We start from the raw sequence: 564,194 nt of genomic DNA on the forward strand, positions 1-564,194 counted from the left end.
GCTGCCACAGTAAGGGCTGCAAGGTAGTTCAATATTGAAAAAGGTATTCAGCTGCTCACATCGCACTTTTACTGCGGAATTCACACCGCAAATGGGCCTTTCCTTCTCTGCAAACTATATCTGTATAACTGTGTGTGGCTTTGTGAGCCTATGCTTAGAATAATAAACCTGCGTGGCCAGCCATAGAAAATAACACATTTACCTGGAATGTGTGCAGCCTGTTAAAAGTTCAAATTGCCAAAGCTGAAATACAAACATTGCCACTGGTGGTGACAGAACTAATATGGTCTTTCAATCAATTCACAAAAGTGCTGCAAGTGTATAGAATAATAAATGCATCTCTCTCTCTGCCTTCAAGAGACATTTACAGGCCCACATGCAACTGATTCTCAGCAAAATGACTATTCTAGCACAGTTACAATTTAACTAATGTCTACACTAACACTTCTCTATCGGTGCTGCCATGTTTTCGCCACATTTTAATTGCTTTTAATGGTGTCACTGCACTATTGTTTTCAGTGTTTTCTGTTGCCCTCTGCAAACTAATCCTGTTATTTTTATTTCCTTCTTTTTCTTCTCCGTCCTCTACTTGTTCTTCTTCTTCTCATTATTATTAGTACTTTATTTACTGTATTTTTTCTCCCCTTTCCACCAATTCCCATCAAGAGGTACAGTAGTTTGCCTCTTTCCAAGCAATCACTGTAAATAAGAATGTGTTCTTAATTGACTTGCCAGAATAAATAAAGGTTAAAAAAAACTATAATTTCTGCCATCTGTCCTTCAGTCCCACACTTAGTTCTTCCCTTCTAATCACTCACTCACTCTTATACTGTGCATACACTCATTCAGCTGATGCTCAAAATATTAATATTTCCTGTCAAAAAAAATCACCTAACCCTAAAATCTTGTCAAAAATCAATGAAATATGTGAATCTCTGAAATATTGTATGGCTCTTGCTGCTATGACTTCCCGGTTGCAACTGTACACATTTATTACATCAACTCCAATTAAACTGATTTATTTTACTGTAGCTTGCTGTAATACAAATTATTACTTTACCTATACTATTTGAGTTTCTCCCATTTACCCGAAAGAGCACAAACTGGCACTATCAACTTTTTTTCCCTCTTCTAAGAAAGTGTTTCTGTTGGCCAAAGATTATTTCTTTGCTGTTCTTGTGCAAACTTCAGCCTATTCTTATGTTAAGCTGCCCGCACAGACGCACGTACACACACACACACACACACACACACACGCGGGGACTTCTACTGAAAAACACCACACTTTGAAGTGCTGACCTAAATCAAATTTTGAAGGCTGACTCCCTCTACACCACATAAATGGTGAAGCTTGTGTCCAGCTATTATATATTTGGCTACTACAACACTACCAGACACTTCTGAATCCCCTCAGGCAAGTGCGCCTCCGGCTGCCTCTTCGGACAGTCTGATGCTTTTAAGTCACAGCCAGCTAATATTAGGCTGTGACTAAAGATAATGACGCACAGCTACTTGGATCAAGCTGTGTTCAAGATGATGTAACACTTCGACACATGTATGGACCTTTCTTACCTTTACAGATCCACACACTTCATTCCAATCGTGCAGACCAGTGTCAAGCCCACCAGAATTAAAAACAATACTTCCGGTGTCAGTTTTCAAAATAAAGTCCTTAATGGCGAACGTGTTGGAACGATAAAAAAAATAAAAATAAAGCTCAAACCAAAAAATTAACATATAGGCTACCAGACAACTTGGAAGAAAAAGTCAATTTTGGCACAATTTAGTCCTTATTTAATGTAAACCCGTGGATTTCCCAGACTTAGGTAACCTAGGCACAAATGTGACATGTTACAAATAAGACATTTAGACAATAGCACCTAGCTAGCTCCCATGTGCTGACCACTTGCGTCTTTGGGTTGTATGGTTTTTGTGTTGTGTGCTATAATGATATAACTAGTGCCCTATGCTAGGTATGTTGCTCTTGCCGTTGAAGTTTTTAATGCATGTTCCTGTTTGTCTGCATGATTCATCTGTTTTATATGGCTCATTTTTGTATATGGCTCTTGACAGTTCTTTTAACTTGTTCACTCACCTGTCCAGGGTGCACAGATGAAAATTCTGGCACATTTTACAATTATGTATCTAATTTGTCCCTGTCAAATAAATGTAATAAATAATATAAATTAAATACATGAATACATTTATAAAGTCTTTGTTTTTCTGTCACAGTCTCTGAAAAACTTAGCCTTCTGGCTAACAAAGCCAAAAAGAGCTGTTTGTTCAAGTTAACTGAGCAGACACATAAGCAACAACTCATAGAGTTTCTCTGTCACAGACAGTAACCTACATCTGGAACCAAATCTACCTATCAGGCTATTCACTTTTAGCCTACATAGCCTCTTTACTGGACGCTATGCTTACAAAAGTGATGCTTTTATTTTGAAAGCAAGATCGCTCAACTTCCGGTGTTATTCTGGGTATCCCTGGCTAGCTTGACGCAGTCCCGGCAGTTGAGTGTTCAGGAGGGCGGGGCTAATTGAAGCAAAAATAGGACAGAGTTCGTTTGCAGTGCAATTTGTGCATAGTACAGACACAGCGTTGTTTCGTGTCTCATTATTACCAGAGCCATTGTTACCACTTTCAAGTCATTGGTCAGTAACAAAGTCTGAAAGTAAGGGGGTGTTATGAAGGTATTGCAACATAAATACCTTCATAGGATGTTCCCAAAACGTGCCTGGTTTTCCCACAAGGCTATTCCATGGGCTGTTCATTAATGTTGTCTACCTACTGTCCACTGTAGCTGACGTGGTTTAAGCCGGTGTATGTGTCCCAGACACTCTCTTACAATTGCTTTAAAAACAGAGCAATAAATCCCCCTACCTTTTGGTTGTGGTTGTGATAAGAATCGTTGGTATATGCAAAAAGGAAAAACAGAGGTTGTGGATCAACCATGCCACTGGAACTTCAGGCAATAAAACAGACTGGAGTAATAAATGAGGGTTCACCAGACTTGATAATCATCATTCACAAGCAAGGTCAGAGCAGTTGTTATCTTGTGTGATACCCACATAGTCACAAATCATTTGCTCACCACATTTCCCACACACAGGATATGTTAGCTGTCTCAGGTAGGACACTGAATATAGAGGAAAATATCCACAGTTTTTAAGTCCACAGTGCAGGGAGCAAACACTGGAAGTTGTGGTAGTTGACAAAGTGCATTGGCTTGTCTTCAACTTATTATTATTCACTTGGAAAACATGGCGGCAGCAGCATTTCTAGCCTTGGGCAACGGCAACTTTGTACACTAGTGGTCTTAAAATATTACTGATGTTGTTGTTCTCTTGTTCTTCTTATGTATTATTATTCGTACAGTAATTGTAAACTTTCACCAATATCAAATACAATATAGTATATATCTAACTTTTCTATCTACTTTATCTAACTTTTTCTATGTTTTTCAGTCTATTTTATTTTATATTTCCATGGCAATCAAGGTACAAAGTCACCATTTTGCCTGCATAACAAAATGTGCAATGTTACACCCTGTATCTCCACACAGATGGAAGTAATGGAAGTAAATAAAGTACATTAGTGTAAAATAACAGAGAACAAAATAAATAATCTTTGGTTGAAATAATGAATTACAGTATCCTCTTTAGCTTATGTATCTCTGTAGTGAATATATTCAAAAATCTTTTCTTTCTTTTTTTTAATTAGGGATGTTTTGATTTTTTTCTTATTGTTAGATCTTAATTAATGAGCCAACAAAACCTTTCATTTCAGTACAAAACAAGCAATTGTTCAGTTTGGTGTGAGCCACTCTGAACTTGTGAATCTGAAAGACACAAAACATGGATAGTATTATAAATAAGAGCCAGTATCTGCTATATAGAAACAGGACCATGTCTTTATTTATGTTCATTAACTTACTGTGACTTATAAAACAGAGCAATGTTATCTCCGCCCCAAAAAGCAGTTATGAAATGGATGTGAATGAACTCACTTTTCAGTCCACTAAAAGAACACTGCTGGGACTCACTGCAGGGCTTTGAGCATTGAAATGTGCAACTTTCTGCTTTGGCCACTAGAGAGCTGCATGAATCCATCCAATCTATGCCACTACTCCTTAAGAATAGTCTCATGTAGTATTCATATCGCAGGTACGAGTTTAACTTCAAGTGGCAATCACACTGCTCTCTATGCTAAGTGAGGAAAAACCTTGGCATTTCTCTGCATTAACAAACAACAATGTATAAACACATTTTTCACCTTGTCTCTATTAAGTGTTTTTATGCCATGGTGAGGGTATGTGTGGGTGCATGTGTGTGTGTGTGCATGTATGTGCGTGTGTGTGTGTGTGTGTGTGTGTGTGGGGGGGGGGGGGGGGGGGGGGGGGGGTACATGTATTTACCAACAATGGTAAATACATGCAAGTATGAACATTGGATGACCAATATTGGCTCCTTTCAGGCCTGCTCAGCATTTCCAAAGTAACATCCAGCTGCATCAAGTAGAAAGTCATGTTTTCATGAAAATGTCATGAAAACATTAATTCAGATGTACAGAAGAAAGAAATAGATTGGTTAACGTGCGATTTCATAAAATGTGTCCTCAGTATCAACTTAAAGGAGTCACATGGGTGCTGTAGCGTCTGAACTCTCAAATGTCACCGCTCATGGGAAACCTCTTCACTTCCCAAACAAGCCACCAGTGTGATTTTAAACCTTTAATACTCACTTTTAATGCTGGAAAGTGGTCTAGGTCAAATGAAAGCTACAGTTCTACAGTTTCAGTGACATGCCATGCTTATTAGCTCCAAAAGTAGCTACAGTTTAATTCAGAATTAATAAGGTTCTGTCCAAATCAATAGAAAACTATAAAATAACACCCTCATTCACCACTTTTAAATTGTCACTCAATAAAAGTCATAAAGCTGGATCTGTTATGTGTTGTTTCTATGGCAGTGTAATAGCTACACATGAACGGATTCATGTGAATCCAAGGGCTAGTAGGGGGAATGTGGGGGTAATCTCTAGCAAACTGATTATTTATTTATTTAATTACTATTTATTTATTTATTTATTTTGTATTCTTGTCAAAGCACAAGGAAACATTTACCAGGGTTATTTGGAATTTGATGTAACCTTTTGAAGTGTAAAATACAGTATGACAACCTGATGTTTATATTTTGAGCATAAAGACATTTTGAGACATTCAATTCTTAATATGTGCTAGATGGTCTCTAAAAGAATCCACATGAATTGTACTATTCGATTTTACAGACAAGTTGTGTGTCATTACTGTAGAATTGAAAAAAAACAAAATACTAAAAACATTCATGGTAGCCTACTGTAACTATATATCATCATATCATATGACCTAGTGTGAGCATATAAAGTGAGAACAAGCATAAATAACCTGATAATTAGCCCAGTATAACAAAGCTGCATGCCTATTTGACAGTGATGTGAATCAATTAAGATCAATATCTATAACTCCCACAGTCTTTATGATTGTGATCAGTAGAGTCAAAAGCAACAAAGGTCAAGTAGAAGTAGAATTGGGTATTCGCCAGCATCTTCTGCTAAATGCTCATTTGTAACTCTAAAGCCGCCTGTGTGCTGTGTTTAGGATTCAAGTCAGTGTCATAACTAGGGGACAAGAGAGGCATTTCATATGAGATACAGTCTCCAAAAGCGCTCGTGCTGACATTGCTGACACTACTGACATTGCTTCAAAGGCTCCTAATGAAGCATTCGCCTGGTGGAAAAAAAAAGTCAAATGCTCTCAGGAGGTGTAATGTGATTTTGTTCACTTTTCTTGCTAAGGAAAAGCAAAAAACTTCTTGGCTTGACCTTATTTAGCCCCAATTAGGCCATCTCACATAGTTTAGAGGACTGGAGGTGAAAATCTTGCATGACCCTGATAATCATATGCTGATTCTCTAACCACAGTGAGCTTGAAAATGAGCAGAAATTGCAACTTGGTTGCTTAACTGTTAACCAGAATAACCGGATTTTTGCAGCTGATACTGTAAAAGTAGCAAATACCCAAAATAAATAAAGAAATAAATTATCTTGTTAGTCTCCTCATGGTGCCATCAGTCCCTGGTCAGTCTTGGCTCTGGTGCTTTTGTTACATATCCAAGCTACATGTAATGAACAAAAGAATTCATCTTGAATGTCAGAGCCCTTAAATGCTAATTCCACATGCTAAATCACCATGCAGAGTGGATGGGAGGATAAGATTTCCCTCATGTAGCCGCTGTTCAGCACCACGGACAGTGACATGGGACTTTGTGGCATATCAGTGGCTTTCTGCCTTAGGGCACAGCGGTAATGGATACACTTCACAGTTTACTATGAATACTAATTACTCTCTAGTGAAATTGGTTAGGTGTCTGGACACTGTGGAAACTCCAATAGAACCTCACGGGCCACCGTACATTGCAGCCTGCCTTGACTAAAGTGAGAAAGTATTTCTTAGGAGGTATTGTCGTTGATAATGGCGTTATCCCTTACTACTGTGACATTATTGACTAAGCTTATTATATCCAAGTGAGCAATGTTATGTCAGCTGGTGAGCACCCGACCCGCAGGTATCGATATCACCTGACGAAAAATGACTATAATATCCCTGTAATAGTCTCATAGGGAGTTGTAGTGTGACTGTGGTACTCAATAACGAGTCTAGTGATCATATCGCACTTAATGGATTTCTTTTATCTTATGATAGGCCTTTTACTATAGGATTGTCTGTGGTTTATTTTGTTTAGCCCATTAGTTACATGATATTTAAAGTTTTACATGATATTTGTACACTCTTAGAAAGGATGTGTTTTTTTTTAACACATCTGTGTCTTCTTTGGGACAACACACACTTTTGTTACTTTTCAACACAAGACATGTTAATAACAACACGTTATTAACATATCTTGTGTTGAAAAGTAACACGTGCAGTGTTTTCCCAAAGAAGACACATCCTTTCTAAGAGTGTGCAGCATCCTTAGAAGATTTATCACAGGGTTAGTACATTTCTGCAGAAAACTTCCAATGAAGTTATCATCAGTGGAAGCTGCATGGTCAACACTGGAACGCCCACTTTGAAGCTACAGTTTTTTGCAAGGATCAAATTCATCCCGCCGGACCAAGCGCAACCCTCAACTTTTCATTCCCCGCTAACCCCGCTGCCCAATTGGTATGCACTCAGCGGGGACCATCTTTGTTTCCCGGCCGCGCCTGTCCGAGATATGGCCAATAATGTTAGTGAGGGGCGGGGAGCAACACGGTCTGCAGATCCAGTGAGTGAGCCGGAGTGTCTGGCGGGGTGCCGAGGAGAGGCAGCGGCGGTGGCAGAGATGGGCTCACACCTCTGAATCACATTCACCCTCTAGTCAGGCAGCTCCGAGACCTGGGACGACTAGTTTTTTTTGGGGGGGGGGAGTTTGCTTGTGCTATATCCAAAAAGACTGGTGTACTGTACCAAGAGCAGGAGCAATAAGGGTAGTTGCATTCCGCCGCTCAGCACTCCTGTCGTCTCACCTGCACAGGCGGTGAAGAGGTCCGCTGTAATAACAATGCATCAGGATAAGTACTTACCTGAACTGGTGGCCGAGAAAGATAGCCTGGACCCCTCCTTTGTGCACGCGATGCGCCTGCTCGCGGAAGGTAAGCCGGTGATGGGTATTAAATCTATTGTGAGCATTGTGGATTTGCCTAATATGTTCATCAGTGTCCATTCACCATACTGCCTGCAACAGAAAACACCATTGCAGTGTGTTTTGGGAAGTGTAGTGACCTAATGTGAGTTGTTATTTTTTTTTTTTTTAAATACATCGTCCTTGACTCTTAGTGCTTGGTTGATGGCAGTGAATCTATTGTGCGAAATTGTCCTGCTGGCTCCAATGCAGAACTTTTCGGGGAAATGCAGCGGGCAAAGAAAGTAAAGTGTGTTTAAAGTCGTAGTAGCATCAGCTGCTGTTACCTCCTCCTCTGTGTCGCCTAACCCACTGCCCTCCAAGGTCAAACATCGACACACTACACCGACACAGGCAAATAGACAGAACATTTGCATAGAGCAGTTCTGTACCGCTTCAGGAACACGAGGTTGGGTTGAAGTTGTGTGCTGTTTCATATGGAGAACACAGGCACAGCTATTGCCTGTTTCTATTACATTTTAAATGATGAAAGGACAACTGAGTCAGTCTACATTAATTATATGATTGATTGGCTTTAAACTGTGCTGTTTATCCTCCATGAAAAGATACTGTTATACCAGCTGCTGTAGCCGTTCAGCATTGAGGAGGAATAGGATTTAAGTGAGGATGTTTGTCTTTTGTTTTACAACGTTGTCATTTCTAATCAAATTAGTATGTTTTAATTACTTCATTAGTTTAAAACAGGCTAATGCATATTGTGAGGAAAAAGATCTTGGTGATATTTTGGCAAACTTGACATCCTCCTTGAATGTTCATCATTCAGGATTAAGCTTATTGAGCAGCTATCATCAGCATTGGGACATTTTTAAGTAGTCTGTGTGTCTGAGAGATCACTGTACACTGCAGGCTGAAATGCAAGTACCAGTAGCGTTTGTATCAGGAGTCATAGGTTATGATACACCAAAGACAATTGCAACATGAAATATTTTAATTTTGAAGTGAATCTATTGATTCTGTTTAGTATCGATGCACCTCCTCCATACATAAATACTTGTCACAGTGAACTGATCACTGTGATCAAGGTCACAGAAGGAGCCAGATTCTGTTGAGGCAGATGATCTGCAGACTTTCCTCTGACTTATTGTCATGTTCAAGTTTATTTGTCATAGGCATAGTACAGACATTACAATGAAATGCTTGTCTAACAGCAGTGTAATCAACTTGAACCTGCAGCCTGTAGTACTCCCTTATCAGTAGCCTCGGTCTCAACCACATACTGAGAATCTGCCACTTGTTAACAACAAACTAATGAGTGCAAAGCAAACACAGGAGCTCATTTAGATTACTAATTTGAGAATGATTATCAAGTAAATGAATCAAGAGATTTAGCTGTTGTTGCGTACTCCACTGCAAACCCACACTATGAGCTCTCTTTGGCCTGAGTCTAAACCACACAGAGGCAGAGAATATAATCTACAATCATAGCTTGAGTATCATGCCATGATTATGGTTTCACATTTATAAAAACTCTATCTGAAATCCTGATTATGATCACCAACTTGTCCATTTTGAAGGCGACTGCACACCCCATTTATTCAAGCCATTGATTCTATCCCAGTGTATGGTTGAAATGAAACACTCAAATCTTGCTTGTACATTAATTTGTAACAGTTCTCAGTCTGTTGTGTCAGAGCTGTCCAGTTGCACAGCATGTTAAACGAACACTCGCTGATTTGAAAGGGTGTTTATGAATGTTCTGCCCCTTGAGCTTCCTTGCCCAAATGTGTTGATGAAACACCTGACAATCCCGCTCTTGTGGCTAATTGTGATGCAGATCGGATCACCTGTCACCACAGTACACTTTGCCAGATCTACTCAAGGCTGACTCATATGCCCAGGATACAATCACAACTGTAGAAAATGTCCTAATCGTATCTGTCACAGTGAAAAGCTTTTAGCATGTTAAAATAGTGTTTTGCACTCTTCTTGTCCAGCAATCTCACTTGAGCTATACAGGATCTTCCAGCAAAACTGTAAATCTTATTTCATCAATTAATTGATTGATTGATTGACTGATTGATTGATTTTTCATTCATTCATTCATTCATTCATTCATTCATAGCAGATATTATCAAGTTCCTGGTATAGATAATTCCATCTTTGGGTGTTATCTGTGTTTTTTATATTTATCTTGTTTACAGTTCACCATAAGGTACAATACAATGCAGTACAATACAATATAGTAGCCTACAATACAATACAATAGTATTCTTTGTCCTGAGAAGCATTCAGTTTGCAAGACCAACAGAGAAAATAGTGTACATCTTGCATAATAGTAGACAATCAGTATAATAAACTGTCAGCCCAGTCAGTCTTGTCATGCCAACTCAGAAAATACACACAGTGTTTAACATATTCAGCTGTGGGCGGCATATAAAACAATGTTCATAAGTTTAACGACATTCACACCATTGTTAGCATTTTCGTCAGTCCATGCTCATGGATAGGTCAACACAGAAATATTCACACCATAGACGGATGATGCATGGACGATGTGCAAATCATGCATATCAGTGGGCAGCAAGATAAACAGCATTCACAGATTTATATATTCACAGCTATTTGTCACTGAACAGCATATAATCCTGCATTATTCACATCATGAACAATAGTAAACTGCATACAAACATGGATTCACCATGCTTCCAGTTAACAGCTCAGTATATATGGAATGAACTACTTATGTATTTGAATGATGTTGCTTCTAAAATCATTTGTTTCTTGCTGAGCTGATTTATAGCCGTTGGGGACAAAGCTCCTCCAGCCCCTGTTCTTTGAAAACAGAGGAGTTTTGAATTCTCTTTCAGATGGGAGCAGTGTGAGGTGCAAGATCATTACAGAGCCTTCTTGTCTCCTCTATGATAGTGATGATAAGCTTTATTCTAGTCTATTCTATTTATACTAAGCTTTATTTAAATAGTCTTTGCAAAGTGCTGTACAGACAGCATAACTTATACAACTTGGACAATAAGATAACTAAAAAGACTGAACTTTAAATGCATTAAAGTCATTATAGATTTTCAGCGGTCTCCCCTACTTTTCACCATCAAGTGAAACTCTGCAGCCTAAAGCAACATGTGGGTCCTTGAGAACTGTGCTCCTGATTGGCAACAAAGTCAGCCAATTTAAAATTGAGAGCACGTGTGTGTGGACTGAATCACTTATCAAACTGACAGATGCAACTTGCAAGACTACAGTTAAGATAAAACGCCGAGCTGAAATTTGGTCCTCAAACATCACACAAATTTATGTCAAATGTCCAGAAAATGCCACTCTGCCAGTCCGCCACAGTATGTGTTACACTTTAATTTGGCACCGACCAAAGAATCAGATTGTTGTTTGAAAAGACGGCGGAAGCCGGAGACAAGAAAAAGAAGCATTTTATAGATCCCACCGGTTTTCTGGGCGAGACTCGCCTGTATGCCACGTAGCCCGGTCTCGCCCAGAAAACCGATGGGATCCCTAATAAGGTGGAAAGCAAAGCAGACAGGGAGACGGAAGGGAGGAGATTGATGGACAAGGAAAGAACCATTGGAGAGGCTTTGGAGAAAAACTATCTTTCCATTTTTAGGGTGAAGGAGACGTTTGAGCACATTACACTTTGAGTTCTTTTTTTTCCTACATGTATTTAGATGTTTAGATAAAGTTTACATTGTCACCAACCATTTTGACAGTGCGTGTGCATATAACGCTGCTACTCCTTTGTGTACTCACAAGTTTTGGTAGGCAGAGTGACAACGCAAACAAAGCTGTGTGAGATTTGAATGGCGAAGGGTCTCAAACAAAAGATAAGCATGGAAATTGAAGCTGAAATGTAAAATAAATACACTTGGCCATTTGATAATGCCATTACCTGTCACCCTGATTAATTTCCAGATCAAATTTGAACATATGAAAGTAATCTCTAGGAGTTTTCTCTGTGTTTTTAATTAAAGATATAAGAAGAACAAGATTAGAGAAGAATAAAACTATAAAGTCTTCTGTTGATGTGATAACTCATGTTGTTTCCCTTGCTTACCCTACTCTACTATAGAATAGAATAGAATAGAATAGAATAGAATAGAGGTCTAGCCACGGGGTTCTTATTCAGCCCAGGACCCACAATGAGTCAATTCGCTCAATCAAGTGTCCACCAGAAATAGGCTCACATCACATAATAATAATGTAGAACAAAAATTAGAGATATTAAGACGAGAGACTTTGATGAGTGATGGTTAAGGTGATAAGTTGATTTTACCAATTATGAATAGATTAACGTTAGGTGAAAGGCAGGAAGAAACTCCACTGTTTCATAAAAGGTGCTTTTTCGCAGGAATGCAGGCTTCAACTCAAGGTGCAAATGCATATTACAAGAGCACAGGCCTTCCTACACACACACACACACACACACACACACAAAGACCAGTTTTTCACATTTGTTTTGGACGATGCTTCGCAACAGAGTGCAATTCTCTCCATAGACTCTAAGAATTGATTTGCACTTACTCTGTCTCTCTTCGAATTTATAGAAATTGTTGATCACATTTTCAGCTGATCTATTGTGGGAGGGCCTGCTTAATGTCTTGCAGTGACTCATTGCAGTGATAGATAAACACCACCTCAAGTGGTACAGTATGGCCCATCGAAAGGGCACAAAAATTACATTTCAGGGAAGGCAGACATTGCATTACATTTTAGGCATTTAGCTGACACTCTTATCAAGAATGACTTACAATAAGTGCAACAGTCGAATAAGATTAAATTCCAAGGTCACTAACATTTCAAGCAATAGAAATGAGTGCATGAGTCAAAGCCGCAGCACTCTGACAATAGATATTAGATATCAGATTATATTACTGTGCCTCTTAAATGTTCACATATAACAGGAAAGTGCTAAGTAAAGAAATAAGAGCCAGACAGAAGATGGATTTTTTTTAAACAAAACAAGAGCAAGATCAGGTGCAAGTAAACGAGGAAGGATGGCAGCAAGTATTTAATACAAAAGCAACATCGCTATCATAATGATAGATCATTTAGATGAAAAACTTATCTCTGGACAAATGTTTTATATACAGGTGTTTTCATACACTTTGAGGCATTGCAAGCTACTTTGTACGTCACTTTATATTCAGTTGTTAGAGGCAGATGTGAAGTGATTGCTAGCCATTGGAGCAAGGGCAAAAAAAATCAATAACTCTGACATGCTTGATCTTTTAATGTAGTAGAACATCACAGCTACGTATTTCATCCAGTCTGAGATATCATGTCTGACACATGACACATGCTCTTTGGCTAATCAGTATAATTTGCCAAAATGCAGTGGTAACATGGATCATTCTCCCAAATGTAATCAAACTTCAATCAGTGTTGCCTGAGATATTGTGCATGACACAAGGATGAACAAACCACCAATGTAGCGCCCTCCACTGGTCAATCAATGTAATTTTGAAAATACCAAAATGCAGCGGTGAGATGCATCATTCCACCAAGTTTTGTCAAAATCTGATCACTGGTGTCGAAGATATTGCATGTGACACATGTATGAACAAACAAAAGATGTAGCGCCCCCCTTGGGCCAAACAGTTTAATTAAAAAAAAAACTGCAACACAGTGCTGAGATGCATCATTCCTCCAAGTTTTGTCAAAATCCAATTAGCAGTGTCTGTATCGCATGTGACGGACTAACGAAAGAACTAATGAAAATACAAACTAATGAACAAATGAATGAACAGACAAACTGACACATTGACCGAGCCATAGTCCTCCCCGATTTCACCAAATTTTCTGTTGTAAAATGTGATTTGTTGATTCATGTTGTTACAGACCGGTTGGGAGTTCTGTTGTGCAACCTTACATTTACTCTCTGCTCAGAGCTGATTAAAATCCATCAGCCTCTGCATTTTTCTGTGCACCCCACTGTGCTGATATCTGTCATCCAACATAACTGAAGTTTCAGTAGATTTCCCATCAAACAAGGCATTGAAACCCTAGAAAAGTAGTAGGAAGCCAATTTGAGCAAAACAGGGTTGAAAAAATAAAAGATAAATGTCAAACTTATTCATCACTACTACTGCACAATGATGTACTGTAACAAACGCAACAGATTAAAATCAACAATTTAAAAATATGTGATTTGGATTGAACATCACTTGAAACCCAGTAACATATAAGAAATAAGGAGAAAAATAATGTAAAATCACCAGTTCATGTATATCACATGCGTCAATAGGAATGGAGCAAGCAGCCGTGTGCCAAAATACTTTCTGATGCTCCTGTCATAGTTATAGTTTGAGATTTCCCATTCTTCCTTGGCTGTGAGTAACTGCAGTAAATAGCTAAATCATTGAAACCTCAATATGATTAAAACGTGCACGGTTTGCTTGCTTTCTAATATGTAATTTGCATGAATAGTAATTTGTTTTTTTCACTTGAGCTTTCGTTGCACATACACCAGAGAATTTGAAGATGGCACTATAATTAGATTCAAGATTCAATACTTTATATTACCATGTCAACAATTAAGTGTAGCTTGACTCAGTGCAGCTCAGTTAAAAACGCAGAAACAGCACATTGCCATACAATGCTACACATTCACAGCCACACACATTCACATTCAGAAAGAGAAAAAGGCAAAAATTAATTACAGATCTCTTAGTCCATTCCCTCTACCCAGTCCAGTCTCCCAGAGTTCATACGGTAATGAAATAAGAATAAAAAATAAAGGGCCTGTGTGTAACAACCTCTTTCTATGTTTGATGTGCACAAGCAATCAGTCCTTGGAGGGTAATTAATTGATTCACATTTGCTCCCATTGAGAATTCAAGATTATAGAAACACCATTCAATAGGTAGAAGAAATCTATTAATAATTTAAACCAAACAGCCAACGCACTGTCCTTTGAAAGACCTTTAGAATTTGTATTTATTAATTTTTTTCCATAATTTGGAAAATATTTATTGGTGTGTTAACTTGATAAGGATTAGTTGCTGGCTGTGCAGAATGCATTGATGGAGTTTGTGTCAAATGTGTTTTTTCATTAACTCAGTATCTGCAGTTTTTGTTTCATGCTTGCCTTTTTTGCTGTTTGCAGTGATCCAACCTTTTAGCTAGCATTGCAAAATATAAGGTGAGCTGTGTAGTAAATATGCATATGCATTTTTGTCTACAAAAAGCATGTTAGATAGCAGCAAAGCAATTGTAATGCATCCCAAGTGTTGTGTTATATTGTACTGAGGTTTGTCAGCATGCTCTGTTTTAGCTTGTCACTCGAAGTGTCTCCCCACAGCATGAGAGCACAGCACAGATTAGCAAGACATAATATGTGTTCGATTTTATCTTTGATTTTGAAATAAAAGGGGTCCGAGTCAGGCACAAAAATAAATTAACTTTAATAGGAAGCAATTAATTACTGTATTGTTTCCTTCCTGTATTACTGTGTGAAGCGGTCTCTGGATCATTATTTTCTGTTGGCCCATCAGAAAACCATAAACCCCTAGATAAGCAGTGGGGAGCCAATTTGACTCCGGCAAGATCATCCAGGATTGAAAGAACACAAATGTTGTATACATATGGAAGTAATTCTGTCTTTGCATAGCAGTGAAGCAAACTGAACTTATTCAGCACTGGCACAGTAACGTAACTAACGTAATACATTATTGATTTACACAAATGTAAGTCAAACTGCATGGTATAATAGTATGGCAAACAAGCAAATGAAATCCAATAAAAACAAGATGTGAGAATTAACAACTTAAAGGCAACAGCTGAGTTTCTGAGGGAAGAGACTTGGATTTTGAGTTATAGTTGTATTTGACAGGTGGGAGTTATTTTCCATTAGCAAGTTGCACCTGTTAAAAAAATATATGTATGTACTGTATGTATATGTGTATATACGTATATACACACAATTGAAAGTGCTATGACTCATTCTCAAGATTTGATGTCTACATTTCTAAGAGATACTAGTGCTTATTTAAATTTGAATGCAGTTTGCTGCCATTTAAACGCAGTATTCCTTGGAGTTGTACTGGTGTGGAGGATAAAAGAGCTCCTAACTGTTCTGAGTCTGTGTTGATGCTCTGTGGCGCAGCGGACTAAAGCACATACTTAACCTTTAGCCATGGAAGACTGACTGAGCACATTTGCTCTTTTCTCAGCAACACCTTGCCGCTTAACTCATACAGTTGCACACATTTACCTGGTAGCTGCCCACCCAGTAAAGCCGCAATCTTTATTCTTGGCCAGTGAGCAGCTCCACTGAAGCAGTTTGGACAGCGCAATAGCAGGGATCAAGGGCACCTCAGTAGTAGCTGTAGACGGAGGAGAGGGTGGAGTGGAGGGGGGCGGGGGGGGGGAGTGGGGCAGCTAGTCATTCAGTTCCATCCCTTGAGATTTTCCCCTCCTGTGTGAGGACTGGAACCAGTGACCTTCTACGCACAGCCTCGCTTCTCAGATCTTTAGGCTTCCATCGCTTCCTACCATATACCTAATGATGTGAGTTTGAATGTTTCTCCAGATTTATATACTCTCTCTCTGTCTTTCTCTCTTTCTCTCTCTTTCCCTCTCTCTCTCTCTCACACACACACACACACACACACATCTTCTCTGATTTTAATAGTGGGCTGCATACCGGAATGAAGGTATATTCCACTACCCACTGTTCCAAAAAGTCTAATGTTATTTATGGTGGTGGTTATGGTATTATTTTATACAAATAATATTAATGCTATCCATCTTAAAGTGAAAATACTTCAAGATGAAAACATGCCCTAAAACAAAATTATCCCCCAAAGCCTGAAAACCAGAACTAATCTGTGAGGATATCAAGAAACAGAACCTAGACAAAACCTGGAGCTGGAGATCGACTGTAAACTCCAGGAGTGTTTGCTTGCACTTTTACATTCAAATGAGCTTCATTGTACTGCTAGCAGAAACGAACATGAAAATGTACCTCTATTGCTGAAAATTTGCATTTGGTACTGTCACTGTGTTCACAGATCCAGTCTCTTTACTCTTACTGTTTGTGGAGCAGATGCAGTATTTTTATCTTGATAAATCATCAAGTAACTCTTTCAACTGTCCAAAATTATACAAAAAAAAATATATAAATAACATTCCACCCCTCTAAATATATTTAATATCTTTAATGTCACTGTGCAATACACTGCCTAAAAAGCAGAATTGATTCAAAATATACATATATGTAGTTACATTTCTCCTACAGTAGCTTGTGCAGTAAGGAACAGAAGTACAGTGTTGTGTTTGATTTATCTTTCCAGGCGGGCCACATAAAAGCCATTTTTAAGGCATATTTTGTAAGCTACTGCTCTCCTGGGACACCTGGTAAAAACGAAGTGCCACACTGCAAGTCAGAGTGTATGGAATCAGCGGGTCGTAGGGAATAAGAGGTTGGAGAGGTCTTTCAAACAGCGAACCTGGAGCTTCAGCAAGCGGTTTTGGGCACAGTCTACACCCAGTGGCAGGTGGTGCTGGTATGAATAAGCATTACCGCTGGGCTTACCTGTTATAATCCTTTTCAGCACAGCCTCACTGGGGGACAAGTAGAAATACCCAAGCATATGATTTCATTTTTTGTCTGTATTTGGCATGAGCTCACATGATTTGTTAACAATATAGTGTCAGATTACAATGGCACCACAAAGAAGTCCTCACACGTAGTAAATAAAACTCTTGCTTCAGTAAGTAGCCCAGAGGCCGTTTATAGGAGTGATGCCTCAACACTGCCCACCATCTGCCACTGATTCTTTTGAGGCAAATTCACACACACACACACACACACACACACACACACACACATCCTTTATTACTGAGAGGCATTTTTAAACATTCACTCACTTGCAGTGTCTCCCATGTCGACGTCTTCTCAGTTTGAGATCAGTTTGGCAGCTTTTGTGAGAGTCGTTTGAGAGAAACGGACAGAGAAAGAAAAAATGACAGTGTGCTCCAATTTAAAGGATCTTCCTAAGACAAGTGATACAGTCAAAGAGATTCTGTCATGCTGAGAAACATCCATGCAGTTCAAGCTTTGGGGGTTGTAGCATTCAGGGAGCTCAGGTCTTTGAGATTTAATAGACAATAGAAATATCAAACAAATTACCTTAATTCTCTGTGTAAAAATGAAACCATAGGCCATCAAAAACTGTAATGAGTGAATGTCAGAACTGCTTGGAACTGAGGGATCATTAAGCGAGAGTTATGGATGGCCAGAGGGTTACATCAAGGAAAAACTACCTCAAAAAGACCAGTCACTGGGAACATAAAGCAGAACGTTATTTCAGCCTGGCACTCGAATTTTGTCGTATCTCCACACAGAAACTGATCCTTAGCCAAACTCTGAGACTTTGAAGGCTTAGCATGACTCTCTGTGGATTCACTCTGTAGAGCTACTTATAGCAGGTACTTTACTTGCTGACTAAAAAAAATACTTACTCCATCCTTTCCGTCATTCACTGGTCAACAGTTGGAGCGACAGAGAAATACTCCTGCTGGAGACTGAGAGAACAAAGTGAAATCAAATTTAAAACAATATGTTGGTTAGTTATAAAGAATTTAGCCCTTCTCTTTTGCCAAACCTCTGGTCTATAATGAAATGTCCAAATGGCAGGAGACAATTACAAAAAACGACTACACATACCTCTACATTCTGCCACAAAAGGAAACCCGTCCATTTTACCCTCACAGCTTCATCCATTGACCTTGGACAGTTCAGACGTTGGTGGATTGCTCTCGTCTAAATTAACTCTTGAGTCTGAATAGAGGAACTCGCTCAAGGACGGGTGGACAAGACAGAGAGAACAAGGCGTTGTTCTTTCTGCCTTGTCCAAGTCTGTGAAGTCCAAGAAGTGTGTTGCAGGTTCATAATCCTTTATTCCACTGAGTTTTAATTAGTGAGTGACAGAGAGAGATCCCTCTAGTTGCACAAGTGATAGCTTCATTTCTTTAATGTGTTGTCGGTGTGTCACTTTCAGCTCAAGTGCTATAAAATACATCAGTCAAGTAAATGTCACTGTTCTGGGTGTTGTGGGACCGTGCAGCTTGACTGTCTATCAGGCTGCTACAATATGCTGAACCAGACAGTTAATATCCACCTCTCAACCCTCATCTTGTTGCAGCAAGGCTGGGGACACACTAGAGGATTATATGGCCAATTTACACAAGATTTGCCCACCTTCCGAATCAGAAGGGGAAATCCTGATCGGGATCGGTGGTTGGCAAAGATTATCTGGTAGTGTGAGGAGTTTACAGATTCAATCTTAATCACCCAGATTGTCTCGCAGACTGATCTGAGCCACCCCGATAATATCAAACACGTTTCGTATGTGCGACCTGACACCTGCACGGGTCCTGAACAAGTCCTGTGGTGTGTGGGGATCAGAGACTCATTCAAGACTGGAGACTGCCAATAGCCAATGGGAGCTCAGTTTACAGTGAGGTGAGGCAGAGCGAGCCGAGTCTGGCTGTCTGCCTCCATTGTTGTTTTGATTGGTGCTGGTTTGATTGCTGCCAGTTTCTTTGAGATTAGAGGTCCTGTATCAGGAGTCAGCAGGATGATCATTAAGTGTGCAATACCCCATCTTCAGCTAATCATCTAATGGGAGCATATAAAAAAAAAGTCTAATTTGTGATTGTGTGTGTGATGACATGCATTTGCAAAATTGGTTGGGATTTTGTTGTGACATTCAGTTGTCATACTGCAATTAGCTTCAAAGCAGACATGGATGATAACTGTTGAAAATGTTGACTGACTTTTTTCTTTGTTTTTTTTTGTTTTGCTCCAGAAATCGAAAAGTATGAGGGTGATGAATTGAGAAAAGATGGTGACATGAAGAAATACCTAGATATCATCAGCAATAAAAATGTCAAGCTCTCCGAAAGAGTTCTCATTCCTGTCCAACAGTATCCAAAGGTAAGGGACACAGCAGCCCGGTTTGGGCTCTAACCAATCATGCTGCACCTGTTCAGCGCCCCACATTTTCTTTTTTTGCACAAAACACTGACAGATAAATGGAATTTTGGGTTAAATAATGGAATTGAGACAAAATAACATAACAGTACATCTGGAGGAGGAGTAATTTGCATCATTTTAACTTGAACAGAAATGAATTTACTAAACATTGTAAACATCTGTTGCAACATTAGGCTATAACGGCCAAGATAATGCTTATTTATGTTTTGTTTTGTTTTGTTTTTTTGTTTGTTCTGTTAACTACGGCAATCAAACAGTTATGATACAATATATTAATAATTAATTGATCTATTATCATGTCATTGAGTAATGATTAAATCATTTACACTATATAATTTACTATTACCAGTAAACCGTGTAGGAAATTAACTAATCACCAATTAGTTGTTAATTAAACATCAAATAAAAATGTATACATATTAAATGATCATTAATTCAACATTTATTAATGATGGTTATTGTAACGTGTTACCCACAATTTTTTCAGATGCTATTTTTTCAAAAATCCTGGACATCTGCTCATTTAAAAATGAGTAAAAGACGATCCTGAACTGTAATTTGATTTCTCTGATACATAATTACACGGTTTAAATGTCTGTCACCAACAAGACACTACTGAATTGATTGGTGTGGTGATGCTAGCTCTACTAGTTTCCTCTCTCTATCTGGGATGGCCAACATGTTAATCCTTTTTATATGCTGACTTTACATTCTTATATTGCATTTGATTACCATTTTGCTTAGCTGATAGTTTATAACTGCAAAATTGACAAATGTGAAAAATGACCCTGGACACCAGAAATGTTTTGATGCTGTAGTCAGAAATAACTTGCTGTGGCATGTGCTTACTTACATGCACTTTTATGGTCTTGACTAATCCCTTTGGCTGCTTGGCCTCTCCAATGGCCGACTGCTGCCAAGTAACATTGATTATTCAATATTTAGTGATTGATTAGGTGGAGAGATTAAGAAGCTGGAAAAAACCCAGTCTATAATACCCACATTGCTGCTATGAGTCTAATCACCCAAGATACTGAGTCGGCTGATGTCTTATCAGCCATTTTAAACATGTGGTATTTTGATGAATGTTGCACAACACACGCAAGTAATGGATACCGAGGCAACAGACTCACTGTATGAAGAAAACTGTTATAGAGAATATTTTGGATTTTAAATTGTCACTCAAGTATATCAAATTTACATTACAAAAACTCACCAGTACAATTTGCTACATGTCTATCTGGGAGTTCTTCACTGTTAACATCCTCTGTTCTCTGTTTGCATGCTTGTTGCTTTTCCTTTATTAATCTAACTGATAGTGCATAGTTTTTCATCTATTTTGATAATACATTTTATTGTAAAGCACCTTTCATATGGTTTGCAGCTCAAAGTGCTGGACATAAAATGGAACATTAAAAGAAGTAAAAACAACAGATAAACAGCCATTTAAAACATGGAAACAATTGTTTATATGGTGCTGTCTAATATTTGTTAAGTTTTCTAACATTACTGCATATAGACCTCAGGAAGACGATCAACTGCTACAGCATTAGATAAAAAGTATCCAAATAAAGAACAAAGGCATTGTCTTTTCTACAGTTGACTCCATTTTCAAGGAGGCAAAAATGCCTTAAATTGGTCAAAATTCAGACCAGAGGTCCTGAAGATCTTTAGGTCCCGTTGGGAAATGTTCCCTAAGTCGAAGAATAAAATGAAAACAATTGATTTGTCAGAATTGATAAGTGAAACTCTCCTGCACTGCATTTCGTAACATGCAGTCCATTGAAAATAGGTATACTCATGACACAGAGGTACTACCATGAGTTTCATCTGGTGCAACCCTTTTGATACTTGCAATAACATTTATTTACATTTGAAGTAATCTGCTGCTGTGAACCCATTATAGTATGATTTATGAAGTGGCTTGAACAAATAGCTGTGTCAAATAAGACTAATAGCATTATAGTATCAAAAAATAATGTTTTAAGCTCATTTTAATGACATTTCTGTCTTATTCAACGGTTTACAGTTGAAAATAGCAGAAAAGTTGGGGCAGAGGGATACTCAGCTGCGACACAGAAGCCCTTAGCTCTTAGCCCAATGAGCCCCAGGACACTCACACACTGAAATCAATTTGCTGTTTCTTCCTCATGGTCAATGTTGAGAAAGTAATTAAGCTGTGTTCAGGAACTACTCACTCTATTAAAGTGATCTCAAATCTATAAAAAAAAGCCAAATGAGCCTGTTTCTTACAGAGGAGATCCATAAAGACTCTGGAAGAGCTCCCACTCCTTGTTGTTCTTTTGATGTCCTCATTAAAGTAGGCTTTATATGTCTATCTATCTGTGTCTAGTCTACCTGTATCTGTCAGCCTATTCCTATTTATCTACCTGTGTCTCTGTCTATCCATCTGTCTCTGTTTGTTTGTTATAGCATTTTTTGTTCAAAAATACTTATTGTGAAAATTTAATTTTCCTTGTGAAAATAAGGGAAAACTGATTCATTCACCACTGCAGGTATGTAAAGATAAGGTTAAGTATATTTTTGTAATGGCACCTCTAGAGATTGCCAGCAACCTTTGCAAAATATGGCTCCAGCTGACAAAGCCTCCAGAGGCATAGACAGTCTGTCAAGGGAAAGATTTCCTATCAATTTGAAAACTCAAATTCAGACACGTTTACTTGTTTATCAATTCTCTCAAGTCATGTCAAAGATACTGTTTCTATGGAAACATTCATTTTCTTCCTGCAGACTAGAAGTTAGAAGTTAGATGAAATTAGTGCTGGAGAAATTAGTGCAGGGATAATAATCTCATGGCTTGTTAAATGGGGTGGGTTCTCTGTGCATGAACATTAATCAACTTATCTCTTATCTTTAATCAGATGTACTTTTTGATAGTAGGATTTCTAGAAATATCATCATAATCTTGTAGCTACTTTAATATTAGAGGAATCAAATTGCCTTTTCAGGTATCAAAGATTATCATGTATCAGACTACACCACAAACTGTAGGAGTTATACTTTGGTTATGGTCTCATTTGGGTCAAGCTGTTTGATACCCTGCGATTGAGTTTCCTTCTTGCTGTGAATAAACCAATTAACAGAATATTCCTGTCCACTTGTGCTGTCCCGCCTACAGATAGAACAGTCTGCCAGCGGTATGAAAAAAAAAGTATGAAAAGATACAGCCGCCAGCAGCCCCCTCCCTCTTTGACTGAGCAATAGTAGGTTACTTCTAATACATGGGAAAGAAATGATGACCCCAATATCCAAGTTTGTGTTGACACCAAAATGTACTCATAACGCCGAGCGAGTCTGAGTTTGGCCAGATGGTGAAAAGAAAGTGAAAAAAAGTGTGTAGATACATGCCACAGTAACTTCTTTAATATCGGAGTAAGCCAGGCAGCTTAACTGGGTTTCTCATAATCAGAGCATGAGCTTACTTGCGTTATTCTAACCAAGTTATGATGTTTATATGCGTCCACTTGGTTACCAGATACTTGAACAAGCAGGTAAAGTCTGTGCATGTAAACTAGCCACCGTCAAACAAGAATGTTCTGAAGCCCACAAAGTGGTACCTAATGAGATGCTGCCACCTGAAGGGAGTTGAAAATAATAGCTGGAGTTTACACACACAGGGACTCAAAAAGAAAAAGTGTTTGTTTTGAAACATAAACAAATAAATGGGGATGAAACATGGTGTGGTGTTTTTTAACACCAATAACTTTTGAAATGCCAGAACTCTGATCTCGGAAATGTTAGTGATTTTCACATTGTATGATATTCTCGCTCAAGTTACAGTCCGCCTCTAGATAGTCTGGAGGTGCTTTACTCCTGCAGCACCTTCGCAAGACTGAGTGCCAAGCTATGACTAAAGGCTAAATTATGGTTCAATATCATAATGTTGCTGTCTCCAAAAATGTAAGTATGCGTAGGGTGACGCAAGACCGCAAGAACTGTGATTGGTCCGCTTGAGCCGCTTCGTATTTCCTCCTGCGTGTTTCTGGTTGATTAGGGTTAGGGTTAGTGAAGACAACATGGAGCACATCTCCTTTTCAATGACAGCCAAATTAGCTCTTCTTCCCCATCAAAGCCATGTCCAGCTCCAAATCACTATCCGCTGCCATTGTTACTCCAAGCTAAACGTCCGCCATAGACACCGTAAGCAAGCTATGGCAACACTTGAAACTATAGGCTAGCCTTAAAGCTGCAATAAGTGACTTTTTCTGACTACTAGAGGGTGACAGAAACTGCAAGACATTTGTAAACAAGCTCACAGCAAAGCCACATGCCCACTGCACTACGGAGGCCTACTAAGGACAAACATTGCAAAGCACCGTGCATAAGGCTAATGGCTAAGCTAAACGTACCTACAGAGAAGTGTCGCTGGTTACCGGTCTCACAGAACTTTCTCCTGCTGAAGGTTATGTGTGCCACAAACAATGACAAGTGAAGAGGTAGGTAGCCAGTTTACTGGTTTATTAAGTCTGCTCGCTCGCTCGAAAATGTTCAGGAATGGGAGGGGGTGAGGGATGCTTTTAAACAGCAAGGGAGGAGCCAAGCTAGTTTTAAAAAAATTGTAAAGCTACTGATTGGACCGGGAGGAGCTTCGCTCCAGAGCGGAATTTGACAACAAGCTTTAGAAAAGAGCTGAAAACAGCAACACAGCTGGCTGCTGTGTGGATATTGGTTTATATCCATTACATTACATTGCACACAATAGGTTCAAGATTGGTTATATGGTCTGATATCACTTATTGCAGGTTTAAGTGGATACTTTAAGCACAAGGCTGCTGAGCTGGTTGAATATGCAACTTTATGGGCCATTGGTCCCATATAGCTCAATGGGCTGCAGCATGGCACTAACACTGAAATAGTCAGGGGTTTGATTCCTGCTGGAGCCATTCAGACTAAAAATGTATGCGCTGGATAAAAGTGCCCAAGTATTTGTCAAAATATATACTGTATATTTCAGTCAGACAACTCCCATATTGAATATGAACTTTTTATAGAGAGGAAATGTAAATATAGATTTTATTTTGGCATCAAGGCTGTGTTTCGTAAGACTCCCTGCGAAGCGCAATTTAAAGGCAGCCAAAAGCAAGTGCATGGAGAGATCAATGTAACCCCCCATGGGTAACCATAAAGAAAGAGAGCCCACAGGAGGATACTGGGTGGTGGTGGGTGTGAGAGATGCAGGTAGCAGCAGCGGTTGTCTTCGGTTCATTTGTGTCAAGTTGGAAGTAGCCTTAAGTGTTAGCTAGGGCATGACGTTCATTTGAGGCTATTTCACAGGAAAGTCAGCTTCCCTCAGTATTTAGTTTAGTTTCCAGTGAAGATGGGCAAGAAAGGGTGAAGAGATGTAACCGTATGGCATGAGGGGATTTAAACCCATGCTAGTGCAACACACATTACACAGACATTACCCAGGAGAGTGTACTAGTTTTCCAATCAGACATTACACACTTTGTTTTGTACCTATAGCCATATCAAACGTTTATCCTGGTGTATGTCATTCTACTTGCATTGCCAAAACAGGACAATATAAATTAGCATTTTAATAAATAACAATATATTAAAAACCCTCTAAGTAAAATAAATGTTAGAAATTTGACTTCACTGTTACATAAACCTTGTTAAACATTTAATTAATAATCAGAAAAATTTTCATAGAAAAATTTTCATAGAAATAAATGTCCATACAATGTCCGGGACCTTTGTTGCATGCCACCCCCCTCTCTTTGTCCTTAATCTTTCCTGTCTCTCTCTACTTTGAACTACTTAATAAAGGCAGGAATGGCAAAAAAAAAAAAAGAAACTTTAAAAAAAAGCGTTACCAAAATAAAGGAGGATTGAGGATTACCACTTTAACTTTGATTTTTAAACATCAAATCTCTGATTTAACATAAGGGACTCAAATGATGTTTAACTCACACAGTTGTAATTGGTTTTGCCCTTTACACCTGTTCCCACTTTGGATGCACTCCATCATCATAATTAATCATGGTATTTCAAGAGATGTGATACATAATATATACAGTGCATACATACACAGTACTGCATTACAACAATTACTACAATTACTACAACATTTTGTGATAATGGAGACAGGCAGTAGTGTTTTCAGCAGGGATGGGGATCGACATCAGGGACAAAATCAATGTGGATAACAGAGTGTGCTATAAAAAAAAAATGTACTGTGAAACAAATACTGATGGTCATTAACAAAATTGCCCATCTATAGTATATTGCCTCAAAATCTTGGTTCTGTATAATGAACATAATAGTGCCAGCTATGCAAAGTAAGCAAGGCAGGGCGGTCCAAAGGGACTGAAAGGAGTTGTCCAACAACAGTTACTGTGACCTAGTTGCACAGTCAGCACCCCGCACTACTGCAGTGTCACTATCTTAAATATCTTGGTAACACTGCACTCTTGGTTAATTGTAATTAGCTAGATGAAGCGACTCTTTGATCATGTGCCTGCCCAGAGAAGAGGATGAGAAAAAGATGAGTAATACAGAGCTTGGAAAGACGGGTAGAGTAATACAGAGTGATGGTGCATACAACAAATACCATACAAAGTTTAAAACAGATTTGTGACACTTAGAAATTTCATGGCTAACCCCAGAGGTACGTTTTTCTATTATTACTGTACATTTATTTAGATTTTTTGACAACACTTTACTTGAATGCATATTCATAACAGCTACATGAAAGATGCCATCTCCACTAATTGAGACCCCGTAGTTTCACCTTATTTCCCCAAATTGAATATCTTCTTGGCACACAGGAAATTATGAATCAGAAATTAAGAGTGGAATACATGTCTTTCTTCTAAACAATAGCGAGCTCAGAGAGAAAGCTGGACTCACCAAACAATGCCTTGAACATTTTTTTTTCACCATCTTGGGCCAGATAGGTCAGAGGAGTGCGCAGTTTACTGACATCACATTACATGATTTCTGGGTAATGAAGTTTAAAAAAATTACAGTTAAAAGTGCAAAGCTGCCTAGCAAAAAAAGAAAAAAGAAAAATCACTATAAAAGTCCTCTTAGCAATTGCCATTTTCATCTCAGAAAGTCAAAAATTTGTGTCATGCAGCTGTTTTTCAGATACTGTTTTATTTTATTTATTTTACATATATATACAGTATACAATATGCACCAGACCTGTGGATTATCCATATTTCCTTGTGCTTCTCATCCTCTACCACTTCTCATGGTGTTGTGATTTGGTTCATCCACCCTGTTGGCATGTTATATGATCTTCATGGTATGTTCCAATGTGTGCATTAATATGTGACTTACTGCTATCAAAAATGCTTTCACATGATGGTCATACAGTTGCAAAATCCTGCCAGTGTCTTACTGATCAATATGTTTGACTTTTCATTTTGATATAAAACAGGCCTTACTGAGAACTGCTTTGTAACTACTTCACATTGTAACCCCACTTTGTGCCGTAGCTGGAGTCTGTTTTCTCATGTCCAGCAGTCGATAATGTTCAATCTTGCTTTCTGTGGATCCTGACAGAGCAAAGTATGAAATATCATAAATCTATTCTTCTGTTCTTCTTCTATTCAACAGTCCAACAGTGTGCAGACATGCATCACCATCACTATCTGTAACATTGCTGCAAAGTAATTAAATTATGACTTGGAAGAATTATTTTGCAGAGAAAGGATTTGACAGTCTGGCACATGGAGGATTCAAGTTTTCTAACAATGAAAAAAAAAAAAATTCAACCAATACTGAGCATTTTTTTCTAAATATAAATGGTACAATGCCAGACAAAATTAGTCCTATTCTAATTTACTAATTAGTGTCAGGCTGCACAGTATTTGACGCTATCAACAAAATAAATGAGTATTGCAGTTGTGGCGGGTCCAGGGATTTATTAATGCCAGTCAAGCTTGTTACAATGCCTGGATGTGTGTGATTGGAACTCTGTTGAACTTGATGTGTATATATTCCCCAATTTATTCTGTATTTTTTCTCAAAATCATCCCACGATCAACTAGAAGGCATGCTGTAATCCGCTGGCAGATCTCAAACCCCACGCTACCCATCCCTGCTGAATAACAAATTCACCTCCAGCTGTCGCGCATCTGAAATCCATTGTTAGGTAGTTGCTGGAGAGCTGTCAAACGACCATTGCTCAAAATAGGATTCAGGCTCCCCCCCACCCCACCCTGCTGCTGTCAGTGAAACTCCAGAATTATTTTTACCACAGTGGCCATATGCTTCCAGCGTAAAGATTATTCGATTAGTGTCAGCCACGCTACAGCATTCTGAGCTTAATTTAAAGAATCAATTCCCCTCTGTAACTCACTCGCCCTGTTGCTTGCCTGTCCAGTCCAGCTTATTCCTAGAGAAAAAAATAGACAAAATCTCGTCCGTTCCAACTGTCAAACATGGTATCTTAGGTGATATCTCGGACAACCCTTGTCTGATTTGGACGAAACTTGGAGGGATGATGCATCTTCGCACTGTGGTCCACTGATTTGCCTAATGCTATGATTTAAAGTGCAATTTTTTAACTCAAATATGATATGTCAGACACCACTAGTGCAATTTAGATGAAACTTGTGGGGATGATGCATTTTGGCTTTTCTGATGTTTAAAAAAATATAAGAATTTGCTGGATGGGGGCGCTATAATTAAAGGTTAAAATTTCAAACTCTTAAAAGCCATAGCTGCTACACCATTGGTCCAGTTTGGATGAAGCTCAGAGGGATGATGCATCTTGTTACTGATTGGCCCCAGGGCTGCCTGCATCATTCATGGGTTACGATACGTTTACTTGTTTATTGCACCACTCTCTGTAAAATCTAGATAGTGTAGCAAATAGTGTAGAAAATCCCAGAAGGGCAGCTGTTTCTGAGATGCTGGAACTGGCACATCTGGCACCAACAATCATAACACATTCAAAGTCACTTAAATCACATGTTTTGCCCATTCTAATGTTTAGTTGAACAGTAACTGAAACTCTCGACCCTGTCTGCATGCTTTATGAAATGAGTCACAACATGATTCACTGTCTGGAGGAGCGAGCTGTTTGCGTAAACAGGGAGGTGTAACTAGTAACGTAGTAAGGTGGCCATGGAGTGTACATACATGCATACATACATGCACATACATGTACAGTGTAGGCTATATATTCACATTCATATAAACATTTCAACATATAAGAATGTAAATAAAAGTAGTGGGATCTAATCCATTCGACCAAATCCATTCGAGAAATCATGAACATTCAAGTTTTCATTTCATATCCATTTCTTTGTTGAATGCTCAGTTCTGATTGGCTGAGAGATGTGCATTTTTTTTTCATTACATGCAGGGCCAAAATGTTCACTTTTTTTATTAATGACGACAAAATATAATCACTGTTGGTAATTAATATGCAGGTCGTTGGAGAGGACAGGAGACCCCGATACATAATAAATGTTTTACAAGTCAGGCATAGCAGACTCGTGTGATTTGTCTGCTGATCCTGCATGTTTCATTAATATTCATTAATATTCATGTTTCATTAAGATTCTTCACCTAAATTTCTCGTGTCATTGACTCACAAAGTATGCTGTTTCTTTATAGGTCTTCAAAAGTCAGCTGGCCTGTAAGAACTGCATGTAGTACTTGTTCATCTTTAGGCTGCTTCAGTAGAAAGAATTAAAACTGTTTAAGTAGGCACTTTCTTCTTCAATATCCGGAGGCTGAAAAAGCAGGGGATTATTCTTTGATTGGGCAGACTTTGGCAAAACAGCAACCAGAAATCTGTGATTAAAAAAAAAAAAAAAAAAATGTAAAAATGCTGTATGGCATGTGATAGTAAAATCAACCAATCACAGAAAACAACTACAGTGTGATACTAAACCTGCTTGTCTTTGGGCTTCAGTATTGTTTGAAAGCAGTACTATGTAGAAATTCCCATGTAGCTTGTTCATTTTTTTTATATGTTTCATACAGTATGGTTAGCATATAGTTAGAATTGTGTACTACATAGCAAATGTTCCTGTTTGGTGTTTTAATTTTTTCTCCACTCTTTTTTCCTCCCTTCTGGTGCCTGTTTCCTCCCTTCTGGTGCCTGTTTCTTTCTTTCCTGTCATTTTACAGCCTGCTGAGATGGAAGAAGGCCTTAAAGCCCTCCTCCAGTGACCTTACCAGCCCATTCTAATCTTGAATCTCCTCTGAAAAAGTTTAATCATAAAAAAGTGATGAAACCTTGACAACAAGGTTTATCTGGGTAGGGGGGAGGGAGGGGGGTACATCTGTACCCACTCTATTTTGTCATGTAAACAAATGATATACTCACAGGGCACGTCTAAAAGTTTTGAAATTGTTGCTGAGATCACTATTTATTCAGCAAAAATATGATTAAGGTAATCAGCATACTCATTTTCATCACTGCTTAGCTGGAATTTGTCTTCCCTTCTGTTGTTTAATGAGACAGCATGATTAGCATCTCATAACCTTGGGGCATGAAATGGATTTTCAGTGGCTGAGACTGTCTGCCAGTCAGAGACCAGTATTGTGACTATTCTGCATGTCTGCATGTGAGCATTTTTCAAATTCATTCAACACAAGCCCTCTTCAGTATGCTGTATTTGATTTAATAAAAAACAAGACGAAGGACATCTTTTTTAACCTGAATACAAACTCATGTTACATATCACCTGTGTAAGGTAATTGCTGAAGTAGCCATCCTGCAGGTACACAGCCCAATGAGCCCAATGAGCCCATAACATAAAATTGTATTTTGTCCTTGTGGGTGCCACAATTTCCAGCTTATCAGTCTTCGGTTATTGTGACCTTTAAATAGTGCTGCAGCTGTGTTCTACCCATACAAAAATCCCATTTTTGTCTGCCCAGAGATGTCAGTGTCCCAAAGAAAGGCCTATCATGTGGGAAGGTGTTTTGCTTAGATAAGCGCTGAATACAGTCGAGGCTTAGAAAGTGTGAATTAAAATTAAACGCTTGTACGATAGTATCGCAGTTCCACTTTGAGATCCCAGCGAGCCAGTGTTTGTGTGATGACTTTGTCTGACACAATGCTGTTTATGAGATATACTAAAGTGAAGATAAAATGCCCCCCCATGTAAAAACCCTCCCACTTTAGTGGTGACTACTTTTGTTGCATTTTGAGCAGGATTTGTTCAGTTGACCATCCATTTGTTAAAAAAGTAATAATAATACAAAGTTTAATGCAAAAAAAAAAGGACAACTTTGTGAATGAATTAGCCATTGTTTGCCTGCCAGTCAAATAATAATGGCCATAGTTTGTCAGAGACTAGCAAGAAAAGAGTAGCCTGGTTCCAGACTCCTGAATCGCGTCCTGCCCACTCTTCAGATTTTAGAGAGTTTCAGAGAATAATGGAGTGGAAACCAAATGGCCATTCAGTCTGAGGCTAAGAAAAGAGATGAGATTGTAAGAATTATAATTTTTTTTACTCTTGACAGCAAAGACTGCCTGTCTGAATCTGTTTTGCGGTCTTGCACAGCTTTGTTGACTTCTCACTTTGGCACTGTAGCTGGCTGCTCATCTGTATTGATTTTGGCTGAAGTTATTTGTCAGCCATTAGAATTAACAGGAAGTCACAATATTTGTTTTGTTTACTCAACATCTGTGTGTTTGGGCCATCTGCCGCAGTTCAGGGTTTACACATTAATGGGAATTATTTCAGTTCCATTCTGAAAGTCTATTCATTTTTGTTATGATGAAAATAATGCTGTCCAGAGTCCTAAGGCAGATTTAGGTCATCTGTCTTCTGTCACCTTGATTATAGCCTATAATTGAACTCACATTGATTCCCCCATTTTGGGATTTCAGCCTGCTTTATTACACTTGCAATAAAGGCTGGAGACTTAATCACTCAACTACCTCTGGGCACAATAAACATAATTAAACATACCTAGCCATTAAAACCACAAGGAAAAGCCTTGCCAATTGAAATATTTATTATGTAAAGCATGGAAGTGTATATGATGTGTCCCAATCCTGGAAAGATCATGCTTGCACAATTATGTATATATATTTTAAGTTGTTTTGTCATGTTTTTGACAGATAGAACAAAGGTAGCGTCTTCAACCAAGATACCAAATTCAATAACCAAGATAACAGCAAAGTCACATTTCTTGATGATTAGGTGATCAAAGTCAGTAACAGACAGCTTCTCTTCAAACACTCAAATCATTTTGATTCCTAGACTTACTGGAAAGTTGACTGAATATTTACTGAACAGTAAATCTGCTCTGCCTGCCACACGCATAGCAAACAAGCCCTCAGCTGCTTTCTCCAACCTCTGTGGAGCCGATACGTCTGTCCTCTGACACACTCCAGCCAAGTCATCCCTAGCCGTCATTAAAGCGTAAACCTCTACCTGAGGCCTTAATCCTCCTATCAGGCAGGACCTGGATTTCCCCAGTAGCACAGCTGGCTAACCTGGCAGTAACTGCCTCAGGCCATCTGCAGATCTTAACTGGCCCCATTGCACTGCATTACAAGGTGGCCACCATGCACACTTACCCACCTGGGAGCTGGCAGAGACCAAAGTTTTCTTTTTAGATCTGCAATGCTATCTTGAGGAGTTGCAATAGTCCAGTATTTTTGTTATTTTCCATACTTTCCATGGAACTGACCTTCTAAAAACACATGAACATGTTGGTTGGTGCTGTGGATCTTTAGCTTTGTCTTATCTCTTAAACCTTGTGTCTTTCGGCTGGCATATAGGGAACTTCTTCTGAATACATCACACAAGGTTAGCCTTGTTCTGAGTTTGCATTTATTATTCAAGTATTTCCTTTGATCTCTAACATTTTATATGGTTTTTATCACCTACAATTTAGCAGCTCTAAAGAAATCAGGGTCATGAAACTGTCAACATTTTTCAAAGCAGCATTGTTTTGAGTGAATGGCAAAATCCTTTTGTTAATGGACACATTTGCTTTTAAATTGGCTGAAAACTGACACAGCTGTCGGTATCTTCTGTGTGCTGTTTGATTTTCCACCAGCTCTGACACTCAGCTGGGATGTTATTGTTAGTGTTTAAAATGAAAATTCAGTCATTATCTTCTCACCCCCATGCCAGTAGAAAATCGGGTAAAGTTTGTTAGTCCATACAAGTCCCGGAGCTTCCCAACTGAAGTACGTTGCAGCATTCTCCAAAAAACCTGAAGTTGCTGGGGACCTGTCTTCAGTCTTAAAAAATAACGGAAAATAACCATAAAATGGCTCCATGCAGCTCGTCCAGCATAATCCAAATCTCCTGAAGCCAAACAATCCCAAAGTGACTTGAAAAGACCGACATTTACACCATTATTTAGCTGAAATCGCCACTCTACCTGTTCTTTTCAAAATGCGCGCACCCTGGCCTAGATAGGTAAAACTAGCTCCAATTACCAGAAACCATTTGGCCATTTAGCCTTCAACATAAAAGCGCGAGATTTTAAATAGGTAGAAATACTGTTTTAAACCAATTACTTTGTATTTAATCGTCAAATTCAAGAAGTCAGCACCCATTCAGAGAATTTTCATTTTTGGGTGAATTAAGGACATTTCACACTTTGTTTTATTGAGATCTCAGGACTTGTAGGCTACATCACTAACATGGTATGAAAAAAGATAACATACTACAGACTTCACCAAGTGTTTCTTTCAGCATGACATATGGTCGACCACATTAAGTAGCCACATGTGGTCAGGCTCTTTGCTCACGGACGTCCACTTGATTATATAGATTAACAACATCGCACCTGGGGATGTTGCACTGCATTACAGCTACAAAAATAGCTTTAAAAACATTAGTTGGTGCTTTTGTAAATTTTCCACCATTATGCCTCTGAACAGAGCACATCACATTTATTTCTGGAAATGTATAATATAGGGTGTCAGGCTCAGGAAAGGACCCACATCAGGTTACACCACATCATTTGTAAATGGATTGCATTTTATTTCTTTGGGCTCAGTCGACGCCCTATTTAAGTGCTCAAATCAGGTAGGGTCATGTCCTTTGTGACTGTGAAAGATTTTAAAAATCAATGCAGTCTAGTACAAAAGTAAGACTAAGAAACAAGCCTCGGTCACAGGTTCTTGAGAAAAGTCATTTGCTCTGCTGCATTAACAGGTTTACACAGTCACAGCAGGGTGACCCCAACTGCACCTCTTGCTTCATTTGTGGCCTAGTGGAGTTTCGACTAATAAGCTACCACAACAGAGAATTTTATATTGTAAAATTACTTTTCGGAAACAAATATGCAGAATGAATATGTCAGAATACTGTACATAAGCAAATGTAATGTAATGTAAATCAATACCTGGTATATGCCAGGTCATTGCAATGTGAAATTATAGACAGAGCAGTTATAAAACAATCTCAATTATATATTTTTCCTAAATGAAGAAGCCATATTATGTGGAACACATGGAACTAGATCAGCGTTCCCATTTTGTCATTGATAGAATATTCAAGAATGAATATAGAATGCTCAATGTCTAAAATGTCTGAGCATAATTGTTGCATTCGCAACACCCTTCCTTCTAATATCTGCATGCTTATCAGTGTTGAGGCTGCAGGGGGCACATTGCATCATTTCAAACCTCATTTAACACTGAACCGTGCCCCTATCGCAAGCCCAAATTGCTCGCCATGGAGCATCAGAGTGGCTCCAGACATTCATTAGCTTAATGAAAACAGGCCACTCTTCTTCTACCGCCCAGTGAGCGCTTTCTCTACGTAGCCACAACGACCATCTGCTCTCCAGCTCCCTGCCAGCTGCAGGATGGTCCTGTCAAAGCAACTCCTGTGAAGAAAGACAACCACCAGGGCCTCTGCCTCACTCATTCACATCAGAGCAGGGGCAAGGACAGCAGGGATCTTTTTTCATCACTGCATCCCTCGCCACCTCGCTAACCTGAGATGTACCGTTCGCTCGCGATGTTGACGATGTTAATGAAATAAGCTGAGTGTGTAGTTGTCGGGTTTGAGTTGCAGCAGCCACACAGCTGGCAGTGGAGTTATTAGCAGCTCAGCCACAGTGGGAGAGGCTGCATTGTGAAAAGGTTAATATCATTTTAGGGTCGGCCAGACTATGTTGCGGTGGGCGGCTGACCACCTGTTCAGCACTAGAGGTGGTCTATTATCATCTGATCCAAGAGCAAACATCTGAAGGTCAAGTCATTTATTACAATTAAAAAAAAACTAGTGTGTAGGATACAGTGGGTATCCTTTAAAGAGTTTTTTCAAGTAGAAAAACCTTATTTTTAATTTCATTTTTTTTCTAATTTTGATCGCGATGCTCTTTTTGCAATTTCCTCAGAAATATCTGTTTGACTGCACTTAACGTTATGAGATTCACCTCTTGGATTAATCACCACTAATCTGCACAGTGTTGTGCCAGCAACAACCCAGAGCTACTTTTCTCAATATGAACACTAGCTGGTGCACAGTGAGTGGGAAATGATAGTCAGAGCCCCGAGGCTTGAATCTGATAGTTTGTCATCTGGATAGTATTACTTAATTTCCCATTGGGAAGAAACTCATTATTTCTCACTTTATCTCAGCATTGACCTCTGGAACATTCTCAGGAACATTATTGGTTTGTGCCCATGTTCCCTTTTTTCTCTGTACAACATGGATGACCCTAAGCGCCAATAAGATACATGACTAGCGAGGGCACAGTTCAAGAAAGGGATGGATGCGTACGTTATGCTGTAGCTCAGATGAGAGTCCTGTTCACCTCGTAATGCGCTGCATTCAGAGCACAATTATATTGATTTATTACAGTCTACAGCACAGTCTTTTTTCTCACTAGATATATTGTGAATGGAATGTGAGAATATATTGATAATACTTGACTAATGGCCAGCAAGCTTCTTTTGTCATTAACCTTTTCTCCAATTTTACTTCAACAGTGCTGATTCCAGCATTTAAAGAGAAAGGAGCTGAGAAACATTAGTCTTCATATATAATATAAAGCAATATACTCGATAACACGTTTTACAGGAAACATTTTTGATTAAAAAAAAAAAAAAACCCTTTTTTTTTATGTCATTCATGTTACATTTATTAGTTTTGGCCCAGCTTTTATAGCATTTGTCATCATTTTCCTCATACAGAAATATTGGTAATGAGGCTGATTGCTTTTCTTTCCTTGTGTTACAGTTTAATTTTGTTGGGAAGCTGCTGGGACCGCGGGGAAATTCCATGAAAAGATTGCAAGAGGAAACGGGAGTAAAGATGTCCATCCTTGGCAAAGGCTCCATGAGGGATAAAGGCAAGGTATGATTACACTGACGCTTGTTGAAATATCGCTGTTTGGCTGATGTATATTGATCAATTGGAAAAAAGGCGTCGTTATACAAAAGATATCCCAACCTAAACAACATCTGAAAGAGTAATAGATGTCAAGTGAATAACACAATGTATGGAATAAATAGCTTTCACTCGATAATATTATGTCAAATCAAACATATTCGAGAAAATGGAAAAGGTTTTTGCTGTATGCTATATGATAGCATGCTCTTTAACGGCCAAGTGTGAATGCAGAGTAACAAAACTCTCTGCCCAAGCTATTCATCCTGCTGACTTGTGTTCCCCTGGAGCCGTCCTTATTCCTTATCCGCGTGTGTACACAGGATCGGTGTGGCCCCCAGAGCCTGCTGGATCTGGCAGCCAGGGTCCTTACAGGTCTCAGTGTGCTCCTATAGAGTTACAGTGCTATTATTACAGGAGACTCAAAGACATCAAGACATGACAAAAGACTCGCTGTCTTACAACCTGCTAAATGAAACTGGAGCTGGATTTGAACACATCGAGTACATGTTGAATGTAAAGTGGAAAATGTTAAAATTACTTCAGTATGGTTATGATTATCATGTGTACCTATAGAAAATATGGTTAAAATATGTATATTTATAATTCAGACTTTTATGAATTATATATTCATATATCTTTGCTGGGTATGTTACCAATTTCAGGGTGATCAGATCCAATAATCATCAGTCAGTCAATTCAAAATTGTTAGTTTTGTTGTAATTATTGTAATGCAGAATCTTTTGGATTAATTCTATAAACTCTGTGAACTTGGCTAAATAACGTCCAATAATTTTATGGTTTTGTAATTAACAAGTAATACCTTTGAAAGATAGGCTATAGTTTAGTAATCTTGCTTTTTCTATCTTACTTCACATTGAGACATGGCGGGCCTTTCCGATTGCATCTCTCCACAGATTAAGGGGTATTTCATCTATTCCAACTTGGCAGGAATACATTTGATCTTTGCACTTAGGGTTTTGGATGAGCCTTGGCTTGTGCAAAGGTTTATTCAAAATCTTGGCTTCTTGCCACTGAGTCCATTCTGTTTACTCGTGTGCCTTTAACTAGCCTACAATAGGTTTAATGGAGTGAGGATGTGCTAAAATGTTATGAATAACATTCGAATTGGCGGCAACATCAACATTCTGTCATGAACACAAATTTAACTTATGACTGTAATGACACTTTAGGTTGCTGTCTTGTTCCTTGTGTAGTTATTAAGGGATTTGTAGCAAATAATAAATCCCTGCAAATATTGTCATTATTTATTATCATTATATATACGCCATGCAAGGCATAGCATTATGATTTTTTATTTAATAAAGCAATTACTCTATGCCGGTAGGATCACTTCGCTAACATAATTTATTTTGTAATTCACCTGGAGTTTTATTGTGAGGGAGGGGGGATGAGGCAGAGGAACAGAGTGATAGACACTTGGCGCTGTGTGCAGCACAGAGGAAGAATAATTGGCCAACACAGTTTTTTCTGGCTATGTAACAGTCACATTTAGCTTGGGGTTTTTTAATGCGTGATATTGATTGTGTGCATATTTAGAGTTCGTCTGGGGGACTGATGAGACTGAGACCTAAAGATCATGGCTGAATGGCTGCCATTGGAGGCAGCTATCCACAAGCCAGTGCAGTGCGCACATAGCCAATATGTTCCATTGCATGCACAAGCACATTGTCATTACACGTTTCCACCATTTCATCCAGTTTCCTATTAAGGAGCATCAGCCCAGCAAAAGGGTCATATGTAAGGTTTAGAAAGCAGCCCTCCTCCCACTCATATTACACCTAGTTTCCAGGTATTAGCCTATAGCAATGGGCTCAGTCACTGAGCTAAAGTGGAGCGTTCTCATTTCCCTCCTCCTGTCTCTTGGCTATTTGCTCACAGTGAAAGCAAACACTGGATTCTTCCAGCTAATAGGGTTGGGTAGAATTTCTTTTCACTGATTTCCTAAATTCCTCATGGTGGCACAAACACACAGGGATTGATATTGCCTCTGACAATTAAAACTCAAGCCATACTTTAGTCATTGTACCAGTATAGCTCTGTATATGTATCTCCCTCTGAAACCCAGCGACTCCAACAGCCGAGCCACTCTCTAGGAATGCCTCAGTGATAAAGTAAAGTGTGTTGGATGTCACAACATTTGTTGCAGCTAAACAAATCAGAAGTAATATTATTTTGCCCACCCACACCTTTGATCTGATTCATAATGACCTAGGCTCTCTGTTAGCCAAGGTGAAGCCAGCTGGCAGAATTTTGGGAGTAATTTTTGGTGTTGACTTCAGCTTTGATGAACAGGTAAAGACAGCGGAATAGTCCTTAGCCTGGAGGGTCTGTGACTGGGTTTGTGACTGGAAGGTCACCAGTTTGAATCCCCTGTTTGGCTGGGTGTGGAAAGTGAATGAGTAACGCTCTCTCTCTCTCTTCCCTCAACAACAACCATCAAGGGCACTTAACACCAAACTGCTGCAGCAAAGGATGAATGAATAATGGTTAAAAAGCCTCTTTAACTGTCTTTATTCTGGCTTCACAGACAAGTCTCTTTCACGTCTCCAACTTCAAAATGCAGCAGCGAGGATTTTAAGTGGTACAAACAGACGAACCCGCTCCACTCCAGTTCTGGCATCTCTTCTGGTTACATGCTGACTTTGAGATTTTACTGATTACTTTTAAAGCATGGTTAGGCCTGGCCCCAAGCTATATCACAGATATTTTACCTCCAAATGAGCCAGTGCACAGCCTCACATCCTCAGCCAGGACCTCACATCCAGCACCATTATTGCCCCCCAGGCTTTGAAACAACCAGGAGCTTGGGCTAGCATCATTGGTTTACTTCAGTATTCTTCACTTCTTAAAACGTATTTTTATAGACTTGCTTACTTGATGGCCTCATCCTAACTGAGCATTTTTTATTTATTTATTTTTTTACACTATTATATTGTTTTTACCCTCTGTTCTTCTTGTGGTGCCTTCTTGTTTTACTTGTTTTAATAATTTATGAGTTTGATGTTTGCTTTTATTTGATTTTTGTTAAAGCACTTTGTAAACCCCCAGTTTTAAAAAGTGCTATACAAATAAATTTCCTCCCCCTTCCTCCTCCTCCTCCTCCTCCTTCTTCTTCTTCTTTGTCTTCTCCTTCTTCTTCTATGAGTTTGATGTTTGCTTTTATTTGATTTGTGTTAAAGTACTTTGTAAACCCAGTTTTAAAGTGCTATATAAATAAAGTTTCCTTCTTTTTCTTTTTCTTGTCATTATTATGATCATCATCATTGTTGTTGTTGTTGTTTGAACTAAAGTGAACGATGCCTGTTTGACATGAGGATGGAAAATCATCATGTTCCCTGCCATTCAAAGCTCAGCGGGAAAAAGCTTTACCTCTCCACTGGTAATTTGATTGAAAAAATTGCAGGGTACACAGAATTATACAAGGCAGCATATTAACCATTCACTATTAACCAAATTAATCATTAAAATATGCAAAGAACATACCATTGAAATATACATAACAATATACTCCCTTTATTGATTGTAATTACTGCTGGGATGCCAAATACAACATTTTATCTGCAAAAGGACGCCATTAAATGACACTTTTGCTCCATGAAATGACACATAGACTAACCCTAACCCAGATGAACAGTACAACATTCGCTTTTGGTTCATGATGGAACCATTGCAGCGTGCGTGGACAGATGAGAAAGTAATCAGTTTTAATATGTAGTCAAACATTTTTACTGTGCAATCTAGTCTGCCACACATGAGCATCAGCAGACTCTTGATATCTTACCATTAGGATCTTGTTCTAGCCTTCTGCACGTCATTGCGGCATTCTGACGATGACGATTGTGGAGGACATGGTTGGTATCAAATCAGCCTCAAATCATTGTGCTCCTATTACCTTCAAGATAGACATGAATAGCTAATAATGATAGACAATAATGGTTGTTTCTCACAAGTTCACATTAAAGAATGTTATTCAAATCTATCTTCATTTTTTGTGTCAGACTGTCATTTTAGTGTAGACCACACATGAGTATGGGTTACTTTGAAAGTGCTCAGGGCCAAATACATTTTCTAGGCACTTTGAATAGGCCAAGGTGTGAGTGTGCATGAGCCTATTCTACTCTGAAACCCCCAAATGAAATCAATTTTTCAATGTTTTTTTCAATGTTTCTGTCTTCTCAGTCATGGGTTTTATAAAAAACATATACCGACTATACCAAACTCTACCCGGAAAATGCAGCGTGCCTGCTGTTTTAATATATTTTCTGTCTGTCGTTTACTGATGTGTTACCTTCATTTTGTCACTCTGAGGGTTCCTTCTGATCTGGTAGTGAAGTGCAGTATTTCTAGCCTTTTCTCCCCCATTTTTGCGATTCCCTGCATCCAACTGGCACAAGTGGCCACTGAATCATTTGCAGAGCATCAAACTGATGTAAACCATATGCCATGTCACCAGATCTCAATCCATTTGAACACTTAGGGGAGCTATTCTGGAGCAGCGCCCGACACAGCATCTTCCACCACATCAACAAAACACAAAATGCAATTTCTTATGGAAGAACAGTGTTGTATCTCTCCAACAGAAACCCTGATGCCAGAGTCTATGGCAGAGCCTCTATAGTAGGTGGATCAGGCACCCAAAGCTCTATTAAGGAGGCTATGAGTTGACCTGTGTTGCCTGTATCTTTAACATATCTTAATTGAGCTATATTCTATTGGAAATAAGTTACTATCTACTATCTTGCAAACTACTATATTTAAAGATTGAACTAGCTCTAAAATGATGCTCCTCAAGGAAAAGTCTGTTGTCATAGAGCTCTACTTTGTCCCACTACACCACTTTCAAAATGATTAAAATCAATTAAAATGCACCTTGAAGCTCATAAATCTCCTAGATGCATGTGGCTACTTGCAGGTGCACAACCCATTTGTAGGTTGTTTGGTCCAAATATGCCAAAAAAAAACCCATGCCAAAACAAAGTCCGCTGGAGGCAGAACTTTCACACTCACAAATTGAATCTTATTATAGCTGTTATTCGTCTCTTTGCCATAGTTGGCAGCTGTGTAGATGAACAGTAATTATCCAGTAGAAGTTCAGTTATTCTTTGAGCAAGGCAGGAGAAGGCCACCTATCATTCAAACATGCTTTGCTTGTGGTAGAAGTGTCTGCGTATTCGTGAATGTAGTGATTGTTGAAGAGTGTCCTCGCTTCAAACCAAATCAGGCTGTCAAAAATGTTACCGCAGGTTGTCGCCTGTCCAAGAGAGGCTTGATATGAAAAGAGGAAACAGTGGAGTCGTGCATCACCAGTCATCTATTAGAATCTCTGACATCAAAGCCTCTTTAATATCTGAATTTAAACTAGAGCAGAAGATAATCAGCATTAAGAAAGTTACTGGCAAATTTAACAGTTCAAATTTTCAGCAATCAGGACACTAAGGACATAAGTGTTTCTGGAGAGGAGGGTTCAGTCAAATGATCATACAATAAAGTGATAATACAGTATGTTTTGTCCACCCTGTATTTTTGGTAACATAATCTATGTTTACTGCAGTCTCAACATATATGGCCCAATTTCTGATTTTAGGGATAATAAAAAAAATAATGAAAATCACTATGACAAATTCACCCAGCAGCAGAATGAATAACCTGCAGCAGTTTACTTTGTACTGGGGGGATGCTGTCAGATAGTCTGCAGTGTAAAGTATAGGGAAGACTGCTTCAGCATGCAATCGGTTCAAGTTGATATGATGGACTTTATTACCCCAAGTTAATCAACACAAGCTGATAATATGGTATTTATTACAGTTAGTGTGAAACAAACAGTGACTGTAAATGTTTAATGCGTAAAAGGCATTTGTGTTAAACAAAATATGCAAATCGTTTGAATTTTGAGTTCTCTCCTATGGACAAAAATACTTGACCTGCTCTCCTTTTTTCACAGGAGGAAGAATTAAGGAAAAGTGGGGAGGCCAAGTACGCCCATTTGAGTAATGATCTTCACGTTTTAATTGAAGTCTTTGCTCCACCTGGAGAGGCCTATTCCCGCATGAGTCATGCCTTGGAGGAGATTAAAAAATTTCTAGTTCCAGTAAGTTAGTTTAAATAATTCACTTTACTTTCTTATTCCTTGCAGATGATGGGAGTTGCATGTGAAAATCAGTAATCTCCCGCCGCCTTGACAGTTTCTACAAGGCTTATGTTCACTTTGAATCAGATATCACAAAGCAAACAATATTCCTTTCTTCTATGTCTTTGCTTAATTTGCATTATCCAGTATTCTGTAACCAGGGTGCATTCACATAAAAGTAAGAATGTAAGATTTTCTTGGTGCTACATCCCCAACCCCTACACCACATGCCTCACTAACAAGTAGAACATAATATATTCCACAATTAAAGTGCAGTATGGAGCAACTTGCAAGACTCCTCCAACTTATGGCCCGGAGAACTTAGCAGTAATTAATGTGCATGTTGTGTACCCTTGCTGAGTCTGAGCTGTAAATATTAATCAAGCTTTGCAAGTGTGACAAGCCTAATAAAGGAGCTGTGCTGCATGAGTCTACTTATGGAGTTGATGTTTCTACAACTAAGCCAGAGCTTTTACAACAGGTCTGTTCAGTGGGCCAGGATGGACTAGTAATTAGCTAAACACTGTCCACCCAACAGCAAGTTTCTGATATTTCTGCCTGTCTCCTTTCTGGGAATATACTGTACAATTAACAGGCACACTATTAGGTGCACCCCTCCAGTAGCAGGTCAGCCCTCCTTCAAAACAGCCGGGATTCTACAAAGGGTCAGAAGTGTTCCGCAGGGAGTTTGGTAAAGGCTGACTCCCTTTGTTTGCCTGCTTGCATCCTGCCTTTTAGCTTGCTTAGATTTTCTATTTGTTGTACCATTAGTGTGTGAAAAACCTTGGAAGGGCAACTGATGCAACTGGCTCTGACAATCCACCACCATCAAAGTCACATAAGTCACTTGTTTTGCTAATTCTTGTCTTCGACAGTGACTGAATCCCTCAATGCTTTTCTGCCCGCCTTAATATCAACCCATAGCCACATGACTCACTGTCTGTAGGAGCAATTCATTTGCATGCACAGTGAGATTTCCCATATAAACTGGCCCCTGTGAATACCATGAGTGTGGTACGTGTCTAAGCTCCAAAGTATTAACATGCTCATGCTTTTAAGACAAGTTGTGTGATGCATACTTTCACCTAGATGTACATTTTTAATAATCCAATAGTGGTCAGTGGATTGTTGGTCTAAATCGACACTGGACAAGTGTATTTTCTTAAAAATGCTAATTTGCCTCAGTGCCTCATTTGTGCTCTTCTGTGCTTTGCACTGCGTTCTCCACCCCATCCTGTCCTAATGATATAGGGGTCAGCTCGCTTTTGCCCTTCTCAGATCAGCCAGGCTTTTATGTATTCTTTTTGTGTTTCATTATTAGTCTATACCTCTTCTCACCAAGACTATAAATAAATGTGTCTGGTAAATTCTCAGCTCTCGCTCCATTGCAGTACCTTGAAAAAAGATGTGGTATTATAAATTATTCTCATAGAAGTGCTGCCTCATTTTCTAATTAGTGTGCACACAGGTGCCGCGATTGTGTTTGATACATTCTTTTGAAAAGTTAGGTGTAGTTCAGAGGTGGAAAGTAACTAAGTACATTTGCTCAAGTACAATTTTGAGGTACTGGCACTTTACTTGAGTATTTCCATTTTGTGAGACTTTTACTCCCTTACATTTCAGAGGGAAATATTGTACTTTTTGCTCCACTACATTTATCTGACAGCTGTAGTTAGTGGTTACTTTGCAGAATAATGTTTTACATGCAAAACATTTGATAAGCTCATTAAATATGATGCATTGTTAGAGTTTAAACTACACAACAGCATATGGAGTAGTTAGACCTAGCGCCACATAGACCACCTACAACATTAAAATACTTCTTACGGGTTAATGCATCAATAATTTAACAACATTCTTCAGAATGAGTACATTTTACTGCTAATACTTCTATACATTTACCTAAGTAAAATTTTGAGTGCAGGACTTTTACTTTTAATGGAGTATTTTTCCATTATGGTAATGCTCCCTGCTATATACTGAGGGCAGCCAGCCTTTGTCTCTTGACCTCCAGCTAACAAGGTCAACTGACTCCAGGGGCCACATGTATAAAACTCTGCGTAGATTCAAGACTGAAAATCTGTGGATGTAGCGGAGCATATGAGCGGAGTTGAGCGACTTGGACTTTTCCTCATCACTTCCAACATTGTGCAGCGTTCCGCTCAGCTGCTCCTTCCTCTCACCTATATGCTCCTCTCCTCTCGCTCATCCTGGACAAACTGTGCTTTGAATTTGCTCCATCCTCTACCAAAATTAGCCTATCGTTTTAAGTTTGGCATCACCCACACGAATCAATGAAAAGAATTATCTTGCCCCTTTACCCCCTATCTTACCCTATACCCCTATAACAAAACCTGCTCCCCGCTCAAGAGACGTGATGTGTGACCGGAGCTCCCACAGTTAGCCATAAGTGGATTTTACACTCGTAATTAGGGTGTTTTGCATATAAGTATCTTGGGCATTTCATTCAGTCCTGAGCAGAAATGGAACGAACAGACCACCAAGAAGATTTGGAGGCCTTAGCTCCAGCATCACCCATGAGTCCAAGTATGTTGAATGGTAAAAACGGACTACAGCAATGCTGTCAACGCTGTCAGCTCAGAGCTACAAACCCTAGAAGAGGTGAGAAAAAAATGGTCTCATTTTAAATGGGAAGCTAAAAAGCACGTTACGTATATAAGAAGAGTGGGAGAGCTACTAGAGGAGGAGAGGCGATCCCCGCGCTCTCTCCACTGGATGAGCATGTGGCCTTCATCCTGGGCCAAACTGCAGTGGGTGGCATTGTGCCACATGAAGAGGGTGACAGAGACACTTGAACAAAGTATGTGCTAGGAATTTCCTATAAAATATCAAGAGTGAAAGAGTGAAGTAAAAAATACATAATATCATATGTTAGTTTGCTATAAAAATGACCCAGGCCTATTGGTGCTCATTGTTCAATTTCAGCACAATTTAGTCAACAGATTTGAGTGATCCCAATGAAGAAGCAGGGGCTCCTGACCAGGATCACTGTAAAGATCGGTGTGCCGTTGGAGAGGCGAGTGCCTGTGTGCATTCGTCTGCACCACTGCCATGTGTACGTGTTCTCAGAGATGCAGTGCTGGAGATGTAAAAAGACATAATACAATCCATTATCAATCGCAATGGAACTGAGGGAGTTACAAGTTGTGCTGAGTGAAATAAGTTCAACTTTAAAAGAACTTGTCATGTCAAAGAATAAATCATTTATTATCTTTTTCTAATGAAGTATGAAGTGGCCCACTCTATTCTCCTACCATGCTCTTTAGATGCGATACATCACATCGAGGCTACTGCTGCAGCTGGCTGCTTTTGGGCCACAGGTTCATAAGGGTCAACGGGCCTGATGTGCTTAGGGGGGAAAGGAACATTTCTCAATGCCATGTTATACAGGACAGCACACGCTCTGATGATTTTGCAGACCTTCTCTGGCTGCTACAATAGTCTGCCACCCGTTGCCTTTAGACACAGCCATCTCCCCTGAAGCAGACCAACGCTGTGCTGTACCACAGAGTGCCTGCAACCATGAACCACGCTGTAGTACATCTGCTGTGCGCCGTGGGGACTTACAAAGGGGTTTAGCAGCCAAGGCTTCAGTGGATAACCATTGGCACCAAGGGGTGTAAATTGCTACATTTCAAATGTTTTAGATGATGCACAAAAGAAAATCTACACTTACCCAAGGTCATATTGCAAACCACATCCTACCAAGAAGCCATTCATCATGCACTGATCCAGCTTGAAGTCTCCTCCTCACACTGCTTTGAAATAGTATGAATGAATCGTGGCTTGATCCAAGCCATTTGGCGACTACATTTGTCAAAAGAATTTGTGCATCATAGATTATTTGGACATTGACAGAGTGAAAATGTTCTCAATTAACAAACAAATTCATCCTCTCAAGGTGCCCTTATTGCAGTATGAGTGCAGTAGATTGTAGCAGTGACATCTGGGAAACCGGTCAGCACTAATTTGCAGTGCTGTCCGGTTTCCCAAATGGTATTTTGATGTTGGCCTGTTCACCCGCTGTGTAAGGGAACTTGATGTATCTTGCACTTAAACAAATTATACCCATCCAGCACCATGGGCATGACATGACTCGGGGAGGACCGGGATATTCCCGACCTATCTGTGAGCTCTGTCTGAAACGTCCCAGTCACCAGAGATGAGAGGGCTGTGAGGACATGAAGATGTAGATTTTTTTTTTTTTTCACCTTTATTTATTCAGGGGGAGTTTCACTGAGAGCAATGCTCTCTTTTTCAGGAACGCCCTGATCACATTCACACCTGGAAGCTGACCAGTACAACCACAGTCTGATCTGCTGGCCACTGAGCAGCTCCACTGGAGCGGTTGGGGTTAAGGGCCTTGCTCAAGGGCACCTCAGTGGTGGTAATGAGAGAGGGGCAAGCGCTGCTTTTCACTTCCCCACCCAGATTTATCCTGCCGGTCCGGGGGATTGAACCGATGACCTTCCGGTCACAAGCTCGCTTCTCTAACCTTTAGGCCACCACTGCCCAAAGATGGACTCGCTGGACACAATTCAACACAAATTTCCATAGCTTTTGAAATTGAAAGCAGCTCATTCACCAGACATCATCATGCGCAAGAAAATCTGTACAATCTCAGAACACACGTTTTCGCCAAAGTCTTGCATTTGCACTGTTCATTATGCACCCTTATGTATTAATAGCCATCTAATAATTATTGATTGATAAGCGGGTAAAGAAAATGAAGGAATATTTGTTTAGTTTAGGACAGCTACACCGAATTATTTTTTCTGCTGTTTCAGAGAGGATTATAAACAAACATGCACAAAGCTTTAAATGTTATCATGAAACTTTGTTAAACTATAAATGACCATGAAATATATGAAATCATGTAGTGGAAAAATAAACCATTGCGTGGTTTTTTTTACATTTCATTTGATTTTTTTCACATTTTCTTTCTTTGTTGTTAGTTGTCACCATATCACACACTCAGTTGACTCCCTCTCAAAGTCTGCTTAGGCATGGTGTGAAGTGTCAGTCCAGATGCACACTTTCTCGCTCTGATTTTTCCCACGGCGCAGCCGAGGGCATCACGCGGCAGATTCAGGTCAGGCAGTCAGTCAGTCAGTCAGTCAGTCAGTCAGTCAGGTAACACTTTAGTGAGGTGTCGTCTCGTGAGATGGCCTCTAGAGGGCGTCTCTGATGGCACAGAGTCTCTTGACAGAGGAATGGGCCTGAACGCACCGGTACCGTTCCGGTTCTGAAAAAATAAATACAGAGCAGTACCGGTGGTCGTACCTGTTTTAGGAGCTTAAACTACTGGCTCGGTTCGTTTTATGACCAAAGTTTTCCGGCTGGGCGGTGTTTGGACCTTTGGGCCAATCACAGTGCTTAAAAACGGGAAACTCCACTCAACCGGGATGCCGGGCGACTTTAAACAAGCGCACAATCAAATGACAAGCACAAACAGTTTAATCTGAGCGGCAGAGCAGACAGGTTGTTGTGAAAATGTGGAGAAGAAACTAAACATTCTTTCCTATTTTCAACCCAATGTGAGTACAATGTGTTCAAGTGAATTCAACTTGTTTCTATGAAGTAGCACCGTTATGAGCGAAGCTAGGCTGCTGTATTTCTGCCTCTCCACCATGTTGACGTTCCACAACAGCCCAACGGACAGAAATCTATCCGTTAATAATTCTGTCCGTTTACCGACGGATCAGTGTGGCCGCAGCGGGTGGAATTCGACACACGCGCCGTGGGCCTGTACAGGATCTGTACTTATTATAAATTAAAATGTAAGCGTGGAAAGTGGCGTGTGACTTTTTGTACATATGCATTGTTCATACGCCTGGCCCCAGGTGTGTGTGTGGCCTCCGGTTGGAGCTGCCTGTAGTGCTTCCAAAAGGCACCAGATAGAGCCAACAGATGGGAACATAAAAAACTTATACACCACTCAGCCCTTTACACCACGTTAATAATCTCAACAGGCACATGGCCATGAGATCGATGCAAACGCTGCAATTGATTTGCTTTTTTGTGTGTTTATTCTCCAATGTATTGTTTCATTTGGAGGAATTATACCATTTATTTGGGCAGTGAAATCATTTCACTTGATGCCCCAAGGCGGAACAGGCTGCATTTCTTTCAATTAGAGATCAAGTCCAGTCAGTTTGACTAGACAAAAACACAGAAATGATCTACATATGGTAAACACTGAAAAATAACTTTAGCAGTTTGAAGGACAGTGTATTGGCAAGGTCATGCATGATCAGAATTAATCTCAGTTAGCGAATGGCCTGACCTCAGCAGCCTCAGAATGGGTTTTTCTCTGTATACTCTTATTAATGCCTCTGTCAACAGTCAACTTTTACAAGCTCTTGCAGATTTGTTGTTCTTTGGATAAGCTCCCAGCTTCCCAATTAAAAGCTCTGCCAGTGTCCTTCAAACCAAGAGATTGCTTAAGGCCTTACTTGTTTATTTTGAAACAAGGGAAGTACATCTGTGCAATGTCTTGAAAATGTCTAGAAATGTAGCAGAGGGATTTTCTCCCTGGAACGTGGGTGTTAAAAGATTTTCGTCTCTAAATGAGTTCACCATATGGTCCCTGTATTACATATTAAATACAACGCTGTAAACGAGTGACCTCCCTCGGTTTGGTTTTCTGCATTTTTTACAAATTTTTCACATTGAATTCAGATCTTTTTGTGGGTGGAGGTGTGTTTATATTGAATGCTCATCTCAAGTTTCCAAAATACACCTGGATGATCCTCAGGACTTTTGGAACAATATGCTATGGATAGATGAGCCAAAAGTGGACTATTTTGGCTGACAAGAGCCCTATTATGTCTGGCAAAAACCAAACTCTGCATTACACAGTAAGAACCTGATACATGGTCAAACATGGTGGTGGTTTGGTCATGGTTTGTGGATGCTTTGCTGCATCGGGGCCTGGCCATCTCTGACGGAACCATGAATTCTTCCCTGTATCAGAGAATATCAATTGCGTACATGGTCGTGTAGCAAGACATTGATCTGAAACACACAAGCCTACATAAGAATGGTTGAAGATCAAGAAATTTTTAATTTGGAATCATCTAGTCAATGTCCAGACCTAAACTTTCAGATTGAGATGTTGTGGCAGGATCTGAAATGAGCGGTTCATGCTCAGAAACCCACAAAAGTCACTGAGTTGAGGAGTTCTGCATTGGAGAGTGAGCCAGAACTCTTCTACAGCTCTGTGAGAGACTGATCAATAAATATGTAACCTGCTAATGAGTCTAAGGGAAGAATTACTTGGTGTTCGCATAGGTTTCTTTTTTCATTTTCGTTGAAGATCTGATAGCATTCAGTGTAAAAACTATGCAGAAATGTAGAAAGTCAGATGGGGGTAAATACTATTTCACGGCGCTGTACGGGCGCCCACATGATGTGCGTTCTGTGCTGCACTCACCACTAAGTCAGGCATAGATCGGCTTATCAATACAACATCATGGAAAGGCAGTAGTAGGAAGTAGCGGGAAAACAGACGATATATTAAAACAGTTTAGGTGACATGGAATCATCTCTTCACCTCAGTATTTTATACCTTTAGTAATTTTGCAAAAGCGAGCCTTCATCCAACCTGCACAATGCTTGCACAACCATTAATGTTATCTTGTCCTTTGCTTATCAATGCACAGTGGACAGGATCATGTCTCATGAATCAATGTACAACAAATTTGCTGGTTGAGATTAATGCTCACACAAAGATATCATATATTGCATGGTTGCAAGGACTATGAAATGTCTTAACGGAAAATATTGATGTAGACTCTTGAGAATTTATTTTCAGCTCTAATTAATGTTGTATTGTACATTTCTGGAAACTCACACACACACAAGCGCTTTGACAAGTCAGTCAAACTGGGTCAAAGTTGAAATAATTTGAACTTTGAGCGTAGCAACTTGGTGGAAATACCAATGGTAGCACTGCCTCTCTATTGGAATGGGGATGTGAGACATTTGGTGTAGTTTTAATTCATCAAATGCTTTCACCATTTAGGACTTGAGGGAATCAAATATTTCTATTTTTATTTTCAGCTGACCAAAGTTCCTTTTTTAACCATTATTTATCCAGGGAAGGTTTGCTGAACATGCATGCTCTCTCTCAGCAAAACCCAGGTTCACATTCATACAGTCACACAGACAAAACTTGGTTGTCAAAGACATTGACAGCCAAGGTAACAGTGATATCCAAGGTTGCCGTCTCCAGTGTTTCCCATTGCTTTGATGTCATTATACACGTGTAGCCTCAGGTACCCAATCTTGTAGGCTTGCCTTAAGTGGTTCTGGGAAATAAGCCTGTTTATCTGTCAGTATTGACAAGATAATGAACACTGCTTTATCCGCTCAGTTATCTGCTATGTAATGATCTGTGTCATGTTTGATAACTGGAGGAGAAAAATGGTTCAGCATCACAAGATAATGGCATGCCACAAAAAGTTGTTGAAAATGTCAATTTCAACAAAGGGCCTTCAACAACAGGCCCTTCCTATGAGGAAGGGCCTGTTGATTTAATTTACGATTCACTTCCGACTACTTCTTAACTTACAAGTTTGTGAAATGAATTTGAAATATTATATTGATTTTGCTGGTTTGACATCCTTTGGTCCTCCAGCCTGATCTTAAGGCAATTCATTGGAAGGCATCTCAAAAACTGTGCACCCTAGTTTTGTAAGCTGTCTGCAAACTAACAGGAAAATAGGTTTGTTCCAAAATGAGTTAACCACTTTTTGAAAAACATGACTCCCAATCTTACAAAATTATCGCTAACATGAATGTAGAACTCTTTAGAGGAATATTTATTTTATTTTCCTTTTCCTGTATTAGTAATCTCTCATCTGCCATATTTTTCCAAACCGTAACCTAAAGATAGCATTCTTCAATGAATATTCAACTTTCAGCAAAGCCATGTGTTTCCTGTGTGCGTCAAGACGTTTTCAATTTGATGACATTTGCTGCTGTTGCGAGCATCTGTTGTAGTTGGAAGACAAATGTTCTTGTTTTTCACATGAGACGTGTTGTATTTTGCTCCCACAGGATTACAATGACGAGATCAGACAGGAGCAACTGAGAGAGCTTTCCTTCTTGAACGGGTCTGATGAGTCTAGCAGAGGGAGGAGCGCAGGACGGGGCTTACGACCAGCTTCCACAGTATCCACAAGGTGCAGTGCTAATTACAATACAAGGGCTCTGAAAGGAATGTTAATTTGTGAATATTTGTCTGAATACAAGAATCCTTTGTGAAAAAGAGGCTTCTTGGGGCTGAAAAGCTCTTAAAGTTATGTTGTTTTTTTTCCCTGAAAGTTAAGATTTATTGAGATAGTAAAATGTAGTAACCTTCATATTTGGCCTTGGAACACTTTCGGTTTTGAAAGCTGACATTCACTCACAAATAAATAAAATTTAAAAAAACTAGAAAAAGGTGTTTCACTGTATTCGTAGATAATTGGAAACTTCCTCCCCCAGGTTAAGATCTGTTTTTTCTGCTGCACATGCCTTTTCCCTAACAACAATATCTCAGTGTATACATTTCGCAAAATGGAGAAAACTTAGTTCAGCCGTACAGTCGGCCAAAAAAGTACACAACCCCCTGACTTTCTGCTATACAATGCAACTGGGGGGTATTTTTGTATTACATTTACAAAATTACTCAATTTGATCTGACTTGAACAGATATGCTAAAAAACAATGTGCAGTGGTGTTAATTTCAAATAAAAATAATAATGATAAAAATTGAATTGAATTGAATACATCTCAGGAGAATTTTAGGATGTGTTTCTACTGCTAATGTTGCATAATATTTGATTGGTTGAGCCATGCATGCAGCTGTTTGTGTGGAAGGCTGGCCTGTTTCATTCTGCTTGTAAGTCCATTTTTAGAGCAAACTACCTGTAATCTACCTGAGCCATGTATTAAGCATGGCAGTCCCTCATGATTAAGCAAGTACAGTATACTATGGCAGCTTGCCCTATTTCAGGTGGTTGAGCTAAATACAGCAGTAGCATGTGATGCTGCCAATTTAAAGTCACCACCACTTCCCTACCTAGATTTTCTCCTTATGCTACACCGATAAGCGATTATTGTAAATCTCCATGAAAAATATGCAGCAGTAATTCTCCTTTGAGTGTCTGTATTTTTGGATCACAATGGACTGCTACCTAGTGAAGGATCTGCCAGAAGAAGACAGAGTATTTTAGCCCACCTACATCTTGTCACTGTTAAAATATTTGTAAGTTCTCAAACAATAGACAGCTTTGCGGTGCTAAATCCACCCTGCAATCCCTGCGGTGTTCTTTTAGTCCTGGTTCCTGGGCAGTCACTCCTCCAAACAAGAAACGATCCATTCCCAAGTTCCTCATCTCTGCACAGACACCGGCGCTCAAGTCCTTTGGCCTTTGATCTGTGCATGCTGTAGCAAGTGATCTGTATGTGCTGCAAGTGCACACAGTCAGATAACTGTTTTTTTTCTCTTGGAAAATTATACCCGCCTTACCACAGGCAAGGTTACAACCTGAATATATTCAGCAGATTCCGGCAGATGGAGATTTGATTTTGTACAAATGCAGGCATTGCACCGCTCCATCACGTTATTGAAATAACCATAATAATAACATCCCAAAGGCACTTTTGCGGAAGAGAGAAAGACACATAGTGACACTTTTCAGCCCTCTGATCATTACATGATCTACCTCAGTGCCAGCCAGCAGAGGTTATGCTTATCTTGTACTTGTAAACACCCAAAGATACAGTATGACAACCACCAACTGAGGCCGTCTCCATATGTGCAGTGATAAGAAAAGGATTTAACAGATTTGTCGCCGTTTTGTCCCGCTACTGGATTGAAACCAATACGGCTCATATATAAATGTTGTGAAGCACGAGAAATCAAGGGAAATTAATGCAACGTCTGTCCGTTTGTTTGCTTCACCAGGGGCCACGGAGGTATAGGAAGGGGTGCAGCAGCAGCTTCTCGGGCGACAGCGGGAACACACAGCACCCTTCCCACGACTCCTTTATCGAGGGAGGTACCAGCTCCGCGAGCCAGGGGTGCAGCAGGGAAGCCAGGATACAGGCCCCCGCTGTTACCACTCACACATGAATCATACGACGACTATGTGAGTCCAATCCTCTTTGCACATAGTGGAAAAACAGGATAGCAATTCTACTTGAACTGTGTTTATCGGAGTTCAGTTAATCCTCTTTCATCTCATCTGGATGAATCTGGCTTTACATAGACTCCGGTAGAGCATACAGCAGTATGTTTGGGAAATTAGGGCAAGCAGGAAAATATTAAAATCCACATATAAATAAAAGTCTGTTAAAGAAATGCACACTGGCCACAGTCATATACCAAAAGGTTAATAGAATAAAACAATAGTGCCAAGGCATAAAGGGCTACAAACTGTGAAATGTGCTGTAGGCAATGATCATACTCAAGGGGATTTTAGTGTCACATAGAATTGTTGTGTTCACCTTTAGATAAAAATCAACAGTAATGTGTCGTCGAGTGAAAAACTTGTATCTCCCAAATGTCAACCTTTCAGGAACTGAGAAATACAGCCTTACTTTAAGATTCACCACCATGTATTTTTGAGTTTATCCAGTGGGTTTTGAAAAGCTTTCATAAGGCCAAGGGGCTGTAGAATTTTCTCAACCCATAGAAGACCATGTAATCCTCCAATTAAAGTTATAGCACGAAAATTACCAAAATTGGAGTCACAAACCCATGACATTATGTATCATAAATATCTGCACCACTACTCTGTAAATAAGGATATTCCATTTGATGGAGTGGGTACCACCACAACCAATGGCCATTAAAATTGTTGTTTAAGACACTCAACATACAAATATATCAGGGATTCATATTAAGAAAATATTCAAGGTTGCAGTTAAAAATATGGGTGTTCTCAGATCTTGGGAATTCTCAAGGTCACGTTGAGAGGGCCGCACAAGGTGAGCTCCAAGTTTTGCCCAAATGAAAAAAGGCAACACTTTCACCAGTCTATTTCCTCAGAGCTTTCCTGCTAAGCAAAGCCCCCGTGTGTGCTGGCAATTGCAGATTGGCCTGTCTGCATGGGGAAATGCACAAGCACAGTCTCATTACCAAACCAAATTGAGTTCTGATGTAGAGCCTGTGTATTTCTGAGGAGTGAAAAAGCTTGCCATTTTTTCTCTTTGTAATTGGAGGTTGGAAAGGAAGGTGGGAGCGCAGAGACTAGGGGATTATGGAATGATGAGTTTGTCCTGAACATTTTCTTCCCGCAAATCTCACTTTGCTATTTTTTTTTTGTTCGACTACATTACTCAATTTTCTTTTGAGGGGAGGCCAGAATGTAGCAAGACCTCTCCATACAAGGGTCCGGGCTTTTCTCAAGTGTACCAGATGCTGCAGTTTTTCTTCTTGTTGTTCTTTCAGTCCGGCGCAACACAGTCATACATCAGCAGTACTGAACGCATATCTGTTTCTACATCCTGTGTTTGTCTTTGGGAAGATATATAATGTGCATGCCTATCATATAACAGGGATTTCTCCAGAGACTGTTTTGATTGATGGACTCTGTCTAGTTGTCAGTCTGTCTCATAAAAGTGATACTGTGAGAATGTCCATAATTGGACCTAATCTCCACCTAATGGTATCGATTCAAAACTTCAATGGAAAGCATACTGTGACCATATGAAAAGAGAGAGGAGGTTGGTGGTCATATGTCATTGTTTTCTTTATAATTTATGAATAGAACATTTTCTCTTTATCTTTCCCCTATAAATCTCACCTTGCTGTATCCTTTACACCAGCGCTCAATTTTCTTTGAGAGTGTTCCTCCCAGAGCGTAGCAGCAGGACTCTGTATACAACAGCTCAAGTTATTTTTTTTTACCATTGAGGTGTACAGGATGATGCAATACCCCACTTGTCCTTCATCCACTGAAACTATGGGCAACACATAATCTGGTGGAAAACAAACTTTAGGTTTAGGTTTTGAAAAAATGAAACCCACTGAAGGCCTACAATTAATTGCCTTTGATTATTTTCATCAATACTCTATTTGGGCTTTACCAGATTTTGCACTGACAATATTGAATAGGTCTAATTGGAATCTAAGATTGAGAGAAAAGGGTATTATGTTTGCCAGAACAAAAAAACGAGGCTATTTTTAGTCTATGAGTGAAATAAAATCTCCTCAAATTAAATTATCCTTATTATTTCCGCCTACATACTGGTAACTGATATTTATCCAGATGCCTGTAGGTTTTCTCTATTATTTTTTCTTTTAATATTTTTTAGGAAGTGCAGTTACCGTTCCAATTATACTGTAATACCTATTATTATTTTTAGATATGGGTTGTTTTATTACATTGACAAACACTGACGGTGACTAATTTTCTGCCACCCACTACCTATTCATGGACAGCACATACGCATGTAGTTGTGCATGCAGCCCATTCATTGTGCATGGTGAGTGAATGACGTGCTATTGTTTTCTCCTCAATTTGGGGTGTACTTCGCCCACAAACAGCTCCTGTGTTTATGCCGTGGAGCAGGCTCATCACATAACAGGCATTTCTCCAGAGACTGTAGTGATTAATGGAGTCTGTCATGTTGTCAGTCTCATAAAGCTAATACAGTGACAGTGACCATTACTGTAAAAAGGATAGCATTGATTCAAAACTGCAGTGGATTGCAGTGCATGCAGTATCTCACCATGGGGGCTGTTCACACTGCATAAGGTTACGTATCACTGCCATGGATTGAACTACATGTTTGTACAAGTGCAGGTTAGTGTCAGTGTGCTGGTTTAGCCCCTCTACTCTCTGGGCTGATAGACACGATTTTGTAACAGATTCTTCAAATATTTTGCTGTTGTCATGTGTAAACCTTGTAACTCCAATCTTGGTGATTTTCAAGTTTTAACTTAAAGGACTACACTGACTTTTTGGGAAATTGGCTCTTGGTTAATTATGTTTTACATGTGATATGTATATGATAGGAGTGCCTCCAAAATCATGTCTTGTGAGATATTTTTGTCCTGTGCACATAGCATACAGTACATTATGAATAGGCAACTAGCATTGTCTAATGTAAGAAGAAAGACCTGTTGGTATTGTTTTTTTCTGCCAATGCTGTCATCACATAAACGGTAAGATGACCAATGGGCCAGTTGCCCAAAACACTCTGTGTGGCCCTTAAAGGTGAAGTATCCCATTCTCCTTTAAGGGTTGAGAACATTCTACCACCCGGGGTCTTAGAAACCCTTTCAAAACACACTGGAAAACTCAAAAATACATGGTGGTCAAGCTGAAAACAAAGCTGTTCTTATTTTTTGAAAATAACTTCCGAACAGATTCACGTAACACCATCTCACTTTGTGTGCCTTTCTGCAGACAAGAGGCAAACCCTCCATTATTGGTCCAATCAAACAACATGGGGGCACTGGAGCGCTCATTTCCAGTTTAGACATAACCGCCCTGCTAATCTTTCCAAAACTTGGTCCAGTGGTTCAAGGGCAGCTGTAATGGCCACTGAACAGATATAGAGCTGATTGGCCATGTGGTGTTGTGATAATCAGCTAAAATGCTAAAAAGTGGCTAGAATTTGAACGGGCAGATCTCATGTCCCATTTCAGGTCCAGTCATGAAAATGTGTGCATCTCCTAATGTGAAACAAGTTGGTAATGTGGCATGGAAGAAATTATTAACTTTTGGTGAAAATCTGACATGCGGAACTGATATCTTGACAATTGCATAGCGTTGGTGGAGGTATGCGCTCTGCTGAGTGCCATCTAGTTTGTCATATTTATTACATCAAGAAATTGAGCAATCAATCATCCATCCACATCAAGTTGCAGAATGAATCTCACATCTGGACCATAATGTGAAAATGCCTGCGAAAGCAAGAGCTGTAATCCAGTCAGAAGAGGCCTGTTTACTCCATACAGCAATCAGCCTCTCAGCTACGTGTCACGCGTAAAACCGCCTTAGCTGCTCTAAAGTCAATAAATCTTTTGTTTAAAATTAATAATGATTAAATCACATAAATAATTAAATGTTATTCTTCTGCCATGCAATATAGTTCTAGTACCAGTATTGGTCCACTGCACCGCTCTTCAAACTATGTATGTTTTGACGCATTTATAAAAAATAAATTTTGTGTAGAAAAGCTCATTCATATCGGAGTAATCAGCCTTGTTTTCCCACATAAAGCAGAGTTGGCATATGTATGGCACTGTGTAAGGTTGTTTGACAATATTTTGAGTTGTGTGCATATTGCTGGCATATTCCTTGTGAAGCCTCAGTACGCTCTGCTTACTTGAAGGTCTGACAGCAGCAGAAGAAAGGCCATATTTCAGTCTGCTCTTTATGATTTATAATTATGATAACGATGATTTTGTAACTTTAGATAATCTAAAGAAGCTTGAATGAATGAATGAAAGAATGTTACTAATCCCCTAGAAAGATGAGAAACAAGATATTTCAGTTTAAGTTCTTCCATCAGAAAATTGTAAAGGGAAAGCAGAGGGAGTTTAAAGGCTGATTGATGACTTCTTATATAGACTGGGACCCTGGCCTACAGCTTAACGTCTGTGATATTTTGGCCAAGATCAAATCTTATCTTTTTTTTATTAACAGCCAAAGCGGATGATAAAAGTTTGGAAACTGAGAATGATATAGAAACTCTGTCCCTGACAGCACACCATGAATTGTACAAATTGCTAGCATAAAAATGAAATGCATTGCTTGGTTTTAAACCTGAGCCCTGCAACCATACGGAGGCTGTGCGGGGAATGCCATAATGTGATTAAACACAGAGCTTTGGGAGGCTTTGAAGAAAAAAAAGTCTAATCTATCTACAGTGGAAAAAGCAAAAGGACACCCTTTTGAAATGGAGAAAATTCCCCCCGTCTCATCTATTTCATGGACATAAAAGATGCGTGAGATTCTAAAAGTTCTGTACATTTCATGAGCGGGAGCACAGTTTCTCAGGCCACCTTTAAGGACGGCATGCACATCTGCAGTAATTGCTTCATAACAATAGGTTCAGATACACTGCTGAGTTCACATTTGTTAGATTAATTATGGAAATTCTCCATGCAGAACTCTCCTGTTTATTAAAACAGATGTATGACACACACTTCAAGTAGATTGTTTAATAGAAGGAGGACTCGGCTGGAATGCATAATAGCCTCATTGTATCACAAGGGACTTCAGACCGCCTGTGTGGAAACAGTAAGAAAGCAGACAGATGCAGTTACATCTAATGCTTAACTACAAGCCCAGTAGTACAGCCTCATTTGGTGCAGATAACACCAGAACACTGAGGAATACTAATCTCATTTATTGGAACCAGGTTTCTGTTCATTTTGTTCTTCTGCCTCCCTTTAGCCAACATGACAAACTTTATATTGTTTGATTACATTACATATTGATTACACTCTTGAAAGCAATTAGGATTCAATCCCAACACATTTGATCTGATTTTGGTTTTTATAACCGTGAAACAAATTTTATCCAAGTGAATATTCAAATATTCAGTAAGTTGTACCATATGGACAATTTAAGAACATAACCTACAACAACAAATGCATGTTGATTAAATTTGTAACAGCAGAAAAAGGCTATTCAGCTGCTGAAGAGGGTGAAAACAAAGACAAAGACTAAGACAAAGGACTGCAAATCTAATTTTCCTCCCATTCTGTTGTGAGGATAGGTATTCAGAGGCCGGTCCCTATGAAGATCAGTCACTGTCAGGGGACGTACAGGTTGTCAATTGATAATGAAGCACAGTGCTAAGGGCCTTTAGGTTCTTGCTGTCCTAATTACACTGAGCTAGGACTCTCCACCCTTGTGTTAACACTTGATTTATTTCCTCGGCCTTGTTCAAAAGCACCAGTGTTAATTGTTTTTACAGATGAGTGTCAAACTATAAGAATCAAGCCTCATTAACTGGGGGCGCAGACTATTTATACACAGTACCTTGTAAAATCCGGTATGGTAAATATTACAGTATTTTTAGCGATGTGATAGCGACACCGCTGGCTTTGCATAGTACAAAGGCTTCTTAATATTCACACTTTGAATTTAAAAATAATTTTATACATATCCAGATTGTTTGATCTGTGAGTAAGAACCATTTCATAAGGGATGCTCATATAAAAAAGGCACCTGATCACTTTTACACTTTAAGTGTATCCATGCACTATTTACATAGAACTATACTCAAAACAAAAGAGTGACACTGCAGCCGACTGGTTCTAGCTGACAGCACTGACAGCTTAAATACTATGACCATAATTTAAAACCTTCACTTAAAGAGGAAAAAAAAATACTACTACTACTAATATTATTTTGAGTTTCAGATATGAGTGATGTCACAGGGAAATACCCACACACATCTTTTTCATGTTAACTGACGCTCAATAAAAAAGATGAAAATTAAAAATAAGCATGACTCAAAACTGCAATCAGGGAGTCTGTTGGAAAGGTATGTGTTTAGATACTAAGTCATTTTATATGACTAAAACAATAGAATTCAAATCAAAACAAAGTATTACAACCAAATATATGACTCTGTTAGGAAACACAGTAACGGTGATAACTTTATTAATACCTTCTGATTAACAATCAAATATCCCATCTCTCCAGTACAACTAGCAGCGATGAAGCTCATGAGTGAATTTTTCATATGGGGTAATTAGCTGTTACACCCAAAGTAAGCTCAAAATATTAGTGAGGTTTAATGGTGAAATTCCCCTCTAACAGAATATACCATAAAGTACTCTTCATTCTTGCAATTCATTATCATAACCTTGAAAGGAGGTTTATTTTCATAATACATAATACTGACTTAATCCAGTGATTGCGTTACAGTTATGGGGCAATGTGGAGCATTTTGTCATATGGGAATGCTAACAGAATGGTCAATTAGTGAGATATGTAGCTCTCTGACACTCTCTTTGTGGGGAAAGTCTCCTATAAGAAAGGGAATAGTATTGGATCCCCTGAACAACTTAATCCCTGATATAATCCCTAACTTAAATTTCGTCAAATTTATGTTCACACAAATAGAGCCACACAGGAATCAAAGCTGTTTGAGTCTGCATTAGCCAACAGAACGAGAGTCTAGTGTGTAAAAATGCCTTAAATGTGGTTTCTTTTGGGTTGCTGCACTTCATGTCCCACACTGATGTGTCTGCTTCTGTCACGAAGCAATCCCAAAACCAGCAACACCTAATGGAGGATGATATTACTCTATTATTACAAGCAGATATGAGGGAATAATGTGCTACTGAGACCATGTCTAGCATTAATCATCTTCAGAGGAGCGTTCAACATGTTCCAGAGACGGTTCGCCTCTTGTTAACGGCGCACAACTCTGACTCTGTATGACGATGGGTGCTCGAAGAGGCTGTATTTTGTTGATTTAACATGTATTTCATCACTTAAAGGAACTGAATACTTTTCTGTATCATAGCAGAGTTTGATTTGAAATAGCAGGCCTGGCAAGGATTAGATGAGATTAGATCGTGGTGACAGAAATAAACACTTAAAGGCATACTGTGCTGGATTTCCCCCACGCCACATGTTGTTTTGCCTCTGTGTGTTCATTCAAATTGTCGCCGCCTCCCTGCAAACTCCCACCACCAGGCCTCCGCAGGGATCAGTGGGGTGAAACAGCAACAGAGACTTTCTCATGCCATATGGGCTTGCAGAGAACGTTACCCAACATAATGTGTACGCTACACTGTTTTGAGGTAGCGACACCTACAACAGTTATGCTACGTTCAAGACCACTGGGAACTGGGAAACTTCCTACTTCCAAATAGGAAAAATCCATTTCAACCGCCCTCCAACTTGTAATTCCTATAGTCGGAAACTTGGGACTCTTCACTGAGCTCCGAGTTTCCCAACATGTAGCTCTGTGACGTCCATAAACGTAAATCCAAATTATGGTGTTCATAGTGAATGTTAAGAGACAAAAATAGCAGTGTTTTAAGCTTAAAACAGACTTTCAAGTTTCTGTTTGAGCATGGCATAATCAAACATATATAAGGCTAGATGATTAAAAAATAAAATAAAATGAACACTCACCTTATATCCTTTTGTTCCTCTTCATGTGCTTTTGCAAGAGATGTATAACAGCTATTCCAAAGCTTTTGCTGCTCTGAAAGCAGCCAAACAAATGCAACTTTCTTTCGGGTGTCCATATTGTTCCCACCTCAACCACTTCCATGCTCTGAGGTGGGAAGTAGGAAATTCCAAGTGGGAAGTTTCCCAGTTCTCAGTTGTCTTGAATGCAGCACGGGACAGCCCCCACACAGAAAAAGGTTACCGCCTAGAAACCCCGAACACAGCAAACAGAGGCAGAGGAGGGAGAAGGGCGGAGACTCGCCAGTCACTGGTATTTTTATAGATTGCCAGTCCAGCAAAGTGGTGATAGAGTGGTCATTAAAAAAAAATGTAAAAGTAAAATCCTGCATAGCATGCCTTTAAAACTCCACCAAATCACTTCACATCCAACAACAAATATACATATAATATATATAATATAAGGCTGGTGTTTTTTAATGCATTTCTTACCGTCAACAAATCCTATGAAAATAACAAAATCTGCAATGAATTTGTTTTGCTAACAAATCTCGTCCATGTAGCCGCTGCCCAATGAAGCCATGTCCCAGCAGCCATAGAACTCCACTGTATTAAAAAAACAATTAAAAACACGTCAAAGAGCCATGCCGTTGCTCTGGGCAGCATATTTCATCATCACGATGCACCGGGCCAGCCGACTTTTTCCTCAAACAACTTAATAAGCCGTCTGTAAACACATTTGCGATCTCAGGAAAGTAGTTCCGTAGCACTGAAAATAGTCCCCGGCGTAATGAAGAATTTGTTCCCATTTGAATTTGATTTGGTAATAACTACAACAGCCTGACTTTTCGTGGTAACAGCGATTTTTAAAATTGAAACTATGTCTTTGTGAGCTGTATTTCAAGGTTTTTAGCTTACAGTTGGAGCCAATGACTTCCGGGTTGACGGCTAAAAACGGTACATGGGAAAGTAACGGGAGTAGAGCAAACGCATTGTTGATTTTGTTATTTTAATAGGATTTGTTGACGATAACAAATGTATTTAAAAACACCAGCCGTATCCTCTAAGATCTTATTCAGGTTAAGCTATTAACATGAAACTTTGGTACCCTGCGATTGAGTGTCCCTGTTCTCATGAATAAACCAACGAACAGAATATTCCACCTGTGCTGACCCGCTGCAGAACGCTCCGCCAGCAAAAAAAAAAAATATGAAAAGGGGCGACCAGCAGCAACATCCTCCCTCTTTGAGTGGATTATTTCTAATGGGGGGAAAAAATAATGATCCTGTTATTAATCTGTGCAATGTTTTTATTGACATTGAATGGTACCTATAACCCTGTGCAGGTTTGTGTGGATGACAAAAACAAAGAGTGAAACGAGTGAGATGATCTTAACCGGGTTTCACATAATCAGAGCATGAGCTTACACAGGTGATTCTAACCAAGTTATGACATTTACATGCATTGATACAAAACCAGGTTACTTGAGTACTGAATTCTCTGTACCTGTAAACACAGCCACTGACTGGATTAGCAGACTGTAAAATACTGTTAGTCTCTGAGGCTCAACACAGAGCTTTGCTACAGGGAGACATTTCATTACAGACCTTAATAAGAAAAAAATAATATTCTGACACCTTATTATCACAATACACTGTACCATGCATACCTGATGCTGCAAAATCTCCCTCATGTTGGTGTTGTCCTTATCCCGCATAAATACATTATGTATTTAGGAAGTTTACTGTATACTGCTTGCCATTCAGCCATTTTATTGTTATTGAACATTCGTTACTTGCTCACAGTTTGTGCTTGTGCTTGTTTCCTCAGTAGCTGCTTATCAATAGTTGAAATCTATATTTGAGTTGGATCAAAGCCAAAGGCTCGGAAGATGTCAATTAGGCTCCACTAGTAAGACATGTTCCCCCCAGACCTTAATCAATACTCTCCGTTTGACATGAATTTGTGTTGTTCACGTTCCCTCTCCCATTATGGGCATGTAATAATGAACTTTGCCTGTGGAACGAAGTATTGATTGTTTTTTAATCAACACTAAACAATTAGACTGGATAGAGATGGGGAGAGAAGTCAACTTCACACTGTCAACTTTGTTGCTTGCAGGGCTACGATGACGGATACGATGAAGAATACGATGACGAGAGTTATGATGCCTATGAGGATAACTACAGCAATCAGTCAAAGAGGTGAGATTTAGATACATAAATGCATGTTTGCTCCCTTAAAAAGGCATTCTGCTGACAAGACAAACGCTGGGGACAAACAAATTGCTTTTTGAGTCACTTAGTTTCGGTCTATCCAAGATAATGCTGATTTTCCTTCTGACCAACATTATTTACAATATAGCTTGTAAGTGGTCCAATGAATAATCTTAGTCTTAAAGGTGTTACACCAGTAATTCTTGCCGTTCTGTTCATACATCACACACTGCATTATGCTAATTAGGAGACGTTCATAGCTGCACTTACACCATTGTGTTTAATCACAACAGTAATGTTGCATTTTAATATTAATCTACCAGCCATTCATAACAATAAAAAGGATTTTACTTTTTGAGATAGTCATGGATTCCACTCTCAAGGCTGCTTGTATCGCTTTGAGTTGTTAGCATTTGTTAGCAATTCTAGTTTCTCTCAAAATTGCCTTTAGGTCTCTCAGTTAATCTAGCTGCCTTGCTTAGCGATCAATAGGTTTCTAAAAACCCTGAATTTACCCTTTGCATGTTTTAGTTATTAAATATTTTTTGCCCCAATATTTCAATACATTTCCATATTAAAAAAAAAAATGAATGCGGCTCCTTGTCCATAATTTTGACTCTGATGTTTCCCATGTGTCTGTTTTAGCATTTCAGAATATTACGAATATGGACATGGAACCAGTGATGAAGCCTACAACAACTATGGTGAGGACAGTTTACTTTTGTATTTTTATGAGCTTATACTTACAATGTTGTAGCTCCAAATTGCCCCAAATTCTCTCTCTACCACATTTATCTCACTCTCCACTGTATACTGTCAAAAGTGCAATTAAAAATATTCTTTGTGAAGGTTCGACATCAAATTGCCACAGTATCTAGTGCCATCAGTATGTGTATTTTTGGGACTCGCTTATTTCCCGGCATTATCTGCAACCAATTCAGTGTGAAAGAATGACTCCTCCACTAAAGTGTGTCACATTGCTATCCTTGTACCTTTTTCTAATTGAATATTTTTTCGTATATAACACAACAGTAATTTGCCTCTATTATTTAATGTAATTAGTTGAATTCATGGACACATTTGAGGATTTTGAGAACCTTTTGAAAACATCCTTGGGCTTTATTTGAATGGGACAGCCCTTGATATGACAGTCGTGACAAAACGTCTTGGCCAAACAATACCGGCTGCTCCTGCACCAATATTCATAGAAAAGATAATGTTTCACAGCAAAGAGATAAAGGAAAAGCCTTGTGGTTCCAGCCCACTTGTAATCATCCTCATCCAGGGAGCCGCTCCTGCATGCATCACCCCTCCTACCTTTCTGGGTAACTACAAGCTGGATTTGTACAGCAAATGTGCCAGTTGAAGCTCAGAGGGCTAACCGATGCCCATTGTTAAGGTGGAGTGTTTTGCCATTTGGATATATGCCCTCATAGGCTTAGATCGTATTCCAGAAAAGCTGTTACTGTCGGCTGAGTTGCCTCTGCTGTGCACATACAGTAATGCCGCTCTCAGTTGAAAACCTTGTATCTCCAAAATGCCAACTTTCCAGGAACTGAAAAACAGCCTTGCTCCTAAATCAACGACCATGCATTTGTGATTTTTTTTAAATGGTTTGATAAGTCAAGGAGTCTGAGAATTTTCTCAATCCACAGAGGAACATGTAATGCTTTAATTCAAGTAAAAACATGTTAATCACCAAAAGTGGAGTTACAAGGTTTTCACATGACAACAGCGATAAGCTGGTTGCCACAACGGGTTTGCAGGATCATTCATTTTCAGCACAATGAATTGTGCATCGGGGTGTTGAGGTCAGACCAAACCAAAACCAAGGGGGCAATGATTTGATTTTCTGCTCCATAAACACTTTCTTATTTGGAGGCTGAGCAATGTGCCATGCAGCAGAGCCGGCCATCTTTATGTAATTTGGCTCTTAAAAAGGAGCAACTGACAGCCAGATCTCAGCGTTGGCCCAACAGAGGGCAAAGAGCTTATGAAATTAATTTTCTGTGGAGAGAGCAGGAAGCCCCTGTAGTACCTATGATAGAATTTGCTCTCTTGATTTTGCCTGTCCTTGGTTAGATGGATTATGGCTCAAAAGAGAGGAAAGTATACCTGTGCTCAGGTTTGACTGGAACTGTTTCATCAAGCATACAGGCTGCTTAGCTGTTGATGCAACTTTCTACAATGTATTTTAACTATTCTTGCAGAGGAAGAGTGGGCAACTAGCCGCCCAAGTCTGAAAGCCCCAGCATTGCGGCTGACAAGAGGGGGCTACAGAGAACATCCCTATGGTAGATATTGAAGGTGCTCCAAATCTTTGACCTCCAACTTGAAACCAATTAAGACGTTTTATTTCCTCATAAAATGTTGTAACAGCCTTTACTTTGTTCATCCGTCTCCCTCAGAACTTTTTATCAAGAACCCCATAAAGCACATAAATCCACGTAATCCAACATTGTTGCAGGACTCCGATTTTTTTTTTTTTTTATAAGATTGACTCATTTTTAGAACAATACACAGAGGAAATGAAAAGAGACACTTAAACAGTCATCCATGCACAGGGAAGTTGAAAGGGCCTTGGCTGTTTTAATGCCCTCCCACCCCAAAAATGTTAGTCAGTTCAGATTTTTGACATTAAACTTTTGGGGCAACCTGGATGATAGAAACTCATGCAGACCATTTTTCAGTAATATTTCCATTTGTTTCCATTTATTGCCTTTAATGCAGTGGTCATCAAGCTTTATCAGCCAACTCCTATATGGAAATGTGTGCGCTCTCTCCCCCTTTGTCTTTGTTCCCCTGCAGTTCCTTGATGAGCCCTCTAAGGGGCGCACTCCATAGTTTGACAAACAACTTTTATGAATTCCTTTGGCAATTGGCATTTTTAAGGCCATTTGTAAGGTACTTATATGTTCATTATTTTCTTTGTGCATTATCCTTATTTATTTTCACAGCTTGACCACATTTGACATGTCAGCATTGCATAAAAGTAACAAATATATTTATTTATTTATTTATTTCGCCCAGTAAAATAAATCAAGGGCGATGATCTGGTCATTTTGTCCCTTGAAGCTTCTGCAGACCAGTGTTGCGCTCGTTACTCATAAAAGTAATAGATGAATATGTTAATGGTATAATTTATTCATTATTTACTCATTTCAAAACTTGTTGCATCATTTGTTTATCTTTTGTTTTTGCAGAAAATATGCATTAATGAGTAACCACACAACACTGCTGTAGATTTAACACAAATGCCCCAATGAAATCCATTAAAGGCAAACCATAAGTTATAAAACTGGTCTGTATGACTTTCCATTACTGCATCACATGAATCAAGTATTTAAAGGGTAATTTCGGTATTTTTCAACCTGGACCCTATTTTCCCATCTTTTTGTGTCTAAGTGACTAAAGGGGACAACAATTTTTGAAATTGCAATGTAATCCGACGGGGCAAATCACACCGTCAATGTACGTTCACTAAAAGTGCTTGTTTTTGCCACTGACAGGCTCAGATTGTTATTATAAGTGTCTGACAACATTATGGAAAGGACCCTACAGAGAAATGAAACGTTTTTCTTTACCTTTCGCTTGATCCGGTCTGTGTGTAACCAAGTCTCGCTCAAGTCTCGCGAGAGTTGAGTTGTTGCAGGAAGTTACACACAGACCGGATCAAGCGAAAGGTAAAGAAAAACGTTTAATTTCTCTGTAGGGTCCTTTCCATAATGTTGTTGCAGTCTGTTTCGCGGCTGCTGGCTGAAGCGATCTCGCTCAATACTGGACCAATTTCAAAAATTGTTGTCCCCTTTAGTCACTTAGACACAAAAAGATGGGAAAATAGGGTCCAGGTTGAAAAATACCAAAGTTACCCTTTAATGTTCAGAAATCTGAACTAACGCTCCAAGACATGGAGTTTTCCCACAACTTGATTGCTATTTGACACTCTGATGACATTCCGGTAAAAACTGAGTTGATGCCACAGATTAAAGTTCGCTAAGGTTATAATGTCATTTTAAATATTCTAAGATGTTAGATCGTGATCGTGCAAAACAAAGTTTTATGTTGGGGTCGAAAGCAATCAGCAATGTACAGTGTGTAATTTATAATGCGTGCTTTGTTCTGTGTTTAATCTGTATTTGTACATAAAGCATTTAATAAAAACAACATACAGCACAGCTCCATGTGTAAGCCTCTCTAAATAGGTGGCCATAAACTGGAAATGGAGGTATAAACTGGTATTTTTCTGCAATTTGTTACAAAGCTGACATACTTTGGTAAAGACCAAGGCATTTGAGTTACATGTTTCCAGCACTTAACGCCTGCATGGTTTCAGGTGACAGTTAAATCGTTTCATAAAGAAAACCCACCAACCTATCCAAAATGAACCATTTGTTAGATCATTTATATTACTGCTAAATCGTCCTTGAATTTTGGATAACTTTCAACTATAATGGAAAGCAACTGTTTAGAGACTAATAAATTGCTTTTCTTAATCTATTCTCTTAAGTTTTACATCATTAAACAGATATTCCGATTGACTTGTTTGCACTAGCATGACTCTGAGAATGATATGGAGTTAAAAGAGGTAAGAAGTCCCCATATACTATCATAATAATGCCTTAAATACGTTCAATCTTTGAATCATAACGGGCAGTATGTGGATACTGGTATTCACACTCTGATCGTATGTTACTGCTGAGTGAGAAACAACGCACTCAGTTTGCAGTTTCTTTTATCTGCAGCTCACCAGTGTCTCTGCTAATCTCTTTTGTTCATTTCTGTGATTCAACCTGAGAAAGCTGTATATGTTCTGTAATTGTCCGTGCTTTAAATACCAAGGCTGAAGTCCATTTAGCGATTTGAATTCTCTTTTGTGATTAGTACACCTGAAGGCTGGCTCTCATTAAGAGTGTAGATCACGGGACTGAAAGGAAGACTAAACACTAAGCAGGTAACCCTAATAATAATTCTAATTTGACAATCACAAATGCTAACTTACACTTAAAAAAGTAAACCTCTCCTTTTTAACCCCAAATAAATGCCCTCCTGTCGATTTAAAATCCCTTAGCATTTCTAACTAGATGCTCCAAAAAGATTTCAGCTAAATTGTGATAAATGACATAATAAAGTTCAATAAAACACACTTAAACCATGTTCGGCGAACTAAACATCACATCAGTGATATAAATAGAAACCCAAAATTTTCCTCTGATATTTAGAACATCGTGAATTGGTTTACTTTTTTCACAGTAATGAAATGTAATGACTATCCCGTGCCACACTGCATGCAGTCTGTAATTCAATTTGTACTTATTTATAATTCATGCTGCACAAGATTGGCCCGTTGTTAATCCCACTGTGTTTCTCCTTACAGATGTAGCACATACTATAGTGTGATCTGGTCAGTTCACAGAGGAGTGTAACAGGTGAGTGGATATGTTCCTCATGAATGTATTGACATTGAGACTGGGTCTGTAAAATATGTCTTGTGTGCATTTTGTCTGTAAAATAAAATCACTTGTTGTTAGTTAAAAATCAGCAGTGGTTAGTAGTCATTTAACTTTATGTGGTACAATTTCTTTTTTTTGGCACAAACACCTAAATAAGACAGTTAACAGACAATTAACAGGTTTAGCTCAGCTGGCCTGCCTGACTGGCTCGTTGTTCCAACCAGTTAACAGTGAATTCAAATGCTCCTTTCAGCTGCTTACTAATAGTGTTAAAGAGATTGAGACCTATGTGAATAGCCAGAGGGAGTAAGTATGTGTTTTTTTAACGCTAACTTGCTGCTTACAAAGGAACTTGTCCATCTGTCTGTCCTGTTTAAGAGTCAGATTTTGTTGAGGCTCATTGTGTGCAAGGACTTCGATTCAAATGTAATTTCCATTGCCCTACACATTGAAATGACCAATAAAGCTAATTTACATTAACTACAAGTATTACAGTGCCCAGTTTTTATAGCGTTGACACTTCACTGAAAACACACAATGGAGCATAAACATGTAATTAAAATAATGCTAAAAAAAACACCTCATCCCTTGACACAATGGACACAAAGGCTTACTAAAACAGCAAGGTAATTAGAAATAATGAATCACCCGCTTAGTAGAACAGCACAGTAGTTACTATACATGAAGTTGGCTTGCAGATAAAGTCTGTGTTTGTGCAATGTTGTTGGCTAGAATTTAAAGATTAATTATACACATGGATAGTAGTCTGTAGGGAATAGTTATCACTGCAGGAACTGAATCTTTGAAGTGCAATGAACATTTGGCTAGTTAAGTCAAAATTTGCACCAGTGTCTTACAGCAAAGTCTACTGTAATGTATCTACTGTACAGGACCATTTTTAAGACTGTTGAGCACACAAGGGACATATACTATTACTATCTATACATTCCTCAGTACTAGTATAATAGATAATAGATAATGTTCATCCATTGTCATCTTGATTTTTTGGTTGTTGTTTTGTTGTTTGTTTTCAGGTGAGATGTTTTTATCATAATAGCATTCATTATATAATAATAATAATAATAATAATAAACAATAAAATAATTAAAGCACCTTATTAAACACCTTTTGTCTTTAGTCTTTAGTTTTTAGTTTTATGTTGTTTTCAATTTTTATTTAAATTTCAGTTTAGTTTTAGTTATTTGTGGGTTTGGAAGTTTTAGTTTTTAAAATGTTTAGTTTTAGCTTAGTTTTCTTAGTTTTAGCATCACTTAGGCAGAAATGACAAAACTGACCTCATATTAGATATATGTTTTGGAGAATTTCCGAATTTTCTTTCATCAAATATATTCTAAATCATATTCTATACACAAGTAGCAGCGTGGCTGTCACAATGACGGATAACTTACGAATGAAAAATGAAGTCTCTACAGTGTGTTTTAGATGCAGTTTCAAAACGTTGGGAAATATTTCAATCAGCTTCAGTTGGAAGTGAAGTTGTGAGGGTCGATGACACTAAGGATGGGCCAGAAAGCTTGATAAAGCTGGTAAGATTAATGCCATCCTCAGTTTTGTCATTTTGAAAGACGCAGCAGGGGTGGTAACTTCTCCGTCTGAGACATTATCTGTATAGAAAACACACAGCAGCATCAAAGGAAGACTTGAACCACTTAAGGAAAATTCCCCCTTGGAGGCTTTTACACTGTTAGATACTGTAATTTATGATGTTCAGTGCATTCCAGGAGTTATTTTCTGATGAAGTGTTGTAATTTACTTTCTTGCTGCACCCACTTTCCCTCAGCCGGCCTCGTCTACTTCAATTTCAGTTAGTGATTTCCTGCGTTTCCCAGAATGCCGTTCAACAAACCCCAGAGAACGTGCCTGACCTTGTTGCTTTCAGCTGTGGGCTATACATCTAGGAGGAGAGAACAATAAATATAATGTAGAAGAGCAAGAGAGAGATCTTTTTCAGTGGAGAAAAAATGAGAGTTGTCTTGCTGCATTGCATTCTGGTCTATTGAGGCTACTGTTGGAGAAATTGGTCTTTCTGCCTTTTCCATGATGGTGCAAAATGGCATCTCTAGAGAGAAGCCCTTGCTCTTTGATTCTGAGGGACTGACACCAAAGCCTGAGGTTTATTGTTGATGTGATAGCTGAAAATGTATTTGCTATCAAACTGCATTGTAGCTGTGCTGGAAATATCTCTTTTGTAACAGTGTTAAAGTGTTTTAGGGTGGATTCTTCCTTCCTGGAATAAGCTGTGATTTTCCAAGAAAACATAAATCATTTGTTACATATGCACAGTATGTCAGGATTTTTCATAAAATTGATGTCTTTCACTGTAGCATGGCAAATTAATTGATTTTCAGCAGAAAAAGCACTTTAAGTATGCATCACTATTAATGGCCGTGACTGCAAGGCATATTTGTGTGGGATAAAAATAGGCAAGACAACTTTCAGACTTGAAGTAATTACTTTTGAAACAATTCGATTAACTCAAATATTCTCCTATCAGTTTTCATCATAATAAAATGAGTATAGCTACACACTCTAGGACTTTTATTTTCTTGGTGCAGCAGGGTTTAGTTAATATTTCATTCCATGATAAGAAACATGTAATCAAGAACAAAGAGAGTCCCCGTCAGTCACATAACACAGGTGAAGTAAGTTAATTGAAAAAATGGAATTTGGCAGTTTGTTAGACAAAATAATCAAATTTTCCAATAGTGAGAAATATAATTTTAATTGATGAAAAAGTTCAAGAGGGAAGTTCAGTTTTCAGCTGAACCAACATAGTTTGAATGAAATAACTTCAGTCAGAACTGCATGTAAACTGAGATGTAAACGTTTCCAATTGTTCCCACCTCTCTTTTTGATCTGTCATCATGAGGCGCACAATGATGGGCCAGCTTCCTGAACAGCAGATTGCCTGTCACAAACTTCAGTTGAAGGTGACATTTGTTTTGCATTAATGTGCTGCATTTTATATTGAAAATCACATTTGTAATGGTAAATAAGTTGTAGATTCAATCACTGCTGTTGCCGTGCTGTACATTTTCTCCAGCTTCTGCCTCACCTCCTTCATTCTTCTATAGCTGAAACATACAGGCCTAGTCTGTTTATCACATTTTTATTCATGCAGTCTGCAGGAGTAAATACTTAAAAATAAAAAGCATAAGTAAATATAAAAGATTCTCCAGAAAAAGTACATATTTTAAAACATACACTACTAAAAACGTCACAGTAAGCAGTTGTATTCATATTTCCTGTCTTTATTAAATTGTGCACTGCATAATATACAGTTTTAAAATACAAGTTTCCTTTTCAGTTAGGATCATAGAATAACTGAGGAATGGAAATATAGTGTGTTACAAGCATAAGTGCCAATTAGCACATTGTTTCCTTTATTAGAGATCCATTAAAGATTAGAACCTGCATCTGTCACACTGTATTTTGACTCTGCACACACTGCACATTGTACATGATCTTCCTCTATTGCCTGTGCAATACATAACGTGCTATTTTTACAATGACGTGCTAAAAACACCAAACAACATTGATGCTCTTAAGTTGAAGTAGTATTGTACATGATTTCTGTTGAGTGTTACTGTACAATTACTAGACAGACTCATTACTACACGCTCCGCGGCTCTGTAACATCTCTCAAAGCTCCTGTTGCCTTTTTGCAAACTACAGTCTTCGAGCTGTAAAAACTGCTGCTTGTGTGCTTCTTTCCAGAGCAGGAGGCACAGAAAGCCGCTCCCAGGAGACACACTGAGGATTGTATTCACCTATCAGAAGTGTAGAGGTCCATCATCAGTCAGTATGTGGAGCAAATGAGCTCGGTAGGTATCTCAAGTTGTGCTCCGCCGAACATCTGCCGGAAAAACTAGATACGTCTTTGTCCTTCATATTGAAATCGCAAACAGTCTGAAAAAAAATGTCGAGGTTAGATTTACATTGGCATGCAGAATCACTGTGCCGACTTAAAATCCTCAGGTTATCCTTCAGCTTGTTGACAGTTGACTACTATAGATATATCATAGCAATACTATAAATAGGTCATATTTTCATACATTTTTCAGACAGGCTATGTCTCAGAATAACACCATGCTTTTCAACTAGCTGGTTGCTATGGCACCAGCTAATGGGGATCCTTAATAAAATCAAAATCAACTAGATGTCGTTGAGCTACAGTAATATGCTATTTATTGAATTAATCTGAAGAAGAAAAAGCATGCTGAGTGAAGTCATTTCAGAGAGTGTGTCAGTTCAGCTCTTCAAACATGGCTGATTGGAAGGATTTATATCATCCATGGATGGTTGTTCATCAACACCATGTCCAGTTTTGTTGGAACTGGAGATGTTATGAAACTGCCAAGAATAAAATGTGTTTTAGAAATTGTCGTACTTGTACATCTAGCCGTGCACATTTTGACACTCATCATTGAACAGCTTTGATTAAATAGGTAACAATATGGGAACATTCATTCTTACAATACATCCCCTTTAATATTTCACCTCTTGAACACCAATCCTCATTGCCCTTGACATTGAGAAAGTAATCCTCTGACACTTTCTGGGCCACTTGATGTTCAGTAAGTTTGTTTACTAGACGCTCATAACTAACTTTCATGCAGCCTGTTCATTTGCACCTACGAGTGGCTGTGATTAGTGTTGCTGGAAAGGATGTATGCCAGTGCTGCTCATGCAGCCTTTGCCAAAAGCACTCTCAGATCCATTTTCATAACAAGCCAGCCGCCAGCTTGACATGAGCCAAGAGCTGAAATCCCAAAGCCTGCTATGGATGTTGATGCACATTTCTTAAAGTGAATGCCATTGTTAAAATCCCTCTCACATTCAGATTACCAGAAGGATTTCAAAAAAATAATACTGTCATTACTCATTGTTCTTTTTTTTTTTTTTCTTTACAATAAATGGACTTGCCAGAGACAGAGGTGCTGAAACGCTTTGCAGATGTCTTTTCACATCTCTGTGCCATTAGTCCATATAAGGATCCACCGTGTTCCCTGTTCATTAAGCAGTTCTAGCAGCCTGGGGCAACACGAAAATCTGGGGCAGCAAATTGCGTTCCTTTGCCAAGTTCATCACCTTTGGCAACTTTATTTATGCAGTGGCTAGACTCATCATAATAATAAAATATATATGATTGCATTTGCAACCATGTACCTAAAGTCTTCTGATAGAAATGAACTTTTATTCATTGCACACAGAGCTAAAATTGGACTTGGAGAGAAAAGAAGGTACGATGGCACAGACTGCCAAATTACTCACAGGTAAGGAGAAGCTGACATGTATTAGCTGTTACTTTACACGATTAGAATAATCTACGTACCCATAATCTTCTTCTGCACACACAGTAGGTTATTTTAACTGTTAAAGTGTTTAACTAGTGGAGTAAATCTTATTCTGCCAGCGTTGTAGCTTTCTCTGAGTAATGAGACTTCTTAACGGAGCAAGAGCAAAGGAGAAATATTCTGTATGATTGAAAATAGAGGTTGCACAACTAGACTGAGTATCAAAACATTCAGCGGTGATAAAATGACACCGTCTGTTTATGGGTACAAATTGTTTTAGAGAGAAATATCCTCACATATGCAACACACTGCATTTGCAAATTCAATTTAGGGGCGTGTGTGGAAAAAATAAAAGATTGCTGCATGTTCTTTAATGCCAAACCTCGTCTCGCCTCCCACAGTAATGTTGGTATGATAGCGCCGTTTCCCCTTTTCTAAACCCTAAATTTGAATACTGAAACCCAGTTTTGGATGCACAAGGAGGCTCGGTTGTTTTCCTGAATCCTCTGCTTTGTCAGATGTTGATCATTTGATCATTGCAGTTAATTTTGTTTTGTTGTTTCATGGTCCATAGAACAGGAAAAATGAGTTTTGCCATAAAAAACTTGCTTTCCTTTTATAGTCGTTAAAAAGCCACATACTTCACATAGAAAACGCCATCTGACGTTTCAGGACGGCTGTGGATAATGGCACGAGAGCAGAAGAGGGAATCGTCCTAATTTTACCCAATAGGCTTTGTGTTTTATTTTCTCGAATAATTCCCACCAGTGGTTCTTAATGAGACAATAGCAGCGCCGATGAAATGGTTGAGGTGAGACTAGCTGACTGTCTCCGGCTCAGACTGCGTCTCCATACAGCACGCCGCCCTTGATGTCAGACCCGTGCTGACAGATAATAACTGGGGGTTTCATGAGCAGACAGGCAGTGCATCTGGGGGAGTTACTGCAGTTGATACACGCCCAGCCAGGATGTCAGGACTCGGGGCTTAGAGGCTCGCTGGCTACACAAAGCACTACACACCAAGGACACGAGTGTCATTTGTCATACGTCCTCAGAACCAATTGGCAAGGATGAGGACTCTATTGCCACTCTACTGTCACAAGAATGACTCTAGCATTGTAGAGGATGGATATTCTCAATGGTTTATACGTATTTTTCTCTTCTTCCCTTTTGTTGCAGGCAGTTAATTGTTATGAATACAGGCAAACCGACACAAATCTTACTGCTGATACGGACAATAAAACTTTTGTAAAAGAATGCCGGTGTTGTATGTTTTTTTTTTGGAAGGCGAAAGTGGTTTCTTGTTGCATTATCTAACCCAGAGGTGGGCAACTGTCTGCCATGGAGGGCCGAGAGTCTTCAGTTTTCATTCCAACTTAACACTATGCTAGCTGATTTCACTGATCACATCTCTAACCAGAGAGGAGGAACTAATCATTGAAACCAGCTGGTGTAGTGTTTGGTTTATAATGAAAACCTGCAGACTCTCCGCCCTCCATGGCACTCGGTTGCCCACCTCTGGGTTGGATAATACAACAACAAACCACTTTAACTCACTTTGGATGGTTTTTACACAATCATATTCTGCATTTTGCATAACCCAAAGTTAAAAGCACCTTACGTTGAAAATATATGAGAGCGTCACTGCACGACAGCACTAGATTTCACCCATGCTGAGAGGTGTTGTCATCTGGCGGCTGCTGTCATTACCAAATAGACTGCGCCCTGTGTGAGCTCCAAACTTCCTAATAAATGGTTCACTTAGTGCTGCCAACACGAACATGTTAGTTCATTAGGCAAGTTGAGCCTACTGCTGGCATGCAGGCCGGATGTCACCGCCACCTGAATATACTTCACTACCTAGTCACAGCTCATACCTCATGCCGTTTTCTGAGAGTAATGAATGGCGCTGTCTGCAGCTATACATGCGGTATGCACTGATTAACACTTGAGATTAACACCAGCAACACAAGCATCTCAATGTTCATATAGGTCTGCTTTCCAAATGGCAGCTAAATGTTTAGATGAATGTCTCCTCTCTGAATTTGTTTCACTGCCCCAAAGAATATTAACGGTTAAGGAATGCCAGCAGCAAACTCACATTTGATTTACAAAGCGATGGATCGGTTTTGATGCGTAAGATCATCCCTTTCCTCATCTTTCGGGATGGAAAGGGAATTCGGGAATCCGCCCAACTCTGTAGCTGTCATACACACATCTCATCGAGACACTCATCCATAATTTAGACCTTTGTTTAATTCATTTGTTCAATGACACACTCTGTTGGGTAGCGTACCATTTACCTTCCTTGACATCACTTGATCTAAATATTGGAAATACAAAGGAGCCAAAGTGGGTCAGGAAACAGGCGTGTAACCAAAAATGTTCAATGATGCAAAACAGCGCATGGTAATAATTCCAACACGCAGCAGTTCCCCCAGCCAGAGACGAGTACCTGAGCAAACTCAGCTCTGTTTAGACAGCTGCTTGATGAGCCAGAATGGAAATGAGGCCTTATAATCACACACAAGTCAAAAAAACAAAATTGGTTCTTCACCAATACAACACTTGAAGTGATGAAGTGATGTGCAGAGTCAGACTCCTTGACGCGTTTTGATGATTTTCATGTTGCTCCCCTTGTGACAGCAGGGTGGGATCTAAGCCAGGTGACAGAAAGTGAGGATGTGGTTGAGCTGCAAACTCAAGGAGGCTGTGTGCTTTACTGTAGACTGACTGTACTATATCTGATTTTAGCTGTCTTCCACACAAAACCCTGCCCTCCAGCTCATTAGAGCTATTTTTGGAGAGCTGATGAGCTTTGACATGTGGTGCACTGTGTGTGTGTGTGTGTGTGTGTGTGTGTGTGAGGAAAGTAAGCAGCAAGTGGATTGGGCCAACTATTTTCCACTGATCAAGTCAGTTACATTGAGTAAACAAAAGCTCTTTACAGGCACAGTATTGGTTTGTTGTATTAGATTTTTTTTTTTTTTTTTTTTTCACACATTTCAGTAACACTTCTTGGGACAGGGGTTTACAGCTCATAGTACATTCAACAGCCTCAAAATACAGTACATTCATGAATTAACAGCTTCATTACACATCTATAGAACATTTGTTGAACATAACATTGCGTATTTCAAAATGTAAGTCTCCAAAAAATGTAAAATTCCACCCTAAAAGACAATTCACATCCATTATTTCTATAATTTTGACATCTCAGGCTGAAGATGTGAACTTGAACAAGTCTTTCTCAAAGCTAGTTACAAGAAATAATGAATACAGAATATTAGGCCTATTACCATGGCAACTGAGCTAATGCAATCCACAAAAACCAACAGTAAACAGGATAAGGTGTGTACAACATGCTCCAGTATCCTGGCTATAAAGGTATATCCTAGCTACTGTATCTTTCTCATTTAGGATAAGAGCTTAAGTAGGATAGAATATTGGAACACTAATGTGCATGTGAATGAACTCACTGGATCTGCTCCAGGTTTTGTCTATTTATATGACAAATTAGAGACATGGCTTTCTGTCCTGTGAAAGAGAGTTGCTCCTGTTCATAAATATTGGTTTGTACTCTGCCTAATCTGTCAATCCAAACATAAACTACAAGGTACAGCAGACATTCTTAAACTGAGGACAGTTTTACATTTGTGTAGTTTGGAAGTAGTAATGCCACTACAAAGCACATTCATAACTGGAACATGACATGTTTCATGACACATTCATGAATGGACAAACACAATTGAAACTATCTTCACTCCACATTTATATAATAATCAATTAAGTGCTTACATATGAACAAAGAACTAAAGATCCCTCAAACAATGCAATTTTCACCCTGACTACAGATGAATTGTAATAATTGTCCCCTCCATTCATGAGCACTTGCACAATTACATTTGGGGGATGAAAATGCTTCCAATTTGAAGGCCGAGTCCAGATTTGTTTTCTTTGTATATTAATTGCAGGCTTGTGTGGATTTTTTAAGAGCAGTATTCACAAATGAAAAATAAGCTTACAAACAATAGAAACATAAAACAAACTTTAAAAGCTTGAAAATGCAGAAACATTTTTATTTCTCACATAATTTCAGTCTTTGATAACAACTCTGTTAATCAGAATTTAGAAATAAAACATATTCAATTCCATGTTTTAGATATTTGTGGTGTTGCTAAACTTTTGCTTCCTTTTGGATTATGAATTGTGTTTTTTAAGGACAGAGTAAGCACTTTACTTGCTACCTCCACATTTTTCTGTCTGTATTACCTTGAATCGCAAGCTGTGTAATGACTGATTGAATATGTATGTTGACCAGATTTTGTACGCAGGTGGGATAGCTGGAGGAATGAGCTGGAGGAGGCAGGTCTGCTGCTGACACATTTGTATATCAGTGGCTCTCAACAGCCTTTTTACCCGCTGGAGGATTGGAATGGTTTTTAAACAGGAGCTATAGAGTGAACACACGTCTTTAATGGTATTGATAGTGGGCGCCTTTATTTTGAAATCCACTATGTAATCATTAAACATTTACTTTTACCTTAATGTGTATTGAAGCTGCTGATTGCTTATTCCCAAATGTGTCATGAATCATGTTAAAAGCCTGTTATGAATTAGATATGAAAACCCCTTGCAGAGAAAGTAGTTTTGTAAAAAATAATTAAATCACAATACAAAACTCCATATACTGTATTTAATTTATTGAACCCACAACTGACAGCGATTGTCTGGCTTTGTTTTCATCTCACTAAAACATAACGAGTGTTGCATGATTCATCAGAGCAGTGCCTGCTTCGACCCTCGCCTCTCAGCTCACACGGCGGGTCAAAACAGGCGCTAGTTAACACCAGCTGGCCACAGGTCGGAATATAATGAATCCTAAAATATACACTCAGTCCATTGTCGGCTCCATGTTTCAGCCATGGAAATGTGTGCAATTAACCACATATTCTGTTGACAAGCATCTGAATCAGAGTATAGCCGTGCGCAGTCTGTTTATTTGATCCCCTCGTGCAGCAAAGGTTATTTCTACATTTCTTTCCCGTGACTGTTGCTTATTTGATTACAAGTATGTCTCTAAAGCAGATTAAAATGTTGAAGAAAATGAAATTACCCAGTACTTTAGCAGTATTCAGGAGCATCACTTTAACATTTGATTCAATAACAAGTTGAGATAGAGTGACTCACTCTGTTGACACTCTCCCATCTACTTATGAATAATCTGAATGATGTAAAGTCCAATGCATTCAATGCACTCAATTTGTCTTTGCTTCATTGTCACTACCTCTGACTTATGGCAATCAGTCTATTACAGAACACAATGGGCCGTTCATTACTGTAATGATGGACCCATATGCAGGCAGCCTGTCCTCTGTTGAAGTGGTTTATATTAGAGCAACAAAAAACAGTACCTACAGTTTGTGAAATATTATGCAGCGTACATGTGCTGACCACACACTCTCTAATAAAAAAAACTGCTACACTTTTACTTCTAATATAGGCAATTGCAACAATCTTTTTTAGGTTTCATGTGAATCTCTAAACTACAAGCTCAAGAGAACCACAAGCTCTAGTCTCATATCATAAAAATGTGATTGTGAACCTGTGGCTCATATTTTAAAATTGTGATGTTTTTATTCTCTCTTGTTTTATCTGTATTCCTTTTCTAAATCAAATGTGACATGACTTGACTGACGCAACAATGCACCATGCCAAGGGGGAAAATGAGCTTCACTACCCACTCCAGTTGTTTACTATTATGGATCCTCTCACATTTTGTATGCTGTTGACATCTCATGCACTACTGCCTATTACAGCTTCAGTACAACCCATTGATCGTTTTTCATCCCGCTCCACAATATAAACTAAATTCGAGACATTTTTTCAGAATTATTCCACAGTGAAAAGCCAAACGCGGATCTACTTAAGAGCCACATCTAAGAGTTGCTGTAGAAGACAAAGGCACCGCAGGTATCGGTCTGTTTTGCAGCTCTGTTCTGCTGTTCATACTGTGTGATTTGCAGTGTTAGATGTCATGTCAGATAAATGCCTCTGACAGGAGAGACTGTAATGTAGCTGTCAAGATTCAGAGTCAGGGACGTCCGCAATGAGGCAGTTTTGTTTTGCCTATATTGTATTTCCTTTCACAGCTGAGGGAAACATGCGTGATTGTTGGATTCGATCTGAATGACAAAACTACCTACAGCAACTATTGCTCAGGGGGCAGGGTGATCCGTCTCGCCCGCGCGAAACCAGCCAGCTATTGATTCAGCAGCTGATTGTCAAGGTCATGTTTGCATCTTTTTGTCTCTGTGAAAGAGCATCTGAAACAAAACTGCACAATACTTTACAGCCGAACAAGTGAAATTCGTCAAAGCCATGTCACATCTTTTCAGAGAATGTACAGCCAGTGCCTTTCACTCTGATTTACAGTCAACACCTAATGGGAACTGTGCACTAACATACTATATGGTAGCAGAAGTGGGCCTAACTAATGCTGTCCCACTAAATCATCACCCTGCATTCAGAGCAGCAAAGTGTCAATATGGATAATCAGTTATTGCTCAAACTATTTCCCAAAGAGTTCATCTATGTCAACTGCGCTGCATTTGATGGATGAGCACATGCAATAAGGGGATGGCTGCAGTTCACCGGTCACTTCACAGCACATGTTGCACATTTAGGTTCTGCTCACTCAGCTGATAATTCATAGTGGCACCTACTGTAGGAGACTCAACACCAATGATGCTAACACCCGCTACATAGCTTTTTTATTTCCACAGAGTGCACTCTAGAAATAATGAAGATGACATTATGCTGTAAACCTAACTTTGATATAAGTGTTAAGAATCCTTCAGAAAAATTGTAACAGCAGTAACGCTCAGCAGCCACAGTTGAGATATTACTGGATTATTCCTTCACTGTGCTTTGTTTCTTTGCCCAAACACCCAAAGGGTTACTGCAATAAGCCGCTGAAGTCGATTACGAGCTTACATTGACCTCACCTTATCAGCGTGGCAGCCCGTGGGGCGGTATTAGCTCTTTGTCTCAAGCGAAAATAGTCCACATCATGTTCTGGATTGAAGAAAAGGCAACTATGCAAGAACTGCAAACAGGCACTTTGACACTTTCTAATTAACACTTTCTCAGACCTTGGCTTCCACCGTGCTTTTCCTGTCATGATGCCTGAATGGCACAGCATTAAAACGCTAACAGGCTTTGAAAGGGAAAACGTTTTTAATGTAAATGTAATCATTTGACTTAATATAATCTGTGCTGAACAGAAAAGGAAGGACATTTTTTGCTCTCTTGTTGCTTTGTCGTCCCGTACAAATGATGCAGTGCTTCCTTTGGGTCATATTCATATATATGGCATTCTGTTGTTCGAGGGCAATCACATATGAAACATGATTAGAGAAAAAATATGTAGTCATCAGTCTGTGTATATACTGTCTAAGGCCTGTGAGATGTTGAGGCATTATGTTCCAGGGCCACTTTGATGTGGTTCTAACAGCAAAAGGCGGTCTTTTTCCAGTATGCTCTTAAGTCACGGGCTCCAATCTGTAGCCTACATGTGTAGATGGCTTACCACAGCTAAGACATCAAACTGCAGACAATTATGGGGTTTGGGAAAACTGCATGGGGCAGGCTTTTCTTGAGCTATGGAAGCTCCTCATTGCAATTCTCTATAGTGAGTGCTGCTGGAGACCCTGTGAAGATGAAAAATGCATGTCAGTAGTGAAAAACCCCAATTCCCCGAGGGGTGCAGAAGCTATGAACCACAAGAAAGAGATTAACCAATGCAGCTGAGTGAGAGAGGTGTGCTCCCTGTTTTTCCCCTCTCCATCTCCAACAGATAGTGCCACTTCTAAAATGATTTATTTTTTAATAAATGCACATTGACAGATATGATTTAATATAGCAAATATTGTATGTGAACTCGAAGGACCAAAAGAACTGTTTGCTCACACGATAATAAAATTCAATGTTTTGTGATGCACAGACGCAAAGAAGGTTTGGAAACTAATGCATTTCAGCGAATATTGATATTTATTTTTGAGACATTCCTCTTCTACAGTAAGAGTCTCATCGAAAAAGTTGAGCCCATCATTCATTTGTTCTGCTGTGTCTTTAAGGTCCCAATTTAAAATTTCTCCCAATTCTTTTGCCTTGATGGTGCAACTCAGAAATGACTATAAAGCGCCAGAGTTACTCATATACTCATCAGTTAACAGAGACAACTGAATTAAAGCTGCTGCACTGTTACTGTTTACTCTGCTGCACAAGCCTTGACCAGTAGCAATTTTTGGGTGAGAAAAAATGTAGCCTAGCCTTTAGAGCATCAGCATTGAAAATAAAAAAAACCCCTCTTTTTTTATCTATCAATGTCAACGGGGCAATCTGGTGGATTGCTCTGAGCTGCGGCTCATCAATCTGTCAATGTCAAAGGGGAAATCCAAAGTTTTGCTCTTAACTCTGGTTCCTCACTCTCCCATCTCTCTGATTCTTATCTCCCCTCTGTTCGCAGTGCTAACTCTGTCAGCTCGTGAGGCATCAACAAGCTCCGCCGCTCCGTCTCGCCACACCCCCTGCAGGAAGAAAGGACAGGCACTCAGCTGGTTGATTGTCAGTGCCATTATGTCCCACTAACATCCTACACTCCCAGCTTCCACAATTCCCTCCATTAACAAGGGGGTTTGGTTTCCATTTCCCCTTTGATGTGTCACACTCTGCTGCAGATTTGTTTTTAATATGTGTGACAGAATCCACTTAACTGCTAGCTAGAGGAAGGGAGAAGACTTTTTCTGTAGAGCAAGAACGGTCACTCAGTGGCAACATTGCCTACACATTCCAGCTGGTGTCCCCGGGTATCTTAACTAAATCATAATTGGCTAAAAGATGAGTCATCAGAAATGGGAGAATTAATCTATCTATATGTGCCACACACAAGTGAAAAACCTAAATAAACAAGACCAAGACCCTCCACAGGCTCCTCCACAAATTGTTTCTATTTGTATTTGTTATTTAATTTACAATCAATTTCACACCAAACAGTGTTTAAAATGGGAATGAACTGTGTATGTTACTGGTCAATATTTAATTTGGCTTCTTTGGCTATGTTCACACATGTTGTTTCAATGTGACTTTTATCATCACATTAAGTGACAGGCCTGGATGAACAGAAATTGGGTTTTGCTCGCGTGTCTATCAGAGCTTCACGATCTGAGAAGTGGTCAGACTCACACTGTGATCACAGTGCCACAGTCTGGACGCAATCCAGCCACAACGCCCATACAAGCAGTGTGAAGATATGGAGAGTAAATGTAGACACAGGTATGAATAAATGTAGCCACAGGAGATGCATAACAGCTATTTTCAGGTCAAGTGTGGATATGCAGCAATGTACTCTCATTAAATCCAATCTTCAGTGCTCGAAAATTACATTGAAGTGAGTGAACAAGGGAAAATTGTAGCTTTTCAAAATGAGAACAAGATGTAAGTTCCCTTGAAATAAAAATACGGTAACACTTTACAATAAGGGTACATTAATTAAGGATTAGTTAATGCTTAATAAGCATTAACTAACCCTTAATTAACAGTTAACTAATGTGTAATTTACTAATGGTGTTCATGTTAACTAAGGTATTAATTTATACATTATTTAATAGTTTATAAAGATGACTATTAAATAATGTATAAATTAATACCTTAGTTAACATGAACACCATTAGTAAATGATTACCAGACACATTAGTTAAGTGTTAATTAAGCATTAACTAACCCTTATTAAGCATTAACTAACCCTTAACTTAGTGTACCCTTATTGTAAAGTGTTACCAAAAATACTATACTATCTCTTCAGTCAGCCAAATGATATATTGGGATCTAACATAGAAGTCCACTGTTTCCTTCAACAGTTCCACAACAATATGAAGGGGGGGGTGAAACCTTCTTGCATGTGTGTTGCAGCGATTACAACTTGTTTACCAAAGCAAGCAGTAGCAGCGATGTTTTTAACACCGCTAACATTCCTCTTTCAGAGGTTGTGTCCAACATAAAGTCTAATACGATGTGACAGCATGGCTGCAGGTGAAGCTTACAGAGAGTCAGGAGTTTGTGAGTGAAGCTAATCACATGAGCAGTGGCTCACGCATCTGTCAGGTTAATGAGACAAAGCCCAAAGGAATAATGATGAGTTTACATACAGCTGCAGGACGTTTGCCTCCAATTTTACAATCAACAGGATTGTCAACACATCTCACAGCTAATTTGTCTTACGAGAGAGGACTTGATGATAAATGTATTGTTTGGACAGGTTTTTTTTTTCCACTAAGAAACTTTTTTTTTTTCACAAACTCTGCATCATGGTGAGAACTGCCACATGAATTGGACAAAATGCTGATGGGAGTGTAATTGATGCTCCCATCTGGTGTTACAATCAATGCAAAGTGATGTCATCAGGAGACCGGTAATGGACATTCATGGATCTCTAGTTTTAGGCTTTGGAGTGATGCTTAATTCATTTAGCAAGGGGTTCGCGCTCAACCGAAAAACTCTTGCAGGAGGGACACAGGTGCAATCACTAATGGCACGTCAGCTTCTCTGATTCCACCTATTTGCAGTGATTGACTTTCCTGTTGAATTGTTTTTTATACATGAAGTCACAGCAGGGCAGCTCAGCACCATCGCCTCAAGGCAAGAACAAGAGATCAATTCTGTGTGGGGTTTGCATGTTCTCCCTGTTTGCATGAGTTTCCTCCCACAGTCCAAAGACCTGCCGTCAGGTGGACTGGAGACTTTAAGTTGCCCGTAGGCATGAATGTGAGTATCTCTCTCTGTTAGCTCTGTGAAGGCCTGGTGACCTGTCCAGGTCTCTCTCTGCCTCCTGACCAGCACAGACTGGCTCCAGCCCCCCTGACACTGACAAGGAATAAGCAGGTAAAGACAAGGTGTGAATTGTTAAAGGGTAAATTTTTCAACCTGGACCCTATTTTCCCATCTTTTTGTGTCTAAGTGACTAAAGGGGACAACAAACAACAAGCGAAACGGGCTGCAATGTAATCCGACAGGGCAAATCGCACCGTCAATGTACGTCCACTAAAAGTGCTTGTTTTTGCCACTGACAGGCTCAGATTGTTATTATAAGTGTCTGACAACATTATGGAAAGGACCCTACAGAGAAATAAAACGTTTTTCTTTACCTTACGCTTGATCCGGTCTGTGTGTAACTTCCTGCAACAACTCAACTCTCGCGAGACTTGAGCGAGACTTGGTTACGCACAGACCGGATCAAGCGAAAGGTAAAGAAAAACGTTTCATTTCTCTGTAGGGTCCTTTCCATAATGTTGTCAGACACTTATAATAACAATCTGAGCCTGTCAGTGGCAAAAACAAGTACTTTTAGTGGACGTACATTGACGGTGTGATTTCCCCGTCGGATTTCATTGCAGCCCGTTTCGCAGCTGCCGGCTGAAACGATCTCGCTCAATACTGGACCAATTTCAAAAATTGTTGTCCCCTTTAGTCACTTAGACACAAAAAGATGGGAAAATAGGGTCCAGGTTGAAAAATACCAAAGTTACCCTTTAAGTCATTAGCCATTTGGTTCATCTTATACAAAGCATACTATCCAATACCAATACTAACCCTAACCCTAAATATCAATCAAATTAATAATGACCAGGCAAAGATTCTTATCCCACACTGCTCATGTCAATAGAGTCCAGTGCAAATTGAGTATTGTGAATACTCCTAGCTCCTGTTCCCTCCCTCAGCACATCTATCATATGCTTTTCAGCAAAGGATTTCTGTGTGCATCAGTTGTTTGTGACAACTGATGGTTCTCAACGTGGGGTCCGGGGACCACCAGGGGTCCTTGAGAGGGTCCCAGGGGGTCCCCAGCAAAATGATGAATTGTTAAACTTCACCATTATGTCATTTAGTTAACTAGAGAATGTAGAAGAATGACTGTTTTGATCATATTTTCACTGTGATCTCTCTGCCTGCAATACAGATAGTCATGGGATTCTGGACAAAATCATATCTGACAATAAAAATATTCTCAGATTTGGGTCCGAGAGACAAAATCTCATCAAATCTCATCCGTGGTTCTAATGTGGACTAAATTAGGGTCCTTGATATGAAAAAGGTTGAGAATCACTGGTTTGTGACACAATTCATATACCATAATGTGGCTTTAGCTGAATACAAGGATAAAGAGGAAATAAAACCAAATGTTGATTAAGGTTCTTACTCTTAGAAACACTTTCCTAAGAAATAAACAATATATTTTAGTTTCCTTTATCAATCTTGCTAGTTACTAAGATATATATGCTCTTAATTTCACTTGTGCAAAGTAAGGCAATCTTTCAGTACAATGTATTTAAATGTCATGTTTACTTTGTCCCTTCCCTTTAAAAGTAATGCAGTCTTGCTCATGGGGAATTGAAATTGCTGAAAATGCACAACAGTATTTTTCTGGATGTTCTGGTGGCACAGCAGGCTGAGGCAAAAACGGCAAATCTCTATTTTCTATATGGCTCATATATAATCTTCAGGCTGTAGTTAGGGGATGTGAGCAATCTCTTCATGTTAAAATTGTTCTTGTTCTGCCTTTATTGCTAGCAGAGCAAATATCAAGTTTCTTTAATACATCTCAATGGGACTTTGGGATGTAGAGTAGACCCAGAAGTGGACTATTTAACCAATAATATAATAATAATATATGGAATGTAAGTCACACTTACGGGTGGCATTGGAGTGTACTTCTAGAGGTTTTAAAGAAAAGAAATAAACTGTCTCCCTCCTGCCACTATGTGTAAATACAGATGTATTTGCAGTTAGTTCAAATATTTGCCACTAAGGCATTTAAAATGAAACAGAATCATTTACTTGGTGATAAAGTTGCATAGTTTGATCGTTTTTAAGTCTTTTTAATGTGCATAGGTTGTTTTACAAGCTCATCCTTATTACTTGAAACTCTGGAATATCAAATACTTACATCTTGAATACATACTCTTAATAAAATCAGTTCTGATCTGATAGTGTGGCCTCAGTTGTGGCAGATCCTTTGGCAAAGACCTAAAACATCTTACTCCACATTGTACAAGTCTTAACTGTGATGTGGCTGCTAATGTAACCTTCATCTGGCTTTGCTTCAGATTACATCTGCTCAAACGTTTTATTACCTTGAAACAAACACATTTTCTCTTCCACGTTTGGCAGCTATTCAAATGCGATGAGGATGAATCCGGGGAGTCATTGCAGTATGTTGATTTGAGTAGAATCTCCTGAAAGAGCAGAAATAATCTTCCCTCACTTCCACTGAAAGACATTGCTCTAGCTTTACTACAGAAACATTTTGTGAGATCGGAAATGAGGGAAGAGACAGTTATCAAACAAACTGTGTTCATTCTAACGCTCAAGGGAGCAAGATATCAGACAGATGTATTATGGGATGTTATCTAATCCCTAAATAGAATTTTAAAAAAAATCACAAATCCCTGGATTAACTAAAGCTACTTCTGGTGATGAGGCATATTAAGCAACAAATCAAATTGCTGCACATTATATCTGTCCCTCGGGAGAAATTATATTAGCAAGAGGACAAAGAGCAACATCATGCACAGAATGAAAATATACAATGAAAACGATGTTGAATTCCCAACCCAGCTGACAAATAACTCCTCTGTAATGCTTTTTGTTTTTTTGGTACACTTGAATTTTGGAAAAAGTCAACACACTGATAAGTTCCTCTTGACCTCTGCAAGTAATTTGCATTTTGGAGGGAGTTGTCCTAGCCCAAAACTTTGGTGGAGATGTACTAAGTGCCACTTCTTGTGCTCTAAACCCAGGATGAAGTCTCCAGCACTCAGCAAGGCCAGAGTCAGGGGCCGAGACATTCAACCTTTATTCTGGTAATTTCGGAAATGGCCTTGTTTTGGATGAATAGCCAATCTAATTCGGCCACTTACTATAGATTTGTGTGACACTGTTGACTGCACCACATTTTTTATTAGTCGTGGAATTACTCTATTCTTCTGTATTATATTTCATCAGGATAAGGTAAAGTTCATGATAAGTCGCTCCAGAGTGACTGCTGTTCTGTGATGTCCTCTTGGTTGATGAGTGGTATTTTAAAACTTGAACACAGGCAAAGCTCAGCAGCCCAAGGTTCAAACCATGTACCAGTGACATCATGACGCTTCCCCTCTCAGTCCTGTCTCTCTATCAAATACAGCAAATCTGAAAAAGACAGTCATTCTGACAGATTACTTGGAAGAATCAATCAGGAATCTGAATCGAGTGCCACCTGTGTTAAAGCCACATGGCTTTGCTTGGATGGAAGACTTTTTACTCTCAAAAGTGAATTCTTTATTGAATATACTGTATGGCAGAACAGTGACACTAAAACATGAGTTTTAAGTACACTTTAGAATGCTTTGCTTGTAAACACCAGAATATAATGAACTGTATTTTAAATCGATTATAAAAACCTCCTGCATTTGAAAAATGGATGATTTAAAACATCAAAAGGAATAGAAAAGTTATATTCCAACACAGCAGCTCCCTGCCTTAACTTGCCGTAACTCACCAGAAGGAAGAGGCAATTTCATTATTTCTTGTATAATTTTGTATAGTAACATCCCTTAAGTCTATTTAACCAGCAGTGCAAGTCTTCCCTATATTATACCTGGCAGTTTGTCAATGCTTGTTTTTTTGCTTCATCAATCAAATTTTATATTTAAATGTGTATTATTACTTCTCTGTGTGGGTAATATACAAATGGCTTTGAGAATATGTTAGGTTTGCAACACTTACCATGAGCTGCAGATTGCACCACATTCATAATTCCTGGACAGCAGCTTCATTACAGCTACTCTGATGTCAGCTTTCATTGGGAGTTTATGAAACAAATGTTGCTCTTAGGTCCCGAATTGAATTTCTCACCCTTACAGATAACGCCCCATCCCCAAAACGCCTCTCGTCCATGTAATGAGTACGGCAAGAGAACAAATCATACAATGAAAGCAGTGGAGTTTATAATATGACTAATGATTGTAAATCCATTCTGAAGAGATGAACACTGTCCTAGTAAAGTGCCTGCGCACAGCCGGAGAAGAAAGTGCCAGCTTTGTCAAATGTAGTCATGCTCCACCAAATATTAAACATCAAGGGTCTCTTGCTGACAGTAGCCTGGCTGTGCACTGTTATCCAGTTGCCTTATTATATTGAATAAATCCTCTCCCTGTCAAGCACCATGCCTGGATTCTAAAAACTAATTTAATTCCAGCTATGTGTCCCGGTGAAGGCTCTGAGCATGCCATGTGTTTATGCTCCACCATTAAACGTGTGAAACAGTGATGAACTGTGGTTTCAACGTGTCAAAAAAAAAAGTCCTGAAACTAGGAAGCCTGCAGAGTAAACCTCTGTAAATGACATGCAAAACTAAACCTTCCCAGAGATGGAAGTCTGCACTCAATCAGTCCATCAGTCCCCATTAGTTTCATTTGGCCTCATGGCAAATGTATTTCTATCCATAATGCAGAGCTGACTCTTCTGGATCTAAAGTTATCAAACTTTTAAAATGCATGGCAAAAGTAAAGATAAGGGCACAAAACCAAGACTCCAAGAGAACCAAGATTAGAGGAATAAAGTGTATTGCCAATGCCACACACAACCCAAAATACTAATTCTCAATATTACAAAAGGTACTTGAGTTATGGCCAACCGGCATTTTTCGCAAATTACTGGGCAGACAGGACTCAGAGAGAAGGGAATATAAACTATCTCCTGACCATGTACACTTTGAATAAATTGCATTTTACACCATAAGGCAATATTCCAAGGAAGTATAATAACTGTGGAAGTTGTTTACTTTCATCCATCCTCCTGCCACCAATCATCCATCCTCCTGCCAGCAAATACAATGACATTGTTTCTGAGACAGCTGGGAAATTTTCTAGTCATGACCCAAAAACCAAATCCTTGCCAGTACACTGTACACAGACTGGATATAAGCCATCTCTGTTTAAACCAGGATGAGCAGGGGGAAAACAAACTGAGGACTACTGTTTACACACAGGGTAGAAAGCAAAATGAATAAAAATGTGTCACTGTCGGTTTTAACAAGCAGCCTTAGTAGAATAGAAAAAAGAACATTGCTCTTATGTTGAGGTTGGAATAATATCCCATGAAGCTTAACTCTAGGTCTGCTATGGAATAGAATTTAACAAATCACTTTAAGAGATTATTGATATGAAATTTTAATACTTAACATGTTGGTTACAAGACCTTTTTTCCTGAAAAGGCGAAAACATTCCACATATTAAAGATTCAACTCAGGATATGCAAACCCCCGACCCCTTAGCCCCTAAAACAAAAAATTCAAAACACTGTATGGACTTTATGGGTGACGGCTGAGCATTTCTCCATGTTCCAAAAAGCAAAACAACATCAGGCATCTTGGAAGAAAGAGTCCAGTTCCTCCGTCATCTCTGCCAGATCCCGGGAGGGGTTTGCTGACGTCTCGCGGGCTGCACTGGATCCTCTGGTGGCTGAATTCTCCTGTGCCCTCTGTGGGGTTTCCGTCTCACGCTTCATCTCCCTGCCTCCGCCCAGAAGTTTCTGGCTCTCTATGAAGTACTGGTTTGGGTGATTGAGTGAGAATCCAGCGTCCTCAATCTGTTTATAAAACACAACCAAAACACGGGGAGAGGAAGGTCATGAGGAAATAGGAACAGCAGTTTCAATTGCTGAAGACATGACAGGGTCAGTGAAGGGACAGACTGCTGGGACAGGACGTCTAGTGTTTTTTTTTGTTGTTTTTTTTTTACAAATAATAGACTCTTCAATAATTCTGAAGAAATACATCCACCACTGAAGACTGTTCAAGTCCGCTGACTGCTGAGAAGTGAGTATCACTGCTCAATACAGATGAAAGTCCGCTGCCGGTTCACAGCTGTGCAAATGGGAATGTATAGTGCTCATTGTGTCTCTAATGTGTGTGCCTGCCAGCCAATATAATGTAGCAATTTCAAGATAGAGCCACGAAACAAAAGCCATAATACTCACTCAGGCCATGGGAGGAAAATTAATCCATGACCTTGATGAAGGAGGACATGGAAAATGGTGGAAACACAAGATGTTGCTGTCCACTAACTGCTCTGCAAGTATGAATTAGAACATTTTCCTCATGGAATGTGTAATAAAGTCGGAAACACATTCATTTTTATAACAAATTCATCACAGATTAGCAAGTGCCTCATAAGAAAATGCTGATTCGACGTTATGTCACCTTTCATAAAGGTATCATGTAACATCTGCGTCATTAGTGACAAAGATGTGGAGTGGTTTTCTAATTTGATGGACAAGAATGTCAAAATAAACCCCCCCCCCGATCAATACCCATCAAATCCACAGTAGTGAGGATAGCAAGCTTTCGTGGCTACATTAATGAGCTAGATTACCAGTTAACTGTTCCATTATTCTATTAGAGCACAGCAGAAAGATGAAATGTCCTTTAAAGAAATTAAATGTCAAAATCATTCATAACGAGTAAAAAGCTATGAATCAATATATGAAGTTCAAGGCCTTTCAGACTCTTAAATGCTCCTTCAATGATTTTTTTGCCTTTTTCATGATTGTCATTGATATTTTCCCCACCCCTAATATTGAAGATGTAAATGTTTTAAATTGGTTGGGGCAGATTTATACAGCAACAGAAAATCTTTACCACCGTGCCGCAGTCTTCAAGAGCTGAATTCAGATCAGTCGGTGAGAGGGAGAACACTTCCCTCCTCTGAACTGCACCTGAGCGCTATCAAACATCACGGTGTGCAGAAAATCATTCTCTACAAATTATATCTGTATCTGCTTTAAAAGGGAAGTAAGTAAGGTTTTTACTGCCTCGTAGCACAAAACGACTAATACATCTCCAGGGGGTTGAAAGGGCTGTTGATCAATACCAATGAATCAACGATTACTTCCCCAGGTGCTGAGATTTCTGTCTTTTAACACCAGCCTGTACTCTGACTCACTAGACATTACTGTGGAATCTCTGCTCTTATTAGCTAGCTTGCTCATCTCTATATTGTGTAAATGTGAGTTTATCGATTTTAATCCTCTTCTCGTATGCAAATTAATTCATTTGACAGATGACGGGAGAAAGTCTTGGTTCTTCATTGATGTTTACATGAACTGCTGCGATACAGGGATGTACTGTGATATAAAGCTACATTTTTTATGATCATAAAACACATACCCTGGCATTTTATAATAATAATTGAAGCAAACAATGTTTCTATGTATGTATTTAATATGCTATACGTTTGCTAATAGCTCAGTTTCTAACATTAACTAGCAAGCCAAGTAGCCTAACGTTATTGTATTCTCCATGTAAGAGATTAAGACAACTGAACAAATAGAGAGCCTGAGAGCCGAGATCACATTCACATCACTGTACAGAATCTGAACTTGTTTAATCCTATGTCATCTATACATTAAACATGCAAGATTCTTCTATATCTACATGCTAATAGACTTCAATGACATCAACTAGATAACCATATTCATGTTCCATGTGAAATACAACAGCAAAGCTCTTAAGCAGAGGTATCAACAGCATGCTAAATAATAACGTGTGTAAAATTCTGCTTTGAACCAATTAAGATCATGAAAGTGATTCCTATGTCACAGCTAAGATTTGTGACTGTAGTTACTGTAGCTAGTCATCCACCTTCTTAGAAAAAACTTTCCATCATGCAGTCACAATCTGTCAGTTCAGCATGTTGTCTTATACAGGCCTGACGTTTCAAGTTTACTTTTATGTTTAATGCAATAGAGTATCATTTGATGACCTGTGGGGTCACTGTATGTATAATGGTGTCTTTCTATGACGTAGTTGTATCTGAATGTATATTTGCATGTAAACCTCATGACACTGAGTTATGACAGCACATGCACTTTTAGTACTGTGCCCCTTTTGCTTTGTTCTTTTGCCTAAATACTGTGGAGTGACGCAAACATTTCTAAACTCTTAACTTCTTAGTGATGAAGGAAGACTGCATTTCGAAAAGTCACCATCGACAAGTGCTACAACATGCAAGGTAGAAACTCAGACCGTCAATAACTCATCTGACATCTAAACTATCACGACTGAAATATATTGCATTTTTTCAATTGGGAGTGACAGCAAACATTCTTGTTTATGGACACACCAATTGTTATCAGATTGAAATGTCAAGGATATTAACTCCATCGCTGGCAATATTTCCAGCAGACTGAAGATAAAGTGTTTACCTCCAACATTCACTTCACAGATGGCTTACTTTTCAGATTTCAAATTAAAGTGTTATGTGCCATACATCAAGGTGGTATGTGAGCACAAAACTGCACATTCTCATCCTCCCAGTCCTTTCAAAGTGAAGGGGAAGACCAGGGCATGCGTTAAAACTGCTAATCATCACTGGCATCTTCCTAGATTGTTACTTTATCACATAGGTGAAGGGAACAAGGAATATTCCGGACACTGCAACAACAAAACGGCAAACAAAATGGCTGAGACAAAAACATCTAGTCAAGAATCAAGAATCAAAATGAAGACAAAAAAATACATGGTGCTAAACTTAAAGGTGCAAGTGAAAACAAAAGACTAGAAAGCAGTCATTTCAACTGAAACACGTCTGCTATGAGCTAAAGCGTCTGCTCTCTAGTCTTTTCTTTTTTTTCAGTTGCACCTTTAAGTTTTGCACCACCAGGATAAATGTGATTTACTCCATGCACCTGCACCAATACTGGATCATCAGAGCACAACCAGCATCTCTCTCCTTTTTTGTACTTTATCACAGCAGAATATTTCACCATTATCACCTTGTGGGGCTTCCCACTTGAATGCAGAGGTGTATATGCGTATAGGTGTGTATGTGGTGTCTCAAACGGAACAGAATATTCAGCACACATTAGTCACATGCATGTGGAGTAATAAGGACATTTATACTGTGAGTTTAAGGCCTTTGTTTGCTTTTCTCTAAATGAGAATGATTGCTTTTTTCTCAAAGACAACCTTGAGTGTGGCTGGAAGGGACGGTGACTCGAGGGTCTAAAGTAAAAGACATTAAATTAAAAAAACATCCATAGGGGACAAAAGAGATCTAAATGCTATAATAAACCTATAAAAATTAAGTGGCTATGACAGCCAGCTAATGATGGATGTGATGACAGTTCTGGATCTCTCCAGAGCCTTCACGCATGAGTTGCAAGGCCATCCCTCGACTGACACAGGTGACCCCAATTATTCCCAGCTCCAAATGAAAGTTGTCCTTACATTGTGTGTCAACTCAAAGTACTTCTGGCACGCCAGCTGATAGTGCATTCCTTTGACCAACTCCAGGATCTGCGAGAAAAAGACAACAGCAGGATAGAAAGGGAGAAATACCAAAAATCAGGGTTAGCAACTTGGTAATATAATTTAAACATGACTTACACAGAAATTACTTTACAATGACCAATAACACTGACTGGCATCAAGCAGTTTCCAAAATTATGTTCTTATGATGTAGCATTTAGGATATAACCCCAGTGTTTTTCTGTTGCTAATTAATAGCATTGCATAAACATACTTAAGCATAAAATCTTAACTCATCACTTGGATACGTCTACACACATACATTCATATGTATATATAAATATATACAAATAGACACACACAGAGTATATACAATGCCTTCAGAAAGTATTGTGTCAACATTTTGTGGTGTTTCAGCCCAAAATTCAGAATGTTTCGTTTTTTCTGCCACGGATCTACACAAAATACCTCATAATGACAATGTGAAAATGGAATACAGCAATATCTCAATAAAAAAGTATCCGACCCCTGAGTCAATGCTTTGTAGAAGAACATTTGTTTTGAGTTTTCTTGGGAGACATCTGTATCAGCTTGGCACATCTAAAGTTCAGTCATCCCACAGATTTTTTAATAAGAATGGGCTTTGGGCAGAACTTTCTTTCAAGGACTTTCTTTCACATTCTGGTTCTGAAGCCATTCCAGTCTTGATGTGGCTGTATGCTTAGGGTCACTGTCCTGTTGGAAAATAAATTGTCAAGCTAGTTGAAGGTCCACAGCACTCTGAAGGAGGTTTTATTTGCCTGTATTTGGATCCTTCATTGTTCCCTCTATCCCTACAAGAGTCCTAGTCCCTGCCACCGAAAAAAATCCCCCCCACAGAATGATGCTGCCACCACCATGCTTCACAGTATGGTTGGTATGAGATGGGTGAGCTGTGTTTCCGCCAGACATTAAACTTTGCATTATGGCTGAAGAGTTCGATTTTATTTCATCCAACCACAGAATCTTTTGCCTCATGCTGTCAGTCTTTCATGTGCCGTTTTGCACATTTTGGCCACTCTGTCAAACAGCCCCGCTTTGTGAAGTGCTGCACTGACTGTTGTCCTTCCAGCAAGATCTCTCATCGGAACCTAGGAGCTCAAATTCTCAGGTCGCATTTTGCATTAGCTTTAAAGTGGGATTAAATATCAGCGCACCCCCTATTTGCAAAATTGACTCTAGAAGCTCCTGATGCAAAGAGATGAAACACACAGCACATCATATCATGTCCAGATATCCATAATTACATGTTTATACTATTACAGACTTTCCAGTCAATACACTTTTGAGCTTTTAGAAACAAACAGCTATTGTGGGAAAATGCTTTAGTTAACCTTGTGAAAGCAGCAGCAAAGTAAATCAATATGAATTTGATGATTGTTGAGCTGAATTAATGTCTCAGTGGGTCATGTCTGATGTCTGATGAAAGCAGTGTCAAGACAAGCTCTCTCAGGTTTACCAGGTTCCCAGGTTCCCACGCTCATGTGGACATCAGATTTAAGGACCATGCAGTGACTTTCAAGGCCTTGTTTGGTGAAATTCAAGGACTCAAAACTGGCATGTTTTTGGGGTAAGACATGGGATTGGTCAATTTTAGACTCATTTTTTACTTGTACTCTTATCTTGTCAAGACAAGAAATCATGGTGAAATCATTCATTTTATACCTGCTGCCAACAACACAAATATCCATTGCACGGTTTTTCTCAGGATGTAAAGTGTTGATCCTAGGATAGAGAGAGGTCCAGAGAGCTGAGGCATATTGCTGGATTTGGGTGCTTTTAATAATTAAAAAAAAAAAAAAATCAAATACTTTCAGGGCTATCTATTTATTTTCAAAAATGTAATCTAATTTTCTCAATTCCACAAACATTCTAGGACCTTTGAGGCCCGTGGGAACCCGGGGTTTATTCTCAGTAAGGGGTCAGTCACTTGTTGATGTCCGGCCTTTCGCCTGCAGCGTCATGGTTACTGCTGGACTGGGTGAGAGAAAGTTGACGTTATGCGTGTTAATCACTCCACACTGAGCTGTTTCACACCAACTCACTTTTAATTATCCTACATACTTGGCTGTCCTCGGGCTAATGGGATGACATGGTGCAATAGCTCATAGGCTAAGCGACGCATTGTGCCTTTGTAAAACACACACTCACTATAAAGGTTACATGGCATAGCTGCTAAGGGGATGGGGGGAGATGATTAATTTAATTTTATGACAGAAAAGCTCCCCTTGGGTTAGCTGTTCACCTAAATTAGGGATCTGTCCTCTACTTTCTCCCAGCCCTCAATGGCTTACTTACAGGCAAATCAATATTTAAAAACTATCTACACAAACACCTGGGCACGAAGATTCATGAAACCACACCAAGGATGACTGAGAGGCATCCAGTTCCTCAAAGTATGGCACACTATTTCCAAAACCCAAGAATACGTGCTTGGGTTTTGTGCACTGACAAGCGTGCACTGACTAGCGATGTGATGTACACACATGTTCTATGTTGAGAACGTTTATTGGAGAAATGTGAAATATAGTGATAACAGTGAGTCTAAAAATGCTGCCATTCATGTCAAAATTAATCATCTAACTTCATCCATTTCAAGGTTACAATTTTCCATTTAGTATACAATTTTAATTAAATGTTATTCTATTGAATGAATTCTTTCAAGGCTAACAAGCTCTTAAAGCCGGAAGAACCTGAATTTGTATTGTGTTGTGTTGTCTTGGTACCTTTTGGGATTTAATAATTTTAATAATTTAAAAAAGCAGCAGTACTCCTATATGGAGAAAAGTCTTGTCATGTAATTACATGATTTTTCCCCTTAACCCCATCTCAAGATTTCACTGGGCAGGGTTACTCCAGCACCGTCTGAAATGCCAAGAGAATTTCCTCAGCAGTTGGTCCTGCACATTGTGATTGGCTGAGAGACATCATTGTGATTGGCTGAGAGACATTCCAAAGAGTGCACATTCTCAGCCAAGGACACTTCAGCTACCTCTGTCAGTGTTTATATCCAGTCAATGGCCTTGCTGGTGTTTCACACCATGGTGAATGTGTAAAAGGATACTCAGAAGATAAAGGCTATTCAAACCCACTTTCCCAGGGCTTCAACTTTCTTAACATTTATTTCCCCCAAATTCTATTCTGTTACAGTCAATACCACCAGCTCATCCGAGCTACATGCAGCAAACCCATATTCATCTTGCCAAGTTCGTGTTAAAACTTGTCAGAGATAACTGTCTGCTACTGAAGCATTTACAATTCAGTTGTGGGTTACACAATAATATTCAATTAATAATCTGCCAACATTTTCATATAATTCAATGTCCTTTTTGCTACTCTCCATCACTGACTGACAACTGACACAACACAATAGTGATTTAGCCTATAACCAATTCATGAAAGCTTTAATAAAACCAGTTCTAACGACCCTGTGTCAGGCAGGTCTTTCCCATGAAGAATCTATGGGAAGTGATGCATTTTACGTTGCCTGCAGCAGTAACAACAGCTTGTTTGGAATAAACAGTAGAAGAACTCTGTCTGTTCAGCCATGATGGCTACCGCTGGTAACGCTAACTACAGAGAAAAGACTGGCAAGTACAGAAACTCAAACTTCATCAACAGAAAATCCAAGGAAAGAGATGTCACAGTATTGGTGACAGTTTGACTGTGAAGTGATCTCTGGGAAGTGAAGTACAAAAACATCACAGCAATGTCCACTTTTCACCAGAGATTTCGCCAAAAATGAAAAAAAAAAAAGGATCTTGAGGATTTTCAGGTTGGAAAAGATGATTGTGGAAATTTTATAGCAGTCCGGAAGAGCAGAATGTTGCAAAATATTGCATTTAAATTTTGGCTATTGGCTGAGGGAAATGTCACAATAAAAATCTTTGTTGTTATTAATACCTAACAAAAAAAGCCATACCACACACAACAGTACATTAAATTTGCTTCAGGTAATCTCAAAGCGGAGTCCATAATAAAAGAAAAGTTCTGCAAAAACTTTCCACTTAGGAAAACTCATCATGCAGAGATAGATGATGTGTGTGCAGGACCTGTTTTCTTTTCATAAGCTTCTAATCTTCTCAACCAAGTACCAGCAATGAAAGGCACAGATCGATAAACTGACCATAAATATTATTCATTAGACTACTTTTAACATAAAAAGTGACATTTTGCATTGGTCAATATATACACAAAAGGAAATAGCTGCACAGTGTCTCTGTCTCTCAGTAAATTTGTGTATTACCATAAGCTGTTTACATTTAAGTGGAGCAGTTTGTGTTTTGGTGAACATGTCAGGGAGAAACATAACTTCCACTTGTTATTACAATGCATGTACTCTACTTAGATGTAATTGTCTGTCAGACATCTTCACAACTACTTTGGGACATTATATTTCTAGATTAGGCCAGGGATATTAGGCTGTCTGCTTAAGCTGTCCATACAAGACTGAACATTGAACTTTACAGCCTTATTAAAAGTGAACCATGAATTATATTAATGATTGAAGGCTAGTAACACCAAGAGAATATAATCCTAAGACCTTACAACTCTTCATTAACTGGACTGCTGAACTCATTGTAACATGTTAACACACTGGAAAAAGCTTAAAGGTGCACATAAAATATAAGACATGGATCCTGAAGTTGCAAACTCACTGAGCATCGGCAACACTGGTTTGGAACAGTTGAAAATGGGGATTGGGATATGAGGGAAGTGTGGTTGGGGGGGGGGGGGGGGGGGGTCATGGCTGAAAAAGTCTGAGACCCACAACTGTCAGCCATTAAGGGAGTGATGAGTGGTACTGTTTGCCAAGGAATCGTCGTATTGGACATACATTTTATTGACCCGTTTACAGGATGCATTTTTGACCATCAGGGCAGAAGTGTAACATATAAAAAGCCCCCAGGAGACAGCAGTGCCAGTCAGAGCCAGGCATTGACTCTCTCGCTGGAGGCCTGACAGACCATTTGAGAAGCATAGACAGGACCGGACCCACCTGATTGATCCCACTGGGAGAGACCTTATAAAACTGAAGCTTCTGCTTCAGCAGCTCTGGGTCATTGTGTCGGAATGGACATCCTGCAAAATAAATGAATAAAACAAGACAGCATATTAGTCGTAGCACCGATGGGAGGACACAAAACATGCATATTATACATATATACATACAACATATGCAGGGATTTTTTTGATGACAAGGTCTAGTCACTTGTGTCACGGCTTCCAACTGAGCACATCAACTAAAAAGACTCATGATGAGAGTAGAGTGGCTCATCACATCTGTAACAGCTACTTCTCACAGCCTTTAACTCACCATGATGGTCGCCTTGGCTGGGTGGGTTTGACAAAATCACCTTCATGCAACTGTAGGGGGTGTAGTCTGCTCGCCTGCCTTCTTTCCCGAACATGTGGCGGATGCTGTAGGCATATGCTTTGTCAAACTAGAGAGAGAGTGAGAGAAGGCATTAGTGAGGATGAGAGTGTAAGAGAGACAAGGTTGGGGTGAAAACAGACATTGTCATACATCATGTCAGCTTTGACAGGGTGTTTTCCTCAATGAAATATTGAGCTATTAAAGGGAACCTGCTGTAGAGGTGTCGCCACACTCAAGACAGCTGAGACTGAATTATGGATATTATGGCCCTCTTTCCCTCTCATTGCTTTTGCCCCTTGTCCTGCACAATACTTTGATATATTATGAATAGTATGATCTTCCATTCCTTTATAGGAATTAATGCATTCCTTGAAATTTGTCATAAAAAATATGAAAAAAATGTGAAATCCCAATACGATGTACACACTACAGCATATTATAAAATGAGTAAACGCACTGACCAGTGTGTCCTTTAAGAATAAACTAATCTTGAAAGTTGATCTGCACGTCTAGGATCTATACAAAGTATTCTATTCAAAACTGAATAAAATGCAAAAATGTGTGATGTTACAATTTAAAAATAGGAATTATATCATTTGTTTTTATTTATTCAGCCTCTCGTTTAAAATTGGATAAATTCCCTCTTAAAAACTAAAAAAATCTTTAGAATCCTAAGCTACCTCAACCTACGTTGTTAGGCTGTAGACATTAGTTTGGGACACCATTTTGCTTTGCAAGTTGGTCCAATTCAAAGTTTCTCATTGGGCGTTTGGGTGCATGGTGGACCCTACTTCAGAGTACATATTGTTAATATGTGTTGCTCTGTCATGGAAGGCTTTCGAGAACAGTCCCTGACGATTCAAAAAACTTTTACAATTACCCTCCAGTCGCTATATGAGGAAATACAGATTTTGCCCTGTCAGTAAGATTCTTCTGTCCAACTTCGCCAATGATTTCCAGAGAAAAACCACACAGAAGGAACTAATTTTCAAGTGCACCATTTGTATTTTCATATCTAGAGGCAGAGGGTGATACTTTTTTCCTGAAGCAATGAAATCATATTTTACTTGAAGTGCTTACTTGAAATTTTTCAAATTGGTTGTGAGCACACTACTTCAAGCCCACTGCTCATCATCTTCTGTCCTGTACATTCTGTGATGTACATTTAAAAAAAAAAAAAAATATTCTTAGTTTGCATTTGATGGGGGTCACCCTCTACAATCTTCACAGTGAACTCCATTTATATGCACTTCTGTGCAACCGTTAAAAAAGGTTAATTACAGTTTCCCTGCCTAAAATGTTAACATAAGAACTGTGTGCTTCGACAGAGGCAGAATACAATCACCATGACTGTACCCATCATAATCCACTAAAGTTGCAGTAAAACCCCTGAACTTGATAATGTGACAAGCTGCAGTGGCAATATAAGAATCCATAAAATGTTCTTTAAGTACAATCAATCAAATATTAATTACGTAGAGCTTCTACATGATTTAAGAGGCTATTTCCAGATTTAAGACCCTTTCACTCTATTAAAACGATTTTAGGAACTCCACTGGCACCAATGTATGTTTAATGTGTATTATGCTGTAATAATTAGGAGATTATAAGATCCTGTAATGTCATCTAAAAAAGTGACACAATGACTTCGGGAAGATAATATGACATTAAACCTTGCCTTTGTCCAGGCAAAGCCAAGGTTGCTCAACTTCTTGCCAAATAAGGCAATGAAAGAAATCATAGTTTTCACTTTAAAAATTCATTGTAGACCTATCTCTTACTTGTACCCTAGCATTAACTTCAATCAAGGCCTCACACCTAAACCTTAAACGGAGATATGTGTGATCACAGACTTGTGTTGAGCAGTTTTAAGCTGCCATTTTCTGAAGTGCGCAAAAAGTAAAGGACATTTTTTTTTTTCTCAATGCAATAAGGAATGTGAAATCATGAAAATTCTAAAAGAACATCTTATGTTCCAGAACAGTAGAATCAAAAATTGCAAACATGAAAAAAAATAAATAAATAAAAAATAAGGCAGGTGTAGGTGCATTTAGTGTCTATATGAAGTGTGTTTTCTTCTGCTTGCCTGTCTCTGTCCAAATAATGTAAAACCTTCAATAAAAAAAGAGAATAAAAATAAATAAATTAATAAATAAATAAAAAATAAAAAGTTAGAATCCAGAAAACCAAGACTAATCTGTGATGTCATTAAGCCACAATTTGGAGAGCTGCTCCATTGACAATCTTTAGAAGGTTAACTTTGTAGACTTAGAAAAGTTTTTCCAAATAGTTTCAGCAGTTCTAAAAAGAGAAAATGTACCCATATCTCGGTCCAAGGTACTGTCCCTCGAGTTGACGGGTAAGAGGAAACAACGACCCAAACAATTCATGCCAATCTTTAAATTCTGTTGTGGGAGCATGAGGATTTAAGGGATTTCTAAATATCATAAGATCCCAAGTCTATGTAAGTAAAACACATCCAATAAATCAATAATTATCTTGAAATAACTGTTAATAACACATTCTGAATGTGTGAATACAAGATTAGTAACAGTTTAAAGACACTGCCAAAAGCCAATGAAGCCAAGTTTACAGTGAGATGACACGGAGCAGCCCGAGTCGGACTGTTGGCCTTCATTGTCATTTTGATTGGTGTCAATGTTGGATCATACGAGTTCCTGAGATTAGAGGGTTTGGTGTTAGTGACATTTCAGGAGTCAGCAGGAAAATTTCAGTTATATCATTCAGTGTGTGATAGCCTGTCCGTTTCTAATCACCTAATCTGAGCATATTTATCATAGACAAAAAATCTGTGAAATCCACGGTTATGTGTGTGCTTTAATGCGCTTTCAAAATCTGTTCAAATTTTTTGTTTTCTAGCGTCCCCAGCATGAATCTCACTCCCTCCTTGCCAGCTTCTCCACACATGCATGTACCAACACACACTCCAACTCCCACTCAGAACCACATTCACTTCCCTTTTGATTTATTCATTTTTTCCTACATTAGGGCCATTTTAATTTATTTTTATTTGCCTTGTCATTTGATGGTTCTTATTTTATTATTTTCACAGCCAAAAGAGAATTTCCCTACAGGTATCAATAAAGTATTACACCATAATTATTTAGATTCTGTTATGCAGTGCAGTTTGGTATTAGCTTGTCATCTCAATTTTTTTTAAAAACTCCAATGTTTTTTTTAAACTCACCTGCACATATTGATTGCAACTCTTCTTTCTATGTTATATTTTAATCAATGTGTTTTGTATCACTCTGCTTTTATAATTTACCATTTGTGCATATACACTTCAACCTAGACTTAGGACCTGACCTCCAAATTGAGGGGATTCAGAGAATCTGAGTAGAGACTCTAAACACAAGCAGTAAAGATGCAGTAAAGTAGCAGAGACACAGCTCTTCTAATGCACATCTTGGCTCATGGGACTACATCACCGTAGCATCCCCCCCTCACTCTAGGACACTTTTACAGAAACCTACGGCAATAGAGACAGAGAAATAGGACACAATCAAAGGGATTACGTGTGCTAGGGTGTGTGTGTGTGTGTGTGTGTGTGTGTAAACTTGGCATGGCTTCTTAGGCACAGTCCATAGTGACTGATGTGGCTCTAGCCCCAATCCCTCTTATGTGTAATACCATTAAAATACTTTCCATTTTAATCAGCACTACAGGCCTTTTCAAACTCTGAAACAATAAAAGGTGAGGGACTATAAAATACAGCATGTGCCTAAGAGACTACTTTAATTGCACAGTAAAGAAACTGACCAGCATGTTCATGTGGGTTTTAACCAAGAACTAGATGGAGACAGTGTGAGCTGCAAAGTCCCTAGAATACTTACAAAAATAAATAAATAAATCTTGTAGTTCCACCACAGATGAATTGAAGTTGGGGGAATTAGCTGGCACACATTCACATTCAAGGCAGGCAAAGCCAAATTCATCAAAAATGTTGCATGAAGTCTTGGGTTGAAATACAGAGAGAAAAACAGTGTGCTAGCATAGATAATCATCCAAATGCACCGAATTAAAACACAATACAAGCATTAGCTACATATAATATACATATATAAATTATAACATTTATAATTGGTCTCCAAGTATTCTTGAAGAGAAAAATAAAGCCTTAAACTTATAATGGGGTGACTGCACTGGGAAGGTTGTTATGCTAGCCACTCTACTACACACAAATGCATTTGCCTAGTATACATTCCTTTAATTAGTTTAGGTGCCATTTAGCTTATTTAAAAGCTATATACTGTACATCAATGTAAACACAAACTGACTATTCATGAAGGGTTTATACTCTTCAGTATTGTTTCTCTTTGCTAAGAAAGGATTGTGGGAAGACAGGCTTTGCCAGAGCAGACTGTCACATTGTGTAGTGTTGCCATACAGAATTTCAGGGGTTTTCCAGCATAGAGAATTCCACGGTGGCCGTCTGGCTCATTTTCCATGCTGTTTTGATAAATATAAGCACAGCATCAGGCAAAAATGTGTATATATTCATTACAATGGCTGCATTGCACACTTTAAACTCTATTAGTGTTGCATTTCTTAGGTGCTCGGGAGGAGCACCTCTATAAAGAGCCGTGCTCTGTGTGCATTTGTATCGCTTTTTGCCATGCGCAGTGCTTAGGGGAATGACGGTATGCACTGTTTAGGTGGCACAGAATAGAACCCACGAGCCCTGCATAAGGGAAATAGTGTGCACTCGTACACCAGGCAGTACGGTAGAAGTCAAAAAAGCATAAACCAACCCAAGGCTGGTGCGCTGTACATCCCTGCTTTAAGGATTTCCAGCTATGAATAGCTTATAAAATAAAGTAGCAATGGTGGCTTGCACTGTACTTCTAATATGTTCTCACTGCTAAACAGATTGCTTCAAACCTTCTCTAAATGAACCTGCTGGTGTTCTACAATCTAAACAGCAAATAAAGAATAATCCAGACAATTCATATAAAACTGAATTATCTTCAGTACAAATTGGTGGGTTTAATGGCGCAGTCATTTAGGATAATCTTATGGCTATCCATTCACTGACTGCATGCATAATACTGCTTTAAGTACCAGAAGTAAATCCAATGTGGTACTCTGGTGTCTTCACAGTGAGACACTGCTATGCACCATCTCCCCAAAATCCTCATTTCCATTGCTAGTCCATAGATAAACTAAGCCTTGGCGGGTATAAGGCTTGCTAGCCGACAATGATATTCAAGTAAAACGATTAGGCCGTGTTGCCAAATGAGTTAAGAATCAGACTGGCTTTTCTTTCACATTGGCATACAAGACAGTTGAAGTTATTTCTTGCTAGCACTGACAACATTTTGAATGGTTGCTACCATAATGTTTATTAGCATAGCAGATCTTATCTTGTGAGAAAAATATGTCCATGACAAAGGTGTCATCTAACTGTAGGCTAATAATTTAAGCTTTCAGTTTTGTGGAGACCAGCAGTGCCCTATGCTAATCAGAGCAGTAGTGTTTTCTAGATTTTCTCCTCTGGTCGGTGCCACATTTTAATTCTGAATGAATGCACTTCATCCCACAGAAGACAAATGTAACATTTAGATAATAAAAATGTATAATTGTGTTTGTTGCTCTACCTGTACAACCTGCACAAAGAATATTTGTATCATAATGTATCAGTGCCCACCACTAGCCAAATGTAAACGCATAAAAAGATGTTGGTACAGAATTACTAATACACTGCCAGTCATAGGCATTATCACAAACAATTTTGCAGGCGAGTCTAATGAGTTTCACCGCAATGCACCTTGCATTTCACACGGTCAATCAAAGTGAATGTTGTACTGTCATACTGTTTAAAAAGACCAGAGACCAGAGAGAGGGGCCAGGGATCAGAGGATCCCTATCCCCTAAAGCCACAGAGGCGGCACTACATAATTTGTTTGCTCATCCATGTGTCACACGCAATCTCTCAGACACCACTGATCCGATTTTGACAAAACTTGGGGAAATTATGCAAAATTACATGATTGGCCTAAGGCAAAAAAGTTGCAGGATGCAGCCAAACGGTCGCACTCTGGAGCCCTGGTGGACATCATGTTACAAGAGCTGCAAGGTAGCAAAGGGGCTGACATGATTTATTTTCACCAAATTAGGAACAAGCTGAATCAATAGTGTAATTTAAACAAATTTATCACAATCCACAATGACTAATCAATGTTTTGGATCTATGTATGCTCTCGCTGAATACTCGGTGTGATTTTCTCTGTATGATAAAGATGAAATTCTGCATTTCTCAAAAAATCCAAAGCAAAGCCAGTTGGGCAACCTGTGTACTGACAACAGTATTGTGGTGGAAGAGAGTGCATTTCTCTGTGCTTTCCAACTTTCACTTCAGAATACAACAGGAAAGCAGTCTGTTTTCCAAGGTTAGATATAATGTTTGTCAGGTTGTTGGGATGGAGGCACTGCTCTGCGTGAAACCTATCAACAATGCTGAATATACACTGAAACCTGAGTTTCTCTTATTATGACTTCCTGAAGGCAAATTGTTGTTAGTATGAGTTGTAATTCTACAATCATAAACAAACTCACTGAATTAAAATCAACTTTCACTTGGATTTGCAGAAGAGCTTGCTAAAATATTTCATAAAAAAGCACGGCAAAGCTAGAAGATTCAGGATTTATTCTAATACAGGGAAGCAAGGGTGATGCTAGGGGCGACCCACAAAATTGTGATGATGGATGCACTACAGTGGCCTCCAAAACTGAAAAAAAAAATGTGGTTTGTTCTAGATGGTGTAACGTGAATTTCATGTTCTAACAAGTTGCTGAAAATACCTGTGATAAAAATTACAAAATTAAAATAACAGCTAATAGCAAGTTTCAGCTCAATAATGTCTTTATCCCCAATGTTGGAAAAAATCGTAGAGGAAACACTATAGGCCATACATATAACAAATCACTGCTGAACGCATTGGTGCCAGTTGGTGGAAAATTAATTAACCCGAAGTTAACATCAGTAGAACAAGCAGTTCAAAAGCAGGCCTACCCCAAGGCAATACAACACACTCAAATGTGGTACAAATAGACACTCATCCAAATGAATAGGCTAACTTCCGTAGAAAGAAAAATGGATAGATCAAGTTGATTTCATCAATTTTCTCTCTCCCCCTAGTCTAATATTACATTGCCTCTTCCTCCAGGCCTCCCTTTTGGCATCGCTGCCTCCCATCTTTTTCTCTGTGCCTGTCGCATACTAATGAGCAGGCTTTGTGCAGCCTGCCGCAAAGTGCAGTCCCTGACAAAACACATACATCACTGTGAGAGCTGCGATCTGGTCAGCACCATTCTGCTGCTGTGTCTGCTATGGAACAAGAGCTGGGCTTTGTAGTGTTGCCCATCCCAGTTACATCTGGGAGGTTATACAATGGGAACCCAGCCACCATAGAAATGGGACACTGAAGAGTGCGGTTACATGACTCGAGTGTACAGTAGTTGTCATGAGGCTCTTACTCAGGGCCAATAAGAGATACTCGAACAGGAGAGACAGAAGGCTGGATAGATGGACCCTGTCTTATTACTCTGTGAATGTGCCTTAGTAGAGTCAGTCAATGAAAAAGCTGATTTTTCAATTACTGTGTTTCAAAGTAACCCAAAAAATGATGGAAGATCTTTGGATAGCTCAACTGAAAACTGATTAAGTCAGTACAACCACACAATGAACCTCATACTGGATTAAATCTTCTACACATGTTTTTTGCACTAAAAAAATACTTTAAACAGCTACACAAATTGTTCCATTATATCCGAGTGAAAAGGAATGTCAAGAAATTCTAGGGATTGTATCCAGAAAAAAATACAAAGTTATTAAAACATTTGTCATTCAAGACTTCAGCTGAACAACAGATTATATTTAGGGGTTTTGGACAAAACTTGATTTTCAAATCTGTTTTAAGTCTGTCTTTCTTATTGACAAGGCTGATTCCAAGTTCAGTACGACTTAATTGAAGAATTGGGCAAATCAACTGGGCATGGCCTAGGCAGACGTCATTATCCTTGACCATCTTGGTTTTGTGGGAACATCTTGATCTCATGTAAGTATTTGCTACAAGCAAAGTGACAGTTTACTTCCTTCTAACAGGCCCCATTCTAGTTAACTACAATGCACACCATTCTGAAGGCAATAATTTACAAAACTTCCACCCAGTAATAATTCCTGTTTTACTTTTCATCTCACATTACATATGTTAAGTAAACTCCTCTTCTCCCTTCTGTGCATTGTCTCTCCTACCAGTATCAGAATACCTTAATTTCAAACAGAGGTGCTGTTTTCAAGGTGCTTAAAAACTATGAATAATTCATTCTGGGCACATTCACTCTTTTAATTTGTATGATAATTGGGGGGAAAAAAATCTAACTTTGTGGGGCAAGCCCCATTCGTTTTCTTTAAACCACAGCGGGAAAACAAAATTTAGTTTTTGTAAACCATACATTATTAAAGCAAATTGAATTAAAAGTAGTGAAAAGAAAAAAAGATTCAATTTAAAGTTAAGTTAAGGCTCTAGTGGACTTGAATATTAGAATAGTAAAGGACCTCAGAATGGTGGCTGGTTACCTGCTAAAGCGGCTGGTAGAGTAGAAAACAGACACAATCAACCTGCATTTGACTACTGCCTGGTTTTAATTTCCCACTACGACTACAGCATAACAATGTTGTCCACACACTACGATGATATTAAAGTATTACCAAGGAATAGGAATACCAAACCCTTCTGATGCTTTTATCACACACATGAAAAATTATTACAGTATTCAAAGTATAACAAGTGAAAACTAGCTTAGCATTAGTTACATGCTTGCCAGCTTTATCATTGGAATAAAAAGACAACCAAATCAGTGTCAGCATTTTTCTTTCTAAAATATAACTGTGGAAAAAACATATAAAGGGAATATGTAGACTTAGCTATTGCTTGTTTATATAGAAATATTACAAGCACATTGCCAAAAGCACTTAAATAGGCAAAACACCAAAAAGAACTAAGTGGTTAAAAATGATGAAGAGTAATGAAATATAGCGTATATTTAAAAAAAAAAAAAGCAACAGATTCCTGCTATCATAGTGAATTTACTGCATGGGATTCTTGTAATGTGCTTTTACACATGCTCGCATCTCTCCTTTCCCGTTATTCCTTGCAATGTCAACATGTCCAAGTCGCACAGACAGAGAAAACAAGTCAAGTCTACTGGAGATTTTGGTTTTTGTATGATGAGTTGGACCTGTTGTCTCCGTTAGAACATTATTCAGAGGCAGCCTGCCAGGTTGCACGTTGCCGGTCTGTTCTATCCAAACCGTGGCATCCTGTGCAGTCTCCTGTGTCACGGTCAGATGAAGAGCGCCAAGAGTCTTCATCCAAAATTTCAATGTCGCTATTGTTCTAAAGGTATGTGCGTCCTCTAATTACAACAGCCACAATTATTAATTCCCCCACTTCATCATCCTCATCACACTATTATTTGAAAGGTTTGTAAGTAATGATAAGCGTGAAATTTGTTTCATTGGAGTTTTGATGGCACTCACTTGATCAATGGAAAACGTTGGAGGAGAGAAAGACATTCACACCTGGGTACCAATGTCCTGTAGCCCATTGTTCTGGTGTAAATGGGGGCATTTTGTGTGAGAAATTACTGAAATTACTTTTGATTTTTAGAATTCTAAAAAACGCAGGCCTTTAAAACCCAAATATTTAGGAAAAGTCATGGAACAATGAGACCATTACATTTACAGTACTGGAGAAATTTAAATAAATCTCTCTTAAATCTCAACAAAGAGTGGTGTCAGCCTATGGCTTTTCTAGTATTAATGCATCTGTGAAACAACTTGATCCTATGATGACATTTAACATTGGAGTAATGTAAATATAACATGGTGAACTATAGGCTGACCAACTGGGCAGAAACATTTAAAACAAGCTAGTGGAAAACTCAGTCTGCTAGCCCAACTGGCCAGTGCACAAAATCATAAACCTCTATGCCTCGGTATAAGTTAATGCCCAAACCACAATATAAAGACCTGTGGGGAGGTAGGACACACATTCAAAACTGGTCCAAATCCAGTAATTGCATTCCCTGTTTTACATCGAAGATGGAATTACATCTCCAAATAGTGCTGTTGAAGAACATTACAGCAGCAATGCTACCAACATTACCTTGTCAGCATCCACCTTGCCCTTAATGAACTCTGATCTCCAGAACTGCATCGCCTGGTCCAGAGAGAGGCCAATGCCTTTGAGGAAGAGGCCGTACTGCAGACGGCCACCGTGGCGGAGATGGTGGTTCTCTCTCAAGGACTGGTGGAGCTGCCTCATACATAGAGGGAAGGACTTTCCTGAAAGCTAGAGGAAGACAACAGTAAATGGCTAAAGATGAGACCCCTGGGCAGGTCTTAATTTGTGCTATATTTCTTCCTATATGACTATATGTTGGTGCAAATGGTGAGTCTAGAAAGAAGCTCTTGCTCTTTGATTCTGAAAATTTTCTGCTAACAAACTCCATTGTAGCTGCGCTGGAAATATGTTGACCTGATGTCATGTCATCTTAGTTTGGCCAGTTTTCTGTGAAATAAGAAAAAAAACACCACCTAACAACAAAATGGTTCCAGAAATGCAAGGTACATCGCCAACAGCTGGTTTTAAGTTTCTGCTCTTTTGTTACCTTTTCAAGATACAAAGCAATAATATATTTCCCTTGTAATGAATAAAATGTTTTGAGACAAATGTTCATTTAAGTGCATCTGTCAAAGACATTTCTGGAGACTGAGATGGCATGTCCAAACTAGCAAGCTAGCAAAGAAGGCTACTGCTAGCTAGCTTAGCTACTGTCTAACTTTTACGATGGAAGCAAAAGTAAATGAGTGGCAGCACTACGGGTTAAGAGGAAATTCAATGTTGGTGGATGACGATTCAAAAGAATTCTACACTTCTTGGTGAAGTAAAAAAAGAGTATGACACAATAGTTGAATGGGAAGGAAGTTGAAAGGAAAAAATGAAGCTGAGGGAGGTGGCCTTGAATACACTTTCTGTTTAAAGAAAGCAGTCACAGTTCTTGAGGCAGTAAAAGGTAGGGACGGTGTCATCATGAGAGGCAGATTTGGAGACACCATATATGAACAGTTCTGGGCTACATGATAACTCTTCAGCCTTCGTTTTCCCTCTTATAAACTATCCCTTCCCATAGACACAAATGGCAAGGTCAAGATGAAAAGAAGACTTTGTTCTGACATTCCAAGATTAGATTGTCAATACAAACTCACTGAATCGATTTGCTCCAAGGAGATTTTCCCAACATTCTTCTGGATGCTGTAATCCTGTCCCACATAGGCATGACTAAAAAAAGAAAAAGATTAAAATATGAGTAAAAAAGTAAGACTGAATTGGCTATATTAAAGAGTAACTCTAAACCCAAATTTGTTACATCTCATTTACCATGAGATGTCAGGCTTAGCTAAGGTGACTAAAGCGTGTACCATGTAACCGCAACATCCTGGGTTTGAATCCGGCCTGGGACCTTTGTCGCATGTCATCCCCCTCTTTCTCACCCAATCTTTCTTGTCTATTTCCACTGTCAACTTTCAGATAAAAAAGCAAAAATAACGAAAAAACAAACTATGCTCATCCTTCCAAGTTAGACCGCAGAGCAGAAACTAAAGACTTGATCTAGTGCTCGATGTGATCATCTATTCCAAATATTTCAATTATGCACTTATCATGAAATTACAGTCCAGCATCTTTCACCCATGTTTAAATGCCAAGTGACAAAAAAAACTGTGGTTTATGAGTGAGTGTTTGGAAAATAGCTGTCCTGATGATGATGCAGTAAGCAAGTCAGTCTTTATTTATATAGCACCTTTTAAAACCTGGGGTTACAAAGTGCTTGACAAAAACATTGACAGCAATTTAAGAAAATAGGATAATCACTATGTAAAAGAGCAACAACAGCAGCAGACGCAGAGAAAAGTCCTACGGACATACTTAAGTGTCGAAGTATAAGTATAGAGAATAAGTTAAAGACAAAGCTGTTTAATAAGAATATTAGACTAGGTTCTGTGATGTTATCTTATAACAATATAATATACGTTATCTTATAACAATATACTATATACTGGGTACTTAGTTAATTTCATGTTTGTGTGCATATTTGTTCAGATTTCAGAGGTCTACTTGGCTAGGTAATGATGCTAATTTCTGTGCGTACTATAGTTATCTTCTTATGGTTTAGCTAATCATATGCATGGCTTACATCTCGACAGGATAAAACAACACAATTAAATAATCCTTACAATTTCAGCACTGGGAAGTTTCGAGTAGTCAAGTAATGTTTATGAGGCTATTGAAGTTAAAAAAAACATTTATAGTTACATTTTTACAACATTTTATAGTTATATTAATGGAATATTCTGCATGGAACACCTTTATTTGTATAGAACTATTAATGGGTTATATTTACTTTACTATTCTAGATCCATGTATTCCATAGAACTCCAGTAAGAGGCTGTGACAAGCCATCTCAAAATAACTCTCCTGTGCTTCCTCGACTGTCCACTGCATTATAGAGCAAAGCCCTTAACAGTTTCTGACAATCAAACTTTATTTTGGTGTGTACAAGGTCAGGCTTTGGACCTTAGCCCACCCTAATAAAGGCCTATGGCTGAAACATATTGGCGAAACAACAGTTTAATCTGCAAGGGGATAAGAGTGCATGTGTCATCATAGTCAAAATAGCAAACATGGCAGGTCATCAGGTGCAAGAGTTTACCCTGCTGGTTTGTTTTCCCCTCGAGACACACCTGCAGTACGGAGGTTGAAATGTCCTCTTCAACACTGTGTAAAGGCTACCTAGCATGAATGTATTATGGCTTTTAAAAAACTGAATGCATGGAAGGGCTGGAAAAAGGGAAGGTATTTAAACAACAGAGAGAGAATAAAGGTTTAAAAAAAAAAATCTTTAAAGAGACTCCTTGATCTTATTTCCACAGGTCATTTGCTGGATGTTCCGTGGCACTGGCACTAAAGATTAAAGCCCTGGATGCAAGTGACACATTAGTCCTGCTGCATCACGGCCAATGGAGTGTCCTAATAGCTTGGGTCATTGCATGCTATGACTGGTTTGCTGCGGGTATTGCTCCAAGTGTTACAATACAGAGTAGAGTCAAATTAAATAATATACAGCAGAGGCAGGGCAAGCAAATGCTTCTAATAATGCCAATTACCTGAGGTGGTTAAGCAGAGGTTGGAGTCGTTCATCAGAGTGCACTGCTGGCAGGGAGCGGGCTGTCAACTGCAAAAAGATGGGCACCAGATGAGTAATGGGAAAAAGTATAAGGGTCACAGGATGAAACATAATTAAAAAAAAATCCTAAGTGAACATTTCAGGTTCTGTGCAACAATTAAGAACCAAATGGGACAATAATCACAGTACAACAACAAAGCCATGCCTGATTAACTTCAGTGGGCTGTACCAAGGGGGCAGTCAAGGGCTGAGAGTCAGCTCCCTGTGACGCACACACGAGAATGTGAGTTACAGCATGTTTTTAGTAATGCCAACACGTGAACTGAAAAGGAAATGAATGCCTCTAATTTTGAGTCAAATTGGTGTTTGAATCACATCTGTTGAAGACCCCCCTGAAACTTGAAACATTAGTGACAATTTAATCTTTGAGCCCAAATTTATTGTTTATATAGGTAATGTAGTAATCATTACTGTATCTTTAAGAAACTCCAAAGCCTGTGTTGTATCCTTGTGCATTTGTTCACTAAAAAAAACAAAAACTAAATGTTGTGATGGTTGGATTAATGCCAGTTGATTGGAGCTATACAGTTTTCTTGCCGCATCTTAAGGCAGCATTCAGATGACACCTTTTGCACGCATTTAAGTGCATTCCTTTTCATCATTTTCTATCAAGCCACACATTCAAGGGACAGGCTTTCTCCTCGGTGCACCTAGCATTTTTAAGAGTACGCCATAGCAGAAACTGCTTCTACTTTTGTGAAAGCGAGTGTTGGGAGAGCGCTGTCACCAATCAACAGATAAGAAAAGCTCATTCTTGCGGTTTGTCACAAAAATGATCACAACCTGAATGTAAAAAGACAAGTGTGGCAGATTGCAAGCATAGCTGTGGGGGCTACCTGTGAGTATTTATGATTTCAGTGATTCCAAGCAGTGTAAACACTGACCGGTGTCGCAAGCTAGGCTAACGTTAGCTAGATTAGCCTATCTCCTGTTTTGCTAATGCAGGCTATAAGTTACTATTCTGTGCCTACCTTAAACTAGGCCTACATACGCAATAGCAAGTCTAAGGTTGCAGCACAGGTAGGATCGGTAACGAGTTCACAGTCTCACTGTTGAATACTACCTGAAGTCCCTAACCACCCCTCCCCCTGACAGCTCAGGCACATCGATGAGATAAACTTCCGGGCCAAATACCAGCTCCATGAAGCAATATGGCAGCGTCCATAAACCCCCATCTGTTGGCACTTCCTCCAACATTTTGAAAAGCATGGAATATAAACGGGGGAGTGGGCAGGGCCAAACCATACTTCCAGATAATATAATACTTCCATGGGTTGTACAAGCACAAAACATCCCCATCCTAGTCATTTTGAAGAATTTGTACATACAACTTGAGCCATGATGGATGTTTACACACGTGCACATCCATCTGGTGCTCAAGTATATTAAAACACTCAAAAGTTTTTAAAAAACTACATAAAGTCAAAACTTTGTCTGTACATTAACAAGGATTTGTTTCCATAAAAATGGGATTTTTTTTAAGTTGATAAAACTAAAGCTTTTACCAAACTGCTAAGTATAGTCTCTATAGAATAACTTGGTCATTATTTAAGGTTAATCAGGTGAGACATTTGACACGCTGACAAAATCTCTTGTTGTGAGAGTGATCAAACTTCAACATTAAGATGTATTATGGAAGAGCAGATTTACAGACAAATACACATTTATTTAAGACTACAGATTGCTTTATGGACATGATTTTGATCAGCAACAAGGAAAGACCACAATCTCAACCATCTGAAGGTCCCCCATACACATACATACAGCTCAAATATCTCTCTGTTAAAATGAACATCACTTGGCCAAAAATTGTAGTCATATGGAGAAGCAGCTTTCAATTTCATGCTCTTTTAATGACACATTTTCTGCGATGTCCCCTTGTTGTCCCCAATGGAAGTGGATAGCCATTATAATAACACACAACAGTCACAATGGCACGGTTACAAGAAAAAAAATGTTGGAATGGAACATTATTCCATTCCAACAGTTAGTGATCCGGATAATTGCCAGGAAATCGGGGAATGGATGAACTCAACAACCATCCCCCCCCCCCCCCCCCAATTTGAAAAAGATGGCCTGCCTATTCCACAAGGACATGGGTTCAGGTTAAACCAAGCCAAGTATTTGTTGCCCACTATGCCAACTTCATTACCACAGCAATGACTTCCTGTACAACACCATGAATGGCACATAATCATGATTTGACACTGGAATGGATTCTGCAGCCAGTATTGCACAGATTTCCATGGGGACTCCACATGGGAAAAGACTTGATCTATGCAGAAAAACGTTATTTACTTCATTTTGAGTAAGGAAAAGCACACGGTGGGTCTATTGCATAAGTTGCTCTTCAATGCTATCAGGCTAGGTAAAAGTTGTATTTGCAGACAAAGACTATGTAGTAAGCTAAATCAAACCTACACTCAGACATTTCTGGAAAGCATGCATTTTCCAATTGATCAGTAGAGGGTTTTACGTCGCGGAGCCTACCAATATGCACTTTTAAAGTTTCACCATTCATCCAAAATGTCATCATGCAGAAACCGTAAACTATACCAAGGCTGTAGGTCCGTGTCCAACACAAGCACAAAGGAAATAACAGACTAGAAAGATCTTTTACATTTCTTGTTGCCCTTTTTCTTGATTGATTTAATAAGCAATCCACACAGTTCATGCTTTTTCAGCCAAGAAACTTACTCTTAAGCATATCCACAGTACAGCCTGATTTAAATATAGGCCTTTCTTGAGACCGACTAGTCGACTAATCATTCGGACAACCCACCAACTAGACTGTTGCACATCCCTAGTTCCCATACACACTGCTAAACAAATTCAAAAGTGGCTTCATGAACAACAGGATGACATCAAACGCCTTCCATGGCCTACACAATCACCCGGTCTGAACATCACTGCACCTTTATGGGAAGTTCTGGAGTTCAGAGAGCAAAGTGCATTAAGAACTCATTCATCCCTTAAAGAACTAGAGATTTTCCTTCTTTAAGAATGGTCCAATATTCCACTACACACACTTCAGGACAGGTATGAGAGTGTTACAAGGAAGATTGAAGCTGTTACGAAGATAAAGGGGGCCCTAATCCTTGTTAGGTACTTGATAGTCACATATTGTTAGGTGTTCCCATTATTTTGTCCCCCCTTGTATCTAAAACCTTTGCTCAAACAGTTCCTTTGCTCAAACAGTTCCTTTGCTCAAACAGTTGCAATTCCAGTTGCATACAGTCGGGCTGGAGGTAACCTTACTGTTCTACCAACATGCCTGCCAGAGCATGTCATTTTGAGACCAATTTTTGTATATGTGTTTTGCTTGTTAGCTCTAATGATATTTGGCATTACAGAGCCTGGGCTGAAATGCTAAAATGAAGACCCAGGTTTGTTTGGTGATGATAAGTGATGAGTTTCTCAGGTTAATGATAGTGATGTAGGCGTTTGCTCCACTGTGGGCTGACCTCGATGAAATCACCCAGGGGGCTGCTGTTCGTGGTCCATTACAAACTTAAAAAGGAACTGGCACGGTTCAGTTATCGAAACACCCAACCTTATGAGAATAAAATTAATTGCACATTGGAACCAGAATATTTTTCATAGCAACTGCAATTGCATAATTGATCCCCCTCATGCAATTTCGTGGTCACTTACGGCACAAATTACATGCATTTATCTCATAACATGTTTAGCACATTTATTAAGGGTGCCAATGATTTTGTAGTCAGTGGTAAAGTCATGGATTGTCCTTGGGAGTCAGCCAAAGCTTGCTATGCAAGCATTTTTTGATAGCTGACTCCATACAAAACTTTTGATGGTAATGAACAAAGTCCCTTTCTGATGCCAATTGACTGAAAACACCAATACCCTTATTAGCATAACAGCAAAATGTCATTTCATACAAAATAATGGTGGTTCAGGGAAAGCTGCAGAAGTGCCAAGTTGGCATTAAAGCTTGTCAGACCATGCAGGCAGTGAGAGAGTATAAAAGTAATGGGTGTTACAGATCATTAAAATTGTGAATACTGTAGATCACTGACATAAATGTGTCAAAATTATTCCTACGAAATTATAAAGATCAGATTTAAAATAATAGAATAGTTGAAGCAGGGAGTCAAGATAAGAAAAACTGAAACACCATCACGTGAGACCTTGCATAATTCTGTATTGCAATATATCAGAATGACTACATTCAGGATACAAAATTACCATCAATCAAATGCTGATACATTTTGGCTGTGGTTGGCAAGTCTGCACTACCAGCCATTTTGGAGGTCTTATTGTACTCTAAATATCCAATTACGTAGTAAAATAGTTAGAAAGGCTAAAGTGGCCTGTAATCAATAAAGTCAGTTTCCTCTGCTGATTTACATGCACATCAGAAAACGATGGGTTACATGGGCCATATAAATTTATTAATCTAACTGCTTAATCCAATATTTTTTTTCAATTAACAGTATATTAATGAATGCAGATTACTGCATTAATTACATTACTGAAGGATTGTTTGGACATTTTATTAACATTTACAGCTAAAATCTTTCAGAACAACAGAAGTGCCAGTGGGTTGATGTAACAACAGTTTATGATAGGAGGGAAATGACTGACAACACTTTTTGCTTATAGGAGAGCAGGCAATCAACGCATTCAATCAATAATAGTAGTATGAGAGGTTTCATGAAAGTAAGTATTAGAGATCCAAGGATATAAGAGTCAGAAGCATTTACTGGGAAAAAAGGATAAACTGAGGCTTAGCATGGATATTCACTTCCTGAATGTAGCACTGGCTCTTTAGTCTCTTACATTCCAAACAATTATGGGAAATTGCCAATGTATAAAAGTCTCATCTTGACAAAGGCTACATGATGTAGTGGGATATTCTCTACCAGTATCTTCCTGATTTACCTTTACATTCCAAATGCACAGACAATGAATAGCTGAAAAGGCCTTCTTACTGATCCGACAGTTAATGTAAAGGAAAAAAAGGCCGACTATTGATTATTTAATAAATCATTTGTCTTAAAAAAAAAAAAGAAAAAAGGCAAGAGTAAAAAGATGCCACATCAGAAGTCGCACACTAATTATTTCTCGTTGTTTGGACAAGTGAATCTCCTCACTTGAAGAGGTGAAGTTCTCAATATTTCAACACTCCATAGGTACCAATGAATAATAATTAAATAATTGGAATTCAGAATCCACCACATTCTGGGGATAAACACATAACTCAGTGTGATAAGGAAAAAGCACAAGCTACAAACAAGGCCCAACCTTGTCAACAGTGTCTAAGACACTGGTAGTATTCTGCTCAGTTTGATGACATTTATTTCTACGGCAACATTCAATTCCCATATTTAAGCACTGAAACAGACCATTTTTATAACCACGCTCCTTCCAGGTTTGCATCTTTGAATGACATAAGATGACATTTGTGAACAAAGTTTGTTGTTCTGCATTTCAATGAATAAAGCACCACAGAGGATGCAGACTGCAGTAGCTTAATAAATGGTTGCATTCCCCAAGTGTTGTCTTTTGGTGGAACCTGTCAGACAAGTTAGCCAAAGAAATCAAAGTCCTCAATGAGTTTATTTACCTGACTCAACATTCATGAGGAACAACTTGGACATTGGTGGGTTGATTGGGAAAACGGTTAACAGACACTTAAGTTTTAAACAACCAACATTCAGGTTGCAACTGAACGCTTTAAATGTATTCAGTGGCAAACCTTAACAATGCCTTGTCAAATTCAATTGATCCAACAGTGATATAGGGATATCACTATTTTTTGATGTTTGAAATTCTGAATAGGGCTGCAACAATTCTGTCATTGATTAGGTTGACTACATACAATTGCCGATTTTGCATCTTCGTAATAGATAAGAAATTTTGTTCTGAAGTCCAAAAGATGACTGCACGTATGAGAAGTCGAAAAACTCTTATCAATAAACTGATTACTTTTTGGATTAACTGATTAATCATTTAGCCTATAAAATGTTATAAATAATGACAAATGTCATTCACAAGTTACCAGAGAACAGTGATGTCTTAAAATTGCTTACTTAGTCTGTAGTATTCAATTTATGATATAAAACTGAGAAAAGCAATCTGTGAAGCCGTAACCAGCAAATGTTTGGTATTTTTACTTGATAAATGACTAAACTATATGGGAATACTGTAAACAGAAACCCAATTTGATGCTTTGTTCAACTGCTCATTCACAGCAGTAACTGCCATGCACTAACACCTGAAAATAAATAAAAATCCCAGTCATGCAATCTGATGTTCATGACGGTGCAGCAGCATGACAAGTGTCCATCAAGCAACATTAGTCTGCTGGTGAGATACAGTATGTAGCAAGAAAATCCTGGCAATTGTTATGTAGCAAGAATATCCTTGTAATTACTCCTTTTGCTAATGGACAAATTACTGTAGTCAGATACTCTGTTGAAAAAGTTTTAATTGCTTAAAGTGTAGGTTTTTCAGAGTGCAGATTCTTAGGGAGCTGCCTTGTGTTTCCCAGTCTGCCTTCAAAATCAGGTCTTTGGTTATTACAGGTGTGCTAGTATTGTTGGGAGCTGGGTTTGGGGTCAGGCAATATGCTGAAATATAGTATGGTTATAATGACGTATTCCACATGAAAATGTATGTTAAACATTCAAGTGCAATTAAAAAAAAACAATCAACAGATCAACTGATAACAAAATAATCATTACCTGCAGCCCCAATTCTGAACCTTCTGACAAAAGTTACATTTAATGAGGAATCAGCAAATCAGGCCCCCTCATCAGCACAACCTCAGACCAATTAGCATTAGATTTCAGTACAATTTTCCCTGTATGATACAACAATTGATATCAAATCCCAAATGTTGCCTCATTAATTCATAATTCATTTCGCAGGTTTGTGGAGCACTGCTGTGGTAAAGCAGTGCTCCACTGTGTGATGGAAAGCTTGCCAATTTTATTTTGGAATCGGGAAGCAATGTCGGGAAAGCAGGCAACATATTTTGTTGACATCATCTGGGCCTTGTTCCTCGTGCACTGGGTAATTAATCCAGGCTAATATGATATTAGCCGGTTCAAATTATTTTGCTAATCCTCATCCGGCAAACTTGGTTCCTTGAGCATAGGTGGCGGATTGATTTGTCAAACTTGGATGCAGTCTCATTCAGTCTCAGTCGCATCTCATTTTGTAATAAAGGGAACATGAATAGATAGTCGAAAACATGATCAGCAATCACATGATTGGCTGGCACAGCATCATTTCTTAAAGCGATGGCACCATTTTTACTTCGGCAAAGAGAAAGGAGTCAAATTGTCAACAAACTTATCCAGCTAACTCAGTTATCCATATGCGAGGAAAGGGAAGAGTTTTGAACAAACCTGTGACATTTTTATTTTGTTCTCTCTTATGCAACTTTGTTACTTTGACTGGACTTCGATTTTTTACATTATGTTTTCATGATGCTTCTTTCTAGGCCAAGTCTCCTTTGAATTCGAAGATTTGTAGTCTCAATATGACAAACCAAGATAAGATTTTGACAGCATTATTTTGTAAGATGCATTATGACTTTATGTGGGACCTGCCTTGTCTGACAGCAGCCACTGCTTTACATGCATCCTGTCAGCAATATTCAATGAAACCAACATTGAAATATTACCTTTGCTGAAGTTAAAAAAAATCTCGATGTTTCCAATTTTGAGAAATGTTGACAGCCATAAGCTGAGAAAATACCTTATAAGGGCATACCATGTGAAGTAGGTCTAATTACTAGCCTGATGCTACATTAGGGCACGAGGCAATCAATTCCAGAGCCACCAACTGGCAATGCAGCAGCAAACGGTAAGCACATCTCTACACTTATTCATTGTAATTAAACAGGCCTCTACCTGGCATTTTCCAATGTCCTTACCGGCTCATGCCAGCTAGAATTGTTTTTCCAGACTGTCACAACATCTTGATGAGATTTTGTACTGTGAGAAATCTACTTGAAAACAGTGTATTGGCCTAAAGTTGTCATGCCTTGCACAACATACTGAATTAGGCAAATGGAAACAGACCTATACCTAAACTCAGACAGACAGCTCTTAAGGGGCAGATTAAGCATTGTCTGTGCTTCAGCCGGTTGTCCCATTAGTCCTCTTTGAAGTGTTGCTGTAGTCAGTGAATACTTTGTCATGTCCAATAGTTGGTGAAAAATGATTTTCATATGTTCAAACAAAAAGATACGTTTTTGTTCTACCCAAAATGCACAGCAGTAAACACCAAAGTTAACCACTGGTGGACAGGACATTGTAACAAGCGTGCACTCACTTAGAATTTAAAAGAGGGGGATGCCTTCTGGTACTTGCAGCTAGCAGATATGCCTGAGACATTTACTTAACAAGAAATTTAAGGTGCTACATGTAGCATTTTAACATTAATAAATCATAACCACATTAATTTTGACACATTTGTATAATTACCATAAACAAATGAGACCATTACCAAGAAGACTGGCAGCCTCCATGGGCCTCTAAATCGCATTTTACATTGTCTGCCATCAGGTCGGATTTCATAGGAAATCTGCTGGACTGCTTTACGGCACAAACCAGGAAGAGGGTCACCGTGTTTCCAGCGCAAACGGAAACAAAGTTTTCAGAATTTCTTGCAATGGCAGATGGTGGAACGTTTGAAATTGCTATAGGGGAAAAAAATCCCTTCCAACATGTTCATCCTCTTCAGTAAAGCAAAAGAGAAAACCTTAGACTGAAGAAGCAAAGATCCTCTTTACAATAGGAAGCAACGGGGTTTATGGAATTGTGGTCTTCATTATCACCTTCTCTCTTTGCCACTTTGTGTAACTTACTACTAGAGGGGACTTCTTGCACCTCCCAAATAGGACAAAATGCATTCACAAACCAGACAGTGCCACTGCCTATGGTTGTTGAGCATGCTTCTGTCTGGTCCCCAATGAGGACCAATCACCACTATGCAACTGAACCTTGGTTGTCTCCTCACATATTTATTTATTATGAAGAAGGTCTTTGGTTCCCAGAACATCATGTTCCCTGTCCCTCAGGGCATTCAATGCAATGCATGAATATGCCGATCTTGTGCCTCCACAGACCCTGTACTGCAGCCTTAAAAAATAAATCACACCCGTAGGGCCAATAAGCATTTCCATACTAGCTGTCCCCAGTCTACCCTTCAGACATATTTATGTCATGTTTGCATAATTATTCCCCTTATTTGAACCCCGTACTTCCCCGAGTTCTCTCAGGGCATTCAAGGGAACAGTCGCTGTTGCACTTAAATTGTTTCCTTCATGGAGCCAGTGTTATATGTAATCTATTTCTATAACAGCCTCCACATACATGTACATACCATAAAGGTAAATTTGTGTTCTAGTTTTAAGTGTGTCATGAACTGTAGTATAGGCCTAATGGTTGTAATTCACATTTCCCCCAACTACAGGATCTCATTTCCCCTCAAGCTTTCTGTATCGTGACCTAACTTGTTTCCCCCTTTCATCCATTCTATTACAGTCAAGAGATGTGGAAACTTACTGCGAGAGCTTTAGATAGCCTTGTGCGGAAATCATTGAGAACAATGGTGACAATGTCCTGGTGGGGGATGTACACATAGCCTGCTTTGAGGTACACTTTCCTTGTTCGCACCAGATCCAGGGCATCCTGAAATGGAACCTTTAAAATAGAACAAGAACAGAAAAACTAAAGGATTGGAATATGTTATGCATTTAAAAAGATGTACACATTATTATTCAACATATGTGCATGATCGTTGTATGGTCAGAGGAATATTATAATGGCACTAAGGCCCAAACCTTTGCACTCCTTCATTTTGGTTGCTTGTAACTTTTGGTTAATTAAGGATTCTAACTTATTCTACTGCTGTTCTATATTGCAAGTCTCTATGGATAAGCTTGTCAGTACAAGACATATTACTGTAAAAAGAGAACAGGTGCACAACAGTGAGTGAGCATTAAGATGTTTAGTTCACCAATATTTCAGTCAATGTTAATAGGTCAAAATAAGCCCACTTTGAACAGAAAAAAAAAATCCAACTGATGTGCATTTTGTTATCCAACCAAATTATCTCAGTGCATTTCTTTAACTTTAAGGCAAGGTACTGAATGCAGATGAGAAATTATATAACCTCCCGACTTAGTTGGGTTAAACTGCCTCAGGGACAAAGATTTGCTCTACATTTCATATCATAAGCTGGTCAGTCCCAAAATGACTAACAACTGGCCCCGAATCTAATTGTCGAAGTAGTGGAAGGAAGAAAGAACTTGACAGAGCAAACCAGACAAAATCAGTGCTTTACTTTTCTTTCCATCTTTGGAAAGCAGAGTGAGCACTCACTACCCTTAGCATTTTTTCCTTGACTGATACAGTAGGACAGCTGTAGACAGATGATGGGAGACGCAGGACAGAAGGCTCTTGCGGTATTCAGTCCAAGGCCAGCAGGGTACAGATCGGATCAGAGGCAGGAGTGTTCACCACTGCACCATCCATGGGTGTCCAACACTTTTTTGCCAAAGGGAAATTGAATCTTTCAGTAAATTCTGCCCATCTTATTTTACAGTGGAGGTCGGTGGGGAAAATTACCTAAAGTCCACAATCTATATTCTTACATGTAGTGGTGGGAGGTTGATAATTTTCTTAAGACGCTGGGACCCAAATTACATAAAGGGACTCACACTGTGATAAAGTATTCTGAAGCATATTTTGAAAGAAGAGTCAAGGTAGGTAAGTGGCTGTTCAAGCACCTATACACACAAAACAGCATGTTTACATGAACTCAAGGCTGTGCAATAACTGTAATGGGTTTGACCTGAAATTACGTTAACAAAAACCAGGGACACAAATTAAATCAGAGTGTTAATTTATCTAAGTAGTCAGCTTACCTGTTGCACAACAACATTACATTTGTAATGTTGTTGTAACCTTAAATAGAAAATCCACTCCAGTACAGAATCCATGTTATTCCTATGATGTTGGACACGTCTTTCTAAATTTATGAGCATGAACAAGTTCCTCTCAAAAGACTGTTGACGTAATCGAGAGGCAAATCCTGGAGCTTTTGATACTGAATGGAAGAATGACTTTGTGAACTGTGTGTGACAGTAGTCTGAGTTATTTAACAATAACATGGGAACATTTTCTGGTTGTCTGTTAGACACCAATATAAAATTTCAAACATTCCATGAATACACAAAGTTAGACCATTTCACTGTCTTGATGACATCACAGAATCAAGGTTTGCTTCTCTAACTTAGGTGGGTGTTCATGCTTACATGTTTTGATTAAACCGTATAGGCATGGAAGGAATGTCATGTATAAAATCATAGGAATTTCATATCTGCAATACGTTTTAGGGAGGATTTTCTCTTCAAGATAATGTTTCGCAAACAACAATTACTGTCAACCATGAATCATTTATATGGTTCATGCTACACTTTCTCAGTCAAAAGTACCAAACATTCTTAAGCAGTCGCAATGAAGAGAGAGATGATTTACTCACTTTGTAGAAGTCTTGGTCCTCCACAGTGATTCCACTGACAGCGTAACTGGAGTTGACAAGTTTATCCGACAGGGCCTTCTTTTCCTCGAGACTAATCTGAAAAGTTATTGATGAAGATGATGGATTTCAGTGAAGGGCTGCAAAGGCAGAACTGTCAGTGTTAAAACTTTGAAGGTTGAGGCCAAGGGAAACCGAATAACATTCATAAAATGAATGCATTGTTTTGAGAATTAGTTAAGGCTTTGTAATACATTAACTTCACTATTTAAAAGAAACCAGAGTGCTTCACAGATTCTTCAAAACTGAAGAGCTGCATTGAAGCCAAAGACAAATGACTAAAGTGATTTTTCGTCATTGTAACATTTGAAATTATTCAACTACACTGGTTACACTCATGTCAAGCTTTTGATGAATGTTTGATTACACAGTTCAAGAAACACCTTAATCCTGATTGTGAATAACTTTTTGAAAAGGTGTTTTTGGATGTTTCATAATGTAACCATTATTGTGAAAGGCACTAAAATGGATTTGTGTTGTCTTTTCATTGCAACATTTTTCATGTTCATTTTTGGGTGCAGTGACTAAGAAAGAGAAAAGTTTCTTGCAGTCGCTTGCCTTTGTAAACAAGCCAAGAGGGGGACAGGGAGAATATTTTATACCCTCCTGTCCACTGCTCATCCTTCACTGCCCATGTGTTGAGTTCAGCAGTTTTCACAATGTATTTGCAAAAGTTATGCTCATAAATGTGCAGATTCACCACAAATTAAATACAGCATCCTGATTCTATAAGCACTGCATCAAAAGTAGATCAGTCTTTATTCAGGCCCTGAGCAGTTACTGGCATTGCATTACAATCACTGTGGCTCAAAACAACCAATTTTGAGCCAATGAATGAGGAACTTGACCTCCCCCCCCCCCCCCCCCTCCCCCCTTACTCACCAGTTTGGGGACATTATTATATGGCCAAAACATAAAGAACTTGAACAAAAAGAGCTGTAGCAATACTCAGAATGAACTTATACAGAGGCCATCTCGTCTCGAAGCCATTACCAAAAGAAACTGATAGCTATGTATTAAGGGAAAACTGCTTTGCAGCCATCATATTCTAACCTACCTACTACCATTAATTTTCCAATAACAGGCTAAAGGCCATTACATCAAACTTGCAAAAAAAGAAAGCAAAACAAAGTGCTAACTTGTTGATTTCAATATATGAAAAGGTCATTCTTAGTGTCATTTCAAGGCATTCTTGATATTTCTTATCGAGTTTTCACTCCATCAGTCAATGTATTTTTTTGTTTCAGATTCTTCGTTCATAGGGGTGCTTGTCAAAACGTCTCAATAACATGAAGAAGTTTCTCACTCAGTGAGGACAGCAACTCCCAAAGACAGACTGTAACTTTAGGTAACATTAGGTAAGAGACCTGTTTTAAGAGAAATAATGTTGCAGTCCGTCTTTTGAGAGTTGCCGTCTTCACTGAGTGAGAACCTTCAATAAATTACACTTTGTGTTGATTTGGACTTGTTCATCACTGTGTTTTACAAGCAAAAATTGAGTACTAATCACCCCTGAGATATTACGTGTTCAAGTCTTTGACAAAAAAAAGGATTGATATTGTAAACCAAAACTTCTTTCAATATTCAACATTTTTATCACTCTTGCAGGACACTCTTCATATTATTTCCAGATACATAAATTGGCCTATTACTGTGATCAAACAGCTCCATCTAGTGAAATATATTTGAAATACAACATACAACTGAAAGCTTTACTCAGGGATGAGCAGCTGTGGTAGTGATGAGCCTTTACCATCATTCTGAATTTACACTCTAAAACTGAGAGTATTTTGTTTTAAGATGTCAAATTAAGGAATATTGTTAGAACAGATTTCAATGGATCTCCTTCAAGTATTAAGAGATCCCATATGAATTAGGATTACATGGTCTATTACACCCCATTATGGGGTAAATTTGAGGTTACCATGACCCAAATAACATATTACACATGCATAACACAATTTAGTGGGTCTATATCTACTAAGTAATGTACCTCAATTTGTGGAAATGTTTATTACCCAGTCATGCATCACAGCAAAGGAGGTTTGCATTATGTTTGATATTTTTGACTAGGGCTGTTCCCAGCCATCTCTAAAATTAAATTCCACAGGTAATTGCTAGAACAGGCACCAAGGTAAAAAGTAGGTCCTCCCAAATGTGTTCAGTTTTCAAAATGGGTTTTTGCTCTTGCTTCTTTTGACAGCAGAAAGAAGCTTTTGACTTCACCCTTTCTGTAATGTTAAATATATACAGAAATGGCCAATAGGAAAATGGATTGTTTTTAGCCAACTCTTCCTGCTCTAAACAACTTTTAAAAATGCTAACTGCTTGTAATTGATATCCATTTCAAAAGTACTTATACATATGCATATACAGAATTTTTTATATTATTGTTTATACAAGTTAGTTACAGCAAGGAAATGACTTGTCCATTCTTTAAATTGAAATGCACTTGTGATTTGTTTAAAGGCTCATTCACACTCTACGTTCTGAATGGACAGGATCTATATGGATCCGCTCCATACAGCTTGTCGTCTTGTGCTTTCACAGTACACACTGATCACTTGAATTCAAGAATGCTTGGGCTAGACACGAACGGTGTAAACAACTGAACTGAAATGTATATATATATATATATATATATATATATATATATATATACATACACATACATACATACATACACACACACATATATATATATATATATATATATATATATATATATATATATATATATATATATATATATATATACATACATACATACATACATACATACATACATACATACATATATATATATGTATATACATATACATATATATATACACATATATATATATATATGCCAGCAAACATTCTAGTATTGACAGGAATTATGCTTTTCAAATATTTTCACTGAAATGGCAGACAACTCTTTGTTAAGGCTACATTCAAATAAATGGTATAAAAAATAGACTACCAAAAAAAAAATCTTAAAAAAAAGAAAGAAAAAAGACTCACCGTATCATACTCCAGGTTATTTCGATGCAGAAATTCAAGTTTGTATTTTGGAGACAGGTCATTGAAGCGGTAGCGGAAAAGGTCAACTTCCTGTTGTATAAACCACCGCCTCAGATCCTCCCTTTAAGATCCCATTGGAAATGAAAACTTTTGTTCAGTTGCAGTTGTCGTGAATTTAAATACCCTTTCCACAGCATTTTTTTTTTTTTACTATAATTTGATAACACATATTCTGTAGAAATGATAACACTTCACTTACGTTTGGCAGTAGGCGAGCCTGAGAATGAAGTGGGAGATATGATCCTTTCTTCGTTTCTCGTACTCACTCGGTCCGCTCTGAGTTTTTTTATCATCCTTGATGGGTTTAAAGAGTAATTTTTCAGGACTGAGATTTTTCATGACATAACTAATGGTTTTCATCTCTCATTACTTCCTCATCATTTTTGTTGTGGTGCTGGGGGCAATTTTGGTTTTGGCTTGATCTCCATATTTTGGTTCCAGTTTAAGTTGCTGTGTTAAAACTGTTTTAATATGGATAGTTCATTATGATAGAAGCACTAACAGTAAACACTGATCCAATACTTTTTGCACCTTGGGGGAAAATGGCTCAATTATAACATGCTTTTATTTTTTTACATTTTCTCAAGTAGTGGTGGCAATTAGCTTGCTTTGAAGGCCAATCACTGGTAAATAAACATAGAGGAAACACTGTGCTACGTAGCTTTGGGGTAGGTGTTGAGATAGACAAGCACTAATAATAGATTGTAAATGCAGTGCTGCATGCTGTTTTAAATATGATGTGATGTAGAGCTAAACATACTCACAGCCTCTGTTCTGTAAGGAAAGTTCAGATTTGAAAACTCATAATCCAGTTTCTTTGAGTACTGCTCGGATGTTTTCACATAGCTCACTCCCAAATTCTCCACCGTCTTCAACACTGCAATAGCATTAAAAGATGACATTGTAAATGATCATCAGACAGGTTTAACAAACTGCATTTCATAATGGCAGAAAGGACACACTGCTTACTGTCTAATATTATAGTTCTACATACCCTTGAGAGTATAAATCTCATACATTTAAATATCAGACTGGCATGAGAGCTAGGTCTTACATTTCAGTCTTTCCACAGCAAATGTCTCGAATTCGGTGAGCGATACGTTTTCAAGAGGAGGCTGCCCATAGAATTGCAGACAATGTCCATAGAGCTCCGTCTGAGGGTTGGTAATGCTCTTCCTCCTCCTGCTGGAAAACTGCATTGTGCCTGAAGGTGAGGCAAAACAAACATGTTTAAGATACCAAGTTATGGGCCAGTAGTCACCATGCTGGCATGTTAGATGACATGTTGAAATCCAACAATTCCAATTTGGTCTGACCAACCAAAGGGTGCTGGGAATCATCATTTAATTATACCACTTACTGTAACTAATTGCACTTCATTTATTCATCATCATCATTTCATTTATTATGTCCATGACAGTACTTAGGCCTACTGTATGAACCCATTTACTAGGACAAGCAACTACATGTTTTTGTCTATTAAGTGCAGTAGTTAAAATTAAATAAATTAGCCATGTTTTTAAATGAGTAACAGGGCCTCAAAATGAAGACCAGTTAACTATCAAGCCAAAGCGGCTGTTGGAGTAGACAAACTTACTAGCCACCAGCTAAAACTGATCAGTGTTTGACTGGTGGCTAGAAATAATTCTCCAATTCTGGGGCAATCTCACATGCTCCAGTTATTGACTCAATATGACAATCTCCACACATCAATTATTTCGCTCCTATCAAACTGCAGCCATTGTGCTCCTAATTTGCCCAATCTATGAGGAGATTGCACATAAGCTTTATGTAATGCTAGTAGGTTAACAATTCAATACGTTGTAGTTCGCTTTAATCCGTGTCCTGGCCAGTTTCCAGGTTGAGTCCGCTTGGAGGAAAACCTGATGATAGCTGACGTTAGCGGGTTGTGTTTTGGTTAGACTCGGTCCCCAGCCTTGACAAGTGCCTTCACTCTTTCTCCTTGTCACGTATAAAGGCTATAGCTGGACCCCGCAAGGAGACTGGAGTTAGTCTGTGTAATAGAGACCGTTTAGTTTGGTCACAGACTGAAAAGTCTAACCCCGACCCCGGCTCACTTGTCAACAATACACAGCCCCAGTCACTAACTAGCTAACGTTAGGTTAACAGAGGTAACGTTAGCCAACATTAGAAGAAAGCTACACGAAGAACAAGCCAATAAGAATCTATTCGCTCGTGACATTAAGATAACTAGCTACGTGATTTCACCATCAAAACTGAAATGCTGTGACTTATCATAACATTACCGATTAGGTGATGAAGTAGCTTCTTCCCAGTTGAATCCCGCCAAACGCCAATGCGTGTGTTCTTCAACAAACGCGGGTAAATGATGACGTTTTAGCCAGCTAAAGAAAATGAACCAATCGTGTATCTACCTCTCACACTAACGGCTTCCTTTTAGAATGTGTGGGCGCTCGTTTAGTTGTTCGGTACGCTCCGTCTTATTAGTCGCTGCAGGACCTCTTTGCGGATAAGGAACTACTTAACGGTGTTGTGTAATAAAATCCGACCAGTCTTGTTCCCGAAGGCACCGCGATTGAAAATGACTTTTGACCCATGTATGTTTTGTCCTCTATATGACCATTCTTCCGCCGCTGACCTGTGTGCAACAACAACCACCAAAGACATTCTCTGCAACATAACCAACGCACCCAGAGTCACTCTACCTCAGTGCGGAAGAGCAACGGCTCGCCAAAAGCTTCACTACAGATGATAGCTTCAGGTGCTACTCGTAAAGGTTCCCACTTCAGATTCATTTCGACGTAACCCCTTTGGGCGCAAGCCTATAGTGGGTTCAGACATGATTGCTTTATTCATTAAACAAATGCAAAGTCCCCAGGCCATGCCATCCTGGTCAGCTGTGTGGAGGGTCGTTAGACTTTCATTTAGTGTTTGACGACTTTAATGATGTGATTAATTGTTTGAACTTCTCAACAAGCATGCAGTGAACCAGTCCTGAGCCTACTGAGAATACACCAGTGGGGGAGTCTTGCACCTTGGGAGCATCCTACAAGTGTGAGTGTGACTCACAGGATGTCAGGGCAGGAAGCCAGGGGAGAGGTGTTGAGATAATATCCCCACTTCTATGTGTGTGATTACAATGAACTGGATGGCAGAATGATGGGTGTGAGATGATCAGAACCAGAACCAGACTGGAGCAAAAACCTTACCTGTAAGAAAGAAGATAGCTGGTGCTGAGCTTCAGCTTGTGCTTGCTGCTGGGCTCCCTGGGCATCGTTATAATAGTGTCCCCAACATGATTGTAGTGGCCTACTGTGTTTAATGACCTCACGCATGAGAGCAAGAATTTCAGTCAGTTTGGGTTCCAGACTGAAAAAAAAACTCTGCTTTAGAGTATTTTACACCATTATTTTAAATGATTGCATTATTTAACTGCAATTTGCTGTGACTGATCCAAGATGGCAAGGGTAAAGATTTCTTACTTGTGGATGCTAGGTGGGGATGCAGGCCTTATTAGCCAGGCATTATTATTATTATTATTAGTAGTAGTAGTAGTAGTAGTTATTATTAGTACTATTAATAGTAGTAGTATTGTTATTGTTGTGATTTTCTATAAATCCTCAAAGGGGAAGCTGTCTTTGCTCTTTCCCCCCTCCAAACAGTGGTCAGACTGCAGGGTCAGCAGCGCCCCTAGAGCTGGTGGGGACTCACTGTCTGGCTCAGGACATTTTGGCAGGGCGAATGCTTGCTTTTCACAGGGGCTTGAACTTGGGCCTTGTGGTCGAAGGCCAGACTCCATACACAGCACCACCCTGCCACAGATTATAATGAGTCTCATCAGACTACTGGGGTAATACACTTAGTAGAGCGTTAATGTGGGCTGGATTGTTGTTGTTTTTTGTCAGATCATTTGCCATGCTGCATTACTTTTATGTGTGAATAATAATAGTGACAGTAAAAAGCAGCAACTTGGATATGTTCATGCATTCAAACTTGTTTGAAGCTGTCGACATGATAGACGTTTTACATAGATTTTGATTGCTTCTGATCATCTGTTTCACACTTCCACACATGCACTTAGTGACACATTTGAGTTAATGTTTTATAACATCAAAAACGCAGTGTCAACCACAAATGAAAATCCAGCAAGCAGTTGCATCCTACCGAGTTGTGATCACAAATGACTTATGTGATGCAAATTATTCCTTTTGTTTGTTTTATTTGAAATGAATGTATCATTCCAGCACCTCACTCCAGGTAGGCTATTTCTTTCTTGTTGATGTCAGAATTTAGGAAGTCAGAGAAATCGGGGTCCATCACCGAACCCTGGGTTCTCAAGTAGTATGTACTACCTGATATCTGAGGTGGACGTTATTTTCAAGTGGTATTTCTTGCCAAAACCAAGGCTGAACGGTATTTTGAAATGGGAAGCACTCATCTACCGTCTTTCCCATAGGTCTTGAACGCAGCATCAGACCCAACAACCTGATTGTCAAGCCCACAGTAAATATTCATGGCTTTACTACGGAAACTTGTAGTTCTGTTTGTAGGTTGTAAGTGCACAAGTACGTGCGTGTGTCAAGCACTTGTGCACTTACAACCTAGAAACAGAACAAAAAGTCTCCCTAAGGTTCGTGATTCCTGTCAGATCTTTTCTTGTTTGCTCTGTGATTTGATGAGATCATGGGCGCTAGATAGGACTGAAGACTGGTTTCTGTGTTTATTAGTGCTGTCATCAGTTCTTCTGTCACGTAAGCCACAGAGCCAACATATGAACATAAATCAAAGTTATTGAGAAAATATATCAGTTATGAGTTTACGTCATACAGTCGTGACTTCCAAACTACAAACGTTCCCAAGGCTTGTAGTTCCTGTTGACTCTCTTGCTATATACTCTCTTTGGCTTTACCCCTTGGCAACTAACGTTAGCTAGTTAGCTAGCTAGTACTCTCATGCGCAACGTAGCTGGGATGGAGGGCCGCGGATAGATATGCATTTACATAACCTAAATGTTATAGATTTTTATCCGATGTTGACGATAATTAAAATGTATCTGTCGTTGTGAAGCGAGACAGATTTGGTTTGTGCAGTTGTCAACGTTAAAGGTGGAGCAGAAGGTTGTTTTCTCTGGGAACAGTCGCTAACCTGAGCTAGGTAACGTTAGCTAGGTTAACATTCGCCCCAAGTGACTAACGTCTCCTCTCGGCACAGAGAAGAGTAACAGTGAAGACTCAGACATGTGATTGTTGGTTAGCTCGCAAGCTAGCTAATCTAACGGTAGCCAACTCCGAATGAATAACATTTTACAGGTAAGACATTGTCCTCTCTTAGAGTTTGCTAGCTCTTCATTCTTGGCCAGCCTTGTTTCCTCTAACGTTAACTGTTAGTCAACGTTGCTAACGGGCTACCAGTGGCAGAGTTAGTACTTTGAAGACCATCGCCTAGAGTTCCTCGGTATCTGATTTTGGGGAACGAAGCAGAATGAAAAGTTGATTGAAGACTTCTGTAATCCCCAAAAAGCTTGGCGTTACCACCTACAGGAAAAGTGGACAGGAAAATAAACAAGGGCAGACATAGTACACCATGTCATTCATATTATTTCACTGACTGGCCAAACGCATTAACGTTAATGATGCACCGTGAGTGTGTTTCTGTGAGGATGAATCACTGTCTGAGAGGTGTATTAATCTCCTAGATATCTTAATGTATCCGTGTTTCACTTAAATGTGTAGTTTACAATACTTAGTATAACCTACCAATGGATTTCGCGATGTAAAAACTAGGCCTATATTTCTATTTTCCTTAAACTACCTCCATGTCTTTAAAGTTTGGTTACGTTTGTGTTGAGGTTCTCTGAGTGGGATAATGATTAGGCTGAATTAGCATAAAAGAGCAAAATAATTTCACATAATGTGTAACCTGGCTTTACAATGTTGTGAATCCAAGCTGAAAGAAGGTGGTGCAGCCTTGAGAGTATTACTTACCTAGTGAGGCAAGTAGCTAGTATCAAGTATCTTGAATCTTCACTTAACAGGAATCCTCTACTTGTATGTTTTGTCAGTTTTATAAGTTGGGCTTGTTATGTTTATGTTGTTATATTTAGGCTAGGGCCTACTAACGCGTTTACTGAGGTGACATTTTTGTTCACCTACAGTTGGTACAGTTACATTTATTTTAATTCATTTTATTTTGCCTGCATGTTAAAAAAAAACAACTGTTGCATCCTGCACCCTAATTGAAGTTCATGAATGATGTCTAATGCTGGGATACACATTGTGACTTAAATCAAGACACCAGTCATGCAGTATGTTTTAAATGTCCACAAGGCACTGCATTACCACAGTATTTAGCACACAGGGCTGCACATAACAGCCGTGGGTGACCCAGTTGCTATGTGGAGTCTGCTGCTCTCATGGGTAATGGAAGAATAAACAAATTGCACAATCACTCCAAACAAGTCCCCTCTGAACCTTACAACAGCTGGTTCTGTGTCAGTTTGGGAGGTGAACAGACTTAAAAGTTTAAAGGATAATTCCAGCCATGGTGGATGTTAAGCCCATTTTTCAGAGTGCATGCTCTCCCTTGTGAAATTTGTGTGGGTTTTTTTTTTGTGTGGTAACGTGCAGCTAGAGGGTACCTGTATTTTCTCGTAGTTGATGACAGACAAGCTTTATCATTATGTCTGACTGATTTGTGCATCTGCACGTCAAATATTAAACTTGGCTGACTTAGCATCTTAATCTAATCCATTTCATAATATCTACTTTCAGGCCGAAATATTGTGCTGTCTATGTTGGGGTTTCCGATATTCAAAAATGTACGGCCTAAGCAAGTTATGGATGAAACTGGCTGAGTTAGTCAGTTGGAGAGGTATTTTGTATTGTTTTATATGCTGCTACAGTGTTTTGCCTACTTCCCTGTTTCAATGTTTATATTTTGCCTGACATCATAGACACGCCTACTCTTGTCTTGTTCATCCAATAGACTCTCGTTTTGCCAGTCATTTGAAGGTAAAACATACAAAATGAACACAATTTTAATACGATAAGAAACATGAACTCACATTGAATTTCTTTTTGTCAATCTGATCCAGTTAACATTTGGAGCTCTTAATTCAGGGACAGTTCAGTCTTCATTCAAGTCATAATGCAAGATCAATTAAGCTAAGGGAAAATGGTTTAGCCTTTAATTTTGGCTTGACCTTTAGGCTAATTCCTAAAAAAAAAAAGAAGAACTCGTAAGTCTTGTATATTCCCTAAACAATAGTTTAAATTTACAGTTTTAATTATTCTATCTTTCCATATGCTTATTTTGTTTGTTTTCCACATGCATTTCAGGTGGTGTATGTGTTCCTGTAGTAGATCACTGAAACTGCCCAGACAGAGTGGAACTGAGAAAGCCAACCGGACCTCGCCACCATGTTGGAGGAGGACATGGAAGTGGCCATCAAGGTGGTCGTGGTGGGCAATGGAGCAGTTGGCAAGTCGAGTATGATCCAACGCTATTGCAAGGGCATCTTCACCAAGGACTACAAAAAGACCATCGGAGTGGACTTTCTGGAAAGGCAGATACTGTAAGGAACTTGAGTCACAGAATTTAGTCATTCCACATATATTTCATATTTAACTCCAGGGCTCCAGAGCACAATGGTTTGGTCATATTTTGTTGACTGTTATTTTTCTGATGATGCCACTGCCAGCAACGGTGTCTCCTCTATAATTGAATGTAGCAATTTAATGTGCTTGGGGGTAATTTTAGTTTTGGTTCCACAGCCATTCCTGTTTCAGCTCTACTTATGGTTCTAGGACAATTTGAGAAACTATATTCTTAAAAGTTAGAACAAGACTACTTTTGTCTTGGAAACTATAAAGGTATTTTAATTTCACATTTTCCCTGGCAGAGGTGGTAATTTTCTTGCTGTGGAGGAAGAAACACTGCACTAAAACTTGTTTTTGATGCCACCAGTAGCAAAATGTTTGCCAGTTTCAAAAAACTATTATTCATAATTTTCCCTTAAAACAATGCTTTGTTTTTGTTTTGTTTCTTTTCTAAAGAAATGGAAAGAATATTCAGCAGTTTAGAATATGTAGGTATATCATGTATCAACAAGACAAAAGTAATAGGTTAATGTAAGTGCTATGCCTCTATATACGTATAGAGGTGGTTTGCTGGAATGACGGTTCCAAAAAAATGTATTGCTGTGAGAAAGAAGCTGTTATTACAGTGGGATGACACTGTGGCTATTTGCCTTAGTGCAGCTGCTGAAACAGAGTGGGGCCAGTGATCTTAGGGTGGAGACTCACTAGAGGATTATCAGGCCGATTTCCACCAGATTTTCCCATCCAGATAATCGGAGGGGAAATCCTGATCGGGAGCGGTAGTCGGCAAAGATTATCTGTTAGTGTGAGGGGTTTACAGATTTAATCTTAACCACTCTAATCTACTAGCCTGGCTAATATGACCTCTCTGATAAAGCCTCACCTCCAGTTCTAACTGCAAAGTCTACAGCCCACATTGACTGTTTCTCTCCAGCCATGATTTTGCCCAAAATCTCTTTTTTTTTCTTTTCTTGTGCATATTCATTCACGTTGCATTAATTTGCATATTAGTGCATATTAAGGCATATTGGCTTGCGCAACTTTCTGTGGGATTAGTGAACTCAACGGGATAATGTCAGTTATTAAGTGTGTGATACCATCCTTGTCTAATCATCTAGTGTTAGCATATTTATGACTGAGAGACCAAGCGATGCAATGCGCTTTCAAAATCTGTTCTAGTGTGTCCCCAACCGTAGCTAGCAACTCTTATAATTGCTGTGTAAAACTGCACAAGCAGATGTTGGTTCTCCCCTTTTTCATGGAGATCTGGGTATGGGGCTCATGAGTGCAGGTCTGGCATATGAACATGAATATTACTGATAAATCAGGAAACTGCTAGGTCTGCGAGATAGTTGTTGTTATGCATGGCTGTAGAACAATATGTATAAGTCATTTTTCTCCCATTGCTTGCTTATCGTTACAGTGTAAATGACGAAGAGGTCAGATTGATGCTGTGGGACACCGCTGGTCAGGAGGAGTTCGATGCCATTACCAAGGCCTACTACCGTGGTAAGATCCCCCACCACTGTGAAATATGGTGCCGCTCCTTTGGGACACGATCATCCTTAGCTCGGGTTCGGAATTTCCCTGCGGAGGATCAATTAAGTATCACATTAATATTATTAGAAGAAACTGTAATTAAGTCGTTTTTAAAATCACTAATAGCTTGAAAACTTTAATGGTTGATTGGTTCTCTCTGTATTCCAGGCGCTCAAGCATGTGTCCTAGTCTTCTCCACCACAGACAGGGAGTCCTTTCAGGCTATTGGCAACTGGAGGGAGAAGGTGGAAACGGAGGTTGGAGATATTCCCACTGTTCTAGTGCAGAACAAAATTGACCTCCTGGATGACACTGTTATAAAAAAGTAAGGGTTTTCAAGATCTTGTACTATTATCTGACAATTCCTGTAACGATGACGTTAATACTGTCTTGCATTGGCACAGTGAATGTAAGGCAATTGTATTTTAATAAGGACAGTAGTACTGTTCACTGCACTATGCTAATTGTTGGGATTTCTGACTGAATTAATATGAAGCATGAAATTGAGTAATTCTGTATTTTCCTCATCTGCATTGCAGCGAAGAGGCAGAAGCGTTGGCTAAAAGGCTGAAGTTGAGATTTTACCGGGCCTCAGTAAAAGAGGACCTCAATGTCAATGAGGGTGAGCTACTGAAAATGTTATTCAGATGAAATTATGATGTTCTGGATTTTGACAATCTACTAACGTAATAACATGTCCACTGGATCTTGCTTTGTAGTTTTCAAATACTTAGCTGAGAAGTATCTGCAGCGACTCAAACAGCAAACGGCAGAGGAGCCAGAGGTGGTCCACACAACAAGCAATAAAATAGGTAACACATTTTCTGTTCATCACCTCTTCTATTACCTTTTTAAAGGATTTTTTTCACCAGGGTGACATTAATGACAAATCTCATATTTCCAAAGGTGTTTTCAATACCACAAGTAGTAATCTCTGCAACCAGAGCTCCAGCAATGGCCGAGAAGTCATCACTTTGCGACCTAACAAACAAAGGACCAAGAAGAGTAAAAATCCCTTTGGAAGCTGCAGCTTAGTCTAGATTTAATCATTTAAATTTAGTGCCTGCCTCGGGTAATGTTTGTAAGCCCAGATTGGTCAATGTTGTATGCTATGGAGGGAGCCACATTCAGAGACCAAAGACTGCAAAGAGTGGGAAATGCTATTCATTTGATAACCTGATGTTTAATCTGTATCCTAAGCATTTCCCCCACCTAGATGGTTGAAAATCCTTGGATTCAGCCTTTGATTCCCATCAGTGTTGTGTGCACAATACCTGTGAACGTTTGTGAGCTCTTGGGTTCTCCTTGTGGTTTCCATAAGTAATACAACTTAACAAATGCAATCTTGTGGCATGAATTTAAAGCAAAGATCCGCCCTAAAACAGAATTCACAAGTTACTCCTATGGTTCATAAATAGCTTAATCAGTACAGTGTTTGCTAGTATGAATAGCTTTCTCTAGACAAAATGGCACCTGGAGCTGCTCCACTGACAATTAGGACTCGCAGAATGTTTGTTTGTTCTTGTAGCTTTGGGAGAATCAAATCCAGACCAAATTGCCTCGTATTTTAGGAATAACCTGAATCCAGTTTTAGGGTGGATTTTCCCCTTCATGGCCGAGGAATTTACTTCATGAAACTGACAATATGAATTGGTATACAATCCTCTCAGCAAAATATGTAACGGGAAAGGTTGCACTATTGTTCACTGAAAACATTTGTTCATGTTCATGATTTTTACAGTTACCCATTCCTATGTTTGACTTTTCACCTGTGCAATATGTTTGTATGTATTGTAGGAGATACGCAGATTATTTTGTACCATATTTTTCTAACTATCAATAGAATATGGTTCAATATATGCTGTTTATCGTGGACAAAACACTATGAATTATTAGTTAATTCTTTGTGCAAAAGTATTTTTATACGAATCATGACAGTGTTGAGTGATATGTTCGCTGAAGTGTTTAACACCTTAAAGTTGACATAGTGCCAAATTTCATCTTTCTGTCCTGTAATAAAATGTTAAGGCTGCAGTGATTGGATGTAACATGAAATTGGTAGAATGGCTCTTATGTATAACCAAATATCAATAACTATTAGCACAAAATAGCCCTCTATATGTCTGCTTACACTCCGCTTATTTACAAATTTGTTAACCAAATGCTAGGACTTTGTGTGATGTGGATCACATTAATGATTCTCTGAATTTGCTCTTTGAGCCGTAGTACCTCACATCATAATCGGCTATAGCACTATATTTTTAATTGCAATTGTTTACATTTTACATACTTTTACATGTAACTGTGCTTTTCCTCCAACATTACTTTGGTACAGTTTTGAATAACACATTTCTTTAGTCCCAGAATAGATATGGGGTTTCAGACTGACTCAGTATATTTGTGACCTATCGACACTAAACTTGGTAAAACATTTTTTTTATTTAGTTTTTTGTTTTATTTCTTTGAATATTATTTTCTGTTATTTGCATGTCATCCTGCTCTGTTGGACTGAATAGGAGAAGCAGTGGGACGCTGCTGGTTGAAAAGACTAAAAGCTTCTAGGTTCAGCAGTGTCCATCCCTGTTCTTCTTGGGAAAGACACTAAATCCCTACTTTCTCAACATGTGCTGCGAAAAGCTGGCCATCAGCACTACTCCTTTTGCTCTTGACATGCTTGTGTGTGTCTGGATATGCAAGAAAACTATGTTCCTTATTACACTAGAAAATCTCCCAAACTGATGCTCATGCCTCATTAGAGCCAGCTGTGCACTGTATGTTATGCCTCGTCTGCATCATGCCTGTTATTTTCACAATAGATTCAGTTTTGTTTTCTTTTCAAAACCTCAAATATCTGAATCATTCCGGTCTACCAAGCACAATGGAATATATGGTGATGCGGAAAAGTCCTTTACTAAAATATTTTTTGAATTATTACTGGCATTTCGTTATTAATAGTTGCAGTTTAAAGTATTTTAACTCCAAATTTGAACACATAGGACATTTTGGAATACATGTGCATGCATGTTTTGTCTTTTGAAAATGTTCTGCATCTATATTTCAGTCCTACAGTAGAAACATTTCCCAGTTTCCACTGAACTTCATTCCCAAGGGGTTGGGATGGGCAAGTTTCTGCTGTACTGAATCCAGACTCTTTCATTTTTTCACTTCATAGCCGATAGTGGAAATCTCAACAGGTGCTTAAAATGTGTGTTCTACAGTTATACCATTGGTGACGACATTGTTTCACATTTCAAGCTTTCTCCATCAGTTGTATTTAGGCAATGTTGCAGTGCTGTTTTGGAAAAAAAAAAACGTGTGGTATAATTTTATTGCATGCAAGCCTTTTGTTGTTGTTTTTTTTTCCACATCAGTGAATGTTGAACCATGGTTACAATGCCACAATGCCTTGTCCTTGTTTACATTCTCATCCATTGAGCAGCGATAAACGTTTTAATCCCTCTTGCTGTTTGTTTGAAATTGCCTGTACAGTAAATATTGTAAATTTATCTTTATTTCCCAAGTTTTCTCTTACTTGTAACAATGTGTTGACTTTGCCTTTTTTGCTTTTTGATTGAATGGATTTAGCGCACTTTATCAATAAGATGACATACATAGTCTCCTGAAAATACCATATATTTAACACATGAAACTAACCATACTGAAGTGCTGTCACTCAGGTGTGTCCTCTTGTTACTGTACTGTTCCACAGATGCCTTCATAAACCACTTTCACACATTCATGTAGAATGATTCCAGTCTTACAGCTCCATCTTTAACAGAAACAATACAGTCTTAAGTTTTGTTTTAACAGTTATAAATGTATCTCATCTTGAAGGTGTGACAGCTGTACACCTGATGTTACAAATTTGAAGGTAATCTGACATAAATAAAACTTTACTTTTTTCTCCAGCATCCGGTGTGTAATTTCAAATTACAACACAGGCCTGATAATGAAATGTATAAGCAACCAAGGTTAAGTTGTTAAGACTAAAACTACCAACAAACATTTGAACAACATTTGACTGACAAATGACTTTAATAAAATGGCAGTTTTTGAGTGTGTGTGTTGCATGTCTTGCCTATGTGCTTTCAGCCACAGTCCTGCTCCATGTCTGTTAAAGTTGATTTTTAACATAATGAAGTTACAGAGGCCATTGCTACATAATTATCTACAGTCAACTTCTTGGTTCTGGACAAGGGACAGCAACATACAGTAGCTGTTGTAAAGTTCTACATAAACTCCACACACACATCACAGCTGTATTTACAGGATCGGCCTCATGGCAATTTATCACTCACTGCCTCCTTCACGTTTCCTAATATTGCCTATTGCTTGTAAATTATTTGAGGTAAACGTTTTACTATGTAAGTCTAAATGAATTGTGATAGTAAGCTTTAGAGGCCAGCTGATGTCGCTGTTTGGCTCCTCCTGTGTGACTGAACTCCTGGTGACTCCTGCTGGCCTGCAGGTGGCCTGAACGCTTCAACATTGAATACTGTCAGTGCAACAGCGCCCCACAGAGTTAAGATGAGGAATCATTTACAAAGTTTATATACTTCTTCCTGTAGAGCCATTTGTTTTGCATGATTTCATGATAAAAAAAAAAAAAAGAAAGAGTAGTTAATCTTTATTCATGTATGTTTAGAAGGAATCATGGGTAGTGTTTCATAAAGAAACTGGGATTTGGCTACTATTTTGTATGTATTGTGGATTGTAGGCATATTTGGTTGACTGATGAGGTAAGCACTTGGTAGGTATGTTGTCTTTGTTTTCAGTTTCTTCAATTGACAGGTATAGTCAAAAAATAATTTTGTCTGGTTAGATTGCAAGACTGTAAACTATGTCGTGACATATTTCTATACCAAACCCTTTATGGTCTCAAGGTGTTGCTAAAAGATAGGAGGCGTTGTCTGTAGGTAGTCATCATAGAAAACACACTTATTACAGCTAGGCCACTGATCAAATAAGATTAAAGCAACATGTTAATGAATATCCAAGGTCTGTTTTAGTGCTGTCTAAGAAGATTAAGGTTATGACACAAAGCTGTTGGCAGATGGCATCAACATTCATCAATTTTCTCTCCTTGCTTCTTACAGGAATGGGCCTAGACTTTGACATCTTCAATCTTTAAACTTCACCAAGCACTTATTATACATATAGTGAGAAAAATGTTTCTTTATTGCATCCACTGACAGAAAAACTCCTTGGTATGAATCTTAGCTAAAATCCACAGCAGGTGTAGCTTGTGATTTGTGTTGCCTTAGTGCTCGCGCAGCAAGGAGGTAGTGTATGCACGTCCAAAACCCTAACCAGGTGCTTGATACAAAAGGTGAGACAGTGGTATAGAGACAGATACCTGCACATTGGATTAGTTCTTATTTGGGCAAACCTTAATTGTTTATTCAGCAACCTTTTGACCTCAGCTGGTCTTCATCAGGCAAACCCTGGAAAAATCCTCTAATTAAGTGAGCATTACTCCAATGTGGGGGTATCTTTCCTCTTTTTCATTGTAGTGCTTATGCAAACACACATTGGCTATTCAATAGCAATCCATATTAAATAGGCCAGTGTATACAACAATTATTTGAAGGTAAAACTTGATATGATAGATGAAGTTTGGTCTCCCTATGTTAGCCTAAAGACAAATCACTATAATCCTGTGGGGATCAGATGGTGTGTGGCCCTCAATAGTGTGAACTTATTGTGCTTTATGGTATTTTTATGCACTATGAGATCACTCTTCCTGTAGGAACTAGCTTTACTGCTGTCTGTAGAGTCCTTCAAAAAATGAGCCTAGTCTACTATAGGATTACTGTAGTTCTCGGTAAGGTTAGAGACACAAAGACCCAGTAGGTTTTGGTGACTTATTCTTAATGACTGCCGTTGGCGGTTTTGGAGTCCTCCAATTTTTGGTTATCCATGATCTTGATGTTTTTCTCAGCGTGTCCAACATTCCTCAGCAGAGTCTCCAGTCTGCGCTTGATCTTCTTCTGGTCCTCCAGGGCGCAGCTGATCACCACGACCTGAAACTTCTGGTCGATGGGGACGGGCGGCGCCTCGGTCACACAGGCCGCGTGCAGGGCCAGCAGCCGCTGCCGGCCGCCGTCCATGTCCTCCAGCAGCTTCCCCACGATCTCGTCTATCATGGATGTGGCTCTGCGCAGCGCGTCCTCCTGCTGGGAACTCCTGATGGTGCCGATAGAGACCTCGACCGACAGAGTCCGGCCCATGAGCCGCTCCGCCGTTAAAGCCAGCTCCTCTCTCTCCCCTGGAGGAAATAAGACAAGGAAACCGTCAGTGGTTCAACACAACTAACCCTATAATATATTTTAAAAGGACACTATAGCCTACAAATAGCCTATCACTGACAAAAGGAATATTGTGAGCTTGGAATTAAGAAGTTCTATCTGGGTGGAGTGCAGTTCTGAGATTCAACATCCCAGCTGGCTCCCAGCTGTAGGCATACTTTCTATTTCATCCCAAAGGATTCCTTAAAAACACCACACCTAACATTCAAAGATCATGAATTCAATTTTGATTTTAAAAGTTAGACAATTCCAAGCACACGATATTACAGTGATATCATAGCAGAGAAAACATACATAAAGCAAAAAAGACAGATAAATTAGAGTTCCCTATAGATTATATGAATATAGTGATAGTGCAATCAAGCAGTGGCCGATGCTGAAAGAAAGATGTCATAAGTCACCGGACTCACCAGCACAGATGTTTCGCATTTCTTGACTGTTCTGTATGGACTGGATCATTTCCAGGATGCCCTCCCTTTCCTGCTCAATGGCCGTTGCAGCTTCGCGTAAAGCCTCCACCCTGACAGACAGAGACACCATGACCACTGCAATAAGCCTGTGATAAATTATACAACAATACCATACAAACCCCACTGCAAAACTACAGGAATATTGTGATGAAGTACATAAATATGAGACGAAAGAATACCATAAAGATATCTGGGACACTACCACAGACACACCTACATGTCCCTGTCGGAAAAAGTATAGGAATATTTGAGTGATTTTTCGTTAGAGACAGAGAGAAATAACAACAGCCACCTCAGAGCCTACTCACTTTAACTCTCTCGGTTTGATAATAAGCCGGTTAACTTTTCAACAAGACATTTCCATTTCCATTTCCTTTTTATTTCTAAACGCTTCGGCACACAGTAAAGTAACGGCGAGAAATACGCTGACCATTTCACTTCCCCCTCACTCCTAGACAGCGTTATTTTTTGACAGCCAGATGTAACGCACATGGCAGTTCACGGCCTGTTACTTAACTGTACCTCGTTTCCAGCTGATCCATATTTTCCAGCAGTCGTCCGGATCGATCTGCCATGGACAACGTCCTGCTGAACTTGCTTCTGGGAACTTCGTTCATTTTAGCTTGTATTTTCGCTTGAGCCATAACGGTGAGGGATTATAGCCTACTGATCGTCCCGGAGAGAAATCCACTGCAAACCGGCACCCAACAGGCTGTGTAACTGTCCCGCCGCAGCTGACTGCTCCTCGGGCTGCAGGGTAAACATTTCCTAACATGGGCTGCGACTTCCTGACGGAGAGAAGTTTCAGGAGGAGTCCAGGACAGAGCAGGGTCCCAAAGTCGGGTCCGAGGACCCCCAGAGGTCCCTGAGGAGGTTGCAGAGGGTCCACAGCCGAATGAGGAATAGTTCAATGTAGCTATAATTTCACTCTCTAGTCATTTGTACTATGAGAGATGTATGAGGACGATTGTTTTGATAGGTTCCCACTATTTCCCAACCTACTGTACTGTATATACACAGTTATAATTCTGTATGAAATCATATGCAACAAAGAACTTCTCAGGTGGGGTTTCTTAGGATAAAATCTTCTCAAATGGCAAATGGGGTCTCTCTTTGGGGGTCTTTAAAAGTTAGGGAAACCCAGGCCTAGACTTGAGATGGCTTCAATTCTAGTTCAGTTTTTTATTTGCACATAAAATCAGCAAACAAGTCCAAATAAAGAGAGAGAACTGAGAAAACCTTACGCAGGAGAGCCAGATGTCAAACAGTAAATCAAAGCTACTTTCCTTAAAAGAGCAGCAGAAACAAGACAGAGTAAAGAACTAATATAAATGAAAAAGAGAAAAAAATAATGGACAAATAAGAGGAAACTCTTCCTAAAAACATAAATGAATGTAAGTGTGCGTGGGCATGCAACATTCAAATTCATGTGTAAATCTGTGTGAATGCTTCAGTAAGAGTGTGTGGGGGGTTTTCCTTTCCTTTCAGGGGGCCCCAAGATAAGTAAGAGGTATGTGTGTGGGAAGGACAAGACGGACATTGAGTCTCTCTGTTCTTTCTGTGGTGCTCACCCTGAAACTATTCTTCACCTCTTCTGGCACTGCCCATACTCCAGAAAGTTATGGCAAGACACATGCAATTGATAACATTTACTCAGACTTCATGTTGGAGGCATGTGCTGTTCGGACTCCTTGACAATAATAGGGAGAGAGACATAGAAGTTTTAATAATAAATCTGATTAACCCATTAGCTAAATTTCATATTCACAAATGTAAATACTGTCATGGAAAACAAAACTCCTCTTTACAGTTTTGTGAAGGAGTTCAAACCATACATTTTGAGCATTATGTCCTCTGATAATGCCAAAGCTGTTAAAATGGTTCATATTTCTTATTTGCAATTCTTATAACACTTCAATCTACTCTTGAAACTTTTTAGTTATGTTATTGATTCATAGCAATGACTAGAATAACATTTTATTCAAATGGTATCACATCAATGCTCCATGACAGTTAAGGGCCTCTGTGTGTATCCAAACTTTCAAGAAGTTGTGTAGAACGATCTTCCATGGATAATGATCAGCTGAACCTGCTGCAGGTTCCATAAACGAGAGTCCGTACATCTAATCGAGGAGAGTTAAAGGAATTTCCTCACCAGTGGTAGAGAAGAGGGTTGAGGAAAGCTTACCATATTCAGTCTGAAGGGCAACCTCACTTCAGAAAAGGTAGTTAGATGGTAGTTGCCAGATTCCACAACCAGGAGGGCCCAATCCAAATTAAGCCATCTTGAAGCCTGGTCCATACAAGCAGTGTATATTCTTAACTTAGGCTAGGGTGACAGATTTTTCCCGTACCTTGAGTACCATGAGTAGGCCTGCAGTATTGGGAAGTGAATCCCTAACACTGGAACCATTAATGCCATGGTCTACATTGAGCTATACATGACCACACACACACACAGAAACAGTTTTGACAGTGGTCTAAGCATAATTTACCACCTAGTCCAAAGCCTCGAAACCATTTTTTTCCTTTTCTTCTTACTAGAGGAACATCTGACATTTAATCGTCTGTTTACTATCTGACAGGTGTTTTTTCAGTATTTGAGTGACTTACAGTCATTTTAACGATCTTGCAACAATCACAAATTATGTAATGGACACCTGACTTACAGGGTGTGGACAAAGTAATTGAAACACCACATGAACACCAACTTTGAAGTAACTAAATCACTATTACAAAGGGAGCTAGACAGGCGAGTTGTAACAACTTCAACAGCCAAGAAATTAGGCAAATTTACAGGACCAGGAGCACCCTGTGGTGCAAACACTGTTCCCTCATGATGATCCCTTATTCCAAGATGATAATGCCCCCATACACACTGCTAAACAGATTCAAGAGTGGTACACCAGGATGAAGACAAAAGCCTTTCATGGCCTCCCCAGTCACCAGATCTAAACATCATTAAACCTTTATGGGAAGTTCTGAAGTTCAGAGTGCGAAGTAGATTTTCAACTCCTTCATCCCTCAGAGAACCAGAGGCTTTCCTTCTTGAAGAATGGTACAATATCCATGACACACAGTTCAGGACCTGTATGACAGCACTCCAAGAAAGATGGATGCTGTTCTGAAGGCAGAGTGTCCCTACTCCTCATTAGGCACTTGATATTCAGATATTGTAAGATGTTTCCACTACTTTGTTTACTCTGTGTATTTCAAATCTGTGAAAATGCAGAGAAAGCAGTCTGTAGCTGCAGTTGTGGGCGTGTCCACAAGTTTAAGCATTTGTGTACTCAGGCATCTTGCAGCGTCATCAATGCCATCTATAGCACACACGTGTTGACACACCAAAGTGTTGGCATGATTTGGGTAGTGACCTAGAGTAGAGGAGTTCTATAATGGAGTCAATGATAAGCTTGTGATGTGCCATGTTGTTTTACAATAAGTAAAAACACAAGACAAGTGCAAATAAAATGTATTTAATAGACTCTGAACACAAATACTTGTCTCAATACAAATGTCCGGTCAACACTGTGTTATAAAATCTGATATCAACAAGTCCCTGATTAGAATTCCAACAGGCTTCTTTTGAGAGCTTCTTCCAACTCTGTAAAGACAAAAAAAAGGGGGAATGTTAGGATCCAAGTTATGTTGAAATAAAATGATAAAACAGCAAAACAGAATCTAATTGATGCCAGGAAGCAACTAAGTAATTGCTCTTCAAGAATGGACCAAATTCATGAAGTCAGTCAGTCAGTCAGTCAGTATTATATGTTGCAATATGATGAGCATTATTTTTGAGTAGTTGAAATAGAATAGAGGCACTGGTCAGTTTCAAGACACTTGTTCACAGACTTGCAGTCTCATTCAGGCTGTAATAAGCAACCAGCAGGCTGCCTTCCCATTTTTTCTGCTGATGGGTTTATTGATTTGTACAAGCTGCAACAGTGGGATGGTTAATCATGAAAGCATTTTGCACAGGGTACAGTATGTTACATTAATATTTAGATCAATGATGGGCGACTCAGTGTGCATCCACTTCAAATATCAATCTCTTTATAAGCTTATTCCTAACCCTCTCCCTACTCTAACCAGGGTTCATCCCCCTATCCCACACTGGTAATGTTTTTGTTCTTTTTTTTCTCCTCCATGTTTGTTTACTTCATTGTTCACATTTGAATTTATTTAATTTGATTATTTTTATCCTGTAAAACTCTTTATAACACGATTTTGGTAAGTGCTTTATATATATATATATATATATATATATATATATATATATATATATATATAGGCTGACTGTTTATCTAACTCCTGTTTTCATTATAATCCACCTATAACTGATCCATAGCAATTGTCTCTGCAGTAACATTTGTAAATATTACTGCATTATGCATTTTCATGTTTTATTTTACATTTTGACTTTCATACAGTGAACTAAACAGGTACAGAACTGAACTGGGAAATGGACAATCAATTGCACCTTGCACATTAATTATTCAGAACTTGCATGAAGCCTGGCTTGCTGCTAGAATCTAATACATCAAGTGTAGCTCTGATTCACAGTTGGCAGGTTTAAAGCCTCAGTCCCTAATGGCATTAGGATGGCCCCTGTTAAAACACCACTAGCCAGGTTAATGTTTTAGTTTGTAGACTGTAAACAACAAAAATCAATAGAAACCCATATGTAAGCAGAGGTTTTCCACAGCCGTTAGACTAAAACATGTTTCATGTTCAATAAAATTGTAACAAAAGCGGCAAGAAATGTTAACCTAAATGTTTGAAAATAATGTCTAAACTAACGTGTCTGTACAGCATCTGAATATGTATTCATTTGTACAAATGGGTAGAAGCCTACACAGTAATCAGTAGGTTAAAGATTACCTATAAGGGACAGAATCTACCCACCACTGACTGACAGTGACTGATGATTTGGAAGAATATGTGTGGAAGAAATTAGAAAATATCAAATGCAATACAATGAGATACTTTATTGATCCCCTTAGGGAATTTCTCTTTTGTCATGACCCCCTTCATAGGGAGACAGGATGCAGGGTCAGCAACAGAACAGCAGCCCTGAAGCTGGTGGGTTTTCAGTGTCTTGCACTTGACACTGCAGCAGAGTGGATGCTTGCTGATGGGAACCAGGTCCTCAGGTTGAAGAGCTGTCACCCTAACCACCTCACCACCCTGCAGTTACACAACGAGGCCTGTTAGGTTTAGAATTGGGGCCACATGACACGTATGCGTCTTGTCAGTGACGCATTCAGAGAGAGATGACCCAGGATTGTAATGTGCGCGACAAAATCAATTTCTGGCGTTGTCAGAGTTTTTTGTCTCGGCTGAGGTGACAGATTGTACTGTGACAAATGAACCGTTGTTTGGGCTCTGGAGCCATAATGCCTTCAGCAAAAAATAAATTCAATCCACTAAGGCTGGGGACACACTAGACGACTTTTAGAATCCTAACCAATTTACGAAAACGCATTTAAATCACACGCATAATGACTGGCTTCATCAGAAAAAAGGTAATGTCATGCTAGTAACTTACATTCATTGTAGGACAGGGGTTTCCAAAGCCTTTAATTTCAAGGACCTTAAATAGTTAGTTAACATAATTATAATGAATGTAACTTCATTATAACACTTCTGTCTCACCTCACTGTAAACGTGGCTCTTACTAGCTATTGGTGGTCTCCGCTCTTGAATGAATCTGTGATCCCCACACACCACAGGACTTGTTCAGGACCCATTCAGATGTCAGGTTGTAATATCAAACATGTATTACACCATTGGGCAGCTCAGATCAGTGGGTTGTTTCAACTGGTGCGGTTAAGATTCAATTTGTAAACCCCTCACACTACCAGATAATGTTTGCCTACCATCAGCTTCAACCAAGCCTCCAATCGGGGTTTCTCCTCCAATTGTCAAAATCAGACCGATAATCATCTATGGGTCCCAACCTAAGGCTACATTGACAAGAGCAAGCTTCAGTGAGCAATATTTTGTGTCCAGCCAGGGTTGTCTGTGGTGCATAGTGTGCATAGAAAGAGTGGAATACTGTTTGAGTGGGAGTATGAGCAGATGAATACATTTCATCAACTGAACCTTTATCAGGGAAAACACCAAAAAGAGATCTCTCACTCTCTCCCTCACTCACACACACACACTCTCTCTCTCTCTCTCTCTCACACACCTGTTGACTCTCTTGCTTCTTCTGCACTCAAAGCCAAGGCATGTTTCATCTCCTCATCTGCTTCACCTGTAATGGAATCCATGATGGGAGAACAGCTTGTTCATTAAAAAGCAGTATTAACTGAAAACGTTATGAGCACAACTAGGCATTATATGCTTGCATTTCATAACTGTCAAATTGCACCTGTAGTACAGCTGAGGGAGATTTCCCTTTCATTGAATGATAGATACTAGATTTTCAACATGGGACATGTTTCACAACTTTCAAAAAATGTAACTGATATATAACACAAACATTAAAATCCTGTCATTTTCTGTATATTATACTGATTATGTGTTTAACAAAAAAAAACTTAGGAGGTTACATAGCACTCACATGCTCCTCTACAGGTGTTCCACAGTGGATAAATATTTTGACCATTGCCTACCTTCATGGGCATCACTCTCTTTGTTGGCCTCATCCGGGTTCAAAACCTTAGCCAGTTTGTCATCTTCAATCTCTGCAACAGCAAGATGAACTAGAACAATAAAATCATTCTGCGTGCAAAGGCAGAGAATTAATAATGAATGCCAAAAATGAAAACTGACTTACCGCCCATGCCTGGTTTGATCTCCACAGCACTGAGTATTTTGACAGTCTTGGGTTTTGCTTTCTCTTCTCTCTCATGTGCCTTAGAGCTCAGGCAGGGTTCCAGTGCACAATGTTGGGAATGGTAATGTTTATGGAAACTCGGTACACTCATAAAACTCTCCTGGCAACCACTGCATTCTACGTCAAAGACCTTATCCAGGTTCATGGCTGTGTGTGTTGTATGGACGTGAGTCTTCATCTGTGCAAAGGAGGGCACAGATACACCACAAGGAGCACACACAAATTTGCATTTTCTCTCAGTGGCCAGATTCTTCATGCACTGTGTATACGTAACCTTCCTTTCCTCTTTGCTCTTCTCTGAACCCATGCATGGGCACAAGCATTCAAGCTGACTGGTGTCTTCGGCAACCGTAGGCCCATCAACTTCAGCATCATCCAAGCAGTAGTAGTCCCTGCTGTGAACACTCTTGTAGTGCTCTGAGAACTCGCTTTCAGATTCAAACTGCATGCTGTCGCAGAGGCCGCAGAAGTGGGAGCTCTTTACCTGCCCGCCGTGCTCGTTCATACAGTGCCGGCGCACGGTGGACTCCTTGAAGAACTTCTGGGGGCAGTGGCCACAGATGAACCTCTGGAAGCTGTGACCGGTGACATCGCTGCAGTGTTTGTGGACGGCTGCTTTCGAGTCAAAGACGTCCTCGCACATCCTGCACATCCACGTCTGGTCTGGTTTTGAGGAAGACGCCGCCGCGGTAGTTGGCTGAACTGCGGGCTTTGAGTGTGCGTGCAGAGCGAGTCTGCCGCTGGTGGACGGCTTGGCGTCGCTGACGGCGGCAGGCTCCTCGGTCACTTCTCTTTCAGTGAAGTAGGTGTGTCCGCTGTGAGCTTCTGACACGTGCGATAGGATGTCTTGGTATCGAGGCATGTCCACTTTGCACAAGCGGCAGTGGAAGAGGAAGTTGGAGAGATGCGCCCCTCCGTGGAAGCGACTCATGTGCAGGCGGGTAATTGAAGACTCACCCATGTGTTTGCCACACACGCCACACTGATGGAAGATCTGGTTCACAGCCAAGAGATGCTTACTGGCTGCGGCCTCTTCTGAGAAACGCAGACCGCACTCACAGAACCATGCTAGTGTGCAGCTCCTGGCTCTGCTCGCGCCGCCATTGACACTTGGGCTGAGTCTCTGCCGCTTGGCTGGATAATCTCCAGAATCGCCCCTCTTCTTGTCTCTCTTCTGCCGTGGTACTTCAGGGCCTCTGGACAGTCTTCTCTCCCGTGCCTCTCTCTTGGTGTGTTGAATTTCACTGAAACGGCAGTACTGAAGAATTGCTTTCACCATTGTTTGGTTGACCTCCACGTCATGCTGGGTCGACTCTTTGTGTCTCTCGATTTCAACTTGGCTGAGGAAGATCTTACAGCAGAGAGAGCACTGCCCTCGCACTTGCAGCTGTTTCATTACCTGCACTATTGTTTTATCAGCCTCAGCAATGGCACAGCCCTGTCTGCAGTACACGCTAAGAAAAGAGTAGAAAATAAAAATAAAAATCCCAAACAGTTGATCAACAATTTGAATGAAATCAAATGAATGCCATATAAATATGTAACACTATTCAGTATCAGAAGATGTTACTACATGCACATGCAAGGAATAGATCACAAAAAAACATACTTGAAGTGAGCTTGAGCAGCCTGATGCGAGCTCAGTACTTTCCGGCATATAGAGCATCGGACATTGAAAGTCACATCCTTGCACAAAGCGATGAGACGATTCTTAGCATATTGTGCGATGGGAACTGGCAATCCTCTTCCTCTGGGTACTTTTACAAAAAGAGAAAGGTTAAGCTGAAAGGTGGTCTCAGTATTGTTTATTTTACCCTGCCTGAGCATTTGCTCTAAGCCACAGTCTTTTGTAAAGCAAATAAGCATTATCAAGTTATTCAAAATATTTCTTCTATATAGTTTGCAGTGGAACCTTGCATATCCAAATCCTTTGGGGATAGAGGTTGTTCACACTTGTGAAAAATGTGGATGACCAAAATACATTTAAGTACAGGGCCAAAATGTTAACTATCAAATTTGTACAGACACATACTCTAAAAAAAAGTTAGTTTGCAGTTGAATTTCTTTTGCACATATCAACTAGGAAATACCTATTATTGCGCACATTAGATAGAAAATTCTTTTTTCCATTCCCACATTGTTCATTCCCCAAGCCTATTCATTTTGGAGGTCTGAGGTTTGGATAAATATGGTTCTAATGAATATGTATAGAAAAATACCAAGACAAAACATTTCCCGAAAGCATGTTCCATTATTTAGAGGTCAATATAGCCTGTAATGTATGACTAATAGACATGATACAGCTCAATGTGCAATAAAACCTCACCATTCATGGGCAGTGCCTCTGTGAAGTGGTTTGTGGCTGACATGTGCTGAAGGCACTCGTCCCGGAGGTTGAAGAGGAGGTAGCAGGCAGGACAGGCAAAGCACACGATCAGCTGACAGGTCTGAGTGATGATGTGGCCCTCAGCATTGGATGAGGACACCTAGTAATCAAACATACCATATGTTCCACCATAATGCTTCTCTTTTCATAAGAATTAGTACACCATGCATAAATCAGAGGTAAATGCTTCCCTCTTCAGTTTATGGTTTATTTAATGTAATATGTGACGTAATATTAATCACGTACACAAATCTGATGAAACAAAAGGCGTAATCATTAATGCATTCCTTCCTTTCATGACACTATTGGAAAAGTGAATGAACCTTAGACTGAAGATGGTTACTCCAGAGTTCCTTAGTTTGAAAATGCTGGCCACAAGCGACACAGGCAAAGAGCTCAGACGGGCTTCCTTTAAGGTTGATGGTTGGGTCACAAGGGGAGTGATCAAACCTATGAACAAGATAATTATAGCAAGTTGTATTCAGCAAGTACTATGTAACTACAGTACGAAGACATTACGGTGCTACACAACAAAGGAATAGAAATGTATTACCTTTTTAAGTGACCTTCGAGGAGAGGCACGTTGTCATAAACTCGACCACAGTTAACCACTGGACAGGTGTGTTTAGTTAAACTGTTGCTGGGGAAAGAAGCGGGTCTGTGCCTACTTCTAAAACCAGCATTGATAACTCCAGGTTGAAGACCTGAGTAAAGATAACGGTCATCAGTTGCATATAGTTGGCAAGTTGTCACAACTTCTCCATTATAGTAGCGCTGTGACAGGTTGCTGTCCCATTTGCACACCTGCATAATACCTACATTAATACAAGAAGAAACTTAAATGATCCCTGAGAGGAAATTGGGTCATTGCAGCAGCAACGAATAGAATATAGGTAAAAATACAAAAAAGACCATGACAGACATACAGCATTTTTGTAATGCTAATATAGAGCTCCTACTGGCTTAAAAGAACTCGACTATTGAATGATTTACTGATTAACAGACTGGCATTTCAGCAGATTCCCAACCCAGAGTAAAAATGTACCTGGCATCTTCAGCCACATGTCTACGCAGCGCTTCGCATCCTGATCACTTCCATTTCTAGAACCAACAGCCAGCTCCCGCTGCCCATGAGCTTTTTGTGAGATTTGCTTCTCCTGAAAAAGAGGCACAGAGGGATCAACATTAATCAAAGACACATTCTGTCTTAATCATATCTCACAAAAAAGTAAGAACAGCTAAATGATATCACCCAGAGTAGGTATTTTTATTTATTGAGATTCATATTATATTCTGTAACTATAATACCAAGCATTCGAAGAAGATTTCTAAATCAGCCCAGCAGCTGAAACCTGCACCAACAGACAGCATTTAAACTCAGTTCTCTGAGTGTGAAGTTGTGGTATCGAGTATTGTTTCACTAAACTTTTAACGGACTGTCAGTGAATATGCTGAAGGTTCTTTTCTCCTTGTTGAATTTCCCTTCTGACCACTGGGTGGCACTGTACCGGCTCTAGTTTGCCTTTATTGGCCCACCCCTTTATTTGTCTACATTAGGAGACAAACAGCTTAGACTTTGAAAGGAAAGGTAAAGCTATACATCTCCATTAACAGCTGTTTATGGAGTAGTTAATGGAAATTTAGCCTGTAACTGAGCTAGAGATTCACTTACATTTTCTGCTAGGGATACTACATGTTCAGTTAATTTTGCAGAGTAGTTAATATAAGAGCTAAAAGATATTTATTACATCATATCATTTATCTATATTAGCACTTATAAGATGATCAAGTGCTATTTTGATTCAAAGTAATGTCTGAAAAAGCATCTGACAGTGGCTTAGGACATTTGATCCAAATACAAGATTTACAAAGTTAACTGAAAAGATCTATAACCTGTAACTGAACTCCTACAAATAGGAGACAGGTGTTGTTATGGTATGTGAATTGAATCTCAAAGCAACAGCAGCTTTAAATAGCTTAATTATGGCAAAAGGAGCAACAAAATTATAGCAGCCGACTTTATTTTGAAGTTTCCTTACCTTGAAGGCTCTACATTTATCTGCCCTTTCCTGTTTCTCTGCAGCCACTTGGTGTGCTAGTCTGTCCAAAGTAGATGCAACATGCGCTTTCTGACGGTTGATCTGATCTTCAAGCTACAGGAAAAGAAAAGGCATAACACAAAACATTTTAGAAACTCCTGGCAGGTATCCATACCATCTAACAAAAACTAGTAGGCCTATTTATTACTTTATACTATTCTATTTTTAGTTGCTCACCACATTTGCCATTGGTGAACTTCCCTCCTCCTCACTATCACTCAGCAGATCAATACATTCCAACACTGGTCTGAGAGGACCCTCCTGAAGCGAGTACAACACAAGACACCATGGCATTTAGTGCTATAAAAGAGGTCTACATTAATTAAGGTCAAACAAGAATGCAATCCCTGTACAAAGTGAAAGCAGACAATTTTTTTTAATATAAATATATATATAAATATATAATATATATATATATATATATATATAAATATATTAATTGTGTCAGGCTGCTTCATGATTGCTTCAGTGAACTATGTTTGATTTTTTTTTTTTACCATTTTCATTTATAATACTAAGCTATTTTATTAAAACATGAGTTCAAAATGGACAATGTTTATTTTAGTGCTACTACAGTGAGTGCCTGATTAACATACTTAACTTATGGGTGCACAGGAATAACTGAAATGGGATTTCCCATGACACTTTTGTACTCTGGGCAGTTCCACTCATGAGGGAGTAAAGTTTACTATAACAATAGTAAATCCACCCTCAGACTGAATGCGTGTTTGAGCTTTTACATCTAAATGATATGTACTGTATTTGATAGTAGTGCCAACAGTCCTGATTGAGTAAATGTACTGTCAAAGTGTCCACAACGTCAGCGTCCTTTTACTGTTTGGCCCAATTCCAATGTCCCACTCACAGACTCACGGACTTTGACGCGCGTTCCCGACAAGTCCGCGAGGGTTCAGGGCTGTCCCACTGTGAAATCGGTAAGTGCGCGAGGGCTCACTGGCGGACTTTATGAGCTCTTTATGCAGACTTTCAGCAAGTCCGCATTTCTGTAGATTTTGCTTGAGGGAATTACCCACAGTTCATAGCGTTTGTGACGTTAATATTCATGTATGTGGAAAATTTCTGCCAATACACCCGATACAAAAGAAAAAAAAAACATAATTACGGAAAAATAACCACAAAAAAACAATTAACAAGAACTTACAGAGAAACAGGCATGAAAGGATCAAACTACATGCAAGATACAGTTAAAAGAGAAAACATTGCAACATTAAAACAGAATAAACAGCTCATTTGAGAAAAAAGACAGTTACGTTTTCCTAAACGTTTAAGGATGTTAGATGCTGCTAATATAAGCAGCATGAAATATAGCCTTTCTTATGTGCTTATTTGTGCTCATTAAGCTTTATTAAAAGTACCGTTTGCTTTCAATGTACCTCCTACTGTTTCTTTTTTTTTTTTTTTACAAATTGTAACGATGTAGTGCAGGTTAACCTCTAGTAGAATGAAGAGTATTTTCCACATCCATTAGCACAGTATAAACTTTGCAATGTTACAAAACATATACCTAGGGCTATTTAACATTATTCATCAACAATTTTTTCATTTTATCTTAATAAAGCTGTTTAGACAAAAGCGCAAACAAAGAGTAAATTACAAATGGATTAATTGACGGGAGATAGTAACTTCTGACGTCGTCAAGGCAACACGTGATGCCACAAAGTGCCCTCATGACTTCTTGCACTCAGGCACTACAGCTGCGCACACAGGTGACGTCAATTAAGTCTGTGAGGGCTCAGGGCTCAGTCCGTAGGGGGGACATTGGGATTGGGCCAAGAAAGTAATGCATGTTTGCATCATAGCTATCATATATGTCATAAAGTTAGAGTTTTCTGGTTTCTAGCTTTGGAGGCACCTATCATCTAGAATAACTGTCCAAAATCATAGAGATATGTAAATGTTGCTTGAGGATGGTTTTCCTCTTGTTTGTGACCTGAACGGTTATTGCCCAATGAACAGTCAATGAGTCCAGTCAATGTCATACACTGAAATAGAGATTTCTCTGCGACCCAGAGTAAGCAACTGAACTTTATGCATTGATTGTCTGTCTCATTGTGAATTGATTATTTCAACCTTTAAACTTATTTGTTACTTTGAAAATAGATAGCCTACACATCACTTACTGATACAAACTCCACTTCCTCTTCCACCTCATCTTCGTCTGGCTCAGTTGGAGCGGACATTGCCTTTATCTGAGGAAAAACAAACAACTAAATCTCACCCTTGAATTGAAGCAGCACTTGAACTGGGAAAGGACACCATGCCTGCACTTAAAACTTTTAGGCCTATCCAGGAAATAGGAATCATATGGCTTACATATCCTATAATATCGTGCTTATAGCATATACGTGTGTACTACTGATCATTTGAGTCTAATTCGCGCCGAGAACTGAGTATGAGATTGCAAATTGCGACAAGACAACGAGATGTGAGCAACACCAAAGCGATCAGACAAGTGTCTTAGCAATACATCTCTAGCTAACTGACCAAGTGATTTCCCCACAAAATTAGGACATTATTATTCGTAGCCCGCTGATTTTCATTGTTTTCATAAAGACATGCGTCTGACATGTTCAATGGTGGCCTAACTATGCACAAAGGCAGGTAAACGCGTTGATATTGACCAGCAGAGGTTTGGGCACACTGTGTAGCTAGCTAGCTAAGTGACGTTAGCCTGCCGTTAGCAGCACAGCCCAAACTGCACGCTAGCTAATATAATATAAACACGCTAAGGAGTCGGGTAGGTATCAGTGTAAGTGATGCAAATCAGCAATCTAATGAACTCCAGCGTCACATTACCTGCTTGTCTGATTATTGTGTTCGTTTGGGGCTTCTCTTTCCTATGCTAAACAAAACAAACAAAACGTAAACGCAGTAACGCAACTACTGGTCTGTCTGTCTGCAACGTCTCATTCGTAAGATGCTGCTGGTGTTGCTTTTTAACGCGGAGTGTCCCGCATGGACGGAGTTTCCGTTAAATCACATGAGAGAGGAAAAACTCCGCCCATCTCAGGATTTATGAATTATTTCTGCTCGTACCTTGTCTTGACAGGTTGTGAACAGTGCAACAGTGGCTGTAAAAAAACATTGTTGTGCAGCTGTAGTAGACCTATCGCCAACTATTTACTATTCTCTATTCATTTTTTCCAGACAGGATACATTCCCTTACTTACCCCAGATAATATAAATACACTGATAAGTTGTTTTTTTAAGTAATCGATAAAGACGTCAGCGGCATTGCTGACTAGATAGGTGTGTCAAACGAGGAAATGGATCACTATAGAAGTTCAAATGTAAATAGGTGTTGGTCTTAGATTATGATTTAGCACAGAATACACTCATCATTTCTAGTCTGCGTAATTTCAGCGCCTGTCAATCCTATAATACATTTTAGAGGGATACTACCATAGCAGAACCTACTAAAACAATAGGGATATTATAGTAATACCATAGGATATAAAACACCAATATTGTACCAATGCGTAATAAGGTCACTATATAGGCCTAAACTGTATAAACCATAGTGCTATATCTATATGGTATAAACTTACTATTGAGGTCCATACACGCTCTAAGTGCCTATAGGATTATGGTAAGAATATGATAGTATTTCGTCAGGGCAGCCCACTCTGCAGCAGACTACTGCGATGCTCAGATGAAACTGCTGACTCTTCCTGCATGCCCCCTGTTAGAAAAAAAATAAATAAAAAACTTGCGTCTCTGCTGAGTCATGGATTGTAGGCTATCTCACATTAATGATACCAATAGATTGGGCCGCCTAGTTTGAACCTGTGCTTCACATGGTTTGGTCTGCGATGATTCGTGTGTGTCAGTTTGTGTCAAAAGCCTTTATTCTCATCAAGCTTTTAGCGATATTACGGCAGGAGCCGAGCCAGCTGTCTGGAGCTGCGGGATCTGCCCTACATCTCGCTTTATGATGATCGCTGCGGCGTTTTTGGTCCTACTGAGACCGTACAGTATTCAATGTGTGCTGCTATTATTGTTGCTTTTGCTCGGGACTATTGCGACAATTCTGTTTTTCTGCTGCTGGCATCGCAGGCTTCGTGATGGAAAGCATCCAATAAAATCTGTGCTGTCCGGACGCTCCAAGAGCCGCGGTGAGTATCAGGCCAGCCGCATCCCCATCCTGGCATGTCATACCTATCATCATGTCATTAATAGTCTCTATCTTATCTGCTCTATGAAGCTAGTCACTGTCGATTAGGTTTATAGATCACCTGCAATATGTCAGAGCAAATGGCAGATTGTGACTGTAATTAAGGTGTTAATGCGTGTTAAGATATAGCCTGATTATCCTGTCAGGTCTCTTGTAGTTAGGCTGTACCATAACTCTGAAATTAATGCCATTAGATGTTTTATGAATGTATAGCCAATGGTCAGGGCTATTTGACATATCATGCCTGATGGTGAATGTTAGATCATAGTAGCTTATTCTAACATCTTCTATCTGTCCTAGCAGTTGGCCTCCGAGCGCATCATTTTCGGTCAGAGGTAGGATAAACTTTTCTTCTTACTGGGCTCCAGTCAGTCTGATATAATATTCCACAGCTGGGGAAATCATGGCTTTAATGTAAACGTCTCATGCAGGCGACAATGAGTAGGCCTATTGCAAGCATTGTAGTTGACAAGGCTTCGCCCACTTAGCCTATTTCTTTCGACTTTTATCGAGGGCTGCATGACTATTTAGGGACTGTGATGTGCGCATTGCGCATGTGTTATCAATAAATAATGTCCGCCTAGGTGATGCTGCAATTTCATGTTTTGAAGATGACTGAACACAATCTGTGTTCCGAAACACATAATTTAAAACTTAACTGGGGTATGAACCGATGGAAAACCACGTTGTGTTTTGTTATCTGCCTGTCATCATGTTTGGTGCTGTCTACGCAACTGCGTCAAGCTAGCACAAGGTTGCAATTTGCCCACTTCCGGCTTACCGAATTTGCTTTCAAAATAAAAGCACGGGAATTTGACACCTTTTAGAATCAAAATTCAAATACGTATCTGGCTTTAAAATGCACTTAAACAATAAATTAAAACTGTATTACTATACCATTACAAACTATGTTAGGTTCCACCTCTCTTTTCTTTTTTCTTTTAGTGACTTTCTATTGATCCCTAGAGGAAGAAATGTGTCTTTTTACTTGTCCCCCTCCGCAGGTTCAGTTACAGAACAGCACTGCTGGGCTGGTAGGGATTCAGTGTCTTGTTCAAGGACGATACAGCAGGCAGCTGCTGGGCCTTCTGGCTGAAGGACAGCCTCTCTAATCAGTACACCCCAGTGCTGTTCATGGCCTGCAGGAAGAACTGGTCCTGTTCACCCCTTTCTGTCATGTGACAACATATTCAGTCCAACAATAAACAGCTCTGTAAGACAACCTCACTAAGACAATCCTAACAAGGAGGTGACAGATTAAGTTTTTTAAGTTATTATGTTGCAAGTTTGCATTTCCATTCAGTTCAAAGATTGGAGCTGCTGCAACATCTTTCAAACTCTGCCATTCTTTTCTCTGACAACTCAGATTTTGAAATCAAGCTGTTTTTCCATAGGTCATATAGCCAGAACAGCACTTCCCAAGCTTAGGTGTGATTTGTCTAATCAATGTGACTGCCAACCAAAAGCACATAACACTAACAGCATCTTTAATTTAATGAAGCTTTCAATTTCTCTTGCAATCAAAGTCTGCTGAAGGTCAACATAAATGTGCTGCCAGCTTGACACCTGTTTGTGTTTTTCAGGGCTTCAGGCACAGTCCACGCCACGCCAGACGGAGCGGGCGGATCCGAGTAGCTGAGGAGAAGCCCACTCTGGTCGAGGTTCCTGAGAGCGACCCCGATTCTTCATCGACTCTGAGGAAACGCAAAGTGAAGAAGAGAGTCCTGCCAGAATTTTACCAGTCTGTACAAGTCACCCCTACACGCAAACCTGTAGGTATTCCCCTCAACTGTAGTCCTGCCATGATAATGATGAGGTGATACTTTATGGATCCTCCTAGGAAAATTCTGTTTTTGCTCAATGGATGGATGGTCTCCCTAGCCTAACATAACATGAGGCATTTGCCAATTGTAGGGTAGGTGATCTGATTTTGAAGAAGTGGCCCAAATTATTTGTTAAAAACATTGTCAAAGCCGTCCTAAGTCCCTGCAATATAAATTATAACCTGGACCTGAAGTAGCCTGTAAAACGGATTAACCTTATTTTTAGTTTTGTGTCATGAGAAATATTCCTGGGTCCCCAAATAGCAAACCTGAAAACAACTGATATAAATTTCTATTATTCAAATCAGACCACCATGCTCCATTACTGTTTTATACATTTTCTTAGAAAGTTGCTGCAGCCATGGTGTTACAAGAGTTGCGAATGCCTGACACAAACAAATCATGGAACATTTAACTCATTTAAAACTCAAGTTTTCATAAAACTGTGCATCATTCTCACTATTTTGCTACTACTCAGTTAATGGAGGGGATTCAAAAACATCTGTTGTTATATTAACACTTGATTTATTGACTTCCAGGTGAACCTCTAATGATAATCTCCCATTTTAGACAGGTTCTGGTATTTCTTTACCTTCACCCTGCCTTACTTTTAGTGATCCTAGTGGTATGCTTGTAAATGTTCTTTCTAATCCATTCTAAATCTGTTAAGAATTTACTGGGTTGGCATGGGAACAGCAATCTAGAATGCTAGTTCATGTTCAATCATCAATTTAGCTCAATGTTCCCTCACCACAATTTTAGACCCTGTGTTCCTTCAGCTCTGTTTTTCTGTATCCCTCTGTTCCCTCAGTCCTGAATTAGCACCCACAGGAACATTTTTTAATATGAGAGTGGGCTCACCGTCCGTCAGTATTTTATCAATTTTTCAGACAGTACAGTGAAAATAGATTAGAAGATGGGGAGAGAGAACAACATAACCTGTTTCATGGACTGGTCCATTTTTTCATGGGACATAGGATTTAGGGGACATAGGACGAAGGGAACATTGGCTTGAAGGAACATTGGACCTATAGGATTAGAAAAAATAAGTAAGCATAAGGCTGAGGCCGTACTACGCTGATCCCCTTCAGCTGCATCATGCTTTCTTTATGTACTGCTGCTCTGATCTGTGAATAAAAGTTTGGCTTGTTCAAGATAAAATAATTCTGATCCCACAGTCACCAAACGTCCACTTTGCTGTCAAGTGAACTTAATTGTTTAATTGTCATTATTGTCTTGGCCTTATTTGGTGTTTAGGCCTTGGTCACTTTGCCAATATAGATGCGATGTCCTGGATGTCTCTGGGCCTGACCGATTCTTGTGCCATATGCTTGTGTTGCAATAGTCTGCATTATTTATACATGCATGCAGTATTTATCCATACTGCATGCATGTCGGTACCTGCTGCTCAGTATATGCAATGCTCTGTGATTGAAAAATGTCAGCGCACAAAATTCTGTGTATTATGTGCCTCCTATGTGCAAATTCCATTTTAGTATGTGATGAATACAAGCCATTTTTCCTGTTCATTGTCTGAATACCATTCTGAATATAAATAAGAGGAAATTAGTAGGTTCATGGTATATCTAGGCCTTTGACAGTTTCAGAGAACATTTGCATACACAACTATTTTTTGATTGAGTATATTAAAACAAGTCTGTTGATCTTTGTGCAGTTGTTGCAACTTCCCGCCTCCATTGGTAGTGCTGCAAAAGACAACAGACACAAACGGTTTTGTTCTTTTGCTCATTGCCATGCTCAGCAAGAGGGAATAACAGGAGCGCACAACATAGCAACTTGGGAAGAGCAATCTATCAAAAAAGAGGTCATACCAACCATGCTCCAGTAGTTCCCAATATCTCCTGATTGAATGTTTGAGATTAATGTTGCCATGCATCAAACCAAATCCAGTCAACATTCAGCTCCTGAAAGTAAAAACACTGAAAACTTCAAGTCATTCCAGACCCCTTAATGTTACAAGTGTTATAGGTACAGGGTTTGTAGTGCAGTTGAAGTGCTAAACTTGGCAGTGAGCAAAAAGACATAATATCATGTGTTTGTTAGTAATTATTGTAACACTACAAATGGCAGGGGGACTTAACAAATCAACATAACAGGAATAACAATTTGGAGATTTATGGAATCATGAGAACTCCAAGAGTGAGTAGACTACAGTATCTAATGCAAATTAATGTCTCTTTTCTGTGACGTGTACTCTATTAATGTTAATAGACCATCACATTAGACCTAGACTAGTCCAACATGCATCATGCATAATGTATTTGCATGCATAGCCTAAACCAAATTGAGTAAAATGAATAATCCATAATGCATGCCTTGTCTCACTGTCACAAAAAATAATGGAATTTAAAATATATATATTATTTTTTTTAAATGGCACTGAGCATATAAGAGAGCTGTGGGCCTACTGAAACAAGCCATTTAAAGCATGTTGTTGTCATAGTAATCGCTTTCCACAATTCAGTTTGTAAGACTAAACACTAAAATGGAAACAAAAAAGCAGTTGGCTTCACTCTACCTGCTGCACATTTGAGATGAATACCTGCATGACTTTGGTGGTGAAATGAACAGTGCTCATCAGGTTTGTGCATGCATCTTGAGGTGTGTACCCTTTCTTCTTCTACTCTCATTTTACAGGAACTGGACATTCAGTTCACAAGAGTTTGAAAGTGTTGTGTCCGGGTTTGATAGAACTAGACATTTACAGTCCATTATGTTGGCTTCCAGTCTCATTCCAGACAGCATGCATTAACTGCATGCTCCTCTACATATAAACAGATGTGAATGTTTAAATATTTATGTGAGAAATGTTTTAAATAATATACTTTTGTAAGGCAGGCTACATATGTACAAGATTTTCAATTGTAATTTTTGTTAATCAAAATACTAGGATCAAATGTTTATGCTTATTGTACACAGTTATACACCAAAAAGACTATAGTTTCAAATGTTACCAAATGTATGTTAAAAGTCAATGAGAGTTTTAGTTTGTGACTTTGGCAGCTCAGACACAAAGGCCTGTAGGGAATGAAAAGACCAATGTTTTTATTAGAGGCTTGTGAACAAAGGATATCAAGTATTAGCAAAGAATGCAGGGATAGAAGCTTCAAAGTTGGTAGTCCATTCACAATGTGGCAGCTCCAGGTTTACTTCTTGACTGTTTGATTCCCTTATGGAGAGAGACTTGTTCATTAATGTTCCCCAATCTGCACTGACCTGCCCAGGATCATAGCAATATGGCACTCTGTCTTAGGGTGCATTTCCAATACTGCTTAATAATTAAGCAAATGAAGTCTCATGATGTTGGTATTTTGTGCAGCCCCACCCTTTTCCGTCTCCATCAGGTTGTGTCAACACATTGTAACCTGCACTTGTTCGGTTGCTCAATCTCAGCTGTATCAGGGTGCAGCAGGGGATTACAACACAAGTAAAGGTTACTCATTCATAATTTTCTTATTAAGCTTACCTTTTTCAGCTTTTCAAGTTAGAGATACAAACTGCCTGCTGAAACAATAACAGACCCTCTAGCTGAGAAGATCCTGACTAAGATGAATTTGATAGGTATATTGATTATTTTTTCTGGATGAAGAGGTTTATATCTAGCTAACCTGATTCAAACCAGACATTGAGGCTTCCAGGCTCGTGTTTCCCAAAGTAGGATGTGTGGATCACCATGGTTTCAGGGTGTTGCCCTGCATAAGAGCAATCACTTCACCATTATTTCCCTCCCAAGCAGTTAACACAGTGAGAAAATGTATCAGGATGACTGTTCTGCTGAGGTTTCTCTGTACTCACTGTGGTTATCACCCCTATACAGTAGGCTATAGGCGGTTATGTAATTGTGTACAAAGTCATCTCAACAACAAAGGACAGCATCTGCTCTCTTGGGGGTCTAATGTGCTCTGATGTGTATTTATAGCGGGGTTCTTGACATGGGGAACTTTGGGAGACCCTGTTTCCAGACTGTTATCACCTGGCAGACATTTTTCCCAGCCTTTGAGGTATTTGCAGCCGGCAGACACATTTGTGCAGGGATGGCGCTGTGGCACCGTCGGAGCTGCTGTTGTCGGCTGCCTGGGCTACCGGGTATGACGCGGGGACACATGCAGCCTGCTCTCCCATCACGGTCCAGCTCTGCCTTGGCAGCGCACCATCCGCTCTGCTCTCTGGAGGACTGACATCACCTCGCATCCTAATGCCGCGATGAGAGATGAACTCGTGGCCGTAGCATCCCTGGAAGGGCGTGGCACCGCTTTTAATTGACACACGGATGTTTGTGGCGAAGCTAATAACGCGCAAATAAGAGTGTTTTCCAGCTGACAGGTCTCCATGTATACAGCGGTAAGTCTTGTTGTTGACCTGGCGGGGGAGCCAGATACGATTGATTTCACATCGCCTTTTTTTTTTGTGCTGAATCTTTTATTGTTATCATGGATCATTGTGAGCTGGCGGCTCATGTTACCGAGCTTCCTCACACCACCTAAACGCGCGTTTACTTTCACCTGCGATGGTGAGAAATGAGATGTTTTCTCTGTTATTCGCCGCTCGCGGGCCTGTGGTGTACGGCTGTATTCTCCTCATTCATTTTGCTGTGTGAGAAATCAAGACAAGCATTGTTCTTGTCCCCCCTTTCTTTTGTCTGACAGAGCTCCAGTTCGGGGAACCCTTCCCTGCACTGCTCCATGTCTTCCTCGGCGGATTTCTCAGACGAGGATGATTACAGTGTTAAATCTGGGTCGGCGTCACCGGCTCCCGGGGACACGTTACCGTGGAACCTGCCCAGGCACGAGCGATCCAAGAGGAAGATCCAGGGAGGATCCGTGCTGGATCCGGCGGAGAGAGCCGTGCTCAGGATTGCAGGTGAGTGGCAAACCTCTCCGTCAGGTCAACACAACAAGCTACCAGAGAAGCCTGAAACCAAACACAAGATTCCTGCATTATAGGGACTGTGTGTCTGTGGTAGCCTAATAGTGAGTTTATAGTGACTATTGCACTTAATAGTATCTTTTATCTCCTATATTATTGCTATAATATTCCTGTATTATTCCTATAGGGATTTACAGTATAATGGGTGTGTGTTCCAATAATGAGTTTACAGTGCCCTTATTGGTATCATCTATCTCCTATAATATTCCAATAGGGACTTATAATGGGTCTGTGTTTCTCAATTATGACTTTATAATTACCTTATTGCTCTTAGTATTTTTTTCCTATGATATTACTATAATATCCCTATATTATTCCTACATGGACTTGTCTGTGGTGCTCTATAATGAGTTTACAGTGACTTTATCGTACCTTGTGGTATTTTCGATATTTTTTTATATTTGTATAGTAGCCTATGCTTCTAAAATGTAGGCTATTTTTTTTTTTTTTTTTTTTTTTTTTTACTAGGCTATAGTTCTGTTTGGTAAGTGAAAGTAGCCTACCTGTACTAGGCTAATTAGTGTAGCCAAATGGCCTAACTGATAAGGCTTATTTGAGTCTAAAACCTCCAGTCTCGTAGATTAAAGTACAGTGACACTCCTTTTGAACCCGACAGCTGCTGAATAAAAATCAGGTTTGCAAAGATTTAACAGCTCGGAAAAAGACTGAGTGTAACAGATGATTGATACATTTGTATGAACTCTGGTTCTTTTGACGTACATTTTGATGACATGTTTGGCAAAATTGCTACTGTTACAAAGAAGTTTTATAGAACTTGAATGTTTTTATAATGATACTTTATTGCTGTGCAAAATCCCTCTCAGAAAGACACTGTAGCTCATCAGTTCTAGCTGGTATTAGTGTATCGATAATCGATGGCTGACTGATCTAATAGACTGATCTGGGTTAAATTTTCACTGAAACCTTGCAGCTTAGGGGAATCTGTTTGACAATAGAAAGTGGCAACTGGTAGTATCCGTGCCGAGTCAAACATCGTTTCAAACAGTAGCCTTGTCCTGTAAATGTGCCAACGCTATTTAAAGGTTTATAGGCATGTGTGGGCTATAGGCGCTGCTAATGCTATAGCCTGTAGTAATGTGACATGTCATCTCTGTTTTATAATTGAAACAGCCCAGCAAAATGTGCCAGTTTGTCCAAACATGCCAGGAACGGACCGTGTTATGAACCAGCACAAAGACGCCCGATGAGGAATATCATTTATTATTACACACTGCAAAAAATATCCATCTTCATTCAGCCTTGCTGTTTTAACATCTTATTTTCCTTAAAACAAGTGAAAAAAAAAAATCTGCAAATGCGGTCAGATAGGCTAATTTCATGTGTTTCCACTGCAGTTTCACCTGTCTGGGGACTGTTCATGAAATAAGTGTGTATCTTGAAATAAGGCGCATCACTCCACTGTAGATAATGTCACATAATTCAACAACATCATTAAAAAATGTCGATTTATTTGGACGCAAGTGAAATGATCTCAGCACCGTTGATAGATTTTTCCACTTGTTTTAAGAATAAAAAAAAGAGAATTCAAAAGTCAGTATCACGCCTTATCAAGACGGGATATTTTTTGCAGCGCGGGGCGTCCGGCAGTCCTTCCTATCAGCCCGGCGAAGCCTGGAGAGGAAGTGCCGTTTATTGGACAGGCCGCGGACTGGGGAGGGATGTAGGGCGTTTCCTTTAGTGCAACAACAGCGCCGATCACTCTTGAGTCCCCGGCACATACACATACATACATACATACACACTTACACACACACATCCTCACACACACACACACACACGCGCTCTCTCTCCGCCGCTGGTGACTGTCCAGTTTGTGGATCCCCGGGTTATGGCTCAGCACGCACCACAGGCTTACATGATTTCGGACGAAAAGGAATATCTCCAAGCGTATGAGGATGTTCTGGAGAAATATAAAGGTAGGAGCAGATGATTGAGTGCTGTTTCGGTGTTAAAGCGGTGAAGAAATTGCCTGATTGCAGCTTGACAGTTCAATAAATGTCAGTCAGGCGGCAGCCCCCCTCGCGCTGGTGACACACTGGTCTTAGCGTCTATGTCCCTACAGTGGAAAAGTGAATATCTCTTGCATGACATCACATTCAGCCTGTCGTTTATTAGCCTAGACAAAGGCTTTATTCTGAGCCCTGATATTAACCTAGCTGTGTTTCAATGATCTATAGATTAGAAGGCTATTTGTCTCATGTGTTGAAAAAATTGAGCTTGAAATATGTTTGAAAAAGGAGACAGATGATTACAATGTCATCATTTATTGTCAAAACGAAAGGCCTAAACAGTCTTGAAGGAGGATTCTGTGTATTTCAGTAAATCCTGCTTTCATAGAGGAAATTAACTGACTACTTGTATGTTTTTAGGATGATCACCCATAGGAATATCATTGATTGATCAGTGCTTGGGTGACCTATGTGGGTTCTAGCAGTAGAGTCTTAATAGATCTCGAACCAGACAGGACCATGACATAGCAGGACCAGGCGTCAGCTCCTATTAGTTCATGTAGCTCTTCCCTTTGCATCCATCTGACTAATTAACGAAAATCCACAGGACATAAGAGGTCTATGTGGTTCAGCGTCCATGTGACAGCGAGGTATTCTGTGAGCTCGTTTGCCTAAATCGTACACACTCACTCCCAGGCCGGGCCTATGGAGCTGAATTCAACCTGACAGCAGTTGCTTGAACTCTTGCAGTCTATTTCTGTCTTCTCCACACAGTCGGCTGAAGTAAAGAAAACGGCCAAAGGGGAAATAAGTTTTATATTTTATGTATTATTCTATCGATTGGGTGCTCTGAGCCTGTTCTCTCAGCTGTTCGGTGTCACAGTCAGCTGTGGCGAGGCTTAACCGCCCTGCCTGGACTGTAATGGGATCATATGATGTATCATCATTTGGAGTCTGTGGCTGGTGTCTTGAGGCAGTGGGCCTGTTACAGACAATGAGGTTTCTTATTGTTGGTGCTTGCTGCTGCAAAGATTGTGAATAACTAGCATTCTCCTATCAGTATTTTTGATATATATTGCCAAGTATCTTTGTTTGGTTTGGGATATTCTAACTACACACTAGCTGTTAGCCTACCAATAAATGGCAAGGCTTTTTTTCTATTTGTAGCCAATTTCCTGATCAATTTTACCAATAATTTCAAATTTTATTGTAGCATCAGCCTTTTGACTCCAATGCGTTGTCAGCTGTAGTCTCAATTTAACCATTTAATCATGTTTACTTTTTGTTAAGTGAAAATTATTGAATTTAGTGTAATGTATCAGTGGCTGCACAAAAAGGTGCAGCCAAGGAGTGATCCTGCTCGAAACCTAAGACTGGTTGGCTGGCTAATCATTACTGCTAGCAAACCCTCCTGTTTCCATCAACTCTGTTTACCCTCAGACCCTTCCAGTTCCAGTGTTGTGCGCTAGCAGCAAGAATTTATCAACATTTGTTATCCTGGGATCAGTTAAGGAAAAAGGCTGCGATATCAACAGGCTATAGCAAGTTTGTAAACACCATGAATCAATATGCTCTGTTATTGCACAGGTTAGGGGCTGCTGTGTGGGAGCTGTGTGGTGGAGATCGACAAGTCAGATGATGAGGCTTTACACTTTAGATTTACAAAAAAAACACATTTAATTTAATGTGAAACAAAAGCTTTGGCAAATTGAATGTTAGTTTCTATACATTTGTCCATGTGATATTCCTAGAAACCATAGTAAGCAGTGTTATCTAACAAGCGGGTCCTTAAAAAAGATGAGGAAAATGATCTTTACATGCCGCCCCGATGATGAACAGTGCTGGTGGTAGCTGTGGTCTATACTTAGGGCTAGCCATGGAGAAAATAGCTGAAAACTGCTTTAGTCTTATTTACAGTAGGTGTGATCTCCCACAGCCTCAAGCTTCTCTCCATGTGATGCACAGTGCATCAAAGAGACACTTTTCAGAGCAAAATCATCAGGAGTAACCAAACAAAACACAAATAAACAAACCAGAGTAAACAGAACAACCAGCCGCACAGTTATGAAGTAGGAAACAGCGTATTCTTTGTCTGATCAGTTTTTATTTAATCATATGAAGATCAAGATGGACTGAGTCATTTTCACTTTAAAGGGTGGAAATTGCAGTAAAGCACGCACAACAGGATATGTGTTTATTTCTTAACTTTATTATTACTTATTTTGGTTATTAGCTAGAGTGATGCTATGAACTTTGAGGCCACCGTAGAGTTTGTGTTTGTGTGGGTTTGCATTTTTTGCCATGTATTTTTTGTTTTACTTTATACAATCCTTTGTCAGTGGTTTGACTTGGTCCCACAGTCATGAAACACGTTCTACACATCAGAGATAATGTCAGCTGTCAGTTACAGTTAAAAAAACAAAACTGGTGGAAGACTTCCGTAGGTCATTACAGATATACAAAGCCTCATTACAGTGAGTGGTGTCGCATGGTATGTGAGGCATGACGCATGTACTTGTTCACCTACAGTGTAACCTTCAATGTACTTCAAACATTAGAAATGAATGGACTCATTTAAGGATATGTATTTGAAAGAAATATGAGTTTAGGATTTATTCAATGACCAAGTATAATAAAAACATTGGACTGGGGGAATGTAGTTCTTATTACACCATCACTAGGAATGCCACACTAATTAGGCATTAGAGTTAACAGTACACTTAACAAAGGTTTGCTTTGGGTCGGGGCTGAAATCAAATACAGGCTTTACAAAAGAGCTGTACATTTGAGGAGTGAGTTTCTTTGACACATACAGCAGCTATGGCATTGGACAGTGGCAGTGCAGGATCACACTGTTCCAGCAAAGCCTGCTTGGTCGGCAGTCAGGGTGAAGGAGCCATTATAGTTTTCCAGTTGATCAGCCTCTGACGTTAAGAGTTAAGATTTACTGGCTTGGACATTTGGTGGTTCAGTCATCTCTTCTCCCATGTCAAGAGCTTCTTTCAATTCATTTTCAAGATGTCATATGGTACAGATGGCTGTGTTGGACTGGAGCTGCTAGAGTTGAACACAAATTAAAATGCTTTGTTCAAATTTCGTGGAAAAACCTTTGTACACATTGCCCATTTGGTGTAGTTAGGACATTAACTTCAGGCTGGGAAAACATTTTACTTTCGATGTTGTTGACCCGTTTTTCCATACTGTGCTCATGAGCAGCTATTTATTAATTGGTGGCCAAAAATGTAATTGTACATCTTTAATACTGATGAGGAAGTTTGCATTTTGTCTGTGAGGTGGACTTCATGGAACTGCTAGTGGTTAAAAGAAGAAAATTGGAAAATAAATGTGATTTAATGAGGTGCTTAACAGGACAAGAGCTAAAATTGGAAAAAAAATCTAGAAAGCTACATTGCACGTCATGGACTGGACACCAAATATTAGTTATATTCAGAAAAACTGCCATCAAATCAATCATAAAGCTCAATTCTTTAGCAGAACATGATAAGGTGAAATGATAGATCATATCCTTTATTCTAGGCTTTTCTTTAAGGGAGGTTTTCCTCGCTCAGTTAAATTTTTCTGTGAATGCAAATCATTTTTGAAACATATACAGCCTGTTTACTGTTGGGGTTTTGTTATTCCTCTGAGGAAAATAAACAGTTTGTTGACAGTCTGTAACATAAACAGTCTGATAAACAATCTCTTGGATGCCAGCTTTGTCTGATAAGTTGTGTATTGTAGGAGGGTGCGGTCTGTCAGCTTCTCCCTGCAGCTACTGTGTGAATCACTGTGGTCTGAATTATGATTTGATCCTTCATTGAAAGTAGCACTTCTGTGAATACAGGAATGAGGACTCGATGATTATCAAAATTTCCCTTTTTGCACTTGATCATCAAACACAATGAGGAGCGAGAGAGCATTGTGTTTTTTGCACAGTCACTGTCTTTGTCCGTCCTCCTGGGCCGTGCCCAGCCCAGCCCCTCTGCTCCATGTCGACAGCCCACTCATCACATTCAAACGGCCCACTGGCCCACACACACAGCAGGCTGCCTCTGTGGAGACTGCTACTGTACAAAAGACACTTTGTTTTTTATGGGAGCTGCATCCAAGTTCCAGAGACTTGTTCATGTGTCAAGCGGATGGTGGCTTTTGTGTGGCATTTCGTTGGGATATAAAATTAAAAGAGGCACGCTTCAAAGGCCCCTGTACAGCTTACATCAGATGCTCTTTCTATAACTGAAAAGTGAGAATTCACAGTTGGCCAATATAGCCTTTCAGAAACTGAGGAGTGACCCACTAGATAATATTGGTCACAAATAACGGTGACACCCACAGCAGGTTTCTTCCTCAAGACAAACTGGTGTCTGTTTTTTATTGTGCCATACAAGGCAACATTCAGAGATAAATCCAGTGAATGATTTGGCTTGATACTTGCCTATTACAATGTATTTAATAGCAATTAGAGTTTATTTTTGTTGAATATTAGAAACATTATCTTCAGAACCTGTGAAAAGATTAAATGTGCTGTTTTCTCTCCAGGCTAATGTGTCTCATCACTTGTTTAGCCTCTGCATGGCTATGCTAAGGAAAAATCTGCATAATTTGAACCTACTGGATCATGTCAAATCCCATTGGGGAGAGAATGTTATTTGGTTTAGCAAATATGACATAGAGGTAGACAAATACGACTTGGCGTTAGTGTGAGTGTAAGCATTGGGATGTATGCTGTTTATCAAGGGTCATTTCTCAGCTGCTGCAGTGGAAATCTTAAGTGCTAATGGCTATTTCAGTGCATCAGATTGTTGGAGCGGGTCCCGACTCTAATGTGTCAACTTGGTGCCCCGTAGTACCGCAGTCAAATTTAGGCTAACAGGTATCACTTTGAACCTGTTAACGCAGCTCCCTCTGGGTCGACTGAGATTTCATACTGCAGGTTTGTAACCTATGAAACGTGTGTACAACTGCATCAGCTTACATCAGCTTACATCAGTATGACAGTTAATATCTGCAATTAAAATATGAATATTTGATTGGTCAGTTCTGCTGTAATTAGCATGCTATACAATCATCCGTCAATTGGACTGGGTTTTATGGGAAACAGAAAAAATAAAAAGAACAGTGAATGAGTACACTATACTTATGCTGAAGCATACGCTATTAGATTTCCTGAAAACTGATCCAGGGTTGTTCTTGTGGCCAAGCCCTTCATTGATCTGACTGATAGACTTCATCTAAAATGGGCGGAGTAATCCAAACTAGCACAGCTCTCATAACGCTTTTTACTGCTCTATCAATAGTCTTCAGTCAGGAAATTATGTCATTTCTCTGATTTAAAACTGACATCAAATTTAAAAATGGTCACATCACAAATTAAGACTGGTTTTCTGTGTAGCTCCTTTGCTGTGGTGGATTTCATTTTTAATCATGTTTTACTCCTACATTTTCTATTTGGAGATGCACTGGCACTGATCTTATGGCACAAATTTGATTAATAGGCCTATTTAAATTAGATTCTGATTAGAGAGCTACATGAAATATGCCTTTAATCCAATTCCATGGAGTTGCAAATATCTGTGTGTATGTGTGTGTGTGTGTGTGTGTGCGATGCCTGCTCACTATTGTATGTCCAAATGTTGTATTTATATGCTGTCATGGTGATGGAAGACCAGCATAACTGCACCTCATTCCTTGGCTCTGCTCAGCTCGCACATGAGATCATCCTGTGTCTGTCCCACCCCCATCGCTCAGCCGCCCGGCCAGCACCACCCTGCTCTCCAGAAAGCAGCAGATGCTGGGAAACACTCTCATACCAGCAGTAGGAAACAGATTTCCTCTCCCCTCGGTGTCTTAGGAGGCCAGGAAATGAGCAATTCCATCTGTTATTCTTTTTACTTCACATCATGAAAACTCTAGTCCCAAAACACATATATACACTCCTTATACAGTCCTGAACTGCCTTATGTCTGACATAAATGCTAAAAAATAGAAAGAGCACTTGTCAGTAAGTGATCTAGTCAGCAGCTGAAACCCATCCACATGGCAGGATTCATATTTGGGTTTGTCCTGCAGTGTCACCCACTTTATCAGAGAGGAGTGGGTGTTGGTTGTCAGTTTTGGTTTACTTACAATATACTTACTTACATTATAAGTAAAATTGTAATAAAATCATCACTTGTGTGATGTGGTGTGTGCAAAATGCCATTGCCAAAACAATGCTAATTTAACTAACTGTTATTAATGCATGGTGGCTAATCAGGCTCAATCAAAGTTTTCCTTTTTCCAAGCTGATTCCAATCTGGAGTAGTGTTGAAAATAAATGGGACCAGTTTGCAATCAGGCCCGTCAAGGAAAGTGTCACCTGAAAGCTGACCAATTCGTGAAGTCGTTTCCATGTATCTGTTCCCCTTTAGTCTTTGTAGCTGCTCAAGACACACCAGTGAACCAAACATGAAAATGCTCAGTGGAACTATGGTAGAAAAACAAATCCATGGACTTGATCTAGAATGTAAATGAAAGTAACTGACTGTGGGTCCTCAGCGTAGCCCATGTTGGTGGTTGTTTGGCTCATGCCAGGTGTATGCTAGAAAGTGAAAATGTTTCAAGCACTTGTGGTTGGTGTTGATTGTTGTGGTGTTTCTGCACTGCACTTCCCACAGATCAGCTGTCAATCAAACAGTGTGGCCAGTGAAGTGACGTCTTTTTCCGTGGATTTTCTGTTGATGCAGTTTGAGTTTCTGTGGGTGGCACTCTTTTCTTTGTCTGTTCAGCCATGGTGGCTATCACTGCTCATGCTAACTACCCAGTTCTTCTTCTATTTATTACAAACAAACTGTTGTTGCTGCTTCCAGTTACATAACATGTATCACTTCCCGTGTGCCAGAAGATTATACCTCCGGAAAGACCAACCCGCACCAGGTGTTTTACAAGAAGCAAATGTAACAAATGTAAAAGCTTTCATCAACTGGGCATAGGTTGAATCACTATTGTGTTAAATCTTTCGGTGTCAAGAGTAGGAGAATGGACATTTATTTATATGAAAAGATTACTTTGTCTTGACCAGGATTGTCCATTAGCTGAGTGAGAGTCTGGGGAAGAAATCTGATTGCCTCATGCTCACATGCACAAATGCTCTCTCGTGGCAATTGCAGCTGTTGACTGCACACATGGAGGAGACTATTGGAGTGTGAGTGTGTGTGTGTGTGTGTGTGAGTGTGTGTGCTTGTGTGTGCCCATTAGCTGTCATTACTACTTCCTCCTTTCCTCTCCTTGACTTTGTTGAGTGGCTTTGTGATGATAGCTGATGCCCAAAGGCACTTTGCCAGCCTCACCTTCATCTGTCATTTCATCAAGGGCCTTGCAATATTCCAACTTGTGGGATATTGAGTCTTATCCCACAAGATGGAATTGAATATTACAACTCAACAACCTGAAAAATATGAAGCGAAAAAAACCCTGAAACTTAAAAATATAAATATTAATAATGTGACCACATGATTGTACTGCACACTGTATAATCAGGCAGGATTTCCCTGTCCAGTTCCCACTAATGCCATTACATAATTCTTTCATTTCTGTGTGTAGCGTTGCTTAAACCATGAATGGCTGCCCAGTGTGACATTGCAGTTAAAGCTGAGGAAAATACTGGCAGGAGGAGAATGTCAGTGCTGACTGGAGGCTTGCCATGTAGTTGATTGTATCTGCATTAAGTCAGTGTTTCGGTCTGCAGATCTCCTTCAGGATGTACAGAATTGTATTTTGTATGCAAACCTCCAGTCTCTTTCTTTATTCTTATTTCTTTTCTTTAGGAGAATGTCAAAAATTGCATGCAGCAGTGGCTCATATATCTTCTACACTCTGCCTACTTCTGCTCAGCAGCACTCAGCAGAAAGGATGTAGACAAGATCTGTGTGGAGATGCTGAGACGCTGCAGCCTGATTTCTCATTTTGCTCTTTGCGTTGGGCCTGCTTTAAGCCTGGAGACTGACTGGAAAGGCCACTTTGAAAGGCTTGGCAACCTGTTTCTACCACTGAGCTGTTCCAGTCACATACTTCAGAGGCTGCCCTACCCTGAGGAGAAGACTGCGACTGTAGTATTCTCACTTACAAGGAATGACAGAAATGCACCCTCTAATGTCTGCCCCTTGTCGTCTCGCTGGCCTTTTTGTTTACCTCTCATCCAGCTTCCTCATGTTTAGTTGCCAAAATGCCTGTTAAAAGACAATACCAGATGGTAGCCATTTTGTGCTGAGTCATCACTCCAGTGGGCCTCTGTTGTCTGTCTGGAAATGTGCCATAAACACCTCAAAAACCCTCATTAAGGATGAAGAAGAGGCCATTCCTTAGGCTGCTTTGAGGTGCAACAAACCAATTTCTTACAAAAATGGCAACACTGGCATTTAATCCAGTGTTATGGGTTTTTGTGGGTCAGAATACTGCAATTCTACCAGAGTAATGCAAACAAACATGTAAGATATTAACTTCAATCAAGGCAACAATGTATTTCCAAGACGCTGCTATTGCTCGTCAACATATGGGCTTGTACTCGTAACACAACTGAAGTACGTATGCCTTTGCTTACTGAGCTGGTTGTGACACAATGGCTTAGAGATGCGAGAAGAGAGCTGCTGAACAAGAATGTTTAGCTTGTCCTTGTGATAGGCAGGAAGGTTGAGAGCTTTTCGGTTCAGTCTTTAGATTTATTTTGATTTCCCTGCCATGCGAGGTCAAGAGGATTACACAAGCTGGATTTTGATTGCTAGGACTTTTTGACTGTACTCTGCTCTGAATGTGAGGATATTTTAGGCATCCTGATGTAGCTGCATGCCAAAGGGTGTCACTGGCCCCCATGTGCCAGACACTGGCCTTACAACACATGCAGGGAAAGCAACCTGTGACATTTATCCATTCTCCTATTCGAATCAGCCTGTGAAAGTGTGGTTAAAGTAGTTAGTGAAAGACTAGTATGAAGTGCTATAGATAAACTGTCCTACTGCTGGTTGCTTTTCCATCTGGTAGCGTGTGTTGTTGGGAGCAGTTCAGCCACTGCCATTCACTGAGTACAAGTACAACCAGTGTAAATCGCTGAGTTTTTGAGTATAAAAATACAACCCTGGGCGACATGTCATGAAGCGTAATGCAAGCTTCTCTCGGGATGGATGAGTCAGAATCAGAAATCAGAGAGGCAGACCATGAGACAGACTCTAAGCTCGTATCGCAAACAAATAAAAAACCCTAAACTCTTCCATAAGCATGTCCTTTGATTGTCTCTGTGTGTAAGGAAATGAAGGATGTCACCTGATGGCACAGATATTATGTGGCCTGCAGTTGCAGGGACAGCATGGTTTAGGGTTGTAGCTATTTATAGCCATGCACATGTGCTTCACTGAGGTCTACAAATAAGTGTCTCAGGAGCTCTATGGCTGTCCATGTTAATACTGTGCTGGACTCTTGACCAGGGTAGACAAAGAATACACAGGCCACAATCCAGTCTGTAAATCTTCTAGATTGATGCATTACTGGGGAAGCTACTGTGGGAAAAGGCGGTGCACTCAAGCATGCCTATCTGCTCAGTATAGCACTGCAGCCCTTAATTGCTGCCATTTTAACTGCTTATCTAAGTGTTTCATGGCCAAATTTGTTTCTCTTGGCAGTGCTCCAGGTTTAAAACATTAAAGAGCAAATCAACACTAATGGGTTCATATCAGTGATGCCAAAGCAGGTGTTTTTCCTTTGACAGCTGATGCAAAACACCTGCTTTGAGGTCAGTGACTGGGGTATGGCCAGAAGTGCAACATGCTTGAAAGTTTCAATCCATAGAGAGCATTTTCTTCCTTATGTGACTCAGTGTTGATTTGCTTGTTAGTAGAACTGTCTACTGGAGACACAGAGATGATTTTGGTGCCAACCCTCTTGTTAGATATTAGGTAAGGTGACCAATGGGCCAAACTCCTAAAAAGTCTGTGTAAGAAAGAACCTCAAATGAAACTTGTGAGAGAGTGCTGGTTAGTCAGGCGTTGGATGTGATCCTTCAAACATCAACTCATTGAGTATAAAGGTCAAAAGCTGTTGGTTAACACATTTTAAGCCATTTCTAAGCAATCTGCCTGGACCTTTTGGTGGATATTCACTGTGTCTAAACATCATCTAACCGCATAAATTTAAAGCAAGAAAAAACACCACTAAATAGAATTCACATGCTTTTCCTATGATTGTTTGTGAATTTGAACAACTGAGTCAAGAGATGACCTGGAGTTGCATTGCCAAAACAGTTTGTCTCACATTCACTGTTGGTAGTGCAGCTCCAGGATTTGCTTTTTAGTAACAACAAGAGAGCTTTGTCTCTCTTTGCTTCCAGCTTTTGTAGAGGCTTTTTCATGGGAATAGATCTACATCAAACTGTCCAAAATCATGAGGAAAATATATGTGAATGTGGAGTTTCCCTTCAAGCCTGTCAAAGAGAATTGAAGATTGAACCTAAATTCCACACTCGCTCCTCATTTGTTTGTGAGAAAGGCCTAATTTTTTATTCAGACCCTCTGTGTTGATAAGGATTATTTTTGGCTACAACATTGTTTTTGTGTGGAACGTGCAGTTGACTGCCAGGATCAACTTTATGGGGTCATTAGTTTGGCTTGCCAGTGAAATTGAATGGGGAATTTAGGTGTGGCTTCCATTAATTTCCTTTTATATCACAATTTTTCAATTTGTATTTTGATAGTCCTATGAAGAAATTGGAATAATGGGAAAAGATATTGGTGTTATAGAAATTTTCGGTAACAGTTCGACACTACAAACTCATATGCATTTCTTAGATGAATGATCAATCATAATGTTGTGCGTGGACAAGAGTTTAGTAAGAGGATCAGATCAGAAGTTAAATAGTCAATCGGTGTGAAAGTCCAAGCACTATATCGCAGAATTTATTGGATGTAATAAGTGGAGTGTGACTGATAAAGATGACATAGCTGTGCAGCAGCAGAGGGATCAGCTGATGGTCATATTTGATCTGACATCATTTTTATTGTCAGGGAAGCGGGGATGTTGGGTTCGCTGTGGAACTGTCATAATGTTATGACTAATGTTTTTACGGTTGAGCTGAGGCACGTTTGCATCTGTAGTTCATTAATTTAATGTTGGAATGAGTAAAGAATTCCGTGTCTTATAGATTGAGATCAAGCCTAGGTGTAAATGATTGCTAATCCTTGCAAAGTCCTCAAGAGGGCACCACACTATTAAACTCCCCTCCTTAGTTGTTGGGAAGTACAATACAGAAATGTAGAAATTTTCAGTGTATATTCAAATGTAGCTTCCCTTAGTGTTATGTCTATTTACACTGCTAGCACTAATGCACTTTTTGATGAAGGGCAAAAATCATGGACAAGTGGTTTTCACACTACTTTATACTGGCTGATGTTGACCTGAGACTATTACCTTTAATCACCTGTAATCTCTACATGTCCAATAGCTCTGGGTGATGATACAGTCTTTTCAGCTTGTCCTTTGCTCTGAGCTGGAGAGTTTCCCGGAACACTTCCTCAGCCAATCTATATTAATGAGTTTATCAGGAGAGGTTTATGTATTATGCAGTAAAGAGCCTCAAATGTGGGCTTTATAAACCAAAATGGTAGCCTACTGCAGGCCGGCCCAGCGCTGCTTTATAGCTGCGTGATTCAGCTGTGGAGATGACGACGGTGTCACAGGGACGGATGCATCAAGACTCGTAAGAGGATGACACAGCAGCACTGCTGGGAAAGATCTGCCACTGCACTGCACTTAGGGATATGAAGACAGACTGCTTTCTTTATCCCTTATGATTCTTCCACTGAAAAATTATATTTGCTTGTTTCAGTCCAAGTCGGCCGTTGCATACCGATGTGTTTCTGATGTTCTGTTCTTGATGTTCTGTTCTTGATCTGGGTGTATCATGCAAAACAATTCTCAGTCCCAACCCAGTTTTCAATTCTCTGCAGCTTTTACACATTCACTATTTTTAGATGAACTAAATGTAGGAATCTGTAGAGAGTAGAGTGACAAAGCCCTTGAGGTGCCTCCATTACGCTGGAAATGTCTGTGTTCCACGTTTTATGATAATTCAAGCACCTATGTAGGAATGACCACCATTAGCTTTTTTATATGACAACCTTTAAGACCATCCGTAATCAAAATATTGTCATGTATCCTGTTGAAAGTTGAGTTTGTATTTTATATTACACTTCAGCACTAACATCTCCACTGAGAGTAGGTTCACTTCTGTGCCTCGTGAAGCTGTGACTAGTTTTCTCATGGGCCATTTGTCACTTTGTGGGAACCTTGAGCCTTGAAAATGGATATTGCTGTATCCTGAATTCACAGTGATAAAGTCTGGCTTTTACACTGATTTCTGCCTGACTGAAGTTTCACATCTTAGGGCAAGAACGCTTTCATTTTTACACCTGTCTTACTTTCATTTTTACACCTGTCTTACTTTCATTTTTACACCTGTCCTATGTAATAGGAATGGTGCATTGTCAGTTCTGATGTTAAATTAAGCTCAAAAAATGCACGAGTCTTAGCTGAAGAACTTGCATGAAAAGATTACTAGGCTTAATTGCCATTTTTCATGTTGTATCATGAAGGGTGGTGATTGTTAGGATGAATAGAGTATTTGCCTGGATATGTTTTCGTGTTTTTCTGCTTATGTGAGTATTGTGGCGAGTCTTGGCAGCTGCTCAATAGAGAAGATGATTATCTGAACACTTTTGCAGCATAGAAAATGAAGGTTTATGGTTGAACCTGTTTGTATTGCTCAAGATATATTTGATAAGATATTTCAGCGATCGAGTGTCTGGTGCTGTCATCACACATTCTGTTGCTCCCAACTTGTGGTTGCTTAAATAAACGGGCCCATACCCTGCCTGATTAAGTTTGAATCATCCTGAACAAGGAACCGTGCTTCTTTTCCGAACAAACTTTATTTTCTCCTGTGGCTGTGAGCGCTGCTGCTAGATAAACACCGAACAGCGTGGAAACTCCAAATACTGAGTAGCCATGGAAAACCTGACAGGACTCGTTCTGGATGCTTGATGAGAAAGGGAGTCGCGGCTGCCCTAGAGGCGGGCAGGCAGGCAGGCAGGCAAGGAGAGGGAGTCTGTTGCTGCTTCCTCACTAACTGCAGGGGCTTATCAACATGTCATCCCTCTATCTGGACCACGAGGACCGCGACTCCCACTCTCAACCTCTGGACAGCCCTCAGGAGCTAGTGAGGAGGATGTGGCACCTGCTTAAGACCGAGAGGGAGCACAGAGCTCACCTGGTGACTTTAATGTGCTGCATGGGTCAGTATTCCTCTCTGTGCTTCTTGCCATTTCCAGCTCAGATTAGTCATGCCTGTGCTTGCTACTTACTAATAGTAGGCACTCTCAAAATGTTCTTATTGCGTAATCCGCATTGATGATTACAAAAGGAAGGAGGTTATCTGTGTTGTTTGTGTTGTGGTGCCAAAGTCCAGGAAAATACTGATTGTCTTCCATCGTGTTGCTGTTGTTGTGATCAACAGTGGGGTAAACGTGACCCAGTAAGCAGTGGCATCGACTGTGCTTGTTTCTAATGTGACCGACAGTGCAACAGCGCATGTGAATTTTTGGGTGCACAGTGACATAGCTTAGAGGGTTTCTATCAGGCAGATCTTCAGTCAGTGAAATGAGGCACGGCACAGAGGTGGCTGGCCTGGAACTGTGTCACAGGAGACAGAGAAACAGCTTGAAGAAACAGAAAAAGGCAGAAATGCAAGTTGTTTAAAATGCTGATCATAAAGTGCAGTTACCCCGGACTCACGCATGGCTCTGGCTGCTGGGAAGCAGGCGGTCTGGTTGCCATGGATATGAGAAACAAAAAATAATGTGGTCAACAGTATGCAGCGCAGAGCAATGCCAACTCCATCTCTGGGAAATGACATCCTTCTTTTCAGTCACTGGGATTTGGGGCGTTCATATGTGCTCTTTCTTTTACATGACAGTCACGGAAACTATAAATCCAAAAATAACATCAAATATTTTGTGGGTGGGAGGGAGTAACAGTTATACAGTAATGAATAGAAAGTACTGTAAGAGAGGTTATGTGCATTGAACAATCTACTGTGTGATCTAGACCCTTTATAAGTGCATGTGAGCAGCATATTTGCACAATATAAAATGTTTGGGAGGAAGGTTAAAGAAGTTGCACACTGGCCTTTTGCACAGACTGCTGTACTTCTTGTATTTCTTGCATCTTGTGAGACACTTTCTCGGTTGAACATGGCAGAGTGTAAATTAAGCAGTCTGCATTTAAGTCTGTTCTCAGTTATCATTAAACATAATGCAACATAATAGTCTAATTAATAGGCGCATGCAGTGCTGAAAAGAAATAAGGTTGGTCTGATGACAGCTTTCTTCAAACGAGATCTTGTTTTGCCCAAACACCTCTATGGTGATGATGGCTCCATAATGTGAAAGAACTCCACTAGAAATCTTTTTTTTTCTCTCTCTTTCCTTCAGATGAAAGAGACAGAGTGCAGAAAAAGACATTCACAAAATGGATAAATCAGCATCTACTGAAGGTAAGAACTAATGCATGATACTTAATGTTTGCCAGTGTTTGTCTGTCTGTTATCATATGGAATTTAAAGTGTTAGAACTTGAAATAATTGAATCAAATAATCTCCTTTATTTTTGTCAGTATGTCCCATGTGTTTATATGGTAACTACACTATATTTCTATAAAACACAGAGGAAGCCTAAGGCATAGATCTGTTTTTTGGCCTTAATACTTTTCTTCCAATTTTCTTCTACAATAAACAATCTGCTGGAGAGGTGTTGGCAGTGAAAACAATTACCACTATTCATGTTGGGTCCTAACATGCAAGCAATCTCACATATTATTATAGATTGCTAGAACTCATTCAACACGACTTGTGCTGGTGCACTGAGCCAGTAACAGGTTGTCTTTTGTTGACTCAGGAATTTGAATCACTTAATGTAGTGTTTCATCTGTCCGTGGAATTAGGGGAACAACTTGGTGGATCAACAAGTATCTACATGTCTCATCTCATCTCAAATGAATCACTACCTGCAAATAATATGTAGCCTAATGCTTTATTTTAGATTTTGCAGGCATCAGTGGTATATTAATCAATATTTTGTCAATGAAAATACTCTCCTTTTTGTTATGTAACATGTAAACATATAATCCTGTGATATAACATAACAGGAAATAATAGTTTTCAACAAGTGTATCAGTCTTAGACCCCCTTTACACTTGGTATTAATATGCGTCTTGGGTGATCAGATTGTAATTGGATAGTGGTTAACCACATGAAAATACAGATGTAAATGCACCCAAGACACACTGAGGATGGATTGTAATCCGATCGCCCAAATCACCCCTGGAGATGGTCAGGGACGCATTTTGCCGCATTAGCAGCAAAAGGACAACAGCAACTTTTTGGGAGTTTGACCTATTGTGACCTTACCCAGTATCTGACAAGAGGATTGGTACCAGAGTCATCTCTGCGCCTCTGGTAGATGGCTCTGCCCACTGCAGTGTACAGTATGTTAAGTAATTGTAGGCGACTAGCATTTTCCAAAGTATGAAGATAGACCTTTTAGTAATCAAAAGTTGGTATTGTTTTTTATTCTATGGCCTGCACAGTCATAACGTCTCAAAACAAATCTGAATCTTCATCATTAGTGAAGTGCAGTATGAATCAACAGCGCAAAAACTTCCGCTTTCTGGCTAACTTTGCTCACTTCCTGTGTAAACAAAACAAGCTACACTGGAAGTTTCGCGGGAAGAGAAATCTTCCATTGAAAGTACATTCTTTTTGTTGATTTTTATGTCTATTTTGCCAGTCCTCTAAACAAGCCTGGCAGGTTTAGATGCGTGTCATTAAAATTAGCAAAACATCCAGCCTTAGCACTGCTACAAGCTCTCGTTGTCTCATGTTAATCACCTATCATTATTTAACATACTGTATGCTAGTTAGCATGCACACCAGAGAGAACTACCTAGACACAGAGATGATTTTGGTGCCAATCCTCTCATCACATATTGGGTAAGGTGACCAACTGGCCAAACTCCCAAAATGTTGGTGAAGTCCTTTAACTCATTGGGAAATTCTTATTTCTCTTTTTATCTAAACAAGTAAAAAGAAAACTCTACCTAATAATTTCACCTCAATTACATTCATTTCATCAACTTTTTTTTTTAAAACAAATAACATTGTCTCTTTCAAGAGGGAAGATTATTTAAAAAAAGCAGTATGTAAACTTAACTCACACCCTTGGCAGATATTTTCTTATTAAACTTTAGAGAATTACAGCAACAGTATAATCTCATGTATTAAAAGTATGACCCACTGTATGCTGTAGTTGTCTGATACAATTAAACTTATAATTTTGCGATGATGTTTTAATTGGACCATTAGCATTCATGACAATTGACTATTAAACATGCTGTTATTTTTGTTTTTTTGTTTAATTTCTTATAAGCTGGACAGCCAAATTTCAAATGAATGAGTACCACGGCCTCTTTAACTCATCTTATGGTTGGGTCCGGGTCAGCAGGCCTCGTACTCTCTGACACTGTCCATCAGGAGTCGGAGGTGCTGAGTAATAGTGGGGGATCTGTTTGGCTGACCCAATAACATAAGGGTGCGGGTCTATTTTGGCTCCACAGCTGTGTCCACTAGCTGGGATTACAGAGAGGCTGAGAGGCCTGTGTGAAAGCAGGTCAGTAGGCAGCAGGGTGATTTCAGAGGCGCGGTATTCAGGACAGGAAGGAGAGGAGGGCCTGCTGGAAGGAGAAAGCCTCGGAGTGGAGTTGTTAAGTGCCTGGCTCAAGTGCTTAGTGGGCCATAGAGAAGGTGTCGCGACCATATGCTCAGAGTGATTTATGCTCCATTCTTTGTAGTTTAGAGAGGAGTGTGTAAAACAAAACGGAAACGAACCCGCTCTTTAAAAGCCCACATTTCTCCCCAAGCCCATCAAAACTACCTAGATAGAGCAGTATGCATCTACATCTATGTTTCTAATGCAGCAATGTGTTCAATGTGCTGTTATAAGCATGTTAGTACAGTTGTCAGGTCTCAGGTTTTCTGACACAGTTGTTTGAACAGGTATTTACAGGTGTACCTGCCCATCTTTAATAGCATGAGGAAGAAACATCAAAGACTATAACTGAGTGATAGTAAGGCTAAGACAGGGTTAGGTGACTTGCATACAGGAAATATGAGGGGTCAACTGTGTTTCAGAACATTAAATCTGTACTTAAGTGTACTTGGGGATAATTTTTTGCTTATATTAAACATTCCCCTTAAATCTGTTCATTGGAGCTACATATTGAGATTGTAATTGTTGGAAACATAAGTCATTTTATTTATATACAGTATGTCAGGAAATATATTATTAGATTTCAAAACAACATAATTTTTGATGACATGTAGTAGTACCACTGTATTTGTTATGATCATCACTAAATAGTTGTGTAATAACAATCTGATTTCTGCAGCTGGCTTACATTTTGCTTCCTCCTCCATGTCCACAGGTACGGAAGCATATAAATGACCTGTATGAAGATTTACGAGATGGACATAACTTGATCTCACTGCTGGAGGTCTTGTCTGGAGACACATTGGTGAGTTTAACGTGATACTTTTTTATTCCTATATAATCTTCATGGTCAGTTTCACTTAAAGGGAAAAGAACCCAAAACAGATTTATTATTATTATGAAAGACAAACATGGGGTTTTTATTATTTATGGAATCACAGTACATCTCTAAAATGATATTCTTGATTGCTTGATTGGAGCAATTTCCCTGGAGATGGGTCTAAGAAATCTCAAACTCTCAAAAATTGCTGTAAAGAAACACCAGACATCTACTCAATTAGTGACTCCACTTTTTTTTACGACACTAAAGAATGTGAGAAATCTATTCCTGTGATTCCTGTATAGCAATCTGTCACACCTATGCATAATTGATTCACTGCCCTCTCCCCACCTATAACTACGCCTTTTAGAGGGTAGCAGCATCTTGGGATTTGAAAGTCTGTAATGAGGCCAAGATATTTACTGTGATTTTACATCTCCCAAAATAGAAATGAAGTGGAAAACCAGAACTATTTTTTACTACTTGATATCCTTTATGTTAATGGCGTGCAAGTTTCCAAAATCATCAAGCCTATTTACTGTTTTGGTTTCTTTTTCCTTTTCCATTCTGGGATAACTATTAAATTGAATGATTTACTCGTCACTTTGATGTGTTGTGTTTGGTGTGTCTGCTAGATTAAAGCAAGATTTACTTTACTGTTGTTATTGCCATTACAATTATCCAGTCAGGAATGAAGCGCTTGTGCCAAGTTGCATTAGTTTCACTAATATGGCGACAGACTCAAATATTGTGATTATACAGTGGTTACCCACAAGAGGTTATTGTGTATTTTTTCATCAACATAATGTAAACATATCAGGGGAAAATTAGCAGGATGGTAAGATAGTTGAGTCTCCAACTAGCTCTGTAGCAACCCATAATAAGTCCTGACAATAGTTAACTTGCTAACCAACTTATTTAACTCACTAACTAGGACTACCTTTGAAATAAGGAACAGAAAGTGTTATTCATTCATTTATTCAAACTAGTAGCCTGAAATATATCATATAGGCTACAAGAATACAGAGCAAGCTATTACATTTAAGTCAGTAGCTTATCATCAAAATTTCCCAGTAACAATGCAATATATTGTTTTTTTACAAGCAGGAATAACCAGGTTGTTGGCCTAGAGACCTACTTGTCAGCTCTGTAGAAGTTAATTTGAACTACAATAACATGAGCAGTTGCTAAAGAAGCTGTTCATGAAATTCATGTCAGATATCTGCTGGTCATGAGACTGTCCTTTTTGAACTGCAGACCCTCAAAGGACAAACATTACTGCATTCGGCACATAGCATGGTGCTCCAACATGAAAAAAATATTTTTATTTTTATTATTTTTAATTATTTATATTGATTTTGTAAAATTTTATCAGCGATGTTGTAATATTTATAGTTACAAGGAATATTTTCTTTGAGCATGGCTAGGTGTGCTGGAGTGATCAGATTGTTAAGAGATGTTCAGGCCTAGAAAAGTATGGAAATGATAAACTATCAAAACCTTTCATGGGAATTTGTTTGTAGTGCTATTTTTCCACTGGTTGTGTGTTTACCGTCAAGCTCGATCCAGATACATTTTGAGATAATAATGAATGAATGATAATAAATTCTCCTTGTTGTATTATAATTGTAGCTTGCCAACACAACACTTAGGACTTTCAAACAGCTATTAAACACAAAAATGTGGCAATAAAAAAAATAGGCACTGACAAATAATGCTCATGTAAATTGTGCTATAGGTCATGCAATTGTCATGGAAATGTCAATGAAATTCATTAACAGAAATGTCTAGGAACCCATTTGGTAACAAATGATTCCATTATTTGACTATATGTATTTAAGGGTCCATTTTCATATAATAATGTAATTGGTATATGGAGCCAATTCTATTATTTTAATAACAAAACACAGCTAGCAGGAACCTATTTGCTAATAGCTTCCAGAAGCACCATGTGCAGTTGGCAAGCCATCATAAAAAATTGGCAGGTTTAAATGGAGTACCTTACTAAATGTTAGCAGTGAACAATGCCCAAAATAACATTTTACCTCAACAAAAGATAGTGAACAGTCATGATTTTTTATCTTTGGTAAGTGGCTGTGTCATCATGGGATTCATACATTGTAAAATTAATTAAGTGGAGGCCAATTTGACTTCATTCATGGAGGCATCATGGAGACTCTTTGTATAGCTGGACACCTTTCAGTGTATTATATCACTGTATCAGACTGTACTGTATTGTATCACTGTGTGTGTAGCTGAGGTACTTCGGCCTAAAGTGCTGTGCGTTATTCAGCAGGCTATTGGCAGTGTTACTCCATTGCTCTGTTGACATGTCATCCTGTTGATGATATAACTCATGTTGATATGAGTTCAGTCCCGGCTGATTGTCATGTCATCCTGCTGTGATGTACTAAACTATTTGAGTTGCATGTTTTCCTCCAACTTGTGAGGAGCTCCAGCAAGTAGCCCCACTAACTTTCATCCTCAGAGCAGCTGTCTACTTTTTGTTTACATCCTGTCTCCCCTCTACTTGCCTCCTCTTCTGTTCTCCTCTCTATGATTTGTTTCTGCTCATTGTCTATCCTCCTTTGATTTTGCCACTGTGTGTCCATGTCTTCCTTTCTTCCCCATGTGTTTACCTTTCCTGCGATAAGCCAAGGGAGCGTGATTTTCTGAAGACTTTGCGGTTGGTGAGTGCGACAGAAGCATGTGCGGTTGAGCGGCATGGAGACACGTTGGATGATGATAAGGGGGTAGGTGTGGCTCGCCCTCCACCCCCTTGTAACAAACTAATGCAGAGCGTGCTGTGGTCATTAACAGGACTGTAGCAACAATCCCACCGTAGGATTTTCTTAATGTAGTCTTAAGTAATTGTAGAAAATGTTGTAGTCCTTCTATGTGGTTATATGGTTCCTTTTTGCCAACTCTTATGCTTTCTAAAATTTCTATGCAACACTATGTTGCATAGTGCCACTGTTGTTCAGCAGGGAATAATGTCAGAATCGTTGCTTAGAATTGCTGGATGATATTGATGATGCTATAGAAATGTGCAGAGATCCAAAGACCCAGGCATGTTCATGCTCACATTTTCTTGTTGTGCATGTGATTAAAAAAAGAGCAAAAGACAACAGCTCACTGTAAAACCTAATTTAAAGATGATCTGGCATATTGTACTTACAGGGGCATTGCATATATGAAATAAAATGAATGACAATCACATGAAAAACACAACTTTTTGTAATTCTGAAAAATGTAGCCATACAGCTTGGGTCTTTATATCCATTTCAATAGCTTTGCGCATCATTGAGCCATACAGTCAAACCACTCCGAACCTATGTGAACATCAGGACATTTTTCATCCGCTACTTTTGTTTTATTTTTTGCTAAACACACCAAGTAGGCTTCATGAGTGAATGAGATGCACTGAGTGAGAGCTGTAGGAGACGGGCTCAGTGGATGTTGTTGCTCTGCCGGTGAGATGAACAGGATTCCTCTGCGTCTTCTTACGGTCAACTGAGAGCGATGGCCGAATGCAAGAATTTCTGCAGCGCAAATCTCTTGCTGCTGCTGGGTCTTGGCTTGTAATGCACTTTCCATCTCATTACCTCACGCTGTGGCCCTTCACTGTCCACGTGCGTTTGCCACGAGGGGTTGGCTACTCGCTCGCCTAAATGGCACTCTGCCATTGTGTTTGAGATTCAAGTTCAGCGTTTGCATCACAGCTAATTGAAAGATGTGAATGAATTATACGTGCACCTTTGTTAGTAAGCACATATTGGAATGAGTGTTCTAGCAGGGTCACTGGATTTGTTTTTATATTTTCATGAGAATATTCTTTAGCTGGAAATGGTGAAAAATGTTCTGGTATATGTACAATGTGCTCAGATTTTGAATGGATTTGTAGCAATGGCTGCTCTTGTTTTGGGTAGAGTTTTCTCTTTGCCTCCTCCCTTTTTGTGTTTTTACCCCAGCAGATCAGTGGGTAAGAACCTGACAGCATGTCCCGTGTCCTTCTCATACTACTAATCATATTGTTAGTGTTTGCCCTGTGATGCTGAGAAGAGTCTGATTACATGCCACCTCTTTCCCCTTTGTGCCCGCAGCCTCGAGAGAGAGGGCGGATGCGCTTCCACAGACTCCAGAATGTACAAATAGCACTGGATTACTTAAAGAGGCGGCAGGTAAGAGCCATGACAGGTACATTCACAAACACTTGTTTGGTCACAGTTTTGGTGCACTGGAATAAATTAACAAGCATTTCTGAATCCTTGAGCTAATATAAACCTTGGGGAACAAAATTGTAGAGACTACTGAATTAAGCAGAGCAACTTTAAATCAGTCTGGTGCCAAAGTTCAGACAAAATTCATCATGCAGTGATGTAATAGCAAAATCTTTTCTTTATTTCTCACAGTGCACAGCTGTTAGTCCACATAAATTACTAGGAACCTGCACACTTTGGCCCTTTTGGTCAGCGGCAGCATCTCCTAAAAACAATACTAGACACACTGCATTTAAGCTAATGTTAAATACATAAATTACAATTTAGATAGAATTGTACAGTTACGCTGTATTTTGTTCCTTGTATTATTGTATCATGAAGGATTTGTTCTCTTGAAATCACTCGCTCATGCAGAGAAATGTAAGTAAAGGCATAAAATAGACCTGTGACCTCTTAATAAATTAAATTAGCCATAGCTTTGTCCCAGCACAACACTGGCCGCATCAGATCACAGTCATTTCACGGGCTTCCTTGCCTTGAATATGATGCTCTCCTTTAGACAGAAACAGGGGCATATATCGACCGCAGTATATAGTATATAGTGTGTGTGGGAGGGGGGCGCGCACACACACACACACACACACACACACACGCTCACCCTCCCCTCACTCATGTCTCCCCTGTTTATAACTGGTTTCAGACACGGTGTGCTACATTATATGGGACGACACCGCTCAATGATAATGACACATCTACTTAGCTAGTGCCTATTCACATGCACCATGCACACTGGACTGGCGGCATTTTCTGTCTTTCTCTCTGAACGTAACCTTGTCATTGCCACATAAATAGTAATAGCTGCCAATAAGGATGATGGGGTTTCAGAGAGCCCTGATTGGCCTCCCCTCCCCCTCCCCAGTCAGGATGTGAGGAGGAACGCAGCCTGGCTGAGCCGTAGCCAGATGTGACGTAAGCCACCCGAGGCTTGAGACAAAGGATTCATAGATGGGCACAAATCAATTATTCTATTGTTGTAACCACATACCAGACACACTGACACCTACTCCATATTCATAAAAAGCAAATTGCTCTACCGATTTCAGCTTCCTTAAATCTTCCCCCTGCAGTTGATTGATCGCAAGTATTAAAGATTGTCAGGCTGACATGGGAGGAATGAGTAAATTGCTCCTGGATTCCAGCTATACAAAAACAACTAGACTGTGTTTTCACCCTGCTCTCTGTTTCACTAATGTGAGACAATTCAATCACTTGACTATTCTTCAGAGACTAAGTACACTCTAATATGTGGAAGATAATACAGTTGTCGTCGGTTTTCTAGCATTTGATTTGTAACTCGCTGTAATTAACTCCAGCTCTGTGATTACTGTAACAGTGTTGCTTGACATTCTTAATACAATGGTTATTGTGCCACCTTGTGGTAGTTGTTATTTAATGGTAAATGAGACAAGATTGGCACAACCACAGTCAATCAGATAGGAGAGTGATTAGGAAACTGAAAATCTGTTGCCAAAATCTCTGACCAAAATCCTCTTCCTTGCACTCGGTTCCAGTTGGCAGGACATTTCAGCCAATGAACAAATAAGATTCACTCATGTTTATTTAAGTGAATGCAATGTTTTGGAAAATCAAAAACAGCTCTTATTATATACTGTATGTTATAGAACAAATATGCAATTATGTGATTTTTGCAGTGCATTAATCAGATGTTTTTTGTCATCAGGTCAAACTTGTAAATATCAGGAATGACGACATTACAGACGGTAACCCGAAGCTGACCCTGGGATTGATCTGGACCATAATTCTGCACTTTCAGGTCAGAGTTGCTATCATGTCTGTTCTAACCATGAACTGTATTGGTTTAGTATGGTTTGTTAATTCCTATGTCTTCAATAGCCAATTAATATAGACTCTTTATTACCCAGCAGATGGGTAAGAAAGGGCTTGGTTACTTACTTTCATTCTGGGTTCTGGCAGATTGGGAATGTTATGCTTGGATATACTTTTACTTTTACATACAACACATCGATATTCCCACCTTGTTGATATTTTTAATGCAGAGGATTTTCAATTGAGTTATCTTTTTCTTTATAGAGTTCAGGATATTTCAGTGTAACAGAAAAGCCGACATGTTGCTTAGGCCTGCTATGTTTTGGGATTAACTTGCATAATACTGTGTGAAATGGTGTCCAGATTAATGCATTTTAGATTTGTTTACACTCCTAAAATGGATGTTTCTACTTCTGGCCACAAGGTGTCAAAGCAGTCTACCCTAGCATCATGCTGAATTTTGTTATTGCTGTCCTATTCAATGAGGATTACAATGGAATCCATGAGAGGAGTGTTTACCTTTTACTTAATAATGGGGATACAATTATAACTTAGAGAAAAGTTAGCATCAGGCAGACTTTAGTAGTTGTCGAACCTCTTGGTCTTCTGAGGTCATACCCAGATGAGGAAACTGTTATCATGAGCTTATGTCTTTGTTTTGTGTTTTGTGTTTGTATTGTGTGATACTCAGAAAAGAAAGCAGAAAAGAAAAACAGTATTGCACAGTGTATTTCTTTTTTTTTTTTTTACAGTCTAAGCGGTCTTCAGTATTTTCATAGGACACAGTAGAAAGGCCTTCACCTTGAGAACAGTTGTGCCTGTGCTTACCCGCACAGTATTTATGTTGTTTCTGCAGCTGCACATTATGAATATGACACCTTTAAATCAATATATCCAAGGAAAAGTGGGCTGGCCAACTAGCACATCATTTTAAACATGAGAGTCTATACCAAATGTTATAAATGCCCAGAAGGACAAGCATAGTCACATGCACATACCACATTTTACACTTTACAGGGTTTTAAATTGTCTTCTGTTGCCTGAAACTGTATAAATTAAAAACATACCTTTCATATGCTCTAGGCGGGGCCTATATTTTCTCTGTGAATGTTCTGAAAAATGTTCTCCCAGGGGATAATTATTATTTTACTGCAGGGTAGGAGGTATCAGAGAGGCTAATAAAATTAATGTTGTTGAAAGTGGGCTGGTCTAGTCTGCTGCTGCATGCGGGAGGTCCAGGTGTCCTGCATTGCATCCAATAACTACCCAATAACATCCAAAAACTACATAACTCTACTTTGACAACTACTCTCTCTCTCTCTCTCTCTCTCTCTCTCTCTCTCTCTCTCTCTCTCCGGATTATTAATATCTCTGGCACACACCACAGGATTCAGTTGGTTACAGTACAGGGCAAGAAGTTTTTTGCAGCAGCTAGCGTGTGTCTTTCAGACTAACAGCTTTGGTGTAAGATGCAGAATGTCTTTTAACCTGTTAATATATTATTTTAGAACAAAAGTCTGTCTGTGTGTATCCATATGTGTAGTGTGTCAAATCTAAATGGAGAAAGTTGTAGTGTTGCAGTGTTGTGATTATAAATGTTACATGCTCCAAAAGTTGAAATACTACTACTGTGAAGTTAGGTAACATGAGGATAGCAATGTAAGAAATGGTGTTGAAAATTAGATCATTGAAATACTGAAAAAAACATAGCTTATATAATTTTGTCTGGATTGAAAACATGCTGACAGGTAGCTTGGGTGATGAGCGCCCACACCTGCCCCTGTCAGTCTCACGCAAGCCCTTGAGCACGCGATCCAGCAGCTATGGGCCTGTTTCTTCTTGATTTGTGAGGGTAGCAGGGCACTTGGGGAGAAATTGTTGATCTTTATCCGTAGACTACACCTTTATTTTTTACAATATAAGCATCACTGACAGCAGATTGACGTGTGAGCCCAGCACTGTATTTATGTTACATGCTCAGTCCCTGCTGAAAAATGTACAGGAGTGGCAAATTGGCTTTGGCTAAAGTACCCAGAATGCACCCATCAATCCTAGTCTGAAGGACGTTTTGTTATCCCCAGTGGGGTTGTTGTGGGGACATGCATGGTTGTTGACATGTGCCCATTTCCTTTTTGCTGTCACCTTTATATTACCATGTGCTACTTGAGAGTACTGAGTGTGTGTGTGTGTGTGTGTGTGTGTGTGTGTGTTTGTGTGTGTGTGTGTGTTTGTGTGTGTGTGTTGCTGGTTGATTGTTTTGCTCTCGAAGTTTTATTTCCAGACCATTACCTCTATTGCTATCCATTGCTTGATCCAGTCTGTATAGATATGTGGGTGATTTTGTTTACACAGTGCTGCCACTATTATATTCTTCACAATTGGGAACATTGTGGAATATCCACCTGGGACATATTGAGAAACCTCTTGTATAATGTTTATTTTAGCTAGTATAGCTGGTGAAACCTCAGCATACAACGATGACAAAGCGCTATTGTCACCTGTCTCTATGTTCCCTGGTCTGTTTTGTTTCTGATTGACAGTCACTGTCTCTGTCCTGTCAGATAGCAAACAAACACAAATATTGACGTCATCATGGTTGTTAAAGCAAACCACAAGGCTATACAGTATACTTAATGCTATAAACCTGTGTTTTGCGAGAGATTACGTAGAGAAATGTATCTAATACTGTAGTATTAGCAGATTAGAATTCAATGTACTGTAGTCCGTGTGAACTGTGTTGGCTGTCAGGAGACTTTGACCTTCAGGGAAACTTCATTGGCGTTTAAATGTTGTAAGAGCATGGTGGCACAGTTATTTTTAGTCGGGCTGTGAGGTGGAATTATATTTACTCTTTCACACACTGACTATGTAATGAACATATTGTTACATTCCTTTATATTGGGCTTGTGCCACACCATATTGGCCAGTTTATTGCAGTGTTATCTAATGATTGTTGTAATGGTTTTATATGTTGAGTCACTTCCTGGTCAGAGCGTTCGTCCCCTTTTGAGCTGCGGTGGTGGTGATCTGTTCAGATAATAGTGTTTGTTTAAACCATTGGACCTAAGCCCCACCTCTGGCTCCGCTATTGTACGTACCCTGATTAATAGGCAAAGTGAAAGCACTTTGTTGCCCAGCTCGGATTTGCCTCTGCTGCTCTCGTTGACCTACGCTGTTCTGTTTTTCAAAGCCTTTATGATAGGCTGGGACTCTGTCTGGTTCGCGCAGCCTGTCAGAGCAGTCAAACTTGCTGAGCCAAATTTTCTCACGGCATAATAGGCGGGCTTCAGCTGGAATACACTGTCAGCTTTAGATCTTGTCCTCCCACCCACCAGTTTTGCCACCCTGCCCCCTCGGATATAGCCTCGTTACAGACAGACACATTTTTGGAAACCTAACACCAGCAGGGGGTCATGAAGTGCCCATGTTTACACTGCAGATGAAGAAGACAGGCCGGCCCAAAACAGGCCTGTCTGCCTCTCTTTCTCATGCTCGCTCAGCTGAGAGCCACAAGCATGTGGGCTGTGCGTCTGTGTGCATTTATGGTGTTTGTGCTAGATTAGCAATGCCAGAGAAATGTTTCAAAGGTCAGAAAGGATTCCAGTGTCAGAGAGGAGAGACCCATGAGAGAGAGAGAGAGAGAGAGAGAGAGAGAGAGAGACACAGAGAGAGAGAGAGGGAGAGAGAGAGAGAGAGAGACAGAGAGAGAGAAATGCAGAGTGAGAGAGAGCAAGAGTGAGAGAGAAAGGGCCGGCGAGTTCCCATCCGTGTTTCTCCGAGAGTCAACAAAAGGAAAAGCCACACACACTCTTCCCGGCTCTGTGTGGAGCGAAGTTTATGTCTGGCTGCTGTTCTGTCCGCCGCTGCTTATTCTTTGCCAGCTGCGAGAGGGAAAAAAATGCCTTTCTCTCGTCGGGATAGTGGCGCTTCAGATCAAGCTTGGTCCACTGGATACTAGGCCTGAAAACAGCGCCCTGTTGAGAGCAGAATACTGTCCATGGGGAAGAGAGCGTACGACTGGCAGCCATGGGCAACTGCGGCTGTGTGCGGGGCCCTAAAGAGGAATGCTACGTGGACCCCAAAAAGGCTCCACTGAGCCCCGAATCTAAAGAGCTCAAAGGTCGCCGCTATTTCCAGAGGAAGAAGAGGAAATCAGCGGAATTTCGGCCTGTGGAATCTCTCAGGAGCCATGGAAGTGAGACCGTTAAAAGTTTGGCCACCCATGGGAGTACAGAACTTCAGGACGGCCCGGATGGGAGCGCAGCGGAGAGCCGTGCAGGGATGGATAGACCATCAAAGGGGGAGACAGCTCTGTCCAGGCAAGACAGCATAAGCAAAGGTGTCTATATTGGAGAGGTACCGGTGTTTATTACCAGAGAGTCCTGCAATCAACCCCTTGGCGAGAGGTTAGCCCTTAGGTGTAGAAGGTTTTCGGCAGACAGTGACAGAAGCAGGTCCACTGCAGAAGGAAAGCTCCATGGTATTGACACAACATCCAGGGGGGTCGCAGCTAAGGACGGTCTGCTGGGGAAGAAGCTGCTGCAGCGCCAGTTAAGGAGGGCTGTGAGCTTTGGAGCAGTGGAGCATATGCTGCGAACTCTGAGAGGGAATGACAGACCTGGGAGCGAGGACACGTTTTCCAAAATTATATGGAGCACTCAAGTACACAGAAGGAGGAGACGCAGGGCCTACACCTGCTCTGATTACGTAGAACCTCTCCAAGCCACTGCCAAATGTATATCCGCCCAACACGAGGTAAACCAAGCACATGTTATTTATAGCCATTATGAGGGTGATCGAGCTTGCTCCATGATGGACTAATAAGGGGTTTCTTTTATTCGGCTAAAATGTGGTTTGAATACTGCAAGGGCTGCGTTTCTGTCACAGAAGTCTAGCACGATGCTGAAAATATATACTTCAGTGTATTTGGTTTGAGAGAAGATGATGGTAATTTAGTTTCATGACATAATCTTTCCTTACTGTGGGCAACCAGCTACCATGCAGTTCCTTAGAGCAACACAGATTTGTTTTCTGTTTGAACTGAAGACTGTCACATGCACATGCAATGGAACAAAACTTGTACAAGGCTACAAACTCAGGGAAAAGACGATTTTATGGCAATTTTATGAAAGCTCTGGGGTATATTCAGTTTCTCATCAGACAGTTTGTATGTCCCTCCACCATGATACATGATGTGGAACATTATGTCATCACGGCGGCATCTGTGTGTTTGTCTTTCTGTCTGTGTTTAGACACATTCTTGTGAACACAAAAGCTCAAGAACAACACATGATAGAAACTTTATACTCACACCACAGGTTCCCACTGTAGAGTAGATGATCTGATTAAATTTTGGAGCCACTTGTCTCCATATAATACATGGGTGGTATTAATATGAACTCTGTATCTTAAAGATACATCTGAATCTAATTTTCTTGAAACTACTATAACTCCTTAATGCTTTAAGATACAGAGTTCATATTAATACCACCCATGTGTTATGTGGAGACAAGTATGTTGACATAGAATATTTGCTAATTAATGCAAGAATTATCTTAATTAATGGCCTCATTTGCATAACTGGTTATTTTTAATATATAATGGCGATTATGTTGGGACATTAGGCAGCTCAAGTGACTCTTGTTCAACAAAGTCACTGTGTTTGTCTGCTTCTTGGTTTTTGTGTAATTCATTTTGTCAAGAAAAATTAGATGCTTACCTGGTATTACAAATATGGTATGTCCCAAGGCATAATGAAGCTTTTCTGATGCCTGGTGTTTCCTTCATTTTGGTTGTTTAAGATAGGTGTTAAAATAAATATAATTCCATAGGTGTTAAAATACGGCATAAATACCTTATGAAGTCCACTTAAGGGTTGAATCAGTATTCATGAATGTGGCATGAACTGTAGCTATAAACTCTTGCTGAGGTGTAGTGAATGTGCCTTAAACCCAGTATCAAAGTGTTACTGTTTGTTTTAGGTCATCATACTCCACTCATAAGTCTGTTGTAAACCTATTGGGTCATTTATTAGCCAACTCTATCTGCCCTTGCTGACATTTTCAACATTGACACTGCTGTTCATGAGCCAGATAAGGAAATTATGAAAATCAAAAGAGAATGTTGGTTATTCCTGGTGATTGAAATAGTAGCTCTTTTTCATTGATAACAAGAATCTCTTTAGAAATATACCTTAATATATCAATTATATCAGTGTAACATAGATACCCAATTACACAGTTATGGCATAGGTTTTGGCACAGTATCATAGGTTTGTTAATTCCAAATTTCCATTTCGTTTGTTTGCATGAGTATTTATTTATGAGTTGCATAAGTATTTATAGCTTCTGCAGCAAGTATAATATTCTGCTGTTGGCTGTATATTCGATGTAGATATCAGATGTCAGATGTCAATGCATATTGATAGGCTAACACCTTTTTGTATTTCTCCTTGCACCAGATCTCGGAGATCCACGTGACAGGAGAGTCCGAGGACATGACAGCCAAGGAGAGGCTGCTGCTCTGGTCCAAGCAGATGACAGACGGCTATGTAGGCGTACGCTGTGACAACTTCACTACCTCCTGGAGGGATGGGAGGCTATTTAACGCCATCATTCATAAATACAGGTACTGTAACACACTAGTAACTACTGTATACAATGCTGAATTTTTTTGTAGAATGACGGAGATATCATTTTGTAGATTGAGTGATCTTGATTGCTTTTTAATTGGATGATTTTAAATTTCAATGTCAGTGTTATTCTTGCTATTGGCATTATTCCATATTATGAACAATGTTATTAAACACTGTTTGAGGAATTTTGTGGGTTTTTTTTCCCCCCTGTATGACATGTACTGCCTTTACAGTATTTTAATGGGGGCCATGAAAGACTATAGTTCATGCAGAACATATAAACATGCTAGTGAGGACACATCTTGTAGAAATATAACCAATATCCTCTACTGGATTGTCTTGACTGTCCTTGGCACTTGAGCAAACACAGATGTGTCTCTGGAGAGTCCATAGGCATTTCCCCTTTGGCTAGTTATTACACAGGCTCTTGACAGATCATTTACATTACTGCACCCAAAAATGTTTCAAAAAGGCGTTTTTATGCACTGAGAAATCCCTTACAAAGTAAACAAAATCCTTAAGTGAAGCAATAACTTTGAAACTGTGAAAACTTTGAATTGTAAATCTTTACTAACCAGTACAATGTTGCTTTACTGTTTTCTCTCTCTCTTTCTCTATTGCAGGCCAGACCTGGTTGATATGAGCCGAGTGTCGAGCCAGACCAACCGATCAAATTTAGAGCAGGCGTTTGGTGTGGCTGAGCAGCTGGGGGTGGCCAGACTGCTGGACCCCGAGGGTGAGATCCGTACACACTGTCATGTTTGGTTTGACTCTGTAAACATTCTTAAACCTGTTAACACCTTCATGCTATAAATCATTTGGAGTGAATGTAATGGATTTTTGATTTATGAATACTTTCATTGAATACAGCTTATTGTCATGTATGTAATTTCTGACTTTTTGTTTTTCTCTTCCCTCCTCAGACGTAGATGTTCAGTCCCCTGATGAGAAATCAGTCATCACATACGTCTCAACACTGTACGATGCCTTCCCCAAAGTACCTGACGGTGTCGATGGCATCAGCGCTAATGTAAGCATAAGTTTAAAAAAGCAGACATACCTAGAATTTGATCTGGATCAAATTGGTTATGTGACACATCAGTGGATGTTGGTGCCGTGGATGAAAACTTCACTTAATGATCGCTTTGTAATAGAACACATTCCATTCAGAGAAAGTGAAGTGCTGAAAATAGATAAACTGCTGATGGTCCGTTTGCTCTGAACAGGATGTTGATATCAAATGGGTGGAGTACCAGAACATGATCAAATACCTCAGCCAGTGGATCAAACACAATGTGACCGTAATGTCAGACAGAGCATTCCCCAACAACCCTGTGGAACTCAAGGTAGCGTGCTGAAACAAGTAAACCTCACCTTGAAGATTTTACTGATGTTTTTTTTTTCACTTTGCATAAATTGAACTCTAGTCACCTCTTTAAAAGCTGCTGAATATCAGTGTTTTAGTGCTTGGTCATGATAGCCCAGGCCTAATGCCTGCTTCAGATAGCCCATCTGTAGCGTCTTTCTGCTGTAACTGAATCTTAAAGTAATATTGACGGATATGAGAGAGCTTCCATTTGCTGCATGTAGTCGATTGCTACTAACGGGAAAGGCACTTTCATGCAGGAGTTGTTTTAAAGACAAGTGTAGAGTACGGACAAGTGGACAGACGTTATTCTTCTAGATAATCTCTTTTGATGCTTTGTTGAACAGTAATATAAAGACTACATTTTAATTATAATTTCTGCTTTCTTTCACAGGCACTTTATACACAGTATTTGCAGTTTAAAGAAAATGAAATCCCACTGAAGGAGAACGAGAAGACAAAAATCAAACATCTTTATAAAATGCTAGAGGTATATGGATGCAAAAGAGCGGAGAGTGTGTGTGTCTGTGATCAAAATGTGTCTGTGATCAAAGATATCACAGTCTTTCTAGTTCTGCATATGGCAGCAATAACCACATTTCTGTGCGTGTGTGTGTGTGTGACAGGTGTGGATTGAGTTTGGACGCATCCAGCTACCCCCGGGTCATCATCCTAATGATGTGGAGAAGGAATGGGGCAAACTGATTGTGGCTATGCTGGAAAGAGAGAAGAGCCTGAGGCCGGAGGTGGACAGGTACGTGGAACCACTGAGCCTCTTTCCCAGCGTATTGTGGATTATAATAGTCTTTATGGCATAAATATTTGCCATGTCACCCAAAAGTCATGGGTGTTTGAGGCCATACACAGTGATCTGAAGCATGAATGAATGAATTATGTGCTGTGTTGAAGATATTCTTTGTTAACCTTTGTTTGATTGAAAAGGAATACTCTCTGTTTACCTTTCTGTTGCCCTTTGTTTTTCCATTGATCACTTTCCCCCTTTGGTTGATTTGCGTTACCCTTGATCACTTTGATGACCTTTGTTCTTGACTTCTGTGCCTTGTGTTTTCTTTCAAGATGATTGTATCAAGGCCCTGTGTGTATAAAAAGACCTTGCTAAAGACAGCGCAGGCAGAGAGACTGTTCTCCTCTCCTGTGTGCACACAAACTATAACAGGATCAGCAACAGCTTATGTTCAGTGTGATTTGCTCCTTTGAATAAATGTTACTAGAATTATAATTTTGTCTTTTTGGTTAAATTCCACAACAGCTTCTTTTCTGAATGAAAAGCAAGCTGTGCATTTAATTTTGGATCTGTATCTGTTAGCTTTCGATTTTCCTCATGAAAATAGAAAACTTTTGCACTCTATTATATGATTTATGTCAACATATTTTCAAACTTGTCCCCATTATTAGTTGTTCAGATTTAATGGCCTCATTTAACACAGCCAAAGTGCAGAGTTTACAAATGATAAGGTTTACTTTATTAACAGTTGATAGAGTGATTTGCAAAATCAGCATGAAACATATTAATCTCCTATAATAAACCAGTTGACAAGAGTGATGCTTTTATGTTTTTTATGTCTTTAAAAAGGCAGCAACTTGCAAACTCTAGACTTGGGTAAATCTGGATGTGATGCATGAAAACAGACTGCAGTTAAGTTCAAACTTGAGTGCGGTTGAAACTTGAGCGAATTTCCATTCTGTGTGCGTTTCTGTGTACTGTGTTTTTGAATAAGTATTTTTTACATTCAGGTACTGCTTATATATATAGGCTATTTTTGGTTAACTGATATAAAATACACTTCCTTTTCAAATGATACAAAGGTCTTTTCATGATATAGTGGGGTGGCTGTTTTCTGATGGCAAGCTCTGTCAAGCCTTCAGTGTCGTGTTTCTATCAATGTTTGTTTATAGAAGAGGTTATATTTCTAACTTGAATACTCTTATGTAATCTTTTGGACTGGAGACGGAGTTACTTGTAAATCCTCTGGCGTTGTTGATATTTAGCGAAGACAACTCGGCATATCCATTCTTGTATTACTTATTTAAAAAAAAAAAAAAAAAAGAAGTACATCATTACAGCATTAAGGTGGGTGAGGTGAAAATTGGCAGAAACAGAAATACAGCCGTTTGCCAGTGAATTACAGAATCTCACTGCTTGTAAAAGTGTACTGTCTCAACCTGTAATGGATGTCATGTCTCTGATGGATACCACAAGCTTTTTTATCCCCGAAGGGCAGCATATTATTTCAGGGTGGGTTTCACTTTACAGGCTCCTCACCTGGCCGTGTGTCGACACGCAGGACAGTATAAATGTGAGCAGGTGAAAGCCCTTCTGTCAGATTTGTCTGCGAATGCTTTCTGTGAAGTTATGGAGGTTCGGTCTAGGCTGGGATCCCCGCTTCAGAGGGAAGATTCGGAGCGATGTAACTGATTCTTTGAGTAGCTGGGCATATCGATAGAGGTCTACCATGCACAGTAACCTGGCATATTGGAGCGGTGTCTCGTCTGTTAGCAACAGCACGCTCACCAGCTCCGGTTCTAATGAGAACCTCCTCACTGGATCTACCATAGTGCCTTTACATGCAGGCAGCTCAGGCTTTATCAATAACAACTTTGTCTATGGACATAGGTGAGGTTACAAGTGCAAGTTTAGCTTTTGTGAGGCTTTTTTACAGTGTGGTGAACTGATATCAATTGCAAACTAACAATTTCAACTTGATTATTTTGTTTTTGTAGACTTGAGATGTTGCAGCAGATTGCCAACAGGGTCCAGCGGGACTGTGTCAATGGAGAGGACAAGCTAGCGTTGGCTAGAACTGCCCTACAGTCTGTAAGTATCATGCCAGATCCTTTATGATTTTAGTTAATTTATGACAAAATAGCAGTGATTATGCATGCTTTGCCTTGAGTCATTGTCTCTCTTTCCTCTGCTAAGGATGCAAAGCGTCTCGAGTCTGGTATTCAGTTCCTGAATGAGGCTGAGATTGCCGGATACCTTTTGGAGTGTGAGAATATTCTCAGGCAACAAGTGGTGGACATCCAAATTCTTCTGGATGGGAAATTCCCTTTTGCGGATCAACTCGTCCAAAGGTACAAAGTAGATTCTCTTGCAAAAATAAGACACTGTACTCTAAACAGTTATACTTCTTGCATCTCACATTGTTCTTCCTGTTTAAACACAGGGTATCAAAACTGCGGGACGACCTTCTGGCCCTGAGAACCGAGTGTTCTTCTGTGTACAGTAAAGGTCGCACCTTGACCACAGAGCAAACCAAGATGATGATCTCAGGCATCACTCAAAGCCTAAACTCGGGTTTCTCCCAGAACATAAACGCCGGCCTGACACCGGCCCTCACCCCTGCACTCACCCCCGGGGCACTGGTCACCCCCGGGTCCACTTTCACCTCGAGCCTTACCCCATGCCTCACCCCGAACCTGACCCCTGCCTTGACCCCCGGACTGCAGCCCGCCTCGGTCCAGGCCTACATGGGGAGCGGCGGCGGCATGGACCCAGGGTCGCTCAAGCATCTGAAACACATGCAGATCCGCAAGCCCTTAGTCAAATCCTCACTGGCAGACCCCAACCTGACGGAGGAGGAGGTCAACATGAATTTTGTTCAGGACCTACTGAACTGGGTGGAGGAGATGCAAGTGAGCAATCAGTGTTAGACTGGAACTAGAATCAGATTGTTGATATCATGCAACATTACCCTGCACATTTAAAACAAGATACAGAGTGTGTGAATATTTTTCTGTTTTGAAGGCGCAGGTGGATCGTGCAGAGTGGGGATCTGATTTGCCAAGTGTGGAAACACATTTAGAGAACCACAAAAGTGTACATAGAGCCATTGAAGAATTTCAAATGAGTCTTAAAGACGCCAAACTTAGTGAGGTAAGTGCTGCACAGTTTATAATCTCAGCAGAAACCAAAACAACCCAACATAATCTATAACCTAAATGTCAATCTGAAATGTTGCTGCAGTAGCCTAACCCACCCTCCACTCCTTAAATTTAATACCCGTTTCTTGGGAGGAATCTGAAAATTGCTTTTTTTTTCTCAGATTCAGATGACCCAACCCCTAAAACTAACTTATTCTGAAAAACTGAACAAATTAGAGAACCAGTATGAGAAGCTACTGGTAAGTAATCTTTTGAACTCAACATTTATAGTCTAAAATTCTAAATAGTCTACTTGCTAAGTAACCTGACTTCATGAATGCCTGTTCCTGTCAGAGCTGTTCTAGAGAGCGGCAGAGCCACCTGGAAAGTCTGCATGACTTCGTATCGCGGGCTACTCAGGAGCTGATCTGGCTAAACGAGAAAGAGGAAGAGGAGGTCGCCTTTGACTGGAGCGATCGCAACAGCAACATCTCCAAGAAAAGAGACTACCATGCTGTAAGCCATCTTAATATAAAGTGGATGGCTCTTGTTTTCTGTTTTAACACCCTTTTAAACAGCCATTAAACAATTTTAACTGTAAAAAGTGCAAGGATACATGCAGATGAATAACCACTGCATTAACTTTTGATAAAATGAAAATCGCAGTGAAGTGTTTTGTTTATTGTGGCATGAATGGAGCACAACTGCATGCTCAGCAGTGTGAGACAGGGTGTTGGGTTGTGAGAGGAGGGAGTGACTGGTTGCCATGGTTGAATGCCAGAGACACTCAGTCCGATGTCTCTCAACAGGATCTGATGAGGGAGCTGGATGAAAAGGAGGCGGCGATCAAGTCTGTGCAGGACAAGGCAGAAAGCCTCCTGCTCAAGAACCACCCAGCCAGACTAACTATTGAAGTAAGCCCTGCTGATTCACTGTGTGTTTTTATACTGAGCTCTGCAGATAGCAAGACAAATAGCTTGATTCCAACAGCTTCCACCCTGCCTACAGCTGCCGCCACGCCTAAAAAAAAGATAATTTATATTGTTTAGTGTCGCATGTGTACTGTTTCAGAGGCCTGTCCAGCCTGCTAAGGACAAATTCAGCAGGAAAACCACCAGCCATGAAACCTGAATATTATATTATGTTTCCATGTTTTTCTCCCAGGCATACAAAGCTGCCATGCAGACCCAGTGGAGCTGGATTTTGCAGCTCTGCTCTTGTGTAGAACAGCATCTCAAAGAGAACGCCGTCTATTTTGAGGTGAGTTACTGCCATCTTTTGATTAGTAGACTGAAGGCATATTAGTCGATCACAGCTAATTTCTCATGCTTTTGCCCCATTCAGTTTTTCAACGATGCCAAAGAGTCCATGGACTACCTTAAGAGCCTGCAAGACGCCATTCAAAGAAAGTACAGCTGTGATCGAACAAGCAGCTTACACAAGCTGGAGGATCTTATTCAGGAGTCCATGGTAAGCTGTCAGATTAGTAGTGGCGGGGAAACGTGAATAAAAATGGGAAAATTAAAGCTTTTTCTTGGTGTGGTGTGTCTGTAGGATGAGAAAGAGCAGCTCCTTCAGTACCGCAGCACTGTAGCTGGGCTAGTGGGAAGAGCCAAAACTATTGTGCAACTCAGGCCCAGGAACCCAGACAGCCCCGTGAGATCCTCCATCCCTGTCAAAGCCATCTGCGATTACCGTCAGATAGAGGTATTATTAAGCCCTCCACGCCATATTACACTGCATTTAATTTCTGTTTGTTTCCAGAATAGAAGGTAGAATAGTAAATCTATTCTCTGTTGTAACTCTTTTCAGATCACCATCTATAAGGATGATGAGTGCGTGTTGGCCAGTAACTCTCACCGGGCCAAGTGGAAGGTGATCAGCCCAGCAGGGAACGAGGCCATGGTGCCTTCTGTCTGTTTCACCGTGCCTCCACCCAACAAGGAGGCTGCTGATATGGCTAGCAGGTGAGACGCTACTTCGAAATTCGCTAAAATCAAAGTATTTATTCTAGAGATTCAAATGTCTGTTGTAACCTTGGATGTATAAGCTCTGATGACCTGTCTTTGGTTGGACAAATCATTAATGCTTCTTGCTTTGCCTGCAGAATTGAGCAGTTATACCAGAATGTTCTGGCACTGTGGCACCACTCCCACATCAACATGAAGAGTGTGGTGTCTTGGCACTATCTGATGGCTGATATACGAGCCATCCGCAACTGGAACGTGGCCTCAGTATGTTTGATTTACTTTCTCCTCATTTTTAGACTTTTACTGATCAGTTACAGCACCAAATGATGTTCATTCATTATAGCTGTAATCGATTAGACTCAGTTTTGATGATCGCACTTGGAGAAAACGATAATTTCATCTGATTTCCTCATGTGTTTCTCTGATCTATTCAGATTAAGACCATGTTACCAGGAGAGCATCAGCAGGTCCTGAGCAACCTGCAGTCCCACTTTGAGGACTTCCTGGAAGACAGCGAGGAGTCGGAGGTGTTCACGGTAGCAGACTGTGCCCAGCTGGAGAGAGACGTCATCGCCTGCAAAGAGTACTATGAGGAGCTGCTCCGATCTGCTGAGAGAGGCAAGGCTAAGCTTCCCCTCCTGTCCCCACCAACAAGGAGCTGCTGCTGTACATTCAACACCAACGCCTCGAGGGAAACACATGGCTCTTTAAGCCTATTAAGCATAAAGTTCATGCCTTTTGGAATTATGCTGTTTTGCTGGATTAAGAACAGTCACAAAACCTGGTTTGGTCTGCTGCTAGCAAAAAGCAAACACTGGGATAGTCCCAATCTGGTGTTATGGGTTTTAAATAGGGCTAACAGGGCAGAATGTCTGGACAAAAAGTGTGACTGCTTTTACTAGGTGATGTTTCATAAGACTGTGACAGATAACACATACACACATTCACTAACACACATGCAGCAGCTCCACCCTTTCCCTTTCACCCTCTCTCCTTTTGCATTTTCCTCCACAGTCTCACATGTAGTACACACTTTAGTGTCTACTACTGAAGAAGTTGACCTAACAAGTGGAAATATTTTCTAGTATGATAAGTTAAAATTAAAGTTCTCAGTTTATTAAGACCATTGTCCTAACTGGCGAATGGCCTACATGTGACAGTGAGAGCGAAGAGTCAATGATTTAACAGCATGAGTGAATTCATTGTCAAAGGAGTTCAGTTTAATGTTCACACAACAGACTCATATTGCAATAAGACATTTATTCTGCAGTTTTTTGTTATTCTGTGCTTAAGCCATATTGCCACAGTTCCTACTTGACCTTATACTGTGATGATGATGCCACCTAGAGGCACATTTGTGTACTTTCAATGAATGTGTGAGACTGTGTGAGTTACATTCCCAGTGTTCTCCAACATGTCTTATTTCCAGCGATCTAAATAAAATGTTGTTCCTTATGTTTCTGTGGTAAACAGAGGAACACGAGGAGTCGGTGTACAATCATTACATCTCAGAAGTACGCAACTTCCGCATGCATCTGGAGGCTCATGAAGAACACCTGATCAGGCAAATCCGCACGCCGCTGGAGAGAGACGACCTGGAGCAGAGTCTTCAGCGCATCACAGAGCATGAGGTACACTTTTAGGTGACCAACAAATAACACTTTTAAGGATTTAGTGGTGTCATCATTGTACTAATTCATTTCCGCATACTAATGCCTTTGCAGAAGAAGAGAACAGAGCTGAACAAACTGAAGGAGGACCTGGACGTCATGAAGGAGAAGTGCGAGATGTTCCTCAGACAGGCTGCAGCTTCTCCGTCCGTGCCGACCCTTTCCTCTGAGCTCGGTGTGCTCATTCAGAGCATGGGCCAAGTCTACTCCATGTCTTCCATCTATATGGACAAGTAAGATGGCCCCGACTCTGACATCTCCTCTGTTGTCAGGAACTAATCCTGCTGGCACATCCAAAAATGTGGTATTTGCAGTTGGAAGTAACTTAACTGAGGACATATTTTCTCTTTTGTGCAGATTGAAAGCAGTGAGTTTAGTGGTGAAGCACAGCCAGAGTGCAGAGACGCTAGTTAAAACCTACGAGTCCAAACTCTATGAGGAAGATGCTGTGAATTCTGACCTGAAGTCCATCGACACGGTCATATCCACACTCAAGGTAACGCACTCAATATTGGACTCAAGTCTCAAGCATTGCTAAATCCACAAGGAATATGTTTTTTAGCTTATCTGTGTTTGTTAATTCACTTCTGAAGAATCTCTGTTTCTTCTGATCATAGCAATGGCGGACAGAGATTGATGAGAAGCAAGAGGTATTCCATGACATGGAGGACGAGCTGCAGAAAGCACGGGCCATCAGCGATCGCATGTTTAAAGCCCACAACGAGCGCGACTTTGACCTAGACTGGCACAAGGAGAAAGCTGATCAACTGTGTGAGAGGTGGCATAGTGTTCACTCCCAGATTGACAGCAGGTTTGTGTTTTTGATCATATACATTTTTTTCCCCATGTGCAGTAAGACTGAAATGGCAAAAATTCTGTAGAATCGTTACCACTGTTAAGTCTGAGTATTACTCACTGAGGTTATGAATTAAATTTTAGGCTTCGGGACCTGGAAGGTATCAGCAAGTCTCTGAAATACTACAAAGATTCTTACAGCAGTCTTGATGAGTGGGTTAGAGAAATGGAAGCAGCACAGCTAAAGGCCCAAGAAAACAAACCTGAAGACAGCAAGGCTCTCGCTGAGCTGCTAAACCAACAGAAGGTAGGACTAAAGTGAACTTCTTTACTTTGAGAGATACAGTATATACAGTATAGAGTGTGATTAGATTCAAAACATCTGTGTTTTTCAGGTCCTTGTTGCGGAAATTGAGCAAAAACAGAGCAGAATTGATGAGTGTCAAAAGTACTCAGAGCAGTACTCATCTTCCGTTAAAGTAAGCAGATTTCACAATGTATTTTTTTTAAATGTTTGTTTATCATGCCCCTTTAGGGTTTTGCATTAACCAATAAACAACAGCCCCTCCAGGATTTCGCATAATTTTCTATGGTTTTTACCACCATATGCTTGATTTTATTGTGGCTTTTCTGAAACTTTTTTTCTCTTGGAAGCAAATGTATAAGGTTTGGCGAAGTTACAATGATTTGCTTGTGAAGAGTGTTGATTACACTGTTTATCTGTGTCATTTCTGGAGCATTTCCTAATGTGCAGGAAATGGTCCAAATTGCAAGCCTGAGGGGAAAAAAATCGATAAAAAACAAAGCAAAAATGCAATCGTAAATTGCAATCATAAAAGTGCTAATTCTAATTCCTGGATGGGCTGTTCAGTTGTCGATCTTACCTTCAGATAATCACTATACTAAATCTCGATTCAGGATTATGAACTTCAGCTGATGACCTACAGAGCAATGGTTGACTCCCAGCACAAATCTCCACTCAAGAAACGGAGGATGCAGAGTTCTTCTGACACCATCCAGCAGGAGGTGAAAGTCTAATGTAAAATGTAATACAGTTGGAGATCAGCTTTGTATGTGCTCTGCATGCTAAATGAGTTGTTTCTTTGTTACGTTTCAACACAGTTCATGGATCTCCGGACCCGCTACACTGCTCTTGTAACTCTGATGACACAGTATGTGAAGTTTGCCAGTGAAACACTGAAGAGAACTGAAGACGAGGAGGTGAGGGATTCATATTTTACAACTCCTTGGTTAGATGTCTTTCTGCATGCAGCTTACACGGCGTATTTTAGATTTTTGTTGGGTTTTATTTTTGGATTTGGGTACTTATATTGTGCTCTCACTTTTGCTTTATGTTCTGTTCTTATCTTGGCATGCTTTTTATATCTGATGTTCTGTATCAACATATTTTACCTCCTCAATAACAAGTCATGGTTTGTAAAATATACACTTACTTTAATTTCTATACCTCTCGGACAATATGAGGGTGATACTTCCACTAACATTAAGCCAAATAAAACTTCACATTTAAAAGGGCTAGAGTATCAAAAAGTCAAAGAAAAGTAAGAAAACAAACAAACAAACAAACAAAATAAAGCATTTTTTTCCCCCAACTAATGCCTTTAACTCACTAGCTTCATGGCCATGATGCAGCTATTCCAAAACTGTATTTCAATCACCTTGAACAGAGATTAGTTTTCACTTTAAGGCCATGACTTCCACCAAGGGTGATATTTTTAGTATTCATAGTGAGTTCATCATGAATAAGGATATTTGCTTCTTTGCAAGAAGTAAAATTGGGAAATATGTTGTATGTATGCAAGTACCTCATTGTTGGTGGTGGTGATTTGCTGGGAGGAGGAAGCTTTCTTCTTTCTTTGACAGAAACACTGTCTCATGTCTCATGGCATGTCTGTGGGGAAATTAAAGTCTCTCCAGGATTTGTGGAGTATTTTGTGATTATTGGTATTGATAGGTATTCTCTGGTTTATTGGCTGAAAATTTCAAGGACTGATGTAAGTTGTGGGTCAAAGGAATATGGTGCAATGAGCTGTTCTTTGACAAGTGCTTTGCTCAGGCCATCTATTTGTGTAGAAATTGTGAGGATTTACAAAAATAATGGGCCTTGTCAATTTTTAAGCAAGAGAGCGGCTCTGCACAGTAAAAATGTGGCAAATATTGAATATTTGTGGGGAACTGTATTATTATGTAAAAAATCATCTTGCGGTCGTTAAACTGCAAATTCTTGGAGAGATTGCTTAACAGTGCTGCACGACTCTGGTGAAGGGAAAAATATTAGTGCAATTGATTTTCTCTCACATTTTCTCATTAAACATGAGAATCGTGGATAACTTATTTTTTGCATTATAGACCAGAAAGGCTTTTGAAAGAGCAGAGTATGCAAAAAGGACAGAGAGCATGGAGCTCCAAAAGACTGAAGGGGAAATAGAGATCAGTCAACTTCAGCAAAGGGTACATGAGCTGGAGGATGTGTTGGTTACAAGACAAGCACAGCTGGAAAGGCTAGAAGGAGAAGTAGAAACACAGCAGAGGACAATTGATGATCTAATCCTTCAAAAATCGAAGGTTGAGCATGACGTTCATCAGTATCGCACCAAGCTAGAGTTAGCAGTGAAAGACAAAGCTTCTGCTGAGCATGAATTATGTCACACACGAAAGTTAATTCAGCAATCGGAGGCTAAGTGGTCCTGCCTGGAGGATAGTCTTCCCATGGTCAAGAACACAGAGGAGAGCTCCTTGGTACGGAAGAACATAGAAGAGCACTTGACAAGGAAGGATAATAATGTCCAAGATGAGCACAGTCACACACTTAAGAGAGAATCCAAGGTTAAGGAAGGTACTGAGGCAGAGTTTCTAAGCCAAGCCCATGCTATGGAAATTGATCTGACTGAGCAGCCTGTGGCATGTGACGCAAAGGCCGTCCACAGTGAGTCACAGTCAACTGCAGTTAGAGAAAACAACAGTGTGGAGGTGGATGTCCTGCAGCACAAACTAGAGGAACTAACCATGGTCAAGAAAAGAGCTGAAACAGCTGAGGAGAAAGCACAGAGTTTTAAAGAGCTACTGGATGACAGCAATAATATACTGAAGAAACTCCACATGGACATGGAATCTGAAAGGAGCAGCATGAGACAAAAGTCAGAGGAGCTCAGACAGGAGACACTGGAAATGAAGAAATCAATGTATGAACTTCAAGAGCAAATCAAATCTCTCCAGAGGGTTAAGTCTTCATTGGAACAGAAAACCACGTTCCACAATACTGAAGTCGAAGGCCTTAAAGAGCAGTTGAAGATCAGCCAGGAAAAACTACTTAAGAGGAGCTCCATGGAGCAGGAAAATAGTCACAGGATGCACAGCTTAGAGGAAGAGTTATCTTCCAAACAGGCAGAAATAGATCAAATTAAGTTTAAATATGATGAGCTGACAAGAATTAATGTGCTATTGGACAGTGATATTAGGGGTATTCAGATGAATACTGAGTCATTGCAGCAAGACAAATCATTCCTTCAACAAAAGATTAAGTCTTTAAAAAGTGAGATGGAGAGTTGGAAACAGCAGCTTCAAAAGGCGAAGGAGGAAAATACCCTCAAGAAGAGATCTGAGCAAGACACACAACTCAAATGTAAAAACCTGGAAGCCGAGCTTCATAAAAGCAGTTTAATAGCTTCTCAATTGCAGAGGCAAGTAGAGGAGCTGAAAAAGATAAATATGGAGATGGAAAAGAACATAAAAAATGTAAGAGCTCAACTTGATCAGGTGACTATGGAAATTGGCAGCAAGGATCAGCAAATTAAAATTTTCAAGTCTCAGGTGGAGGGCACCAAATCACAGGTTAGGATTATTGAAGAGGAACTGCTTAAAAAGTCCCAGACCTCTCATGAACTTCAAATTAAACTGCAGGATTACAACGAGGAGGTAAAGAAAATAACTGAACTGCAGCAGAAAAACAAAACACTTCGTTCAAATATCTCCAGTTATGAGAAAGAAGTAATGAGTCTTAAATCAGAGCTAAAGTCGTTGTGTGCTGAGAGAAATTTGGCCAATCAGAAAATCCACATGCAAAAGGCTGAGGTTAATGATTTGAACACAGTGCTAAAGAAAACAACTACAGAACTGCAAAAAGAATCAACTGAGAGTGAAAAATATCTCAGTAAAGTGAAGGCATTAGAGGCTGAGCTTTTGAAATGTAAGCAGAGTATGAAAGGAGTAACTGGAAACTCAGAGAAAATGGCAGCAAATCTAAAGCAAGAGATAAATGCTCTTCAGAGTGACAAGAAAACAGCAGACAAGAAACTAGATAACTTGAATGTTCAACTTGCAGAGTTGAGCTCTTCCCTAAAAAGAGCAAAAGATGATTTGGTTAAAGAGGCTCAAGAAAGGAAAGTCAAAGAGTCACAAATGATGGAGCTGGAGGCTGAACTTAAAAAAAATAAGCCAATAGTGAAAGGAAGCCTTCCTAGTTTTGACAAATCCCCGTCAAATCTGACACAAGAAATCACAGTCCTTCAGAGAGAGAGAGCTGAAGCCCAAGAGAAAAGCATCTCATTGGGATCTGAAGTCACAATACTGAAAGAAAAGCTGGACCAAGCCCAAGAAGAAGCTAAGCAAAAGCAAAAAGAAAGTTCAGTCCTTCAAGTGAGGTCCCAACAGCTGGAAGAACAACTTGAGAATTGCAAGAAAATGCTGGAGGACTTGAAAGGTAAACTAGAACTTCAGAAGAAGGGCTATGAGACACAGTTGTTGTTAGTGCAGACCGAAATAGAGCAACAGCTCATTTTACAGCAATCTGAAATCAAACGTGAAAGTGAGAAGGCAAAAGTACCAGCAGAAATAGATAACAAGTATTCAAAACAAGAAGTCGAACAGATGAAATCATTACAGCAGAGCACACTGAAATTAAAGCAAGAAGCTGACCAACAGTTACAACAGGTGCAAATCAAAATGGACAAAGTGCACCAAGAAAGAACCATGCTCAGCCGTGACCTGTCAAAGGCTAAATCACATATTGCTCAACTTGAAGACGTCAAAATTAAACTGAACTCAAACATTAGTCATCTAGAAAGCCTCAGCAATGACCGCTCAAAGGAGTCAGCTAAGCTTAAACAGATGTTAAGAGAGAGTGAGCAGAAACTGACTATAAAGGAAAAGGAAGCAAGATTCCTCAATGAACAGATTGCGTCCTATGTCAAGGAGGTCAAAAGTCTACAGGAGAAGCTTTTGCAGCTGGAGGCTGTGATGAAGACTGAAAGCAGGAAGATGAATGAACTGGAGGTAATAAGTGAAACCAATCAGTGTGTCGAAGACAACGAGGCTGCTAAATTGAAGACAGAACTTATAATAACACAGAAGATTGTGCCATCATATGAAGGTTCCTTCAAACACAAGCTAGAGGATGACGTTGTCAAAATGAAAGTGTCCTCAGAGGTATGAATGAACTTAATTCAATATTATTGATACACAATGCCATTATATTTATTATGAGATACATTTAAATGCAACACCTACATTAAGAATTACACATTATTTTTCAATATTGATTAAAATATCCATTTCTAAATGGTTATTATCCATTACAGTTAAATGTTAACACTGAGTTCAGTTGTCTTCCAAAGTCATTCTTTATCTAAAGATTATTCCAATGTCATATCTACAGATGGCATCAATGGAGAAAGAAAATATACTAGAAGAACTGAAAAAAGTGAAACAAGAGAAAAAGGATGTTAGTCACAGTCAAAGCGTTCACCAGGATCCAACAATGAAGAATGCTTTGAACAACTCTACTCCTCAAACTACCACTCTCCAACAAAAAGACATACAGAATGTGACTCACACGGGCCTGGTCAAAACTAATGACCCCATGACCATGACAGTGCATAGGTACATGTCTCTGTGTGGACTAACAGAGAGAGGACCAAATGAAACAAACACAGGACCCAAAGACATGCCGACCAAAGTATCTCATCCTGCAAACACACTGAAAGGGGCTACAACAGACTGTGAGGGAAAGCAGAGTGTGTCACATTCCACTTGGGCCTCACTAAAGCTCCCAGGGCTCAAAGGCAGTACAAGTATTCAAAAGTTAATCAAAATTAAGCTGTTGGATGAAGACATTTTGAAGAAGTTAGAAATGGGCTTCACCACAGTGGAAGAGGTGCAAGCATCCCTTGCTCAGTTCCTCAGCAAGCCAACTACGATTGCTGGAGTGTACGTGGAGTCAAGTAAGAAAAAGATATCTTTCTTAGAAGCTGCTGAGAAAGGCTTCTTGGCAAAGACGTATGCCATTGAGTTTCTGGAGGCTCAGGCTGCAACAGGCAGCATTACAGATCTGGCCACAGGTAAAACATACTCGGTTCTAGACGCTCTAGAGAGAGGTATTCTAGAAGCAGACCTGAAAGACAAACTGATGGATGCCGAGAAAGCAGTTAGCGGCTACATCCATGGTGGCAAAAAACTGTCTGTGTTTCAGGCAATGGAGGAAAGGATTCTTGATAGATACAAAGGGAAGAAGATCCTTGAAGTCCAGATAGCCACAGGAGGAGTAATCAACCCAGACATTGGTGTTAGAGTGCCGGCTAACATTGCTTTTGATCAGGATCTTTTGAACCAAGCCACCCTAAAAAGTCTCTATGATCCGATCAGTAACCACAGAAGTTTTCACAACCCCTACACTGGGCAGAAAGCATATTACAGTGAAGTGCTGAAGTCTTGTCTTTATGATACTGATGGTGGTGTCTATCTTTTTCCAATTGGTGACAGACATCTATCTAGTATCTCTCCCAGGAGTTCTCATAGAGTGTCTGTTGTCAGCAGCAGCCGTGGCGTAGAAATGTCAGCATATGAAGCATACAAGGGGAAACGCATTGACAAGAGAACCTATCTGTTTCTATCACAGCAGGACAGTGAATGGCAGGAAAAGTCCACTGTTGATGTCAATGGAAGCCCACTTCACATCATTTCTGACCTCAACAGCGGACGGCAGCTTTGTCTGGAGGCTGCTGTGAGTCAGAGGTTTCTTGAGACGACAGAGCTTGAGAGCTATCGCAAAGGGCTCCTCAGTATCTATGAGCTTGCAGACCTCATATTTTCGAGAATGGTTGTTGTTGAGGATGTTAACAGCCCTATTGCTGGTCTCTGGGATGTCACTCAGAGGAAGCGCCTGTCAGTTCTTCAAGCTCTTCAGCAGAGCCTTATTGACAGAGTCACTGCCCTAAGGCTGTTGGAGGCCCAGGCTTGCACTGGAGGCATCTGCGATCCTTCATCTGGGGAGAAAGCTACAGTCACAGAGGGTCTGAGAAGAGGTCTTTTGGATGAGTCATTCACTCACCAGCTCCAACAGTTTGAGCAGGCCTATCATGGCATCATTCAACCCAAGACAGCAAAGACTTTATCTGTTGCTCAGGCTGTTCAGGAAAATTTCTTCCCAAAGGATGTAGGTCTTCGCTGCCTTGAGTTCCAGCTCCTGACTGGAGGATTGATAAACCCTGAGACTCATGACAGAGTCTCACTTGAGGAAGTCATTCAGAGCTGTCTGGTTGACAAAGGCACTGCCACTGTTCTGAAAGATGAAAAGTCATACACCAAAAGCCTCACTTGTCCCAAGACCAAGAGAAAAATCTCATTCAAAGAGGCACTTGAAAGAAGCGTCTACGACTGCCACACTGGGTTAAGGTTACTGGAGGCTGCAAAAGCTCATGGAGTTGGAGCCAAGTCAACATTCCAATATATTTGGGCTTATAATCAGCTGTAAATATGTGGTTGTCCATAGCAATGGCCAAGCAGAGAAACTTATTCATAAGCAAAGAAAATGCTTTGTTTTTGTATTTGGCTTATTAAAGGGAACTGGGAGCACACCAGGTATTCTTTACCTGTCTAGTAACATGGCTTTTACTTTGGTATGAAATGTTCTCATGTGATTGAAATACAGTATATTGGTACAGTAGTATTGCCAAAGTTACCACAACAAACCATGACATCAGCTTCAATAAAAAAGAGAGGATTGATTAAAAAAAACAAACCATGTGGGGCATTTATGTATTGTACATAAGAGAATGTTATGCGGTTATTTTTTATATTTTGTGTCAAGCACATTTCATTTAGACATTTCCCATCATTGAATAAATGCATTTAACACAAAGTGATGCAACTGACATATGGTTCTTGAGTTCAGGTGTTCTTGGTCCGATTCTGAAGTGGTCAGAAATGTAATTTGGCAATGGACCTAGCTTTTAGGATTCCCTATGTAATATCTTTCATTCGGTGGTCTGTGTTGAACTCTTATAGGACAAAATAACAATCATGTTGAAAATCCATCTGTTCAAATTCTAGAGATCTGTTGATGAGGAGAAGAAAGAGCATGGCGATAAAGTTAGCAAGCTATTGCACTGGATGTCCAATGTGAAACAGAACCTGAACAATGATGACAAGACTCTGAAAGATGGTAACGCCAACACAGAAGCCACTAATAAGCCCCAGGTAAATACTGTGTGTGTTGGTTTTTGTGTTTTTGGTATGTCCTGTTATTATATATGGCCCCCAGATGTGTTGTGCATGAGAGAATACCTTACTATGGTTTATTGCTCATGAATACATTTCTTTTAATCATACAAAATATTGTCACAGCCTCTGACTGACAGTGTGTACGTATGATTTCTAATAAAAACACTATTGTCTACTTTCTCATGTATTTACTGCAGTTACACTATAAGTTATAGTTATGATTAGTTTATAGAGTGCCCCTGACAACTTTGCTGATGAGGCCATGGTTCAGATTATCACCCATGGCTTTCATACTTGGTATTTCCATGACCTCCTCCAGGTTTATCAGTTGCACAAGCACTCATATTTCAGAACAACCTCATTACAGGCCACAGCAATATAAGCATTTTAAATATATATTTAAAATGTGTGAGGTGGCAAATTACATCATCCCCATAGGCTATTGAAATATCAGAAGAGTTTTGTCCATGTCTGTCCAAGGAAACATGCAATATCTGTGTTATTGGTTATTTAACATCATGCCCAGGGATAGCACTTGAAAACCAGCCAGTTGGTTAACAATGGCACATTTACAGTAATGTTGATTAATGTGCATTGTCCCTGTAAAACAATAAAATAAAATGCATAGCATTAGCATATGCTAAAATCACTCCCTGTCCATCTTTAACTACTGTAAACTCTCCTTGCCTTGTTACCATACTCTAATTACATCATGGTCTCAAAATAAATATTTGTAGAGATACCAATTTTTTTTTGCCAAATTGTGAAAATCTGTGTTAATATGTCAATTTATTAACTTTATATAAACAATTTTAATTGTGAAATATTATTTTTTCAATATAATCAGTGTCATTGTTTGGCCCCATGGTTTGATTCTTAGAAAAACAGCTTCTGTAGATTCATCTGTTTGTGTGTGTGTGTGTGTGTGTGTGTGTGTGTGTGTGTGTGTGTGTGTGTGTGTGTGTGTGCACGTGCATGTGTGTGTGTGTGTGTGTGTGTGGGTATGACTTAAGTCACTTTCAGGGACACACACCAGACTTAAAGACGAGATGAAATGAAAAATGCCTTTTTAACCCTTTTAGATCACATCCCCGGTCATACTGTGCACCTATTTAACAATATATGCCAAAAAAAATACCAAAAATCAATTTCATTATATTCTTATATCAAAATTCAATCATGTTTTCTTCCTGTAAAACAAAATATGCCGTGTGCTTACGTAAGCATGCCCGTAACTAATTTCAACCAATAATATCATGACATCCACCCATCAATCAATCTTCAACTTTTAGCGCACAGAGCTAAGAGGCTAAGATTCATTAGTTAGCTAGCTAGCAACAGCATGGTACTTCGGTGTGTCTTCGGGTGTTATGACACACCCACTTTTCAACGTTCAAATCAAATTCCTCCCAACGTTATGTCCCGCCTGTCTTTCCTGTTTCACTCGGAAATACGTCACGATACGGAAGTTAGATACTCTCGAAATGCCGTTTCATCTCGACTTTAAGACCAGTTGATTGGGGACGGCTTGTGCAATTGGGGACAAAAGCCGTGTCCCCAATTGGTAAAAAGCTGATTTTTGGGTCAAGGGTTAGGGTTAGGTTAAGGTTAGGGTAAGGGTTAGGTTTAGACAAGTAGTGGTTATGGTTAGGGTTAGGGTTAGGGTAAGTCTCCAGGAAATGAATGTAAGTCTATGTAAATACCCCAAAAGTGACTTAAGTAAAACTGTGTGTGTGTGTGTGTGTGTGTGCGCGCCTATGTGTCACTATATACACAGTATATATTCACTAGATATGGTGACTGCATTACAGAGCTTCCATGAAAGTGAGAAGTCAGTTTACTGTATTGTATATACAGTATTAATACAGTAATTATTGCTATTCTAGGTGTCAGTGGAGGAGATGGTAACTAAGAAGGAACAAATTGCAGAAGCACTCAGGTCCACACAAATGATGCTGAACAAACACAGTGACAAGTAAGTCAAGCCATTATGCCTAAGATACATGAGACTTTCTCCTCTGTGAAAGGCTACAGCCTCATCCTTTGTATCATGTGTTGCAGAATGACAGAGGAGGAAAGGGAGACGGCCCAGGAGCAGCTGAAGGCGCTGAATCAGGCCTACAGTGATCTCTCCCAACAGTGTGCAGATCAGACGCCCTCTGCAGAGCAGGTTGGATACTGGGCTATCTCTTCAGTAGGGTGGATTGTGTTTGTGCTTTACAGTGTGGTAAAAAGGAACAAGTGCCACCTAGTGTTCAATTGCATGACTAACCTTTTTCCTCTATCTTATTTCTAGCACGGTGTGAGAGGTTTTCTCTTGTGTCATTCTATATTCATTTTATAATACTGGATCACTATGAACAGTTTTTTAGAAAACAACAGTTATTTTGACCAATGAAACCCAGAAAATCTATGTAGTATGCTGTAAACATGCTTAGTGCCTATACCATCCAATTTCATTCTGACATCTCACAGTCTTGATTGAGGCCATGTGCTTGAATTCTCTTCCAGTTCAACAAACAACTACATAACACTCTTGTGATGTGTCTAACTTGCCCTCTTTTTTGCAAGATGCTGGATATTGCATTCACAGATGCATGTTAGCTTTCAATGTATTGTACCTCATTCTGCTGTCACAACCCTGATCCAGTCTTGCACTTGTGCACATGATCTCTTAACATACATTTGTGTGGTGGTGAGTACAAGTTTTGCCTTGCTTTTGAGTACTGTAGATTTTGAATTGCACATTTTACATATTGAAGTCCTGTCTGCAGTCAATTCAATAATTTGTATATTTTCATTTTCCATAGGATTTTAAAACCCTTGATGGCATTCGTGAGCTTGGAAATGGAGTGGTGCACTATGATCAGAGTGAGCTGATCGATCAGATGATTGGGGTCACTCTCCCAGAGGCCCAGCCAATGACCTCTGACCTCTCTCAGTCTGAGCTCCATGTGTGTCAGGACTTGGATGAGGCTCTCAAACAAGGTCTTATTGATGAGTCTGCACTGAACCAATTGCAAGAGCTGAATGAAGCAAGCAAGTGCATACAGAGTCCACATTTCTCTTCTGTGCCCCTCTCTGAAATAGCAGCAGCTAGGGAAGGGAGCATCCCTGAACATCTGGTCATCAAGATGATAGAGATCCAACCAGTCAGTGATGGACTGAAGGCGTGCTACACAGGGGATACACTGACCTTGGAGAGAGCATTTCAGTGTGGTTTGATTCCTGCTTCTGTCTATGTAAAGGCTCTTCAGAGGCAGAAGACCTGCCCGGATGTAATTGATCCCAACACTGCTGAAAATATGCAGAGGGATGCACCTTGTGAGGAGAATGGACTAATAATAAAGGGCCTAAATAGAAACATATCAGTGACGTCAGAGAGGGATGCTAGCATAATGAGGGCTTTTCATGATGGTTTAATTGATCAGGAGACGGCTGCTCAGACTACTGACCCCAAAACATCAGATCAGGATTCTCAAAGTGCACAGAGCCAAATGAGCAGCATTGTGAACCTCCAAAATGGGGAGAGGCTAATGGTAGATGAAGCTGTTCAGTGTGACTTGATGAGCTGTAGCAGTACACTCATAGTGCTTGAAAAACAGAGGGAATTTATGGGACTTATATTGCCTCACTCTGGGGAAATCCTAACTGCATCCACCTCGTTGCAGCATGACCACCAAACCATCGCCAATGAGTTCACCAGCAAACTGCTCAGTAATCGACAGAAGATAGCAGCTTTTTACATACCGGAAAGTTCAGAGGTAGTAGACATCACTTCTGCCATTCAAAGGGGTTTGATTGATATTCATACAGCAGAGGTGTTGAAATCTATAGAATTTCCAGATGTGTTTCCTGATGTTGATCAGCTTAATGCAAAGTTTTCATCATGGCTTATGTTTAAAGAGCTTACCGTTGATGGATGCCATCATGCCACAGATGGTTTAGAGGTTGGGGATAGGAACATTAACAGCCCTTCTCCCACAGAGGCGAGGCAATTATTCATCTCCTACCTAATGATGAACAGTTACATGGATCCAAAGTCAGGACAAAGGCTGTTAATACTCGACAGACAGTTGTCTAAAATGGTTAAACTTTTCACTGAAGATCCGGTCACTGAAAACATGGAACTAAATTTTACCTCTCCCACTTCAAATGTTGGTGATCTTTCAGAACAGGTCGATTTAGAGATACCTTTGCACATACATGAGGAAACAGATGAATTCATGCAAAACAAGCAAGAATTTGCTTCTCATGACCTTGGTCCCCGGGAGAATGAGGTTGCTTCTGATGAAAAAATCAGTGCTAATGACAATGTGCCAAAACAAGATTCTGTCAAGGAAGCTTCAATAGATGATGACTTTGCTCGGGACACCACACAGCCGGGTGCAACAGAGAAAGCTTTGTTTCAAAAGAACACACATTGCACAAACTCTGCTGACTCTGAAACATGTTTAAGTACCGCAGGAAATGGTTTAGATATTGAAGTCGGAGAGGCTGTTAGTGGAGGTCTGGATATTCCAGCTACTCCAGAGAACTCAATCCTTTCCACTTCATGTTCTGCGAACTGCACAAATGCTGGCTCACCCTCAAGGGTATTTGACTCCAGAAGTCCCACATTGGCAGTAAATTCTTGTCATCAAACGCAACCACACTTAAATCCTGATTCACTGCGCAGTGAATCAAGAGGTACTGATGACATGACCACAGAGCCGTTATGCTCTGAGGACTTGTGGGAGCGGGAGAATGAGCGGGACTATGCTATTCATCTTCTGAAAGCCCAAGTGGAGGAGGGGGGCATTTTGGATGTCACCTCTGGGAAACGCTATGACCTGGAGGCAGCTCTCAATAAGGGCTTAGTTGATGAGAACACAGTATTGGAGCTGCTTGCTTTACAACAAAGTGGAAAAAGGGGAGTCATAGGGGATGATGAGGACACAGTGTCTATCCTAAAACACTCAGTGTCAGATGGATCTATATCCTCAAACACTGCTTTACGTATTATGGAACAGCAGAGCCTGTTGGCTGGTGTATATGACCCAAAGTCTGGTTGCACCATTAGTATCAGTGAGGCATTGCAGTCTGGATTAGTAAGTGATGAATTTCTTGAGAAGATCCTTAACTCAGACCCAATGCCCAAAACCACCATTTACCCTGACGAAAAGTGCAGCCACTGCATATCTGATGACCAAAGTCTGGGATTCATGAATATGAATGAGGCTGAGGACGCGCTGCAGCAGCAAACTGACAGGAAGGTAGCTGTCATGGTGCTTGATCTCACTGATGAGCACATTGATAACAAAGGCACTGAGAGGGAGAACGGACACGCAGCGGTAGATTGGAAGGCAGGAGGAAATGTAGAAGAGATGAGTAATTATCTACATCCTTTAATTCCCTCATTCATTAGTCGCGGGCCTGCCTGCACTCAGATGATCTCACCATTCTCGTGGAATCAGGTCACTGAAGAGTGTATTCATCAATCTGACAGAACATCTTTACCGACTGAAGATTGTGACACACGGGCCTTAATCAAAAGCCAGCTGGCAGATAAGACAGATGGATTTGGTGCTGTGATCCAAAATGCTGCTGGTGTGAGTGATGAAACACCTGACAGCACTACTCAAGCAGAAAGCCAGATTGAATGTGCCACTTCCACTGGCCAATCTTGTGAAGCAGACAGCTCACCCATAGATGATGATTTTCTCAGACCTGGATATCATGCCCAAGTGGAAAATCAGACCGTTAGTCCTGTCCAGAGTGACTCAGGCATGTCCTCATCACACAGTGACGTGTTGTCTGAGGAAACTAGACTGGAGAGTGTGCTAAGTGCTGTTCAGTCATCTTCGTTCAGTGAGCCAACTCAGAGTATAGATTACTCATCGCCCAGGGATTTGTTTGAAAATACAACTATCTCATTTTCTGGGGCTAATGGTAACTATGAGAAAAGCATCACAGAAGATGGCAGTGGAATTACATTACTTCAGCAACCAGTCCTCCAGTCAGAAGGACATTTCAGTATTGAAACTGAGCCCAAATCCTCTCAAAATGGTCAGAGCCAGAGTATGCCTGTTTGTGAGAGAACAACTCTACAACAGTTGAACCACTCTTCTCAATTGCCTATTTCCGACTGCACTGTCAGTCATAGCAGCTGCAATATAGAAGATTCAGACCATTTCATTCCAGCTGCCATCACAGTTTCTCCAGAGCCAGTAATGACTAATAACAATCTGTCGGGTTCAAAGGACAGTGCTGCAGATGATGTTGCATCAAGGGGGGAGGTTGACGGTAAGATTTCCCCAGAGAGGCAACCTGGGGACATTTTTAAAATCCCCAATGATATTGAGCTGATTTCTGTGTCCAGAAACACACTGACAGTAGAGACAAGTGATAGCAAAGACAATGCAAGTATTGCCAAAAGAGTCTCCTGTTCAGACCCACCCTCAGCATCAGACATGAACTCAGGGCAGAGAGAACCCGGAATGGAAATAGGATTAGGATTAGATATTCTGCCAGATGGAAATAGATTAGATGTATGTGCTTCTGTTGATGATCCACAGGTAGTGATTGATTTCCCACCACACAACTCCATTACATCTGACATCGCCTCTCCAGCTCCATCAGTAATTTCTGATGCTGTAAGGACCGGTCTAGATGAGCAGGGGATAATGGGTACAGAAGGTGCTCATGTGGACGACTCGGAGAAGGCAGAAACTCAAGACATTGAAAGTGCTCTCACTATGGTCCAGAATACTCCGCAGCCCTCAGACGGAGGCGGTTTAGATGAGAGAGACACAGCCCATGGACTTATGGAGAGCAGTCGTCCAGACCTTCTCATGGATTTACTGAAGCAAGATGCCCTCAGTTCAAACAGCAAAGAAATGGCAAGCCAAGCTTTGACACCCCAGGAAGAAAAAGTCCACGAGAAGACAGACCAGCCTGATGTTGCAAACATCCAGCTGCAACTACTGGAGGTTCTGAAGAGTGTCTCCTCGAACCAAGACCCTTCGGTGCTTCAGGGGGTGATGGAGACCCTGAGCAGCGCTCTGGGGGGCGATTCTCAGGAGGACCGACGCCACACGCTGGACAGCATCAAGGAGGAGAGCTCAGAGGAGGAGGGTGAGGGGTCAGCAGAGGATGACTCAGATCTCTGTCACTCTACTACAGTCAGTCAGCAACCATCTACTCAGATGTCTGCCAGCTCAGATGTCTGCAAAGCGGAGGAGGTCAATGATGTGGTAATTCTTTTGTTTTGTTCAGTTTTAAGCTTTAACCCCCCACCTTCATTTTTGACATGGCCTTAGTAACATCTATGTGTGTTTTATGTATGCATTTTCTACAGCTGTACTCCATCCAGGATTATTTGGAGTGTGTTGGAAGACTACAGGATCATGCTGATGTTTTAGATGATGTCAGAAATGACCTTTTAATCCAGGCATCCTTGAGCAACAACATGGAGGAATTACAGATCCAGCTAGAGGAATGTCAGGTTAGAAATCATGTAACAATCGAAAGATATTTAATTTGTCATCTGTAGCATTATTATTCAATAACCATTATCATGTGCGTTCAATTTTAACATTTCTTTTATATTTTTTTCCAGTCACTGGAATCCCAGCTTTCTAGACTGGCTGGCGTTCTTACAGCAGATCTGGAGAAAGCCAAACAGCTCTTAAACTCAGTTAATGAGAACATTCCCACACAAATCCACCAAGATTTGGCTTCAGCATTTCTAGAGTTGAAACCAAATTTTACCGCTATTTGCCAGACGTGTGCAGAAAGGAGTCACTCTCTAATCCAGGCAATGGAAACAGGAAAGGTCAGTGCTCATGGTTATTGATTAGAATACATGGATGTGGCAGTTGCATCAGCATTATTAACTATTTTCTATGCGATTGTAGGTACATTTGGAGTCAACTTACCAGAAACATCTCGGTGATCTTGATGAACTAGCTGGCTGCATCCAAAACAACTCTGAGATGTGGGACATGGATTTGCTGAACGCATGCGATCTGGACACTCTGAAACATATCATTCAGCAGAACAAGGTATCTCACATGTAAAAACATTTTGCAGTTAGAGTGACTGAATTCAAAACCGATTAATTTGAGGTTCTTACTCAGCATGATTACACGGTATCCTCTGTTATTCCAGGACATGGAGAGCAATCTACTAACAGTAGCGCGGCTCAAGTTAGAGGACATCGCATTTGACATCCAGTACTTTATATCTGAGCACACACAGTTTTTGAGCCCAGCTCAGAGCAGACACCTCCTGAAGTTACTGAGCACCACTCAGCGGGCCTTCAGGGACCAGACAGAGAGGCTGGTGACCCAGAGACAAACCCTGGACCGCCTGCTGGACACCAGGGAGAGGGAGAGCCAGCAGCAGGTCTGCATGTGGATGTGCTCTAAAATACCATAGATGTTTCCTTGAATAAACCCGACTATGTAATTATGTTTTGTTTGCTAACTGGTTGTGTTGAAATTGAAGTTAAGAGTGGATGCTCATAATGCATGTACAGTAGTTAAGGCATGTTGCTGGTCTGATGTGAGTATTTGTAATTTGTAGATGAGAATCAAAAGTAGAGCACGCCGCACATCATCTACCACCTACTTCAGAACAAACTGAGGAATGAGCAAAAATAATTAAATATTTGGCAGTGCAAAAACAATATTCCATTTATTATGTGCAAATGTTGGAATTCCATGTGGCTATTTGTGGATTTAAACTGAAAGTTAGACTTTATCGGACAATGAGTGCAAATATTTTACATTTGGATGTTTTGCCCCAATATTTCAATGTGTTTCTGTCCTTGGAGCATTTTACTAGTTTGAGTGACTTCCCTTCCCGGGGTTCAGATTTGGGAGGTTTCACTGTTTCTGTCTAAATGTTGAGGCAAAATGACAGTATTGCATGTTGAAGTCTTTGATCACTGCTACCAACTAACCTCTCTACTGGTTGTGTTCTACAGGCCTCAAGACACCAATGAGCAATTAACAGTGGACAAAATGCACCTTGGAACGCTTTCACCCACAACATGAGCACTAACACACTTGACATAATGTCCTCTTATGCTTATTACCATACCATGAGACCAATGTGGTGAATGGCAAGCATGTTTACAGCATACTAGGTCCACTGTATTCTTAGGTTAAAGGGAAATATATTCTAAAACAGAATTTGCATGTTACTTCTATGCACTCTCAGATTAGAGCTTTGCTTCTCTGGTTTTGAGCTCTTATAGAGACGTTCATATTGTCAACGACCATAGCAATAACACTGTATGTGAATTCTGTTTTAGGATGGGGTTTTTTTTTTGAGTGTGAGTGTTTGATTGAGTGTGAGTGTGTTTGTTAATGATTGGCTTATTGTTGTTTGGTGTGATATAAACTTGGTGCTTTTTCTCATACAGTGTGTATTGGAGAAACACAAGGAGTTTTCGGACAAGTTGGAGGAATTATGTGGCGATCTTACCCTGACAGAGAACCGCCTGATCGGTCATCAGCAGCAGGCCGACAACACAGAGAGTGTCAGAGACCTGCAGCAGTACCAGCAAGAGCATCAGGTGTGATATAGACTAGTAGATATAGACTAGACACAGATATCACTCTTTTTTAACAAATATGTGGCCAAATAGGTTTCCATGACTTAAGAACTGCTTTATTCCACGGCCCGAATATTCATCATGCTTTATGCCTGTCCGATCTCAAGGCTCTGCAGAAAGACGTGCTGACAAATGCCAGTGCCCTGAATGAGGTCATCACCAGCACTAAGAAGTTTCTGGAGGAGAACCGGAGCAAGCTGATGCCAGAACAAATCGCCGTCATTGAGAATAAGTTAGAGGAGGCCAAGAGCAAAGCCAAGCTCATCAACCAGCGGGCTGAGGAGTCCAGGAAAGACTTGGAGAAGGTTGTTACCTCAGCTATAAAACAGGAGAGTGAGAAGGTTAGAGCCCATATTACCTCCCTATGTTTCCGCTCAAATTATGTAATGAATCAGAATTTTTGTCATAACTCAAAGGAAAATCAACAAACTGCTGAACCATGTCATTGTATTGTATTGATTTAATCCATTATTCAACATTTATGGTCTGTCTGTTTAGGCGGCAGCTGTTGAACAGCTTGAAGAAAGTAAAAACAAAATTGAAGGTCTCCTGGGCTGGATATCCAACATAGGGAATGAAAAAGAGAGTGGTCTTGAACAAACTGGCCATATAAGCAAAGAGAATGGGAACCTGCCAGAGGAAACTTCAGCCAAGGGAGTGATAGGAGAGGATGACGACGCCAATGGAAACGCTCTAGAAACCACTGAAACTGATTTTGTGAAGGAGACGAGTGGGAAGAGCTCCTCATCCCTGGACCTTGACAAGCAATATGACAGAGTCAAGGTATATTTTTTGAGGGGCATAACTGTTTCTCAATTCTTTGGAGTACATGGCATACATGTATTTGGAATAAATGGCTGCCTTTAGTTATCCAACTAAAAGTTTAAGCTATGATAAATTAAAATTTGGCATTTGGCAACAGGTTTATTAGATTTTTTATTCAACTTTTTAAACCAAATAGAAAGTCTCAGAACTGCTTGGAAATAAAAAGATGTGGAACAGAGAATGGAATCTCAAAGCCAAGTCTTTTAGGATACATGGATACATTTTACTAAATTGTGCAGTATTGATCTGCAGATCATAAAACAGTGAAACATGCTTAGACTTATCTAAACTCTTATCTTAACTTATCATTATTATGTTTATTGTTTCTGTTCTGTTTCTGTACAACATGCAAGATTGATTTATTGTAGACAGCAAATACAAAGGTCAACACTATTTTAATACCTTACTTGCTGCTTAGACCATCGGTCAACTTTAGGTTTGATCTGATGGATCAAACAGTGACCCTACTTGCAATGACCCTACTTCATAGTATTATAATGGTAAATGTATATTTTCTTTTGTTGATGGGCTTGTAGTTGTATTGTGACCAGCAAGTCTCTTTTTCCTTCAGGCCCGTCATCAGGAGATCCTGTCCCAGCAGCAGGATCTGATCATGGCCACCCAGTCGGCCCAGGCTCTGCTGGACAAGCAAGCCAACGTGCTTTCCCCAGAGGAGAAGGACAAGCTGCAGAGGGACATCCAGGAGCTGAAGGGGCGCTACGAGGCCTCTCTGACGCAGACCGAGCAGCAGATGAAGCAGGTGCAGTGTGTCCAGGAGGAGCTGAAGAAGTTCCAGGACGACTGTAAGGAGTTTGAGGTGTGGCTGGACCAGACTGAGGGAGAGATAGAGGACCTCGGGGCACCTGCGAGCTGCCTCAATATTCTCAGTGACAAACTCCAGCGGCAGAAGAGCTTCTCGGAAGATGTGATCTCTCACAAGGGGGACCTCCGCTTCATCACCATTTCAGGACAGAAAGTGCTGGATGTGGCTAAAGCCTGCGGAGTGGCTGACCCCGGGGCTAAAAATGCCCAGCTGGATGTGGATACTTCAGGAACCTGCGCTGCTGTCAAGGATAAGCTGGACTCTGCAGCCGGTCGCTACAAAGCTTTACATTCTCAGGTATTGTTGAGTCTGCAGTTGATTAGACTCGTCTTCAGAGGTTGTAATGGCTTACTCTTACCACATGGTGGCAGCATTTGTCTAAACTAAAATAAATAAAACCATTGTAATGCCTTATAGAGGCGCCACTGTTTGGTGGCATTGTAAAAACATCAATACCAGAGAAAGTCAGTTTCCTTCTTCAAATCATTTGCTTTTGACATTGCTTCTCATGTGTTGAACCTGTGTACTTAATTATGCGTGTTCTGGTTATCTTTAACATAAGGTATAATTTCTCTTGATTTGTTTCAGTGCAATCAGCTTGGGAACAACCTGAAAGATGTGGTTGACAAATACAAGAAGTACGAAGACTCATCCGCTGGTCTTATGAAGTGGCTCCACAGCTCAGAGGAGGAGGCGGTACGGCAGCAGTCAGAGGCCATAGCTGCTGAGCCACAGACACTACAGAAACAGCTGGAGGAGACCAAGGCAAGAAACACTGCAAACCAGAGCTGAAGTACCTAGGTGTAGTCTTGGTCTCAAGTCGAATCTCAAAACCACATCTTGAAAATCTTGAAAGTCTCTTAATTCTGGACACCAACACAAGAATTATATGAAAACAACCAGATGCCCTCTGTAATGTGTTACATTTTGCTGAAAACACAGCCTAGTAACATTATCATGACAATTTTTTTTTACAAGATTTGCAGATAGTGTTCTGGTATTATTCTCAAATAAGACCCAACTTACCTTCTCTGTTTTGATAAAGATTCAAGAAGGCTGGTATTTGAGCCTGAGAGGTTAGTTAGTTCATTAACCTTCATCAGCACAATGTACAGTATACTACCATTAATGTTAGGCTCTAGATGTGAGAAATCGAAGTGAATGAAAAACAGAATAGCCTTTTTTTCCATAACTTACACATACTTTGGGCATTGAATGGGTCACAAGGTCACCGTACAACAGACCTGCCTCACCATATACAGTGTTTCCACTCACTTAAAAACAACACAGCTATTTATAGCTCTATGTTCAAATTCAAAGCAACACGTGAATAGTTTAGCTCTGGTTACTTGCAGCTTACACACTCCTGCAAGAGGCTAAGCAGCGAGGCTGACAGAAGTGTCTCTGCCAAAGCTTTTGGCTGCAGCTGGCTTCAAAGTTTCCGGACCGAAAGAAAGAGAATAATGTTCCCCAACATTTCTCTGTAGGGAGGTAGTGACTTCGAACAGAGAAATGCCAAGATAAGAGGCGCCTGTGAGCCAACTATGCAACACTGTCTCTTAGCTTTGGTTATAAATCATGTCAGAAAGATCCTACGCTTTCCTCAGTGTAAAATAGTCAAAAAAGAAGGTTGTAACCATATCTATTGAATGCCTGAAGATATGAAGTCCAAACGTTCTTGTGCACCATCACTTTGTTGTTTTCATGTTCAAGCCACCACACTGGTGAAGAATACAATATTACAGAATGTACAATTTTGTAGCGGGAATTAAAGAGAGGCTTGTGTTAAAGCGAAAAACAGTTTTATTTCTCTGACCTGTTCTTACTTACTGATCCACAGGCCCTGCAAGGTCAGACAACTGGACATCAGACTGCCATAGACACGCTACGCAAAACAGCTGACTCTTTGATAACATCTGAAGGAGACCTGCTGAGCAATCCAGATGAGATCCAGGAGGCAGTAGGTGAGGGAAAGCTCAAAGTAGGGCCACTGATTCTGTCCTGTCTACATACATTTCAGCAGTGAAAGAGCTGATAATGCCTTTTTTCTTATTACCATCATTGACACTAAAATAATACTTTAGGGAGATTAAAAGCATTAAAATACATCTGAATAGCATCTGAAATGCTTGGGAATTAGGGTTAGTTAATAAACTAAGTCTCTTTTTGGAAACGCCTACAGCACCTTCAGAATCTGGTATTTACAGTATGTTGGAATATGCAGCTTGAAGCTCATAAAACTCTCTCCCAGAGTGACATAGATATTGATGCAAAATACTAGTCATGCAACATTGGTAGACAGAAAAAATATAGACAACCCACCAAAAGTGTCGACCGTTGGTTCTCTAAAAAATCACAAAATGCATCTTTAAAGTGAGATAGAGCTGTTGGAGTGTCTGCGTTGTCTTCCTTCTCTCCATCACTGGTCTCTTGGGTGACACTCAAAAAAGCTTTTCTGTGTACAAGATCCTGTGTGATATTAATCCTTTTACAAAATTATAGCCTTAACAAAATGGGCATTACCAAATAAGTCTCTTCTTTTGTTTGAAATATTTATATTTTGAAATATTTTATATTATATACAATGTGTCCCAAATTGTGTTAAGCAGTGATTAACTGTTGAGTTTTAAACATAACCTGATTTGTTTCCATGCACTATAGATGACATAGTGGAGCGGTATGACAACCTGTCTAAGTCTGTAAGCGATCGGAACGAGAAGCTGCAGATCACTCTGACTCGCTCTATGAGTGTCCAGGACGGCTTGGATGAGATGATGGGATGGATGGAGGGAGTGGAGGCGAGTGTGAAAGAGAAAGGAGAAATACCCCTGGACTCTGCAGCCATAGGAGATATCCTCAGCAAAGAAGCAGTATGTATTCTAGCCATTGTGTCAGCACTCCAATAACTGAATGTCATATTATATACTGTCAGTTTACAACACACTTTTTGCAACATCAGCTGCACTAAGCGGTCGATTACTAAACCTTTCTTTTGTCCATCCTGCTTTTCTTGAAGGCACTTGAGCAGGACATAGCAAGTCGTCAGAGCAGCATCTCAGCCATGAAAGCCAAGGTGAAGAAGTTCGCGGAGACAGCAGATCCCTCTGCCGCTGCCCTTCTGCAGTCTAAGATGGACGCTCTGTCCCAGCGCTTCTCCGACGCCTGTGACAAGCACAAGCAAAAGGTATCGCAGCTGGAGCAGCTGAAAGGAAAGGTGGAACAGTTTGAGAAGGCCGCAGAGAAAGTCCAGCAGTTTGTTGTGAAGCGGTCACAAGATTTACAGGAGACAGACGGGCCAGGGAAAACCTTCAACGAAGTGTCTCAGCTAATGCAGGTAATTAAACTACCGAATATCTGATTCTGTTTAGTACATGTATGTGCTTGTTATTTCTCTGGAATGTTTTCACTATCAAAAATTTCCTTTAAGTGTATTTAATTGGATCCTCATACTGCACAGTATGATTAACTGTTATTATTTCACTATAGGATACCAAAGCAGAGATGGCTGAACATGCCAGTGATTTGGAGAAGCTGCAGACACTTTCTCAGGAGCTGAGCAAGATAAGTCCTGAGGGAAGCAAGGCCCAGATCCAGAGCAAGATGGACAACCTGTCAAATGTCTTCAGTGCCTTCAAAGACACTGTGAGAGAAAAGTAAGTTGGGGCATGGAAGGGAAAAAGAGGATCTTTATGTTACCATGTTTAGCAGTTTGATATAGTTCCTTCACCTATTTTGTTTTATTCAATCATGTCGCCTTTTCAGTTATTAGTCTTGAATGATGTTGAAGTTTTGGTTGATGTTAGTGATGTTACATGACATGATATGACTGTGATCTTCTTGTCTCCCGCAGGGAAGAGGAGGTGTCATCCTGTCAGGACCAGCTGGGAGAGTTCAGGTCCGCAGCCGGAGCGCTCACCAAGTGGCTCGAGGAAACCACTGACAAAGTTCCTGCGGTTCAGCCAAGCAGCAGCGAACAGAGGCTGGAGACGGACCTGCAGAACGTCACCGTGAGTCATCAGACAAATAGAAAGTTTGTTATCGAGTCAGCGTTATTCCCATACGTGTTTAATCTAACTGCACTTACAGTCAGCACAGTGCTGGAACAGAAGCCAGCGGTGATATACATTACAAGCAATTTGGGGTAGATATGTTTTGAAATGGACAGAGGTGAGTGTGTTTTAATAGATTACAGCTCTATCCTCCCTAACCTCCCCAACATCCCTAACCTGCTTTCTCTGCCAAACGAATGAGAGATGAATGCTAAGTGTTTTACACAGGACAGACCTGGGAGTGAAACACAACATACATTTCCTGCCAGACAAACTGCTTTCATTTGACAAACTGAGACGTCACAGAAAAGATCAAAGGGAGTAGAAAGTAAATGGGTCAACATCAGTGACTGCTATACATGTCCCTTGATTGCTTAAGAGCATATATTATAAAAATGTCATAACAACATGAATTATGAAGAATGTTAAACTGAAAAAAGAGGGGAATTCAGTTATTTTTTCTCAAAATATTTCCATCATTCACCCTGTTTCCCACATTAACTTTCAGACATACAGTCATCACATTGCTCCATATGGTATTAAATGCCAGCTATCATGTCCATGCTCGTCTATACCATTTGTTTGACTGATTGATCTTTCATCAGGGCTTATTAGAGGAATGGACATCCAAAGGCCCTGCTGTCCAAGATCTGAACAGCAAAGGATCAGCGCTGTGCAGCCTCATCAGTTCTCTCACATCCCCCGCCAAGACCAAGACACCACACAAGTCAGGTAGACTTACAACGCACTTCAGTGTTTGAATCTTTCAAAGGAATGGGAAGCATGGTGTTTGGAAGCTCTTCTGATACTGTGTAACTACTAACCATTAGAGATTGTGGAAAGATCGTGTGGCAACAATCCTAGATAGTCCGCTTGTCCTTTACACAAGCTTTGTCTTATGTCTTTGCATCAGCTGTTACTAACGGTGGTGGTCCAGGGAGCCATGCCTACCTAACCAATAAAGGTAATCATGTGTGTATATTGACATTACTGTGTAAATGCATTGTTTGAGGTCTACTTACATTACTATAACTATATTGGCTTTCTGATTGAGGCGGTTTTTGAACAAAAGCAACGTCACACTTTATTTGGATAGTCCAATGCTGATACGCAACTTACTATTGAGTGACTATAGTGTGTCACTAAAAAGCACACTGAGGGTTAGGGTTACATAGTCTGTGATGAGATGCAGACAAATAGACAAGTGCCACTTTGTAGAACATCTACTTTTTGTCACCTGATAGCTGAGTTTTATAAAACTATCCAAATAAAGTTTTATAAAAAAGCAACTTTTGAAATTCACCCTAACAGTATGTTAAGATTACAAGTGACAAAGCTGCAAGTCATTTTCAATGGGAGTCAAAATCGAAATTGAGCTGACTTCAACTTTTTTCACACTCCAATGACGCAATGAAGTGTCAACCAATCACAATAGTGAGAAAGTTGTTTCATTATTTTCCATCCCTCTTTTCCTGAAGGTGCTCCCCATCCATTTGTTGAAATTTATAGGCCTTCTGATCCCTCCAAAATATGAAAAATAGCAGGAGGAGATATGATAGGATGATACAGGAACAACATTCTATGATTCTACTACATATACTTTGTTATTGAATTCATAATTTATTACAATTTCAATGAAATGCTTGGTGTTATTTCACATAAAATAAACAATGACATTAAAATATATTATAGGGTTTATTTTATGGTACACAAGCTCAAGATGACATCGATGATGTCCACTGGTGCAGCTGGCTACTCTTGTCCGTTTTGTAGTTTTGTCACTTATAATCTAAACATACCATAAGACTAGAATATTGCTAGTGCAATCTTGTTATGGCACTGAGACCACTTTCTGTGAGGTAGAATAATATCCTAGTAAGGTAATTTGATGGATATCTGTCTGGTGTCCACAGAGCTGATGGTAATTCAGCAGAACACGTTGTTCATCAACGAGGGATATGAGAACCTGGGGGAGCTGTTGAAGAGTCGAGCTGCGGAGCTGAGCGGTCTGGTGCAGGAGCTGAGAGAGGCCCAGAAGGAGACAGACCTCATGATGACATGGCTGAAGGACATGAAGAAGACTGCAGCGTCCTGGAACGATGCAGCCACAGAGAAAGATTCAATGAAAACACAGCTTGAGCAACAGAAGGTACAGAAAATATTGTAGATGTTGTGGCTCAACTATTCTTTTCTAAACTGTGCACAAAACACACTGACTGCTAAATATTGTTCTGTTAGGTAGGAGATAATCAAGCAAAATGGCACAAATCAGAGGATTCAACATACATAATGATGTTTGACCAGCTAAACATTTTTTATTCTCTCAGGCATTTGAAGATGAGATGAAGCAAAAGCAGGAGCAGCTCCAGAAGACCAGAGAGAAGCTCCTCCACTTGATTGAGAATCACCCAAATTCTCCTGAGGCAGCAAAATGGAAGCAGATGCTGGCACAGATAGGTATGCACCAAGGCTTTGTCTCCAGATGCTCCTGAGTAGTTTATGACACTGAACCTGTCAGAGTTAGTTTGAATCCCACTGGGGCAAAAATGTATCACAATACTGCAAGTGGCTTTTGAATAAAGGCTTCCACCAAATGGCATATATGAGATGTTTAATACCTACTGTACTACTAGAGGGAAGCCTTTGTGGTGTCTATCTGGACATCTACCCACCACATCTATGTTAAAGTGATGTTAAACTCTGGTAGTAGTGGAAAATTGTGTTTTTTTTTCTCTCTCCAATCACTGGCATTATATGGCAAAACATCTCAAAATCACGCTTCTACCACATAAACAAACGTGAACAAAGCAGATTCTGACAATATATAAAAAAACGAGTCATTCTGCTGATTTGAAGTGAATTGCTTTCTTTATGTTATTAAACCAACAAATGTTGAATCCGGTCGGAAGAATTTCAGTGTTACACTTGTTCAAACTGAAAGGTTTAATAATATAAAGAAAGCGATTCACTTAAAAAAAATATTCAGCAGAATTACCCGGAGCAACAGATAACAGAGAATCACAGATTTTGCGGTTATATCATGTCCAGGAAGCTACACAACCCAAGGTAAAACCAAAGTTCAATATCCCTTTAACAGAATCTGAGCCTGTCTGAATACCTGGACCTCGCCACTAATTAAATTGGCACAGCCGTGGTGCTAAGTCCTACACAGGGAGAGGTTTACTGAGACAAGGGTGGGGCGGTGGATAGAGGGGTGCTCGTGTGCTGACTAATGCGGACTGGTGTGATTGTTCTGCCCTCCCGCCTAGATGCTGCCTGGGCAGAAGTCAGCGGCTCTGTAGAGGAGAGGAAGCAGCACCTGGAGCAGTCCAACAGGAACCTGGACCTCTTCCAAACCACCGAGCCGCAGCTTCGCCAGTGGCTCTCAGAGAAAGAGCTGATGATGAGTGTCCTTGGACCGCTCTCTATGGACCCGAACATGCTCAAAATGCAGAAGCAACAAGTCCAGGTAATTACAGTGAATATTATGGGTATAATTTGAGGCTTACACATCTCTTTAGAATAAATATTTCTTCTGGTTTTGTGATGGAATGTTCATTTTGTCTGATTCCTCCCCTCTAGATCCTCCAGAATGAGTTTAAGAGTCGAAAGCCTCAATACGAACAGCTCGAAGAAGCTGCCTCTGCAATCCTGAGCTCCTCGGGCAAGCAGGACCCGACAAGTGGGAAGCTGGTGAGGGAGCAGCTGACTGCCGTCACCCAGAAGTGGCAAGGCCTGACGGGGCAGCTGGACCAGCGAGACAGCCTCATTGACCAGGCTACGGTGAAGACGGGACAGTTCCAGGAGTTGCTGCGAAGTCTCAGTCAGAGCGCCGCTCAGCTGGAGACTCAGCTCACCAACCAGCAGGGCCACAGCACCCAGCCTGATGCTGTGAAGAAGCAACTGGAGGAGGTTCACACTATCTCCGCTCAGCTGAGAGAGGAGAGGAAGAGGCTGAAGGAGGCTGAGGTCCTCAACGCTGAACTCACAGCGATGGTGACTGAGGATTATCTTAAAGCGGACCTAGCCAGGCAGCTGGAGAGTGTCAGCAAGCCTTTCAAACAGCTGGAAGAGAAAGCAGGTTTGTCTTTATTTAATAACTGGAGGTTGTATTGATTGGAAAGAAGAAATCATTCTGTTTGTGTTAAATAATTTTTAGCAACTGTTTATTTTATGACAGAAAGAGAATTAGATCCATTAAAGGAGGGGGGATTGTGTCATTTGAAATCTATTTGTGCAACTTCCCAATTGGCTGAATTGTAGTAATCACTATCAATCTTGTGGAGTGACTGTAACTGAAACATTATTTTATTTTAAGTAAACTTTTACAGTAAAAAGTCCAAATGCAGTTCAAATGCTAGTCATTGTATATAATATCATAATTTTTACTATCGGCATGTAGCATAGGTTGTTTACAACTGAGACTACAAACTACAATTTCTATCAGAAATGAAATTCAAATGTCAGAGATAGTCATTCTTATATCTGCATCAATATTTCCCACCTACTTTTTGATTCCACTTCATCACCTAATTACTATAATCGTATAATTACACTGGAACAAACCCAAACTAATGGTTACATTTCTCTTCCATAGCAAAGCGGATCCAGCAGCTGAACTCAACCTTCGCCAGCTCTCAGCAGTTCCATCAGACCTCCAAAGACTTCCAGTGCTGGCTGGATGAGAATCTCCAGGACCAGTCTAAGCCCCAGTCCATCTCTGCCAAAGCAGACATCCTCCAACAGAACCTGGACGAGCACAATACCCTCCAGAAGGCCCTCAGTGAACACGAGGAACCTTATAACACCATCATTGGCGAAGGCGAGATGCTCCTGCAGAACACTGATGGTGCAGAAAAGTTGGCGCTACAGGGGCAGCTCTCTGCTCTCTGTTCCAACTGGGAGGAGGTGAAAAAGGGCTCAGTGGAGCGGGCTGACAAACTCCAGGTTGCTCTACAGAGAGCTCAGAAGTATCAGGAGCATGCAGAGAAACTCAACTCTTGGATTCAGGAGTGCGAGGCTAGCGAGGGCCGCGTCAAACTCATCGTTGATCCTGTGGCAGTAGAGAGCTCGATCTCTCAGGTGAAAGCCCTCCAGAAGGATGTTGACAAGCACCGAGGGATGGTGGAGCAGCTCAACACGGCTGCAGATAGCCTTCTTGAGGCGGCCAATACAGACATTGACGCTATCAAGGAGGAGAAGGCTGGTATTGGCAAAAGAGTGGACAGTGTAATGGAGGGTCTGCAGAGCAAGAGGGATTCCCTGGAGAAGATCTCACACACTTTGAAGGAATTTAACGACTCCTACAAAGAGGCAAAGTGTCAGCTTGAGGGAGCCAAGAAACAGGTGGATGCCTATGAATCACTGGGAGTACAGGCATACAGCAACAAGAACTTGACCAACATGAAGGCCCAACAGAAGAGTTTAGAGGGAGTGCAGAACCAGGTTGAGCACCTGAAGAGCCTGGCCAAGGACCTTGTAGTAGACGTCCCAGATGCTGATGGAGTGACAGATCTCTTACTGCAAGCCGACAGCATAGAGAAACACTACAGCTCCCTTAGCAAGAATGTAGAGGAGACATGTTTAACCTTGGAAGGTAAGCTGCAGGGTATCGGCCAGTTCCAAAACAGCATCCGTGAGATGTTTGCCCGATTCACAGACCTGGATGATGAGTTGGACAGCATGGCGCCAGTGGATCGTGACTTGACCATTCTTAAAGAGCAGCAGGACAGCATTCAAAGCTTTGTGGCTAAACTGCAGGAGCTGATGGCCAACACGGCCAATGCTGGGGACAGCTGTAAGAAGATGCTAAAGACTGAAGCCTCACCCGACCTGTTGGGCCTGAAGAGAGACCTGGATGCTCTCAGCAAGCAATGTGGCAAACTGTTGGACAGAGCCAAAGGCAGAGAAGTTCAGGTGCAGAGTACTCTCACCAGTCTAGAGGAGCTATATGGTAAACTCCAGCAGTTGACAGATAAACTACGCAGAGCTGTGGACAAGGAAGAGTCCCAGGAGGTGGTCGGCATGGAGACAGACGTTATCAACCAACAGCTGGAGGCCTTTAAGGTAGGTCATCCTCATGTAAACATTTCACTAAGGCTTAAATGCAAAAGTATCACAAAGCTGCATTTTTGCTCTTCTGGGTTGATAAATAATTTAGTAGGATGTCAGAAAAAATGTGAAACAACATACAGCATTTCTATATTGATTGTTCGTCCCACGTTATATTTGCATGTTTTTTGTTTTTGTACTCTCAGGGGTTCAGTTTCAGTTGCCACACTAGTGAACTTGATGATATAATTGTGCCAGAGGGATTGTAATCCTCCTCACACACTGTGTCCTGTTTTTATAAAGTAACCTTTCCATCAGCTTTCTGCATCAGTAGTGAGCCTGTGATCATGAGCTGTACCGGCCTCAGGTTCCCATAAATTCAACTCGCACATCAATTTCTTTCTTTCTTATTTTAATCTCAATTTAATGCACAACTACCATGATTCATTCTTATACCTTGAAATGTTGACGTTCACACATAGTGTTGAAACAAGTATCATGAACAAGCCCAGATCCTGTGCAGTCCCATGGTGTATTCATGGCTACGATGTACAGACAAGTTAATGATCAGTTTGTTTCAATGTGATCTCCGCTCTCTGGATCTTTAGTTGTTCAGCTGCTTTAAACTTTTCTCTGAAGAATACAGCAAAGTTCGGCTGCTTGGCTTGCTTGTTAATGCTAGCAACTGAACCATTAGCAAATATATATTATAGTATATTACATATATACACAGAAGCCCTGTTTATACAGAAATGTGTATTATTGTAAAATACCAGTGCATGTGTTGTCTTTTGATCATCAAGTGATTTAGCAATATATATCAGCATACATCACTGTATAGCAGCACTACATGCAAAATAATAGATGAAGAACCCAGTAGGAGAACAGTACCAATATCCAGTATTTTTAGCATAAATACAGTGCAGTGGAAAAAGTATTTGCCCCGTTTGATTTTCTGATTTTGTTTTTTCACATTGAATTTGGTCAGATGTTTTTGTTGGGTTGTAGTCCTTTATAGATCATAGATATAGTTATAGGGTCTGAGATAAATAGGCACCAAACTTTGGTGCTTCTGTCACTTGCTTGGTTGTGGAATGTAATGCCATTCAATCTGAGAGTGTGAAAAAGTAATTGCTCCCTCTAGTGAACTCAACCCAGTGAAAGGGATAATTATGACCAGCTGTTTGAGTGGTTTGGTCAATGGGTGAGCCCTGCCTAATAGAAATATGACAAACTTTGGTGCTTACCATCAAAGTAAGTTTTCAGCACACAGGTTCTTTTGCCAAATCCCTTCAATAAATCCTAATGGGATTTTAGAGCATAGGCTATATTCTGCTTCAGAATTATGGACCTCAGTACGGAATACCTTTGCCACTTATGGATGCCATTTGATTTCAGTTTATGAGGTTTAAAAAAAAATGAACGGGGCACTTTTCAGTAGTTTTTTTTTCCTGTCTAAATTTTTCTTTGAATTCCATACTAAAATTAGAGAAGAGAAACTGCACTGAATGGTGCAACATACAACCATTTGCTGCAGTTGTTTTTTGCTGTGTAATTCAGTTTTGAAACATAAAGCCTATTATATTGTCAATTTTTTTTTCTTTTATCCGGAGATTATTTTGTGTGCTACTGGATTAAGCTTCTCCATTTCTATATAAATTTGTAGTTACTGAGAAATTATATTTAATGTTGTTACATTACATCATCCAGGCTAATATCTATAGCCTCTCCTAGTTTTCATATAAATTTCTAAAATTTAACGCCACTCTAATTGCAGGAACTCTAATCAGTATTTTAGGTGCTGCAGCCTTTCCATAAACCCTTGTGGGTGGTGTGAATTACCAGCAGGCTTTTTACTGGGTGAACTGGCTACGTGCGTGGCAATCCTCTGGGGATTGCTGGTTCAGGGCATCTGGTGCTAACAAAAGAGCTGTGGCCCATATGCAACAGTGGTGGGTGAGGGGAGGACCATCAGAGCCAGGTGGTAACCAGCAGGGCGTCACTTGTTTCATTGGTCCCAGTAATGAAGCTGGGCCTGCATCCTGATCCCCTCTCACTGACAGTCAAGTGCTTTTCCCTCTGAACATTCACAGTCCAGCGTTACCCCTAACCCTAAGCTAATGGCTAATGCTAACTTGGCCCCTTTTGACACTGACACCAGTTAGCCCAGGGCCAAGTTCTGTAATTTAAGGTTAGTAAACTTTAGAATATGCTAAAACCTTATTTAGCCCAGGGCTTAGTGTGAAAATGAAAAATGAAGTTGGCCCATTGTTAAATGCAGTGAGAGTGTGCTAGGCAGACCGCACCATTTAGCCTACCAGTTAATCTGTTAGTGTCCGTGTTTGCTTCTCATTCAGAAAAAAAAATGTAGTGTGTGCATTTAGACAAGCAGCTAGCTGCTACATAAATTGCCTTTAGTGTGAAAAACCTGTGATTATAATGCCCATCAATGTCAAATCCACACATTATTCCTTTAGGCCTATGCTTATTGTATTAGGAAGCTATGGATTTCACCAGACCTTATGTGAAGTCAGAAAGCTCACAAAGCTCATTGTCATATAGACATATCAAACAGCTTCCCCTTAATAAGAAAGCTAATTTTTCTTTTGATAAATAATCAATAGACCTCATAAGACGTGTCCTCTGCCAATCCCTTATGCAGAAATGCAGTCAACATGCAGTCTTTGCTGTTAAGTGAGGTGTCGTCATCTGTGATCCCATTATCTTCTGCACATGACTCATGAAACCATTGCAATTCCACTGACTCTCCATGTTGCCTACAAATTGTGAAGGCCATTGTTGGTATCAGTGAGGGATTTAAACAAGGGTTAGCCATTAGCAAGACTTACAGACAGATGTAAAATGTTCTAAAAGCCTGTAAATTCCTGTGGAGTTGACAAAAGAGGATTAACCTATATTTAGAATTGAAATGATTAAAACGGTTATTTATTCATAGGCCCATAGTATTACATTAAAACAATGTAAACAACATTGTATAAGCAAAATGACACATATCCATCCAAAGATATAGGTCAAGGGATTTTATTCAGTTTTTTTCTTACAATTAACGGGGTGTTGCACTCACTTACACAGTATATCCCGATCTCCAGTTGAGTTACATGGATTAAAATATCATGGGGGGTTTCATGCTCAGTGTGGAGCTTCTATCTGTGCTTTGGGTGTTTAGTCAAAAGACTTTGAGGGGTAACCATCAAAGAACTGATTGATTCAAATTGTTGCTGAGCAACGCTTGTCATGGTGCTTGTTTTTACCCCCTCTTTGTCCTATCACCAGTCTGGGTTGATAGGGCATGCACAACCTCAGCTGCTAGTGGAAAATCCCCTTTGTACTCATTCGTATCAATACTCGTCTGTGTTGAGCATCTAGAGAATGAAAAAACAGCACATGTGAGCAGAATTGGAACTTAAGTTATTTCTTTATTTGATTTCAGTCTGTTTTGATGCCAGAAAACTTTAGATGATTGTGTTACATTCTGGTTTGTATTCTGTGGATCAGGTTCTTGTTACTGTAAGTAACTGGGCTCTATTGGCAGCTGGTGAGAAAGAAATAAACAGAGAAAGACGGCGCTTGGATCAGTCCATTTCATGTGCTGTTACCATTTTAGGTCAAGGTTGGAAAGAGACGCCCCTCACTCCTTGTGTTTACTCTTGTTGTTTTTCAAATGAGATTTGTGGAAGGTTTACTGAGGAACTTCTGGTGTATGTATACTTTCATGTATACCTTAAAGGGGAGTCTATAGTGACGGAAATCCACTGGGGGTTGGGAGATGGGAGGCGTGGGCGTTTTTTCTTACTACTCAGACATTACATCAGTGTCTCTTGCAATTCCTTAAGGAATTTCTCCCTTCTGAATCATAGTGCAGCTATTCCGGTCATTGAAGTTGATGAGGTAAAAAAGTGCCATTGGGGAGGCCACGTTACACACAGTGTCTTACTCACTGCCACATAGCAGTGATACACTCTCCTCAAGGTGAAACATGAAACCTCCCTATACATTGTTTTCCTGTAACGATAACTTGTTGTAGTGATCAAAGAAATTGCAGCGTGAAGTGAAGATTTATAGTTAAAGTTACATTTTCACAATAATACAACTTTTACTTCCTTTTATTAATATTTACTGCGCAATAAACAACAGACCTGATTTGTAGAAAATGTTTTTACCACTGTAGTTTGATAGCAGCCAGGTATCCTTCAGAGAGAGGGATGGAGTTTCTCATCCTGTCTGATTTGAGTTTGGCTCTTAGTTTCCACCGCACTGTGGTAAAAATTCCTCTGTCCTTGATAATGGTCTGATGTCATTCACACCCATTCTTTGCAGAGACTGATGAGTGGTGCTATTGAAAGAGCTTTTCTCAATAATTTCACATGTGTCCTCTCCATAACCTTTGGCCTGAATTGCCCGAGTGAAAAACAGGATTCACATTTTATATAAAAACGTCAAAACAATATGAAAGGCATAAGGGGAGGACAGTCTGGACAAAGGGACCTGCAACAGCCGGGAAGGAGGACTAGATGAATAATTTGCCTCCCGTAATTCAAAGGCCGGATTATGTAAAAAGTATGTAGGATTCAGTTGCTGGACGTCCTGTCTAAATCCCACCAGATCTTAACTGCTTGTTTATCTCTGCCAGCGTTCTGTTTCCATCTCCTCTCAAGCACGGAGAACCGGACAAAGAAGTTGGGATTGTTCAACTCCTCACCAAGCTACTGTGCCGCAGACAATCCAGGAAACAAAAAATAAATTCCTTTCATTATCTCTCCCTCTCTCCTCCTTTCTTCTCTTACCCCGGTCACTGGATATAAAAAGCCCTTTCATGCACTTGGCAGAGCCACCGGTGTTAAATTACCTGGGACCTGTGCCTCCCTCGGCATTCCACAGTAATTAAGAATATCTGCAGGGTCCACAGCAACCGTCCGCAAGAAGAAAACAGAGGGGAACAAGAAAAAAAAGGAAAAGCGTGTATCTATTTCAGCATGGTGTGATGTCATCAGAGTGGGAGCTGCTGCTGCCTGCTGGTCTAGGGTTGTTGTTTTTTTTTTTTTTTCCTTTTTTTTTTTTTAAAGGAGAAAAGCTGGTGCGTATTCCTCCCCCCCCCCCCCCCCCATTGCCTCAGTCACAGAGAGAGAAAGAGAAGGAAAGTGACTGATTGTGTCAGGATGCAGAAGATGGCTGAGAAGTTAAGTCATATAGGCCGTGCAGACATAAGGGGAATTAGAAAAAAAAAAAAAAAAAAAGGGTCATGCGTCCACCAATCAACATGTGCCGGAGCAGCCCTCAGCACAAATGGAGTTGTGGCAGATGTTGTCTGAATAATGAGCGGGGGCGGGGCATGAAACCCGCTGCCAGGAGGGTGTCTGTCATTGCAAGGGGAGCGATGAGAGAGAAAGGGCAGGCTTTTTTGTTTATCCAGGAGTACCAGCTCTCCTCAGAATTGCCCCATAGGTTTTTGTAGAACCCACTGGATTTGTCTCTGGATATAACACTTTGCACTGAAGATTTTTCCCCGGCTTGCGTGGATGCTCTTAAGGATTTCAGGGAAAAAAAAGAAGCACTTTGGACCAGAGGAACAATGATGAAGTTTTGGCAAGGCAAAGAGAAGAGCCAAGAAGGATATTTTCTGGGTGATAGGTGACTTTATCGAATGAATGGATTTCCAGTTCTCATGCTGACTATGAAGCTGCTACACGGTCCTTGCCTTTGGGACATATTTTATGTTGTGTGATGCATTTGTTTTTCTGAAGCGCTTTATTTTTACTATTTAAATCAGTATGTTTAGTATGTGTACATTTTGTAAAAAAAAAAAAAAATCTCCATGAGCAAGTGTATATTATTATATTTTATATTGAACAGCTATTAGGAAAACCTTCGTATTTATTTGTTTACTTCTCAATTCAGAGGGGGACAAAAACTGTTGATATTTTACACACAGTTGCTTCTTAAGTAAATTGTCCACATTCTTTTTTACTTCTTTTTTTTTGTTTTGTTTTGGCAAATACTGTGTGTGCACTAAAGCAACATATACCTCAAAGCGTTTTACATCCATAGTGTTGTTTTCTTTTTAGTCAGTAGTGACAGTTGGTTTAGGATGGGGAAACCTCTGAGCAGACCAGACTGTCTCCGTCAAAATCCCTCCTGTGTGGGGAAGGGGGAGGAGGAGGACCTGAACATTGACGACTGCTACGTGCCCCAGAGGTCCATTTATGACACCGTGCGGCTCAATGAGCAGATAGACTCGGGCTCTAAAGGCAGCCTTTCTTCCCGGCACTTCACAGGCACCCTGCCCTACACGCACCGCACACTGGACCTCAGCAGCCTGTGCGGAAATGGAGTCCTCTCCTCTTCCAGCGCATTTGAGCTGCGAACCCGCAAACCCGCCATGCTGGATGAGCGGGCCGTCTTTGATGGACTTAAACTCAACGGTGACATAATCAGAGCGACTGATACGGTGCTGCCCAAGTCGCGTCTCCAGGGAGGGGAGAAGAAGGAGCACCCTCATTACCGACGGTCGTGGCGGACGTTTGCCCCTACTAACCTGGGCGAGTACGCGAGCCGCAGTGGGACCTTGTGCTCAGAGGGCGTAGAGAGGCCGGGGCTGGCCAACGGCAGGAGAGGACAGAGTGTGACCAGCTCACTGACATCTGAAGAGGACTCGGGCCTGTATAGCCCTACTGTGGAGAGGGAGCGACATGCCCATCGGTCCCACAAAAGATCAGGCCCGGGTACGAGGAGCCTCTCGTCTTCGGAGGCCATGCACGCGTCCGGGGACCTGAAAACAGGCCGATCGCTCAGCTCGGGACAGGAGGATTTCCCCTTCTCGCCCACTAGGGATAACCTGTCTAGATCTCTGTACCGCAGCAGCGGCCTCGTCCAGCAGCCGCAACAGGCAGAACCTTGTACATTAGACCTCAGTGAAAGGGAGGCCATCACCAACGGAGAGTACAAATACTCCATAGGCCGGTCATCCTCGGGGTCAGCCTCGAGGACTCAAAATGAGAGCTCCGGGTGGCGCTCCAGGACGTTAACAGACTACGATGAGCTGTCCACCGCTGAGCTGTTAGAGGATGTGTCATCTCAGGAGGACTGTGAGTTGGTTAGTGTGGTGGTGACACAGCCAGAGACGTATGGAAACTCTGCACCCCTAGCCGAGTGCCGCCCGCAGTCAAAACCGTGTAACGTGCAACAAGGAGCATCCACATACAGCATGGAGGACCTGGAGGAGTTCCTGCAGTCAGTGGAGGCCTGTCTACCAAATGGCAGTTTGCAGGCATTCCCACACGCAGGAGAGCATGAGATAGAGAGCTTACTGACAGCCATAGCTTCATGTCCCGACATGGACCTCATGGGATATTTCTCCCCACAGGTGCCCAAAAATAGCCTCTTCCTTTATTTCTGGGTGTTTGTTCATCAGCTGGTCAAACACATGTTTCACTAGATGATGCGTCGCTTTAGATTAGTGTTTCCAGGCCTCTGGCTTGGTGTTTTCGTTGCATATCAGATTACATGACGGTTGAATTAGGTTTAGCTCACCGGTCCAGCCTGGAAGTCTGTCTGTGTGATTATGCACAGCTGTGCTTTAACTGATAGCCCTGCTCTCCCCTTCCAGAAGCTGCTGACTGGTTAGAGAGGGGCTGTTTACGTCAGCTGTATTTTTAACACTCACCTGGAGATGATGTGGAGGCAATCACGTCTCAGGAATTGGCAGTACTTCCTGGCCTAATTTTTGACTCATATTTCTTTAAACACTATGAATGACAGATTATATGCATAATGTCTAGGTTATCCAATTGTATTTCTAATTGATACCTTTTTGGTATATTTCAAAGAACTAATTCAGGTAAAGGTCAATAACATAAAAAATCATTTTGAAAAAAGTTATGACAGCGATCAGTATTGTAAATAAACAGTAAATAGACAGTCATTGCTCATTAGAAGAGGGAATTAATCAAATGTTTTATCTGGTCCAGTTTCAAATGATATCCAACAAAAGTAATACATCATTGAAAGCTCTGCTCTTTGCAGCTGGAATAATAACTCCTGCAGGTTTCCTTCTAATTTGACTGAACAATAATTTCCAACTGACAAAAAGATGAATCTGTAAACAAGACTGACGTTGGCCTACTTTGACTATAAAATGTTTACTCTGATTTGTTCCATTTGACAACAGGCGTTCCAGAAAGAGGAGATTGATCCACTGCAGACACAGCTTCAGGACATCAACTCCCTTGGCCAGGGCTTGATCCAGAATGCTGCCAAAGGCACCAGCACTAAGAGGCTCGAGGACGACCTGGAGGACGTCAACACAAAATGGAATACCCTCAACAAAAAGGTGGGTTGTCAAATAATCTTGCTCCAACTGGACTCACATAGTCCTCATCAGTAAAAATACAAATAGATTAAGAGTAATACAGTATAACGACTCATTAGTTTTTGTTTGTTTATTTGTTGTTTTGGTGTTCTCCTTTAATGAGTTACTGGGGACTTTTACTTGGCCTTAAAACAGGTGACATCTATATTTAACATGCTCTCTGTAGATTGCAGAGCGTTCGGCCCAGCTGCATGAAGCCCTGTTGCATTGTGGGAGGTTCCAGGATGCTCTGGAGTCACTGCTCAGCTGGCTGACTGACACAGAGGAACTCGTGGCCAATCAAAAGGCTCCCTCTGCAGAGTTCAAAGTGGTCAAGGCACAGATACAAGAGCAGAAAGTAAGCTGGCATCATGTGGTACAAACACATAAACACTCACACACACAGATACAGTACACACCAGGTCCACACACACATAAACACTCACACACACACATACAGTACACACTAGGTCCACACACACACACCACTATTTTAGTCTTTCCACTTCAACGTGAGAGAATTCACACAACATTACAGCTTTGGCATTCATCTCTTCTAATTGACATCCATTGTCAAACATGCATGCGCTACAAAAAGCTTTTAGTTTAATGGCTGCTTAATTTGGGCCTGTTAGATTTATGTTTTTTTTACCACAAAGCAATGCTTGCAGTCAGAACATGTTAAAGGCGCCCCATAAGTCTTCTCCTTTGTTTGCCTCTGACAGCTCTTACAGAGACTGCTGGATGACCGTAAACCAACAGTGGAGCTGATAAAAAAAGAGGGAGGGAAGGTTGCGGAACTGGCAGAGTCTGTGGATAAGGAGAAGGTTGCAAAGGAGATTGAATGCCTGGGGCAGAGGTGGGACACGCTTCTCAAGAAGGCTGAAAACAGGTCTGTATGAACACCTGTAATGTTAAACCTGCCTCTAAACACGCTCCTTCAATAACCTAGACTGTACTAATCCAGTTAGATAAGAAAGAAACCCTACAGTTAAATAGGCTTTATATGTTTTGGAATTAAATGTCATAGATGAAACGTTTAGCTAAGATGTAAAGTGATCTGATGTTTTCATATATTGTATTTTTGTGTTTTTCTGGATTTCTAGGTCTCACAATATCTACAACCTATTAAAACTTTCAAACCTCAAAATTCACTTCTCCTCTGCTCCTGTGGAGAGTTAGATAGAGAGGCTAGATGTTAAAATTGGCCAGGTTGTAAACACAGTCATCCCACAATGCAATGCAAGCCCAGCCTTTGCCTCACCTTTCTTTCAGTCCAAACTGGACTGCAGCAAATCTTGACTGCTGGATGCTTTGCACTGCGGGAGTATGAAAAAAAGTAGCATCGAGGCAAATACGATTAATAATGAGCAACTGGTGGTTAAATAAAAAATACGGTTCACTTCACCAAAGACTAAGCTCAGGTATTGACTCAGGAGATACAGCTGCATCACTCTGCTTTCAGGAAGAAGATGAAAGTCTAGGTGAAAGTTCAGGACACATGGGTTTTATTTTCTCTCACATCCACATGAGCAAAGAAGAGTTATGTGTTTTGACGAGAATACATGAATAAAGTACAGAGGGTAGATGTTTTAAAAAAATGTTGTGGTCAAGTAACTTTATATAATGAAAAGTAAATGCCATAACAACACAATAACAGAATGTTAGCTGTTGGCAGGGTCAAAGAGCACAAATCTCTATTATAGCAGGCATTTTTAAACTTTCTGTGATAATCTCGAATTCAACAAATAGAAAAACCAAACAGAATTATTTATTTGAGGTTTCTCTCCCCTTAAAGCAATATGAACAAATGCATTTATGTCCCATAAATGTCAATGATACTATATAACACATCTTTATCAATGATTGGGTTGAAATTATCTTGACTATCTGTCTGCAGATTAAAAGGTGATGAATCTACTTTATTTTTAACCTGCTAATGTTGTTTTCATCATGAATGTGGCAGGCACAAGCATCTGGAGAGCATCTTAGTGGTCACCCAGCAGTTCCATGAGACCCTGGAGCCCCTGAGCGAGTGGCTCGCCGCCACAGAGAAGCACCTGGCCAACTCTGAGCCCATCGGCACCGAGACGGCTAAGCTGGAGGATCAGATCTCTCAGCATAAGGTAATAAACTTCATACATCATCTTACTCATCGCCATGTGCTTTCAGATCTTTTCATGACGCAGTAGGTCGTGGTCAGTTGAATTCTGTTCAGTTCATGTTTAAGTTGACTTTAAGTTTGTGTTTTTCATTATTTTCCATTCAGTTTTTCATTAAATTTCATTGTGTTTCATTTTTGTGTTTTATGTTTGTGTTTTGTGTTTGTGTCATATTTCCTCGGTTTGTTTTCCATTCCCTGCGGTCAGGCCTTAGAGGGGGAGATTATGAAACACAGTAAAGACCTGTTTCAGGCTGTCAGCCTGGGTCAGATGCTCAGAAACGTGAGCTCAGTGGACGATAAGGAGCTGGTCCAGTCTAAACTGGACTCCACCCAGGCCAGTTACATAGAGCTGCAGGAGCGGTGCAGGAGGAAGGCCGAGATGCTGCAGCAGGCGCTGGCAAACGCCCAGCTCTTTGGAGAAGACGAGGTGTCGCTCATGAACTGGCTCAGCGAGGTGCACACTAGGCTGAGTGAAGTGTCTGTGGAAGACTACAAAACTGACATTCTTGAAAAGCAGCTCGCAGAACAACGGGTATACACACTCCTCCTCAGGCCCAGCACTGTGTTTCTTTCATTTACATTACATCATCTTTCAGTTGATTTTATTCATTTATGTGTCATGTAATGTTTAGTGTGGAACACAGTCTCAGTGACTTTCTAAGGTTATGTTTTATTTTCAGGCACTACAAAATGATATTGAGTTGAAGAAGAAGAATGTTGACCAAGCCATCTCTAATGGAGTGGAGCTGCTGAAGCAAACAACAGGTTTGTCTGTCATATAGTGTGGCGATCTCACCATAGGGAGAGCATCAACTACACACCTGGTAGAAACTTGTCTTTTAAATACAACTTAGATTGTAAAATCTCAGCAAACTGTTCAGTGTAGAGTTCTGACTCTGAAATACGAGTCAGTTTTTAGGAGTCGGTTTTCTATCTCTTTTGTGCGTAATTTTAGGATAATTCAACAGCAGTTAAATTTGTTTCAAGATATTAAATAACAGATTGGGTGGAATTTTAATGTTCAGAAAACACTGCCAATTTCTCAACTCACTTATTTCATTGACAAGGAATTCATAATCAGACATGGAGTATTTAATTTGTAGAAATCTATCTTGAGACGGGCATTAATTTTTAGTTTGGCATGTACCAAGTACTTGAAATGTGTAATCTTAGTTGTACTCACAGCATTTTGTCTTCAAAACGCTGTACAAAACCACACATTACTTATTTGTCAGTGATGCAGAGACTAATCTATTAAAACCGACAGAATGGTATATTGCCTAATTTGCTTACTTCAAGCTTATGTCATTAGTTTCTATGCACAGCCATGCTAGCATGGCTAGAACTTTTATACTGTATGCGGCTTTGAGGCAACATTTCCACTGTACCTCCCTATACTACAACAGAAGTAAAACACACTCCTTATATTAAAGTATCACAATTAATTTGCTTTCTTTTTGTAGGCGATGAGGTCATTGTTATCCAAGGCAAACTGGATGGAATAAAAACAAAGTACGCTGAGATCAACTCCATGAGCGATAATGTGTCTAAGACCTTGGAGCGGGTTCTGACTCTTTCTACTAAGCTGCAGCAGACTCATGAGGAGCTGAGCTGCTGGCTGGAGAACGTAGAGTCTGAGATCAGTGCTTTTGCCGCTCAGGAGCCAGTGGGAGAGCAGCTCACTCACGCTCAAAGCAGGCAGAAGGTAAGGCTTTCTGCACAGCCTGAAGTTTTAATTAAAAGAGGGATGCCAAGCAGTTTGTATTTGCCTGTACCTCCTTATATACAGTGATTAGCTTTATAAAAACATCGTTATGCTTAGATTGAGGCTTACTGTGTGTCACGCCGTCTCGTCCAGGCCTTGTTGAAGGAGTCCAAAGAACAAAAGCCCATGGTGGACAAACTGAATGAGTTGAGCAGCTCTCTCCTGGATCTGGTGCCATGGCACACTCGCGAGGGGCTGGACAGGCTGGTGACGGAGGATAACGAGCGCTACAAGGCCGTCAGCGACACCGTCAGCCAGCATGTGGACCAGATCAATGCTGACATACTGAAGTCACAGCAGGTAAACCAGAGGAACTAATAAATAGACTTTTCTCATTTGACATCATTAATGTTTCTGTTCCTTCTCTTCTTCTTCTTCTTCTTCTTCTTCTTCTTCTTCTTCTTCTTCTTCTTCTTCTTCTTCTTCTCTTGTCCTTGCTCTTGCTCTGTTCTTGTTTTTCAAGTCAAGTTCATTTATTTATGTAGCCCTTTATCACAAGCAGGTCTCAAGGGTCAGAGAATGAGCCTAACTAGATTTAACTGATCAACAATCAACCATAGAACAGATCTTGCAGAGCTCTTCTTCTTCTTCTTCTTCTTCTTCTTCTTCTTCTTCTTCTTCTTCTTTTTCTTCTTCTTCTTCTTCTTCTTCTTCTTCTTCTTCTTTTTCTTCTTCTTCTTCTTCTTCTTCTTCTTCTTCTTCTTCTTCTTCTTCTTTTGTGTCTTCCTTATTTAATCTATTTCACAGTGTTTGTACATTTGCAGCTACTATAATTAGTTGCTAATTAGAAATCATACTGTATCACAGATACTAAACTAAGCTAACTTTTCCAGCAGTGGATCATGTCAAAGACCATTCATGGAACTAATTTAGTTCACATTGCGGATATTTGTTAAGACGTTGTTTTTTCTTCCTGGGTTGTTTACAGTTTGAACAGGCAGCAGATACTGAACTTGCCTGGCTGAGCGAGGCGGAGAGGAAGTTGTCGTCAATGGGCGAGATCCGACTGGAGCAGGACCAAACCACAGCCCAGCTCCAAGCACAGAAGGTCAGTCTGTCATTCTGTCTCTGTGTGGCTAGACACAGGCCGACGTCACACAAAGTACAGTAAACACAGCGGTTGGCACAGCAGTTGTTTGCCTTCTTTGTGTCGTGACGTCCCACCAAACTTCCTCTACCGGTTTTCCAGATCTTCTCTATGGACATCATGAGGCACAAAGACGCCGTGGATGAGATCGTGAAAACAGGCAAAGCCATCATGAGCAGCAAAAACCAGGAGGAAAAGGAAGTCTTGAAGGTAAAAAAGAAAAAAAAAATCAAAAAATTTATTTAAAATCTGAATTTCAAGCACTACTAGTATATTAACAAAATTCTCTCTGATAGAAATGCACCAAAGTTAATATATTTTCTTTGCTTTTGACCAGGCCAAGACTCAGACTCTGCTGGAGAAGTATGGTGCTGTCAGTCAGCTGAACTCGGAGCGCTGTCTGCAGCTGGAGCGAGCCCAGTCTCTGGCCAGCCAGTTCTGGGAGACTTATGCAGAGTTGTGTCCGTGGCTTCAGGAGACCATGACCACCTTCAGCCAGCTGCCCCCGCCTGCCATCGAGTACGAGACTCTCCGGCAGCAGCAAGAGGAACTCAGGGTAAGAAGCAACACAACACACACATTTTTTCTGAAGCTTTAGCAATAGGCAATGAAAAACTGCCTCACACTTGTTCACTGACAATGTCCACTGCAGCAAATGCGAGAGCTGATCGCCGAGCACAAGCCCCACATCGACAAGATGAATAAGACGGGTCCCCAGCTGCTTGAACTGAGCCCGGTGGAGGGAGAGCCCATCAGAGAGAAGTACACAGCCACAGACCAGCTGTACACCCAACTCAAGGCTGACGTCAAGCAGAGAGCCGCCACTCTGGATGAGGCCATCTCCAAATCCACTCAGGTGATGAGCACTTTGTTAATTGTTTCCTTGTAGCTTCACGGGAAGTGTTTTATTTTCACTCCTTTGGTCACCTTTTCTTTTGTTCCCACTGATATTCTCCATTAACATTAATAAGGTTTTAGGTTAATTGCTGCCCCCTCTGAATGTTTGTATGGGTCAATATGTCATGTTCCAATGGATTTCACCTATAGCTCTAATATAGTAGCTGCATTTTCTTAATGACCCTCTATTACTACCTAATAACATATTAGGATATTTTTAGCATTTTTGATAGGACTGTTTTTATGTTATGTTGAGTGTCTTTCAATAGCAGAAGTGACCAGAAGAACTTTCTTCAGAGATATTACTGTCATTATAAATATGACCTGAGCTGTTTGGTTTGACTTTTTCCTTGTTCTTCTCCAGTTCCATGACAAAATTGACCCCATGCTGGAGTCCCTGGAACGGATCGCTGAACGCCTGCGTCAGCCTCCCTCCATCTCAGTGGAGGTGGACAAGATCAGGGAACAGATCACTGAAAACAAGGCCGTCTCTGTGGACCTGGAGAAGCTGCAGCCTTCCTATGAGACACTGAAGCAGCGAGGCGAGGAGATGATTGCACGGTCAGAGGGGGCTGACAAGGACATATCTGCCAAAGGTATATTATCTTGATTATTTTATTACATTTCATTTTAGTTTGTTTTTGAATCTTTATTTAGCTCAATGCGTCATAAATGTTTTTTTATTTATAATGACAGCCTAGCAAAAAGCCAAAGGCCTTTTGAGAGTTGCAGGGGGAATATGACAATAGGACATGAGGATAATTATTATAACCGGTAACTGATAAGGATAATTAAATAAAACACAGGACAACAGCAGCAAAAATAGCAACAGCATAGACTAGACACAAGCACTGGCCAAACTTTCAAATCTATTTCAAAACAATTGAAGTCATCACTGGAAAGCATGGCTCAAGATCTCAACTTGGGACTTAATTTAATTTTTGAACCACTCAGTTACAATAGCTTTCCTCCGGCTGGCATAGCTTTCTTGGGAATACCATTCCATTTTTAGGCAGTAGGGAAAATATTGTCCCTCATGCAGTCATATCCTAGACTAGCTCTAAGAAGCCCTTGAGAAAAAGGTTTTCCATTAAACCTGTGCTCAGGCATGCGTTCACACATTACTCATACATGTATATCCACAAGCATACATGTCCACATGGCTTCATAGCTCCCCCTCAGACTGGGGAATAGATAATGATATCTGTGTTCTTTCTGTGTTCTGTGTGTTGTGATTTATTATGTAGTCATGGTAATTGCCATTGCCATTTTCCCCCCACAAGCTGTACAAGACAAACTGGACCAGATGGTGTTCCTCTGGAATGACATCCAGGCCCTGCTGGAGGAGCGGGAGGCTAAACTGCTGGATGTGATGGACCTGGCAGACAAGTTCTGGTGCGACCACTGCGCCCTCATCGTCACCATCAAAGACAGCCAGGACCTGCTGCGGGAGCTGGAGGAGCCCGGAGTTGACCCGTCAGTGGTCAAACAGCAGCAGGAGTTTGTGGAGGTCAGATAAATCAAGAGATTAACTTGGCCTAATTATTGATAATGGGGAGTGACGGACCGTACGGCTGCTGCTTCTTCTCAGGTTTTAAAAACGGCTCTTTTATTTTCCTACCAGGGGTTCAAGGAGGAGATCGATGGGCTGCAGGAGGAGCTCGATGTGGTTCGCAACCTGGGGGCAGAGCTGCTGACTGCCTGTGGAGAACCTGACAAACCTGTGATAAAGAAAAGCCTTGATGAGGTAATCAGTTACAGTCAAAATCACCGTTACGAAGACATTTCTTCTTCTTCATCTGCTCCTTGGTGTCTATTTTTCAAACGGCAGGGGTCTCACTTCATGCAGTTAGATTTGTCTCTCTGCATGTGGATCATTAAGTATTCGTCTGTTATTTACCAGGTGAACACAGCGTGGGAAAATCTGAATAAGGCATGGAAGGAGAGGGTGGAGAGACTGGAGGAAGCCATGCAGGCTGCTGTGCAGTTTCAGGATGGCCTTCAGGTACTCACATTACTGTTTCATTGTATTCTGACTGAGGCATTGTATATCCTGAAGTAATCCTCTGAATACAATGACAAATGGTCAGAATTTCAGTTTTTATTATGAGGGACTTTTAGGAGAGATGCAGTAAAATGTTTTTGCGGGTTGGTTGTTTTGAGGTACTTTAAAATGGTGAAACTCTTCCTAAACTCACCTCAAATCCCACAGTTATACAACAAACTTTTTTCATTATTAATATTTTTTTTAATTTGTCTTTATTGTATGATTAATAGAAGAATAGGCTTGTTAATCAAGAGATATTGAGTTTGAAACTTGAACTAATATGGTCAACCAGCATCGTTTAAGGCCTTCAGATCAAACCGCACATTATAGTGCTTACAGCAACTTTTTACTGCAGTTAATTGGAAGGTTACATTTTATGAGAGGCCTATTCATCTTGAAACAATAAACAACTGCAGTGGATTGCTATATTTAGATCAAACTTTTCCTCATGTTTGTAAAGTGTTTCTAAGATCTTTTCATTGTGTGAAATTAGAAGCCTTTTACGCAGTGCTGGTTTGATTTTATTAACTCTAAGGATTCCATTTACAATTCTTTTAGATGAAAGTATTCAAGTTCAGGGCTTCTTTTAGATTTTCACAATGTTTGTTTTCCCATGTTGTCACCAATGTGGATTTACAACAGACAAATTGGAAGATTTAGTACACATTATGACAATGAATGTGAAATGTGATTCCCTGTGCTCTGAGCTTTGTTTTCTCTCAGTAACAATGCTCTCCCCGCCTCGCACACAGGGCATGTTTGACTGGGTGGATATTCTGGAGAGCAAACTGGATTCCATGTCGCCCGTAGGCACAGACCTGGAAACTGTCAAGCAGCAGATTGTGGAACTCAAGGTGCAGTGTTGTTCTTCTGTCTGTGTCTGTAAACACATAATACAGGAAACCGCAGGATGTTCTTGGATGCTGCAAACATGAGAATTCGCTTCTGTTCTGACTGTTTTTTTTTTTACTTTATTCCCACATCCACTATTACAGCAGATCAAATACCAGCTGTGTTTGTGTTGAGTACTTGACACATAAACTGCCCTATTAAACCTGTTTTGTACAGGTATAAAAGGCCTATAAAATAGCAGCGCAGAGTTGCTTTGATGTACAATAAGACAGATCTCCTGTGTTGCTGAAAAGGCAGAACCGGTAGGGTCGGAGGTATTGTTCTTATAGCTTTGTACTTGTATTGACTGATTGGGTCGACCATGTGCGGCTGTGTTGTCAGGAGTTCAAAGGAGAGGCGTACCAGCTGCAGATCGAGATGGAGCGTCTGAATCACCAGGCGGGCCTCCTGCTGAAGAAGGTGGTGGAGGAGGCCGACCGCTGCGCCATCCAGGAGCCAATGTCCGAGCTCAAGATGCTCTGGGAAAACCTGGATGAGAAGATCATCAGCCGACAGGTCAGAGAGCGAGAGCCTTCACGGGACGGGTTTCATTCCAAAACGAGATATCCACCATTTGAAAATATTGACGTCTATGATAAATGACTGTCAGTAAAAGTAAAGCACATTTTACGTTATTTACATCATGAGTCATCTTTTTATATCTATCATCTGTTTATAAAATAGCTATGTTTTTGAGGATAGATGCATCTGTTTTTTTTGGAATATTGACTGATGAATCTCAGATAGCAACATTTTTCCAAAATGGATAGGCGAATATAGTGTTTTAGAGTTAAATCATTCAATTGTTCAGTATGACCATATGCTGTATAAATATGGATGACCCTACTTGAATCTGTTAAATGTGCATAAGATCAGGAAATATCTTATTTCTTGCCTTAGCCACCTCCACCTCCATTGCCTTACTAATTAAAAAAAACAGACTCAACTATGAAAGGCTGCGCCATTTGTTTTATACATGTGCAAGTGTTTTCTCTATATGCAGTATCTAATGTTTTAATCTGCCCTGATGAATCTAGCACAAACTGGAGGGAGGCCTCCTGGCTCTGGGACAGTTCCAGCATGCGCTGGACGAGCTGCTGGCCTGGATGACCCACACTGAGGAGCTGCTCACTGAGCAGAGGAAGGCTGGAGGAGACCCCAAAGCCATCGAGATAGAGCTTGCCAAGCACCATGTACGACAAGCCTCCTCTCATCTTTTGTTGTGTTTTCCTACAAACTGAAATAAGCAGCCGTTCCAGCAGACATAACTAGGACCTTTTGATCTTTTACAACCATGGGATTAGCAAAGGAACATGGAATGCCGTAACACCCTTGACACACCATACTGTCATGCTGACCACACTTACATTGCATTTAATCTATGACTGTAGGACTAATGGACAGCAGATTTACACGCTCTTGCCTTGCTGTTTATTCCAATATGAGCTTTTACTCAAAGTAAAATGTTGATTAGTATAGACTAATAATTAAAACTGCTTAGGACAGCCACCGATTTTGTTTGTCAAGCTTACCATCCATGTAGATTTAGCTTTGTCCTTTGTGTTTCAGATCCTTCTGGCCAAGCATTTACCATTTCTGGCTGTTCTGTCTCCCCAGGTTCTGCAGAACGATGTGTTGGCTCACAAGACAACGGTTGAGACCGTGAACAAGGCTGGTAGCGATCTGGTGGAGTCCAGCGCCGGAGAGGAAGCGGCGGCTCTGCAGACCAAACTGGAAAACCTCAACCTGCGGTGGAAAGCCATCCTGGAGAAGACAGAGCAGAGGAAGCAGCAACTGGAAAGCGCTCTGCTCCAGGTTTGTATGATCTTGAAAAAATATTTTGAACACAAGTCACTGGGCTCAAGCCTCATCTCCCAGGAGAATCTAGCTTTATGTTTCATATCGCTACTTGAAGCAATGATTGATTCTTCTCTCCCCGGGGGAGTAAGTATGTTATGTCAAAGTCATAAAGTTGCTTTTAGAGGAGCGGCTCCTATCTCCGCTCCCTCCTCATTCCTCTTCCAGCCCCTGGAGTTTCTATTCATAACTTTGACATTTAGGGGGATGCTTTGATGTGAGGGGGGATATAAGGAATGTAAATAAGCCCTGGGTTTGGATTTTTATTCTCCGAACCTTAAAAGGTTTTTTTTTTTTTATCAAACACATAATCTGTCACAGGTTGAGCAGGTTTTCATGGATGAGAGTCAGGAGTGTTGTAGAAGATGTTTTAGAAATGATCCCACAAAAAAGGCAAAGTGCCAAATGCAGCCTTGCCAGGTTTTGTCTGCTTTGCCAAAAGATCCTGTCCATTCCAAGAAGGCTTCATGTTGGTACCCAGTAAACTCACAAAGCTCAATTCAAACAATAATTTTTTATTATTATTCAAACCATTATTTTTTGATTATTATTATTATTTAATTAATTATTTAGTATTTTTTAAATCCATATATTTGCAAATGTTTAACTACAGTGTTACCATATTTTGACTTTAAAAAAAAAATGGAAACATGGAAGACATTAAACCACAAGTTAAAGGTAACAAGGCATTTGCTTCTTTCTCAGATTTTCAGATGAAGGTTTTAATTAATTAGATCTCAGGCTTTTTATTTATACTGTAGAATACCTCAGATTCCCTGTTTTGTTAATTAAAGGAATTAATAACTCAGACATCCTCTTCTCTGAGCCATAGGTTCCTAACAATGAGTGTGTGACACCTTTTGTCCTGACTCAGGTTGTATTGTGTTGTAGGCCCAAGGTTTCCATGGTGAGATAGAAGATATGCAGCAATGGCTGAAAGACACAGAACGTCAGCTGTTGGCATCAAAGGCTGTGGGAGGCTTACCAGACACGGCCCGGGAGCAGCTTAACGCCCATCTGGTATGTATTTAACAATATGAAAGGCTGCATACAGATGGCAGGCTTGTAAGGGCCCGACTATGTCTTTTCTGTGTTTTATCTGAAGTGTGAAAATTAAATGACACTGCAAAATACACTACTTGCATCCCTCTGAAAAAGATGCATCAAGGCCGCCAAAGTGTTTCGAATTGATTCAGCCACGTCTGTCCATAATGAATCTAGGAATGTTTTTGTCTTTTGTTTTCCTTTCCTCTAACAGGGGAACCCCAGGCACTCTCACAGCTAACTCTCCCCCGAGGAGCGCCATTAGCAGCATTTTATGGAAACAAAAACAGAGAGATTGCTTGAAAATAATACATTTTATCAAATGTGTAACCTAGCATTGTAGAACTTTAATGTGTGTGTGGGAAAATGCCTGAGATTCTCTCATTACAGTCATTCTTTCACCATTTTTGGACTGGATTTGGATATTACTTTGTTTTCACAAATCCATAAAAAGAAAGTGTAATGACAAAGTGCGACAGACACTAAAATTGTTGCAAAAAAAAGAAAAAAGCATATATTTGCTAAAACATTATAGCACTTAAGTTGACAATTTAAATAATTCACAACAAGATGAAACTTTCAGCTAAAAATCTACCTGCTCTCATCCGGTTTGACAAAGACCCTATAAAACCCTCATCACCCTCATGTCAATATGTCCCGTTTTCTTGCAGGAGTTGTGTTCTGCCTTCGAGGCGAAGGAGGATCTGTATCAGCAGCTGAAGAACAAGGGTCAGCAGCTGCTCACCATGACCCCCGAGGGTCTGGACAGCAACACGGAGCAGGACCTCACCAACCTGAAGGAGAAGTGGGAGGCTGTGCAGGCCAAGGTGGCGGAGAGAAAGGTATGGAGTTCACTGTGAGGATGGTCATGCACTGGGCACTGGGCATACGCTGAGTGGGTTTCACTGCTGTAAAGTTAATGATTCATAACCTCAGCTTTAGGTCCCAGTGAGAAATTGCTAACGTGGACTTTAAGCTATGACTCTGTATGTGTAAGCCTCTAATCCCAGAACCAGTAATGACTGGTGTAAAGCGCAGAGGGCTGGCAGGGACACATAGGATGTGGTTACACAGTAGATCACAGCAGGCGCGATGCTGTCTGAGTCAGCATGGAACAACAGCGGTCCTGTCTTGTCTGATATGTTGCTATGAACAGATGACAAGTGGTACAGTGTGTAGAGGAAATAATGGAGCTAAACTAACATTTGTTCCAAGCTAAAGAGTATAAAGGAAATAACAGAGCTAAACTTTTTAAACATTTGTTCCAAACCAAAGACCATTTGTCAGTCACTTCTGGATTCTTATTCACTACGCTGTCCCTCTGGATAATGTCTTGCTCTTTTTTGTTGATACAAATATGACAATAAATATTCATCAGTCACCATTTTTACATGACAAAAAAGATAAATCCTCTCTCCCTTGCCATTCTCAGCTCCTCATTCTGGGTCACAAAGAAGCCAGAAACTATTGAGCTGTTTGAAAATTTGCTTTGTTTTGCTTTTGCTTCCCATTTACTTTGTACCTGTTCCCAGGAATACAAAAGCTGGTAAATCTTCTAGCTGCATAGAGATGCAGCTGCTGGCCAAATAGTATGCAGCACTGTGACACTTTTCTAGCCAGTGAGCTAAACACAGGTTTCAACATTAGAGTGTTCTAATAATAAAATGACTTATGATAATTACAGTATGACTCATCATTTTGCAAGGCGGCACTGTATGTGACCCACAATACATGAGGGAAATATAAACCATAAGCCGTGTCATGTTGGTAATGTCATTAACTCTGTTAAACTGTAATGTGATGAAGCTATTCCACTGGACTTCCACTTTTGCTTGTGTGGCCGTAGCAAAACGGATGTTTTTCAATGATGCAGCCACAGTGGATACATTTGTCTTATTCAATTAAAAGCTCATCATTCCATTTTTGCTTCACCATCAGCCTCTCTAGAGATGCTAACTTCCCCTGTTTAAATAGAGGTCATGTGTGGCTCAGCTGAAGTGTTTTTCTCTTTACTCAGTGTTGTAGCAACCAAACAACCTTTGTGCCCCAGTGCACTCCTGTAGGATACAGATTATGATACAATGCTATTTGTCAAATCAAGATGTAGATACAGTCTGGGCTGAGAGAGAAAACAACTACAGATAAAAAAGCATCAAAGATTAAACAAAATGCACAAAGATTATTTCCATGGGTATGTGTATGGAAACTGACACTGAAGTGTCTGTTCTGTCTCCGTAGGTGAAACTGGAAGAGGCCTTGACACTGGCCACAGACTTCCACAACTCCCTGCAGGACTTCATCAATTGGCTAACCCAAGCGGAGCAGACGCTGACCATGGTTTCCCCCGCTTCCCTCATAATGGAGACCATCATGTTTCAGATTGATGAACATAAGGTAATGTGTGTACGGAGACTAGGGTTACTGAAAGTCCAGGACACAGAGCCTCTGTGGGGAAAAGGAGTACTGAGGACAAGAACTTGGACTTTTTTCATGTGTATGCAGGATTGGTTTATGTATTATATGGCTATACAGTAGGAACTAAGCCACAAGTAATATTTCTTTCACTCATCATCTGTTTTAGTCAGAAATTCCTGGGAGACTAAGCGTTTTCCTGTGAAAAACATTTGTATGAGAAACAGTTTGTTCAGTTATTCTGTGTCATTTATTAGTTTCTGATCTAGTTAGTGGAAAATTGTCAGCCGACATGCTCTGAATAAATTATATTTACATGCTGCTCATGATATTGGTGTCATATGCAAAGGGAGGGTTATGTTTACTAACTCGCCATTGTGCTTTGCCAACAATGACTTAATGAGTCCATCTGTTTTGTCATTCAGAACAAAGCTCATTAGCACATTAAGCGCACGATTTACATTAGCACTGCTGCCTATTGAAAACCTCTGTATTCCATTTTGACATCAGATCACTTGACTTGCGCCTCTCTCTTCTCTGTGCTGTGTGTGGGCAGGTGTTTGTGACGGAGGTCAACTCCCACAGGGAGCACATCATTGAGCTGGACAAGACAGGCACACACTTAAAGTACTTCAGCCAGAAACAGGATGTAGTCCTGATCAAGAACCTGCTCCTCAGTGTGCAAGGCCGCTGGGAGAAGCTGGTGCAGCGGTCTGTTGAGAGAGGCCGTCTGCTGGACGACGCCAGGAAGAGGGCTAAACAGGTACTGCATCTGTAAAGGCAGCTTATATTTATACCATATAATACAGACAAATGAGTCGGCTAGGCAATGTTTCAACGCCATTAAGGTTTTTATTGTCATTGGAAAGCTCTGGAAATAGTACATCAAGCCTGTGTTACATGTTCTGTATGCAGCCCAACAAAGCGTTTTCATTAGTGTGGGCCTATCCTGTTCCCTGAACCCGAAAACTCATTCATCTGAACATTAAACAGGACTGGGCAATAAATCCAGTGAAATCATACCTTTGACAAAATGCTTTATACAGTGTTCATGTCTTCATCCTTCATTAGTTCCACGAAACCTGGAATAAGCTGATGGAATGGCTGGACGAGTCTGAGAAGGCTCTGGACTCGGAGGTGGAAATAGCCAACGATCCCGACAAAATCAAGATGCAGCTGGCCCAGCACAAGGTGACCGAGCCTCATCTTATCACTCTCTAGTGGGAAAACAATGAAAGTTCAAGCTGTTGGCCAAAACATAAAAGCAGCTGCTGAGAACTCACTCACTAAGACTATTGCTCAGCAAACCACAGCTTTCGGTCTTTAAGTAATGAATGAGGGTCAGGAGCAGACTACCAGGATTCCAACAGTAAGAGTAAGAGCTATTTATGGGAATTACAGTGTATAGGAAATGCATTAGACTGCCCAGTCTACTCTTGTTTTCTTCGCACTGTTGTGTGAGGAGATTGTGCTAATCCTATCATAATCCCGGGATGGACCAAATGTATTAGGGGTGACCTTGCTTTTGGATACATTTAATCCATGTGGAGCAGAGGCTCTTGAGTTTTGACCCCCTTTTTGTTTCCCTCACAGAATACGGTCTTCTTAATCACAAACATACCACAAAAACCATGCATAGATTAGGACACTATATGACATGCCAACAGTAGTAAGAAGGAAATCCCTTGAGAAGGACACCACACTTAGCTAATGTTCAGTTCCCAATGAAAAGCTCTTGGTTCCTAAGGCTATGCAGCAGAAAATGTAGACTCCTATCAATCCACTAAACTTGACTATTGTCATGTTGTTTATTTTCTAAAGCAAATGAATATATTTACTATTTATCTGTCCAGTTATACAGTATGTCCTGCAGATGGACGCTGGACAGGATGAACAGTCTGATAACTTTTCTCCATATGGACAAACACAGGAGTTCCAGAAAGCTCTGGGGAGCAAACACTCAGTTTACGACACCACCGCTCGCACAGGGCGGGCCCTGAAGGACAAGACCTCCCTGCAGGATGATAAGCAGAAGCTGGATGACATGCTGAGTGAACTGAGGGACAAATGGGACACCGTCTGTGGCAAGTCAGTCGAAAGGTAAGGACACGCCTTCCCACATTTGTTCCCACATGGTTTAGTTTGTCATTTGGCCTACCAACTCGTGGTCAAGGTTATTTATTGGAGACATGGTAATACTTCTTTAAAGACCTCTGTTTTCTCTGCTAATGATTTGTACTCTCTTGCAGACAAAACAAGCTTGAGGAGGCCCTGTTGTTTTCCGGCCAGTTCACAGATGCTCTCCAGGCTCTCATTGACTGGCTGTATAAAGTGGAACCTCAGCTGGCTGAGGACCAGCCGGTGCATGGAGACATAGACCTGGTTCTCAACCTGATTGACAACCACAAGGTAGAAAACACCACCAGACGGCACACAGCATGGTCCAAATTTCTCCCAGAATGTTCCACTTTAGATAAGTTCGCTCTTCAAATAGCTCTACAGTGAAAGCTTCAAAACCCAGCTTCAAACACAGGCACACAACTTTTTACTACTATGTGAATACCGCCCTTTCCATTCATTATTCATTGTGCTTTATCACAATAGCAAACAAAGAACGCTCAAACCACACCAAAGTTGGAATATAAATTCAAACAGCATTCCTTTGCTTTAGAAAAGGGCAGCATCGCTGTGCCTTTCCATTGAGAGCCATTATTCTTTGAAGCTGTCTGTCTAGCCATGGTGACTGAGAAGCTGATAGTTGTATGTTAGTTCATTTGGAGTTTTACTAACAGTACATTTTTGCAATTACTTGGTCAGTAGACTAGTAACAGAACTGAATTTGGTGTTTGTTGTGCCAACAGCTGTGACTCTGAAATAGGAAAAAGTAAAATATTCTACCTATATTCTATCATAGCTGTTGAAAAGCCATGAGTAAAATTTCCTCTTGTATTTTTTTCATATAACTCTAAAAGCCTAACAAAAGCAACCATTTGTCTTGCTTCTTGTCATCAGTACAGCAGGAAAAAACTGAAATAAGGACAGATCTGAAATTGTGTTTTCTAATTGAAATCATTTGCAGATGAACTGGAAAGCTTCTAATGTTTCATATGAATACAGTACTATACAGTATATTGTGTTTGAGTGTGTGGTGTATGACTGTTTGCTCCTCTGGTTGCTCTCTGCAGGTTTTCCAGAAGGAGTTGGGGAAGAGGACAGTGAGCGTTCAGGCCCTCAAACGTTCAGCGAGGGAGCTGATTGACAGCAGCCATGACGACTCCTCCTGGGTCAAAGTCCAGATGCAGGAGCTGAGCACCCGCTGGGAGACTGTGTGCACCCTCTCAGTGTCCAAGCAGGCCCGGCTGGAGCAGGCCCTCTGTCAGGTAGAGCAGAATCACCTAGAATTACCTGAAGAATAGGTAGAGACAGAACGCAAGCTAAAACTGGTTCATGAGCCTGACTGGTACCTGTCTTGTGGCTGCAGGCGGAGGAGTTTCACTCCACAGTTCATATCCTGCTGGAGTGGCTGGCTGAGGCGGAGCAGAGTTTACGTTTCCATGGCAGCCTGCCTGATGATGAGGAGGCCCTGCGGGGGCTGATAGAGCAACACAAGGCAAGCAATCCAGATATTTTTTTATCATAAGCAAAGCACATGCACGAGAACATGCTGGCATTCTTTTCTGGTGAAGTATTCTGATTATTGAGTATAAACAGTTAAAACTCAGTTCACCCTGACTGTAATTCTGCAAATCCAGCATGTCTGCCAGTGTAGTAATGCCATACATCATTTTCCATGCCAAAGACTCAATAACGTAGATTTTTTTCTTAGCCATGATTTCATCAGCTTGTAATCGCTTTTCCTAGCTCCAATATTCCAACAGCAACTTTTTGAGTAGTTTCTTGTTTTATGTTTAATGTGCCACAGTCATAATCCATTGGCAAAAGTAAACTCATTTTTATTTTCTCTATTTAATCTAAAGGAGTTCATGAAGAAACAGGAGGATAAGAGAGTGGGTCTGAACAAAGCAACCAGTATGGGGGAGGCTATCTTGAGCATCTGCCATCCAGACTCCATCACTACCATCAAACACTGGAACACCATCATTAAAGCCCGGTTTGAGGAGGTCAGTTCACAGCTGCCTGCATGAAGCCGTACATGCCTGTCTGTTGTATCATACCCACAGGTGAAAGTCCTAATGGCAAAGCAGCCACACCAGCTTACACAATGTTAACGCTTAAAGCTACAACAGGCAAAATTTTAAATAGAATCACAAAGTGGGGCTGCAATTAAGAAGAGTGTCGCATCTGCAGTAATTGAGACCCTTAGGTTCACCCTGTTTGCACAAATGAAATTCTGGTGTCGGGTATGGACACTTCTCCAGCGCTCAGTCTAGAGAAAGCTGGACTCACTAATGGTAGATCTTTTGCTTCTCTTGTCCCTCTGGTATTATTTGGTCTAAAACAGTCCCATGGTCCATTCAGGTTGTGCAAACATAAGCGTGCTGTGTGCAGTTTACTGACACATAACGTCACATCATTTCTGGGTATTGAAGTTAACATTTTACAAACAGGTACAGTACCTCTCAGCGCATTGTGGAGTCGCCGACGTGCAAAGTTGCCTAGTGTAGCGTCAACATCGCATTTACACCTAGAAATCACAGACTTTTGCATTGGCAGGTGCATCATAGAAGAGGGATTGTCCTGCCTCTAAATACTATCTGTGTGTAACTTTGCTGATGCAGGTGCAGGCGTGGGCGCGGCAGCACCAGCAGCGACTGGCCACGGCGCTCAGCGAGCTGCTGGCCACCCAGGAGCTGCTGGAGGGGCTGCTGACCTGGCTGCAGTGGGCGGAGACCAACCTGAACGATAAGGACAAGGAGGCGCTGCCGCAGGAGATAGAGGAGGTCAAAAGCCTCATAGCAGAACACCAGGTACAGTGAGGTGGCAGCTGAAGAATTATTCTAGTAGATTCTTTTTCAATGTCTTGTTTCAGAAATTTGGACTGTAAATTCAGATGAATTCAGATGAACCTCTCAGTTGAATCGGTCCATTTCCAGATTTTACATCAGCCCCTTATAATCATTTTCATCAGCATATAGTATTCTGACCATATTTATGCTTTTCAAGACTACTTTTCACTACCCTCAGAGTACACGATACAAACTGGAAGCATGCTTGTTGTTTTACCCTGCAGGCATTCATGGAGGAAATGACCAGGAAGCAACCAGATGTTGACAAAATCACAAAGACACACAAAAGGAAGGCTGCGGTGGAGCCCCAAATCCAGTCTCAGATCCCTGTGCTCGACAAAGGAAGAACTGGAAGTACGTATCCCACAAATCCCCAGTATAGACCCTGACCTGAGCCATCTGGCCCAGCGTTGAGCCACTGCAGGGTGACGCAACATCCTCATCTTGTCCCTATTACTCCATTATAGCCCCGGGAGTGATGTCATCCCTAATCTATTCCTCTGTTGTATTTCTATTCTAAGACGGTTTTTGTTTTTCACTTGTAGGAAAACGTTCTCCCACACAAGCCATGTACCAGTCAGCCACACAGCCTCCCATTGAAACCAAGAACCCCCAGGTGAACCTGCTGGTCAGCAAGTGGCAGCAGGTGTGGCTGCTGGCTTTGGACCGGAGGAGGAAACTCAATGATGCCTTGGACAGACTGGAGGAGGTAATCCAGCACCCATTTTTAACACAAAGTTGGTCACAGTATTATGACTTTCAGCAGGTCCAAACATCTTCAGAAACCTGTACTCTTCTGGTCGTACATGTTGCCCTTTATTTGATCTGTCCAGTTGAAGGAATTTGCCAACTTTGACTTTGACGTGTGGCGGAAGCGCTACATGCGCTGGATGAACCATAAGAAGTCTCGCGTCATGGACTTCTTCCGCCGCATTGACAAGGATCAAGATGGCAAGGTGACCCGACAGGAGTTCGTAGAGGGCATTCTCTCCTCCAGTAAGTATGCAACATATAAACCTACAACTGCACTGCATGTACCTCAGGCTCAGTGCTCATTGCTTTATTTCGTGCCACTTCCCAGAATTCCCTACCAGCCGCCTGGAGATGAGCGCAGTGGCAGACATATTTGACAGAGACGGTGATGGCTACATTGACTACTATGAGTTTGTAGCAGCTCTTCATCCCAACAAAGACGCTTACAAACCACTAACAGATGCAGACAAAATTGAAGATGAGGTAATGTGAAGCATCTTGCCCTGAAATTCAAGTAATGAATCGTGAAGCCTGATAGATAACCATGTTTGTATAATTGTGGTTAAACAAAGCGCTCTCTATTTGTAGGTTACACGTCAAGTGGCAAAATGCAAATGTCCAAAACGATTCCAAGTGGAGCAAATTGGTGCCAACAAATACCGGGTAAGGAGATTTAAACCTGTTCAAATCAGTCACTTTTTGGCAAGAACAAAGTCATGTGTTTCAACAAATACAAGCAATGCCATGCATGTAAAATGTTTTAAATGTTGAAGTAGCTCCGTTTCACATGAAACTCTTTTTCATGAATCACAAACGTCGTGAAGGTAAGTGTTTCTTTAAAGTTTCATGGTAAATACATGCTAAAAACCCTAACATATTTATTTCTATTGTTCTTCACATTACCAGTTCTACCTTGGAAACCAGGTACATATGAACGCCCTCTCCTTTTTGTTTCCTTCATGTGGTTCTGTGCCTTATCAAGCCCTATGTCCTGTTTCATTTACCATGTTTGCTTTCCAATTAACATTCTCTGCCCAGAGTCCTGGCTGATGTTTACAGACTGGAACTCAGAAGTAGATAAATGGTCTCTTGCCAGTTGATGGAATAATACACAAAGAATGGCGGTCTAAGCTGCCTTTTTGGTCCGCCAAGATATATTTGAATGAAATCCACATTAGCTGAAGTTGATCAGAACATCGATTTCACATAAGTTGTCTTAAGATGACAAATGATGCATTTAATAATATGACAAAAAAGCAGCACAAAGTTTGATGTAAATCAATTTAATGTAGCGTTTAGATTTTTTTTTTCTTTAGATTTTTATATGTCTGCTTTTGAGTTTCAGAAAATATAATGTTACTGTACCAATACCATTCCAGTACATGTTTTTTTATTAGTCCACAGGCATAAATTGAGCTGCTGGGCAGTGTGGAAAATAATGCTTTATGTGTGCTTGCCTTTGACGCTTCAGTATCATGGGAATGATTTACCTCAACATTGGCTGACATACCTCTGTTCAACTGACACTATTAATTTATTTGTTTTCAAAGTTGAGCAACCTTATGAATACTTTGCTTGTTATTTTGCTTATTGAGTTAACATGTTTTGAAAACTTGCATGTTGCAGTTTACAGTTCATTACTGATGTGGGTTCATGTGCCACGTGCTTTCTGAAGCTTGTTGGATTAAGGCTAATCATGGGAGGTGCTGGTGAGATGGGTTAAGGGCATAGTGGTGATATATGCATTAGTTTGTGTTGATGTATTTTACACAACATTGAAATGAAATAATTCTTTTAACAGTTCGGTCTGGTTCACTGCTTACATGACTCCTTAATCGGCGATGAGACAATAGCAAACAGGGAAAATCAAAATCTTACTCCTCACCTACACGTTGCAGTTTTGGAAAGCTGTATTCTGGTAAATGGTTATTCTTAAGCTGTTTCTTGTGCCTCCTCAGATCATTATTCAAACTCCATCACCTTTACTGTACTTGATCACAAAAATCACCAGTGGCATTAAATCATTTTGAAAATCATACAGAGTGCAATATTTTTTGCCAGTTCAAGAGACACTGTTAATAGGCACCTGCTGGAGGGTCATCAGTGTTTGGTCATGTCTGCGTGTCACACTGTGGTGGATTAGAGAGAAATTACTTGAACCATTCCTCATGTTGTTCTCAGTGTCTCATTGGAGCTAGCTGCATTGGTTCTGCATCGGTGTCAATGCATCCTCTGAGTATTTGATTCGTAGTGGTAGAAAGTGCAACAAAGTGCTGGATTGCAGGAGATTGCTGTATGTCTGTTTGATCAGTGTATCATGATGTGACTTTTTTTTTTTTTTTTTTTTTTTGACAGAAAGCATGCGGCTGTGATTGTTGTCTGTAAATTGTGTTGTTGTCTTAACGCCCATGGTCATATCCAACTGGCTGACTTCTGTCACTTATCATCTCATAAAGCTTGGTCATTCACCTCCATACCGGGCTCATTACAAAAGCTTATTGTAATGATTTTCAATGATTTTCAATATTCATGCAAACATTTGTTTTATAGTATATTTAAAGCCTCTTATGTATCCCATGTGGTTTGGTAAGGTTAAGGCAAATCGTGATACAATAGTGCCTCCTGGTGGTATGATGATGTGCCTTCAGTTGATGTTTTTTTCACAGGCTCAACCTACAGTACCTGTGCATGGCATACTGATAACTGAACATAACTGAGGCCAGACAGTGCTGGAATAAAATCATACATTACCACCTTGAAGGAGATTAGTTGAGAACGTACCTCTATCCTCAAATTACCCCCCAAAAATTAAATAAAATCACTTACACTGATTTTACCTCTTTATCAGGCAAGTTTATAACATTTACCAAGTTGATAACACCGTTGCAGAAAACAAAATAGTGTTGCTATTTCATACAGCTGTATAAATAATGCATTTGCTCATATTCAAACTTTTATTATTATGCTATTAAAGCCTTAACGGACACCAAAGTCTTGTATATGATTAGATATTGGGCACTGGAGCAAAATAATTAAATAATTCCAAGTCACACTTTATGAATAAATCACACACACTAACAGACTCTTAGAGAAGAAAACCAGTTGGATTGACCCTTGTGAAATTTGTGTCTTTGAGAATGAAAAATTGAAAATTGATGTTGTGTCAAAATCCTCTTGGTCTGTAACTGTGCAACATGAAAAGGAAATCAGTCATAAAGCAGGAATCAGGAATAAAGCGTGTCATCATGTCTTTGATGGCTGAATTTTCCTACGTAAATGGAATAATTCAATTGAAGCATTGTAATTTCTCACAAAAGGATGATGAATAAATTCTTTGAGCAAGAGTTTGAGTGGAGTAGATTTGATTCTCCAGACCAGTCTGGTTTCCAGTGTTGCACAGCTTCAAGCCTGCAATGAGAAAGTGCTCATGCAAGGGGGATTGGTGACACCGTTTTCACACATGCCTCTCTGTTTCCCTGCCCCCCAATGCAGTTTGGAGACTCTCAACAGCTTCGTCTCGTACGGATTTTACGCAGCACTGTGATGGTGCGGGTGGGAGGAGGCTGGATGGCTCTGGATGAGTTCCTGGTGAAGAACGACCCCTGCCGAGGTGAGTTCACAAGACCTCACCCTGCAGGAGTGTTTGACTGTGATGAATAAAATGCTTAAAAACTTGCAGATTCAATATTTACTTATATATATATATATATATATATTTACTATCTTTTATCAGTTGTAGGAGGGTGAATATTGCATATCACAGCCATGGATAAACTGCAAACTTTGATTTTCAAAAACATTTCCAGCCCTATGTACTACCTGTATGTATAATTCCACTTTATATAGATGATTTAAACCAAGTAATATTCCTAAAAGTGATTCAGAGTGCAAGTATCTGCTTCATTATAAACCACACTGGATAGTGAACAGGAGTGATAAACACTGTTAAATGTGAACTGATCAAAAAAAAAAAAAGAAATCCCCACATTTCTAGAAAGGAGTTTAATGTGCCATTGTTAAATTGTCATGCTCTACCCATACACTCGTAGCTTACATCAGATGAATAAGACATCTACAATTTATTGAGGGTGGGGATGACATCACATCACCGAAGATTAATGAAGTTAATCCACTTCTGAGTGAAGATTCTGCCAAGTTAATTTCCCTTTCACCACAGTGCATCATGCACAAGAGCTGGAAATACATGACATAATATTCTCATTACTGCCATTACTGTTTCATGACATTTAGTATCGTAATTCAAAATAACACAGAAAAGAGATTAATATTTTTATGGGTTCCAGAGCCATCAAAGGCTCTGAAGAGCTTTAGAGTCAGATCCGTAGTGCAAATATAAATGGAAGTAACTACTGTGACTGTCTTTGTTTTCTTTTTTTTGGGACAAGGGGCATGAATTTATTCTGAAATCATTTTAATATAATTATACAGTATATATAGCCCCCCCTAAGGCTCCACTCTATGAAGTTGATGTGGCTAAAAATCTGCCAACTCTAGGAATCTATATTCCATATCCCTCAAAGTACTGTATGTGCATGTATGGTGTATGTTGTTCCTGCTCATTATGGTAATTGCTGTTGTGATACAGTATAGTATGTAGCAGTGTAGAATAACCTGTCAGAATAATGGAGTAGTGATAATTGCCTCATTCAATCATTTTTTGGAGAACATGCAACATACAAGTTACTTTCTGCTCAAAGACCCTGCTTGCCATCTTGACATAACTATGTTAATAAGTACTTTTTGAGTTGTTTTAGAAGATGTGAGAAAAGGATTACTTAGCAGCGTTATTAATAATACAATGATATTTTTCAAAATGTTTAGGGGGTACAGAGCATCTAACTAGAATGGACAGCAGCACACTTGGAAGGACTGAAGTAGAGCAAAGGAGCTAATTTGCAAGCAAATAATGCTCATTAGGTTGTTAGTTTAGAGGGCTGTTAGGAGGGGGGGTAAACAACAATTAGAGCTAAAGGAAGTCTCAGATAATACTTGAGAAATTGCAAGATGGATTTAGTTCTTATGTCTTCTACAAATTAGTGTGCAAAGTTACAGTATGATGTGCAGCAAGTAACCAACTGTCAATGCAATTATAGCCATACTTGCAAAAAGATAATTACTGATCATATCACTAAACTGCCTCCTACACTGATACAAAAAATTCCTATCTGTGCCCACCTCTACTGTGAAAGCGTATTGTCCTCTGCTTGTTTCTGCTGTCTACTGTATTAATTCTCAATTTCTGTTTTCCTGCGAAACATTTCCTACTGCTTTCTTTGTGACGAGAACGTTATATCGTTTCTTCTAGTTCATCACCACGGGAGCAAAATGTTGCGCTCGGAATCAAACTCTTCAATTACTCAGTCTCCTATAGGTTGGCAAATCTCACACTTTCTCACCTTGCTCCATGAACCCACCAGTGGTATGTGTGTCTGCACATCCGAGCGTGTGCTTGTGTCGGTGTGTGTGTGTGTGTGTGTGTAGTACCACTCACAATCTACTGCCATTCAGCTCTCTGGTTTCCATGCATGCAGTTGTTTCTCTGAGTCACATCACCTGCTGCTGAGTCACTATTTTGGTACTCGAAGCACCCGCAGGCCTAATTAGCTCTTCCTCTCTCTCTCTCAGCATGTCACACGCAGTTCTGAACATTGCTTCTTTTGCAGTGTTGTTTTCAGGTCGGCTTGACAATCACACCCTTTGTTTATTCACAGCAGTTAAAGTAAAACGCCTCCACCGGAAAGGCACACGAAAGGTGCAAGAGATGCTTAGCTGACTCTATTTATGTGTAAAAAAACGCTTTGCTTTTGTCTCAAATTGTCACTGGTGAAGATGACAAGTCGCCTCTGTATGGAGTACCAAAAAAGCCTTTTGCATTAACACCCACAACAAAACTGAAAGAGTATTTGTTGGACTGGTTATTTTGTTTAAAGGTGTGGCTTGTGATGTAAAACTGCATGTAAATCATTCCATGTTGTTATGTACATTTCAACCCAGTTATGTGTTTATTCTGTGTAGTTTGCATTTTCTTGTTTTTGTTACTCTGTTGATTTGGGCATTTTGGGAGGGAGGGGGGATGGGGGGGGGGTATGGGCACCAGGCATTCTCACTTTTGATTTATTCAAATTTTTAACATTTTATTGATCAAACTAAACAAAGCAGCATTGCTTGTTCTGGTTGACAAAAATGTTTATTTCACTAGTGTTGCAGCATTAATTGGACTTCTGTTTGACAGTGCGGCTTTGAGATGTGAAACTGCATGAGTTTTTGTCATTTCATTGTGCTTTGTTATTTGCATTCAATATTTGATTCCCGACTCGTACACTATTGTTTTTATCCATTTTAAATACTCAGTCACCGTTCATCCACATTCAGTAATAGTCACAGGCCTTTCTACGTCAGCTGGCTCATTTTGAATATCACTTCTCAGCTAAAGGCAGGACCAACATGGAGCTGCGAGAGAAGTTCATCCTGCCGGAGGGAACCACCCAGGTGATGGCGAGCTTCCGCTACCGGGGCCGGAGATCTCGGCCGTCGTCCAGAGCGGCCTCTCCGAACAGGTCCAACTCCAGCCACAGCTGTCCGGCCCAGTCCAACCCAGCGCTGACCGGTACACCCAAGGTAAGAGGATCCACCATGAAGCGTGCTGTGTGAGGTTCAGCCATATTCATCTCCTCTTGTACCAATTACACCTGAGAATTCAAGCTAGCAAGTGGTCTCCACCATGATTTTCCTCTCATTTATCTTCCTTAGTTCATTTGTTTTGGCATTATTCGATCATTTTGTTGTTGTTTGTTTTTTTCTGTGTTGTACTGCTCTTCCTCCATATAGTGTTCCTTGTAGTTTTTTGATTTGACCATGTGCATCCATGTCTATGTTTTTGATTTGCCATTATTCCCCAGACTCCCCAACACATAACCCGCAATTATGATAAACCGTGGCTTGCAAACAGCAAACCCTCCACTCCTCTTAAATCATCAGACTCCTTTGAGAGCCAAGGTTCATCCTCAGAGGTATAGTCCCAAGCGTGATGTGGAACGCTTCCCATTTCTGACCTAACTGCTGCCTCCTACCATCCAACTGAAATCTACTGCATATTTACAAACAGATATATAGTGCTGATTTTATTCATCCCAATTTAGTCCATGATACAAGACCTGAAACACAACAGCTGTTAGGGTTTGTGTTGTATTTCTTAGAGATTTCAGTTGGGTCTGTATGCTTTAAAAGTACTAACTGGTTGAATATTTTTCTCTTCTGCCTGACAATCTGCCTCATTTTCTTATCCCGCTATAATATCAACCACTGAACTTTTAATGTATGCATGTATAATTGTGTATTAACTATACAGGTTTAACTTGCAATTCAAATATTAACTGCTGATAACAGAGATGCCTGAGATTAAATATGAATGAATATGATGAAGTACTAAATGATTTTTTAATAAATTTAAAACTAACTCAATAATATTTGTAATACAGCTGTTTGATACATGATTTGATACAACTGTGTTATGTACTTTTTCCAGAGGGGGACCATTTTCTAAAATGCTGTTGTTATATACAGTTAACTCCCATTGATGACATGTGAAAATGGTAATGAAAGCCCTGTGTTTTACAGAGTACACCAGTTCAGGGCAGCAAGTTACGTCTTCCTGGATACTTGTCAGGAAAAGGATTCCAGTCCGGTGAGGAGGGAACCTTGATCAGCGCTGCTGTATTGAAGGCTCGAGCACAGACAATAGGTGGTGAGTAGAGGGCGACTTGAATAACATCCTAATGCTGTACAGTCATGCTTTACTCAGTATTATATTGTTATGCTGGACATGTGTTAGCTCTACTGTTTAGGGTAAAAATCTGTCGCAACCTTGCACCAAGGTGTGTGAATCAAAAAATACAAAGGAATGAAAATAAGTCAGCTACTGTTGAAGAACAAGTGACAAGGCTGTAATATAAAAACAACATGTTTCAGCTGCAATAGCCGCCATCAGGTTTACAGGATTACATGCATAGTCAATAATAAATGTATTCAGTGACAGACAAAATGGCTACTTCAGGGCTCATATAACAATCAGACACTAGTATTTAAAAAAACAACAACATATATTTGGCTATCACCTGGTGTAGGAGGCATTTACGGAGTCCCATCTCAGTCAGGAATATTATAACACATTAGAACATCTAAAGGAAATCTTTTAAATTCATTTCCTCATTGATTCCATTTGGGTAAAATTTAAATCACCTCCTCTTGGGCCAGGAGAGACTTTCTCAGTGCCTCAGGATTTTTAACATCTTCTCTCCTAATTAAACTCCTGTGCTCAGTGATTCAGATTAGCTGTACTGTTTAGGCTCATTCTTAGTAGTAAACAAATTAGCAACTTATTTCTGATGTAATATATTTTCCCCTAGAGTCGAGGAAAAACCTCAGCCGACCCGGGAGCAAAGCAGGGAGCAGAGGAAGCAGCCGGAGGGGAAGCGACGCCTCCGACTTCGACATCTCAGACATCCAGTCGGTGTGCTCGGACGTGTCGGAGACGGTGGGCGACTCCTCCCGAGCGACGCCCCGCTCCGCGTCCCGCCAGCACGGAGGAAAACCCTCCAAGATCCCCACTCCTCAGAGGAGATCCACTCCCACGAGCAAACTGGCCAAGGGATCCAAGCGATAGTCAGTGGCCTTGAAAAGACCCCCAGGAGCCGGTCGCGCCCCGAGACGGACACTGGAGATATATAAACTTAAAAGACTGCAAATGTTTTGAGTGTTATTTAAATCGTTGCGAAGATGTAAAATATTCCGTTGAGAGGCAATATGGTTTAATATTATGTGAGAATGGAATGTCAATGGCCTTGTGTATTTGTCTTTATGTATTTTATTTTTTGTGAATAATGTCAATTTGTTTTTATTGCTTTATTTCATTGATGCAAAACCTGTTTGGTAAACAAGAGAACACTTGGGAAAGAGTTCATTGTACGGTAAACTAACTATTTGTACACACTAACGACAACGACACTAGCAACATGCAGGATTGCGCTCTGAGAGTTACTGAATGTACTGTAATTTATGTATGCTGTTTGGGATAGATGGTGCATCATGGTACCGTGTGACGCACTGCAATTATCTATTTAAGTGCTATGATATACTGCCAACATGCATTTAAAGGGCAATAGAATATTCCACAAGATACCACAATAAACACTGCAGAAAAACGTTCAAAAAACACTATTGACGGCTAGTAGCAGAAACCCTTTTACTCCTGACGCTTCTCAGTCCTGTTTGTTCCTCAGCAGTTGCAGTTCCTGTTTTGTTTGATCACTTCACAGCGATGTGTGCATCGACCGCGAGGAGGCGGCGCTCCAAGTAGACATTCTCTCGTGCATCCATGTCAGTGTGTGGTTAATTTCGGTAGAGCTGAAATGATTACTGTAACATTACTTTGTAATAAACCTGCTTGCAGAAAGCTACCATGGGAGACTGATATGGACCACGGATTTGTCTGTGCTTTGCTCTCTTTCTGTCTCTCTTCTCTCTCTGTCTCTCTCACTCTCTCTCCCTCTGTCTCTCTCTCTTTCTGCTTAATTACAGTAACATGCATGGGGAGCAAAGGACACCAGATTATTTCATATTCAAGCTGAAAAGCTGAAAGCAATCATCGGGTAAAGTGGAGTCACTGGCTGTTACCTCCTGAAAATCCTACAGTCTAATTTAGAATAGTAGATCTACTCTGACCTATATAATTATACAATAATACTGTTAGCAAAATTGACCACGCTGGCTTTATGAATTAACAACAGTTTAAGGCCTATTTCAGGTGAATTTATTGTGAAGTTCTCATATTGAAGCAGTTATTCAGTAGTAATATTTCAGAATTTGCCTTTAGCCTAATTTGTGAATCCAGTGTGGTGGTCTAGATTCAGGTCTGGTCTCCTCTGGGTGGAATGTTTGCAGAGCATCTTGTGCCTAGCTGTGACATACTACATCTTTCTCCCAGTGAGACTCTGAAGATGGAGAGTAACTGTCCTGAGAAAACACCCACTAAAGCTGTATGACTGCTTTCTGAAGCAATTATAAACTAAGTTGCTACAATAGTGGCCACTAGATTCTATTCTCTAACTAATTGGTGCCAATAGATAAGTAAAGAAGATGTACAAAAGATTTGCACAAAGAAATACACAAATTATCTTCTATTAGGACTACATTACATAAAACATGGATAAATTAAAAAGCACAGGCCTATCCTCCGAAACTAGTTCTCTTTTCCCTCTTTTCACAACAGCATAGGCCTGGCCTATCAGTGAATGAACGCCCTGGTATTTGACCTTCCTTTTCTGCACATGATAAATGCTACCTTATAGTGGCTGGATGTAACGGGCCTATGAGAGAGGGCAGATCCCCTGGGGACCAAAGGTGGAGTGGAGCACAAGGGTCAGGCTCCTCTGAGACCCAGAGCTTCTAGTCTGAATGGTCCTCCTGTTCAGCTCAGACGGGCCTAGGGATGACACTTTAGAACGGATATATCCTCGCTCCAGGAACTGTAAAACACCCATCTGCAGCCACCTTGGGAGCCTCTTTTTCAGGAATATGTGAGTAAATCTGAGATTTTCAAAAAGTATATCAATAGAAATTTCTGTGATGGCGGTAGAAAATGGGATATGAATTTGTGTTGCCTATGATGATAAGTTGGTAATCAAACAAGGCTGCTTTAGCATTATTAGTTTGATCAATTGTGAATGTGATTCATTTAGTGTGATCGCTTAAGTCAGATGTTTCCCCTAGTTTATTGAAGCTTTTGTCTGGACAAATAAATTCAGTGGATAAGTATTTTTGATAAGTATTTGGTGAAAGAAAATCTTAGAAATAGTAATTAATATAATAGTTTGATATCTTAAATTAAATTCTGTAAATGCTGTTAGTTTTGAATTCCAGTAGGGTAGACCTATGACTTGGCCTCCTTCCTCCAAAAATATATTGCATTGTGCCATGTATTTGGGTTATGTTTCACATTATTATTATTATTTTTTTTCTGTTTACTTTTCACAATATCATATCACCTATATTCTGTGGAAATGTATAGATAGATTTTCCTTATTCTTTACAGGTTACATTGATATGTAGATATGTTTTGGAATAAAATAGATTCCAGATGACTGACTAGTAAGTGCAGCTTACACTCATATGTCAAAAGGCTGTGAATCTGATGTATTTAATGACTTTTGCAGGCACTTATAACCCCTGACTATCAAAATTTGAAAATGCCAGCCTTGAAAGACATGCTGGTGTCCGCAGTAGTCTTTGCCATCTTGGGATTGACCCAATGTCAAAAGTTACCAAGTAAGTCTCCTTTAGAGTTTTTTTTCTTAAGTTAAATGATGATATCTATATTCTCCACTGCATGAAAACTAACTACTAACATTGGAGTGTAATAGCTGTCATCACCCATGGCAACATGCTGGTACCCTGTGGTTAACCAGGTGTGGGTATCTTATTAATATGAATCACATGATGTCATATTAATCATCTGTGATTCGCCAGGTTGAGCATGTATCAATGTTCTACCATACCATGACCAGCAGATGGCAGCATTTGTCAATACTTTGCCCATATTTTGCCTTTACAGTGGCAGACACACAGTCCTCTTGAATTTCCTGCTCTCAGTGGCTGTTGGCCATACTCCGGTTAAGGTCATACAGGGGTTAAGCTGTTTACCTGAACCTTTGACACCCTGCAACTCAGCCTCCCTGTTGCCATGACAACAAACCAATTAACAGAATATCCCAGTCTATCTGTGGTGTCCTGCCCACAGATAAAACAGCCCGCCAGCAAAAAAAACATATTAAAAGGAGCAGCTGCCAGATAGTCTCTTTGACTGAGTAACCCGTTTACTATGAGAGTAAGCCAGGCATCTTAACCGGAGTATGAGCTTACCTGGCCAAGTTATGATGTTTACATGCGTTGACCCAAAACCAGGTTACTTGAGTAACCGCGTTATGAATGTAATTGGCAGTGCATGTGACTTTTCACCAGCTCTCTGTTTAAAACTCACAGAAAAGACCCCAACCATGCTGATCTCATGCAAACTACAGCACACAGCCACCAATGTTTAAAATGTAATAGTGAATCCACACTTGATGAAAGTAAACAGCCTTTGATGTTGAAGGTTTAAGTAAATGATCTCACTGTACCTGTGAAGAGACGGCATTATTAATGGCAATGAGTAATGTAACTATTTAAAATATCAATGATATCAGCGTTGACGTAAGATTTAGAAGTCATCCAACCCCCTTGATACTGAATTAATGTGATATCTTGTTTTCTCAACACTAAAAGATGCAAAAAACTAAGCTCAGTGTGTTTTTGCTGTGAGGCTTTGATCTTCTGGAGGAGTTTCGTGTGCCTGAGTCGAGAGGAGTGAGGAGAGTGAACGGGTCTGAACCTGAGGCTGTGGCCTACCGCGTCAACCCCTCCATCCACCTACGGAGGACCATGAGGTACTGGACTACCTGAGCCCAGGGAGGCTCAGTGGAGCTGGAATAACATTACTAAATTACTTTCATGTGAGCTATAAAAACTCAGGTCCACATCCTGTTGTCATGTGAAAACCTTGTAACTCCTTTTACTGTAACTCCAATTGAAGGATTACATGCTCCTCTATGGGTTGACAAAATTCTTCGACCCCTTGGGCTTTTGAAACCCTTTAAAACCCATTGGATAAACTCAAAACTACATGGTGGTCAATCTGAAAGCAAGGCTGTTTTCTTAGATTCTGAAAAGGTGACATTTTGGAGATACAAGGTTTCCACCGGACAGCGACAATACTTGATATCCTCAGCTCACACAGAACCTTTTTAGCCTTGCTTCACTTCATACTTAGGCAGAGGAGAGGACCAAAGGTTTGTTTTAGTCACCATAATTAATGGGATGCACACTCAATCCCACTAACCTCCTTACAAAGGTTTGGTGAAAATGCAATTGCAATACATATGTAAATAATTACAGAATAACACAGAAGGAGATAGAAGATACATACTTTGCATTGACACTTTATAGGCATAACAATATTTCTTTGTTTTCTTATTTATGCTTTATGTCTCTCACAAGAGCATTGATCAATCTGGGTTTTTCTTTTGTGTTGATGCCAATTAAGCTGTTCTCACTGAACCCTGTTTGCCTGACAATTGCTTTTTGCGCTAAATTCGAAATATGCTTTACTGTAAATCAAGAAACAAAGAAAGATTGTTCACAAAGTAGTGCATCGTTAAATGGGGAGGAAGACAGCTTTAACAGCACAGAAAGTCACAGAGAGATGTGGGTGTTGAAACTGTTGTTCCAAGTCAGATGCTAATGTGGAACACAAGCGTAAAATCTGAGTAGCTCTGTTTCTGTTCATTCACACTGTAAAATGATTTCCTGATGTTCCATAACAAAAGCCTTTAATTATTGTCTTGTGAAGAAAATAGCCTCTATTTTGTGTTACCCAGCGCTCTAATTCTCACTCCCATGCCACAGCGATGTGTACCCAGACGGCCTGCCCTCCGACTACTCCGTAATCGCAACATTTAAGGTGACCAAGGACACTGCCAAGAAATCCTGGAACCTGTGGCAGGTCAGCGACCCCGAGGGACGGGAGCAGGTGGGCCTGCGCTTCCAGGGGGACACGCGCTCTCTGGACTTCTTCTACACCAGCCCCCGCGGGACCCAGATGCTGAGGACCTTCCATGGGGTGGAGAAGCTGTTTGACGGAGAATGGCACAAGTTGGCGCTGAGCGTGAAGGGCGGCCAGGTGAAGCTGCTGGTGGACTGCAGTGAGGTCAGCGTGGAGGCCATTGACGAGCCGAGGCCAGTCATCCGCCGGGGGTACACCTCCATCGTCAAGCGGGCTGTGGGAGATCGCTCTGTGTCGGTAAGTGCGTAGTTTGGATTTGCGTTACCCCTATTCCAAAGTAATGTTTCTACCTTTTTATTTTGAGATCATTTGGTTTGGGCTACAACTTTCATTTCTCATCCCTTTCTTCTGTCTTTGCAGGTGGACCTTCAGCAGATGGAGGTATCCTGTGACCCAGAACAGGCCTATTCAGAGGGCTGCTGTGAGCTCTCTAGTGTGGTGAGTCAGCTACCGTTCAACAGAGGTTTAGTCCGCCTGTTAGAGATGTGTGTGATTTCAAGACTGTTCTCTCACCCTCTCCATGGCAGTGTGGAGGGTATGCAGAGATCGGCCTAACAGCCGGAAGACCATCTTGTAAATGCATGAATGGACAACCAGGTATTCAGGGACCTCCAGGAACAAAGGTGAATTTAACCCCCCCACTTACATAATAAAAACTGGCTGACTAGTTGATATCCATGCTGACATACAGTATTTTTTATTCATCTGCAGGGTCACAGAGGTCTTCCGGGACACACAGGAGAACCAGGAACTCAAGGAAACTGGGTGAGGGAACTTAACGACAGATATCTCACAACAGTGTAAAGCTGAATTGTGTTTAATGAGGACAAATAATGAACAACTTTTTGAGACTCTGTAATGTATGTGTGCTTGTGGTAGTGTATGAGGTCAGTGTTGACTGACTTTACTGCAAGAGCTGAGCATTAGCCCCTTCAGCTGACTGCACAATAAAGAGTTAAATTGAATGGTGGGCGAATGAAATGGTAAAACTCTTGTTCGTGAGACAGCAGTGAAGCTGTGGAAAATAGCAATGGAAGCATAACTGAGAGATGGCAGGATGGAAACAGATCTGGAAGCAAGACCGCTTAGCGATAGTAAACACAGGGGCTCCTCTCAGAGTCTGAAAACTCATGTCCCTTTTGCAACAGATTTGGGAGGAAGCCAATAAAAACATGAACCAACACGGATGTGACAATAAATTTGTTTTTGGAGTTCTGAAAGCCATTTACATCTTAAAAGACAGGCCCCGGTTTAGAATATAGGATTTAGATCAAGATGGCAAAGGATCATAGGATCTCTAATGGTTTTGCTTTTCCATTTAAAGAAGCTGTGCCAAATGTAATGAATCCCACACACACAGGAAAAACAGGCAGTTGAGCAATAACCATACACTCCAAATGTCTGGTAATGAAAACATTAGCTTACTTACTATTGTGTGATATTTGTCGTATTCTCACAAATGCTTTTATATTTATGCATAATGGTAATTAATTCAGCACATGCGGACCAATTGCTGAAAGAGAAGAGAGGGTTGAGAAAGTGATAATGAACAATTTAAAGTATTCTGCAGGCTATAAACATAGCCATATTTATGTCCTTCAGGCAGCAGCAGACATGATTATTTCCACTTCAAATTTATGACTCGTTTATCTCTTTGATGTTCAGCAGCCATTGTTATGTTGGAGCAGACCTGAGTGTCTTTTAAACACAATCCAGAGAACATGTGTTCGCTAGAGTGTTTAAAGAAAGAAGATTGTTTTATATGCGATGGCTTGGCATTTAACATGCCCTTTGCACTCAGTGGGGAAATCCCCCCATGCTGCCTGTACACACATGTGTGCATCTGTGCGTGTACGTTCGCACACACACACACACACACACACACACACACACACACACACCGACACACTCCGACACACAGAGTACTATTCCAGAACTATACACGCCACATATTCATGTGCTGAATTGTAGCCCTTGCTCTTATGGAAGTAAACATCTGTCTTGTGTAACTCAATAGAGTCCTGACCCCCTGCCAGCATGTGAATCACAGAGCCCCAACATGTTTATCTCCTCCCCCGCTGGCATCTAAGGAGGGCATTTCCTGGCTCAGATATATGAACTGTCCATCTCAGGTGGTGGGTGGTCCCTTGCTTGTCAGACCTATACGGCCTTAAAAAACGTTGTAAAGTTCACGGTCATGCCTCTCGCCATACTGTCGGCCATCGCTGAGGTTAACCTCCGTCCAGCTGACCTTGCTTAAAGCAGCCTTAGGTGAGATAGTTAAATAAACGGACGGCGCAGAGGCGTTCTAGACTTGTTTTACACTGTTTGTTGACTTAGTGAAATACTGCCAACTGGAAAACACGATTCTTTGTGTTACAGAGGAAGTCAGCATCTGTGCAAACAGGAATGCTGTTCCACTTTGTTGTACTTATGACTGGTGTTTCCAAAATGCTCCTGAACACGCTTATGTATATTTTCCACTAATGCGACTCTGTTACATTCACATTTTCAACTTAATAATGATCTTCATATGTCTTCTGTTAGGATTTTTTCTGCTCATATTCAATTCTTTCTCACTGTTTACTTACTGTTGGTCTGTCCCTCCAAGGGAATGTTATGATTACCATGATGACTGCAAAACATTAAACTGCTACTTTCTAATTGCTTGTTAGGCTGATACATCTAATGTCTACTCTGTTATATTAGTCAGTGTTTCTCAGTGGAAACTTAAATAATGGCTCTATTCACTTTTCATACTCTATTTCTCAAGATGGGTGATTCACAAACAGTTGGACTGCAACAGCTTTCATTTGTAATTAATCCAAACTTGTCTTGCAGGGGATCATGGGAAACACAGGAGACTATGGTCACATTGGCGAACCAGGTCTGAAGGTAAGATCCGCCTCTACACGCTCCTGTCTTTGCTCCAGCTCAGATGTTTGGTTTGTCTTCTCAAAACGTATTAATGAAACCTCACATGTCCTCAGGGTGAGGAGGGAATCAAAGGCGAGAAAGGAATGAGAGGACTTCACGGCCAAGTGGTAATCCATCAAACACAGACTCATCTTTTTACTCTGCGATGTTGCGAATCTGAGCTAATAACATGTTGTGTAAATAGGGTGAAAGAGGACCCAAGGGACTGAAAGGATTAAGAGGGGCAGCAGGCTTCAAGGTAAAAACTCCTCTGTTGTGTTTACATGTCAACATGTATTTTCAAACCAAAGGCTTCCATTGGACCTGTGTAATTAGGCAATTACAGCAGGCAATTAGTGAAGTTTCCTACTTTTAATTGGATTTCTGAGCGGTTTGTTGTTGTGTAGTTGCATAGCTGTAAAGATAACTCAGAGGATTTAATGTAGGAGTTAATGACATTCTGACTGTAATTAAAGGGAGTTCGGGGACCATCTGGAGGCATTGGAGAGAGCGGGGAGCCAGGAGAAGTTGTAAGTTAACCTTTCAGACACTGTGGTAAGCCCTACTGCCAGTGATTATGTATTACTAACTTTTTTTCCTCCCTGAAGGGTGCTAAAGGTGAAAGAGGATATGAAGGGATTCCCGGGTATCAAGGAGTTAAGGTACTCACTTAATTTTTCCCCCCAGTTTCTCTGTTTCCTTCTCATCTAGATAGCGTGATTTAAATCTCATCATGGCTTCGTTTATAGGGAGAAGAAGGGGCCCGTGGTGCAGAAGGGCCTCCTGGGCTCCAGGGGAAGCAGGTGGGTTGTGGGTTCACAAATATGTCCACCAATTGCCTGTTTTTGTCATATAGATACTAAAATAATTCTTCGTCCGCTACCTTCGAAATCCCCTAATGTAAGCACACAGAACCAGTAAATCATTTTTAATGTGGTAGGGAACACTGGAATAGAACTATGTTTTTGGCATATGTGCCGTCTCCATAAACAACATTAGTTCATGTGGCTGGATTTTGGCTAAGATTTGAGAGCCTGAACTATATCAACATAAGATGGTGAGTCATTGAGAGAAGAGCCTCGATGGCCACGATAACCTACTGTATTGTATATGGAGGAAGAACAAAGTACCACACCGGCCATCCAAAAAGCAGGCTCTTTGGTAGACTTTAAACACCATATTATTTAAGGAATGGACTTTAACTCATATAGCCTAGTTTAAAAATGTAATTTATAGAACTTAAAAATGGTTTCATGATTTGACAGGGTATTGTGGGAGATCCTGGAGACAGAGGAGCTGCTGGAGAGAAGGGGAAGCCTGTATGTATCATAAGTTCATCACAATGATCTGGAAATGATATTTCCCTTTTGGTTTTCCACCAGTATACAAATATATTACTTTATTAATAGGCATTACTTGCATTTTACATTACATAAATGTGTTTATTGTCTGAACTTGTGAAATCTAGGGGATTCAAGGACCTAAGGGGAGAGTTGGCACCGTTGGAGTAAAGGTGATTCACTGCTCACTCCTCTACAGCTTCACACCTGACTGCTCACTTCTGTTTGAAGAATAATTGCCTGATTTATACTAATGATAGCATTTCTCTAGGGCATTATTGGAGATCCTGGTTTGATAGGCAGAGATGGGGACCCAGGAATAGAGGTATTGTATGCTGATCATATTGATATCTTTATATTGAAGTTTGGAAGCAATGTATTTGTATCTATAAGTGTCATCTATTCCACACAGGCGTATCAAGGACCACAGGGCCCTGGTGGAAGAAGTGGCCAAATTGGAGCAAAGGTGACATGCGGATCATAGATTTTGTAAATAAATATACAATTGTATTGTCTCTGGCAGATTAATTTGTTGGTGTGTGACTTGATCTTAAACAGGGAGAGCAAGGTGTCCTGGGGCCACCAGGAGAAATGGGTCCTCAAGGCCGAACCGTAAGTCACTTTTTCAGGCATTCATTGCATTGCAATCACTGAAGACGAGCACATAATACATTTTAAAGAGCTGTGTACGTAAAGTAGTTTGCCATCTTAAAGGAAAACTACAGTGTACAGAGAATAAACTAGGCTCTTAGGTAGGTTTAATAAATGTTTTATTCTCTAGGGCCCGAGAGGTTACAAAGGTTCTGCAGCGAAGCCAGGAAGACCTGGATTTATCGGCCCCCCAGGACCAACTGTGAGTGTTCCAGATGAATTTTCTAAACTCTTTGAAATACAAGTTCATTCTCTTCAAACCACTAAACCATGTCATCTCTACACAGGGACATGTGGGCTTGCCCGGCAGACCAGGACCCAAGGTAATTCTTATCCACTATCTGTTAGAAATATAAAATGATGGCAATTTTATCATATAGTGAAAACTAATATTTGATGCCATGATCAGCAATTCTGGCAGTATTTACAGGCTCAATGAACAAAACGCCATTTAGGATTTAAAGAAAATTTCTCTTACCCAATAAGAGGTTTTACAAATTGCCTTATGTTTGAATGACAAAGGCTTAATTTTATTTTGAGTTAACACTTGATGGTCAAATGAAATACTAAAACTACCGAATGATTATCCGAGATCCTAACAGAAGATAGATTATCAAATCCATTCTTTACATTTCTCTTCACTTACAGAGCGGACATGTTGGTACGGTCAGATTACCACAGCAGGTTGCCTCCTAGCTTCATGTGTCAGCATAGCTCTCCTGTAACTCACTGCCTCAGAGTCATCTGTCATCAAACCCATATCAAACCACCATGAAGAGGCAGAGCAAACAATTGGATAATTCACTTAGGTCTCCAGAGTGGCTCCCCTCTTTGATTCTGTAACGGCTGCTCCCAGGGCATATTAGCTCAGTGGATCCTATTCTCCCCATCTGGACAGGAGGTCAAAACGAGTGCTAAAGTCCCCCGGAGGACCTGTTCTTGGTGTTTACAGGATACCCCCGTGCCGATTACACAGACAAATCTTCCTGTAGGACCCTCATTTCAGATGTTTATGTTTTTGCGGCATACTATAATGCAAACAAAGCTGATTAAAAAGAACCCACATTTGGAGTATAGAGCTGGCATTGATTTGTTTTAAAGTGGAATACAAATTAATTCTAAAAATAATTAAAAATAATTTCAAAGAATGTACTATGTCGAAAACCGCTTAAATTTGTACTAGTATTATTTACAACTGCCTCACATTGCCAGAAGTGGCAGAGTGGAGATTTCCCTTTCTACGATATTTGATAGAGAATTAATTGGAAAGAGTGGAAAAGGCTAAATGTTATTTTCCTGGGAGGGAAAGTTCCACAAAATCAGTGTGCTCTTCCTTATTATGATTCAGTAGAGTGCTTCCAGTTGTGTTACTATGCCACGACCCACCGCTTTCTTATTATCTCACCACTCAACTATAACAAATTTTCTGGAGTAATTAAGTGCTGCACCCAGCGTTCCCACAGGCATGAAAATCCTGGAAAAGTTATGGAATTTGGAAATTTGTTTTCCAGTCCTGGAAATGTTTTGGAAAATTGTAAAATATCATTAAACTTTTGGAAAAGTTATGAAATAAATAAAAGTAAAATTGGAAAAAAGCTAAAATCTAAATCACCACCTAGCGCCAAAGATCAGCCAATAGCAGATGACAATTTCAGTAGCATGCTTTTTCCATTAGATGACAGGCTTTACATAGATTTGGGTTTGGGGTTTAGTTACTCTTTAGTGCTTTAGAATTTGCATATTACTGTGTGCAAATATTATGCGTTTTCATGTCAAATTAAGCACAAGGCTAATGGGTTCTGCCACACTGATCCGTCAGAAAACGGACACAATATTTGGGTAGATTTCTTTCCATTGTGTTGTTTTGAAATGTGAACATAGTGGGCGTGGCAGAAGTACAGTATGATAAATCATGTTTGAGGTACAGTATAGCTACTGTAATCTGTTAAAAGTAATAGAGTATAAAATCAATAAAAACGAGCTGGCAAACCTAGTCATCCTAATGTTATGTCAGGCTTTCTTTGTTTTATTTTAAACTGAGAGCTGACAGGAACAGTACAGTATGTTCTAAACGCTTCATGGGGAGGATCAGACTTTTTATTTTCTCTAGCCTAAATCACCATTTTCTCCTTAAATTAATACAAATATAATACCCCAGTTTATCTTTAAATTAAACCCTATGACTGTCTGGCAACATGCAGGCCTTATGTGTCAAGAAATAGCATTACAATGCAGATGAAAAAACATCTCTTAATACCCATCTCTGATTGACATGCCAAAATTACTTCCAGCACCATTATGTCATCTAATAAACCTGTAACATGCTCTTGTTTATCAGTCCATGAAGAATCCATGTACAGAGTAGCACATTCACATTGCCTACATCAAATATTCGCTAGTCACTAATAACTTGTTTTGTTTCAATTTCCTTGTACAGGGAGACACAGGAATCCAGGGAATCCAAGGTGTTAAAGGTGGAAAGGTATTTTGGCTTTAAATGTTTCATCCTCTCTACTCATCATTATACTCCTATTATCTGTTTTTACTTACTGTGAATTTGCTTTTTTTTTTTTTTTAAAGGCCCAAAAAGGAAAAAAAGGCCCAAAAGGACAGGTGAGGTGTACTTTTGTTGTGTCAGCGCTTCATGCACACTGGCAGAGAACAAATTGGAGCGCTTATTGTTATAAGATGATGTACATTTTAAGTGTTAAAGTAACACTTCACATGAACTCAAATTTATAACACCTCTATGTAAGACCTTCAGAACAGATACATGGCACACTCAAGACTACTAATCCAATCCTTTCACTTAGTTTTTAGTAGATATTTCATACTTACCTCTTCTCTGAATTTCCTATTGTCGGTTAGTTAATAATTAGCTATACTACAGTATATGTATACTATTATTACTATTATACTACTATTAGTATCATTACTTATAGTAGTATAAGTAGTAGCCTATAGTACTACTATTAGTGCTATTACAGTATTCTGGTGGATGCACTGGCTCTGGTCTGTACTGAATATTGTTGCTGCTGATGTTGTTACCTACGCTGTAGGTTGGAGACCGAGGTGAGCAGGGACCCCAGGGAGGACGGGGAAAGCGCGGCCCAGCGGGCACAGCTGGACGCTCAGGTCCTGTTGGAGTCAAGGGGGTTCGAGGTGAAGGAGGACCAGACGGTTTCCAGGGGCCCCCAGGCCCACCGGTGAGCACAATTCACTGACTACCTGGATAAGAATTTGAGAAATATGGTACCAGTTTTACTTTTTGTCATCTCTGACTACAACACACCAAAGAGAGTAGCTGGCTGCTCCAAATGTAATTTCTTATACATTTATAGTGCTTGCTGTAATCATCTTAGTACATGGTGTGCAAACATTGCTTCAAAAGTTTCCTCCTGAATCTCTACTGTAATTGGTACTTCATCTACAGGTAAATGATATCACATACACAGCAAAGCAATTATTTGCAACAGTAATTACAGTGACTGGCGCGCACACTGTTTGGTAACAACTGGGGTGTCAAGAATGCCTTTAAATGGTTTCTCATTAGCCTGTAGTTAGTAGTGACTCACAGCAAGGGTTTCATTTAGTATGGCTATAAATCCATAATGAGCCTAAGGAAATATTGTTGGCTGGGTTTGTCCACTGTTCACTGCATTTCCTTTCTGAGGCAGCCATTAGTTCAGCATGCTCTGTCCTGTAATATTCCATATTACAGGGTCCCAGAGCTGGGTCACCTCCAGTGATGGATGTGGTAATGATTTGTTACACAGGGTCCAACCCTCCCTGCGCAGCACGTGATCGAGGTTTGCAAGAGAGTGGTGCTGGAACAGATGTCCACTTTTGCCAACTCAGTGAAGAGGACATGTGCTGCTGTCTGTCCTCTCTATGGGGACGTGCCCATGGGTGCCCCTGGTCCCCCAGGACAGAAAGGACCACCCGGACCTCCTGTGAGTTTCAAAGTTAGAGTATTGATTTGTTCAAGCTGAAAAGAATATTTTTCATGGTATATCTTCATCAGTCCACACAGACACGCATGGGACACCATTACAGAATTATTGATTTAAGCATTATTTCACATAATCTAGAGCTTTAGCTCAGGCACACTGCTGAAGTACATTCCCCATACATTGTTCGTTTCTGTCTCCCTGGCTAAGTAAAATGCAAACACATTTCAAGAGCCTGGACTGGACTAAGAGAGCTGAAGTATTTGGCAGAATGGCTTGGAATGAAAACATTCCGATTTTCCACGTCTCCATGAGGACAAATAAGAAGTCACAGACGAGGCACTTGGTCTGCGTTGAATGGTTTTTGGAGAGTATCAAGTCTGTCCTTGGACTGGAAACCCTTTTCCACATTTATTATACAGCGTAGAACCGATTCATGTTCCACAACTTCTTTAATCACAGACTCTCAGGCTGATAAATGTTCATGAAGCCATGAATATATAAAAATATTCCACTATATTAGATTATGGCTGTTAAGCCTCATGTTGTGACCTCATACCCAACCAACAGTAGTAATGTAACTGTGCAATGTTTTCCCAGCAGAATGTGAGTGATTAGCAGACTAAATCTCATTTCCTCTCAGTCTCCTCTTTGTGTACAGAGGTGGTCAGTGCTGAATGGCGCCTTAATCTGTTGCTTGACAAGAGCACCTAAGAAAAGAAAATTACATTGCAACTTTTATGCTGAAAACACACAAAAGTTGAATGATGTAATTGACCCATTTGTGTCGTTGTCAGGGCGACACTGGTATTGATGGCATTGATGGAGAGGTGGGCCAGCCGGGATTCTATGGAGAAGCTGGAGATACAGGCAGACAAGGACAAATAGGTTTGAAATACGAACTTGACAAAAAGTATTTCTACCATAAGACTATGGTTTTTATCAAAAATTTCATTCACCAATGCTTGTTTTGGAAATAATGTACATGACTGGCTCTTATTATGACAGAATCATATTGTGAGAAACTGCAGTACTAAATCAACTATTGAACAACACTGTAAAACTTGAAACCTGTATGTTAACATGTACATTCTAAGCTTTTTTAAAAATTTAATTTATTGTTAGAGGGCTTTGCATGATGTCACACATACGGTACATTCCCATGCCAAGCCAATGAAATTGAAGAATATTTACAAGGTGTTTAAAACATTTATTTAACAATGATCTCAGTAACACATATGGTCTTTAAACAACATGGACAGCATGTTCTAGTGAGACTGAGTACCAGCTCAGTCCCAGAGGCAGAGCATTTAGGGCTGGAATGGCCTTTCTGTTGTCATTCCTGCTAAGCGAACGGTGTGTCTGGCTTCCAGGTGACAGAGGAGAACAAGGTGATAAAGGAGCGAAGGGCCACGGCCTACCTGGCTACATCGGAGACCAGGGAGCAAAGGGTAACATCGTCTTTGAAACATACTTAAACCTGTTTGATGTCTAAGCTGAATGAGAATTAAACGAGCTGTTGATTTGTTGCTTATCATGAGGCATTCATCAGTAGCCACATCTGGCCCTTTGCATTGTTTTACATTACATTGTTTTAACTGTCGTCAGCGGAGGCTACACTTAAAATCACAGGAAAGGAGGGAGGAGCTCGCTTAGGAGAAGCATGTCATTTGCCAAAAGAAATGTCTTTGCTCTGCAGTCTACTGTACTTGGAATCCATAAAAAACAGACTTACTCAGCTAATACAGAAAGAGGGCAGACTTGGAGACATGAAGACTAAACACTCATTTTATCCTCAATCAACCAGGTCAGCGTGGACGTCCTGGCAGAGTCTTTAACGGCCAACCAGGGAAGGAGGGTGAGAGGGGACACGTAGGCCGGCTGGGACTCAGGGGCCACGCAGGTCTCAGAGGGGTCCCAGGTATCTGTTTGACCTCTGGGTGCGATCTGCTCAACTCCGCCAATGGAACAACTCAGCCGGCACCCCAGAGGTTGAGGAGTCGCCCGTAGAGGGAAAAAAATTGGAAACTTTTGACAAAGTCAGCCCTACATGGACGGTGATTTGGAGATTGTGCTTACGGGGAGTAAAAAGATGGTGGATTGCTTTTGTTAATATGTTTATGTTCAAATTTGAGGTCAAATAAATTGATTTGATGTAAATAAGCATCCCAACTGAAACCTGAAGAGACACAAATGTTTGAACTTCTGGGAACATTGTGATTAATTCACCACACGCAACACTTACATTGAAGTTCATTTGAAGGAGAGCGGTAACACAGCATGCATTTGTAAAAAAAAAAAATACCATCTTTATTTGATAGTTTTATTTAAAATGATCTCACATGAGTCTGAGTTGTCTTTGAATATCTGTTCTTTATAATAAAAGTTAAAAAATGATTATCAACCTTTTTTATTATACAAATGGTATTTTTTTCAGAATGTCTTCATATGATAGCCTAATTCAGATTCATGATCTCAGCCATGTGTGTCTTTGAATTTTAGAGCTAGTGGACCAAAGGTAATATGTGCCATGGTGATGTTGAAAGAACAACATGGATATAATTTTAAGAGTTTGTTTGCCCCATAGTGTCAGTTTTTGAGTACTGGAAAACACTGCAAAATATTTAACACTATATAAAGAACAGTATACATCTTGGCGTTGATTTTATTGGTATTTCACATGTAGCTCTCCCATTGTGTATACACGGTACAGATTTTATGAGCCACTTGGGCATTTTTTAATTAGAATGTCCATCAACGTGCATGTTTCAGTACAGATATACTTTTGGCAAACATGAAAACTAATCTTGCCAGATTTTCTCGACGTGCATAGCTGTAGGTCATTTTATGTAGGCTAATACTTTTGTGTAATTGCTGTAAGTACCGTAGTACTGTAGTTAAGCCTTTATGTTTGGCAGGACTAGAATTCTCCCCAATTTTCCAAGGATTGTACCTCAAATCAATTTTGGTTGGAAGTTAACTGCTTGCAAATCTCAATTAGGGTTTATTTAAATACAGTGACGGAAATATTATGAAATCCATATTCAGCCATCAACAAAAAAGTTAATGACCTCCCATGTGTGAGTACTTACTGTGTTTTAGATGTTGTGGAGATGAGAATAAACAAGGACCATGTTACCCACATGGCGGCATGGTGGCTCAGTGGTTAGACTGTCGCCTCACACCAAGAAAGACCTGGTTTTGATTCCTGGCTTGGCCTTTGCTGTGCGGACTTTGCATTTTCTCCCCTTGTTCGCATGGGTTTCCTCCCCCGGTCCAAAGACATGCAAAGTCAGGTGGACTGGAGACTCTAAATTGCCCATAGATATGAATATGAGTGTCTGTCTATCTGAATTCGTCTTGCAATGGACTGGCAACCTGTCCAGAGTGTTTCCCTGAATAGGCTCCAGCCCCCTGCAGCCCGGCTATAGAGAAAATGAATGATTGAATGTTTTCCACAGCTAAGATCTAATGGAGAAACACTTTAATTGTTGGAACTCACAAGGAGCTCCGCGTGTGGCTCTTCACAGTGTCTTTCCTGGCTCACATATGTTTCCTCTGAGAAGCCCTGTACTGTAGGTCGTCATCCTCCACACTGACTCTCCCTCTGCGACTGCAGCATCATATGCGCCGTGCTGGTCTGTTTTGTTCCATCAAAGGATGCTACGGCCTCCTCTGTCATGGAAACTATTACTCGTCCATGATTCTCCTCTGGATTTCCTCTCTGAGCCCAACCACTTGCTTCAGACATGCATAGTATTTATCTCTGTGGCAAACCAAACAAGTGATCATGATAATTACGGTTAAATACATGTGATTTGAAAAAAACAATCCAGCCAACAGTAAGAGAAAGTTTGTGAGGTTTAGCTTGTTGACACAGACGTTCATGTTGTTAGAACGATGTTTTATGTTGTCCTCGGTCAACTATTTAAAGCAAAGTGCCAAAAAATGGTTATTGCGTTTTGCTAAATCTTCGATTGCATGCGTAGAAAATGATTATCATTAGCTGTATGTTTTTCACACTTCTCACAAATAATTATCTCCTCTGTGAACAGGAAAGGCCATTGCCTCAGATCAAGCCCCTGTTCCTCATTCCCTGTTCTCATAATTGAGCAGAGGACTGATGCTGGCCTACTGTAAATTTCATTAACTCTACTGACAGAGCTTTTTACCACACGTTTTATCACATTTAGATGAGATGTTATTGTGTGGGCAGAGAAGACAGACCTCATTCCCTCATTCTGGTTAGTCTAATTTGTGTCCTCATTTTCATTGTTTTGTGTGCACAGCTAAATTTTGCTTATTGAGCAAGTGTCAAACTGATTTCGTCCACTTGGAGAACAGATAGGAGCATGCTTCTTAGCTTCAAATGTAAAACATTGTGGGGTTGAGTGCCCTTTGGATAAAAAAGGGTCCTCTGTAATCATGAGAAAAAAAAATAGAGATCCAAGGCAAGGCAAAAATCTGTTCAAAAGCCTTTATTCTATTTGGCTAAGGCCATGGGGCTGAACTGCGTTGGGTGCAGGTTTTAACTTACAATTATGAATCGCCAAATAGAATAAAGGCTTTTAACTGATTTTCTGAGTGTCTTGGATCTGTCTTTTTCCACATGATTAGCCAAGGGTCCTTTTTTGATCAAAAGGAAGTTATAAACTTTGTAGTCAATCTGTTGCAAGGATTTGTATCTGTCAACACTTACAGCTCTCCAACACCATGTCTCGGGGTCAGTGCGGTTATGCTGGCTCTATATATCAACTTAATACGTGTGCATGTTTTATATCTATATCAACACTTTTTACGCAACTTGAGTGTACGTTTTATGTCGTACGCACAGGATAACACTTAAGAGTCTCTGAAGAGGGGCAGGCGTGGCTGCACAGCTCTATAGACTTTTTACATCAACATGTTTTATATCTATCTGCATGCTTTTTATGCAACTTGAGTGCATGTTGTATATTGTGCAGTGCACACACAATAGGATGTCATGCGCACAAGTTAATACTTCCTTACAACAGACTACATTATTGGCTGGGCCAGCAGGTGGCAGTAGGCACAGCTGGCAAGCAGCTGGGGAGGAAGGTCTGTCCAACAATTTGAAAAATTTCAGACATATTGATAATACTGTATATGCGCCAGATAGTATTATTAGAGTTGTCCATTTACCACAGATGGGTTTTTCTGAAAAGTGAAGACAAAGTGCTGTGCAGACCAGGGCCGGGAGACTCAATTGCCAAAGCAGGAATACAATCAAATATTTTATTTTTCTCCTCTGTTTTTATCATATGTGTCCTATGGCTAAAGTATGTTCATTTATGTTCCTAAGGCTGACTCCCTTATTGTTAATCATTTTACTTTTACATTACATTATGTCATTTAGCAGACGCTTTTGTCCAAAGCGACTTACAATAGTACATTTTGTCAACAGTAGTGAAACCAACTGTGCATCACAGTCTTCATCAGCTAAGCCTTTTAATAGGAATAAGTAGCATTCGTTGACATTTTTTTTTTTTTTTTTAATTTAAAGAAGGGTAAGAAGATAGGTTAGTTCAAGAGGGGTCCAGGTGTAACCTGAAGAGATGTGTCTTTAGTCTCCGCTGAAAGATGGGCAGTGATTCGGCAGTTCTGACAGAAGGGGGGAGCTCGTTCCACCATTGTGGCGCCAGGGATGAGAAGAGTCGCGACCGGGATGAGCGACTTCTGAGCCCACGTAGCGATGGAGGGGCGAGGCGACCTGCAAGGGTGGAGGAGCGGAGGGAACGAGGCGGGGTTTGGAACCTGACCAGAGATCGCAGATAGGGAGGGGCAGTATGATGTACTGCTCTGTACGCGAGTACCAGTGTCTTGAATTTGATGCGTGCAGAGATAGGAAGCCAGTGAAGGGACCGGAAGAGGGGAGTGACATGAGAGAATTATGGTTGGTTGAACACCAGACGGGCTGCAGCGTTTTAGGCCTATTTATCCATGCTTCCCACTAAGACATCTTTCTTGCCAGCCTAACATTATCTTCAACATTATCTGTAAATTAAATAAATAACATACAGATGTAGTTGAAGTTCTCTATCCTCTAGGGGATAGGCATCACCTGTCCTTTGTTTTTCAATGGCGGAGGAAAGCCAAGCTCTGTGTGGTTTACTAATCATTCTGAATACAGTGCTTTTGGAGGCGACACACCCCAAAAATTCTGTTGTATACTGTTCAGCATGGATGGATTACTGAACCGGGCACAGGCCTAGGGGCCCAAGAGCTCAGGGGGGGCCCTAAGCCAGAGCCTGATACATGATGATGCTGTCACTAATTTTACATTTACTGCCCAGTTGATTTATATCAACACCAAAGCCCCAAAATTCCCCCTATAATAACCTAAACATTTGTTTTAAAGGTGTCACCATGGCACTGTCAAAGTGAGTGTTCCCCTCAGTTTATCTAAAGCGCTTTAGCAGTAAAGCGCTGCATTATTGTCCAAAGGCCTCGTAATGTAAAGTCATGGTTTACGAAGACCCCAAAATGTTACTAGGTATCTGTTCCCAGGGGCCCTTTGTCTCATATCTCAGCCTATGACTATAGCCTATCCAGTGTCACAGCAATAAGGTGATACAGTGCCAATGGGAAGTTATTTTGTCTACAATGGGATTCTCTGCATTAATATCGAAATACATTAAATGTGGAAATAAATGAACAACATTGTAAAATATCACAAAGGGGGTAAATATTTTCTCATGGCACTGTATGTGATTTCTCTTATCACTACTCAACTACCGCAAGCCAAAGGGTTAAAAACATATTAATACACATACACACTCATAAAATGCCAGATTAAAACAACTGAAATACCAATCAAGAGAATATTATATGCTCTCCAGAAAGAAACCAGGCAGAATAATAGCCTATGAAATATCCTCATTAATGTTTAAGCAAATCATTTTAATGTAAGCGTAACTGGCCTAGCTAACTGTTACATGACAGGATTCAGAAGCCGATATAATGCATGAGCAAGATGGTAATTTTATGAATAGATTAGTTGTTAATAGATGTTTTATACAAAGAGACAAACAAGGGTGGAAACAAGGTTGGGGAGTATATTTAGACCAGTGGTGCAGTTAGAGCTGAGTGTGTGTGTCTGTTATGAGTTGTGCCTCCTCCTCTACCAGGACAGAGATGTCCGCCTGTCAAAGTCCATGTCCTACGCTCTGTGCCATGGAGCGAACCAGATGGCTCTTCAAATGAGTGCAGGTGAGACGCTCACAAACTGGTCTAGGTAACACTAAGATTACTTTGTATTGCTGGTACTGCTTCTGACACAATTTTGATAGCAAGCGTGGGTCTAAGACGGTTTAATACCTACACAGTTAACGAGACATTTTGAATGGGGTTTGCTTAGGTCCATTCGTATTTATCTAAAAACAGGAAAAACCCTGTTCAAGCTGGGAAAATGAAGATTCATAAAAAATAGGCATAAAAGGAGGAAACACATACCTTACAACATGGCAGTTATAATGTACTACTTTATTTTAATCGCTCGTGTTTGCTTTAATCAACAACTGTTTCACAAATGTTTGATGCTGTAGCAAAGTATTTGATTATTATTTTCAGGCTGAATTCACATCAGAAAATAAATGTGCACTTCTCCCAATATTCAATTCAGCATTTTAGGCCAAAATCACAGCTACTTAAAATAAAGCCATTTGGATTAGGAGCCATAGTTGAAGTTACCTAAATGTCTAAATATAGATGTGATAATTTGGTACCAGTTTACTTTTTTGGGTCTTACTAAATATTTACATGACCATGTGACCTGACCTGTACATCGGTATTCTTATTATTAGTTATGTGACTGTGGCCCCAGGGGTCAAAGGTTATCTTCATGCCAGATTGTGCCTGGATAGATGTTTTACAATCGAGCAAATGAATCATATGATGCATCAGTCTGATATGAAGCTGCTTGGCTGATGGAATGTGACCATAACCATAACAACTCTCATCCTCTTAGATGGCTTCCTGTTTGTGGAGGACCTCCTGGCTTACCCACCGTTCCGCTCCTACTCATTGGAGGACGTGGAGAGAGTCGTCGCCACAGAACTTGAATGGATAGAACGGTATCTTCACTGTTTTCTGTGGTATTTTGGCTGGTACACCAAAAAATGGCGTCTATGGTTAGTTTGGGCATTAAGGCCATAAAGTGTGTCACACCGGCTGCCACACAGCGTGAGTGGGTAAGCTTTGTAATGTTACAAGACTAACGTTAAATGAATCAAATGTGACGACTTTACAGTAATATAACGCGGTTAAACCCAGTCGGTCCAAAAACCCTTTAGTAGCTCCCCGCTGACAGCAAGCGACGGAGATAGCGCAACGGCAGTTTTTTTCTCCAAGTAGGTCGCTGCAACTTGCCGTAAGATGGTTTATACGGAAGCTAGGCCAACGGTACCAAGGAGGTTTTATGGGTTTTATATTATGGAACAGTACACATAAAAATGGCCACCACTCCGACCATCCAGGAGCGTTGATTTGAATGGGAAAGACCGTTCTATTCAAGTTCTATGATCGTCGCCACCAATGACAAGCAGCGCTTCAAGCTCCGCCCCCACCCGGAGGTTTATTTTCCCGCCCTCCTAACTTATTTACTTCCATAAATTATAGTAATAATTATGTAGCACTATTCAGCAATGTTACTGGGTTTTAATGTCAATGTAGGCTAACTGTTAGTAGTAGTAGTAGCAGTAGTAGTAGCTATAGTAACAGTAGTAGTACTGCACCACACAACTTAATAGACGCTGCCTGCTTGTAAACTATGAATAGATATAGCGTAGGCCTGCTGTGCAGTGAAAGAATTCCAACTCCTTAAAACTAAGATATCTGTGCTATTAAAAACACATTTATGCATGATATGAAGTGTTCAGGTCCCTCTGGCACCCACCCCAACCCCCTTACAAATGACCAATATATAGGCCAAATTGGACTGTAAGTGGTCAGCTAAGGGTGTGTCATTAAGCCACCAGTTAGGTTGGCCACAATTCCTGTGGGTGTAATGCGATATATCAGAATAAATGCATTAGTGTGTGTCCTCTTTCCTTATTTTCATCTAGCCAAACTCCAATTTTTGATTATTATTATTATTCTGATTATTGTGTAACAATAATCAGCTCACTGCTTATCAGTATCTACTCACCATCATGCCAGTCAAAACACTGGTGAAGTTTGTATGTCCACAAAACACACATCGTGTTAGCTAGCGCAGCTTCATGTCTTCTCCAAAACAACTGAAGTGGTCAGGAATTGGTTCTTTAGAATTCCGAAAAAGGGGAAACAATTACCATAAAATACTCCAAACAGCTCGTGCAGCATAACCCAAGTGTTCTGAAGCCAAACAATTGCACTGCGAGTCCAAAAGTCCAATATTTACCTCATTATCTCCAAGATTTTCCCCACTCACAATGCTCCCTGGTCGCCCCCATAGTGACAGAGTCTTGCTGCCTTCAAGTGCTCCTCGTATGCTTCTACTTCCGACCTTGGAAGTGGTAAAAACAACTAGTCTTATATTAAAGTAGGCTACTGAAGCAGAAATAACTAATGGACCCAGAAACAAAAGTTGCTTTTTGGTGACTATTTTAGAAACCAAATGGTACAGAGCTACTTTGTGCTGCAACAGTAGAAGAAAGAGGGGAATATTCACATCAGTTTTGTAATTGATATATTAACAAGATTATTGGCTAAAACTTGTTTTATATGCTTGACACCTTAAACAATGAGTGAGAATGTCACATATTGGCATCATGGGTATCATGTAAAATTTGACTTTGCCATTTGTATGTAGTATGTACCATTTGATTGGGTCGTTCAAGCACGCTCGCCCGTTATTACAATACTTGAGCCACTGTGCAGCTCAATTGGCCCCAGTATTTTCCACCATATTTAACACCTCTCTAAGCCAATGTACAGTCCCACAGTGCTTCAAACTCTCTACCATTATTCCTGTGCCAAAGTCCTCAAAGATCACCTGCCTCAATGACTTCAGACCAGTTGCCCTAACACCTGTGGCCATGAAAGCATTTGAGCGCATCATTCTGGCATACTTGAAATCCTGCACTTCCTCACTGATGGACCCATATCAATTTGCCTATCAAGCCAACCGGTCTGTTGAGGATGCAGTCAGCATAGCACTCCACCATGCCCTGCAACATCTGGAATCACCAAACACCTACACACGCATCCTGTTCATAGACTTTAGTTCAGCCTTTAACTCCATCAACCCACTCAAACTTTTTACCATACTCTTGGACATGAACATTGACCCAGCCATATGCCACTGGATTTGGAGCTTCCTGTGGAGCAGGCCACAGAGGGTGAAGGTTAATAACCTAACCTCACACCCTCTTACCCTCAGTACAGGAGCTCCTCAGGGCTGTGTTCTCTCCCCCTGGCTCTACTCACTTTACACCACCCACTTTACATCCATGGACAATTCTGTGAAAATAATAAAATATGCAGACGACACAACCATTGTAGGCCTCATCTCTAACGATGATGAAACTCAGTACCGCATTGAGGTGGATCAAGCTGTCACTTGGTGCGCAAACAATGACCTCCTGCTTAATACAGCCAAAACCCAGGAACTCATTATCAACTTCCGACGCATGCCGAATCCCAAAATACCCATACACATAAACGGAAACCCCATCACCACCACTGACTCTTTTAAATTCCTCGGAACGTACATTAGCAATAACCTGAAGTGGAAAACTAACACTGAACACATCATTGCAAAAGCTCAAAAACGACTTTACTTCCTTAGGCAGCTTAAAAAATACCGGATCAAGCATCAACTTCTTGTTCTGTTCTACTCAGCCATCATTGAGTCCATCATCACATCTTCTATTACAGTATGGTACGGCAGCACGGACAGTCAAACACGGAAAAAACTACAGCGGATTGTTAACAAGGCATCCAAAATCATAGGCAACCCACTCCCCTCAGTTGAATCTCTACATACTCACCGGACTATAAAGCGAGCAAAGAAGATCATCTCTGACCCCTCACATCATCTCATCAATTCTTTCAGCTCCTTCCCTCAGGGAGGCGCTACAGGTCATTGTCCACTATGACTAAACGCTTCATAAACAGCTTTTTTCCCATAGCTATCAGGACTCTGAACTCCTCCCTTTAGTCCCCTCCTCACACACTACTGGCATGCATACCATTCACCTAATGTATGTGGCTGTGTGTAATATGTTTCTGCTATTGTCTCACTGTATTGTTTCACGATAATATGTGGAGTGTCTGCTGTTGTCCATGTATGTATTGTGCTGCAGAGTTTAATATACTGTACCGAAAACAAATTCCACCGGCCTTGGTCGTGTGGCTAATAAACAATCTATCTATCTATCTATCTATCTATCTATCTATCTATCTATCTATCTATCTAACACAGAGTTGTAAAAGTTGCTAAATGTAGCCTATCTCGGCAAAGATGAAGGTAAAACAATAAGATAGCAAGCCTCAGGAACACAGCTGAATGCACACAACTGAATGCATAAGTACATTATACTGCTGATGCAAAAACGATGACAAATCACAGTACAAAGTAAATGTAGTTTTTGTTGAGACATTGAGCACACACATCTTTTTTTATTAATAAGCTGCACCATGCTAGTGTAGCTGCTCTCCACCCCCAACCCCTCCCACTCCGTTGTGGTATATACATTATAACACAAGCCAGATGATGCAGGCAGACAGACCAACAGACACACAGTCCAGATAGGTCTGACTGACAAGAAAAAAAATAAAAAATGGGTTGACAGGGTAACAACATGCTAATGAGGAAGAAGAGATTAATAACAATGATACCAATAATAATACTAATAAGTAGTAATAGATTCATGTTACAACCATTTGAGTCCAGGGTGTTTGTGCGCGTGTGTGTGTGTGTGTGTGTGTGTGTGTTTGTGTGCGCGCATAAAATTCATGAGCGTTTTGACTTATCACCATGCAAATTCACCCCAATATGATCTAACCCTTACTTCCTAAGCAATAAATCACCTTTCAGGAAAACAAAGTTATCACACAGCTACATGACATCTTTAGGAATAAATCCCTCCTTACATTTCAAGGTTGCCAATTCATATTATACCTCCTACTAAAAAATTCAATTACCTAAATCCAAAGTCAACATAGTGAATAATGACCTTACCCAGCCCCCATATATCTGCCTAATCTCTAAATCCATCCTTACCAGTCAATGGGAAAAAGACCTTGAGATCTCTAAGATACCAACTTATACAAACATTATGTTCTAACACATTCACCATGACCTCATCCAGTAACACACAGCTAATCCAATACAATGCCACCCACAGAACACATATTACTCAGCATAAAATAGAAGACCTCACCCACACTCACTACACTGACTCACTGCACTCCTAAAGTACCTTACTATCATGCCACCTGGCTCTGTCCTCCGGTACAACAATTTTGGAAAAACATCACACACTTCATAGCTACATTTCTAGACAGCAACATATTCCACTCTCCCCCTCATTGTGTTTACTTGGAGACACCTCTATTCTTAACACCCAAAACCATTATAACACATTCATTTTGGTAGCACTGACAAAACAAAACTTCAGAATCGGAAAACTAGACACAAACTGAACAGACTTCACACAATGGATAAACCTATTAACAGACCACATTTCACTGGAAAAACGTTAAGAAACCAAATCAAACATTTGAAACAATTTGGGCTCCCATCCTTAACCACCCCAACTTGCTATTGAATTGAGACTATGCACATGCTTGTGTACAGACACGCAAGCACACACATTTTCTATCCCAGGGTTGCATGTGCACCTCATAGTGGTTACAACCAAGAATCCAGTCTATTGATAGAGAATTGCCCAGCCACCACCGGGCACAACTAGTCTTGTTACACCAACAGGTTGGCCACTCCCAGGCTCCGTACCAAATGCCAAGTCAGCAGTTGCCTATGTGAACCAGCAGGGTGTGCTGAGCCTCAGGGTCTCCCCTTCGCTCTATTCAGGAAGCCACTGCTGTTCCATGTCAGGACAAGATGAACTCTGGAAAGAAATTCATGTGGCATCAGCACCTCTAGCGCTACCTGTCTCATGGCGTTTATTTTTTCATTACAGAGCTGTTTGATCATTTTAACCTCGTTGGTCGGTGTCTTGTTTTCCTTGTGGATGTGGGGGATAAAGTAGGCATGATGGAAATGACCTTGTATGGAGAATGTATACATTTTTAAGAAATCAAACGTATCCTACTGCCTATTGAAACACATGCTGTCCAAGAAAGAGGCTGCGAAATTTGAGTTATATCATTCCTCTGATCTTTCTATGACATCATGACTTTTCCATTCATTTCCAGTATTGGCAAATACTAGTAACCAGTGAGCATACCAGCAAGCTCTTTACAACCATGCTGTACTGTAGGTAGCTTACATATGTAACAGCCAAATTATAGTGAAGATTGGTGTTGCACAGTACAGTGTCCTATAGAATATAGAATAGAATATGGACTAGACTATAGACTAAGTTTCTTAAGGGTCTTTGAGAGGACCTGCAAACACTGAAGCTGTTGTTAGTTGATGCAGACCAGTCTGCTGTGGAGATTGGACATGATAAAACCTGTTTGAATGCGATAAAACGGAAATCTGCATTCTCTAGAGATAGTAGATTTGGCTCTGCATTTCTAATGACTTTCAGCTGTGAGGGCAGGAATAGGATTGCAGTAGCTTTTACCACCTTGTTCGTTGCTGATTTGCAGAACATAATCTGCTGCCCATTTGGGTAAGGGAGTGGAATGAATTTATAAAGGTGGGATGGCAGAGGAAAAGACGAGGAGCACAGTAACCCACAGCAAAGCAATTCAGCTCCAGTCAAAGGTTTTACTGAGTACAGTATGTGTATCTCAGTGTACTAAAGCATGTAGCCTAAACCAGTGCTTGTCCTGCGTCCAGAAAACTCCATGTTCTCTGGTTATGCCCCTAGCAACCATACACGATCCAAACCCTCAACACTTGGAAGGATGCTGTCCTCATTACTATTATTTTCCCTTTGGACTGTCAGAGATGGGCTGTCTGTTTCACTATTTCATGCTCTCCTTATCTGCCTCTCTTTCCACCCATGGTAATTGAGAGTGGCTGTAGGCCAGTAAAAGTCCGGAGTGGGTGTGGGGGGTGGGGAGGCGGGAGGAAGAGGGACAGAAACAGAGGAGACAGAGAGAACTGCTGGAAAGGGCAGGCTTTCATTCACCAGAGAAACATGTGCACTGCTCCCCAAATACAGCTTCTTTAACCCAGGAGTCTGAACAGCATTGATCAGTGGCTCTCAATGAAAGGATTAAGGGAAATTCACACAAGGGCTTGGACGCTGACCGGTAACTTTTTGTTTCCTTTGTGTCATTTTTGTAAGGCAACATATTTCTTAATTTGTATAAATGCTGTTGCATGGCAGTTGACAGTGTTGTGGGTGGTGTGTTTTTTCATGCATAAAGATACAGTTTGTCGTACTTGCTTAATCATTAGACAGCCAAATTCAGAGTATGACATGCTGTGGAAAATTGCAAAGTAATAAAGCTGTTGGGGTGATTTCAGTGCAATTAATTTTTGTCGCTGCGCAATGTGTTGTAATATGTTAGCACTTTGTTCAGATTCTCAGTAGCTTTGCACTGTGTCACAGTTTACTCTAGAGAAGTGTCCTAGAGCCTGTGCTGCAGCAGTTGCATATTGAAGACATTAAGCACAGTTATCAGTCCCTTGTTTGGCTACTGTCATGCAAAGAATGAATGGAATCATTTCAAGAATTTTTCCTGGCCATTTGACTACTCGTAAATGGATTTTTCTTTCTCATTGCTTGAATCTGTACAAGCATATACTGCAGTATGAACACCATAGCGTTGCATGTATTGTATTCATATATTTTTATAGATGTGAGAAATGCATGTATATGGAGGATAATTAATCTGTGATTGGGATACAAAATATAAAACATCTAAAAGTGGGACATGCTGGCTGGACAACTACGGATAAGACCCCATAAGTTAAAGAGTTACAAGACATTATTTTATTGTTTTGATTATTGGAACTGATTTCAATGGAGAACTGAAATAATATATTAGCTTTCCCTTGTTGCTAGAAGAACTTGGCAGCAATCAGTTTTCCGCTATCTTGGCAAAGTTGGAGTACACGCTGAACAGCAGTTGTTGTTTTTGGAATGGAATGACTTTGTTTTGCCAAATTTACAGATAAGTATAACAGTTGACGTTTTAAATGTAGTTATTAAGGCCTGCAGTTGCTAATTTTATAAAGTCTAAGTAGAGACACTAAACAAATAGGTGTAAATAGTATTATGGTTTCTACCATATGAAGAAAATGTGACATTTGAAGCAACCTGTAAGTCGCAAAACATATGGTCTGTTATTATGGTCAAAATCTATGCTGTGTTATGACTCAATTTCTCCCATCCTAAACCACTAAAAGGTTATGAAATGGGAGGAATCAGCTGTTCAACAGCTTCCTGAATCCCATGTCCAGCTGGACCTAAACTACCAGGCCTAGCATAAATCTTATTCATTTTGCTATGTATTGCAACAAACAAGAAGATATACTCAACCCAAAATCCCTAGGGATTTTGATGTCATGTTTTAGTTAAATTCATAGCTAAAATGTCTTCCTCAAAGTGTTAAAGATGGTTTTCAAGGGGGATTATTTAATACCCTGCATACCAACCTTACAGTTCTGCCATTCCGTCATCATGACCAAGGCCTGGAGCTATAAAGTGTCTGCACTGCCCCTATAACGTCAGAGGTCAATGACTAGGCTGTAGTGTAGAGAAATGCCATATGGAGTATGGTACTAACCTGCTCAACAAGTGCACTGGTTATGTTTTTAAGTTTTGCAAAATCCTGCATGCATTCTTATGTTATGCAAGATTTTATTTAGTCTACGCAGGAAAGTGTAATGTTGCATTTTGACAACTTTATTGTAAAATGACAATCAGTTTTTTATTCCTGGATAAAGGTTGCTTCCCTTCATCATGACTACATGTGTTTGGTCACTGTCCACAGCCGGAATTTCACTGTCTGACGCTGTAAATTAATTCCATGTGGCTTGAGCAGAGGTGTAGAAATACTCAGTTTGGGGAAAGTCAGTAGAGGGGAAAGTCATACGGACTGGACCCTGCCAATGAGGGGTTTTCCAACAACCTCCTCCAGCACTCTATCGGGGAAAAATCCCCGAGAAAATGGACTGCACAACCATGGCAGCTTAGCGCCTCGTTGAGCTGTGTTACTTCAACTCAGAGTTTACATGGTGGAAAAATTTAGTCATGTTAAAGATGCGACCCCTGTTTGGCTGTACAGCCACAAAGACACTTAAGAGGCCAAGGGTTATATCTTGGCCACTGTCACGTTGACCTTTACATGTCACTATCAGAAGCAGCAAGGTTAATGCATGTATGGTCAGTTCCTATCAAATTCCTTCCACAAATCCTGCTTCGTATGCAGCATATCTGTTCCTCATTTACGACTGCTTCCTTTCAGAATGTCAGCAGTTTCTTTCTTTAACATGTTGGAAACTACTGTAAAATACAGTTTCATAGGGCAGCCACAGAGAAACAAAATATGACCAAATGTCCGCTGTCTATTCACATGCAACTCACTTGCTGATTCTTGAGTGATCAGAAATGCTATTGCTCTAGTTGACAATCAATCTCTGCAATATGTTTATGTATACAACTCATTCAAGCATTTCATTGGTTTACCTGGTTCTTAAAATTCCATTGCATCTCTAATTTCATGAGCATGGATATAACCTCCATTATACTGCAGGCTGTGATGTTACATCTTGTTTGCAGCACATGCAATGGTCTGAGTGGTCACCTTTTACTGAATTGAACTTGGTAGATTGCATGCATTTATGTACTGTGACGTGCAATTGTTTTGTAATTTACATTAACTGGTGTTATAGGGCAAACCCGGCATTTTTCCTATGTTGTTCTTGCCTTGATGGTGTTCTTAAACTAGGGGTGGGATTTTTGTTTCATGGAGTTCACCATATCATTTCAGGCTGGGTGTTTTTCGTTTAACATCTAGGACAAGATTGAATGTTCATGTTCTACTGTAACCAAGTACATATTTTAAATACAGTGCTTCAGAGTACTTGACCATCAACCAGCTTCGTATGGGAAAGGGATTTTGGATCTACCTATATGCTAACAGACAAGTTCAAATGCACAAAAGTAAGATTGGAGATGATGCTGCAGTCTAAAGACCTAAGAGTTGGAGTGCAGCGCTGATTGTATCAGCAGGGTGAAAATGCAATCCAAGAGAAGCAGTTCAGCTGGCGCAGTCAGGGCTCAGACATAGGGCAGGTTCAGCAAGGGCACAGAGCTTTAGGGCTGGGCATCTGTTAAGGAGTAGGACAAGTCAGTCAGGGAAAAGAAAGATGGTTGTGGAGCAAATACATCAGCAGGAGGAAGTGGTGAGGTGTACTAAGGCTGTCTCCCAGGCAAAGCAGGGTCAGTGGATAAATTAGGAAAATGTACAGGGGAAGAAAGTTGTCTGGAGTATTTTGTCAGGGTGTAAAATTATCCTGTGATACACCTGGTGACATAACAAGGTGCTTAAGTGTCTATTAGTAGCAATTGAGAGCAATTGGTTGGAAATTATTTCATCAGCTGATAGGTAGGAAGACATTACAATTGGTTTAACCGTGAGGGAGAAAAGAAAAGTCTAGGAGTGAAGCTTTTCTGGGCAGGCATGCATATTGTAGACCAGCCAAGGGCGGGCAGAGGTTGGCAAATTACAGTAGATTTGAGGAAACAGCTGATAATCCCACAGGAAACAGTGAGCCCTACCTTAAAGCCAGACTTGGTGTTGTGGTCAGAGGATACACACGGATTGTGTATTTTGTGGAGCTCACCGTGCCATGGGAGGATGTGGAAGATGAGGCTTATGAAAGGAAAATGTTTTGGTGTTCTAAGGCATTGGAGGTTGAGCAGCAGGGTTGGAAAGCTGGAGTGTGCCCTGCGGTGGTTGGGTTTGTAGCAAAGTACAACTTAACAGTACTAGGTGAATTAGGCATTTGTGGGCAGAGCTTAAAGCAAGCGGTAACGTCTGAGGCAGCAGTGGGAGCCAGTGAGTGGCTGTGGTTAGGCCTAATTCAACATAATATTTGTGATGGGATGTGCCCACTTGACAACCCCAGTGACATACCCACAGTCACACTCAACCATGTAACATTTAGGTTAGGTGGTTAGTGAATAGTGCTGCCTGTCTGATGGTCCTGTAGCCTTAGATTGTGGCACGAGATTGCTCCATCTCATCCTGTGTATTGGTAAATTTAAGGAAAACAATTTGCAGTATAACTTCAAAACTTATGGCCTTAAAGAATCAAGTCTCAACCAGTATTTTTTACTGAAAATGTATAGGCCACTGACAGTTTATACTACCTACTGTACTTTTGAAACCGGGTAACATTTCACTTAGAAATTTAAAAAAAGTATAGGCCTACATCTTGTTCTGGGCCTATTTTGTCTAGGCCTTCCTCAGACCATTGTTCAGCATCTTTTTCCATTATTTTGATATTTGGTAGCCATTTCATACTTACAGTTTTTTTCTAGCTTTCAGATAGAGATTTTTATGTTCATAAATACTGATTGCGCTGTCTTGTCCTCTAATTCACTTTGGGTCTGATTCAGACCTTGACATAAGTGCCATGCAGTGGTGCAACAAGTTGTTTTTTACGTGTGTTGTCCATTGTACTATTTCTAACCTTGGAATTCCACTCAGAGATATGCAGCCTCCTTTAAGATGCACACTTGAGGTGATGAAAAATGTAAACCAAGGTGTGTCCACTTTGATTAAGATAGACAGATTCTGACTCTGACCCTTTCCTTACGCACCCAAAACCTGCAATATATCAATCAGTTTCCATCAGTTTCCTGGTGTAAAACAAGAAATCTGCATATGAATAAATGCCAAAGACATCAACCAGGATATGAACTGCTGAGTCACAAAACCACCAATAACCAGTAACATTCAAATTAACCAAATCTTTGAAAAACAATCCTAACAAATTCAGTGCACTGAATCCTTAATTGAATGCTTGGAATGTGCTTTTAGCCACAAACTGTCTGCTGTCCCACCTTATATCCACAGTCATGCACACTCATACACTCATTGGGTGAACTTTAAGGGATCATCAAAAGAGACAGCACAGACAGGTCCAATAGAGGGTGCCAAGAAAGCATATTTGCTAAGTTTAACAAGAGTCCCTGTGCCTGATCTTTTGAATTGTGATTTTCAGAGCCAGATCACATAGTCGACATCCCTCCTCCGTCCGGATGTTGTGGGAATATCTCTGGTCTGTCTCCCACTGCCTGTCACAGTTCTTAAAGGTCGATGAACAGATGCACCAAAGACTATCTCTATATACTGATGCAGGAAGATGCACAACCAAGGGCAGTTTCCATCGTGTTGCGGGCTTTACACTCAAAGCCTATGGATACACTCAAAGCCAAACTGCGACCAAATATCTCAATAATGCTTAACAACAGTCTGAGGTGTTAACTCCTGTCAAGGCAAGAACAACATAGGGCCTACATGTCACAAATGCTTGCATTGTCCTTTCATTTTCACTGCAATACAAAGCATGTGTTTCCCTTTCCCTGTAGGTGCACAATTGGAACTTGGTACTGCTGCATAATGGGTTACAAAACAAGATCCATGCATTGTGTCTTACAATGTCTGTGCTTCATGCTCCTCCATTTGTTTAGTACAGCACAAGATGAAGACTTAAGAAGTAAGAGTGCTTCTGTCTTCATTTTCTGACACTTTGTTTATGCTTGTTGTCCACACATTACTTTTACTTTACGTTTACTTTCAAATGTATACAACTAGCAAAGGCGAGTACATGTACTGTAATAGCATTTTCTTTAATATAACATTCTGTCATTATGTATTCCACCCAAACTCTTTATGATTCTTGAGAATACTACATATGAGCAAGAACAATGGTTCTTTTCCATATTTGAAACCATTATTTCACACCGGTAATTTGGCTGTATCTTGTGTCTCCTTCAGGTTGTAGGACTGCACCATGTGATTTGGTCTTTATTCTAGATGGCTCATGGAGTGTCGAGGATGTCAATTTTGAAATAGTAAAACGTTGGCTTGTCAACATAACCACAAGCTTCAATATTGGACAGAAGTTTACCCAGGTTGGAGTTGTCCAGTACAGCGATGATCCCGTCTTACAAATACCTCTGGGGAAGTACAGCTCCAACAAGGATCTCATCAGAGCAATGGAATCCATTGAGTACATGGGGGGAAACACAAGGACAGGGACAGCCATTAAGTTTGCTACAGACAAACTGTTCGGCCTGTCTGAGCGTGGCCCAAAAGGCATTGCCAGAATTGCTGTTGTCCTAACAGATGGGAAGTCTCAAGATGAGGTTTTGAAAGCAGCAGAGGCAGCAAGGAAAAAAGGAGTAATTCTGTTTGCAATTGGTGTTGGGTCAGAGACAGAAGAGGCCGAGCTGAGGGACATTGCAAACAGGCCATCTTCAACTTATGTGTTCTCTGTTGAGGACTACAAAGCTATTTCCAAGATCCGTGAGGTCATACGACAGAAATTGTGTGAAGGTAAGAATCTTTTCGATCAACGTCTGAGGCTGAATGTTTTCTTGTGCTTTTCACGCTTGTGGTATTACAAGCTGCACTGGATTCAGTCGATAAGACTGGTATTTAGCAGTGCAGGACGAAGCTGTAGATCTAAAGTTGTAGTTGACAATAAGCCCCCCCGATTGAGCTGAGCTGTCTATTTAGAAAAATAATTGATTATCTTTACAGCAGATAGAGGCAGGTTGCGATCAAGCTATACTTTGTAAGTCTGAATTGTATGAGCATGGCGTTTAGTGGTGACATAACTACAGCAATTCAATAATCATGGTTATAGCCTTGTTGACTGAAACGTAAAACACATATTTCCCAAAGCAAAATCTATGCAGACTTGTAAAGAAAACAAGGGTTGCTATGTGAAAGCAAACAACAATAAGGAAACTCTTACTCTACAACTTTCAAAGGTCAAACATTATTGTCATGACATATCGGTGGTAGCTCTCTCTCTCATACCACTCTGTTTGCCATTCCCTTCTCTCTCTCTCTCTCTCTCTCTCTCTCTCTCTCTCTCTCTGTCTGTCTCTGTCTCTCTCTCTGTCTCTCTCTCTCTCTCTCTCTCTCTCTCTCTCTCTTACTCTGTTTGTCTGTCTATTTCTGGTTCTTTGCAGAGACTGTTTGTCCATCAAGAATCCCTGTAGATTCCCGGGATGAGAAGGGCTTTGATATTCTGTTGCATTTGAATATGGCCAAAAAAGCAAAGAAGACACAGGGGTCATTTTATGGCACTAAGGCCTACGAAGTGACATCTCGTGTTGACCTGAGTGAAACTACAAGGTAATCGTCAATATATTTAATTTTTTCTACATCATCATCAATGTATTCAAAGTTGACTCCTTTTATACTTGGTCCTTAAGGTCCTTATTCCCTGATGGCCTGCCTCCATCTTATGTTTTTGTGGCCACCCTGAAGTATAAGGGATCTATGGACATGGAAGAGTGGGACCTGTGGAGAATACAGACACAGGACGAGAAACCTCAAATGGCGGTGACTCTAAATGGATTTGACCACACTGTCATGTTCACCACAACCAGTGACGCACCCAGTGGCACTCAAACGGCTATTTTCTCACAGAAGACAGCAAGGGTAAATTAATACCATATAATATTTGGCCAAAAGGAGATGCTGCACTGTTACTTTGAAAATGTCTTACTGTCAATAGATTCTTGCAGGTGTATACAGGAATTAGGTCTGTGCTATAGTCTGATTAAATGCTCATGACTTGCATCAGCTTGCAGTGGCACCTTGTCGTCACAAATATCTTTGTTCCAACAAGGTGAAGCTAACAAAGGTCTTTTGTTTATTTGTTTAGTATTTGTTAATGTCAGATTCCAAAGGCCTTGGAAATTATGACTATTACAGATGTAGCTAATTTAGGCCTTTTAGACCCCAAAATACACAAATCAGAGACCTTGTCAATCAACTTATTAAATAAAGAGAGTTTGAAATGTTCTGAATATTATGCCCCAGCCCTTGTCTGTAATTAAACTTGTTTACTAGTGTTTTAGGCAGATAGAACAGACCATCTCCACTGTAGTTTACTAAAAGCTGCTTTGAGTATATAAAATGCAGTTTTTCTAGGAAAAAAAGACTTGTGGGAGTTGATCAATAGTTTCCATGACCATAATGGCCCTAAAATGCTTCCTCAACATTAGGTCACATGGACCCCATCCCTCAATCTGTAAGATGGGTTCTGCATATTGTAACCCAGAAATTTGGTGTCATACTCATCTGGCCCAAACTTTATAACATATGATCAGGAAAACTAGTTGAGAAGATAATATTCCAGAATATTCTCAATCTATGATTTATAATCTTGAACCATTACCAGTGTGCGTTGTTCACACCTATTAAACTATCCCAGTCGTTAGTTGCTCCTACTCCCTGAACACCAACTGCAGCACTACACACTCCCTCCACTCGGTCAGTGACATCTCCATGGAGTCGTTCCACTGCAAATTATAAACTGTGGGGGATTTGGCTTTTAGTTGCGATACTCCCTGGCTTTAGAACACTTATCCCAACTTCCCTCACCCCACCCGCTTTTTCCTTTTTATTTTCGCCAGACTGTTTTGTTTTTTCTTTATCTCTGTATCAGCATATTGCCATGGTGTGCCGTTGTGTTAATGACAATTTCCCATTCTTCTTTTTATGAAAAAAAGAAACTGTTTGATGAGAAATGGCACCAGCTACGACTGCTGGTCACTGAAGAGGATGTTACTCTATATGTTGATGACTTAGAAATTGAAACTCTACCCTTGGAACCCCCTGTCGGTATTTTCATCAATGGAAAAACCCAAGTTGGAAAATATGTCAAAAAAGAAACAACTGTACCAGTAAGTTTATCAACATCAACAACCCTATTTCCAGAAATACAAAGTTGCTTGGTTCATTCATTTAACAATTCAACTTAACTATTGAATCAGGGCACAACTTATTTAATGCGTAGTTTAGCAACTTCAGTACTGACATATTTCTTAAACACAGGGATGTCAGCATCACACAGTTTACTGCTGTTTCCTCAGAAGCGTGCCTAGCACAGTGGATAATAAATCCTTGGAAAAATGCACATTTTTGTCCACTAGGTCTTATTAATCTTTGTTTTATTTGTCTCTGGTAGTACTTACTGTGCCAGAAGTGCTGAATATGTAATAAATCATAATTATGCTGTGTTGTAATTTGCTTTACAGTAGCTATATAGTGTGCAGTTTCTTGTACGTTGATGCAAATTCCTCACTACAACTAAAATACAACATTTTTATGCAATGATAAACTGATAGTAAAGAAGGAAAACTGTGAGCCTCACTGTTTTCTGCACAATACAGCATTTTATTCTAGCTATTACTGTGCTGTAACACCTTTTATTAGATTATGAAACAATAGTATAAATAACCATTTAAAACACCTTAGACACGCATGAAATACATTGGGCATTGTTGCAGTTTTGACCATAATGGTAGTCATAGAAACAGAATAAAATGAAGTAAAAATAAATGATGTGGTCATATTTAGTGCCTAGTGCAAAGAACTATGGATGTATCATAGATATATCATAGAATATCATAAATACAATCATCATAAATACAATTTAAAATAATTCTGGTCTATTCATTTACAGCATTCCATTCCATAGGAATGCCCAATCCAGACCCTCAGTGGAGAAGGTCTGCACAGAAAACCTCTGTTGGTTTTAAAAATCATAGTCAATCAAAGTCTTTTTTGAGACTTCATTGCTTTCACTTTTCCTATGCCAACGATTATGTTGACACATTATAGCTGTGGATATTAAGATGAACCACAACTTGATAGTCAACATTATTGTGTCCGCTGATCCATTGTTTTAGAGAACATGCATTTTCCCACAATTTGCCAGAACACAAAGGAAGGTGTTCATGTAGGTAAATCGTCTCTGGATGAACATGTAATCACACTCTTAATGGGGAACAGATTTTATATAATTTGACCTGTAAAACCAGAACAGGCCATAATGGCAATTCAAATGACATTAGATTAGCGTGAACCACCCAGGCCCTGATACTCTTCTCAGCACAAATACAGGTAACTGCTAAAATAATGGAAATGAGGAACATAAAGTATATTGAAAACTTGTGGGGTGCATTTTCCTGGCATGGTGTAGATCCACTCGACCCCTGAGGAGAACAAGCTGGAGCTGGATCTCAGATAACAAGTACCACCAAGATTAACAAAACACCAACTAAAGGATTTCTCATGGAAGAATGGAGTCACATCCTTCCAGAAGACTTCCAGATACTGGAGCTGTTCTGGCAATTTGTGGTTGTTCAATGCCCTATGAAGACACTTATCTTGAGGTTTCCTTTATTTTGGCAGTAATGCAATAGCAATTTCAATTCATTAGTGGGAGAATGCTGAGAAAACTGAACTAAACATCGCAAAATTAGCCCCAAAGCACCATTTGTTTGTTTGTTTAGCTTGTTTTGAATTCATGTTTTGAACAGCTCAAGTTGTTATTGTTTTTTTATAAATTTAACCATAATTTGTTCATTTGTGATTTTAATCAGTTTGAGATACAGAAACTCCGCATCTACTGTGACCCTGAGCAGAACAACCGAGAGACTGCCTGTGAAATACCTGGAGTTGTAAGTACAAGACCTTGTTTTTCAATCAATCCACAAGAAACAAAAGGTGATCTTTTTGTACTGAAATGCGCGACACAACTATATTGTTTCATCATCAATTAACTCCACACCTTGTATGAATTTCTTGTATGTAACATCTGTTTATGCATAATATAATACTGTGGAGGAGGACCCATGGCGCAGCTTCAAACATATTGCACTCAGTATTATTTTATTGTCCCCTGGCTCTAACTCTGTTTGTGAAGCAGTGGCCCATTGTTGTGTTGGCTTGGCTATTACTTTAACCACAAAGCCACTGCCAAATTACTGCTTGTAATGCAAGGCTGCTGGATATAAATATTGGAAGAGACAAGATGAAGCCCGAAAATACAAATATATGTCAAGTCCTCCTGCTTTTCCTCTTTCTCTCTGCATTCCAATGCTTTATTTACAATGAAATGAAAGTTCTGTCATCAATTTCCATTTGAGAAGGGTTAACCAGGTGCCTTTATGGCATAATCTCACACCATGTTTTTTCCAGGACAAAAAGATATTTAGCTTGCAGTATAAATATTAGCTGGTGGCTTCATTTTGAACACAGGAGGTAAAGCAATTTTTTGGTTAATATTTGCATTGTCAAAAATGGTTCAGTTCTGCTTTCAAAATTGAAGACAATGACAAATTACTTAAAGAGACTTAAAAAATAAAAGATGGTATGATGATGATAACTGCAGCAATACTGTAACTGCAGTATTCATGGGGCGCAGTTCAGGCTTGTCCCGCCCCTCAGCGTTCAACCAATCACCAGCCTCTTCCGCAGCCTGACTGCCAACTGTGTTAGCCAGCTTAGCACACTCACACGGGTTACTTTTCCATGCACACCACTTCTATGATTTTAATGCAACTCTGCAGTGAAGTCATCGGCCATATAAACAATTAATTTATCCTTTTACAGATAGTATCTACGTTTATATGCAGCCTTTGTGCCTTGAATTTCAGGATACATTTTGTGAAAGTTACATATGAGCAACAGAAATACCATGGGAGCAGTATGATTGCACTTTATGACAGGAAGGAAATGATTTATGCTCTGTGTAGCCTATAGCAGATGAGTATGTTCTTCATAGGTCTCTTGGCTAGAGCAGAGCTTTGCACACCATGTGCATACCATGTGCACACCATGTCTAGTCTTGCCTATTACCTATAAATGCTTCATTTTGGTTCATTACAGTGCTCCAACAGTCCTGATTACACTGAACCAACTGAAGAACCCTGTGCTTGCCCTCCTGGACCCCCTGGACTTCCAGGCTTGAAGGTCAGTCATTAAAGCCTGTGATCTCTTCCTTTAATGATGTTTGCAGTGGCTTACTACCAAAGTTCAAGCACAATAGTTTTCTTGTTTTGTTGTTGTATATAACAACATGTTGTTAATAAGGTTGTGCCACTGAAAACTATGTGACAAGCAACACACAACACACACACACACACACACACACACACACACACACACACACACACACACACACACACACACACACACACAGTTTGTCCCTGGTTCAGCCCAGAGCTCTGCTTCTCCCTCCATAACTCTTCAGTGTTAGGACAATTGGTTAAATATTTACTTTAAACAGTGGATCGTTTGTTGATAGTGAAGGAGAGGAAAATAATTTAATCTTAGAAGATGTTGATTTCACTAATATGTGTATCAGCTCAGGAACGACAAAGACAGTTGGGAGACAGAGCATGTGTTCATTTGTTCTTACCCAGAGCTTAGCCTTGAGCAGAGGTCCTGCTAAATTCCCTAAACACTGCTGTTTTTCTGACTCTGATTATTATTGTGTGATGAGTTTGAGGTTGCTCCTCACCAGTAGGTCAAATCTAATTACAGCCTGTACAGCCTATAAACATTTTTTTTTTCTGCCAGAAACAGTATGTTCTGGAGGTTTTAGCACTTTTGTCTTTTTTCCAGCCCAAAAATGGACATTTGCCTGCTAAACTCTGCTTACTACACAAAAGTACATGCAAATTATGGATGCAATAGATAGCCTCTTTTGTACAGCAAGGCAAATTGGGGCTTGCCATTGTGAGTAAGCCTCAGTTAGTCCTGTTAGGTCCTGTAGTACTGTGCTGTTTGCTTGAAGCAAAGCAAACTGCAGCCTAAGATAAGGTTTCAATGGAAATTTACTGAAACCGGGAATAAAACCTATGTCCCTCTTTATTGATTACAGGGTATCAACCAAATAATGGCAACATGCCCAGTAGTAAAAGCCTTTACAAAGTACCTTAGCAACTAAACTCTTTATGAGATAAAACATTACATGGTTGCAGGCGTGTTTGTGTTTATAAGGTCAATGCTATGCTTTTACTACATTTAGAAATAGATCCAAAATGCTGAAAGCATTGCTGGTCTGCAGATGTTCTTTATAACCACACATAGTGCTCAAAATTCAGAGCATCTTGTATTAGGTAAATTAAGCTTGCTCAGCATGGCTTATGGATTAATTAAATCAACACTCTTTGCCTGAGAGAGCATGTTCTTACCAGGAATGTTTTTAAATGATGAATTAATTTACGCTGTCCTTGGAGTCCTTGCATTATTAACAAAGGTTTACAAACATTTTCTTTTAGAGACACATTATTGACTTTATTTCATTCCCTTTAGGGAGAAGAAGGAAACATCGGCAAACCTGGTCAACCTGGACCTGCTGGTGCTGATGGTAAGCCTGTGAGTACTACATAGTTCAATATACAAACATACATAACCACCAGCAACACTGCCACAGCATATCCACAACGGCTCACCTCAGGAAACACTAACACTTCTGCTTTTTAATTCTGTGTGGTAAGGACTGCTGCATATGTCACTTATAGATTGCATTCAAATCCTGCTCCATGTTACAGAGAATAAAACAATAGAATAAAAGAATAAAATCAATCATCACTCTCCTGCCACTACAAGTAAAAATACATTCAGTGCACATTCAGTGATTTTCTCTTTGTGTAATTTTACTGTGTTTGCCAGTGGGCAAATTAGAGGGAAAAAAGTCAGTGACAGCATCATCTCTGGTTTTACTTATGGTGGCAGCATTGGCATCGAAGGACCTGATCCAAAACCAAAACCATCTAAAAGTGAACCACATGTTCTACACCATGCTCACAAACTCTGAAGCAGAGTCCACCCTACACCCTACAATTACACTGACAAAGATGTACAAAGAGTTAAGGGGATTAATATTTTTAAGCAAGTGCATATCTCTTAACCTCTCGTCTTTTTAAAATTTAAGGGAATCCCTGGCATTAGAGGGAATTCAGGACTGCCGGGTCCACCAGGAACAGAGGTACAGCTAAGATTAAGTATCTACCTTACCTTAAAATCACTGATGAATATTCAATGTAGACAACTCAAAGCTGCTTTCCATGTTCCTTCTGTTAGGGGCCACGTGGGGCAAATGGGTACAAGGGGGAGCAAGGGAGGCCTGGTGTTTCGGTAGGAAGGTTATTTTTGACACAATCAGTTTCATTATCATGCTAAAGCACTAATTTGTTACTTTGTGGCCATTGAAAACATGGTCTCTTAATACAAGTCTCTTCTTTCAGGGTGAGAGGGGTATGCCTGGATTACCAGGACCACTTGGCCAAGCAGGTGAAAAGGTGGTGATATTAATTATTCAAATAAGGCAACTGCATTTCTGCTCAATAATATAGTGTCTTTGTTAAAATGCGTATGCCACTGATGGTCTTTCAGGGTATTTTTTTGGTTATTGAATAGTGAATAGCGTTGGTGAGCTAGGCACAGAAAATGAGTCAGTGGATGAATGCCTTGACTGAGAGAGAGAATGATGACTGAAAGAGAATGATTTCCATAGAAATAAGTGACAGTTAAATTGCATGAAACCCACATTAAATTGTACAAGTAAATCTTCTTTTATGAGACAAAATGGAAATGGAGTAGGAAATTCCTACTGTAGACACACCACACTGTCTTTGAATTTGAACCACGTGTTACTTTAATCAACCTAGTAACTTTATGTTACTTAGGTTTTATGAATATAAAACCAGTCCCCTAAAGCAAGGAAACAAGGTACAACTTGTACATTGTGGGACAAGAGCACTTTGCAAACCCAGTATGAAGGTCACACAATCACACCTGCAGGGCTAATAAGTGCTTTCCGTTTATCACCAGAGGCCTTTTGTCACCAGAGACTCCCCAGTTTTACCTTCTTCCCCTCCTTAAGGGAACTGGGGTTATATTCATAACCTATCATTCCTTCTCAGTCAGTTCAGGAGGTAGGACTTATACACTGTGAGATATAAAATCAATCAGACAGAGAACAAAAGATTACACCCCTGGAGACCCCACAGAAAGGACAATTTGTGCCACACTGGGGGCTGTTAGTTCCGAGTAAAATCTCATAATGCAGTGAGACCCATTTGGCTGCAGCACAGACCACCTGCTCCAGTATGTCCTTAAAGTCACAATGAAATGAAAAATGACTTTTTCACCTTGTTTGCTAATTTTCCATGCCATTAATCTATGTAACAATAAATGGCCAAAAAATTAAAAAACATTTCTTTTATTTTATCTTTATATCAAAATCCCATTATGTTGAATATGCTATAGATACAGTGTATCTTTAGTGATTACCTCATTGTGTACCAGCAGGCGTAAATAAACATTCCAACCAATGATACCATTACAGATTTTTGAACAATCCTACCCCACCGCCCCTTCCATCAAATAAAACTGCCTTTCTCGCCTTAACTGATATCCCACTAAACTCATAGGTTTACACTTTTTAATGATCCCAATGTTATGTCCTGCCCCAATATCCTGTACAGAAAATACATCAAAATAAGGAAGCAAGATTGTGACTTTAAATTGTGTCCAAGAAGGTGTGTAAATGGACCAAAATGCTACCTGGCAGCTCAACATCTTTCACGTTCTAGGCTAAGAGCTTCCAAAATCCATTGAGACAGCCTTAGATGACGGCTTGCCCTTGGTTGGATTTGCAAAACAGACAAACAGCTGATTACATGGCCAGAAAGCCTAGTGACATGCCATAGACATGCACAAATGGTGCACAGGAAACAAAGCAACACTTTATCACTTTTTTTCTCTCACAAAAAAAGGGAAGAGGAGAAAAGGCATCCATAACAAGGTTCAGTCTTTTACCCAGGAGGGACACTTGGAGAAGCATGTTCCGGTTCTTAGCCATGTGCATTTTCCCAACACACAGGATGTGATGTGACACTCCCTTGTGCCATAATCCAGGGTAAGCAGTTAGACACAAGCCCAATTTAGATGTCAAAAGAATTACCCCATAGGATTATCCCTAGTTCTCAACATTACCCAATCATTTCTAAAATTTCTATTGGTCTCAGAAACAATAAATGGGACAGCAGCCCTTCTCGCTTGAAACAGCCCACTCACTAGTTCAGATAACATATTGTGTCAGCAAACAATTAGAGCTAAGCATATGACTATGTAGCAGCTGATACTGCAATACCTGCTGGATAATGTAACAAGGAAAAGGTCAATATTTCTGACCTCACACCAATGGTCAAATGCACACCATGTTGCTCAACACAGTCAATGACCCCACCAACCAAACACCAACCAACACACAGATCAAAACAGCACATCTGCATCAACCTGGCACTTGGCTCCCCCGCAATTCAAACCCAAGCCAATAGCCATTTTACCTTTAAATTATTCCTCTCAGGGGCCAAGTGAAAAGGTTCCAAAGCTCTGGCCAAGGTAACCAAATTTCTCCCTGTGCCTGGGTCAACAGGTCTTTGCACACCGGGAGGCGTGCATGCAGCACAGCAATTATCTCTGGGAACCGAGGTTTCTTGGGCCAGCAGGGAGCTACTTGAACTTGAATATCCAGCCTCTCTTGGTGCCCCCTCTCCAGCATGGACTGAATTCAGCTCCACTAGTGGAAATGCAAGTAGACTTTTGAGCCATGGGTGTGCAGTGTTTCCCAACCCAGTCCCTAAGGACCCCCTGTCTTGCAAGTTTTTGTTCCAGCTTTACTCTTGCACACCTTTTCTAATTAATGGCAACACACTTTCATGCTAGCAATGTGCAGATAGATCTGTTTCTACTGCTCAACCAATCAGCATTAAGCCCTTAATTGGATCAGGTGTGCAACAGTCAAGTTGTAACAAAACTTGCAGGACGGGGTGGGGAAAACTGTTCCTAGAAGTCCTCATTGTCCTCATCTTGCAGAGAGAATAATAAAGAACAGCAAGTGTTTTCTTTGGACACAAACAGATTTACATCTACCTTTCCAGATCTTTCCCATAATGAAAGACCACCCAAGGGTGTAGTCTAATTTTCCTGGCTGGATCTTCTAGACAACAGAAATATGAGATGTCTGCTGTATTGAGTCAGGGGTGCATGTGTCAAGGAGAGGAGAGGAAGAAAGGGTGTTAGCCACTACGCACCAAATGGCTATGCTTACATGTGCACAGCATTCAGGATACTGGCTCATGATCATTATTGTCTTATTCGGAATAGGCTGTTTGTTCGTGTTATTGACCCTCAATCGAAGTGTTTTATGTACCCACAAAAAACTGAACTTCTGTTTCTGTTCTCCTGAACAATGATTTAACTTCACTGAAAGATGCTGGATCTGAACCACATATATGATTTTGATTTATGGCTGCATAATATGATCTCTTTAGGACTTTCCATCATGATCTGAGTTGCCAGCGGCTCACATTTTATTACCTTACATAAATTGCTATTGCAATGCCACGTGTCATCCAAAAAATAGAAAATATAAATGCCTGCCATGATAGAAAGACACAATTCAGTTTCATCTTCACTTTGAGAAGACGTGGAGTTGTCAAGGCTTACTGCCATGTTTTGACTACATTTTACCCACTATGCAAAATTGAGCTTGCGCAGTCCGTGAAAACCAACGGCAAAGGGGATAACATGTTTACGTGTCTCAGTATCTTGCTGTTTCCATGTGCCAGCATATAACAGAATACTTGAGTGTCCTGAATATTACTGGAATGTTAGTGAGCATCCATGCATAGCCATTGTCTGTGCACATTAGGGCAATTTGCCTTGGCAAATTGACTACTAAAAATTACTATTTTACTCTGAAATGACGGACCATGAACACAAAGGACTCTTGTTCTTTAACTGTCCATCCGATTAGGCTCAAATTGAGTGGCACTATTTGCAATTTAAGATCATTGTCTTTTCACATTCAAAATGATATGCATATAAAGCCAATGTTGCGGTCCAAATAGTTATCAAGCTCACTGTCTGACTGGCTGCACATTTGTGATTGTATCTGGGTCTGTGAAGTGCTCTTGTCCCACAGTGTTCAAGTTGTACCTCCTGAACTGAGTAAAGGAGACCTGTTGTGAGTGTTTTACCTTATATATTACAAGCATGGACGGTATAGTCAGATTAGGTGCAGGATTCTAACTCGCCCGCATTGAATTACTGGGATTGTAAATTGTCATCACAAGTGTAAATTGCTGTCTCATGATGATTACAAATCTTTTTGACTGTTCCCAGGGCTCAGACGGATCCCAAGGAAGGCCGGGGTTACCGGGAAAAGATGGCCAAGTGGTAAGGGTGTCAGGAAATGATCATTAATGGCCAATAAATAGCGCAGTTACGGAACATGAGGCAAGAGATATAATCATTTAAACTGGATGGCATGGTAATTTCAGGGAGAAAAAGGAAGCATGGGACCCCCTGGGCCACCAGGATATCCAGGAGAGCCAGTATGTATACAAAATTCAGAATCATATGCTGAACTTATTTACCATTATATATACAGTCTATAAAAGCATTTTCTCTCATTCTAGGGCTTAACCGGAAGAGATGGAAAAGAGGGGATTCAAGGGAGACCTGGTCAAAAGGTCTGTTTGTTATGACTAACAATATGTTGCAAAGCTCACTCAGGGATTAGAGGAATAATAGAAGCATGAGCTTGGCTTGGCATGTACATTCTCAAAATACTTCTGTTCTCATAAGGTTTGCTGTTGATGTTTGGCAACCATGGAAATGTAGACTTGGAGCATTATTGTCCCCTCTTGTCTTTTTTTCTATCTCTGATATATGTTTCCAAGCTTTCTCTGACAGTTTTTGTAAATATGAGTTTTTCACCTTCTAGGTAGATGTGTACATAATAAATCCAGCATTTCATGTTCAAAATTCAAAAATTACTAACTGCATGTATGAAACTGAGGTTTTGGGGCCTGAAGGGCGTAACTGCCATTCTGGGCTCTTGGGGAGAGCTATTTGGTAGTGTGAGTATCTCTATTTGTGTAATGTGATCATCATTATCATTTTCAAAATATAATTACAACCGTTTATCAAACTTGGGTCCGCTTTTTGTTGTGGCACTCCTGTAAAGTTTGCCAAAACCTACTTACGCCCCTCTGGCTCCTCAAAATGGTCCCTGCACTTTCCTGCTATATACAGTATGTCCACTGCTTGTTTCAGACTGGACTAGATACAAAGTTGATGCTGAGTACTGATACTCATATAGCATACAGCATACCGTTTTTGATGCTTGTAACTCTGTGTGCCGGAAGACGCATCCAATTCAACATAATGCTCAAATGTCAGCTGTCTTTTCACCAGTTGTTTTTCTCTCTAATGTGTTAAGGGAGAAGCTGGTGCAAGTGGCATCCCTGGTCTTGATGGAAGGGAGGGCCATCCTGTGAGTCATAAACACATACTCATTCGACATGTTTCGCTTTTTGTAGATTGCTTGTGTTTTTGCTATCACCTTGCATCTCAAGCTGGGCTGCTATGTCAAGGCTTTATCTACATTTTGAGTTTAATTGTATAAGTGATATATGTTATATGTGTTATATATAATGCACATACCAAATATTATAAATATTTGCAATATTTGCACAAATATCTGCACAGAATTTTGCAATAGGGCAAAAGTATACTTCTATTTACATATCAATTACCCTGAATTAAACGCAAGAAAAGGATGATACTATTAACTTTATATGTATGGCACTTCAGAATGTTACAGTGCTTCACAGAAAATAAAACAATACAAAATACAAACCCATAAGATGAAGAAAGAAAATGCTAGACATGAATTACAGAGATACAGATTTACGAGAGAATAGACATGAATTACAGTTATAGAAGAATAGAATAGGCAAATACAAGAATAAAGTAAGAAAAAGCAAATGATACAAAAGCTTGTCTGCAAAAGGTGTTTCAAGAAGTGACTTGATAGATGACACAGATTTGCATGCATTATGTTTTACTGTTGTAACAATGAAGTGTGTTTAAGCAGTAACAGGCATGAGAGTATTTCTGACAGCCAGGAAATTAGGGGTATTTCCCCTCCAGTTCATCTTAGGATAACCCTGTTATGTAACTAGCAGGCTTAGGCTGTAATCTAAGGCAGTGCAAGTTACTGATTGAATGTTGTGGTGTACTGGTGACGGTGAATTTGTTTTAGGAAGAAAGTGTTTCAACTGGGCACCCACCCCACTGATCATGAATATGAGCGTTGCCCAAAAGCTTTGTGATGGGTCTACAAAAGATGAGTCAGTTGCTCCACAAGGCTGTAAGCCATTTTTTTCCCACCAGAACAATAGAGTGAGCAATGTATTCAAGCAGGCAGGATTAGTACTGTACCTTCTCGAGTCAAAACAAGATCAAGTCATCAATTTACTGTATATGCCCCTGTAGAGCGACTTCTTGACCCATAGGCTGAGTGGGGGAGATCTGTCTGTCTGTCTGTCTGTCTGTCTGTCTGTCTGTCTGTCTGTCACATCCATCCTGCATGCTTCCATGTTACTCAAAGCTCTGAGCCAACTGCCCAAACATCTGTACCCATTTATCTTAAAAAAAAAAAAAGGCTCTCTAAGGTAGTTTTGCTGGATGTGCTCAACCTCATAAACTGTCAATGTATTAAAGTGTTCATTTATAAATGAACATTTGCTTCCATGCTTTTTCCTAGGTGCATTTTAAACATTAACTACTTTTTGTATTATTCCTTTTACCAGCAAATAAAATATTCTGTGCCCTGCCCAACATGTAGGACATATGGCCCATTCAAAGATCATCCATTTTGATATGGCGATGAAACATTAGACAGTAATACTGTAGTAGCGGACAATGTGATATACTTTTAACAAAGGGCTGCACAACACATGGAGGCCTTCAGCAGCAACTTAGGGAGTTGTCTTCAGCAAACATTATTATTAATGTTATTGTTTTTGGGAATTATTATTATAATTATTGCCTATGTCTATGAGGAATTTGCACCCAAAATAGCCCAAAACCACTTTTCTTCAATCTATGAAGTGAAGCTTATCCTTCACTGGGACGTGTAATATTTTGGTAGACATTTCTTAATAAGCTTGAGGTGCTGCTCCACCACCCCAACAATCAACAATGTGCAATCAGTTGCTTCCATTGAGCATTTGGCAAGCATCGTCACCGGCACAATGAAGTTATTATCCCACCACTGTGACCGGAAGTGAATTGGAACCCTCTCTCCCTTCAGGCAGTTTTTAGAATCAATTCAGAGCCATTGCATTTGAAAACATATGTTTTTATTTAAAGATGCTATTTCTACTGTATCTTCTGAACCTTTGACAGATTTGTATCAACCGCTACTGCTTGTGCTTACAATAGACCATGCCAAAAATACGGAAATATATACTGCCCTGGGACTGTATTAATATTAAAAAATGAGAAACCTTATCTGAATGATAAATGTATATTTTGCATATTGTTACTACTAGGTGCAGTAGTCCTTGTTTAGTTTGTTTTGCATAAACATGGCATATTTATTGATTAAACACATTTAGATACAGATAGACGATTTTCTTTTTACAAACTTCACCTTCCCAGAATGAGGATATGGTAAGAAAAACATGAGTGTGCATTAATTCTGCAATGTTGGATAAATAGGAAGTGGCATTCTTTGATGCAGCGGTGATCTACAGTGCAATATGATTGTCTCTGTTTCCTGGCTCCTAGGGCATGCCTGGCTTGCCTGGAATAGCAGGCCTGAATGGACTAAAGGTGAGCTCCTGTCTTGATAACAACATCTTTGTCTATAATTCCCATGCCTATTTTCACATGCAATTGCACATCTGAGAGAGATTCAGGTTTTAATGATTATGTTTAGGTATAACACTAAAGGTTATGTACAGGAGAAACTAATAATGATGAAAACTGTGGTCTAGATTTGCAAATCATTTTGCGTCCTACAATAATGTTTGCTGAAATGATTCTAATCTAAGGGGGAAGCTGGTTTGCCTGGACCAAGGGGCTTCAAAGGATCAACTGGACCATCCGTAAGTTAATTACTGTTAGGCCATTTATAAATAAGTTCAGTTTAACCATCTACTGCTCAAATGTTAATAGTTGAAGAGTTACCAAGAACATTTCCTCTCACCCCTGCAGGGTGAGATGGGTTTACCTGGAGCACCTGGTTCAACAGGATCAGCTGGACCCAAGGTAACACTGAGAGTTAGAAAAGTCAGAGGTAATGGCTACCAAAAACACAGGAAATCCTGATCTTAACAGCACATGACCTCCAAGTCCTCCTAGGCAGGTATAACAGTTTATATCATACAACTGGTGTATGATGCAACTGAAACAAAAAGGTAGTGTATTGTACAGTGTTATTACTTATGGTTTGTAATATGTATTTGCAATGCTGTAGTTTGTAATCTAAGTATAACTATATAGTATATAAGTTTTTCTAACCAAAGAGTATACTGAAATGCATCAACAACTGCTTGGGTCAGCATTGCCTGTTTTGTTTGGTCAGTTTTTTCTGCACTATTATAAAAGAAGCTTAAGCACAACTAACGATCTCTTGGCCATACCGACGATGCTAAATTAAGAGATGATCCAGCCCTTCTGCTTTCGTCAGTGGAATTTTAGTGGAAATGTAAGCAGTCTGGGCTTGTCTGGTCTGGCCGCTCTGTCTCCCAATCACTTTTCATTAGCTGATCTGCTGTTAACGAGCCAATGTGTATTGGTAAATGGCACAAGAGTGAAATACTAGTTTATGGACATGCAGGCGATGCTTTGATTTTATGGCCGGGCTTCAAACTGCAATTACTGGAACATGTTCAACTGGAAAAGAAAGCATACAACTAGACACAGCTAAACGTCAAGCTACAGTATAACTAAGCCTCATGAAGTATGCTTACTGTGTTGCATACATCAATCAAAACGTATTATGGTAAGAAAGTGAAAACACCAACTGCAGTCCAGTGGATGACATAATGCGGTTTGAATGTTATTTCATTGATTATCTTCTTGAACATAACTAGACATGTTTTATTTCTCAATAAAGGGGAGCAAAGGTGAAAGTGGAGACCCAGGTGTATCCGGGAAACCAGGACCCGAGGTATGTTTGCATTTAATTAATCAAATATGAATCAGGTGACATTATGTCTACCTGTAATTTAAATAATTGTAATAATTTACTCAAACGTTACAGCTGCAATTGAATATGCTTGTTATGTAGAGTATATTTACTGTGCATCCAAGAAATTCTTCCCTTTAAGTTATGGAGGATCTAAAGTGTACTCTTGTTTCTAATGCATGGAGTTTAACTGAATGGTATTACAGGGAAATGCAGGTGAACCAGGCAGAGAAGGTCAGCCGGGACACCCAGGCATGCCGGGCCTGATGGGCCTCAAGGTATTTATACTGTCACCTTTCTCCCCAGATTTTCTATTCTATTCTATTGCATTCTATTGCAAACAAATAAGTCTTTTGTGAAATTTAGCTGTACTGCACAGGTCAGGGTTAATCCAGTCTAGTCAAAGAGATAACTAATGTGTAATGGTATTAATTACAAACTCCTATCCTTGGAGTCTCACAGCTAACCTATATATAAATATAGATAATAACGACTTGACTACCATGTCAACGGCAGAGTTACATCTCAGTCAGTTCATGAGACAAAGGCTGTAGTTGTTTTTTGTGCCATTTTCAGTTTCATGTTTGTTGAACTTCGCACAAAAGAAGCTTGAGCAAGCAAACAGTGAGTTTGTATGCAAATGTATAAGTCTTGACTGTGAATTGTAATATAAAGACCAACTTTTTTGAATATTTTGTTCTGGGTAAAGCATTTTGAACTTATTCTGTTATATGTCTTACCACACAGCATAGATGTGTGATCCATGTGCTTGTGTTTCATCAGGGACAAAGAGGAAATCAAGGCGAAAGAGGAGAGGAGGTGAGATTTGACAAAAATACGTTGACATGAAGCCTCAATAAGTTACACAGGTAGACAGATACTATGAAATCTAAAGGGCACTGTCTTTAGTCAATTTTATTGACAGTACTGTAAAGAAGTAATCCAGTAATAGTCCAATAATAGATGGAATAGCAGTCTAAGCAATCTGTACATACTGTAGCTAGCATACCTTTTATATCATGGAAGGAGATCTTGTCCTTGTGTCATTTAACATAGAAATCAAGATATTTCAAGAATTCAGTTGAAATAAAACCTGACTCATCAAGTACTGCATGGGTTTGGAAAACATGAATGCTAGATTCTGTCTTCTGCTAAGTATAATTGGATGTTTGGCTTGCTACCGTCTTCCAACGCTCCAATTACATCAAATTGGATCCTCAGCTCAGTTCAAAGTCATGAAAGCAAAACCGGCTATGGTTTACAAATGGGGAAACTAGGAAGTGTAATCATGTCTAATGGGAATTGTATCACTGTGTTGCATTTTAAACTGTCATTTGCCATAAATAGGCGTTGATCCTCATGTTTTAAAAGCATGTTATACATACATTTAAACTAAGCTCTGAAACACTCATTGCATGTTGCTGCCATGAGATAAATGTAATGATTTTCTCACCAGGGAATGAAAGGTGAAATGGGAGAGCATGGTCGGCCAGGGGATCATGTGAGTTTCTTTTGATCAGCTTTGTTTGATGATGAAGACTCGTGAAACATAAAAACACTAATATGTGCAATATGCTTCTCTCGTGCAAATGTTTCAGTTAACACATTTGGAAAAGCTGGATGCAAATAGTTCACTAAGATATCTTATGTAACTATACTGTATGTGTTTTAGCAAAATCCATTTCCATAAAATCCATCCAATTTTTAATGATGGTGCAAGTTTCAAGTTTAAAAAGAAAAGAAATACAGGGAAGTATTTCAAAACACTGGCATACATCTGGCAATCCAGCCAAGTTCCACAGCACTGAAGTTAAGTAGCCAAACCTGAACAGCTGTTTATATACATGAGGAAGTGGAACCCATTGTTTTTCCAAGTATTCCACTTGTTACATTCATTTTTAATGAGCTTTAATCATTTTCATTGACAGGGCTCTACTGGTCCAATGGGACAGAAAGGAGAGGTATGTTGGGCTGATTGTGTCATGTGTACCCCGTCCCGCCTGTATTATTGTGTGTACTGCTAACACTGGGTTTGTGTTTGTGCCAGAAAGGGACAGCAGGGGAGTCGGGACAGAGAGGCCAAGGAGGTCAAGAGGGCCGGCCTGGACAGCCGGGGCAGGTGGGCCCCCCCGGCCCCCGAGGACACAGCGGGGACACTGGCCCTCCTGGCCCACCTGGACCTGGAGGAAGATCTGTATGTGTGCTGCCCATTGTACTACTTACTATGCTGTTGATAGTTTTTTATCATCAAGTCATACAGTATATATTGAGTGTCATATTGGAGTGGCCATCTACTGGTGAACCCAACCAACACTACATTTTTCCATTAAAGGGCAGTGAAATGTCAGAGCAGCACATTCGGCAGATTTGCAGAGAGATACTTCAATGTGAGTATGGTTTGGGTCTGACTGATGATCGATTTCTGTGTTTTCACCACTTATCTAAACGCTCTTCTGTGTGTATGATCCTAGCTGAGATGCCTTTGCTGTTGCTGAGCAACCAGCAGAGCAGCTGTGCCAAATGCCACACCAGGTCTGGCTCTCCTGGTCCTACGGGCCCATCCGGGCCCCAGGGCCTCAGGGGTCTCCCTGGGCTTCCCGGCCTCGGCGGACAGCCAGGCCACCCAGGGCTCCCAGGGCATCCTGGGATTGACGGAGTGAAAGGTAAGACCAGTGTTGTATGGATCAGTATGCTCACAACCCATGATGCTGTGTGTGTGTGTCTCTATACACTTGTGTACATGTGTTATTAAAGATATCATGCAACATGCCCTTCTTTGTGTTTGTAGGAGACCCAGGTTTCAAGGGTGACAAGGGGAGTCCTGGTCGAACAGATATTGGAGACCAAGGGCCACCCGGGCCCCCTGGTAAATAATTTGGCTATGAATCAGTTTTGTCACTTAATGCACAGAAATTTCTTTTGACATGATCATGACTTTTTATTTCTTACCTTCACAGGTCCAATGGGTCCCCATGGGTACAGTAAACCAGGTCCTCCAGGTAAGCCTGGACCCCCTGGTCAGCACGGAGTGGAGGGTAAAAGAGGTAACCCCGGCATCCCCGGCCAACCTGGGGTGTGTCACCCATCCATGTGCTACGGTAGCATGATGAGGCGGGATCCCTTCAGCAAAGGGCCAAACTATTGAAGTAGCGCAACGTCAAATACAGGCAATGCACCAGTCTAGAGTTGATGCGGAACAAACAGCAATTCTCAGGAAGATCTCATCTTTACAGTTTCTCTCTGTCACGGAAACAAAAAGTACCTCTTTTAACATGTGCTATGTGAACTCATTAATCCGAAAGAATTTGATCCTTTCTCACATTTTCTCTGTTGTAAATGTGTTTTATTATCTAAATGTCCTTGAATACGATTGAGGTTTTGATGGTTTTTAGAGAATTAATTGGTTCCATTTGATAGTGCTCATTTGAGCGCTCAGTACTCACAGGCCTATTATGTCCTCTCTGGTTTGGCAGCGGGCCTCACTATGGGCAGTGTGGCTGGTACTTTTTCCCATATTGCCCCCTGGTGTTGCTTCTTTGCATGTTGCTTTCTAACTTCTCACTCAGCACTGGGTAGGTATGTTTAATTAAAACACATCTTCCCTAATCTATTAATTCCATGTTCAATGAATTATGTAGCCATAAATGATGTCAGGAATTGGCATGTTTTCAGCACAAAACTGTGAGTTTGATTTCTGTAACTGATTTGACCTGCTGTACGCCTGTGTTCCTAAAGCATTCAGTTAGACTGTTTAACTCTTACTGTTCTAAGAAAACCTTTCAAAACAGCTAATATGTATCACCGCAGAAAAATCAATAAACGTACTACATACTTATAATTTTACCCCTATTATAATACCCATTCATCCACATATGGTACTCAAATTAGGAAGTCAAATCTTTGATATTTCACCATCAAAGAATAGATATGCTGGCATTTTAGTTAGATATTATATGTCATTTATGTGCCCAAGCCTTGCCTTCCATTACTGTAGTAGGTATTTTATTGTTATTTATAAAACTGAGTAATAACTGTGTAATTTAGCAGTGACATTTGTTAAGCACCTTGTGTGATTTTATTATTTTGTTAGGGTGACTTTTGTATTGATTGTTTTTTTTTTTTTTTACTAGTAATTAAAACATCTTTATGATTTGTGAATAATGTTTTTTCAACTTTTTCAATGCTTCCAACTTTGTGTTTCAGTTTTATTTCTTGACTCCATCACATTATCTTGATCAACAATTTCACTTTTCCCTAAATGTGTGGATGGTTGCATTTGTTTTTTTTTTTTGTTTTGTTTTACTGCAGCTTCAAAAAACAATTAATTGCAATGTCAAGGAACAAAACCCAGATCACCACCTGGGTCTTCCTCAAAGAGACACAACACTAGGAAACTTGGAGAAAAGTGCAGGTTCAGCTATGAAGTAATTGAGAGAGAGAGAGAATTTAAGTGTGTTGACATTGTACACTAGATGGCGCTATGGGGTAACACTCCAGCATGTCTGCGAGTTACACTGGGGAAAGGTGTATTTTATTTTATTTATTTTCATTTTGGCCTGCAGCCACCCATCAAATGGAAACCTTTGGCTATTTATGTTTTTAATTAGTGTATATCACAGTTATTTCGACATACTGTTTACTCATTACCGCTTTGAGAATGCAGTCTCTACATTAAGACTCTTAATTGGCTTCACATTTATTCCCCTGAGCCCATAGTTTTCTCTCTTTAGCTCTAGTTCTACACCGAATACATACTCTAACTTGTTGGAAATATCGGACTCTGAAGCCCCTGTGCTTACATTTATCAATAATTGCCAATAACCAACTCCCTTTGAAGAGTCTTTAGTTAAACAACTGACACATCCATAATGAAAAATCACTATAATACTCCTGTAGGGGCTACAGCGTGTCTTTGGTACTTACTACTGAGTTTATTCATACTGACCTCATCGTACTTTGAGGTATTTTTTATCTCTTGTGGTATCACTATAATATTGCTATGAGACTTGTGGTTTTGCTGTGGTATTTATCCTATGGATTGCTGAAGTTCTTTATTGTAAGGGATATATTTATGCAACAGGCTATAATATGGATATAAAGGTGTTAGTGGGTAATAGTGTTGCAGGATTACAAAACAACAAGGCCCACGTCTAGTTTTGTTTGTTTATGTAGTTAATAAGAGTCCATATGTTTTTTTTTTATTACAGCACAAACAGCCCAGTGGATGGTCTTATACAGCCTAGGTGATCCTTGTTGTTTGCTGCATATTGCATGCTGCTGGAAGCCTCTCCTATAAACACATGGACTTCAATAAGTAGAGGTGATTAAAAGGCTCTGTCATTATTCTTTCACTCGTTAAGTCGGGTCTCGGATTTCAAGTGTCTCCTTTTACACTTTGGAGCCGCCACATTCATCTTGGACTCGGTCAAGTTTTATTGCGGCCGCTAGAGGTGGATGCAAAAACAAAGTTGTGTGTGGGATGGACTCAACAGGGCAACTAGACCCAACACACACTGCATAAAACCTGCGAGCCGAGGCATGAGCCGAGTGCACTTTTCTGCATGGTTTTGACTCCGTTCAACGCATTTTTTTTTTTATCCATTGAAGACTTTGCGTTGTCCCTCGACGTTATGGGCGTACCTACGTGTTTTTTCCCTGAAGAGGAGTAAGGTGCGGGACGAGGTCACAACTCCACTACCAATGCGCCTTAAATACACGCTGTAACACAGTGGATGGAGCCTGGAGAGGAGCAGGAGTAACAACTGCTGGAGGAGCCGAGGACCACTGGCACAGCAGAGGAGCTGGGACTTTACTGCAGGCTGATGCCTCATCTGTAGGCTGACTGGTAAAAGAGCCTCAACAAAGCTTGTGACTTGCCACCGTGAAAAGTTGTGGTGCCTCTGGCTAATATGGAAAGTATATGATTCCGTACTGGCAAAAATATAATTTTTTTTTTTTTTTCACTGAGTGCGATGTAGTTCAACTCCACTACCCGAGAGTGAGCTATTTGTCAAGATGACAGCACTTCCACCTTTAACCCGTGCTGTGTTTGGACTGGTGTGGGGCTGCTTGAGCTTTCTGTCCTGCGCGCATTGCGGGTTGAGCGACAACCATGTGCACTCCAGTTTTATTTACAGGAGATTGCGCAATCACGAACGCAGGGAGATCCAGAGAGAGATCCTCTCCATCCTGGGCTTACCGCACCGGCCGAGGCCCTTCTCTCCCGGGAAGCAGGCGTCCTCCGCCCCGCTGTTCATGCTCGACCTGTACAATGCCATGTCGGTGGAGGAGGAAGAGGGGCTGCAGCAGAGCGTGGGGAAGGGCTTCAGTGCCAAGGCTCACGGGCACTCCCGCAAGGCTTATTATAGCCCGCAGCACGGATACTCCCGCATGGCGCAGCCGTACCGAGCGGCCCCGCTCACGGGCCACAGCCCGCCGCTCACCACAGCTCATGACACCAACTTTCTCAATGATGCCGACATGGTTATGAGTTTTGTCAATTTAGGTAAGTGACATAAAAATCTGTGTGATTTGGCACCAGGTTTTATATAATCAAAAATGGGTTCAACCAACGGGTAATCAAAAAATGTAATCTAGTAGGCCTAACTCTTCTTTTGTCCTATTCACTGAATGTACAAAATATATGGAGTTGCACAATCCACATCTCAATTGTCCCAAAGCCTAAAAATCATTCTTTAACTTTTCTGCTTCTCTTTATCAACATCCACTCTTTATGATTGGTATGGATTTAATAAGGGAAATCAATACGGAATAATCATTAATCTCATCAGTGTACTTCCTGGAAAGTGTACAAGTGTCCCTAATATTTTGTACATTCAGTGTCATTTCCTACCAACAATATAGTCAAAGCATGAAAACCAGCATGCGTCCTTCAAGCGTTAGGCCTGAACCTCTGTCAGCAGGCCTGTGTTTGCAGCCGCTGTCAGCACAATTGGTTCAGTCATTTTGTCAAATAATTTCCTATATCCCGCAAAGCTGGTTGATACAAACTACGCCGTCTTCTCATTTTTGCAGACGAAAAAACATTAAAGTGTGCTGAGAATTATGAGTTATGCTTTGCAATTCAATATTTGACTTCCTCTCACACAGCCGACAGCCAGTGTCATTTTACTCATATGTCTAGGTTTCTAAGGTGCAACCTACAGCCTAAATATTTGTATTATTTACATTTTCTGACGTCGATTATTAAATATCACTAAAGTTTTCTGTCTTCTTTAGCCAGTGTGTGAAATATGTCGTATTTAACACAGTTAGGCCCAACGTTTTGACCTTATCGTTTTGTGCCTGCTATTAAAAAGCAGCTGAATTGTAGAATGATTGTGTTTCTTCAGTAGCCGCGACCTTTGACCCAGCAGTTCATAGCAGCTTATCAGATGACTGTCTGACCTTGAGAAAATTGGTCTTAATTATTTCCTGTTGTTAAAAGGGGGAGTGATATTGAATGATGCCTGTATTTTTTCTTTCTGATGGCTATACGTTTTGTCACTAAGTGAAAGCAGTATCCTCTGCATTTGCTTCATTTGAAGCATTTGTTCTTTTAATAGAAATAAATACAGAATAAGAATTACACTTGGAATGTTACTCAAAAATGGAAATGGGTATGATGCAGCATTGCACACCTCAAATACAATACAATACAAATACAATACAAATCAGCATAAAACATACACAGCATAATATGTTTCTGATACTGTAATGGCAAAAAAAATATATATATACAGCAGTACATGTAAGAGTGACTTTGTGTCTAGTTGCTTGGAAGTCTAATCCCTCACCTTGGCCTGAGCCCATCTGTTTCCACTTACCACTACCAGGGCATGTACACTGTCAGCCTTGAAAGCTCTGCTCTCATTTTGGGGACTGTCAGTGAAGTGTTCAATGGGGCTCTGTCTTTATTACAGTACACTCAAATATAACTACTGACCTCAACTGTTTCAGAAACATCTTTATGACATTACATACAGAGTTTAACGTGCTCGCAAAATATCGCTCCTATATTTAATCAATCAATTCTATAAGCATGTGATGTGGCTAAGAAGTTAGGCCAGCTATTTAAAAATCCAAATAGAGATTGAAGAGAGTATGCAAGAGAGGAAAGATACAACTATGAATCACACAAGCGATTTATGACTCTTATTTACACAAAATGGATACTCTCCCTGTAGGACATTTAGAGAATCTGAATCCAATTAATATGCAGCACATCAAGAATGCAGCAGGCTCAGCCCCACCGGCGACTCGAGACATTATTGTTTAATCTTTAGCTATCTGAAAGTTAAATGCGTTATACACTCAGTGGCACTTCTGCTTCAGATTACTGCCTGTGGCTAATATAATGGAACACGCTCAATGGGTAAAAGTCAGCGCTGACCTCTGACCTGTTTGTGCTAAGTAACCACAGACGTTCGCTCTTGATAAAATATCAGTGAAAAGCGCTGCATGATGACCAGTGTTAGAAAATCAACTGACCTCAGGCCCATGTTTCGTTAGTGTAAGACAGATTTTTCCATTTTAAGTAGCATTATGGAAGAGCATGGCATTAAAATATCTTTGGTCATGTTGTTCATACAGCCATAATGTTTTGAATATCTGTATGACATTATTAAACTCATTGCATTAAAAGTATTTTGCCCTCAAAAATAAACAAACCACTTTAAAAATCAACTGTTATAAATCCTCTATGCCCCAAATTAAAAGGTCAAACACGTGTTACGAGTTTTGCCACATTTACAAAAGTCACAGGTCACAGATAAAGGTATCTCATGTCACTCAAGACATTGTAAATATGAAGTTTTAAAGGTAAGGGTCATTAAACACTGTCAGTGTATTGTAAGAAACCTACAGGAGGTCAAAATAAGGTCAGAAATGAGGTCAGGCTAGTCGTTCACGTGAGGCTGAAGAATCCTGTCTGGTCTTTTCTCTCACTTGAGGAGCAGACGAAAGTGTCTTTAATTGAAATCAGCCTGTTTTTCTTAACTGACAGCCCATTCATCATGGCCAGAGAATGCAGTTAGGCACACAGTAGAGGGCCTGTCTGGGAACTGCTACCTGTATTCAGTTGACTGATTTAATGGACTGGAAAGTGCTTTTGTTGGTAGTCAAAATGTTTGGATTGGACTTGGAATGTAAAAGAAGATGTGATAAATTACTCTTTTTCAGTGTGTTAATGCTGGCATATTTTCTGTTTTGGGCAACACACACACACGGTGGTTCAGGAGGTGAAGTCATATTTCTTGATCGATGTGAGTTTCGCTGCCAATAAAAATGAAATTCATCGCGAAATGTTCTCTTTCCCCAGTGGAGAAAGATAAAGATTTTTCTCACCACCGACGACACTACAAGGAGTTCCGCTTCGATCTGACTCAGATCCCAGATGGAGAGGCGGTGACTGCTGCTGAGTTTCGCATCTATAAGGACCGCAGTCACGCCCGCTACGACAATATTACACTGAAGGTGACCATATACCAAGTCATCAAGGAATATCAGAACAAGTACGTACCTGAACTCTTATTTAACCAGAACCAAACACCAGCAGATATATCTCTATCTTGTGGGAGCATAATTTAATCTTTCACATTTGACAGAAAATTCCAAATCCAGCCTCATGTAATCCACACAGTTTGTTCAATAAGTCAATCTCAGAGGAATCAAACTGGAATCTGAAAATGGCATCAGTCACACAAAAGGAAGCTTTGATAATGGCCATAGTTGTGTGAAATGCTATGAAACACAAAGCAGCTACTCAGGCAGAATGAAAGAACATCCTGTTTGCACTTGAAGCTTGATGGGAAAAAGATGAAACTAGTTGTTACTCCACTGTAATAAAGGTAAAGCTGAACTCTTATGTTTTGATGTAGTCTTATTTCAAAATTGTAAAAGGTGCGAATCACTAGCAGCTATTGTCTTCTACTGTTTCTCTCCAAGGAAACTTTCCACAAGCACAGGACATCCTCCTATCTCCCACTCTGCTCTGCTTCAGCCTCACCATGCCCTCCTTACAAATATAGTTCTCGGATAAAGAGAAGTCCATTAGCGAGTCGACCACTTATGAAGCCTGGAAGGTCCATCAGTTATCACTCTTCATGTGTTGCCTGCCAGGCTGGCCGCATCCCAGATGAAACCATGAGGGCCCAGACTGGGGGGGGCGAAGGGGGGGTCTCCCTAGGGTGCTCCCTTGGTAACTCTTATGCCCACCACCTGCCTGTCTTAACAATGTCCCGGAAGTTTGAACCATGACATAGCTGAATACACAGGGGTGTACTTAACAGTGGGCCCACATTTGCCTGCCAAATATGTGTGTGGGTGATTGAAGGGGAGATATGGCCCTCCTGGGCTTTGAAGAGGTCCCAGTCAATGAGCTCTCCCATCTTAAAGGGGAATACCACTCAATTTAACTGTTCACGTACATTATTCTTAGGGCATAGCATGTTTCAGGCAATGTTTGTCTACATCAACAACTCTAGAAACCTCAATACTGTCTTAGTAATATGTGATGTTAAAGCAATCAGTGTAAACCAGACAGTGAAGGAAAGACTGACTGAGCTTGCGTGAAGTTTGTCTGAACTTCTACAGCCATACTAGCTTCACATTATACTAGTACCATTAATTCCCAACCAAAAAGTGTAGCTCTATCCCAGGAATCTATCCGCTCCAGCTCATCCTCGGTGGGACAGTACATCATGTAACATCACAGATCAAGCAGTAGGATAAACGTTTTTTTCTCTTGGACCTGGCTATGGGAAACAATAGTGAATACTCTCCTACACAAAGCACATATCTCAGGGTATAAGAACAATTTATGTCAAAGATTAAATTAAGTGGTATGTCACTCTTGAGGATTAACCTTGTGCTGAATTGCACTTAGTTTTATTACACCAGTAATAAACACTTTCATAATTCCTAAACCATAGGGGCCACATGGAAAATCTTGGTTCTACCTGACCAGCGCCATGTAACCACAAAAGCTGAACATGCGCCGCCTTGTCCGATCTGCCACTTGAAAAGCATCCAATTCAAATTGCAAAGCAGGGCTATTTCAGCTTAGATTGATGCCTTATGTCAGACTCATGTTCAAATTTACAGGGACCGAAGTGCATGTTTCGTAACTCCTGAAATGTTTTGCCCATCACATAGCTGAAGTCTTGGCACATACTTCACCGCACGACTCTGCAGTTCATTAAGAGTCACAGCTCCCTCAGCCATCACAGCGCTGCCTTCTTTTTTATCTGCAGCACAAAGCTGTCATACATAAACTACCAAATTACTTTTACACACCAGATCGACTGCTTTCAATACTCCGGCTCTTTTTAGGGAAGAATGTTTGGTTTCAAAATAAAAGGATTAAGGGACAGAAGACAGACATGAAACAACTAATAAAAGCCACTCCGGATTTTTTTTTTTTTTTGTAAGTCTTTGGCTTATGTTACAGAAGCATAAGGCTGAAGCATCCATCAGTGATCAGTCCATGATACCTTGTTTACGTATTCCATTATGGCTGGTTAAGGCCTCTTGAATTCTCAGCCTGACCCGAGTCTAAAAGTCCCAAAAGAAGCATATGTTCTCTGTTTGTGTGTCCCAAGAAGGTTTCTGCAACATTAAGGTGCACAGACATTTCTTATTTGTTCCAGAGCTCAGGGCTCTGCAGAAGGGCCTGCAGTTTTGTAATTTCATTGTTCATAATGCGGCAGTAAAGTGTGGCAGTAAAGTGACCGCATTCATTTTCAGTCTCCTCTTTGTCTCTTTCGGCTTTGAAAAATGTTCTTCCTCCATGTTGCAGCGATGCTCATGCTGAGAACCATGAGCATGCAGAACAAATGTTTTATTGATTTTCATTTAACTGCTGCATATTTGAAATGATCAGAACATAAAAGCTTTTGTTATTTAGAAGTAATTGCTGCTTGTGCTTATGGGAAGACACTGTTTTAATTATGGACGTTTATTTGATGCAGGTGTTTGTTACATTTCTTCCTCTCACCAATAGAGATGCAGAGACGTTCTTGCTGGACTCTAAAAAGGTCCAGGCGTCAGACGGCGGCTGGCTGGTCTTTGACATCACCGCCACCAGTAACCACTGGGTAATGAACCCGCAGCAGAACATGGGCCTGCAGCTCTGTGTGGAGACTGTAGATGGCAAGTGAAGCATGCTTTTTCCCTCTGAGAATTGGACCATTGTTGTTTTACTTGTAAACTCCCTCAGATTTTTTTCAGACTCTAGAAAAGGTCAGGAAGTTCATCATTCCTTACTATTTTTATCACGATGTTGACACTAAGACAGACATTTTCAGCAACTTAACGACTCCAAGACAAATACGAACAGCAATTTTGGACAATCTATGTATTGTGGCTATTATTAACTAACAACAAATGGTTATAAATCCAGACAAAAGATTAATGGCTTGGACTAGTTTTGTTATTTGTAAAGCTGGAATTCACTCACACCCTTATAACAAGCAAAAATGAATCAAATATACCAGTTTTTACACATTTTTCTCTACAGACAGCTCACCTCCCTCTTTTGTATTGTAAGTGATTAGTTGTGTTGCCTTTTATGTTTGGTTTTACAGGACGGAGTATCAACATAAAATCTGCTGGAATTGTGGGAAGGAACGGGCCTCAGTCCAAACAGCCCTTCCTGGTTGCTTTCTTCAAGGCCAGTGAGGTGTTACTTCGCTCTGTCAGGGCCGCTGGTGGGAAAAAAAAGAATCACAACCGCAATAAATCTGGCAATCAGCAAGAATCTTCTCGGGCGCCAAAAAGCGGAGGTGGGTGCATTGTTACGTAATTAGAAAATTGTGAATTTCTTTCTGTATTTATTTATTTATTACTCTAATACTCTGTAGGCTGCAAGAATGCAATGGAATGCCAAATTTGAAACAAATAATTCATGTCTGTTATAATTATCTGCTTTCAATTTTATTAACCTAGAGTAACATTACTGTGAATACATGAATACAGACTTTGGATGAATAATTGCAATACCCATGCATTTGCATTTCCCAGTTGTCTAGACGCATCACCCTCTTACTCTTTAACCTCATCAACAGTAAATCTTCTGGTGCTTCCATTTGCTGCTAATAGTTAAAAATCTATCGTATACATTTCCCATTTATCAGTGTGTGTTTTATAGTTAAGTGGATTTATTCAGAAGCTGTATACTTTTATATTATGTTAACTTTCACACACAAATATGCAGGCATAATTTCTGCCATAGTTTTAGATTTAGTTTCTCTTCAGTAGCAAATAGAAATCTTGAAATTCATATTTGTGCTACCTTTTATTTTCAAGATCATAACACAAGTGAGCAGAAGCAAGCCTGCAAGAAGCATGAACTTTACGTCAGCTTTCGAGATTTGGGTTGGCAGGTAAGAAGTTACTGCACTTCTCTTGAACCGTACAGGATCTACTCCAGGACCAATCCTGCTGTATTTGGTGCAATTATTCTTTGAACAAAATGAAAATCCGAACATTAGAATAATCTTCGAGGGTTTTGAGCTGCCAAAATAACTCCCTCGCATGAAGATACCTGGCTGCGTTGTATGTTAATTGTTGATACCTTGGGATCTGGAAATCATCGCACAGCTGGAATTCTTGGGTTGTGATGTTCCCGAGATTACAGTAAGCTGTGTGTCTTATAAGAAAGCGAGGGGATGGGAGGAGGGTCACTTTCCTATGGGTTCATCTGGCAGGAAGTAGGTAGGCTGAAATGAATGATGAGAAGTGTATTTCTCCAGCAAAACACATGCATACTGAAGTGATTGAAGGGTCTAAGAAATTGCTTTGAATGGGCGACAGCCATGGAGGCCGATGTCTAAGTCTTGCCAATGTACGCTACATAGTTATGCATATGACAAAAAGGTCATAGTAAGTTAATAACATTGGTCATACTGCAAAATACAATACAGTTTGGATCTATAAACCAGTCCTTCAAACAGACTGAATGGAAACCCTTAGAAAATGCATTATGTGTCATAAATAAAGGAAGCTAGTTCCTTGCATAATAGTCTTCTTTCTGTCTTCTTATTGAAGGATTGGATTATCGCACCAGAAGGCTACGCTGCTTTTTACTGTGATGGGGAATGCTCCTTTCCTCTCAATGCACACATGAATGCAACAAACCATGCAATTGTGCAAACCCTGGTAAGTATTCATTGCAGTATATTATCAGTATATAAATCGTATTGCATGCGACTTTTCCCATGTTCTTAGCAGTTATCAATCAGTTGAAACACTCTGCTTATCATTTCACTCTGCTTTCATTTATAGGTTCATTTAATGTTTCCCGACAATGTGCCAAAGCCATGCTGCGCCCCAACCAAGCTGAACGCAATATCTGTGCTTTACTTTGATGACAGCTCAAACGTTATCCTTAAGAAATACAGAAACATGGTAGTCAGGTCTTGTGGTTGCCATTAGCGGCCAGGCTAACTTTAATTTATGATAGGCGCTACAGGAATTGCTGGAAAACACATCGACCACAGGTGCGATGTGATGTACAGTATTATGTATATATAAGTTTTATTATCTAATTTATTTTCCACTCTTTTTAAAAATAACACTGAATATTGTAATATTTAAATGATTAGAAATAATGTTGATTTTACCGTACATCAGTTATCACTTAACCTTTGTGTCCATTGGCATATACTCTCTCTTAGTTACAACTGTATGATAACTTTTATGTCAGTAAACTATCCACTGGATTGTAGTTTAATGACATCAAGTGAATTTGTCCTATTAAATCCAAAGGCTCAGTATAGATGCTTGATCTTCATAAAAAGTGGGTTTATTGTAGGTTTCATAAAGATCCCTTTTCTGTTCCCTTTTCCCCTTTTCCCTTTTCCCTTTTCCCTTTTGCCTTTTGCCTTTTCCCTTTCCCCATACCTATGAAAGGCCTTATAAAAGCTCACTGAGCTATGTGGAATTGTACTTTTAGGTCAGTATATGGTATTTTGTTTCTTAAACACATTTTGTAATAAAGGAAATAAAGTCCATTGATAGTTGTCCAAATTTGCATGACTGATGAATGTAAATTGCCACAAAAATCATCATAGATTTCATAAATCAGTCAAGATGCCATGAAGGAAAGCATCACAAATTAAACAGACCATTGGAAATGTTACAAATGTTATTGGATGTTTCTGGCTGTGAAAATATTGAATCTTCCCTCGTATAGACCAAACTGCCCAAGACTTTTTCTTTTTTTTTTTTTTTTTTTTTTTAAAGCTGTCAGCTTTTAAGATGCCTTATAACAAAAATACATCATCGTCATCTTGTTCCATTCCAGCATGTTTATAAGAGAATGTGTCAGTTTTATCCAATGGCGGTTATCTCATCTTGGAATGAGTGTTCATTTATGAATGCTTTATGAATTATGTCATTTTTATTAATGTTTATGTAAACCCCCTCCAAAGACATTGTTACCCAATTCTCTGTTGACTTTACAATAGCTATCTTGTCCTGCTCCACAGTCATTTTAGTATATGTTTGGGGAACGTATATCTCACTGTAGAGTGTTGTGTATTTCAATAAATGTACCACTTTTAAACTCTATCTTTTGCTTTGCCTTCACTTGAACTCACGGTCTTTCTTACTCCATTTGTCACCCAAAAACTTGCCCAAATATGCATTTAATCTTGGAGCTTTTTTTCCTCCTCCAGCTGCAAGTCCTCCAGCCTTTCAAATTCAACTTGTCCTTTTGTATTTCTGTTTGGAATTCTATGGATGTTTTATGCACCGTTGCCGGACTACCGTCTGAGATTTATAAATGTTTGACAAGAATGATATAAACTAGGGGTCCACCCATGGAGCCTGTTCCTGTGCTCTTGGGGAGTGGTAACACTAGTGGTACAGTACAAGCAGTTAAAGCAGCGCTGTGACCTCCCAAGCCTAACCAAAAGGGTGATTATCATGGGGTTGTTAGGAGAGAAAGGTATTCATCATTTTAATAAGCAATCGCCTCCAGAATATGAAGGAAAGATAACATCCATCGTGTGATTTATGTGAAGTGGATGGCACACTCCTGCTTACATTCTGCACAAGTCTCCCACTTTGGATGTTGCCGTCTTCCCGCTGCTCAGGATTTACCTATGGAAACAAAGTGGCGGCCGTAAACTAAACTGAGCTGAGTGTTGTTGCATTTGCTCCACGTTTCAGTACAAGCAAAGCTTCCAGAAAAGTGTGAGAGAACGTGCTATTTCCAGAGAAGTGCTCTGGTTACTCAGGGATTTTCAATGGTCTTGGAAATGTAGGGATTAGGTTAAGGATTAATATTTATTTACACAACTGTGTTGACCTTCGCTGAACACAGGATATGTACTGTTACACTTTTTCTCCTCTCACCCTCCCACTTTTATAACTTTTTTTTTCTGACACGGCGGAACATTGAGTGACTGTATTTCACTTAATTAAAAGCAGTGGCCGGCCTGCCCAGATGTTATGTGGGCTCCATCTAAAAGGAGTGTTGACATTCGGTGAATAGAAGAGGCCACCTGCTAACTTAACTCTTGGCTTGAGGGATGATTTGCATTCCTGTGGCCTGTTGCCTGGCATGATTACTCCTAGCACTTCACAATCCCATCTACTGTTTAATATCGTGGATTCTTTCCAATTCAGCTAAATTTCTGCCTTTCTATAACGTAGGAGCTAGTATGAATGAGCTCCTATTTGGAGGAATTTTTCTCTGCAGCTATGCAGCCTCTTAACAGAAACCTCCTGACCACATAAAAGGAAAGGGTAACAATTGCCATATACTGAGGGCAGATTACTATAGTGCCCCCTGCTCCTTGGAGCCCCCCGCGGTCACACACAGCCTGCAGTGAGTCAGAGGTGAGCTGACATTCATCACATCAACACTCCCAAAAGCCACTTCTGAGACAGACATCCTGGAAAACGGTCACATAACGACGACTCATGGCATTTTACTTTAAGTATCATGCAGGATGTTTTGCATTGTGCATGCATCATGCTGTTGGGTTTGCAATATAAGTCACAACAGTTAAATTTTGGAGGCCTAAATATATGATGTCAAGATACTTTTCCAGGTACTGATACTGCGGCCAGTTTTTTTTTCTACCACACAGCATGGTTATTTAATTACCCTGATTGAGAAAGCAGACATACCCAAGTGAGCAGTTGTTAAGAACATGTTTTTCTTTTGTTCAGCAAATGTGATATATTTAGGGGAGAGAACATTGGAGAAGGCCTATCAATCACACAGGGATCATCTGAAGCTCTGAGCAGGCTGGGCCTGGCCGCCTGACAAGCCTGACAAATGCTAGATGACCCGGGTCATTTTCAGCCAATCTGGGCCATCGCTAGGAGGAAATAACAAATGTTTGCAAAAAAAATTAAAAAAAATAGACAATGCAGCAGGTCACTCCACAAGCCACCGCATTATTACATCGACAGTGCCAGACCGACCGCAGGGGAGCGCGCTCTGGGAGCCACTCAGTGATGGTCATTCATGATACAAGAGGGGAGGAGCTTCAGCTGCCCCCATTAAAGTGGATAAACTCAAGCTGAATAGCTTGTCTGCAAAATTCAAACAAAACAGCACAAATTTTTATGAATGAGATGCACACCAACAAAAACGGATTAGAAATATTTAAAGAGAAAAGTATGTTTTTCTTATTATATATCAGCAACCTTTTCTAAAACAGGTTATTAGCAATGCAAGCAAATAAATACAAGAACAAAGTGAATGGGTTCCTTGGAGAAGATTTTGATTTAGTTCTTTCTGTCTGTTTGTGAAGGACTTCAAACAATCCCGGTAAAGGCACTCTTCTTATAGAAGTGGCATGTTATGCTTATTTATTTTACTTATTATTAATGTGCATCCACTGGCTCAATCATTGGTCCACCCATCTGTTATGCAGGCAGGTCCATGTGGCCGTGACTCACTGCCTCTCTTTTGTTAGATGAACAATGTATGTAAACACGTAACATGTAAAAGATACATATTTTGATCACATTTTGCTCAAGACAATATATACAATTCAGAAACTATTGATTCTTTTGTTTTACTGTTTATGTAATCCCATACAGACATATGGCAGCAACAAGAACAACAAAAGAAAACCAATTTGATTTGAAATATCTTGAGCATTATGTTTGTCAAAATCTGTCGAAAATCTTGGATGCTTTGGAAAAATAAATAGCAAAGCAAAACCATGAAATCAATCAAAATAAAAAACAAACAAACAGAACATAACATTGTCTTGCCTCAGTAATTCAAAAAGCACTTCGTAGATAAATATGTAAATGCTTATATATTTGTCAAAGTTTGCATTCTTTTGTCATCTCCTACATTGAATATATAACAATAACAGCATAAAAATATTAGCTATTGTTCATTTAGTTTAGTTATTCCCACATCGATTAACCCTCAGTAAACCTTGAGTCTTTTTCTTTTTTTCTTTTTCTGTGGCTCAGAGTTTATTTTCAAAGTGTCACCTTGCAGTCCATCCACAAGGCCAGTGAAATTGTATCTAATAAAAATGTTGTGCAGTTTACCTAATTCATCTTTCCACATATGGTTCTCCTTATTTGTATTCTGTGGGTGGGCTATGACTTCCATACAGCTCAATCAGTCCCTCTTGAAAAGGGAGACCATATGGGTCACATTTTTACATGTTGTTTGGTATGACAAGGCTGCAGCAGGACCGGCGAGGAATGTGTCCTCATAGCGGGCCGATGCAGAAACACTGCTATGTTTGCTTGTTATTCACATATGCACATTAGCTTCCCGAGCAGGAGAGAGCGGGTGTTGGGTTCTCCGACTTACAACAGGCTGTTTGGGAGCTCGACTGTCATATCCAATCACAGTTAGAGGAGGCACCTGTGCATTGAAAGCATTTACTTAAATCATCGTTTAGACATCTGGGCACTTCCAACTTTTTTCTGAATTTGTACAAACATCATGCATTAAAAAGTTATGGAGCATGAGACAAATCGTTAATTATAGTTTAAAACAAGAATCACAATACTTTTCTGAGACCATTTAAGCATCTATACTAAAACCATAAATTTAAAACCTCTATTTACTTCACTTAACTCTGCAATAAAGAATATGTCTTACAAGTTAATCCTGGTTGGGCTTTTGCTTTGCCTGGTTTATATCGAATACAGTATTTATGAAACATGTTTTCCATGAGAATCCAGACAAACATGTGTCTTTAGAGCTTCTCTTGTGGCTTTGTCTCCGTAGAAATGAAAAGCCTCTGACACGATACTTAAAGAATGTCTGCTTCCTTCTTTCTTTCTGTCTTGTTTTTTTTTGCAGGTCCCACTAACATGTTGTTGTTGTGTAGTTAAATAGGTTATTTATGTCCTCCTGTTGTTCCTCCATAGTATGATTTATGTCAAAGAACACACATAAAGCTACAAGTTGAAAGAAAAAATTCAAACCAAATCAGTTGTGCAGTATATTAACCAGGTTCTTTGGCAGAAAAAAAACAAGTCCATGGATGTCTGTATCCTGCATTCATCATGCTGATTTACTGTATCACCAAGCTTTCAAACCAATGGTTAATCTGCAGCCAAAGCAGGGCACATCAGAAAAAATCACCTGCTTTCTACATCTACAATATGACATATCTGGGTGCAATTAAAATAAAAAGAAAAAATTACAATTCAGTGGCTCCATCCAGAAAGTAACATCCTTTCCAGCAAAACCTGGTGGCTTTGTTAGAAATGGAAATACACTGAAAAGCCTTTTTTTCTGTTCCAAGTCTTTGGATTTAAGGCACTATCATAGCCTGAGTTCATCATCATCATCATCATCATCATCATCATCATCATCATCATCATCGCTGTAGTGGCAACCAACTACAGCATCAAAAGGTGTCTGGTTGTGTATGTAGATTGGTGGAGTCAACACTGTTTACTGTGCTAAGGAGAGCTGGCTGGAGAGCTACTATCCTAGTAGCCTCTCTGCAGTAGATTAAGCAAAAAGACAATAGCACATCTTTGAAAATGGTACACTCACTGAAAAAGGCTGTTCAGAGTTTTTTGTGGGCTGAATGGTATTTTACAGAACCACCACTCTTTGAAGAATCACTTGAATCTTTAAACAGTTCTTCACTGGTATTTGAATACACTTCACCACATCCATATCGCTCCAAGGGGTTCCATATTAAAGCCAAGCACTTCTTTATGTGTTGCTGTGTCTCTGCAGGATCTTAAACATTGTCTCTGTGTCGCACAGAAAGTGCAGGAGTTGCTCGTGATTAAGAATCGATATGTGGAGTCAATACTGTTTCATATTATATAGGTTATTTTTTCAGGCATTTCTGCTTTACTAGGCAGTATGCTGTAGGAAAGGTGGGAGACTGAGAGGATGCAGGACATGCAGCACAGGACATGGGCTGGATTTGAACCCACACTGTCATAAGCACATGGCACATGGCCCATGGTGTTGGTGCTGTTAACCCTCTCTCCCTCTAACAAGTTCAATAATCTTTATTGTCCCAAAGGGAAATTGGTTATACAGTCAGGTAAACACAAGGGTAAAAATGACATGAAACAAACACTGTAGATACAAACCGAGCACAAACGCAACAGAATCCCTAAAATAAGATAATTTATCATAAAACAGTCTAGTGGAAAAATGCAAAAGAGCAACATTTTATCACTTTATGACCCGGTTAAGTTGGGAAATAGAATAAGGTACAAAGGAATTCTTTGACTATTGTATCACCATTGTCTTTATCAGTCTAGTATTTTCATTTCATTCATTTCATTTACATGGACTTTTGTTGTTCCTTAATCTGGGTTTCTGAGATAAACACATGAGCAAAAGGCAATGGACTTTACAAGGTTGACGATACCTTAAGTCTCAATTATGTTTATCTGTCCAGTCATGTTCTCACACCATGTGTATTGTAAAAATAGGGGGAAGAAAACATGTTGCCTAGTTAGAGAGCAAATAGAGATGTCAACAGCCACCATTTAACTCAGTTCATGTGTATTTAGACTGTTGTAAATTTTGCTGTGAAATTCAATTTCTTCCACCAAAGACATGGTTGCATTCAAGAAAACCTTCAAGTTTATGATCCAGTTGGAGCAGTAATCCAGCCATGGATTCCTCTATGGTACAATATAACAATCTGCACAATATATCTCTAGCTGCTTTGAAACATCTGCTTGCATTCATCAGTGTCAAACATGGTGTTACCTCATTCTTTTGTGAGAAAAAAGCCAGTGGTCTTAGCACATCAGTATCAATGATATGGTAATACTGCAGCCAATCGATTATTAATTGGAGAGGAAATGAATGTTTTTGATCACTACTAATTATAGAGTGATGTTTCTATCTGTGCCATTTAGGCATCATTCTGGACAAGCAGAGTGCACACAGTCCTACAAGATCACCTTCAGTGGCATCTGCTGAATATGATGTGATAAATCATATTTTAGACTTAAATGCTCTACAGTACCATCTTTCCCTCTCCTCTAGATGACCAGACAGAACCCCAACACACAGGTCAGTGACTTTTGTGACTTAAAACCAAGGGGCGCTATGCAGTGTGATGACTGCAAGGTAATCTTTAACACACATGCTGTCTCCAAGGGGAGCTGTGGAAAGTTGGCTCAGGCCGGACAACCTTCCTGAAAGAACTATAAGGTAGGCCGCTATTTTTATAAATGCTTTACATTCGCAAAAAAAACAATATTTCCCTGAGGTCATTTTTCTCTTTGCTCATAGCTGAACTTAATGGAAGTGTATAGGATCTGAGATGGTGTGGTTAGGTTTGTCATGCATTCCCTAGAAAAATGATCAAATTGGTGATTTATATATATTAATTCCAGAAAGATTTTGCTGTTTTTGTGCAACATGGAAAGTATAAAGTATACACCATTTAATAGATGGTTACTATAAGACTGGGTATCAACTGTTACCCATTACAAAACTATGATAACAATCAATCTAAGATGCATTTTTTAGCTAACTATATGCAACAAACCCTTCCACCTTTAATGGAATATAAGGGAATATATCATGATATTGCTTTCAGGGTTATGATAATGTGCCATTCTCTCAGCACCAAGGCTCTCTTGTTGTTACAGTTCAGTTAAATCCATGATGTAGAAATTGAAGACGGATGGAGGATGAAAATTGATTTAATCTGGTTCCTGTTTTCTTTCTTCCACTTTGTTTTCAGTATATATCTGAGAGCTTAAAACCTCTTTCATGCCACGCCGAAACCTGTACCCTATAAAGTACATTTTGCACATCTGTTTCTTTCTGAATACAAAAAAACACATAGAGAATAGCCTCATTCTTTTATACACAACTTTTCCAGTTCAGAAAACTGTTGCGCCATTTGCAGACAGTTAGATTTTTATTTAATATTCTGAAGGCATCCATCATCCGCTGGGTCTCCAAAATCTTCATGTGTAAAATATATTGTTCTCAGGAGACAGCTCACAGAATAGCGCAGAGGCGTCTTTTTCCTGTGAGGCCATATCTGTTTGCCTAATCTACACAAAGTTATAGATTATTATCTCTGTCACAGTAACAGCCATTTTGTCTAATCGAATAGGCAACATTTTTTTATTTTGTTCAGTTCTGTTTATATGTATACATGAATTTGAAAAAAAGTAAGACCAAATGATGCTAACAGTCATTCCTATTTGTGTTTAGATCCATTCTGTATGCATGAAGAGATTATTATCCTTGTTTCATAGCACTATAAGCTTAAAACCTCTCCCATCTCTTAACCTTATTTCCCTAAGATTTCACAAAAGAAGAAATGTCTCCTCCTCCTAAAGATGACGCAAAATGAATGGCTTTGAAACTATTTATAATGTCAAAGCATCCTCTGTTTTTAATACCATCTCAAACTTTAAAGTTTCCCACTCACCTGCATTACATTGCTTCCTAAAAGCTGGGAAGCCCCTGAGGCAACAGGTCTTTTAAGTAAACCTCTACAGCTGTTATTTGTCAAGATAAACCTTTGCTGCCGAGTTTCCTTGAAAACAGAATTGTTCAATGCCCAGTTAGGGATAAGTGACTGATGCAGTGATCATAGTTTTGAGAAAGAGCCATATGAAAGATAATTTTCTCTGCAAAGTCAAATTATTGCTCTGACAACAGCATTATACAGCAGAAAACGATACTAACTTTGTTTCAGTGGTTTTGACAATGAAATTCTTCTTACACATTAGAATAATCATGCAGCCATACATTTTTCCTATTACAAAGTATTATTACATTATAATTACTTCCATAATACATTTGTTTTAAAGATACTACATGTAAATACTAAATACTCTGGGTTATACAGTATCCCAGAACTATAACAACATCAATCTCCACTAATTCAACAGCCTTTATGAAATGCTGATTTCATTATGTCCTGCCTCTGCTGCTTTTGATGCATAGCAGTACATCTGAAAGGAATTTGAAGCAAATCAAACCTCTAAACCACCAAATTGTTCTAAATGAATGAACAAAGCAGATTTTTGAGGCAAATAACAGCAACAGCCGCTTCCCTTTTTTTCATTCAGACACAATGTGCAATCAGCACTGATTTGATATATCAAAAGGCAAATTAAAAATGTAATTAATCAAACTTTTAATTTAAGTTCTTACACTTCAAACTTCTTATAAACATTGGATGCTGCTGTATTCCCTGTTTCTCTCTATCTAGGCGGTCAGGAATACTTGATTAGGAAAAAATACTCCAGGAGGTGGATTTCAAATTTTAGGGGGTGGCAACTGATAGACATCAACCTTGAAGTCTGCTACAAAAAAGTCTTTTTCAGGGCCGATCATACAAGTCGCCTCCCTCCCCTGAGAGCAGGGCAGGGGTCTCTCATCACAGGGCAGTTTAGCGCGGTGAGATGGTTGAATGCTAGGACTTCATTAAGCCGCTCTATTGTTAACATCTGGGTTCAGAAGAATGGCTCTTTCTCCGGTAAATTTTGCCCTGGCTTAACAAGGGATTTTATTACACCATGCAGTTGACATTGGCAGCAGTGGCAGGTCTGGCAATGGAAAGCCTTCAGCTGTTTAGGTCACAGGAGATCAATCAAAGCAGGCTGTTTCCCCGAAGACTTAAATTTCTACTGAAAACAGGGAAGTGAATGTGCAACTTTTCTCATTCTAGACCCTGAAGGCGAGGCAGCTCTTCCTGGTAGGAGCCTGGATGTTTCAGTGAAGCCTCCACAGAACGCTTCCACAACAATTCCCAGTGCAATGTGCAGTACTAATCCCCCATACCGGTCCATTTGCCATTCTGCCTCTCTCCATTTCCTTCTCTCTCTCTCTCTCTCTCTCTCTCTCTCTCTCTCTCTCTCTGTCTCTCTCCCTCTCTCTCTCCCCCTCTCCTCTGTTTTGATCCCCTCCCTGCTGGGGATGTGGCTGCCATGGCAACTGCTGAATCATTCTCTACTGTCTGCAGCCGACCTCTAATTCCATTTCCTCATGCAGCGAGGCCCTCCATCATCCAGGCCTGCATGCGTTAGCCGTATTGATCAGCCGCCGCACTCTGCAAACATCAGCTGCGGCAGACTGTGATCGGAGGACGCTGAGGCACGGCAGGCTGACCGGCAGCCGCTCGGATGGGTAACGTACCCACCACAGTGAAACACTGCCTGAGCTATGAGCAACTCATCCGGGATTACCCATGGCTGAAACGCTGGCTGCTGGAGGAGAAGGTGGGCGTCTTTTTTTCTTGTTTCTAATCTGCTGCACGTGCTCGGCCACATGACTCTCTCATGACAGGGAGGCTGCAGCAGCCACACACGATAGGACAGATGGAGAGATGCTGCATGGTGCTTATGCAATACTCAGCCTGGTGTAAAAATGTATTATATTCTTCTCTTAAATATTGCTGTAATTTTGTAGAATTAATAGGATGTAAATTAGCTCTAAATTAGAATGGTAAATCCTTTTTTTAGCTCTATGAATTGACAAGAAACGCAGACCAGATTCACTGTAATTCTTCATTCTTCTTCACTGTAAAATCTGTGTAGTGTCGCTCCAAAAGATTGCACCAAGAGAGCCACTTGTTTGATATTACATTAATTTACACTCAACTTAGAAGAGTAATGCATGAAGGCTATCTATGTCTTATAAGGATTCAAATCAAGTATCGGTTTATTGCAAGTGGACTAGAATCCCTTCAAGAGTATTTTTGTTCTTAACATTCAGACGTCACTCGGTGATGACATTCTGTTGACTGTTGACTTGCTTTGTGTGATTTATTCAGGCTTTAGTCAGACATGGAGTGTCTTAGAAAATGTTTAATGTTATTTGCGCTCAGTACTTCTTCCTATTCCTCAGTCTCCGAGAGTTTTATCAATATTTGGCAGCAACTGTTCCACAAAGCCTGAAGCATCTCCTGAGTTTACAGCTTAATGACATGGCAGGTTCAAGTTTTGTTCTCGGGTTTCTGGCTTTGGGGTAGAGAGCTGTTCATGTTACAAATCATGATTCAACCATCCTAGGCCAAAGGAATTGCTTACTGTTTGTGGATTTTTGAATGGTATTCCTTTCTTGAATGGTATTCCCTTTGATATTTTTCCAGAGCATTACAACACATGAGTATCCAGAGTTTGTTAAAATCATTGAAGTTGGGCCTAGAGATGGACTTCAGAATGAAAAGGTATTCACTGTGATTTCACACCCTAATTTCATTCATAGATGTTGTTGTTTCTTCTTCGGTGATGAGAAAGCCAGTTTTGTATTAATATACAATATATGACCATCTCTTGAAAAATGTGAGTTTTCTGTAATTTTCCTCAAACATGTGGGCTGTTTTTCCATGATTGCCAGCACCATATGTTTCACATTTTCTCTCAAATTCAATGGGAAAAATGACACTGGTTCCCTAGATGGCTTATGTTCTCTATGTGTGGCATGTGTAAGTCACAACTTTATCATTTCCTTATTGCGCTCCACAATAGCTTTACAGATTGACATGAATGCAGAAATGAAGCAACCACACAGTGTTATTTATAAGAAATATGTTTTGAGGAATCAGGCTCAGCAGGTGAGTCCAGTAAATCACTGTGATTGTAAAGCGGGAGAGCAGCAGAACGGGCCAGATATCTGCCTGTGTGCCTCCCGTCTTGAGTGGAATCAAATCCAGAGCTGTTTCAATTTCATCGTTCCCCAGGAAATCGTTCCGACAGGGGTGAAAATCCAGCTGATAGACATGCTCTCAGGAACAGGCCTGCCTGTGATCGAGGCCACCAGCTTTGTCTCTTCAAAGTGGGTACCGCAGGTAATAACTCTTCTTCGTGCACAGCGAAAGAGCGCTGAGTGATTTATTAGACTCTCGTTCTTCTCTGCAGAATTACTGAGGGAGATCTGCTGCTCCAGCATCCTGCTCAGGTGTTGGAGCCACACATGTTTGGAAGGAAACTTTTGAGATATTGTGGACATATAGTTGCGATCTCATACCCTGTCATAAATTGTACTTCTACTCACTTCATGAAGTAGAGCAAACACCAACATGTCATATTTTTTGTTTGTGCTGCTGAGGTGTATGACATGAAAAAGTAACTGTCTTCTTTGTGGATTGTCTGCTGCTTACAAGCACTTTGAAAACATTACCGCAGGATGATGTGTTCCCAGGACCAAGTCCAGCTGAAGTTAGAGGTTTATTTTTCTACATCATATGTTTTTCCCCTTCATTAAGATGGCAGACCACACTGATGTACTTAAAGGAATCCAGAGAGCACCTCATGTCCGGTACCCGGTTTTGACTCCTAACATGCATGGCTTCCAGGACGCTGTAAGCAGAACTTCTTACTCCATGCATGGCGATCTCTGCTAATAACTATTTGGCAACATGGATAAATAGTTTTGTAAATGTGGCTCCAACTCTGTGCAAAAGTGTTTTACAAGTTCATTTTCTCTCCTGTTAAAGGTTGCAGCTGGTGCTACTGAAGTGGCAGTGTTTGGTTCAGCATCTGAGACCTTCAGCAGAAAAAACATCAACTGCTCTATTGATGAAAGCATGCTGAGGTTTGAGGAAGTCATTAGCGCTGCCAAAGAGCGACAAATTCCAGTCCGCGGGTTTGTATTCTGTATATTACATTGCCGCTTACAAGGAGTGAAACCACAGATTTTACCCACTTTATGGTGTAGCATTATCGATGCCATTTATTTTTTACTCCAAATGAAAAATCTGTTGAAAACACTACATTTTCTAGATGCAGGGGAACACACACAATCCAGCAATAATAGCTTCATAGCACAGTTCCAGATGTGCACCAAGTTATTCTATGCCTCAGTAAACCACAAGTCCAGATGTACATTAAAGAGAAGCAAACAGGGGAAGTTACTGTACACAGTAGTGCCTTATACTGTATGTAGGAAAATAAGTCACTGCCATAGTAATGCGTTTTTTTCAATGAGCTCATTTTGGCAAATGTGACATAATGGCTGCTGGTTGACCAGACTGGCAGGAATTTGGGTCCACAGAGTCAAACCATGGGCAAAATGAAGTATCATCTATTTTAGATTAGATTACATTACACTACATTACATTACATTACGAAATTATTGTCCACAAAGGTGAGAATCTGGCCTTGGTCACATAAAATTAAAGGTAAATATAAAGAGTAGTAAAGCTGTAAAAATCAAAGATAAACAAAAGGAACATCATCCCAGAAGCTTTTTAACATTTTACCTTTCAAAAAGTTGATTTCTATTTCAGCGAATGTCTCCTACACATATACTGTATAAAGAACATATGCACCGACTTCACTCTGCTGCATTATTTCTTACATCTACTGTCAGGAGTACAGGTGCCGTATGACCAAATTATTCAACAGTGGTTGGATATATAATGTGAAGTCTATATTACTCTCTACATTACAGAGAATAGTTTCTTTGTCCACAACAGTCATTCCATATTGCATAGTTGTCCAGTAAAATCAAATCAAGTGTATTTTTACTCTCACTGATGTCGTTCTCTTTCAGATATGTCTCTTGTGCCCTGGGATGCCCCCATGAGGGACACATTGAACCTTCTAAAGTTACAGAGGTAAAATTAAAAGTAAATTCTTGTTATGCATTCATGTTTGAAAAAATAATTTGCTACTGAAATAGAGGGAAGATTAAAGAATGGTAATTTTGAAATGTCAATATTATGTCAGTTCATTCTGTATTAGCTAACATTTACTGCCGCTATTCCTAACTAGATATGAGAAAGAAAAGTTTGCCCTGCCTCTTAATGCGTCATGTCACATCACTGTATACCTGCTGCAAATAGAGAATGAAACAAATTTAATGGAAAAGATCAAAGTGCTGACTGTGCCAGGACCTAGGATAATTGTCTGGGGACAGGGAGAGATTTTTTGTCTCCCCTCTAGCATTAATAAAACTCTTTTGAGTCTGAGTCTGAGTCAGTTCTGAGTCATGGTTTCCTTGTTTCAAGCTATAGGAGATTTCTTCATGTTCATAGCCATTGATTGGACTGTCATTTGCTGTGAGAGAAATGATATAGGAATTCTCAAATTGATTCTCTTTTATCAATGTCAACCCAATCTCCAAGGCTTTGAGATTATTCTTGCTTCTTTGACACACTATGAACAGTTCTGACATCATTAGGTGCAGTATGTCATTTTATTTTAAGGAAAGCATTTTATCCTTCAGGTGGCAAAGAGGTTATATGAAATGGGCTGCTATGAGGTTTCCCTGGGCGATACCATCGGTGTTGGAACTCCAGGTTCCATGGTGAAGATGCTGCGCAGCGTGATGAAGGAGGTGCCCAGCAGCGCTCTAGCAGTTCACTGCCATGACACTTATGGGCAAGCGCTGGCCAACATCCTTACTGCACTTCAGGTAAGAACTGAGGCTGTGTCATCCCAAAATACTACGACTAGTATAGCACCACTACCACTATGAATCATGACAACTGATGTTATAATAGCATTGAAAATACCAATTATTATTAATATTAGTAGTAGTAGTAGAAACTAGAAGGGCACTCGGAGAGCGCAGACCTCCGCCAAGGTTCGTGCTATTATTGCTTGTTCGTGAGTTGGATCCGGATCCGCTCCAAAATTTAATGGGTTCTTCCTTGGCCCATGCTACACCCTTCCACAAAGTTTCATGAAAATCGGGCCAGTAGTTTTTCCATAATCCTGCTAACAGACAAACAAACAAACAAACAAACAAATGGCACTGAAAACATAACCTCCTTGGCGGAGGTAACAAAGACTCAGCTGCTGATTCAATTAACACAAGTAGCTCATTAAGGGCTACTCAGAAACTTCAGAAACCATTTTGCACTCTGAAAAACAAATTGACAATTCTGCTACTACTACAGCATAATGAGAGCAAAAGCAAACAAACAAAGAAAAAACATTCATTAATATTGCACAATGAGGTTTTAGGCAGCAGGGCAAAGCGAGCACTGCACAACCAAATAGACTCCTTCATCACCAATTGCAACAACAAAGTGAGTGCTTCAGATTTAAGACTATCTATCTATCTATCTATCTATCTATCTATCTATCTGTCTATCTGTTATCTTTCTTTCTTTCTTTCTTTCTTTCTCCTGTATCTCTTTGTCTGCTTGCTCTCACTTCTCTCTCTCAGGCCCTCCAGCATATGAAAAAAAAAGTTAAAATGAGTTTTTAATTCACTTTATCACTGATGCTCTTTTTCATTTTTCTCTAACACAATTTTCTTGTCTTTACAATAAGAATCTCACTAAAACTTAAATGTCACTATTCACTATTCACTATCCTGAATATTCAGGATCTGAGGTGGAGGGATCTGGGAACTCTGTAAATGATGGGAGGAAGGAACTTGAAAGCTCTGAAAACCTGGCAGAGAAAACTGACAACTTTGGATTCAGGGGCGGAGGAGAGACCTGACATCTCTGGAAATTCGGTGGAGTAACGTGGGAAGTCTGAACTCTGGGGGGAAACTGGAAGAGTCAGGCCTCAGTGAAGAAAAGGAGGAAGGAAGCTCTGACATCTCTAGGAGGAGAGAGGAGGGGGAAAATCCAGGGATTTCTTGGAGAGGTGTGAAAAAAAGATCCAGATCTCTGTGTGAGGGATGTGAAATATGACATTGATTTCTCTTGCAGAGGTCTGTAGAGGGAACCTGGCATCTCTAGAGGAGGAAGGCCCATTTACCTCAGGGCTGGAAGAGGAGAAGCCTTCTCTTTTCTATGAAGACAAGATGGTGACGCCTGATCCTCTTGATGTTCACAACCCCTTCATGTTAAATTGTTTGGCAGTTTTACATTGAATGTCTGGCTTCCCCAGTGGCTTGGCAAGCGGTTTTTGGGCACCTTTTCATTCAGATGCACACCATCCTTCATATGATGGATATGAATGTTCTTGTGGAGAGCCACAGACAGACAGGTTAGGGATAAATGCATAAATGCACGTCTTTTGCATAAATCAGCGCTGTTACCCACGATGACACATGAAGAGGAACGTCCAGATGTGGAAGCAAAGTAAAAATGGTGATTCTTGTTCCAGGATACTTTTCAACTTCCTTAAGTGAAACTGCCAACATTGCAGGGATCACAAGTCTTTTCTCAGGCTTTAAATCATTCGTCCCAGTGGGTGTAATGATATGTTAAGCTGCTCTCAATCCATCTTCGTACATCATTTTCAACACCATATTTTCTTAATGTTTACACAGGACAAAACGTTATTAGCCTTTATAGAAATTTTCCATCGCAATCAAACAAAAACATTTTTAATTCTCATCGAAATCTTCAGCCACACTGATGTCGAGACTATTGGAATATCACAAGCACCAGATTTGATAACTGTCAAAAAGTGGGATATTACTGTATGTGATACCATTTAATTAAAACATTCGGCCCTCATAAGATGACTATAAGCATCCACTGTGAGCTCTCATAACTAATTAGATAGTAGTACATTGTTTGATGTTTTGGTTCCACGTCTTTTTTTGGATGTAAAGTGATAAAATTACCATGATGTTAAAGTACACTAAAATACAGGCTGTTAGTTTTGATTTATGGGTGTTTGCAGCCACATTCAAAGTAAAAAAAAAAAAGTATTTTCCTTAAATATAATACAGTGAATAGAATAACTTGAACTTAAATTGAAACTGACATCTCCAGTTAAACCTCATAGTCACTGTGTCATTGCATATCCAAAATAATAACAGTATGGAGCCAAAGCATAAAACAATGTGTCACTGTCCAAATGCTTATGAATCTGCCCCGAGCTTTAATGGTAATGTGTCACCTTACGTGGGCACGAATGTATCCGCCGTATGAGTATTGAGAAGGTACTATTTGCTTCAAAACAAACGCGTGGGTTACAATGGGACACACAGAAAAGCAGGAACCATCAGTCAACAAGGAAGAGGGGCATTAAGAAACATGATCCACGCCTCCCCACAAAGCAAGATGATGCAGAAACTGCCCACCGAAAAAAATCCCAGAATCTTAATGAACATAAGATATTTCCAATGGGCCCTCCCATCAGAGTACACATGTATTACAGTGAAGAAAAGAAGCTTTCATGGACCATTAATAATGCTCTATTTCTACTAAGCTCACAAAAATGTAATTAGCTTGTACAAAACCCTGTGGAAGAGCGCTCGTCTGTGGTGTTTTTCAGCCCGTAGCGAACCTAAAACTGACATAAATCCGGACATAAAGCAGAGGTAACGCAGATATGGCTGTATCAGTTCTCTGGGGCACATTGTCACCGCGGCGGAGGAGGCTCATTGGGGGCTGGGCGGGTCAGCAGATGTGAGGGGGTCAGCACAAAGGCTCACCTATTCAGTATCTGTCTGACAAAGCAATGAGAGCTAGGTGGATAGCAGGGCCCTGGGGGACTCCTAACTCATCTGTCGCTTGGCTGTTGAACTATCTGACAATGCTGTGCTTAAAGGGCAGTGGAAAATGATCCTTTCATTGCCCGCTACTGAGCACATGATGAATGGTGCTGCAGCTGCGGCCGCGGCTCTGTTAGCAGCCGAGCCCCGTCTAGAAACTTCAGCAGCACTTTATTTTACAGTAGGGTAAATACCTGGTAGGCTGTGCGCTTGATAATTATGCGGTGAGAGGAAGTCATTACTGGTGATTGTTTTGTCAAGTTCTAAAAATACCAGGTAATTAATCTGTGTATCATGTGGAAACCTCTACCAGGTAAGTATGTGGTAACAAGTTGTAATCTTTAATCTGTGATCACAGATCATAGATTAATTACCCGGTAATTTTTTTAGAATTTATTATTTAACAAAACAATTACCGGCAATTACTTCTTCTTACCACATAATTAGCTACATACCAGGTATTAAAGTACTGTACTGTAACATAAAGTGCTACTGAAACTTCTCAGGATAAACTAAGAAACTTCAGTCAGGTCAAGTTAAGTCAAGTATAGTCCAAGTAAGCAAACATTTACTTAGAGGGCCAAACTGATGATGATTTACCCATACATTGATGCTTTGCACTTGATTAGCTACTCTTTTCATACATATATTTCATTGATAATCATCTGTGTGTACGACACTGTGACTCTGTGTTGGAGAAAAGCTCAAGAATGTAAAGGCGTGTAGTAAAAATCGCTGTAAAGATAGCTTTGATTGTGGGTGCCAGAGTGAAATAACACAGAGGGACGGTGAAATTCCTCTGTGGATCATATTGAGATTGATTCATCACAGCTGCCCCACGACCACAGAAAATAATAACAGCCGGGGATATTTAGCCTACCATTTGCTCACCCATAAACAGAATGGAAATGAAAGATTTTATCATAGCGTTTCATTACTGTGTGCCAGTAGTCCACACCACCAACTGGGAGAGAAATGAATTCCCCCAGCCCTGTCAGCCCTGAGTCACCTCTTTTGTTCCTGATAAAGACATTCCTTGGTCTTTGTACCTTTTTTTTCTCAGGAGGTCTGGGGGGGCTTTGTTACAAACCTACTCCTGGCAGGTCACACAATGAGAACGTATGTACTTAGATTTCACAGGCTTGGCAAGGAAAAATATTTCATCTTACCCACCACTTCAGTATACCGTGTTCTGCTGCAATTGATAGATCTCATCTGGGGACTATAGCATGTTTGTGCTCATACTTGAGAACTCTCCCAGCAATTAAACTAATCTACAGTGTTGTGTTTTGTGTCTGTCCACTAGAGGCTCTTAGTGATCAAACAGTAGGAATTGAAGATAAAGGCCTCAAGTGGGTAGATTAGTTTGTTTTACTACCAATAGGCTGAGACCCGCTGTAAGACTGTCATGATAATACTTATAACTCCAGAAATATAATATGACATTTACATTTATCTGAATATTCAGTTTGGTCATGTCAGTTTCCAGGATATTCATGAGTGGCTACAGCTAACCACAGAAATACAGTATGTCTCTTTCACACAGCCTGTCCTTCAGGGAGAAACCCACAGTACATGGTCAGAAACAATAGAGCGGCACCACCCCCTTTTGTTTAATGTAACACTAAGTAGCTTTAATAAACAATGATAGGATCAAGTTATTTGTCCCTCAAGCTTGACTACTTTTCATACTTGTGCCTTAGTGGTGTTAGTGGAGCATGTGGCTTTCAGTTGTTCTGCTCTTCCAAAACAGACTAGGTCAAGTAGGAAGGTTGAGACAAAATTGTAATATATTTTTTTCCCAGTTAGAAAACAACAACAACAACATATGTATATATACAGTTTATATTAATGAAGTCATTCAAAGTGTAGTTGTGGTTGATAATGTAACAGCAATCAGATTACTTTAAAGAATATCTTGGGTTTATTACCTTTTTGTAATCTAATTATCTAATACAGGGAATACTTACTGTAATTCATAATTAATTGATGCCATGGTAAGAGAACAAAATGCTATAGGTTAAATGTGTACTATATGGTGGAAAATGTGATGCACATATGACTGAGACTAGGGCAATGAGCACATGAAGTGGTGTTTACCTTCTCAGCTGATTAGTATTAATTTCCTATTAGTGACCACAGGCTCAGCAGAATTCCACAATTAATGAACAAGCACAAGGGATTTTAATTTATGATCAGAACTTTTTCTTTGCTATATTCATACTGACAGTTGCACACTGCACTCATTGATTGTTCCCCACTCATGTAACACAGTAATCCATGAAGAGGCTGCTGCTTGACAATGTTGGTGGCAAATGACCAAATTACATAATGCAGAACTTTAATGCTCAAAGGAATCATGTGTTGAAATTTTCATTTATTTATTCTCTTAATTTTTCCTTTGTCTGTCTCCCAGCTTTCCGCAAATATCTGGAACAGAGATTGTGGCTTTCCAGTGGCAGGCTTGTTTATGTGCTGCTGAAAGGGCTTCCGAGCTGATATATGTGTCAGCTGCGGATCTGACCTGAAATCAGTTTCCCTCGGCTGCCCAGCTAATGTTGTAGTGTAGTGGGCAAAGCATCACTGCTTGTCATATCCCTCAATGAACGTATACTCTCTCTCCCTTTCTCCCTCTCTGTCTGACGCAGTTATAAAACCATAATGGGAGCATGTCCATCTCCAAACTCGTCCACTCAGAGTGTAGAATGTCAACAAGCTTATCCCAAATCATGCAAGTTTGAAAACTGGAACGCAGTGTGTCTTTACCCAGGAATGTATTGTTTTTATATAGCCACAGCTCACTGAATATGGCTTTTTAACAGCAAGTCCACATCTGGTTTCTGGGCAGTGTGAACCTAATTGAACACTGGCGAGCTGGAGCTGCTGACCACCAATCCCTGCACGATTAGCGTCCAGAGGAACAGGACATGCTGGTGAAGGGGATCGTTGTTCCCTTGTCTTTTGTTCCTCTCGGAAACAGTACGCTGAAGACCCCTTGGCCTTACACAGTTAGCAGCTGAAAGCGAGAGGATTGGCATGGTAGATTACAACTCTGTGTTTATACAACAAAAAAGTCTGCCTAGTACAATATCCTGCTCTGGCTTTAACCAAGGTCTGGAAATCTCGTGCACAGCACACACCGGAGTGGATCCCCTCCTTCTACCCCACCTCCTCCTCTTCCTTTGCCAACACAAACAGCAATTACAGCCGGCTCAGACAGCCCCTAAAAGAAGTAGGTTCTTGTCTGGAGGAAAAGGCACCAATTAGCAGCATTGTTCAAAAGGCAACAGAGATTGTATTAATTTTGTGTGCTTGGTCTATCCCCACGGGGCAGAGGTCCCTCACGGCTCCAGGTTGATGTGACCCATCGCCGCTGAGAGGATCAGTGTGTTAATTTCGTCTCACTGTGGGATCCTCTGACATCTGGCTCTGCCACGGAAGCTGGAAAACATCTTTAATATTCTCATGACAATCCCAGGGACATGTGGAAAACATCCTGAGACCTTAGTGCGTAATGACTCTGAAAACTCGAGGCTTGGTTTCATCATTTTTTGGTGTGAAGACAAAGGCAATGCTTATGGTTATACACCTACATGGCAAGCACTGTTCGGAACTGCGGTTTTGTCTCAGTGAAACTCATGTTCTCTGTTAACATTGGAGAAAAGCGTAATATTAACAGAACAAATTGATCTTCATGATTATTTAAAAATTAAAAAAAATGGTTCTCATATTCTACATTCCTTCTTCATGTTCATAGAAGACGTAAAATATACTTTTATGTCAGGATGACCTCGATGGATAAGGAGGACTTACTTTATCTCCATGGTAAACTTCTTCTTCTTGTAGCTTTAACGTCAAAACAAAAACAGTGGGCTGCCATTTTCTAAGCAACATTGTAGTGTGTTTGGTGCAGCTGTCCAACAAAAGCATGGACACGCAGAGGAACAACTGAAAATGCGTCATTAATTTTCATATGGAGGCCAGACACTTGGTACCGTAAAAAAAAAAAGGCATTTTCCCACAAAATGGAGAAATATGACAATTACTTTGACTGTGGACCGCCATGAGGCAAACAAACCTGACATCCATTTACTGTGCAATAGGTGTAAATATTCTTACACATGGGTGTGTTATGTTTGTAGATGATCCTCCAGAGAATAGGAACATTTTAATCAAGGGCATCAGATGTGGTCTTGTTGCAACACTGATCAGATTGCACAGTGAAATAATAAATTATAATAATTACTATAGTTTGTAGCAAAACAAACAGCTGAACATTCATGCTGTAAGGTTACAATTACTGCACTGTGGGCAAAGTGTAAGAAGACAGCATACTAACAAGAAATGCCAGAGCAATGTGGCAAGAAAGTGAATCCACATCATGGTTAAGGGCAGAGAAGTACTGTAAAAACATGAGTAACCCAGAGAATCAGAAACATATGAAATGTACCGTTCAGCATTTATAATGCTCCTCTCGTACGAACAAGGCCATAATTATGTGGTACTGGTGGTTTAAACTGACAAAGAGGATGAGTAAGCCATACTGTGGGACATTTTGTGCCCACTCATCTTCAAGACACAAGCCCACAGTTCTCCTGAGCAGCTGTAAAACACGACCGCAGCCGTGTCGAGGCGCACTGCACCAAACAGAACAATCAAGCAGAACAAGGGTCATTGTTCTGGGATTTTACCTGGGGTGAAGCCTGTGTGGAGGTGCTGAATGTCTCTGTTGTGTTTGCTTGCAGATGGGGGTTTGTGTGGTGGATTCCGCAGTAGCCGGCCTGGGAGGATGCCCGTACGCTCAGGGTTCATCTGGCAACGTTTCAACAGAGGATGTTCTGTACATGCTGCATGGCATGGGCATTGAAACTGTAAGTATTTCCTCACAGTGTCCTTTGGGAGACCAAAATGGTATTTTATGTCTTTATAATCACCGGGGCATCACACTAACCCAGGCAGTCTTGTGGAGATCAGATATATAAACGGATTGTTCTTCTGTAAATGTACTGTAAAAGTTTATTTTATAATGTCAGTGGTTTTGCACAACTTGTGTGAGGCCACAGCATTGTATGTCCTGTCTCAGCAACAATATATTCTACAATTGCTACCCCTGCTGGTAGGACATTTCCACTACAGTTTAATAATTTATCACTTCTTTCTGCTTATACCTCCACTTAAGTTCATGAACAGCCAATCTCTGTTACTACTGGCACCCAGGCTTTTTGTCCGCCTGACTCTCATTAATGTAAACAGGCAAAATCACCTTATGGAAATTAGAACTAGATGCATAGATGTATCAATAGATAGATAGATAGATAGATAGATAGACTTGTTGAAAAGTGATTAGTGCTTTCCCAAACTACAAATATTGCTTCTTCACAGGGAGTGGACCTCGCCAAAGTCGTAGAAGCTGGTGACTTCATCTGCAAAGCCTTAAATCGCAAGACAAACTCCAAGGTTGCCCAGGCAAGAGGCGGGACACTGGGACTCACATTGCTGTAAAAGAAATATTTGACTCCTTTTCCCTTTAAAGTACTTCCCCTGTTGTTGCTGCATATAGATTTGTTGCCTACGCTGCCGTATTTAAAATGCGTTGTTCTTTGTTTATATATCCAAAGCAATCGTCAGGGGCATTTTCTCAAAATTATCTGAACAAGACATGAAAATGTGAGACAAATTGCAACATTTTGCTCTCTATTCCAAACTTTTTTTTTAACATTTCGGAGTCTATTAGGACCTGAAGGATGGCGATCACGCTCCATTTGATTGTCAGTTAGATCATAAGTTGTTTATGATGTTCTGGTCGGTCTCTCTTTCATTTCTTGCTCAGTGTGGTTCTGATTGGAAAATGCCATGGATGCTTAAATAGGTCATATTGGTTTGAAAAAGTAATATCAGCTGATCATTATCTCTCTCAAAATGAATTTTCGTTTCTGAAAGAGGTCAAGATTGATGACTTCACATGTGGCAGCTCTGTCCGATGGGATCTGGGGCGCTAGGAAAATATATTGGCCTAGTGAGAGGTTTACCCTTCAGTGAATGAAGCTATTTTCCATTATTCATTTCTATTTCAGAACGCTGTTACATTTTACATTGGGGTGGCTCTGAGGGATAAACCCAGAAAAGGTCACCCACTAGAAGACCTACTGCATGTAAGATAGATGCTGGAGAGCCAGTGGCCTTACAGAATAAAATAACAGACAGAATATGAGTGTTGTCTGGTGTGTCTACTCACTGAGCTCAGCTCAGCATCACCACAGCTGCTTCATTTAGGTAGAAATAGAGCTCCAAAGGCAACATTTGCACTTTAAAGCTCCAATCTGGGTTTTAACTTATGTGTATATGTCTTTAGGAGCTTTAAGTCCCCAAAGATTATTATTATTTTTTCAGGTTTTCATAGCCTGTGGTCAGATCTAGTATGGAAAAGGCTTAGCCAATTAAAAGAAAAAATGAAAAGACTCCTTCTCTCACAAACCAGCAGAAACAAGTATTTAAAAGCAGTTTTTCCAAACTCAATGTCCTCTAGGGGAGCCTGGCCCCAAATGGCCCTTGATCACTTTTGCCCCTGCCCTTAAGACAGTCTATGCATGGTGTAGCCTGCTGATTCAGTGTAGACACTGTACTCATATGGGAGGATGGTCATGTACTGCGACTGTATGGGTGTAAAATGATTAAGCTGTTGCACTTCTCTCTCGTGTCTTTCCTGTCTGTTTACAATGTATTGTGCCATCTGTAAAACATAATAAAATATAATAATGAAATGGAACGTGACATTTAAGTTTTAGTGAGACTCTCTTCTTCTAAAGACCAAAAATTAAGAGTATAACAATAAAGACGGTGAAAACTGGGTTAGAGAAAAATGAAAAGATGCCATCAGTCGGTGATGAAGTGATTTCAAAAGTCACTCTTTTTTTTTCATATGCTGGAGGACCTGAGAGAGAGAAGTGAGAGAGAGAAAGAGAGGGCAAGCAGAGATAGATAGATAGACAGACAGACAGACAGCAGGACTCTTGAGTTCTGCTGGACTGGGATGAAAAACCACTGCTCTAATGAATAGATTTGGGAGAAAACAGGCCATTTGCATAAATATATCAAAATGTGGCAATTGCCTGTTCAGAATGGTCCATCTTCATCACAAATGCAGATTCATCAAAGATGTTGCATGCAGTGCAGTCACACCATGCACACACACACACACACACACACACACACATACACACACACACACATTAAAAAATATGTTGAGGGGAAAATTTTGTGACTGCACTCTCACTGTACATGTAGTGTTTCTACAGATCTACTTGTAGATAGCGAGAAGGAAACCGGATGGCGGTAGTCTAATAAGCAAGCTTGTGACTGGAACTTTGCCGGCTCAAATGACAAATATGGAAAAATTTAGGGTGAATAAACATGAGGGATAAGGGACTTAAACCCTGCTGCTGCAGTGGAGCTGCTCAGTTTGCAGTAGGAGGCTGTCGTCGTGCTGGGAAGCTCACAGGTATTCTATAGTAAAACTCTGTGACATTTTCATATGAATAAATTCTGCTTTCCATTGCCAATTGCTATAACACAATAGTGATTCAACTTACATCCAGTTCACGAAAGCTTTTACATTTGCTGTCGGATAAGTCTTTTCTGGGACAATCCTCTAGTGCACAATGGGAAGTGATGCTGTGAAAACCAAGACAGAGACAGGAGTTCTAGTTTATGCATTTGTGTCTGGTTCTTTTTAAAGGCAGGGGGCTATAGAGGCACAGAGAGTTTGTAGTTGTTTTTTTTTAAAGACCCAGAATGTTGTGTTTACATGGTATGAGCCACCAGGACCTCAGAGAGTATGTAGTTTGAAACAGTCTTGATTGCAGTTTCATCAATGTAGGTATATTTTTTTTCATTCACTCACACCAGTTATTTTAGGTGGGAATGACAGATGTGGCCAGATGGATTGGCGTGGCTGGCCGTTCCTCCATACTTGCAAAATAAAAATGGTTCCTGTTTTGTGCTGTAAAGCAATATCACTTTTTGCTGTAAAGCATATCAGCAGATTTCCTGTGAAATGCGACCCAGTGGCACACTATAAAATAAAGTGTAGAGGCTGCCAATCTACTCGGAGATGGCCTCGCTTATTTACAGTAATTATACTGTCTCAAAATGAATGTGGTAATCATTTATTGATGTTAAAATGCACTTAGCACCTTTTAAATCTGTCACTCGCTTTCAGTGCTCTTGCTTTCAGTTGAGTGTTTTTGTTTGTTTTAGTTATGTTTTAGGAGAATGTGCTCAGTTGAAAGATTGAAGTGTTTGAATAATTAGAAAGCATTGCCATTCAAGACCATTCAATGAAACAGATTGTGTTGATCATTAATTTGCAAGTAGAGTCTCTGTTATGCCTTCATACAGCCTCTAAAGAGGATGAGCAGCAGGCTTTGCCTCAAAGCCTGTATTCTGGCAGGGGATCAACACAAAAATGTGTCACTTCAGAGATTAGCATGGCATTTTCATCAAATTGTCATGGGATTTCAAGGTGTCAGATGTTTATTTTCAGATATACTGGCAGTCTACGGCAACTATAAATCATCACAAAATGACAACAAATGACTCAATCCAATCTCAAACACGTCAGACCCACTGGTATTGTATTACAATGATTGAAAGTACAAGGGGTTGTGGAACCACTGAAATGATTGCTAACTGAAGGCGTTTTCTTGACATTGATCATTTACTGTAGAAAGAAATATTTTCTCATGGTTGCCCCTCTGACGCCAAAAGAAAAGAGAAGAGAAATTATCCTTTGAGATGACACATCAATTTCATTACAAAAGAATCTCTGACATACAACAAATCCTGTCGTACATTACAACATTTTACATGTAAAGCATTTATTTCTGGAATATATCAAAGTTCATTTTTAGCATCCCCCTTAGGTAGGTTTCCTGTAAAAAAGCACTTTGAGTGGAATTGATTATTCTTCATAGAAACATTATTGTCTGTTACCTAAGCCAACGTCTAATAGGTAACAAAAGACATGCTGTAAAATAAATCATGTAAAAGTGGACTTTATGTGTGGAATATCTGTTAGGTATCGTGATCAACATCGTGAACAACATGATATTGATATTTCAGAAACAACAGGTTGCTGTTTTAGGGAAACTACTGAAGGGGCTAATAGCAACCATCACTTTTTTGTCTCAAACCCATCACACAACATTTTCCTTCTAGAAACCTTTAGAGTTTAAGAATAATCATAAATATGAATGATTTTCAGTTTTCATGATATACATACACATATGTCAGAACATCAGAGAATAACAACACAAGTGCTTTTTTTAGGAGGGTGAAATTTTGTTTTATCTCTTCTTCTCAACATCCTACAAGATAAAAAAAAAAAAACATTTATGTAAAAATCACTTGTTTTGTATTGTTATTACATATTATAATGACTATATATTTTGTGTTGACCTGTGTTGATGTACTTACCATACATTATAGAAAACAACCATGGGCATTAGTAGAACAACTCCAGTAAGTAGCACGTATGCAATAGCATATATAAGCAGATAATCTGAAAAGACAAAATATCAACAGTAGTGAAGAAAAAGCCACATTTTACATTTATAAACGGAGTTGTTTGAGTATGAAAAACAGATGAAGTAATAATAATGTCAAAATCAAGTATAGTGCTGAAATTAAAATGGAAACTTACCAGTTCCCCTTTTGTGACCTTGCTCAGATTCATTCATTTCAGGAGGTTTAGGACCACCAATGCTTTTCCAAGGTATCACTAAAATAAGAATAAAACATGCTTAAAATGGGGAGTTCTCAGTTAATAGTTGAAAAATTCAACATGAAAACACCTGTCCTGTCCTGTAAAAAACCTACTCACCGAAGAGAGAACGATTATGAAATACATCATGAAGTACGTTGCACTTCAGCAGGTCTTCATTGTAGAGTCCTTTGCAAGTACAAGGATGCTGAAGCGCTGTGCCCACAGTGGCTAAGAAGGCCATTTTACATTCAAAATCTCCACCAAGGACGAGAGCTGGATCCATCTGGCTGATACAGTCATCACTTCTGTCGTCATCGTCGCCGCATTGTGTGTCTTCAGCGTCCCAGCATTTGGTTTGGAAGGTCTTTAATACGTTGCTGGTAAGTTGAAGAAAACATGCTCAGGTACAGAAGCTGTTTGCTTTATGGGTGTTTAGGAAGAATACATGTTTGAAATTTATATTAAAAAGTGATCATCTTTAAAGGACTATAACAGACTATGAAATCTATCATAATTACACTTAAATTTTATGATTAATGTAAAAATTTTAAAGCATATTCAGGGATGCGTCATACCATGAACTGTGGACAAAATGCCACACACACGATATTGACACATCTGCATCATGACACAAGTATGATTGACATTGGTATTTCAGCTTTATTAGATGGCACAGTGGGGAGCAGAGTGACAGGAACAAGTCGGAGATGACATGGGCCTGATTCAAGTCAACAATGTCAAAGTGCATGGTCTGCGCCTTGAGCCACTAATCCATGAGGACACCAATCAGGACAGATTTCTAATCATTATAAGAATTACCAATACTTTTTGTAATATATAAGCATACATTTTTTTTTTTAATCATTTCTTAAATTGCCACTCATTTAGGATCCCACAAGTCTTCTTCACTGTCCTACAAAGGCAAACAGCAGTAACTAATTGGTGTGAGTTTAGATTAAACATCAACAAAAAATATACCAATAAATGCTACTATCCACTGCACCAACAATACTTATAAGCACAGGGGAGAAACCTTTTCTCAGCACACTACACAGACAGTTAATGCGCTTTGAATTGCAGTAGCGATTCACAGTCTAACAACACATAACTTTTTCTTTTTTTTAATCCATTTCTGCTTTTATTCCGATTAGGTTTTGTAGTGTCAGACGTGGAGAAAAAGATCTTAGCTGCATACCTGCAGTGCCAGTCCCCTAGACAGCGGTTAAGCCCGTCCTGGCAGGTCCAGATCTCCTCTCCACATGTGCCACTCTGCATAGTGCTCTTCATGCGCAGACAGCCCTGATCCCAAGGCTCACACTCACACATCACCAGCATCTCTGCTACATTGTAAGGCATGCCAGCATAGAAGTGCTGAGTGACTTGCTGACAGTGAGTGTTGTTGCACTGGTCTGCAGTGCATGCCTGAAGAAGAGCCACCAGATGCCTGTTGCAAATCTTATCTTGGAGGCAGACTTTCATTTGTTTCAAGCAGGATCCAGCACCGTCATATACTATCATAAAAAGAAATTCACAGTGCTTTAGTCCTTTGCAAAGACATCACTTAATGTGCATTGACTGATTTTGATCAATAACATTTGTCCATTTGACCTTAGACCATGATGACATAATTACCATAGCCTATTAGACTGCTAGATTGCCAGTCCGTCACTGAAGTGCTCCTCTTCTGCTGAGCTACACACAATAGGAAGGATGATTAGCTCTTACCCAACAAATGTCTATTACAGCCAATCTATTGTTCACAACACCCATCCTGTAACGCAATAGTCTCAGCTCATACATCGGACCCCCTTTAGTAAACAAAACTGTAATTTTAGCTATTAATGCTTATCACAAAGAATACTGAGAATACTGCACCTGGCTTTTGGTGGCATTGTGTGGCGAGCGCTTGTATAGAGACACAGAGCTCCTCCTCCCAGGCACACATACACCTTTGCAGTGAAGGAAATTGGTCCAGTATGGTCTGGATGGTCATGTTACAGACCTTTGAGCCTTTTATTTGGCACCCTTCATCTAGAATAACACATGCACAACAGGGAGGCAGATAAACAGGATTTTCCATAAGCAAGTGGGGTCTTTTCTGTGCAACAGGTGTTTTCTATGAACCTGCTACTGCTGTAATTCCAGGTTTTGATATAAAATTTGTTCTTACAAACGTGACCAAATGTCACAGCAAGGGCTGAATTATATGGATTTATGCAGAATTTCCTTTTAGACATTTCAAATTCACTTATATAATACAATGTTCTTTACAATTCTGTTTCTTTCTAATGTTGTCACAGCAATTTAAAATTCGAGGAGAGGGGAAGGCCTATTTATTATTATTTATTTATTTGGTTGTTACAGACTTAGCTCCAGGCTATTGCCTCAGTATTACGTTTCAACCATACTCCAAGAGGTGCAATTCAATTGAATAGCTCATGTCCTAAGCCCTCTGCAGCAATTTCATCATCAATTTAATAATGCCACTAGCATAGGGATAACATTGTGATCCAGTCCCTGGCAGCATGAATTATAAATTAGAAATGTGTCATTTTTACCGTTAACCTCACAGATGCCACTGACAAATGCTTGTTCACTCTTGCATAAATCTGACATGCAGTTGTCCAAAACAGCCAAACAGTCTGAAGATTTAGATGAAATCCTGATGCTGGATATCTGAGAAATAACAACTCCTGAAAGATAAGTATATCACCATTATTAATAATTTTACAAGACACTTTTTCTTGACAATGTATGGTTATTTTTAATGATGTATTTGCCTTCCCAAGTGGTTAGACTGTAAAAGATAGGTGAAATGCAATTGTTGAGACAGGTTTAAATACACATGTATTAGTACATGGATCATGATAGGCATAAGCCATAATTCTCTTTAAATGTCATGACAACACACAATGCTGGGTTACGGCGAGATCAATAAGTTGCAGCTTTTACTGTCAAAAAATGTATTATTTCCTTTTCCCTTTCACAAAGTTCACAAAATACAGTTGAATCAGACTCACCAAGAATGACTGCAGCTCCCAAACGTATTGGCTGCATGGTAGCTGCTGTGAGGCTCCTCCTGTCAAGTGGACAGCTCCAGGTCTGCTGCGACTGACCTCTCCCTCTGCTCGATGTCAGTATTTAGTCTGGGCTACACCCCCACGACCAGCAACACATTTACTGAAGGCTGCAGCTGCACCCCACAAAAATGAAGTAAAATGATGCACTAACCACTCAGACCTAAAGGAAATCTCTATAATATTCCAATAATGACATAGAGTGTGTCTGAAGTAGTCAATAGTGAGTTTATAGTGACCTTATTGTATCTAATGTTTTCATTTTAATCTCCCATGGTATCCCAATAGCCTATTCCTGTATAGGGACTTAAAAGTTTTGCTGTGAAATCGGTGTCCTTCTGTAGGCTACATGTATTATAGATTTACTACTGTACATTTTCACAAGGGAAAATGAGTATGGCCATGCTGACCTTGGAATGGCAGGTCCTATCATGTGTTGTTTTTTGATATTTGAATCGAAAAATGTGGCTGGAGGGCTTATCCTAGGTGAAAAGACCTGTAGGCTACTAGTCACAGAGAATACTGATTGACAAACACTGAGCCACTGCATTTTCCAAGTGTAATTGATAAAAGCTGGCTGCATGGCCAAGCTGTTGATTTATTTGTCCATGCATTTGGGATTCATTTTTCCATGCATTTGGCTTTGTGACTAAAAAGTGAAGTAAGTCCCGTTGTAAACTGGACAATGAATGCAAAAGTGCGTTTCTTGCGCAAATTTGTGTAGTCCACTGAATAGTCCCTACCAATATTTTTTTTAGCGATCTCAAACGACTTTTGTTTTACTGTAAATGTGATTTTGTCAGCTCAACAAAGGGTTAACTAAATAATTCTGGCTCCGCCGCTCACAAAACTCGCTCATTTGATTGGCTTAGGCTGGAGAGACGGAGGCTCCCATTGGCTCCTATCTCGCCTCCTGCTTGACTGACCGGGGCAACTTCGAATTTGTCACACAAAATTGAGTGAATAAATGACGTGAACATCACATAATGAAAACAACTCGACTCTACTGGATAGAATTGATCAGTTGGTTTGATTTGAACTTCAGAGCTAATATTATCCATGTAAAGTAAAGTGAGCATTGTTCGTTTTAACTGTAATTCGCGTCTAGCTAGCTTGTTTACGTGTGTTAGCGTGTAGCCACTCGCTGTCCGTGTTTTGTCAACCAACAATAATACTATACAGTAGGTGACTACAACAAAATACTTAGCAAAAAAATAATTGACATAATAACCTTTTACCACACATAGTAAAAGTACATAATGACTCATAGCAAATGTAAACAATAGATCGGCTTACTTTGTTTCTAAACAGCATGCATCATTTTATCAGAAGACTCCTGGTACCAGCAGCAGGAACAGAGACTGTAAGGTGAAACCGGCAGGTGGAGCCACCGGGTCTCAGGTGAGGTCTTAGTGGTTATAACAGTGGAAATCCATGATTTGGTTTTAAGATGACGTGTGTAGGGCTTATTGCTATGTCTCCATCATGCCTTAAGCCTAATGTATAATTTTATTAGGCACAGGAAACACAGACGGTAAGGTTAAGTGATTATAAGAGTGCAATTTTAAAGCAACAATTCACCAAAAAACAAAACTGATATATTTTAACATAACCTCACAGATACCACATTGCTTAGTCTGCTGTGAACTGTGAAAAGTAGCTTTTAAGTACATCAGTGCCACTGTACCCGCAGAGCTGAAGAATCAGCCAGTCTGTAGTAAATATGCTATAAAATGTGTGTTGCAGGCGATCATATTTTGAAATGTTAATTGTCCAATATGGTGAAATTGTGGGAGGGACTATTGATCAGTGCTGGTCTGTCCGTTCTGTCATGCACAATCTATGACGCCATTTATTGTATTTTCATGAAACTTTGAAACTTCGCTGAATGATGTGTGTCATTGTTCCAGCATTTTCAAAATTACATTGATTGGCCAAAAGGGAGCGCTACAACTTTGTTTAATTGTCTGTACGTCATGCACAATATCTAGGACGCTGCTGATTGGATTTTCACAAAATGAAAGGAAATTATGCATTTCATTGCTCCATTCTGGAATTAGGCTATATAAATTGCACTGATTGACCTGAGGGCAGCGCGACAATATTTCTTTACTTGTCTGTACATCACGCACAATATCTTGGATACTGCTGATTGGATTTTGATTAATCGTTAAAGAATGATGCATCTCATTGCTGTGTTCTTTTCAAAATTGCACTGATTGGCCTGAGGGGGGCACCACAATGTTAATTGGACACCACTGAATGGCACCACCTCGTCTCCTTTCCCCGCCACATACATCAGTAGCATATTTTCTACTTATTGCCCCACAAGTCAGCATCATGCGTGGGTGACAACATGTTTACTGTTTACTACCTACAGTTTTACAGAATCTTGCTCTGTGTGTGTGTGTGTGTGTGTGTGTGTGCATGCGCTGTGCTTATGTAAGCGTGCTCATGGTAGTATGACTAACAAGGTTAAAAAATTGTCCCTATCAATGTTAAACCCAAACCTATGCCCTATTGCACCATCTGCACATCAACACCAGTTTGCTTGCGGATAAGTTAAGCAAATGGCATCATAATGTTGTTGCTGCTACAACAAAGATTGGCAACATGTCATAATTTACCTTGGTAATTCAGCTGTGTGATGGGGAGCACCAAGAGCGCATGGAGAAACCAGCTGTTTTAGTCATACTGTGACTGAGCCTAGGAACGCTCTGGCATCTTCTCCCATCTGCTTACTTCCCATCTCAAATTAAAGTTAATTATCAGTATCTTTTGCTAAATCGTTTAAAGCCCATAGGCTCTGACCACTTTTTAGTTGTTCTAATTTTTACCTTCATTTATCCAGTGGACTGAGCATGGCTGTTAGCCACTGAGCAGCTCCACTACAGCAACTGAATGTAAATGCCTTGCTCAAGGGCACCTAGACAGTCATGGTTTAGGGAGGACAGAGCATTATTCATTCATTTTCCCCAATTACATTTTCCAAGCCAGTCTGGAGATTTAAACCGGCAACGTTTCGGTCACAAGCTGACACTTCTAGTCTACCCCTGTCATGAAAAACTACACCCTAAAACACGATGTGATGTCACACTGACACATTTCCAGCACAGCTACAATGGAGTTTGACAGCAAAGTGTCAAAACAAAGAGGGCTTCTTTCCAGACTCACCATTTTGCAGAGATGTTCAACAGTCATACAGGGAGAAATCCATCGTAGAAGAGGCAGAGAGACCAATTTGTCTATCCACAGTAGTCTCAATATAGACCATAATGCAATGCAGCAAACCCAACAAGACATGTTGTGTTTTGAGTGCATGCAACTGGCATGGCCACAATCATAGACATGCGCCAAATAACATGGGAGTTACTCAATCTATACGTTATTGGATTTTAGATTTTTGTTCACTGGAAAGGTGGCAGGTTGTGAAAGTTCAACATTAGCTCACAGCACGCCATGTTCTTAACACTGCTGCTCCCCAAGGCTGCTGTTTGACACCACTCTTATACTCCTTGGATATGAATGATTGTATATCTCAGGATGAATCAGTGAAAATGTATTAAGTTTGCGGATAATGCTGCCTTGGTGGGGTTAGTAAAGGACATGATGAACTGGCTCCTAGGCTGGTGGGTCGGTGTAGCCAAAACAATCTCCAGCTAAACATAAACAAGACCAAGAAGACTGTTATTAACTTTAGGAGGGTGGAGGTGAAATTCCAACCACTTAATATTGAAGATGAGACTATAAAAAGAGTAGAGAATACTTTTTTTTTTAAATTCTATGATCTCTTCCAACCTTAAACGGGAAAATAATGTCCACCTCATAGTGAAAAAAGCCCACCTTGCAGCAGCTGAGGATATTTGGTGTGTCCCTGGATGCTATGTTCCAGTTTTACAAATCTGAGATAGTAAGTGTGCTGACCTTTTTGCTAATGGCTTGGAAGGCAATCTGACCTCTATGTATTTTTAGTAGGCTTGACTACTGTAACAGTGTCTTTACAGGTCTCTCTAAAAAAGCTATTAGACAACTGCAGCTCATCCAGAATGCTGCTGCCAGGGTTCTCTAACCAGGACTAAGAAAATGGACCACATCACTCCAGTGCTGAGATCACTGCATTGGCTTCCTGTGTGCCAAAGAATTGAGTTTAAGATTCTGTTGCGTGTTTATAAAGCACTTAATGGTTTAGGACCAAAATACATTTCTGATCTCCTTCAATGTTATGAACAAACTTCCAAAAAATCTGAGGTCTGCCTCCACTTTACAATCTTTTAAATCAGGGCTTAAAACGTTTCTTTTCGCCAGGGCTTTTTAAGAAATCTAGGGCAACACTCATCTGCACTGTAATATTTATTTATTTATATCTTTTTTATTTTTTTTATTTTCTTTTAAATGTGTTTCACTTTTCTAATCCTCTTGCACTGTCTTTTTATCTATGTCTTTATTTTTATTTTATTTATGTTTATTTTATTTTTTTTATTACTCTGTAAAGCACTTTGAATTGCCTCAGTGTATGAAATGTGCTATACAAATAAAGCTGCCTTGCCTTGCCTATGTAAGCAACTGGAGCGAGTGATCAAAATTGCAACCAAAATAGTTTGATGTTCAGTACCATCTCTCTCCCATCAATTTATGAAACTCGTCTTAAACGGATCATAAATTACCACTCTCATACAGCTTTTCCTTTCTTTGAGCTTGTTATGGCCCTTGGTCATATGTGTGGTTTCCCTGTACTGTTGTGTTCCTCTGCTCTGTTGTGTTTCTCTCTCTCTCTCTCTCCCTCATCTGTGGGTATGTCTGATGAGCAACAGGTGGTGTGCTGTGATTGGTTGCACTGTGTGAGTGTGTAGGTGTGTCCTGGCTGGTGATTGGTTCCTGCTGAGTACACCAGAGGATAAAGCTGCTGCCACCTGTCCAGAGACATCTCCCTTCTTTGCCAGCGTCCAAACTGCCAGCACTTTAGTTCTGTGTCTGTGTTCTGTTTGATGGTTTATTGGTCTGCAACAGCCCTGGGAGTTGTAGGGGTGGGTGGCCTTTTGTTTGAAATCCTTTTTCTCCTGTTTTTCCTTGGTTAGGAGTTTAGGTAAGTCTCCTGTAATTTTGGTTATTTTTAAACAGGTAAGATTAGGATACTTGTGTTAGCTTTCTTTTTGTTTATTACTTTGGCCATGTACCCACCCTGAATCCTGTTCCCTTGATAACAATAAACAGTTTGGGGCTTAAACCTTTTCTTTGCTGGTTGTGTTTGGGAGCAGGGAAGGAGGGGAACTATCCTTTTGTGTTGCGCCAGGTTTTCCCCTAGGCCGGGGCGTAACAGAGCTCCTTCAGGGACAGCGATTGAAGAACAGTACATATCCTGAAACGCCCAAAATAACTCCTGGAACGCGCTGAACATCACAAATTGATCAAAGATTCCACCACATCCGTCCCCACCACAGACTGGGAAAAAGATTTATCGATTAATATTGATGCAACCCTCTGGAAACAAATTTGCAATAACATCTTCTCGATGACCAGCAACCCCAGATTACAGCTCATTCAGTATAAGACCATACACAGAACACACATAACACAGGATGCACTTAATGGGTTTCACAGACACCAACACATGTCCACAATGCACTCTCAACACCACAGATAACTACTTTCACTCAGTATGGCTTTGCACACCAACTCAAAGGAGGGAGGGAGGAACTGGGGAACGTAGTCTCTGTTTTCGTTTTTTTTTTTTTGTTTGTTTCTTTTGTTTTTTATATATGCACTTTATCTTGGTTCTGGAGTGGTGAAAGAAAAAAAAAATATATAGACACAGTGGTCTAAGTTTATGGAGCCATCCAATCTACCAGGCTACAAAAACAGACTGCCTCTCTCAGAGAAATAAACACAGCGCTGCTACACATTTAACAGGATGCTTATAAATCTGTTTGTGCAGATGCAGCTATGCATGGTTAATTCTGTTTGAGCCGCCGTCCTTAATTACATTTAATTAAAGTGGCAGCAGTCAGGAGCTTGGGGAAAAGCAGAGTAGTCTATTTAAAGAATCAGTCACAATCCTGATTGAGGACCTGCTCCTCTACCCACTCACCACGCTCCCCATCACAACACCTGACTGCTCCTGAAGAGCCACGACAGCTTTCTGGGTCATGCCAACAAAGAGTGGCTCAGAAGTCTTTCAACGCTACCTGTAGTGGTGTTCCAGTCATCTGAGGCAACGGGCCAGTCTCCAATATTGTCAATGAGCTTCAGGAGGGGCTGGGAGTCACGCTCCTCGATGAGGCCTGCAGATACATGTAGGAGACAGACAGGCATGCAGTGCACTGTTTCCACACTGTCTTTGACCTCCAAACACAGACAAGGAACTGCTGACCACACTGTGCCATCAGAAGTTTTCAAATTCAGCCTCAGATGTCCTGCAGTCCATATCAGACCACTGGACACCAGAGGACCCGGCACCAAGTCCAGTCTTCTGGATCGGGGCCAAAAACAGAGGGAGGTGGGAAGTAGAGTCACGTTTCAGTCTGATGAATGGGAGGAGATGTCTGCCTCAGACAGGCATCATCTGCAGCCCTTACTTGGATATGACTGGATAGCAGGAGTGCTGGATGTGGAGAGCTCCTTGGTGGAGCGCTCTGAGGACTTCTTCAATGACCTGCGCACATTTCGATCAGTCAATAAAGACGAATGTGTCCACAGCCAGCAAGCAGGATTTCCTGAGGAGAACCATTCAGTCCCAGCACTGCTAGCAGACAAGGACAGCGGAGTGTTGTCCTGTGTGCAAAATGCCCAAATCCACTCACCCTCACACTACTGCTGAACCAGCTTTTATCAGGGTCAGCATTCCTCGTTCCACTCTCTTGCCATCTTACAAGTACAAAGCCCATCGGCGATGCAGTTTCAACCCCTCTGATAGTTTGGGGTTACCATCGCGTCTCTCAGGCTGGTCGAACACCGGTCAGAGCAGCCAGCCTCAGCCCAGCAGCCTCGACATACGCAGCAGTGTGAATAATGTGAAGACCTGCGCTGAGCTGCCGTGGGCACAGTCGCACAACAAGGAGCAGGTGGAGCTCTCTGTGTCCAGAGTGTCCGGCCACCAGCGCCCCGACCAGATCTTTAATGTGTCTCGCTTAGCTCGCCACCGTTTCCAGCACTTTTCTCCCAAAGGCAAACTAGGTATCACATCTTACCCTGTGCACTGACAAGACACTGGAAATATATTTTTGATTGATCATTGTAATTTCGAAGAGAACCATTTGATAATGCCACCAAAATGATCTCCTGTTTTTATATTCATGTTTTAAGCATCAGTCAGTATTGCTTGATTTTTGTGAATATATTATTTCAATAATGTTGTGGTTTTTACGGAGCCCCTCTGGGGTCACATGGTAGAAAAAAAAACTTGATGTGTAAATCCGTGCGAACGGATTTGTAAACCGTTTCCGTTCGGACAGTTTACAAATCCGTTCGCACGGATTTACACATCAGGTTTTTTTTTCTACCATGTGACCCCAGAGGGGCTCCGTAGGTTTTGATTCTCTAATAAATTTGTACTGTTTAAAAAAAAAAAAAAGAACATCACAAATTGATGATATGAAACAGTTGAAGAGTCTCCGAGGGCATGTACTTCCTTCATGGTCATAATCTGTAGCGCATAGGACTGTCACTCTCTGTTGTGTAAGGTCAGCAGCCAGCCTGGCTGTTACAATTTTAAAATTACTTTGAAATAAATGCTATTCATTAGTGGGTAATATTCAGTTGCTCCTTTGTCTCAGTCCCATTTATTTATATATTACACAGCATAGGCCATTTATGTCAGGCTTTTGTAATTAGCTGTGCAATTAGCCTGTTATTTGACTGCATTTGACTGTAAAAAAGACTAAAAGACTCATGTCAGTAAAAGTCAGCATTTCCTATGATTACTTATAATTAGGACAAATTAATACAATACCATGTCTATCTTTATTATACATACATACACATAGTGCCATAAATTAACAGCCATTAATACATCAAAGTCAGTTGCTCTTAACCTATAGCAATATAAATACATTCACTAGGTAAATATATGTAAACATAAATACAATCATAAAAAAAATGAGAACAAACCATAAAATCACCTTGCAGAGAAGAACAAAGAAACACAAGTGAAATGTTTGTTGGCTTTTTTGTTGTTGTTTTTTTTACACAAAATGAGATGTCAAAAAAAGATAAAAAGCATTGTCATTCAGTGTTTTCCCTCATTGGTGAATTTGTGCCTGAGTCTTAATTATATAAAGAATCAAACCCTTTACATACTGTAACTAGAGCTTCTTGTGGATTTCCAGTGTGAAAATACCTGTAGTGCAATGGTTAAAGAAAGTGCATCACAACACCACATCTATTAGTCACATCTCCACCATCACAATTGGTGTTTCAAAACACCTGTTTTGGTGACATGAAACTCAATATGAAGTCTGGACTGTCATTTCTGAAAAAATAGATATATAATTCTATAGTATACTGCATTTAGACAGCACCTTGAAACAGCAGTGAACATTCAAAGAGTCCCACTCCATTACCTGTCGCAGCAGCTTTCTGTGCATTGCGTTTATTAAACTAATCAAAGTGCTGACAAGGATTAATAATAATGAAAATATTTATATTTATATAGTATATAGTATTAAAAGTAGAGTTTACAAAGTGCTTAACAGGAAGGCATAAAAGCAGAATAGTAAAATACACAATGACGAGATAAATATAGCAAATTTTTTCAAGAGAAAATATGTGATTTAAAAGATTATACTAAATTAGCTAGCCTATGTTCCTCAGGCAGGGCGCTCCACAGTCTTGTGGCCCTGTGTCATCTTTAGTCTTTAATCTAGACTGAGGGCTCCGGCTCATAGGGAACTAAGAGGTCTAAGATCTAAGAGGCAATGTAGTCAGGGGCCAGACCTAGCCATGCTTTAAATGTGATCAGTAAAATCTCAAAATCAAAAATTCCATATAAAGTCACAGTCAAAAATCTCTCCAAGGTTTCTGGCCACTTGCATTGTGCTGGAGAATAAATTACGAATATTATGTATTATAGATTTCTGGAGCTAGCAAGGCCAAATAAGCGTGTTTCTGATTTGCTGTCATTGAGGTGTAAAACGTTCCGAGACATCCGATACTTGGGATATGTAAGGCATTTCTGAGGACCGTGTATGGAGTTTGGGTCAGTAGGTTTGAACAGGAGGTACAGCTGGGTATTGTCTGCATAGCAATGGAAAGAGACATTATGTTTACGAATGATGTTGCCAACTGGGAGAATGTAGAGGGACAAAAGGATGTGGCCTAGAACTAAACCCTGAGGGACGCCATAGGTGTCTGTCGGGTGTCTCTCAAGGTAATGAAGAATTGGGTATTATAACAGAGTAGGTTCAATATGAGAGGTAGGATCTGAACCAAGCATTCTGCTTCGTGTCAAACGCCGCACTAAGGTCTAAAAGGACTAAGATTGTACATGTCCCTACATCTTCTTTTGAAAGGATGTCATTTGTTGCTTGTCTGTCTCTGTGCAATGTAGATTGGAATTTTACATAAATATTATTGTTTAATTGAGTAAAACCTTTGTTTTCTAAAGCCTTTGATAAAAGCAACAGTTTAAAGATAGGCCTATAGCTGTTAAGGGCATGGGTTCTTCAGGAGTGGTGGAACTACTGCGTGGTTAAAACTAGAGGGGAACATACCAGTGGCCAGAGAGCTATTTATAATACATGAAGTGCTGAGACCTTCTGTGTCAAAGACATGTTTGAGGAACTTTGTGGGAACAACGTCATGTGGACAGGCTACTCATGCCCTGCCTGAGATGCCCTTTAAAAACAATATAGGGAAATTGGTTTGAAACAGCTTAAAACAGAATTTTTGATAAATCGCATAAATCATGGCCAGGTGGGGAGATCTGGAGTCTTGTGTTTTCTATCTTTTTTCAATATTGTAGATATAGAATCAATCACCTTAAATAGTTAAAAATAGTTAAATAGTTACTCAAGTTATGACAATTTTTAGAAATCAAGTTAGACAAGCATGTTGCTCTTGCATCTTTAACCACTTTCTGATATCCGAGCATTTGTTGTTGCATAATATCATATTGTTGTTGCTTGTTAATGGCTTACAGTTTTTCTGCACTCTATTTTTTGGGCCCGTGTGCATCATTAAGCCATGAAGACTGATTAAATGTATGAACTGACCTGGGTTTTAAGGGTGCAGTAGTGTCCAAGGCTGATCAACATAGGTTGTTAAAGTGTCTTACCAGATCATGTACTGTATGTGTGTATTGGTCTGCTTTCACTCTGTTGGGAAAAGGCCAATGAAAATTAGCTAACTGATCATTAAGATACATGAGTGGATGGCCTGTTTATACTGTAAAATATCAACCTAAAAATACAATTCAAAACAATACACTTGTGATCAGAAAAAAGATATCCTCAATGTGCAGAGCACTTACATTTAGGTCAAGGTTAAAAAAAAAAAAGTCAAGCATGTGACCACACTTATTGACCACAGAATTAAATTCAAAAATTCAGTAATAGCAATAGCTGATGATACTTCATGAATAGTAAAACCAGCATCAGTTCCAACTCTGTCAAGATTTACCACTACACAAGTTAAAAATTCTAGATAATTCGAGATATTCTTCTACAGACTGCCTTGTCCCTTATCTCTGGCAGCTATTAAGTATAGCCAAACTGATCATAGTGTGCAGTCTTTTGACATAAAACCATTTGACTTATTGGCAATTCAAATGATTTAGTTGACATTGCAAAGTGTCTGCAACTTGGGCAGAAACTTTGCCTACATGTCATTGCACAAAAGTCAAGATTTACATAGGCCCATGCATGAGCAGCACAGGCGCATTGTGGCAGGTGTGCACTGGTTGTCATATTGAAGGTGCCTATTAACAGCGTTATGCAGAGAGCAGCAGTTATAGTGCAATAAAACATGTTTGACCCTGATACAGTATCTACAGTATGCTTTAAATGATTCACTTCCAACACTAAAACAGTCTTAGGCAATCTAAAAAGCCAGGATGTGTCTGTGGATGTCACAATATGGTTAGGTTTATTAGCCTTTCAACATAACAGACTTGAAAGTGAAGTTTTAACAAGTGAAAACTAGCTTAGCATTAGGTACATGCTTGCCAGCTATGAGCATCTTGCCAAATAATGTAACAGTTGTTGTTTTTCTATGACAGTCATGCATCCAGACACCAAACACCTCAAGTCTTTATTTAGAGGCTTGGATAACATCAGGAATACTGAGTGAACAGTTAAATCGTCTGGGAATTGCATGATGATAAAGTTATTTATTATAATCATGATAAAGAAAGTATTTTATAATAACTGATTGTGCATATTAGGAGAGAACATTTGATGAGGTTGTAACGATGTATGTTATGTATTATTTTGATTTATCAAACATTGTTATTCATTGTATGCACTGATTGTAATTGTGGTGATAGTCCATTAATGACGATTTCATAATTCGTGCAAGCAAAGTAGCATGTACCATTTGACATTTTTAGTCGATTTTACTCAATTTCATTGATTTATTTAGTTTAATTAGCCAAATATTTCATTGAATAAAGGTATATTTAGTTGAACTGGTCAATTTTTGCCTTTATTACACAGTACAAAGTGGACAAAGACAGTAAATACTGGGAGAGACAGGGGGATGACATGCGACAAAGCATGGATTTAAATGCAGGACGCCACGTTTACATGTTAGGCACCTTAAAGAGCCACCAGGACGCCCAAACACGTTTTACTTTAGGTAAAAAATTCAGGATGACACTTGCGATGTAAGGTGTTATTGTTAGTAAGAAACAATTGACAAGGATATTGAGAGCTAATGAGCAAGACTGCTGTCAATATGCAGACTTGAGGGTTTTATATAGCCTTTATAGAGTTATCGCTCAACACATAGAGCTGTCCAACATCACGTCTCAGAAAAGGGGTTTGTGCGGTTGCTCTGGCTCCATATATTAATTTTGTACGCTGCATATACAGTATAAGATGGTACTTGGTTACCATGAAATAATTTTTTCCCCACAGGACGGCCACTCCTAGGCTCTGCTGACTTATAAAGAAATCTTGAGGCCTTCAGTTCATCAAGGACTTATGCAGATAGTTTAGTAGAGAGAGAGAATAAAGATGGGAGAGAGTCGGGGGGATGACATGTGACGAAAGTCCCAGGCTGGACTCCAGCCCGGGACGTCACGGCTGTGCACCTGCGACAGCTGAGCCTCCAGACGCCCCATGTCTAAATCCTGATGAATATTCTGCATTTTGATTGATGTTCATCATGTTTGACCATGCAGCGTTTACATGCTTGCTTGCTTTGCAAGTAGTCATACATTAATGAGCAATTATAAGCTTGAGTGAATATCTATGGACGGGTGCTTTCTAAAGAGACTAATTGGAACGCTACCAGATGTAGCTCACATACCCCCATAGCGCCTTTGGGTAGATTATCTTGCTTATAACTTTGTGGACTTCTGCTGTCTCAAAAAAATAAATGGGGTTCAGATGCACTTTCTTTAAACATTGCATTAATTAATGCTCATATGACATAACTAATACTGGCAACTGCACCAAAAACAAAGTTACACAGTCAGAACATTAAATTTACAAAAATACAGAGAAATGTATCTAGCCTATGTGTAATTAAAATCATGTAACGTAACCTTACACCACAAAATGACATTTAATAGAGTATCAATTGTTCCGTACAACGCTTCCATCAAACTCATTGATAGAGCAGCATTGATAATAAATGGTGGGAGAGTTTCTGTGCATTCCTATTGATCGTTCTAAGTCCTATCTGTAATTTTGTGCAAGGTATGATGAAGTCTCTGAGCTTCAAGTGGGGAGAGAAATCTTCAAAAGACAGTGTTCAGTTTTCTACAAATCCTACTTATATTCCAATAAGTTATCTGTATCCTGACCCAAATTAAAATTCACTAAATATAAAGGAATCATTTTGGGACATTGAGTGTTTCCATTTAATGTTCTATTTTATAATAAGCTTTAATATATATTTCATTCTTTACCTTTATGACGACAACAGTGCATGCCTGTGTCCTGTGTAGCACAGATTGCTGATTAGAGCTCCACAGCATGAGGCTAGACTACACTATCTGATCTGATATGCGTGACACATTGTCCATGTTGTTGACTTGAGTTGACAGGGATTTGCGGCTGTCAGTGCTCGTTCTGGTCCTTGTCCTGTTTGTTCGATTTTGGTCTTGAGCAAAACAATGACAGGAAAATGCGGCTTTGAACTCCTCTCGGAACTTCCCTGTGGAAATTGAAAAATATTTTTCATGTCAATAGAAACCATTCAGTTTGAACCTTTTATACACTGTGCACTGAACATTAGCATTTTTCACTCTTTTATAATCAATATCACCTGTGGCAATAGTAAAACAGTTTTTTTCTCATGAATATTTTGAAGGTTTGATTGACTCTAGTGTCATTATGAAAACATAATCTTTCATTAATCTCTTGTGATGATTTTCAGCGATATTGAGGTGCAATTGCCAATCATGCAATTACAATGTTGAGTCTGTTGACCATTTCATTATCAGTTTGTGAGCTATATGGCTTTAAAGCTCTAATGGCATATAAGACTGTAATTTCACATAAGGCATTCTTCTGATGAATGCAACCTTGTGTAAGATAACTGATAACTGTGAATGCAGATCATCCTAAAGAGAGGAATATAGGGGCAACTTGTATTGTTGTAGCCATACTGTCCAGCAGAGGGGGTGATGAAATCACATAAATGGTGTAAATGATGAGGCAGCTCACAAACTTACCACTTAGGAAATTATAGATGATAGGATTCGCTGCGCTGTTGGCATATATGAGCCAGTGTGAAAAAGTAAACCACGCATACACTGTTTCTCTGTCATTTGTGTTCTTGAAGGTCCCAAAGACTCTGCAGTTAATGTATGACATGATATCAGGTCAAGTTTCATTTAATATTGTGTCTTGTTTGTTATCAATGCTGTACATTTGTAAACTATCGATCATTAACAGATTACAGTAAATGAGCAGCACATGTATGAATTGTGTAAAATACCATATCTGCCATTATAACACATGAAAGAACCAAGTTAATCAGTAAGAGCATAGAAAAATGTCACAGTGTGAATCCTGGCTTAACACATTCTCTATTGTGGATCTCTCTGTATTTGCATGATATTTGATCTTTCAAGCAGCCGAACTCAAAAGACTTACCTTTTCATGATATTGAGCACGCTGATGGGAAGGTAGCACAGGGCAAAAACAAAGAGCACCACCATCAGCATGCGGGCTGTCTTGCGTCGGGCCCGGACCTGTTTGATCTCAGCACAAACCGTGGTGGTTCTGACCCTGACTGACTCACCGGGCCCCGGGGCCTGAGCTGAGCACTGGATGGATCGCCATTTCCTCTGCAACATTGATGAGCTTCCAGGAATCTGTTTATAAAATATATACAGACATACAGTACTATGAGCTTGCCAGGGAAGCTGAGTTCATTGTGATTTTTATGTTACAACATGGTATTGTAAGAGACTTTAATACACACCTGTTGACACCATAGCTTGTGACATATTTGGATGTACGCCAGAACCATAAGACATAATGGTGCAAAGTATGTGACGATGAAAAAACAGGTGTGATACACCTTGGGGTAGATCTCAGCTGTTGAAAGAATGAAACACAACAACAAGTTTATAGACAATCATAATTTGGGAGAGGCTCAAAAGAGGATATAAAGGCTTGTTTTCATACAGTACAAAGGAGATGTATGCTGCGTACATGATTAAACTGAATTAACTGGCTGACTGAATCGGCATAGTTTGGACTATCATTTGTAATCCATATGAGTGAAGTGAAGAGGAGGTTGTTAAAATTCTGTCCATTAAATACTTAAATGTAAACAGCATGAACGTAGCGTGCAAATGGCGATACTGCTGTACCTCTATATGGAGTTAATTATATCAATTCCAATTTGAAAATGTGCTAAGATTTGTGTTATAACACCTCAAGTTGCAACAAAGTGAGCTACATTGTTTCAAACATATCTCTATGGTTTCAAAGTTATCACATTGATAGTCCAACTCCTTTTACTCCACTTTAATGAAAGTGAAGGATGGCAAAGATTTTTTTCCCTTTGGGTTTCTCTTTGCTGACATTAATCAGACAGACAGACAGATTACCTTATCTGAGCACCTGCAAAAGTCATCCCTCCCACCTTATTAGTCTTTATCAACTCTCTGACTGAGGCTCTGTTCAAATAATTATTACATCAAACGTCAGCAAAATGGAATCACAAATGGCGATACATTTTAGCACACAGGATTACTAATGTTCGCTGCAGAAACAAATTGGCAAATGTAATTGAAATTTATCCTTTTACTCCTAAAGTCTCATTTGATCTCAGCTTAAGCCTTACATCTGTCAGTACACAAGAGATTTGACAGGATTCCATCATTTGATTGAGCCTTTGTAAAAACTAACCTCCCCAGTGTTCATCACACACTGTGAACAAGCTGGTCTTGTTTGTAAGTTCGGGGAGGAGGCTGCTGCACTCCATCACAATAGCCTGAGGAATCATGATGATGCACGACACAACCCAGATGAGAACAATACTCTTGCGCGCTCTCTTGGCTGTGCTCTTGAACATTAGTGGGTGGCAGATAGCATACCAACGGTCTTGAGCAATGCAACTCAGAGTTAGGACTGATACAGAAACAGAGATTGTCTAGAAAAAAAAAGAAAAGAATACTGGTTAGTTACCGACAAAACTAGTGAATAATAAATGGTGTTATTGTTAATACTGTATAAGTTATACTGCTAATACTGTTAATTCAGAAACTAGAAAATGGATTGTATCACTACTCCTTTTATCCATGGCTGTCAACACACAAGAACACAGGCTAGGATTTAAAGGAATAGTTCGCCCAAAAATGAAAATTCAGCAGGTCAGTTTGCAATATTGCTGAAGCTGCTTAACAATTAAAACTGCCATAATTTTTCAAGTGAATTTAGTATTTTAGTCCGCTCTTTCTCTTTTTCCAAGCTGATGGAGCAGACTACATGAGAGCCCTTTTGCTCTTTGGACAGTAAAAGGGGACAGATTGTTAGGGACAGATTGAAAAATGAATTGCTGCGACCACAGACAAGAGATATAAAAGCACAAATAATAAAGAAGGAGACCCAATATATAACTATAATGAAAATACCAGTAACAGGTGAAAGGGAAACCAGTCAATATAATGATACAAGGTTGAGTGACAATGTTGCATTAGAGCTACATTTAGTGATAATCCTAAATGCTCTATGATACAAAGAGTATACAGCAGAAAAGACATTGGAGGATAGCATGTGAATTTAAAACATCACCATAATCAAGCACTAGCACAAAAGTGGCAGTGACTACTATTCTCTTTTTAGCTACAAAAGAAAAATGTGACCTGTTTCCAAAATAAAAGTCCTGTTTCATCTTCACTTTTTTTACAGGCTGCTGAATATGTAGCAAGCACAGACATCAGTTAATATTTATAGTGCAGTCTTCAGTTAATATTTATAGGTGCTTAAAAGATTAAATAGTTTTACTCACTTTCTCTCCCATGGTAAGTATTGTATATACTAGAGCAAACATTTTCTGGTCTATTTGTCAAGCTCATAAACACGTTTTTTTTTTTTACATTCTGAACAGGTTTCATCTGACAAAAGATACAACATGCAGTGTTAAAGGTTTGGATGACCAAAAAGGCTTTATCAAGGTTTGAAGTACAACAGTAAATTATGCAAAACTATTGGTGGACCATGGTGAACCCCTGTACAGTCTATACTTAAGACTGTTACTGATTGGTGCAACTAACATTTATCCATGGTGGAGGGTGCAGTGGGGGAACTTGGCACCACTATGACTTGATTAATCCATGGTTTCTAAATTTGAATCAGAATAGGAATCAACAGGAACTGTAATTTGGAAATTTGACAATACATGATTGATATTCTAGGTGCAGGGGCAAAACATAACATATGACGCAGACAACATGCATTCGATGACAGTAGACTAAACATGAATACAGTAGAATACAAGTAGACATTCAAAGCCAATGAATTGGCATAGTGTAGCAGAATTGTAGTAGTGATTGTCCAAAACAAACTGACAAAGATCTGCTGGTGCAGTAAAATCTCAGATGTGATTGTCTGACTGCAGATTAGCCCCAGCGGGGCAGGGATCAACAACAATTTTCTTTGCCCTTTTTCTTGTTCTAGCATTGTGCAGGTCTTTGATAGAGGGCAGCCGACTTGAATCAAACACTACAATCTTGCTTTGGAGGAAGCTTTGGGGGAGGCTAAGCCATACCAGAGTATAATGGATGATGTGAAGAATTTTTTCAATGATAGATCTGCACCTGACCAGCATTGGATGTGGCACCTTGAGCTGCCGAAGTGAATGCACAAGGAACATCCTATGCTGGGTCTTTGTGATTAAATTGGAGATGCTCTGATCCCATTTGAGGGGGTCACAGATGGTCGTTTCCACTTTGTTCACAGTTGTGCCATTGATTACGAGGAGTGGGTTCTTGCAGAAGTCAACCCTCACCTCCACCAGCTTGAGATTGTTTAGCTGAAAGTCGTTATTGGCATACTAAGTCACCTTCTTTGGCTACCTCCCTTGGTTTACAAGGAGTAGAAAGGACAGGAGAGCACACAGCCCTGTATGCTGCAGGAGGCTCATCCTCACATACAGCATGTCAGAAAATCAATAATACATAGATGGGAGGGCTAAATTGAGCTGGGTAAACTTCCCCTGCAGTAGTCCTGGGATGATTGTGTTGAATTAAGTCAAGGCACTTCATTATTACTTAAGTCAGTGCAACTGGTCTGTAGTTACTGAAGCAAGTAATCTTGTCCTACAGGAACAAAAGTGGATCTCTTGAAGCAGATGGGAATTTTGCATATGCACATAAGGAGTGGTCAGAGATTTTTGTGAATACCAGGATTAGTTGGTTGGTGCAGTGCCTGAGGATTCTGGGTGAAACACCACTCAGCCCTGCTGCTTTCCTGCTGTTCTGCTTCTTGAACAGTTTGTACACTTGCTCTTCAGTAATCATGCGAGGGGCTGGAGGGGAGAGGTGCAGCAGAGAGCAAGGTGGAAGGGAAGGAGGGCAGTTCCTGGACCTTTCCAGCTAGATGCTCCTTAACAACACTTGTTTTCAGACCTGGGGTGATTATAGTTTCAGTAACACTTCAACAAAAAGTTAATAATCTTTTACAGTTTAAATATCTTATGCAGGGAGCAAAAGTATTTTGAATGATCAGTGATAATGAATATCTAATATATTATTATTTGAAACAAAAATGTTTAAAATAAAATAGTCCAAAGTAATATTAAGTCTTTCTTGTGGGACATTTGAAATATTCTTTGAGAATTGCTTGGTTTTACAAAAATCAAATCAAATATTTCACATGCAATTCATTTGACTACATCAATTTATGATTTTATCAGTTACACACACATTAAATTATTTTTAGATCTGTTGTGTAAGGAATGGAATTTCTTCCAAACAATTTGGAGAGCAATTTGGAGCTGCTGTCACATTGCCTATTGTACTGTACTGTATTCACACCATGTTCCTCCTGTTTGTACAAGTTATTGGGGGTAGGTTTGCTATAGACTAGAAATCACAGTGCAAACCTCACATGTTCAAAAAGTAACATTTTCTATAAAGAAAGCCTTATTTTAAGCTTGACATATAGGCCCTTCAATGCAAGACAGCAACAAATAGCTTTTATTCAGTGGTTCCACTATTATTTACATTGCTTCCCTAAACCCATCTCTGTTTTTTATTACAAATCTAATTGCAATTACAGACTGCACCCTAAATTAGTGTTGCGTCACTTAAAATAACTCAACATCCAACCACAACACAGCCCAAACCAGCCTAAGCCTCCAAAACCACTTAGTCATTAGGAGTGTAACAATTCACACACTGATTTGTCCACTTCAACTTGCTATTTGGAATGAAATCAGTCCTCTACTAACTTGGTTGGTTCATAACTGAATCCACACAGCACATGCTATGGACATGACAGTTATTCAGAAACATATTTTGTCAAATAGTGTAGCTAAAGTACACTTTGATGTAGATGTATATTCTTACTTTTAGGGATTTCAGATCACATGCTCAACACAAATGCATACATTGATGTGGCCCACAACAAATAAGGAAAATAGGAAGATTTTCTTCTGACTACTGTGCTGGTATAGTGGGTAGGATGCTGCAATAGCACTTTGAAAATGGAGAAAGCAAAAGACTTGCCCAGGGCACAAAATCACCATGGGATTCGATCAAAGGTCTCACATATCTCACATCTCAGGGGATGTGAGAAAAATGTCTTACACCTAAGATCATCGTTGCTGGCTGCCTTGGAAAATGCAGGTCATGGCCTGTATTCATAAACCTTTTAAGTGAAAAATGATTTGGATCAGGTCTCAATTTCTAAGATCCTGTATAAAATACAGCTGCCAGAGTTAGTCTCTTACCTGCAGATAAGGCAGAACTTTGCAAAGAGTGTTTCCAAAGAACCACGTCTCAGTGATGTCTACCACAAGACTCGCAGGGAGGCAGGTGATGGTGACCAAGACATCAGCAAAGGAGAGATTCACTATGAAATAGTTGGTCACGGTACGCATGTGACGATTTTTCCACACTGCAAAGCAAACTGAAAATAATGCACAATCACAGACTATCCAAACTAAATGATGGCAAATATTTATAACACTACTGCAAAGGTATTCAATAGCAAGTTCCATTTACTTTCAGTGAAGGCATGCTGTCAATCATAGAGTTTGAATTAAAATTAAATTATATTCCTGTCTGTTATTCTTGTCTCTCTGTCTAATTGCGCTGCCACTGCATAAGAAGCACTGTGAGAAATTGTAATTTTCCCTCTAATATGAAAATTCAAGTCACTGCAGCATTTACGTAACCCTGTCAGTGTCTGTGTTCCTGTTGGCTTAAGAGCCCAAGAGAGTGTGAAACTATAGGGCTGTTATTCAGAAAAGGTCCAGTTTTATGTGTTAGTGTGACATTATCTGCTGGGACTGTGTTTTCTTTATAGGTGAATTACCAGGTCAGTTTTTGCAGCACCACAACCCCATTTCATTATTTGCATGTCCTGTAAGCAATTCATAAAAGCACACTGAGGTGCAAAGTATACCACTTGCTCTAGTCAGGTGGTGTATTTAGATTGACTCATTCACATTTATGAATAACACCTTCTCTACCGTGACGGTCTCAGCATTAATTTGGTATGATGAGGAGCGCCACTTGTCACACCTTAGCCAAAGTGAGTCCAAATTTGATCTTGTAGAAGTTTTGTTAGCAAATGATGTTAGATGCAGGAACGTTGCCATAGTTTAGAGTAACTGGGTCCCAGTTCATAACGTCACAATAACCCTGCCAGTGACTTTTATGAATAACCCCTCATGTCTTTTCCAAACAATATTGCATTAAGTGCCACTACCTCTTCTCTTAAAACAGTTTCTGCTGGAAGGATTTTTGGCTTTCTCAACTATTCTGACAAATAGTACGCAACCTATCGAACTTGCACTATTGAACTTGCATTCTAGTTGGCTTGCACCAGTGTCAAGCCAGCTAGAATTAAAACTAGTACCTCCGGTCATAACTTTTAAACTTGACATGAGTTTCAACATTTATTGAGTAATACAGTACAGAAGTGAAAATAAAGAATGCATTTAAGAAGGAATCTATAATAAATGAAAATACAGTTCCAGCTTTTGGCAAAATGTCTTTCTCACAGCATATATTAATTGCCCTAGACATAATGCAAGATGTCATATACAGGGCTGCCACAGATATATCAAACACCAAACTTACATCAGCCAACTTGGAAGGGTGTCTAATATATATTTTATCGTATTTCAGTGACGCAATTTGTAAAGGGTATGGAATGGGAGCCCCAAGTTCATAATGTCCATATACTGTACATCTATGCAAGATTTCATTTTGAGGCTTTGCAGTTGCATCACACACCTCCAAGAAACTATGGCTGGTACCATCATGGAGGTCCAGTGGAGAATTGGCTGTGCGCAAATAATGTCTGAAAAACACAGTGTTGGAGAGTGTGGTGGGGTGGGGGCGAAGTGCAACAGTGACGGCTCCAGGTGAGCATAAGTAAGGGTGGGGGCAGGACGCCTATGCTGACAGAGAGTGGAGCTGGACTGGAAATGGATAAATTGAAGTTGGCAACTGAAGATAACACATAATATGTAACCTGTGACTGTCAGATTCTACATCTACTGATCCTCCACCTACAACTAACCCTCAGTTGAGACGGCCAAGTTAAAAATGCAACAGTGCTGTTCACATAGTTGCCCAAGAACTGAAGACAGGGACTATGGCTGCCAGAGGGTGTTATGTCATCTGAAAGTCCTCCATATACAGGACCACTGAAACAGATTAAAATAGACTTTTATAAGAGAGTAGACACCCTTCCAAGTTGTCTAGAATAAGTTTGTTTGATATATATATTTTTGGACACCATGTACATATGGCATTTTAGGCTTATGTAGCTATATATGCTGTGAAAAGGACACTTTGAAAAAAAAAAAAATACATCATTCTGTATAACCTAATACAAAATTATTATCTTTTTCAAGGAGTGACAAATTTTACACTTTTATTTTGGAGGCAAAATCACCTTACTTCCGGTCTTATTCTCACAATTTCTAGCTGGCATGATGCAGCTCACACAGGTGTGGATAATCAGGCTGGCTGTTAAACCTGTCACCTGGGCTATCAATACAGCGGCTGTATAATGTTTTATGTATAGCATCTTTCTACTTGTATCTGGAAAAAGTGGGGAATTAACTAGGGGTGAAAAGTAACTTCTAAGTATTAGTCTATTTTTGCTCACATGGTGTAATTTAGTTAATTACGTTTAATTAATTTAAATTTCTAAGTGGTTATACTTACTGATGTTCTCTTATTTTTTCAAAAACATGCAATCGCTTTGTAAAAATTTTTAACTTTACAACTACTCCAAAGCATGAAACATAATTGCCCCCTAATGTTTAGTCTGTAGATCTTAATGCTTTGAAGATAGAATATTTCCTAGCACTGAAAAATTAAGACATTGTATTGAACATGTGCATTTAATATCAAATACTTAAGTTCTTCTGTCTTTGTTTACATCAGGATGTTTGCTTTTACCATTACTATTTACACAAGTAAAGAGTCATTGAGTAGCCTACACCACTAGTTTACTACACAGGCCTTAAGGAATAGCATTAGCATTTTTTGACATGTGGGTCCTAATTCCTGCCTTCAGAGGAGTTATTACTTCAGACAGCAGTTTCTCCTTTTTTTTTTTTTTCCCTCAACGTTGCAAAATGCAAAAAAGTCAACCTATGAAGTGTAACTTTTGTCTGAAAAATGTCTCCATAATATATAAGCGCCTGGTGGATTCAGCTGTTCAGCAGCCTGCAACAGCTGAGAACTCTCACTCTACTGTGTATAATGCTAATCCATAAGTAGTCACTGCCAGAGGCGTGATGCTTGCCCATGACCCAAGAGGGAACATGAGTAGGATATAAGATAACGTTAGTTATGTATCGTAACTCCAGATTCTATGAGTATAGGCGTAGCCCTCTAAGAGCTGTCGCTATTGGGTTTATCCCCGCGCGCATGCGCAGTCGTGAAGATTTTCTTTCCCGCCACTGTACACTGTACAGTTGCCTCTCTCAGGTCCCCCATCTACAGTATATAACACTGTCAGGACCTGAGCTCTGCTCCCAAAAGCCAGTATTTTCTTTGGCTAATGCCGGTGGAGCAGGGGGCCTAAGTCTTAGAGGGCTACGCCTATACTCATAGAATATGGAGTTACGATACGTAAGTAACGTTCTATTTCGTATAGGCTTCGCCCTCTAAGAGCTGTCGCTATTGGGTTAAGGGCGAAGCTGATGTAGTCAATGCCCACTGTGACACCAAGGTCCACAAGCAGATAACATACACCAGTTCACAACCCCATAAATGCGAAGCGTAAGAAGGCAGGGAGGCACTGACTGTGCCATGGTTAACACCATGTCAGCCCTGTGTGGAAAAGGGGCAGAGTGATATTACACTCCCTCCACACAGCACTGCTGCTGCAGAAGGGTGGGACGTTGATTACGTACCGTAATGATCCCCCATGTAGCCCACTAATCCGTGATGATGAGATTGGAGGCGCACCATTTGGCATGTGCGTAAAAGCGCCAGATCTGACAACGCATCATCTGCTGTCTAGCACGTTTAAAACTGAATGAGTCAGGGAGGACTCAGACACATCGCGCAGATAGAAACGGATGAAAGGGCACGGAGAAGCCCAAGATGCCGCTGCGCAGCTGTCTGCTACCGTCATCCCTCTGAGGAGGGCCATGGATGAGGATAAGGCTCTCGTGGAGTGCGCCCAGACGCCCTGCGGAGGCTCCACTCCCGCTGCACTGTAGGCTTGTGTGATGGCATCACACAGCCAGTGAGACAGACGCTGTTTTGACAGAGCCGAGCCTTGTGCATGCCCTCTGTAATGAACAAACAGCTGCTGTGTCTGTCGGATGTTTGCTGTGTGCAAAACATACTGAGACAAAGTGCGCACTGGGCAGAGTCGGTGAGACGCTTCCTCTGCCTCATTTCTGTGAGGCGGGGGGAAGAACCCCTCGAGGGAAATAATTCTCGACCGAAAGGAGTTTGTTAGGACTTTAGGTGTGAATGAGGGATTTGGCTATAAAGTCGCTGCACTCCCGTCCTCTCTAATAGAAAGGCAGGACGGTGAGACCGACAGCGCGCATAGGTCCCTCACTCTCTTAGCCGACGTCAGGGCTAGGAGGAGCGCTGTTTTTAGGGATAGCATCTTGAGAGAGATTTGGGCTATTGGCTCGAAAGAGTGTGCAGCACCAGGGGTAAATCCCACTGTGGAGCTAGAGAGCGCACGACAGGTTTCTGTCGTCTGACTCCCTTTAAAAAGCGCTTCACCAAGGGATGCGGGAAAACCGATCTCTCTCCATAGCCTTCGTGGCAGGATGAAATGGCTGCAGTATACGCTTTAATCGTAGATGGAGCCAAATCGTTATCTACCAACGTCTGAAGGTAGGTTAACACGAGAGGTAGAGGACACGACGTGGGATCTGAGCCTCTCTCCACACACCAGCGCTGAAAAGCAGACCATCTACCTGCGTAACACGCTGTAGTAGAAGGGGCTCTCGCACCCTGGATAGTGCGCACCACTGCAGGGGGCAGTCCTAACCTCTCCAAGTGCTCCCGTTCAGCGGCCAGGCCCACAGCCACTGGCCTATCACCGGGAGGTGGAGGATCACGCCGTCCAGCTGTGACAGTGCGTCTCTGTGCCATGGGAGCTGCCACGGTTTCCCCGCCAGCAGCTGCACCATGGTCGGGAACCAAGACGCGCTCATGCGTTCTGGTGCGACCAGAATAACCGCTAGATTCTCCTCCTGAATGCACGCTAAGAGGTGAGGAATCAGGGGAACTGGGGGAAACGCATAAAGGAGAGCTCTGGGCCACGGCTGGTGAGAGAAGGCATCCACTCCCAGTGGAGGGTCGTCTCGTGCGTTCATGGAGAACCACAGTGCGCATTGCGCATTCTCTCGTGAGGCGAACAGATCCACCTTCGCCTTCCCGAACCTGTCCCACAACATCTGAACGAGTGTGGGACTCAGTTTCCACTCGTTGTGGGAGGGACCCCCGCAAGACATCAAGTCCGCAGCGCGGTTCTGTACCCCCGGGATGTACACCGCTCTGATGGAGAGCAGGTGTCTGTGAGACCACAGCAGGAGGCTCCTGGCTATTTCCAGCAGCCGGGCTGAGCGCACGCCGCCCTGACGGTTGATGTACGCCGCCGCTGTCATGTTGTCTGTTCTTACTACGACATGTCTGTTTGTCAGCAGCAGAGCAAAGTGAGTACCGTGGACAGCTCCAGACAGTTTATGTGGAGGGATGAAGGATTCTCCCATTTTCCCCCCACAACCTGAGACTCGCACATTCCCCCCCAGCCGGAGAGAGACGCGTCCGTGTACACCGATACATGTGACGTCGCTCTCCCGAGGGGAACAAAGGGGTTTTTGCAGTATGCCAGGTCTGACTGCAGTGAGGGAGGGATGGTCAGCATGCGTCTTTTGTGCTGTATTGGGTCGAGACGCAGGCGGCTGAACCATCTCTGAATTTTCCTCATGTGGAGGAGTCCCAAGGGGACAACCACGTGACTTGCAGACATCATGCCCAGCAGACGCATCACAGATAGCGCCGTCACCACTCTGTGGGGCACAATGTGTGACAGCAGAAAGTTTAGTGCATTCAGCCTGGCTGGGGCCAGCTTTGCTCTCATGGTGGCGGAGTTCATGTCCACACCCAGGTAATTTAACGACTGGGTGGGGAACGGAGAGCTCTTTTGCCAGTTTATGGCAAAACCCAGTGTTTGCAGATGCTGTACGACTTCCACTGTGTGGAGTGCAGCTTTCTCCTGTGTTATATACTGTAGATGGGGACCTGAGAGAGGCAACTGTACAGTGTACAGTGGCGGGAAAGAAAATCTTCATGACTGCGCATGTGCACGGGGATAAACCCAATAGCGACAGCTCTTAGAGGACGAAGTCTATACAAAATAGAACTAAATATAAGTAGTTTAAATCTATATTTTGGAAATGCAAAAATGCATATTTTAACCTAACTCTTAGCTAAGGCCTTGTTTACTATTTACTCTGTTGATAGCAGTATGGCTAGTTGACTACTCTGCTGGAGTAGTTTTTCAGGTGCAACACAAATATAACCCTGGCAACCTGAAGCCAATTTTCATTATTACTTAAGTTATTTTTCTGTTGCTTGTTCCTGTCACATTGGTGGCATTTTGATGACGTGAGTGGTAGAGCCTGTAGTCAGCTCCACTACTCAGAAGTTTACTCTAAGTTTCACTTTGCTTGGCCCAAGATGGTGATGCAGCAGCAAAAAACAAATGAATTATGGTCTACTGCCTGATTTTGAACAGTTAGATTATTAGACGATGAATCGTAAAATCAAGAATATAATCAAATCTATAAATCATGGCCAAATGTTTTTTAATTAAAACTAAGATGATTAATTTGCGCTGTGGCAACAATACTGTGCTTCCTTGACGCTTCAAAGACACATCCCCCTCCTGGCCCCCTGGTTGTTTAGGATCAAACTGAATACATTTTATTTTGCAGTGGATAAGTGTAGTTTGGATGGGTAAGTTTAACCAATGTCACCAAGTCAGCCATAAGTCTGCAACAGTGTGGTGAAAAAGTAAACTGACATCACTAAGTCAAGACGAACACTAAAATGCTCACTAAATAACATCTTGGGCAGTGTTCATATTGGTAATCTTTGTTATATTTGCTTATTGTAGTCTAATTTCACGGTACCAATAGTGCCCTCACTGTCCTGTCCCAGCTTCCCTTTGTCATCCGTACCAAATATTGTGCTTATTAACAAGCTAAGTGAGATAAGTGGACAGACACGCTCTTTGATTTGTCTGTCTCGATGTTTGTAAGATGCACCGTTGCAATGTGATTGACCATAGACAAAAGATGCCAATCAGAGTTTTATTTATTTTATTTTTATTTTTATTTTTTTCATTGTGCCGTTTTGGCTCATTCTTGTCTCTTATAAATTAGAATATACAGTAGTTCTACTGTATGATTATCATGGGACTGATTGTATTATATTATAGGCAAGTTTAAATTACATCCGCAAGGCATGAATGGAATAAACTTTGATATCAAATTACCTATTGAATTTACAATGAGTGAAACAAAGAGCACAATTATCCTGCAATTTTGTCAAAACTTCCCTTATTCATTCATACCACAGTAAATCAGTTAAAGTAGGCTATTGTGGTTATTAACAAGCTAAGTGAGATAAGTAGGTTGGTAAACACTATGATAGTAGAACTTCTTGTATTGGTTATCCATGATACTTGTTATACTATCAGGTAAATGTGCAATATAATAAGAAACTCTGCACCAGATAACCCACAAAAACTATTTGTTCCCTTGACTTTTTACACATCTACTTGTTGTACGAAAGTCTCATAATACATTTATCTGAGATTTTTTTCCCCAGAACTCTATGCAGACTAGTCTATTCAATGAAAAGTAAAGTAAAAAGGAAATGTCCAAAATTTATGCAAAAATGCAAATAAAAGAACATCTGAAAAGTATTCACTCCTTTTGGCTAAATTGCTTCATCAGAAATGAAATTTGCTCAACATTATATATTAAATGTGTCTGAGAAATCACCCTTTAGGTTGAAGTTAGAAGTTTTAAATAAGGTTTGTCTTTCTTAAAAATCGAGGATCCCCTTGAGTCCCCCTAAAGTTCAAATCCTAGAGTCGCCCCTGCTCACAGCATTTCCATCAGTGGTGCCTTTCGTGTGTTTTTATAAGCTGTTTCAGATGCGTTATCTTATCACATACATGGGAAAACTACAGCACTGATGAAAAATCACATCAGTTCAGTATAGGCAACGTAATCGAAAACATATAACTGAGGAATAATTGCGGGATTGTAGTAGCCTAGGCCATCAAGACAAGAATGACAAATAACCTACAGGTCAGTAAGGCTGGTATTTTGCTTTAGGATGCGACTCTGCTGGTTCAGCTGATCATAATGGCCTTTTCTATTTCTTTTAATAGAGGTTAAGGAGTCCAAGTACACACACACACACACACACACACACACACACACACACACACACAGACGTAGTGAAATTATTTTTATTTTTACGAGATGTATCGGCTCCAAACCCACTTGTTGATGTCCTATAGCCTATTGAAAAAAAATAGAGCTGCACTTTGCTACACTGACAGACGCGCTCTTTGATTTGTTTTTCCTGATCCTTGTGCATTGGTAAGATGCACCACTGACCATGGACTAAAGATGGAAAATCGGAGTTGGAATTATTTGGGGATTTTGGCTCATTCAAAAATGTAGTGAAACTTAGCTTATGTCGTTTTCAAAGTATAATATAGGCTACTTCTGCTGTATGATTTCGTGTGATTGACGATATTAACAGGTTAGGCTAAACTGCAGCACAAAGCATGAATGGAAAAGACTTTGATATCAAGGATACAACTTACCTAGTGAGTTTCCAATGAGTGAAACGAAGAAGACAATAATGTATCCTGCAATGAGAACCCATTCGTACTGTTTGGGGTGTAAATACTCTCTCCAGATGTATTTCAGAAGTTCATCATCCTCATCCAAATTAGAGTGCAGGTGCAACTCCGTGGTATTGGTCACATGTGTGGGAGACAAACACTCATCGCAATCCAAATGTACGGTGATCCCAGACATCCTTAAAGATATTTCTGTCCTTTATGTCCCGCTGTGAGTCTCCTGTTGTCAGTGTCGACAGGTTGTTGGACAGACTGCTAATAAGGAGACGCGCTGTAGTAATAACGCGCTCCGCCGACCCCGTCAGTGTGACGCTGAGGGCTACTGTGTCTCCGTGACAGGGTCAAGCAGCACGTATATTGATATCTGTTTGTCATGCATCACACAAAATCCACCCGCCCGAACATAACCTGCAGTGAGCCACTCAAGCAGCCGATGACATACCTACCCCGGAGAGAAAAAAAACACCAAAAAACTATTATACCTATGCACAAGCCTGTTGAAGATGCACAAGGATGTTGTAGAAGCCTCGATTCCAGATTCACCTGATAAAAACAAAACAAAAACAAAAAAGCCTCCTCATCCTAACTAAATAAATAAATAATTCACTATAATATTCCCACATGGACTTATAGTGTATCTGTGGTACTCAGTGTTGAGTTTATGGTGACTATCACTGTAATAGTCCAATAATATTCCTATAGGGAGTTATTGTTTTGCTGTGACATTAGTAGGCTACCTCAAATTTGCCATAGGTAGTTCTTTTCTCTAAGGGCAATTTCGTTGCTCCTCTGGAATGATGGACAAGCTGATTTAATGGAGGCAGCTACGGGACTGGACAATAAGCTACAGCAGCCTCCTCTATTTTAAATGCATTGCACAGGACTCAATTATACGGACCCGAAGGAGAAATTGAGGCATAAATACTCCAAGGACGACTTAGTCATAACACCATTTTCACACAGCCGGTTAAATTGAATGATCAATTTTATGAGTCAGCTGCAGAACAATGCATTTCATTAAAATAATTGATATTAATATGCCTCAACATTAGGGGCAAAATGCTTTGATAATGACAGACTACAAACAGTAAATAGACTAAATGCTATGATAATGCTAGACTACATTAGATGTAATATAGCTTCCTAATTTATATTAGATATTTCTTTTAAAAAGTATAGACTAACCTGTTAAGGGTTTCAAAATATAGACCTAAATCATTATCAAATGAATTAGACTATCATAATCAGCACTATCTATTTACATATATTTTTCTTTCCTGCTGTTTTTTATTATTATTTTTTTTTTCATAATGGCCATCAATGTTTCCCCTTCCAACTGTCAAAAGTTGAAGAGCTATCATGCAAACTTGGAAGCCTACTATCTGCAGAGATCCATGCAAGGATCCTGTTGTTCAAGTGTACTTTTGTACAGTGTACAGTGTACTTTTGTTTTGTGAGTTTAAACTGATCTGGCTTGGTTGTTAGGATGTTATGTTAGGAAATGTTTAGGTTTCCCATGATGAGCAATGCAGCACTGTATAGGAAGGAGATCTGGAAGATAATTAAAACGGGTTCTCAATTTATATTCGGCCCAAATTTTCCATCCCACCTGGATTTCAAGAGTCCTTGGTGACTCAGCAGACAGGGAGGACCAATGATCAGATAGATACTTTTGCAGTGTGAGAGGGGTGAATGACTCCATCTCTTGCCTCTCGATCAAGTTGCAGAATCCTGTTGAGAGATGAACAACACAAATCTCTGACAGAGACTCGCAATAGCCAATGATAGCTCAAGATGGAGAAAACTACAAACGGGAAATGAGCAAGTTGCTGTCAGACCATATTTAGCGTTATGCTATCTTGTAACGTTAACTGTGAAATAAGTGTTGCAGGGCTGTCAGTGGACTTCATCCCTGGTGAAAATGCCAAATGCTCAGCAGTACCAAATGATTACCTCATATTTGTGGCAGTAAAAAAAACAAGGGGCAGAAATGATTGTTGTCCCACGGATCAATGTGCTTTTTTTTTCAAATTTCTAGCATGCCAAAATCCATCTAAGAGAACATATTACCAGAGAAAACAAGCCCCTAGTGCAGCACCTCAGACAAGGATGTCAATCAAAACATTGGTTGATCAGACACAACTATTAAATATATATGACAGATTTGAGCATTATATTTCTGCCATGCACTAAATAAATGGGTTTCAGACCAAGTTGAGGCTTATTTCACTATCCAACATTTTCTTATATTGATCTTTTGATGTTGATTTTCATCTTCATTTAGAGACCTGACAAGATCGAATTGTCGTGTTGTTTTCACACTTTAGAGACAATAATCAACCACCTTTCTATTGTTTCTCATGTTTGAAAAATGTTTTGAACCTTTGGTGTTCATCAACCATTTTATATGCATGTCAAATTGGCCAAATTTCATGTACATTATATAGCCTAGCAAAAATAAAGAAAAGCATTGCATATATGTAGCTTTGCTTTATTTGAGGTAAAATACATTGTGAAACAAGCCAGTAGCCAAACAGTTTCCCCCAGAGATGCTGGAGGCGAAAAGGTTATCCGTAATGAGAACTCCTGGTGAAACCTCTATTGTGGCAATTGTTTCAGATGAATATAAATGAATAGGCACAGCCTATTCTTTTCATAATTGGAAGTTCTGTTGACTTCAAATTTTTATCATCTGCACATTTTCTGAAGTCTGACATATTCAACATTTATTGAATGCCTAATCCCCCTTCATCCTCCCCTTCAGCTGAAGGAAGGAATATATTTTCTCACTGTTAGTATATCACTTAGGAAATACATGCCCTCCTGTGTGAGATGCTTTTTATCTGCAACTCATTATTAATTAACTGGTCAAGAGATCCAGTTTCCAAAGTATTAAACCAACAAGTAAAGACATCCTGTCCCAGAATTCAATTATTCTGACCTTTATGGATACCACAGCTATAATAAAATACAGCCGCAAGCAGCCGTTAGTGGGATCCAAGCCCACCGGTCAATCACACACAGATGCCTGAAATGTTGCAATTTGCAAAATTGCCTATTTGTCCTCACAGCACCATTACAGAGCAAAACCAAATGTGATCTGACTTTGGAACCCCTTTGCAAATATGTATGTGAAGTTTGATTGCTCTAGCATTAAAAGTTTAGGTTTGCACATCTTTGCTGTGAGCTTCGTTTGTGTGTCTTGGCCAATTGTTGTGTGTGTGAAAATTCTCTGGAATAGTCATGATGTGGGCAGTTGAAATACGCTGGTGGAAATTGAATCAACTTTGCAGGAGAAATAAGAAAACAAGTGTTATTTCAAGGTTGGCCTGATGGTGACGCTATGGAGCAAAACCATATGGTCTGACACACTTCAGGGCCCAACACAAACATGTATGTGAAGTCTGGTAGCTCGAGCTACCACTTCCTGTATGCACATCTTCACCGTCAACTTCATTTGTACGTCAGAGTCGAACACATTGGAATTTCAAAAGTCTGTGTAACAGCTGTAATCTAGGAAGTCCAAATATGCTGTGTGCAAAATTCACATCGCACTATCATGAAGTATTTAGGACTTATGCGTCCTTTCCTTTTTGCGCATTATAATCATCAACTTTATTTGTGCATCATTGACAAACAGTTACAAGTATCAAAACATGTGAAATTTGCTTGCTCTAGCATGAAGCTTTTACAAATTATGCCTCACTTTGTGATGATGCCTTCACCATCAACTTTGTTTGAGCATCACGGCCAAACAGTTTGGATTTTCATAATGCTGTGTTTTAGTTGAAATGTGGGAAGTCCAAATATGCCGTGTGCACAGTTTCATGGAGATTTGATCAACTTTGCAGGAGAAATAGTGAAAAAATACTAAATAGTGGAAAAACTAGCATGGCAGAAATGAAAACCAGTGTATGCAATGGATTGGTCTTGAACCAAGGAATCTGAGGAAAAACCTTGATTCTCATAAAGTTCAGGGGTTAATGTCTAAAACATAAAGCTACTTGTCGTAGCACCACCATCTGACCGATCAGTGTAGTTTTCTTTGAGCTCCAGATCAAAGAAGAAGCAAGCAGAAGAAGAAGAAGCAGAACAAAAATCCTGACAAAAACAATAATATTCCAGCACCTAAGTTGCTTATATAAACCTTTTGATAGGTCTTCATCAGCTCAGGATCACCACCAATCAATTTATAATTTTAATAAGTGACATCATAAACATTCGGTTTATGAGGGGGAAGAGGTTTATCTGCCGTTCTAACGCATCTCTGCTGCCCATTGACACACAGGCTGACAGGTGTTGCATATGTAAAGCTTAATTAACATGTTGCTTTTGATTGGCTGTCACCTGGGCTACAGCTGAGGATAGCACAGTGGTAATGTGGCTCCGTCACGGTATTCACGGGTGTGGTAAATTTATGAATCAGGGAAAATTACCGCGGTGCAGATTTTGCGTCCCGCCATTCTGTTACCGCAGAGTTTTATGAATTAGCCCCACTGTATGTTAGGAACCGGTGTAAACAGTAGTCGCAGACCAGATGAGAAGTTTGAGAAGTTTCCCTCCATTCATTGTCTGTGAGAGGCGAATAACCGTGTGCATGGCATGATGGGATAGGTGGCTAACCCTAACCCTGAGAAAAGTAAATAATTTCAATATTATGCAAATTAGTATGATTATAATAATCCATGTTAAATATGATAATCTGCACAAAATGGAGAATGGTTCACATACAGGAGCTTTCTCATATGCAAGTGAAGAATTGGAACAATACCATTGTACCACAGTCTTTATTCGATGGCACTCATGATCCCCCAGTGATGACATGGACTTAGAAAATACTTTTTTGCAGACAGATAAATGCAATTAATCTCCATTGCAGCATGATAAATTTATCCGACTATTGGAGAGAGGGCCTTATTCCTAGAAGTGTCTGCATCAAAAAATTCCCATCATTTGGTTCAGACAATACTGAATTCAAAACCAAATGGGAGCCCATCCTTAACAAGTGCTCATTAGATCCAATTGTACTCATCATTGCAAACTCCTGAGCAAACTAAGAAAGAAAGAGAACATGTGCAGTTCAAACACATAAATCAATGATAATGATGGAAGATATGGACAAGCTAATCAGATGGGTGAAAGAGAAGAAGCTCAGCAAATTCAACAGAGACAAAAATGATTACAAAGAATGAAGAGTGTAACAGTGGAGCAGAGTAGAGAGAGAGAGACTCAAGACCCACAACAAAGATCTGTATCCTTCAATCTCACAAGCAGTGATGAAGAATCTACCTCCAATCCAGCTGCTTCCTTGTGCCCATCTGATGTTTTAGACGAGTGGCCCACTCCCTCCATGTCCACCATAAAAAGAAGACAAGGATAGGCTGCAGCACCACTAGACACCAGGAGCAGCAGGGGCAAGTGGTGCCAACTGAGGAGAGCCTGAGGAGTCAGGCCAGGCTACAACTCAAAAACACCGCTCACTAATGATATGATACTAATTTGCTCCTATACAAATCAATTCAGTATTAAGGTGGATTTGTTCAGATCCTAGAGGAATCTCTACTTAAAGGTCTGGTTGATTATGATGTTGAAAAGTTGTTTGGTGGTGAGAGAGGCCCTTGACACATTGGCAAAAAATGAGAACATTTTCATAAAACCTGCCGATAAATGAGGTGCAGTTATAGTGATGGATGCAAATAAATATACTGAAGAGGCATTGCACCACCTGAATAATACTGAATACCTCCAAAAACTTCAACCTCTAAGCCTATGTTTTATATGCTACCCAAAGTTCATAAGAACGTTGAATCTCCTCCAGGAAGGCTTATTATCTCCTCACTGGTTCTCTCTCTGAACCTGCCTCCCAATTTGTGGACTTTTTCATCAAGCCCATAGCTCAAGAGTTCCCATCTAATATAAGAGGCACTAAACATGAAAGATCTGAGCAGCAATGACAAATTGGTTACCTTTGATGTAGTGTCCTTCTTTGGTCATTCTGGTAGTTTGCCTTGTATCATTTTTTACAAAGTAGACAAAGTGACCCTCTGCCTCCCTCTGGTTTCGTCCTTCAGCTGACAGAGTGGACACTGAAAAAGAATGTGTTGTTATTTCCAAAACCAGCTGTATAGACAGGTAAAGGGAACAGCTAATAGATGACATCCTTATGCTTTGGTTGGGATCAAAAGATGACCTATTGTTTTTCTATGATTATTTGAATCAAACTAATAAGAACATAAAGTTATCCATAGAGTATTCTGAAACTAAACTTGATTTAACCATTATACAAGAGGATGATGGACAGTTTTCACCTGAATTGGCTCAAGGATAATAATAATCCATTTGGCCAGTTTCAATGCTTTAGGCACATCTGTGATCAATATCATGATTTTCAACAACAATGAAAAAACACGAGTGATCGTTGTAAAAAAAAAAAAACGAGGCTGCAGACGATGACGATGCTGACAAAAAGGCTTTTAAATCTAAACGATCAGATCTATTGCAAAAAACGAAGAAAGAGAATTCAGGACAAAATCTGGCTCACCTTAGCAAACTCCATAAAACACATCATTAACACAAATTTGAATCTTATCTATAGGGACCCAACCTTAAGACATGTCTTCCCCCAGCGTCCTATAGTTAGTTTTAAGCAGGCCCCTACTTTGAGGGCTAATCTCTCTTCAAATCCCAAGAAAACATGTCTGGACAAGCCCCTCATTAACTGCAGCACCACATTTGTTGTGTACTGCCTATCTTGCCCCTGTTCATGTTTCTTTAAAGGAAGGACCAAGAGAAGACTGAAAGATAGAATTTTAGAACATAAATATGCCATCAGGACAGGCAATTTGGACTGTAAACCACATTTGCTGACTCATGTTTTAGATATTATGACTTGACACCCTAGGGTAATCATTAGTAATCACTGACACCTCTGTCAGTGAGACTGTATACATAAGACCCACTGCGTCATTGTGTCCCTCTTCTTGATGAAGGCAGTGTTGCCGAAATGCGTAGGTATGCTTTAAAATCTCCACCTGTCTGGGCCTCGTTGAGAAAATAAAGGCTTTTTAACTTTAAACCTCTTGAGTGCCTTTTTTTCTTGCATTTCAGTGCTATTTTCCCTCTCCAAAGAGCACCTCCAAGTGAGGAAATACTTTCTGAAAATTCATGAAGCCCAGCTGGCCCTTTGAGCGCCTTGATATTTTCATCGCCAATAGCTGCTTTTAACAGTGTTTTAAGGTGGATTTTTTCCTTTTAATGGAGACCATGGCCAGATCTTCCTGCTTATACAAAGACACTAGTTACAAGGAAGCTACTGCAATTACATTTTTGGAGCCACTCAAGTAGGCTATAGTGTTCAGTAATGCCTAATGTGACCAAACACCAGGTTTTGCACATTTGATTACTTTTGAAATACTCAAGTGCATTGAGCATCAAAGAAAGCTTCAACTCTTCCTCAAAAAAAATTCTGCATTCAAGACTCTGTATCTAGAATATGTAACAAACATAGACATTGTCAGGCATTTTTCAGAGAGGTTTCAGATCCCCATGAATTCATATATATCTTTATGTCCAAAAGGTGAGCACCTAAGAGGAGGTATACATAGTTAGTATAAATCTATACTTTATAAAATGAAAATTAATTTCAGTCATCCAGGTAGTAAGATAGAAGCAGAATACCTGATGCTCAGACACCTGATGTCTGAGCTGAGCTACTCAAACATCTTAAGCTATGCCCATATAGGAAATCTTAGGTGGTAGTGGCAGAAATTATTGCTGTCTGTGGTCTCACTGTTTGAGACCACAGACCAATTTTGCCCCACCTCGCCATCCATACAACAGTTGCTCAAGTAAAATGAACCAATAACCTTTAATTTCTACTTATTTTGATTGAGCATAGAAAATACAGATACATTGTGGTGATACTAGCATTATAGCTATGCCAGTGTAGTGGGGTGCTAAACACAATTGGAACTTGAACTTGCTCATAAAGATTATCCATATTTGTTGTAGTCGATCAGGTAAATATGCTATAGGTTAGTAAACAATATAGCACTAGACTAGTGTGAGTAGAAAAAGTATTTTTCAAATGTTTTCACGTGTGCTACAAAAGGTTTTCTAAATGCATTTATCTGTTTTTGTCTCAAATGCACAAAAACTATTATATTTTATCAAAATGAAAACATTTATGAGACAAAATAATATTCAAATCACAAAAAATATGATTTAGATACTGTAAGTATTGACCGCAAATAAGATTTTCTTTTTTAGTTAAGTATCATTTGCTTTCTGTGTTATTTGTTTTCATCACTAAATTATCTGATTCCTTCAAAAATTGCTTAAGGTGTAGGGGAAACAGAATACTCGTGCATAGTGTGGAATACACGGTTCATGAATGGATGGCCGTCATGTCCACATCACGTTTTTTTTCCCCACAAAACAAATCATCATCCATCATCTTTATTATCATCATCATCAAAAGAGAAAGTGCATTGGAAGTGGACTTTCTGTGTTTTCAAATATACAAAACTTTTACGTGACACATTAATTCCACACTGAGCCCCAGCGCTCAGAGTCCACCTATTCCAATGAGATGTAACCAAGGGAACTTATATCGGAGCAAGCAACATAAAATCACAATTTTGAATATTACTGAATATTATTCAAAGGACCAACTATAATTTTAAGACTACCACAACTAGCTTCACCTTGGTTAAGGCCGCTTGAATCATCCCTGAGGGGCTACTGAGGGTATACGCACTATATCTTTAATTATCAACAATGAATATTGCCCTAAGGCCCTCTGTTCAAAGAACATAACAGACCCTTGGATGACGTCATTCACTCCTGCCTTCCCACAGGAGAGCTTCCACCATACAACGTTTCTGGTTAGATTGTGTTCAGTGTCACACTTCATTTAATAAGTGCTCTGTGAGATTCTCTTAAAACAGAGTGAAAAATGTAACAAACATTTATTCATGAGTTCATAAAAATGCAAGAGAATTTTACAAATTATTGCAAGCAGCATGTTTGCACTAATACAATCCCATGGTTGGCATGTAAATTATAAGGCTGTGGTGATGTTTTGGTATAAATCTTTACCATGTGGAGTGGCAGCTAACTTGCTGGGAGGCTTAGCAAGTTAGCCTGATAGCATTTGATCACTGTTGTAAACATTTGAACGCTATGCTACATCTCTTCCTTGAATCAAAGAGAACACTAAGGCGGGATGATGCTCTGGATAAAAACATATTTCCACAGTGCTTCTTAGTCAGATGATGCACTTACACTCACACTTAAACTATTAACTCACCTGACATTTGAACACTTTGCACCACAGGTCATCTATATGCACAGGCTGTTATCTACTGGGTATGCCCTTGATTCACTGATATTGCTACGACTGAATTAGATTTTCCTACTCACCACCATTTCAACAAAATGCAGATTTTCTGCATATCCTTTGATATGCAGAACACATTTAACTGTTTTCATTGTGTCTGTTTGTGTGTTTCAAGTAATTGCTTCACTTTGGATTTGATGTAAAAGTCTGTATCATGTATTCAAATGAAATATACTTTTCCTTTCAATAACATCATATCAACTGCTTGATAAATGTTGCTATATTCAATAATAATTGGAGCATCTATACACAGCAAAATAAGCATTGGTTAGACTGCAAACATTGTTTGCTAAATACATTTTCAAAAATATTCTTAACACTGTAAGACAGACAAACTTTACAAATACAAAAACCCTAACCGAAACCATTCAATTGTGCATCAATCATATGTGATCTGTTTGCATTGGACATCATGTTTCATCACGGTTCATTTCCTAAAAGTTCATGCCAAAGCAATTATTGCTACTTGTTTTTGTGTATGAAATTTCCCACTCTTTGTATAAATTTCCCCAGTTTATTTTCATGGTGACCTCGTGCAGCCCGACCCAGGTTATGCTCATTAGTTGTGTCACCTTTAGATAAGAGCATGCTCTTGGCTTTCTCTTGAGATTGTGTGTTAACAGATCTGGTTGCCAAATGTGAAGAGTGTTTATTTTCGAATGCACAGAAAGGCTCAAATCTGCTGTATAGACGACTGTCAGCAGCTCGATCTGTACGCCAATTTCCTGTTTCAAGGCTAGGCCTCACATTTTTGTCACCAAGATTGTGCTTCTTTTCCATCATACTTTTGGAGGGAGAGTTTAGCCGGTGGTGCTCCTCGGTCCTAAATCGAGGGGTTGATGATTTCAGATGGTCGTCTACAGACTGGTTCCTCCGGTGCTCTGAAGCCCTGACTGAGTTGGTTGTGCTTTGGCGAAGATTCCTCTCCCCATCTGATTTTTTCTCTTCATCCTCAGCATTTATGGTGTCTGAACTGCCACCCGACTTTATACTTGCCGTTTCCATGGTTCGAGGGGAAACCTCTTTTTTCTCTGGTATGTTAAGTAGTGATCTGATTTTCTTGGAACTCTTCTTTAGGAAATGTGGAGAGCCCATGCCAGTGGATTTAACTGTCAACTCCTTGATATTCCCATCAAGGGCTGCTGCAGACACAGTTCTAGAGGGCAGTTCGTGCCACATGGAAGTAGGCGGGCTCTTTGTGTCCACAATGCTCTTGACATCAAAATGAGACACAGATCTCTGATCCTCATTCAGATTTGATCCATATCCTCCATTCTGTGCATTGACCCCTGCTGTGCTTCTATTTATTGGCCTCCTTGCAAAAGCTCCTCCGTACATGTGGCTTGAGGATTCATGATCGTATTCAGTGTTTGATCGTGGGTCTGCCACGCTGTGCCTTTTGTACCAATTGTCTGTCTGAATGTCAGGTTTTTTAATCATCATCCCCCCTTTAGCTCTGCCTAAGCTGGCATACACAGAGTGGTGAGGGTTTCTTCCTGGACCATAGGTTATATTATTTCGAGCATCATCCAAAATCTGCAGACTTTGTCTCTTAAACATGAATTCTTCATTATTTATTCTATTTTCAGCTCCTGCTGTTGGATTCCATTGCATTGATGAGTAGTGTGAAGCAGTGTTTGGTGCTGCTGAGGGATCAGTCTGACAAGCACCAGTGGAGGAGTTGTTTGTGTAACTATTTGTCTCCAATTGCTCTGGAATAGTGGACCTGAAAACAAGGGAAGACCTCATTCTGGCATGCATGAAGGAGCTAGCTTTGTTCTCTGGTGGTTCATACTGGTCTAAATAGTCACAGGAGTCTTCATATGGAGCATCAGGGTTTTTGAGGTAGGACTCAATCCTCCATGTGCGCATGAATGACTTGGATGTACTGTCCAGTGTTGGCATGTTCTGCTGCTTGGACAGGACCGGTTTGTCACTGCTGTGGTAAGTGTGACGCATGTTTTGACCTCTGTATATTTGTGGCCCTTGGGAATAGTTGTCTAAGACCATGGGGTAGTTGTTTCTTCCATTAGGAAACCCTGTATCTCTACAGATATTCCAGTTGCTTGCCCTGTGTCTGGCGTTCTCTGGAACATTGACATCTTGTCTCTCCCCAGCATAGCTGTGCCTTTTCAAGAAGTTTGCCTCTGTAGACTGGAGTTGAGGCATCTGGTACTGAACACCCGTCCCATTGTCAATCAAGGGCCTGGGTTCGATAGGCTCTTCTTCATAAAGCCTCTCTTCAAGTTCTCTCATGCCTATTTGCCTCTCGCAAGTCTTCCGATAGACTGTGTCCAGAGTATGCCTCAACTGGTCCTTCCTTTCAAATTTTTGGGCAGAATGAGAGACATATTTTGGCAAAATCTGTTTTCCATTTGGCGTATTGCGTTGAAACAAGCCCTCTGGGGGGCACAGTTCAGCTGGCACAGTTGACCGGGCGTAGAGCGTTCGAAACTCCTCATCGTAGGACTCCACCAGGTGGCCTGTTATGACCTGCACCATACTCAGATTGATCTTCTCAAATGACCATGTGAAGCTGGGAACATACATGAAAACATGAATATTTATTAATTCAATGTGGGGGAAAAGACACTGGAAAGAATGTAACATACTCCACTAATAGAATATCCTCATTGCAAAGCCTGCTGTGCTTGTTGGAGTTTAATTTTACTTGTTATGCAGTAAGATGCCAGATGAGTTTGCACTTTAGATTAGGCCAAGAAAACTCAATAGATCTCAAAACAGAATTTTGAAGGATTTCTTCTTTGATTCAGATCTTAAGAGGATACTTTTTGAAGGGATGTATTATGTAGTTGTATTTTGCACATTGAAAGACATGATCCACCAAAATTTTTATTTTCTATAAATGTTTGCCATTGATCATTTTCTAAAAATCTAATATTTCTGTGTTTTGCACATTCACAAACCACGTTTAGTTACATGACCGCTGTACCAGTCATTGGAAAGAAATGACAGCTATTTTGTAGAAAATGAACATGTAGTGTTTTGCTTTGTGAGTGTATTTAATGTACACCTCATTGATTTCACCATAGCACCTCTTGTACTGCAATTTCATTTACCTGTATGAGCCGTAGACCGCTGTTTGGCAGTCAACTAAAAGAAACTTCTGCTCCATTGCCCCATGAAATTTAGCTCCTGATCGACAGAGGTAATCCTGACCTTTCACAGTGCGCACTCTCATGTTCTGTGGTCAAGGCAGTGAAAAGAAAATGTCAGATAGGTTATTGTAAAAAAAAATCTTGCAAAGACTTATTTTTTGTCATTGTTAAATTCTACAACAGAAGGCAATCAGTGTGTCAATCATACAAATACTGTGAACTTATAAATCTGAAACAGATGTACTGTGCAGAATAAAGTCATTCTGGAGAAGATTCGATTTTTTTTTTTAGGATTTGATCAACCGTTGTACTTTCTGTGTGCCAGAAGTGTTGTTAGTTGGCTCTCTGTTATGCACTTAATGGGAATTTAAAGGGTGTGTTTGAACCCTTAACATCTCTTAGCCAGATAGTAATTATAACCCCACCCAGTTAAAACAGGAGAAACCAGGGTTTGAAATAAGGCTTGAGGCTTTTCTTCAACAATAAGACTGGGGCCATTTAAACCTTTAAAAAAAAATGAATAGACATTAGCGCCTTTTTATGGATCTTTGAATTGAGAGAGGCTCATAGGCGAAGAAGAAATATAACATATACAGAGAGTTGCCAGTTTACATACCTAAAAGGGGGAAATGAATAAACAGCGCTTCCCATAAAAATTGTTGCTGTTCTGAACAATCGCCCTCAAAATGTGCAGTTCCCAAATATGAGATTTATCCCCACACCCTTTTCATGGTGCCTTGTGTACCTAGAGTATCAGAAAAGCTGTAAATGTTGTAATCCTTTTTGATTATAAAATAATTATATCAGTCTTTGCAAAATGCACTTTGTTCTATGTGATGTATGATAAAATCCCATTTTGTTTCATGCTTCAACTTCTATTGAAAGATAGTTATTAAAAATACCAAGATTAGGTTTTGAAGTCTAGAAAATAAATGTGTTGTTGCATTAAATTTGATAGTACAAAAGACTAACAAAAGTGTCATGTTCAAATAGTGTACTTACCCTGAGTTGTTGTATTTTTATATCTTGATTTTCAGCCATTGCAAGGAAACTTTTCAAATGGAAATCATCCAAAAGTACGTAGACTGGAACTCCTCGTATAGAGGCGTCAACAGTTTCTTTGAATATGTCTACATCAGTGAACATGTCCATCACAATGGCAATGACCTGTGAGGAAATAATGAATGAATTATGTTCAGTTAAATGCAGCTGAAACCATATCTTAACTTTTTAAACCACCGTCACAAAGATCTTTGACGGTTCAGTCCAGATTTGTGAATATGAACAAGGCTCTATATTGCAATGGTGCAACAATGTGATTTCACTGGGATAAAAACAGGGAGAAGTATGAAATAAACCACATTTGGATCTTAAATCAGTCTGACGTTTAATGATAATGTCTGTCCCTCAGTGGATTTATGGGAATGCCATGTGTGTATATGCAATATCCAACAAAGAGTATCTTTCAATAAAGAATATAAGCCTCCAAAATAGCTATTTTGATAGCCATGAAACAACCCAGTATGTCGAGTCGTATGAAATATTTTGCTTTATTCAGTTTAGATTACTTATGCTACACTGATTACAATTATGGTGAACAGATAGGAAGGCTTCATTATCCTTTTGTGAGCTGTAGAGAAAGAGAATGGTGATTAATATTTTTTCTTAAAGGAATAGTTCACCCAAAAATGAAAATTCTGTCATCATCTACTCACCCTCATGCCAGGTGAAACACAGGTGAAGTTTGTCCATATAACACACAGGGAGGTTGCCAGCACAACTCCATAGCAGCCTTCTCCAAAACAACTGAAGTCAGTGGGGACCAGTTCTTCAGAGTTCCAAAAAGACCTATATTTACACCATAATTTAGTGCAAATCTTAACTACAGCTGATTGATTTGCAACAAATAATGGTGTATAGGTCTTTCTATTCACAGTGTGATTGTTTGGCTGTTTTTGTTTTGGAACTAAAGAACAGGACCCCATTGACTTCAGTTGTTTTGAAGAAGGCTGCTACGAAGTTGTGCTGGCAACATCCCTGTGTGTTATATGGACTAACAAATTTCACCTGTGTTTCATTTGGCATGAGGGTGAGTAGATGATGACAGAATTTTCATTTTTGGGTGAACTATTCCTTTAAGGTGTTTTTGTCTACACAGTGTACATTAGTCAGTCTTTTTGCTATGTGAGTGGACTGCAGGTTTAATTAAGAGCCAGTGCAGCAGTTTCAGGGTTGTACCAGTGCAGTAGAATACTAATAGACTGCTAATCACGATTCCAAGCTACAAAGCTAGGTAGCCGTTACATTATTATATGAATCATCAAACACCGTGAGAACTAATCAAGGCTTAACTGTGTACAGGATGTGACTGTATAAACTCTATTAGATCATATTGCCTCCCACACTTTTTTCTCATGATGCTAAGTTGCAAAACCAGATTTTGACCTCAGTAACCCCGCTGACACTCCTTGCCACTGAAAAATGAGAGCAACAAAGGACTGTGGGACTGCCTTGGAGGAAAACGTACTTGCGAAATACTTTGTAACACAAGAACACAGTTTTAAAATTGAACACACTAGAGAAACAGCAGGTCTGAGTAGATTTGCTGTTCTGAAGCAGAGCTAGACCACTCTGGTCACTACACAACAGTGTGTAATGGTTTCTACATTGTTGCAGGTACAAATCAATTCATTACCTGTCTTGCATCCTGAATATGTTTACGGATCACCTCTTTGATAGTGGGGTTGTTTTGTCTTGGTGGATGAAAAAGCAGATCTATGTTTGTCTGTAGTCGGTCATGCATGACCTCTGGCCACCCTAAGTCCAGGTCTGGGGTTTCCACGTCTGAGTGGACGGGCCAGTACGTGCCTGAGGAGGACTTGCTGTCCGAAGGGCTATTGATTTCCTCCGTGTGATTTCCAGGTGGGGGCTGTTCTGCATGAGTAGTGATGAAGAGGAGCTCGTCCTCAGAGAGAAAACTCCCAACACGCTCTCCCTTGAGGAACTCCTGATAACTCTCTCTGCCGTCGCCCACCAGGTGATCAATGGCAAGGCGATATGACTCCTTGTAGTGGGGTTGAATATAATCCTCTGTTTTTAACTCGCCCCTCAAGGAGGACAGCATGGAAATCTGTTGGGATTCCATTGCTCCACACAGTGGCTCAGTAGGACCTGTTGTAGATAGAGGAAATCAATGACAGGATGCAAGAGGACATATCAGTCAGAAGATAGTAATAAGTAGTGTTATGCACATGATGGGAGGGTGGGAAATGCTATAATGCTGTTGGTCAGTGTTATTGTGGAAAAGTAAACCATTATCAAGTACATAGTAAGGTCATATTATTGATGCACTGCAGTGTCTGCAACATATCTGACAAGATGTTAATGACAACAAACTCAAATACCCTGAAAAATGAACAAGAGAAACCATGCAGCACTCTATTCAAGAAGAAGCCCCCCTGTTCATAGTGTTCTGCTGGCATAATTTCTATGTCATGTTTCCTCTTTCCTATATACAGTATTTCCTGCCAACTATCAAAATTCAAAAGGACAATGCTGTCCCATTGATTCAGAAATATGTTGCTATCAAGCAGATATTTAAATTCCCAGAAACAGGTGTTTTTCTCTGCCTCGATAGCTCAGCTTGCACTGAGAAGCTGAGTCATATACAGGAAATCCATCTTAGAATTTGATATTGATATATATTTGACAGAAAACAGATCAATGAATATTTACTTTGAGAGGAACACATTTTCATGTTATTTGAAATCTCAGAAAATTGAATGGGATTTTTTTTTTTTTCATTTTTTATGAATTTAATAAGCTGTAATTTGACATAAAGTCACACAGCTCATAGTCATCATCAGAGGTTGAACCTGTTCAACTTGGGATGAATAGTTGTACATGTCCGGGGGTAAAACCTGTGAAGGTGTAAACATCTTGTTTTTTAGTTAGTTATTCAGTATGTTCAGTACTTTGATCTCTGTGGAATAAAGACTCACTAAAACTCTTGAAATTAGCTTTCCAAACATTTCTTCCACATTTACATTTCCACTTTTGCCCTTTAGAAATGTAACCGACAAAAAATCAATTTCTGAATACTTCAAAGACCAGTTTTTAGTTTGTGTACAGCTTGTGTGCAACAAGATCTCACCTTAACCTGTCGCTTTTTAATCAGGTCTTAAGAGAGCAATAAATACTGATACTCAAAATCTGTCAGTCTGTTGAGGGATTCATGTCAACAGTGTCAACAAATTGTGCAGTTTCTCTATATCACTGAATGTTATCCAAGGTCTTTTAAGGGTTGCAAGGTATTGAAGCGTCTTTGAGGAATTTAGATTTCAGATTTTAAGATTTAAGGTTTCACATATCTCTACTGTCATGTGAAAACCTTTGTTTACAACTTCAGTTGAAGGTTTACATGGCACTCTATGGGTTGAGAAACCCTACTGGATAAACTCAAAAATGCATTGTGGTCAGGCTAAAAATGGGGCGGCTTTTCTTAGCTCCTGAAAAGCTGACATTTTGGAGATACAAGATTTTCACCCAACAGCGACGATGTTTTCTCTGTCAGGCGACAGCTTGGAGCCGCTCACCGACAATGAATGGAGAACTGACATTGTGAACTCATTGAATGTTTGTGCAAATTTTTACTGCCAAATTAGTTTTATTGTAGGTCGGGCTGTACGCTGATGTGACATCATACATTTGGACACAGGATAAAATATTGTTTCTTGTATCTCACAATTAAAGTTGTCACTTAAAACAGGAACTGTGCCTTTATACCACATACATGCAGACATTGTCAGTGTGTTTATACAGTCACGAATTTAAATTTAATTTGAATTTCAAAGGTCGTATGAGGTCAGTCTTGACTCTGAAATGTTTCCTTTACTGTACTGTACTTTGATATATCAAAATGTAAGATAAATGTATTTACTTCTATTATTAGTCATATCATGATGTAGCCTAATTCATCATAAACTACACATCACATCATAAACTTGTACAATCAGCACATTTATATACATCATCACAAATCTTTCACTGGTCAAAATTAAATTTAAATTGATGCACTTAATACTCTTTTTTAACCAACACAGCTATTGTTTCTTGTTTAGTAGCCAGTTCTTTGAAGCTTTGAAAGCATAGTGTGCAAGTCACAACATTATCTTACATTCTACAGCAGTAACTTACATTAAGACTGTGAATTTTGCGAAAATCCTCTTGAACGCTCCCAAAATATCCCACTTGGATATTGTCAACATATTCGGTCTATGCTTGATATTTGAGGAAGCTAGTGTCTGCCAGCTGGAAGAAACAAAGACAAGGAGGTGTCCCAACATGATAAGCAGTCTGCAGATGGAGGGTGTGGATTCCAGTTTTGACATGCAAATGGCTCTGGCTCGAAACTTGCTCACAGGCAGCCATAAACCTGTTTGAGATATTTAGCCACTCCCCTTTCTTTTTCAGGGATTCAAAGTTCACACAAGTGAAAATCCAGATAACGACAGGAGGAAGGCGGCATTTGGACTTTGATGACTGCTGCTTCTAGTGCTGTACATCTACACAAGTTGGACAGAAACATCAGCAACAATATATGATTTGTTTTATATCTCCTTTGTATTTGCTTTGTACCTTCTGAACTGAGTGACAGGGAACAAAAGAGGTTTTAAGAGGTTTTAAAAGACACATATGGGTTGCACGCAACTAAAGTGTTTCTTAAAGACAGCAACTATTGTGGCCCAAATAAACACATTCTACATCCAAATAAAAAAAAAAACAGAAATCAGGGATCTAATTAAATTGTGTGGAAGAGCACAAATATGGCTTATGGCTTTTCCTAACTAGGATATACCAACTCCCACCATAGGCTAACAAGACTTATCTTATTCAATATACTACTCAATTTTCTTACAGGAATCAAAAGTTTCATAAATGTAATTTTACTTATCTGTGAATGGTGCAGGCACACCAGGCTTTGTTTTCAGGCAACGTATTTTGGGATCCCCATAATGTGAAAAAGACGAGGCCTATGGGCATGAAGCAAGGTTTAAGGTTAAGTGAATTTTTTTCCTCAAAACAATCTAATATAGCATTTCTATAGCATTTCTAATTTCCTTCTAGGTATTTTGTTGTGGTGTTATTTGATTTTTGTTTGTTTGCCTGTGCTGACTGCAGGAAGGCCTACTTCTCTCTGAGACATGCAGCATACACAGATCTGAAATTGGGTGGTCAGTTTGGAGTTTGAAGTCTCATGAAAAAAACTGTGTCATTATAAATATTCCAATGTCGGCTAAATTAATTTTCAGATTTGCAATCATGAACGCATGAAATCGAGAACAGCATTTATGTGCTAAATTATGCAAAGCAAGTGATAATTACTGGACATGGATGGATTTGAAAACCCCTGAGTTTGATGATGATATTGCTGGAGAAGTGTTATTGTAGAACAACCTGGGTGAAGGAGACACCAAATCCCCCTTTAGCCAAGAGTTTTAAAGGGGAATTGTGCCTGCTAAGTGGTGAAACTTTCAGAACTGGGTCTCATCCAACCTCTCAAAATCCATGATCACCCCCAAATCATTCCTTAAGTCAGTCCAGCTTCTCACAACAGATTTGTGTGTAAGCTGTCCAGAGGCACAGAACTCTGAACCCCTGAAAGGAGATGACTGAATGTATGAATCTTCCCACTGGCTGTATCATACATACACCAAGCTCAGCACCCATGCCTGGACATGCAAATGCATACTGCACAGGTGGTTATATGCACAAAAGGGCCTCACACATACTAATCTGCAAAGTAGTCTTTGCAACACGGCTGTCAGGGAACACTAGGTGGAGAAGGAGACAAAATTAAGTGCAGTATTTGGGTTAGGATTAGGATTACTGATGCCCCAATAGAGGAAAATTATTCCAACGACTCACTATCAACGTTCATTTTCTTTATTTAGCCACACATACAGTACAACTGACTGAGGAGATATTGATTAGATACTGAAATGAGAGACAAAGCCACTGAACCTCAGAGTCTGGGGTTTTGGATGCTGATAAAACAATATGTAAGAATTAAGTTAAATCACATTTGTTAAATGTTTATCAAATGTTTAATAATAGATTCCCAATTCCTAATACCCACTCACTTGCTGAATCAGTTGCTATGTGCATGCATCTTTTGTTCCTCTTAATCAATAATTGAATCTGTATATTATCCTGAACAAGTTCACTTTAATATTAATGAATGTCAGCATTACATTGAAGGTCATTTCTTCTGCTCCTGTCCATTCTTTTGTATCTTATTTGTATCATTACACACAGATAAAGACAGGAAATTAAATGCTTTTCTCTCACCATTGTCATAATATACTGATTATTGCAAAGTAGTTCAATGTAATGAATTTGCCAAAGTTGATATCTGCTACGATCTAATGACATTATTTCCTTTTGGTCCCTTATTGAACAAATTACTAATTTTGATGACTACATTTAGTCAATCTATATTAGATTCAATACAGAGTTAATGGGAACCCACTTTAATACTAGCATGAAATTCTGTCATACAATGCATTATATATAACATGGATACGCAGGCATGCTGTTGCTTTAATGAGACTGCAACACCTCTGCTAGTTCCACAATACTTCATTTGAAAAGAACCGTGAACAACAAGATATGTGCACCATTGTTCAGTTGTACCTTGAATGTGGGCGTGTGTAGATTAAATAAGGTATGCACTCAGTCACTGGGAGTTTCTTCCCCTGAAGCTGCATCACTGGTGAGTCACCTTTTGTGAAACCCAAGCCCTGTTCCATGTTGTCATCCTGATCAGTTACAAAAGCTGTTCTTGGCTCCGGCTGGCTCTTATGTGAGCGTGCCTGAGCAAGCGACACGGCGTCTTGCAGTGCTTGTTATGAGTTTACTGCTGAACTGCCTGATAAACAGGGTTAGGGTTAGGATTAGGTGATGATATTGATCTTTGGTGAATCTCAAAACGAATGCATTTACCCATCGTCCGGCAGCCAAGTCAATTTTTACAGTGCCAGCAGAGCCACTTTGAGGTTTGCAGTGAAAACAAATGTTGTGGTCAGTTTTCCCTTAAAAGATATCCTCGCAGGGTGCGGGATTGACATGGCATGCAAATGTGTATTTAAACTAAAACTCTGGGTGATTTTAACATTTAAAATGTAGCCTACATAATAAGATATTAACATTATCAGCTACAATAAAAGGTGTCGGCCCATATGAGCAAAGTATGATACCTTTGTCCACAACTGTAGGTGCAACGCAAAGACTTTTATCTTTCAAAGTATTAAATGCTGTTCGGTTCATAAGTGAGATCTTTCTTATTGATGTGATCTTCATGCACATCAACCATCAACACACACTGGGGAATATGGCTCCCAGACTAATTTCTAATCAAATCAGATGGGACAAGGCATGGCAAGAGAATTACATTTGCTGCCTTGGATCCCAGACATCAGGGCTGTTGTTTACCTTAACATGCACTAAACTCTGTCACCGCCCACATATAACTTGGTCATGTGATATGTTTACCTGTTGTGCCGCGCCCTGTATGTGCCATTACAGAGTGTGTCCTAAGAGTGCGTTCTAAGCCATAAAGTTGCCATCAAGCAACCCAGTTGTTTTTCACAGGCTATCAATATATTATCTGTTTTTGTTTTGTTTTTCCTTAACATTCCAATGTTTTAAACCATGTGTGAGTTATCCAGTGATGTAATGTGTTGATATAGTGTTTTAATTAGTAAAGGGAAGTCATCTTGGGGAGTAAAGGCATATGAGCAGAGGTAGAGAAAGGAATGTCAGAGAGATTTTCACATTTTACCTGACTTAGAAAGTGAATCTGGATGCAAAGAGTCTGTGCTAGTTACATGTTTGCCAACTATGAGCGGCAAATGAAAATGTAGCAATGAAAAATAAAAATCAAATCACCTTTAATAGCTCACTACTACAATTTAATATCTTGCTGCTAACTGCTCAAATGTTAGGAATGATTGCATCTTAGCACATTCAAGCAAAATGTTGGAATTAATTCCATTGCTCCCTGTTATCAAAAAGTGGTAATTTTCATGCTACAGTGTAACATAAGAAGTGCAGATATCTAGAAGCATATTCTACACTATTCATTACAAATATATCAATTTCCAGCTTCTCAACCCATATTTCAGTTACATTTAGCTGCATTAGCTGCAGTGGGGAAGATGCAGGGAGAGTGAATTTATTGGTCGTATATTTTCTCTCACAAGTGCAGCGCATTCACAACTAGAAGGGCACTCGGAGAGCGCAGACCTCCACCAAGGTTTGTGCTATTATTGCTTGTTCGTGAGTCGGATCCGGATCCACTCCAAAATTGAATGGGTTCTTCCATGGCCCATGCTACACCCTTCCACGAAGTTTCATGAAAATCGGGCCAGTAGTTTTTCCGTAATCCTGCTAACAGACAAACAAACAGACAAACAAACAAACGGCACCGAAAACATAACCTCCTTGGCGGAGGTAATAAGAAGAAACAATACTATCAATAAATCCATTTAATGTGGTTCCATTCTGACCTGCATGCAACCTGCAATACATGGGTAGGCCTACGTGAGGATGCTTCATGGTAGCAGCCTCACAGAGAGGATCAAAATCATCCATAGCAAGACATCTTCCTCAGTCCAACCACACTTTGGTTGATCTCGCCTTCTGTGCTATTCATCATGTTCTCGACAGCTCTTTTGAAAGCAAAGATATGAAAAGATAAAAACTTGCTGCATATAGGCACATCTTTTGGTTTGTCAATTACGTACCTCTAGCTGCACACACAACACACACACACACACACACACACACACACACACACACACACACACATATATATACGTGCGTGCAGTGGGCTGTGTTTATCAAGCTTAGAGTGCTATATATGGCGTTGTTTTTCGTAATTCACAAGGTAGATGCTGTACCATAGTCAGTAATCCGTCAGTAGATCAACACTCCTATTCTGAGAAGCTTGATAAAAAGAGTCAAGGTTCCCAGATGCACCTGTCTGAACTGGTTAGGTAAAGGGATAATGTGACCGCTGAAGTCGATCAAATCTAAACGGAATATGCAAGAATCAGCTAAGCAATTCTACTTGGGAAATTACATTTTGTGTACAGAGCCTTGTAATATTTTGACTCTAATGATCTATTTATAATTTATCTGTAATCAATTTAATAATAGATTATATACATGTGCATCTATTCATCGATTCTACTGTGTGTGTGTGCGTGTGTGTGTGTGTGTGTGTGTGTGTGTGTGGGTGTGTGTTTTAAAGATTTTAGAGATATAGTACTAAAATTTGTAGACCTAATGTTGATGCAAATGTAGGCCTTATGTTGACACAAAAATTAAAACTGTTGTTACACTCTATGTTACATTCTTCCAAAAACACGAATGTCTGTCACTCACTGACTGAGTGACTGAGTGATGAAGTTACACCATTGGTCGGCCGTGGCATGTGGCACATCATAGGATCACAGAGCCAGAAATCTAAGTTTTGTTTTCTCCGCCATCTTGTTTCTCCGCTGAGATGGGAGCCGGTTTCTCCCACACAGTAAGCAGGCTGACCAATATCATGCATGTAAGCTGAAGCTAACTGAAGCTAAAGTGGAATCTATACAATTATATTATATTGCCGTTTATTTCGATGCATATGCGCAAGCTCAGTCCACCTGACAGCCCTCTGTTCTGTCGGCGGAGAGAGAGACACAGACAAGCATGAGGTTTCGGCGCGCCGAGGGCTTACTGCCGACACTTCCCGGAGTTTCCCGGGGGCACGGTTCCGGCCAGTACCGATAGCTGGGCGCCGATTTGTTCCCGGTGATCCGGCCAAGATTTCGGCGGGGGTCCCGACGCCGATGCGTCACCAGGTGTCCGGTGAAAGGCGTTTTCAGCACCGATGGGTACCAGCGCGACTGGGGCTTGGATCAGGAGGATCAATGCGGGCCGTGGGCGCAGTGGAGAGGACAGCGGCGGAGAGAGGAGATGGACACAGTCCAGCCATATACTAGGTTTTGACCTAGTCTTGTTTTTTCATTATTTTTCCATTCGAAGAAAGATGGGGACTTAGACCTCCTGCAGTAAGGTTAGTGACTTAAATAAGTAGCTACTAGTGTTGGTTGTCATTAATGACCAGCAGAGTGTTATTGTCACAGTAAAATGCTGTGCATGGATTCCCGATATTTGAATTTGCATGTGTTAACATCAAAGGAGGCCACTGATTCATGTAAACCAATTAAAGAGAGGTATTTGAAGGGTGCATCTCCATTGCCATTATCTTACAAGTTGTCTTATTGAGGATAGGGAGCCTCATTAATCAACATGAATGGCATGCAAAAGATTTTCCAATGTGGTGAGCTAAAAGCATCTTGTTGGATTTAAGTGGTCCAATGAGGAGTGTTACTAGCAATCTAATTGAATGCATTATATGTCCCTCCAGATGATGAAAGGTCATTGCAACAGTATCTAACAAGAAAGAGAGACTAAAGCCCCTTGTTCCAGGTTATGTGAGATGCTGGTGAAAGAGCTGAAGTGTTGAGGTGCTGAAAGGACTCAGATAAATGAGGCAATCATACCCCTAGAAAGTGTAAAAAGCGACTTTCTGAAGAGCCTGGAGCCTGCTGTGTGTGTGTGTGTGTGTGTGTGTGTGTGTGCAAGTGTGTGCGTGTGTGTGTGTGTGTGTGTGTGTGTGTGTGTCCAAATGTCCTCACATGGTTAGAAAGATAAGGAAAATCCTCCAATGTGAGGGCATTTTGCTGGGCCTCCTGGAAGGATTTCAGAATGTAATGTGCACTCCCATTTCTCTATCTATCTACGGCAACACTTTCCCCCACCTGGATGTGACCATGCAGTAGTTAAAACTAGCAGTCAGCAGTGCGCAGACTCTATAGGCAGAGGTCAGCAAAATGGCGACCAGGAAGAGTGCGAATCACACCCCCAGCGACATTGAATTTTGTGGAAGCGTCCCTACGTGTCTCCTGATTGCGAGTCTGCAGTCACCTCCCTGCAGCACACTTTCACCCACGTGACCAATAGTGGTGAACAGAGCAACCGACTGAACGGCCGACATTGCGATCCATAGAGCCCCTGCTGTCGCGGGACTAAAAGCACGCGTGTGTGTGTGCGCGCGTTTGTGTGTGATAGAGTGTATATGTTTGCATAATTTGAGTGCCTATACTTTTCTCAGGACCAAATGAAATGTTGAAATGATGTTGAAATTGATAGAGCCGTCCATTTCGATAGAGTCATGTATAGTAGCACAGTAAAAGCCTGTCATTGAGTGTTGGATGGGTGAAGGTCAGGGATAATGCACTGGGGTCCTAACTCCTGCTGTGTGTGCTGGCAGGAGATTTGCAATCTTAATGTGTCCTATTGCCACCCATGATGACGTGCTGTGGGGACAAATGGAACATCTGTGGAGATGAAATCAGTAATGTTTAAAGCTCAAGTTACATTCAACAAATCAATGAGGGGTCATCATTTTGAGCTCCAAAGCACTGCCTATTCCATGTTTGGGGGTATTGTACTGACAAGGACAAGATTGTCTAGATACAAGATACAAGATACAGATTGTCTAAATAAATAAGTATAATAGGCTAAATAAATATATCATTATATATAGATTATAATAGGAGATTGACTTGGTTACACACAATAACAAACAGACCGGATCAAGCGAAAGGTAAAGAAAAACATTTCATTTCTCTGTAGGGTCCTTTCCATAATGTTGTCAGACACTTATAATAACAATCTGAGCCTGTCAGTGGCAAAAACAAGCACTTTTAGTGAACGTACATTGACGGTTCACATTTGCCCCAGAGGATTACATTGCAGCTCGTTTCGCGGCTGCCAGCTGACGCGATCTCGCTCAATACTGGACCAATTTCAAAAATTGTTGTCCCCATTAGTTACTTAGACACAAAAAGTTGGGAAAATAGGGTCCAGGTTGAAAAATACCAAAGTTACCCTTTAAGCGAGGTAATGACAGACATCAAGCATCAAGTCAAATAATGACTTAGTCATATAATAATAATCATTTCTGCCATGTAACTACAGATTGGATTTGTTCCCAAACACAAAACATCAGATGATATTTATTCCCTACATACATTAATAAAACAATTTAGATGATAAGACTATAAATATGTGCATGCTTAATGGATTTCAGCCAAGCTGTTGATTCAGTCTGGCATCCCAGGTTTTGCTTTATAAGTGTCTCCAAATCAGCATTGGAGGGAAAATGTATGTTTTTTGTAAAATCTTATATATGCATAGCAAACGTGGAATCAAAATAGATCAGTACAACATCTACATCAATGATCTGGCTGTAATGTCGGAGCCATCTCCATCCCCTGGCCTCGTCTGCATGACATTAACATGAAGTACTTACTATATATATGCAAATGACTATTTGAAGAAAGTCTAAATATTTTGGAGAGATGCTTACACTGAAACACAGTTCATCATATACTTACCTTGGACTGGAAATCAGTGCCTTAGGAACTTTTAATTTGGCTACAAATGTGAAAAAGCCAGAAGGACTTTGTGTGAAAAACACAACTTGGCCATAAGAATGTGGCTGAATATTCACCAGTCAATCCTGACACTGATTCTTCTATACAGGAGTGAGGTCGGTGGGTGCATGCTTTCACAAGTGTGGAAAAAAGTGAGGTGGAAAAATTAATGTGCTGGGAGTCCACTCAAAACTTCAAACTCAACCTGCAATGCATACAAAGCAGTGCTGGGCTCTTTCCCTTGTATTTCGAGATCCAAAAAAGTGCTATGAAATGCTGGATTCATCTGAACAAGGCTAACCACAAGTCCATTACCAAGTCCAATACCAAGCATTGATATATATATATATAAAAGAGAAAAGGTCAACTAGGTCAGCAGCTACCTCAGGTTGCAGAGCTTCTGTGCCGATCCCCTAAAACTCCATCATTAAATATGAAACAGCTGGAGTCAATATTGAAAGAAGTACTTTGAAAACTGGAGGAATGAAATGAAAACCAACACAAGCTCAAGTGCTGTTAACTCCTAAAATGAAAATTCCTATTGCCTTAGAATAAAAATTAGAATAAAAGGATCCTTTGATAATTCAGACTGTCAAATCATAATCATAATATTGAAACCAAAGCCTGTATTTAAAATATTTTAGGAATGAATCTAAATGGGTTTGCCTCCGTACCCCACAACTCCTTCCAGCCTAGTTTCTTCCTCTCTACACTTTACAAATGAATCCACTGTTTGCCTGAGACGGCCTGAGCACACCTTGCTGCTTCCTCCTGCTGATGTATTTGTTCCACAACCATCTTTCTCTTCCCTGATGGAGTTGCCCTTAGTCTGTAAAGGTTGCCCTGTGCCCAGCCTTAATCCTTTTGTTGCACCTGCCCTTATATCCCTGTGTCTGAACACTGACTGTGCCTGATGAACTGCTTCTCTTTGGTTCCATTTTTGCCTCGCTGATACCGTAGGCGCTACCGCCCACACTTTAATATCTTCAGAGTCTGTCAATGTCATCTCCACCCTTACTTTGGCCATTTGAACTCCCCTACTAGGATAGATATTGGTAGTTCCAAAATCCCTTTCCAATAAAAAGCCACACTGCTAAGACACTGTGTGACATGTCTTAAAGGATAAGGCTGGTGTTTTTTAATGCATTGCTTACCGTCAACAAATCCTATGAAAATAACAAAATCAGCAATGATTTTGTTTTGCCAACAAGTCTCGTCCATGTAGCCGGTGCCCAATGAAGCCATGTCCCAGCAGCCATAGAACTCCATTGTTTTAAAAAAACTATTAAAAACACATCACAGAGCCATGCCGTTGCTCTGGGCAACATATTTCATCATCACGATGCACCGGGCCGGCCGACTTTGTAAACACGTTTGCGATCTCAGGAAAGTAGTTCTGTAGCACCGAAAATAGTCCCCGGCGTAATGAAGAATTTGTTCCCATTTGAATTTGATTTGGTAATAACTACAACAGCCTGACTTTTCGTGGTAACAGTTAGCGATTTTTAAAATTGAAACTATGTCTTTGTGAGCTGTATTTCAAGGTTTTTAGCTTACAATTGGAGCCAATGACTTCCGGGTTGACGGCTAAAAACGGTACGTGGGAAGTCAGAAAGTAACGGGAGTAGAGCAAATGCATTGTTGATTTTGTTATTTTCATAGGATTTGTTGACGGTAAGCAATGCATAACATATGAGCTAAATAGCCTCTCCAAGGCGACGGCCACACTGATCCGTTGTGTCTGTCCGTGTACGTTCAATTCTAATTCATTCAACCTTCAATTTCAATTCATTTTCAACGAGAGCTGTTGTTCCTACGTTTGTTTTGGAAAAAATAGGTCAGTTTCTTATTTAATTTATACAGTATATTCTGTTTCTTCTTTTTACTATGAAGTAGCACCGTTATGAGCAAAGCCTTACTGTACTTCTGCCTCGCTGAACATGATGACGTTCCAAAACAGGGACTGAAATCTACCCATCAATAATTCTGTCCACTTTCTGATGGATCAGAGTGGCCGCCGCCTAACTTCTCTACCTTTGATATAGGAATCAATAGCCGAGGCAACAGACCACATTGCAGGTACCACAGCTTTAACTTGCCTGGTAGTCCTGGCCTCTCTACGCCCTCAGTGCCTCTAACTACAATACCTCCTACCTTATCTCCTGAATCTGCCCCTTGGCATTTAGAGTTTCCTCAAAACAATGGAGATGCTCCTCGGAGCGGAGGGAGGTGCAGCCCTCCCTGCAGTCTTTCCCCACCTACCACCACCTCCATGACCATACTGAAAGCTAACTGTGCACCCTGCCATGATGCCCATTTCCAGACACTGCCATGCTGTTGTAAACTCCGTTGTTGTGAAGCACACATCTTGAAAATATTCCCCCACCAGATTTCATGGGGAGTCTGGGTGTTTTCCATTTACATGATTTGACATTATACGCATGTCCTTTTTAAAGCTGCAAATTTAGCACATTTATAGGAATGCATGTTTTTTCTGTATCATATCTCCATCTATTTCACCTTTATTTCTTCCCTTCCATCCTTCCCTCTAACTTTCAATGTGCTTACTTTAATGCATTAATCAGGGGGAGCTGGGCTCCCTTACTTTTTCTCTCAAATTGTGATTTTGACTTCATTGACTGTAGTAGGAAAAAAGTGCTGCCTGGACTTAAAACACTCTGCTCATCCCATGCAATGCTGCTGAATGCGAGCGCAGCTTCATCCACATTAATCTAATTATAACTCCCCCACTTCTAAAAATAGCACTACAGCACTGGATGCGACCTTTCACATTGAAGGTCTGTCCTGAATGGGGATGTCTAAAATCATCAGTGCAAAAGGTGTTGTTAGAGTTAGCACATGTGTAACATGGGGAATTCTGTGGTTCTGTGTTCTGTTTCATATCAGATGATATACCAACCTATCTCTCATATTTCTACCCCTTTATACACAAAAAGTGGTGGCTCCTGAAATAGTTCACCAACCTTATCATCTGTGGCCAAAATATGCCAACGTCGACTTATAAAGTTCTTAATAGGGGTGAAAAACTGGAGTAACTCTTTCCAGACTTGGCTCTAATGGAGCTTTTTTGTAGGCACTAATAACCCACTTCTCAGGATAACCCACTTGTTGTGAATTTCTCTCCGAGTTCAACACTTTTGGCTTTAAAGTCATCATTGCAAGAGCATATCCTCCGCAATCTGAAACTGGCTCAATAGAAGACCTTGCTTCAAAGGTACTGGATGAAAGCTACTGGCTCTCAACAGAGTTTTCCTATCTGTTGGCTTTGTATAATTAGTTGATAGTTTGGAGCCTTCCTTGTACAATGTAATAACCAGAATATTAATCAAAGTACTAGAGGTCACATAAAGATTAGTGGGTCTTAAGTTAATATATACTGTGAACTCTAGTTTATCTGAATCAAAAATGTATCAAAAAATTTAATATATTGACTAAATGGGTTATTATTGTAAATGTGTGGTCCTTTTCGAAATTCTGGAAAAATAAATTGGCATAACTGGGAGAGGAAAGAGTGAGGAAAGGGTGGGGGGGTGGGGATTTTGAGCTCAGATTGTTGCAGCATGAAGCCTTTTGGACTCATAGTACTCAACACTGTAGCACCCTAAGGGCTAAATAAGGAATTAGATTAAAAACCCATCCTCTTAAGTTCAATGTGAGTTAAAATGGGTTGGAAACGACATGAGAGATACATTTTTGTTTATTTCCTAATTTTTGCTCAATTTCTGCTTTATTGGATAGTTACAGTGGAGAGAGACAGGAGAGACAAGGCAGAGAGAGGGCATGACATGCAGCAAAGAGCAGGTGCATTAGGACTTAGCCTTAATGGTACGCACTCTACCGGTTGAACCACCAGGGCCCCCATTTCTCCTTTTCTGTTTAAAAGGAGATTGCTCTTCTTTTTTCTGGCCAGCATCAAACCCTCCATGCCCTCATCCATTTTCTTCTTCCTTCCTTCCCACTTCTAATCTTCAGGCTGTTTTAAGATCAAGCTTGCCCCCCCATCCCACCTTTCGCTGCTCTTCTTTTATCAGTCAGTTCCCTCTTTTATCTCCCCACTACCTTCATTCCTTTCCTCCATCATGTCTCTTTTAACCTCAGTTGTTTTGTGTGCTTTAAAATGAGACTTCTCAAACCATTCTTATTCAGCTACCTGTCTTTCGTCGTTCCCACACGTTGTGTTTTGCATTTTGCCTTTTTTAGTTTGTGCTTTTTTTCTTTTTCTTGTTAATACACAATATGAATATCTGAGTTGACGGTCTCACTTCACTACAACCCTGGTCTCAGACAACGACAGAAGCGTGTGTCGTAACTAGGCAACGCTAACAAGTGCAAGAAAACAAGCCATGTTTACAGACTGCAGTGCGGAGCAGCGGAGCAGCGGAGCAGCGGAGCAGCGTTTCATAACATGCTAACAGCGTGACGTACATTAATTTGCTTTGCTTGACCTTATTGACCGCTCTGATAAATAACTCCGGTGAAAAAACTGAGGGGGACAAATTAGCATTTTCCAAAAGTGGAGGAACGCTGTCCGTAGTGAAACCTACACTACCAGTCAAAAGTTTGGACACACACATTTTTCTTTATTTTTGCTTCTTTTTTCCCATGGTGCAGCCGAGGGCATCACGAGGCAAATTCAGGTCAGGCAGTCAGGCAAGTAACGCTTAGTGAGATGATGCACTTTGTCAGATGGCCTATAGAGGGCGTTTTTGACTGTGCGATGCAATGTTTCCCCTCAAAAGTTGGTCACGGTGTAGAAATGGATCTAAATCGATCTCTGATTGCGCCTGATGTGCGCATCACGTCATGTCTGTAATTTGGAGATGTGCAGACAGCAGACCAGCAGCAGTGAACTCAATCTACAGAGTCTCCCGGTGTGAAAACAAAAGTGAAACTTAACATTCACTCCTCAGCAGCTGCCGGCCATTTCATTCTAGGTTTTTACCTGTTGTTCTTTTCCTTTCTTTGCTAACTCACCTCTTTTCCCTCCCAGTGCTATCCTGGGAACTTTAGTTCCCAGGATAGCACTTTAGATGTAGGTTATACTGTATATATACAGTATATATATACATATATAGGTATTTAGCATGCATGCATGTGTGCATGTATGTGTGTGTTTGTTTGCACAGCAAAGTTTGAATTAAGTCCTACAAGGCCTCTTAAACTCTTCTTTTTCTACCTTTTATAATGAGATTCCTTGAGACACTCTCACACACATACTGTATGTAAGATACACACATACACATGTGAGACACGTATATGTGCAAGGGTTTCATATAGGCTATTTCTGGACGACCCCGGGGCTATAGGAGTGCTTTACCACTTTCCAGCTTGGTGTTGAAGTGCCTCACACGCTGCTGAGCACTTCTTCTTTCAGCATTCACCCGTGAGCTTCTCTGAAAGAGAGCCGTGTCGAACCAGCACCGCAAGCTCAGACCCGGGGGGAGGGTCTCGTCTTCTACTCATTTTAACAAAACATACACGTTTTCTATGTTGTCTTTGTTAATTTGTGTCCTTAGCTCTCTTAGTTCTGTTATAGGTTTTAACAAATACAGCGGCAGCAGGCAAGGGGTGGTGAAGACAGTTGGGGAGTTAGTGGGCCTAATGGGGGAATAAGTTCACCCTTCAGAAACAGTGTGCTTTAAAGTGTGACGTGTATAGCCCACAAGGGGTTTAGTCTTTTCACAGTATATTGTTTTCTTTATTCAGGGCTTAAAGACCTCCGGCCAGGTGCCGAATTTTCGGCATATGGAAGTTTTAGATTCACAAACTATTTTCAGCAAATATAGTTGTAGTATAATGTTTTTGATGCGTTTTATCCAATCATATTCAGCGAAGCAAAGCAATATTTTACATTTACCAATGGAATGCGAGCAAGTTATTTTTTTTTATCCAATGAACAGCAAGCTACTTTCTATCACAATGTAGCACAGATTCCGTAGTGTAGCACAGCTGAAATATGGAAACGAAGTTTATGAAAGCTGGTGAAGATACACGCGTCACTGAGAGAGGAATAAAAAACAAACGGCGATAGGCATGGATTGAATAAACGGGTGGAGACGGGAAACTGTTTGACACCTGGTGCGACAAATTAAGGGAACCGGGTGTTTGTTCTGCACTGTGTGCTCAACCAGCAGAAAGAAAGTGCTCTTTCCACATGAGGTCAATCCCAGACACAACGCCGCTATGCGCGCACTCCGATATCTGATCTGACCACACCGGGAGCGACAGGTACAGCTGCCGCTCCAGCAGCAATGACAGACCGGAACGTGATCTGTCTTAACAATTTACAATCGTCAGCATAAAAATGTGGCATTGCTTTGTCTGTTCTCTACAGAGCTCCCCAGGGGTCACCTGGTAAGAAAAAAATAATTGATGTGGAAATCCATACGGGCATCGATTGGTAAACCGCGCACAGCTCCATGCGCACAGAATAGTAAACCGTGCCCTCGAATTAGTAATCAGTGCGCACGGAGTCCTAAACCATGCCCGCGGATTAGTAGACCGTGCACACGGATTTGTAATATGTATATTGATAACATCAAACAGGGACACCACAGCGGCCCACAGAGTTGCATATAACATTTTATTAACATGCTTTTTCTACAAGCATGATTTATAGGGAGTAAATAGGCTTCATATTGTCACCAAAACACATCGGATCATAAATTAGACCTACTGATGTGATTAATCAATGGTTATGGTTCACAATGTTCTAGGTGCCTAATGGCTATTACAGCTCACTATATGTATGCAAGCTGTGTGTAATGGCTCTGGCTCACTGTATATAGGCCTAAAAGTCCCTCTTTGATGTAAGCCCTGTTTATTGGTGTGTACAATTGCAGTCATGCCCTATGCTCCTCGAGCCTGTGTGCAGCGATGAATGTGTGCAGTACACAGAGGGCCGTGCCTCGTGTTTTCTTTGTGCCAAGACTTGTGTGACCACTGTTGGGGTTCCTGTAATCCGCACTGGCTAACCATTGCTGACGCAATGTGTGCTGTTTTGAAATAAATTAAAAAGTAGACATTTCTTATTCCAAAGTGTTGAGATTTTCTCTTGCCTCTGACTCCAGACCGGACTGGTTTAAAGGTGGTGGCAGCAGTCTGTTCCCCTGTCCTATCCAGTGCCATAATGCTTTATTAGAATGGTCTGTTACAGTATGCATGTATGTACTATATGTGCAAGTGTTTCCTATGTGGGAATATTTGTTTTTTTGTGTGTGTGTGTGAGCATATGTGCTAGTGTTTCATATGTGCAAGTATTTCATATATTTATGTGAGTAGTTAGTAGTGTGTGTGTGTGTGAGGAGTTCATATGTGTGAGCGTTTCACATGTGTATGTGTGAACAGCAAAGTTTGAATTATGTCCTACACAGCCTCTCATACCTTTATCGTGATGATGGTGTCATCAGTTGCTGCCTTGTTTAGTACTGAATGGGAAACAGAGTGTAAAGCAGAGGAGAGGTATGCTGCTTTTCCCTGTAGTCCCCCTGTCTGCAGGCATGTGCTGTCACCACTGTTGTCACTCCAAGAGGTAACCTGGAACGCTGATCAAAGGAAGTATATTGTTACATCCTGGTCCACAGTTGGACACAGTTGGTCCACACATCAAATGTCATCTTCTCTGAGGCAGATTGCGTCCACTCCAGCCACACTGATCGTTCAAGTGGAAAGAGATTTTCCTTTGTTATTTATGGGAAAACTTAGCATGCTTCTCATGGTAGCTAATTGTTGCAAAGAAGTACTACAGACTGAAATTCTCAGACACCCATCCATCAGTTCTTTGTTCAGTATGAAACTGCCATTCAAGTGATGCCAAAATAGAGGGCATTGAGTTCAACAGTGTTTGGATCTTACCTAACCAATAAGGCAATCTTACTGAATCCTGCTTGCCCAAGAGATCCTGAATGACTAGACTATAAATCCGCTCCGGTTCTTCCCTGATGAGTGAACAACACCAGACCCAGAACTGCTACAAAAATTACCCAGGCTTTATAACTGTGGCTAATAAAGAAAGACCTGACCCAGAGACAGCCTGTACAGAAGCTACTTGGTCAAAATTACAAATAATAAAATGTTAAATTTCATGGGTCATATACTGTATAATAGGCAAATTGACAGGCTCATGCCCTCAGTTACCATTCAAGATATTGTTAGATCAGTCGTTCAGTATTCTTGAGTTTGATTTTGGATCCATATTTGCTGTTGAAATCACTCAAAAGCTACTCCCTAACTCAGTGAGGTCCCCAACAGATGATGGATGTTGTGAGTGGGGCAATCATCTGCGCTGTTTTCAGCCCTTTTCAGGCTGAGTAGGCATTTCCACTGGTCTCCAGAAACCTAATCAGGACATCTAATCAGGTGAAGCGACATCCAGGAGATGCAATCAACTGATCAGTCTATAGCACTCTTGCTCTGCAACTGTAGATTCACGTCATTATTCCCCCCTATTCTCTTTGATGGGACACCCCCACCACTTCATACTTTTATTGCATTTCCAATCAAGTCAATGTCTTTCATGTCATTACGCTGTAACTGCATTTTGTGATTTTTTTTATCGATATGACAATCTATATACACCAGGGGGAAATAAAAATTGTGCGGCATAATGGTAGGGAAGTCATTTATTACATATCACAAGTATTTAATTATATTACAATATTATTTTCTATAGAGATTATAGAGATTATAGATTATTATTATGAGTTTCACAATTTACATTACTTTTGTGTTGCACTAAAATGACTCTTACCAATCAGAAATGTTGATCATCTGTTGGTTTAGCAACGTGCAAAGAATACATTAACTACCTGAATTGGGTTTTTTTTCTCTTTCATTTAAATTAATTAAAAACAAAGCTTCCATGAAGAAATTATTAGTCAGAGCCATGTCACAGCTGCACTTCTTTGACTTGTGCTTTACCCCATCTCACCTCACCGCCATAGCACTTTTCACCCTTGCACCTTACAGTACCTCTACACACCATTACCCATTTCAATAATGGCACAAAAAAGACTGTAAAAATGTTTTATTCATTATTTGAGTGAGGCATTTTACACCTATGCTGTCGACTGCAGATAAAACTCAGTCACATTCCATTTATACAGCCGCACATGCAAAGACGCTCTTCACTCTTGGTTAGTTGAAGTAAGCAATAATTAAGGTAAGGTGCCACTTGCCATATCTTTTTATCTCATAGCTGTGTAATGATCTTTAATATTGGACGTGTCTCAGCAGATATCTGTCATTTGAAAATGTATAGTAAAGGGTTACAAATATTTCCTCTGTCTCTTCTGCTGATGTTTTAAATATGAGTCTCAAAAGCTTCCATCAGCACCTCAGTAGGACTGAAAGATGTTGAGGCATCTTGCCAGGATCCATCCTTCACAGTGTGAGCGATCTGGTCCTCAGACTTGATAATCAGCAGGTCAGATGTTGAGAATGCACTTTCAGGGTTCTTCTCGTTGCTAAATGTTTGGCCTTTTGAACTCGTGTTAGCATCTTCCCCTGCCTCCACGAGAGACAGGTTTTCCACCTGAAATATAAAAAAGAGCATAATTGGTTTCAAAGTGATCGATTTTGTAGAGAGAAAGGCCAAAGGAGAATGTAAAGGCAACAATCAGGATCTCCCATTCTACCCATTGGTTAACCATTTAGTTAAGTAAAGCTGACTGACTAGAGTCCATTGTGAAATTGCTTCAAACTGTGTTCTCCCCTAAGCGTCCCTGAGGATTGTGATGAATATTCATTGTGTATTGGATCATAATTGACAATTATATATTTGGATTGGATGGATAATCCACTCACCTGCTCTCTGTTTGCTCTAACTATTTGTACCAGAACAAAAATGTAATTGACCAATTAAGTAGCATTGAGGCGCACTGTAAAAGTCATCTCTGCATTTCTGAACACAGACTGAAACACGTCAAGGTATTTAGAGGTTAAACCTATGGAAATGTTTAGCAGCATTCATTACCTTTTTGATTTTGAACTTACTGCAACTCACTCAATGGGCACTTTGGCCATATCACGCACAAAAAAACATTGTATTTTGTTGTTGTTGTTTTTTTTACCTCAAAATGGTTATATTGGAAAGTAGTATTGCTATTTTGTCGCCACTTAGCCTTTTTTTCTGTGAAGTCAGTAGCTACTCGAAAAGCTAACAATTCCCTGCCTTATCTGCCTCAACAAAAATCTGTCCCTGGCTGAAAATAACCATAACCCACTAAACAGGCTGAAAGGTTAAAATGACTTGACCTGTGCCTCATAGTAGACACAAAATGTTCAGGCAGTTTTACAAAGCACATTCATACTGACATTAAAATGATGGCTTCTTTTCAGGTGCTTCAGGCACTTCTACTTCCCCCTCACATTCATAAAAAAGTGAAAGGTAGTCTAGGCAACTTTCACCACACAACTCTATCATAGGAAAATGCAAATGCAAATTATGAGAACCAGCCATTATTTATTTGAATATTTGTATGTATTTAATAGGTTATTTTTCAAACCTAATTGGGAGGGTAGATTTGTGTTAATTCAACTAACAACCCACTGCCTGGAGAAACAAGCTAATGACAGCATAGAGGTGGATAAGGATAAGCTGTCAGATGCAACCACCTTGATGAAACACTATGAAATGTTCCTCTTGTTTTATGTTTTGTCTTTTTGTGGCATATCCCTTTAAGTGTTTCACACCATCAGTTTTCTCTGCCAAGGCAGGTAGAGCCAGGCACTTGAACCTTTAAAACTTCTGTGTTCAAGCTCAGGATGCTAGTCTGTCTTTTCAATACTGCAGCAGTTGCCTATTCTCATTGACTAGGAAATGCAAAATTGTAAGATTTATCTCCAATGAAGCAATTAACACCAATTCAAGCCGTACTTATAATAATAAGTGATAATCTTAAATGCACTGCTCACTTACCATAACTAAATTTTGAATTTTCAAAGCTATGAATTTCATATATCAAATGTTCAACATAGTCTGATAAAATTTGTGAAATTAGCATGAACTCTCAAATGCTGATTACATGTTGGGGACACAAATTTTGTGCGTGTCAAAACAACCCCGCTTCAGTACACTGTGCCAATAGTCAATAGTGCCAATTTGAAGTTCAACTGTGAATGGTTTTTGCTTATTGGTTAAAGTCTCTTTACTCATTTAGATTGTAATTTAAGTGATTAAGAATTGAGCTCACCATCCAAATGTCAGTAATCACAAGCAAGAGCGATTTTACTCCCTTGACTCTTTACTCATCCCTTTATGGCAGCCAAGTTGTTCCCACTTTTTGGGCTTTAGAACGCTTTCGGACACACTTTAGAGGCTGAATGTCATTTAACTAACAGATGAGGAAAAACACCATTCAGACAGCTAATTTTTTAATTAGACAAGAGTAAACGTGATTAATGTCTCTGAGTAACTCCATACATTACCTCTTTAGAAATCAGCGCTTCATTCTCATGAATTGTCACAATAGGGTGGGATGACTGGATGATGTCCAAGAATAGAAAAAAAGAAAAAAGACAAAGAACATGAAGGACAGATAATGAATTACATATTCCTTGTAAAGATATTTTATACTGTTCCTCAAAAAATGACATTGTAGTTTTATAAAAAAACATGTAATAGTGACACACTGCCTCAGTTTCTGCTTGAATTAAATAGCTTATGGAAAAATACTATCAAAGCACCACATTTATGCAATAGAAGCCATAAGTGGAAGTCGTCATTTTAGATAAGCATCTCCACCATTTGGTGTGTAGTCTAAAATCCTTATGGAAAATTGAATGGGCTTTTTGAAAAATGCCAAAAATAAGGGGCTGTGTTGAATGGATACCTACAAGATGTAGTGCATTTAAGGGTTAAAGTACACCCATTAGCATTACCTTTGTGAAGTTTGATCTTTTAGTTACTTTTAATATAAACTTTTGCTAACTAAATGCTAATCATCGGGGAAAGCGGATTCCAATAGCACCGATGCATTGTTTTCATGCAGAGGACATGAGCGACTTCCTTTAGCTCTCGTCTCGTCCCGACTGTGTCGTACATTCAAATTAGTACGATTTTCATAGCATCGCTTTTAATAGTTATTACAGTTGTTATTGTTCATATATAGTTATAGTTGCTTTGCTCTCATTAGTTGTTAGTTCCTTTTCCAGCTGCTGTGTTTTCCAGTTGTTGCTAGCTACATGATAATGACTGCTGTAGGCTAGTCCCTTCCCAAATGATTAGCATTTCACTAGCGACAAAAAACATTTATAAGCCTCTGTGTAGCACAGACTTTATTTTTGCCGTTTCTTTCAAATCCCTTTCATATTTTCCATAGAGATTTTTGACTACACACCAAATGACAGAAATGCTAGATTTAAAGTTACATCAGATTTGCCTCTCTATAGATGAGAATACTAATTATACTTATTGCAAAACACATTATAATGGGCCAGGCAACACTATTGTCATTTCATGAGGATACTGTATTCCCAAAATTCAAAATAATGTCTGACTAATACAATGGAAATTTAAGTACAGTGCATCTTGTTCTTCCTTCCACAACCCCAAATCCCTATCTCCCCCCATCCTGACACATACGTGGAAACGCATTTTGTTCCAGGTAATGATCACAGTGCATTTGACCTCAACACTTTTAACCTTCTCATGGTAAAAGATATATTTTTTGGGACAGGGACAGGTCCAAGTTACACTAAATGCATGTGTTGTTTTTTTGTTAGTCTGTTTTTTTTCTCGGGGATATTGCCATGCAGCACATTAAAAGCCGCAGATGCAGTAAGGGGGCAGCCAGACAGAGATTTTGTATCTCTGTTTGAGTCAATGTATTCTCTATGGGGCTGATATGTTGACGGATGACGAAGAGAACGGAGGGCTTTTAACACAGTGTTTTTCAGATGTCAAAAGTTCAAACCATTTAAAAGAAATTTAGGACCACACTATACGTAATTATCCGTTAACTGTTCACTGACTAGCCTGAAACAACCAAGGAGGAGCTCGCCTTTTCTCTCTCTATTTTCAAAATGGAACTAATTTCACTCGTACACTCAGAGTTGTATGACATGCAGCTTAGAGCGTTGTCTTATCTTTTGTCTGTGAACAAGAATGGCAATAACAAGGAGCTTGTGCTTATCAAGATCCATGTTGCTGTGTTTACAGATTATCCACCAGCTTTTTTCATAAATGCTGCACCTCCATTTAGTATTCCAGTGGGACAAAGAACTTCATGCGTTTCATCTGTTTCTGCCTCCCCCCTTATTAACGTTTGATTTGTCTTGAACGGATTAGACTAAGGACTCAAATTGATTAGAACATTAATAGAAATAGAACATTAATTTTCCATGTTGTGTGGCTGGTTAATTCAGATTGGTATGCACTAGAAGGAGCAAAGGGAGCTGCACTCCTATATCTTCACATAGCTTCATCCATGGTCCAGCTTTGCACTCTGCCATGCAACTGGACGCTTAGCTTTCCCTTCCCTGCAGCTACTTCTGCATCGCTGCACATGACCCTGACTCTTCTTCATCTGGCAGCCGATTAATGGATTGACCTTCCCACCCAAATCAGGACTGAATAGACATTTCCTGTCTTCTACTCTTCTTCCGTGAATTGACAACTCACCTCTTCAAGAAATCCTTCACGTCCCCCTCACATCTGCCTTCCTCCTCTACTTGCACCAGAGCTCCCTGTCATACAAAAAACACCATTTCTGCCTGACTCTTATTTCTTTACCTATCACGTCTCTATTATGCATAGATATTCTAAGAAATCTGGAATATTTGTTACATCTATTGCTTGGGCACTATAGCTTTGACCTTTGCACTTCTAATCAGTCGCATGTGATGATGGCGATCGAGGACCTAATAAGCCTGTTGTGCTGTCGCCACTCAAGCCGCTCTGGAGCATCAGCTAAGGGACTAGAACAGAAATGTAAAATGATAATGTAGACCTGTGTTTTTGTGTTGTGATGTGTTTTGAAAGTTGCAAAAAATTGTCTACATACACAGTAGATTAAACTCTCTAATAATCTAAAAATCTATGTGGCCATAAATATTCTGTGCTCACAACCCCACCATTAGCTCACAATGATCCATAAATTGTTGTTGAAATGTCCCATATTCACATGTTGAGCATTTATCATTCAAGTAATTTCATTTTGGAAATGGAAAAGACACCCAACAGCAAGTCTAAATAACCACACTTTCACCTATTTCATCTATTTGCTATTGCCATTACAAGTATAAGAAAATGTATCGACTGGTAAGAAGTGATGGTGACAGTAATAAAAGAAAGTTGTGGTCACATCATCATGAAAGGCAGAAAATCACAATGACCTTTAACGCTAAAATATGCCGCTGTCTTTCAAGCAAAGTAATTGTGTGTCACTGAGTTTTACTCAAGGAATGAAACGTCTAAACCAATTGATAGAACTGCATGCAAGATCATCAAAACAATTGGACATTAGACTTACTGCCATTCCCAAGGTCTTAAAAATAATTAATTCATTTAGTCTGCTTTCAGGCTATAAAATACTTTGGAAAAAAACTGAAGCCAAGCCGCTAAATTACCAAACCTGTTCTGTACATCTTGGCTCTACACCTTTTGTTTGGAAACCTAAAGGAAAATACTTAGGCATAAACATTAGAACACCAATAAATAAGATATTCAAATCTAATGGCCCAGGTTTACTGAGAATGATAAGTGATGATCTGAAAAGATGGTCAACACTACCCTTATCTTTGTGGGGAAGGGTAGAAATATTAAAAATGAATGTCCTTCCAAGATGATCTTATATAATATCCTCCATTCCCCTTATAATCTCTCAATATTGGTTCAAAGAAATAAATACCTTATTTCCTCAATTCATATGGAAAGGCAAAAAACCTAGAATAAATCATAAGAAACTGTCGTTGCCAAGGAGTAAAGGTGGCATGGGAGGGCCTGATATCTATCTCTACTACCTATGCTAGATTCCCCATCCTGTGGGGCTATGGAGATAGTACTATGAAAGGAGACTGGGATTGGCTGCAGGGACAGCTTGTTGCAGAACATAACAAGTCCATTTCTCTCGCAGCATTACGGTATTGTCCCAAACCCATTCCAAGGCTGATTGATCCACTGATTCAGTTCTCAGTTAGTGTGGTTAAAATGCTACACAGGAGGTTAGGTACTGATGGCACTTCTCTCCCTTCATGCCCATTATGGAGAATTCAGGAAAGCTAATTGTTTTAATGTGAATAAGTGGTTGGAGGGTTTTCTGAACCTATTAAGCATGGAAAAGACAGCATCCCCTCTCCTATCTTTGGATCGGGGAGGGAATGGCTTATGGAACATAATAAGGTCATTTCTGGACTCACAACATTTTCTCCCTATGTAACCCAACATGCATTTTTTTTTTTGGTTGCTTTTTGTCCTGCTTTTGCAATAATGTAATGGGCGGGGGAATGGAAGAAGAGGGAAGGAAAAAAAAAATATATAAAAAAAAGATTGGGGGAAACTTATATTCATGTTTTGGAGCAATAAAGGTTTTGCTTTTTGGATCTTGTGCATGCAGCTGTTTTGCACTTGGATTTAAAAACACATATCGAACATCTTCAGATGCATGTTAAGGTAATCTTTCTGACCCTGAATATTAGCATCCTAAAAACCATGTTTTATTGATCACCAGATTACCATATGCCACAGCCAAATCCTGTTTCAAAATATGCATATACAATGTTTTAGACAGGGATACACAGATGCATTGGTCATGCTTGATTTTTACTAATTACAGACTTTGAGCAGAAAGGTTTGTACGCAACCTCTGCAGCATGATTGTAAGCACAAAACATCAACAGCAGGAAGCAATGATTAATATTACAACACCTTAGATTAAATGAACATGAGCTAAAATGAATAAATGATTACCTTACTGCATAATGTTAATCGTAATTAACCAAAGATCTAATGGTTAAATAAAAACAGCAGGGCAAGCCACAAACAACCAACTATACCAACGTAAGTAGCAGATAGCTGACTGCAGATGGAAATGCAGCTTTGAAGATAAATAGCCTTCGGTGCTTGCCTTTCTCTCTTTCCCTCTTGCCCCAAGGATCCCTAACATGCTGCATATCATTATATTCCACATCATTACAAAGCCCTTGTCATGCCAACTGGATAGCTGTGGAATAAGGTAGCCTTGGTGGTTACATTAGAAATAGTGCTATTGTTTGTCTTCAGCATTTCTTGGGGTAATGTGTGCCTTTCTCATTGAAAACAGTGTTTAACGTGTCAAATGTGTCAAGAACATTGACGAGTTAAAACCCTCTCGGCGGTGGAAGATTCTTGAAAGCATGCAGTCAACAAGATGGTTAGCAAGGTTTAAGTGTTTACAGTCACTTCTGTCCCCCGTATCTCTGCTGATCGTTTGCTTGATGGGAGATCGTCATGCCGACCTTGACACTTAACGAGCGGGAAGGAAACCATTCACAGTCGCATCTTCAAATTAGCCAGTTTCAGACTATAGTTGTGAAATTTCTTAGCATCGGTGTTACTCATAATTTCACGCTGCTTCTACAAATATGCTCTTGTATTTATATCGCTTTGTATCACTGAATGGCCCTTGAAAAAGGAGCTTGTAGATGTCACAGTGTTTATGAAAATTATCAAATGGCATAGTGAACTAGTTTGCTCAGGGATATTATTATTATTATTATTGTTGAAACGATAAGCTCTCTATACAACCCTAGTATCCAACAGTAAAGTTAGAAAGATGTGGCAGAAATGCAGCAGTACAGTATTTGTACCACAAGCTGGAGGAAGCTGTCATTAATTCCGTGGTCGTTCTGCTGCACCACCTGGTTTGTAAGTGCAGGTCTAACTGTTGCAGAATGTCTCTTGTGTACAATCATCTGACCAGAGAGCATGTGCACTTTTCCTGCAGCCTAAATGTACATATTTGTACCATCTTTATTCAAAATTACCATATAATCTACTCTCCTCCCAGCTCTCTTCATCAGCAGGATAGGGGCTGTTTTGTATTATTGGGTTATTGGTTTATTAGCTGCAGCTACTCTTCCTGGGGTCCACATGAAATGCAAAAACATGAGATTGAAACTGAGATTCTGCTTTTCCCTCTGAGCTTCTCTGCGGCTCTACAGAGGGGTATGTGAATAATACTTAACGTTAGGAGGAGTCAAGTTGTCTTATGTTGTTTTGTTATTGTTTTTTAGCCAAAGGGTTTCAGTCTATAGATACAAATAAATAAAACTACAGGTTGATAACTATATCTTTATATATACAGTAGCTATATAGATAGATAGACAGATAGATAGATAGATAGATAGTAACTGCCTGTAACTGACAATGGACATTTGCTGTATATCACTACTGTTGTAGGGTAAGAAAAACTGTACTGGCCCTTCTTCCTGACGTTTTCTTTTGAGATTCATTTACTGTAACATGCATTTGAGCAGTAGACCTACCTTTTTGTTGTCAGTTAAGGATTGCTCCACAATATAGTGCCTGAAGGGGTTAGGGTGATATTCTTCTTCATCTTCCACTGTCAATCTTGGAATGGCAGTCATAGGGCGAATAACCCCAGGCTTAGTCTGGACAAATTGATTCAGTAGAAAAAGAACAGAGAGGCATGCATTGTTAAGTATTGCCTTCTGAGGAGATTTAATTTTACACTATCAATAACAATAGCTTTAGTAGATGCATCAATTAACAAAAAAGTGACTGTATACCTTTTTAGTATCCATCAGCTTTCTTTCAACAGAGGCAGATGGGTGCAAGCTACATAATGATGCCTGAGGAAGCAATGTGATTAAACACAAATTATTTTACAATAATTACCATGGCATTTGGGTATCACACCTCTCAGATGTGGCTGTTCTATAAACAACACATGCATAGAGTAGTTGATTTATTAAATATCCAGTACAGGCTATGAACCATAAATGATGGCTCCAATTAGAACTTTCCATAGACTGATAAACAGTTCTTAATTTGTAAATGGTGAGGTCCCGGAACCGTGTGCCAAAGTGCAAATCAAACCGCTTGAAGCTATCGTTTGTTCCAGCCTCCATCAAGCTGCTGAACTCTAATGCTAAATCTTAGTGCAATAGAGCAATGTGCAATAAATACACAAGCACTTTAGCACTTAGCACTTTTGCACTTTAATTCCTACAGTTTCTTTTTAAGCCGTCGTGTTGTCAATGTCAAATGTATAGTCAAATTTATTTTTTATGTCTTTAAGATGTTTTTATGTGAAGCAACTGTCTAGCATCGTGTCAAACGCTTCTCATGTTTTGTGATGTTTTTGTGATGTTTTTTATGTGAAGCAACGGACCGTAGCACTGTGCCCAAGACAAATTTCCCCTCGGGGACAATAAAGTTTACTCTACTACTCTACTCTCTACCAAGTGGTCGGTGTTCCCGCGAGTCGGTCTGGAGGGAAAAGGTTCCGGAACATATCAAGACAACAAGCGCATTGGAGGCACGGTGGTGCTCAGTACAGCCATATAGCTAGACCTAACAGCCTAAACATTAGGCTACTAAATGACCGACTATATGACCTTAGAGCTCCGACTACTGGGGACCTATAACAATATTTGATTATTGTATAGGCTACATAATGCTCATTTTGTCCAAACCGATGGGTTTTTACAAACCTGCCCTTCAAGTAGTGGACTAAAGATATAGCCTAACTGCGCTGTGCACAACATAAAAATGCCCGCATACTTGGCTGTGAGATATCCTAATCATACATAAACACATCAAGGAATCTGCAATGGCTTCAACCATTTACCAGACAAATTCTGGTTCGAGTAGTTATGCGTCAATATTCAATACAAATACTTTAATAGGATATCTATTTTAAACGTAGGAAACAACGTCAGCGAATAATGAAATGACAGCAGTAAAACGTGTCATGGTCATGCCACGCAGCTAGAAGTAGACCTAAATGCGACACTCAGCTGGACCGCGCTGGTTTTGAAATACCCACATTGATGTGGGGCTTACAGCCCTTCACTCAACCAACTATATTACCAATTATTTTTGGACACTCAACATAACATGCACAATTTCCCACATATTTAACTGTGGGACTTACAGGTCCGCACTCCAAATAATTCGGCAGGATCCGGCATAAATTAAGCACTGCTGATAAACCAAACAAATAAATATACTGGCAATAAGAACAACATACAACATGATAATTATTGTCTCTCTCAAGAGTGAAATTTTAACTATATGTGATAGAGAAAAGCGTAGCCTACATCGCCTTGTACTTTTAGACTTATACTTAGACTTTTACTGCCCCAAAGCACAAAACATGATATACTGTATATGTGGGGGGTTGATAGGGTTGTTGATCAAAACCAATGACTCAGCCATTATTTTACCAGGTGCTGAGATTTCTGGCTTTCAAAACTCACTTTCTGGCCCGTACTCTGTATTGGAACCAACACTCCCTGCTCAGTGGCATTTCAAGACACTCCCAATCAACAACCCTGCACCTATTTGCATGTTCAACTGCTGTTACGAGGGAGTGAGCAAGCGGCGTCACATGACATTTCTGCTATGAAAGCTAATAAGCCTTGTTCTCAAGCCAAAAAGGCAAATGACAACAGTATTATTATTACAGTGTTTTGCATCGTGTAATATTCCTCTTTACTGCTCGACCAGTTTCTGTTGAATCTCTGCTCCAATTAGCTATCTGACATGTCTCAATTATGAAAAAGTGACTCTATTGTTTGCATCTGTTACGAACAGGTGAAAATGGCGTGTCCCATTTGTGATATTGTCACGTATTCCTTTCTTGGCAGAGGAACATAATCTTCACATAATTAGTGTCCACAGCATATAACCTGTGATTCAGAGTTCGTACTCATTTCACAAGATTTTATGAGAGTGTGTGTCTATTGATGTTGTTTCACTTCCTACTGATCACAGATAAAGGTCAATAAAGGTCATAGATTACTTAATACCCGTTTAATTGCCATGGCACTTTCTTTATTCATGGTCATAGAAACTCTAAAACCCCGACCTGGAATTTATTTTAAGTATATCAGTTATACATACAGACAGATTTTTGATGGAAAATCTCTTCACCACTTTCATATTCCATTATAACTTTCAATACGACTTTGTGCTACAATGTTTACAAACAATAAAACGTCAAATGAACCATTTATATCTTACCAGAGCAATTTAAAGTCATGTATATTTGTCACAAACGGACAGTCCTTTTATCAATTTAATTTGGGACTAAAAATGTCTTTAATGCAGTAAATCAAAACATATACGTAGTCAGTAGTGGATTGACACTGTCTCAATGGGGGATTTCACACTGAAAACTCAAGAAAGAAAAATATTTGGCTTTTACTCACATATTTAGTTTCACGTCCCGGGGATCTTGGAAATGATGTGTTTTGCTGCATGTGCTGAAACCAAACAAAAAAAGAAAATACTGAAACAAAACTAAAGAACCAGCTATACCCTATACCTTTGTGGTTCTGAAACTTAAGTGCAGAAGAGGATTAGGGCCACATGTGAAAAATGTATTTGAGTTCTGAGATGAATCTCAGAATTCTGAGTTTAAATTGAGAATTCTGAGAACAAAGTGAGAATCCTGTGTTTCTGACTTTATTCTCAGAATCTCAGAATTCTGACTTTAAACTCAGAATTCTCACTTTGTCCTCAGAATTCTAACTTTATTCTCAGAATTCTGAGATTAAACTGGAAATGGAACAAAAACAAAATGGAACATTCATCATTTGAAAAATGTGACACCTACTGATGAGAAAAATGAAAGGCTAAAATTACACTAAGTGGATATATCTTTATTTTGATATTGAATGAACTTCATGATTTTTTCTAAATTGTATCTACAATTCCTAGCTGCTGTTTTTTTGGTTTGTTTGTTTTTGTGCTTTTTTTTCTAACTTTAACTCCTGTGGCAAGTGGAGAAACCTTTTCACTCTCCTTTGTTATTCTCTTTTAACCAGTGAATGCAATTTCCATCACTTTTGTTCTGCTAGAAAAGCATCTTAATTCACATCACACACTGACACCTCGTAGATGACAGTGTGGACACGCACACACTCCTTCTCCCTCTCTCTCTCTCTCTCTCTCTCTCTCTCTCTCTCACACACACACTCATACACACACACACACACACACACACACACAGAAACCATGAGAGGCTTTATCCTTTGATGAATAATAAACAGCTGTCTTTCCATTCCTTGACGAGTACACAATCAGAATTCAGTTTTATCTCTCTCTCTCTCCCTCTGCGTTTCATTAAAGCACAATATGCAGTACTTGTTTCCTTGGGTTCAAGGTTATTACAGTTTTGCATTTCTTATTTTCTACTAGATCCTATCTATCTACTAATTCCAGGAATCTCTGTCTGTGAGTGAGTAAGTGTGTGTGTGTGTCCTTCGCATATCTCGAGAACCGTTCGTCCGATCTACTTCACACTTGACGGGTGTATTGCTGGGGACCCAAGGACGTGCAGTGTCGGATTTGGTGCAATTTGGACACGCGACACGTTCAATATTAATAAACTTTGACTAAACAAGCGAACAGCGAGCCGCTCAGCTCTGTGTCTGAGTGCAGCGGGGGCTGTTTGATATAAACACCGTCACATCACAGCAGGGCGGGGCTTCAGGGCTCTGACTGGCTGAGCGGGACAAAGGCGCGCACCCCGCTCAGTTAAACTGCCCGAGAGAGAAGAACGAGCACACACAGGAGAAAAAAACAAAGGCGGAGGCAGTAAAACTAGCCAATAGGAGCGCAGACACGTTTGATTGGCAGCAGAATCAACCAATGGAAGGCCGTAAACTGCTTCTACTGTTCAAGTGCATTTTAGTCTCACTGGTGAAGTTTCTGTCTAGTATCTCGAGAAGTTTTAGCACAGTATTTCCGTGGCCAGCCAGGGGACCAATCTGTCTTGTCTATCCTGCAGAGAATTACCTTTGGGTGGCTAATTGAAGTTAGGCCCATTTATTAACACATTTATTAAACATTCTGTCTTCAATCTATTTATTTTCTTTCCATAATTGGTGAGCCCTTTTTCAACACTTTCATTCTGTTATCACCTCCTTGGAGGGGGGTTATGTTTTCTCCTCATTCCTGTTATATCTCAAAAAATATGAATGGATTTGCACAAAACTTAATGGAAAGATTTGTCGTGGGGCAAGGAAGAACAGATTAACTTGTCATACCAATTGGCCAAAGGGGGGCATGGCTTCTCACAAAAAGGCATTTAACTTCCAAACGGATTTAATTAATAGCACAAAACTTTGTGTGCCTTTCAGCAGACATTATTGGTCCAATCAAACAACATCTGGGCACTGGAGAGCTCATTTCCAGTTTAGATATAACCGCCCTGCTAATTTTTCCCAAACTTTGTCCAGTGGTAGAAGGGCAGCTCTAATGGCCACTGAACAGATATAGAGCTGATTGGCCATGTGGTGTTGTGATAATCAGCTAAAATGCTTAAAAGTGGCTAGAATTTGAACGGGCAGATCTCATGTCCCATTTCAGGTCCAGTCATGAAAATGTGTGCATCTCCTAATGTGAAACAAGTTGATAATGTGGCATGGAAGAAATTATTAACTTTTTTTATTTACATAGTTACATAGTGTTGTCTGAGGTATGCGCTCTGCTGAGTGCCATCTAGTTTTGTCAGAAATGAAGGCAAATTTAAAATGAAGGAGCCTGTGAATAACAAATTTTGGCTCTATGCTTTCCTCATTGATATAAGAATATAAATGGCTAATGCTGTGACAGTATAATGTACAGATCAACATTATTGTGACTTTTTCATGTTATTTTCATGTTATATTACATTGTGTGATGGTACAACATCACCATGTCATGACATGTCACATGGTGTTAACCTTTGTTAATGGTGTGAGCATTTGTTAGTTTCAGAACATACTTTACCTGCAGACCAACATTGCTAGTTGATTCCCTGGAGGGTTGAGGTGACCGGGATGTTTTGCACTTAAAGGTTGCAAGAATAAAGCCATGAAAATCAACATCCACTACACAGTCCAACATTGTTATATTTTTTTTTATGTTAATACTGATATAATTAACTGAACTCACTGTTGGAATGGAGTCCCCCAGTATCTCATCTATCACTGCATACAGTTCCTCTGACTGCTGTCGGAGCTGTGCAGGTGAGCACATCTGTAGAAAGAGATTGCAGTTAAATACTGATATGATCTCTTGTGGTAAATGTCCAGTAAAATCAATACTGTCCTGTACAGTGATACCTCAGCATGGGTATCTGTAACACCTCTGTCCAACGTCTCACGTGGCTCTTCTTCTCTTTCCACCTCATCATCTATTGCCTGTGAATGGAATGGAGGGTGAGAAGAAAGATTCAGCTCATTGCCAAGAGTGACATTTGTTGCTTACTGATTTGTGAGACTCTAGTCCTAGAATTTCCTAACCTGAAGTGTTTACAACATTAAATCCCTCTAGTCTAGACAGTTCATATTCATTCACTTTGTATTCTGCACAGTGCATCCCACACTGTCATCCTAAAAGTATCATACTGCAGTGCAAATTAGACAGCAATTGTTTAATTTTATTTATGTCTCTTTTGATTCTCACTTGGTTTTGACTGAAGCTGTTTCACACATGCAATATCATTCAAATTACACTTGCAGTAACTTAACTGTAGCTTGTAAATCCTCCTGAAATTAGTTTTCTGTCATTTTTCTTGCAGGTTTTGAATCGCAAAATGAAAATGAATGTTCTATAAAGCCTGATGTGTGGGAAATAAAGATTAGTCTTTTATATATATAAGCCTCCTTTTTAACGCAAACTGTCTCACCTATATACAGTGTGTTTCCATTTCACCTTCCTTCCATAACGCTCCAAGAGTGCTATACAAAAACTATTAAAACATACATGCACCAGATGTGTCAGGATCAAGCACCCATCAAGGGGTCAGGTGCCTGCCATGTTGTCAGGTAGCATGAGATGAGAGATTAGTGGGATTAGAGCCAAACATGGGAGCTCACCTGCTGGTCCAACAGAAGGGTATTTGTGGGAATTGCAGCAAGCGATTTGTAGCTCAACTTAATCTTGTGTGGCTAGAATTTAGAGAAAGGAAAGAACAGAAAATAAATAAAAAATGAATTTACTCTTCAAAATTCTGCATTTTCTTAAAGATGCAGTTTGGTGTATGTCTCTGGAAATGTGTCAGGTACATTGTAGGCATTTCTTTAGGCATGCTATCTTATACTCGTCATTCTCAGGCTAAGAAACTAGCCACACTCAAGTTGCACAACAGCAAGTGCAGCAGTGAAGTCCCTTAGTCTGCGTTCACAGCACTAGAAACCACATCATCTTGCCACTGTCCAGATGGCTGATTTGAGTACGTGATTGGCTGCTGAAGTCACCCAAACGTTTAGTCGCAGCCAATTTTTCCACGCTGACAGGCAAGAAAATGGGGTGACTGTGTTCAAAATCAACTTATATTTCTCTGATTGCAGTAAATGAATGGCCTCCCGGTGGATAATTTCTCAAATTGCTTGTGGGGTGATTGCACAGTTATTTAGAAGCTTCAAGCAGCATTTTTGGTGTCCATGTCTACAGACCAGAGTTTGAAAAAACCTGTTACATGGGATGTCAGAGTTCTATGATGATGACTTTTTGATCTATTCTTCCCTCTTGCTTTGAGATATAACATTGTAGACATGTCACTCCTTAAAATCTTACAAACTATACCTTTCAAATCTCCCTGAAGCAAAGATCAAAAACATAACCCACTCTGCAACATCAATGACTGTTATTGACTTTTAGACATACATCTAAAAACAGTTCTAGACAGAGGACAACACTTGATATCAAGATATCAAGTTGGTGAAATCCGTTTTTAGCAGCATAGGGGTGATGACTGAAAGTATGCCAGAGAACATATTGAATAATATCCTCAGTGTAAACAAGCAGATGTCATGCAAATCGCAAGCAGAGTAACTACCTTTCTTTTTTTACCCTCCCTGTCACTGCAGTCTGATATTCCACTCCAGGGCCTTGGAGAGGGCGTGGAGCGCAGGGAGAGAGAAGGGGATGGAGTGAGGTCTCTGATTGGCGGAGCGGGAGAGGGTGTAAGGGTGAAGCGGTCTGGAGTAGGAGAAGGTGAGTTGGTGGGTGATGGCCATCCGGGAAAAATAATGGGTGTGTAGCGGGAAGGAGACAGACAGTGAGCTTTGTGGACTTGTGGTATCCTGTCTCTTGCGGAAACAGGGTAGCTCTCCTCCGACTGCCACCTTCCTTTCACAGTATTGTGTGAAGGAGGAGGCGGTGATTTGGTGGCAGAGGAAACTGTGACATTGGGCGGGTGTGACTGAGAAGGCTGGGATGCAGGAGAGCGGGAGGGGAAAGATCTTAATTGTTGAGAAAGGGAATGAAGCCTTGAGAGGGATGAACATGGCTGTCGACTCCTTTCCTGCTGCACAGACGTTTCTTGCTCATTAATAGGTTTAGGGGACAGGGAGATGAGTTTTGCGTGGTTGTTATCTCTTGTGTGGCCCTTGGGATACATCAGACTGTTGCTGGGCTTAAACTTAAGGGACTGACACTTGGAACTGCCGATAGACGGGTGTTGCAGTTGTTCGGACGCTGCAGAGCCAAATGTTTCTTCGTGGTTTACTGGAGTAGGAGAAATAGGTTTGAGTTGTGACACTGGTGAGCAAAAGAGTGGCGCTCGGGGCAGTGGATTGTTCTTCACTGGTTTAGAGCGGGTTTGAAAAACAGTTTGAGGTGTGGGCGAAATAACCCTCTCCCATCTAGGTCCACTGTTTGAATGAATTTGTTCTGAGCACTTTGTTAGTGGAGTATGAGGGCCTGTTTTGTTCAGTTCCTTTAACTGCACAGATGGAGGGGCAGTGACGCACCTATAGGGCTCCCTGGGACACTGGCTCTGAGCCTGACTGTCTATGGAGGCTGATGACGGGAATCTGGAGGAAAACTCCAAGGGAATGGAGGCCACACTGGAGGCTGCCGAGCAGGCGTTACACCAGGACAGGGTCACAGGGTTAACAGGCCAGCAGGGGGAGTAAGGCCTCTGCAGAGCAGGGGACAGGATGGGAAGGCGGCCTTTTCTCAGGATGGCAGTGAGGAGGGACAGTCGGGTAAGAGGGAGCCGGTGCCGGGAAGGTGGAGACTGGGGACACAGTGAAGACGACAGGCTCTCGCAGGACGAAAAACAGCTTTGAGGCATGTTAAGCAGACTAGAGCCGGGAGCCAGAGTGTGCCTCTTGACCCTGACCACAGCGGGGGAGAAAACGCCTGACCGGACAGAGGAGCAGGGGGAAACGGTGCGGCTGAAAGAGACGGGGGACGTTTCGCCGGACAGCTGCATGGCAGACCAGCTCTTCTCTTTGTCCCAGCCCTCCGAGAGGATGGACTCTCTAGAAGAAGCTGGGGTGGGAAACAAGTCTGTGGAGTTTGTGGGACTCGTTCTGTCTTCTGACGCAGACGCTCTATTTACAAAGAAACCTGAGCTAACCTCAGCACCAAGAGAGGTATCGTGACACTGCTGTTGGGAAATGCCCCTGTGTTTATCAACAGCTGTTTCCATAGAGGCCGGCCCGGCAGCTAAATGGTTGGGTGTATTTTCAGCCCGAGTACTGAATGAGGGAGAGGTTTGCGGGAAGTTCATGTGATCCGTTGGATGCTTCAACTGAGGAAAGAGAAACATAATTTTTTTTTTTCATCAAATGACAACTGAGCATAACACACTTTGAACTGCTGTGATTTGTTTTGTTTCTATACTTAATCTGCAATTCACACCTCTGGCAAAGATTACTGAAAATGGATCTCAACCTGAAACTCAGAAAAATCATTTAAATATTTATTTAATAATATTTACATTTTTTATCTTTTTTTTTTAAATACTAATAAAAATTGTAGCAGAGACATTTTGAACTAGGCTGGATTTGAATGTTTTTAATGTACTTTAATGAAGCCATATTCTGAACTTTAGCTCTGTAAAATCACTGCTAAAAATAAACCCAATCCATTACATTATACAGTAGACCCTAATCTGTAGATATTCATTGGGACATTTGCATATCAATTTATTATTGGGTTCTAATTAAAATGTCAGATAAAGGCAGTTAGTGTGACCTTTGTCAATACAGTCATTTTTTTTTTCTTTTAAATAATGATCTCCTGTCAGTGCTTTAGTATAAATGTCATCTTGATATTGTACATTTTGAACTGAATGAGTGAATTGCATAAATCCACAAACAGAAACACACACAAACACACACTCAGACGTCTATATTGTAAAATTGCAATCTTAAAGCTTTCTTTTACAGTTTCTACAGAGTGCTCATGCTCTTTTACTTACTTGAAGATGTGTCTCCCCTTGTATAATGTGTCCTGCTCCTCCCTCCTCTGAATCTTTGATATAGACTACCTCTGCCTTGAAAATCTCCCCGTCTGACATTGTCTCCCCAGTTGCTTCCTGCCTGGACACAGCTAAATTCTGACAAGGGAAAATAAAGCGAATGTTAAGGCGGAACTGAGCCAGTGAAACCTGATCAAGCCCGAGGTGAACTTCAGCGAGCCCCTGAGTGTATCGGCTTCTCAGGGGTGTGCTTAGTTTCACTAGACCACATGCCCCACACATATAATTCACATGTACAAGCACATGTCCTGCTGAGATTAGCATAGTACATCCCTCATGTGCAGAAGTGAACAAATGAGCTAAATATACACATAGCTTTGTATACACACAACTTTGAAGCTATCGGAACTGAATGAGGTAGAAACACATGAGCAAATATGACTAGTCTATTTATTGTCTATCTATATATGTATGAGTATATCTATATCCATGTATCTATATATATCTGTATATAACTGACTTATAAATGACATATGTAAGTAAGCTTGATCCTAGTTAAGTCAGATGCAAATTTTATATATATACTGTATGTGTGTATATATATATATATATATATATATATAGATAAGTGAATATACATGCAGGTGCATACAGGTTTAAGGTTTAAATAATAACCCAAAAACAATATTATAATACACTCATATGGATAATACATATGTATAACAGTGCATTTAATTGGAGTTCTGCTAATGGCATCATTAGTGACATGTCATTTCATTAGCTCCCACATTTAGGGCAATTATGATCCTGATATGATATGATATGATATGACATGTGCATTATAATATCATCTTTGGGTTATTTAAATAGATTTAATAATTCCAGACTGAGTGAATCCAGACTTTTTGAAAGCAGAGGAGAGAGAGTTCAGCATCCTAACAGCTTCATCCATCAGGCTGTCAGGATGCTGAACTCTCTCTCTCCTCTGCTTTCAAAAAGTCTAGACTGTAACCCACCCACCCCCCATCCCACCCCCCCTACACGTCAAACAGCACCAACCATAAGGAACTTTTATACAAACATATATGTACACGCACACACACGCCTACACTCAGCACCAGCCACTTTGTACAAAGGTTGTACAAAACTGCTGCTACTACTCATCCTCTGGATGACTTATTATTACTTGCACATCCTTTTATGACTACTTGCACTACTGTTATTATTGCAGTTTTTTTGTTTTTGATCTGTGCCTTGTTATTGTCCTCCTAGACCCCAGCTTAACTTATAATTATTTAAATTCTTAGTCCTTTTTTTTAAGTATATTTTTATCCTAGTATTTTTTATACCCTTGTTGTTGTTTTGTTTTGTACTTGTATTTGCCTGCACTGTGATCTGAGAGAAACGGCATTTCGATCCTCTGTATGTCCTGTACATATGGCAGAATTGACAATAAAGTTGACTTTGACTTTTTTGACTTAATCGCAATCGTTCTCTACTGTACAGTAGATAAGTGGTCGTCAACAAATTAATAGCTGCCAAAATGACATGCATTTTATTCCTGGGATCATAATTGATATAATGGCAGCTTGCATCACAAATGTCATTATGCATGTCATTAGCAGTTGTATTTTTAATTTCAATTACTGTAAATGCACTGTTAGACCAATCCAGCAAATTGCTATCTGTGGATGTTGGGAGGTGCTGTTGCTATAAAAAGTTGCTGTTATGATATTTCAGACAGACAAGTGTGAGTAGTTGTGGTGGTGGTAGACATTCCAGGTATGAGTTCATCATTTCATATTCACAATTTAGTACCAAAAACATTCTCCATCTCTGAGGCCATGCACTTGACAAATTAAGGCAAACAAATATGCTGATTATTTTGGACAAGAAGAAATCTTAATCTTGATTAAGTTGCATTCATCTGGCAGAAAATTGAAAGAACATTTCAACTGTAGAACAGAGAGAAACCCTCTATGCTTCACTACTATCATCTCAGCTACCTAATTCAGTCCACTTTAAACCAATCTCCAGACACAAATCATTCTTGCCGTGAACACTGGCCCCTTTGATTTGAAACCAGATGATAGTGTGCCAAGCAATCTGGGTACTGCGTAATAGTTCATATTACCAATCTTCAACAAGCGCCCACAGGCACATTAATGGTCGGCAGTGAGGATACAGTGTGATATTGATCAGTTGAGGTAACAGTTACTGATTTGAAAAAAAAAAAAAAAAGATTTTTTAATGAGCTGTCTGCTGCTTCACAGGTAAGCAAGTAATCCCTGGCAATCTTCCTATTGGCACTTCAATATTAAAGATCTCTTGTCATAGGGAGTATTACTAATCTGTCTTGTGCAAATATTAAAATGTGTGACTCATTGTAGCTGAAGACGGCAGTTAACTCCATTTTGGATTACTGTCAGACCAGTTTTGTGCTACCCTTACATTCAAGACAGTCCTATTGACAACAAGTCTGTGTGTGTAGAGGATAAGGAGACGGTATGGGAAAGTCATAGCAAAATCCCATTTCGTGCCACAAGTCTGATCCTCATGAACGCTGGGATTAGCAGACTGCAGTGGAAAAACAAGTTACCATGTAGTCCTACTGAAAGAATTGTCTTAGTGATCACCAGAACAGATTCTTTGCAGTCCCGTGGCGCAGTTGTGATGCTGACAAATAGACCTCATTAATTAGCAGTTCATTGAATGTGATCTCAGCTCTCTGGCTCCCTGGCTGTACTGTGAATACAGCAACGTTAGGCTGCTTGGCTTGCTTGTTAATGTTGGCAACTGAACCTTTAGATAACATTGTTTACAGCATATTACATACATAGAAGCACTGCCTGTACAACAAAGTGATTTCTTATAACGTGATTTTCAGTCATCAAAAGATTTAGCTATATATTTCACCATATTTCACCATACATCACTATACACCTTACAATAATAACACTTAACTTCCTTGTATTAATAGTTACTGCTCAATAAAGGACAGACATGATTTGTAGAAAATGTTTTTTTACCACACAGTGACAAAGTTACAGAGGAGTGAAGTGGCTCACCCTAACTGAATGTGGCTTTTGAAGTCCATGGGACAGTGCTGCGGTAAAAATACTGACAGGACAACTTTGCACTGACTGTCACTGGTCTCTTTCACCATGCGACTGTATTATCTTGGCTTTTATAGCCGGTTCTGTCAATCCCTGATTTGTCCGTGTCCGTGCATCTGTGAAGGCCGTCAGTTCCATATCTGCTGGCTGGAGTGGAGATCACAACACAGCGCTACAGCCTCACTTCATCTCACATCACACCATGATCCAAAGTCACACATTCACTGCTGTGTTGCAGTGTTAACTTGGCCGACTATTTTGTCACGGTCTGGTTAACTATCTTGTCTTGTCGCAGCTGCTCAACGATCCTACCACACCTAGAGCTGCAGGTCGTGACCGTCTCTATGTTTTTTCCTAGGGGTAAGACGCATCACTCACTACCAACACGTATCCAGGGAGCGGCTTGAAGCTTCAGACAAGTAAGTATGCAGTTAAAGCAGCTGGCACGGTTCCCCATCGCTTGTTCAAACTTATGGGTGCTCAGGTCACAGCAGAATATCATTATACAGTCTGGTCGCCTCCAGACTGTCCTCTCTGTCACAAAAGCAAGTGTCCCCCTTAGGACAATGAAGGCAATTATGTGATAAATGTTCATTAATTAGCATATGAATGCAATTTGTATCAATTTCATACAATTATGAATGTCAAATCAAGAGTATGTTATTAAATATGAAGAGGGCACATCTTCTAACTGGAGTAATTCTGGATTTATGTGACGAGATAAAAGCTGGACGACTAAACTACCCAAGAAAGAACATGGAGGAAATTTTGTAGGTGAGAAGCAACAGTATCCAACGGCAGTTCTTGGGGTGGCAAAAGGCGGGATGCGCGACTCATAGCTCAATTATAGCCAGACAAATAGCTAACTAAGTGGAAATGGAATTCGAATGAAGACCCGGCAGAGAGGAGGAGAGAAACTGAGCGCAGAGCAAGCAGCACGGCAGGGGGAAATTGGAGCTCTACTCACATCAAACACAATCCAATATTGTACATGTATGAATGCTTTATAGTTCCTGTGCATGATAAAACGTATAGTTGTCCAGAGTTTTGTAGTTGCTGAGTTATTTCTGATGTTTCATGGTCAGTTTATGACATGAAGGGCTGCCACTTCTTGAGGTAATAACAGTTGGGGAAGTGGAGAAAGTAATGGTGCCAAACCCCCCAATGAGAAGGGCCTTTGAAGTCTTCGGAGTCATGCAGGCAACCAGCAAATTGACTGCAGGCGGCCAAAGCAGTTGGCTAACTTGAGGCACCCAAAGCTAGGGTGCTGCTGGTGTGCTGCTGCTGTGTTGACATTTAATATCGCTTTAACCCCTTCAACAGTCTTGGTGGCTCTGGGTCCACACCGGCCTTTAGTGATGCTTGCTTTTAATAAACATCAGTCAGTCATTTATAGTTTGTCTGCATCTCCCTGATTAAAGGATTCATAATTGGGCAAATAATTGTGCCCAAAGTCAATAATATGCAACAAGAAACAAAAAAAATGTATTCTGAAAAATGATTAGTATTGTGGCAGTTTTGTGCAATTGATAATCAAAGATAATCCATATCAGTCCCCATCTCCATTCATTCTAAATCCTTAATTTCATTCTTTGCTTACTTAAGTATTAATGCATTTTAAATACATATTGTTTTAGGTACTATTGCTCTTTATCTGATGAGTTGAGAAGTGTGCTTGATAGCAGAATTAATATTTATGATCTAATATCTATTTCTACTATCATTATGATAATGGAAGACGAGATATGTTTCAGAAAAGGTGGCTTTCGTGTGGCAAACTTTATCAGTAAAGCCAGGGCAAACCTGAGTGTGTTCAGCAATAAGTTTGTGATAAACACAACTTGCAACATGATGTGTGGATGTGTCCTATGTGGGTCAAGCACCCAGAGCGCAACAAAATCAATCAATCAGTGCTGTTCATTCCTATCACAATGTAAAAAGCTTTATGTCAGTCATACAGTATATAAGGACATTTATTAACAACCTCACCTATTTGAATGCAGCAAATTTAAAGAATTACAGATATACATTTGCACATTTACTTAAAAAATGCAAAAGTGATATTTCAATAATAAGTTTGAAGAAGCCTGTAACTACATTAAAACAACATGGAGAGTCAGTCAGCTCTTAAACAACAAAAGGAAATCCTCAGGTTTTCTATCACAAGCCTGTATGATATTGCTTGTGAATCTACTAAGCATTTTGCTTATTCCTCCTCTGAAGTCACACTAATGGCTCCTATACTGAGAAGGAAGCCATGGATGTAATTGCTAAAATTCATCAGGTCATGGTGAAATTATCCCTGGTAACTAAGGTGTGTTCTTTAATCATCAGGTTGTTGGCATAATAAATCACTGGAAGCCTTCAGCTATTCCAAATGATCTCAAAGTTGCAAAATTCGATCCTCTGGCTGTAACCCAAGGACCTTTAACAGTTACTGCCATGTCTTTAACTCTGGAAGAGTTAGTGTGCGCTAGAACTCAGGAGCATCTGAATCATAGAGATATATCTCTATGATCTGAATGCTCACTGTGTATGATTCTTATTAGGAATGTACTACACACACACAATGTGTTACTTTGTCTGTTCTTTAAGTATTTTAGCATTTTTATATGTGCAAATAAATTAAATTCAAACTCTAACCTTGAAGAAGAAGTACAGTGTTATTTGAATAAGCTTGGGTAAATGGTGAATGTTGTTTAGAGAGTAAAGGAAATGGACGGTGTGAGGCAGAAAGTGAAAGAAAGTGGTCATATTCATATTCTATAATTGTTTTCAAAACTTTGTTTCGGGCGACAATCTGGTGCATATAAACTGGTAATATTCTTTAACAAATTCTAACAAGAGGCTGCTGCCTCAAACATCAGAACAGTAACTTTTGGAATAAACCGGAGGCTGTCTTGAATAGTGATCCGTCAGACTGGCGGGCTCAATTCACTTTCAATGCAAATGAGTGAGGAAGTGAATTTTCTTCAAAATTTGAAACCCTTCACTATGAAAAGGTTTGTCTATCCAATCTAAAAAGAAACTAATGTAAAATAAAGTGCTATCATAAGAATGGCTGGAGCTAAAGTATGATATAAACTCACCCATTCACAGATACACACACACACACACACGCTCACGCACGTGCACACACACTAACAAACAGCTTATTTCAATACAAAAAATCAATTAACTAAATGAACAAGATGTATAACGTCAGCAAGTGCATTCTGATAAGTGCTTAATAATACATGCAGTAATTATGTTACAGTTAATAAAAAACAGCTGTTGATTATACCACTTTGCATATCTTATTGGCATGTACTGTACCTGATTTAGTTTTCCTGTCAGTGCTCCAGATCTCTCCTCTTCAGCAATAATGGTTTTAATTGGTAATTTCTGCATCACTGGCACAAATGTAAAAATAGCAGGCTTAGATGGCACTCCTATTGAAACCTGTAAGATAGAAAGGAACAAATTGTCCAGATGTTACAAGCTCTTGATAATGATTTCCCACTGATTTTCCTCTCAAGCACAATCACAGGCAAAACCAAGGGTTTTTAGAGATTATTTAGTGGATGAATCAAGGATAATTAGTTGTTCTCAATCAGAACTGGTTGGAGGGACCATGTTGAGTCCTCCGTAAGATTCATGTGATCCAAACACACACTCTAAAACTCGTATTCTCACAGTTGAATACCACTGAATTTCAGCTTTGGAATATCTTAATTTTTTTCTACTTCACAGCGATGTTTGCTCCCCTACGCCTCCAGCACAAATGATTCATCATGACACACACACACACACACACACACACAGATTAGGGATCTGAGCACCCTCGAGCTCACAGCCTAGACACACCCCAGACTGAATGCAAAATAATGAGGTACACTTAAATTCAACTCATCGCTCTTGTCTGTGTAAGGCACCCTGTATGTGTTTCTACCTGACGTGTGTGTTTGTGCATGTGTGAGTGAGTGTGTGTGTGTGTGTGTGTGTGGGGAGGGGGGGATGGGGGTGTAGAAGCTACTAAACTCCCATGTGTAAATACTCCACAGAGGCTCCTGTACAGAATAAAGGCTTTTCAACCGGAGTGCCTTGGATCTCTCTCTGTTTTTTTCCCACATGAATACCACAGAACCCCTTTTTATCCAAAAAGCACCCAACTACACAGTCTTTAACAGTAGAAGCGAAGAAGCTTTTTTTTATCTGTTTTCCCAAGATGAATAGTTTTACCACCAAGAGTTCAACCAGCTACAAAGTGCCCTTTGCAAAACGGAAAGGTCAGGGGCTCAATACCCAGCGAGGCTCTGCCAAACTGCTCCACTTTAGTGTTAACATCGTACAAACAACCCAAGGGACAAGCGAGTCCATACTGTGAAGCCTCTGTACTGTCTGGGGGCGAACTAGTGCATCAAGCTCAGGCCACTTTGCAGTCCTGTATAGCTCAGTGCAGCATTAACACTGTCAAGGCTAGTGCGTCAATTCTCACTGGGGCTCACCCATCCTGAAAATATATGCACTCATGGAACTGTAAAGTGCTGTGGGAAAAAAGCGTCCACCTAATATGCAGATACAAAGTCACATCATGCCATGAGGAGATAGTTGAGGAAGAGTGTCTCCGCTTTTGTTTGAGCTGTGAATCGATGGAAGGCGCTACAAGGAGTTTATGTTTCAAGACGCCGCGATGTTCCCAGATGCAATGCTTACAGTCAAACACAAGCGTCTCGTGCCTCAGAATGCTCTCGACAGGTGTTTTGGGACGCTCTATATGTTGTCTGTAAACACCAGCAATGTAAGGGCTTTAAGTTGTTAGGGTAGCAACTCAGTTTCCACCACAATTCCACCAATTTTTTGCCATTTTGTTTAAAAGTTCTATAGTCTGGGTGAGTACAAACACTTATTTATTCCTTTTGTGGTCATCAAAGCACACACTCATCAAAGGTGATTCGGCTGCATACTAATCATGCCTCTCCTCTCTCCAGCGCGCTGTAAGGTCATCTGCAAAATGGGAAATGATGGGCGAGGGCACTGAAATTTCCCGCAGTAATCAGTGGAGGTCATTGTAGCAGATACTTGAGACTATTAAAAATGGATCATCTGCTATTCAGAGATTTAGATACAATTATAGGATTAGCATATTTGATTCCGTTTCAACTTTTGCCTCACAATGCCTGCTGCTTCGTCCAGGCAGAAGCCGGTCCGGCCCATCAGCTTAGCTCTAGTATTGTGTACCTGGCGAATCATGTGAAGTAGATTCAAAATAGTTCAAATAGTTGAAAAATGATTACAGCAATGTTGACAAATGAATCATCAAAGATTCCTCAGAGCTCGATGTTCAAGGTAAGAATTTATTCATTAATGTGAATGAACTAATTTGATTCCAAAACACATTGGGACTATTTCAGTGAAGTTTTCCAAGCAGTGTAGTTGTTGTGGTTAGTGCTGTACGTCAGTTATGTTTGATGCTCAATAATTAGTGATGACTTCCATTTCAACTAATCTTTGCCAAGTTACACTAGTTTCCAAGCAAGTACTAAAGTTCGACAAAGAAAAGAAGGAAGAATAATTGTCATTTCCTTTGCAGTGGTCCATGTAGCATAGCTGCAGCCTCCTGGTTTTTAATTAAAATTTTGTGTTTTCATTAAATTAGCACTCCAAGGCAATTTGGTCCCACAGATTTTCTACTTTGGTCTTTGAAGCGCTATGTGTATTGTTCTTTTTACGCATATTGGTACATGCATTATTACACACATCATAGGACAACCAGCCCACCCATGCACACTATAATTTCATTTTAATGGGATGAATATTGTGTCTGCTTGAAGCCTGAAGGTATGGCTAATCAACAGGTGTATTAGGATAAGTACTGTACTTGGCCTCATTGTATCCAGTCTACAGATGTCTCTAGTCAAGATGCATTTAGTAGCACTGATGCTACGCAAACTGTCACTGGACACAGGTAAAAAAGCAATTTACTCTGTTGGTCCAAGCGTTGATAATAATAAAATGTCTAATATAACGATAAAACCATAGTTCGACCTCTGAAGACATAATGCTCTTCTTTAGATGTTGTGTGCATGAAAGAGTGACTTTTCAGGAAATAAATCAACACCTTAATATCAAAACAAGAATGACATTTGCGCCAAATGTCAAAACTGCTGGTGTTACCTTTAATGTATCACGTCTGGCTGTCCATTAAAATACCTACAGCTCGTGATTTTACCTGCCAACAGACTGCCAGTTATTCCAAGCATGTGTGTATTTCTAGTTCAACACAGTGTACACTCATGAGGATCTTTTAAAACTTATTTTTATGGCCTTTCTGCACCAAGAAGTACTGTACCACCAGGAGGTTAACTCATACTTGAGGCCCAAATACCTTAAATTAAAAGGGTTTCCTTCTTCTCTTACAGCCCAATGCTGTTGATACCTGTAATCTCCTATAGATACAAACACAGAACAACTGCCAGGGCAAAAAAAAAAACAATCATGTGCCATCTTCTAAACATTTATTTCTGGATTTATGTTCCCATATCACCTCCTTGTTTGCACGTCCTCTGTAGTCATAGCAGAGGCTGTGACAGGTTAGAGAAAGCATTTCCTATTGGCCGTCAGAGCCCTCTTGAATGTTTAATTGCTGCGAGTGTTGCCGAGGTCATGCCGTCCTCGTAGATCACATTTCCACCACCGGCTCGTTCTTCTTCCCTGCTCAACACGGCATGTTGCCTCACTGTGCGTGATCGCACTCAGTTATTTCTTGTGGCATGCAGTTGCCCCCGTACCAAAGACCAAATACAAGCAGCACTAAATCACTTGCTGAAGCAGACCACCCTCCTTGGTGATCTTTAAAGACACACACATAAACAGACCGGCCATAATATGACGAATATGCTTTAAGGAAACATATGTACTATTATATATGCTGCACATATTAAATGAATGAAGTGGAAGGTCAGTGGCAAATGTTAGTCCCTGTGAGTCAATAGTTGTGATTGTACTGTACGTTCCTTTGCGCTTTACTTTCATCTCACAGTTAAAAGGTCCTACCTTTACCTAGTCGACTTTTCCTGTGGGTTTATGTTTAGCTTGTTCGGTTCATCCTGTAACGATGCCTCTTCCTCTGTAGCAGTTCGACAAACCATAAGCCTAACTGTGAGCAGCACTGTATATTTTGCAAAACTGCTATATTCATTGCTTACATATTTATGAATTTATGTTTGCCAGTGATGATGCTCAACTCAGCAGCATAATAGGAATACTCTGAACATGTAGATGAGCTATTCCTTTACAAAATGCAGTAAATCTGAAGTCTTGTCAGCAGTTCACGTTGTGCAACAGTTCCACTGGAGGAGAAACATAAACAATTGGGTGTGTCACTAAGTAAAGAGTTTAATTACAGACAAACACTGCCCCTCCCTTTAGAGTAGATGGGGTGCAGCAAATATAGCGCACTGCCAGCTGCTCTGATGGGAATGCAGCTATTGAGCGTGCCGGGTTTCCAGTCCAGATTATGAAACGTATGTTATGGTTCTCATGCATGAGAGGAAAAACAACAAAAAGTATTGAGCTGATGAACAAGTAGACGTATTTCATTCAGCAGCTGTAACTAAAAGATGGCATCCTCATGCGGTAGTTCTTAGTCAGGTTTAATCAAGCTTACGAAGGCTTTTTGGAGACAGTTCAGACAGACAAATTATAGGTTTGTTTTTCATCTGAGAACTATTTGCATATTTTAAGGTAACACTTGCATCATAAGTGCATTCATAAATGGTAACCTGTTGAAAGCCTCTCAGTGGTATTACTTAATTACTTCAGGCTTGTTCTTTTTACTTTCATTTAAATTCATGGCTATTAATTCTTATTTGATAGGAAATCACAGGAAAAGATCTAAGTATCTGTATATGAGTATACTTTGTGTGTGTGTGTATGCCTGTGGGGTGGTGGTGGTAGTGGTGGTGGTGGTGGGCGGGGGGTTAATAATGTAAAACACAGTTTGATAGATTAAATGCAAATTCTTTATCCGGTTTCATTTTCCCGCAGTATTTACGTTTAAGAATAAATTTCCATCTCAAACAGAAGTTAAAGCCAGAGCCATTCGACTATGAAGGTCACTGGGAAGTAAAGGCAGGTCAATCATATTACTGCAGCCTCACAGCAAAAAATCCACCAAGAAGCTTTTCATCTGGCACATGTTTACAAGAGAAAATATCATTTCTATTTTCAAACCCTCTTACCTTCCCCAGACTTTCATTCAAGCTCTCCATTGCAGCTTCAAATCTCTCTACATCCAAGTGTTGCCTGTGTCCGGGCTTTCTCTTGAGACTTCACAAGCTGATTGGGCCAGATACAAAAAATAAGATGCCCACTTTTCAGCCCCTCTTGTGAACTTCAGTGTGTATTACTGTTGGTGTGTGCATAGCCCCGCTGATTTCCTTTTATAGACACATAATAGCCACAAATAGCTTACTGACAGCAATCAGCCTTCTGGGCACCGGTAACAATGTTCACGCTGGTAGCTGCTAGAAACCAGGCTCTTCTTTGTCCTTTGTCCTTTTTCTTTGTACTTTTTTTCCTGAAGGGTAACGAGACAAACACTCAGTATTTCAGCATGGGTGATTGAGTGCTCCCTGCTCTTCCAGACATCATGCAGAAATTATTAGTATTATACACTCAGATGGCAGATTATTTGGCTGACTGAGCTTTGTTCAGAGAGCTTTCTTCTTTGCACCAGCTGATTGTAATGATGCCGCAGAGGAAAAAATAATATACACAATAAACAAGTCAGAGTCAAGCATTTTGTCTCTCGGGTCAGTCCTTAATTATCTTATTATGATCATCATATTAAACATTCATGAAATAATTTATTTATCCCAGGCCCTTTGTGAAGAGCCCATTCTGTGGCCAGGCCATTGTAATGACACTGAATAAGAAATTGAGAAAAAGAGATCTCCCCTTCTGAACCCAGGAGCGTTCACAATACACAGCTCAACACTTCTGACATTTCTGATTCGCTGTAATCCTGCAGCAACAGCCTAAGCGCTGTGTATGAATGCAGCTTTAGGTCCAATTCAGAATAAATACTGAAGGTAGAACCTAGCAGGCTATCATTTTTTCATTTTATGCAATTTAGAGCATGTTGTGCTAAGGTGGAGTGTTAATGAAGACTATTATTTTAAAATTGCCAATCGTTTTAATGAATATAACAAGAGAATATATGCGTTAATAATCCAAATCCCCTTTTAAAGCCAGTAAACGAGCCATCAGATAGATGTTACAGCGACATCTCGGAGCATTTCCAAATAATGACTTATCAGGCGGCTCCAAACAGGTTCATTGACTTGCTGTTTGCCAGTACATACACTCCTCCATTCCCCCTATCAGTGAGTGAAAGCAGACCTCTGGACTGGATGCTAATCCTTTAAGTACACTACATTCTTCATTCCCGTCACAGCTGTTCTTGTCTATTTCCATCCAGCCGTCACCCTCCCCCTGTCTGTCTGTCTGTCAGTCTGTGGCAGCAGCACACATACCATTACGTTTAATGAACAATATAGCCTGAAACCATTAAATGATTACGATATAATCCCATTTTATCGAATTAATATCCTGTTGTGTGAGAAAAAGGCAGAAAGTCAGATCTCTTTGATTTCTGACATGCTCCACGTGGCTCTTAATATTGGATCTTAGTCCTGGGGAAATTCTCTGATGCTGACAACTGCATTTATCTTACTGTCAGCCTAATAGTCAATACCAGTATCGGCACATCCCTAATTCAGGCCATCCACCACTTCCATGAATATAGTCTTGATTATAATGTTGGATTTCAACTGATATTATCAAAAACCATTTATCAATTTTATAATAACACATTTGTCACTTATATTGTAAGAGAAATCCCCACATAGGGTATAACTATAATGCTTATGAAATGCAATGAATGATGCATGATGAAATGTAAGTTTATAAACATTTATTTTCAAAATCAGTTCTAAATAAAACTAAAATACGAGTGGCACAATGTTATCTTGTAGCTCTTGTCAAATGTTTGCATGCTGGTTACAGCTGAGAAATAGCTTTTCAATTTATGAAAGAGTACATTGACGAGATTAAATTAAATAAAAACATGAGCGAACTCAACAACACTTTTGGACCCTTGTTTCTCAGAATTTATACCATCATCAAAAACAACTCCCAGGTTTCTAGCAGCAGTTTTCACATTAGTTATGAGGTAATCAAGACTTAATTCATCAATGAATTCAACACATTATTTGCAGGGCCAAAATTACTACTTTATATTTGCCATCATTGACATGTAATCATTTACCTTACAATCAATAAATCTAAAACAATTCTAACTTGGTATTTTTAAAGTCATATTGATAATGAAAAACTAGCAAGTCCTTAGCAAAACATGCACTCCAGTTGCAAAATCAATGTTCCCAGAGTCCCAGTTTTATTACTGAGTCAACCAGGTTGCAGTGTGCACATCCTCCTCTGCTCCTCCCTCGCTCCATATGTGCGGCCTCTTGAGGCAGATGAAGACGTCTCTCACAAAATGAGCCCTTCCCCACAGGATTGACTCTGAATCAAGTCTTGTACACAGGATTTGTTTCCAACTGCAAGTTTTGCCACCAGAAGATTATCACTCAGCAGACAATCCTCAGTGGGCAGGCTGTGATGAAACTATAAACTGTGATATTCCCACAGCGGTCGTGCCGCAGCTTCGCTTCCCTGGGTGGCGGTAATAAGTAACCCACTTTATGCATGGCACTGCCTCAGGAGGCCCGGCCACCCGCTGCAGATAACAGCAACACATCAGGAGGAGCGGCTTAGCGGAAAGAGACACCAACCTGTGACCAGAACACCACAGGGTCGATCCCTGCGGCAAACAATGTGTGTCCGTCACCAGTCAGACTGACGAATAGAATACTGATAGATCGTGTTAAGGAATGGAATGAAGAAGAGGCAATCGATCATCAGAGTAAACTGACTCATCAGATCAGCAGTCCATCAGGTGTAGAAACACAGGAAGCCACTATATAATCAATTTGAAAAGGCACATGCAAGATCTGTAACTAACAAAGAGATGAGTTGGTTGAAAGATTGTCAGTCCTCTTTGCCTGGACCTGTTGATATGAAAACAATATAGTAGTTTCAATCTTTGAATATATATATAAGGTTGTTTTTATTTGCATTGGAAAAGACCTCTAAGTCTGGGAGAAGAGATTGTACATTATTTGTTGTATAGAGAAGTTTTTTATAATGTAGGACAAACAGTAGATAGAAGCAGTGGAGATACACAGTTAACATAACAAATAAAAACTGTTGAACACTGACACAATATATGTATGTGTGTGTGTGTGTGTGTGTGTGTGTGTTGGGGGGGGTACAAAAGCAATGTATCACTTTAAAAAAAGATAAGGCTTTGTGCACAGCATATACTATAGGTCAAGAGGTGCTGCAGACTGCAAGGTTATCAAAGCTAAAGTGAATAACTCCACATATATATATGTACTGTATATGTGCGGCTGTAACTCCACACTCAAGGCCCAGGACTATGGATTCAATACAAAAAGGATCTTTATTGAAGACTATTGAAGCTTCATACAGCCTGAGCCTGATGGAGCTGTATGCAAAATGCATTGCTCATAACGCTCTTCAATACAGATTCTTTTTTTTTTGTATTGAATCCTTGGCTTTAGCATTAATGTATCACTTCATTCACTTCATTGCTGCACATCAGCAAGTGTTTATCCCCCAGTTATCACATTCAGACCCTCTCCTATAGCTCAAATGAAAAAAAAAAACTTCTCTGAGCAATGCTTTTGCACACATTTATTGAGAAAATGAATACTGAACAATGAACTGTATGACTAAGGTGAGAATGTGTAGTGAATACCATAGAATAATACAAGGCAAGTATTTAGATCTATAGTTTTTGCACATTCTAGCTCTGAAAGCAGGATTAATAAGCAGAGTTCCCCCAAGCTGATGAAGTCTGATTTCTAACCTAACGGAGCCAAATGCGGCTCAGACTGCAGGTGTGGGGAGACGTGAAGCAGAGTTCAGTCTGTCTCAGGACTCTGCAGGACTCTCGCTCCTGCTGTGCGCTCAGTTCAGGCATGTGGCGTTTTATCTTGGTACAAACTATAAAAAGTTTGAGGGCTTCACGTCGTCGCGGGCGGTGACACCGGCATTTACCAGCACATCCAGAACTTACAGTCCAGTGGTGTGTGAAGCAGAGGTAGCCAGCATCATTCATTCTTCAACTGAACATGTTTAACATATTTCATTTCCACATTATAGAGCAGAGTGTGTTCATGCTTCTTAGTCTGTCTCTGCTTATTGTGGTCGCACTCACAGATTATGCAAAGCAACGTTTTTGTAATTAAAATAAAACCTCGACTATTCAAGTTGTCCATTCTTGCAAGTGTCTTTAATATCACTGAATACTATTAGCAGCAATTAAATTAGACCGACAAAAAAGAAAGCTGAATAAATCAGGTCATAACAGCTGTGCAAAGACAGTAAAAAAACACATTCCAACAGTTCGTCCTAAACTAATCTTTAACAGTAGTATCACTTTAAATGCTTCAGTACCAAAAAGGAAGAGCGTGTCAGTAACAGTCAGTTTCCTCTTGGCTGCGGTCAAGGTGGGTAGAAAGCGCTGTTGAAGCAATCGGAGTGGATGCGGCCATCAGGAATGTCAAAGTCATCTAGCGTGTGTCTGTCAGCGGCGTGCGTCAAGGGCTCCACGTCTTCATCCGAGGTGGAGGGATGAGTGAGGATGATCCGCGGTATCTGTCAGGTGATTGCCAAGGAAGTGGACGGGATTGGGAAGGAAATAAATAAAAGTCTCACAGGTTTTTCTCACCTGATATGTCCTCACTGGAAATTCAGAAAAATAATGGAATGTAATAAACACTACCAGTCAATAGTTTGGACACTCCTGAGTGAATGTACTATGTTTTTCATTATCTTAAAGCCATTTTGATCTAAAGGCTTAAGCTTAAATGCTTGAAATTTGTTTTTTTAGACAAATAATAAATAGTGAAGTTGATGCCTATGTATGAATTTCTTTCCAAAGCCTTTGCCTTTAAAGAATCTAAAATATAGAGATAGTTTTGATTTGTTTAACACTTTTTTGGTCACTGCATAATTCCATATGTGTTATTATTTCATAGTTTTGATGTCTTTACTGTTATTCTAAAATGTGAAAAATAGTAAAAAAAAAATAAAGAAAAATGTGTGTGTCCAAACTTTTGACTGGATAGCTCTCAAGCTTAAGTTTTAACAGGATTCTTTATATGAATGGCCACAGAAAAAAAGAAAAGGTGGTTTGATTGCTTTGCATCTGTATCATTAAGAGATAGTCACACACAGTATGTAAATGTGCTCACCGTCATGGTGTTCTTCACCACTTGAAGTGTATTGTTCTTCACCAGGGCCTCTGGCTCCCGTTCAAACAAGGTCCAATTAGGATCACTCTCCAACTCACATGAAGAAGAAGGCAGGAAAAAGACAGTGGGAAACCACATTTTAATGATAGTGTGGTTGTTTTGAATGCACAGTATGAATTTTACTCGAGGCACTGCTGGAATAATAAATTCCACCTGTGATTCTGTGATTCCAGAACACCACTCACAATTCCGTTGCCGTTACAGACAACAGCCTCGATCCTTTTGGACAGGCAGTCTGAGCTGTCCGTCCTCCTCTGGCCTGCATCCCGGCCGCTCTGCTGCCGGCTCGGGACGGCCTGGCTGTCCTGCACACACACCTCTCGCGGCAGCATCCTGTCTCTCAGCACTTTCATCTTGATGCAGCTCCCGGCATTCCTGAGAGCGCTGACCGCCTCATGGTGGGTCGCCCCCTGCATGTTAAGGCCATTGACCTGGATGAGCCGTGGTCAGATGATACTATTAGGGCCAGTGGCAGTGGGAGCAGAAGTCAGGGGGGGTAATTGAAGTGAGTGACACTGAGTCACACACACACACACACACACACACACACCACGGATGCTCTGAAAATAGCGTGTCTATTTCCAGTACAGGCACTGGTGTAGGATTTTTCGTTCTCAGCCTCAACCAACAGAACCAAATGTTCCAAATGTTTTTGAATTTGTATGTTCCGTTTTCATTTTGTCAGTTTTTCAATTGTCAGTGAAGCGACTGTTGTTGTTTTGGCTTTACCACTGAAAGTGGTGCAAGCTGAGTGTTGTCTGCTTGTCTTATGATGCCCTCCGTTGGTCACAAGAGGAACACTCTTGTTTATTATTTGTGTTTTCAAATGGCCATCCCGAGGCCCATATACTGTACATCCATGTGATTTCCATTTGGTCGACAATGTTTCAGACAAGGTTATATCTTTAACAGTTTAAGAGTAAGTCAATGTCACAAGTCGATTTAAACACAATAACAGAGATTATCATCATGAGAAAATTGATCCCTGTCCTACCTCCAACAACCTATCTCCAACGTGGATCCCTGCCTTTTCCGAAGGCCCCCCTTTAGATACTCGGGAAATGAAAATACCCTGAAAGGAAATGCACATATCAGTCCGAGGACTGTAATAAAAATGTGTTCAAGGCATTTGTTGCAGGTGAAATCATTTCATCGGAATGTGTGTACATCTATGGACTTAAATGAATAACAGGAAACCAAGGTAAACATAATTTACACAGGACCTTGTGCTTCTTATGCCCTTATCTCCATTCAAAGAACCATATGAGAAAATATGTAGATAGGGATTGTGCAATCTTGGCTCTTCTGCACTAGCACTTACCTCATCATGCTCTTTGTAAGGCAAAGAGCCTTTCCCCCCGGCAATGCTGATTCCCAAACTCCCTCTCTGGCCAGACACTTTGATCTGTAACTAGGAGGGAAATAACAAGTATTAACTTGCAGAAATTATATGCAATTAGGACTCCAAAAAAAAGATGATCAATAATTTGGCATGCCATAATCAATATGGTCTCCTGCTGCAGTAAATAGTACAAGCCCATAGAAATAAATGAGATTTAAGAAAGATACGGTGTGCAGTTACTCTTAATGGCACTTGGGAGATGAATGATTCTTGAGGAGGGGTCTTCTCTGCTACCAAAGGAGGATTAATTTGCCCTGCGGTGGAGGAGATTTTAATGTGCACAGGGTCTCCATGGAGACTGGACCCTGCATTGAGAGCTTTGTGTTGTTGCAATTTCCTGTCCTCTCGAATATCCCCCCTCTGATGACGAAACCGCCGATGTGACGCATCTCTCTCTGACAGCTGGCCCGCACCATCCTGAAGATGAGAAATTCAAATCTATTACATAATACTGGATGTGGGATATATCAGTGGCTCCCAAAGTGGGGTCCACTGTTTCACTGTGATTTCACTCACTAGACATTAGCAAAATGAGAGGGTGTGTAAGGATGACTGCATAGTCAGTTGTAAAATTCTGCACAGTCACATCTAACAAGAAACATATATAGATAAAGACAGAATGGGGTGGAGACCTGATGTCCCTGTCTGGGGAAAAAGGCACCTAATCAAAATGTGTTTCTGTATATTGGGAGGAACTACATGAACTGGGTAAGTTACCTCAACTGGAAAACAAACCTCCTGAGGCTGCTCAGTGTCTTCAGCATCCTTCTCTGGGCCGGAGCAGCGAGCACACACGCTGTCGCTGGCCGGGGACAGTTGAGGCCCTGGCAGATGCTCTTTGTTTGCCACCCAGCCCGGGCCTGAGAGGGGCCAGTTTTGGCTACTGGCCCTGAGGGACGGGTTAGCATGAGCATTTCTACACTCCTGGAGATAGTCAAAAGACACCACTCATTGCTGAAAACGTAATGCCAACCTAACCTCCAGTGTCATATCCTGAAGGAAATAACCTTGGTCACAATGAAGGATGAGAAGCATGTATATTTATTTCTTTAATACTACATCTGTGGAAGAGTTTCAGTTTCAGTGGAGTAAACTGGTCTGCTGCCACAGCAGGCAGCAGGGTGGGAGCAGCACCTTTTCTCACAGCTGATCCTGGGAGGCAGCTGACAGTCAGAGCATTGAGACAGACTGACTGATCACTCTCAGTATACTAATCAGTATAATAATCAAATAATCAATGCATCTGATTGCTGTGTTGTTGCTGCCACACTGCAGCCTCCTCCTGTTTTGGTTCTGCCCAGTGTGCACCCATAGGAGGGTTGTAGTAGTCCTCCCTGCTTGACTATTCATAATGCACGCTTGTCATGCTTATTTTGTGCAGCAGGGGGCACCATAAACAACAATTACTGAAATGTCTAACCACTGTTTCATTGGAATAAATGGTTTAATGTAAGAACCAACTTCCTGAAGTAAGGAAAACAGCCAAGATAGAAGAGGTTGAGTCTCCAAAAGCTTAAGTTGTTTGACTCTTGTGTCTCTCCTCTCTCTCTCTCTCTCTCTCTCTCTCTCGGTCTAGCCAAGAGCTGCGAAGCTCGTCCTCCAATGCCTTTTGAAGAGGAGGCAAAGAAAGCAGGGATGAACCATCATGACATGTTTAAGATGCATTGTAGTCTCTCTGGGATAGCTTCCACTTCAAAATGGCGGAAGGCCAACTAAAGCACTACACTGCTCCATTTATCTGTTGAAGAAAAAAAGATCAGTCCGTAGACAGGTCAGTACCTGAAACTGAACACCAATAACAGCTACTAAAATACCTCAGTAAAGCCTTACTGACATAACTCCTGAAATGGTTTTAAACTAGCTTATGGACAGTATTTGAAATTGCATTTTAATCTAACAGCAAAGACGGTTTGTTAGTTAGAAGTCTTTAGATGGCTATCCAAAAAGGTACAATCAAATTTAAATGAAATGTATGCAATAACTGTGAACATTAGAATTAGAATCACAAACTGGCATGATGCCTCATTAAATATACATTCCTTAAAGTTTATACATATACTCTCTTGCCTGGATGTGATGAAGACAAAAGAATACCTTTCAACCTCTGAAATGCTGAAAGCATGCCAGCATCAGGACAACATGTGCAGCACATGCTGGGTAGACAAAGTAAAATATGGCACATGCTGGTGGAGCATTACATGCATCATACATAGTTGGACAGACAAAACAAGAGATGGAGGGATAAGGAAATGGACCAGAAATCTGTGCCTTTAAAGACCAAGTCTATCTCATCAAGCAGCCATCATGGAATATTGTGTGATTTCCATGGCAAGCCAGTTTTAGTCTAAATTTACTTTGTCAATAAATTACTTTTGGAATGATGGAAGATAAAGAAAAGGCAGAACACAAAATGTCTCTAGTTAACTGTTTTGACATTGGTTAATTTCACATTTAAAATGAAATGGCCTGCATATGAAGTTCAACAGGTCTAAGATGATACCTTCAGCCAGAAAGTATGCGATATCCTCTCCAAACTCAACATTCGTTCTTTAATATTGGCACAACCTGACTAATGAAGTTAAAGGAATAACGAACATGTTTAGTTTTGCACCCATTTTATTGGATCAGTGGTTAAAAGTCATTCAGATCTCCAGGCCCAGTGTCCATGCCTATTTGAGATCTGTGTTTTGTGCAGTTTGATCAGGAAATAATTAAAAGATAAAACCAACATTTGAACCAGTTTCTACGGTCCACTTCTTGCAATCAAATTAAAAACAAAATAACAAATTTTATAATGTACCATATAAAAGAATAAGCTTTTTGAATAAGACGCAAGAAACTTTGAGAAGTGCATTAAAGTATAACTTCTAACAACTGCATTTTTAAAGGATTCCATCCTTGTGATATGAACCTCATTCTAACTGATAACTCCAATGATTATTCTATACAGTACTGTTCGTTAAAGAGACATTTTTTAAAAATGCAGCTGTTTTTGGCATCTATTTGATAAACATTGCAAAGCAGTGTAGCACAGCAGATATAAATAAGACAGCCTTGTCACTTCCGCACAATTGTATTGTGGAAAAGTAATTAAAAGGTAGCTGATATGCATTAGTCCTCGAATCCAATAATTAATTGACAAAATCTATTTAGAATCAAAATTAGTCTAGGGTTAGCCGAGAAGATTTAACAAACAAACAAAGAAGATTCAAGGCTGTCTACTCACCCAATGACAATTAAATGGTTTTAATAAGACATTAGTGACGGCATTTTGTTCATTGCTTTAATTTTAAAAAGGAAAAAAAAAGTACCAAGTTCAAAGAAAAACTTTAAAAATCTGAAACTGATTAAGAAATTTGCTATACATTTTTTTTATTTACATCTGAGCTGCCAAAAAGTATAAAAGTATCAATATTCACAAATGACTATACAATAATCCTTAATCAGTAGGTCCAAAAACTCCTGGTTTTATGTTTGCCCAAAATGTAAAGAAATATTCACCCAGTGTTTTAAAAATAGATATAGAACAAATATATAATACATTTAAGAAGATTTTGACCATATTATAAAGACTTAGAATAGTGCAACTACCTAATGTATATTTATTTTTAAAAAGAGGCGTTTAAAAAAGTCATAAATCTTTAAAATATCTTTTAAAAAGGAGCAAATCTGTGCAGATTATTGCTGTGGAAATCATTTTAAAAAGAGGAAGGCACATTGGCCCCGGTGGACTGAGTCAAACACATTTAAAACAGGACTGAAGATGAAGTAAGGTACTGGTGTCCCAGGGTTTAACCGGAGGAGGGGGGTAGGCCACACTGGGGTTTGTAGGTAAAAAACAAAAACAAAACAAAAACAAAAACAGGGCTGAGGGGTTGTGCAGGAGGACATGGCGAGAGACACAGGAGGTAAGAACATTTCTGAGGTAAAAAGTCACACAGACGTGGTCACTCTGTCTGGAGCGTTATTGACCTCGTTTTTGTTGGAGTCCAGGCCTTTGGCAGCGTTCAGGTCGTTGCGGAGGTTCTCAGCTGCTTTCTTCATGGTCTTCAGCTCGCCGGGGTGAGGCGTGGCCCGCCGCATCAGTGTTCTCTGCGGGACGGTGACAAATCAAACCGGTGTTAAATGGACTGAGTGCAGATGGTTGTTACCACTATTAATCTGGGGAAACATTTACATGGGTTATCTCTTAATAATAATTGTTCTGACGCTCTTGTGTTTATCTGAAGTGGTGACAGCTGTGAGATTTCACAAATAACCATTTTCTCGTCAATATTAGCTTTTCATCGTTTTTGCTTTTTCCTAGCACTGCGTGCCACATTACACCCTCAAACACCTTCGCCTCACCTTTTCATCATCCTCATCATCGTCATCCTCCAGGAAGTGGATGGCACTGATCCTGTGCATGGCTTTGTTGTCCCAGGTGTCGTCCACCATGTCGTTCACCAGGCTCTCCAGGGCGCCGCAGCGGGCGAGATTATCTGATCCTGGGACAGTTTTGAAAGTGAAATGGCATCAGAAGACACATAATGTATCAACTCAATTCTTCTCTGAACCCTGCATACATAGAAACAGTCAAATATAAAGAATGACAGAACTCGAGCAGAAAAGATGGCACATTGAAGTGGACGTTTTGGCAGATTAAAATCAATATGGTCGGTATGATTGCTTTTCTACAATCTGCCAACTCAAGAAATGAAGGCTGTCACATAACCCAGTGCTCATAAGGGAGAGCCTGAAACTGCCAGATCACAGTTTCAAATCCCAGCTTAGTCACAGGCTTACAGCAACACAATCTCCCCCCCACCCCCACCTCGGCTCCAGCCTCACTCCTCTGACCTCCACCAGTCTTATATCCGCATCTCCTCCACAAGAGAGAGAGAGGGTCACGGAAACGAACCTGAAAATGTGGCTTTTCTTTTTGCGGTGAGATGCAAGCGCCTTCTCAAATTGTAAAGTACAGTGTCAAGGGGGCAATCACAAATACTCCACAGAATTCAGGGTATTGTTGTGGATGACACCAAAAAAAAAAAAAAAAATGAAAAAATTACAATCAACTGTTGTATCAGGCATAGAGAGAGCCGGAGCTCAACTGAGAGTCTCTTTACCCAGTGGGCGAGCTTTTAATGGCAGCAGGCCAGCCGTTGCTAAGCCTCTTTAGCTGTCCAATCCACTGCGTTTCTGAAAAACATAACCAAGGAGGGCCTCAAGGGACAGGGGAGGCCCAGATCTGTTATAGGCGTTGTGATCCCTGCAGGACCTCGTAATCGACAGCAACTGGAGGGAAGGATCAGAGGGCGCAGAACACGCTGTGCTTCCCCGAGCAGATCATGTGATAATGTGATCAAAACCGTGGGGCACTTTGAATTAAACGCTCGCAGACGACGCAGGGACTGATGTCGAATACCGCTCAAATGTCACAGTCTTGGGATTAAGTCGTTTCACTCGAGAAGAAACCCTGCACATTAGAGGCGTGGAGATCATAATCTATTTTATATGTACGTATACACACGCACACACATAACTGCACCAGTAGCTGTTCATAAATCTTACAAGGGTTTTATTTCAATCAACCAATATGGAAAAAAAAAATCGAAATACAGTCACTGCGAGTGATAATACCCGTCACACATGATGGTGACAGTTGTTCAAACATGGGAGGGCAGGACACCGTGACACCATTAACAGTCATGTTATGTCTACATTACCTTTGTTGTCAGATTCGCACGGCTGCTGGGGCAGCAGCACGCAGGTGAGCACCTTCTCCCCCGAGTCGGGATCCTCGTCTGTCTGGAAGGTGAGGAGCGGCTGCGACTGGTTCTCCGACAGCCACAAGGCCTTCAGCCGCAGCGTGGTCAGGGACATCGGTAAGTGGGCGAGCCTGGACACAGACAGACAACAGGTGTTTTGTGTTGTGCCTGCTTCATTCAAACCGCTCACTACGGCAGCGCACTGGAGGATTCTGACTTGCTCGTATCGCACAATATAAAGAAACTATAAGATATCAGTAGGCGCTTATTTCTGCACTGTGTACATACTAGGAAATAACAGTTGTATCCCCCAGGGAATTACTGTCAGCTCTGCTTTGGATGCATATAAAGCTGCTTGTTCCCCTATATTCTGCATGTAGTTACCACAGCTAGAAAACTGACACAACTGCTCCAGAAAATGATAAAACAAAATTATATAATAATTTAGCCTATTTTCCACCAACAAAACATTCACAATTCTAGTCCTAATTAGTACTTCTGTCATGTTACACTTGGCAGTTGTTTGGACAACATGGCGGGGCAGCTTTCAGCAACATGAAGAGAGGTAAAGATATTCATTTGTGATTAAAGCAGCAATGAGCAACATTCCCAAGGCAAGTGCTTGGGTGCTGTTGCCTATTAGAGTATCAAATTAACCAAATGAGAACAGGTAGTGCCGCAACTTGCTCTGGTATCACTTATAATAATTTTCAAATCATATTCCCCAATTTGTTTTTTTATCTCATTTCATGAGAGATTTTAATTAGCATTTGATTTTATCATTAATTTAGACAACAGAATGTGTATCACAATAACTCATTAGCATTGCTTAATGATTTTATTGATAAGACAAACGCTTATATTTATTTATTGCTCAGCCCTTCCCCCAGCCGCCACTGCGACCAAAAGGAGAGTGGAAACAAAGATGCAGAGTGTTTGACAAACCTATTTCCAGAGACATCCAGCACATGCAGCTCTGTGGCCTGTGACAGCTCTGCCGGTATCCTCGTCAGTCTGTTTTCTCGCACGCAGAAGACATTAAGGCTGCTGCAGCCTCCAATCTGGGGAGCAGAAGAGACAGCGATTACATCTCGATCAATACAGGAGTCCTGTGAGGCACATCAACATCCTGAGGGAAAATAAATTTCAATGGCAATTTGTCTTTCTTTTGCATACTGATAATAATATAATATAAATGCATATTTTCTATAAAATACCAGGACCTAAAGGAAACCTAAACAAATGTGTTCTCAGCTTTCAGGCACTTTGCCCTAGAATTGGTGTTCTCGATAGCAGACCAATTGAATGCCAATGGGATGTGGGAGAGGGAACTAAAATTAGACACAATTAGGCCTAGTGGCCAGTCAAAGTAGAAACTTGATGGGCCAGCTAAAGTGCAGACTGTAATCTATTAATCTATTAATCTGCTCAGGCACAGACCTGAGCAGGGTACAAGTACTGTTGTAGAGATTCATCATGTTAAAAGGAGCTGGCTAAGCCTCAGCTTTTACAAGGGTAAATGCGATAAGTTGTACTTGCACCTGGGAGATCTAGTCAAATGTCAGCACAAACAACTGACACACCAGACAGAGTGAATCAAGTAAACTGACACACCAGACAGAGTGAATCAAGTAAACAAAGGACATGATTCAGCCCTCAAATCATCAATGCTACAACAACTTCAAATACATTAGTCAGGCCTAAGTAGTGTGAAATTATCTCTGCTTCCATGTTAATGTGTAATGCAAGCACAGTCAAAACCCAGCCAGGGCAATAGTGTCATGAGCAGCTAATCAATGATCAATCGAATCCATAAAACTGAGACAGTGGCTAAGTAGCACAGCAAACTACAAGCTCAATAGTGAGACCAGGCTTTCACTGTGATTGTTAGAAATGTCATGCAACGTTGATGGTTTGAGAAACAGTGACACCATCGATTCATTATCTAGGCCAAGTGCGTTGAACTGTTCTCCCAACACTGCAGTCTTTGCATCATTAAGACACAAGGGCATTGTATAACCTCTAAAAAGCCCTTTCAGATTAAGCTTTAAACCAGGCGTGCCTTCACTTCAACGGACAAGAGGTCAGAGAAGAATGTCACATACAAACACAATGGGGACAATCAGCCAGAGCCCAACAAACCAGAGCACTGAATAATCAAACTGAAATGAGTGAGCAAAACAAGCACAGCCATTGTTGACCCAACAACTGTCTAAAATGTGAATGAAGTTTAGCCAGTTTAACTGAGGGTTCAATATAAAGTTAATTATAACTTAGGCTTTATTCAGTCCACTCAAAACAAGGCATTTACATACATATTATGATTTTAACACTGAGCTATAAAAAGTAAATACAGCTTTGACTTCATTATTTTATAGAAATATTTAAATGCAAATGAAAGAGTCATACTCACAGGCTTGGTGGATCTTCAAAATAATTTACTTATATCACTAACATGTTTCAGTCATGTCAAATTATTACATTGAGTTATCAACTGTGGGTTTACCTGTGGATCAGTGGGCGAAGGTGCATACCATGACATATTAAAACACTTTAATTGAATAATGTGGACTGTTGTATGCATGTACTGTTTTATTGCTATTTTTTCATTGTAAGACAGCATTTTTACATATGCTCAAATGTATTTGTATATACATTTTATTCTTTTTTTATTCTCTCACCTTTTCCTCTCCCTCTTTTTGTGAATCACTTTGTAACTACGGTTTTTAAAGGTGCAATATAAATAAGGTGAGTCAGGTGAGCTGCTTCAGACACCCTTTAGGATGCTCCCCAGGCACCTCCGACTGGAAAAATACCATGTATGGCCGCATGGGAGGAGATCCCAGGGCAGACCCAGGACACACTGGAGGGACTACATCTCCCAGCATGCCTTGGAGCACCTTGGGCTCCTCCAGGAGGAGCTGGAGGTCGCTGCAGGGGAAAACGACATCTGGGCTGCTCTACTGGCCCTTCTGCAACTGTGACCCTGACCCAGTAAGTATGAAGATGGATATGATGCTGTTTGCAACAGGTGGGTATTCAATGTCCTCAACCTACATTTTCAAAAATTTAAACCTTCAGAAGTTTTGATAATATTTAAATAATGTAGGCTTGCATACCCAGTTTGGTTTTGACAACTCAAAACTGAGGTAATGAGTGGTCATTTTGTTAGTTCTCCCTCTTAGGAATATGTGTTTTAGTTATTTTAGGGAATCCTACATTATTGAAACCACTAATATTCACTTTGAGAGTTTGTTAGTTTATACAGTCTCACTTGTCTCATGATACATGTTATGATAAGAAAAGCCTATACCCTTAGGTAATGATGTTGGATGATGTTATGATAGGAAACACGTACCTCCTTAGGTAATGATGCTAGCTGATTTCGGTCACAGTTGAAGTTGGAAAGCCGCTTTAATTTCCCAATACTTCTTGGCAAACTCTGTAACAACAAATACGTCGAAAACAATTAATCAAAAAGAACATCAAGAGCTTTCCCATTATTACAGCAATTGGTAGCTTAATGGATCACACAGGCATTAACCTCATCTTGTCTCTTAACGTTATCCCGTGGCGTTTAAGAGATTACACCAACTTTTTGGGAGATTGGCCCGTTGGTCAATTTATCCGTAAAGTGATGAGAGAATAGACATCAAAATCATCCGTGTGTCCCCAGTAGATTGTCTGCTCCGGTGCTCCATGCTTTTATAAACAGTATGTTGAGTGATCGAATGCCACTAACATACATAACATAACATAGTGGGAAGCCGAGGATGTTTTAGTGTTTTTTATTATATGGCCTGTAGATTTGTAAATTTAAAAATATATATATATATTAACTCAATATAGCTGATGTAGCTGCAGTTTATTTTTGGAACTATTTTAGGTGAGCAGCCATGTATTCATCTGCTGTGCAGGGATTTTCAGCTGGAGCGCTGTCTCCCATCACCACCACTTTCACTATAAACAACACAAGTCAGGCTCCAAGTCTGGCAGAAAGAGACATTCCGAACGGGAAAGTAGTCCCTGGTAACTCAAAACAGAATGTTATTTTTGTATCATATTTCGTGTTAGCTTTACCAATCAACACAGAGCTGCCAGACGTAGCCGCATGTCATTTAAAATTACTCACCATTTAGCTTTAGAGATGCTACAAGTTCTCATTTTCTCACTTCTGAGATAATGCTGATTGTCTACAATCACTCACTGTGTATGCTAATGGAGCACCGCATTGAACAAGCTACACATGAGTGATGTTGGTGTTGATGTTCTCATCACTTAATGGCTAACCTGACCAATGGGCCAGTCAACTCCGTGTATTCCTTTAATTTCAAAACAATTTACAAGTCAGTGTTTTATGATGAGCCTGTTTACCTGGTAACTACGTTTGACTCCAGTACAGTTCAAAAGGATCTAAAATACTGTCAAGATTCTTCACCTTATGTCTATTCAAACTGGTGTCAATCAATGTCAAACTGGAGGTGGAAGTGTCTCAAACTGGGCAAGTGAGTGGAGTCACCAGCAGTTAAGGCTGATTCAGGATAAGGTTTAACACGTATCGCATAGGCAGAAATGAAAAAACTGACCCCATATCTGTGTTTAGGGCTCTTTTTGCCAATGTCCTAATTCTGATTGTGGAAACAGTATCCCAGCTAGTATTTAAGACAAGTGTGGGATGTTTTTAGCCAAGTTATCAGGAGGTCTAATTGCTCCAAATCAGAGAAAATACTACACAAGATGTATCCTGTCCCTTCAGCAGAGTAGAAAATCTATGTCCTGAGTAACTACAGTATATAGAAGGTATATAGACTGTATTATAATACATCCAATAATCATTAACAACCAACAGTGTTTAGTGTGTGCAATGCATGTTTGTTGCCTTTTGTGTGCTTTTGTTGGCTAATGTTTTATTACAGCAGTAATAGCCAGAGGGCGGTCTTCACTGTCACCACAGGTACGTCAGTGAAGCAGCTTCGTACGAGACGCAGTCAAACAAACTTACATCTATGACAATTTGATAGAATTTGGCTGATCTGAGTTTCAATACTGCCAAATGGATTTAAATCTTTTCCCATTTCTTTTCCTTGCATTATGCCCAAACTAACAGCTGACGTTGTGCTGTTGTTATCAAATGGACTGTGTGTACATGTGCTGTGTGTGCATGGAAATTGCTAATCAAAATAAAACATACAGATATTTTGGTATATTATTGTGCAAAGTTGTCAAGTTGAAATATATGTATTGCTCTATACGGCACATAGGCCTAGGATACATTCTCCATCTAGTTTCCATGGCACACTTGGCCGAGGTGTGTAAAGCAAGTGTGAAGGTACTAATCCCAGAGCGTATTATTGCATGTATATTTTCAACAGATCTGAAATGGGCAGTGGATGGATATTGTTTGGCCGACGTCCTGCTGACTGTCGGAGGTGAGTCAGGTGTGTGGGGATTCTAAAAACAACAGCAAGCATTTGCCAATGTTGTGTTGCTGGGAATGGATTTAGCAAACATATGCACTGAAAAAGTGTTTTGTTCCCATTTTCACAGATTGAACAGCAATGCAGTACCAACACACCTGTAGCTGGTTCTCTGTGAGCACCAGCTCAGTGAGACTTTCACAGTTTCCAATGCTCTCTGGAAGACGAGTAAGCCTATTTTGATCAGCTTTCAATATCGAAAGCTGTCCTAGTTTCCCTGCAGAGAGAAGAAAAAAAAAACATATGCTCATAGAGTACTTTGATTTTGATCACAATAAACTTTGCTCTGAGCACAACAGGACATGACATTGATTAGCAGGCTGGTGCAGCAATACGTTTCGATGCAGTTACTATGATCATTTAGCAAAAATAATAAAATCTGCTATCTTGTAAAAGTGATACTTTAATATTTGAATTTTAGTTGGTCATTTTCCTTCAGATACTTATATTTTTCAAGCTTTATCTACATTATCCTAAGCATAATCCCAGGTAGACCCAACAATCTGATCCCCCAATTTCTCCTGAATGTTGGACATTAGCACACTGAACATTATGTCAGTAAACAGCTAGGAGGAGGAAACTTGTGCTTACCGATGCTTTCTGGTATAGCATCAACGAGGTTCTGGGACACCAGCAGGTCGGTGAGCGACAGCAGGCCTCCTAGCTCCTCTGGAAGATGCTCCAGTTTGTTTTCTGATACATCTAGACACAGCAGGCTTTTCATACTGCCCATCTCCTAGGGATCAAGAGCAAGAGTTTTGTGGTAATCAATAACATCTCGCCTACAATCATTTGGTAGCAAGTATAGTCTTGGACAGTAGTTATCAAGTGTCTCAGAGTAAAATCAATCAACTACCCAACCACTGTAAGAGTAAAGCAAAGTTATCCCAGGTGATCTCAGGACTCCACAGCATGAGGCATGTCTGGCCCTGACAGTGTTTTTACCTGGGGGCGTTATCACCTACCATCATGCCACAGCATTCACACCAATCACTGCACCACACTTACATAATGATTATTTTTGTACACTTTTTATATTTTGGTCACACTTCTCACACGACTCCTATAAGTAATTCTGAGACGCTTGTTAACTACGAGTCCTGGTTCAAAATTGTGTTGTTTGAGTGTAACTGAAAACTAATTTAAGTGCGCTATACAAAGCCCTGCATGCATCAGTGCACTGAAAAGCACTATATGCAACAGTGGCACTATTATTAATACAAAGACAACTACACAGTGTTAAATAATAGAAATACATTTCAAGATTAGCTTACTGCAGGTATTTCAGCCAACTGGTTTCCATCCAGCCACAAGTCCTTTAAGCTGACAAGACAGCCTATTGTCTCTGGCTATGTGGGAGTACGAAATGTAAGAATTGAAAGAGTGAGAGCCAGGGAGATATAGAAGAGAAAGAGACAAACACAACAAAGAGGAGAGGGAGAAATCTAAATACGTGACTGGCATCACTGCTGATTTTGAGATATGAAAAGGCATTTAAAGTTTTGTAGTGACAATGGGATTTTAAATACTTTTGATAAGTTTGACAAGTTTTTAAGCATTTCTATGGAAGAAATCATGCACCAAGGTCTGGTGATACTTGGAAAAAGCAAACAGCTGTACAAACGATACTCAAAAACATTTTGCTTGATCACATTATAAAATAAATGTTCCTTTACTTTCCTTTGTGGAAAAAAGTATTATTTTAGAACTGTATATTAAGCATCAAAACTGATAGCAGTATATAAAATTTCTGATAATACACAATCACATAGGTAACTAGGTTCCATGTACACACAACTGTGAAAGAACTTAAAAAAAACAAAAAACACACACACACAAATTTCCTTGCCGCCTGACTTTGGTTCATCTGTCAGTAAATCATTCACCCTTAGAGTTAGAGCCGCATAAGCCTGCAACTTTAAACCCAAAGCTCAAAGCAGATGGTCATCCTCCCATCCGCATGATAAGAGGTGAAAGCTGTTCTCAAGGGATGCTAATCTACTTGGACATGACAAGAACAAGGAAATGGGAAAAGCCGAGGTCTGCTCATTTTGTGAAAGTCCGCGCATCATTCTTCTGCGTAAACAACTTTCCCCTCCGGACGTCCGGAACAACTTACCAAATTGTACAGTTCATTATTGCCTAGGTCGAGTTCTTCAAGTCTGTGAAGTAGAGATAGCGACCTGTGGAGAAAATACAGTCAAAATAAAAAACACAGAGACTGGCTGTGTGTCCTGTAACTCATTAACTATTGTCTGTTAACAGGGTGAAGATGCTACATGCAGTTTTCTCAGTATATTGCTCTGAATTCTCTGTCTCTTTCTTTCTCTCTCTTACTCACACACACACACACACACACACACACACGACTTTGGAGATATAACCTGCTTCACACAACACACAGTGCCGTTGCTGAATACTCACTCTGGTAAGAATGTCAGCAGATTCTCTCTGAGTTCTAGTGATACCAAATTGGAGAGGCTGTAATGAAAAGGCAAAAGAAAGATGATTATATGTTTCTTAAAATGCCATGAAAGCTGGAACTCTATTTTCTATAAAGATTCTACTCATATTTCCCGCAACATGGATAAATATTTCTTGTTTGTGGCACATAGAACGTTTCTACACCCAAGGGGTTCGGGTTTCTTGTTCCCCCGGGATCAGATATCGGTGAATAGGAAGTAGTTTTGAGGTGTGTCGGTCTTATCAAGGCAGTAAAATCCAGCGCAGCATAAACAACCGTCGCAGAAAAGCCTCTGCACACTTTGAATGAAGAGCAAGTGGCCTGAATGACCATCAGAGACCAAAGTACAGGGTTCTGTTTTTGCAATGCTGCTTATGTCTCAATACATATACCCAATTAATGGAGCATTTTATGATGGAGCACCTACTGTACTCACATGGAACAAAGTGTATCGTACTGATAAGAACATCTGATAAATAACGCAGCCTTCAAGTGGTATTGGAGATGGGCCTAGGAGTCAACATTTGTAGGATTGGTGTGCTTTGGCTTTAAAACCAACAGACTACAGTTCGATTAGCTCAGCTCTTACACTGTGAAAACTAGAAATGGCAGCAAATCTTCCAAGGAATTTCAGTTTCCCGATGGTTAAAAAGCTTTCACAGCAGTGTGGCAGTTGACAATCTGCTCTTTAGACGCAGATTTACGTTCATAATGGCAGTAGAACAAACAAATGTGAGCCATGAAGACTGAAGCCGAGGGATTAACAGAATCTGGTAGGTATGTTTGAAAATAGCGCTTAATCTAGCCTACACACAATCTCTCTTGAATGACAGTCAAACCCTCCACTGTGGCTACATGACACACAACTAGGACTTCTTTTTTTTTATTTTGCTTTGTTGTGAGGGTTTTTTCAGTGCAAACGCTGGGTCACTGTGCCAGAGATTAAAAAGACAGACAAAATCTCCCCAATTCCAGCACACACTGTCTGAATTTTGTCTTCAGGCTTCAGTTAAACAATCAAATAACCACCTAATTGCTCCACTTGCTTTAGGCCTGAATATGACAGTACTGTGCTTATGTTTTCTGACAGCCATTTTGGTGTCAGCTGAAAACTACCATGTCAGTAGATAAGACGCCGATGCCATTTAACCCCTTAAAAGCCTGTCTTGAAATCCCACACCAACTTGTTTTTCCAACTGCGTTATGGTTTTCATTACCTGCTTAAGGTAAGACAGATATGGGGCACATGCCGTACCATGGGGAACAGGGTGCAAAGAGATATGTGTTCTCTTGACCCCGAGCTCCCCTTGTTATGGAGGAAAACTCTAGATGTCTTAGAGGTGACACATAAAGAGACAATGTGTCATTAAAATCACTCGCATGCCGTAGGAAGCACATGGTTTGCAAGAGGGAAGCAGGTAAACACGGATCAGAGGGATCAATAATGATATTTGTGAGGCAACCTTCAACAAAGTGACTGCAAGTTTAAATGCATGTTGATTTTGGGTTTGATTCTTCCTTTTACACTTTTGTTTGAAGTCTATTACAACAAGGTCTAACAGGCTAAATCTGTTTTTTACAATTAAAGAAAAAAGATTGAGGAATAAGATTATGCGTCCTGTTTTTTGCATTAAATCCTATATTTAAGAGCGATCACTTAGCTAAATCAGCACAGCATCAGATCAACATTAAGCCAAATTAGTAGGTCTAAAAGTCCAATAAGCGTAGCATTACTTAAAAGTCTACAATCCCGGCCTATTTACCACGAAGGGGAAAAAATCCTATCTTGACTCGTTCTACCAGGCACTCACCAGGCATCTGCGCATTATCCATCAGAGGTTAAGCAATAATCCCTAATTTATGGCACTATAGCAAGTCAAAGCAAAGCTCTGTTTAGCTTAACACAAACTGCTTCAGCACTTATCTAAGGGTCAAAATATGCCATCCAGACCACCGCCAATAATCTTTCAAAATGTACTGATGGCCAACATCAGGAGAAGTTTTCACTGCAGCGGCCTGGCTCACTGAAAGAAGCTAAACTACCTGACCAACAAGTCAATCTATATAGTTAGTGGTGGCAGACCAAAGCTAGAGATCAGACCAAAGCTAGAGACAGACAATTATGAGGGCATTTTCAACATTTCTAAACGGAGCTGCATGTCTAACTTCATCCTCATATCTACCCTTAAATCTGTCTTTAATTGTTTTAATTTAGTTTTGTCAGTTTCCCTTGAATTCCAAAGTTCTCCTAAAAAATTCCCCAGCAATTTGACCTAAAGCACATAGTTTTGATATTAAACCCTACTAAAACTGAGCTAAAAAATGAGGGAGACTTCCAAGCAATAAAAATGTTGGCAGACATGCTTTTTAATTTCTGTCTTTTTATATTCCATCTCAGAACCTTTTGTGCCTTTTATGAATAAAGACAATGCAGACTAGAACAGGACACTGGCTGATGTGCCTGTCAAGAGCAAGATGGCCGGTATGTTTTCAGCTCAAGGGGAAGAAAGCTAGTATTTGCCTGCAAATGAAAAGTGTAGAGAAATGGTCAGGTGGAGGAAATTACAGAGGAAATTAGTTAAGATCACAACGGAAGAGCGAGACAATAAAAAGTAAAGCAGTTTGCCCCGTCATGCCTGTTCCTGTGGGTAATACACGCAAAACACCACATTGTGTCATAATTAGAGCTGTAACATTTACTCCATCACTTAGCTGAGTCGTAGGAGGCATACTGAAGAGTTGGGCACATTACAGAATTATTTTTTAACCATTTTATTGCTTGTTTTTCTTCTTTTGCAAGTGAACGTTACCAAAAGCGTAATACGTAATTTGAGTAATCTGAACATTACAGCCCTAGTCTGATTATTGTAACTGCCTTTTGACAGAACTAGTGGGCACACCTGCTGGCCATCTTTTAGAAACCATCTCTACTTGCTTCCAACACCAGGGTTTTCCTGCATAGGAAAATTTAGACTGCCACCAAAGCTGCTTTCTTTAGCAACAAACAGAAAAAACGAGGAACTTAAAACAAAGTGGAAAAAAAACATTATCTTGAATCGTTTGACTTGAGGTGCTGGGGACTTCACATTCTGTTGATTGGCTAAAAAACAGCAATTGTTGCCAACTTGGCCACTTTGTTGCTAGATTAAGCAAGTTTTCTGACTGCGACTTTATTGTTTTTTAAGTGACTAGCGGTAAATCTAGATACTCTTTCAGACCATGGAGAAAAATGGTAACATGTTGACTCCCAAAGTATTTGGCAACAAATTCAGGGTGTTTAAAGGTCCTGAAAAGATCTTAACACTAGAAAGGCCGTGGGCTGACATGACTGGACAACTTGGAAAGAAAACACAGACAGATTTTGCAACTTTCTCCCCACAAAATACCCCCGTTTATGCCATAACAACTGGCTACAGGGCGTTGGTACCCAGGTGTGAACGTCTCTCCCTCTCCTCCTCCACTGCTTTTTGAATGGCTGGCACATTTTCTCCCATTGATCAAATGAGCGGCATCAAAATTCAACCACTTTCACGCATATGATTTCTCACACACCTTTAGAACAATAATGTGAGATGCACAGAGTTCCCAGACATGAAACGTGGGATATGTCTGTGGATGAACTGAAAGCATTTATTGCGCTTCTGTATTTCCATGGAATATATGGCGGCACAAACATGGATATCGACAGCTACTGATCATAAAAGTTTGAACAGACTTTTTCCAGACAAACCATGACAAGGAACTGCTTCAGAGAAATCCTGCGGGAGTGTGTGTCGACTATGGGAGGAGGAATAAGAGGAGCGGAGATGAGAGATGAGTGTCTGCGTAAAAGTGCATTCAAAGGATTAAATGGACTGAGCTTATTATACATGTACATATTTGACACTTAGCAAATCCTATCCATACCGGTTCTCCTATTATTTTATATAATACTGCGAGGTATAAGAGGAAATGTGAGATGAGTGCATGTGTTAAAGAGCATTCTGAGAATTCCATTCAGTAAATTCACGATGATTGAAGAAATGTCATGTTTCTGAAATACCTTACACTTGGCTGCTGTTTATCACTTAACTGCTCAGTTCTTTTTGCCATTTTGTTTACTGAAGTGCTTTTGGCGATGTGCCTGTAATATGTTATGTAATCAAATAATGGCTACACCTATATTTCCCCCCTGTATATATTGTTAATTTTAGAAATAAACACACAGACACTGACATCAGCTGTAACACTGTGTGATCTCTTGTCATTCAGACCCATAGTCTGATAGGACAACTTTTTTATGAAGGTTGTAGTCAAGCTGGAAGTGGTACAGTTAGCACATGATGTCATCTGACGCTCATGACAGAGGAACCACCAAAGGCCCATTTTAACCCAAGAAAAACCCTGAATGCCAAGAGGAACCCTCTGTGCGTGGCTTTAAGACATAACAGTTTTAACACAACATCCATTTAGTTTAGTGTTTGTGCAGAACAACATGGTTAGATGATTAAACATCTTAAGTTTACATGAATAATTCCATCTTGGCTTTTGGCAGAAAAAGAGACATATTTTATTGGCAAAGGCCAAATCTGCTCAATATGTCAAAGTAAATATGTTGACAGTGCATGAACTTACTTTCCAATGTTATCCGGAAGGACCTGCAATGAAATATCATTGATGGAAAGGCATGTTAAATTCCGTAGCTCTGGAAAGCTCTCAGGTAATCTGGAAAAATAAGAGAGAACACCACATCAGATGAGTGGTGAAACATAGTACATACAGGGTCTTTTCATCTATATAGTGCAGCCAAAATCAACTGTATTTTTAAAGGATGTTTGTAACTTTCATGTGAAAATCAAAGGAGTGCAGAGCGTGTAAGGCTGTGATCACAGAGGATGCTTTTTTTGAACGCGACTGCACCTTTTTCACTTCATGCACACGTCTCCTCCTCGTGTTTTGAAGAGCAAGCAGAGAAATTGCTAACTTTATCTTGTCCATTTTGATTTTCAACAAAGTTATCCCCTGTAGTAAAACGCATCTTATCTGTTCAGTCTTAATAAGGCTCAGCTACTGCTGCCACAATTGCCACGGGAATTTATTTTTCTCTAATGAATGTAAGCTAAGGTGCCAATTCAATTACATTGATTCACTGAGCCTTGAAGTGAGATGGGTTTTCTTTATTTAACAACCTGTCAAGAAGACTGAGTATCTGACCTACCATCACCTGGCGGGCTGCTAGTGGCATTTGATCCCAGGCAGACTCCCAGGTTAAAGCAGGCAGCTAGACAGACTAAAGCTTGCAAAACTAACTTGAAAGTATCTGTGGTGCATGACATTACGCTAAAACGATCAGTGCCTCTTCTGTGCTACATGACAATTTCATCAATCATGTCTCAAGGTAGAGGGAACACTTTTAATCCCTATTCTTGTCAGTTCATGTTGGAAATGTTGGCACCATCTTCCTCTGATTAAATAACATCCTTCCCCTTAAGGGAAAGTAGCATGGGAAAAAAGTGATGTTATCAAACTCTTATTCAAACAACTCTTTGGACAATGACTTACAAGTGATTAAGGGTGTTTCTCTGAATGTTAATACTTTTTCCCCATCAACTTTAAGACTGACAGGGAGATAGTATCAGATTCACGCTCACTCATAGCTGTGAGTAGACCTTTGCTATGGAGCTGATAACAAACAGGCCTGATAAGAGTGGAGAATTAGGTTACTACTGTGGAAAATGTGTGTGTGTTGTATCAATACCATGCAAGAGTGCTTGCACTTTTAAAGTATTGAACACCAATCCCTCTGTGTAATAATATCATTAACTGTTGCCTCCCAAACTGAGGCATAATGCATGTCATTGTGGTTTTGCCCCTGCTGAGGTGCAAATTAGACTGAACCCCAGCCAAACAATGACAAACTGTTACTGTACCTGATCTGTCAGAATGCTAATGTTTGGTTTATTTTATTTGCACATAAAACATAGAGGAAGTGAGAAAATACACAGTGATAAAATATAATGATAAAAGAAGACAGAGAGAGTAGATCACCAATTTGTGCAGGTGAAATATAAAAAAAAAAAAAAACAACAGGCTTAAAAACACCCCTCCAAAGACAGGCAATTGTTTTGTATTGATCATTAAATCAAGCAGAAATTGCATTCACACAAGTCTATAGCTCCATAAAAACTAGCCAGGGTAATAGGACCATTTATTTCAGTGGACAGAAGATTCAATATATAACTATTAACTACATGATTGATAGGCCATTTGCTCTCTTTTTTGACTCAACAGTAATGACAAGATAACATAATCTGCAAGACTACCTTGTTAATGGGTTTCCACTGAAATCTGCCACTTGGAGGGCTTTGCAGTACGAGATGCTCTCTGGAATTTCCATTATATCTGAACGAGAGAGGAGACAAATGTTAAAACATCTTACTCATTCTAATCAGGTCTTAAAACATCTGACATTCAATATCAAAATCTGACACAATCTCAGCAGTAGTCACAATAACATATGTCCAAACAAGATGTGAATGCAAGTAAAAACAGCATAAGTGTGATAGTAAACACACAAACAAGCAGCAATGACTGCAAAGATGACACTTCATGGCAAATCCAACGTGGGATAAACCTGTTCTATAATCCAAAGTTATGTTAGTTTTCTCACTTTATGTGACTTGGATATCAAGATACATCGAATTAAATTTCTGCACAAAAAGAGTTTTAAGATTGCTTTAAACACTACAGCATAATTATGGCCCAAACCAAACAAGACCGTGTGAAAATGTCTGTTTGCGTTTCTTTTTAACTTAATTAGCATTCTGGATTTGGTTTTTGCTCTATAACCACAACTCTGAACAATCTGCTCTGTCACAGGAGAAACCTCACCAGTGCAGCTACAAGAATATGTTGGGTGTGTACAGTTAGGGGGTTTTGGATAATGCAGACCATGCTTCTTTTTACGCTCGTCTGATGCTTTGGCAAAGAGGAGTAGAACTGTTGCAAGCAATATGCCTACATTACTCAATTCTGGCATATGCATATAGAAGAAAAGCAAATTGCATCACAGATATAAAAAAAAAACATTTCAAAACATAATATATTACAAATGTGCATGTCATGATAAGATTTTAGTTTACACTGGGCAAGAAACTGTGTGCATTATCCAAGTGTTTAGTGCTGTGGTTTATCACAGTTTTGCTCCCTTCTCACCATTTCGAGAGACATCCAGCTCTACCAACTGCATGAAGTTGGCTATTTCTGGTGGGAGCCTCTGGATCTCGTTGTCACTCAGGCCCAGTTTTCTTAGTTTCACCAGCTGGAAGAATGGCTGAAAGGCAAGAAGAAATGTATATTGAGAAAAGACTGTAAATGGGATCAGATATTGTCAGTGCTTCCTATCAACACTGTTGCATCCTAAACTGATTGATGTGAGACTGACAAACGGAAAAGATTGTAAAATGGGAAAATGTGCCTAAAAATATTGGATAGATAACATGAATGTAAAGAATTGATTTAAGCCAAGCACGTTATCATATAGCCTCCAAGGCACAATGGTTTAAAACTGCAAAAATCCCTTCAGCAAAGCCTGGCAAATATTGTTCTCCTGATACCCCAAAACCTTTTCTGAATGATGGGATCAGATAGTTGTCATTTTATATTTGGATGAGTCCTTTCTATGCTACTGGTTCAGAAAAACATCTTTTATCAAATTTATAAATGCAACAAAAACTCAAACTCAGATCATTTGTGTCGCACTGATCAGCCCAAACCTGGCCTACACTTAATGCCACTATTTGTTAGGGATGCACCATCAATTAGCTACTGATTTTAATTGGTCGATAGACATTCTAAACAGACAATCAGTGATCTGCCAATTACCATTTCAACTGCACAATCACATTACAGGCTTGCATTAATCATTTATGCTAATGTGCCATTGGACAGAATGCAGCCATTTCACATTTATAATAGAGAAAAGGCCCATCTGTTCTTTAAAAGGTGCTGTGTGTAGCATTTTAAAACATCAACATATCACTGTCAAATTATTTGCGATACCTTGGTATAATTACCATAAACAAATGAAACCATGGTTGAGATGATTGGTAGCGTATTATTTGTTCCATGTTTGTTGAGATATACTGAGATATAATACCTGAGATATACTAACTACAGCCTCGTTCATCTAAACCTGTCAGGAGAATGAAATGTTGATATGTTTGCTGCCCTGAAACATATAGACAGTTTTATTGGGGAAACCTCTGCTTTGGAAGAAATGGACTAAATTTTTTTTTTATTATTATTATTATTGAATGTGATTTTGTATTTTGTTTGGGTAGATAGACATCATGTTGTCTGATGGTCAATGACATATAGAAGGCGAGGGTTCAATGGGTGTGTATTTAGGGGTCCTAGCACGTAGTGCTGGGAACCCTATTGTAATTGTTCCGATTATTATTATTATTATTATTCTTCCCGTGCCCTAAAAGTATCTGGACCTCAGAAACCATAAGCCCCACAGCACCCAAACTTTCCACATAGGTTGGAAATCTCACCCACTACTCAGGAAACAAAAATTACCCCAATCTACCTGATGGTGGCGCTATAACAGCCTACTTCACGTTTTGGTCCATAACTCCTGAACCGTGAGTCATAGAATCTAAATTCCTCTACTCCTGGATTCCTTGGATCATTACGCATCTACCCAGATAGGCCACGCCCATTTCCGTCTGACTAGATTTTCCGCCATTTTGAATTTTCTCAAAAACCTATTTTTGCGAACTCCTCCTAAACCGTTGAGGCAATCATCTCCAAATTTGCCATGCATCATCTCTGGACTCTCATGATTTAAAAACATTAAAAGATATTTGATATTCCATACCGTTCTGATATAATTAGCTTCCAAAGTTTAGTCAGAGGTTGTGGGCGGGGTCTATTTTACACAAATTGCCATAACTCATGAGTGCATTGTGCTACCTTCACCAAATTTTGTACACTTGTGCAGATGTCTACTCTGAGGTATAAACCAGAATGTCCTGTCATTTTGCCCATAGGGGGCGCTACAGCAACATTTTAGATTTTAAATGCTCATAATTCAGTCACTATAAATCATAGAAACACAATTCTTTTTTTCCTGTATTCCTTAGGTGAAGCCACATCATATTCATAGGCCCCGCCCACTGCCGCCATATTACACTTTCCGACATTTTGGATTTTCTCAAAAACCTATTTTGGCGAACTCCTCCAACACCGTTGAACCTATCTACTCCAAATTTGGTATGCATCATCTCTGGACTCCCATGATTAAAAAACATTAAAAGATATTGGCTGCTCCATATCGTTTGGCCGCAATATGCCAATCAATTTCATGCCATGGCACATATTTGACAAAACGAGCCATAACCCATGATTGCTTTGTGCTAACTTCACTGAATCTGGTACACTTGTGCACATATCTACTCTGAGGAAATGTGCCATATTTGGTGTCTATATCTCCCATTTAACCCAGAGGTCACCAGATGCTAGGACCCCGTCATTGCCGCTTGCGGCTATATTTGTATTTGTATTTGGACTTGTTACAGAAATTGCTTAAGTGACTGTATGGGACTTGGTGATTCTTCATCCATGAAAAATTCATTCAATTGTAATGAGTGTGTTGTATTGTAACACTGATGTCTGACATTATCTACAGTAATATCAAAATTATGTTTTAATGTTTCTCCCCTCTAATCTCAATCCCTTACTCTGCTCATACATCCCTAAATCACCTATAGCAAAATAAAGGCAACTGTTAGTGAAAGGTTCAGTGCAAATGCTTTTGAAGAATTACAATCAACAGCACATATTTTCACACTGCAACATAATCTGATCATTGACCAACATAGTTCGACAATAAAGGTTGTCTGATACCAAGACATTGACTTGGGCCGGTAGATTTGTCAGCTAAAAAAAAAGTTTCTGGTCTTACAATCTGTCACCCGGTTATAATCCTGTTATCTTTGCATCTCTGCTCTGCTACGGTCCACTCTCCCCTCTATTGTGTTTTTTCTGACCGATCAGATTCAATGCCGGCTCACAGTTAGTCAGGTACCCGGCAACTCAGAGTTGTGTGGAGTGGACATGGTGGTGGCTACTTCAAAGCACAAAGATAAAAGTAGACCTAAATGGCCATTTCTTTTGCTGTGGAAGCAATCATTTCCTTGGGATGAAAATGGTGAATCAATCCCCGGGCTGTTTTGTATCTTTGTTGGCAATTTCCGAGTAAGGCAGATCGAGCTCATTTTTCTTTTTTTAAAAAGGCACCAGCAATTATCACAAACACACCAGAACAAAAGCCGGCAGCACCTAGCCTGTGTGTTGGCAGAGCAGCTAGCTGACATACTTCTCCTGGTCCCCCTAATGTTTTGGCATGATGGATGAACGGAGAGACTTACCAGCCTCATGAAATTCCCCTCTGCCTTTTGATTTTTCCCTGTTATTGCTGGTTACATTTACAGAAAAGCTTCTATCAGTTGGTTATGAAGGCTCATCCATTAATACATGAACAGTGTTCAACTCTGGAATTTTGCAGAGCCGTTAAAAAAATGTACATTTCATATTTAATCACAGTTAATTATTTACTTTTTTATTGTTTGATACTGACGTACTTGACACCCTTCAAAAATTGCAGAGAACCACTTCACTAGTACGAAGGTCAGATTTGATTTGACTTAAGTAAACCTAAATTAAGCTATGCCACACAAACAAGGAGACCTTAGGGAAACCTAGATATTGTCGAAATCAAAGAGCAATGACAGTGACACTTGTCGTTCACCTTGTTTCAAAATGTTCTGTTAGAAAACTTGGTACAGAAAATATTAGCCCCCAATAATACCTGGTGTGAAAATGCTGTATCCAGATATGCTACACAGATAATGAACAATCAGATTGCATTTACACCTGGTATTTACATGCATTCTGTCCGCATTGTGATCAGACCTCATTTTCCGCATGCTCTATGCAAAGCAGCTGAGTAGGTGTGGAGGAAGCATTGTTAACAAAAACAAACATGAACAGCAACAGGTTGTTTTTCCTGAAACAGTGTTTGCAGCTGCTGTGAACGCTACTACAGTGACTCCTTCACTATGAGGGACAGAAGCGATCACTGATGGATGCGGATCGTGCGGGAGTCCTTCGGTGAAGCGAAGCGAAGGCAAACTTGCGAACACACTGTACAGAATGATTTCTTTTACACCTGGCTGACTGTGGCTGAGATCTGATCACAATGTGAGCCACACCTCATCCGCAGGTCCGATCCAATTACATTCCGATCCCAATGAGAGTTTCAACAACATTTACACCTGGTATTAAAATGCAATCTATATCTGGATACCTTCTCTTGTTATGGGATCTCAGCCAGTGTCATCCAGGTGTAAATGCAGTTCGTACAGTGTGTTAGCATTTGTGGGAAATTACCACCCATGGTGTAGAAACGCCACCTCCCCATCTACTTGCCTGCTTTGCATAGTGCGCACGAAAATTGAGATCTGATCACAATGCAGACAGAATGCAGACAACGAGAACCCATGTAAATACCAGGGGTAAATGCAAAGAGCTTCATCTTATTGATTATTAGCCGTATAGCACATCAGGTCACATTTTAATACCGGGTATAAATGGGGAAAAATCCAGCCTAAAATAAAATGCACATGTCATTCCGAGGTCTTAAGACAGTTGAAATGATATGTGTAAACAATGTTTCTTCAGAAGCCAGAACCAAGGCTCTACTCATCAACAGACAAAACCTGCACTACTAACAATCAATTCAAGACTGATTTAGGGAATTTGTGTTTGTTTGAGCTTTTGCATCCTAATGAGCTTGAACAAAATGAGACTATATACCCACAAAATAAAAATCACCCTGGGTACAGTCACTGTCTGCTAAGTCAGTCTCCCAATCACAATCAAGGGAACAGCTCCATGGTTTGTCTCTTGGTGATATCATCAAGGCAGTCTTGGCTAGTAGAGACTTGCTCATTTGCTCAAGATCATAAAAAAAGAGAAAACATTTAAATTCTGTTTTAGGGTTGATTATCCCCTTATGTTTACAGCTCCCAGACTTCCTGCTTCTCTCAGCTATGCCACTCCTTCATTAAACAGCAAGGATAATGACAGCCGGAAGCAAACAAAGGTATTCTGAAACACTCTGTATCAAAACCTTTAGTTCAAGAGCAAAACGGGGTCAGTTTCATTCACATGCTCCTGGCTGTCTTTTGCCATGTTCAATCCTCTTGGTAACAATAAGGAAAGACGATCAGAGGGCTGACAAGAGCAGTACCTGTTTCGTTCTTATGGCCTATATGTATTATAAGCCTTCCCCCAATTTTGCAACATGCTTTGTGACTCTGCCATTAGCATACTGACAGCAAACCTGTTCTTCCCGTTACTGTCATTCAGCACCACGCCCCAAGCCATCACCCATGTCTGACACAAAACAAAACAAAACAGGCTGACTTAAGGATATATTAACCATTCTCTCAGCTACCAAGTCAATATTTGAATCTTCAGCTTATCAACTGTCGGCTTCTGTAGCCCAGTGTTTTTCACAGACTGTACAGGAGCCCGAAGGTTTTGTGGGAAGAATAAAATTTAATGAATTACTGCATTGTAATAACTAAAGAAATTGTTACCAAAAGTCCTTATCTTGTGATGCAATGTAAACTAAGGTGTGGGCTTGTAGGTTAGTAATCTAAAAACAAAATACATAGCTTAACCACTAATCTACAAAATCAGCTTTAAAAAGCGAGAGTTTCCTCTGTGAGACAGACAGAAACAGAAACAATAATATCTACCAAGAAGAATGTGCACTTCTGTGTCCGGCTCACACAGTGTAGAGAGTTTGGCCATGTTACCTGATCTGGACTAGGCTATTGTGCTTTTTTATTTTTAATAAACAAAAACTTGATAATGCAAATGATCACACAAAACCTCATGTTGATGACCTTTGGTGGTCTACAATCTTACAGCCACAGAGGGCGAAAGACAAAAACTACAATGTCCTCTAAATGTTTAGTGGAGTCTCATTCAAGGTTCACTTTAGTGTACCTGGTCGTAGGCCTGTTACATGGACATGGCAGTATTGTCTCAAGGAAAAATGTAGTTATCACACAAACGGTTCCTGTTTTGTGCCATAAAACAATATCCTTTTGTGCCGTAAAGTATGTCTAGGTATTTGTGATGCAGGAGTAAGAGTCTTTCACCCGATGATGGCTCGACAAATGAAAAAAGTGATATCAAGACTGTAAAGGAAAGCCAAAACTCAACTATCAAAGAACTGTGCTTTTGATATCAAGATAACATGGAATAGTTACCATTCGAAGCTCTTTGACAAAGGCTAACCACTAACTTCTAGGCCTATGTCTTACACTTTCAGGGGAGCCAAGGTCTGTGGAAAATGCATTCATTTTTAAACTAGAGGAAGAGGCAAGTACATTCTAACAGCAAGCTATAGTCTTGCATGCCCATACCTATTTTCCATTTAGTTTCACTTTGTTTTACTGCTATTCAGTAAGCTAGAGACTATTTAGAAGCCAGGCTGGTGGTATGTGTAGTGAGGGACAGTTGCTAAAAGGAATCTTTGAATAAACAAAGAGACACAGGTTACCGTTTGCTAATTTGGTCCACCACCCCCACACAAATAATACAGAAAACAAGCAAACAAAAACAAGGTGCCAAGAAAAACTAGGCCTAGCCATTAAACAGCCCCACATACAGTCAAACTTGCATTTCAAGTCTCCAAGACATGGCCAACAGGTTAATAAATGCTGAGTGAATTGCTAATTTTCTTTGTAGAATTAGGCCTATTGACTCTGCTCAAGCTCAACTTTCCTAATCTTGTAAGTGTAAAATCAAACCTTTGCCGTTTCATCCTGCTGTTAGACTAGCTTAATCAATGTGCTGATTAAAATGATTGTGACTTGTGATACGTTACTGAGTTTAGGCCTTGTTACACTGTCAATACAATAATAATGTAAGGGGCAAGTGATTGTTCAGATAGCCACCTTGGAGGCAAATGTGATGAGGCCACACAATGAGCACTGAACTGGACTGATCCAAAGGTTTATCCAATTGGACGTTTCTTGGGTTCACTCAGCAAGCATAGATGGCATTAGTTACATGCCAAGGAGCACAATAAACAGCAGTTTCTCTTGTTGGCATGCCAAGAATCTCCCCTTCTCTCCTTTAAACATACTTAAAATATTTCTGAAATGACAATAGGAAATCACTATTGTTACACAACTGTGGGATTGCTGTCACAAGACCATCAGTGGAACACACCAGCTCTGTTGATCCTTGCAGGCACAGACTATGGCGAGTGGGTTTACTTTGTCAGTTCTTAAAAAGGAGTGACTGCAAAGATGTGTCTGTATTTTACAAATCAGACCAGTGATTCATTATGGCTGAAGTGGAATACAATGACACACAACTGTACGAGCACGCAGCAACAAAACACATAATGCTGTCTTTGTTTTCAGTCAGACTATGTGTACCTGGTCCTTTCTTCAGTGGACAAAGTAAGCAGTGCCACATAACCATGGGAGGTTGCTCGCATTATCTTTAGTCCATCAACTTTTTATGGACTAGCCAAGCCCCAAAGTATTACATACATTACTTACAGCTCTAGAGCTGCGCGGCTTTATTGATTCTCCACGTACTTTTACAAGCTGCATGCCAAATTATCAATTCTACTAAAACCAATTCCAAATTATCAACGCTACTAAACTTTATGATGGAGGGTTTGTTTACTGAAAATTACACACTTGTGAAACAGAGAGAGGTTAGCGAAGGCACAAAATAGCCCTGCCGTCTTCACTTTAATCCAATTGGATCAAGCTTTCACCCACTTGTGACTTCAGATGTAAGAGGTCAGGACAGTTCCTCATGTGTTCTTTCCCTTACTCCATACTCTCACCACTTGTTAGAAACAGCTGTAAAACCAAAGTATTGCCCAATATAGGCTAGTCCGTGGTTTTGAACATTATCACAGTGACACTCCCCAAGATGATTTTCTAAGGCTTAAGATACACTCTCTAGAGCAGAACTGATAGCATCCTCTAAACCGGTTTGGCTGCAAAAGTTCAGGAATATGCTGCGAAACCACAGAGTCAGTCGTCCATTCACTGTGAGCGGAGCAGCTCTGGGCCGCACATCAGCGTGACACCACAGGTCAGAGTCTTGGATCTTCGGTTTCAAGCTTGGAAATAGAGATAAGCACGAATACAACTGAACTGCTGTAGCCCTCTAGAATAACATGCAAATCCTTGAACTAATATTTCACTTAACTGTATCTATGGGGCTAAGGTCACAGGTAGGAAGGCCAAGCTCGTGTACCACCACCTCTCCAAACCTGCCACTAATTCAATGCTGGATGTACAGCCCTCCTACATGGTTTCTATGAAAATGTGGTCCTCTCCATTTAATAATAATAAAGCCACTGTGACAGAGCAATTCAATCATCACATAACTCAAGTGTGTACTTATGAATATAGTATGCAAGCATATTCAGAGTCATAGACCAGCTCTCAAGAACAGCTTGATGTTTAAGTGTTTTTATGCACACTGTCATACAGAAAAAAATCAGCGTTCAGAGATTTTGGTTCATGGGGATTTTCTGACCTCAACATGGTATCACCTGCCTAAACAGGTTGGCAAAGAATGACACACCAGAGACCAAGCCGGGGCTTGTACTGTAGGTATCAAACGTTTCATAAGCCTGTGAATGCTTGAGGCACCTGGAACTCAAATAAAAAACGTACTGGTGTCAAAGCTCAAGCATTTGCATTGCGTTAACCTACAGTGGCAGGTGCAGAACAAGGGAAATTTCCAACTACACAGGGTGCGTGGCTTGCTGATCTTGCGTAATTATTGTCCCCAGCTCCCACCAGGTCCTCACGGGATGCAGATCAGGGCAGTTAGTAGTTTGTGTCAGAAGCACTTTAGCTCCAGCGAGGCATTGCATGTGACCAAAGCGGTACCACACGGCTAAGGTGCCCTTTCCCTGAACGTGTCGTTAAATTAGAGAGCGGAAGCTATTTTCTGCTTACCTTGGGCAAGTCCCGGAGTTGGTTGGCATCCAGTAAAAGCTCCTCCAAACTCCGTCCGTAGCGGTAAATCTCATCGGGCACATACAACAGGGAGCAGTGGCGTTTATCGATCATCTCAACATGACGGTTGCACCGCCACAGGGGTATACAGTGAAACATCACGGGGCGATGGAAATAAATCTCGTACCCGTGCGATAAACAAACAAGCGGAGGGATGCAACAGATTGCTCGGGCTAACTGACGCTACGGCGGGATAGTCCCGAACTAAATTCACCGTCCAACAACAAACTCAGAGGCAAGTAAACATCGAAACGAACCGTAAATAAGTCGCACTAACCCAGCTAACGTTGGGTCGCGACGAACATGGAAATTATACTCCGTCGTTGTCTCACTTTGGTTAGTTTGTAGGCACCTGTTTGTTTTTTTTTACGCTTGTTTCGTCCCTTCTGTCACGTCGCCGCTGGAATGTTTTTGCGCGTCGCTTCGGATCCCCCTTCTTTAGCGGAAAAAACACTGGCTACATCTCAGTTTAGAAGAGGGTAGCATTTCGGGTATTTTTTTTTCCTCGTCCCGGAGTTAATTTCCTCTCCAGTCCAGTTTCTGACCCGGAACATTCACTCCCTCATTCCAATCCTACGTCATCGTTCCAGGCGGCTCCTCCCATGGTTCCTCCCTCCGGTTCCTCCTCTCCCGGCCTGGCTCTGGAGAGTCGCCTCACTCCTGTCATATGCATCCTACACAGGGGCGCCACAATGGGGGGGAACAGGGGCACTGAGCACACAGGGGCCCCGAGCTGAGGGAGGGCCCCTGATTGATTGACTGATTGGTTGAGTTTATTCAATAATTGCATTTAAATATGATGAAATTATGAAAAGATAAAAAACACGGAATATCATGACAGTCCAGCCCATAACAAACAGAAAAAGTCAAGATTGACACAGCAAATCCCTAATGCGTATTTCCATTGTGGTCCTTTAAAAACTACCTGGACTAAAATGTCTTTTGTGATCCTCAAGTGTATATTTTATAAATATTTTATACTTGTTTCAAATATGTTATACTTGTTTCAGGCTGTTCTGGTTTTTAAACAGGGTTTGGTCAAAGTCTACAAAACTGCAAACAAATAAAACTTTCTCAAAAACATGATCCAACGACCTTCTTAAAATTGTGCATTCGTGGAAGAAAGAAAGGTTAGCAAAGGCATAAAACAGCTCTGCCATCTTCACTTTAATTAATTGACTCTAGCTTTGACCCACCATGACTTCAGATGTAAGGTCAGGACAGTTTCTAATTTTATAGCTACTTTTATTTCACACTGATCTGGTTTTACACAAAGTCTACAAAACTGCAAATAAATACAACTTTGTCAAAAACATGACCCAGCAACACATTTGTCTAGGTTTTTCCAGTGCAGACTAAAACAAAATTGTCTTTCCTAGACAGATTTAAAACAGGGGACTACCAATTAAAAGTATGTATGACAGCAGATTAGCACTATCAGGGTATCACCCAAAAACCATAAACTCAATCAGGAATATAGTATATCCGATAGCTGATTAGTAAATGAACGTGTGAAGGTGTGTTTGAGTAGTAGATGGGTAGACATAGTTGTCATAGATGGAATAATGGTGGTGTGGGGCGGGAGCAAAGTGTTTGGGGCAGACTCACCTCCTGTACATGGGGCACATACCTCCTAGCTACGCCCCTGATCCCACATAGACACATAGTCTGGGACATTGATGTTGGCATGATTTCAATAAATGAATGAACAAATGAAATTAATATTAATCATCACCATCATCATCATAATGTAATACTTAACTGCTCCCTGTTGGGAAATACTCTTCAGTTGCCTCCCTCCGTCTCTCTCTATTGGGCATTCTGTTAATTTCCTAAGTTTAGCAATAAATAAACGGGTCACAGTCAGGTTGCAATATTTTCTTTTACCTGTATGTAGACAGAACAGGCCCTATATGTAGTTTTTATTTCTAGTCCAGGATTTTTTAATAGATCACTTGTGGCTCTGTAGACCTGTATAAACAGATTCTTGAAGGGAGAGACTTGCTGATGGAAAATGATCTCTTCACAACCTTCAGATCCTACTGTTACTTGAAACAAAGGACTGTTACATTCATAAAAAATAGACTAGAAATTTAAATACCTTTACTGGCTCCAAAATAGCCTACTGTGCATTTACAACTTAGCAGTGTGATACATTCAGGTCTTGTGTCACAAGCTCAGTAAATTTGAGAAAGAGAAGCTCACTTCAAACCAATGAATTAAACATTAACAAAGGCAGCAGTGCTGCAGTCTTATCCGGCTGCCACAGGTGGAGCTGAAGGCTTCAACAGTCTGGGGCCTTCAGTCCCTTCTGATGTCTCAAACAGTTGTCCAAACATTTTCCAAAACTAAATTAAACAAGAAGGATTTTTGAGAAGTGGCAGATGCCTCTCCCCTCAAAGACAATACAGGGATTAGAGTGATTTGACAAAGGACTGTTTTCTTAGTTCATTCTTTTTTAGAATAATGTTTTGACATCTTGCCATTAAGCTTTAAATTGTTTGCCTACAAATCAGGTGGATATAATGGATGAGGTCAAATTTAGGCAAAAAAACAAAACAAAACAAAAACAGGTTGAAAGTAGACCAACTGTTGTAATCTATGACAACACTTTCTATAAATACGGTTTTTATAACATACAAATAGCCTAACAAAACTACAGTTGATGCTCCTTTTAAATAAATCATTTCAAATGATAAGCAATCAGATGACTGTGAACTAATCTGAAGACAATATAGGTTATTAACCCAATGTGCTAAAAATATCCCTACTGATGTTGTCAGTTGTAACACTTAGGATTGCTCTTCACTTTGGGTTCGATTGCTGATCTGATTGCTTTGGGTTTGATTGCATTAAGTGTCACTTTTCAAATTTAATTCACAAATACAGTGCACCCAAATCTAGATTGGGGAAGGAATCACTAATAACATATGTGATAAGAGGGATGAGCGGAATCTTACTGTCAATGGAGTTGAGTCTATATTCTATTAAAATATAGGTCATATATTGATATGATCTGAACATTTAAACGTAGTAAGGTGTTTGTTTTGTCCAAGTACAGGAGACATTTGAGAAGGTACAGAAAAGCTATTCCCTTTTTTCCCCATGTGCTCTAGAGGGAGCCAAACCCCATCTAATGACAACAACACTCAGCCTTGCTTAGCTGAAACAGGCAGAAAGACAAAATATCAAATCACATGACTTTGTTCATTCAGTTGCTCATTTAATAGTGAGTAATATTAATCATTTGAGAGAGAAAAAAAAACAAAAACATGGCCATTGCTTATGAAGCATTTCAGCAAGCAACACAGGATAATCTTAGGTGAACACAGATGTACTATTGTTCAAAGTTAATGAATAATAGAGTGTACTTTTCCCACAGCCACATACGCAGCAAAATCCATCAAGTAAGGGAATTTATCTACGTCCCAGCTGTTTCTTAAAGGCCTTTAAGGACTTTGCCATCATTGGAGCAACTCCTGCATGAACAGAAAACACAACATTAGGCAACCTAGTTGATCACGGATAAGGTCAAATAGAATGTAAAGCATCAAGATTAGTTTAGTTAAGTCTCTGTGTGGCCTAAAACCTGACCTCTGAATACACATGACTAGGCTGAAACAGATTTAAAAAGGATCAAGGTCTAGAATTATAACTAAACTCAAATTGACAATAATAAATATCTGAGCAAGCCAATTTGACAAGTTTGGCAAGTTGTGGTAAACATACAGTTTAATTTGACTATGTTTAATGCCTAATCTGAGGCTATTAACATTTGCTGTGTTTTAAGAAGAAGAATTTAGAAAATCTGGAATACCCTTTTGTCTCAGCTCACTTGTTTTTTTGCGAGGGTCTTGTGTATTGCTTGAACCGGTGGTGCTGGACTTGGTGGGCTCATTACAAGTTGGCCTTGTTCTGTTGTCCTGAACCTTGACACTGGGAAATTGAGGAATTATCATATATAGGTAAATTGTCAATGATTATTTGCAAAACAAACCCAAGTATCTGAATACACACAGTACAGAAAGTACAAACTGACCATTTCAAAATGTTGCTACAGCTTTGAGACATTTTTGATGCAATGACTTGTCAGCATCCGTCTCCCAATGGCAACGTGACACAAGTGGTGACTGTAACGTGCCACGTTGCTACAGTCAACAGAGGACACAAGCCTCATCTCCAACCAGAATAAAACCAGTTTATCCAGCACATTGCTCTAATTCCTGTGCTTGGCTAAGCTCTGCCCAAAAGGCATTTTGCCTACTATTATCGCATCAATCTCTGACAAGTTATGGCACTATGGTTAGAGAGTCGCAGAGCAAGCATAAGGCTTGACCAGGTGTTCACCTTTTGCCAAAGGTAAACAGATGTACATCAAAAATGTCAATCTGGCTCCCATAATTTAAGAGTCCAAGTTCTTTATCCCAATGTCATGATTATGTAAACAAAAAGAATACAATAGATGAAATGAATAAATTTAGAAAAATGAACAAAAGAAACAAGCTGACCACAAAACCTGGGTACAAATTTCATCTCTATATTTAGGACTCACCTGCACCTGAGCTGATGAGGCGGCTGAGCAGCAGTTCCATGAATCTCCTGCTGAATTCGCACATCTCTCGGTGGCTTGGCAACAGTGTGAATAAACGCCATCTTCACCTGCCGACCTAAAAAAACGTGTCAGTGTACAGAATGTCATGAGGACTAAACAACAGGATTTTGTACAGTATATGTACACCGTTGCTATCCTGTAAAAAAACAATTAATCAATATCAATATCTATCATTTGAGTGTAAACATAGCTTAAATGATGTGGATGTCAATCCAGAATGGTCATACCTTTAGTTTTTCTAAAACCAATTGTTCCATTGAACATCATTAAAAAGAATGGTGGGTTATTCTTGTGGTTTTTCCAATAACCACAGTAACATGGCCATTGATTAAAGTATAACAGACTCTCTTACTGCCAACCTGTGCAACAGTTAAGTCCTCTGTAAATTTATTCATAGACACACATGGCCAGAGAACAGATGGCCGGGTCTAAATTAACCCAGTGTCAAGCAGTATTTATGGGTCTTCTCATCCAAACTACCAGAAACCATCTAATGAATCCATTTCAATTCTTAAAATCCCACTTCTTTAACCCAAATGATACAAAAGGGTAGCCCTGACACAAAAAAAACAATACACTGCAATAGACATTGTCCCATTCACAAATCTGAAAACAAAGCTCTTAAAGCAAGGGCTGATGTGACTGATAAACCATCTCAATCAAATAAATGGCATGGTTGCTATTATCCAGTGAACTTGTGTAAAGGGTACAGGTCACATAGCTAAAATCAGGACAGGCCAACAAAAATAACTTTGGTTCAACCATTATCTAAAAGGCAGGGTGTGTGCTGCTGATATTTATCTCCTGGTTAGTCTCCCTCTTCCCTGTGTGTGCCTGTAGTTAAGTTTGGTAAATGCCTCTCTTCATCTCATATTGACTTTTGTGTTTGCACAATACCAGGATGGCTGCTGTGATCTAGGAAAAGAGGTGAGTATTTGTCTATGATGCAGCTCCACATTGTCTATCTTAATAATATTGTGAGATCAAATCATAGTTCTCTGGTTTCTGGCACTGTGAGAGAATTGCTTATCTTCAATTTTGATTAGACAGCACTCAACCCTTTAAGGGAAGAGAGGAAGGAAAGGTGATGTGTTTAAGTGGAGAGGAATCCAATTTAAATATTGCTTTGATATATAAATTAGTGATCACATAACTACACAGCCCACCTCAGTATTTAAGGAAGAGAAATACTCTACAAGTGCTTCATTCAACACCAAAATGATGTTATTAAGATGTTCTCTTAGATAAGAATGGCAGAAAATAGAAGGTTTAAGGGTTTTAGGTTTATCATACAACCTAGCACTACACTCCTTCTCAAGAACCTGTATACAACCGATGTACTCAAAATAGTGCGTTATTGTGGTTTTAAACATTTTTCTACCTAGTTCAGAACATTATTGATAAATTCATATGTAAAAGGTTCAAGGAGCACAATCCCATGTTGAGATGCCTTCACATTTACAGAAAATGTGTTGAAATTGTGCACTAAATTCAATACACACCTTTTGGTCTCTTAGACTGGGCAGAGACAATGCTTTTGGTCAGTCTTTTGAATTTCCTCTCCCTCTCCTCAGACAGCCTGGTGTACATCTCTTTCCAGGACTCGTACTCCTCAAGCTTGGAGTCCCGAAACTCCCTCTGACAGTGTTTCTCCCATAAGTGATCGGACACTCCGATGTAGATCTAGAAAACACAATCAAACACAAGGAAAACATAGATATTTGTAGATATTTGTTTTACTAAACCTGCAAAGGAAATTTCAGAATGAACTCTGACATATACACCAAATGAATTCAGAAATCAAAGTCTTACTGGGTTGCATTCTTCAATACGCAGCAGCTGGTCTGGTGTACATCTCTCCAGTACCGGCTCCAGGATATCAAACGGCACTCCTCCAGTTTCATAAAGCACTGAGAAGAAATCCCCGCGCCTTAAAAGCAAATCCAACAAAACCAACAGACATCACAGCCTTGCAGAGTGTTCCTTTACTCACGGTCGATGTTGTTCTGCAGTGTGCGGATACACTGTTGGTACAAGGACATCATGGCTGGGAGGAAGATGGTCTTGGCGCCGGAGTAGACCTGCATCTTCTTGTTTAATCTCTGACCAGTGAAGACTGCAGACTCCTCCGAGATGTCAGAAACGTCTGAGATCTTCTCGACTGAAAGGCAAACTATGTCAAGAACAGAGTAGCCTTTATGTAAAGTATTTATCATAATGTACAAATACAGGTGTGTACAAACCTTTTCTCTCAAAGTACTCAACAATGGATGGCTTATCACATTCAGGCAGAACTGCAGGTAAGGGAAAGTCGAGCAAGTCCATTACAGACCGCTTCTAAAATACGGGGGAATGTTAGTCATGACTAATCCATGTTGCATTTATGATATACAGAGAATTTTTAGGTGATACTCAAATATACCTTTTTGGGGTTGATGACATTCCCAGACATCATAGGTAACTTGACAGATTTCATGCCAAGTTCTATTGTTCGCTCATTTGTCTTGATCTTTTTGGGAGCATCCTTGGCTCCGGATCGTTCCTTCCTCTTAGATACGTTCAAGTCATAGTTCAAGTAAGACTCAAAAGACATGGACGGCTCCTCTGGGTCATTTTCACGTAGTTTGTGTTTACGCTTGGCCTTTTTGTTTTTGGTGTTTCCCTCGTTTTCAGACTCCTGTTTGTATTTAAGACCAACCTGCTTCTTTTCAACTGGTTGCCTCCTCTTTCTGTTGTGTGCCTGGGAGCCACTGGGCATTTCTGCTGATCTGTCACCTTTAGCATTGGCCAAGTTAAACAAAGTCTTCGAGTGTTTGTCACTGGAGTCAGATAAGAAAGGTTCTTCAGCATCTTTTGATGTAGATTTTGAACTTGGCTGTGCTTTCTTATTTGACTCTTTGACTTTTTCTGGCCCAGAGTTTCCAGAATTGCTTCTAGATTTTTCCCTGGACGCAGGCCTGGATTCCTGCTGAGTGTCCTCAGAGGTTTTGCTTCCAAACACAGTATCGTCGTCACCTGAGTTTCTGTTACACTGATTATTTTTCTTTTTCTTAGAGGTGGCTGAAAAATCCTCTTTATCCCCTTGGTTTTCCATTTTTTTGTCCAAATCTTCTTTTTCCAAGATATTCTGTTTTTCCTGTTGGCAATTTTCATCCAGGTCTCCTTTCCCATTCTCTTCTTCAGAGTCTTGTTTCTCTGAAATAGGTTTTCTATTCCCCATTTTCATTAAGAGCTCATTTGAAGTATCCTGGCTCTTGCCATGAGATGTTAAACAGTTATTGTTTGATTTGTCTATTGTCAAACTCACATTATTTGGACAGTTTTGGTCATCCAATTTGTCTGTCAAGTGCATATTCTGTGAGGCCTCCCCGTCTACCGTTTGGCTGCATCAAGGTAAAATTCAAGATCAAAAAGATGTCAAACAAATCAATCACAATGCATTACAATGTATATTGAAAAGTAAAACTAAAAAGTAAAATGCACCACACCTTGTGGATTCCTTAGGGACCAATTTCTTCCAATATCTAACGAGCGACTTGGCAAATTCTCCAGCCTGCTCATGTCTGCGCAAAGAGTTAACCGTTTTTCCAATCCCAGTTTCCTATGGAGAAATCACACACAGACACATGGTAAACCTACCAATGAATGCAGCAAGCACTGAGCCAAAATTCACATAAATACACAAATTCACATAAATATGTCAACATGAATAAATTCTATTCTTTGAAATAGAGTCTCACAGCAAGAATGTCTAATGTGATATCCAGATCCTTGAGTTTCTGCAAGATTTTTAGAACCTGGAAAGAAAGAAAGAAATGCATTAATCCCTCCACTGATTACTTTAAGATGCTTTGGTGCATTTTATATCCACCATTTAAAAAACCTTTTGGCAAACTTCATTGTGCTTGACCATGCTTAGTAATGGTTCTCATGCATGGTTATCAGTGGTGATCCTTCAAAGAGAAAGGAGAAGAAACAGGAAGCTACTAAAAAGTGAACTAAGTTGAATGAAGCCTTACATGCCAAATATGGCAGTGCTGGTTTTGGATCACTAGACAGCCACAGTTGCTGACTGTGCATTCAGAGCAGGAGCTATGTATGGGAACATCACACGCCCACTTAGGCTGCTCCTTTTACTATGAACTATAAATGGATAATGCTAATGCTGGCAGTTATAGTCCCTCTCTATGTAGCTGAATTGAGCGTTAAGTTCAACATTCAAAACTACTTGAAGAAAGTTGATCTAAAGTCATTAAAAACCTCGCCAATTGGTCAATATACCCACAACAAAATTAACTCAAACAAGCCCACAGACTGGCACAACCTTCAGCGATGATGGACAGCAGCCATAAGTTGAACAACTGTAAGTGTTGCTAATTTTAGCACCAAAGCACCACCCATTCACACAGCCTGACTCCCACCTCTAAGTGCTGTGTGGTAGCAGCACATGTCAGTGACTGAAGGCACCCAATCAGTGTCTCTCCACACAGAAATCAATGGTATATAAGACAAGGATAATGATTTCCATCAAACCAATAAATATTTCAAAAAGTAGTGAACTGATTTTAACCGAGGCAAAGGATTTAAGTATTAGAGATGCAGAATTATTATTCTCAATTACTCTGCCTATTAGCTCTAGATTCCTTGCCATAACGCAGTTCTATCACATTTTTTATTGCAGCTAATATGGCACAGCAGGTGGTTGCAGCATTGTTAGAAACAACTATTTAAATGAATGTAACTTGTGCTTGCCAGCAAGCCCTTGGTTTCTTAGTTTTGACATTTGGAGTTGGTTATGTGTAACTGAACTCATTGATTGAGCAAATTACTTGATTGCCTTGGAGGTTTGTTTCTAAATAAAACGACTGAAGTCACAATAAAAAGTAACTTTGGGGTGATGGTACCAAACAATTGGGCAATATTAAGACTGGTAAATTAGTTTAAACAGAAGCTAATAATTCTGTCGAACCAGAAAGTAGGATTCAAACCGGTTGAAAAGCTGTTGCAGACAGGACTGATTGTTTTTGATAGAGAACCATTTCTCTTTCAAACGGAACATGTTTCGGTTTGCCCGCTGTGCGAATCAAATAAAAGCAGCTACCGTAGCAGACTCCGCTGTGTCTGTGAGCTGAAGTTTAAACCGCTTGATTTTCTTCACCACATCAGAGCTGCTGGCCATCACGGCGATTCACGTGCAGCCGTCTACGCATCAGGCAGCGCGCGCCCATTGATGATACTATATAATGGGCGGAACCGATGAGCCAGGCGTGAGTGCAGCATATGACAAGAGCTTCCAGAGCCCGACGAGATAAGCCCTCATAGGATAAGAGTTTATTCCTGGAACCCCTCTGACAGGATTTTGTGTTGTTAATTAATTTAGAAAAAATACCTAACTGTTTATATTAGGCATGTAGTTAAGATAATAGTAGACAGAGAGAAACTTAAGACCACAGCAGTCATTCTTGTACATTCTCACATTGTATAAACGTACATTGAAGGACATAGCAGTAATAAAGAAATTAAACTGACTTTCATTTTGCTGAGGACCCCCCCAAGACTCTTTCAACGACTTCTAGGGGGCCCTGGACCTCACTTTGGGAACCACTGGCCTTTGGAATAGAGATAGGCTGATCCCTAAACAGAAGCCATGACCTTCAGATCAGGGACAACAACTAGGCTTGCTGATTTGAAAACAAACACCCGGGCATGATGACTTATTCATAACCTGTGACATCACATTTACCTTCTCTGAACTCTCAGAAGGAGTTTGGGGAAAATCCTGCTCACCTGTCCGAAAGAAATGTTAAGAAATGTTCCTCCCACAGAAATGAACGGCTTATATAGGCTACCCATGGTTCTCAACACTATGTTGATGAAATGTGAAAATGAGATGAGAAAATGAATGTATTTTAACAACTTTTAGATATGCAAGACACTGTATAGGCCTACAGACCATAGGAGTGTACAGTGTGCGACCTTGTGCTGGGAACTCCTTTGACTATTGCACATCCTCTACACAGGCAGCTGCAGGACTCTGCATTTTAACAAGCACATTATCAAGTATGCTGGTGATGAAGTGGTGCTAGTCTCTTGTGATTAAGACCCCAGAGAAGAAAAGGGCCCACAAGTGCAGTCTGGCAAGGATGAGATTTGGTAGAGGTCTAGAAAGTTAGCATTATCATTATTATTATTAGTAGTAGTATTATAGTAGTCATATTCATTGTCAATGTTATTGTTGCTGTTGTTAATGTTCAGTTAAGATTACACCAAAAACAATTGAACAGTCTCATTCAAAGATAAACCTATCCACCATTTGAAAAATTTCACACCTGCTGATACTAGATTGCTGGAATGAAAGTATGGCAGTATAGTATTACAGTTACAGACATGTTAAGACCTTTAACTTGAGAAACATTAACATTTGGAATTTGCAATCAGCTACTGTACATTCCTGAAATATTTTATAGGGTTAATGTTGTTAATGTTTTTTCTCTCCAACAGTGGATGGCGTGTTGTATTCAAACTCTTCATATAGGTCCCCAGTCAGGATATAGGTCGAGCCTATGCAATGTGTTGACATCAAGTCGATTGGAGGCTATTGTAGGATATGGTGGGGTGGGGGCATCATGGTCCCTGCCCTCTACCGCACGTATTGCGCAATAGTTGATTGGCATGCGCTCCCCTAGAGGAGGAGTTAACTGCATGTCTCTGTCAGTAACGGAGTCTGCTGGTCTCTCTCTCCTGCACACTAACTGGAGGCGCAAGTACCTTCTTCACCGGCCTCAACTTCATTTCTCAGGTAAGAAGAGCTAAACAAATGGTTATCATGTGCTTGATTGTTTGCACTTTTATAGCAATGAAAAGGCAGCTTGATGGCGGTTAACGGTTGAGCGTTTGTCAACCAGTGTAAAATGGAAAATCAGCATTGTTTGTTTAATTTAGAATTAAAAAAAAAATAGGCAAATACTATAACGTATGAAGCTGTAACTCCTTTAGGAAAAAATGAACACGTTTTTGACAGAATATCTCCAGTCATGAAGACAGTGAGCCTGTCTGCCAGGGTGGTAATAATTTGAAGAGCAGTATATTATCCAACTTTTTATCGTGAGTTGTGTTGATTGCACACTTGAATAAGGTCAAGCCTAACATAAAAAAAACAAATATTGAATCTAATTTGAATTTAAACAACCAGAGGACATGAGGCCTGCTGTCCATGTGTTAAAGTCTATAAAAGGAACGTCATGGGTGAGCCGTCCAGCGTTGCTATTCCTGGACAAGCTGCTGATAAACTGTGACAGATGCAGAGAGAGGAATGTTGACGCACTGACTTGCTCAAGCATCACCTAGTAAATGGACGCGTTTTCAAAGGTGTCTATTTAAGATGTCTTTTATTTAAGATGTCTATTTATTATTATCAAACGATCAAAATAAATTCTACAAACTTCAAAATGAGAAAAAACTTTAATCACCAGGTACCATAAGGTAAATGTACAGGGATTTGTCATGATGACATTGGGACAGAGACAGAGTTTAACAGTACATACTGAAACACCTGAGGACACACAGGACATCATAAACAGTGCAAATGGACATACTATGGACAGAATACATATTCAATAATCTGTATCAATCTTGTGAATACGGCATACCCTGCACTCCTCTATATTCCTAGCCATGTCAACAATAGTGTGATCAGACGAGATTAAATATAGGCTAGTTCTTTGGCAGAATCATTCATATCTGTCACAAGTACATCTGTCACAATCTATCAGTAGTATGTCACTCTATCTGTCTGACTGATACACTATAATTCAATCTCTGTGCATCATCTTCAGGCTATAAAGTGTTTTTCAACTTCTGATGTGTTTTAATTTCATTTTCAGAAGGTCTGGGCTGTGTTCAGCTGCTGCAGCCATGGCTCCCAAAAAGAACAAGGCGACCAAAAAGAGCAAAGGAGACATAAATGAAATGACCATAATGGTTGAGGACAGCCCCATCAACAAGATCAACGGGCTGAACACACTGCTCGAAGGAGGGAATGGCTTCAGCTGCATCTCGACCGAAGTTACAGATTCTGTGTATGCCCCGAACCTCTTGGAAGGTCTGAGCAGCATGAGGCACGAAAGCTTCCTCTGCGATCTAACTGTTGCCACCAAGTCCAAGTCTTTCGACGTCCACAAGGTTGTCATGGCCTCCTGCAGTGAGTACATTCGAAATATCTTGAAGAAGGATTCCGCCCTCCAGAAGATTGACCTGAACGATCTGTCGCCGGTCGGCCTCGCCACAGCGATCACATACGCGTACTCTGGGAAGCTCACCCTGTCGCTCTACAGCATCGGCAGCACCATCGCCGCAGCCATGCTGTTGCAGATCGGCACCCTGGTGAAGATGTGCAGTGATTTCCTCATGCAGGAGCTCAGCGTGGAGAACTGCATGTACGTGGCCAACCTTGCCGACACCTACGACCTCAAAGAAACCAAGGAGGCGGCTCAGAAGTTCATGCGGGAGAACTTCATTGAGTTTTCTGAGATGGAGCAGTTCCTGAAGCTCACTTATGAGCAGATCAGCGATTTCCTGTCAGACGACTCCCTGCAGCTGCCCTCTGAGGTCACGGCCTTCCAGATAGCCATGAAATGGTTGGACTTTGACGAGAAGAGGTTGAAGTACGCGGCAGACCTTCTAACTTACATCCGCTTCGGCACCATCTCTGCCCAAGACCTGGTAAATCATGTCCAGAATGTGCCTAGAATGATGCAAGACCCCGAGTGCCACCGTCTCCTAGTCGACGCCATGAATTACCACCTGCTGCCATACCAACAGAACATCCTCCAGTCACGCAGAACTAAGGTGCGCGGCGGCCTCCGGGTGATGCTCACAGTTGGCGGACGTCCAGCCTTGACAGAGAAGTCTCTTAGCAAAGACGTTCTCTACAGGGATGCTGATAATGTGTGGAATAAGTTTACAGAAATGCCAGCTAAGAGTTTCAATCAGTGTGTGGCAGTGCTGGACGGCTTCCTGTATGTGGCAGGAGGTGAAGACCAGAACGATGCAAGGAACCAGGCTAAACATGCTGTTAGCAACTTCTGCAGGTAAAGGACTAATCAATACTGTTACTTTTATTTGATTTATTCAGTATTTGTCATATTAGTTTGTGTTTGTAAGTACCAATACCTCTGACATTCTTACTTCTTTAGGTATGATCCCCGCTTCAACTCTTGGATTCATCTGAACAACATGATCCAGAAGCGCACCCACTTCAGCCTCAACACCTTCAACGGCCTCTTGTTTGCCGTGGGAGGCCGCAACTCCGACGGCTGTCAGGCCTCGGTGGAGTGCTACGTTCCCTCTTCCAACCAATGGCAGATGAAGGCTCCAATGGAGGTGCCACGCTGCTGCCATGGCAGCTCTGTCATCGACGGCAAGATCCTCGTGTCCGGAGGTTACATCAACAATGCCTACTCCAGGGCCGTGTGCTGCTACGACCCTTCCACTGATAGCTGGCAGGATAAGAATAGCTTGAGCACGCCTAGAGGTTGGCATTGTGCTGCCACCGTGGGAGACCGGGCCTATGTCATCGGTGGCAGCCAGCTGGGGGGTCGTGGGGAGAGGGTAGATGTGCTAGCAGTTGAATCTTACAATCCTCACAACGGGCAGTGGAGCTACTGTGCCCCTCTTCACACGGGCGTGAGCACTGCCGGTGTCGTCAGTTTGAACAACAAGGTCTATCTCCTCGGAGGCTGGAATGAGGTGGAGAAGAAGTACAAGAAATGCATTCAGGTTTACAACCCTGATCTCAACGAGTGGACTGAGGATGATGAATTGCCAGAAGCTACAGTCGGCATCTCATGCTGCATTGTCACTATACCCACACGGAAAACACGAGAGTCTAGAGCCAGCTCAGTTTCTTCTGCACCAGTCAGTATATAAGCATTCAGAAGATGTAGTTTACATAGCTAAAGGCCTCCAGCTTGTCTGTTGCAAAAATCTTGGTTCTACCAATAATCCCTTTTTGAGGGCAAAGATGTTCTTATTTTAAATGATCATCAACATCTCAGTGGAACAGAAAATGAATGAAATCCAAAAGTGCAACAAATTTGAGAAGGGAAATAAAATTAGTATGTATTTGTTAAAACTCGATTCCAAATTGAAGTCAGTGTTGGCATTTTTCAAACAGTGACATAAGTTCTGAAACTTTAGTGTTAAATTTCAGTGGATATAATGAAGGGAACATTGTGCAAAATATTTGTTACGTCTGTTATGTCATTTATGTCAGGTAATAATTATGACAGAGACATAAACCAGGCGTAGAAATGGCAATATGTCAAACCAATTTTATTGTCATTATTAGACAGAAATTTTCCTTTGGGGCCAATTCAGTTGGGATAATTTCATTAGCCCTATTTCTATAGCAAGCACAATAGTTCTTTAAAACTCAGATGGAAGGTAATCAATGATTTATAAGGTACAGATGCAAAATCAATGCTCTTATTGATCTTAAGCTGTAATGTAACTGTCTTTATCATCCAGTGCCATGGAATTAATAATACTGTGTTGTAAACAAATGAAGGATAATTTGTAGCAATCTTTCCTGGAGCAGCTGTAGTCACTGTGATTCTCAAATACTTGAATAGAAACTGCTATTCACACATTTCAAATAGAGACATTAAATCCCATGTCCTGGTGGGAGGTGTTTTAGATAAGGAATGGCAAAAGCTGGAGCTGGAATAAGCAACGTCAGACTTCAAAGTGACATCACCTACCAGGAGTAGGTGCTTTTGGTTAGTGCTGATTTTAACACACTGTGCAGTAGGGCGACAGTTCCTCTACATGCATTTCATGTACAGTATAGTCTTGATTCATAAGGTGTTGTGTGATTGTCATGACACTGTCGGTGCAAAGAAATAGGTAATGTTGGGAAAATGTTGGAATGATGAGGATTGAATGGGTTTAGATGTGAAGGTACTACATTGTTTTGTAAAAAAAAAAAAAAAAAAAGTGAACTTGGGAATAAAGTTATCAGCCTGAGCTTTCATGGGTGTCTGCACTGAATTCCCTGACTGCTCATGTTTTTGAATTTTTTGTTTGTTTTTAAATTAAAGAGTTGAAGTGTATATTCCATTGATCTGTGGTCATTTATTCAAACCCTAATTCATAAAGCACACATTTCCATGCAAAGATTTTTTTTATTTTATTTTGTCATCTCTTACTCCACCGAAGTAGCAAACTAAAAATCACCTTTTCAGTATGTTACCACACTAAAGTGAAGGGCATTATCATGGTCAACATATATACTATGCATATAGGATATATTTAGATATTTGCATAGAAAATAATATATCATTGCCCCCTCTAGTGGTTTATTTTTCTCCTTAACCTACACTAATGAAATGGCCGAGGACACAAATGATACAAATGGTGACATCATGGTTTGATGTCACTGCTTTTTATATACCCATCCCACAGTGCAAAGGGTCACCATGCTATGAAATAATGTCAACATCAATGTGAAGATTCGGTTTTGCCAGTTTGACCACAGAGGAAGAGGCAGAGAAAATGCCTGGTGTACGTTATACTTTGTATGTTCCAGGAGGACCGAGTGACGTCAGTCTAGAAGGTCCGAGCATCAAGCTCCAATCCATTTTGTTCTCAGGGCACATTTGTGTCGTGAGACATGAACTTAGGACTTTACTCCCATAAAAATGATGTCAGAATATAGAAATTGGTGCTCTGAGACTCATGAATTGGTAAATCCATCACATACCCAAATGATATATACAAGGACATGGCATTTTGGTGTTTGTAAGCCCAGGCCAAAGGGATCTGAGACAGTAAATTCAAACTCAGTTTGCCAGCCTAATACTCACTGGCTTTAAGTGAGTAAAGAGAGCAGCTATTGCGTGTACATAAGCAAAGCAGCTAATTTGCCTGCAGAACATCATGTCTGCATGAACACAAAGATTTTAACAGAGCCTTGACTTCAGCTTTCTGAAGAGGGCAGGGATCTGCCCATCCACATTACAACACAGGTTTGATTTCCCATCTTGCACATAGATGTCCATGGTTTGCATTGAATATATTCTATTTGATTTTTTTGTTTTTATTGTTTTTTTCCATGGGCTTACTAATATGAAAAGCATAAGAAGGCAATTTTTGAGCAGTTTGGAATGACATCATGTAGTTACTATGCTACCACTAGCCATAGCTAGCAGTCAAAGCTATGTCATTTGATATTCAGTACGAAAACGATGTCACCTTCTACATCAAGTCTCATCCTGCCAGTAAAATATGCTCTACTGTTGGTGAAAGGGGATATGGTTTGTAGAAGTGCTCCAAGGAAGAGGTGTCATTACAGCCTGAACAATATGCTAGTTGTGAAATCGCCCTAAAGCCTCTTAGGGCTTATTGCTTAAGTTTATGAGCTTTAAGTTTTTACTTCAGTAAAAGTCCACCTGTTCTATTATCTCTCACTAAAAGCTTCCCCACCCACCATGGTTTGAAAATCACTATTACCTTGTTAAATTGTACCGAGGCAGATAGGTGGATGTCTGGTGATGTGTTTTTATAGATAGGGAGACTGAGCTTGATACATCAGCAAAGATTACATGTAGACTGAGTTACTAACTTTTTCACTTTCCATGTAAGCAAACATGGAAACAACACCCTGAGTCTACAGTGGGCCCTAAAGAAGATTGGAAATGATAGATCCTGGAAAAAATGTAACTCAAAATGAGACTCATTGAGACAAGAGAGTGTTGGCAGCTCAACCACCTTAAGCAGCAAGTGTTAGTTAAGCCCAGTGGCCCATGGCCAGTTTCACCCACCTATGCCTGTCTACAGTACACAGCTCTACAGGTAAGTCAAATGATACATTGTAAATTGCACTGTCATCCTTACTCCAACTTTTTTTTTTTTCTCCACTTGTTTAATGCTGCCTTCACGGACTCCTCATAAGCTCTTAATTTATGTTTTAGTTAATTTATACGCCAAGTTGTTGTATAGGATACATCACTTTTACCATCAGTTGTGGACACGGCTTGTGTTTCCCGCAACCTAAAAGTCAAATCTCGGTGTATCGTGGAAAATGTCCACTTCAGCAATCGTACCACTTACTGAAGCTGGATTGTTCACGAATGTTCTGTTCTTAATTCCTCTGTTTTCTAGAGCACTTGAAGGCAGTACCACTACCTGCGCCGTCACCTCATGGGTCCACCTTGTAGGAGGAGCGGAGAAGAATGCTGAGTCATAAAGTGACGTCCCTCCGCCTGACAACGTCACGTGTGTCCAGCAGGCAGGCAGCGTAAAGGCAGGAGGAGGTTCAGACAGCAGCCCGTTACACACAGCTCAACTCTGCGAAACAGTTTGCTAGCAACGACCTACCGGCTCACCTCGCAGTCACTCTATCACGGAACTACAAGTTAGTGGCGGTTGTTTCGGGTCTTACCGAGAAAGGCTTGTCGGGACTGAATAACTCCTTGGGTCTTTTCTGGAGTATCAGCTGCCGGTGTATCTTGCTAACCAGACATTAGCAAGTGATGTGCAGGGGCCTTTTTCTGTATGGCCAGCTAGCGTTACCAGCCAGGCACGCCGCGTAACAGCACCCAAAGACCCTGGACTTGGCCTGTGTACTTTCTGACAGCACCTTAAGGACACAGTCTCTGCCGTTTATTTGGACCGAGACTTAATGCTAGCTCCGTTTGAGTACTGCCAACTAGCTAGCTAGCTAACGCTCAGCAAGCAAGTTATAAGCAGCCAGCAAGACACCAGCCGTCAGTTAACAGCGCTGTCTGTGCGATGGGCTTACTGTCACAAGGGTCACCGCTGAACTGGGAAGAAACCAAGAAGTATGCTGACCATATCAGAAAACATGGCATCATTCAGTTCCTCAACATCTACAACAAGGTGAAAGATCGTCAGAAAGATGTGTTGAAATGGGGCGATGAGGTAAGAAAGGGCTTTTAAACGTGTGAAATGCTGTGCTGCTTTCTTGAAATTAAAGGTGTGATCTGTCAGTCATGCATGGTTCTGCCTGTACATGATTCAATAATCAAGCATATTGGACAGTAATTAATGAAAAAAATTATGAATCTCACTGCCATCAAGAACATACTGTTTTACGGCATTGAACTACTTTTTAAATACTGTAAAATACTTTTGAATATAATTTCTTTGCAAGTCTAAATCATATTTTTGTAATGTTTTTTATAATCACTAGATTATGTCCACATAGTCAGAATTTGTAGGCTTCAATATCTTTTCGATAAACACTAGTTCATAGTCACTTGAACTATGACTGACTAGATATTGGTCACGCCTGTTTTTACTAGTTGCAAATGAATATGGAGCCATAGATTTTGGATATCACGTTATGATAGACTAGTGTCAGTGTGAATACTCATTAGTAATCAGTCACAATGTTTTATAAGTTAAGAATGTGACTGACTAGAAAGAAGCAAATGCTCATATTTAACTAACTATAACTATGAATAATTACTAATGCTTATTCAACAGATACTAGTATCTTTATAAATGGTTGATTATAAATCTTTCATAGTGAATTAATAGTGGCAATCGTTTTAGTTGCCTGTAACTATGTCTTTAATACGAATAACGCCTGTGGAATCAACTTTAAAGTAAAGTATGTTGACATATGTGGGCTTGGCTGTTGCCTGTGAGTGATTTTGTTCGTAAGTCTTCCATTCTATAAGCTGCATACCAGTATGCCTTTCTAGTTTTTGCCTGCCGGTCCATAAATCTTCAGTGTGCTTCAGTTTGAACAAAATGTTTTGATTTCTAACAATGTGGAATGTTGTTGTTATAGATTAATCCCTCTTTCAGACAGGGGATTACAGGGTACCAGAGTCAAAGTCAAGGAAACCTAACTGATGAATTGGAATTGATGTGATGAATGTCCCATTTCGATCTTGAAAATGTCAGTTTATGCTGTAGGCTATGCTGTAACAATGATGTAAAAACCTTGCCTAAAAGTCAAAAGCAAGACCTTACTCGCATAGTTGAAAATCCAGTTTAAGTAATCTTTAAATGGGTAAAGAAATGGCTGCACAGCACTTAGACTGTGACTGTGGATTGTTAACGTGTCCCATTGTTTTCTCATTACTTTATTTTAGGTTGAGTACATGTTAATTGAAATGGATGAGAAGAATGAAAAGGTTCGTCTCGTCCTGAATGGAGGAGATGTTCTGGAAACTCTCCAAGACAAAGGTGAAAACACAAACCCCAAGTAAGTAAGCTTTCTACATCAAATGTCTGCAAGTTCAGCAAAATATATTACCAACACATTAGAACTGGGTCTATCTGCACTGTTGAGGAAGAAAGCTACAGTTTACTTAGATTATTTTTATGTTTACGTTTAGCTTTATTCCTTTTTTCTCTGTTGAGCAGATGCAGATTTTACATCTTGATGACGTCACTGGTTCAAGTTGTAGTTTTCTGGTTTCTGTCTTTGGGATTGAGCTGTTCATAGTCACTAATATTGATTGGACTGTCTTGGACCATTGACATATGGAGTATTAAATGGAATAGGATTTAACAAAGTGGAGTATTCATGCCAGAGGGTTTGCCTTCCAGTCTATTTACTGAATTAGGAGGAAAGAACACCACTAGTATTGATTTCTAGGGCCCCATGAAACCTTTTCAGATATGATGTGAAACTTGTAAGCGTGTAGTCAAATGACTCTCACACTCTCACATTTTAGCTTAATGATCGTATTACAAACCCTCATATATTTTGTGACATACAAATACAGGTGAGCATGTGCACACACACACACACACACACTGCACAAAGCATCCCATAAACACGTCTGCTCCCTCACATTGCTATGATATTTAAAGACATTTCTTTAAATCGCAATGTCTATTTCAACAACAGTTCCCCCAAAACCTGTGGCATTCAGTTAAATCTGAATTACATTTTTAAATCAATATTCTTGTATAAGCAGATTTAGTAACAAACATTTGCTTTATGTTTAGGCACATGCTATTAAAAATATTATTAAAGCAGTCAAACTTGGTTGGCTCATATATCCTTACACTAAATTAGATTTTGTCTCAGCAGTGTTTGGCTGTCTCTGGCAGGTTTTAGAAGACTTGTGGAGATAGTGATAAATGTGAATTTTTTTGTAAGCAGTTGGGCCTGTTACAAAACATTCTGGATTTAAACATACAGTACATTGCAGAACAAGGGGAACACCTTTTTCATGTTTAAATGGTACTCAACGACTTAAAAAATGAAAGAGGAATTTTCTGCAGGCTGTGTGAATGTGTTTGTACAAGCCCATTGGTGTTATGTTTGCTAGCTGCTCATGACGTCGCTCTAAATCTGTGGAGCCAACTTCACCCAGGGGAAATACCAATGGCAGTGGGAATAGTAGAGCCGATGCATTCCTCATTACTGCCTCTCTGTCGCACACCGAAGAGCACGCCCTGAAGCACAAATACGTTGCGTTCATTTTCGCCCTGTCAAGATAATGGCTGACATACGATAAAGGGAGACAAAGCAATAGGCAGCGTGTTTATTTAATTGGAAAGGTCGTTGTGATAAGAGGTGCTGAGACTCTGGCCCTTTGTTGACGGTCTGGTTCCTTGCTGACCTCTAAAAGTTGAATCTCAATGTTTTCACAATGCTATGTTTTTTTTGCAGCCATCCCACCCTTTGGAGACCAGAGTACGGCAGCTACATGATTGAAGGAACTCCAGGACAGCCGTATGGAGGCACCATGTCCGAGTTCAACACTGTGGAGGGCAACATGGGGAAGCGAAGGCGAGAGGCCTCCTCTGTTCTGAATGAGAACGAAACCCTCTGCACCATCACCTCATTCCCAAGGTAGTCTGGTTGACATTTGTCAGTTTGATGGATACTACAAGTTGCCAGACGATACTAAACTTTTAAACTTTTGTAGCATGCCTTGGTTTCCGTTCTCAACATAGGATAAGACATTGGAGTTAATTGAGTCAAGAGGGAATAGTATCCGATTGCACATGACAGCAAGATCTTTTTCTTAATTCTTGGTTCAGGTTAGGTTGCCCAGGCTTCACCCAACCAGAGTACCGGCCAACCCCTGTTGAGAAGGGAGTGTCCAAGTCACTGTTTTTCCCAGATGAAGCAATCAACAGACACCCGAGATTCAGGTAGGCTTCACTGACATCACTCTATGAAACCAGTTTGTATGTTTGCCTCACTAAAATGCTTTTAACGACGACTGATTTACCAGTAAATGTCAAGCAGAGATAATGATATACAGGGCACTCCAGAATTATTGGCACCTTTGGTCATGAAATTAAATGTATCTACAATTTACCACAAGTCTCATGATTTAGAGACACTCGGTTAACAGAAGATGGATGAAAATTTGAATCCCCGCGTCATGTTTCTTTTTTTATTTGCTCATTCAAATTTAGTCTTGATTTGTTTAGCTCTACATGGCTGACAGAAATGCCTCCTGTGCCAATTACAAATGCTGCAATAGCCCTTCGTTTTTTTTCTGTCACTGGTTATTTTACATAAACTCTTAGTCAGTCTAGCTGGCGCGGCTCAGTGGAATACAGTGACAGAAAACAGCACAATGATAATCAGGCATTGAGAAGTTTGCAGTTGTGAAAGGCAGACTTACTTGCTTTTGGGTTCATCTTTACCGAGGGTGGCTTGCTTACTCTTTGGATGTTTTTTTAACAATGAGAGGTGTGTCTGTGTCTGTGTGTGTATGCGTGTGTACGGGTGCATGAATTTGTTTTTTCAGCACCCTTACCAGAAACATACGTCACAGAAGAGGAGAGAAAGTCGTGATCAATGTGCCAAGTAAGTTTTGATGAAAACAAAGTATGAATAATGTCTTAAACCAGTTAGGCGAGCTAAATAAAGAAACTGTAATTTACTGTCACAAAATTCCACTTAATTTAACCTCGTTTCCCATCAAGGTTTTTTTTTTTTTGTGTGAACTTCAAAGGTTGGATACAAAATCTGTATTCTAGGCCAGTGTCTTGCACATATTCAGTATCTGCTGATTCTGATGTTAAGTTTGACCAGTCAATAGTCTTGAGCCCTTTATAATCCATATTTCCCTGTCAGTTATATTGAACTCTCTACTTTCATCAATAACTGCGCATAATGTGAGCAGAGCCTATCCATGTGCAAGGGCATTATCCGCCTGTAACTGTAGTGGTAAAGGCTGAGTTTTAAGGTTTAAATGCATTTCATTAGCCTCTTAAATTGAACGATAGAAGCAATTAGATATGAATATATTCCGTTTTCTATTTCAGTCTTCAAAGACAAGTGCACTCCATCTCCATTTGTGGAGAAGTTTCCCGAGGATGACGGGGAAGGCGCCCGGGCGGCTCTCCCAGACCACATCTACATGGACGCCATGGGCTTTGGGATGGGCAACTGCTGCCTTCAGGTGAGCGTCGACCGGCCGGTGTGGCAACGTAGAAATCGCCGGGAGAAACGTTTGTCTCCCTGTCACCTTGAATGCTCCGGGTGTTTTCGGTCTGTGCCGCGAATGAGATGGTGGTTACAATATAATCTGCTGTTTTCACTTGTTGTGATTGCAACTTTATAATCCTAATAAGTGATTTTTAAATGTACTTCAACCCCTTTTTTATTATGCTTCTGCAGGTGACATTCCAAGCTTGCAGCATTGATGAGGCAAGGTACCTTTACGACCAACTAGCAACATTCTGCCCTATAGTGGTGAGTAGATAAGCGAAGGGTGTGCTCGTTGTTAGAAAAAGTTTTATATTATGCTAATTTAGGATGACCCTTTTTCGGCGGAGCTTTTATCCAGTTAGTTAATCAGTATTTACTTGAACTTGAACCCATAACTTCATAAAACGGTGTTTTGTGAAACATTTTTGTGCTGTTTACAGATGGCTTTGAGTGCAGCCTCGCCCTTCTACCGAGGCTATGTGTCAGATATTGATTGTCGCTGGGGAGTTATTTCTGCCTCGGTGGACGACAGGACGCAGGAGGAGAGGGGCCTGAAGGTGAGCAGGTGGAGCTGCATTTACTGAAACAGGACCAGCTTCAAACCAAAGACATGTCAAGAACCGTTAAGGATGAATACCTTGAATGCAAATTTTAGTGAGTGAGGTGAAGGAGATGATCTTGTGGAATGTGGTTCTACTGCTTGAAATTGTCTGATTTGAATCTTATTTTCCAACTCATCGCTGCCACCACCAGGTGGCAGTAGTGGACCGATTGTGGTTCTCCCACAAACCCGAAGTTCTCCGCAGAGCTTGGTTGGAGCGATCTGAATCTGCCTCTGATGACACTCTTTCCAAGAAAATAAAAATTACATATATATATATTTGTTGCTTGAGACCTATTTGCATTTGTTATGGGGTCAGAGTCATACAAGCAACAGGTCAAAACGTTTTCTTAATTTTGATTTGAAGTTGCTTGTGAATTCCTTTTTATTTTTTTTATTTTTTTATTTTTTTTATTTTTTTTTTAACCAGAGACCAGAAATAAAAATAAAAAACGAAAGTACTACCTAGATATCACGGTAAAAAGAAAGAGTTATCCTTTCAGTTGCCATTTTGATGAGCATGAAAATGTCTTTTCCCTTTGCAGCCTTTGAAAAACGACAAATACCGAATCTTCAAGTCAAGATATGATTCAATTGACAGCTACCTATCTAGCTGTGGTGAGAAGTACAATGACATTGATTTGACAATAGATGAGGAGATCAACGAGCAACTGCTGGGTGCAGGTATTGTCATTTGGAAAGAAGTATAACAGTGAAAACGGACAAAACGATTAATAAGAGAGACATAAGAGAAGATTTAAAAATGAATAACCAGCACTCTGTTTATAGGGATTGACAAGTTGCTGGCCCAACACATAGCCCACCTCTTCATCCGAGATCCACTCTCAGTCTTTGAGGAGAAAATCAATCTGGATGACGAAAACGAGTCGGACCACTTTGAGGTAAGAGTATCCGTCTTTACTGAGCAATTATGAACAAGGCTGCTACTTCCACAGAGGCATTACAGGTTTCTGAGTAATTCTGTGTATGTGAGTATACACTTAAAGTCGTCATATAATTTCCTGCAGAACCTCCAGTCGACCAACTGGCAGACGATGAGGTTCAAACCTCCGCCTCCAAACTCCGATATTGGCTGGAGAGTTGAGTTCCGCCCCATGGAGGTAATTACCAACTGCACCATCACTTTATTAGACTTTTGGTTATGCTCTGGGTCTATATCTATATTTTATTTTTCTTAAATTTTCCTATTTTGTTCCAGGTGCAACTAACGGATTTTGAAAACTCTGCATACGTGGTCTTTGTTGTCCTGCTCACCAGAGTGATCCTGTCCTATAAACTGGACTTCCTAATCCCCTTGTCAAAGGTGAAAACACATGGCATGCATTTAGTTTAAATTTTACAAAGACATATTGGATTTTGTGGTGTCCTGTGAGTGCTGTGTTACAACTGAGACATTTTACCATCAAATAGTGTACTTCAGTACGGTTTTTGTTCGTAACGTTCTGATATACAAAACGATTGTCTTGCATTAGGTTGATGAAAACATGAAGGTTGCGCAGAAAAGAAACGCGGTCCAGGAGGGAATGTTTTATTTCCGAAAGGACATCTTCAAAGGTGGGTAAAACAAATGAAGCTTTAAATCGTTTTGTATGGAGTGTGTTTGGATCGGATTAGCTGATGTGTTCATATTGTCGGCCCATAGGCTGCAACCCGGTGCTTGATGGCACCGCTTCTGCTCAGAACGGCTTGGAGATTGACTGTGGCAATGAGGAGTACACACTGATGAGCATTGACACGATCATCAATGGAAAGGTAAATACCATCTTACACTCATGACTTTATGCTTTTCTGAAGCCGTCTAATACTCATTGGATTGTTTTGGTTTTTTTACCACTAGGAGGGAGTTTTTCAAGGGCTTATCCCGATCCTCAACTGCTACCTGGAAAATATGGAAGTGGATGTCGACACCAGGTGCACCATTCTGAACTACCTGAAGCTCATCAAGAAACGTGCCTCAGGTACTAAGGACTAAGCACTAAGGCCGAAAAAAAATGACTTGATAAGCCATAAGCAGATCTTTCCTTATGTAACTTCAATACCAAGCATAACTCCTTCTTTTGCTCATCTGAAACAGGTGAACTGATGACCATGGCCAAGTGGATGAGGGAATTTGTGGCAAAGCATCCCCAGTATAAGCAGGACAGCGTCATAACTGACAAGATCAACTATGACCTGCTCCAGAAGTGCGACAGGATTGCAAAAGGAGAAGAGCGATGCCCAGAACTCATCGGAGACCCCGTCAATAGGTTCAAATGAGATCTACCGCGGGAAAACATTGTCATCATACGTAAACATAAAGCATGAAAAGAAAGACCAAATATGTGGCTCGGCATAAAAGTGGTCCAAACCAATGGAGTTTTAAGAGAATGCAGGACGGCATGTGTGCATTGCAAGGAACACGTCTGCATCAAAGTTGTATATATACTGTATCAGATTTTTATGATCACAAAATTATTTTAATAGGGTGAAGACATTCAAACAGCTGTGTAATAGTTAAGCAGATGTGTATATATTTTTCTCTCTGGTTAAAAATTAAGCCTATCTGTGTGAGAATGTAAATGTAGCAAAGAGTTGTACAGTAGTTGGCTTTTAATCTTGTGTTCTGTAAATACTGTACTTCCACTCTTTAAAACATTAACATGGGCATTTTCATTGCTGGATATGAGCCTTCTTGGAATTTGGTAGGAATCTTTGCATATTAAGAGAAATGTTTGCTTTGCTGTGCTGACACTGTAGTAGGAACTTGAAAATAGTGTTACATTGAACGATTGTTTGCAATGTGATGCTGCTTCAAATAAATGTGTACAGCATTGGATTGGTCTAGCTCTGTTTTCTGACAGCTATATCAGACTTTATTCTTATGTATTATGGAATGTTTTTTATTTGAAGGGGACATATGGAATGAATTTAATTTTTTCTTTTTATGATCAAAGTATCTGATTAGGGCTGTTTGGCCTCCCTATACAACTCTTAGCTAGGTTTGCAGCAATTTAATTGGCACACCCACAGGAATGCCTCCAGTCAGCACATTTACATCATTTGAGTGTGGGACGGGAGCCAAAGCTGTCTGCCAGACGGGGATTAGTACTGTAACTATTCTTCATGACTATTTACTCTTCATAGTCATTAAAATAAACGGAGCATGTTTTTCCTATCCTAGGATACAGTAGGCCTACATATGAAAAGTTATTGAAAAGATATTGAGGTACTTTGATTCCTGTGGGGGAACCCCGCCCCGGTGGGAGGTCAGAGGTCAGGCAGAGCTACAGAACATCACTCCTGAAGCTAGATGCCTTGCTCAAGGATGTGAGTCTGCCCTGCCATCATCTAAAATATAGACCCTGTAATCAGACACACCATTTATCTTTAATAAATTATCTGGTTAAGCATCTTTCCTCTTCATACTATCTTTTAAACAAGTTCTGTAATACTTGAGAAATATCGACCGTACCTGCCATAATGAAAGGAGAAAGCTGTTTAATGCGCTCTGGCTGCTGAGTTTTCATCCACTAGATGGCGCTAATGGACCGCAGCTTTACATAACACTGTGCTGAACTGTGACTAGATAAGAGCATCGCCTCAGTTTGTCCTCTTGGACCAGATGATGATTTTGCCTGGTACAGGCCTGCGCTGCGGAGACACCACAACAAACATATTATAACCTCTAACAGATGTTCACACACAAACTGAATCCTAGGATACAAAACTAAATACTAAGAGGATGCTTTTATTATTAGGACAAAGGCTTATTGCAAAATAAAATAGTGCTTTAATTTAAATGATTAGTTTTCAACGGAAAATAGGCCAACTATAATAATCCTATAGGCTAATAAATGCTGACACTACACAAATATTACAATAACAAAACTATAAGTCTTAGAGGAATGTATAGTGATACCATTGGAGATTTAAAAAATATGTATAAAGTACAATAAGGTCACTATAAAACTCAGTAGGGAGCACCACAAACACACTATAGGCAATATAAGTCCCCATCTGAATATTAGGGATATTATAGTCGATTTAAGTTATGGGTAGCTTACAGACATGTGAAAAAAAAAAAAAAAAATGTAGGCTATATATATATATATATATATATATATATATATATATATATATATATGAAACAACCACTTATCTAATATTTGTTAGGTCGATGAAATTTTGTACATGCACCCAGTCTAACCTCTCTGGCGTCCCCACAAATCCCCGAGGAGATTGCGATGGGTTATTAGTGATCACAGCTTATACAGTACGAGCATTTTTTTCTGCCAGTAGTTTCACGCACACACACACACACACACACACACACACACACACACGCGTATCCCATATCTAGTCCTCACATGCCTTCCTCGGGTATAGCCCTACATTTCACAACATTTGTCTACAATTAAAGGGGAGGGAGATATAGCTTTACTCTGAAACTCGTCTAGCCCTGTTTTTTGGTGTGTGTGTGTGTGTGTGTGTGTGTGTGTGTGTGTGTGTGTGTGTGTGTGTGTGTGTGCAGTTGCAACACGCCGGGTCACCTCCTAGTTGTAACCCTCCTGCGGGGCAATGGGCCAGTCTACGTGTTCCTCCCACTATTTTCCACTGAGCGACAAGGCTGCACATTGTGCACAGAGCGGCCAGCCAGCCAAGGTTACAGTCGTTTTCTCTCCCCTCTCTAAGGTAAGACACTCCGCGGCCACATCACGGCATTTCACGGCTCACAGTCAAACTGGGGATGGATTTGAACGTGTCTGGACTTTATCGGCGAGGTTTTCACGGGTTGTTGGGTTTTTTTTTATATTGCAGCATGGCGTCAAAGCGATTAGTTAGGGTGATGCTGAATCGGTGACCTCTACTGTTACTGTTACTGTAGCCTAGATGCGATCGACAGTGGATGCGATGGGGGTTTTTTTCCCCCACCCCTCTCTCGTAGTTTAAGTTGTGAAATTATAGGGTGATGTGATGATATCCGCCGTCATCAGCTCTGTAACTGCGCACTGTACTCAAATCTTCTAGTTTAACAGGACATCAGGCTGCTTTAATGTGCCGCGGAGTGCTGTAAAGTGCTATTATTTAGGGTTTTATGACCCTAACGGAAAACCACTGTAATATTCCTATAGGGACTTGTAATGTGTCTGCGCTACTCAATAGTGAGTTTCTAAAATACCATATGATATTTTTTAATCTCCTGGTATCACTATTATTTATAATTGACGTTGCTGTGATAGCCTATGTGTATAGCATCCTTCTAAAATGTATATAGTTCTTTATTTTTAAGGGATAGTCGTCAACTACGAATCGTGTTTTTGTTACTAGTTGTAATTTTGTAGCAAACTCCTTACTATTCTTCTTAATGAAAACTTTTGACTGTTCTTGCTGGTGCTGCACGTCCAGATTGGGTTGTGATGTTTTTTGTTTATTATTATGTCTTTTGACTGATGCCCCATGTTGTTTCAGACTACTTTTAGGGAAATCTCTGTGGTATTTCAAATTTAAAATCCCATTTATATTATTTGATTATGATAAGTCCTCTTCAGCTGCTGTGATGAGACGATAACCTACAATACTTTAGATTGCAGTGGTCTATACTGCATTAGGTTCAAAGTCCAGATGATGCATTATGTCTTTTTGGAAAGATGCAGGATTTCTCTGTACTGCTAAGCAAAGGGACACAGTCTGTTAACGTGCTCTCCTGTTGTGGCTCATCACGCTCTGATTAAGGTCTTCCTCAGATTATCATGTTTTGATGTAGCCTAATGCTTCCTTGATAATCAGTCCATGGATATTACAGCACAGGGGTTGATCAGAATAAGCCTCATGTTGTCGCTGTAGACAAGTGACCGTTGGCTCATGCAGCTATCAATAATATGCAATTTGTGGCCTAGATGGCAGCTGATGATATTTATTTATACACCATAACACACACACACAGTCTACCTGATACGTGTATATAAATAATTGTACATAAATTCCTTATTAATGTACACATTACCCAGTGTTTACTAGGAAATTACTGAGAAATTACTATAGCCTAGTAGATTTGCATTACATTATATATTTGTTCTTCAGTTAGAACTGTATGCTACTCAGTTGATTTCAATCTAAGTATAGTGTTCACATAAGTTAAGTAAACATTTCAGTTACCAGTTTAAGATCAAAATGTATTTGTATGCATGTAAACTCTGTCACCAGTGAGCCCCCTCAGTTGCATCAATCATATTTCAATATAGTATGACTGTATAAGAGCTGCATGCAGATTGAATTGAGATGCTTTATCTAAATTTGATAGGTCTGCTCATAAGCCTATCATATTTCTGTCTATGAAGTCCAAGGTCATTCCATTAACCCTAACTTGGTAAAGCTATGTTTTTTTTTTTTTCACCCCAGTTGCCCTTTGTCTCTATGCACCAGGACAGACAGACACAGCAGCTGACTTGAGCCAAAAGAACAGCACAGTCTGTGGTCAAAATCAGAAATCAAGTTAGAAACACTATTCACCAGGTGCTACAAATGTTCAGGAATTTGCGTCTGTGTCTTTGGTGCAGAGACAACAGACAACTTACAGAGTTTCACAGAGCCTGACATACATAGTACAAGGACAACAGGCTCCCACATATCCTGAAGGAGGCAGTGCAAGATGTACAGTAACAGGGAGAGCAGACCAATGCATATATTTAGTGTCTACGTACATTACATAATTTGTCTTACATTATTCCAGCTATAGAGGCAGGTGTAGTGACTGGCCAGTGGTGCAGTGGTCCAGTGGGACAAACTGGACTGAATTGAATGATTAGCTTGTAACAAGTCAGGAGAAAATACAGAGCACAGATATATTGTAATGCCTGTGGTTGCAAGGTGTCCAAAGGTGGCAGTGATGCAGGGTCGTGCAAACATTATACAGGACTGCAAGATTGTGCAAAAACCACTTGGGTAATATTAAATAGCACATAACTGTGTACCTAAGAGTTATCAGATTTGGACAACTTTTTCTTAGCAATGAGAATAATTTTCTGTCATTACTTAACTAGTTCCCCTAGATAAGAAAAGTACTAGTTAGTTTCTATTAATAGTAAGTGGCTGTAACAAATATAAAAAGGATTTAAAAATTGGGAAACACATTCAAAAGAAAAAAAAAGTGGGCAAAATCCAAACCATTATATAAAAGCAAGTCTTTAAAAGCGTATTTTAAGAAATGATTTAAAACAAGTTTGGTAGGGAGTGCAAAGGCTAAGGCAGCAGTTCAATCATGCATGAAATCTAGCTCAAATTTCTCAAAAAAAAGCTTAACCACCAATGTATCTAGCTCAATCAATCGAAATTTCAGCTTTTTGACTTTGACCTCAAAACAAGTATTTAAAAGGTAGTTTCCGTGCCATTCCACAGGTGAGAGGAATACTCTTGGAATATGAAAAACACTAGGTTGTAAAATTACAACTTACAGCATCACAGATGCTGGTCCTGCCAGTTAGCCACTTGTCGTGCCACCAAACAGGCGACAGGTAAATGTGACCCGCAACAATGTAGATGTCTGTTGCTACACAGAATTTGCATGAATAGAAAGAGCATTCTTGTTCAAGCCAACATTATTGAATGGCCATTTAGCTGGTACAGTACATCTATACCTCTAATTCTGTGCCTTGTACCCAAAGTGACTTTTACCCTGGATAACCGTGCCTGAAGTGTAAATGTAGAAGATGAGCCACGTTTACCAATCCACGTGATGTGATGTAACCATCTCCTAATAATGATAATAACCTTTATTTATAGAGCAAAGTGCTTAACAAGATACAAATGTGAGCTGTGTTGAAATGTTGCATGTCTCGTCAGCTGTACAAAACATTGTACATGTTTGCTGCACATGTTTGTTCAAGATTCCTGCAGTGTGAAGATACATGAGTAGAAGGTCTACTATTAATAACTTCAGACTTATTTGTATTAAGATGTAAGGCATTAATAAGTATCCAGCTTTGAATATGGAAAAATGTATTGGATCTAGAATTGACCTCTGGGGGACACCATAGGTAACTTTTGCCATGATGACCAAAGTACTAGAGCAGTAGGGCAATATCAGAGATACCAACCCAGTGTTTGAGACAGTCAGGAAGGAGAAAATGATCAACAGTGTTAAAAGAAGCACTAGGATGTCCCCCCCCCCACCCCCACCCCACCTGCCACAACCTGACAGCTTTAGCTGGTGAAAGAGCAAAAGGTTGAGAGGTGTCGTCTCAGTAAATGCAGCAGCATCATCTGGCCCAGACAAGATTCTGTGTTCACTAAAAAAAATGGAGCTCATTAGAGATAATAGATCTTGACAATCTGACAGCCTCATTAACAAGAGACCTTACATTCAACAAGCTGAAAACCAGAGTATGACTAGATTCATGAGTTTTAGGGGGTGTGCTTGAATGGATCTGGTTATCTACTGTACATACCTGCCTGCTGTCCTCTCACTTTGCATCCCAGAGCGTGAAGTGGCCACATTTGATCTGTTGTTTAAAGCCCACAGGGATGGGAGGGACCAGCATTTGGATGTGGGACAGGTTAGAGAGATGGCCTGGACTGCCCCGGCCATGGGGTGAACTTTTGGCAGTCTAAAATCGATGCCACCTGATGTGAATCAAAGTGCATAGCAGTTTTGTTCATGTCAATTTTCCAGGGCACAGTGAGTTCAGTCTTGTAATCTGTGACCCCAACTGCGTAAACTGTGATTAAAATTGTGTTATAGCTTAATTATAGGATGAAGAGCACATTAACACAGCAGCAGACACAGTTATCACGTGAAGTGTAAAGATAGCTGAACTGACACCTTGACTGACCTGAGCCTGGTCCGGAAGTCGCAGGCAGAGATGAAGCATTATGTTTTCAACTAGCATCTGATGTAGTTATGATTGTTTTATATCAAAAACTACTAATACCTGAAGTTACATGGTGTTATCACAATACTATTTACAGTTAAATAATCAGAATTTTTCAAAGCCTATCCTATTAATCACTAACCAAGCCCTCTCTGATAGGCCAGTGTTTGTTGTATTAACCATATTTCAATATATTGCTGTACTATGATTGTTTTGTAAGAGTTGGATGCGGATGAGCTGAGCTGTCTTAGTCAAATTTGATTGGTCTGCTCATAACCTTCAAGTCAAGTCAATGGGATATGAAACCATTAGCTCAAAATTGCTCTTTCAAGCAATTCTATTAATTATTCATATTATTATCTAAGCTGTGGCTTGCATGTGATTTTGTGGGTAAAACTTTCATCTGACAGCTTTTTGAAGGAGGGTGCTTGATACGTTAGCAGTTTGATAGGCTTCAAAAAATCTTCAGCCTTCCCTTTGATTTATAGCAATGGTGTTAATTTGTAAGATTATGCCATAGATGTATGTCACATAATCCACATTATGCAATAGGTGTGTGTCAGCTTTCCTATTCATTGTCTTTTTAGGTGATAAATGGAGACGTTCAATCATAGACTGAACACTTACATAGACTCATGGATGGGTCCCAGAGGTAAGTCTTTTAATGTTGTCAACTCTATGGCTGATATAGACTGTATGCCTCTCCTCTTTGTTTTGTTTTAGTGGCTTGTTTTAGAATATTTCAACCTCCCATAACACTGTACTATGTCTTTAATTGCCATGCAAATATTCAGCTGAATAGTCTTTATTTGGGCGATAGTAACGGTATGTAATTTCTGCTGCACTTTGAAAGAAGCATTACCTCAAACCTTTAACCCAAGTCTGTCATTACAGTGTACACATTGCATGGACTTGCACAAGAATGCTTCTGTCTTTCTATTTCACCTTCTCGCTGCTAACATAACCTTTCTAGGTGTTAAGCAAACATTCCTCGGTGTTTACTGCTACTTTTCCTTCTCACTCAAGTAAGGCCGCCTTAACTGCCTCCTCTTGACCTAGTGGTAAATATAGAGCAGAGAAATAAGAGCGCTGTACTCTTAAAGCAGATCGGTCTCTTTGTCTGCATATTTCAGAGCAGCGGGTACGGGGATGGCTGCTGCTGGACAACTATCCCCCAACCTTTGCACTGACAGTCATGTACCTTCTGATCGTGTGGATGGGGCCCAAGTACATGAGACACAGGCAGCCGTGCTCCTGCAGAGGCCTCCTGGTGCTCTACAATCTGGGCCTCACGCTCCTGTCCTTCTACATGTTCTATGAGGTAAGCAGGCTACTGCTGATAGCACCGCTAGACCTGCTGAAGTGGGCCAGGGCAATCACTGCAATGCCACACCGCCGACGGATTATAAAGGAAATAAAAAGAAATGACCCTGAACCAGAGTTGTGTTTGGACTAAACTACTTTGTGACGCAATTTGTGATTATGACAAGATACGTTTCGTTTACACGTTTGCCTGGGATTAGACACAGGCCCGTGGCTACTGGCCTCTTTCACTGAAAGCCACCATGAGAGACAATGCTATCAGGGAGCGAGAGGGACACAGCTGGACGCTGACAGGCTCATTGTTTCAACAATCAAATCCCTCATACGCCCTCACAGGCATCAGCACAGCCCCCTATTGTTTGCTGCAAAACTGCTATTTTATAAACAGCTGACTAAATAACTGAAATTGATAGATTTATTCTGCGCTGATGTGTCCAAACATGAAATTGCGTTCTTATTTGAGAGGGCTTTGAGACAGTGGTATAGTTTGAGCAGAATTTGCTGTTTCGGGGGAGTGAATTGCAGTGAGTCATTCACCACGGTGTAGCTTTGTAATATGACCTTTTCTTTGGTATACGCTCTGTATTTCCCTTTAAACACCATGAAGTCAGAGGTAGCGTTTTTGTGCACCTGTAAGTCTAAAGTATCTGTACACTCCTCCCCATCCAGCTGGCAAAATTACCTCCTTGTCTCTCGGTCTGCATTGCGTAAGCCCTCGGAGGACTGGCGAGGCTTGCCTTGTGTGATTCATTAAACCTTGTACTCTGACAATGCCCCGGCCATGGGGTGAACTTTCGGCAGTCTAAAATCAATGCCACCTGATGTGAATCAAAGTACATTGCAGTTTTGTTCTTGTCAACTTTCCAGGGCACAGTGCTTTCAGTCTCATTATAGCTGTGATTAAAACTGTGATGTGGCTTATTTATAGGGTGGAGAATGCTGGGTTTAAAATAAGAATCAAGGAGGTATATCTTGTGAGGTTCTTTTGTTGTAGTGTGTACAGACAGGCCAGTGTAGTATAAGGAAATACATTATGCTTCCCTTCAGTCTGCCATTGGTTCTAAACTGATGACAATTTCTTGGCTCTTAAATTAATTAGAAAAGCCTTTTACAGCGGCAGACAAAGACAGCGGATCTATACTAATTTAGTGAATCAGCATTGAGCCACCCAATCTCTGTACATTTGAATGTTCCTTACTTGATAGTGCAGTGCAGGACTCACATACAGTCATTGCACGGACATCCAGAGAAATACTCTCACCGAAATAATGAGAATTCCTGTATTTGATTAATCCTCTGCGTTTCTCCTGTCCTGCCCCTCCTGTTGTCCTCCCTGCGCTCAGAGCAGTGGCTGTCATGCTGTGAGAGTCAGAGGATAGTTTTGCTGTGTGATTCAACATCATCAGAGTAATTAACTTTCAACATGCCCTGTATTTACATCATGTGCTAAAATGGGACCTGAACACTCTCAAATCCTTTGGAACAGCAAAATGCCTGGATTTAATATTACTATATGGGACATGAATGGGGCGGGGGATGATTTTGACTTCATATCATATCTAAAGCATGGAGAGTTCATAGTGTTTTATTTAGTTAATTGACTTGCCATTATTTTGATCTTTTTGTACAAACTATTACCCAACTCCTAACCTTGGTGTTTATCTAGGCAATTTATTGCTTCTTTATAAATTGACCTCACATTGTTAAATTAGTGAAAGTGTTGGTGGATAAAGGCTGAGCTGTTTGTGTTTCAAATATCATGAAATATGTTAACAAGGCTTCAACAAAATGTAACCATAACAAGTCATTATTCCCAGCACTTAATGATGAGTCACATCAACCTTGCATCAGCAGGCTTGCTATCTGTCTGTAAGTTCGTGTTTTTGTTGATGTGTTTATTATTTGAAAGGATGGGAAAGTCACATTTTGCAAAGTCACAGTTTCCCTATTACGTTTTATTTGTGTTTTACTGTGTGTGTCTAGTTTATGTGTTCGGGGGTTTAGTGTGTGAGATTGTTCGCATGCAGTATATCCATTCATCATTCACCTTAATTGCTTTGTCCCCAGCTTGTTACTGCTGTGTGGTATGGCGGTTACAACTTCTACTGCCAAGATATACATAGTGCAAGAGAGGCGGATAATAAGGTAAGACAGACTTACTTACACTTTACAACCTTTTTATGTTTATTGCTGGGGATTTTTTTGTTCTTTTGTTAATGTGTCTTTGACTTTGACACGCCATAAATTACATATTACATATTATAACATGATGTTTTCCATTCTGTTTCTTGATATAATAAACAGTCCATGTTCAAACAGCAGTTACTGTAGAATACTGGCATTAACACTGAGCGAACTGTGTATTATTTCAAATCCACTAGTCTAATTTATATAGGCCAGTACCTGTAAATCCCAGCAGATAAGCTGCAGAGACAGGGAGTCAATTTAATCTGTGTCATGTCATCATGATGACTCCCTTTAATGTCCCTTGTGGGCCTGGGAGTCTAGGTGAACACAAGGCTCACACTGGAATCTGCAATGCCTTGCAGTTCTGCAGTGATAAAAAAAAAAGTTTTATCAATGTCTTCCCGCCACAGATAGTTAAATTGCTTTTATGATTCATCCTGAACTTTCAAGGGCCTTCGGGACGGATGACCGCTTATCAATTTGCACGTGATAAATACTGTGTATGGGCTTTTTGGAAGACTTTTTTCACTGGGTATTTCTTATATACTGTCTTAATATAATATCTCTAGACTGTTGAAGGTAGTGATACAGTAAACAATAAGGTTCTCTGCGGGAACGTACAGGAAATATGACTGCGAGAACATGTTCTTTTATTATTTTTATTATAGATAATCTTATTTCCTGGTTTTTGAATCTTGTTTCTGATATCTTTCACCTGATTTGTTTCACTTTCTCTCTCCTCAGATCATAAATGTCCTGTGGTGGTACTACTTCTCCAAGCTCATTGAGTTCATGGATACCTTTTTCTTCATACTACGAAAGAATAACCACCAGATTACATTTCTTCACATCTACCACCATGCTAGCATGCTGAACATCTGGTGGTTTGTTATGAACTGGGTCCCCTGCGGTCATTGTGAGTGTTTCAACACAACTTCACCCTCCACTGACTCAAATCATTCAAGTAACCACATTCACCGTTTAGCCTTACAGCGGGCTAAATAATTCAGGTCCTCTTACGTTAAAAACCAGCTGGCCCTAAAAACAGACAAAGACTTAAAGGACACATGGTGACTGTTATTGTATTGAATCCCACAGCACGTGTAATGTCTGTGTTCATTACACTAGTGCTGTCTGATTAAAGCTGCACAGAAAACTGCAACTTTAGCAGCAACTACCCCAATCTGCAAGTTATGAAGTTGTCATTTTTCTTTATCTTAAACTGAAATCTTATTCTGAGTATATTTTTTACTGTACTGTTACTGTCACCACTTAATTGTTTTAGGAGTATTTATTATCAAATATAATTAGAAATTCCTATTCAATACCGTCAGGGGTCAAGAGCTATATGGGAATGTCAAGAGCTATAAAGATAATGTTTTTACACTTGGAGCAAGATTCATAATGATATGGCCGTCAATCTGGTGACAGTGTGATATTTATTACCCATATGCATCCATTTTTTACTTATTGTTATTATATGTTTATTATATTATATCTGCGTTATATTACTATTAATGGCTTCAATTAGTTTTGATTGAAGGTGATGTGAATGTTGCAAATAGAGCGGACTGGTGAAACTAATAGTTTTTTAAAGCCCTATATGATAACTACTTGCCTAAATTCACTGACTGTTATCTCCCACTGTGGATGAGTGACTTTCCCTGTCTCTTCTGTGTCTTCATCAGCGTACTTTGGTGCCTCCCTCAACAGCTTTGTCCACGTCGTCATGTATTCCTACTACGGCCTCTCAGCTGTCCCGGCCATGCGGCCTTACCTCTGGTGGAAGAAGTACATCACACAGTTACAGCTGGTGAGCTCCTCCTGCACTTTGTTTACCTGTTTCACTTATTGTCCAATATCAGGAAGGGTGTAAAAAATATGAAAAATAAAATGTATGGTTATGAGCTAAGGGATGAAATGCAATCTTTGGTTTCTATGCGATGGTAATGTTCACTTCACAGTGTGGAGTTGGTTCTGCTATTTTGATGTCGGAGTGCTCTTGGACTATTTTCTGCAACATCCTCTTTAATACAGAGCAGAAGGCTGAAGGAAAAGCAACATTTTTGCCATCCATTTAAGATATTTTAAGCACTGGATCAATGGTACCTTTCCATGCTCTCTCTCTCTCTCTCTCTCTCTCTCTCTCTCTCTGTCTCTCCCCGTCTTTCTCACTCTTGTGTGTGTCTGTGTCTGTGTGCCATGCTTCCTCCACAGATTCAGTTCTTTTTAACCATGTCCCAGACGATGTGCGCAGTAATATGGCCGTGCGGTTTCCCTAACGGCTGGCTGTATTTCCAAATAGGTTACATGGTCACACTCATCATCCTTTTCTCAAACTTCTACATTCAGGTGAGTTGTGATTATATGGTCAGTTGTTTTTCGAGTTTCAATTATCAATTTAAGTGTTCAATATTCATTTAGAAATAAAGCTACAGATTTCTGTAATCAGTGTATTTAGATTGTAAAAATGTAAAAAGATTTCTTGCAGCAATTGTAGTTTCTGTGTGTCTGTTACTAACTACATCATAAATACAGACATATATATATATGTAATTGTGTTGTAATGAAATGTATTTATCAAGCACTTGTGTTTTTCAGGTTAACTTTTAAAATAACATCTTTTTGACATGTTCCCTCCGTCTCTCTCCCTCTCCCTCTCTCTGTCTCACTAGACGTACAAGAAGCATAGTGTGTCTCTTAAGAAGGAGCATCAGAATGGCTCTCTTGTATCAACAAATGGACATGCAAATGGGGCACCAACTATGGAAAGCACTGCACATAAGAAACTGAGGGTGGACTGACATTTGAGAAACCACACCCGATTCTCATTGTAGCATATTAGCTAATGCTGCTAGGAGGGATCTGTATCTTCTCACATGAGATGTCTTAGAATAGTCTAGTATTCACTTGAGACTAAAAAAGCCATAGCCACATATATCCAGAGACTTTCCATGGATTTGCACACATTACCACTCATGGTATCAAATCAAATTTATTATAGTTAAGGGACAAGAATACTGTAGCATGGTTAATCCTGCGCAACATAGCCTTTTGCCCCCTATAGTAAATTCACTTCAAAGCTGAAAGCTCTTACTTGGTTCATTGAGCTGCTACCTTTTCATTTGCCACCTGGAAAAGAACACACACACATTTTAACAAAACTCATTCATGTATGCTCTACGTACGGGACGTCCAAAGATGAAAGCTCCAATGAGTGTGTTGGCAACACTGCAGGTCTCAGCACACTATGTGACCATCTCTGTTTCAATAACGAAGGGAATAATTAAAAATAACAATCTAGCACTTACTCTGGTCCTTAATATGTAACCAGAGCATGCATCTTGTGTCTCACTCTTGCCTCTGCTGGTTCAATCTTATGTTTTTTTTTTGCTCTCATACCTGTGTAGTACTGCAATGCAGTCACATTCCATTGATAGGTTATAACGCAGTAGTTGCATTTTGCTGTACACAGTATTTCCACTTTTGTAGAGTAGGAGAGTAGGAGTTCTTAAATTGTTTTAGCTCAGGGTTCCCAATTTAGAAAATTTAGTATTGCTTCCCATCCATCCATTTAACCGTGACCCTGAAGGATAAGCGGCTTGAAAATGGATGGATGGACGGATGGATGGATAGTATTGCTTTGGGCATGCAGTCTAATGAAAGCATTGTCTATATACTGATACTTGTGCAATGTGTGGACTTAGCAGAAACTGAGTAATGATGACAAGTTTAAAACACACTGATAAAGAGCAATGATGAAGTTTCATAAGTGCAGTATGAGCTCACTTCTCCTAAATCACCACCCAATTCATTAAATGCAATCAGAACTCTTAAGTAAGGCGATGCCCATAGTGCCGTAGTGATACTGTTTACCTGCAGCTGTTTAAGTATCAACTTTATCCAGTGAATATGATCATATAGTTCAGTGCAAATTGATTTAGTGCATTTCAAATGCATGACTCAAGTATCTAATATTCAAATGAAGTGTACTGTAAATAGTTCTTCATATGTTTGAGTCATTACATGAATAGGGTGCCTTTTGGACCAATTGGTTTTGCTTCAAAGTTTCCATTTCTCATCTATTCTACATTCTATCAGACAGACTTGCAGAAAATCATATTGGTCCAACTCAGACCAATATGTGTCAAACGTCTTGTGCAAATCCTGTGCCTGAGGGTTTTATTCTGTTTTTCTTTTCTTTTTTCAAATGATCATATATGAAAAGTCATCATGCCTAACATGTCAACCTTGTTACTGACACACAACACTTTGAAAGTGATGGCATGTCTTTCATAATTTCACATTATTCCTTATAATGAATTGTTCCCCATTCTACCATATTAATTTGGAAAACAATTATTTAATAAAACTTTATTTTCAAAACAGAGTCATTACGTTGGAGTTGAGAATCACAGTGTTTTTATTGCTACTGACCCCTTCTTTTACATTATTGGCCTCCTCTGTTACTCAATTTCTCTTGTGTTTTTTTTTATCTGAACAAATTCCAGGGGCCCACACAATAAACACTGGTGAAAAACACGTACAAAAACTATTGAATTAACTTATGAGCTCCTCTCTGGATCTGCATCACCCATGCTCTGTAGTGTTGATCTGTGTTTCTGTTAATTATGTCATGCTGTTTCAAGTTGTTGCTCAAATGTGTGGCTCACCTACACAGCAGTTACTTACATTCATGATTCCTGTATCAGAAATTAATGTCAAAATGTGAATAATAGTTCTGCAGCGGCCATATTTTCTCTGGGTCATGAGTCCACTCATTATACATAGATAAAGTGTATCTTGGAAATCCTTTGTATTAAAACCGGATCTCAAAAATCATCAATATCTGCTTGTAACACTTGACCTGTTTAACTTGGCGTGGACCATATCTATTCAGAAATTGAATTATAATACATTTTCTGTATCTTTCCCAACAACATGTCATCCCTGTTACCGTTCCTCATTTGCACAAGGTGACAGGGTTGAAGGTAAGGTTGATATTTAAGGCGAATATTAGCCATTACTCAACATGTGATGAAGGCCAAGGGAGCACAGCAGGCACGTAATGAGGCAGTTCATGCATTTTCTAAATAGAATTTTGAAAAAAAAAAAAATACATGTATTTTCTTCTGAAATATGGGGTAACAGAGTTGACATGTTGTGACCACTGCACTGGTCAAACATTGTAACACATTAAAAGGATAAAATGGAGCTTGTAAACTTATTTGACTTCAAACTGTTGTTTTCCTTCCTTCAAAATATTGTCAATTCTTGAAAATGATGTCACTTGAGGAACAAATGAATCTTTAAAGGGAATTTCTTGAGAGTAGCAGAGTTGACTGAGGTGCACAAACATTTAATTACTTTTTAATGATTTTGCATTAATCATGATTAACCCTATTATGTGAAACAGAGGACAACTAAAGTTTTCAATATGTTTTATATTTCCAACAATTTATTTTTTTTTAAATCTTTCAATGCTTTGTACAATATTTATTTTAGAGTTTGATTGAACATGATGTTGAAGAGAGATGAGAGATGTAAACTGGCTTTGTTTCAATCAAAGAGATTGATTCTAATAAAATACACTATGGCAGTTGTGCTTTATCAAGGGCAACATGTAAGTATTGGCAAATATTTTACACAAATTATCATGAAAGATGTGAGAAGGATACAAAAGGCACCACATTGGTGGAAAGACATAATGTAAGCATAATGTAAAAATTATAGACTGACATTAATACTGCAGCAAGATTAGAACTATAAATAGTTGATACTCTTTTCAATTTGTCTAATTTATTATGTATTATTTTAGTGCAACTTATTCAACATGAAGTAAAAATGTACTGTCTGAATGATAGCGCCAACATGAGTTTGAAAAAAAAAAATAAAAAAATAGATTTGAACTTGGCCTCCAGTAGGACTGAATACAATCTTCCATTCCCACATTACTCCTGTTGGTGGTTGTTTTCTCAGGGTGATGTGATGTCTTATATAGCTCATGTATTTGTCATAGAAAAGTTATGATCTTTTATTCTTTTCTTTTTTTTTTTTCAAGTGTTGTTGGAATTAAAATACAAAAACTGGAATGGGTCTTCATGGAGCGTAAAATTAGAGGAGGACAGTACATTTTGACAGTGGAATTTTTAGTCCCATGTTGGGTTTTAGAGTGTAAAATGACTTGATTATTTATTTATTTATTCTTATACAACAACACTACCCTGCCAACCACTGACTGATAGTTATCTCAATTTGGATAGTTGTTGGAGAGCCAGTACAAGCTATGATTTAAAAATGGTACTGCTTTTTATGTGCTTTTAACCGTGAAACTTCCAAGAAATGTAGTTGAACACAGTTGTATTGATTTCCTCTCCTATATGTTTGTTATTTAAAACTATTCTGTTAGGAAAATATTATGCTTTCCAAAATGCATAGCTTTGGATTCAATCAAGCCCCTAGTAAGAATACTCAAGATAGTAACTGTTCCTGAAACATAGTTGCAAAGCCTTGCCTCATACAGTGTTGCTACTTAAATGTTTAACTAGAATGTTTAACTCACTGTAAATCCTATCCATTGCTATACTGTTGTAGTACCCATATGCCTTAATAGTAAAATGCAGGGGCCAAACTATCAACCCTGTAGTCATGTGGCTGCAGGTCAAAGGTCAAATCAATGTCTCCATCCAGTGGCAGCGGAAATGCTTTTCATGCCAGATCTAATTCATAAATTCACAGGTGAAATACCGGCAGAATGTTTGGCTGAAACAGCAGTGGTACAAACACACTTCTTATGTCTCCACAGTTTAAACGTCTGGAATCATCTGCACTTTTTTTTAATACAAATGAAAGCAGCCTCATAGTAGTTGTATTTAAAATGTCACAAGAAATGGTATAAATAAAAGCACTAATGTTTCTGTCTCTTCTGTGTATTTTACTTTACTCTTTCCTTGGTTGGTTTGATCTTAGTGGAATAAGGTTGGAGTCAGTAGTCAGTAAGGATGTTGTGAGCAGATATGTTTGATGCTTCAGAGAGAGGGAAGAAGTCATGAGGCCATTTTTTAATTTCTCAACAGAAATGTAACGTTGTTTTCTCAGTCCTAATATTCAGCTCCCAACTCAGATTTCATGACAGGAAGCCCGGACCGGGCCTTGAAGGATTATTGGCATCCTCGGTAATGATTCTGACCTTGATTGTAAACAGACTTTCAGCTGTGGATCAGGTTCAGTTATTTTTGCCTTGGTATAGTAAGGACAAGTGTTTCTCAAACTTCAATCTGGGGGCTGGTGCAGGTCACTGTAATGTTGCTGAGAATTACCTGTTACATTAGCTTACAAGAGATACTGTACAGACTACTTCTAACTGTATAGATTATTTACTAGGTTTTCTATAGGTATGAGTTGTGATTTTAGGTGATCCCTGAAACTGGCAAAACTAAGGCAATACTCAGAGTGTACATGTCAGCAATCTTGTCTTGCCACAAGGGTTTTGGTGATACATCACTATTCAGTCACTCCTTGTTGAGGTGTTTTCTACTAGAGAGATGCTGATACTGTACTTGCTGCTGTAGGTATTGTAAATTTGGCCATTTGAGCCCATTGCACAGACTTTCATAAAGATGCTTTCCTTGGAAACTGCTCTTCTTCTGACCTTGACTTTGGCTACAGGAGTGAGCGATCTCTGCTCTCTCTATCGAACCAAAATGTTTAGCCATTTAAAAACGGATGTTGGGACAGTCAGCACCACACATTTACTCTCATTAGATGTTTTTTCCACTCGAGGGATATCACTGTGAGATCCTCCTCCTCTCCTCTCTGCACTGTCCATGCCCACTTCATGCACTGGAATGCTGTGTGTCGCAGAGAGCGTGCCTCTGGAGGACAGAGCAACTGTTTGTGTGCTTTGGTGGCGCGTCTGCTGGCCGGCCACTATCCAAACAAGTGCCTTACTCACTGATTTTCAGAGGCCGCGGACTGGGGGTGGCGGTGGGAGGTGGGGCGCTAGTGTGGAAGTTATCTCTACAGCAGCAGTACGGTCAGCAATGTGTCCTTTTACTCATTTCTATCAAAATGACTCGTCTGACAGCTCATTCTCCTAGTCTCTTTCTGTGGAGCTACAAAAATATGTATTTTCTTTAAATCTTAAAACTCATTTTCAGTAGCTTTTTGTGTGTGTGCTCCATTTATCATTTTATTTGCATGTGTATTTTACTTTTTTTAAATGCAAAATTTTGTTGTCAGTTGCTTCCTGACTGAAGTGCCTCTAATGCCTTGTTCTCTTTGCTGTTTTTCTCTTTTTTCCCCTTAAAGCCCTTTGTGACATTGAAAAGTTTTGAAAAGTTATTGATGTGCAGCATTAAGATTACTGCTTTAGGATTAGTGCGTTTAGGAACCTTAGATATTACACCATTGACTCCCAATTTGTCAGCACTGTCACCATTTTTCCTATATCCTTAGCTATGGTCAAGACTGAGATAGGTGGAGCAGATTAACTTTTTTTTTTTTTTTACTCTATTTAGCGGGTGTCAGAGTCAGAGTCCCTGGTCCTTAGGATAACAACACTACTTGTGACAGTGTGCTCAGTCCAAAAGTGTCCTGCTTCCTCAGAGACTTAGCTGCAGCTCATTCATTTCCCCCTTTATTATCAATGTTGTTGTTTTGCTCCATCCCCCCCTCATATGACTTGGAGGTAATGTGAATAACTAAGGCCATGTTGTTGTGGGTCACATCCAGTGTTTCTCTCCAGCTGTCAGTGTGTTATTCAGCTCCTGTCTCTTCTTGTGAAGGCCCACACTATGACATGGGCAGGGCCATACAGCTACCGTTGTGTAGAGGTTTGGACTGGGGTAAATGGTCTGTTATTCACAATACGTGCCTTGAGTCCAATTGCTTACACATTGTTCCAGCGATTCAGCCTCCAGCATTCTGATCCTCCTCAGGACTTTCTGATTAAACTGAGATTCAGCAGGGACTTCATGATATCAGACTTCCACTCTAAAGCAATTAGGCGGTGTGCCGAAGGCTGCTATCTGCTTTAGTTTTTGAAATGATCGATCCTCAGTGATAGAGTAGCTGTTTTTTTAAACTAAATATTTTTTTTCTGAACACGTTTCCGTTTGTTGGCAGTCTCAAGTCGATCACATTTCCATGAAAACTAGACTTACGTTTCATAAATTGATTAGGCAAACACTAGGGCGTACTATACCACGAACCAATCAAAAACTCGTTCTAGTGTCACCTGACTTGAAGTCTGCCAATGATATTCGTTCAAATAGGAAGTAAACAAACGGATCAGAGGAATTGACGACTGAAGCTCAGAAGCTGCGGTTACTGCTGTCAGGTAAGGTGTTTAATTTCAATTATATCATATCGCCGTTTATTTCCATGCATATGCGCGAGCTCTGTCCACCTGACAGCCGTCTGTTCTGTCGGCGGAGAGAGAGACACACAGAGTATGGTGGTTTCGGCGCATCGGCCGACGCTCCCCGGAGTTTCCCGGGGGCACGGTGCCAGCCAGGGCCAATAGCTGGGAGCCGATTTGTTCCCAGTGATCCGTCTGAGATTTCAGCGGGGGTCCCGACGCCGATGTGTCACCGGGTGTCCGGCACCGATGGGTATCAGGCCGACCGGGCCTTGGATCGGGAGGATCAATGCGGCCCGTGGGCGCGGTGGAGAGGACAGTGGCGGAGAGAGGAGACGGGACGCGCTGGAACAGCTGAGATTTTTACCGTTGTCTTAAATTTGACCGGCACAGAATCGGATATATGAGACTGATCTGCCGGTCACCGTTCATGGCCGATCAGCTGAAAACCGGCCAATTCTGGTCACCGGCCGATCGATCGGTGCATCTCTAACACAAATGTATAAGGTCAAAACAACTACAGTTAACCAGTTTAAAGCTGCTTTACAAACCTTCAACCTCCTGTACTGTCTTTTCTCTCCTCTTGCGGGCTCTTTCAATATTTGTTTTGTTGGCATACTGCATGTAGCATTCTCTATGGTAACGTTAGCCAACATGAGCTGGCACATCTGGAATGTGGCTGTCTCTTAGGTCATACTTTTCTACAGCTCTTTCTGTAATTTGGCTTTCTTTTGTGTTGAGATTCACCCACTCCAGAGAACTTTGTGCAAATTTTGTCCAACTTGCAACTGAAAAGTGTATATTTGTTGTACAGCTTGTTACATGCATGCAACACTCCATATTTTTCCCATTTGCATCCAGACATGCTAGCTAAGGTATACATGTGTTTGTTCGTTCGTTCATTCCGACAACTACAATGAGACATTTTTTTTAAGCTTCCGAAATTGTTCGGAACCAAGTAAAGTTTAAGCTAATGTAGTCTATCATACCGCTGTCAGTCCGACCCGCTCTGCATGTTTACATTTTGGGGTCCTATTTAAGCCGTACGCGATTGGTTGATATTTTCAATGACGTTAAACACTACAATCTGATTGGATCATCAACTAGAGCTATCCCGCGATTTGCCTGAGCAGACTGACAATTAAAATATAAGTTTGTGAAAATATATGAGCAAACCAGAGCTGCCAACAAATTTTATTAGACTTTATAGAATTATTTGATATCATACATAAAAAATGGTTTACTCTATCGATGGAGATCGATCAACAACACGAAAAACGTGTTCGGCCCACCATCTACAATAGCGAAACTGTTAGGAAGTGCAATCTAACAACAATTAGATCAAATTCTAGTTATGTGAACATAAAGCCCTCCAACTTTTCAGGTCTGCTGTCCCTCCTCCCTCTGTCCCACTCTGCGGTGCTGCTAAGGATTCTGGGCCCACAGACAAGATGTGACACCTACTGGGCCACCATGTCTGACCTAGTAGAATATCACTTTGCCTCATGAAGGGGCCCACTGAACTACTCTCCACTTTCCCCCCACTAGAGGCAGCCCTGGTCCCGCTGAGGACATGGCGGGAGAGGAGTGATGGGTTGTATATGGTGGACATTACTTTAATGCTGCATCAGGCCTCATGTGTACAGCTGATGGTGTACAAAAGGTTTCAGTCTGGCTGCCCAGCGCAACAATGGTTAACTAACTGCAAAGCAGTCACGGGGCTTCACCTATATTTGTCTGACTTGAGTGTTTATAAGCTATCAATTTTGACCTTGCTGTAGCAGACTCAAACTGCTTTATGGTGGGATTTTCAAGAGGCTTTAAGTATTTATTGATCCCTCTCAATTCATTATAGAAATGCACTCCTGCCCTCTTGACCCGGAGTTATGCATTACAGGTATGGCTACATCGCAATGCTAAAGCTGCTGAAATGTCACACAAAAGAAGATATAGAGCAGATTTTATTAAGATGACTGGAAAAGCACCATAGGAGAAAGGAGAACCAGAATCTGATAAGAACAAAGGCCCTTTGGTGCTAATGCTAAGTTAATGCTAATTAAGCTAATAGCAATCATGCAAACTTGAGTAGGCCTACTCAAGTTTAATGAATTATTCTGAAAAACTCATGGTATAAATCCACCCATCGTTTAGTCACTATTCTTAACTAAATAGTGTATGTCATCAATCTGCATATTTAAGAACCTGGATGACAGCATCTGGACACATTGGCCTAATCATAGCAAACTATACAATAATGCTACAGCCATGTCAATACTTAGTTTATATATATGTAATGAATAATGAATGAGATTTTTTTTTCCTTTCAAACATTAGTAAGCAAAGTGGTAACCTCTAGCCATCAGAGTTTATGTGAAAATGATCTAATAATCTTCATCCTCAATTAGTGGTTGCATGGACATATAATTTTTCATTGAGGATTTGCAACATATCGTCTGTTATTTAGATTCATATTGCAAGAGAGCATCTATAGTTCAGTCAACAAGCCACAAACCATTTTAGCCTAATCCAATACAACTTTCACATTACAGTAAGTTATTTTTTCCCCCTGCAAATCCTGTTTGATCTGTCAGTGCCCAATTCCCGGAAAATGTAATTCGTGGATAATACTCATATGTGCCCTTAGCAAGACAAATGATTTAGAATTATGAAATCATATCTGCAATGTCTTTTGACTGAGGTTGTGTAATAGCATCTCTATCATTTTCATTTCAGTGTGGTATATTACTTCTGCTCTAGCCATTAGAGATTGTTATACTGAAAATAGTTGAAAATATCAAGAGAATTCTACTGTGCTTGGTTACACATCACTAATATAAAAACGATATTTTACTCATTCACAACACATTTTAACCTTTACCCAAGCCTGTGACTGATTTTCAGATGCTCTGCTACATAGTATTTGGGCTACATCACATTCTGGATACTTCAGTTCAATCAAAACAGAAATGAATCACAAAGGAAAAGCACATTCTGTCCACCACCATCACCATTTATTTGCGGGAGAAAGCGCACCAAGAAACAAAAATAGTTTTGAACATTCGTTTTTAGGAATAGGTGAAAACAATCCCTAATTATGTTAACTCTTTGCACATTACTGTATAGTTTCTGAAATCAGAAAAATAAGTGGTATTTTATATTGTAAACCTGAAACGCAACATGCTTGTGTGATCATCACCACAAAATGTAGGAAACACTAAGACTCATTCATTAAAATCAGGATTCAGCTGCAGCACAAACCTAACAGGCAGAGAAGAATGCATTTTGTCGTGGTGTTGAATAACTGAAAACTGCTGTGGTCTCCAGACGTCAGTAGTATTGTATACGAGCCTCTGGGCTGCTTAGAGCGGCCGCTCAGAGAAAGCAGTGTAACTCTTCACACGTGCAAAGAAGAAGGGTGTGTACATCTTGTCCAGGTCAAACGCAGTGACAACGGTTTCTCCAGTTGATCTAAAAGCAAAATTGGTAAAGCTTTATTTTCAAATAATGGAAATGGATTAAAATCTTCTAACAAGCCATTACGACAATCTCTTTCGAAAACTGTGTGTTGTGCAAAATCATCCTTTCACTGTGGCTGTTGGTAGAGAACTCAACTCAAAGCCACAATAGCCAAACCCCCGTACCTGTAAGTGATGTGGCAGGAGTGGTGGATCCAAACCAGCTTATTGAAACGCTGACGCCCCCCAGAGGACAACTGCAGTCCCACGTGGAAGCTGTGCTCAGCTTCGGGTGCTGGGTTCCGCCTGCAGAACCGGTTCCTTGGAATCTCTGCCACCTTCTGTTCAGATACACTGCAGTTAACAGGCTGAGCCATGAACTGGCCATTTAGTGGCATTTTAACTATTCTTTGAAGGTGGAATTTAAAACCGTTTCGTGGGTGAGTGTTGAGTGTTAATGAGTTACTCAGTAACACGTTACAGTGATGGTATTTCTTTTTCCAGTAAGGAGCAGTGTAACAAATTAATCTCAATTTCAGTAATAATAATGCAGTAACAACTTTTGTTATATCCACACTAAATATCAGGTTCAAGTTGAATGATAAAAAAAACAAAAAAAAAAAACCAAACTCCCACCCCCATCCACGATTTGTTTTCCTCATAATTAGTTGTCCTCCTCACACACTAACCTAGCTTAGATGAGAAATAGCAGAAAAATATTCCCACCCCTTTGATTTTATTGAGCAAAAGGATGACAAGAATATTGGATATCAACAGATTTTGGTTTCACAGATGCACAGGCAAGGCAATTTGAGTTATCCCAATTTCCGAAGGTAAGATAAATAAAAAACAGACAGGAAGTGTTGTTATACCTACAGTATATCCCTTTCTCCCCTTGACTAGTCAATTGATCAAACAAATGGTTCCTTCCACAATCAGTTAAACCAGAGCCATATTTGTAGAATTAAATAAACTATAGTTAAGATAGTTGAATCGATGAATAGATTAATTGTAATTTTGTTAAACAGCTCTGTCAAACAAACCAATTATCTTAGAAAACATGCAATAAAATTTTTCTAATTTCAAATACAGTTGAAGTGGCAGTTAACATTGTTGCTGAAAAGTCGGTATGACTCAACGGATTCACTTTACACAGCTTTTGCGGTAAATAGATGAGACAAGACTCGACCTGTAGGGATACAGGTAAAGTAGAAATATCGATCCCACATTTTCACCCCATCCCACTAATTCCTCAAACTCGTACTCACCTCTTCCTTTCTCTTACAGACAACAACAAAAACTTTGGTTTGATTGTCTGTCTCCTGTGACAGACGGTAATGACCAAGCAGAACAGAATCCATTCTGTGAGTTGAAAGAAAATACAACCATCATGTGAAAACGTTTTGCACTCGCCTTCTGAAGTCTTTGACAGTATAATTTCCATTCAAACTGATGGTGTAGAAAACAGCAAAGGGTACCTGGTGCTCCTACTACGCAAGCGAGGAACAATCGACAACGGGTCCTCAGGTGTGGTCAGCATCATGGCTTGGCCATCAGGGAAGAAACGAAGGTACCTGTGACAAAAATGATACCATTTACCTCTGATCTCTATACAGTTAAGTCAAAAGTAATGATGAGAGTGAGAGTCAAACATCTACCTGTAGAATTCAACCTGGTGCCAAGCCCTGTAAAACCCATCCAGGGATTCCTCTCCTTGACGAATGTATGCAGTCTTGCTGATATAGACACCTGCGAGAAACACATCAGAACATGAAAAGCTAAACTTGCATTGCAACATTATCATCGCTTGTGCACAGAATAGTACTGTTGGAAACAATAAGTACAGTTTCTCAAAGATTTGCAATTTATTATATGCTTGATTACCATCAAAACGGACACGGGGCCTCTCCAGAAACATCTCCCTCCAAGAGTTGAAAGGTACAAGCTTGGTGCATTTGCGTCCCCACACTCTTAAGCAGGCTGAACGCCAAAGCTCTGGTTCCCTTAAGAGAAATCAACAGGCAAAGAATTTAAGATTGAGTGAACCTGAGAGCATCATCTGGGCCTGTGTGCTTGCTTTTAATTACTCTATCAGTTATACTGCAATTTGAGATATGCAGTGAGCTTTCAAGATCATTTTGAAAGAAAAACAGCTTTTAATGACCTTGTTCTTATTTTCAATCCCCATTCTGGCCCCTCAGCTTTCCCAAATCAGCTATTTTGAGAAGCTTTTCAGAGGACACACGAAGCAAAACCTGAGGAAAGCAAGCTGCAGACACACAAGCTGGAAATATTTTATCTGTTATGACGGTGGGCTGACCTTGCACAAATGTAGAACCCACGGCAAACTAAAGAGAGCTGCTCCAGGGCTCGCATGTCCAGATCACTCGACACAACCCAACGAAATATGTACATCAGGACTTCTGGTGGCAAGGCTGCAGTCAAGCAAAAAAGGAACAATTTAGGAAGAGTGTATACAGGGTGATAAAAAGCTCAGCCAAACTGAGGATCTAATAACGTGACTGAATGCACTCTACCTGAAATGTGCATCTGAGTCAATTCCAGCTCAGGAGTACAGATCTTTGCAGAGGCGCCTTCCATAGCAAGCTGCTGCTCAAAGTAGGCAAGCAGATCCTCTATCTCACCATCAATGTCATTCTCTTCCATGCTACAGAAAAATACAGTGTTCAGTTTAAAATAGTGAGCATATCACTGGCTTCCAAACATGCATTCTACACCATCTTATAGAGCTTTTTACCCCTTTTCCCCATTTTGTAATACTAGTTTCAGACACTTTGTTAGCCAGTGGTGGCTCTCAATCCCTTTTCCGGTCTTTCTCAACCCAGAAAATACAACTGAAGGAGACTGGACTGCACCACTATACTGCACCACAAAATAGTGGGAAAAACTGACTGCAAACATGAGGCAGTGAAGTTGAAAAGCCCAGATTTAATGAGTTAAAGGGGACAGGGTGGACCTACGGCAATTACTGTACTGTCTCTTCATAGACTAGCTTGTACTGTGAAGCTGCTTGTTTCTCAAACATGATAATAGACTTGCACTTAAAAGGCCATTCAAATGCGATGAGGAGGTGTGGTGTTAAAATGTGAGAATTCAGATCCTAGGATAAACAGAAGTTTTGTTGTATATGAAGTATGTAACCTATATGACATAGTATAGGATGTATATGTATATACTGTATGTATGATGTAGTATGTATATGACATGTACTGTATATGATGCTATGTAAAGCCCTTTGAGGACATACTGGTGATAAAGGTCTATATAAATAGAAGACAAGGCAAGATAAGAAGACCCCCCCCCCCCACACACACACACACACACACACACACACACAAAAACAGAAAAAAAATAGCTTACTAGTTTCCCCCAGCTCGATCTGTGTCAGGAGGCCGGCTGTAGTTGATTTTAAACTCTATGTCTGGCACAAGCTGCATTGCTCTTCGATAGTACTTGATTGCTACAAGTAAAAATGTCAAATTATAACTCAACAAGAACATTAAATTAAAATGCTCAAGCAAAACAATTGCTGAATATTGTTTTGGTTTCGGATCCAGAAAAAACAAGTCCATACAGGCGGTAATTACCCAAAGCACAATTACTGCAACCACATTCAAACCTACACGCATTCAATTTTTCCTATTCACTGATGATTAGAGGTGCTTGTATTATGCAAATTTCTATGAATTTGTAATGTGATATGATGAAACAGAATAAGGACAAAGCTTATGGTAGCATTTTCTGCAAACTTTTCCTTTTCAGTTACAACAGCCTATGTATGTTTTAATAAAATTTGAATTTGTGAGAATTATGGTTGCTTGTTGTTTAACCTGTCACCTCTACCCTTCCTTTCAATGGTGATTTTCTTCCCCATCTATCCCACAAACATACCTTCATAGACAGCGCCACTCTGCTCTTCATCTACAGCTTTCAAGAACAGCTCTGTGGCCTGAGATAAGATGACTAATGTCAGCAATATAACAGTGTTGTGAAGTTTAATGCCCGCACTCTACAGTAAATGTAAAAACATGGTCTGAAGAAATAACGGTACAACTTACTTTTTCCTCCCGAGCCCGGTCTTGTGTCCTTTTGAGATCTGCAGCTCGCAGCATTCCTTTAGTCAGCCCACTTGCTCCAGAGTTGGGTTTGAGTTCAGACATCCATTGAGCTCTGAACACATTGAGCTCCAGCTGCCATTGAATTAAAACATTCCACAAATGTCAAGTCACAAATGTCGTGGGCTTCACAGTTCTTAGTTTTACCATCAACAAAACAATTGGTTCAATATTCAATCAAACATGTACAGACAAATTTTAGGCTTACAGGTACCACAGATGTGGCATTGCAAATTGCAAAATCCATGAAATGGAGATCACACATGTTGAGGTGGTGAGCTCCTAGGGCTGGGGTAGAACAGCATGTGAACCAACCTGTTTGGTGCTCCACCCAAGAAATAACTAAGATTATTTCTTTCCAAAACTAGATTTGGTGTGTCCATGCAGCCAGCAGCTAAGCCAGTTTACAGAGATCTTCTTTAATAGCTTGCCAATTCAAAAATGCCATCTCAAACTCCAGTAGTGTGAATAGATGTTAACAATCAAGCTGCTAAACTGCTGGCTCGTTGTGTGAAATGATTCATTCTTTTGACAACAAGAGTTTTATTGCCATGTTCTCTCCCAAACAAAGGAAGCTGCTAAAACTTTCTTCGTGTGTGGTTTCTCTGGTGTGGTGGCTGCACAGGTAAAAAAAATAAGTCTACATATAATCCAGGTACGGACTTTCATTCTCACTGGAACAGTAGTATCATTCTTCCCTCATGAGCCAAACATTTCTTTCATATCCTGATGGGAATTTGGGTTAGGGATAGCTTCAGTGTTGGCATTTAGTGTCATGTCAATAACAATGGCTAGGTAGAAACTAGAAAACCAAAAAAGAAAAAGCTATTTATTATGGTTTATGTCCATTGAGGATATCTTACTTGAAGGTTTGGGTCATCTGAACCTTCATCTTCATCCTCGACCGTACCACCAAAATCTGCATTTTCTTCAGCCTGCTAGAGTCAATAGTGAAATATTACTCAACTTATAGGATGTATCACAGGAACAGCTTGTCCTAGACACCCAAGTAGCATGCCTTCATCTTATTCTGCTCAGGCTGTACTAACACCACTACCTCTGTGGCGGTTATACAAATTTGCTGTCCAAACAAAAGCTTTGGAAAACATCTCTAACTTGAACTAGACTGCCTTTCCTCCAACACTGCAGCACATTAAACTAACTCTGACATGAGAGCATTTACGGTCAGAGCACTTTACAATATCATCTCTTTGTGGCGGCATTGATTCTAACAGGAAGCTTGAAATCGAAGTCTTAAATTGTACAGTGGCTGGCAGGAAGTTGGTCATGTTAATTAAACATGCTCCTGCTAGGCAAAACAATACACAGATGAAATTGTAAACATTTCCAAACCCTTTTAGTTTACATGCCAGACTTGCCTAACCCTAACCCTAACAGTTCCTACAAATGTAGAATCTGGTTAACAGGCAAAAGTGGATTCTTAAGTGCATTCTAAAGTGAGATAGGATTTAGCATTTGGGACGTTCCTGTGACGTGGCCCGTGGGAGGTCAAGCAAGAGCAAACATGATTTAATAGGCCACGCCCATTCCACTCATATGTCAAAGGCCAGACTGCCCGGATTATCTGCTGTCAATAATTTGCCAAAACTCTGCAACTTGTTCAATGCACTTGATTGCTGGTGACATTAATTCCCAATGTCGGGAACTCACTTATCTGATAAAACCAATAGCACACGAACGTAACTCATGTCTCGCAGATGTAAACATCAGCTAATGCTAACTACTTATTTGGTATCAAAAATAGAATGCCTCTGCAGTATCATGTAAGCATGTCAAGTTACCGTTAACTCAAACACAAACTATTTGACTTAGTGGCTAGCTAGTTAACCCTCAGTAAACACGGAGCAGCGAAGGAGACACGTCAAGCAAAGCAACTGCACTAACGTAAATAAGTACTTGCTATGCAGGTGACGTTAGCTAGCTAGCTGGCTAGCAAGTTCTAAAACACACATTTCTGCCTAAATAACTGCAAAAAGAACGGTGGCCGACCATGATATCTTGCATGAGAGGTCTTCTCTGTTTCTCCACAAACGAGCAAAACTAGATTTTACAGTTCACGGTCAGAGAAACGCACAACACAACGAACATATTTGCGGGCTCGCAGGAACGCAGCCATTTCGATGACTCGCCTGGAGCTTCTGAGACACAGGAAGTCAGGAACTATGCGAAGTCGGAGCGGAGCGGGGCGGAACGGAACAGAACGGAACGGAGGAATACGCAAGGAGACGCCCTCCTTTCCTTTGGAGTGCTCTGCTCTGTGGCTGTGCTAAAAGTGGCCCTCAAGCAGCACTCAAGCAGTGAAAATTTAGCAGTAAGCCACAAGAGGCCGTACTTCACAGTGATTTTAGAACAGCCAAACGCCTCTCAGCTTCAGCTGTTCTAAAATAACTGTAAAAAAAAAAAGAAAGAAAGAAAGAAAGAAAAAGAAACAATGCAAATGCTCTGTAAATATTTTTAATAACATAGCCTAATAGGCTATGATATAATGTTATTCTCCACCAAGCAATGTAGTTATTGAACAGTAACTAAACAAAGCGGCCACAGGTGTGCGTTTATCAGATATTTCGAACGTGACTCAGTCAATCAGAACTGAGGATTGAAACTATCCATAACAGTTATAGCCAGAATTCAGAAATCTCATGAATTTTTATTTTTTATTTTTATGACTTGAATCTAACCATTACATTTCACAGTTAATAGTGTTGTGGTTCATTACAGTGTCAGGGTTAGGGCATGAAAGTATGACATTATTATGTGTTAGCCTACACAGAAAAATCCTGTGTTCACTTAGAGTGAAAAATCAACACTATTCCAGTGTTTATATAGTGCACACCCATTACACTTGATAGTTTTGAACACTGGCCCCAGAGCCATATCAGCTCTAAATTTGGACAAACAACTCCCAAATCAACAACTCAAAATAATTGTGACTGAAAAATCAACATGCATAACACAGTTTGCTGTGTGCTTTTGGTAAAAAGTTGGTTGTAGTTTGGGATCTCTGCTCTTCGCAATGGCCAACTCACCAATCATACTTCCATAATAGACTTCCATAGACACTGACACTACAATTACAGACTACATACCATTAATGTGCTGCATCCTTCTTTTTTTTGCAATGCAGCACAATGGATGCAAGGGTGTGGTTACTGGTTAAATAATAATGATGTGATACTTAACTGATCCCGTAGGATTCAATAAAGAAATAAGTTCTCCCACCACTCCACATTTTATAAACGTCCATAGGGGTGGCATAAGTAGAGCTAATAGAGGCTATGTGCCACCACCCTCACACTGAATCAGTGAAACAGTATTTGGATAGGCAAAGCTATCAAACATTAGCAAACTGTTAATCAGTCTCACTATTATTTGTCCATACGGTAGCTATCTGTTTGCCTATTTATTGATTGATTTACACGTCTTGGACCCTGTACCTGACAAGCGCAATAGAGTACAACGCTCTCTCTCTTCTTTAGTTCTAACCAAAGAGGAAGAAGGCGAGGCGAGAGTGTAAAGTCAGGCTTACTTCCGTCTTTGCTTATAACCTTACGTAGACCAGAACGCTTTTGGAATGCCAAAAATTATCTTCGATATTTAATTTAGTTGTCCTGTCACCGTATTTAGTTACTCTGTAATGTATTCTGATATTGCACAGAAATTGTGTCTAAGTTTCCCAAAACGTTTGGCAATGTCTGACGCTGCATAGTGACAAATCAGCTAAAAGAAACAAAGGCCAGTTGCTGTCAACTAGTGATTATATGTGTGTTGTAGCCATTGACGTTAGCTAAATATCGAAGTGCGCACGTGCGAGGTTTGTCATACATAGGCTGAGAGAGACATCTCATTTACGATCTCTGCTACTGTAGAGGAGCTGTGATTTGTTGTGATGTGATGAGGCTCTTATGGCAACGCGAGATTATGATGTGCTCTCTCTCTCTCTCTGAAAGGGCCTAGGTGCACTATTATTTATGTTGTGGAGACACTGGATGCGGTTATCTTCTAACGGTACCAATCGGTTTCACCAAGGCATATTTGTTGACTATCGATTACGAATGCAAGGCTATGTGTGCATATCGAGTTGACACAAGGAGGGTGAGTGGTGTCTTTCGCTTCTTTATTATTTTAAGTTAGGTGACCATATACTCAAATCATTGGGTTGATCCTCTGTAACGTTATATTGTTCTATCAGCAGTAACGTTAACCACGGTGGGCCACACCACCGGCACCACAAGAATATTAACGTAAACATTGATGTTACCACTTCTGCTGCTGTTAACGTTGCAGAAAAAGCGCTTATTAAAAATCCACCAAAACACACCGGTTAGTAGTATGTCCAAAGCCACCCATCATTACTAACGCTAATGTTTTATCAGAATAATATGCGAATAAGATCCTTTTTAGTGCTAAGTTAACGTTATACTTGGCTTTCACGTAGAGTTGGAACCACGGGATATAACGTAAGCTAGCTAACAGCTAACGTTACGTAGAACCAAACCCCCAGTCCACTGACCACCAATAGTAATGTTAATTTACGAAAAAATAAAGTTATTTAACGTTAGTTAGGTCAACGTTAGCTATCGAGAGTTAGCTGAGATATTTACAGTGTTATAAATAAATTAGCTAAAGTTAATGGCTGTAATAATGCAATTCTTCCATGTTTTTTATAACGTTAGCTAACTTAACGCTAGCTTGGGATTTATCATTCGTTACCACTGTGAAACTGTAGTTTTGGCCAAATGGTTAAGTTACAGTATATAACCATACGTCATGGTTTATATCATTATGCTACATTGCAATGTATATTACTGCATTATTAACAGGTCATTTTTTGTCTTCCACTCCCTGCCTCCTTAGCTAGTAGGAGGCAAGCCCATGACAACATGAGTCCTCCAGCTCTGCCCATGGTCTACTGCTGCTGTCACAGGAAAATCTGGTTACACTCAACAGCAGGAGGCAAACACATCTCTGTTTTCCACCCAATTGTTATCTGCCCCCAGACGATGGTGTGGAAGGAAGATCACCATGAATAGATACACTACTATCAGACAGCTTGGGGATGGCACCTACGGCTCAGTCATCCTCGGCCGCAGTCTGGAGTCAGGGGAACTAGTTGCCATAAAGAAGTGAGTATCTGAAACTTGTATGGCTTTCACTGCAATTCACAAGACAGGTTTTATTCCTCCTCAACTTGAGAACAAAGATTCTGCACCACATATTGCCAAATGTGTTTGTTTTGAAAAGCCCTTGCCTGTATGCCTGTGAGGTTTACCAGGAAGATACTGGGTGATAGGAATGGTACTAACGATTGACAACTCCTTCATTTTGCAGTAACTTACAACAGCTGAAAAAGGGACAACTCTGCAATTGGATGTCATGTCCACAAACACGTTTATAGAAATAATCTTTAATGGTCCTTTTGTTTAGCTCTAATCATTGAACTGTATATTTTTCCAGAATGAAGAGAAAGTTCTACTCCTGGGAAGAATGCATGAACCTTCGTGAAGTCAAGGCAAGTTATCTTTTATACATTTTTGACACATTTCATAATGGCAACTTTTATTGGAGGACAAAATTTGAATTGCAAAGCAGTGTTAAGGAAAAATCAACCCAAAATCAGCTCAAAGGACATGCCCTTTTGGAGATTTTCCACCTTTGATTTGGGAGAAAATGGTCTTTACTTACCAATCAAATTGATCTTGAAATGGACAAGTGCCTATACTAAAATACTGCAATATTATTTGTGTCCTCGTCATTTTTTGTCATCGGCTGCAACTGATCTTTACGAACTTTATGCATAAAACTTGTTCTCAGCATACAGTGAGCTCCATAAGTATTTGGACAACAACATATTATCCAATGTTTTGGCTCCATACTCTTATTACTTTGGGTATGAGATGACACAAGGGCACTCTGTCACTCTTGATGATTGACTGCCATCTCCCAAAAATCACAAATTTGATGCCATATAATGGCAACTGTCAATGTGTGACTTCAGTGTTTTGATTTACTGAAGCACAGCTTAGGAACTGTGGCACTATCAACCATTTAGAGAAAACATGTGAATGTTTTGATCTTACAAAGGGGCCCATTTTCAAAATCTGGTCTGAAATACTCTCACCTTTTCGTAGGGGAAGTGCATAATAAGATCTAGGTCATTGCAGTGCATGATGGTTATCGTTGTAGACAAGATGTTGGGATGTGCAGGGCTCTTTAATTTCTGTGTTTTAGTTTTGCAGAATGCACACAGTTTGCCAAATCGGATTATCTCCTCTTGACAGACAATTCCTGGCAGCCACTCATGTCTTCATTGTCTGCAAGACCAAAACATTAGCCAACATGCAGTTAAACATTTCGTGATGTGCATGTAATCTCTCTGTGGGGTTTCTGGTTTCTGGGGTGCATCCCTTTTGCCATGCAACGCTCAGGGGCATAAATCGACACATTCTCCAGGAACATATTTAGTATTTATCAGCCAGTTAAGCCTGGCATTGAGTCTGTCTTTTGGCTCCTCTCTTAGTTAGGTCTGTTAGTTGCAAGTCCAAGAGATGCTGAGGAGTTGTGCATATTCATCTCAGACTGCACTCGTAGTTTCAATCCATTCCCAAGGCCACTCTCCAACCCTCCAGGCAATCCTTGATGCTGGTTCCCTGTCAATTATCAATTCAAACTCACTTCTCAAATACCCTACTTCAGTTTCCTGTCAGTTACTCCCTTGGTCTGAGGAGGAATAACAAAAAAGAGACATGATCATTGCAGCAGATTGTGTCGAGGGTTACATGTACTCAGTGCAAGTCTGACATTTTTCCCAGTGAAAGATTGCACAACTGCACAGCCTAGTGCTCTATCAGTACTGTGCCTCTGAAGACCGTCTTCCTCATGCTCTTCCCTCTGGATTCAGCAAGCTTAATAGTTTGCGGTTGTGTTTTTTTTCTCATGTCAAGTCCCTTCTCAATATAAAAATGTATATAACAACCAAAATTGAGACAGACTACCACCCACAACTCAGCCTCTATCTCAGGTATTCAATGCCACAGCCCTTGAACACATCACCTGGTTGCTATTTGGGTTGATTTTTCCTTTCATCATTGTGTGGAATAGAGAAGTCATACTGAAATAATTCACATTGATCCTGATAACTCATGATTAATGCTACACTTTAAGCAATGATGATGATGTGATTAATGTACATTTCAATCCAGCTGTCAAATGCTAAAAGCTTACTGTCGTTTCTTTCCACACCAATTCAGAATGCTATTATCCAAATTTTCCTCACAGCTCAAAGTCCCAAACCAGCTCTAAGAATAGAAGGTGATTCTTGTGTGCCCTTGGATTTGAGCTCTGGTTCCCATCCCTGGCCTAGACTCCCCTTTCCTAGAGCTTCAGTTTAAAGGAGCAGACCATCCCCACAACATGCCAGTCCTTAGAGTCCTGCTAATTAGATTATGACTACAGCATGTTTATGCCATAAAAACCTCAAAATCCCATGATGGCTTCCCCCTTACTAAAATTTAGCATGGTTAAACCTGTATCATTCCAGTGCATGGGAAAACTGTATATATATCTCCATCCTGCTTTCTCTTACTCAGAATTGTTTTTTCCCTTTTTAAATTATAACTATAAATACTCACTTTTGTAGCATTCACCCCCAAACTACATTCTGTTCTTATTATAGCCTTTTTTGTATTTTTAACAGCAATAACAACAAGGCTTTATTTTATAGTTGCAGGGACTTGCTTTTGAATGTGCTGCAGTGACTTGTGTGTATTGTCCAGCATGGTTGGATTTACTTGGAATATTCTTTCCTTTTTGCCATATACATGCTCTTATATAAGCTGTTTCTTTATTGTTTCAGTCCTTAAAGAAACTCAACCATGCTAATGTGGTCAAACTTAAGGAGGTCATTCGAGAAAATGACCACTTGTACTTTGTGTTTGAGTACATGAAGGAAAATCTGTATCAACTAATGAAAGACAGGTGTGTATAGTTGTAATTCTTTGCATTATTAATTCCACCGCTGAAAATGTATTTGCTAGATGGTCTCTGAGAGGTCTCTGAAATGAATCAGTTATTGATCTGTTTTTGTTTCCTGTTGCAGGACTCGGTTGTTTCCTGAATCCGCTGTGAGAAATATCATGTTTCAGATACTACAGGGGCTTACATTCATTCATAAGCATGGTATGTCCCACTCTTTACTAATCCAGGCTGAATTTAAAGTGCAGACATTCTTTGAAATGAAATCTTTGTTAATTCTGTGCCATTTAAGTCTTCTCAAATAGTTGTACATGTCAAGTTGACCATATAATGTGGCTTCCTTAGGGTTTTTTCACAGGGACATGAAACCTGAGAATCTTCTGTGCATGGGCCCAGAGCTTGTGAAAATCGCTGACTTTGGGTTAGCCCGCGAGATCAGATCTCGGCCACCATACACAGACTACGTCTCAACTAGATGGTGAGGTTCTTTTCCAGTCTTTTATACTTTGCCTAGGCTTGACCTGTTAAGTAGAAAGTGTATTTAATAGGTCAAGCCTATGCAACGGCCAGTACCCTCTCTCTGTTGACCAGGTACAGAGCCCCGGAGGTGCTCCTCAGATCCACATCCTACAGCTCGCCCATCGACCAGTGGGCTGTCGGTTGCATCATGGCAGAGCTGTACACCCTCAGGCCTCTTTTCCCAGGCTCCAGTGAAGTTGACACCATATTCAAGATCTGCCAAGTCTTAGGAACGCCAAAGAAGGTAGCACCTTTCACCGGTTGAGCACACCTAAAAGAAAAAACACCAGCCCAAATAGGCTTATAAATTTGAATTTCATTGGTAGTTTCATTGGTGGTGCGTACATGTCCTATGTTACATATCATCACCCGCCCCTCTCTATTTTTCTAGTTACTTTACTACTACTAATAATAATAATAATAGATTTTCTTTTTAACTGTGTTGTGAAGTCTTGTGAGACGTGCTGCTGATGATAGCCTGTGTCTTCCTCCCTCTAGAACGATTGGCCAGAAGGATACCAGCTGGCAAGTGCCATGAATTTCCGTTGGCCTCAGTGTGTTCCCAGCAATTTGAGGACGCTGATTCCTAATGCCAGCACTGAAGCCATCCATCTGATGAGAGACCTGCTGCAGTGGGATCCCAAGAAGAGACCAGCTTCTGGCCAGGTGGTGTATGACATACCTGTGGCTTAATGTATTTCCATGGACCTCACAACTGGCCGTTAAACCCTGAATAAAGAGTTAATGTCTGGTGCCTGTCTTTCCCCTCTTTTCATTGGCAGGCCCTCAGGTACTCTTACTTCTATGTGGGCCAGGCTTTAGGCACTCCTCAGCAGATCCTGGAGCAGGGCCGGCCTCAGCCAGGTATTGCGCCGCTGCAGGCACCGCCACAGTCACAACAGACGCCACATCAGCAGCCCCTGCTGCTCAAGCCTGTGCCCCCCGCCCAGCCTCCGCCTCCCAACCAACACTGCTCCCCCTCCAGGCCCCTCCAGCAGATCCAGCCCTCCCCGGTGCCAGCGGCTATCCAGGCGCCGGTGTACCAACGGCACACAGATCTGGTGCGAGAGCAGCAGCCGAACCACACCCTGAAGCCGGAGAAGACCGAGGGAATCCCACAGAGCCACCTCCCTTACATCGTGGACAAGGGCCTCCAGAGCAAGGTGAGGCTGGGCTAGCCTCTGCTACAGTGTGTGTGTGTGTGTGTGTGTGTGTATATATAGCCTACTATATTTTGTATATTCTCAAATAACAAATGCTCCCTTTTTCTTTCTTCTTTCTTCACTAGCTATGAACCATGGGCTAGCGAGCTAATAAAAGTTGTTTTTATGGATACATGACTGATGTGACCCCTAATGTTATGACTACATTGGGGATCACATCAGTATTCCTGTGGTTAACTGGTCATTTCACTGGACTTCACTTTGTATTCACAATAGCCTAGCCTTACTAAAATCAAGAACGGGGTATAGAATGACTATCAGAGGGAGGCTAACAATAGGAAAATCTAGACAAATCGCTGTACCCTAATAATGCCTAATAATGCTGTGAACTTTTAATTTGTGCAAAATATTCTTTAAATCTATAGTTGCTTTTGAGGACCATTGATCGCCTCGTTCTTTTAACAGATGAGGGAGGAGTCTGAGAATGCAAACCTGCTGAGCTATCAGTTGAAACCTAAGGGAGGGCGTCGGCGCTGGGGCCACGGCACAGGACTCCTCAAGGGTGAAGACTGGGACGATTACGACGACACTGAACTGACATCAATAAGTATTCTGGGCAAAACTCATTTCTCCTCAGAGAAGTCAAGGCAGGGAGAAGACGCGCTGAGCAGGTGAGGCTGTGGTCTTTGTCTTTGTCAAGGTACATTTCAGCCAAACCAAATTCACTGGCTGCATCGTGATGATAATCGTAATGCAGGACAGACTGGAAATGTAGATGAAACAGTTCCAAAGATGGCTCACTACTGCAAAGCCTTCTTGTTAACATACTGCACATATTTTGTATACTGTCTTGAGTCAGCCAAGTGTGACAGCTTATGATGGTACACAAAATACACAAAACACATTTTCAAGAAGGCAAAGCTATGCAGTCATATAATACTCCAATCTGCAGTTGCACTGACTCACAGAAACCAAAATGAAAATATTTTGATCTGGGGGGCGGCAGGCTGTAATGGCTTTATCTAGCACATCACTTTAATGCCCTCTATCTTTCAGATATGGAAATGTCCTGGATTTCAGTCGACCTAATGGCAAGGAGGATGCGCCTTTAAACCTGAACAAGAGCACGACATACCAGGAGCCATCAAGGACAGCCTCAGCTAAACAGCATTACTTGAGGCAGTCAAGATATTTACCTGGTAATATATTTGAAAACTAAGTCAATCTTAATAGTACCTGATTTGTAGCAGGGTAGTCTTTGATAAGAAATCTATATCTCCATATCTCAGTTGATAATAGGCAGCAACCAATTTTCTTTGTGTCAACTTTGAACTCTTT

General features: G+C 40.1%; 23 protein-coding genes and 1 pseudogene across 30 annotated transcripts in view; 13 read left to right on the plus strand and 11 right to left on the minus strand.

Annotated features, from left to right (window-relative positions):
- Positions 1–7,582: 7,582 nt before the first annotated feature.
- On the plus strand, positions 7,583–65,800 carry khdrbs2 (KH domain containing, RNA binding, signal transduction associated 2). Its single transcript, XM_071913650.1, has 9 exons — positions 7,583–7,673; positions 19,501–19,628; positions 35,849–35,965; positions 41,964–42,110; positions 51,234–51,358; positions 53,128–53,311; positions 63,401–63,483; positions 64,141–64,199; positions 65,706–65,800. The coding sequence occupies exons 1-9, from the start codon at positions 7,583–7,585 to the stop codon at positions 65,798–65,800; spliced, it is 1,029 nt and encodes a 342-aa protein (XP_071769751.1).
- A 24,125-nt stretch (positions 65,801–89,925) lies between these two features.
- On the minus strand, positions 89,926–130,349 carry prim2 (DNA primase subunit 2). Its single transcript, XM_071913523.2, has 14 exons — positions 130,275–130,349; positions 129,062–129,211; positions 128,772–128,884; positions 128,207–128,301; positions 127,948–128,068; positions 124,885–124,980; positions 122,904–123,041; positions 113,279–113,346; positions 111,323–111,395; positions 110,220–110,405; positions 99,967–100,093; positions 99,649–99,731; positions 94,590–94,658; positions 89,926–90,949 (listed from the first exon to the last, which is right to left on the minus strand). Exons 2-14 carry the CDS (start codon positions 129,204–129,206, stop codon positions 90,722–90,724), a joined length of 1,542 nt encoding a protein of 513 aa, XP_071769624.2. The 5' UTR covers positions 129,207–129,211; positions 130,275–130,349; the 3' UTR covers positions 89,926–90,721.
- Positions 130,350–132,919: 2,570 nt separating this feature from the next.
- rab23 (RAB23, member RAS oncogene family) lies at positions 132,920–141,145 on the plus strand. Of its 2 annotated transcripts, none has more exons than XM_071913182.2 (7): positions 132,920–133,298; positions 135,327–135,562; positions 137,011–137,096; positions 137,295–137,451; positions 137,666–137,748; positions 137,846–137,938; positions 138,033–141,145. In XM_071913182.2, exons 2-7 carry the CDS (start codon positions 135,408–135,410, stop codon positions 138,164–138,166), a joined length of 708 nt encoding a protein of 235 aa, XP_071769283.1. In that variant the 5' UTR covers positions 132,920–133,298; positions 135,327–135,407; the 3' UTR covers positions 138,167–141,145. The 2 variants fall into 2 exon arrangements, with proteins under 2 accessions (XP_071769283.1, XP_071769290.1); XM_071913189.2 differs by lacking the exon at positions 132,920–133,298 and adding an exon at positions 134,767–134,859.
- An 854-nt stretch (positions 141,146–141,999) lies between these two features.
- On the minus strand, positions 142,000–144,612 carry bag2 (BCL2 associated athanogene 2). Its single transcript, XM_071913723.2, has 3 exons — positions 144,427–144,612; positions 143,845–143,954; positions 142,000–143,394 (listed from the first exon to the last, which is right to left on the minus strand). Exons 1-3 carry the CDS (start codon positions 144,546–144,548, stop codon positions 142,997–142,999), a joined length of 630 nt encoding a protein of 209 aa, XP_071769824.1. The 5' UTR covers positions 144,549–144,612; the 3' UTR covers positions 142,000–142,996.
- A 2,321-nt stretch (positions 144,613–146,933) lies between these two features.
- Positions 146,934–158,180, minus strand: znf451 (zinc finger protein 451). 4 transcript variants are annotated; one of them, XM_078288669.1, is made up of 13 exons: positions 158,051–158,180; positions 157,375–157,443; positions 155,411–155,494; positions 155,174–155,287; positions 154,180–154,291; positions 153,688–153,838; positions 153,458–153,584; positions 153,075–153,234; positions 152,358–152,505; positions 150,689–152,202; positions 150,525–150,614; positions 150,098–150,163; positions 146,934–147,508 (listed from the first exon to the last, which is right to left on the minus strand). In XM_078288669.1, exons 2-13 carry the CDS (start codon positions 157,432–157,434, stop codon positions 147,468–147,470), a joined length of 2,667 nt encoding a protein of 888 aa, XP_078144795.1. In that variant the 5' UTR covers positions 157,435–157,443; positions 158,051–158,180; the 3' UTR covers positions 146,934–147,467. The 4 variants fall into 4 exon arrangements, with proteins under 4 accessions (XP_078144795.1, XP_078144797.1, XP_071769501.2 ...); XM_071913400.2 differs by having other exon boundaries at positions 146,937–147,508; positions 150,525–150,596; XM_078288670.1 differs by lacking the exon at positions 146,934–147,508 and adding an exon at positions 148,791–149,091.
- A 1,008-nt stretch (positions 158,181–159,188) lies between these two features.
- dst (dystonin) lies at positions 159,189–275,825 on the plus strand. Its single transcript, XM_078288672.1, has 96 exons — positions 159,189–159,369; positions 159,729–159,763; positions 161,012–161,200; positions 165,919–166,132; positions 182,679–182,740; positions 185,725–185,814; positions 189,933–190,010; positions 191,791–191,883; positions 198,358–198,524; positions 199,155–199,267; positions 199,455–199,561; positions 199,758–199,877; positions 200,292–200,387; positions 200,524–200,651; positions 202,640–202,733; positions 202,839–202,993; positions 203,086–203,554; positions 203,667–203,795; positions 203,965–204,042; positions 204,137–204,298; positions 204,592–204,696; positions 204,947–205,042; positions 205,127–205,252; positions 205,337–205,489; positions 205,595–205,749; positions 205,890–206,016; positions 206,187–206,370; positions 207,226–207,383; positions 207,477–207,655; positions 207,780–207,918; positions 208,040–208,233; positions 208,362–208,524; positions 208,613–208,696; positions 209,136–209,243; positions 209,340–209,438; positions 216,564–216,710; positions 218,621–218,709; positions 218,796–218,904; positions 226,147–226,299; positions 226,446–226,679; positions 226,837–227,121; positions 227,735–228,283; positions 228,575–228,751; positions 229,827–229,950; positions 230,648–230,856; positions 231,003–231,320; positions 231,473–231,639; positions 231,837–231,993; positions 232,641–232,767; positions 232,949–232,999; positions 233,949–234,184; positions 234,363–234,492; positions 235,305–235,504; positions 235,618–236,116; positions 236,633–238,101; positions 246,272–246,433; positions 246,639–246,809; positions 247,177–247,343; positions 248,418–248,577; positions 248,821–249,147; positions 249,296–249,380; positions 250,079–250,320; positions 250,474–250,680; positions 251,309–251,428; positions 251,570–251,677; positions 251,805–252,023; positions 252,120–252,323; positions 252,729–252,960; positions 253,648–253,874; positions 253,989–254,111; positions 254,268–254,369; positions 255,164–255,265; positions 255,645–255,818; positions 256,340–256,495; positions 256,920–257,117; positions 258,051–258,179; positions 258,875–259,045; positions 260,442–260,597; positions 261,172–261,378; positions 261,687–261,806; positions 262,546–262,715; positions 262,865–263,024; positions 263,801–263,995; positions 264,097–264,225; positions 264,593–264,736; positions 265,355–265,543; positions 265,807–265,936; positions 266,128–266,291; positions 266,416–266,578; positions 266,664–266,818; positions 266,924–266,998; positions 267,242–267,259; positions 269,828–269,945; positions 272,784–272,974; positions 273,974–274,100; positions 274,762–275,825. Exons 1-96 carry the CDS (start codon positions 159,189–159,191, stop codon positions 275,016–275,018), a joined length of 16,914 nt encoding a protein of 5,637 aa, XP_078144798.1. The 3' UTR covers positions 275,019–275,825.
- Positions 214,366–216,572, plus strand: LOC139922869 (plectin-like). Its single transcript, XM_071913500.2, has one exon. It carries the CDS (start codon positions 214,366–214,368, stop codon positions 215,983–215,985), a length of 1,620 nt encoding a protein of 539 aa, XP_071769601.2. The 3' UTR covers positions 215,986–216,572.
- A 1,774-nt stretch (positions 275,826–277,599) lies between the features above and the next one.
- On the plus strand, positions 277,600–291,141 carry LOC139922231 (uncharacterized). Its single transcript, XM_071912690.2, has 26 exons — positions 277,600–277,678; positions 278,712–278,835; positions 279,854–280,247; positions 280,371–280,448; positions 280,538–280,633; positions 280,722–280,775; positions 282,852–282,905; positions 283,001–283,054; positions 283,132–283,185; positions 283,403–283,456; positions 283,535–283,588; positions 283,676–283,729; positions 284,192–284,245; positions 284,395–284,439; positions 284,538–284,591; positions 284,679–284,732; positions 284,825–284,878; positions 285,048–285,119; positions 285,205–285,240; positions 287,355–287,399; positions 287,498–287,530; positions 287,977–288,123; positions 288,694–288,870; positions 289,665–289,755; positions 290,241–290,318; positions 290,675–291,141. Exons 1-26 carry the CDS (start codon positions 277,600–277,602, stop codon positions 290,875–290,877), a joined length of 2,292 nt encoding a protein of 763 aa, XP_071768791.1. The 3' UTR covers positions 290,878–291,141.
- An 11,995-nt stretch (positions 291,142–303,136) lies between these two features.
- col21a1 (collagen, type XXI, alpha 1) lies at positions 303,137–330,149 on the plus strand. Of its 2 annotated transcripts, XM_071912679.2 has the most exons (29): positions 303,137–303,258; positions 308,556–308,683; positions 308,965–309,525; positions 310,170–310,335; positions 310,416–310,644; positions 311,721–311,894; positions 313,599–313,676; positions 314,887–314,970; positions 316,318–316,380; positions 316,940–316,993; positions 317,089–317,142; positions 317,253–317,306; positions 321,199–321,252; positions 321,357–321,410; positions 321,495–321,548; positions 322,301–322,354; positions 324,658–324,702; positions 324,924–324,977; positions 325,087–325,140; positions 325,991–326,044; positions 326,269–326,340; positions 326,846–326,881; positions 327,519–327,563; positions 327,991–328,023; positions 328,110–328,256; positions 328,395–328,449; positions 328,534–328,725; positions 328,851–328,928; positions 329,020–330,149. In XM_071912679.2, exons 2-29 carry the CDS (start codon positions 308,587–308,589, stop codon positions 329,205–329,207), a joined length of 2,883 nt encoding a protein of 960 aa, XP_071768780.2. In that variant the 5' UTR covers positions 303,137–303,258; positions 308,556–308,586; the 3' UTR covers positions 329,208–330,149. The 2 variants fall into 2 exon arrangements, with proteins under 2 accessions (XP_071768780.2, XP_078144814.1); XM_078288688.1 differs by lacking the exons at positions 328,851–328,928; positions 329,020–330,149 and having other exon boundaries at positions 328,114–328,256; positions 328,534–328,691.
- A 1,416-nt stretch (positions 330,150–331,565) lies between these two features.
- On the plus strand, positions 331,566–340,903 carry bmp5 (bone morphogenetic protein 5). Its single transcript, XM_071912701.2, has 7 exons — positions 331,566–332,567; positions 335,382–335,574; positions 338,064–338,212; positions 338,647–338,844; positions 339,368–339,444; positions 340,109–340,219; positions 340,346–340,903. Exons 1-7 carry the CDS (start codon positions 332,078–332,080, stop codon positions 340,493–340,495), a joined length of 1,368 nt encoding a protein of 455 aa, XP_071768802.1. The 5' UTR covers positions 331,566–332,077; the 3' UTR covers positions 340,496–340,903.
- A 9,744-nt stretch (positions 340,904–350,647) lies between these two features.
- Positions 350,648–363,383, plus strand: hmgcll1 (3-hydroxymethyl-3-methylglutaryl-CoA lyase like 1). Its single transcript, XM_071912788.2, has 9 exons — positions 350,648–350,743; positions 351,616–351,693; positions 352,207–352,314; positions 352,732–352,827; positions 352,963–353,111; positions 354,021–354,084; positions 354,696–354,884; positions 362,627–362,752; positions 363,264–363,383. Exons 1-9 carry the CDS (start codon positions 350,648–350,650, stop codon positions 363,381–363,383), a joined length of 1,026 nt encoding a protein of 341 aa, XP_071768889.1.
- A 3,570-nt stretch (positions 363,384–366,953) lies between these two features.
- On the minus strand, positions 366,954–370,719 carry gfral (GDNF family receptor alpha like). Its single transcript, XM_071913735.1, has 9 exons — positions 370,665–370,719; positions 370,203–370,337; positions 369,520–369,675; positions 369,277–369,336; positions 368,840–369,155; positions 367,762–368,021; positions 367,582–367,659; positions 367,356–367,440; positions 366,954–367,246 (listed from the first exon to the last, which is right to left on the minus strand). Exons 1-9 carry the CDS (start codon positions 370,699–370,701, stop codon positions 367,177–367,179), a joined length of 1,197 nt encoding a protein of 398 aa, XP_071769836.1. The 5' UTR covers positions 370,702–370,719; the 3' UTR covers positions 366,954–367,176.
- A 6,309-nt stretch (positions 370,720–377,028) lies between these two features.
- Positions 377,029–378,057, plus strand: LOC139922313 (migration and invasion-inhibitory protein-like; annotated as a pseudogene).
- Positions 378,058–383,865: 5,808 nt separating this feature from the next.
- hcrtr2 (hypocretin (orexin) receptor 2) lies at positions 383,866–399,131 on the minus strand. Its single transcript, XM_071913748.2, has 7 exons — positions 398,915–399,131; positions 390,291–390,469; positions 386,246–386,489; positions 385,311–385,426; positions 384,980–385,200; positions 384,556–384,677; positions 383,866–384,035 (listed from the first exon to the last, which is right to left on the minus strand). The coding sequence occupies exons 1-7, from the start codon at positions 399,129–399,131 to the stop codon at positions 383,866–383,868; spliced, it is 1,269 nt and encodes a 422-aa protein (XP_071769849.1).
- An 8,772-nt stretch (positions 399,132–407,903) lies between these two features.
- Positions 407,904–416,801, minus strand: fam83b (family with sequence similarity 83 member B). Its single transcript, XM_071913132.2, has 5 exons — positions 416,669–416,801; positions 414,168–414,643; positions 412,475–412,639; positions 411,434–411,558; positions 407,904–410,889 (listed from the first exon to the last, which is right to left on the minus strand). The coding sequence occupies exons 2-5, from the start codon at positions 414,615–414,617 to the stop codon at positions 408,816–408,818; spliced, it is 2,814 nt and encodes a 937-aa protein (XP_071769233.2). The 5' UTR covers positions 414,618–414,643; positions 416,669–416,801; the 3' UTR covers positions 407,904–408,815.
- Positions 416,802–433,823: 17,022 nt separating this feature from the next.
- mlip (muscular LMNA-interacting protein) lies at positions 433,824–452,582 on the minus strand. The gene is made up of 11 exons (XM_071912810.2): positions 452,418–452,582; positions 450,042–451,769; positions 449,080–449,151; positions 448,324–448,401; positions 448,154–448,237; positions 447,989–448,048; positions 445,423–445,476; positions 442,774–442,836; positions 442,510–442,635; positions 436,474–436,527; positions 433,824–434,578 (listed from the first exon to the last, which is right to left on the minus strand). The coding sequence occupies exons 1-11, from the start codon at positions 452,514–452,516 to the stop codon at positions 434,348–434,350; spliced, it is 2,649 nt and encodes an 882-aa protein (XP_071768911.2). The 5' UTR covers positions 452,517–452,582; the 3' UTR covers positions 433,824–434,347.
- Positions 452,583–468,079: 15,497 nt separating this feature from the next.
- Positions 468,080–472,219, minus strand: LOC144542349 (uncharacterized). Its single transcript, XM_078288611.1, has 7 exons — positions 472,214–472,219; positions 471,119–471,307; positions 470,303–470,392; positions 469,976–470,053; positions 469,167–469,412; positions 468,922–469,014; positions 468,080–468,322 (listed from the first exon to the last, which is right to left on the minus strand). Exons 1-7 carry the CDS (start codon positions 472,217–472,219, stop codon positions 468,170–468,172), a joined length of 855 nt encoding a protein of 284 aa, XP_078144737.1. The 3' UTR covers positions 468,080–468,169.
- Positions 472,220–472,981: 762 nt separating this feature from the next.
- LOC139922633 (leucine-rich repeat-containing protein 1) lies at positions 472,982–500,738 on the minus strand. Its single transcript, XM_071913165.1, has 14 exons — positions 500,139–500,738; positions 491,269–491,386; positions 490,377–490,455; positions 488,689–488,778; positions 484,035–484,091; positions 483,730–483,793; positions 482,885–482,959; positions 482,202–482,346; positions 481,709–481,827; positions 479,492–479,575; positions 477,079–477,194; positions 476,092–476,264; positions 474,731–474,870; positions 472,982–474,475 (listed from the first exon to the last, which is right to left on the minus strand). Exons 1-14 carry the CDS (start codon positions 500,295–500,297, stop codon positions 474,317–474,319), a joined length of 1,578 nt encoding a protein of 525 aa, XP_071769266.1. The 5' UTR covers positions 500,298–500,738; the 3' UTR covers positions 472,982–474,316.
- A 2,812-nt stretch (positions 500,739–503,550) lies between these two features.
- eloal (elongin A, like) lies at positions 503,551–507,135 on the minus strand. 2 transcript variants are annotated; one of them, XM_071912823.2, is made up of 7 exons: positions 507,054–507,135; positions 506,804–506,971; positions 506,623–506,720; positions 506,313–506,493; positions 504,751–504,865; positions 504,034–504,134; positions 503,551–503,677 (listed from the first exon to the last, which is right to left on the minus strand). In XM_071912823.2, exons 1-7 carry the CDS (start codon positions 507,133–507,135, stop codon positions 503,616–503,618), a joined length of 807 nt encoding a protein of 268 aa, XP_071768924.2. In that variant the 3' UTR covers positions 503,551–503,615. The 2 variants fall into 2 exon arrangements, with proteins under 2 accessions (XP_071768924.2, XP_078144853.1); XM_078288727.1 differs by having other exon boundaries at positions 503,569–503,677; positions 504,016–504,134.
- A 4,429-nt stretch (positions 507,136–511,564) lies between these two features.
- klhl31 (kelch-like family member 31) lies at positions 511,565–515,910 on the plus strand. Its single transcript, XM_071913511.2, has 3 exons — positions 511,565–511,609; positions 512,694–513,899; positions 514,005–515,910. Exons 2-3 carry the CDS (start codon positions 512,725–512,727, stop codon positions 514,735–514,737), a joined length of 1,908 nt encoding a protein of 635 aa, XP_071769612.1. The 5' UTR covers positions 511,565–511,609; positions 512,694–512,724; the 3' UTR covers positions 514,738–515,910.
- A 2,219-nt stretch (positions 515,911–518,129) lies between these two features.
- Positions 518,130–526,681, plus strand: gclc (glutamate-cysteine ligase, catalytic subunit). Its single transcript, XM_071913052.2, has 16 exons — positions 518,130–518,751; positions 519,936–520,048; positions 521,471–521,653; positions 521,845–521,958; positions 522,567–522,625; positions 523,087–523,223; positions 523,442–523,516; positions 523,693–523,809; positions 524,399–524,537; positions 524,643–524,755; positions 524,882–524,974; positions 525,073–525,177; positions 525,347–525,428; positions 525,517–525,626; positions 525,712–525,832; positions 525,949–526,681. The coding sequence occupies exons 1-16, from the start codon at positions 518,602–518,604 to the stop codon at positions 526,128–526,130; spliced, it is 1,893 nt and encodes a 630-aa protein (XP_071769153.1). The 5' UTR covers positions 518,130–518,601; the 3' UTR covers positions 526,131–526,681.
- A 1,792-nt stretch (positions 526,682–528,473) lies between these two features.
- elovl5 (ELOVL fatty acid elongase 5) lies at positions 528,474–541,076 on the plus strand. Its single transcript, XM_071912921.2, has 8 exons — positions 528,474–528,545; positions 533,308–533,372; positions 533,854–534,041; positions 536,111–536,188; positions 536,975–537,146; positions 537,919–538,043; positions 538,448–538,582; positions 538,906–541,076. The coding sequence occupies exons 2-8, from the start codon at positions 533,315–533,317 to the stop codon at positions 539,032–539,034; spliced, it is 885 nt and encodes a 294-aa protein (XP_071769022.1). The 5' UTR covers positions 528,474–528,545; positions 533,308–533,314; the 3' UTR covers positions 539,035–541,076.
- A 7,504-nt stretch (positions 541,077–548,580) lies between these two features.
- fbxo9 (F-box protein 9) lies at positions 548,581–555,327 on the minus strand. Of its 2 annotated transcripts, none has more exons than XM_071913292.2 (13): positions 555,193–555,327; positions 554,046–554,117; positions 553,126–553,257; positions 552,959–553,016; positions 552,428–552,527; positions 551,584–551,714; positions 551,367–551,481; positions 550,931–551,049; positions 550,705–550,795; positions 550,525–550,620; positions 550,315–550,408; positions 549,233–549,387; positions 548,581–549,059 (listed from the first exon to the last, which is right to left on the minus strand). In XM_071913292.2, the coding sequence occupies exons 1-13, from the start codon at positions 555,205–555,207 to the stop codon at positions 548,951–548,953; spliced, it is 1,287 nt and encodes a 428-aa protein (XP_071769393.1). In that variant the 5' UTR covers positions 555,208–555,327; the 3' UTR covers positions 548,581–548,950. The 2 variants fall into 2 exon arrangements, with proteins under 2 accessions (XP_071769393.1, XP_071769384.1); XM_071913283.2 differs by having other exon boundaries at positions 554,046–554,120.
- A 1,828-nt stretch (positions 555,328–557,155) lies between these two features.
- Positions 557,156–564,194, plus strand: part of LOC139922721 (serine/threonine-protein kinase ICK-like) — an 8,905-nt gene continuing 1,866 nt past the window's right edge. Inside the window, exons 1-11 of the mRNA XM_071913315.2 lie at positions 557,156–557,295; positions 558,058–558,326; positions 558,658–558,712; positions 561,056–561,177; positions 561,299–561,378; positions 561,520–561,652; positions 561,766–561,937; positions 562,192–562,359; positions 562,476–562,856; positions 563,322–563,527; positions 563,913–564,055. Coding sequence (XP_071769416.1) covers positions 558,226–558,326; positions 558,658–558,712; positions 561,056–561,177; positions 561,299–561,378; positions 561,520–561,652; positions 561,766–561,937; positions 562,192–562,359; positions 562,476–562,856; positions 563,322–563,527; positions 563,913–564,055 — 1,561 coding nt within the window. The 5' untranslated portion in view covers positions 557,156–557,295; positions 558,058–558,225. The remainder of the gene's footprint in view (positions 557,296–558,057; positions 558,327–558,657; positions 558,713–561,055; positions 561,178–561,298; positions 561,379–561,519; positions 561,653–561,765; positions 561,938–562,191; positions 562,360–562,475; positions 562,857–563,321; positions 563,528–563,912; positions 564,056–564,194) is intronic.

Source organism: Centroberyx gerrardi, chromosome 15 (genome assembly GCF_048128805.1).
Source record: "Centroberyx gerrardi isolate f3 chromosome 15, fCenGer3.hap1.cur.20231027, whole genome shotgun sequence".
NCBI classification, from domain to species: domain Eukaryota; kingdom Metazoa; phylum Chordata; class Actinopteri; order Beryciformes; family Berycidae; genus Centroberyx; species Centroberyx gerrardi.

What these genes read in the sequence shown, in the direction of transcription:
- khdrbs2 (XM_071913650.1), top strand. Translation starts at nt 7,583, where the DNA reads ATGCATCAGGATAAGTACTTACCTGAACTGGTGGCCGAGAAAGATAGC. An exon ending in ATGAATCATACGACGACTAT is followed by an intron (nt 53,312 to 63,400) that starts GTGAGTCCAATC and finishes TGTTGCTTGCAG; the next exon opens with GGCTACGATGACGGATACGA. An exon ending in TGAAGCCTACAACAACTATG is followed by an intron (nt 64,200 to 65,705) that starts GTGAGGACAGTT and finishes CTATTCTTGCAG; the next exon opens with AGGAAGAGTGGGCAACTAGC.
- prim2 (XM_071913523.2), bottom strand. Translation starts at nt 129,206, where the DNA reads ATGCAGTTTTCCAGCAGGAGGAGGAAGAGCATTACCAACCCTCAGACG. An exon ending in AGGACCAAGACTTCTACAAA is followed by an intron (nt 123,042 to 124,884) that starts GTGAGTAAATCA and finishes TCTATTTTAAAG; the next exon opens with GTTCCATTTCAGGATGCCCT. An exon ending in GCAAGGTGGATGCTGACAAG is followed by an intron (nt 100,094 to 110,219) that starts GTAATGTTGGTA and finishes CTCTCTCTCTAG; the next exon opens with TTTGACAAAGCATATGCCTA.
- rab23 (XM_071913182.2), top strand. Translation starts at nt 135,408, where the DNA reads ATGTTGGAGGAGGACATGGAAGTGGCCATCAAGGTGGTCGTGGTGGGC. An exon ending in TTTCTGGAAAGGCAGATACT is followed by an intron (nt 135,563 to 137,010) that starts GTAAGGAACTTG and finishes TTATCGTTACAG; the next exon opens with TGTAAATGACGAAGAGGTCA. An exon ending in GGACCTCAATGTCAATGAGG is followed by an intron (nt 137,749 to 137,845) that starts GTGAGCTACTGA and finishes CTTGCTTTGTAG; the next exon opens with TTTTCAAATACTTAGCTGAG.
- bag2 (XM_071913723.2), bottom strand. Translation starts at nt 144,548, where the DNA reads ATGGCTCAAGCGAAAATACAAGCTAAAATGAACGAAGTTCCCAGAAGC. An exon ending in ATGGATCAGCTGGAAACGAG is followed by an intron (nt 143,955 to 144,426) that starts GTACAGTTAAGT and finishes TCTGTCTGTCAG; the next exon opens with GGTGGAGGCTTTACGCGAAG. An exon ending in AATGCGAAACATCTGTGCTG is followed by an intron (nt 143,395 to 143,844) that starts GTGAGTCCGGTG and finishes TATTTCCTCCAG; the next exon opens with GGGAGAGAGAGGAGCTGGCT.
- znf451 (XM_078288669.1), bottom strand. Translation starts at nt 157,434, where the DNA reads ATGTCCGCTCCAACTGAGCCAGACGAAGATGAGGTGGAAGAGGAAGTG. An exon ending in CATGTGGCTGAAGATGCCAG is followed by an intron (nt 153,839 to 154,179) that starts GTACATTTTTAC and finishes ATCTTTACTCAG; the next exon opens with GTCTTCAACCTGGAGTTATC. An exon ending in CTCGAAGGTCACTTAAAAAG is followed by an intron (nt 153,585 to 153,687) that starts GTAATACATTTC and finishes TCTTGTTCATAG; the next exon opens with GTTTGATCACTCCCCTTGTG.
- dst (XM_078288672.1), top strand. Translation starts at nt 159,189, where the DNA reads ATGATCGCTGCGGCGTTTTTGGTCCTACTGAGACCGTACAGTATTCAA. An exon ending in ATCTTTATAAAATGCTAGAG is followed by an intron (nt 200,388 to 200,523) that starts GTATATGGATGC and finishes TGTGTGTGACAG; the next exon opens with GTGTGGATTGAGTTTGGACG. An exon ending in CCAGGAAGAGGGCTAAACAG is followed by an intron (nt 261,379 to 261,686) that starts GTACTGCATCTG and finishes ATCCTTCATTAG; the next exon opens with TTCCACGAAACCTGGAATAA.
- LOC139922869 (XM_071913500.2), top strand. Translation starts at nt 214,366, where the DNA reads ATGGGCTTCACCACAGTGGAAGAGGTGCAAGCATCCCTTGCTCAGTTC.
- LOC139922231 (XM_071912690.2), top strand. Translation starts at nt 277,600, where the DNA reads ATGCCAGCCTTGAAAGACATGCTGGTGTCCGCAGTAGTCTTTGCCATC. An exon ending in CTGGGCTCCAGGGGAAGCAG is followed by an intron (nt 283,730 to 284,191) that starts GTGGGTTGTGGG and finishes ATGATTTGACAG; the next exon opens with GGTATTGTGGGAGATCCTGG. An exon ending in AAGGTGTTAAAGGTGGAAAG is followed by an intron (nt 287,400 to 287,497) that starts GTATTTTGGCTT and finishes TTTTTTTTAAAG; the next exon opens with GCCCAAAAAGGAAAAAAAGG.
- col21a1 (XM_071912679.2), top strand. Translation starts at nt 308,587, where the DNA reads ATGGGTTACAAAACAAGATCCATGCATTGTGTCTTACAATGTCTGTGC. An exon ending in AAGGGAGGCCTGGTGTTTCG is followed by an intron (nt 317,143 to 317,252) that starts GTAGGAAGGTTA and finishes CTCTTCTTTCAG; the next exon opens with GGTGAGAGGGGTATGCCTGG. An exon ending in CGGGAAAAGATGGCCAAGTG is followed by an intron (nt 321,253 to 321,356) that starts GTAAGGGTGTCA and finishes TGGTAATTTCAG; the next exon opens with GGAGAAAAAGGAAGCATGGG.
- bmp5 (XM_071912701.2), top strand. Translation starts at nt 332,078, where the DNA reads ATGACAGCACTTCCACCTTTAACCCGTGCTGTGTTTGGACTGGTGTGG. An exon ending in TCGGGCGCCAAAAAGCGGAG is followed by an intron (nt 338,845 to 339,367) that starts GTGGGTGCATTG and finishes TTTATTTTCAAG; the next exon opens with ATCATAACACAAGTGAGCAG. An exon ending in TTCGAGATTTGGGTTGGCAG is followed by an intron (nt 339,445 to 340,108) that starts GTAAGAAGTTAC and finishes TTCTTATTGAAG; the next exon opens with GATTGGATTATCGCACCAGA.
- hmgcll1 (XM_071912788.2), top strand. Translation starts at nt 350,648, where the DNA reads ATGGGTAACGTACCCACCACAGTGAAACACTGCCTGAGCTATGAGCAA. An exon ending in GCTGGCTGCTGGAGGAGAAG is followed by an intron (nt 350,744 to 351,615) that starts GTGGGCGTCTTT and finishes ATATTTTTCCAG; the next exon opens with AGCATTACAACACATGAGTA. An exon ending in ATGGCATGGGCATTGAAACT is followed by an intron (nt 362,753 to 363,263) that starts GTAAGTATTTCC and finishes GCTTCTTCACAG; the next exon opens with GGAGTGGACCTCGCCAAAGT.
- gfral (XM_071913735.1), bottom strand. Translation starts at nt 370,701, where the DNA reads ATGCAGCCAATACGTTTGGGAGCTGCAGTCATTCTTG. An exon ending in TAGCAGTCTAATAGGCTATG is followed by an intron (nt 369,156 to 369,276) that starts GTAATTATGTCA and finishes TTTTTATGATAG; the next exon opens with TATATGACGGTGCTGGATCC. An exon ending in CTAGGGGACTGGCACTGCAG is followed by an intron (nt 368,022 to 368,839) that starts GTATGCAGCTAA and finishes TCAACTTACCAG; the next exon opens with CAACGTATTAAAGACCTTCC.
- hcrtr2 (XM_071913748.2), bottom strand. Translation starts at nt 399,131, where the DNA reads ATGTCTGGGATCACCGTACATTTGGATTGCGATGAGTGTTTGTCTCCC. An exon ending in AAGTTCTGCCTTATCTGCAG is followed by an intron (nt 386,490 to 390,290) that starts GTAAGAGACTAA and finishes TTTTTTTTCTAG; the next exon opens with ACAATCTCTGTTTCTGTATC. An exon ending in GTGCTCAATATCATGAAAAG is followed by an intron (nt 384,678 to 384,979) that starts GTAAGTCTTTTG and finishes CATTAACTGCAG; the next exon opens with AGTCTTTGGGACCTTCAAGA.
- fam83b (XM_071913132.2), bottom strand. Translation starts at nt 414,617, where the DNA reads ATGGAATCCCAACAGATTTCCATGCTGTCCTCCTTGAGGGGCGAGTTA. An exon ending in TAAAAATACAACAACTCAGG is followed by an intron (nt 411,559 to 412,474) that starts GTAAGTACACTA and finishes CCTTGACCACAG; the next exon opens with AACATGAGAGTGCGCACTGT. An exon ending in GCGGTCTACGGCTCATACAG is followed by an intron (nt 410,890 to 411,433) that starts GTAAATGAAATT and finishes GTATGTTCCCAG; the next exon opens with CTTCACATGGTCATTTGAGA.
- mlip (XM_071912810.2), bottom strand. Translation starts at nt 452,516, where the DNA reads ATGTCAGACGGGGAGATTTTCAAGGCAGAGGTAGTCTATATCAAAGAT. An exon ending in CCCTTCTGTTGGACCAGCAG is followed by an intron (nt 448,402 to 449,079) that starts GTGAGCTCCCAT and finishes TTCCATTCACAG; the next exon opens with GCAATAGATGATGAGGTGGA. An exon ending in AAGCGCTGATTTCTAAAGAG is followed by an intron (nt 434,579 to 436,473) that starts GTAATGTATGGA and finishes TTTATATTTCAG; the next exon opens with GTGGAAAACCTGTCTCTCGT.
- LOC144542349 (XM_078288611.1), bottom strand. An exon ending in ACACTGAGCAGCCTCAGGAG is followed by an intron (nt 470,393 to 471,118) that starts GTTTGTTTTCCA and finishes TTTCCCTCCTAG; the next exon opens with TTACAGATCAAAGTGTCTGG. An exon ending in TTGGAGATAGGTTGTTGGAG is followed by an intron (nt 469,413 to 469,975) that starts GTAGGACAGGGA and finishes CGGCTCATCCAG; the next exon opens with GTCAATGGCCTTAACATGCA.
- LOC139922633 (XM_071913165.1), bottom strand. Translation starts at nt 500,297, where the DNA reads ATGTTTCACTGTATACCCCTGTGGCGGTGCAACCGTCATGTTGAGATG. An exon ending in CTTCCGGATAACATTGGAAA is followed by an intron (nt 484,092 to 488,688) that starts GTAAGTTCATGC and finishes TTTTCATTACAG; the next exon opens with CCTCTCCAATTTGGTATCAC. An exon ending in TCACAGAGAACCAGCTACAG is followed by an intron (nt 479,576 to 481,708) that starts GTGTGTTGGTAC and finishes TTGTTGTTACAG; the next exon opens with AGTTTGCCAAGAAGTATTGG.
- eloal (XM_078288727.1), bottom strand. Translation starts at nt 507,135, where the DNA reads ATGGACTTGCTCGACTTTCCCTTACCTGCAGTTCTGCCTGAATGTGAT. An exon ending in CCAGTCTAAGAGACCAAAAG is followed by an intron (nt 504,866 to 506,312) that starts GTGTGTATTGAA and finishes ACGTTTTTTTAG; the next exon opens with GTCGGCAGGTGAAGATGGCG. An exon ending in CCTCATCAGCTCAGGTGCAG is followed by an intron (nt 504,135 to 504,750) that starts GTGAGTCCTAAA and finishes TCAATTTCCCAG; the next exon opens with TGTCAAGGTTCAGGACAACA.
- klhl31 (XM_071913511.2), top strand. Translation starts at nt 512,725, where the DNA reads ATGGCTCCCAAAAAGAACAAGGCGACCAAAAAGAGCAAAGGAGACATA. An exon ending in GCTGTTAGCAACTTCTGCAG is followed by an intron (nt 513,900 to 514,004) that starts GTAAAGGACTAA and finishes TTACTTCTTTAG; the next exon opens with GTATGATCCCCGCTTCAACT.
- gclc (XM_071913052.2), top strand. Translation starts at nt 518,602, where the DNA reads ATGGGCTTACTGTCACAAGGGTCACCGCTGAACTGGGAAGAAACCAAG. An exon ending in CAACATTCTGCCCTATAGTG is followed by an intron (nt 523,517 to 523,692) that starts GTGAGTAGATAA and finishes TGCTGTTTACAG; the next exon opens with ATGGCTTTGAGTGCAGCCTC. An exon ending in ACACGATCATCAATGGAAAG is followed by an intron (nt 525,627 to 525,711) that starts GTAAATACCATC and finishes TTTTACCACTAG; the next exon opens with GAGGGAGTTTTTCAAGGGCT.
- elovl5 (XM_071912921.2), top strand. Translation starts at nt 533,315, where the DNA reads ATGGAGACGTTCAATCATAGACTGAACACTTACATAGACTCATGGATG. An exon ending in CCTTCTACATGTTCTATGAG is followed by an intron (nt 534,042 to 536,110) that starts GTAAGCAGGCTA and finishes CTTTGTCCCCAG; the next exon opens with CTTGTTACTGCTGTGTGGTA. An exon ending in ACATCACACAGTTACAGCTG is followed by an intron (nt 538,044 to 538,447) that starts GTGAGCTCCTCC and finishes CTTCCTCCACAG; the next exon opens with ATTCAGTTCTTTTTAACCAT.
- fbxo9 (XM_071913283.2), bottom strand. An exon ending in GATCGAGCTGGGGGAAACTA is followed by an intron (nt 551,715 to 552,427) that starts GTAAGCTATTTT and finishes ATTTTTCTGTAG; the next exon opens with CATGGAAGAGAATGACATTG. An exon ending in TCTGTAAGAGAAAGGAAGAG is followed by an intron (nt 549,388 to 550,314) that starts GTGAGTACGAGT and finishes GTATCTGAACAG; the next exon opens with AAGGTGGCAGAGATTCCAAG.